The sequence below is a fragment of the Castor canadensis genome, chromosome 15 (genome assembly GCF_047511655.1).
Source record: "Castor canadensis chromosome 15, mCasCan1.hap1v2, whole genome shotgun sequence".
In the NCBI taxonomy this organism is placed as follows: domain Eukaryota; kingdom Metazoa; phylum Chordata; class Mammalia; order Rodentia; family Castoridae; genus Castor; species Castor canadensis.
Window position 1 is genome coordinate 78,069,495 of NC_133400.1, and position 519,725 is coordinate 78,589,219.

At 37.4% G+C, this 519,725-nt stretch overlaps 3 protein-coding genes and 2 pseudogenes across 24 annotated transcripts; 3 read left to right on the plus strand and 2 right to left on the minus strand.

Moving 5' to 3' along the window:
• Nucleotides 1-3,253: 3,253 nt before the first annotated feature.
• Arl5b (ARF like GTPase 5B) lies at nucleotides 3,254-38,878 on the minus strand. 2 transcript variants are annotated; one of them, XM_020185526.2, is made up of 6 exons: nucleotides 38,572-38,878; nucleotides 16,638-16,698; nucleotides 14,931-15,078; nucleotides 11,903-11,986; nucleotides 10,458-10,609; nucleotides 3,254-9,612 (listed from the first exon to the last, which is right to left on the minus strand). In XM_020185526.2, exons 1-6 carry the CDS (start codon nucleotides 38,618-38,620, stop codon nucleotides 9,564-9,566), a joined length of 543 nt encoding a protein of 180 aa, XP_020041115.1. In that variant the 5' UTR covers nucleotides 38,621-38,878; the 3' UTR covers nucleotides 3,254-9,563. The 2 variants fall into 2 exon arrangements, with proteins under 2 accessions (XP_020041115.1, XP_073912680.1); XM_074056579.1 differs by lacking the exon at nucleotides 38,572-38,878 and adding an exon at nucleotides 17,243-19,069.
• Nucleotides 38,879-38,996: 118 nt separating this feature from the next.
• Nucleotides 38,997-82,909, plus strand: Nsun6 (NOP2/Sun RNA methyltransferase 6). 5 transcript variants are annotated; one of them, XM_020185528.2, is made up of 11 exons: nucleotides 38,998-44,932; nucleotides 46,579-46,734; nucleotides 47,101-47,180; nucleotides 53,863-53,972; nucleotides 55,025-55,178; nucleotides 57,203-57,284; nucleotides 69,117-69,236; nucleotides 73,984-74,128; nucleotides 77,461-77,609; nucleotides 80,960-81,085; nucleotides 82,306-82,909. In XM_020185528.2, the coding sequence occupies exons 1-11, from the start codon at nucleotides 44,858-44,860 to the stop codon at nucleotides 82,537-82,539; spliced, it is 1,431 nt and encodes a 476-aa protein (XP_020041117.1). In that variant the 5' UTR covers nucleotides 38,998-44,857; the 3' UTR covers nucleotides 82,540-82,909. The 5 variants fall into 5 exon arrangements, with proteins under 5 accessions (XP_073912676.1, XP_020041117.1, XP_073912678.1 ...); XM_074056575.1 differs by lacking the exon at nucleotides 80,960-81,085 and having other exon boundaries at nucleotides 38,997-44,932; XM_074056577.1 differs by lacking the exon at nucleotides 47,101-47,180 and having other exon boundaries at nucleotides 38,999-39,738.
• Nucleotides 82,910-91,070: 8,161 nt separating this feature from the next.
• Cacnb2 (calcium voltage-gated channel auxiliary subunit beta 2) lies at nucleotides 91,071-436,112 on the minus strand. Of its 17 annotated transcripts, none has more exons than XM_074056573.1 (14): nucleotides 435,981-436,112; nucleotides 427,889-427,981; nucleotides 209,410-209,529; nucleotides 127,403-127,525; nucleotides 125,520-125,656; nucleotides 122,912-122,988; nucleotides 116,187-116,248; nucleotides 113,105-113,185; nucleotides 112,573-112,631; nucleotides 102,123-102,232; nucleotides 96,991-97,142; nucleotides 95,460-95,555; nucleotides 94,476-94,661; nucleotides 91,071-94,192 (listed from the first exon to the last, which is right to left on the minus strand). In XM_074056573.1, the coding sequence occupies exons 1-14, from the start codon at nucleotides 436,092-436,094 to the stop codon at nucleotides 93,698-93,700; spliced, it is 1,905 nt and encodes a 634-aa protein (XP_073912674.1). In that variant the 5' UTR covers nucleotides 436,095-436,112; the 3' UTR covers nucleotides 91,071-93,697. The 17 variants fall into 17 exon arrangements, with proteins under 17 accessions (XP_073912674.1, XP_073912664.1, XP_073912663.1 ...); XM_074056563.1 differs by lacking the exon at nucleotides 116,187-116,248 and adding an exon at nucleotides 116,705-116,724; XM_074056562.1 differs by lacking the exon at nucleotides 116,187-116,248 and adding an exon at nucleotides 116,705-116,724 and having other exon boundaries at nucleotides 94,476-94,664.
• Nucleotides 272,699-316,890, plus strand: LOC109697401 (large ribosomal subunit protein uL30-like 1 pseudogene; annotated as a pseudogene).
• Nucleotides 436,113-508,539: 72,427 nt separating the features above from the next.
• Nucleotides 508,540-508,637, plus strand: LOC141417773 (U6atac minor spliceosomal RNA; annotated as a pseudogene).
• Nucleotides 508,638-519,725: the final 11,088 nt, after the last annotated feature.

A 519,725-nucleotide genomic window follows, 5' to 3' on the forward strand; every position in this document is an offset into this window, starting at 1 on the left:
CTGTTGGTTCCTTTAACTATTAAGTTAAACAAATCCTTGACAAGGGCTCATTATATACCAAATATGAGAGTTATTTTTAACTTTAAAAATTATACTTTGGTATCAGAATTATTTGCTAAGAAAAAACCCCACCCCACACAATTCCAAATCTGGGCAGAATAAGATTCCCAAGCAAGCTTATATTAGTGATCAGAAAATGACATGGATATTAAGAAAACAAATTATAAATTATATGGGGAGGCAATACACAAATCTAATTAGGTAAATTTAAACATGATTAGCTAAACTTATTGATGCCCCTGTATTTGGTCATCAGTAAATATGTTGTAACATTTATCTATCTATCTATCTATCTATCTATCTATCTATCTATCTATCTATCTATATAAGTGTGTGTGTGTGTGTGTGTGTGTGTGTGTGTGTGTGTGTGTGTGTACTGGATTTTGGTAGGAGAAAGCGAAGATTAGGATGCCATCAAAAGGGGACAGAATGGCAGGTGGCTATGCAAAGGGGCATAGTGCACTGAAACATTTTAAAGTATGTTTTATACCTCAGGTTAGGCCACTTTTGATTGGCTGTCTCCACTTTTGTAGATCTTACTCATCAGTTGTCTCTTCCTGGGATCATGGTTTGAATTTCCCATGCATGAAAATAACTCTGTTCTATCTGGACCTGTCAGGGGGCTGGAGCCACTCCTCCCTCCACATTCCATCTGTTCCTTGGTATTCCTTTGCCATGTTTCCTTAAAATGGGGGCATCCTCTGCATTCCCCCTTCAACAGAACAAAACCAATCCTGGTTTAAGTGGAGCAAATTTTTTATCTTGTAATTACTTCAAGCTAGAAAAGGTCATAGAGCTATCCCTATGTATTTGTTGTTTTGGCAGAGGGTCATGGAACAGTCCATAGACACTTGGCAGGGTCTAATTGAATACTGGAATAAAATTGTATGAAGCCTGGTCCTGGGGGATAAGAGGCACTGGAGGGTCAGGTGGTGGGAGATGCAACCATGTTGTAGCATCATTTGCAACTTTATGATCACTGGCACTGAAGCTCCTTTCACAGGGGAGAAATAATCCTTTCATAGGACAGAAATTCCTTCTCAAGGGCATAGATGACTCCCTCTGAGTCTATGACAGGATTTGAAAGTGTGAGCATACACAGACAGGTCAGCCCAATGAGCTCCCTCTGCCAATTGTGGCAACCTGAAAATGGAGAGGACAGAGTCTTTACCCCTAAGGGTGATGGGTTCCAGACACCGAGGAAGAGAAGACCTTTGGGTTTTACCAGGGAGTCGCCCTGGCCAGAGACCTGCAACTGTTGCCACACCTCAATGCAATACTACTGAAGGTCCTGAAAAGAATTCTCTGGATTCCTATATGGGAAAAGGGCCCCCTATATTAATCCCTATATGGGCCACCATTTTATGTTGTAGATTTTGGGGAACTACGGGCCTTGATAAAAGAATTTCCTAAGACAGAGTAGGAGAAAGCAAAGGTATGTTAGGATGTCATTGAAAGAGAATAGAATGGCAGGTGGCTATGCAAAGGGGCATAGCACCAAAAATAATTAAATACTGTAAAGAGACATTAAGAGAATAAAAAATTAAGCCATAGTCTGGGGAATAACAGCAAATTGCATGTCTGATAAATTATATATAAAAAGAATAAATGATTATTGAAACTCAAGTCATAAGAAAATCCAATTTAAAAATGAGCAAAAGATGTCAACAAACACAGAGATACAAGGATGACAAAGAAGCAAATGAAAAGATGCTCAGGATCTTGAGTCCTTAGAGGAATTAAAATGAAACCCACAGTGAGACATTTATTACAGAGTCTAAAAGCTGACCAGTGGGGTTGCTTACATCTGTAATCCCAGCTACTTGGAGGCACAGATAGGAAGATCTTAGTTTAAGGCAAACCCAAGCAAAAGTTATCAACATTCTATCTCAAAAAACAAGCTGGGGGCTCAAGTGCTAGAGTGCCTTCCTAACAAGTGCAAGGTCCTGAGTTCAAACCCCAGTACTGTGATAAAAGAAAAAACAAACAAAAATGTCTAAAATCAAAGAAAGACTGTGTAAATTGTTAGCAAGATTCTGGAAAAACTAGAACCCTTATACACAAAAAGGAGAACGCAAAGTGATAGAACCACTTTGGGAAACTTTGCATTGCCTAGAAGTTCAACTCAGACATTCTGTTTCTGGGGTGTCTGGGTTTACCCACAAGAAATGAAAGAAAATGTTTACATAAAGATTTATGCATAATGTTCTGGCAGCTTTGTTTGTAATAGATAAAACTAGAAATAACTCAAATATCCTCTAACAGGTGAGTGAATAAAGAAATATGATACATTCATACAACAAAGTATCACTCAGCAATAGAAAGACTACTGATACACAGAATGAAATGAAAAAAAAGCCCTCAAAATTCTGTTGAGGGACATTTAATTCTGTGTGAGCAATCCATAGCAGTAGAAAAGAAGTAAGTGGTTCTCTGGGAGCAGGGAGTGGTGTAGAGAGGATTATAAAGGAGCATTAGGAAACCTTTGCAGAGGTTGATGTGTTATCTGGACTATAGTGAGGGTTTCATAAGTATACACACTTCAAAACTTTACAAATTGTACACTTAAATGTACAATTTAATGTGTTAATTATACATCATAAAGGTAATTTTAAACAGACAGGATGTAACATTATTGATTCCCAGTGTCTCTCAAAAGAAATCAGAATGTTCCATAGAGAAAAGAACTCTTCACTTGAAGTAACTGAAATTACTAACTTTGGACATAAAATTTCTAATTGTACGTGTGTGATTTTTCTATGTATCTTTCATCACATTCTCAAAGAGTGTGTGGAAGAGTGCAGTTAAAAGCCACTACTTTAGAAGAATCTAAAGGAAAGATGAAAATTTGTCACACTATTAGATTACATCTCAACCTTTTCATAAGAATACAATGTAAGTAGACTCAATGTGAAGATGATCCCAGTTACATCCCACAATGGAACAGTTGGATTGCTTTCCCACTCCACAGGGATTCATTTCCTTCTCTGGTAAATGTAGGTTCTACTTAGTTGTTTGGATCACACAGGGTAACTGACTCAATGCAGGCTAATGAACAATTTCCCTGAGGAATATGGAACTGGACTAAGAATCCAACATCAGTCTGACTTCTCCCTTGAACAAAGATAATATAGGAACAAAAGACTGCATTTAATGCATTTTATCATTAAAAGAAAACACTGGGTTCACTTCATACTCGAAAAGTAATTATTTATTATGACAAAAATAAAACTGATGACTGAAAACAAATGTTACACTATATTGCACCATGATTGCAAATGAGCCAAAACCTGTCTAAAAGATGAACATTCCAGAGCAAACAGCATCCTTTTACTTGGGTAAGTAGGCATGCAAACAACTCATTATAACATAATTGCAGAAATAAGAAATCATGAGTACCAGCAACCTAAACTTAACATATAAAAGAAGCGTTTGATGACAGTAATAAAGTATTAAATTTTTAAAAACATGTCTTTTAACAACCTCACCATTAGAAGAACATGCTTGGAACCATTTGTAAGAATTGATGATGTGAATGCGTTAAGTACTTTGCTCTTAAATTTTCTTTGTTAGTGTTTATATATCAAACCAATGACACACATTTCAGTTGCTTGGTAAGGGCTCAGTAGTAGTTTGTGGCATGAAATACACTTTTTTCTTTCCCTCTGTACAATACCAGGGGGCCCATGAAGAGATCCAATTCACAATTTTGACCATATTAATACTATTTCTTATTTTAGCAAGCTGAATAAGATACTGCTAGAGATTTTGCAGAAAGCCTGACCTTTAATGGGTAACATTTTGTATTAAATGAACATAAATATGAATATAGACACTTTAAAGTAGTTTTACCTTCTGAGGCAAGAAATATATTGAGTACTGGGCCTGCTGATTCCTCTAGAATGCGCTAAAGCACCAATTTATGTGAAAGATGGCAATGTGTGATTATAATCACTATAATGATTGGAATAAATGCAAGAGCAAGGCTGTAACTGCTTTTAGTTTTTGTTGTTGTTTCTTTAAAATATGCTCTATGGAACAGATGAATATGGTTAAATTTATAACTATTCCATAAGTGAAAAAACCATAACCATCATCTTATTTCACTCTTTCAATGAAATAGCAGTTAAAGATTTAAAATCAAAATGAAAGTTTTCATAACCAGACTAAAGGTTTACTCCAAGAGAATAAAATAAAGGCTTCAGAGTCTGGGATTTCCTGAGGGAAAATGTAAGATTCAAATGAGTATAGTTTCTTACAGAGTTATAACATGCAAAACACATCATACACAACTGATGTCAAATGATGGTCATCTGCTATCATATTAATATTGATGAAAATATGTTCACAGTATATTATACTCAGTCCAACCAAAGGACTTTTCTTTCCTTTACTTAACCATTTATTGACTGAGCACATGCTCATGTGTTTTAATGAAAACCACATGTGAATGATACATATGTTAGCCATGCTGGTGGTAAACAAGAATAAAACAAAATCTCCAAGGAGTGCTATCTCTCAGTTGTGAATTTTGCATATTTCAAATACAGTTTAAATGAAGGAGACATTTATGGGATGGTACAACATCCCACAAACTTGAGCAAAGCACCTTGTGGACTGAAAAATGAGGTAATTTTTTAAATTAAAATTTTAACGTTTGTGCAAGAGAACATTTTCGTTGTTTTGGATCTTTTGTTTTCTATTCCAAAATCTATGCAGAGCACATTTTATTATTTCTCCATTTCTGGGAAAAATGTTTATTATTGATTTTAAGAAAATTCAAAAGATGCCTCCATATGAATATTGCTCCAAATTAAAAAAAAAACTAGTCAGTCTTCAGTGTTTTGGTCATATAAAATACAATATAGGCCATTTAGTAAAAGACTATGTACTTTCTAATAATTTTAAGATCCTTAAATGCGGGAGGTAGGAGAAATTCATTCTTCTATTCACATTTTTTTCTTATCTAATATCCTTCTGAAGATTTTTCTACCCCAATTTAAAAATTTTAAGTGTTTAGTTTGTTTCTAGGTATAGCTCTGAAGCTCCAATTTAACATTTCTTAAAGATTCCACCAAGCCACTTTAGAGTAGCCTACTTTAGAGTAGTTGAACATTACATATACGTATGTGTATATAAATATAATTTATATACACACACACATACATATTTTACATTGACCGTCTCTATTTACCTTTGATCACCTACAATTCTTATAATATACTTGTTTTAGAACCTGGCTTTTGGCATTCAGTCTTAATAGTAATAGTAAATGAGTAAGGATGAGCCACTACTGAAAAAAGTAACCCTGAACATGAACTACTTTCAGATTTATTCAGACATTTATAAAATACTTACACACTGGCTACACTGTTCTTTCACTATTGGAAAGTAAAACAGGTTATAGGTTAGGGTAGCATCTAAAGGCAAAAAACTGAACAAACTAACTACTCCCATCTAATGCTGATGCTCCATAAGCAGCGTAATATTTTCTTAGGAATATGGCTTGTTTTCTCTTTTGCTTTATCATTGGCATTAGTTCAATTTAAGCTGAATAGTAGGTATCAATTGACACTCTGCTTTCCTAATTGATAGAATTCGATGGCGGGGGGGGGTGGGAATCAAATAATGATAAAGTGAGTAGTTTCATATTAGGTGTATCTCCCTATCATTTTGGACTTTTAAAAATGCTCAAAAAATAGTAATATAAGGACTCAGAATATTAAAACCAAAAGACACAATAGAGCCCTTATTTGCTTAAAAATCCCTTAGCAGGTAAAAACAAAAGAAAGGCCATGAATCACAACTGCCTTAGGTCACCTAAATAACTGACAAATGGCCAAATTAAGATTCAAATTCACTTTAGATACCCAGCATAGTATTTTACTAAATAAAAGTACCATACTGTATCCTGAAGTGACTAACCTGATAAAATGCAAATGACCTTTTAGAATTGAAATCAGATGTGAAGATTTTGGTTCCAAAGCCTTAGATGATAGTTAGACTCACAGTTTGGTCTTTTAAGTGCCGGTAAAACTTACTCATTTATAGACATAATGCTGTACATTTTCTAATGCATGGTTTTACATAGTTCAGGATTAAATGAGTGCCCTTCAAAACAATTCCATCCATATTGTGTGCTAAGACACTACAACAAAGACTTTTAAAAAATTTATTTTTTAAAAAAAATTTGCTTTGAGATATTTTAACACTTAAGTGAATATTGTTTACAGTACTGCCTATATCTCTCATTGTTTCCATAGGAAAATAATTATTTTCTCTTTATGATATAGATAATGAAAGTTCAATTATACTTAATCAAAATAACTATGGCAATCCCAGCACTCAAGAGGATGGAGGCAGAATTACAGGTTTAAGACCAGCCTAGGTAGGGTACATAGGGAGATCCTGTCTCAATCCCGCCTCAACCCTCCAAAAAAAAAAAAAAAAACTAAGACTACAGGGGTGGTGCCATTTAAAAATTATTTCTAACAGTGAAACTTGTATTATCTTTCCTTTCATGACTATACAATAAAAGTAATTATACCTTTAAGCATACTAACATAAGAACCTAAAAGCAAAAATTACATATCAAATTTGCAGTTCTCGATAGATTATTCATACATATATATGTATATATATATATGTATATGTATTTCCGGTTTTAAGAAATTAAATTATATTAATAAAAATATTCAGTATATTCCCTACAAAAGGGACTGTCAATGGGTTTCAGTAAGAATGATAGGCTCAACTCTAGATGAACACAGTATCTTAAGAAGTAAGAAAAAGACATTATTTCAACTTGCAAGGGTAGTTTTACATTTTAGTTATAACATATTGGAATGGTCTTTGTTAAAGTTTAGTTTCTTTGTCCTTGAATAAATAAAATGTGGAATAATCTCCTGAAGGTGATGTGGGTAGACTCATGCTTCTTACTTAATATAAGTCTTGCTGCACAGTATGGGGAGATGAGGAGAGGGTGTAACATAAATTCCCCTTGTTGAACCAACTACAGTGCAAAACTGAGAGCCTATCTCAACATGAAAAAAGGCACTAACCACAATTTACATTTTTTATCAAGTAATATTTTACAGTTGGTTGATCTAAAATAAATGTCAAAATCAATCCTTTAGTTTTAGATACTTGTTTAGGTTAAAATGTTCTCTTGGAATAAAGGATAATCAGTTTCCTATTAGTACAAACAGGAAAGATCTGATGAAAATCTTTTCAAAAGTCTTATATGAACTTCCTAATTGAACTTTTCCCAATCATTGGCACAATATGACTACTTGAATGCCGATTTCATCTTCAACAAAGAGTTAACATGTATCACTTATAATCCAATACTAATATGTCTTTTAAAAAAAAGGACTGAAAAATAAAATAAATTGTGTTTTAACAATAGCAAATTTGAGTCTATACTACTAGCTGTTTGACAAAATACAATCGACTATTAAAAACACTTTCAATATAATGCTGATGTGGTAATATAAAAAATAACCATATAATCTGATAGGAGAAAATTGAACCAGCCAATCTTATTAGACACAAGAAGGCAGATAATTATTTTATAAGAAATACTAGAATATTAAATATATTTTTTCTCAGGAAAGCTTTATGAGAATTATCCATAGAACTTATAATAGGCAATATAACAAAGCAAAAATTCAGGCAAAAGTGTGCTTTAAGTAAATGGTATTTTCTTAATCCCCTCCCACCCCAAGTCACATACACAGATACACCACAAAGAAGTATCCACATTGATTTATATCGGCTTTCTTCTCCCACTCTTGATTATGGGTTACATTAAAAGCAAAACAGAATTAAACTTATCTACTACTGAATTAGAATCACGAAGAAAAAGGTTCAGAACAAAGAACTATTTCCCAAAGTCCAGAAAACCGGACTAAATGGAAATCAAAAAATGTTAACCAAGTTCAACTAAATTATTCAGCCAAATATAATATACCAAGTAAATCTGAAAACAGAGTAAAATTTAAGTCAGCTTACAAATAAAAATAATGTAATTAAAATACCATTTTTGAGCAGGTTTGATATTGTTATGAACACTGAATCTTATAGTTGATCCAAATGAAAAATACTGTAAAAATGAAGAATTATTCTCTTAAGTATGCATTTTATCCCTTTCATTGCAGCAAAATCACAAATTTGACAAAAATAGGACTGAAATTACACTACTGGCCTTCCCTCTTAAGGTATGCACCATTTGTTTTTCATATTAGACAACTGCCTTAAAAACTTTTTTAAGTGCTACCCAATAAATTAACTTTTGATAGATTATGATATTTCCTTCATTTTAATTAGCTCTAGGTTTATAAATTCTTAAAAATATTAATGGTGAATCTCATAGTAACATTCTAAATGCTAGGGTTAAATTTAGCAGTTTCCTATAGGATTTTAGGACATGAAGTATTATGACAAAGATGGCAATTGCTTCAGCCTTATTACACTCTCAAACAGATTTAAAGAATGCCCCATGGTTTCTTAAGTAATATACTGCTGGTGGTGAAAATACCATAATACACATTTCAAATGTTAAGAAGTAAAAAGCACAGTTCATTTTTCTGCTTTAGCTATTGCCCAAAGCAGATGTGATGTTTCTTGCAAAAAAATTCGCTGAAATTTTTGCTGACACAAAGTGATTTATAAATTGACAGTAAAATATATTCTAAGTATCATATTTTAATTTTAGTGCTGGTATGCTTTAGTAACTTCTGATAGCTGTTAATGCATTAATGTGATACTCTTAAAATACCAGATGTATCCAGTAATATTTATCAGCAGAGCTGAGCTTTCAAATAAGTATTTCACCTTGATTAATTTTTGACCAAATGTAGGCAGAAAAGTGAACTTAATTCCTTTAGATAAGTAAACAGCCTGCTTAATTTCCAGGCAAATAGCAAATTTGAAAATATTCCATGGCATGCAATAATGTGGAGGAAGTTCAGGATGTTCAATCTTCCTTGTATGTATCTTCTAGGTAGATCTCCTTCCTTACAAGAAATTCTGCCCCAAAGATAAAAACATGGTTTATAGTAGAATAAATATTTAGTGCTGGAGACATCTGCAAGTAGGTAGCTGATGACTTTCACTACTGCTTTGTCAAATCAGTAACTACTGGGAAGGAGGGAGTGGTGGCCAAGAATTGAAAGAAGTTGGTCATAAAGATTATAACAATACTTCAGAAAACATTAAACATATGACAAACATTTTTTACAAGGTAGTGACTGAATAATTAGAATAAGCAGAATTGTTGAAAACAGTTATACATTATGTTCATCCAACTGAAGATTAGTGCATTTAAAAAAAAGTTAAGAAAACATCCTTTATGTTCCAGTTCAGCTGCACTTGATTCAAGTGTTGCTCATAGAGGTTTGTGTTGTTATAAATTAAACATGCTGCTGCCTTAGCAGCCAAACATACTAGGAAAAATGTTCATGTCACAGAATAAATAGAGCAGTCTTTTTCAAGCAAAAAAGTTATCTCACACCAATCCGGGAGGTCATCCACTCCAGACCTTGGCATAACCTAAACAAAAGATAGAATATATTCAAAATTACAAGCTTTCTCTTAAAAACTGAAAGCATATTTTTAAAAAAGTCTTCCCTGAAAGTCAGTACTTATTATATATACATTTTAGTGACAACATTCAAGTAAACTGTAATAAAATGGATTTTTAATGGAAGATTCACCTAAAATAATCTAACATTTGAGGAATGTGGCAAATTATCTTAGTTTCATCTTGAAGATACAGCTGTAGGTAGTTTTGCCATCAAGACTGCAAATACCCACTTCCCTTTAAAGTTAGCTAAAACTGAGACTACTGTAGAAACATGGTAGAAGCTTCTTCTTACCCTTCAAAATTCTAAAATCGGAATACTTACGGACCTGGGTCAAACACATAACTATCAAATTGCAAGCTATTTGAGTATAACACAAAGAAGTCAGGTAGGTGTAAGGATAACCATATATAACCATATAAACCCACATATCATACACTATCATCATTTGCCTCGAATGTTTCTTTGTCTAGATGTATGTCCCCCCAAAGAACTCCTAATAAAGTAGACATCCTTTTATGAAAAGCTGAGAGCTCAGGTTTAAGTCCTTGTATAAAATATGTGATTTCTTTAAAGCTGCTTCTCTAATTCAGGTAACACTAATATTGTCTCTCAGTAATGTTAACAGCAGCAAATGAATAGCAAAAAATTTAGATTGTGAAAACTTAATTCAAAATTTTATTGTTTCTTTTGGTTAAGCACTACATTTACCTTAAAAGGTACACAGGTCATTTTGATTACTAGAATCATTTCAACCCTGTAAGCTTGAGAAATAATGTAACTACACATCCCTGCAGACTGAGCACCACTTACCCCTCTCCTGTTAAAGCACAGCAGGACTGAATATGCCACGGGTGATCTTTAATGGAACTGAGGGTGAGGTACTTAGAGATTTCAGCTGCTGTCATACACCCTTTCATATCCTGTTTATTTGCAAAGATAAGGACTGCAGCCTTCCTTAAATCCTGCAATCAATACAAAATATTCTACAATGTAAAATATCATTAGGTCAAACTAAACTAATGAAGCAGAGGGTAAAATGTACCTCACTGGATGGTTATAATGAGAAACTCCTATTTTTAAATGATTAGGCACTAACATTTAATTTGAAAATTTTATGCAATAAAAATCTCAATCCCAATTTAATGATTCACTCTAAAAACATATTAAGCCTGATAATTAAAAACATTTTCTTTTTGAACAAAAAAAAGGTCAAACCAAACAGAAAACAAGCCCGAATCTTATTGAATACCATCTTAAAATTACATGAGCAATTGTTTAATGGGTAACATGGTAACATGCTGCCAAACACTATAGAATCTCCCCTCCTCCTCAGAAAAAGAAACTCAAGTCCTCTTCCCCTGAGCACATCCCTTGGCATGAGTTCTCTGACATTTAAAGAATAAACTGGAGGTGGGGAATACTATTTATTGGTTTTTATATAACTTAAAACTCATTAATATTCATTGTTGCACTAAAACGATAGAAATAGCCTAAGTGGTCATTAACTAAAGAACAGATACACGATGGTATATTCATATAGTGGGACACTATATCATGCTTAAAAAAGCGAGCTAAGCTGTATGTATTAACATGGCTAAATCTGAAACTGAAGTTAGTATTCAAAGTACAAGTCACATAAAGATAACATTATAAATGACAATTATATAAGGTTTTAAGAACATAGACTATAATATTTTGTACAGTTTAGACACATGAAAATGTAATAAAAATACAAAAATATACACAGGAATAATAATCACGACTTTCAAGATACTAGATATCTCTGAGACAGAAAGAAAGAAAATCGGATTGGAAAGGTCTTTTAGACATTTGGTACATTAAGTTAAATGGTGTGTGCATAAATGTGTTCTGTTATCTAACTTTTTTTTTATATTTCAAATATTTAAAATTAAGTGATCTCAAGTTATTCATTAAAAACTTTCAGTTATTATACAACCAGGAGAAGACACTTAAGTTTTGTTCTTTTTAAAAACCTCAATTTATCAAACTTTTTAAGGCAAGTAGTTTTAATCTTGAAAAAAAAAAAAGAAACCTTTGCAGTAACAGTTCATTTCTGTAGTTAACATATTTGTTTAAAGTTTGAAAAGGTGATAGGATTTTTGATGTGAAGATTTTCAATTTAATAGTTTTGCTAATGATGAAATAACCAACACTATCATACATTAATCTTTGTAAAACAGCAAAACCGATCTACAGATAACGTAAGTTTTTAAAGATTTGTTTTCAAAATTTACCTCATGAGCCAACATTCTGTATAATTCTTCTTTCGTAAGAGCTAGTCGTTCCCTGTCAATGCTATCAACAACAAGAATGATGAACTAGAAGACAATTTAAAAACAAAGAAAATTGAATGGGATGTTCAAAGTTTTCTGCAAACTTACTCAAGGGATGTAAGCACTTTCTTCACATGGCATTATCATTACTATAAAACAAGTACGTATTTCTCATCACAAAGAGCTTATATAACACTGAAGTACACCAAGTAGTAAAACCTAAATGTTAATAGTAAGGACATGACAATTTACAACTATATTAAAAACTGTAACCAACATAATTTTTTAAAAGAGCACTATCTGAATACATAATAGTATGCAATAGTAACATTTATATTAAAATGGGGGTAATAAAAGGTAATTTTTAAGATTAAAGAGTAATTTAAATACTCATTAAAACATCAAAGTCATATATTTTATTCATTTAAATAATCAGTAATTGGTTGCTTATTTATGTGTAAGACAGTCTCCTGCATATTAGAAAGAAAAGCTAGTTTGAAGCACAGGAAACTTAAAAAGTGAGAAAGTTTTACAAAGTGAGTTATCAACAATAAACAGTTAAGAAAAAAAATGTGCTAAAGTAGGCTAAATTATATACAATGGAATTAATATGCTAAAGGAAAATGCAGGTGAAATGAGAGAAAGGCAAGACAGTCAGGAAACTGGAGAATCTGCTTCTGAAAGGTGTACATAAAAAGGAAGACTTTGAAAATAAAAATAAAAGCAACTTCAAAAATAAATAAATAAAAGCAACTCTGGTAAGTAAAAATAAAGAGACATTGAGAAAGTGTCCCTAAATCAAATGGCTTATGCAGGAAAAAAAAAAAGATTAAAAGTATTTAGCAGTTGGGTGTGGTGGTACATGCCTGTTAATTCCAGCAGTTGGAAGACTTGTGAATTGAGGCCAGCCTGGTCTGCATAGTGAGACCCTGTCTCAAAAAAAAAAAGAAAAAAAGAAGCATGGCACTGGTGGCTTACAGGTTGACACCTGTAATTCTAGCTAGTTGGGAGGCTGAAATTGGTAGGATCACAGTTCAAGGCCAACCCTGGCAAATAGTTCACAAGACACCATGTCAACCAATAGTTGGGTGCAGTGGCATGTCCTGACATCCCAAACTACACAGGAGGCTAAGATCCAAAAAAGTCTGTGAGATTAGTAAAAAGCTGGGTGTGATGTCACGTGTCTGTTAGTCCAGGGACAGCCTAGGCAAAAAGTGAGATCCTATCTCCAAAATGACCAGAGCCAAAAAGAAAAAAGTCTGGAGGCATGGCTAAGCAGTGGAGCACTTGCCTAGCAAGGGTGAAACCCTGAGTTCAAACTTTAGTACCTCAAATTAAAAAAAGAAAAAAAAAGTTAAAAGATTAAAAAGGCTAAAGGTTATATACACAAGGAAAACAATATAAATAAAGACAGTAGGGGTGTAATAGAGATGCATTTAAAATTAGGGAGAGACCAGAGTAATCTGAATATAAACTCAGAAAGGCTAAGAGAGGGATAAAAGACAAAGAAAAGTGGCAAAGCAAGAAAGGATAGAAAATTGGGCAGTAACTGGGTTAATGAGAGGACAGTGTCAATAATTAATCAATACTCTTTGTATTGTAGTGGAGACACTGTAGCTTTTGGTATCACTTCAAAATAAAGAATTATCAAAACATAAGATGACAAAGTGATCAGTGAAATACCACACAGATAACATCTCTACTTGGAACCTAAGCTTGCAAATGCTATGTGTTTTACAGATGTGCTGCAGTAATAAATGAATTCCTTCTTGTAATTTAGATTTTCTTGTAGAAATAGTTTAAGAACATTTAATGAAAACAGCACCAGTAATAGTCTATCTCTGAACCCAGGCTAAGTCTTCTAGAGTTTCAGTAATTTCAGATAGTTTTGAAATACTTTATGTATATGCAGATTAGCTATAATCACCTTTGACCTAAAGATAACTGGTTCTTTCACAGCAGAAGTTAACTGTGTGCTTTTAAAAGCTGTGTTGTTTGAATAAGTCCTATGTTAAAAGGGTTATTTTCCCCCTACTCTATAACATATTCTACCTTTAGAATGTTATTTTACTGTACAAGTTTATATTAACCTATAACCATAATATTTGCTTAACAACCACTCTAGCTTCTTCCTACCACTTCCATCCAAATAAAATAAGTAAATGCGATCACAAGTGCTAACTATCTGGGATATACCACTCTGGTTTACTACTTACACGCTGCATTAGAATATATACACACATATGCATATGTTATTACAATATAAATCTAGAATACATGTTTTTAATTTTAAAAGGTGACTTTGTGCACCAAAATTTCTTTGCATTGTACCCTCTTTCAACTCCAATTTTTAAAAGGTTTTTATTTTACAAAAGCCAATTGGTTAAGTGTATCTCTTTGCAAAGAAAAATTACATGGATGCAACTGTACACTAGTATTCTCAAAATTAAAACTCTCTCAACAGCACTGCATGGTCTTAAAAATATCTGCCTAAAGTAGAAATAAAAGCAGAAATAGAAGATATTCCAGATGTGTTCTGAACTAATAAAATTATTATATAAATGGCAGAGAACTCTGGGCAATGGCCTGCAAGCCCATTTGTTTAAAATTGTTAAAATACATCTCATTCTGAATGTTCAATTCATGTTATTTAAAAATCTTATATTAAATTAATTTAAACTATTTTATTCCTTCTCTAATCAGCCCCTATTGTAAAGCTATGAGATCTTCAGAAAAGTTCTAATTTCTCCTAGTGTAAGATTTCTCCAACACTTGGAGATGTGATGAGGGTGAAAAGAAAAGCCTGACTACCACTAAGCACTCACTCAGCTAAGAAGAGCTCCTAGTACTCTACTAGCCTTTTCGCTCCAAAATCTGAATTCCTTACAAAAAAGGATTGTATTAAAAGATGTACCTTATGCATAGCCTATTTCTGTGTTTGTTCTATTGATTCTTATTTTATTCAAATTCAAAAGTAATTTTGGCACACCTCTGTGTTTGAGTAATATGTGTTCCATGATGATCGCAGTGACTCTTGACCACCAATGTCCCACATAAGAAAATGAGTATTCTTCACAACTATTTCTTCAACATTGCTTCCTATGGTTGGAGAAGTATGAACCACTTCATTCATTAAGCTGTTGAAAAACAGACAACATAAAAACTCTTGTACAATGTGAGAACTCAAAGCAAGTTTTAGTTCTGTATTTTTAAGATAAATCAACCTTCCTTATTTGTACTAATAATGGTAATTGTTAGCATAAAAAATAGAAACTTGGAAACCATCTGTGCAGACAAAGATACAGGAAATGAACAACTCCTGAAAAGTGTTTTTTGTTTAATGAACTGCAGACATCACATAGGCATTCGGGAACACTGGTGTGAGTTTGCATTTCTCTGGACAAAAACTGCAGTACCACCATGTCCGTTAGATGAGAATCTATGCCCTATGCGGAAAAAACAATTTCTAGGTGACTTTGACACCAGTATTTGCAAAGTGCAACCACTGGATAGTAGGCTATGGATAATTTTTAAAACTTGTCCATGTGAGAAAGTTGAGACTTAGTCATAAAAGATAGCCTCAGGTTTATTAACCTAAACTATAGTTTGAAAAGGTAAGGCCATGGGCAAATAGAAATTTTACTTAAAATGAACTATAAATATATTTAGGATATATCACTTGTACCATACTAATCGCTGGCTATGCTACATTAAATAATTCATTCAACACATGTATTTTGTAATTAAAGTAGAACTTTCTCTTGCACTTTTATGTACGTTTATGAAAGTATATGCAAAATTCTTTTATCAAATATGAGAAGTTTCTGAAATATTTAAATTTAGTGTTTAAAGGCTAAGTCATATTAAAACACATAATGGCCAATAAATGAAACAACAAACAAGAAGTAGCTTTTTAACAAAGCAGCTGAAAAAAGTGTTAAGCACTGATTATTTCTGATATGCTGCAGATTGATATACTCCTTTTTTTTTTCTTTTGCTATAGTAGGGATTAAACCCAGGGCCTTGTGTTTACTAGACAAGTGCTCTGCTGACCCACTCCCTAGACTGATGTACATAGTACAAGATGAGATGGAAAGAGGTAAGAGCTATAATACAATGGTACAAAGTACTTTATAAGTATTTGCTAAAATGAGTGGGATACAGATTCATTTCCATAGCTCAATATTTCATTCACACTGAAAGGATAATGGAAAGTCCTTGGATAAATGGATGGATGGGCTGTTAAAATTTCATTAAGGATGAGTATTAATGCATTTCTCTGACAGTTGCAAGCCTCTTCTTTTTGTAAGTTACTAAATTAGTATTTTGACTGTCAACACAAGTTGGCTACGTTAAAGCAAGTCTGGCTATGTTAAACAATTCCACGGCCATTAGTCATGAGAGTAGCACTTCCAAGAGATATCAATCCATTTACATGAACCCCAGTATGGGAAAAACTAAGTGAAATCCACTTTATCACCTCTCCCCAGCACAGTAATTTGTCTTTTATTTATTTTAGTTTAATATAATTCATTCTTTCAAAGCCACAAAACAGAGTATATGTAAAGGCATTAGCAAACATACAGCAGTTCATTTTACTTGTTTTGCAATTTTTGTGTTTGTTTAAATTCTTATTAATTATACAAAGTTTCAATAACTGAAATAATAAAACTATTAAATAGACACCCATACTTACAATTGATAAAGAATGGTGGTTTTCCCTGCATTATCCAGTCCCACTATAATTACTTTGTGTTCTACAAAAAGAAAGCAAACCATAAAGATTTAATAGTGTTGGCCAGCTACAATTACATACTTTCAATACTGATTATTTGTTAGCTTATTAGAATCATTTACTGGGCATCTATTACTGAACTATAAAAGAAACAAACTCTATGATGTTAAGTACCTGCCTTAAGTGAAACAATCTATTATAATGTTCTCCAGCTAGTTCTTTTGTAAAAAGAATGTGGGAGGTGAGTTAGTTGAAAATATAGAACATGGACTCTTGAGTTGGGGAAAACCCAAATATTAACCTAGACATTATGACTTAAAATGTAAATTTTAAACCGTCTGCTTTACTTACTTGATTAAAGTCACTGCTAACCAAGTTAGCTTCTTATGAAGCTGTTTTAACACATGGGAATTTCCCCACCTAAATTTATCAGCACTTTTTCCCCTTTTCATTAAAAAATCCCACTATAAGAGCTAAAAACTGCAACATTTTCCATCACCAACACACACATACTTTCAACCAGTTTTTCATTCTTTCTATTAATTTAGAAAAATACTAGTAATTACTTAGTCTTTAATGACTTTTCAATCTGGATTCTATACTTCTGAGCAGGTATCTCTTGGGTCCTTTCCTCTTTCTGGTGCCATGCAATGGATAGTCCCTTCCTTGGGGAATATTAAAGATTTGCTTTCTTCAGAGCAGAATGCTTAAAAAGCTACTAGAGAATGTCAACAGAGTATGTAAGGAAGTTGCCACAAGAACCCAAACACAATCTATATGAAACCAATAAGTTGTCACTTTTCATACCAGAATCCTGATCCTAATAATCTCTGATGAACATCAAACTTCTGACAATACATCTAGGCATATATCATGTCATATTCCTATCCTACAGCCTTAATGTTACATTGACCCATACACTGTAAGTACAACTGCCTATAATAATTACAAGACAAGTAGACATGGTCCCCTGAAAGGCTATTTTCACTATGGCAGAAGTGGCTTTGTAAAAAACAAACACCCTTTCTCCTGCAAACCTTGTTTGTTTATTCTAACTCACCCTCATTTTCCTTAACTCTTTTGGTTCAAATCATCTCGTTTCTAATGGAACCAGTCTTGAGGTGCTGCCATGTTTGCCCTTCCTTATAGCAAAAGAACAAGAGCCCTCTTTAGCAGTGGGGGAGCAAACAGATTGCTTGGCACCAGGTATCCTAATCTGATATAACTGGAAACGCCATCTGCCCAAAATCTGGAGACCATGGTGTCCCTGTGCAGTGAGAATAAAGCCACTGGTCTAAAGGTAAGCAAAACCTGGGTACAAACACTCCTGTGGGAAGAAAGAATGGAGCGATGGTTAACAGATGGTTTGTTATTAAACAACGTACATGAATAACTGAGGCCATTTTCAAACAGTTCTGCTTTATATTTTACATTATGATCATGGTATTAAAGGCCTGATGGGTTTAAAACTCATAAATAATGCATCATTTTGAAAGATTGGTCCCCAATGTGAACTAAGGGGGACAAACACTGAAGGTGGATAGCATATGGATTTCAAATTATCTTTTCACGTAGTTTTTCAGATCTCTAAGATACTGAACACTTCTTGTCTTCAAGTTGTCCATGATATGGAAAAAATTCTAATGTATGTTTGCTTTAAATCATTGTTGAATGAAGCATAAAATATTCAATAAAGCACTATGCTATGCTTATATAAAAATATTTTTTTCAAATATATGACTAACTCAAGGAATTTTTCAGATTGCTTTCCTTCTGCATTGATAGTGAATTCTGGCAATTAAAAGAAATTCAATTCTGTCTTAAGAAGGTATGTACAATTTTCCTTCCAATAGAGGCCTATCTTCTGATGTTAAAATTATCAACATAAATCTATATATACAAAAACACAAATCTATATATATACACAACTGAAAAGGAACAGCTAGATGCTTTTTAAGAGCATGAACAAGGATTTAATATTTTGCTAAGAAAAAATACTGTTAATGTCATCTACAAAGTAAGAAAGCAAGTTCAAAGGCTATCTACTAAAAGCCAACGTCAAAAAAAAAAAAAAAAGCTGCTTGTACTGTTATGTAACTGTAACTCTTCCTTCAATTGCTTCTGTTATACTTATCTGCTACTTGAGTTTGTAAATGACCAAAGATTTAAGCTCATATATACCAGTTAGTAACATTTTTACCCACTGGAAGAAGAGTGAGAAAAACATGGATACTTTCTGCTATAAGGAAAAAACTGAATTAATGTCTTGCTTTTAAATCGTGTCTAGATTAATAAAGCACAAGATACCTGCAAGCACTCTTGAACACAGCGGTCTATAAAGTTTCCAATCAATACATACCAAGCACAACTGCTATCACACAGCAGCATCTGATAGAACTGCTATCACACAGCAGCATCTGATAGTACTTGTTTAAAAGCAGACCCCTGGCTTGAAAAGCATTGATAGCATGCTTGTTCTATATTGCTGTCTCTTTGGTTGGGTATAATCAGGAAGGCCATATGCACATCTCATGCTATGTAGTGAAATACAAATCAACTAAGCCACGTAAGTGTCAAAGGAATGTTCGTAAAGTTGTCTTGGTATAAGTAATTTCCTTCATCCCTGCCATAGTTAATGACAGGAGATGTGGAAAAACACTTATAGGTTGGTACTACTTGTATTATCCAGCAGTAACTTTTATTATTCATGATATAGGAGGGGAAAAAAAACCTTTCAGTCTTAAAGGTAAGAAGGGATGTGCCCCCAAAGCCAAATTTTTAATTAATGCCAACATTATAAAAACAGCAAGCCAGTTTTTAAAAGAAGTCTAAAAAACTAATACTATAAGGAATTTTATAGAGAAACTTCTTTATCAAAATTAAAACTGAGGTCCTTTCCTACATTTAGTATAAATAAGCATGCATCACGCTGGGCTCTGGAAATGCATGGATCAGTAACACCGAAGAACTCTTCTCAGCCCTTTGCTAGGTGAACACCAAGCATTTGAAATCATTTTTACTTGCATAGTAGGGAGCAGAGGTTTCTTATTTGTTCAAATGTAAATGACTAAAGTTGTGATGAGTGTACTTTATAACTTCAACTGACCCTCAAAGGCACAGATGTAGACTACATATTCTTTCCTCCTAACTCCTCGAACTCAGTATTTAGTTGATGGGCTGAAACATAATCTCAATTAGTGTTAAGTGGGGCAAATGATAATATGGATGGCACTAAAATGTGATTTAGAGTAGATTTTGAAAATATAGCTATAGCAAATTTACTTTTGTATTCTTTTAAGAAACTGTCACAGGAAACAAAATACCCATGGTTAGGGAATATTTGTGATGGGATATGTATAATTTAAAATATTTCATGGATAATAGAGTAATTTCAGGATAAAACACTACTTTAGCTATCAGAGTTGTAGTGAATTAGGATGTTTTAAAAGTGTATTCACACCATGAGAGTTATCCAGGGCATCATGTTCTACTGGAAATACCTTCCTTAACATCAAGATGTACCCTTTCCCCAAGCAAAGGGCTGAGAAGAGTTTTTCAGTGATCCATGAATCTCCAGAGTCCAGCATGATGCATGCTTATTTATACTAAGTGAAGGAAAGGACCAGTTTTGTTTAATTTTGATAAAGATTTTCTCTGTAATACTACTTATGGCATTACTTTTTTTAGACTTCATTTAAAAACTGGCTTGCTGTTTTTGTAAGTAGTACATGAAGACAAAAGAATCTGCATTTCTAGTACAGAATGCCGAACGATGCCAAACAATCTAACACTACAGGAAGCAAGCATTAGAAAACACTAAATAGCAACGGTGTTAAAAATAAACTGGGAAATGAGGTATCCGAATTTATCACATTAAAATTCAGTATTATTAAAATATGTGATCAAATGGTCAACTGTACTTTTTAACATGTAAGAAATATAATATGAGAGTAGTAGGGATTTCCAAGATGGCGGCTAGAGGTAGGAAGCAGAAAGCGAGCCTCCTATAGTGAAATCTTGGAGAGATGCTGGAGACACACTTTGCAGGCATAATCACTGAGAAAAGGCATAACTTTGACCCCTCCACATCTCCAGCCGGCGCAGAGAATCTCCACTTCACATTAAATGGAGAAACCAGGAGGGCCCCCGGGCCGCCAGTGGCCGGCGTCCAGATGGCTTGGGAAGAAGCGGACCAGGTGAGCTTCCCGGTACTGCGGTTCTCCCATAGACAAGCCTGGGCCAGAGCAGCATAGCCCCCTGGACAGACTGACCTCCACCCGGGGAAAAAAAAAAAAAAGAAACTGAGTACTGAGCAATAAGAACAGTTAAGACACGCGGGAAAGAGGGTGGGGCGCCCTGAGCGCTGAAGATTGGGGGAAGGGAATCCTTCCCGGGACTATAAATAAACAAGCCGGAGAGGCCGGAGAGGCTCTGGCGGGAGCGGGGCGCGCACCCAGCAACCAGGAGCGGGGACGCTTGTGAGAGTGGCGGAGGGAGGAAAACTCCACAGGACAGGAGGGAAGACCCACTTCCCACATGAACTGTAAACAAACAAGGCGGCCGGAAGGAGCAGCAGCACCGCTTAGTAAGCAGGAGCAGGAAAGCTTCTGAAAGTGGCAGTGGGAGGAAAACTCCACAGGAGGGGGGAAGACCCACCTCCCACATGAACTGTAAATAAACACACAGGCCTGACAACCTGGGGCAGTGTCACCTTTCCCAGTGCTTGGAAAGGGGAAAGGCTGTAGCAGAGCCCTCCCCCCCCCCCCACAGGAGAACTCTGAGCAAACAAAGCCTGCAGGACCAGGTGAATGCTAGCTCACCCCAGAGATCTGCATAAATAACGCCGCCAGCTACAGGCTGACAACAGCAGGCAGGCGAGCCACAGTTGCAGATACCACTCTCAGAACTGTCTCCAGACGCTTTTTTCTTCTTCTGCCTACCTTTGATGAGAGAACAACCGAATTACACCTGCAAGCCGAAAAACTTACTGAAACTGTATTGCATTTGAACTGGGGACACTTGGTGGGGCTTTTTGTGTGTGTGTGTGTGTGTGTGTGTGTGTGTGTGTGTGTGTGTGTGTTTGTGTAGTTTTGTTCTACTTTATGCATCCCCTTTGATGAGACAACTACAGAACAATATCTGAGGCACCAACTCCAGGACTGGAGATTGAGACAGACACCCAAATTATTAAGACTGAAACTGCATTGCATATAAACTTGGAAGTTTTTTGTTTTTTTGTTTTTTTTAATTTTCTATTTTCCATTTTATTTCATTTTTATATATAGATATTACTTTCATTTACTTATTTTTTATTTATTTATTTTTTATCTTTGATTTTCAATCCTCTCTCTCTCTAATGTCTGTTCAGCTTACTGTTTTCCCCTTTTCTTTAACTTCTTGCTTTCCATCTCAGCTCACTCTTCCATTCTAAATATTACCATTGTTATTGTTACAAGCTAGAAAATACTTAATTGCACACAGTACAGGGACAGTAACAACACCAAGGACAATGACGGGAAGACAGAAAAAACACAGAAACCAGTTCCCCCACAGCAAAAAATTAGTACAGGAACCAGAGGGGAATGAAGAGAACAGAAACTCAGATCCAGACTCCAACAAAATGAAGATAAACTATGCCAAAGGACCCAATGAAGCCCACAAGAATAATTTAAAAGAAGATATACTACAAGTACTCAATGAGAATTTTATAGAGATGATACTGGATAGGGTCAACCAAAATGTACAGGAGACACTCAAGAAATTCCAAGACAATAAAAATAGAGAATTTGAAAAAGCAAAAGAAGAAATAAAGGAAACCATAGAAGCACTGTATAAACACCAAAGTGAAAGAGAGAACACAATGAATAAATGGATAAATGAACTCAGGACAACAATAAAGAAGAAAACTGCCAGGATATGGAAAACCTCAGAAAAAAGAACGAAACAGAACTGCAAAACAAAACGGAAGGCCAATCCAGCAGAATAGAACAAACAGAAGACAGAATCTCAGAACTTGAGGATGAAATGGTAATTAAAGGAAAAACTGAAGAACTACTAATTAAACAACTCAAGACCTGTGAAAAGAAAATGCAAGAACTCACTGACTCCATCAAAAGACCAAATTTGAGAATCATGGGCATCAAAGAAGGAGAAGAGGTGCAAGCGAAGGGAATGCGTAATATATTCAACAAAATAATAACGGAAAATTTCCCAAATCTAGAGAAAGATATTCCCATACAGATGCAAGAGGCCTCCAGGACACCAAACAGACCAGATCAAAATAGAACTACGCCGCGACATATCATTAAAACAACAAGTTCAGAAACTAAGGAAAGAATATTGAAGGCTGTAAGAGAGAAAAAACAAGTAACATACAAAGGTAAACCCATCAAAATCACAGCAGACTTCTCAACAGAAACATTAAAAGCAAGAAGAGCATGGGGTGAGATCTTCCGGGCACTGAATGAAAATAACTTCAACTCCAGGATACTCTACCCAGCAAAGCTATCATTCAAAATAGATGGAGCAATAAAAGTCTTCCATGATAAGCAGAAACTAAAACAATATGTGACCACAAAGCCACCATTACAAAAGATTCTGCAAGGGATCCTGCACACAGAAAGTGACACCCAACTTAACCATGAAAAGGCAGGCAGCACCAAACCACAGGATAAGAAAAAGCAAGACAATAGAGAGTAACATCAAGTTAGGTACACACAATCAAACCTTCAAACAACTAAGATAACTAAATGGCAGGAATCACCACATACCTATCAGTACTAACACTTAATGTTAATGGAGTTAATTCACCCATCAAAAGACACCGTTTGACAAAATGGATTAAAAAAGAAGATCCAACAATTTGTTGCTTACAGGAGACTCATCTCACCGACAGAAATAAGCATATGCTTAGGATGAAAGGCTGGAAGATTTACCAAGCCAATGGCCCTTGAAAACAAGCAGGAGTAGCAATACTTATCTCTGACAAAGTAGACTTCAAACCTACATTGATCAAACGAGATAAAGAAGGACATTCCATACTAATAAAAGGGGAAATAGACCAAAAGGAAATAATAATCATCAATCTGTACGCACCCAATGTCAACGCACCCAATTTCATCAAACATACCCTGAAAGACCTAAAAGCATATATAAACGCCAACACAGTGGTTATGGGAGACTTTAACACTCCATTATCATCAATAGATAAGTCATCCAAACAAAAACTCAATAAAGAAATCCAAGATCTAAGATATGCAATAGTTCAAGTGGACCTAGTTGATGTCTACAGAACATTTCATCCAACCTCTACACAATATACATTCTTCTCAGCAGCCCATGGAACCTTCTCCAAAATAGATCATATCCTAGGGCACAAAGCAAGCCTCAGCAAATATAAGAAAATAGAAATTATACCATGCATACTATCTGACCACAATGCAGTAAAAGTAGAACTCAACAACAAAAGTAAAGACAAAAAACATGCAAACAGCTGGAAACTAAATAACTCATTACTTAATGAAGAATGGATCATCGATGCAATAAAAGAGGAAATTAAAAAGTACCTGGAAGTCAATGAAAATGAAAACACAACCTACCGGAACCTATGGGACACAGCTAAGGCAGTCTTGAGAGGAAAGTTTATAGCCATGAGTGCATATATTAAAAAGACTGAAAGATCCCAAATCAATGACCTAATGATACATCTCAAACTCCTAGAAAAACAAGAACAAGCAAATCCCAAAACAAATAGAAGGAGAGAAATAATAAAAATAAGAGCTGAAATCAACAAAATAGAAACCAAAAAAACCATACAAAGAACTAATGAAGCAAAAAGTTGGTTCTTTGAAAAAATAAAATCAATAGACCCCTGGCAAACCTGACTAAAATGAGGAGAGAAAAAACCCAAATTAGTAGAATTAGGAATACAAAAGGGGAGATAACAACAAACACCATGGAAGTCCAGGAAATCATCAGAGACTACTTCAAGAACCTATATTCAAATAAATTTGAAAATCTTAAACGGACAGATTTCTAGACACATATGATCATCCAAAATTGAACGAAGAGGAAATTTATCACCTGAATAGATCTATAACACAAAATGAAATTGAAGCAGCAATCAAGAGTCTCCCCAAAAAGAAAAGTCCAGGACCTGATGGATTCTCTGCTGAATTCTATCAGACCTTTAAAGAAGAACTGATACCAACCCTCCTTAAACTGTTCCACAAAATAGAAAGGGAAGGAAAACTGCCAAACACATTTTATGAAGCCAGTATTACACTTATCCCAAAACCAGGCAAAGACACCTCCAAGAAGGAGAACTATAGGCCAATCTCCTTAATGAACATTGATGCAAAAATCCTCAACAAAATAATGGCAAACCGAATTCAGCAACACATCAAAAAGATGATTCACCATGACCAAGTAGGCTTCATTCCAGAGATGCAGGGGTGGTTCAACATACGAAAATCAATAAACGTAATAAACCACATTAACAGAAGCAAAGACAAAAACCACTTGATCATCTCAATAGATGCAGAAAAAGCCTTTGATAAGATCCAACACCATTTCATGATAAAAGCTCTAAGAAAACTAGGAATAGAAGGAAAGTTCCTCAACATTATAAAAGCTATATATGACAAACCTACAGCCAGCATTATACTTAACGGAGAAAAATTAAAACCATTCCCTCTAAAATCAGGAACCAGACAAGGATGCCCACTATCTCCACTCCTATTCAACATACTACTGGAATTCCTAGCCAGAGCAATTAGGCAAGAAGAAGGAATAAAAGGAATACAAATAGGTAAAGAAACTGTCAAAATATCCCTATTTGCAGACGACATGATCCTATACCTTAAAGACCCAAAAAACTCTACTCAGAAGCTTCTAGACATCATCAATAGCTATAGCAAGGTAGCAGGATATAAAATCAACATAGAAAAATCATTAGCATTTCTATACACTAACAATGAGCAAACGGAAAAAGAATGTATGAAAACAATTCCATTTACAATAGCCTCAAAAAAAATCAAATACCTAGGTGTAAACCTAACAAAAGATGTAAAAGACCTCTAGAAGGAAAACTATACACTTCTGAAGAAAGAGATTGAGGAAGACTATAGAAAGTGGAGAGATCTCCCATGCTCATGGATTGGTAGAATCAACATAGTAAAAATGTCGATACTCCCCAAAGTAATCTACATGTTTAATGCAATTCCCATCAAAATTCCAATGACATTCATTAAAGAGATTGAAAAATCTACTGTTAAATTTATATGGAAACACAAGAGGCCACGAATAGCCAAGGCAATACTCAGTCAAAAGAACAATGCAGGAGGTATCACGATACCTGACTTCAAACTATATTACAAAGTAATAACAATAAAAACAGCATGGTACTGGCACAAAAACAGACATGAAGACCAGTGGAACAGAATAGAGGATCCAGATATGAAGCCACACAACTATGAGCAACTTATCTTTGACAAAGGAACTAAAAATATACGATGGAGAAATAGCAGCCTCTTCAACAAAAACTGCTGGGAAAACTGGTTAGCAGTCTGCAAAAAACTGAAACTAGATCCATGTATATCACCCTATACCAAGATTAACTCAAAATGGATCAAGGATCTTAATATCAGACCCCAAACTCTTAAGTTGATACAAGAAAGAGTAGGAAATACTCTGGAGTTAGTAGGTATAGGTAAGAACTTTCTCAATTAAACCCCAGCAGCACAGCAACTAAGCGATAGCATAGATAAATGGGACCTCATAAAACTAAAAAGCTTCTGTTCATCAAAAGAAATGGTCTCTAAACTGAAGAGAACACCCACAGAGTGGGAGAAAATATTTGCCAACTATACATTAGACAAAGGACTGGTAACCAGAATATACAGGGAACTTAAAAAACTAAATTCTCCCAAAACTAATGAACCAATAAAGAAATGGGCACGTGAACTAAACAGAACTTTCTCAAAAGAAGAAATTCAAATGGCCAGAAAACACATGAAAAAATGCTCACCATCTCTAGCAATAAAGGAAATGCAAATTAAAACCACGCTAAGATTCCACCTCACCCCTGTTAGAATAGCCACCATCAGCAACACCACCAACAACAGGTGTTGGCGAGGATGCGGGGAAAAAGGAACCCTCTCACACTGTTGGTGGGAATGTAGACTAGTACAACCACTCTGGAAAAAAATTTGGAGGCTACTTAAAAAGCTGGACATTGATCTACCATTTGATCCAGCAATACCACTCTTGGGGATATACCCAAAAGACTGTTACTCCAGAGGCACCTGCACATCCATGTTTATTGCGGCACTATTCACAATAGCCAAGTTATGGAAACAGCTAAGATGCCCCAGCACTGACGAATGGATTAAGAAAATGTGGTATCTATACACAATGGAATTTTATGCAGCCATGAAGAAGAACGAAATGTTATCATTCGCTGGTAAATGGATGGAATTGGAGAACATCATTCTGAGTGAGGTTAGCCTGGCTCAAAAGACCAAAAATCGTATGTTCTCCCTCATATGTGGACATTAGATCAAGGGCAAACACAACAAGGGGATTGGACTATGAGCACATGATAAAAGCGAGAGCACACAAGGGAGGGGTGAGGATAGGTAAGACACCTAAAAAACTAGCTAGCATTTGTTGCCCTTAATGCAGAGAAACTAAAGCAGATACCTTAAAGCAACTGAGGCCAAAAGGAAAAGGGGAACAGGTACTAGAGAAAAGGTAGATCAAAAGAATTAACCTAGAAGGTAACACCCACGCACAGGAAATCAATGTGAGTCAATGCCCTGTATAGCTATCCTTATCTCAACCGGCAAAAACCCTTGTTCCTTCCTATTATTGCTTATACTCTCTCTACAACAAAATTAGAAATAAGGGCAAAATAGTTTCTGCTGGGTATTGGGGGGGGATAGGGAGGGGGTGGAGTGGGTGGTAAGGGAGGGGGTGGGGGCAGGGGGGAGAAATGAACCAAGCCTTGTATGCACATATGAATAATAAAAGAAAAATGAAAAAAAAATAATAATATGAAAGAGTGGCTACTACCTATTAGGTAGTACTATCTGTCCCTTCACTGTCAGGTGACTAGAGCAAGTCTTTACATGTAAGCAACCATGTAACCAAGCAGATTTAAAATGCCAAAGGGGTGATCCAGCAAAACTGAAATACAGCATTTGCAGAATATGTCTGAATTATTGCAAAAGGGTAGGCAGTCAACTATAAGAGGACGTGATGTCACAATCTGAGACCTAAATGGCCTGGATGATGACCATACAAAGAAGGCTGATTCCTGAAAATAAATAAGCCCAAAATTCCTAATTCTACCCTTATATTACAATATCAGTTAACTTCCTTAGGTAGTGCTGGGGTTTGAACTCAGGGCCTCACATTTGCTAGGCAGGTGCTGTACCACTTGGGCCACACCCTCAGACCTATTCTTAAAGAATGACATTATGAGGAGGAACAGACTGCAGAACTTGAGATTCATCTCTGTCTTCTCACCTGAGGAACCCAGAATTCCAAAAGATCACAGAATTACTGACTTTAGTCACTTTGCTTATTTTGTAGATAAGGAAAGAAAGGTCCTTTAAAAAGTTCAGTAAATGCAGGTATATAATAACACAATGAAAACTAAAAGTTATCCTTATGCTATTTCTAGTATACTATATTAACTTCCCTCCCCAGTTACTAGGCAGGTACTGTATAGTTGAGTCATGTTTCCTTTCCTTTCCTTTTTGGCTTTATTTATTTTTCAGGCAGGGTCTTGCATTTTTTTTTGGCATGGGCAGCCTAGACCTCAATCCTCCTCCCCACAGCCTCTTGTGTAGCTGAGATTATAGAGATATCACATCACACCCAGACTTTGTGTTCAGATGGGGTCTTCCCAAATTTTTGTCTTAGCTGGCCTTAAACTGCAATCCTCCTAATCTTCACCCCAAGAACAGCTGGGATTACAGGTATGAGTCATCCTTCCTTGTGCTTTAACATCCTCCCACTCTCAGTACAGAAGCCACACTCCTAGATACCTAAATTTTTTCACAGCAGCAATATAAATCTGATGATTCAACAAGTCAGCATTTACTGAGTTCATTAAATGCCTGACACTGATATTTGTGAGTAAGATGAACAAGGCAAGGACTTTGCCCTCCAGAATCTTAAAGTAAGGTGTGTAAAGAAGTACTTAAAACACAGCATCACTGGTACAAAGTAACAGATATAGAGATACACATGGTGCTAGTCTTAAGGATAATCAAGATCTAGATTCTAACTCTCAGCTAAGGACGGAAAATGACAATAATAAAAAGGGATATTCTAGTAGTCATTCTAGGTTTCAAGCACATTATATAAGTTAGCCTTCATGATTATTCTTTGAGAAAATGATATTATTTCTCATTTTACAGTACTAGACTGAATAACTTGTTCAATGTCATGCTGCTGGGAAGGAAAAGAGAATCTTAGCCAGGCATTCGATTCCAGAGATGGAGCTCTCAACTATGAAGATGGTATACTGCACTCCTACTCATCTTTTAACACTATTTATACATTAGTAACAGACTAGATAAAATAACTTACTTTTTAAAGTTTGGCTATAATGGTTTCCCAATGTGGTACTCTCATTTTTGTGACAAAACTTGAGTCCTTACCATGATACAACTATTAAAAAAGAATACCTTATTAGGTAGAAGAAAAATAACTTGGTAAACAAAAGGACTAAATATAGACAGAACTACAAGATCAAAGAGTATGAGTAGATCATACTTAGCAATACACAGTAAGTTCACAGTCTAGGTAGAAAATAAATGCCTAAAGAGATAAGAAAGATGTGTTTCCCCAGATCACTGAACAAAAGGAATGACAAGAAGGCATTGACAAGAACATACTGAAACTGTTCCACTATATTTAACTATCTAGAAAATTCAAATGTTGCCCATAGGAAAGTTATGATCTAGAAGGTACAGACTAATCCATGGTTTTTAAGCTTGTTTGACCCTGACTACAGTTAAAAACTGTATTTGACATCATGACCTAGGAACGACACAACAAATGAAAGCTTCACAGAACAGTACTTTTAGTATCTGAGATGTATTTTTCATAGTTTCTATTTTAGGTTTGTTCCTTTTCAAACACTGATTCTCAGTAAATTGTCATTACAACTTTACAAATGCTTTATGTTGGGGAGTTTGGGAAAAATGATTTAAAACAAGTCAAAAAAGTAAATTGGGTCAGTACAAAAATATGAAAAAAAAAAAGTTCAAACTGGAGCTCAGTTAATTCCAAATAGGAAAAGTACAAAGAAAAGCAAAGCTAGGTACAGCATGGTTAATTAGTTGAAAACTAAAGAGAAAAGGAAAACTGTGAAAGCAACTGGAGTAAAATGCCAGACTACATAAAAGTAAGTGAGATATGAATGTTAGCTAAGGTCTCATAATAAAAGAATGGAGACCAGTGAAACTATGACTATAACATACTAAAGGAACAAGCAATCAACCTAGTATGCTGTACTCAGCAAACATCTACTTTAAGAATAAAGGTTGAGCTAGTGGAGTAGCTCAAAGGGTAGAGCACCTGCATAGCAAGCGTGAGGCCCTGAGTTTAAACCCCAGAATTGCCAAAAAAAAATAAACAAACAAACAAATAAATAAAAACTGCCCCCGCTCAGGCCTGTAATCCTAGTTACTCAGGAGGCAGAGATCAGAAGGATCACAGTCAGTTTGAACCCAGCCTGGACATAGTTCCAGAGACCCTATCTGGAAAATACCTAAAATAAAAAACTGTTCGGGAGTGCCTCAAGTGGTAGAGTTATTGCCTAGCAAAGCATGAGGTTCTGAGTTCAAACCCCAGTATTGCCAAAAATAAAAAAGACAAACTGAAGACATTTTTAAATAAAAGATTAATCACAAACAGAGCTACATTACAAAAATGCTACAGATCTTATACTTTAAGGGAATTACAGTAGAGAGAAATTAAAAGCCGCAAAAACAGTAATGTGGGTACATAAGAGAAAATTTTACCTTTCTCTTAAAACTTTAAAGTATAGGTGACTGTGGCAAAAACTGCAGCATTTTATTTTGTGACATTTATAAAATTTGTAGCTATGAAAGACAAGACTATTCAGCATAAAGGGATAGAGGAGGACAATGCAACTTTACACTTCCAATTCAGTATATTTTATAAGAAGTGTTACATTATTAAATCTTGGTAGACTGCAAAAACGTAATTGCTAAAGGGATCATAAAAGGAATATAAGGAGTAAAAAGTGAATAAAATGGAATTCTACAAAAACCCCACTTAACCCAAAAGAAAGTGGAAACAGAGAAGGAACAGTGTAACAATAAACAAAAGCAGATGGAACAAGGAGTAAACACTGAAACAGCAGAGCTTGATACAACAAATCCAACCACATCAATAAACTGCCCAAAGCAATTCAATTAAAATGGAACTAAAGATTCCAACTAGAATTGGTCTAAAGATTCCAATTAAGAGGGAGAGACTTTCATAGTGAATTAAAAAAAGCAAGATTCAGCAAAATGCTTTGAGAAATAAACATTTAAATATTAAAGGTTGACAAGTCCTGTCTGGGGGGTGGGTACCAGTGGGAGGAGGAAGGATATAAGGAAAGGGAGTATCGTGGAAATTCCATATACACATGCATATAAATGGAAAAACTTGACCTGTTGAAACTATTCCAGGAATGGGGGAAGAGGTAAAAAGGAGAATGATGGCGGGATGAATTCAACTATGATACATATTGTAAGAACTTTTGTATGTGTCACAATGTACCTCTAGTACAACAATAAAAATAAATAAATATTAGGTCTGAACAGTACTGGCAACCACCTTAACCTAAAGAACATTTATAAAACATTACACACAAATGTAAGACACATGTTCTTTTCAAGTGCAAATGGTACACAGACCAAAACAGGTGACAAGTAGACCATTTAAAAAACAGGCTCAGGTCAGATGGGTGGTTCACACCTACAATCCCAGCTACTCAGGAGTCAGACTGGGAGGATCATGGTTAGAGTACAGCCAGTACAAAAAAAGTTAGCAAGACATCACTCAAGAAACAATCCAGGCATGGTGAGACATGCCTGTAATCCCAGCTATGCAACAGGCATATGAGGATTATGTTTCAGGCTGGCTGGGCAAAAACCACAAGACTCTACCTAAAAAATAACCTAAAGCAAAAAAGGCTGGAGGTGTGGCTCAAGTGGTAGGGCACTTGCCTAGAAAGCACAAGGCTCTGAGTTCAAATCCTATTACCACCTCCCCCTAAAGTTTCAATAAGTTTGAAATACAATGGAAATCTTAAGAGTGTATTTCCAATCACAAGGAAATTACATTAGGAACCAAGATTAAGCTATGTAAAAAAAAAAATCAAGTATTTGCAACCTAGATAATACATTCACATTTAAATTATCTATAGGTAAAAAAAGAAATTGTACAAAATATATTTCAAACTGAATATTGAAATACAACCTATTAAAAGTATACCCATACACAGCATCTATAGCTTTTTTTTTTGTTCTTGTTTTGAGACTGGGTCTAGTTATGTAGCCCAGGCTGGCCCTGAACTCTAGATCTTCCTGCCTCAGCCTCTTAAATGCTGAGATTCCAGGCCTGCACTACCACACCCTAGTATTTTTTTGGGGGGCAGAGGGGCTGGGCTGGGGATGGAATCTAGATCCTCACAAATACTAAGCAAATACTCTCCCATTGAACCCCCATCTCCCCAGCCCCAGCATGACATTTATAGTTTTGAAATGTTTATGTTTGAAAATAAGAGGCAAAAACAATACCAGAGTGTTCTGTCCTTAAAAACTAGTAGTGAAAAAAGTGAAATCTAAAGTAAGTAGAAGAAAGGAAACAAACAGCAAGAATTAGTAAAATAGAAACCAGAAAGAAAAAATGGAAATCTTTTTGCTTACAAGGTTAATAAAACAAAGTCAGTAGACTCTGACCATCAGACTTCAAAATTCACCAAAAGGTATAGTAATGAACATTATGCAATATGAGCTAGAGAAGGTCATATTGCATAGAGAAAACACACACACATACATACACGAGAGAGAGAGAGAGAGAGAGAGAGAGAGAGAGAGAGAGAGAGAGAGAGGGAGAGAGAGAGAGAGAGATCATCATCTGAGTTTCAACAAAGGCTCTAAAGCAATCCATGAGGGGTAGTCTTCAGAAAATTATGTTCATGTAAAAAAAAAAATGAAACACAATCCATACATCATACATATCATAATCCCAAAATCTGACGTGGAATGCTGACTTAAGCATACTAGCTGAAGTTTCTAGATGAAAAGGAGCTGGTATCTTCCTTAAAGAGGAAACTGAAAGCAAGAGCTATAAAAAATTTTTTTGGATAAATTAGAAGACTTGACCAAAATTAAAATTTTCTACTCAGTAAAATTCCCATTAAGAAAATAAATAGGAGGTAAGGGGGAAAGCTCAGTGGTAGACCATCTGCCTAGCATGCTCAAGGTCCAAGCCACAGATTGGGGGAAAATATACACAAAACATAAATCTGACAAGGAAAGTAACTTCAGAATATATTAGTAATTCCTAAAATTACATAATAAAAGGCCTAAATTTTTAAAAATGGGAAAGGATATTAGGTGCCATCAAAGGAATATATAAAATGGCAAATAAGAACATAAAAAATAACACACCCAGTAGTTGCCAAAAAAATGTAAATTAAAGCTACAAGACATACTACACATCCAACACTGCTGCTAAGAGTATAAATAGTTATAACAACTTACACATTATCTAACAGCTTCTTATAATACCTACTAATCATATTTCTATTCTGACTTAGAAAGTACTCTCCTACATACTAACTTCAAAAAAAAATGAAAATATGTACTTTTAATAAGGTTTAAAAGTACTCGCAATAGTATTATAATCCATCAAGATGCAAATGAATGAACAAAACAGCAGTTTATCCATGCAACATTTGCTTACAAAAGTGCTATGGGGAAAGCTTCCAACATAAAAAGCTAATTCAAAAATATATGGAAGGACAGAGGTATAGCTCAAGTGGTAGAGTGCCTGCTTTGCAAGAGTTAAGCCTTGAGTTCAAAACCCAGTCCTGCAAATAAAAAAAAGGAAACAAAATTAGAGAACAAAGCAAATTTCAAAGAAACTGGAGAATAGCATTCATGAAACAATGCCATAAGAACAATATGAAATACTGAGAAATTTAGAAAAAGCTTTTATAAACAACAACAACAACAACAAAAAAATGGTAGTTGAACCAAAATATTCAATGGGAGGATTGGAAGACAAAGGAAATAACTCAAAAAGTACTTTTAAAAAGTACTAGGAGAGAATCTTTGATATCCAATATAAACTATAAGATATCCAAAAAAGGAAAAGAAGAAAGTCCAAGGGAAATTTAAAAAAATTTCCTAAAACCAAAAGGTTGAAAAGGTATAGATATCACACAAAAATAAATTAAAAAATACGTAAGGTATATCCCTTTGAAACTTCAAAATACCAGGGATAAACAGAAAATTTTAGAAACTCATAGAAACAGAAAAGAAAAAAATCAAGAACGCTATAGATCTTCTAAACAATACTGAAGTTGGAGGTCAAGATGATGCCTTCAAAATTCTGACAGAAATGTTTTCCAAGTCATAATTGTATAGCCAGCCCAATTATAAGTCAAAAGAAAGGATTTATCACTTTTTAGGCATTTGAAATTTGCCACTTAAAGATGCCTTTGCAGGAAATATTTAAAGGATCCTCTTCATAAAAGTTAACATAAAGATGGAAGATATAGTTTAAGAAAATAGAAAACTATAGGAAATACTTAGAATGACAGCAAAGATAGGCCCTCAACAGCTGTGTACCAAGCAGAGGGAAATTTCCGGTTTGGAGTAAGATGAAAGACTAAGAATGTGGGAAGAAAAGATACACCATCTGCTAGGTTCAAGGTGAGCTACAGAAAAGACTGGAATATTGTGAAACTTCTTAGACAAATGTAACAAAAAAAAAAAAAAAACCTAAGACCTCAAGGGAAAACTGTAGGAAAAAAAGGAAACATAACTATAGTACACTATGGCTCCATAGTAACAAAACTTTAACTCACAATAAAAAAAAGATGAGAGTGTAGATTAAACCACAAGTCCATACTGGGATGATGAAGGGAAAAAGGTATAAAAGCACTTTCTCTTCTACCATAGTAGGACAAATGGTAATGTCTATAAAATTTCCAAATACATACTGTACTCAGAAATAAGGACGTATACAGCACTGAGAAACAAATGTTAAGAGTACAAGACTCCAGCATTATTTGACTTTTTAAAAACAACGTAGCTTGGTGTAGTGGTACACACATGTAATCCCAGCACTTTCAGAGCCTGCAGCAGGAGGACTGCCAAATCGGAAGCCAACCTGGGCTAAATAGGAAGACCCTTTCTTAAAAAGAAGAAAGAAAGAAAAAGAAAAAGGAAGCAATGATATGTTACTTTGATATAAAATTTTAATGTTTGAATAAAACAAAAAATGGCTTAAAGTTAGCACCCAAAATGAACACATATGCTAGGCCCTGGAAATATAGTGGTGAATAAGACAAATTTCAAGCCTAAAGGAGTTATTTCTACTAAAAGAAAAAAACGCACAAGACAATAAATTTACAATACAATGACATACTCAGAAAAAGTTTAGTAAACTTTTTAAACAGAGTTTAGTAAACTTAGTAAACAGAGATGAGTGCTAAAGGTTGGTAAGAATACTATTTTTTATAAAGTGGTCAAAGAAGGTCACTCTGAAGAGTGAGACTTGATCAAAATCTGAATGATGGACTGAACTTTACAAAGGTATGGATGAACAATGGTACACAGGGAAAAGAAAGATGAAAAGTTTAAGTTTGATATGTTGAAACCAGTAAAAATCCAGAATTAAGAGCAGAATTATCTAAGATGTAAGACACAAGATTTGGGCAGTCAGGAATGAAAATAAGTTGGATATGATAAAAAGTTGGATATCGGTGCTTAAGCTGGTGACATGAAATTCACTGATGAGAAAGAAATGATTATTATTAAGTGTTTATCAAATGAACTACAGTGAAAACTTATTTCATTTGTCTTTCTGGATAACAACAGAAAAATCTGAGGACGAGTGTGTATGGTCAAGTGTGTATAGTCACCACACAAAGAGAAAGAGACAATGCCTATGAAAGTTAAGAAAACTAAGAATGTCAAACTTTAGAGGTGAGTTTAATGATACCACACACACACAGTACACATTTTATAAAAACACAGATGTACAACCACCAATAAAATGTTTGCAAAGGAAATCAGATTGCAAAATTATTTCCTTCAATGATAATTTCCTTCAAAATATCAGTCTTATAGCTTAAAATTAAGCAATACAAAACTGTAAGGATTAATTACGTATCTTTAAATTGCCTTACTTAGACAGTATGTGTTTAATGTACTTATTCCCAGAAAGTATCCCACATATGAGAAGATGCTTAGGCTCTAAAATGCTACCAACCCTCCCCCTCCCCACAAAAAGCCCCCAAAAAGGTTGGAAATATTAAAAGGAAACACTGAACAAAAGGTAAGGGAACAGAGTGCGTGAGGTAAGATTAATAGTTTGGAACTGCACATTGGAACTACCTTACGCTTGAGACCAGGCCATTCCACTTCATTCTGATCTAAAGAGGGGATTTGGGAACATTCTTCCAATACACAACCCAAACTGGGTGCTTCTGGATTAGACGTGTAAAGCAGTAAAAACGGGAAAGCTTAGATTGGTAGTTAATTTTGTTGATACAGAAAGCAAACAATATAGACTAAGTAAGACTCTGATCCCACAATTCTCCTGCTGAAAAACTAAAAGAAAAACACCCAAAGAGCTAACTCTTCAAGGCTCTCACTGCCTGCTCTTTACAGTTTAATGTCTCAGATGTTGATCTGAGGGTTTCTATGGTCTGGTTTCCCCATCTACCTCTTCAATCCCACCTCCTTTAACTCTGAACAAGCAAGCTAAGATACTGTACAGCCAAACTAAAAATTAGTTTCGGCTTCTAAAACATGCCAAATTATTTCATTCCTCTTTTTGCATGAGTCCTTCTGCCTAGAATATATGCCCCATTCCACTTAGTGTATCTAGAGTGCCTCCATAACTCCTAATCATCATGAAGTTCAAGTATACCTTGTTCTGCAATCTTCAGGACCCACCTGAGAGTCATCACTACATTTTTACAAATACCTGTTACATAACTAACCACACTGCACTTTTCTATGCCAGTCTAATTTATAATCTTTGCTTGTTTTGGGACAAAGTATGCTTTTTGTTTTGTTTTGAATCTGTACTTCCTTTGCCTAATTCTAACACTCACTGGTTTATGGACAATGAGTAAACGTTACAAGAATGAGAATAACACAATGACCACCAGTTGAACTAAAGTTAAAGAAAAAGTCTAAGTAAAAATGGGGACTTACAAGTCCTGAACAATTAATTATGTCATTATAAAAAGTTGCCCATGAATGTCGAATGTCATTCACCATTTTCTCAGTTTTCCTTTCACATCTTTTATTCCCTTCCAGTCTGATTATGGAAGCCTCAAATGAAAAAAGATAAACTGCAATAATAAAGAGGAAAAGGGAGAAAAGGGAATGGGATGGTGTACACAGGGAAAGGAAAATACTTGGGGAATTTTTGTTTCTTAAATTCGGGTGATGTTATAAACGAGTGATATTACCAATCTTTATGCTTTTAATTATGTGTTACAATTCTTTGTATAGTGAATTTAAAAAACAAGGATTAGAAAACGTAAACTGTAGAAAAATACTGCATTAAATTTAAGGGAATATTCATTAAATTTAAGGGTAATATTCAAGGAATTCGGGCTGCTTTGAAGTCACTTAAAAAGTGGTATTTATCAGTGGTAACTGCACACACATATGTGTGTACATGTATCTACATTTATAACCTTGAAAAGGACTATTTCAGTGTCCTTATCAATTTACAGAGCAAGTGAACTAAAACCATTTGCATTCCTTCCGACTTCCTAAATCCAGAAAAAAAAATACGCACATGAATAATAATGTTTGATACCATGATAAAACCAAAAATGTTTGTAAATTATGCCCAGCAAAATGAGACTAGTTGCATTTAAAACTGGTTGAAATTACTAGGAAACCATTCTATTAAAAGGATGCCTTTTTTTTTTTTTGGCGGACATTTACTCTTTTCCCAAGACATCACCTCTCATTCTGACTCAGAACAGGTTTTACAACTTCTTGGCCCTCTGGACTTGCAACTTCTAGGTGTCTCAAAACCTGTTCCAGACTAATTACGGACACGTAACATCTTACACATAATCGAAAGCACTTAGTTTTTGTAAACGCCTAAAAAAAGGGGGGGGTTGGGAAATGAAGATTTCCAGAAAAGCAAGCATCGCGATAGAACCCATTCCCGAGTCCCAAAGAGCAGGAGAAATCAGAGAGACGTGAGGTGCGCTGGCTTGGACAGCAGGGCGCAAAACCAAGCGACGCTAGCTTAGAAATGAAAGAAAATAAGAAAAAGGAAGAGTTTTAGGCTTCGGGGCGGACGTATCCTGGGGCGAAACAGACGTGCAATGCTTAATGGAGATAGAAAAGGTGCTCGAACCGCTTCCAGGCATCATTAAGTGTTTTCCAGTCTGCTTCGCCCAAATCCTCCAGTACTGTTTGCCTTCTCTCCGACTCCCTCCCCGCGGCTCCCCAAACCCCAGTCTCCCCGGTACATTCTCCATCCAGTCTGCCCCTCGGCACCTCGGCACCCTCCATCAGCCCAGAGCCCTGCCTCGCTGACCCCTTCTGCGCCTCGGCTTCGTGCCGCAGCGCAGCTCCATCCTCCTCACCTTGGTTACAGAAGAGGCTCCACAGTTTCGCGAAGATCAGCCCCATCATGGGCACCTAGGCAGGCCGCGGGGTCCCTCAGCAGCAGGTGCCGCTGCGCCGGCGGCCCCCCGCCCCCCACCCCTCCGCGGCGCTGGCTGTGGGGAACCGAGGACCGCGAGACGCGGGCACTGGTTGGCTAAGAAGCCGCGATCAGCCGCTCAGATACCGGACACAGGGTGCCGCGCAGACTCCCCACCAGACAGTCCTTTGTTTCGAGATCGCTGAGCCTAACGCCGACCCGTAGTCCCCTCGGTCTGAACCCACCCACCCACCGGAGTCTCCACCAGCCCTAAGCCCCGCCTCCGCTCCTCCTCCCCTCCGGATCCCAGGACCACCCATCGCCGGAAGGATGGCGCGTGACGTAAGCGCGCTTACGTCAACGCACGCCTCCGACGTGGCGTTTCCTGCGGTCGCACTTCCGGTAGGCTGGCTCGGAGCTGGCTGGCTGGCTTCTGAAGGGGTGCTGATAAGGAGTTTAGGGAATTTCCGTTCGCGCGTGCTTGCCCTCTTGTCACTTCTGAGAAATGTTTACCCGGTTCAGGTCCTTGGGTCTCACCGACCCGCGACGCTGGCCTCTAAAAACGGAAAAGGCCGCATTTTTCCGGTGTAGTGACCGCGGTTTGCTGTCCTCTGGCTGCATTGCAGTGAGAAGTGCTTTTCTCTTTACTGACCTCTTCCTGTTCCTGGGGCAGGCCGACTTGGGGATGTGCGTGATTCTGAATTCCGATTAGAATAGATCGGGAGACGAGCCATAGAGTCCCGGTATCCGCCAACGGTCCTCCCTCCCCTCCCACCGCAGCTGTGCCGAGCATTAGGTATCTTCGTTGGTTGCAAGTTAAAATCCGTCCCTAAGCCATTTCAAAAGAAAAGCACAGTCCGAAATGAGACAAAACTGATGGAGCAAGCATGATTGAAGAGACCACTGACTGTAGTCAAGAGGGAGGATTTTACCCCTGGCAGCATGGCCTTTGAACATGCTGTACAAAAAGAAGTGCATAGATTATGATGTCTTCCCACGCTTCGGTCCCAAGACCCTTCAAAATGGATGAAGGACGATGTGCTGTGACTTCCTGATGTTAGAGGCAAATCTTGACGCACGAAGAGGAAAAGGGACGCACGAAGCCTAGGCAGGTTTAACTTTAATGATCATAAATTGGACCCCAGATCCCACAAATGATTTTGTGTTTGTGTAAACAGAAGCTCAAGGAGACATTTTTACTGCTAGCTTCATTACTAAAAAACAAACTAGATTTTGTATTAGCTTCTTAAGTTTTTAGTCATGACACTACTCTTTTCTGTTTCTGATTTCTAAGAAAGTTTCTGAAAAGAGCAAAGTATTTGTTGAAAAGCAGAGTAAGCAAAAAGTTACAGATTTACCAAGTATTTTTATGATGGCCTAATAATACTTTGTAGATAGCAAATAGGAATTGTTGTTTTGACAAAGTGGAATAGATGTATTTGAGTAGGACTGTTGGTATTTGTATTGGTTCTATTCTTTAGAAATACCTGAAAATTTTACCGTGAGGAACTTTTTTTATAATTTACTTTTTTCTATGAACTTACCTGATAATGGGACTGCACTAATGTTTTTTAAATATGTTTTCATATTAAGAAGTTTTATTTGGAGATTGGGAAATTTGAAATTTTTACCAATTTTTAACACCTAAGTTCATATTGTATATTTGTATCAACTATATATCAGTTAAATTGTAGTAGGAATACTTGTCAAGAATTTAACCAAAATAGACAATTCTGAGAATATACTTTTTAAATGGAGCAGTTAGAAACCTAATAATCTGTGATTTGTTTTTCTTAATACATCCCTTCAAAAAATATTTTTAACTAATTTCAGCGTATCCCTTGATGTAGAGGAGGTAATACTGTCCTATAAAATGGAAAATACATTTTGAATTCATGAAATGGGAAAAATGTCATGATAAAAAGGAAAATAATACTATCATTAGGATTATAACTTACTTTTTGATTGTTAACTGGAAGTCACTTTCATTAAAATAGAATCCCAGTAAAATCTCTATCTAGTTTCAAAAATATGAAAACAATGTATACGCTCTGCACTTAGTACAAAATAAAGGAACTGAAATTTTAAGGATGAAAAATGTTCAACAACTCAGGGAGCTTAAATAAAAATACATATAGAATTTTTTAGAAAGAACTATTATAAAACTGACTTCAGATGATACTTGGAAGAACTGGCTGCAGCTGGAATTTAATTCAATTTATTACACAGTTAACTTAGTTCAATTTGTAAATGTTTTGAAAGGAGAATTCCAGGAACTGTGTGTTCTGCCAGTAAGAATGAAAGTTATTCTTTAAAAACTCTCTTCAACCTTTAAAGTAATGTCCAATGCAGTTTTAGTCTGGTTGACATTTTCCAGATGAGTTGTGATTGGTAGATTTCCCATAGGAAATTCTCTTTTGCTACATGGCCTAAGAAATCAATATGATTTCATTCAGTAAATATTGAGAAACAGATGCTTTGTAGATGTTGTAGGTGATAAAAAAATTTAATATCTCATTCTAGTCAGTAGGAAGAATATGTTAGTAAAATTTGGACAGTGTTGTTTTATGTTCACAAACGACCCATAATATCATGAATGTTGAAGCATCTACAAAGTCAAAGTATCCTTGAGTATATGACTTTGGTCATAATTTAATCAACAAAAATTAACATTTCCTGTACTTTTAAGACTCACACATTTAGTAAATGGGCATTCCAACAAGTGCCCCCAAGCATTCTTTTGAGGGTTGACCTTTTTCCAGCACTGCTTTAAAGCTCTTTACCCAGTTGATTTAGTTTTTAGCAATACTATAATATAGAACCTATCATCTCTAACAATGAGGAAAATAAGGTACAACTTTAATAATTTGCCTGAAGCTACTATAGCCAGAATTTGAACCCACGTAGCCTACTTTCAGAAGTCAAATTCTTCACAATTCCAAAGAGATGGATCACCCAATAATCCTAATAAACCCCCCAATCACAAGTTAAAACCTTTTTATTTTCAGAATGTATGTAATTTGTTCCTTTCCTAGGCGGGAAAGGTATGTTCAAGACAAGGCAAGCAGGGATCTAAGTGCAGTGGTAATGCTGGATCTTAAGTGTCCCCAGTAGTAAACTAATCCTCAGTGTTCCATAAGAACAGCAGGGAAAATAGGAAGTTATAAAGTACATATTGGCATTTCTAGAAATTAAGATAAACCACTCCAAAGGCTTGTTTGTTTGTTTTATCCTGGCAGCGTTTTCAACTGAATCATGTTCAGTCATTTTTCTGCTTCCCAGATACACAGATCCTAATTTAGGATCCTTCTCCAATGAAGCCATGTATATCTGAGAAGCTCATACTAGATAGAGATGCCGTCCTGATGTAGATTGGATTTATGGATGACTGAGTGAGCATATAGGTGTAGGAGGATGGCACAACAGTGTAATCACAGCACAGGGAAGGCTAAGGCAGGAGGATCTCAAATTCAAGGCCAAGCTGGACTACAAAAAGAGACCCTGTTTCAGAAAAACAAAATCAGGAAGGAAGAACCTTCTCCTTGAGTGGAGAAAGCCAGAATCCAGAATTAGGACTCCTCCCAGAATCAAGTTAAAATGACATTTTGAGGGTTGGTAGAGTGGCTCAAGCGGTAGAGCACCTGCCTAGTAAGCATGAGGCCCTGAGTTCAGACCACAGTACTACAAAAAAAGAAAAAAAAAAACTTTGGCTGAAATACCATTTTGAGAGAGAAAAGGCTAGCCTGGTTGTCGTAAAAGAAGTAAACGAACAGTGTCAAAGAATGTATATAAAAAGTAAAAACTATATAGAAATTAGTTGCTCTCTTTTGTATTGACAGGAAAGTAATTATCTAAACCAGTTTTTTTCTTTCTTTGAAAATTATCACCCTATGGAGTCTTTCTAAGCATTTCCCCCCAATCTCTCTATGCTACCCACCATGAAATTGAATACTAAGGAATACAATTTTTTGTAAAGTTAAGTTTTGGAGTGCTAGGAACCAAGATTTAAGATGATATCTGAGATTTCTTCTCCCCATCAATCCACCCATGGGTGCTGTACCACCCCTTTAAAGAATATATAACCTGCATGACTCTTGAATGGCTGTATTCCTGTTGGGATCTTCCTTTGCTTAGATAGTATATCCTCTATACCAACTTCAGATTTGTAGCATGCTTTTCTTGTTCCTAACCTCAGAATATGGAGACTTCTTCATCAATGTGACTGTCACTATAATGTCTAGTCAAGATAAATCTAAATGTCCTCAACACTAAGTGTGCTAAACTAGTGAAGTTATTTTGAGCAAATAATGCTTTAATATCAGTTTCTATATTTCATAAAGATGTCCACTCATGTATTCATTTAGTCATTCTATAAGTGCTTATTATGTGTTAGGCACTGAGTACCAAGTGGTGAGGTAAACTCTCTGCCCTCATGGAACTTAAAATCTGGTCAACTTGTTCTCTCTTTTCCCTGATCTCTTATGAAAATAATTTTTGGTGGATGCCAAAATTCCTTTGGAAATGTGTGTTCTAGATATTTCCTTTACCAGTTTCAGATCATTTGACCACACAAAAAAATTCCATGCATTTACTAAAGAAATATGGTATGGTGGAAAGACAACGTATTGGATTAGTAATTTGAATAATCAAGTTACTATTGTCTTTAGCCTGACTGGAAAATGATTTTGGCTCAGAGACCGTTGGTTTACTCATCTCCCAAACATAATGCTAACCATCTTGCCGTTGTTGCATAGCATAATGACCATGCTACAGTAATTCAAGTGGCAAAGAGTTAGTGTATCATTGAAGGTAGCTATTTTTAAAACTCAGTGTGAAAGTTTAAGAGAAAAAGACAAGAGAAACCCTTCCTGTGGTTATAAATGACAATGGTGTACTGCAAAAACAAAACAAAACTTCAGCCAAGGAGACAAAACTACTTAACTGTTCAATCAAAATGGCTGTTATTTTGGTTAAGTACCTTTTGCCTTTCAAATCTTTTCCCTTATCAGATTATGACAAAAAAGAAAAAGATTATTTCAAGGCTCTCCCATGCTCTACAGTACATGTCAACTATGATACAAGTAGCCATTAGCCTTGTAACAATTTTAAAGTCTGTGAATTTTAAGTTTTACAAGCATTCATGGATATAACACACCAGTATTCCAACTTTCAAAAATATGTATAGTGTTGTTTATTCACAAGTGAAGTCTGATGTGTTTCAGAGACACAGTTTCACGAATTCAAAAGTTGGCTGAAAAAGCTAAGCATGGTGGCAGTGCTGGTCAACCAGCTAGGGCAGGAGGCTTGAAATAGGAGGATCAGGGTCCAGATGAGACCCTGTCTCCAAAATAACCAGAGCTGAAGGGGCTGGAAGTGTAATTCAAGTGGTAGAGTACCTGCATAGCAAGCAAAAAGTTCTGAGTTAAAACCTTAAGTATAGAAGAAAAAAAAAAAAAAAAAAGCCAAAGGTGGCTGATAACCAAATAAACTCTGGCCTTAACCTATATTTGGAGGTCACCAGAAGGACAGTAATTGGGTCCCTCGCCTTATCCAAGTAAACGATGTCTTCCCCTTTCCGTTCGATGTAAGCCACCATATATGCCTTCACCATAATAAACTCGGCTTGCTCCCCATGTTCGCCACCTCTCACTGCAGAGCGCCTCCTAGGCTGGCAGCGGCAAACGCACCGCCCACGGGGCGCACTACCTCAAAGGCCAGAAGAGCGGCCATGTGCGGCTCCTGATTGGGCGGCCGGGGAGAGGGGGTTGGCCCTGCGCGCTGGAAGTGACGTATCGGAAGTTGCTTTCCCTGGCGAAGCCGCTGGCGCAGTGTTGGAAATTGGAGTTGAAAATAGAAAGCGCCAGAGCTGCTGCCAGCCGGGTTTCCAAATCTGTGCCCAGTAAATGCAGATCCAGCCACTTAGCCGGTTTGTTGCGTTCTTTCTGCTGCGCGAGTGGCATGTGTCAGTGACTTCCCCGAGCATCCCCAGGAGATCAAAGCCGAGAGGTGGAGGCGAACAAGCAGCAACCGATTTGGCAAAAGTGGAGAAACCACGGACTGTCCTAAGCGTTCCCGCATTTAACTCGGTCCCTCGCGATTGCCTGAGCACCTGCCGTCCTGGCATCCTGTCGTTGGCTACGCAGACTGCACGCTGTTCTTCGTAAAGAAAAACATCGTTTCCGGGCATTTTCTCTTAAGAAGAATTTAAATAGGGGTGGGGGGAGAAGATGTCCGTTTTTCCTAAGATATCGTTGAGACCTGAGGTTGAAAATTATCTTAAAGAGGGATTTATGAATAAGGAGGTAGGTGAGAAAAGAGTATTTGACATGAATAAGGTAAACGTTTTAAAGGTGAAGTGTAGGAAAGAAGAAGAAACTTGCGTGCCTGTCAGGAATGGCACTGCAGAGGAAAATCCTAAATAGAAGAGACACCTGTTGGAGCCCATGTTCTGGCCATCAGGTGGAAAGTATGTAACCTCAGTGACCCTGTAAATGTCATCAGTGTGCCAGATGGTTTGCCAGCCTTTTGCATTTTAATCTTCATAATTGTTTTTGATAGAGGCTTGTTCTCATTTAAACCCAGGGTCCAAGGAGTCACGTGACTGATGTAACTTGAACTAGCTATCAAACAACTAAATTCTGAGGGCAAAGAGCTCAGGTGTAGTGAAAAATATCCGGAGTTAAAATCTCAAGCACTTGATTTGCGTTCCAGTTCTTTGAACAAATTATCATCACTTAGTCTTGATTTTCTTGGAAAATTGAGAAAGGTTAAAAATAATTTCCAATGTTGTTTTAGGGTGTCCAGCCTAAGTGGAAGCAACTGGCATCGTTTTGGCACAGCACAAGTCTTGAGACGATTGTTTTTGAGTGCAAAGCCTGTGTATTTTACTCTACCATGCTGCCTCTAGGCAGCTTTACTTTTTAAAAATCTTTAGTTTTGTCAAATGAAAGCCACTTAAATGTTACTCATTCTTTGAATGATATTGGAGCCAGGACTTTTAGATTTGATGTCTACATTTTATTTACTTGATTTCAAGGGACTTAAAATATATGGTGTATGTTAAGAGAAGTAGGGGAATTCAGCAATTATTTCTAGCAGTTTTTTAAATGATAAAAATTGTTTTATAAAAGGTCCAAATATCTTTCTTTGACCACATCTTTTTTTCAAACCAAGTATAAGATTTTACAAAAACAAAAACCATCTCTTCGTTAAAAGAAAAAAAAAGTGGAAGGGAAAGAATATTCAGTATTAACAAAACCTTTAGAAAGGTAATATGTTAACACTGGTAGATTAGAAGGCAGACAAGGGTTTTTGAAGATTCTATGAGAGTATTGTCAAAAATAAATAAATAAATGAGGACTCATTGTTGGTTGAGTCTTTATACCTTGGTTTCTGACAGGTACGTTTGCTATTCTACCCATCTTTTTTGGACTATATCTGTTACATTTAATAATAACATTAAAAAGCTGATATCCTGGGGGAATCTTTGGTTGACAATGAGTATACCAGTGTTACTTATTCTTCAAATATTGGTATTTTAAAAGGTTACTAACCAATTTGCCTCCAAATATTAAGTTAGGAAATAGCTCTACAGAAATGCTCTAACAGTTAATGCATTAGAAATACATACAATGAAATCCTGAATTTATATGAATAAATGTAGTAGATAATAACATTTTAAAATATTGTGGTTTGAAGTTGGCATAGTGTTTTTCTAAGCCTCTATATGAGGCATTTTGTTAGGTGTTTATGACCACAATTAAGAACTCTGTGAAGTTTACTATTTCCTTAGTGCTAACTCAGACATACACAAACAAAACACCAAAATAAAATGGAACTGAACAATTGCTAAAAGATGTTTCATTCGATGGAACAATTGTATATGCATATTCTGCTGGATATTTTTAATTTGTATATGAAAGTGAAACATTAACTTGTTCTTTTTCAGGTTGTATCTGCTTCAAGTAAACAAGAAGCAGAAAGGAAGTTTGAAACTCTGTTAAATCACTTGTCCCACCCTCCATCTTTCACAACTGTCAGAGTTAATACACATTTAGCCTCAGTTCAGCATGTGAAAAATCTGTTGATTGTTGAACTTCAGAAGGTTTGTGCAAATTTTATGTGTTGTATTCTTTTTTATGATCTGTCATGTTGTTTCCTATTTGATCACCCAGCTAGATCACCCCCACAGCCCATCCCCGAAATGTTTTACAAGTAAGCCACTTAAACATGATTTATGTTTATAAAACCAGGCAGTAAGCAAAACTGAGTCTTACAAAGAAGTCAAGATGCATCAGAATTAGAGAACACTGTGGTCTTGAGATGTTTATTTTTACACTATTCCGTGGAATAAAATGAAATTGCCTCAAACCAAGCTTCCTGCTGTGGTGGATTGTGATACTAACAAACTCTGTAAGTTGAAATTTGTCAAATATACTGATTGCTTTATAATTATGTTTATTTTTAACAGCAGTTTAATGAATTAAGTATTCCTGTTCTTCAGCATCCAGACCTTCCAGATGTTTTACTTATTCCTGTGATTGGACCTAGGTTTGTGACTATTTCATTTTAAAGTTATACTCTAAATAAAAATTTGTGATAGGATTGCTTTTAACTGGTGATAACATTGAGTTTGTCATTGTTAGCCTCTTTCTTCTGAGTTGCAGTGATCAGGTGTGTGTCACCACTCCCAGCTTAGATCCGTTAAAATTTTTATGCTAATATTCAATTTGCAATTTTAAAGAATTTTAAAGTGTGTTTTCTCTATTATTTTAATAACATAATCTTTTGAGATCCAAATGAAGCTGGATTTACCTTCTCTTTCAGTCTTTTATAGTTACCTTGTCACTAATATCAATAGTGTCCTAGTTTAATTCTCACAGTTCTGGAAGCTAGCAGTCTGAAATAAGTCAGGTTCTGGTGATAGCCCTCTTCCGCATTACAGATGTCATATACATTCAGAGAGTAGTGAGCTGGTTCTCTGGCCGCCTCTTATAAAACCACTAATCCCACTTATGAAGGTTCCGTCCTCATACTCGATTATCTTCTAAAGGTACTTCCAAAATGCTATCACATGGAGATTAGAGTTTAAGAATATGAATTTTGGGCAGGATGCACACTCAGTCTGTAATAAGCACATTAATATTTTAATTTCTGTTATATGTTTGAAGTCATAGGTTACTTGCAGTAGAATTTCACGTAATTGCATAAAAACTACTGATTAAATAAAGATGACAGTCCTCCTAAAAAGAAATTAATTGGCATACAACTATATCATCTCAACATTATTTTATTTATTTATTTTTGGTAGTACTGAGGTTTGAACTCAGGCCTCACGCTTGCTAGGTAGGCACTCTTACCACTTGAGCCACTCTGCCAGTCCTTTTTTGTGATGGGTTTGTTTGAGATACGGTCTCTTGAACTGTTTGCCTGATGTTGGCTTCAAATCTTGACTCTCCTGATCTCTGCCTTCTGAGTAGCTAGGATTACAGGTGTGAGCCACTGGCACCTGGCTTCAAGATTTTTTATCATCTAATTGACGAATGTTATTTATGTGTGATTTAAAAAGTGCTGAACTGAATAAATAAGAGTATTTTTATGTATCTTCATGGAATATTCTCATAATCTGTTTTTAATTCCTAGTCTCTTTATTTTTAATTGTTCTAATAGTTATCTTGATACTATTTTCTTCCAATTTGTTATTGCTGTACTGTTAGAAATCTCTTGTATTGTTGTTGATTCACTGTTTGTAGAAACATTTCAGTAATAAGCTTTAGCATATTTTGGCCCTGTACCCATTCTTACGTTAACTTTTTTATGTTTCCTAGCTAAAACCAACCCCCCTACATGGGCTGGCGTGTGGTATAGTGGTAGTGAACCTCCTTATTAGCATGTGTGAGGCCCTGGGTTAGAGCGCCAGCAGTACACACAAACAAAACAGAACAAACCTCCAGCCAAGCTGACTTAATTATTCGGGGATCAGACATGGTGGCTTACACCAGTATTCCCAGCTACTCAGGAGGCATTGGTAGGAGGGTGGCTGCCTGAGGCTGGCCCTGCCAAAGACACAAGAGCCTATTCAAAAAACAACTGAAGTGAGATAGGCCTGGTGATGTGATTCAAGTGATAGAGTGCCTGCCTAGCAAGCATGAGACCCTGAGTACAAACCCCAGTACTGCCAAAAAAAATAGTACTTTTTATGACATACGAGTGCTCCTCAACTTACAGTGAGGTTATGCCTGAAGAAACCCATTGTGAGTTGAAAGTGCATTTAATACACCGAACCTACCAAAAGTCATAACATAGTACACTAAAGAATATTGTGTTCATCCTCACAATTGTGTGGCTGCCTAGGAGTTATTGTTCACAGCACCCTACCACACTAGACTGGAAAAAGATCAAAATTCAAAATCCGAAATAAAGTTTTCTACTGAATGCATGTAATTTTTGCATCCATTGTTGAAAAATTCTAAGATGAACCATTGTAATTCAGGGACCATCAATATTATGTTTTTATATAATTATTCCTTTTACTCCTGGGTCCCACAAACTATTCACTGGTTCCATGATTCTCTTAAGAATACTCACACGATTCAACAAATCATTGTCTTCAGAACTATGACTTATTACAGTAAAAGAATGTGAGGCACCCTGTGAGGATTTTATAGATATGTTACAATGACCCCTCCAACGTCTTAGCATGGTCCCACAAGTCTGGGTCTGCTCATCAAACCCACCAGTTAGAACTCCTTATAGGAAAGCTGCTTACATAACATTCTGGACCACAAGTCCATATCTCTGACTCCTCACTAACTGGCTGTGTGCAATGCCCCTAAGACCTTATCAGCCCTTATTGGTAGCATGTTTCTCTCCTGGTCATATAAGTAATAAACTCTTTTTCTTAATTAAAAAATAATGTGAAGCTTCATCAGCAAAGGGAAGATGCTCATGAGGTAGAGTCCAGTGAAAATCAGGCACAAACTTCTAAATTTCCCTTCCAGGGATTACACCTGTGAAATGGTGCCAACCAGGGAAGCTCAGCAGGGATTCCTATTATGAGCTTAAGTAGGCACTCCCTGCCAGGTACATCCCCAAATTCCATTGGTGTTTACCAATGCACATTGCTTGTACAAACATTTTAGGCACAGCAAATTACTCTTTTATCAGTTAATAAGTACCCTGCTGAAATCTAAATTCCCTGTTGACAATCAGAACCAGCCTTATAAGCAGGCCCTGGGAAGGGTAACTTTTCAGGCCTGCTGTGCTAACTCTTCTCCACAGGTGGCTACTCCAGAATTCATTCTTTTCTCAACTTTCTCTGATAAACACTATATGGTCCAATTTCACAACACAGTTTCTCATTTGTGCTATGTATAAGAAGCATGGGTATTACGAAGCTGAATGAGATGTAGGAGATACAGTTGTTTAGCCCAAAAGTAGGGAACATTGATACAGTTCACACTGTTTTGGTTCTGTTTTAGTTCTTTATACATCTACATAGTAGATGTATAAAGTATATGCCATTGGAGCATAGAATAGGAGGCTATGAATACATAGAAACTCGAAAAGATTTTCTCCAAGCAGATTTCAGTTGAACTTGAAGCTGAGTAGAACTTAGATTGGTGCAGAGGTGAGGTGGGCAGGGATGTGCTAGGTAAGGTGAAGGCATGAGCAAAGATATGAAGGCATAAAAATATATGGTGATGTGTGAATATATGGTGGCTACTAAATTGGTTTTCAAAAGGGTGGGTAGATGAGATTGAAGAATTGGAAAAGGCAGACTGAAATATAAAAGATATTTTTACTAAGGAATTCTGTTTCCCCCCCCCCAAAACTGTATGAGCCAAAGAGTTTATTCGAGTAATGATTAGATCTGTTTTAGAAATGTAATACTGGTAGTAGTTACCCATTAGTGGACTGTGAAGTCAGTTTTGATGGGCTTTTATAACTATTAAAACTTATATTTTACCATATTGCAATTTATGTGGTGAAGGTATTGTTTTATGAAATGTTGGTTATAAGTCCACACACAGGATGCTATCTGTAGTGGGTTGGGTATTCATTGTGTTTCTTACATCAGGTTACAGTCAAAATTTCCAAAAATTTTTTTCTCTTTTTGGATGTTCTTTTTTCTTTCTTTCTTTTTGAAATGGGGTCTCCCTATGTAGCCCATGCTTACCTGGAACTTGCTATCCTTCTGCCTCAGTCTCTTGAATACTGGAATTACAGGTATATGCTACTACACCTAGCCACAAATTATTTTCCAAAAGAAGATAAGTTATAAAATTGGAGACAAATTAGAAAACAATTTGAGTCTTTTCATTCCAACAATTCCTAGTTAACTAGATAACCTGAAAATGTTTCTGCTATATACATATAGTTTATTTTGTGTGTGTGTGTGTGTGTGTGACTGGGATTTAAACTCAAGGCTTCACGTTTGCAAAGCAAGTGTTCTACTACTTGATCCACACTTCCAGTTCTTGTACATACAGCTAGGAATGCTAAATAAAAAGTGAAAGTTGTCATAAAATGCATAGTTGAGTAAGAATGTTAAGTGAAATATTCAGGACTTAGGAATGGAGAATAATTGAAAACAGCAATAAGCATATGAGCTAACACCAGAGGGTTGAGGATATGAGAGAGGAGGTGGTTGGTTGGCTTACAAGATTTAGTGTCTTTGGTTTTAACAACAGGGTGTTAATCTTGGGAGTGTGAAATATCCAGTATTCAGTGTAAGGCAGTAATTAGGGAATGGGTCTCTCTTAGGGCCTATGTTTGAGAAAAAAATTTTTCTGAGAATGCATAAGTATTATTCCATACCTCACAGAAGTTTGGAATTTGAATTCTTACTACCCAAGTTATTTGAAACCTACAATCTGGAAAACTGATCTAAAATTTTGGTCCTAAGCCAATTCTTGACGTACTTGGCATAAACCAAACAAAGCCATTCTGGAGTGACACTTTCAATCCAAGCCACCACTTTTTTTAGTAATTAAAAGCTGTATTAGGACTCACCACCATGGAAAAAGCACATGTATGGTAAACTACAGAGGTAGATTTCCCCTCAAACTTTAACAACTTTACAGTTCTCTGGTAGGAAATATAAATGTATTTTCTTAAAATGATAAATCATAAAGGACCTAAGAGGAAAAATTGATAAACAATTTATAGAAATAAAATATCATTCAAATTAAAAACTCAGTGCATGAATTAAATTTAGACCCAATTGATAAGTTACTGAATTGGGAATGACTCTTAGGAAATTACTTAGAATGTGGCAGAAGTAAAGAAATTACATATATGAAAGTGAAATTGAGTAATGGGAAATAGAATGAAATGGCAATTTGAGTTCCAGATGTAAATAATAGAAGTAATAGAGAAAAGACAATAAGAAAAACATGTAATGATGGAGATTTTTCAGAATTGATCAAAGACAAATTTAAGAAGTGTAAGTCTGAAGCTAAAAGTAAAAAAATCCATTTGTAGATACTTCAGAGTTTTATTACAAAACTCCAAAGACATAAAGAAGATCTGAAAACAATTGTAAGTAAAAGGCAGGAGGCTATTGCAGTAATCAGATAAAGAGACTATGTTTGCTTTATATCAGGGGCTGGGCCCAGGAGTCCTATCAGAAACAGGCAGCATTATTCTGTAACTCAGTGAATGTCAAATCTTAGGAAGGAGCTTAGGCTTGAGATCATCTAGAGCGTCTTAGTCTGTTGCGTTGCTGATATAGCGGAATATCTGAGCAGAGTGATTTATAACTGAGACACTTCTGGAGGCTGGGAAGTCCAAGATCAAGGTACAGGTACCTGATGAGGGCTTTCTTCCTCACATCATCTTCACATGATGGGGGTGTGAGGGCAAGAGAGAAGGAACCCATTTCCACAAACCCTCTTATAGCAGCATTAATCCATTTCATGAGGGCAGATCTCACAAAAGGCCCTTCGTTCCAGTGCTTTGTGGATTAGTTTCCAGCACCTGAATTTTGAGCGACACATTCAGACCATAGCACTGAGACTTCTAGTTTAATTATCTAGGTAGATAATGATACCTCATTTAAGTTTTGAGGTCATGCCAAAGAGTTGAGGAGTGTGTGAGAGAAATATTGTTTGGGAGTTGTTGAGTTTGAAATAAGTATGGGACATCTAACTATATACTATGTAAATATCGATTTAAAATAACACTAAATGTTAGAATTTGAGGGTTGTGTTTTAGTTTTGAGGGACCAGTCTTACTGTGTTACTCAGGCAAGTTTTGAACTCATGGGCTCAAGTGATCCTCCTGCCTCTAGCTTCCTGAGTAGCTGGGACTACAGACTCGTACAACCATGCTGACTCTTGAGACTTTTTTTAAGGTCATTATTGAAATCATGAAATTGCTAAGGGATAAAATGAAAAGTGAGTCTAGATGGTGGTGGTTTTGGTACTTGGGGGAGTGAGCTCTTTATGAAGCAGGCAGAGAATGAATAGTACAAATGCTTGGGACCGGGAAAGTGTGGTGTAAAGTTCAGAAGTTTAGTACAACTTTATAATTGGGTGTTATAGAAGGAATAAATGTTACACACTCAGTTCATTCGGCAGTGAGTTATGACAACACATTCAGAATGATGCCAATCAGGGAAGCTCATTAGGGACCCAGTGCCCAGGACTGGGTCCCTAATCAGGGCTGGTCACTCTGGCACTCCGGATCTTGAAAAAGTTTTCCCTAAGTGTTAGAAATGATGCCCAGATTTTAGTGGTCTGAAAAATGAGTGGGATATGAGAAATTGGAAAGTGCTCAAAGGATTGGACATCCCTGGAATTATTTCTCTTATCTATTTGAAAGTATTCAAAATTTACCATGCAGCGGTTAACACTTGAGCAATGTTTGTAATTTGTTATGTGTTTTTGTTTTAATCTCTGAAGGCAGTGAGAATCTATTTTTCTTCTAATGCTATTAGGAAAACAGTAATGCTTATTAAATGACTAAGCAGTTTCTTGTGTCACTTCCCTGCCTTCCACCAGATGGACCTCTTTCAATTGTATCTTTTCTCAAGTGCCCATTCTTCCTTTTTTAAAAAATCTGTTGCTCTATATGTGTCCCTCTTTTTTCAGCTCTCTTTCTCATTTATTCTGGAAAATCAAGACTAAAGAGGTTATCTATGTAGAGTTGATATTGAAACATTGAGAAAAGTTTATAGGCTATGGAAGAGTATTACTCTGTTAAGTTTTCTTTTCCTTAATATTCTTAGAAAGAATATTAAAAAACAACAGTGTGAGGCCATTGTTGGAGCCCAGTGTGGAAATGCAGTGTTAAGAGGAGCCCATGTCTATGTTCCAGGAATCATGTCAGCTTCAAAATGTACGTACGAGGCATAGGGTTCTCTAAAACTTATGCATTATCAAATGGAAAAGTTATTATCACTCAGATGTGTATCGAATTTACCTGTGTTAGATCTTTTTCAAGTTTTGCATTTAATATACCCAGCGAGGATATCTGATAAGGATTAACAAATTAGGCATGCCCATAAAGCTTTCTGTCATTTTTTTTCTTTCTACCTAAATATATGTATAATATTTATTTAGGGAGTCATTACAGACAAGGAGAGGTCCCATTTGGTTATTTTGACTTTATTGTCTTAAAACCGCAGGCTGCTGTCCTGTCATTTGTGAGGCTAACATCCAAAAGCTGTAATCAAAACATTGGGATGAAACTTGATATTCTTAGTTTATTCACATTGTTAATGGGATATTGCATATGCTTAGGAGGTTAGACACTTCTTCAGTGGTGTCTAACTGGACTTGAAATCAGGAAACACTGGTTTTGAGATACTACAAGTTTAGTCAGTCTCTAGGCCTCAGTTATCTTTTGTATGAAATCAGTACTTAGATCTGTCTGTACCAGAACTAATGGCTTGCTAGTTTGATCTGCCTCTTGTTTGTTTTTATCTTGTCTGAAAACTAAAATTTTTTTTCTAGTTTTGGAGAGTATTTTTGAGGGATTTACATGTCATTTTTGAGGAATCATTTTGAAGGAAACTTAGAACTTTCAGTGTTGAGCCACAATATCAAGATTTATATGAAATCTTTTAAGGTGTGTTAGATTTGGGGGAAATAATTTGTATAGACAATATCCTCCTCTCCTCAACTGAAGATTTCCAATTAAGGTAGAATGTTTTTGAGATGTTCAAATTTCTTTGTTTTCAATGTAAAAACTCTCCAGTTAGCTGTTAGGGGATATTTAAAAGCCAAGAGTTAGATTTCCTAGTAAGTATTCTGTTGAGATAATGAGCAAGTTTGAATGGCTTAATGACTACTGTTGATGTCCTGGAGACCCAGTCTAAGGTAAAGGACTTTCACTGTACTTCTCCCAAAGCACGGATTAGTGTAATTTGACTTTTCTTCTTTCTCTAGTTATGAAAGCTGGAGATGTTATTTCTGTTTATTCCGATATTAAAGGGAAATGTAAGAAAGGAGCCAAAGAATTTGATGGAACAAAAGTATTTCTTGGAAATGGAATTTCTGAGCGAAGCCGCAAAGAAATCTTCGGTGGGCTACCTGCACTGAAGTATGTCATCAAGTGTTCTGGAAAAAAAGCCTCCTTTTTCTGGTTCAAAAAAAATTAAAAATGCATCTAGTTTTGTTATATTTTGGATATAAATTCAAAATCATTTAACCAATGTTTCTACAAAAAGTCTTTTTAGGTAAAAAACTGTAAAAGGTCAGATTAAAAAGCCCAAGTATTGAGGTAGGAAAATATCTCAATGGTATGCACAAGGCCCTGATTTGATCCATGGCACTGCGAAAACAAGACAAAGCACAAAGAAGCAACCAGTCATATTGTAATTGTGAAATCATTTTACTTGTCATTTTAAATTTGAATTATGTGAAAATTCTTGTGCCTTTAAAGAATAATGCTTATCTTGATAGAGAATCAGTTAGATGACTTATCTAGATCTTAACATTCTTTGTGAAAAAATTTTGATTTTAATATAGATTAAAATTGAATTAAATCTTACTAGAAGACCAGCACTCATACGAGTGTTTACAGTCAAAACTGAATGTTTGGATTTGTTTAAGCCAAATTAAAGTATAGTTGATTCTGAATCATCTCTGGGTGTTAGTGGCTCTGAATAAACCAAGGACAAATTAGGTTCTTATTTTATTCAGTTTTTTCAGCTTATTTTTGTAGTGGTATAGAGAAGAGCTGTATTACTCCAAAGCTGACAGCTGAAATAGACATGCTGAAAACTGTTAATTTATCCACTCACAACTGGACCATATCTTCAATTCCTGGGACAGTTATTCATGTTGCAGCACTTTTTCTCTGTAAATGAAATTTTTTTAAAAGAAACCATTGGATTCCCTAGATCTAGAAACCAGCACTTTCCAGTTGCCAAACACTGACCTGATTTTATTCTCCTTAGAATGCTTTATGAATAAAAAAATTACAGAAATATCTGTCGTGTTTATCTTTGGGCCTATAATAGAGAATTGAAATTTTGAGTGCCTTTGTTAGTTCATTATAATGGTATACTCTTCATTCTTTTATTTAATGAGGTGGTTCTAGTTATAGTGCTGAAAAATGTTTTGTGAACACTGTTCTGAATGTTTTTTTGCTTGTGGGAATAGAAACTGGCCATTTTTCAAAAAATAGTTGGCTTTCTCTGACAGTGATTGTGTGCTTTCTTTGCCCTTGATAGTCTGTGACTACCTCTCTCAGATTGTAATGTTTGTCTTCATGACTCACTGTCCACTTTGCCATCCTGTGTTGGGGCCCTTTGTGTTCTAAACAGCTCCACTTACCACTCATAAAACAGCACAAAGGTGGAGAAAGCCACTGGGATTGTGTCAGTCCTGGGAAGTTATTCTATAAAAAGATGAGAGGGGAGCAGGGTGGTGTGTGTGTGCTTGCTCAGCATCAGCATGATACTGGTAGGTGGTTTTTCAGTTTTCATACACATACATAGCAGAGTGCTTTGTAAGCTTAGTCATTCACAAAACATTTGTTTCTGGGCATGGTGGTGCATACTTTTTATCCCAGTTGTAGGAGGCATAGGTAAGAGGATCTTGGTCCAAGTCTGGCCCAAGGCAAATGCATGAGACTCTATCTAAAAAAAATAACTAAAAAGGCAAAGAGGGTGGGTACATGGCTCAGCTCTTAAGAGTACTTACCTAGGATGTGCAAGGCTCTGAGTGTAAATCTCCACTGTTGCCAGACAGACACGCACACAAGTAAACCCAAAATGTTTGTTGAGTGGAAAATTCACAGCACTGGTCATAAATTGGTTGCCAGAAAGATTAGAGTGTGTCAATATACAATCTGGTGCAGTTTTACTCAGATTGCTACAGAAACTCTTGTGTGTAAATGAAAGAGTTATGTAACTTGATCTTTTTAGTTCTAGTGGGTCTCTTGTACTCTACTTTCAGGTAAAAATCAAAAATAATTCATAGGACCATGCTATTTTAGTGTTAAATAAAAGATTTTAAAAGTCAGGACATTTTATAATTGACATGCTACTACTTAGTTACATTCCTAGGAATGTAACTATGTAATATATACAAATTAATGTTAGATTTCCTATTTTTCAGAGGTATAGGTATAAGAATGACAGAGCCAATATATCTCAGCCCTTCATTTGACAGTGTTCTGCCCAGTTACTTATTTTTACAGGTAAGTATTTATAAGGATAAAATATTTATTGACATTAAAGCATAAGTGAATTGTTTGAATCTTGTTTGTACTGATGTTAACATATTTTGTGTATTATTTATGTACTGATACCTGTGCACAAAGAAGAGAAAATTTATAAGTACCTTATTTTCCTCTACTTCCTTTTCTGTATTGCCTTTTTATGAGATTAGTGAGAAGTAATTGTTCAAAATATATGTTTATGTATTTCTGAAAAGATTAAGGGTTTTTTTTTTTTAATAAGTACTCTTTCCTGTTTTCTTTTTCTCTATATATATTTTTAAGGTAGGGTCTCACTATATGGGCAGGCTGACCTCAAAGTCTTGTCAGCCTCTTGAGTGCTGGGATTACAGGTGTGCATCATCACAGCTGGATTCTGTATTGAATTTTAAGATATGTTTTCTGTCATCTTTGTCCAAAGGTGATTTAATGACATATTAGAATTACTATTTTCCATTTCAGAATATTAATTCTTAAGTAGTGCACACATTTGATATACATGTAAGTGTCCATGTGTAACTCTCAGTATGATTCAAATGGCTTGCTGCTACCTGATTTTCAGGTATTTATTAATTATTGTAACATAATACTTTGATTTGTCTTTTGCAGTTTATTAAGTACTTTCATGTACACTTACTCATATGATTTGTTACTGATTTGGTGATACTATTCCATTATAAGATGAAGATACTGAAGACAAGATCTGTTAAGGTTGTCAGCCAAGTTCTCACAACTCGTAATTGTTAGAATCTGAACACAAACCTAACTCCAGAGCCTTTCTTCTCTTCCCAGTATTAAAACTAAAGCTATTTCATAAATTCAGACACTTCTGGGATGAGTGAACAGAAATGATTTATGTTTATTACCATCTAATTACACAATAGTGATGATGTAAAATATTGGGATATATAGACTAATATATAATTGCCTATGATTCATTTGGAGTTATTTCGTTTGCTTAGTATTAGTTTTTTTCTTGTTTGTTGTATAATCCATTTTCAGGCTATTTTATGTAATCTATCCAGATGACCACTGATTGGCCAATGAAACTTACTAAAAATGACAATGTACCAACAACTAATATTTATTACATACTTACTGCATTCCGTGTGTTGTACTGAGTGTTTTGCATACAGTTTCATATATGCTTACAAACCTCCAGCTGCATAGATAAGGAAATGGAGGCTTAGAGAAGTAAAGTACAAAGCACATAGTAGGCCCTCAGTAATTTTCTAGTGGTTCAATGCTATATAGATAGAAATCAGCAAAGCAAAAATATAAACTCAAGTCGTTGATTCCAAGCCTGTGTTCTTGACTCTATGCCAGTGCTTGAAATGTGATTTTTGGAATGCCTGCATCAGAATCACCTGTGAGGCCTACTTAAAGTGCAGGCTAAGCCCCAATTTGAGCTAAGAGAGTGAGGGCTCCGGGCAGTTCACATATGCCTTAAGCTTTCCAAACGTGACTTTTACAATATTCCAGAACTCTGTGGCCAGTGTTTAGTTGGTATAGAAATTAATTGATCTTTTTATATTAAATTTCTCTTTTCACAGTAGTTCAGAACTACCATAGTCTCACCTGGTTCCTAACTGATTCAGTAAAATATAAATAGCTTGATAGAATCAGTCCAGAACAAGGTGATACTAGTTTCCTTAAGGAAAGTTCCCCCACTAAATGCACAGAATAGTAAGTTTACATTAAGAAGAATGCGAGGGGATTCCAAGATCGTGGCTAGAGGTAGGAAGCAGAAAGCGTGCCACCTAAAGTAAAATCTTGGAGAGACGCTGGAGGTACACCTTACATGAAAAACCACCCAGAAGAGGCAAAACTTTGACCCTCTCCGCACCTCCAGCCTGTGCATAGCATCTCCACTTCATGTTAAACAGAAAAACCAGGAGGGCTCCTGTGCTGCCGCCAGACACCAGCACGCAGACCACAAGGTGAGCTAACTGGCATGCGGTCCTCCCACAGACAATCCTGGGCCAGATCAGCATAGCCCCCTGGACAGACCGACCCCCACCCAGGGAAAAAAGAAAAACAAACTGAATAATAAACAATAACAACAAAAAAGACATGCAGCAAAGAGGGTGGGGCACCCTGAGCGCCGAAGAGTGGAGGAGGGGCAATCCCACACAGAACTGTAAATAAACAAGCCGCCGGAGAAGACAGGAGCAGCAGCACATGCCCAGCAACCAGGAGCAGGAAAGCTTGTAAAAGTGGCTTTGGGAGGAAAACTCCACAGGAGGGGGGAAGGCCCACTTCCCATGTGAACTGTAAATAAACACGCTGGCCTGAGAGAGTGGGTGCAGTGTCACCCGCCCCCAGTGTGCTTGGAAAGGGAAAAGCTTGTAGCAGTGGCTCGCGCACAGGAGAACACTGAGTAAACAAAGCCTGTGGGGCCAGTTGAGTCCTAAGCTCACCCCAGAGATCTGCATAAATAAAACCTCCAGCAACAGTAGGCAGATAGCAGCAGGCAGGTGAGCCACAACCACAGATAGCCATTCACAGAACTGTCTCCAGACTCTTTTTTTTTTTTCTCTCTCCCTACCTTTGATGAGACAACAACCAAACTACACCTGCAAGCTGAAAAACTTACTGAAACTGTTGCATTTGAACTTGGGACACTTTATGGTGTTTTTTTTGTTTTATTTTTTTCCCCTTTGATGAGACAATGACAGACTACATCTGAGACACCATCTCCAGGATTGGAGGCTGAGGGACTAACACCAAAATTATTAAGACTGAAACTTCATTGCATTTGAACTTGGAGATTTTATTATTTTTATTTATTTATTTTTTATTTTATTTTATTTTCTCAATCCTCTCTCTGTCTCTCTAATGCCTTTTCAGCTTACTGTCGATTAATACACTATCTCTCCCTGTTTATATCTTTGAAACTTTTTTGTTTGCTTGCTTTCGTTTTTTTGTTTACTTGTTTTTCTCTCTTTAACTTCTTTGCTTTCCCTCTCCTCTCACTCTTCCATTCTAAATATCACCATTGTTATTATTACAAGCTAGAAAATACTTAATTGTACACAGTACAGGGACAATAACAACACCAAGAGCAATGACGGGAAGACAATAAAAACAGGGAAACCAGTTTCTCAGAGCAAAAAATTAATACAGGCACCAGAGGGAAATGGAGAAAACAGATAGTGAGATCCAGACTCCAACAAAATGAAGATAAACTATGCCAAAGACCCCAATGAAACCCACAAGAATAATCTAAAAGAAGAAATACTACAGGTAATCAATGAGAATTTTATAGAGATGATACTGGATATGGTCAACCAAAATGTACAGGAGACACTCAAGAAATTCCAAGACAACAAAAATAGAGAATTTGAAAAAGCAGAAGAAGAAATAAAAGAAACCATAGAAGCACTGTATAAACAGCAAAGTGAAACAGAGAACATGATTAATAAAGAGATAAATGAACTCAGGATGAAAATAACATTAAAGAGGAAATGACTCAGGATATGGAAAACTTAAGAAAAAAGAACGAAACAGAATTGCAAAACAAAATGGAAGGCCAGTCTGGCAAATAGAACAAACAGAAGACAGAACCTTAGAACTCGAAGATGAAATGGAAATTAAAGGAAAAACCGAAGAACTATTAGTTAAGCAACTCAAGATCTGTGAAAAGAAAATGCAAGAACTCACCAACTCCATCAAAAGACCAAATCTGAGCATCATGGCCATTGAAGAAGGAGAAGAGGTGCAAGCAATGGGAATGTGTAATATATTCAAAAAAATAATAACAGAAAATTTCCCAAATCTAGAGAAATCTGTACCCATACAGATGTGAGAGGCCTCCAGAACACCAAACTGACCAGACCAAAATAGATCTACCCCACAACATATTATCATTAAAACAACAAATACAGAGACCAAGAAAGAATACTGAAGGCTGTAAGAGGAAAAAATAAATAACATACAAAGTTAAAACCATCAGAATCACAGCAGACTTCTCAACAGAAACATTAAAAGCAAGAAAACCTTGGGGTGACATCTTCCGGGCATTGAATCAAAATAACATCAACCTTAGGATACTCCACCCAGCGAAACTATCATTCAAAATAGATGGAGCAATAAAAGTCTTCCATGATGAGCAGAAACAAACAATATGTGACCACAAAGCCACCACTACAATTATTCTTCAAGGGATTCTGCACACAGAAAGTGAAACCCAACATAACCGTGAAAAGGCAGGCAACACCAAACTGCAGGAAAAGAAAAAGCAAGACAGTAGAGAGTAACTTCAACTTAGGTACACACAATCAAACATTCAAACAACTAAGACAATTAAATGACAGGAATCACCACATACATATCAGTACTAACACTTAATGTTAATGGACTTAATTCCCCCATCAAAAACCGTTTGATGAACTGTATTACAAAGGAAGATCCAACAATTTGTTGCTTACAAGAGACCCATCTCACCGACAGAAATAAGCATACGCTTAGGATGAAACGCTAGAAGATTTACCAAGCCAATGGCCCCCGAAAGCAGGCAGGAGTAGCAATACTTATCTCTGACAAAGTAGACTTCAAACCTACATTGATCAAACAAAATAAACAAGGACATTCCATACTAATAAAAGGGGAAATAGACCAAAAGGAAATAACAGTTATCAACCTGTATGCATCCAATGTCAATGCACCCAATTTCATCAAACATACACTGAAGGACCTAAAAGCATATATTAACTCCAACACAGTGGTTGTGGGAGACTTTAACACCCTATTATCATCAATAGATAGGTCATCCAAACAAAATAATCAATAAAGAAATCCAAGACCTAAAATATACAGTAGATCAAATGTACCTAGTAGATGTCTACAGAACATTTCATCCAACTTCTACACAGTATACATTCTTCTCAGCAGCCCATGGAACCTTCTCCAAAATAGATCATATCCTAGGGCACAAAGCAAGTCTCAGCAAATATAAGAAAATAGAAATTATACCATGCATTCTATCTGATCACAATACAATAAAAGTAGAACTCAACAAGAAAAGTAAGGACAAAAACATGCAGACAGCTGGAAACTGAATAACTCATTGCTTAATGAACAATGGGTCATTGGTGAAATAAAAGGGGAAATTAAAAAGTTCCTGGAAGACAATGAAATAAAAACACAACCTACTGTAACCTATGGGACACAGCAAAGGCAGTCCTGAGAGGAAAGTTTATAGTCATGAGTGCATATATTAAGAGGACTGAAAGATCCCAAATCAATGACCTAATGATACATCTCAAACTCCTAGAAAAACAAGAACAAGAAAATCCCAAAACAAATAGGAGAGATTAATAAAAATAAGAGCTGAAATCAACAAAATAGAAACCAAAAAAACCAAAGAATTAACGAAACAAAAAGTTGGTTCTTTGAAAAAATGAACAAGATCGACAGACCCCTGATAAACATGACTAAAATGAGGAGAGAAAAAACCCAAATTAGTAGAATCAGGAATGCAAAGGGGAGATGATAAGAAACACCATGGAAGTCCAGGAAATCATCAGAGACTACTTTGAGAATCTATATTCTAATAAATTCGAAAATCTTAAAGAAATGGACAGATTTCTAGATGTATATGATCATCCAAAACCAAACCAAGAGGATATTAATCACCTGAATAGACCTATAACACAAAATGAAATTGAAGCAGCAATCAAGAGTCTCCCCAAAAAGAAAGTTCAGGACCCGATGGATTCTCTGCTGAATTCTATCAGACCTTTAAAGAAGAACTGATACCAACCCTCCTTAAACTGTTCCACAAAATAGGGAAGGAAAACTACCTAATACGTTTTATGCAGCCAGTATTACACTTTGCCCAAAACCAGGCAAAGACACCTCCACAAAGGAGAACTATAGGCCAATCTCCTTAATGAACACTGATGCAAAAATCCTCAATAAAATAATGGCAAACCAAATTCAACAACACATCAAAAAGATCATTCACCACGACCAAGTAGGCTTCATCCCAGGAATGCAGGGGTGGTTCAACATACGAAAATCAATAAACGTAATAAACCACATTAACAGAATCAAAGACAAAAACCACCTCAATAGATGCAGAAAAAGCCTTCAATAAGATCCAACACCATTTCATGATAAAAGTTCTAAGAAAACTAGGAATAGAAGGAAAGTACCTCAACATTATAAAAGCTATATATGACAAACCTATAGCCAGCATTATACTTAACGGAAAGAGACTGAAACAATTTCCTCTAAAATCAGAAACTAGACAAGAATGCCCACTATCTCCACTCTTGTTCAATATAGTACTGGAATTCCTAGCCAGAGCAATTAGGCAAGAAGAAGGAATAAAAGGAATACAAATAGGTAAAGAAACTCAAAATATCCCGATTTTCTATGATATGATTCTATACCTTAAAGACCCAAAAAACTCTACTCAAAATCTCCTAGACACCATCAATAGCTATAGCAAGTTAGCAGGATATAAAATCAACATAGAAATATCATTAGCATTTCTATACACTAATAATGAACACACTGAAATAGAGTATATGAAAACAATTCCATTTACAATAGCCTCAAAAAAATCAAATACCTAGATGTAAACCTAACAAAGGATGTGAAAGACCTCTACAAGGAAAACTATACACTTCTGAAGAAAGAGATTGAGGAAGACTATAGAAAGTGGAGAGATCTCCCATGCTCCTGGATTGGTAGAATCAACATAGTAAAAATGTCTATACTCTCAAAAGTAATCTACATGTTTAATGCAATTCCCATCAAAATACCAATGACATTTATTGAAGAGATTGAAAAATCTACTGTTAAATTTATATGGAAACACAAGAGACCATGAAAAGCCAAGGCAATACTCAGTCAAAAGAACAATGCTGGAGGTATCACAATACCTGACTTCAAACTATATTACAAAGCAATAACAATAAAAACAGCATGGTACTGGCACAAAAACAGACATGAAGACCAGTGGAACAGAATAGAGGACCCAGATATGAAGCCACACAACTCTAACCAAGTTGTCTTTGACAAAGGCACTGAAATGTACAATGGAGAAAAGATAGCCTCTTCCACAAAAACTGCTGGGAAAACTGGTTAGCAGTCTGTAAAAAACTGAAACTAGATCCACGTTTATCACCCTATACCAATATTAACTCAAAATGGATCAAGGACCTTAATTTCAGACCCCAGACTCTAACGTTGGTACAGGAAAGAGTAGGAAATACTCTGGAATTAATAGGTATAGGCAAGAACTTTCTCAATGGAACCCCAGCAGCACAGCAACTAAGAGATAGCATAGATAAATGGGACTTCATAAAACTAAAAAGCTTCTGCTCAAAAAAAGAAATGGTCTCTAAACTGAAGAGACCACCCACAGAGTGGGAGAAAATATTTGCCAACTACACATCAGACAAAGGACTGATAACCAGAATATATAGGGAACTTAAAAAACTAAATTCTCCCAAAATTAACCAATAAAGAAATGGGCAAGTGAGCTAAACAGAACTTTCTCAAAAGAAGAAATTCAAATGGCTAAAAAACACATGAAAAAATGCTTACCATCCCTAGCAATAAAGGAAATGCAAATTAAAACCACACTAAAATTCCACCTCACCCCTGTTAGAATAGCCTTCATTAGCAACACCAGTAACAACAGGTGTTGGTGACGATTCGGGGAAAAAGGAACCTCTTACACTGCTGGTGGGAATGTAAACTAGTACAATCACTCTGGAAAAAAATTTGGAGGCTTCTTAAAAATCTAAACATTGATCTACCGTATGATCCAGCAATACCACTCTTGGGGATATACCCAAAAGAATGTGACTCAGGTTACTCCAGAGGCACCTGCACACCCATGTTTACTGCAGCACTATTCACAATAGCCAAGTTATGGAAACAGCCAAGATGCCCCACTACTGATGAATGGATCAAGAAAATGTGATATTTATACACCATGGAGTTTTCTGCAGCCATGAGGAAGAACAAAATGTTACCATTTGCTGGTAAACGGATGGCATTGGAGAACATCATTCTGAGTGAGGTTAGCCTGGCCCAAAAGACCAAAAATCATACGTTCTCCCTTATATGCAGACATTAGATCAAGGGCAAACACAGCAAGGGGATTGGACTTTGATCATGTGATAATGCTAGAGCACACAAGGGAAGTATGAGGATAGGTAAGACACTTAAAAAACTAGATAGCATTTGTTGCCCTCAACACAGAGAAACTAAAGCAGATACATTAAAGCAACTTAGGCCAATAGGAGAAGGGGACCAGGAACTAGAGAAAAGGTTAGTTCAAGAAGAATTAACTTAGAAGGTAACACACATGCATGGGAAATTAATGTAAGTCAACTCCCTGTATAGCTATCCTTATCTGAACTAGCAAAAACCCTTGGTCCTTCTTATTATTGCTTATACTCTCTCTTCAACAAAATTACAGATAAGGGCAAAATAGTTTCTGCTGGGTAGCAAGGGGGTAGGGGGTACAGGGAGGGGGTTGGGGGGCGGTAACGGAGGGGGTGGGGGAAAGGGGGAGAAATGACCCAAACATTGTATGCACATATGAATAAAATAAAAATTAAAAAAATGTGGAATTTTAAAAATGTTCATGACAAATATTAATTTAGAAACTTTAGACAAACATGAATACTCAAATGATAAAATCTATCTGTTGATTAAAAGAAAGCAAAAGTGCAACTATGTAAGAGACATCATTTAAATCAGGGCACTTTTCAAGAGCTTCAAGTCATTTAGAACTCAGAGCACAAAGGCAAGAGGCTCCTGAGTTCAGGGCAGCTAGACCTGTCTCAAAACAACCTCAGACCCCAAATAACAACTGCAAAAAGCTTCAAATCATTGGCAAAGATACACTTCAAAAAAACAAATTGAAAATTCGTTTTGCTCTTAGGTGTCAGTACCTAGGTTTCACATTTTTTTTAAAGCTAAGAAGCTAATGATAGCCATGAATTACCATTTTAATTGTGGTTTCATGGGTTAATTTGATCTACAGTAAGAGAGATACACAAGGCTGTTCATAGATCACAGTCTATGCAGCCTTGCTTTCTCACAAATTTTATAATTCCTTTACACCAGTCATCAGGACTTGAACTAGTATGTGTCAAATCACTTAGTAGAACATTAAAAACATGTTAGTCCCCTGGAGCCTGTTATTAGAGATTTTTTTTTTTGGTGGGCGGGGGTGGGGGAGTAGATGGTGGGGCGGGGAGGAATATGGGTGTTTGAACTCAGGGCCTTGCTCTTGCTAGGCTAATACTGCATATCCTTTCTTCTTTCATTCTGCTGTTTACTTGAATTCTTCTTGAGTTCATTCAACTGTTTTGTTTTTTCTTTGTATTCTCTTTGAATTCATTTAGTTGTTTTTACATGTTCTCTTAAACTTGATGATTCATCATTTGAGATTTCATCCAGTCTCCTATTGTTGAAGTCCTTTATTGTGGAGAAGATTAGCTGCAAAAGCAATCATTAGTTTATAGATACCCAAACTATGTGAAGACAGTAATCCTTAATTAAAAGCAGTTATTTTCACTGCTCCATTATTTTTAAAGTAATTAAGGAGTCAAAATAATACTTCATGATCTAGCAGACGTTAGTTAATAAGAGTACTAGTGGAAAGAACATAGAGAGGTAATACTATAAATATTATAGGTTGTATGATTGAAAAAGCATGGAAGGGGGGGTAGCTACAGTTCATGGAGAATTTAATGAGAAAGAGCAAGAAGGTAAAAAGATCCAGCTTAAAGGCATAGTGAGAAAGAAAGGAGAAAGAAAAAAGAAAGAAAAAAAGAAAAAATCATCTGGCAATCTAATTTCTTGCTAAAAGTAAAGTCTATGAAGGAGGAGTGTGGATGGGGGCATAGGGAATAAAAATGAGAGAGAGAGAAAAGTACTCTTAATTGTAGAGAGAGTTGAAGTGGGAGAAGGGTATTAGAACAAGGAGTTAGAGAAGATATAATTAAAAACTGAGTATTAACCATTGGATGTTGTGGCTCACATATAATGACTTAAAAAATGAAAGGGATAGACTTAAAAAATGAAAGGGATAAACAAAAGAAAGAAAATTGCGAAGAACAAAAATTATCCAAAATAAAAATCAAGTTATTTTGTGTATGGTGCCGGAGATCGAACCCAGGGCCTCATGCATGCTAGGAGTGTGCTCCAGCACTGATCTACATCCCCAGCCCCTATAATTTCATGTTAATCTGTGTTGTATAAAGCAGTATTCCTAAGCTTTTATCTACAATTAAAAATCTTGGGGAGTTTGTTAAAATACAGCTTGAATAGTATGTCTGACTAGTTTCTGAGATTTTGTATTTCTATATAGTTCTCAGGAGATTTAAATACCTCTGGTAGGAGGGTCATACGTCAAGTAAGGAATCAATGAGAAGTCTGAGAAGAGCTTCATAGTTCCTATCTTTCTATTATGGTAGTGGATAGTTTCATGATAGGACTGCTAATTTATGTAAATATTCATTATGTAAACTTTCTTAAATTTTTAAAATCTAAAAAAGTTATAGTAAGGATGGCTTTGTAATTGTGGGATATTCTCTCACAAATCATCTATCACCAGTCATCTATCACTTGTAAATGCCACTAAGTGTGATGTTTATAAGTTGTGGGTAATTAGTACTCAGCAAGCAAGAGGCTGGATTGCACATAGGATTGCTGGGCTGTGTGAGTGTGTAAAACCCATCACAGCCAGGAAGGCAGACCACATTTCCCAACAACTCGATGAGTTTGTTTCCTCTTAGAGATAATGAACCTAGGGTTGCTGATCCAACTGCTTTCAAGAATAAGGTCTCCCTCACTTCAACTCCCTAAACTCATCAATTAATAAGATAGTGAACCTCAACTCTAGAGACCTATTTCTAGTAACTATTGTATATTAGACCAGTCACTTCTCTTCTCCTCCATTTTGTTCACAAGGAAGGAAAACTACTTCTGCCCCATCTCATTAAGAAGATCTAAGAATAACTGTAGCTATCCTTACACTGAAATATTTGGCTGACTGTCATCCCATAGTTGCAGTCATGCTTGACATTTCATCCACTATATAATTAATACTAATAACAAATTAATGAATCAATGTATCTTATTGCCATAGATGAAATGACCCTCATAGGTGCCAATCAGAAGTAGGTAGGATTTTTTTTTCCATTTTATTTTGTTCCTACTAAAATGTTATATTGAGATAGGGACCCAAACATGCCTTTTGGCTGGTGTAGCTTAAAATGGATTAAGTGAGAATTAGATGATCAGGCATGCAAAATGTCAAAATTGTATGTGTATGTGTATGTGTGTATGTGTGTGTATGCAAAAGATTCTGAGCATTCTTATGTTTTTAGAGGTCTGTGGCTTTTAAGTTATTGAAAACCATTGCAATTAGGAAAAGTCATGATTTTTTTGCTAGCATTCAAATATCACAGAAAAAACCCTGGATTGACTAGAAATGGTACCCTGTGTATTCACAAGTTGGTGAGATCACAGTATATTCAGAAAATTGTGAATTTCTTGGCATTGGTAGATGCACAAAAACTGTACTCTTAGCCAATGTTAGGGTGCTGTTGTAATTACCTGCAAAGGTTTCTTGGAGGTCTTTTGGTTGAAACAGGGTCTCACTATGTAGCCCATTCTGACCTTGAACTTGAGATTCTCCTCCTTTAGCCTCCAGGGTACTGGGATTATAGGCACATGCCACCCCATCCAACCTCAAAGCTTTCATTACATAATATAATTGTGAAATTAAAAATGATTTAGAATCATTGGCAATTGATGGCATTTTTTTTCTTACAGAATTTGCCATCTGCTGTAGTAACTCATGTTCTGAATCCTCAGCCTGGAGAGAAGATTCTAGATATGTGTGCAGCACCTGGAGGTAAAACAACACATATCGCAGCCCTAATCCACGATCAGGTGAGACGGTCATCATAACAAAACTGCTCTCAGCATGTTACATATTTCACTGATGAAGGTGAAACTGCATGTTACTTAGTAAACATACAGACAATTTTAATCCAATTTATTTTAGATTCAGCCAAAGTGACTATTCTGTTACATCAATTGCCATTTCAAATTCAGTAGACAATTATTTTTGTGAAGACTGCCTTGAGACCTTGAATCTCCAGTTTGCAAATGCTGTTACGAAATAGAATTATTCCCTCATAAAATTAAGTTTAAAACATTTAAGAGATCTTTTCATGTTCATGATTGTAAGGTTTCACATTTGTTTGTATTACTAGAATAAACTGCCACTAAAAATTAACTTGATGGCACATTATCAGTTATGAAATATGTAAATGAGCACACACACACATGTGTATGTAAGAAGTTCTGTGTGTGTCTTGAAGATCATGTAAACCTTATGATCTTGCTTCATTATCACAAAATATGAGAAAGTCTTACCTTGGATAACTCTAGTTTAGATTTTACTGTGTTCTCTTATGTATACACATTTGCCAAGGTGTTGTCTTTTATTATGGGCTGGTTTTATCTGTGTTCAGAGCTCATTGTAGCCTGTACACATTTTATTCTGAAGACACAGCCATTTGATGCCATCTTTTTTATTTCAAACTCTGGAAAACTAAATGGTGCCTAAAATCCTGAAATATACTAGAATTTTTACCTATAATAGATTTTTTGATCTAGAGCTGGATATTGATTGAATAACAATTTATTTAGTGCTTACTCTGTGCAAAATATGAGTAATGTAGCCTGGAACTATAGTGATCAAAATTTCTGTTTTCATGGAGCAAACATTGCAGTGACAGTAGATATACAATAAATAAATGAGTAGAAGATTTGGCCTGTGGTTCTGATAAGTACTATAGTGAAAATAAAGCAGGGTGACAGAAATAGAGACATCCAAGGGGAGGGGAATAAGTTTGAAGTTTTGAGTATTAATGCAGAAGTTCCACAGTGTAGTATTTGTGAAAAAACTTAAAAGTGCAGAGCAATGTGGAAGTGAAAAGAATGTTCTAGCTAGAGGAAATAATAAGCATAAATAGACTGAAGTAGGAGGGTACATAACTTGTTTGAGGAATCTCAGTTTTGCTGAAGAAGCCTAATTGATAAGAGAAGGAGAAAAAGAGTTCACAAAGTTAGGGTCAGGGAAGGGCTTTTGGGCAGACAAGTTTTGTGTGGTCGTCTGACAGGACATCTGTTTTACTCAAGTGATGGGAAGCCATTGGAACTTTTTTAGCAGAAGAGTGATGTAAGCCTTCTTATTATTCAAAATATTATTTTGGTTTCTGAATTGAGAACAAATTATAAGTGCAAAAGGCAGAAAGAGACCAGTCAGGAGACTGTAATTAAGGATAAAGTAGTGGAGATGGTAAAAAGTGGTTGGTTCTGATTATGGTTTTAAGGTAAAGCTATTAGGTGGTGCTAATAGATTGAATATGGGCTGTGAAAGTGAGTAATTGGAGGGGTGGAGTTGTTACTGGCTATGGGGTGACTATGAGAGGAGCAACTTTTGCAAGAAAAATCAAATGTTAAAAATTAAAAAGTCATCATAAGACAGTGAACAAAGACTTTAAAAATGTTGATGAGAAAAGAGCAAGTAGATCTCAAGAATGAGCCTCACAGAAGTGGTTTTGCCTTGTGTATATGGAAGAGAGAGAAGCATGAGAGCAAAGGATGTATAAAGGAAATAATGTCACCCAGTTTACTGCACACAATTCACAATAGCCATGTTATGGAATCAGCCTAAATGTCCAACAGCTCATGAATGGATAAAGAAGTTATAGTATATATATATATATATATATACACAGTGGTATATATTGAGTCATAAAGAAGAATGAAATTTTGTCATTTGCAGGAAAATGGATGGAACTGAAAATCATTAAACCAGAGCCAGAAAGACAAATATCACATGTTCTGTCTTATATGAAGAGTCTTGATCTACAGGCAGACAAAGAAACAAAAAGACATGAATAGGGGAGTAATTGTGATGTATCAGAATCTAAGAAGGGTAAAGTGTTAGTAAGAACATTGAAAGGGTGAGGGTAGACCAGTGCTTTTCTAAATTAGGTCAGAGTTTTACAATGGCAGGAACTCTTAGGAATCTTGAAAACTCAGCTGTTATCTTTGTGGTACTAACATAAATATCTGGGGCAAGTCTGCTGACATAAAAGATATACCTCTATAAAGCTTACTGAAGCTCTTTTTATGTAGCTGATTTGTTTAATAGAAGGAATACTCTTTGTGCTCCCACCCACAAAAGTGCCAGGTGATGAAATTTATCATTGATCTACATTTGGTGATAATCTTGATATTGTCAAGGAATTTACAAGAATTTTTTTTTAAAAATGCTGAAGCATTTACTCTGCAAAGGCAACATTATCTTTTCTTTTGTGTTAGTGTAAATCATGTTAATTATTCAAAGACTTCTGTGGAAAGATTCACATTACACATTAGTATTTAACCTTATAAGAACTTCCGAAATATTCAGTGTTACAAGCAGAAGGGGATAAGAGTGTGTATATACATATGAATTTATATTTTCAGTACATACATTGAAGGATCAAAATTACCACCCTGTAGTACACACGTATATGCAATGTGTTTATTATAGTATATATATAACTACACATACAATTTGCAATTGCACTGATGTTAACTTCAATGAGTAACCTTAGGTCCAATCTCCAATAGTAAAAGACAGTTTTTTAAATTTTGAAGAATTAGTCATCTTGGTTTATTAGATGAGATACTCTTTGGTTTTCTTTAGTTTTGTTTTATTTTAATAATTTTTTATTATTAGGATATATTTGTTGTAGGGTATATTGTCTTAAAGCAATTGCAAGAGGTTTCATTGTTCTACTTCATATAAGTATATGAAGTCTTATACTTCATATAAGTATATGAAGTCCATCAACTATTGCCTCACCTTAATCTCCTTTGTTCACCCTCCTCCCTCCTCCCACCAGTACACACTCTCACACACACTGTACCTATTTTACAGTCCTGTCTTTAGTTACTAATTTCTAAGTCAGTGTTCAAAGGGGTTTCTTGATGTATCCCCACTGTGGGTATACTTTACTTTGGTCAGTTCAACCTCTTCCATTGCTTTCCCTTACCCCTTCCCTCCCACCCCCCATTTTCAACAGCTTTCAATACATATCCTTATATCTAGAGGAGATGCTCTTGCCTGTTTCTTTTTTATACTACTCTTTGTCCAATAAGAATTTTAGTATTAGCAGTAGCTTTTGATGAAAAAATGCATTATTTGCACCAGTGTATAAAATGAAGCAAATGAAATAGAAACGTTCATTTTATGGAGTTGTAGTGCTTTGTGCAAATCCTTTTTCAGTTTACTTGGAAGTTTAAATATGAAAAATTATGATGTGCTTTGAAAAAGTGTTAATAATCCCCCTTTAATTAATGTTATGTTATTGTATTTACCTAAAGGTAATCATTCATAGATTTTAAATTCTTGTGGTGCTAGAAATTGAATCCAGGGCCTTGTGCATGCTAGGCAATCACTGTACCACTGAGCCACACCTCTAACTCCTAGACATTTTATTCTCTTTAGTAAAAACTCTTTCCAAAGGGAGTCTGAAAATTGTAGTTATATCCATTTTCAGTTGGTTTATAATATCATGTAAAAACAAAACCTTGGCTGCATGCACCTAAACATTTATTCAGCTAAGGGGTCTTTGGGACTCATCTGATCCCTATTAGACTTGCTCATGCACCTGCTCAGCTACTGGTTGGCTGGGTGGCTCTGGTAATCTTGACTGGACTCATTCACTTGGATTTGCATGTTTTTCACTTATCTAAAGAGACCTTAGCTAAGACAACTAGGATGCCCCGCCTTTCTGGTCCATGTGTCTCTTCTGCTAGGATCAGAGGGCTGACCCAGCACAGGGCAATAGTTAGGAGCTGGAGATGGCAAGGAGCAAAGAAGAGCAGATACACCGCTGAAGCACTTTTCATGTTTCTGCATCACATTTACTGTCACCCTAGTGGCCAAATAAATCACATGGCACTGCACCCCATCAGAGTGTCAAGAGTGGTTGTCTAATGAAGGATGAACAAATAGACATAAGAAAAAGGACATGAGTATAAAAGGGGACTGCTTTGGGGGAGAAACCAGCAGGAGGGGGAAGGACTAAAGGAGAAGGTAACAGGATGAATATGTTTGAAGTACATTATGTGCATGAATACAAATAGAACAATGAAACCCATTAAAATTGTTTTTAAAAGGTGGGAGGGGGAATAAGAAAGAGCGATAGAGGGGCCAAAAATGATCAAAGTGTGGAAAATGATGCATGTGTGGAAATGTGACAATTAATATACGCTAAGAAAAATAATAATGAAAGTAGCTAGCTGTCAGAAGATTAATTATCCCACAAGCATGTGTGTGGGATTTTTTTTTTTAAATGGAAACACCTATGTATTTGATATAAATTGGGTTGGGTTTTTTTGTTTGTTTTTGCAGTGCTGGGAATCAACTTTGTGATCTTGTATATGCTAGGCAAGCACTCTATCACACCCTACCTGATGTAATGACACATTCGGTTAATGAATTCAGCATGAAAAGTAGGGGTGAGAGGAAAATAGGGAAGACCATAATTTCATAATTTTTTAACAGTTTTTTGTATTATTAATGTTCACAACTACTTTGGATTTACATTTTTTTTTTTTTTTTTTTTAGGGAGAAGTAATAGCACTGGATAAAATATCCAATAAAGTAGAAAAAATAAAGCAGAATGCTTTATTGTTAGGGCTAAATTCTATCAGGGCATTTTGTTTTGACGGAACAAAGGCAGTTAAAGTTGATACGATTGAACACACAGAAGGTAACTTAAATTTTTTTTATTTACTTTATTCTTTTTGATTGAAAAATCATAATTGTATATCTGTATTGGACATAATGCAGTGTTTTGGTATAAGTATAAAAGTATAGTGTTCAAAAAAAGCTAATTAACATATCCATCATTTGTTTTTGTGGCAAAACATTTGAAATTTACTCTCAACAATTTTGAAATACATTACTACTAAGTATAGGCATCATGATGCACAATAGATCTCAAACATTTATTCCTCTTTTTCTAGTTGAAACCTTGTCACTTTTGTATAGCATCTCTCCCTTCCGTTCCTTCTCTCCTCTCCTGGTCTCTGGTAACCACTATTCTACTCTGCTTCTATGAGTTCTATTTTTTTTTTTTAGTACTGGGTTTTGTACTCAGTATCTCACACTTGCTCAGCAGGCATTGTACCACTTCAGCCAAGCCTCTAGCCCTTTTTGCTCTGGTTATTTTTGAGATTGGGTCTCAGTTTTTGCCTCTGTGGACCTGAACCATGATCCTCATATTTTATACTTTGTGTTGTAGCTGAATGATAGATGTGTACCCTGTGCCCAGCTTTTTCTGTTGAGATCGGAGTCTCTCTAACCTTTTGGCCTGGGCTGGCCCCAAACCACAATTCTCCTGAAGTTAGTCTCTTGTGTAGCTGAAATGATAGGTGCCAATAAAGCTAGCAATGGATTTCTCACGTTACAAATCAGGAGACTGGAATGATACAGTTCAAGTGTTGCAAAAAAACAGTTATAACAGCAAAACTGAGAAGGAACATTTTAATTAGCAAAGCTGTCCTTTAGAATAGATTTAAAACTTTCCCAAACAAAAGCTGAGAGTTCACCACCACCACCCGACCTGGATTATAAGAAATGCTACAAAGAATTCTTCAAAAGGAAATTATAAAACTTTGAAATTTAGGGGAAATATGAATATACAGGCACAATAAGATCAAAGATCTCCAATCAGATTCAACCCAAAGAAGACAACACAAAAACATAAATCAAGCTGTCAAAAATAAAAGACAAAGAGAGAATGCTTAAAGTAACTAGAGACGATGCATATCACATGTAAGAGATGAGTGAGCTATGGCTAGAGCCAACAGGGCTTTCATTTTTCTCACCTTGCTGTGCCTGGGATAGGGCTTCATGCCTGCAAGTGTGGATTGGGTACATGAAAACAGCCCAAGTTTTCAGCTACTCTTCCCTGCCATACAGCTGTGTGGCATGGTACTGGGGTAGATGAGAAAAGCTGACAAGGGTACCCATGCCACTGAGATACCACATTTCTTGCATTCCTTGAGTGGGAGCTTTAGAAAAGGGATTATGTGTTCTTGGCTGTGTCCAGAACTTGAGCTTCAGGAAAGGGAGAGGATGTTGGAGGAAAAAGCAGGAGAAAGGAGTGGGTCATAGTTCAAATACTATAGATTATCACTGTTCTTAAGGAGTTGTCAATTTTCTTGAGTAAACGTTTCCTCATTTACTGTATATTCTTAGGACATTTCCCTGAGTCATTAAATGTGCATCCCTTCTCTTAATCACCCCTCCCCCAGTCTACAGAGCTCCTCAGATCGTTATCCCGAAGTCATTTCAAATTCATTTATTTTTAACATAAAGATACTTTAAAGTTATATACCACCCAAAAATAATAGAGTTTTAGAAATCCCTAAATGTAGTTGCAAGATTATAATTATGTGGAAAAGTTTTTAATAAGCAAAATGTGGTTATTCTTATTGTACAAATAATTCTTAAAAGTCTATATCCTGGCCTTTCTAGGTTTTAAATAAGAGAAATTTCACTTGCACCGAATACATTTGGGGATTATTTCAGTGATCTTGTTCTTTAATGTCTGTATAATCATCTGGTGCCTTCCATGGAAATAGTGTTTACTAGAAGTGGTGAGGTTAGCCATTGTCATTACCCTTCATAGAGATACCAGATATGGTTGTGTGTCCTATTCAAGGGTGAATAGGGTCTGAAATGCAGTCCCTGGCTGGTTTGTCATGGTGCAGGACTCTGTTAATACATCACTCAGGTACTTTGTGGGCTTGCAGATTTCTTGGCTTTGTAGAGAATTGTTGAAAGTTATGTTTTAGATTAATTCATCTGATCACAGGGATAAGAAAACAAACAAAAGCTGTATAAGATATTTCAATACATAGGATTTAGTGTAAATTTATATTAGAGGAACACAATTTAGTATTTATGAAATAAAACAGTATGAGGAACTAGGTGAATAGATGTTGGAGAGCTGATACAGTAAAAGGCCAGCATTGTGACAACCTAGAGCCAACAACTGCAGGAAGCAGCCCCCTCTTCCAAAGCTGGAGAAAGATGGAGCAGCTACTTCCCAAGACCAAAATGCTGAGCAGAGAAGCTCTTTTGAGCTAGGTATGGAAACTCCCAGGAATGGTGTACTGCCTAGCTGTTGATTGTTCTTGCAGTCTCAGAGCAGGGCACTTCCTGGAGCTGAAATGTGAATCTCTCTTGCAGAGGCATCTATCTATTCTGTACTGATATTTAAGGTAAAAGGCCAAAAAAGTGCTGATGCCAAGTTAAAGAGCTGTTGTTCGGAGATTTTGATAGGAACAGCAAATAGACAGGAAGGAGACATTCTGTGGTCTATTCCTCTTGTCTTCCGTCTTCTTTTTCCCATCACTCGTAGTGGGCACTCTTGGAGCAAACAGGCAAAGGAGGATTATAGTTTGCAGAGTTCCCACCTCAGCATCACATAGCAAAGGATATACAAGGGTAGAATTAGAGCTAAGAAAAAAATAACTTAATATCTAGCATGTTCTGGAGTAGAATAGAAACCCTTAAAATAAATTCAGGTATACATAAGAATTTTGAATTTGATAAAAGTACCATTCCAAAACTGTAGGAAAGAGTAAACTGGTCAATAAAATAGGTCAAGAAGGATTAGAGTTTAGTGTCAAGATTGAATCCAGGGAGTCAATGAATCATTCTGAACTACAGCCATAGCCATACTGATGGGCACAAAAACAAGGAGGCTTGAAGAACAACAGAACCAGTATGTCTAACCACAACCTAACAGGCTCTAACTTTTTATGAAGCTGTCTACTGTAGGAATATTGAAAAGAAATACCAGTTTCCAGAGTGACTAGAATTAATTGCAGATTCTAAGTCTGATGCAATTTGGCTTCTAAAATTAAGTCAGTATTAGTTTAGCCAGCTACTTGATTAAAGTGATAAATTATTCTTTGTTTTCTGTTCTGCACTGTAATTTTAAATTCCTGGTTATTGCTTTTCTCTCAAGAGTTTTCTATTCCAGACCAATGTGGCAGAGAGCAAATATGTTTATAATTGTCTTTATAGGGGCACCTCCATTCTTACCAGAATCTTTTGACCGAATTCTCCTTGATGCACCTTGTAGTGGAATGGGACAGAGGCCAAATATGGCTTGTAATTTGACTTTGAAGGAAGTGACATCATATCAACCACTACAGCGAAAACTCTTCACTGTGGTATGTGATTATCCTGTGCTGTGAAAGAAAGAAGTCTGCTAGTTCTGTGTTCAGTCCACTGAGAAGAAGTTCATAGCAGCATTATTCACTGCTTCCCAAAGGTAGAAACAGCCCAGGAGACCACTGACAAATAAATGGATAAACAAAATTTGCTGTGTCTATACATGGAATAGGCTACCATGTAGAGATTGTGCTTAAGTAAGTCAGACACAAAAGGGAAGATTTTGTATGATTCCATTTATATGAAGTAACCAGAATAGTCAAATTCATCATGACACAAAGTAGAACCAAGGAAGTTAGGGGAATAGGAAAAAGAGGAGTTACTATATAAGGGTTATAGTTTCAGTTTAGGATGATGAAAAAGGTCTGGAGATGAATAATCATGATGATTCCACAAATGTACTTAATGTTACTGAATTGTACACTTAAAAATGATAAAAATGGACTGGAGGTATGGGTCAAGTGGAGAGCACCTGCCTAACAAGTAGGAAGCCCTGAGTTCAAACCCCATCACCAGAAAAAAAAATAGTATGTTTTACTACACACAAAGGAAAGACTTAGAAGATGTAGGGTTTTTGTTTGTTTGTTTTTGGTTTTTGGGACAGTCTCATTATGTTCTGTAGGCTGGCTTCAGAGTCAAAATCCTCCTGCTTCAGCCTCTTGAATGCTGGAACTATAGGTGTGTACCTCTATACCAAGCCCTAGTTTTGAATATGGGGAGCTTTCCTTTTTGTTGACTCACCCTTTAAAATAACAGAGGTAATGGTAGAACATCTTCATTGGGACACTAAATGAATTTCAAATATTCTGCTTTATCTTCAAAAAAAAGTGCGTTCATATATAGTTACTAATGGGTGTAAAGAATTTTATTTAAATAACTTTATAGATTTTGTGGGTGATCTTTGATAGCAGAGACAAACATACTGTTAAAAATGGGAAATGACAGTGTCTAGTATAGAATGTAGAAGGACCATAAAAACTTTGCAAATTTAGTTGATCTGCAGTATGTTTCAAAAGCCCAAACAGAACATTTAAAGATTTCTGTCAGTCTTGCAGAAATGACTCAGTGGATTTCACAGAATCCAGGCAGTATTTGGTCAAAGATGAATTCATTATTTCCTCTTAGTCCACCAGCTATAAATACATAGACAATAGAAATGGTGGATACACCATAATTATTTAATCTCAAAAGTTGTCTTTGAGTACATTTCTACTCATCTTCCTACTGTCTCCTTTTATACACAAATGAAGCACTGGCTGTGGGTTACTTAACTTCTTTTTCTATACAGTCTTTCAAGAATACCTCTATGATATTAAAACAAGCAAGATTTTTCTTGCAGATGAAATCCACTTTGACTTGAGGAAAATCTAAGTTATTTATTTATTTATTTTTGTTCCTATTTAGGCCATAGCAGAAATGGAAATTCAAAAAGGCTACTAGGAGTAGACACAGGATTTCAGTGAGCAGGAACAGCTGACCATATGAGAGAGAACTTAAGAGAGCAGGTGCTCCACTTGGCATGGATAGAAAATCGAGAATGAGGACTTTAGGGTTAAACCCGTATTGACTTTCTGCCATGCTCTCCCACATAAGTAATTTTAGGTACATTGATTTCCACATTAGAGAAACAGGAACAAGAAGTCATGCTAATAGGTAGGGTTCCCTCATTGGAAATATTGACCATGATTCTTGGTTAGGATTTATTGAAAAAATCCATATGAAATGTTTCATGTAATAGCTGGCTGGGACATAGTTAACAAAGTTTAATTTTCTCTAGTTAAGAAGTCACAGGTATTATAAACTTTTGTGGTTGTTTGAGAAGGGTTCTCGACGTAGCCCAGGCTGGCCTGTAGCTCACTAGCCTCCTGCCTCAGCCTTCTAAGTGCTGATTACAAGCCACCAGGCCCAGTTTATACTGTATTTTTAAAAATTATTTTTACTAAAATTTTGAAAAATAAAATCTGAGAGTCTGAAAAACTAAACTAGTTATTTGGGAAAATTCATTTTCACATAGCACCTCATTGCCTGACTCATTTACGTGACAAACAGTCATTGAGCACTTACTATGTGCAAGACACTTATCTAAATGTTGACAAAAAGAACAGCTAGGTATGGTGGTGAATGCCTATAATCCCAGCACTCAGGAGGCCAAGGCAGGAAGACCATGAGTTTGAGGCCAGCCTATGCTACATAGCAAGACCCTGTCTGAAAACAAACAAAAAGCAGACAAACAATGTGTACCTTATTTCTAAAGTTTCTATTCTAACTGGTGAAAGAAAAAAAAAACCTAATATATTATAAGGCAGTAATGCTGTGGAGCAAAGTAAGGAAGGTGGAATAGGATTGTTGGATTGGATTGTTTGGGATTTTACATAGGGTGGTCAGGAAGAGCATTGCTGAAAAAGTGACATACAAGCAAAGAAAGGAGGATTATGAAGAAAGAAGCAATGCAGAGAGTCAGGAGAGCTTTCCATGCTGGTGCAAGGATCCTGAGGTGGGAGTGATCCTTGTATGTTCTGGAATAGAGAGAGGCCAGGGTTGCCAAAGCAGAGTGAGCACGGCAAAAAGGTGATGAGGTGAGGGCTGAATAGCAAGAGACTTGTCATTGGAGAGCCTTAAAGGCCTCTTTAAAGACTCTTTGACTCTTAAGTGGTAATGGAGGCATTTGAAGCTGAGAAGTAACAAGTTCAACAGGACCACTCTGACTGCTATGTTGAGAAGATGGTAGGAGAGTAGGGAAGTACTCAGATAGAGTTAATTGTTGCAGTAATACTGGCAAAAGATAAGGAGGCCTAGAACAAGATAATACCAGTAGAAAGGGTGAGAAATAGCCAGATTCTGGATGTATTTAGATAATAGTGCCAATAGGATTGGTTGTTGGATGAGGATTGTGAAAGAGGCATAAATGATATTCTAAGTTTGGGGCTTGAACATCTGCAGTAGGTTTCAAAGGGAAGTTAAGGGCTTACTTTGGGACATGTCAAGTGTCATACTAGAGACAGGCAGTTGTTGAGACAGCAACTGAATACATGAGTATGGAATTCAGAAAGGAGATTGGTCTAAGAATGTAAATTTATGAGTTTTCAATGTACAGATAGTATCTAAAGGCATGAAACTGAAAGATTATATTTGAGAGTCTTGGTCCATATGGAGTATGAGGGTTTCAAGGAAATGAACTGTGTCTAGTCTAGAGCAAACATTACACTCTAATGAGAGAAGGAATCCTTACCATATAGGGGATCATTTATTTCTACCAAATACTTGAAAGCTGTCATCCATTGTTGTGTAAATCCCTTCAAATGTTTACTTGGTCTCGAGGTATGCATGGTCTGAGTATAGCTTTCTTTAGGCAGTTCAGCTGCTGAAGCCAGGTGGTGTGCTGGTTTATAGCACATGCACTGTAACACTGGCGGAAAATGAGGAACAAGTCGCCTGGGCCCTCAGAACATTTCCTTGCCTTCAGCTTCAACCCCAGGTGAGAGCTTTATTCTTCCTCTGTGTAATCTGAGGAAACTGAATTGTGGTGGCATAAATAGGGAGTTGGCTGAAGAAATAGGTAAATCTTCTGAAACAAATAACTTGTAATAAATGAGAATATTTCTCTAGTTAGATCCATCTTAGACTGCCCATGAGGAATTTGCATATTCTGATGATGTGGTACAGAATGTTGCTTCTTTACAGTTTATTATGTTAAATATATGACATTTAAAAGCCTCTTGTACTTTTTTTACCTAGCATTGGTCTGTTATATTTATTAATCTGTAATAATACAATTATTCAAAGACATTGAACATCTAACTTTACTACCCTCCTATAAAGAATTCTAGTAGGTAATTGCAATATAGTCAGACAATGCAGAGATGGTGTCTAGACTCAGAAATTAAGATAATTACATTGTAGACGCAAGGAAGACTTCAAAATTCATGTGCAATTTGTACCTAAAAGAAATGGAATGTTGTTTCCTCACTTCATGGGATAATTATGTTTTCTTAACTATATGTCTAAAAAACTTGTCTTCATTGATATACAAACATGTGTCTGTAAATTGGTGGCTTAAATTAGGATTATGAATTTTGTGCATTAGTGGTTTGTAAGAATTCCTGAGTTCCTTATGATTCTCTTTTCCTTTTAGCTATTTGATGTAGCCTTAATTTATAATATTTGTAATAATTTTTCCTTAGTGCATGTAAAAGCAAGAAAACTTTTGTCATCCATTTGGTATGGGTGAAAGTAAGGCATTTTGGATGTCTATGGAACTCCTTTCAGAGTTTTAGAGAATGATAAAGCTGACTTTTATCTATTGCCTTATTGGTAACATTCCATTTACTGAGTGCACTCTATATGCCAGGCATACTACCTTAAGATTCAGAATCGAGTATTTTACTTATTTCATGCATGAGGAAATGGGTTAGGTAAAATATACGGTCACACAGCTAAAATGTGCTAGTTGCAATTTGCATCCGTATGTTTCCAACTACGAAGTTCAGGTGTTTTGTGATGTCGCAGAAGTTGATGAGCATTCTTTTATACTACTTTCCCATTACCCACAAAACAGCATGTACATGCCACAGAAGGAAAAGGTAGTTACTTATTTTTCTACTTCTGGAAGATGTGAATGTACATCCCAGTTTGTCTTAAATTGTACTAGGCCTCCTTACTAATATCACACATATTTATTCATTTTTTTCCCAACAGGAGCCGCAGATCGGAGGAGAAGGAATGATGGGAGCTGGTCTGTCATTTGAACAATTGAAGTGGTTACAACGATTTGATCCATCTTTTGTGTCATTACAGGATACTGACATTGATTCTCTTAGAGATGCCAGAATAGAGGACATGATTTGGCTGGCAAATAAGGATTGTATAGGTTTTTTTATTGCAAAATTTCTAAAATGCAAAAGCACATCAGAGAAAGATCCTCAGAGATGAAAATTGCATATTTGCAGTCTTGTTTTTTCTCTTAGACCAAAGTGTTATCAGGCTATCTGAGTGATGGCATAGTTGCTAAGGAAACAGAAAGCTGCCAGCAATTTCACCAAGGTCAGAGACACAGAGGAAGTGTGTGTATATGTGCGGGGGTGGGAGGATCGGGGGAAGTATTTTCTGTGAAACTGTATCCTGGATTTATAAACAGTTTTTCTTTTTTTATGGATTTACTAGCTATAAAGAAAAGAGCGAGCTGCCTGTAGATGTCTAGAATATATTTCATTTGGGATGTGTTTTAGTTTGTGAAGAATACTAGTCTTTTCTATGTTAAACATTTGTGGATATAAAAAAATAATAAAATTAGTAATATTTAGTATTGCTAATTGTTTTCTATTCCAAAGTACATAAGTGGTTATCTCATTAAAAATTCAGGGCTTGAGGGCTGGGGATGTGGCTCAGTGGTTAGAGTACTTGCCCGGCATGCACAAGGCCCTGAGTTCAATTCCAGCACCACACAAAAAAAAGTTAACAGAATTCAGGGCTTGGGAAATATAACATTTACCATGTGGCCATAACTCAGGTATGTATGTTCACACTGTATGCTTATTATCTGTTAAATCAACCCCTTTTAAATGAAATCTGGAGCTCTTCTAAATGATAGTCTTCAAACTAAAAAAGAAAATGAGTATTTTATAGATAAAAAATGAATGAGAATATTCCACATTTTGGGTACCTTTTATCATTTGTAGGAACACATCTTATACAAGTTATTAGAAAATGTGAGAAAAGCAGCTCAGAGCAGATACATAACAGATGTTTATTGAATGAGATAAGAATTATTTCAAATTTCCTAAGATTCAGATTCATGAACAAATCCTTTATATCCCTCATGCCTTGTGTCCAGTAGATGCCTTTTGACTAAAAAGAAATATTGTTTACTTTTGGCCCTTCTGTTTGTGGGCTCAGCATGTAAGAGAATAAATGTGAGGGGAAATAAAATGGCAGAAATGTCCCTGGGAACAAATGCCAGAAATAACCTCGAGGATGTAAATGTAAAGGGATGGATGGCAGAAGTAACTTGTTTTAGATAAAGGAGACAGGAAGGCATACTTAAAAGCAGAACATTTAGGGAGATGTGAGAAACCAGCTGCGTATAGGTGCAGGGGGACAGCAGTTTTTCTTCCTACATAAGGGAAACAAGATAAGACATTCCTAAAGGCAGACATCTAATGGGATTAAATATAGACCCCTAAAAGGAGAGTAGCACAGTAAATTTTCCCAAGATAAACAAAAAGGGGTCTAAGCAGAATAATGAGCAGTAGTCATAAAATGTATGTGATTAGCCTAAAGGATGGGATAGACTAACAAGACCCTCTTAGAATCTCCAGTCTGATAAGGATGGAGGACAATTAGATGTATGAGCTTGACCAAAAGCAAGGGAAAAAAAACTAGACAGTCAATTATAGCCACAGTATTAAAGGTAGAGTTGGGGGGCAGGTATGCCTAAGTTGGCCTCTATATAATCTCATGAACTTCAGTCATCCTTTGGCTTAGCTCTTTCAATAAACCCTGCCCATCAGGGTGCTTTGCCATCCTTTCTGTAAACTTGTGCTTGCTTTATTCTTAATTCCTGGTCTGTGGGGTGAACTTACTTTAACTCCTAACTGCTTATCTGGTGCCTTCAGTTGTCAACTGTGCCAGCATAACTCCTCAGATTTTAAATGTTATCTTAAGAAACTCTACAAAATCTATTTCCTCTTATGCTTTCTACAAAGCCTTATGTTTTAAGCTGAGATGAAAATGGTAGAAAAGTAACACAGCAACAATGAATTTAGGGCCTTGCTCTTGCCTCCCCAGCCTCAGTTTTTGAATAATAATTATACAACTTGGGCTGGAGGCATGGTTCAAGTGGCAGAGCACTTGCCTAGCAAGTGCGAGGCTGAGTTCAAATCCTAATACTGCCAATATATAAAAATTAGAAAAAAAAGATAAAAATGCCACCCAAACAGAATAATATATGCATATTTAAACCAGTAAAAACAATGAATATTGTTAAAATGAAAATTTTGTTGGCCTTCCATTCAAAAATTCAGCAAATTGGAAAATGAAACACAATTGCAATTTTAAGAGAAATAATGTAAGAAAAAAATGCAATGAAGGAGATTCCAAGATTGCAACTTAGAGGGAGGAAGCAGAAAGTGTGCCTCCTAAAGTAAAATCTTGGAGAGACGCTGGAGCACACCTTACAGGAAAAACCACCAAGAAGAGGTAAAACTCTGACACCGCCACAACCCAGCCCACGCATAGCATCCCCACTCCACGGTAAATGGAGAAACGAGGAGGGCTCCGCACTGCCAGATACCAGCACCTAACCTGCTTGGGAGAAGCAGAGCACCAGGTGAGCTAAGCATCATGTGGTACTCCCACAAACAACCCTGGGCCAGATCAGCATAGCTTCCTGGACAGACTGACCCCCACCCAGGGAAAAAAGAGAAACTGAATAATAACAATAACAAAAAGACATGTAGCAAAGAGGGCAGGGCGCCTTGAGCTCCGAAGGAGGGGGGAGGGGCAATCCCTCACAGAACTGTAAGTAAACAAGCTGGGTGGAGAAGGTAGGAGCGGCGGCACCCTTCCAGCAAACTTGGAGCAGGAAAGCTTGTAACAGTGTTGTGAGGAGGGTTCTACTGGAGAGCAGGGAAGGGGCACTTCTCACGTGATCTGTAAATAAGATGGCCAGAGAAGGTGGGTGTCCCCCAGTGTGCCTGGAGAGGGGAAAGCTTGTAACAGTGGCTGTTGTGCCCAGGAGAACTCTTAAGTAAACAAAGCACACAGGGCTAGGTGAGTGTTAAGCTCAGGACTGCAATCAGTAAAGCCTCCAGCAACAGCTGGCTGACAGCAGCAGGCAGGTGAGCCTCAGCCTCAGATAGACATTCACAAAGCTGTCTCCAGACTGTTTTTTTTTTCTTTTTTTCTCTTCCTTTGATGTGACAACAACAGAACTAGAATTGGAAGCTGAAAGATTCAAATTCAATTTGAACTTGGGATTTTTGTTTTGTTTTTGTTGTTTTGTTGTTTTTTCTATTTTGTTTTTTGGTTTTTTCCCCTTTGATGAGACAATGACCGAACTACTTCTGAGACACTGTCTCCAGGATTGGAGGCTGAGGGACTAACACCGAAATTATTAAGACTGAAACTTTATTGCATTTGAACTTTGGGATTTTTTTTTTAATCCTCTGTCTCTCTAATGCCTGTTCAGCTTACCATTGATTAGTACACTATCTCTCCCTGTTTATTTCTTTGGCATTTTTTTTGTTACTGTTTTTTCAATTGTTTGTTTTTCCCTTTTTCTTTACCTTCTTTACTTTTTCTCTCCTCTCACCCTTCCATTCTAGATATCACCATTGTTATTATTACAAGCTGGACAATACTGAATTACACACAGTACAGAGACAGTAACAATAGCAAGGGCAATGACGGGAAGACAGACAAAACAGGGAAACCAGTTTCCTCCCAGTAATAAATTAGTACAGGAACTAGAGGGAAATGAAGAAAACAGATACTTAGATCCAGACTCCAACAAAACAAAGATAAACTATGCCAAAGAATCCAATGAAGCCCAAATGAACACTCTGAAAGAAGAAATCCTGCAAGTAATCAATGAGAATTTTATAGAGATGATACTGGAAATGGTCAACCAAAATGTACAGGAGACACTCAAGAAATTCCAAGACAACAAAAATAGAGAATTTGAGAAAGCACAAGAACAAAAAAAGAAACTATAGAAGCACTGTATAAACACCAAAGTGAAACAAAGAACAAGATAAAGAGATAAATGAACTCAGGATGAAAATAGACAATATTACAGAGGAAGGGACTCAAGATATGGAAAACCTAAGAAAAAAGAATGAAACAGAAATGCAAAACAAAATGGAAGGCCAATCCAGCAGAATAGAACAAGCAGAACACAGAATCACAGAACTCGACGATGAAATGGTAATTAAAGGAAAAACCGAAGAACTATTAACTCAGACCTGTGAAAAGAAATGCAAGAACTTAACGACTCCATTAAAGGACCAAACCTGAGAATCATGGGCATTGAAGAAGAAGAGGTGCAAGCAAAGGGAATGTGTAATATATTCAACAAAATAATTAGAAAATTTCCCAAATCTAGAGAAGTCTATGCCCATATAGGTGCAAGAGGACTCCAGAACACCAAACAGACCTGACCAAAATAGAACTACCCCATGGCATATTATCATTAAAACAACAACTACAGAGACTCGAGAAAGAATATTGAAGGCTGTAAGAGAGAAAAAACAAATAACATACAAAGGTAAAACCATCAAAATCACAGTAGACTTCTCAACAGAAACATTAAAAGCAAGAAGAGTTTGGGGTGAGGTCTTCCGGGCACAGAATGAAAATAACTTCAACCCTAGGATACTCTACCCAGCAAAACTATCATTCAAAATAGATGGAGAAATACAAGTCTTCCATGATGAGCAGAAACAAACAATATGTGACCACAAAGCCACCACTACAAAAGATTCTTCAAAGGATTCTTCACATGGAAAGTGAAACCCAACATAACCATGAAAGGACAGGCAGTACCAAACACCAGGAAAAGAAAAAGCAAGAAAGAAGAGAGTAACATCGATTTAGATACATACAATCAAACCTTCAAACAACTAAGACAACTAAATGACAGGAATCACCACATACCTATCAGTACTAACGCTTAATGTTAATGGACTTAATTTCACCATCAAAGGCACCATTTGATGAACTGGATTACAAAGGAAGATCCAACAATTTGTTGCTTACAAGAGACCCTTCTCACTGATAGAAATAAGCATACGCTTAGGATGAAAGGCTGGAAGATTTACCAAGCCAATGGCCCCTGAAAATATGAAAATAGGCAGGAGTAGCAATACTTATCTCTGACAAAGTAGACTTCAAACCTACATTGATCAAATGAGATAAAGAAGGACACTCTATGCTAATAAAAGGGGAAATAGACCAAAAGGAAATAACAATTATCGACATATGCACCCAACATCAATGCACCCAATGTCATCAAACATACTCTGAAGGACCTAAAAACATATATAAACTCCAACACAGTGGTAGTGGGAGACTTTAATACCCCCCTATTACCAATAGATAGGTCATCCAAACAAAAAAATCAATAAATTCTAGAACTAAATCATACCATAGATCGAATAGATCTAGCTGTAAGTCTACAGAATATTTCATCCAATTTCTGCACAATATACATTCTTATCAGCAGCTCATGGTATTCCAAAATTGATATCTTAGGGCAGAAAGCAAACCTCAGCAAATATAAGAAAATAGAAATTATACCATGCATTCTGTCTGATCACAATGCAATAAAACTAGAACTCAACAAAAAAAAATAAAGACAAAAACATGCAAATAGTGGGAAACAATAACTCATTGCTTAATGATTAATGGGTCAATGATGAATTAAAAGAGGAAATTAAAAAGTTGGTTCTTTGAAAAAATAAACAAGATCGATAGACCCCTGGCTAACCTGACCAAAATGAGAGAAAAAACCCAAATTAGTAAAATCAGGAATGCAAAAGGGGAGATAAAAATAAACACCATGGAAGTCCAGGAAATCATCAGAGACTACTTTGAGAACCTATATTCAAATTTGAAAATCTTGAAGAAATGGACAGATTTCTAGATACTTATGATCATACAAAACTGAAACAAAAGGAAATTAAACACCTGAATAGATCTATAACATAAAATGAAATTGAAGCAGCAATCAAGAGTCTCCCTAAAAAGAAAAGTCCAGGACCTGATGGCTTCTCTGCTGAATTCTTTCAGACCTTTAAGGAAGAACTGATACCAACCCTCCTTAAACTGTTCCACGAAATAGAAAGGGAAGGAAAACTGCCAAACACATTTTATGAAAACAGTGTTGCACTTATCCCAAAACCAGACAAAGACACCTCCAAAGAGAAGAACTATAGGCCAATCTCCTTAATGAACATTGATGCAGAAATCCTCAATAAAGTAATGGCAAACCAAATTCAACAACACATCAAAAAGATCATTCACCATGACCAAGTAGGTTTCATCCCAGGAATGCAGGGGTGGTTCAACATACGAAAATCAATAAACGTAACAAACCACATTAATAGAAGCAAAGACAAAAACCACTTGATCATCTCAATAGATGCAGAAAAAGCCTTTGAGAAGATCCAACACCATTTCATGATAAAAGTTCTATGAAAACTAGGAACAGAAGGTAAGTACCTCAACATTATAAAAGCTCTATATGACAAACCTACAGCCAGCATTATACTTAATGGAGAAAAACACAACTATAACCAACTTGTCTTTGAATAAGGAGCTAAAAATATACGATGGAGAAATAGCAGCCTCTTCAACAAAAACTGCTGGGAAAACTGGTTAGCAGTCTGCAAAAAACTGAAACTAGATCCATGTATATCACCCTACACCAAGATTAACTCAAAATGCATCAAGGATCTTAATATCAGACCACAAACTCTAAAGTTGATACAGGAAAGAGTAGGAAATACTCTGGAGTTAGTAGGTATAGGTAAGAACTTTCTCAACAAAACCCCAGCAGCACAGCAACTAAGAGATAGCATAGATAAATGATGGGACCTCATAAAGCTAAAAAGCTTCTGTTCATCAAAAGAAATGGTCTCTAAACTGAAGAAAACACCCACAGAGTGGGAGAAAATATTTGCCAGCTACACATCAGACAAAGGACTGATAACCAGAACATATAGGGAACTTAAAAAACTAAATTCTCCCAAAACTAATGAACCAATAAAGAAAAGGGCAAGTGAACTAAACAGAACTTTCTCAAAAGAAGAAATTCAAATGGCTAAAAAACACATGAAAAAATGCTCACCATCCCTAGCAATAAAGGAAATGCAAATTAAAACCACACCAAGATTCCACCTCACCTGTTAGAATAGCCATCATTAGCAACACCACTAACAACAGGTGTTGGTGAGGATGCGGGAGAAAAAGGAACCCTCTTACACTGCTGGTGGGAATGTAAACTAGTACAACCACTCTTGAAAAAAATTTGGAGGCTAATTAAAAATCTAAACATTGATCTACCATTTGATCCAGCAATACCACTCTTGGGGACATACCCAAAAGACTATGACACAGGTTACTCCAGAAGCACCTGCACACCCATGTTTATTGCAGCACTATTCACAATAGCCAAGTTATGGAAACAGCCAAGATGCCCCACCACTGACAAATGGATCAAGAAAATGTGGTATCTATACACAATGCAATTTTATGCAGCCATGAAGAAGAATGAAATGTTATCATTCGCAGGTAAATCAATGGAACTGGATAACATTTTTGTGAGTGAGGTTAGCCTGGTTCAAAAGACCAAAAATTGTATGTTCTCCCTCATATGTGGACATTAGATCAAGGGCAAATACAACAAGGGCATTGGACTTTGATCACATGATAAGGTGAGAGCACACAAGGGAGGTATGAGGATAGGTAAGACACCCAAAAAACTAGGTAGCATTTGTTGCCCTCAATGCAGAGAAACAAATGCAGATACTTTAAAGTGACAGAGGCCAATAGGAGAAGAGGACCAGGAACTAGAGAAAAGGTTAGATCAAGAAGAATTAACTTAGAAGGTAACACACATGTATAGGAAATCAATGCTAGTCAACTCCCTGTATAGCTATCCTTATCTCAACTAGCAAAAACCCTTGTTCCTTCCTATTATTGCTTATACTCTCTCTACAACAAAATTAGACATAAGGGCAAAATAGTTGCTGCCTGGAAGCAAGGGGGTAGGAGGGTAGAGGGAGGGGGTGAGGTGGTTAAGAGAGGGTTGGGGGGAGGGGGGAGAAATGACCCAAACATTGTATGTACATATGAATAAAAAAAATGCAATGAAGTAAAAATCAAGGAGATGTGGGGGAAAATTAATGTATCTTTAAACATATTTGGTTTTAGTATAGATGTTTGTATAAAGACAAAGTATTTAAATTCTACTGTGAGTACATTTTGCTTCAAAATCCCATGTCACATTTTAGGTTAAGTAGCAAAATTAAGTATGAATAGTTAAAAATACACTTTGGCAGTATTTAAACTGATTTAAACCATAGGTTTACCTGTTTTTTTCTAATAATGTGAGTATCCAAAACTAGTAGCAGTATATCAGTGGGCAAAGAGAAAAAGGATAAAGTTTATTGTTATGATGGATTTTCATTTTAAAAACAAAGAATAAACTTCCAAATTTGAATAAAAAATTGTTACACATATTAAGGTGGGAGGAAGATTACTCTGCTGCAGTTCACATCTTAAATATCTTTTACCTACTTGAACTCTCTTTTTTTAAAGCAGACATAGGGAAGATTACTAAAGGAACAGCAAGTGATTAGCATTGTCCCTAAGGAAGATGCTCCATGATAGTAAGTGCTCTTGAATATGTGACATATTCTCAACAAGAATCAATCCTAAAATGGCAATTAATACTACTAATAAACAGTGCAGAAGCCAGCTCTTTATTTGTTTTATATGAATGACTTTAAACCAGATTTGTTAAACAGTTCAGTGTAGCTGACAGTGAATGTTTGTTTAACAGGAATGCATAGCAGACCATGTTAAAATGTGGCATTGTCCCAAAGTACAATATGACTAAAACATCCTACATTTAGCAGCACCTTTTTGTAACAGTAACTTAAATGAGCAATAAAGAGCATAGGAAAAACTGAAATAAGTGTAACAAAAAAATCCCATAAAACTATTAAGTACATTTCCAGCATTTCCTAGGTTGATTACAAAAATCATGATTCTACAACTGAGTAGATTAAGCCTTTGCTATGTGAAAAGACTATAATTTTACATTCCATGAGTCAGTAACTATCCCACTGATCTTGGGATTATTTCTTCATTTATAGATTCCCTATACACTGTTTACACGTATGCCCACTGTAGCTTTTTCACATAAATGCTCTATGTCAAAGCCTTCAATAGAGGTGAGGAATACTTTGATTCACACTAACATGTTTCACAGTAAAGTGAGAAGTACAAAGTAAAAAAAGATGGGATCCACTAGCACTACTCTTTGAAAGGGATTCATGATAGCAGCAAGTAAGGTAAATAGCAGTTATACTTCAAGAATTTAACTGGGATGAAGTAGCATGTAGGAAAGGATTAGATTGGTAGTCATCTTAGCATGATGAAAGTTTATCAGAAATAGTAACTTTAATTGGAATGGTTTCCCTTATTAAGTGGTGAAACACTAGGTGTAACTCAGTTTTTTAAACTCTAGTTTTCTTGTGGAAATATGTAAATGTAAAACAGTTTTACTTAAAAATATCCCAGAATTTTTTGCAAGAACCTGGAATAGTCAGGAAGCAAAACAGAAACTAAATAATTACTATTATGTAATATACAGATCTGAAGTTAGGCAATTAGAGATAGGCATTTTTATGGGACAAGTTTCCAGTGCTAGGGACATGCACACCTAATACTGTCTTGACTATCCAGTCCTAACTGGATACTTAAGAGACATAGAGGTTTTAGCTTTAGCATAACATTGTAAGCTTCTTACAGCAGTGTAATTAAGGTGTGGAGATAGTGTCTGGATTTCCCTTCAGAGTTTACATCTCAGGTAGGAAAATATTCTTAACATCTTGAAATTTCAAGTCACCCCCTTTTTGCCCTGATAACTTCTGAAGAACAGAAATTTTGGTTATAAGAAGCACTTCTGGGTTCTGACAGATGGTGAAACTGTTGGAGTTGGTTGAGGGAGCGGGTAGGAACAATAGATTACTGGGAGATAAACAATAGGAACAATAGGCAAGGTTAGAAAATGAAGTGGGAGAAGTTATAAAAATTTATTTTCCTATGAAATAATTCCACAAGCTGTGTAAACGGTTCTTACCAAAACAAATACTCCATCACACAAAGATTGTGTATTTCCAGTGAAACACTCACAGTACAGATGCCTGTATTTTCTACTCTCTAGGAGTAAAAACAAGGGGCCAGCAGATGAATACTTTTCCTAGTTACCTTTGGCAGCAAGCTTACTCACAGTCCCTGACTCCTCAGTGGGTTATTAAAGCAACATACAGCACAAGTAAATACAAAGCCAGGTGGGCAGAACTCCAGACATCAGTCACTAGTTCTTCATTCGTCTTCAGCATTCCACTTCACCTCATCCAGTCACTCACTCACACTCTTGCACACAGACACATGCTTGTGCATACAGCGGGTTCCAGCTCGTATACTCCAGTGCAGTGACTATAACAGACACTAGCTACTAAGAATGTGTTTGTCACAATCAGTGTAGACTGTATGGAGTAGAACAATCTCTGGAGTTTGGTTATATTTACCATAATTTATGGTTAAAATTATAAACTTACAAGGATGGTATAACATTCAGAAATCAAACCTTTTCAAGTCAAGCAATCACACATATTTACAGTATATACAGACTTTCTATTAGAATGGGGACAGGTGACTAGACAATGTTATTACAAATTTCCTGAATGTGGGCATTTCTAGTCCCTGTAATTTGTAAAGGAAATCTGTTGACTTGGCATTAAGACTCTAAAATAGTGTGATCAAACTGATATATATATATATATATATATATAATTATATATAATTATAATAAGGTGTTTGCAGAAATAACATTTACAAACTGTCTATACAGTACACAGTACTAGTACATAGAAAATAGATTCTAACTTTATGATCCCCTTTGTGTAAGGCAAGACTGAATCTGTCCCCAAATTTAGTCAGCCAGAGGTACAAGCAAGAAACAGTGGTCCATGAATGAATGAGCCAATCAGGTATCTGGGAATTAAAAATCTGGAGAAACAAGAAATTCCACTTTTTATTCTGTGCTGCATCTAGCTTGATCAACTACATTTCTTAAACCACTAACATAATCTGGGGTGGCAATAGATTTTGTTTAAGTGGTAAACAGTTTTTGAACAGCCTATTATACAATTGAAGGGCTGCATGCTACTGCTTTTCAAGCAATAGCAATCCAAAGTATACAAGACATCACATATGATTGCAATGTAGACCCCGAAGATTTTGTTTGACGGTGCTGTTATACAAGACTTGGACAGGGGAGGACATAAAAGGGCAAAAGTCACTGGCGGATGTAAACATCCCTATTCCATTCCCCAGCCTCATTTCGCTTTTTGGATATTACTTCTCCATCCTTGTCACAGTAGCGATCCTTGGATTTATGACGGCTCCGTTGTTTGTTGCATTCATTGTGTTCCTGCTCTCGATCTGTGTCCCTTGAACGGTGCCGAGGCTCCCTGTGTCTGTGGTCACTGCTTCCATGGGTCTCATCTCTGTGGTTATGGTCACGGTGTGGAGCATAGTGGTCCACGTGTTCATGTGAATAATCTTCCTTTGGCTCCATATAGGCAGAGTCTCGACTCTCCTGGGTTTCAGAGTCAAACGTCTCTTGTCTGGAGAGGCCTCGACTCGTACCACTGCGATGGTTGTGGTGTGGGGCTGAGGAAGAAGAACGATGCTGGGATTTCTTGACAGGTTCTAGGCAAGGTTCTTCTTCAGCTTGGGAAGTAGAACGGGCAGGAGCAGAGCGATCAGTCCTCTGATCACCTTGAGAACCCTGGCACCAATGGAAACACACATGGGTGTTAACCAGGTCAGTGTATAGCATAAAAAACTAAGAGGTGGAGCCAGGATTTGGATCCAGGCAGTCTACCATCTTAAATACCATGTAGTTAGGTTAAACTCTGTACGTGGTTGTGGTATATTCTGTTTGCGCTGCTTTTCTTACAGGTACACAACTCACACTGAACTTGGTTAAGTGATTCATGTTTGTCTTAATTTGGAGAGCATTAATATACCCGAAGAAGGTTCTCTATGAAGAATATAAGGACTCTGCTTACCTGTGAATTAGAGGCTCGAGTGGGGCTAATAGGCAGAGTTGAAGTGGCTAAAGTACGGCTAAGGAGAGGATTGGGGAGACTGCTGCTGGGAGGGTGGGTAGCCTTCCAGTAGGCCTCCAAATAGTCAGCAAGGTGCTCACAAGCATCTTCAAGCTGGTTCTCATCCAAGATCACATCAAATGACTCCTGCTGAGGCAAATGTTGCAGATAGGGCACTTACATCAACACTGAGTTCCCCAACCTCCTATGAGGTGGGAGGGGCTCAGAAGCTGCATCCCTGTAGATCGGTTCTTGCTTATGTGCTGTCCTTTGTGCTTTTCTGTTGGATAACTGCGTCACCTCAAATCAGTAAACAGGGACCATCATGGTTTTTAAGGGCATGAGAGTACAGAAAAGATAGAAGTAATAAAAAAACTACATTGATACTATGGTAAAAAAGAATAAAAATCTGAACAGTTTTGGAAGAAGCCTTTTCTTTGACAAAAGTTTAATTTAGAAGTGAATGAGACAAGATTAAGACATGAAGTTTGGTTGTACCTGACAACACTAGGCAACATCTGTAGTCTCAAGGCACAGCATGTAAACATGGATTTATGGTAAAAATGTGCTCAGGGCTATGAACCTGTTTAACTTATTGTTTAAAAGTTTCAGATCAATTTCTCAAACAATTAAGAGCAGACAACTTGCTCCCTGTACCAACTCAAATTCAAGGATCTTACAAATACATTTTTGAAAGCACAGTCTTGTACTAAAGTGAGGACAACACAGGAAGCATATAACATTTTGAAAGCCATGATCTTCACCTTGCTATGTGTGCTCGAAATACATATCATGGAAAGATGCAAGATTATTACTTTGTTGGAATGAGTAAGTGATGAAAATTCTTTTCTGTGACAGGCATTCAACTATTTCTTTGTTTTTTAAAAATAAAATGTCAGGTCCCATCTTTTCAACTGGATTCTACTATAAATAAAGAGAACTTACTGGAGGACATTGAGCCAGTTTGTCAGCTGCCACCATTTGGACATTGAGGTGTTTAGCTTGAGATTTCCCTCGAGATTTTATTAACCTTTGTAAAACCTGTAAAAGATATGCATTTTTAACAAAGAAATATCTGTATTCAGGTAAACTTCAAGGTGCACTATGGACTCCTGTATCTGGGGGACATTTTTATAAACAGCACAAATGGTTTCTGATAGATTGAGCGATGAAGTATAAGATCTAAGATTACCATAGTAACAAATCTCTGTTGCAAGCTTATTCTGAGTCTCTTTTTCTAGGCTAATACTTTTAGGTTAAAAAAAATAGAGAACTCCAAAGAGTTTTTATTTATATAAAAAATATTGATCACATTAGAAATTTTAAAAATACTAGTCCATTCAGAAGTTAATAAATTGGTTACATGTTAACATACATTATCTATTGTTACAAAGACAGTTTTTTGTACATCTCTAATACTTGGTTTCATAGACATCTGTCTGCTAAAATGTACTGTTTTGTTTGAAATAAGCAAAAAAACCCCAAACATGCTATATGTGTGTATGTCACTGAGAAAAGGAAAAATACTTTAGTTGCACCTTTTCAGGTATTTGTTGATATTCTTCTTTGACACTACACTGTAATTCAGTAAGGGATAAGTGGAGCCATGTCAGTGAACTTTTCTTTGTTGCTCTATGTTCTGTTGGTCTATCTTAAAATTTGAATGGATCTTTTACCTTGTATGATTTGTAACATAATTCACTGAGTTCTCCAGCTCTACCACTGTTGACATATTTCATTAACATCACTGGCTACAAATAATGTTAGTTGTTCTTCTTGAAGTAACTGGCTCATTTTGGTCAAGAAAATATATGTAAAATACTCAAGTCTGAATAAGCATAGCCTATCAGTTGTTCTTTGAGAAACAGTGTTCCATGAGAATGGCTACTGTATAGTGGCTAGTTTAGTTCACAACCATAAATCATTCCAGTGTTTGTCCTGAGACTGGTTACTGTGGAGCACAGCAGCTAAGCTTTATATATCATTCCTGTTTTATCATACTGAATTTTAAAATGGTTTGTTACTTAATAATCTGATGAAGTAACAAAAAGGTTAGTAAATTCTGTCTCTGAAATGAAACTGGCTCTTTTAAAAACTTGCTTATCACAATTTTCATGGCATTATACATACAGTAACTACTGATGTGTTTGCTGCCACATTCTTTTACCCAATCTGTGCAAACAATAACTAATTATTACAGAATTAATTTTTATTTCAGGGACCACACTAAGAATTGCTGCTGTTTACTTAGATTGACATTAAAATTCTGGTTTTCTTTCTTTCTTTTTTTTTGGTGGTATTGGGCTTTGAACTTAGCTTCTCACTTGAGCCAGCCGCAAAATTCCTGACTAATATGCCTTTATTCAAACTCCGTACATCCATCACAAAGGCATAGCCTATGATAATTTGAAAGCAGAACATAAAACACATTTTAATAAAGTCTGAATATAGAACAAACAATGGCAACCCTACTTACCTTAGGAGAAGAAATCTTTACATAAACTATAATAGGGGCCAAAGAGGTTTTACTAAGTTGAGCTGGATGATTAATAGTATCTGCATCAAGTACTACCAATTGCAGTGTTCTTGCAAGTTCAAAAATCCTTTCAATTTCACTCTGAACTTCCGCTGTAAAAAGTCAAGTAGAGTTCAAGCATGTTAAGATCATTTCCTTAACAGGAAAGTCTAGTTTATTCCTAACACCTTTACAATTGCTCTCCCAATCTGCTTCTAGTATAACACTCTTGAGAGGGTCCTAGGCAAGGAGACAGGGTACAATCCAGTAAAACCACAAGAGGGAGACAAATTGACATTGCTACTCTAGTCTTCTCACCCTGGTTTTAACACCACTGTCACTCTATTCTGTCACTCCACTAGTTCTGTGAATCCCCTGCCTTGTGGCTTTTTGGTCCAATTCTGCAGAAAGTCTGTACAGGTCAGGGAGAGAGCTCATTAAAATTGTGGTTTTATGTATGCACGACCTTACAAATCACCATGTTGGTTCCAAATAGACCTTATGAGGTAGGCTCCTCCCTAGCCAGCCCTTTCCGGGAAAGCCTTCCTCTTTCACAGTAAACTCCACAATTATGTGCATCCTATTAACATAATCATTAAGCATTGATAAAAACCCTGACACTCTGAGAGTTTAGGGGACTTGACTGCTTGCTGGAGCTGCCCACTGTTTCCTTTGAAGGTGCACTTTCCTTTTCCTTACTTAAAGTAAACCTTGCTTTGTGAAACTCCTGTGCGCTGCCTCTGAATACTTTCTTCAGTGAGATCAAGAAACATTTGAATCTCTCAGCACCAGTGACACTTTTTTGGTCAATTTATTTTTGCACTACAAAACTTTCATTCTACAAAATGGCATCTTTCATGATTATGTCACCCATTATTATCCTGTTGAGATATATTTATTAGCAAACTAACAGCACAACATAAACAAGAGAGACATGCGGGTGCTTATTAAAAATAAGTCTCAAGCCACACTTCTCCTCAACACGTTTCCATCAACAATTAATGGTCCTGTAACATTCATGTTTTAAAAGGCCAGTTTTCTATTAGAGGCTGCTCTATAAAGTTTATAGAAAACCTACCACCAAGTACCTAAAAATGTACTTGAGGACTCCAAAGAAAATTACATCAGTTAATCGAATGTTCTATAATTTTTTCAAAAAGTCTAAAACAGGATGACCCAACTGGATTTATTATGTGGTGCTAGGGATTGAATTTAGGGCCTTGAGCTTGCACCCACTTGAACCCTTTTTACTTTAGTAATTTTTCACATAGGATTTATTTTCACCCAGACCAGTATGCTCCTATTTAAGTTTCCTGAGTAGCTGGGATTACAAGTGTGGGCCACCTTGAATTTTCTTCAATGATAGAGAGAGTCTCTGTGCTGCCTAGTATGACAGCTGCTTGCCACATGTGGCTACTTGAATTGTAGATAACATGAATGAGCAGCTACATTGTAAACTTGTAATTTTAATAATTTAATAGCCAGAAACTACTGTAGTAGGAGGATAGGTCTATAAAACATAATATGTAGCTTGCATTGCCCACTGTAATCATGGGTAGTTAATTCCATGAGACCCCTCCCTGTAGGACGGTAAACTTGAACCTATGGACATCATTAATTCCTCTTATGCATATGTATTCAAGCCCCAAGTTTCCTGGATGATTTTAATTTTTTGAGACAGGGTCTAGCTTTGTAGTTCAGGCTGTCCTCAAACTTGGAATTCTCCTGCCTCAACTTCCTGTGTGCTGGGAATACAGATGTATGCCACCATATTTGTCTCATGATGTTATAACTAGAGTCCTTTTATTTACTTGGATGAATTTAAGAAATCAGGGTTGACAATACCTTTAAACCAACATTTGATCACAAACCACCATGATACAGTCTTTCTAAAAGAAAAATATATCAAACTTAAATCCCACCAAGTTTCTGAATTGACCACTTTGTAGTAAACATAGGAACAGAGAATCACATAAACCACACCAATGTAATACAGTTAGCAAAATTTGGACTGTGAGTATAGTTCAGAATAAGTGAAATAGCAAAAATCACAAAGCAGAAAGAATTTCTGAAAAACAGATTTAAGATCTATATTCTATATGAGGGATTGTGGCTGAGTAAAATTTCCTTGTGTAGAAATATCACATTTTCTTAATCCATTCATCAGTAGTGGGGCATCTTGACTGTTTCCACAGCTTGGCTATTGTGAAGAGTGCTGCAGTAAACATGGGTGTGCAGGTGTCTTTGTAGTAACCTGACTCTCATTTCTTTAGGTATATCCTTAGGAGCGCTATTACTGGATCATATGGCAGATCTATTGTTAATTTTTTAAGGAGCCTCCATATTGTTTTCCACAGTAGTTGTACTAGATTATATTCTGACCAGCAGTGTATGAGGGTTCCTTTTTCCCTGCATCCTCACCAACATTTGTTGTTGTTGGAGTTCTTGATGGTAACTGTTGTAACAGGAGTAAGGAATGGGGCAAGGGAAGGAAACCAAAAACTTGAATGTAGCTGATATGCTCACTGTATAGGAAGGAATATAGTAATCTTAAACTGGCCGAGGCCACTATGGGAAGGTGACTAGGTGGTAATGAAAAGGACTGGTTGAGGTTGTTATACATATATGCATGGAAACAACACAAGGAATCTCCCTGTATCTCAAACTAGCAAAAAACTTTATGCTTCCCTTACTATCATCTTGTTTTTTCTTCTACAAAATCGGAGAACAGGTAGCTGAACAGGTTCTGCTGGGGGGTGGGAGGGGTTGGCACCAGTGGGAGGGGAGAGGTGGCCGGGAAAGGAGTAGGAGAATGAATACAGTGCAAATAATGTATACACATATGTAAATGCAAAAAGGATAGCTGCTAAAACTGTTCCAGGAATTGGGGGAGGGGTGATGAAAGAGACCAGTGGTGGGAGGTGAATTCAAGTATGATATATTTGACACATTGTAAGAACCTTTGTAAATGTGACGGTGTAACTCCACCCAGCAAAACAATAATAAAAATAGATTTAAAAGACCTGTGAAGGGCTGGTGGAGTGGCTCAAGGGGTAGAGTGCCTAGAGTTCAAATGCCTATACTTCCAAAAATAAAACAAAACTCAAGAGACCTGGGAAGTACAATATATAGACTTCACTTGGATCCTGATTCAGATAGTAATTTATGAGACATAAATGAGAAAAACTTGGTAAACTACATCTGAGATTTGCTTCCAAATAATCTGAGTGGGAGGAATGAACCAAGATTGGCTATGGATAGGTAGTTTCTTTAGCCTTGCAGTCTCCTGAGGAAAATGTTCCCAGTACTGAAACTGCCACATAAATCATTGTTCCTTAGAAAGGTGTTCCCTATTTAAAATACATCCCCCTTTCTCAGTGTACTCTATTTGCTGACCTCCTTCAGTATTCATTGGGCAGCTATTGTAACACTAAGTTTCTTTGGATATGTAAGTTTTTATCCATGTCTTTCACATGAGATTAAAAAGACTGAGGACTTTGTGTCCTTCACTGCTGTGATTCTGGCACTTCGAATAATGGCTAGAAAATGGCTGGTACTCAGATATTTGTTGAATGCACATCTAAACATACATGGTTCCTTAATGCCTTAAGAATAAGCTCCAAACTCGTTAAGATCTTACCCCTTCCTTTTTCTGGTGTCACCTTCTATCCATATCCCCCCTTTTAAACCATTCATTTCAGTCAAAGGGAAGCAGCTATGTTTTCCAAAAGCTTTTTAATAACTCTCACTGTCTCAAATCACCATTAGCTTCTCCAACCTTTTCCTTTTCTTCTTGGCTAAACTATCCCATGCTTCAAGTCCAGCAGCTCCTTGGAAAACCTCTTCCTATGGCCTGCACCCTCTTGCAGCATTAGCCCTTTGGCACACAGTTCAATATAAGACCCCTTTGCTGGTCACTCTGTCCCAATGAGTTTTACTTTATTTGCCTTTTACTACTCTAAGCTTCTAAGGGGAGGGGTTTCATCTCATTTATCTTTTTATTTCCAGGCTTTAGCATGATATTTAGTGTCTAGTATATGTTCAATATGTAATGGAAGAGTCATTTAAAAATAACATGTAGTCATTAGTGATAGAAAGGTTTGGCAATCTAAATGAATCTCATGTCTGATTCAATTGATGAGTCTAAACAAACTACTTGGCTTTGTTTATCACTTGAATCTGTGAAATGATCATTTCATAACAATTCCTGTGAGTACCAAATAATGAACAGAGTTCTAAGTATCAGAAATGATAAGGATATAAAAAGAAATTACTAAAAGCAAAATTTAGTGCTGTATTTCCCCCTAATACATTACTCAACCTATGTGTACTGAACTTTCACCAATGAAGGACTGTTAGATGAAGGATAAGAATGAGTTTTATAAAGCATGATATTCATTACTAACAAAGTTTATTATTTCTGATAGCTTTTCTATTACTTACGTAATCATAACTCAGAGTAAACTACACTAAAAGCCAACCTCCAAAAGGATTTAACATACAGAGAAAGAAACTGGCTAATCTCAAATATCCTACACAACTCTCAGATTTCAGTTTTTATGAGCAAATTTCTAACAATCCAGTAACTTAAACATGTAGCAGTGATTATCCTAAACCCCAAGCACATATCTCATAAAGATGAAATAACTGAAGGCTCTGAACTCAATGCAATAAACACATATTAATAAGCAATTTACAAATACTACTCTATAAACACTTCCTACATGTTTCTTACATATAAAATGAAAATACTAATGTTAATCAGTGGTGAATAGCCAGGAATTGACTTCATCCTTACCAATCTCAACATATACACATACCACACTATTCTGAATATGATTTCATTGTGGATATAATTCAGGTATTCAGCTCATATTAGTGAAAACAATATGGAATTTTTAACTTGAAACTCTCATAACAAATCCTTCCATACCATGAAATCATTAAGACTGTGGCAGTAGCTGTTGACAAATGTCTTTTCTATACTCTGTGGCAGCCTAGCACCTTGAATTATCTAGCTTGGTCTTTTTATTGTCATCCTTTGGAGAGCAATGTTCAAATAGCTTCAACTCATCAGTATTGTACAGACTTACCTAAGCTTGACCTTGTGTTGGATCTTTCTATTATTGCGTGCTTACTTGGATTGTTTAATACTGAGCGTTTGGCAAGGGAGATGTCAGCAGTGACCCTTGTGATGGATATCCTGTAGAGAAAAAAGATTATGAGAAGACAAAAGATTGTCAATATAATAAAAAGAGACAGATGCAAACCTCATCAAAGAATGATAGTGAGCCAATTTTCAAACCAGATATGTTAGAGCACTTAATCATTTACCTTTATTTACCCTGTATCTGCCTTGCCTAGCATTTTATTAGTTGCTTACCAAGTTCTAGATATGTACATTCTCAAAATGATTGGATTAAATTGTCCTAAAAACTTGTGAGGGGTTTATTATCCTACTTTTGCTGATGAAGAGAATGAGCAACAGGTAGATTATTTCCAAAACTATGTATTTTCTAAATCGCAGACCTGAAATTTGAGCCCTGGCTCCTGAGTCTATATTTGTAACCTCTGTGCAATAGTTTGCTGCTGTGATAGGCATGAAGAATAAGTAAAAACAAGGCAACCCAGGTCTTCCTTTAGAGAGCTAAAAGTCTAGTGGTGGAGATGAAAAATAAATTCATAAATGATGAAAGATTATAACTTGTGTAGAGAATATACAGGGAATTGTGATAGACAATAAGGAATTGAAAGGGTTATTTTAGATAGGGTAGAAATGAGACTATATGATTAGGAAACTGGGAATAGTAAATGACTTCTGCTAGAGAAAGCTGAGTATTCAGTGAATATTCAGTTTGTCAGTAGGAAAAGTGACACAAAATTAAAGGCTCACAATCTCTCTAAAGAAAGTGGTGGCCCAAAACACCAAAAATCATATGTTCTCCCTCATATGAAGACATTACATCAAGGGCAAACACAACAAGGGGATTGAACTTTGATCACAAGATAAAAGTGAGTGCACACAAGGGAGGGGTGAGGATAGGTAAGATACCTAAAAATTTAGCTAGCATTTGTTGCCCTCAACACAGAGAAACTAAAGCAAATACCTTAAAAGCAACTGAGGCCAATTGGAAGAGGGGACCAGGAACTAGAGAAAAGTTTTGATCAAAAAGAATTAACCTAGAAGGTAACACACATGCACAGGAAATGAATGAGTCATCTCCCTGTATAGCTATCCCTATCTCAACTAGCAAAAACCCTTGTTCCTTCCTATTATTGCTTATACTTTCTCTTCAACAAAATTAGAAATAAGGGCAAAAGAGTTTCTGCTGGGTATCGAGGGGGTGGGGGAAGAGGGAGGGGGCAGAGTGGGTGGTAAGGGAGGGGGTGGGGGAGAAATGACGCAAGCATTGTATGCATATATGAATAATAAAAAACTAAAAATAAAAAAAAGGTGGTGAAGGTACAACTAAAAAGAAGAGACTTGATTTGATTAAAACATTTGTTTCAGAGTCAGAGCCCTCCATCCCATCAGGTAGCCAGGTGATAACTCTTTTGCTGTTTGGGATAAGATCACAATTTATCTTCAGACAGTAAGACAGAGGGTCTAGACAGAGCAGGTATAGGGAATATAAAATGGAAAGAAAAAAGGATTCTTAATGTTGAGGACCCCCAGCACTCTTCCCTATGTGAGAATTTTGGTAGCCAGGCTTATATTTGTATCCTCTATGTGTCAGAAAGGAAGATTCTTCTCTGGGGAAACTGACTGCCAAAGAGTAAAGACTTAAGATAATGTATATTAGAGGTTTCCTATGTTAAATATTCAGTAAGATTGCCGAATAGGGAAGCAAAACATCAACAAGCTCCACCTATGAGAAGAGAACTTTCAATTAATTACTTTATGCCTCATTCTGAAATTTGAATACAGCAATCAATGTTCAGTAGGCATCTTAGGAAAACCTCCTTCCTACATGACGGGTCATGAAAGAAACACCAACCATTAATAAACTCATAGTTGAAAACTAAGAGATGATTGTATCTATGAAATGAGCAAATTCATACTTAAAAACTCAGCATAAGAAAGAGCTTTTGGCAATTAAAAATATAATGGTAAAATAATAAAAATCAAAATTTAAAAGAAAGGCTAAATGATAAGGACATTTCCAAAAGAGTAAAAATAAAAAAAAAAAAAAATAGAAAACAGAAGAAAGCAAAGAAAATTGAAATTGAATAATTACCAAGGTGGTTAAAATTCCATAGAAGGAACAGAAGTTCAGTAAAAAAGAATAAACAAGGGACAGGAAATTTTAAGAACTCCAGAATTAATGGTATGATTTTTCAAGTTGAAAGCATCTAGCACAGTGATTAAAAGATCCATACCAAGACTTATTCTTATAAAATTCATAACACTGGGAGCAAAATAGAAAACCAAAAGCCTCCAAAGGAAAACATGTCTCACATAAAGGAGTCAGGACTTGAAATGCTTTGTACTTCTCAACAGCAACAGTGGGAGCCAGGAGATAATGGAGTAAAATGCTTTCAAAATTCTGAGGGAAAACTATTCCAATCAGAACTCCCTACCATTTAAACAATAAGTTAAGAGGGATTCCAAGATGGCGGCTAGAGGGAGGAAGCAGAAAGCGAGCCTCCTATAGTGAAATCTTGGAGAGACGCTGGAGACACACTTTGCAAGCATAATCACTGAGAAGAGGCATAACTTTGACCCCTCCACATCTCCAGCCGGTGCAGAGAATCTCCACTTCACGTTAAACGGAGAAACGAGGAGGGCCCCCGGGCCGCCAGTCGCAGGCGCCCAGACGGCTTGGGAAGACGCAGACCGGGTGAGCTTCACGGTACCGCGGTTCTCCCATAGACAAGCCTGGGCCAGAGCAGCATAGCCCCCTGGACAGACTGACCTCCACCCAGGGAAAAAAGAGAAACTGAGTAATAAGCAATAAGAGCAATAAAGACATGCTGGAAAGAGGGTGGGGCGCCCTGAGCGCCGAAGATTGGGGGAAGGGAATCCTTCCCGGGACTGTAAATAAACAAGCCGGGCAGGCCCGAGAGGCTCTGGCTGGAGCTGGGGCGCGCACCCAGCAACCAGGAGCGGGAAAGCTGGTGAGAGTGGCGGAGGGAGGAAAACTCCACAGGAGAGTAGGGAAGATCCACTTCCCATGTGAGCTGTAAACAAACATGGCGGCCAGCAGGAGCAGCAGCACCACCCAGTAATCAGGAGCAGGAAAGCTTGTGAAAGTGGTGGTGGGAGGAAGACAGCACAGGAGAGGGGGGAAGATGCACCTCCCACATGAACTGTAAATAAACACACAGGCCTGAGAACACGGGCGCAGTGTCACCTTTCCCAGTGCTTGGAAAGGGGAAAGCCTGTAGCAGAGGCTCCCGCACAGAAGAACTCTGAACAAACAAAGCCTGCAGGGCCAGGTAAGTGCTAAGCTCACCCCAGAGCTCTGCATAAATAACACCTCCAGCAACAGCAGGCTGACAGCAGCAGGCAGGCAAGCCACAGTTGCAGATACCACTCTCAGAACTGTCTCCAGACTCTTTTTTTCTTTTTCTCCCTACCTTTGAAAGAAGAACTGATACCAACCCTCCTTAAACTGTTCCACAAAATAGGGAAGGAAAACTGCCAAACACATTTTATGAAGCCAGTATTACACTTATCCCAAAACCAGGCAAAGACACCTCCAAAAAGGAGAACTATAGGCCAATCTCCTTAATGAACATTGACCCAAAAATCCTAAACAAAATAATGGTAAACTGAAGTAGGCTTCATCCCAGGGATGCAGGGGTGGTTCAACATATGAAAATCAGTAAACATAATAAACCACATTAACAGAAGCAAAGACAAAAACCACTTGATCATCTCAATAGATACAGAAAAAGCCTTTGATAAGATCCAACACCATTTCATGATAAAAGCTCTAAGAAAACTAGGAATAGAAGGAAAGAACCTCAACATTATAAAGCTATATATGACAAACCTACAGCCAGCGTTATACTTAATGGAGAAAAACTGAAACCATTCCCTCTAAAATCAGGAACCAGACAAGGATGCCCACTATCTCCACTCCTTTTCAACATACTACTGGAATTCCTAGCCAGAGCAATTAGGCAAGAAGAAGGAATAAAAGGAATACAAATAGGTAAAGAAACTGTCAAAATATCCCTATTTGCAGACGACATGATCCTATACTTTAAAGACCCAAAAAACTCTACTCAGAAGCTTCTAGACATCATCAATAGCTATAGCAAGGTAGCAGGATATAAAATCAACATAGAAAAATCATTAGCATTTCTATACACTAACAATGAGCAAACGGAAAAAGAATGTATGACAACAATTCCATTTACAATAGCCTCAAAAAAAATCAAATACCTAGGTGTAAACCTAACTAAAGATGTGAAAGACCTCTACAAGGAAAACTATACACTTCTGAAGAAAGAGATTGAGGAAGACTATAGAAAGTGGAGAGATATCCCATGCTCATGGATTGGTAGAATCAACATAATAAAAATGTCGATACTCCCCAAAGTAATCTACATGTTTAATGCAATTCCCATCAAAATTCCAATGACATTCATTAAAGAGATTGAAAAATCTACTGTTAAATTTATATGGAAACACAAGAGGCCACGAATAGCCAAGGCAATACTCAGTCAAAAGAACAATGCAGGAGGTATCACAATACCTGACTTCAAACTATATTACAAAGCAATAACAATAAAAACAGCATGGTACTGGCACAAAAACAGACATGAAGACCAGTGGAACAGAATAGAGGATCCAGATATGAAGCCACACAACTATAACCAACTTGTCTTTGAATAAGGAGCTAAAAATATACGATGGAGAAATAGCAGCCTCTTCAACAAAAACTGCTGGGAAAACTGGTTAGCAGTCTGCAAAAAACTGAAACTAGATCCATGTATATCACCCTACACCAAGATTAACTCAAAATGCATCAAGGATCTTAATATCAGACCACAAACTCTAAAGTTGTTACAGGAAAGAGTAGGAAATACTCTGGAGTTAGTAGGTATAGGTAAGAACTTTCTCAACGAAACCCCAGCAGCACAGCAACTAAGAGATAGCATAGATAAATGATGGGACCTCATAAAGCTAAAAAGCTTCTTTTCATCAAAAGAAATGGTCTCTAAACTGAAGAAAACACCCACAGAGTGGGAGAAAATATTTGCCAACTATACATCAGACAAAGGACTGATAACCAGAATATATAGGGAACTTAAAAAACTAAATTCTCCCAAAACTAATGAACCAATAAAGAAATGGGCAAGTGAACTAAACAGAACTTTCTCAAAGAAGAAATTCAAATGGCTGAAAAACACATGAAAAAATGCTCACCATCTCTAGCAATAAAGGAAATGCAAATTAAAACCATGCTAAGATTCCACCTCACCCCTGTTAGAATAGCCATCATCAGCACCACCACCAACAACAGGTGTTGGCCAGGATGCGGGGAAAAAGGAACCCTCTTACACTGTTGGTGGGAATGTAAACTAGTACAACCACTCTGGAAAAAAATTTGGAGGCTACTTAAAAAGCTAGACATTGATCTACCATTTGATCCAGCAATTTGGGGATATACCCAAAAGAGGTATGCACACCCATGTTTATTGCGGCACTATTCACAATAGCCAAGTTATGGAAACAGCCAAGATGCCCCACCACTGACGAATGGATTAAGAAAATGTGGTATCTATACACAATAGAATTTTATGCAGCCATGAAGAAGAATGAAATGTTATCATTCACTGGTAAATGGATGGAATTGGAGAACATCATTCTGAGTGAGGTCAGCCTGGCCCAAAAGACCAAAAATCGTATGATCTCCCTCATATGTGGACATTAGATCAAGGGCAAACACAACAATGGGATTGGACTTTGAGCACATGATAAAAGCGAGAGCACACAAGTAAGGGGTGAGGATAGGTAAGACACCTAAAAAATTAGCTAGCATTTGTTGCCCTTAACACAGAGAAACTAAAGCAGATACCTTAAAAGCAACTGAGGCCAATAGAAGAAAGGGACCAGGAACTAGAGAAAAGGTTAGATCAAAAAGAATTAATCTAGAAGGTAACACACACGCACAGGAAATCAATGTGAGTCAATGCCCTGTACAGCTATCCTTATCTCAACCAGCAAAAACCCTTGTTCCTTCCTATTACTGCTTATACTCTCTCTACAACAAAATTAGAAATAAGGGCAAAATAGTTTCTGCTGGGTATTGAGGGGGTGGGGGGGAGAGGGAGGGGGCGGAGTGGGTGGTAAGGGAGGGGGTGGGGGCAGGGGGAGAAATGACCCAAGCATTGTATGCACATATGAATAATAAAAGAAAAAAAAATAAACCATAAGTAAATGGGAAGGTTGATTAAAGACACTTAGAAATTTGCTTAAATTTCTCTATATTTGTAATGAATTCAGCCCCTGATTCTCCCTCAGCTGACATGCATTTATCTGGATGTCTCTCAACTTTAACTGCTGGAAGATTAGAGAATGAGACATGTGCAGGTGTATGCACAGGAGAGAATGGAAGAATATGCTTGAAAGGGCAATATTCTTCATGTTAGGATGTCAATAGATGATGCTTAACAATGAAAACTCAAGTAGCAAGCACTTTAAAAGGCAATCAGGAAATACCAAAAGATATAGATGAATCAGTCAAAAGTGACTACTCTGCAAATCAGGGTGTTTTCATTCTTTTTGATGTACAGTTCCATGAGTTTGTACCAATTCAGAGAATTCTATATTCACTGTCACATTCATAATATAGAATTTTCCCATCACCCCCACAATTCCCTTGTGTTGCCTCCTTGTGGTCAACCCTCCCGCCTGCCCCTTGCCATGGCAACCTGGAGCTTCTAACTGCCCCGTACAGTTTTTCCTTTTCCACAATATCATATAAATGGAATCATATGTATGTAGCCTTTTGAGTTAAAACTTCTTTTACTTTGCATAATAGATGTGAGATTCGTCCATGTTGTATATCCCAACAGTTCATTCCTTTTTATTGTGGAGCTGCTGGTTTTTTTTTTTAATAACTCTTTAGCATTTATAAAACACCAACCTGGGCTAGGGGCTTAGTGGTAGAGCTTGCCTACCTTCTATTTGGGGCCCTGGGTTTGATCCCTGACACACACACAAAAAAGGCAACAGTCAGGAAAGAAACACTAAACCCAATTTTAAAATAATCATTTAATTATTTCACAATGCATTAATAAGTGAGATCAGGCTAAAGCCTCCAAGCCCCAGCCCAGTGATTATTTTAAATGCCTTTGTGTACTCAGGAGTGGGTGGGTATGGCATGGTTGGGCTAAGCCATCTGGGAAGCTCTGGCTCTAACTCAGGTAACAGAATTTCCCTTAGATTGATCACCAGCATGGCTGCTGAGTGAGTCACCAAGTGTATGGAACATCTACTGTGTGTCAATCACTGTTTACCTGTGAATCCTGGGTGGTGCTGGTGCCTGTGTCTGTAGCCCTACCTCCTCAGGAGGCTGAAGTGAAAGAGTTCCTTGAGCTTAGGAGTTAGAATCCAGTTTGGTCAGTATAGTGAGACCCCCCTCTCCAAAAACAAAAAAGAAAGACTAGGGCACAGCTTAAATGGTAGAGGGGCTGCCAAGCCCAGCAAACACAAGGTGATGAGTTCAAACCCCAAAACTGCAAGAACAAAAAAGGGGGGAGGATGCTTCTTTGGAACTTAAACTTCAGAAAATGAAGAGAAGCAGACTGATGTTAGATATGACTAGTGCCATTAAAAAGTAATTCAGGATAATGAGGATAAAGACAGGAGTGCTGTGGAGGGTATGACTTTGGTGCTCAGAGATGACCACTCAGATAAGGTGATGACATATGTCAGAGACTAGAAGAAACAAAGGGAACAAGCCATATGGATATTACAGAATGGAGGTCTGGGCAGAGGGAAGGACTAGGCATTGTATCATTACAGATAAGTGGGTCCCAATCACTACTGATGACCAGAGATCAAGTTATAAGCCTCTAAAAGGTCATCAGGAGACAGCTGCTCTGTGATGAGGACTGTCCTGGGAATACAGTGACACAATTATATTGCTCAGCAAGGCTTCTGCTGGCCTGCTAATGTGATTAGCTTTGTAGGCTAAATGAAGGTGGCCATCATTTCAACTCTTCAAGTTCTGCTTGAGAACTGTCATTATTTTGGTACTTGGGAATCCACCTATCCTATGAAGCATACCTATCCTATGAGCAAAATTCCTGGGGACAGTTCAGTTTTGAGTAGTGGTTCTCAACCCTCAAAGTATCTCGAAATTACCATATAAGCTTTACAGTTTCAGATGCCCATATCCTGCCCTATAGATCTTATTAAGGCAAGGGTGGGATACAGGCCCTTGAATTTCTTTTTACATGCTTCAGTTGATTCATATGTGCAGCCAGGGTAGAACACCACCAGTTTCAAAGACATTTTCTCACATCTAAGTAAATTTCCTATACCGGAAAACAGCTATGTGATGTGATCTTTCCTAGGATTATGGATTTCCAGTAAGATTCTGTCAACAGTGTATAATATCCCTATGACAATTCAGTACGCATTCCAAATATTTCACTGCTGATAGCTGACATTTGCAAAGTCACTGGGGAAGAAAAGTGAATTTATCCCAAATGGTAGCTTTTCTTCTTGCTTATGATTTTCTTGTGTATTTACCTATCATTGTCCCACAAGGTAAATCTGAAGATTGTGTTGTTTACATGACAGCCGGTTAAGGTAGAACCAATTTTAACTGGGCTAGCACTACTCTTGCACACAACACAAAGAGGGCCATGACTGATCATCCTGTCTTTGCCTGACACACTTAACCTATTTAATAATCAGAATAGTAGTTCTGACAACTCTCCAGGTTCCAACAAGTAAACTTAACTGGGTTTCAGAAAAAGAATAGTAATTCCTGATTATCCAGAAACTTTTTAACATCAACATTTCCTTTCATAATTTCTCCCTTGTGGGTTTAAATTTTTTAAATAAATTTGTTCAATAGATCATGTATAGCCACATACCTGAGGCTTTGGATGATTTCTCTGTTACTGTCTTGTCTTGCCAAAAGCAAAGACATTTAATGATATAGTTACCTTGGATATGTTGCCATGGGTAAAAAACAAAACAAAACAAAGGTCTAATTTTTATATGTCTTTCTGTTGTATTCTACCTTATGGATTTTTACTTCCTTTTAGGACCTTTAGTTGATGATATCAGAACTAGAGTCTTGAACTCTAGCTCTCTGAATCAAGATGTGCCAAGGAAGGTCCATTAGTAATAGCTTGTGGAAAAAAATGCAGACCAGAAACAATAAACTGATCCAACATTCAGATGTAAATGAAATCAATCTGGATGGCTGATACCATAGAACACGGGTCCAAGATATTTGCTCTGGCAGAAATCTCTTGTAAATTCAGAATGTGCTCAGGTTTAAATAGAAATGTTTAAGTCAGGAAATTCCATCCCATTTTCCCGTCTTTTGACATTTAAAAAAGGGAAGTGGGTTAACTCACTCTTGGACAGCATAGTGCCTATTCTAAAAGAATTTTAAGGTATATAGATAATTCTAAATTGTGATGAATGACAGAGCCAAGAGTAAGGCGGTAAAAGTTAAATTAGGTATGCCTTTTATACTTGGCCAGTCAAAATCTGTATTTCCTGGCACAAACTAAAAAATATTTCATGAAGTCATAGAATATTTAAAAAATCTACTTAGCATTTGGTTAGGTAGACCTTGAATACACAGTCTTTTTGAACCCTGAAACATAGTTTCTGTTTTCTGCTTTCTCTTCCTGTCAGTTCTTTGCTTGATCCCTTACTAACAGCTTTGTCCTGCTCTAAGTCTCCCTCCCTACTTTTTTCTCAGAAATAGTACTAGGGGTGGGTATGGTGAAAAACAAACTACTGAAACCTACAGATACTATCTATTGTACTTATATTTTTAGCATGAAGAAAGAAAGGAATGTGGAGATGAGAGGCACCAAATTTATCATGTTCGAAATTCAGAAATATACACTTTTCCTATATGTTCCTAATAATCTGTTCTTAGTTTAAATATTGAGGTTTTCATTTTGGACTCGGGTCTTTGATATTTCAGGAGCCAGCTTAACTTTTACTACACCACTTATTGATTATTTGATTCAAGGGCACCTTTCAACAGACTCCCAAGGTCCTTGTCAGTTTGGGCTCCTCTCAATGCCTGACACATAGAATATACCCAATACAGATTTGCTTAGGTAAGTTGGAAAAGGGGGAGAGTTAGACTAATCAGCAGGCCTGGAGCCAAATTTAGCTTATGGACACAGGTGCAGGAGCTTGAGGATGTACAAAGGAAACTGACAAGCATATTAGATTGGGTTGTCCTCAGTGAGACTTATTTCCTATCACCTTAGAGATGTCAGAAAGTAGTTTTCCCTTGGGATCACTTTGCCTGTCCTGTTAGAGTCTGGTCATCTTCATGACAAAATGCATAAAACCAAGTATTCTGGAATACTCACCTCCCTTCAAATCTGTGTTTTAAAAAATCAAACAATGCTTTCTGCATCATATCTGTGACCTGAAATTGAGTAATCAAAAAATTAAAATATAAAAATATTAACTGTGATAAAATTATCAACACTTAGAATATACCGATTTTACTTCTCTTTGGAACACTTGAAAAACCTCAGCTTTGCATTTGGGAAAAGTAGCATGTGAGGTTACTTCATGTTCTGTTTCTGAGTCCAGATGAAATGAGGATTAAAAAGACAAAATCCCCCAAATTTGTGAAGTTTTAGTGATAACAAGTTATATTGCAATGCTTTCAGCCACTGTCCATTTGATATTATACCTAAACTGGGTAAGTTACAGCTAGAGCAGTCTCCAAAGCGATAATTAAGAAATCATTAAGAAACATGTATAAGAGCTTTAAAAAAAGTGTTTTGCTGCATGAGCTCTAAGTTGGAATTCAAGAGTTAGGAGTGAGCGGCAGAGTCACGGGCACTTCATACTGGAAGAAGGTCGAGTGCACTACAGAGGACAGTCACTCACCTCATACCCCTTCAGAGAAGGGCCCACCAGAACCACTGGTCGCATAGAAGGTACTACATCATAAGGAGGAGTGTGCTCTGTCTGCAGAGAGAGGAGACAGTTTCAAACATCTCATAGGCATGGGCACTGAAATATTTTGTGTTTAATAAGGTACTTTCTTCTGAACTCTGTAATATATGAGGCATTGACTTTCCAGGCTTTTACATTTTTTCCTTTAAATTTTTTGCCTCTTTTCTAAATAAACCCAACCAAAGCTTGGTGGGTTTATTTTCCTAAAGTTTCAGAATGAACGGTTGATAGTTTTCTTGCTCTTCTCAAGAAATGCTATTGTTTTATTTGTTCCAAAAGCAGGAAGTGCTGCTTTTGAACAAAAACTACTTGGTGCAACAAACAGAAACATGCCTCATGCAGAATAGGTACTTTAGGCTCAACTAGAAGTTAATATTGCTTCTGATCCATTTGAATTTTCTGAAGAGTTGAAATGATCAGAACTAAAGTGGTTAATTATGGAAGAAACAGTCTATTACCTTTGCATCTTAGATGTTTGTCTTACCTGCATAAAACCTAATCTCAAAATATTGTGACTCTCAATAACAAATTCTTGAAAATTCCATTTAAATTGGTATGCATGCTTATTCCAATAAATAGTAATCTGTTTATAGCACAATGGTTTAATGCTTTTGGATTTGGTTTCTATATGTTGGCATTTGATTTCTACATCTTGGTTGCTATACAATAGCAAATCGAAAGGTTTATGTATCTTGGAAGGAAGGTGATTAATGTGTGATAATATATTTACCCATGCTTCAGTGACCTCAAAATGTTCGTTGTCAACTTGCATATCTAATATGTTTCTAAAATCTAATTTAGCTAATGTTTCCTTTACATAACTAATTCATGCCATTCTGCAGTGATGTAGTTCTTTTTTGGAAGAGCAAAGAAGGAGCTAAATTTTGTTGCAGTCTCTAAAACTATCAATATTTTTCAGCCTAATTGCTTCAGATAAATTTTTTCAGAAAATTAGATAACACCCAACTTGTTTGATTATATTCAAACTGGCTTTTTTGATAACAGAAAATATTAAATTGACCCAGAAATAAACTTGTATGTAAAAGAGCAATAGATGTGGCTCTAAACACTGGGATAAGCACATTGCTTTTATAATTCTTTAGCAGTATAAAACTCTTTCTAATTCTTTCTTCATCAAGAAGGAATATGTGAAAAAATATCTTAAGAAACACATGCACCAAAAGAATAATTTAAGCTATTTTCAGAAGTTGATAAACTGATACACAGTGTGAATGTAATTTTTGCATCAGCCTGTTATTCAAAAACATTTTATTTTTGCTTAAAATTGTCAGTTTCAAACTTTCTGGCTTCATTTGAATTTAAGTGACGTATGGGGGGAATTAAAAAGCCTTTGAAATTCAAAAGCTTCCATCTGTGATTTTACCAATAGTTGTAGACAATATAATCTGAGGGAAGAAAAATGTTACCATGACTGTGCTGTCACATTTTACTGCTTAAAATTTTCTTAGCACTCAAAATAATTTTCATAGACACAATAAAGGTAAAATACATTTTTGAACAAAAAAAAAGCAAGACAAACATAATACAGTGACAGCACAAATGCCACACAAGCACCACTCTAAAAGCAATCTAAAACACAGAAAACAATCTCATCACTGAATCTCAGGTTCTTTCTTTCTGTTCTGAATTCTACGTTGAAGCTTACCACATAATCAAGAATATAATAAGAATGAATACCAGTGCCGAAGGCATCAGAAGCATTTATTAAGTTCTTACATTTCATACCACCTGGGATCATACTAGAAATGTCTGGAAACTAAGTCCTTATAACTCTGCAGTATAAGAACACCTTTTCCACCATTATAATTAGGAATATAAATTGCATGCATTTTAGTAACCTCTACCAAGAAATTTTATTTCAAGTCTTAAATGGCCCAGTATTTGATAAGTCTTTGATTCCTTTGATATGTGACTGCCAACTAGCAAAGGGTTACACCCATGCTGGTAAATCAATCAGCTTCTTAATAGGGGTAGCTACAGAAATTACCTTATTTGATGGAATATTGGTACTTTGTGCCCTATTGATAATGACAACATTGTCTTTATCTACTCTTTCCAGCTAATCCTATTTTGTTTGAATTATTTAGCAGAAAAATTATGATAAACATTTCTAAAGTTTTGAAATTTAAGGGTGAGCAAACTTCAAAACACTGTGTTGACTAAGATGGATTTAGTCGATATTCCTGCCCTGTAAAGTCCAGAGTGGCTAAGCAATGCTGATTTCTAAACTTCTACACTATGAGCACTGCTAGTCACTTGGGTGTAAGCTTTAGCTATGAAGAGAAGGTAGGATCAAAGAGATGGACCCACCATTGTGGATGAATACCAAGTTGGGGCTTTCAGGTGTTACACAAAAATCCAGATGTTGTTTTAAGTTTGTCTAGAGTGCTGAGTTCTTTCCTTTTTTAAAGTAATCATAACAAATATGTAAATATATGTATATATATGTGTGTATATATGTATGAAAGTTTGTGGTTTAGTATCTGACAGCTTATTAATGACTTTAGAGTTCTTCTACATAGCAAAATAGTTGTTTCCTGAGGAAAACAGTTCAGTATGTTGAAAGTCTGGGGCAGAGAGTAGACTTTATTTCATATATGTGTGTCGGAGTGTACCCATGGTTGTGCCATACCTGGTGGCAGTAGGAAGTATAAGTCTAAAAGACAGCATAGTAGCTGTGGAAAGTGGGATGTAAAAGAAGGGGGGAAAATAGAATTTGGGAGGGCATGGTCCTTTAAAAATAATACTTTGAAGCTACAAAACATGCTGAGAGGAAACAGAATATCTGGAATAAAGACAGCTCAGGAATTCCTTGCAGTTTCCAGTCAGGAGACAAGTAGCGTCAGGGTGTAGCATCTTGGTTGGCCAATGGCAAAGGCTCTATGTGTGGCCACCAGCCCCATTGTCCAACAGGTGAGATGCTGAGATCTGACTGATGGAGAAGGCAAGAACATTGGGAGAGTATTTATATATGACAATAGGAAAAACTCACAGTAAACCGCCAAAACAAGCCTGCAGTTTTCCACTGGTCTTGTTCATCTGCAGATTTTGCACCTAGTGGATTAGAAGTTTAAATACTGACTAAATTAAAAATTGAATAATCTTTTTTTTAGTACAAGCTATGTATTTGGATATCATAAATCAGAATCTAATAACTGTTTTAATATGCTTGATTATAAGTTAAATTTCTGGAAAAAAGAAAGACAAAGACAGACAGTATAAGCATGCACAATTGAGGTGCATTATATGGAGTTGTCAGTGTTGGACATCCTTGAATGTTTACACAAATTCCCTTGGTGGTAGATACCATTCCATCAAAAAGGATAAGTACTGTAATGATGTTTTAACAGGTCACTCACTGAATTTAGTTGATTTGAAATGCTTGGACTCAATTAGCTGTTGATAAATTATTTTCTTAGGACAGAAATGACTGCATTTAATAAAACTGTGGGAATTAATGCTAATGATGCCAGTGGCAGGATACACACACTTATGTCAATGTACACTTACCGATTTCTGCTTCTGCTTAGCTACAGCAGCATGGAAAAGAAACAAAGAATAACAGAGCATGCATGTTATTGCTTATCAAAGGACACAGACAGTCAACAGGACTAGAAATGTGACGCAGTGCAGTTGAGCAGGTGGACAATGGGAGCTGGGAAGTTCATGTTACCTTCTTAAAGAAGGGCATTCTTTTCTCTTTGGAGTGGGGTGACGTTACACTGTTTGCACTGGGTTTAGGGGAGCGGTGGTTTGCTGGAATATCATTTTCTTCTGCATCTAAGCCAGTAGCATCTATGTCTATAGCTATATACAGACAAACAATTCAAAAATCAGGTGGACAGGAGAGGAAAAACAGGTTACAAAAAAAAAATAAAATGAAAGCAAATAAACTAGCCACTGTAAACAATCTATCATGAGTGCTCAATAAGGTACACACAGAAAGTAAAATTTAAAGGTACAGCATGTTAAGAATGCAATGTGGTCAAATCTAAGAAAGCTGAAAGCTGCTTGCTTGAGGAAATCAGTTTCATGTTAGGTCTCATGAATATTTTTAGAGAAATATTTTTAATTTGTAGTTTTATATATAATGTTGATATTCTCCATATCAACTGTATAAATTACAGAATATTTGACTTTACTTAGTACAGTATCTTAGTCCAGCTTTCAATAAAAGGCAACTACATTGAAAACATTTAACAAGATATATCCAAAAGGCTCACTAAAATTGCAACAAGCATTTGAGGGAAAGAGGAACAAGCATTTGAAGAAAAAGCCCTCAATCCAGGCAGCACAAAGGAGCCATCCACCAAGCTCACAAACCTCACAGAGGGTTCAAGGATGGACAGGATTAAAATGATTTCAAGATGACATGTACACTCTTAGGCCTGAATGAAGATTAATTGGACAACAATGAATCTAATGATATCCAAATAAAATCTGTCTACTAAAACAATGTAACAATAAAATCTGATGACTTATTAAGCTACTGGAGGTAACACAGAGGCAGAGTGGAAGGGCACAAAGACCCAAGAGAATATGCCACTGGTTTCCTCATCTGTAAAATGAAGGTTTCAGGTTCGTTGCTCAATAAGCTTTCACTTTTGAAATCTTTCATCCTGCAAATATAGCTCTTAAAAAGTGTTAAATAGAAAAGAATCATAATTTCATTTTGGAATTAATACATTGATTCTGCATGTGATTTCTGTAAAATGTTATCAACTGTAGGATCAGAGATGAAATTTTCTTTATATTTTCAAGATCAACTTAAGTTGTCTTACTTTTAAGATTTAGAAGTTGAACTCATAGTTTAAGGGATGTGTTCTTGGCAAAAACTCAGCAAAGCCAGGACTCAGAACCTTTTTCTCCTGCCTTAGAGAGTTCACACTCATCCCCATACCGTGCTACCCTCCAGGTAAAGTCCTTTCTCAAACTGGGTGCACTCTTTCAGTTTCCTTTGCTTCCCCAATGGGATCATGTCCTTGTCAGGATTCAGGAGGATATAATAGAGTTGAGCTTGGTAGGAAATTACTTGAGAGTCAAGATTAGGTCAAGGAGAAGAAAACAAAATTTACTCACCCAAGGAAGCATCATATTAAACATACTAGGTTTCTAACAAAACACACAGTACATTCAGATTTAAGGAATGCACAACCATTTGGAATAACAGTTTAATGTTGCAATACAGCTGATATGGTGCTCATATCAGCCTCTGTCTTTCCAAAGGCGAGATTATTTGATAAGCATCACATTATTCTTCAGTTTTGCAGTAGGATATTAGAAATCTTGGCCTTTTGAAAATGAGGATCTCATATTTCATTGTTCTTTTTCATTTGATTAGTTTGAAAAGCTGTGAAGGATTGAATACCCGGCATCGTTTGCGTATTATTGCAAATATCAGCTTTGGCTTGCATAGTAGATGAGGTATGATTCTCTACCAAGTGAAAGTAACCATGGACTTAATGAATTCCAAGCATTTAGAAAGGGTTACCTGATAAACATGTCTTCTCGTTGCTCCATCTGTGCACTCTGATGAGCCAAAACATTTGGTGTGCACCATAAAAGATGTGCAGAGGTGTGAACCTACATGGGCTTTTATACTACACAATAGCGTCTTTGCTATATAGGCAAGTTTCCTTTTGGGGCTTATTAAATGACACTTTTAACCTGAGAAAAGTCTGAGAGTGGTTAGCACCTTCCCAGATATGAAGGAGAGAATCTGTGTTGCTGTTTTCTTATTTCTGTAATAGTTCTTAACTAACCTCAAATGTGTTTCCCCACTGCTGGGTAAATGCCCACATATTTTATCCTCTTCATCTTTATGGGGCTTGTGAAAGTCACATTCATGGAACAGGTTCCCTGTGAGAGATTTTCTGAAACTGAGGCTATTCAGTTTTCTGAAACTGAGGATACAGGATTCTGACGGATAGTAGTTTGTGAATTGGATTTTATGACTTGTCCATTTAATCTTTCTGCTGTGATAGAGATGAATTTGTTTGAAAAGGAAGAGTAGAAGTCCATAAAAAAATAGAAATGCGTAAATGTTTGGCTGTGACATTGTTGTCCAAATGTTTGGCTGCCCATACATACAGCCTGAGACTGGGATTTAATTTACACACACACACACTTTTTTTTTCTGATACTGGGGATTGAATTCAAGGTCTCCCACTTGCTAAGCAAGCAGTCTAGCACATTGAGCCACACCTCTCAGTCCTTTTGTTTTTAGTTTGTTCTTCAAATAAAGTCTTATGAGTTTTTTTGCCAGGGCTGGCCCTAGACTTTAATCCTCTTACCTCAGTTCACAACTGGGATTACAGCTGTGAACTACCATGCATGGCCCAATTTATCTGTGTTTTGACACAAGGACTCAAACTCACAAACTGATAGCTCCCAAGTTCTCACTTTTGGTTAACTTAAGTCTAAAAGCATATGTGTTCACTCTGAAACACTAAGAATTCTAAAATATATGTTTACTTTCAGAACACATTAAAGAAACAAGTTTTTCAACTCTTTTCAGGGTTCTATACACTTTATTCTCTGGATTTCTTTTTACTTGTTTTGTTTTTTGTTTTGAGGCAGGGTCTTGCTTGGTAGTCTAGACTGGCCTTCAACTTGAGATTCTTTGCCTCCCGAGTACTGGAATTACAGACACTGTACACCCTGGCAGAGTTCTATGGACTTTATTCAACTTAGCTGGTTTTCCTTTTACTGAGACATGTTACTCCTTTTTGATTCATACATGTATTTCTATACCTTGGAAAACATTAGTATTTATTTGAGAAAAGTACTTCCATATATTTGCAAACAGTTTTTTCATTCTTCCTCACTAGCATATTTGTTTATATAGAGAACCTTAGGAATATTTCTTGAAATTTAAATTTTAGTTTAATCTTAGAGCTTAGGTCAAAGCAAAGTTCAGAGATGAAGTGCATACATGTGTGTGTAGGTGTGTTGTATAGGTGTGAAGTGGAAATTATTTCCGGGCTAGCAATGGGTAAGGGGAATTATAGGTAGGGCCTCTGGGAAACAAAAAGATGTTTTTTTTTTTTGTTTTTTTTTTTTTTTTTTTTTTTTCATTTTTCTTTTATTATTCATATGTGCATACAAGGCTTGGTTTATTTCTCCCCCCTGCCCCCACCCCCTCCCTTACCACCCACTCCACCCCCTCCCGCTCCCCCCCTCAATACCCAGCAGAAACTATTTTGCCCTTATCTCTAATTTTGTTGTAGAGAGAGTGTAAGCAATAATAGGAAGGAACAAGGGGTTTTGCTGGTTGAGATAAGGATAGCTATACAGGGCATTGACTCACATTGATTTCCTGTGTGTGGGTGTTACCTTCTAGGTTAATTCTTTTTGATCTAACCTTTTCTCTAGTTCCTGGTCCCCTTTTCCTATTGGCCTCAGTTGCTTTAGGGTATCTGCTTTAGTTTCTCTGCATTAAGGGCAACAAATGCTAGCTAGTTTTTTAGGTGTCTTACCTATCCTCACCCCTCCCTTGTGTGCTCTCGCTTTTATCATGTGCTCATAGTCCAATCCCCTTGTTGTGTTTGCCCTTGATCTAATGTCCACATATGAGGGAGAACATACGATTTTTGGTCTTTTGTGCCAGGCTAACCTCACTCAGAATGATGTTCTCCAATTCCATCCATTTACCAGCGAATGATAACATTTCGTTCTTCTTCATGGCTGCATAAAATTCCATTGTGTATAGATACCACATTTTCTTAATCCATTCGTCAGTGCTGGGACATCTTGGCTGTTTCCATAACTTGGCTATTGTGAATAGTGCCGCAATAAACATGGATGTGCAGGTGCCTCTGGAGTAACAGTCTTTTGATGTTAATTGCAATCGCAAGCCAATCAACACTTGATAGGTGGGGCAGTTGTCCTAGAAAGTGGATTGGGGGAATTTTCTCTAAAGTTTTCTAAAACTTTCCTTTAGATCAGTTGGGCTGTCAATGTGAAAATTATCACAGTCTGATGTCCTTATTATACATTTTGCAATTCGTTTTATCTCCAGCCTAGTTAGTCATGAATGTTTTCTATTCTGGGTATTCAGGGACGTTATTCCAAAATCCTGTATCTGTTTAAAACTTTAGTGTGTTTAAGTCATATTTTATTACATTAAACTCTTTATGGAGCTTTAGTTATAGTAATGATAAACATATGACCACAAAATGAAAGGTTATTTTAGGTATAGACCAACTCATTCTCTAAAAATGCATATGCCTCTTTTCATTCTATTCCTCTATGGTTACAAGAAATGGAAGACTCTTACTGATTTACAGAAGCAGATGCGAGGTAGCATTTTTCTACTTTAGGAACCTAATTATAGTCCTCAGGCATCCCTGAAATAGTCTTTAAGATCTACAGGAAATGTGTAAGGGTGATATAGGAATTCCTTCAACTTCACATGTATTGAAAAAGAGCATGGCTAGGCTCCTTTCTTCTGTGCATTCAGGGAATACCTACTCCGCAATGATCAGAGAAAATAAAGCCTCACGTAGTAGCTACAAGGGCTTTGATTTTCACTTCAAGCACACATTTTACCTAACTTTGAGCAGCATAGAATTACTGCAAGTTATAAGATCATAGTTTTTAAAATAAATATGTATCCAAAACCAATTTATTTTTTATTGTGTACAGATTTTGCTCATTTAAAAAATTCTATAGTTTTCGCTAAGTCTTTTGTTTCTAAAAGCTGTCAACAGTCAGGAATTAGGTGTGATTATTAGTAATGGATGAATCCTATTGTTAAGATACAGTAGTCATAGTGCAAATAAATCCTTAATTTTTCCATAGGTGCACAATTCTTTTGGATCTCTTCATTTCTGGCTTCCTAGAAATCACACAGAGTATTTTGCTGTGATGCTGTAGCAGCCAGTCCTTACGATTTTACTCTGACTCTAAATTACATCTGCTAGCAAACTATGACACCGATCATGGGCGATCACACTAAGAAGCTTTTATGTACAGTGCTAGGTTTCACACAAAATAGCAGAGCTGCCAGAGTTAACAAATAAAGGCAGTTAAACTTGAATTTCATGTAAATTTTCAGTGTATGTCTTATCAACTTTTAGCATATGTCCTGTGAAAATATGTATCTGTACTAAAATTATTTGCTATTTGCCTAAAACTCAAATTTAACCGCATGTCCTTTATTTTATCTAGCAACTCCCAGAATGAATCCATTGCTTGGTGCAGGCAGGCAGTAGTCACTCCTCCCACAAGTGTGTTTATGGTTTTGTTGTTGTTCAATTTCTATGCATTGCATGTCTTCCAAGGCCGGCCCCTGACTGATACATCTCATGGCAGGCTAGCCACTCCATCTTCGATTCTCTGTTCCTCCCTTTTCTAAAGTTTGAATCCTACTTCTCTTTTTCTTTAACATTGAAGTCTATGCTTCACATTCCACTGTGGTAGTGGTGACATGGTGAGTACCATGGTGGGGACTAGGGATAAAAATTTACATTCATCACTTAGATTTTCTACGGCACCTAGAGTAAACACATTGACATACTTCCTTTTTCTTCTTTCCTCAAATTCAGCAAAATCTTCTCCGAATTCCTTAACTCCATAAGGGCAGTTTTATTTCTGGTACATTTCAACATTTGTGGGGAAACTGAGCCACGTGGTGTGTGTAAATTCACAAAAGTAGATAAGACTGAGAAAGCATGAAATGCAACATGTGGTGTCTAGCATTTGATGCCTACTTACCAGATGATGGAGGTGTAGATTTTCTGGAACTAGGTACTATGTCACCCAAACTGGATGATGAATTTCCTCCTGATTTACTGGAGTAAAGCAAAAATTCATATTAAATCTGACACTTTTCAGATCCTAAAACATTCATCCTCCTCAATAAATATAATTCATTGTATTTTTATTGAACTTCAAAAGGATCTTTTGTACATGGAAGCAAACAGTAATTTACCAGTGGAGATTCCTGGAGTGCTTGAAACAGTGATGTTGATAGGTTTTGTTTTTAATTTTAGTCTCTGCTTAATTTTAAAAGGCCCTAAAAGAATGGAAGAATACTAGGATAATTTTTGCAGACCTCAAGTTCTTTGACCACATTACAGCTGGCTAAACAGAAGAAATTTCCTCTGCTTTTTATTTTACATGCTCTCTGAGGAGATATATAGACCCAAACTCAGTGTTTCCTTTTTGTTTGGTTCCAGAACTATTATTAATTTGATTATTTTTAGTAAACGAAGAGAGAGTACTCAAGCTTTCATGGCAGCCTGTCAAAGAAAAATGCAGCAATACACAAGTTTGCTAACCTTTAAGACACAAGAAGAAACTTGAAAATAGAGTATGTTATGATTTAATCAGCAAACTGTAGCCAGAACATTTCTTAAGCATGATTAACATGGAGGATTAAACTTGGTTAATAATTTAAGAATGTTTTGAAGAGCATACACTTCAGAACTACCAAATTCTAAACTTTGACAGAAGATTTTTGACTGTGTCTTAGAAAATTTGGAGTTAATATTAGAACCACAGCATTTATGGTTTTAACCAGTATGCAAGAATGCTGAAAAAATATTACAAATTGGCCCATTCACATGTAAAGAAGTCAAGGAACATCTTAAAAGGGTGACATGGAATTTGGGCAATGTGACTTCACTGCTCAGTGTTTATCAGGGATGGGTCAGGGTCTAGCTGAAGGAATTTTCATCAGAGAGCAATATTTACTTAAGTAAATGTAAGTTCTATCAGTAACCAGATGGATTTTATTGCTACTATTCTATTATTTTAATGCATAAAACAAACATTAGAAACTTTTATTAAACAATTATCAGGAGTGCTCCCTATCTTTTTAAGCTTCTTGAGAGATACTTCCTTGTATTTCATAAGGGCACCAGACAGTATATAAAGTTAATAAAAAGTGGTACTTACAGAAGCAACTTCTGGTAGTTATACAAGGACACTTATTACTAAGACCAAAACATTTTTTCCAGAATATTTGTTTTATTTATAAAGTACTAAGTCTAATTTCATTTGAAGCATGGGTTTGTTTTACATTCTTTTTTAATTTTAATAGTCATAATACTACTTGAGTTGTGTAAAATTGTGACCAACATTGCTAATAACCAAAATGTTCAGGATACATATTTGTGCTTAACTTTTAATTCTATAAAAATGCCAGGTTTTAAAGCTGTGTCCCTAATTTTATTGCCTTTGATTTCTGTCAATTTTTATAATTTATCAGTTTCAGAACACTGGTAGATTCTGATTATGTCTTCAAAAAATTTTAAGCATGAGAAACTATGGAAACAAGTAAAAGTAGTTTTATATACATAGGCAAAAGCACAGGTCAAGAGATGGTACAAAAACCATCAATAAAAAGAAAGGAAAAAGTATACTGGCTCTAAGAAAAGGTAACACATTTTTTTTTAACAGTAAATTATGTTATGGGCTTGATAATTATATAATACTATTTAATGAGAAATGGGTATTCAAAACCGTAAAGCCTATTCTGTTTCATTCGGCACTTAAAAAAAATCTTGTTCACATTAAAATATTATCACTGACAAAGGTATTTGCATCATCATATAAACCACTAAGATACAAGCCAGAGAGAACAGAAATGTCGAAGGAAAAATCTTGCCTATGTCCCATCCTTTCACACGGGGAATAACCATGTCCTTGGCCTTGTCTGCCTAGGGTTCAATTTGAAATTCACTGCATGGTTGAGTAGCCCTCCTAGCGTGTCTGTTAGTGAAGGGTAAATGACATTAAGCCTACTAAGAATGCTTATTCAGACCCAGCCTACTACAGACCTCATCTAATTGCTATCTACAAAGGCAATTTTAACTTGTTTCACACTTAGTATCTCTTGCATGCATAACAGTGAACAGAACTGAAAAATGAATTTTCTCAGGTGAAAATGAAACTAACAGATGACAAGAATTGCTATTTACCATGATTTCTGAGACTATCATCTCTAAAACATCTCCCTACCATGATAGGCAGCTGAAAACACTGGGATTAGTCACCCTGGCTGCTCTGTGTCCCCGAGAATTTTCAGCAGTGGTTAATACTTCAGAATTTCCTCTGCAGTGAAGCTAGAATTTAATACTTTATGACTTTAGATATTTTCATTAATGATCATAATTAATTTTATTCTCTCTCCAATGGGATGAAAATTAGATGCTGGGGAAGAAGTTTTTTAAATGCAAGAGTTGTGATGCTAATCATAAACAATATGACCAGTCTACTTCTTAATGGATAATGAAGACTGTAGAATACAGCAAGCAACAGGACCCAAATGATGGTATAATCTGAATTATTACACAAACACTTGACATTTTTCTCATACCTGGAGTAGAATTTCCCTTGCTTGGCTCTCTGTTCATGTTGTAGCCTCATGTTTTCTAGTTTGACTGGGCTTGGAATGAATCCGATTTCACAGCCTTCTTTAACCAATCGGCCTATCCACCAGTCATTATTAAACTTCTAAACACAAAATCAAAAATATTAAAGTCAGCATGCAGAAGTTCAAATGTTTGAATCATCTTCTTCCACATTGCCTATTTTTACTGCAAAGAAATGTGCCAGTGACATTGACCTATGCCTCAAATACCAGAACTCAAGAAATCCTTGGGTTCATGGTTTTGACATAGATGAGCAAAAATATATTGGGTGTACTTGGCAGTCAGTTAAGGCTCTGTGCTTCCTTTTTTCTGATGCTGCCTTTAGGACAAGGCTGAATTCTATCACAGCTGCTGCTGAAACACTGAGCAGGACCAGCTGTTTGGGTTCAAAGATTGAACACCCTTTCCATTGGGAAGACCATTGGGAAGTAGGAAGTGTTACAGAGCTCTCTCCCTGTGCAATGAGATTAATCAGAACTACTAATAATGAAAGACAAAAACTGAAATTTACTGAAATATTTTGTGTCACAGCTAAATTTGCCTTTGTGTAAACAGTGTTATACTTATGTAATTTAGTGTTCACAGGTGACTCTCCTTTATGAGTTGACAATTTATTTCTGGCAGGTAAAATATTGATCTTGAATCTGTATAATTTGAGTCCATTTTTTCCTCAACTGAGCAAGTCTGCTCTTGAACACTTCAAAGAGAAATACTCATTGTTTTCTTTTCCATGGTAGAAAGAGATCCTCCTCTAAGTATTGGCCATCAAGAGGAGACCATGTGTTAATTTAAGTGAGATTTTAGGCACACCAGTAATTCTAAAAACTTTTTCTATCTTTCTTATGTAGTCAACATTTCACATCTCTTTCTAAAAGTCTAGAAGTTACTGAAGTGGCAGTCTCTCTTTTGTGTGTGTATGTTGTATTGAAAATTAAACCCAGGGCCTTGCACATACTAGGCAAGTGTTCTCACTTGAACCATACTCCAAGTTCCTCAAATGGTAGGGTCTTTTAATTGGCAGTCATCACCTCCTTCAATCTATAGCCTTTAGTGCATTGATAGTTAAATTTCCATATGCTTCCTATGACAGGTCATACCTAGATGAAAGTGCTTTAATTGTAAATCACTCCAGGTTCAAGACAACCTCGTGTGCATTCACTAAGAATGTTATGCAGCAGGAATTTCTGTCACTCAGTATGGTGTTCCACACAGCACAGACATTTGATACATGATGATTCCTAACAAGATTTAATTAAAGGTGAATGTTTCCAATTTACAGATTATATCATTAACAGAAAAATAAAGACTTATGGCTTGGAGGAAAAGGAATTTTCTTGATATCTGTTTCTTGCTTCATTGGCTCTAATTCCTATCATTTTGTCTTCCATAGCAGAAATTTAGCATCTAATGAGAGAAAAGGGCACTATTAGTGTGAGACTAGACATTGTCAGCCAAGGCAGGAGTCATGAATTCTAGTTATTATTAAACCTTCCCCACCCAGCTAGGCTTCAGACATTAGGAAAAACTACACCTAGTCAAAGGTTAAACATTGAAAGAGAAAGTACAGGTTAAGCAGAAAAAAGGATCATCTTTTCTAATAGTTCCCAGATTCTGGGCCACAGAGCCCAAGGGAGCCCTGAAGTTATTGCCAGAAGCCTCTGATTCTTTTCTGCTTTCAAAATGTATATTTATATCAGGAAAGGTTGAGAGTTACTGACTTAGGGTGTATATTATACAACTAAAGCTAGATGCACTGCTATTTCACAGCAGTAAATGAAGTTTCAAGGTGAAAAATCATACTGACAGAAATTGACATTTTTTTCCTTACTTCTTTAACATGCAGAAAATCTTTTGCCTCAAATGAGATGGCCATGCCTGGTACCGGAACATCATCTTCATGGGCTGCACTATAGCTGACATTTGTGCGAACTGCAAATGCAACAGGTTTTGTCTAAAGGGAAAAAAAGGAGAAAACAATCAGAAAAGATATGACAGTGTCTTTCCCTTCTTCCCCTCAAATACGAAGATGCACTAAAAAAACTGGTGTGTAACTATCCCCCCCTCATTGGTTCTTTATCACAAAACAGTTTGTTAATATTCCCAAAGCATAAAATAGCTTTTGGCTATATACCACCCATTTCTGAAATAGAAAAAGGCCACTGTTCTTTTGGAAAGCACTACAAATAATACAGGTGAAGATCAACTATTAAAATCCATGTTTATAACGTAATGGCTTGAAGCAACTGGAAATCAGGAAATATAAACATGAATAAAATCCCCAGTTCTTTAATTTTGGGAGAAAAGATGTAGAAACTGCCTCCTTACTCCAGATATCTACTTCAATTAATCATTAATGACATAATTGCTAACAATACAATATTTTGGACAGAAAAAAAGTACCAGGGAATATATGTTATGACTTTATAAACTATTATTCATTGCTGCAGGGAATTATGAAAGAAATGACCTTTTATTCTTTATTTTTCTTCCTGAGTTCATTCTAGTGAATGAAGATAACATGAATTAATAACATGAAGATAACATTAATTAGGCTATCCTTCATTATTTGATGCTTTGAAAATGTGCAGATAAATATTTGTTTCAGATAAGAATTTGATTTTTATTGGCAATGCATGCATCTATGCTTATCCATATATGAAAAATAATAGGCACAGAAATGGTAAAAAGAGGTATTGCTCTAACTGGCATTTTGTTTCACATTGTGGGCAAGTGGATTTCTTTTGAATAGTTCCTCCCTATTCAGTGAGCTCTTCATCTGGATCTTCCAGGGACAACAAGAGGAGTCAAAATAGAAAAGAATCATCTTCACTGCCAAGTAGTCCTCAGTTCATTGCTGTAGCTGAATGCTGTCTGGGTTAGAGCTCTGAAGTTACTAAGTCCACCCACACTTTTCAAATTGGTGAGGAGGACCAAGTTTTGGATAAAGGCATAGTAGATAAAAGAAGATTTAGAGGGATCCAAAATGGCAACTGGGACACAGATGCAGACTGCATGAGCTCCGTGAATCAGGGACCTTGCTGAGACACTGGAGACAGTCTTGGCTGAGGTAAAGCACAAGGGAGAGCTGAAACTTCAGCACACTGAACCACTAGCTTGTGGAAGGCTTCTCCATGCCACAATATACTGAAAGAACAAGTGGGCCACCATGCTGCCACTGTCTGCCAGGCCACCGCCCCACAGGCCAGCCAGGGATCTGTCACCTGCCAGGCCACCAGGCCTACACCCCACAGAACAGCGAGGCTGCCGCCCCATGGGCCCACCGGACCACCACTCGCCAGCCCACCAGGCTACCACCTGCCAGCACACTGGCCACTGCCCACCACTGGAGGGCTCAAACACCACCAGACACTGGCTCCAAACCTGCCTAGAAGATGCAGACAAACAGGACTGGATGCTAAAGGAGTAACACCAGAACAACTAAGACTAAAATTCTGTTCATGAACCAGGAATTTTTTTTCTTTTTTCTTCTTCCTCTTTCCTTTAAGTGTTTATTTGTCTTGTTCACTGTCTGACTGTCCACCATATCTCCCTGTTGATTTCCTTGGTTGTCCTTTTTTTTTTCCTTTTCCTTCTTTTTCTTTTTTCTCCTTCTTTCTTGGTATAGTTAGTTTTACTATTATAAGTTAGCTAATACTAAATTATACATAGACCAGGGACAGAAACATTACCAAATGGAATGATGGGAAGACGAAAAAGGGATGGAAACCATTCTCCCCCCAAAAATAAATTAGCATAGGATTCAAAGGGAAATGAAGAAAACAGACACCAAGATCCAGACTCCAACAAAACAAAGATAAAGTATAACAAGGAACCCAATGAAGCCCACAAGAACAATCTGAAAGAAGAAATCTTGCAAGTAATCATGAGAATTTATACAGATGATACTAGACAAGGTCAACTAAAACGTACAGGAGACACTCAAGAAATTCCAAGACACCAAAAATAAAGAATACAAGAAGACTCAGAAACAAATAAATTAAATCATAGGAGCCCTAAATAAACACCAAAATGAAACAGAGAAAACTATAAATAGAGAGATAAGTGAATTAAGGACGACAGTTGACAATATTAAAGAGGAAGTGACCCATGATATGGAAAACCTCAGAAAAAAGAATGAAACAGAAGTACAAAACAAAATGGAAGGCCACTCCAGCAGACTAGGACAAGCAGAGGACAGAATCTCAGAACTTGAAGATGAAATGGAAATTAAAGGAAAAACTCAAGACCTGTGAATGGAATATGGAAGAACTCATCGGCTCCATCAAAAGACCAAACCTGAGAATCATAGGCACTGAAGAAGGAGAAGAGGTGCAAGCAAAAGGAATTCGTGATATATTCAACAAAATAATAACAGAAAATTTCCCAAATCTAAAGAAAACTATGCCTATTCAGGTACAGAAAGCCTCCAGGACATCAAACAGACTTAACCAAAATAGAACTAACCCATGACATATTATCATTAAAACAACAAGCACAGAGAATTGGGAAAGAATATTGAAAGCTGTAAGAGAGAAAAAACAAATAACATACAAAGGTAAACCCATCAAAATCACAGCAGATTTCTCAATAGAAACCTTAAAAGCAAGAACAGCATGGGGTGAGGTCTTCTGGGCACTGAATGAAAATAACTTCAACCCTAGGATACTCTACCCATTAAAACTATCATTCAAAATAGATGGAGCAATAAAAGTCTTCCATGATAAACAGACACTAAAACAATATATGACCACCAAGCCACTACTACAAAAGATTCTTCAAGGAATTCTGCACACAGAAAGTGAAAGCAAACAAAACCATGAAAGGGCAGCCAGTACCAAACCACAGGAGAAGAAAAGACAAGGAATCAGAGAGTAACATTGATTCAGTTGCACACAATCAAATCCTTAAACAACAAAGACAACTAAATGACAGGAATCATCATATACCTATCAATACTAACACTGGATGTTAATGGACTTAATTCCCCCACCAAAAGACACTGTTTGGCAAACTGGATTAAAAAGGAAGATCCAACAATATGCTGCCTACAGGAGACCCATCTCATTGACATAAACAAGCACTGGCTGAGGGAGAAAGTCTGGTAGAAGCTCTACCAAGGCACTGGCCCCTGAAAACAGGCAGGGGTAGCAATACTTATCTTGGACAAAGTAGACATCAAACTTACATTGATCAAACAAGATAAAGAAGGACACTCCATACTAATAAAAGGGGAAATACAACAAAAGGAAATAACAATTATCGACATATGCACCCAAGGTCAATGTACCCAATGTCATCAAACATACTCTGAAGGACCTAAAAACATACATAAACTCCAAAACAGTGGTAGTGGGAGACTTTAATACCCCCCCCATAGCCAATAGCTAGGTCATCCAAACAAAAAATCAATAAAGAAATTCTAGAACTCAATCACACTGTAGGTCAAATGGACATAGCTGATGTCTACAGAATATTTCATCCAATTTATGTACAATATACATTCTTATCAGCAGCTTATGGAACCTTCTCCAAAATTGATCATATCTTAGGGCACAAAGCAAACCTCAGCAAATATAAGAAAACAGAAATAATCCCATGCACTCTATCTGATCACAATGCATTAAAACTAGAACTCAACAACAGAAACAACAGTAAAAAACATGCAAACAATTGGAAGCTGAACAACACATTGCTCATGATCAATGGGTCATTGATGATATAAAAGAGGAAATTCAAAGGTTTCTGGAAGTTAATGAAAATGAAAACACAACCTACCGGAACCTATGGGACACACCAAAGGCAGTCCTAAAAGGAAAGTTTATAGCCATGAGTGCATATATTAACAGGACAGAAAGATCTCAAATCAATGACCTAACACTACAGCTCAATGAAACAAAAAGCTGATTCTTTGAAAAAAATAAGTAAGATTGACAGACCCCTGCAAAACTGACTAAAATGAGGAGAGAAAAATCACAAATCAGTAAAATCAGAAATGCAAAAGGGAGATAACAACAAACACCATGGAAATTCAGGAAATCATCAGAGGCTACTTTGAGAACCTGCATTCTAATAAATTTGAAAATCTTGAAGAAATGGACAGATTTCTAGATACTTATGACCATCCAAAATTAACCAGGAGGATATTAATCACCTGAAGAGATCTATAACACAAAATGAAATTGAAGCAGCAATGGTCTCCCAAAAAAGAAAAGTCCAGGACCTGATGGATTCTTTGCTGAACTCTATCAGACCTTTAAAGAAGAACTGATACCAACCCTCCTTAAACTGTTTCACGAAAGGAAAGGGAAAGAACACTGCCTAACTCATTTTATGAAGCCAATATTACTCTCATCCCCAAACCTGACAGACACCTCCAAAAAGAACTATAGGCCTATCTCCTTAATGAACATTGATGCAAAAATCCTCAATAAATAAAATAATGGCAAAGTGAATCCAACAACACATCAGAAAGATCATACACCATGACCAAGTCAGACTCATTCCAGGGATGTAGGGGTGGTTCAACATACACAAATCTATAAATGTAATACAGCAAATCAATAGAAGCAAAGACAAAAACCACTTGATCATCTCAATAGATGCAGAAAATGCTTTCGACAAGATCCAACACCACTTCATGATAAAAGCTTTAAGAAAACTAGGAATAGAAGGAAAGTACCTCAACATTGTAAAGGCTATATATGACAAACCTACAGCCAATATCATACTTAACAGTGAAAAACTGAAACCATTTCCCCTAAAATCAGGGTGCCCACTATCCCTACTCATCTTCAACATAGTACTGGAATTCCTAGCCAGAGCAATTAGGAAGAAGAAGAAATAAAAGGAATATAAATAGGTAAAGAAACTGTCAAAATATCCCTATTTGCAGATGATATGATCCTATACCTTAAAGACCCAAAAAACTACCCAAAAACTCCTAGACACCATAAACAGCTATAGCAAGGTGGCAGGATACAAAATCAACTTACAAAAATCATTAGCTTTTCTATACACCAACAATGAACAAACTGAGAAGGAATATATGGAAACAATTCCATTTACAACAGCCTCAAAAAAAATCAAATACCTAGGAGTAAACTTAACAAAGGATGTAAATGATCTCTACAAGGAAAACTACAAACCCCTGAAGAAAGAGATCGAGGAAGATACTGAAGATGGAAAGATCTCCCATGCTCATGGATTGGCAGAATCAACATAGTAAAAATGCCTCTACTACCAAAAGCAATCTACATGTTTAATGCAATTCCCATCAAAATCCCAATGACTTTCATCACAGAGATTGAAAAATCTATCATAAAGTTCACTTGGAAACACAAGAGACTGCAAATAGCCAAAGCAATACTCAGCAAAAAGAGCAATGCAGGAGGTATCACAATACCCAAATTCAAACTATATTACAAAGCAATAGCAATAAAACCAGCATGGTACTGGCACAAAAACAGACATGAAGACCAGTGGAACAGAATAGAGGACCCGGATATGAATCCACACAACTATACCCACCTCATTTTTGACAAAGGTGCCAAAAATACATGATGGCAAAAAGACAGCCTTTTCAACAAATGTTGCTAGGAATAGTGGTTATCCGTCTGTAAGAAACTGAAACTAGATCCATGTTTATCACCCTGTACTAGTATCAACTCATAATGGATAAAGGACCTTAATATCAGACCTGAAACTCTGAAGTTAGTACAGGAAGGAGCAGGAAACACTCTGGAAGTAATAGGTATAGGCAAGAACTTCCTCAATAGAACCCCAGCAGCCCAGGAACTAAGAGAAAGAATGAACAAATGGGACTTCATAAAATTAAAAAGCTTCTGTATAACAAAAGAAATGGTCTCTAAACTGAAGAGACCACTCACAGAGTGGGAGAAAATATTTGCCAGCTATACACCACACAAAGGACTGATAACCAGAATAGACAGGGAACTTAAGAAACTAAACTCTCCCAAAAATCAATGAACCAATTAAGAAATGGGCAACTGGACTAAACAGAACTTTCTCAAAAGAAGAAATTCAAATGGCAAAAAAAACACATGAAAAAATGCTCACCATCCATAGCAATTAAGGCAATGCAAATCAAAACCACACTAAGATTCCACCTCGCCCCTATTAGAATAGCCATCATCAACAACACCACTGACAACAGATGTTCGTGAGGATGTGGGGAAAAAGGAACCCTTGTATACTGCTGGTGGGAACGCAAGCTAGTGCAACCATTCTGGAAAAAAATTTGGATGCGTCTTAAAAATCTAAACATAGATCTGCCAGATGATCCAGCAATTCCACTCCTGGGGATATACCCAAAAGACTGTGACACAGGTTACTCCAGAGGTACCTGCACACCCACGTTTATTGCAGTGGTATTCAAAATAGCCAAGATGCTCCACTACTGCCGAATGGATCAAGAAAATGTGGTATTTATACACAATGGAATTTTACTCAGCCATGAAGAAGAAGGAAATCCCATCATTTGCAAGTGAATGGATGGAAATAGAGAACATCATTCTGAGCGAGGTTAGCCAGGCTCAGAAGACCAAATATTGTGTGTTCTCGCTCATATGTGGACTTTAGATCTAGGACAAATACAGCAATGTTATTGGACTTGGCTCACATGAAAAGGGGAGAGCACATACGGGAGGTATGGGGATAGGCTGAAAACCCAAAACATGAAAGCGTTTGATGCCCCCACTCCAGAGGAACTAATATAGAAACCTTAAAGTGACAGAGGTCAGCAGGAGAAGGGGATCGGGAACCAGTGTACAGATCAGTTAGAGATGAATCAACTTGGGTTGTAACACATTTGTACATGAAAGCAATGCTAGGAATCTCTCTGTATAGCTGTCCTTAATTCAGCAAAAATGCTGTGTCTTTCTTAGTATGCTTATGTCTTTTCCTCAACAAAATTAGAGATAAGGGCAGAATAGGTTCTGCCTGGAGGCGGGGTGGGGTGGGGGGTGGGGGGTAGTGGGGAGAAAGGACCCAAACAATGTATGCACATGTGAATAAATGAATAAAAAACAAAAACAAAACAAAGAGGATTTTCATATTTGAAAGCCAATTATTGGTATCTATTACAATTTTGATTTTTTGAGACACAGTCTTCCTATATAGCCCAGGCTGTCCTAGATCTCAGTCCTACCTCAGCTTCCTGATTTCTGGGATTAGAGGAGTTGGCCACCACCACACCCAGAATGTTATAATATTTAATGATATAAGGACTGTTCTCTTCCTATGGAAACTTCGTGGGTATGTATCTACACATAATTGCCCGTAGTTCTACCACTGAAAGATCTTCGGTAGCATCACAGTATTTTCTTATATTTATATAAGTTTTATTCCCAGAACGACAATCACATGTTTGATTTTTATAGTTTTTAAGGTAGCATTTTTCATATAATATGTTTTACTATATGCCAAAATAAATACTATATATAAATGTTTCTCCAGATTTATGCTTCATCTGTTAAGGTTCAGCACAAATCATTTTCTTTGTGCTCAGTCCCTGTCCTCAGACTAAAGTAGTCTTCAGACTAAAATAATTAACCCTGAATCATGTCGTGGGTATTAAATCATATTAATTACTGGCATATACAAGGTGTTTTGCTCCAATATATTCTCTCATATACCTTGGAGTATGAGAAATAGGTTTCCCCATATTCATTTTGCTTACAGTCAAATGTAATCTGTGTTAAGTTGTATCTTCATTTCTGACCTAGTCTCAATATGATCAAAGGCCACATGGAGATTTTTCATCTCATCATACAGGGCTCTTAATCTTGTTCTCACAGGGAAATTCCCATTCAACCTGGAAGTCTACCAGATTTTTGTAGTTTTCCAGCATTGTGGCCTTAGGACATGGTCCATTTAACTCATATTTCACTCTGATATGATCTGATCCATCATAAAAACTGGTGAATGTAACTGATTTTTGTAGCATGAATATTCTTGAGACCAGTGGCCATTTTCTTCCTCCTTCTCTCTCTTCCTCTCCCTTGAGATGCAAAAATAAATAGAAACCAAGAAATCTTGGCCTTACAGAGGCTTCATGGGATTCTGGACCTTGAGAGGAAACAAAGCTAGCTCTGATGGAAGACCAAAGACAATGGTGATCTCTGAGAATTGGGTTCAAATGTCCTTTCCCCCACCCTCTATGTCCAGGGCCTTCCATGTTTATCTGAAAGACTTCAATTGGCTGGAGGGTTAAGGTGAGGTGGAATGGTGGAAGGCATAGATGCAGAGATAGCCCAGAGGCCCTGTGAAGGATACTATATAAGGAACTTCCAAGGCTGGCTGTTGTGGAATTATACTTAAATCCCAGCTTAGATTTCATCACAGGTTGACCGGGAGTCAATAATGCCCTCAAGTCCACTTTCATTCAACTCCAATGTCCTAAGGACTACGTTCTCAGTGTCAGAGCTTCAGTTTGTTTTTGCTGTCTCTTCTACCTGCATCCTTTGCTAATTTGTTTTGTAGCTGTGGAGGATCAGGCACATGAGGTAGAAGCAAACCATTCCACCATTTTTTGCTTCCCCCAAAAATGTATCAAGTAAAACAGGGTGTGCTCTTGTTGTTGCTCGTTCTTCTTCTTTCTTCTTTCTTCCTTCTTCCTTCCTTCTTTCTTCTTCTTTTTTCTTTTTTTTAAGATAGGGCCTACGTACCTAAGGTTTACCTAGAACTCCCAATCCTCCTGCATCAGCCTCCCAAGTGCTGGGATTATAGGCCTGTGTCACCAAGCCCTGATGGCCTTCAAGGTAAAAAGGAATTGATTCTTTTTCCTAAAAGGAAAAAGGAGCATATGCTACATAGCTCAAGAGTTATGGATAAATCATCTGCTCTGTGTCCCCTTTTATGACACACAGAATTAAAAATTTACACAGTACCTGTGGATTAAAGCTGAACAGATTCTTCAGATTAGTAAGTACCAGTTCAAGGAATGTAGCATCTCATCCAGGCAATAAAGTGAAAAGTGCTTTGAAAACACTGTGACTGAGTCCTGCTTACCACAGGAAATAATGCAGATAAGAGATGTGTGTTTCTCTCTTCCTGATTATTGTTTGCCATGTCCATGGCATGATTTATAGCAAATAATTACAAAAGGTATGACTTTGGAAATGTCTGACAAGTGACTATCAGCTGCTGAGTATTGTGCCTAGATTGATGCATTTAATCTCAGCAACAATTGTTTCTCCCCAGACGAGTAAACTGAAGCTCAGAAAAAGTTCTCCCAAGGCAATGGAGGTACCATTCAAATCTTCCAAAGCCTGAGTTCTTTTAGTACACTTAAGGGTACATTCATAGCAATTTTAGGGCACTTAGATGTTTGTGTGAAATTTTAAAGACCTGAATGTTAAATTTTACAAAATAAAAAATTGGTTGGTATAAAAAGTAGTAAAAATTTTAGGACTAAATCTGCCTTTCTGCCTCACACTAAATGACCAGCTTTACTTGTTAGAATTATGGGTGTGTGTTTTAATGGTCACATACTTTTGCATTTTTGCACTTAAATCAATTTGAGGTCCAATAAATTAAAAATACTGTCAAACCATGATTTTTATCCATTTGAATATATTCTTTCTCTCTTCTTACCTCTTTTTTGGCAAGATATAAAGCTATATTCCATGCAGTGAGAACCAAGATTAAAATTTGTATGATCTCATGGCTTCTAAAAGTGCACTCACACAGGGAGAAATAGTGACAGGCCACAGCTATGTGGGATCTGAAAGAGTGGACAGAAGGCCATGCAAAATTCCTTAGGATGACATGTCTCAAGGAGTTTGAACTACACTTAGAGTTATTTCAGAAACATTATAGCTTCATTTTGCAAGTTGATTATCTTTTCAAGACTTATCTTCCATACACGTCTTCTGTAACTGCCCAGGATACATCAGCTTAATATACTTTGCAACGTCCCTTAGGATTGCTTGTTCATTCAGAGGCCCAGTTGTGGTTGCTCATGTAGTTTTACTCAATTGATGGTGTTTAGGATAGACTTCTAATAGATTGTTTCTCTAGATTATAAGTGGCGTGATTTAGTCACCTCACAAATGCTGCTAAAGAACTAGATCACCTGCTTTAATCATCATCCTTATGACTTGGATTCTGGTACTAATACTTTCTGCCCTAAAGACCAAAAAGAATGCCCTAGAAACATCTACTCAGGTCCCCCAAGCTTCCCACCTTCTAGATGCTTCTGCTGACTGAGGCCTTGTAACTCCTTCCCTAGTGTCCTTGACCATACTGTCCTACTCTCTGCTCTGCCTGGAGATGTTTAGATCCAATCGTTGGCAGATGTTTCACGAAACGGCCAATCTGGCAGGTCCAGGAGGGTACTTGTGGACAGCTCTGTGGCCACAGGACTTGCTTTTTCTCACATCCAAAGAAGCTGTATGAGCTCCTCAGAGGCCTGACCTGTGAAAGCCTGCCAGAGATGTCTTTAAGGTTTATAGCAGGAACAATTTTTTATCTTCTCACAACTTTCTACAATCACTAGGCCTAAGTCTGTTAAAAAATAATTATTATAAGTAGAAGTAATTGACTTCAAAAATATCTTTCATAATGAAGAAACAGATTATCATAAATTCCAGGTATCATTTCTTCCTAAACAATGATTTTAATTAGTTAATAGTGAAACTGAGAAATTGAGTGAATACAAAACAATGTTTACTTTTTACCTTAAAAAATATTTTTTGGTAGTACTGTGGTTTGAACTCAGGGCCTTATGCTTGCTATGTAGTGCTCTGCCACTTGAGCCATGCCCCCAGCCCCTACTTTAGATATACAAAAATGTGCTAGTGGCAGAATATCTACTAATAAAAAGTAAAAAGAAATTTAAGAGTAAAAATAAGCTTCGATCATGATTAATAGTTACTTAGATGTTCATGCATTGGTTTCATTTCTTCCTACAAAGATACATTGTAACAGGCTAAATAACAAAGCATACATTTACATTTTCATTATGAACAATCAATAGCTAATAGCGAGTAACATAAAATAAAAATTTATAATTTCTATTTAATGACAGTACATTTGTCTTAAATATTAACTGCTCCCAATCTGCAGTCTTTTGAAAAGAAATTTAAAGAAAAATGTGACCCAATTCCTATTTTAAGAATCTACAGAAAAGAGTTAAAAAGATCTTACCAGTATTTTGATACATTTTCTTATGCAACACAAAAACCTTCTATAAAACTTGCTCTACTCTTCTACATTTTTTTAAATACAGTCACATCTATCCTTTTGAACTGCTGTTTACAGTGCAATCTAAATTCATCATTGGAATTATAAATGACATAACTGCTCATGATTCAAGGGCAAGACACAGCCAAGGCACTACATGTGCAATATAGTTTTCCATAAATAAAAAAGTTTGTTAGAGGACAAGTATAACCATTGAGTCTTATAGAGGAAGCACTCAAAATATGAAGAGGCAGTAATATACCTGCAGGAATCACATCACAGCTATCTGCTTTATTTAGTACTTGTTAGTACTTTAGTTTCCAGTTATCCTTCTCTGATTATAATTTCTCAGTATCACTTTGCTACTTTCAGTGATAATCAAGAATCCTTCCAATATAGAGGGAACCGTTTCAACTACATTCGTTATCAATAGGCAAAACTTTCTATAATATGTTAAAAAAAACTCAAGACTTGCCAATCACTGAAATTTCAAACATACTTGCTTAATTTATTATAAACTATTAAAGGCAGTTTTAGAATTCTTCTAATAGCAAAACATTATACTATAGTGATTACAAGAATGTAACAACTCATTTCGTACCCTGATGACCAAATACTTAATCAGACTGAATAAGCAAATAATCACAGAGAAGTCATGAAATAAAATTTACTTATGCTATTAACTGATTTAAGAAATTAAAATGTCTCCTTCAGAATTTTTAAACAAATATTTGTTAAGTACATGGTTACTATTACTATCTGAAGCCTCTACCTTCATGTAACTTATAATATTCTAGTGTAGGATAAGCCATAAGTAATGTAATTTCAAATATTGAATTAAAGCCATGTGAGCAGAGAATAACCACAAAGGAGGGTGGCAGACAATATAAAATGGGGCATGAGAGAAAGTCTCTTTTTTTTTTTTTTTCTGAGACAGGGTCTCACTATGTAGCCTTCAACCTGTGATCATCCTGTATTAGTCTCCTTACTGCTGGGATACAGATGTACACTATCACACCCAGTTATAAGGTCTCCTTTGAATTCTCAATTATCTGTTGTCTGTTTATTAGTCATTCATTATTTATGAATGGGACACCATTTTGGACAGCTAGGATACATGAATGAATGAGATTATCTACTCCCGGAAGCTTACATTCCAGAGGGGGAAAAGCAGGTGATAAGTAACTGACATGATTAGCAGATGAAGTATATAAAAAGTTCAGAAAAGAGAGTGATGAATGCTCTTGAAAAAAGAAAAATCAAAGTAAGGGAATTCAGGGTTCCATGTGACAAGGCAGGTACAATTTTAAATGGGAACTACAAGGACCCTGTTTTACAGATACTGGCACAAAAGCAGAAAGGTAAAGGAATGCATTTATCTGAACTCCAGGCAGAGGTAACAGTCACTGCAGTCAGTCTAACAGTAGGAGCAGGACAGCTGTGTTCAAGGAAGACAAGAAGGTCAGAATGACTTAAGTGCAGTGAGCCACGGAAGAAAAGAAAAGATGTGGTAAGAGCATTCAAGTCATAGGCAAGACCTTTGGACTTTTATTCTAAGTGACAAGGGAAGTGACCAGAGGCTTTTCAGCTGAGAGGTGATGTAGTCTATCACATTAGAAGGATAATGGTGGTTGTTAAATCAAAAGATGTTAGGGACAAAATGGAAACAGAGATCCCAGTTGGAGACTATCTCAACAATTCAGGTGGAGAAATGCTGGTTGTTCAGTCAAGGCAGCAGGAACAGAAGTAGTGAAAAGTAGTCCCATTCTATGTTTATTTTCATGGTAGAAGCAACAGAATTTCCTGACTGATTTGATATGGGTATGAAAGAGATTATAACAGGTTGCCAGATGTTTTGGGTTTGAGCAGTTTCAAGGATGGATAGCAACATCAAGTAATATGGGGACAGCTACAGGTGAGTAGGAGGAAAATCAGAGGCTCTGTTTAAGAATGTAAAACTTGAGATTATGTAAAACAGCCAAATAGAATTTGGAAGAGTTTGCAGTTTCCAAGTTTGGGAGGAAAACCTGGGCTAAAGACATAGGTTGTACATATCAGGCACAGAAATGTCATTTGGAGCCATGAGTCTCGATAAGATTGCCAAGGAAATGAATGTTGCTAGTTGGAGCACTCCAGCCATCAGAAGGGTCAACGGTAAGAAGAATGACTGCTGGACTACAGTTTTTAGGAAGTAAAGAAGACACTCCAAGAGAAGGAAGCAATTCCCTGTGTGAACTACTATTAGGAGGTCAAGAGGGTGAAGGCCAAGCACCACCATGTGTGTTTGGTGACCCACAGATCACTATAGACCTGGACAAGAGCCAATGCAGGGGATGAAAGTCATATATTGGAAGAAAGAAAAACAGGAGAGGAACGAGACATGGTAGGTATAGAAAATTCTTCCTCGAAGAAATTTTGCTAAAAGAAGAAAAAAGAAATGGAGTAGAAGATGGCAAAGGAAGTGGTGCTAGATTTTTTTCTTTAAAGTGGGAGAAATAGGGTCATTTGTGGTGGCATACACTTCTAATCCCAGCTACTCAAGAGGTGAAGGTAGAGGTTGGTGGCCTGAGGCCAGCCCTGACAAAGTTACTGAGTGACCCTATTTGAAAAATAAACTAAAAGCAAGGAAAGAAAAAGCAAAAGGACTGGGGGCATGGCTCAAGTGGTAGAGCACAAGTGTAAGGCCCTGAGTAATAGTTCAATCTCCACTACAGCTAAAGTAAGAGAAATAACAGTTTGTTTCTATGCTGATGGGAAGGATCTGGTAGAGAAGAAAACTGTGATGATATGTGAAAAAAGGAGACAGAATTGCTAGAGCAATGTCCCTGCTTAGCAAGAGGCGGCAGTGGGATCTAGTGAACAGGAAGAGTGTGGCACAGAGAGAGGACACAGGCAGGGAGGCAGTGTATACAAGCACAGATGCTGGTCACTAAAGAAAAGCAACACCATCATCTCATCATTTCAGCTTCTTAATGGAATAGGAAGGTAAAAGCAAAGACAGGGAAGAAGTTCTTAGAAGTCTGAGAAGGAAGATGATGATATAATCTAGTTAGCTGAGATGTGGGAGATTAAATGGACTAGGGAAGTATGGTGGGCTTGCCTGTCAGTAGTATAGGTCCCTGTAGGAGTCAAGGTCATTGCTCTATAGAAAGCTAGTCATGTCATGCTAGAATAGAATGGACATCATCACACAGGCAATAGAATTAAATATATAACCCCCACCTTGAATTTTTTAAAGCAATTTTATAGGTATGTCATAATAACGTATATATGAATATAATCTGTGTATGTTTGGGGGCGCTTCTTAACATGCTTCCCTGAAATGTTCTCTGAGTTACATTATTAACTGTTCTTAGGTGAGGGACTTATATGCTTATTTATGTTTATTCCAGCCTCCAAGTATTACCTATAGTGCTAGATATGCATTCAATTCAGGAACTGAGTCCTTTCCATTAGAGTGATCAGGTTAGAGTATCAGGTGCTTATCCAGCAATATTCTATCCAAGGCTCTTACATAATGGGTAAATCACCACGGAAACAAGGTTGGTCCAATCAGGATCTTGTTTTAAGAGTAACATGCATACATGCAAATGCAAGTATACATATGTTTATTAAATTTAAAGTAGCTATAAAGAAGGAAAGGGATGAATATTTAAAATAAAATTTGAAATCTTATCACTCAAAAGCTACTAAACTAACACAACGAAGTCAGTTAACGTTGTACATGAAGCTAAAACATATAAAATATTTATTTTACCTTTTCAACAGGTGATTAAAAAGTTGATAAACTTGCAAAGGTGTTTTATGGAGTGAATAATAGTAATTCTTAAAATATTACAATAACCTTAAAGAGCTCATTTGAGTGCAAATATAAAGGTAACATTTATGAGTACAGAAATCAAGATGGTGCTTCTAGTTGGAGAATCCTATGGAAAGTGAAAAAACTAAAATATTAATGAAAGACATATATAGAAATGAAGCACAAGATTTTCTTCTGCTTTCTCTCCCCTCCCTGTACTGGGTTTGAACTCAAGACTTCCTCAATTTTGCCAGGTGGTGCTCTACACTTGAGCCACACCTCCAGCTCCTGAATATCACTTTGGATCAGAAATGTTCCACTAAGATATGCAGATTTACTTATTATTTGCTTTAGACTGAATGTTCATGCCCTCCAACATTCCTATGTTAAACCCTAGTAAGCAATGTGATGGTATTTGGAGGTGGGACCTTGGGAGGTGATCATGAATGGAACTAGTGCCCTTATGAAAGAGACCCCAGAGGCTGCTGGCCCTGCCATCATGGGAGGCTATAGCAGGAAGATTGCTGTCTATGAATCAGGAAATTGGCTCTCACCAGGCATAGAATCTGTTGGCATATTGATCTCAGATATCTTAGCCTTCAGAACTAGAAATTTCTGTTGTTTGTTAAGTCATTCAGTCCATGGTACTACAGAAGCACCAATGTACTAGCATGCCAGTCACCATGAAAAGCAAACACTGACAGAGAAATGTAACCAATGAAAAAAATCCCATAAGAGAAACAGGAGACTAGGTGTGATTTCAGTGAAGATTCATTATCAATAAAATATTCTTCTTCAGTAAGACCACACTGGCTTCCTTTCCAAAGACCCTGACATTTCTAGAGCAAGAACTTCAGGAGATACAGCAAGTCCTCAAGGCCACTGAGAAAGAAACCAACACTGGGAGAATCGCTCCCTGTTATTTACCCTGAGTTGTGAAAAGTCTTTCCCTCTGCCCTGTAGGAAATGTGAAGTAATTGTCAGGTAAGCCAGTATCTTAAGAAGAAAGTAATTTTACTATTGATTGTCTGAACAAGCATAACATTTTGTAAGTTATTTGGATACAAATGGCAGAATTCAGGAACAATTAATTTGTACTTTTGACTTATTGTTAAATAAAACAAAGAAAACAGATGAAGATATTATGCTGGGAATTTTGGATTTGGGTTATACAAAATGGGCTGATTTACTTCATGCTTGGCCTATGTGGGGCACATGATTTTCCTAGCTTATGGTGAATTTTAAATTAAAATAAGTTCTGGGTAGGTGAACTATCCCCCATTTGCTAAAAAAAAGGAAAAGAAAAAAAAATAAAACCCTCTTTTTATTTCAGGTCCTTTCATCAAATCAATATGATGATTTATTTTTCTAGTGAAAAACAGATCTTTTACGTATATATTTTATATCATTCATAACCAAAGATTATTTATGTAAATTTTCGCATACTTTTTCAGAAAAAGTAGGCAAATGTCCTGTCAATAAAAATCAACTCCTTTTTTCAACATACATTTATTTAGCATCTATTTTTGTTTAAAATGCATCACTGTACAGTTGGAAGGACAGAGGGAGCAGGACACAGGTTTTGTTTCTTTACGTCCCGTGACCCAAGAAGGGGAGCTTGCGCCTACACCAGCTTAAGTTAGAAAACTAAACATCTCTTTAGACAGGAGTGACACCATTCTCTGCCATCATGGCTCATCTCAGTATTTGTTCCCATCCCCAAGGATGAGCGTGCCAATCGAGAGGTCCCCTTTAAACTACTGCTTGGCATTTAAGCGGTTATAAAATGGCTGTTCTGTACTTATTTAGAAAATTACACACTGCAAATAATTTCCCAAGAAGCATTCTATACAAATGCAAGGAAAGCCCTTACAAAGTACATGCTGACAGCCACAGGCAGACACATTATATTTTGTGGTAATTCAGTAATCTTCACTTTCTTCTCTATTCCAGCAACTGTGGTTTTAGCCAAGTTCCCTGGTGTCTAGAGCTCTAGAGTTAGGCAAGTTTGGAGGTGTCTACTTTGTCATTCATTTCACATTGAGCATTTTGTTTTTCTTAAATGAGAAAAAAAGTGGACCAGAGCATCTCTGTGACGAAAACCAAGTGTTTTTTGCAAGGAATAAATTAAGCAGTGCAGAAAATTGTGGGCAGCAAATTCCACACAAGAGACCCTGTCTGGTCACTCTCGAGAAAGTCATCAAACCCTTAGCGACCACCCTTTCTCTAGTGTTGAGAGAAGTAAAGCTTTGTGACTAACAAATGCTCTGTGAAAGACTGAACCAGGTCCAAGGCAGTAAACACCAGAGGAATGTAGAAATCAGCTTATTAATAAAGAGTTTTCTAAGAATGACAGACTAGACATTCCACAATGATTGCAAAGTTATCTTTTAAACACTTACAAATGATCTCTGACAATAACCTGTAATGAATTTTAAAGGTCAGAAATGTCCCATATATCTGCCCAAGGCATCTCCATTCAAGTTAGAGGTTACTTCCAATTTCCTTCTGCCCTTCTGCAAGTCAAGGTAACTGGCCATTAGGCTTGCAGCCAGGAGCTGTCAACTTCAACTTGTGGCAGCTATAAATATGTGATTTAGCTTAGTGTACACACTTATTTTTTCAAATATTTTTACATTATGATAATTAATAATTGACAGTGCTTAATTAAACTTATCTTACCCTGTGGTAAGACATTACTTTTAATTATAGGGAAGGAATAGAAGTTCAGAGTTTACCTGAGTGCCTCATGGTCCTGTGTCTAGTAAGTGATGAGGTGGGATTCAAACCTAAGTTGTTTTGTTTTTGTTTTAACTACAAAGACATATATTCCCTCACAGATACTGTAATATCATCAAAACAGATCATAGCATCTTTGTAACACTTTTATGCTCATTTATTTCTACTTATTCCCTAATTTTCCCCACATTCCTATTACAAGTCATAACATCTCATGAAAATACTGTAAAACTTATAACTTCTCATAGTGTTTCACTAATTCATAAATTCCTAAAATAACTTTAATTTCAGGCTGGTGGTGTGGCTCAGGTGGTTAAGCACCTGCCTAGCAAGCACAAAGCCCAGAGTTCAAACCCCAGTACTGGAAAAAACAACAAAAAAACTTAAATTTGCTGTTCCTTGGTTATTTATAGCTTTTACATTATAACCCTTTATGTCTCCAGATTGATATTCTTACAGAAAATATAGCCAGCTGAATTTTCTCTTAAAAAACTTAACTGCAGGACTGGATGCTATGGCTAATATCCATAATTCCAGTTACTTGGGAGAGAGAGATCAGAAGGATTACAATTCAGGGCCAGCCTGAGCATAAATTTAGCAACCCATATCAATCAATAAGCCAGGCATAGTGGTATACATTAGTAATCCCAGCTACTAGGGAAGCATAAGCCACTAAACCCAGTCTTATTAGACATTTTTTGCTATAAAAAAGTCTAAAGCATTTTATCTTTGTTCCTTTAGACTAACTCTTAAATCCAAAAGATGTTTACATCTGACAAGATTTGATATATATTATCAAACTTCTCTCCAGAAACATTTGTTAAATCTCATGCCAGCCAGCTGAATGAACAGGAAAGTTCAGGATTCTCATTTCTAAAATTGAATTACTTATACTTGGTAGAGTCAGTTAAGTAATCAAATAACTGCTCCTTTCATTCATCAAACGTTTACTAAGTGTCTCTTACTTTCAGGACACATTCCTGGCCTTGGGAACACAGAGCTCAACAAGAAAGAGATGGGTGTTCTGCAAGGTGGATAGTCTAACAGAGAGAAAACAACAAATTAACAACCACATCACCCCTTGTACTTGTGCAAGTTTTACAAAGGAGACACTTGAAACAGGAACCTGCCTTATTCTGGAGGGTCAAGGAAGACCAGCCTTTTTATAAACAGATGGATAGCCAAAAGAGGAAAAGAATCCTATGCCTCTGATATTTATAAAACAACTTAAAAAAATTCATGATCTTCAATTAACTTGAGTATTTGTTTAAAACAAGCATATACAAACTTATCCAAGTAAATATTGGTCCCTTCAAAAAAGTATTCTTGTAAAAACTGTACATATATTCAAGAGTTGCTTCTACTGTTTGAAAGTTATTTAAAATTCATTTTTAAAAAGGCATAATATTTTGAATGTTCTTAAATATTGGTAGCTCATTTTCCTTTTAGAACAAGTTAGCTTTCTGAAACAGCCCAGTCATTCAAAGCCAAGTTCAATAAATAAAGCTATGATCAACTTGAGACATAAACTTTTTAAATTAAAACATGGCTCGACTCTAAAAGTAACGAGCTGTCTTCCTTGTGCAGTTCATGTACTGCCTCAGCAGTCCTAATAATTTGTCAACATTTTTTGAGAGAATGACAAGCCCTACTAGGAAGTCCCAGAAGTTTTCTCAGTTTTTTATGGTTCCCCATAAGTCATCTTTCTGGAGTTTTTATTAAGAACTCCAGATACGCCTGCAGTAATTTCTCAGCACAGATCTGTCAAGGGGATGGGATCACAGAATCTATGGCTTTTTGTGTTTACTTTTGGCAGCAAAAAATAAAAATCAGTGGAAAGGTCTCAGGATATGTGTGGCATGTGTAGATGATATATCAAGATTATCTGTATCTATAGATCTATATATCCCATAAAATATATAGGCACATTGATTCATTTTTCTCTTGATGCCACCTAACTTCCAGTAAACACATGCTACTTTTCAACAAATCTAACCATTTTACTTTATTACTTCAATTAAGCACATTAACTTTATCTTGCTTTTAGGTACTTTTTTTTGGAGGGGGGAGGCATATGTTCACAAAATGAAGGGCCTGGAGACACTCAGCAGATTACACAACAATTTAAACAACTGGCAATAGCATGGGACTGACTAAGAGCTTCTCCACATCAACTGAGCATAGATTGTGTGCACAAGAATTAAAAATTTTTGTTTTGAAACTTCTTTTGACTTTTTTATTTATTATTTTTACCATATGTGGTCAAAATTACATGTAATAAATCTGTAAATTAGAAAAAATATATCTATGTACGTATCATGTACTACATATATGTCACAAAAAATCTAAATTTTTCTACTTTAAAAAGAAATTCTGATTATCTATAATTTTTAAGCACCCATATAACCATAGATTTCTAGGATTTTCCCCTCTTTAATATGTAACTGAATTGGAGGAAAATAGTAACAAAGAAATGATCTACAATTTGCTTCCTCCATTTTGCATCTCCTGCTCCTTTTATTTAAATTCACGTGTCACACAGGTTCCTATAATTGCTTAGTCTGACAAACTTAAGTAATTCATGATGGTCTCAGCAGTAAAAAGCCTTGAAGAGTATTTTTTTTCTAAAGCACCCTGCTTAATGGGTGGCTCCACTAGGAGCTCTAGAATAGCTGAGAGGCCTGGAGGGATCTATCTATCTATCTATATTAATAAAGTATTTTTTCAATATTTTTAATTGACATATTTACAGGGTACATATTTTTAATTGTACATAGTTGCAGAGTACACTATATTTTGATATATATATACATTGTATAATGATGATTGTATTAGCATATCTCTTGCCTCATTTATCATTGCTTTGTGATCTTTGTGTTTATTTTGAAATAAACATTATTATTAACTATAGTCACCTACTATGCAAAAGAACACCAGAAATTATCCTAAAGGGAATTTTTAATCTGGATCTTGAGTGCAGACAAGAAAAGAAATAAAAGAAATGGAACCCTCATTATAAAATAGAATTCACATGCAGCCTATCTTGCTGAAACATAAGCATAAGTGTATGTAACTAAACTATAAATGGTTATTGCAGGTTTTTATATTAATATAAAATTGCCACTTATTCTTTCCTATGGTTCGGTGGCTCAGAAATCCTCTACCTTGATCCAATATAGAACTTCCTGTCTCACATGCCTAGGCTTAGCTGGTTCATTTCTGCTCAGAATGACAGCGTTTGTCTGTCTCTAAGGGCACCTGTTACTAATGACAGCCTGTCTGCACTTGTTTAAAGCTCACTGTAAGTACGCACTTCATCAGCTTTATGCAGAGAAGGTTGCTTTGCTCCGGTGGTCCCCCTAAAAAATGAATCTGATGCCAACTATTCAGGAGCCTAGGAATGAATACCTTTCCTTTCTATGTACGGTCCTTTAGCTTTCTGCCTCTGATTTCCCTCTGCCTGCTGCCGTTGTGCTCTCATGGTCTACCTCAAGTTTATAAGTGGCCAAATTTATATCCATACTCTGCCCCTCTTGGTGGAAAGAGGAATTTCCTAAGTGGATCACACATGGGCTCCCGGCTAACATCCTCTCCCTTGTTTTAGCAGCGTAAGCAGCTTACTATTTCTGTACCTCATGCTCATCACCAAAATGCTGTACTGACATACTGCATATCTGAAACATATTTAACAAGTTCTGGACACATCGCACTTGAAAACAATTCTTAAGGGAGAATTAAATCACAAAGGTATCAGAATTGGGGTCAAATAATGTATCAGCTCTATTCAGTGTTTCTGTGAGAAAGTAGAAGAGGGTGTGGTCATTGTCTTACTAAGGCTGCCTTCTTGGTCGTAAAACTGATAGCAAGTGCAGGTAAACTGTTTTAAGCCTACTTCCTTTATCTTAAAGAAGGTTTTATGAATGTGAGGAGAGCTCAGACAAAGCTGTCTGCATAGTGCGTCACAGAGGGGACACACTCAGCAAAATGGTAGCTTTCAATACACGAAAGTTCCAGAGGTTTCTTCCTACCCAGTCTTGAGTTTTAGCATTTATCTACTAGAATTAGTAGATAAATGGTATGATTTGTTACTTGGGCGGGGGGCAGATGTTGGCAAGTATCAACAAGATGTGCCTTGGCCTAATCAGTAATTATAACCATCCTCTTAGAATGTGGTCTGAGGGGGTTGAGACTACTATACTGTCACTATGAATCTTCCCTATATAATGAATATATCCTAATAAAAATGATAACAAAAAGAATGTGGTCCAAGGATGAGCATGTATTATGACATAATAAGAAATATATTTTTGGTGTATGCCATGCCCATGTTTCCTGGAACACAATTCCTAAAACTCTTGGACTCTCCAAAGTGAAATGCCTTTTTATATGCTAATGTGATGGGCAAGGACTCCAGGTTAGCATTGGGATGAGGGCTGGCATTAGAAAGGTCAGCCCTACCCTCTGATGCCCAGGAGGAGACAGGGTCTAGGAAGTGACATATTTATTACAGGCCAAAGATTTAACCAATCATGCCTAAGTAATGTCATTTCTATAACAATACAAAAGGATGGAGTTCACAGAGCATCCAGGCGGGGAACATATGGATATAGGGTACCTGGAGAGGTCCTCAATGCTCTGCACACATAGCCCCCTGCCCCCATACCTTGCTTTATGCATCTCTTCTATCTGGCTGTGCCTGTGTTGTATTGTATCCTTTTAATTAAAATGGTAACCTCATCGGCAAACAGTGTACTGGAGTTCTGTGAGCTGTTCTGGAAAGTTACAGAAACTTGAACATGTGATTTCTAGCTGGGTCAGACAGAAGTTGTGAGTAACCTGGTCCCCCATCACTTGGAATTGGTGTCTGAAGTGGGAACAGTCTTGTGGGACTGAGTGTTTAACCTGGAGAGTATGTACTAACTCTTAAGTGGAGAGCACCAGAATTGAATTAAACTATAGATCACTGAGGTGATGTCTACAGGAAAATGGAGAATTTCTTGATGTGCAGAAAATACCACATCTGGCATTAGAAGTACTGAAAGTTGCAGGAGGACAGAGAAGAAATATGAGTTTTCCTTTAAGCAACCCACCATTTAGTGGCACTGGACTAATGAAGCCAACACTGGGTTTGATCTTCCAAAAGGCATATTAGATGCTTCATTGTGCTTCACGAGTGACAACCTTATCTACCCAGTTCATTACCAAGTACAGGAACAAAGTCACAACTCCCAGGAAAACATTAAGCTGGTACCCCCACCTTTGTACAGCCTAATAGCTCACATTAATTGATTAATGGCTTCTTACTTCATAAGCCCAACTGAGTAAGTACCTGGATTGCTGCCAGCAGGTGACTACAGAACCAAAGTCCATAGTCCCCAAGAGTCTCCTTTTTCACTGGCTGGTCTCTGATAATCAGTCTTCCTCTGGGGCCATTGGCCTCCATGTATATTAGATAACAGGTCTGCAGGCTGCTCTTCAATTCTAATGTACCATCATTTTGTGAGCTGCAGTCATGTTCAGGTTTGCAATGTTCCCCTAACCCACCATGAGAGTGCCTTCCTACCAAAAAGTATAATTATATCTCTTCAAAAGGCCCCTTTTCTAAGTGAGCAATTTCAGTGAAATATCTTGAAAGATCATGTTTCATCATCTTGACTATTAGAGCTAGACAAGCCCTTTGCCAGAGAATCCAACCCTCTCATTTTAAAAATGAAAAACTGAAGCCTAGCAATTTTGTGTGTTGTTCAAGTTCACAGAGGGCAACATGGCAGGGAGCTGCACCTGGGGCTTCCAGCTCCTAGTCCAAGTCCTTCTACAGTTGTACCCAACCCTGATCCTGACACATGCAAAACACAAGTGAAACCTTAACAAATTAGCAGCTTTTAGCTGCTATTTTATAGCCAGAAAAAAAGATATGTATTTTTAAGAAGCAAGAATAACTGTAAAGCCAACCTTCCTCTGCACTTCAGCTATTTAAAGCCAGTTACGTTAATTCTCTGTGTGACTGATAGTGGAAGGCACACATTTCTGGCTCCACTTGCCAACACACCAGTGCACCAGATGAGTACTGACTGATGGCTTCAGACATTAATAAGTCCAGAGTCTGTTCCTAGGAAAATGCTTTGCATGCGTCATTAAGACTATTTTCAGCCTTGCTGTCTTGAATTGAATGTAAACTAGCACTGGTGAGTCTGAATTTAAATGTGATTTCAGTGAGGGATGGAGAAAGCAATACATTATTTTCAAGGTTTAGATAGTGGTAATATTTTTTAAAAGGCTACCATAAATCTATAGACTTCCAGGAAAATTTTAAGTCATTTGAATTATAACCCAAATACTACCTCTATACTTATCTATTCATATTAACTTATTAAATATAAATACTGCTATCTAAAGCATGTGGGTTTTTTCCATTGCAAGTGTATACTATCACACTATACTGGCATAGTTTGGATAAATGAACCCTAAAGGCCCATGTGTTAAAGACTTGGTCACCAGCCTGTTGTGCTACTTGTAGGTAGTAAAATCTCTAAGAGGTGTGGCCTAGTGGGAGGAAGTTAGATCACTGGGGATGTGCCTTTGAAGGGATACTGGGACCATAACCCTTTCCTGTCTTTTACTTCTCACTGCCATGAAGTGAGCAGCTTCCTCAATCACAATCCTCCACCCCTACCATGATGTGCTGACCCAAAAGCATTGAGCCACTGACCATGAAATGAAACCTGAAACTGTGAGCTAACAATAAATCTTTTCTTTTTTTTTATTATATCATGTATTTTGTCACAGCAACAGAAAGCTAACACATATGCCAAATGGAAATGACTTATGATACTTTTTTAAAAAGGGAGGTGGACCTGACCTAAAAGATACTATAATGAATTTCAAGTGGGAAGAGTCAACCTATGAGCATTTTCACTGATGAACATTAAAAGTACCACAATTGATTTTTATGTCTTCGATTAAGAACCACTGATATCACAGAACAGCCATGCAAATTCGGCTAAACCACTGTAATACTCACTAAGCACAGAAATGGAACTGTCCATCTGAAGAAACACAGTATTATATAGCAGTGATGCTCAAATTCTATTTTACACCAGGTTCAGTTGCTGGGCAAGCCTCATCCCAAATCTAAACTGAAAGGTGGGCTCATGTAGCTACAATTTAAATAATGCTTTATACAATCTTCAGAAGCACACAAAACCTGAAAACCTAAACTTCTCAAAGTTCTCCTTCAAGCCTACTTGTTTGTTAAAGATTGAACTGAAAAATAGTAAACCAAGTATTTTATTAGGGAGATGTAGTTGTTTCAGGCAGAATTATAATCTAGACCTAAATTTAAACAATGGTCCCTACAGCTCTTCTGTCAACTCTGCAAAGCTCCACTGTGGAGGTTAACGTCAGGCCAAGTACATGGCTGGTGTCACGGAACCAAGTTAGGCAGGTAGGGTAGAAGGATGGGTCAGATGTCAAAGGATTTGAGACTCCTTATTCTAGAATGGTTCAGCTGGTCAACTGTGGGGTTTGAGGAAGACAGAAAAGAGAAGAATCAGGAAGGTGTGATCCACAGGAAAACAGTAGAGGAGCTTAAACATGCAAGGTGCACGTGAAATTAAAGAGCAGATGTAATAGGAATGAAGGTTGTAAAGGCAATGTAGAGCGATGAATGTAGTGAAAAAGGAGATACTGGGGCTGAGCATTTCTGGGGTGAGACATACTTGTTCCTCTATGTATATGCCCTTTAAAAGCAGAAAACAAGTGGCTACTGCAGGATATCTATACTGGGATTTATATTTCATAGAACATTTTTAAGACATTTGTAACTATATATATTTTTCTATCTAACCATTTCTTCTTTCTCTCATATATAAAATGAAACTTTTTAAGGTCCCTTATATGTCAGAAAGTCACATACTTTTGGCAGGTACATTAAGTATTATGGTTCCCATTTTAAAAATGAAGAAAATCAGATTGGCAGGCCCAAACCAGATGGTCACATATGGTAGAGACTCTAACCCGTAATTCCAACTCTACTACCCCATAATTTCTGCTCCAATTTTAGACTTTGGCTAACTAGTGCTCCAGAGGAAGTGGAAAATCCAAACGCTTACCCATCAGTAAAGATCAGTAGCAGCTGGATAATGGCTTCCTCTCTTAGAGAAAATGATAGTTATGAACAAGAATGAATTTTTAATATATCAAGACAAATATTGTAACAACATTTTGTGTAAAAAGGGTAGATGTTATTACATATAATTTCTTAATGTTGAGGTCTCCTGCTGCATGTTTTCTCTTATACATGGAGAACAGATCCAAAAGATAAGTATATACAGAAAAATAAGCATGATCATAAGCAAACTCATATGTAGAACATGTCTGAAACAGAGGAACTACTCTGTGGAACTCAGGGAAAGAGGGAAAGGAACACAGAATGACAAGATGTGAAGGTAGAGGATACAAGAATGTTTACTGAAAGCTGTTGAAAAAAATGGGGGGTGGGAGGTAAAGGGGAAGGGAGAATAATGAAAGGTGTTAAATGGACCAAAGAAAAGCATACTCAAAGTGGGGATACATTGAGAAACCCCTTTGAACATCATTTAAATATTAATAATGAAAGACAGGACTGTAAAATAGGTACAGTGTTGGGGGATAATGAATGGGGAAGGGTGGGAGGGTGAATGAAGGAGATTAAGGTGAGGTATATGGTTGATGGACCTCATACACCTATATGAAATAGAACAAAGAAACCTCTTGCAATTGCTTTAAGTGGGGAAGGCAGTGGGCTGAAGGGGGAGAAAGGATGGGGGTGATGTAAATAATGTATACTATAAGCCTAATCAGAGTTGTCACCATGAATTCCATCCCCTTATAATGAATATAACCTAAGAAAAAATTTATAAAGTGAAAACAAATATTGAGGCTTTCTGGGAACACTTCTTTGACAAATTTTCCAATTGTGTGCAACACTTTACATTTGACCACGCAATGTGGGAGGGACTCAAAGTGACATCTGCCATAACATCAATGCCCCTGTTTGGAAGCTGGAGAATGGAAACCAGTGTGCTTGGCTCAGATATTCACACCCTTTTTGCCTATGTGTCTGCCTCTGTGACCAGACTGAGTTCCACTAAGGACACAAGATGATTCCTTTATCTTTTAATTCTACCACCACCATCACCTTCCATAGCTAGCATTCAACAAAGGCGTCACCGAACATCTGAGTGCCTACCAGGAAGATAACAAGCTGAGTGCATGTGAAAAGTCAGCTTAAAGGGATCCATAAACATGGGGTGATAGAATCTGGTGTATTGTATAACTCTATTGTGAAAAAAATTAATGCAAGTCCAGGGAAGAAAGGCCAGAGACAACGAATACAAACTATATTACTAAATTTCAGCCTTTGTCACACTTGAGTAGTTTATATTTACTGGATGAAAAAATATACATACGCACATAATATACACATAGTCAGGAACTGAGACATTTTTAAACATATGAAATTAAAGTGCCAAGCGTTTTTCAAAAAATCCCACCCAAAAAAGTTGTATTTCCATTGTTGCTTAGTCTCCTAGACATCATCACCTTGCCATTTTAGCCCCAGAGGATGGGAGCTACCTTTTACAAAAGCCTCAAGCAACTTTTTGTATTTACAACAAGAACTTTTGTACCATTGTGAAGTTGTTTTCCTGAATATATTTGTCTTTAACCTGGAATCTTTTAGCTAGTGCACATATCTGGCTTATCTGGCTACCTTTAATATGCAGGGTGAAAATGTGTTTTTATAAATATATTTCTAAGCAACAGTCTTAAATTAAATGCTTTATTTCAAATGTTCATGATTGCTGGGTGTGGAGGTGCATGCCTGCAACCCTTAATCTCAGAGCCTGTGACTTGTCAGGGTAGAAAAATCTACCTAAATAAGTAAATAAATAAGGGGAGTCAGAAACTATCAGCCATTAAATTTATTCTTTTTAGTAACCAGATAGTCCTACGCTGGCCCAAACCATGCAAACTCTGTTGAACTTGGTTTATTAATAATCCTCCATCTCAGGAAAGTCAGCCTGTCTCTCTGAGTCTCAGTTTGCTAAAATGTAAAATATGGATCAAACTATTTATGATCTCTTCTAAGTACATTACTTCTGAGTCTTCTGCTTAAGGAGAAGACTTCCAGATTTCCAGGTTTGGGTATGTTCTAGAAATTTGCTAGAATTCAGCCAGAGATGTGCAACATATGAATTCGCTTTTTACAGAGCTCCTAAAGTTCATGAGGTTGATTTTTTGACACAGGGTCTCAGTCTATGTCAAACTTATGATCAGCCTCTCAGGTACTGGGCTTATAGGCTTTTTTTTTTTTTTTTTTTTGCTGTGCTAGGGATGGAACCTAGGGCCTCATGTATGTCAGGCAAGTGCTCTGCCACTGAGCTATATGCCCAGTCTTTGATTTTCATTCCAAATGTGGCTAACAAGTTGAATGATTTACCAGTAGCATATGATAAGCACTAGGTGGGATGGCAGAAATATCACCTGGAGGGAGGAAGGGTAACTGATGGGCAGGAAGGAAGGAACAGGAAAAACTAAGACATCCAATGGTGATGCTATGGCATTGACTCCGAATCGCCAATATCAAACCATGCTCAACATTTTTTCTTTTTAAAAGGCAGGCAAGAACTGCGTGTGGTGGCACACACCTTTAACCACAGCGCTCAAGAGGCTGAGGAAAGAGGATCACAAGTTTGAGGCCAGTCTGAGCTACACAGTGAGGAGAGCACAGGAGGGGGAGGAAAGAGAGGAGAAGGAAGAGGAAGAGATGGTAGGAGAGCATTTTGCATACACTTCCATTAACATTTAAAACATTTGTTTGTTCACCGCATCCAGAACCAATGGTCCATAAAACCTATATAGGATGTCTCACTCCCCGCAAACATCAACCAAATGAAATATTCTTATCTATCAACAATACTCAGCCATGGCTGTATATCACCTATAAAGCTTTTTAAAATTCAGATGCTCAGACCCCATGCCTAGAGAGTTAGATTAAGTTTGGGGTAGGGTTCATGCTGTCTGTATTTTCAAAGGTTTTTAGGTCTCTTTGAGATAACTTGAGGTTTGAGAACCCCTATTTTATGGGTTGTTTTCCTTTTTTCCTTTTCTTGGAGACAGGGTCTCACTATGCAGACCAGGCTGGACTTTGCCCTTGAACTTGAGCTGCCCCTACCTCAGCCTCCCGAGTGCCAGGATGACAAGTACGTACCACCACCACCCCAGTTTTATTTACTTTTATTTAACTAATCACCATGTATCTGGATAAAAAGTATGTATGTTGCTTATTGATTTACAAGTGCAAGGTTACAACCTTCTCAACCCATATCTTGTGAATTTATTCACTCCTTTAATTACTCATAAAAGAAACACGGGGTGGGGGTAAGGGCACTAGGTATATTACACACTGAGAGGATTCAAAGATGAACAGATACACTGAGCATGGTGATATATCTATAATCCCAGGACTTGGGAAACTGAGGCAGGAGTTTGAGGTCAGCCTGGGATACTCAGCAAGACAAACTCTCAAAAAACAAAAACAACAAAAACGATGAACATTTAAAGTTTACAATCTCAAGGATTTCAGAATCTTGTAAGGGAGACAGATATATAAACATATAAACATCTACTTTTAACTACTTTAGTAGTTAAAAGAACTACTACTTTAGTGTAGTTAAAAGAACTACTGAAGTGTTACAAAAGGAAAGGTTTATTGATTATACCTGAGGAAGGGGCCATTAGAAGTGGAGCAAGTTGACAGAAGAACCCAGAGTAGGAAGCCATTTAAACTGGTAGAGAAGACAAATAAACAGGGCTTGTGTGTTCACAGCATCCTGGGATGCTGCTGTTGGATAGACAGAAGTAAATTATTGCCCATTACTTCCACTGCAGCCCACCATGCTCTCTCCCCTCTGAAGCCTTGTGTGCTGCTTAGCTGACATATGATATCTGCTACTCAGCATTGCTCTTAATGTTTATGTAGGTCTTGTCTTAGCCAGACTGTTCATCCACCAAACTATAAACTGTGAGAGGTGGGAACCATCTATTATTCATCACTGTCTTCCCATAATTTGCTATACACTGGGTGCCAAAAAGTAGTTACTCAAAGATAGATTTAATATACTTGAGAATACAGATAATATTCAAGTACAAATTATCCAACATTAGTTTGAATAGTGGCACTGACCACAGTCAGTAAAAAAAGGAGAATGCAAAATGAGTTTATCATTTCAACTGCAAGACTTTAGAATAAATTGTTTCAGATTCTTTTAATAAGTAGAATACCTTTCTATTTCATCCTATTTCATTTAAATCACCATTTCCACATTATTTGGACATTATTTAAATTTTACTTAGTGTTACTTCAACCTGAGGCACATTTTATTAACATATATTTTAATAGTTGTTGGTCTAGAACTTGTCCCATTACCAGTGAACTAGAATTTTTAGATGAAGAATTGTGAAGTCTCATGAAAGTAAGAACAATTGTTAATTTCCATAATATATTATCAAATTAATGACTACAAAGGAATCTGTTTTTTCTTTCCTCTGTCAAAACACTGGAACAGAACCTGTTAGAATTTTCATATAATTCAGAATTAACAGCCATGGTCAGGAAAACCAAACTGATTAATTTTCTTTTAAAATAACAAAAGCAGATGCTAGTTTTAGTGCCTACTCATGATCATTTCTACTGAGATGGCTGGAAGGTTGTGTTTTCTGCTTTAGGATTTTTGGCTTGGTGGCCCTCATTGGAATGTCAGATAAGCAAGCCCCAGGGTGAAGAGGTGTGACTATATTTGTTTGTCAAATGTTATCATTCCCCTGCTGGTTCTAGAAGATTAAAGATTATTAAGTGCCAAAAATGGTCAGCCGCAAAACCATCATAAAGAAGGTGAGGTGGATGTAAGTGCTTTGAGAATAAGACTGAAAAGGACCAGGGTACTGGGCTTCCTTTGTATGAGGTCTAAGAAGGGAAGAACCAGGGGTAAGTGAAGACAGTGTAGAACTGGAAGAAAATCAAGAGGCACAAGAAGTGAACCTGAAGCTGACAACCCCGATTGGGAATCTTATTTTCCAATCCATACCTCTTTCCTTGGTGATTTCATCCACCTCCGTGACTTCAGGTATAAACTAAAATGGATGATTCCTACATCTGTCTATTTAGCCTTGAAGCATGGTTTCTAATTGTCTTCATCTAACTGCATCCAAGAATATCCATCTGATGATCCCACACCTCAACAAGTTAAACAATTAAGTTATATATTTTATACATAATATATATATTATGTATATGTTATATATGATGTATTTCATTATGTGAGATATATATATATACATACATGTATATATAAATCTGATCTTCATCTTTCCCATTTTGTTTAGTATCACCTTAACCTGGACTCCTTCCTCTTAGATCTTTCCACTTTCCACTGGTTCACCATAGTCTAATGTGTTCTACCTGCTAAATACATGTTTTAAAAAGTATCCCCTCCCTTCCTATCTCATGTTCTTTAGTTCTTTAGCATGTTGGAAAGGAATGGAGGTGAAGCAGAGTACAGAGAGAAATGGTGGTGGCTAGGGCTGGTGTTGTAATGCTAAACCTGGGCACATTTTTTTGGATACATCCTAAAACGGTGCGGCTTATTGATGCTATGGCCATTATTAAGAAGAAGACTGAGAGAGGAACATGTCGAAGGGCACAGGTAGGTGATCAAGTGCTCTGATTTGGACAAGTTCACATGGAAGTCCATGTGAATATAAAGTGGACAGGCTCTATATGCTCTCAGTGTTAAAGAATTCTAACTTCGGATTAGAGTACAAGAAGTCTATCTCCCTCTACCTATCCTCTTCCCACCACCAAAAAAAAAATTGGCCAAGGATGTCCAGAGAACACAATGTCACAGAAGTCAGGAGCAGAAAACATTTTGAGTTGGAGGGAGTAATCAACTATTTTGAATGCTGGTGACAGCTTAAGTGAGATAAAGCAGAGTTTGTGATTTATTTGACAGCAGAGAGATTGTTAGTGACCTTTTGGGAGCCATTCATGGAAGTTGTTAGGGTAGAGCCTGGACAAGAAAAAATGAGGAAGGAAGAAGTTAAGTGTGGACCATTTCATTGTGAAAAGTCCAGATTGAGAGGGTCATGGATATTGAGGCTCTGGGATACAGAGTTTTTAAGGTTTTTGGGTTGGTAACACCATCATATGTCATGTTCATGGAATGATCCAGCAGCGAGGAAAATACTAGCTATTCAGGAATGGGAAGACGACTGAGGCAGAAAGTCCTGAGAAGTGAGAAATAAAGAGTAAGGAGATTCTGACTGGGGACGTCTACTCTAACAGAAGAACATGGGGCACAGATGAAGGCCAGTTCCCAGCTTAGTGGGGGCAAGATGAGAATGTAACCATTTGTGACCTTTTGTTTTCTTGGTAGAGAGTGAGGTGAACTTAACAAATTGATTAGGTGAAAAATATAATGAAACTTTAACTTTTTAAAAATGAAAGGAGATACTACAATTACTAAAAGTGAAAGCGTAAGTTTGAATTGGGAAGATGAGGTATGAACAACCTCTCAGATCTAGTAGAAGTGAGCACTCATTACACTTGCCTAACAAATAGATACTATTTGCAGTCTCGTGGGTAGTGTTCAAACTATTTTTAGACATCTTCATAATTTCTTAGAGTAAATATTCTGCCCCAGAATCCTTGGAAATTTTGCAAAGGTATGGACAAAGACTGGGAAATCAGGCTGCTGGGAATCACATGTGAGTAGTTTCCATAGTGGGAAAATGACTAAGAGTCATTCAGCTGTGCTCCAGAAGTGGATGAGTGTTTGGTGAAGGTTGAAAAGTGTCTCCTCCTAGAACAACTGGACATCCAAAATAGAAAAAAAAAAAACCAAAAACCCAAATCCTAGACATCTCTCCAGAACTTCAGGAAGATTCTAGTGGTCTGAGTATACTCCTTCCTAGGATGACAAAGGACAGATTAGGAGCTATTGGCATTTCCCAATCATACTATCTGAAGAGTTACAGATTGGGTAGAGATGCAATGGTTAAAAAACCTTTATAAAAATGCCTAATGGATGTACAGTTTGAAAATACATACTGTATCTCAGTAGGTTTAAGGAATAAAGCATGCCCTGGATTTAAAGGAACTAAAAAGGAAGGGGCTACCAAACGAGAAAGGTAAAACCTAGACAGGAAAGGTATCAGTACAGAGTGATATATTTACCATAACAGAATTGTTCTGAATAAAGTTCAAAACCTAAATGGAGAACAAGCCCCAGCATCTTTAATGGTCCACCAAATCGAAGGTAAGTGAAGAAGGAACCAAGATGTTCAAAAGTAGAACAGCAAAGGGAATCTCTCCCTCCCTCCCTCTCTCTCACCTTTCTCTTATCTCTCTCTCTCTCTCTCTCTCTCTCTCTCTGGAGAGGGTTTCAAAGACCTTATGATTTGCCAGAGAGAAAATTATCCCTGGAACAATCACTGAAGTCAGCCTCTACACTTGTATACATTAAAATTCCTATAGGAAAATCAGGTGAATGATTATTTTGAAATATACCTATAGAATTAAAAGAAAAATCAGTTCTATTTAAACATTGTGCCTGTGTGTATAAATCCTGTAAGGTGATCAGTTTGATAAAGCCTTTCTTCAGATCTTATCCTTATTCAACTTCTGAGAGCTCATCATTGAGAGAAAGACTGTAGATGTGGAAACAAATTCCAATACATTGGGCCATAAGATGATCTTGCTTCCTTTGAACTGGCTTTTTATTAATCTTGAGAATCACAAATGAGGAGGTAAAACATGAACTAAAATGATACTTCTAACTTCTCCCATGCTTTTGTGCCTTAAAATAGATTTTTAGTATTTCATTTGCCACTTAAGGATGTGTATGTTCTTAAAAAGAACCTAAAATACATCAGTTCTCTTCTTTTACAAACTGCTAGGCGTAAGTACTGCCTGAGTCATTATTCACAGCATTAAGAATATTGTGGCCATTTTAATTAGCAATAATTCATGCGTAACAATAAAGGGAGGAAGGCATATTTGCTGTGGATGGTGAATTTTACTCTAGCATTGGTCATGCCATGGAATACTACCCAGGTAAGCAATTTTTAGCTCCAGGCTGGCAGCATCATTTCCTGGCTCTGTGAAGTCTGGAGAATATGGAAGTTCACAGCATTGAGGTGATTTCTGAACTGGAGTCTATGCCATGAAACTCTAACAGAATGGCCTTTGCCCAGAAAATACAAGTCCTACTGGATAAACTCAGCCACCTCCGTTCTCCAAAAGTGTCCCAGAGGACAGCAGGATTTCTGCAGGAGAAATACAGCAGTGGTAGCTGAGAGGGATAAATGAAAATTGGTCCAGTATTCCTAGTGCTGCCAGTACATGTGATTTTAGTGTTCGCAGATACAGTTGTGATGTGAAGCAGCAATTAAACTTCTTTTAATAAAAGCCAAAGACTATAGCTTTTTAAAAATGTAATATGGTAATTCATACAGACAATCCTCTTCAATGCTGAGTTACTGTCATGAGCAAAAATCTTTAAAAATCTTTGTAAATGTTCACTCTCTTTTATACTAATGTGCATAGGTCTTTGAATTAGTCATTAAAGTTAAGATAATAAAAAGTGGGAGAAATGACCCAAACATTGTATGCACATATGAATAAAAGAAAAAAAATAAAAAGATAATAAAAAGTTAAATCATTTTTATGGGTATTATTTATGTATGGAATTTGTCATATATGAACATGTCTTAAAGTTCTATTTATAAATTTCATGCTTAGGCATGAACTAAGTATATGAAAAACTTTCCAAATAACATTATAATTATTCATTCATCTGCATTCAATATATATTGAGTACCTACTGTATACAGTAAATAAAGCAGATACAACCCAATCCTCATGAAATTTACATAATCTGCTAGAATCAAAACAAGTAGAAATTCACTAGATACAAATTAATAGTAAAACATGAATGTGAATTAGAATAAAATTTTCACATTTTGTAAACTTTCACAATATTTTATTTGACAAATTTGTTTTTTAACTGGGAGCTCAATATTTTTATTTTCAATTACTACTCCACAGGAAAATATAAATTCATTTGCAACCAACTATCTTAATAGAGTTTATTACTTATTATCAAACATAAATGTTTACATAGCTCAAAACTCTTATATACATTTAAAAAGAATATTTCATAAAAGCCAAGAAGGTAACAGACTGAAATGGTTTCCCTCAGTGTCATCAAAATATTTTCAACTTAATTTGCTGGTTCAGTGAAATTTATTTGTAGTCCAGACTGATAATTATCTATACCAATTAACCATGTTGAGAATAAATACATTATATTAAGGATAAGCTGATTTTTAAATTTGGTTCTCAGCTCATGTTCTCCTAAAGTTCTTTTACTCTAAAAATAATTGCTGTAAAAGATCACTGTTCTGTGAAGGAAAATGGTTCATATTTAAGCTGAACAAGTACTATTTCTCAGCAGCATTTTAAAATGAGGCATCACAGGGTAGGAAGAACTCAATTGATGGCATACAATCCAAGGCAACAACATATCTTTTCTGAATATAATTAATAGGGTTTCTTTAAAAAGTTCTTGGAGATATATTTGTACACCCACATTCCTAGCAGCCTAATTCACAATACCCCAAAGGGGGAAGCAACCAAGTGTCCATCAACAGATGACTGTATAAACAAAGTGTGGTATATACATATAACAGACTGTTATTCAGCTGTAAAGAAAGGAAATTCTAACACAAGCTGCAACATGGACAGATTCTGAGAATATTGTGATAAGTAAATGAGTCAGTCAAATATTACATGGTTCCACTTACGTGAGGTACTTAGAATAGCCAAAATCATAGGTACTAAAAGTAGAACCACAGTTTCAGGTCAGATGGGTATGGAGTTTTAGTTTGGGAAGATAAAAAAAGTCCTAGAGATGGATGGTGTTGATGGGTGCACAGCCAACTGACTGGTTGACACTTCATAATAAGTTAAGGCTATATACTTAATAATGGTCAAAATGTCAAATTTCATGTTAGGAATATTTTATCACACTAAAAAATGGCAAAGCAAATTAGACATATAAAAATGAAAAAGAAAAGTTCTTGGAGGTGGTTCATCATGATAATAATTTATGATACTTTTAGCCAGAGGAAATGTTTTCTAAGAAAAACAACTCTGTCTATATATTTATCCAAATAGTAGTCATCAAATATCCTTTGTCATTTGTTAGTTGAATGCTTAAGTGACAGATAAAATTTATTTATGTAGTATGACTAGCATTACATATATCTATTTTGTCAAAATATGTAATAGCAATAAGAGAAGTATCAGTGTGGTTGGTTGAGTAAATAGATACAAGTCTTGAATAAATTCACAAGATTAATTTATAGCAATATCAAAGGAAGGACAAAGTGAAGTAGCAAACATGTCTGCGCATTGACAGAACTGTATGGGAGGGTTCACATCTGAAGTTAGCATGAAAAGGATTTACTATATATTTAGGTCATGACACACACGTAGAGGCCCAGCAGTAGAAGGGCCACTATAGGATAGAAAGAACAGTAGGAAGTTTGTAAGCAGGCAACAGGACAATTTAAGGGGCAGCTGAAGGGAATAAAGCATTGAAAAGGATAAACAAATTAAAGCTTGCAGTTTGTGTTAGGAATGAATAATGAAAAAGTAGGTTGAAGAGTAGCCAACAAATAGAGGAGTTTAGCAGTCTGTAGGCAATTCAGATTGGGAGGATGCTTCTTAAGGGAGAGGCATTATGAAAGGGATGAGTTACATGACTGTCCAAAAAAGTGAAGATTAAGCTGAATGCTGGTAGCTCACACCTGTAATCCTAGCTACTCAGGAGGAAAAGATCAGGAGAATCATGGTTAGAAGAAGCCAACCAGGACAAATAGTTTGGGAGACCCTATCTCAAAAAAATCCCTCACAAAAAAAGGGCTGGTGGAGTTTAGTCATACTGAGTTCAAACCCAAGTACTGCAAAAAAAAGTGAAGATGAATAATTGGCAAAAAGGAGGCTAGTTACAAGTAAGAAAGAGAATGGAAGTAAAGCATGTGCATGTCTTTAAAACTGGGAAATCTCTTGCCCTTGTGTAACTGCACAGACTATCCTTGATATAAATAAGGAACATGAGCTTTAATGGGACTAAATGTCACCCCCTCTGAGCATCCTTCATGGACCATCAGCCTAGACCACAACTTATTTCACTGCACAGCAACAAAGTTCAGGTCCACTCCACTAATGAAAAGAACTTCTGCTAAAAGAACAGAATTCAAAACCCTCCACTTGAGAGAGTTTTGTGCTTTCTTTATTATCATACTGATGCATTACTCATTGCTGCCAAATAGCTGAGTATAAATGGAGCCTACAGAGTTAAACCACTTAACAAACCTTAGTGCTTTAACCTTCTTAAAATTCCTGAAAGATAAGCAAGTGGAAGGTGTTGAGTGATAGACAAGTTACTCTGGGGCTTTGTTCCATTATTTAAAACTCTTTCACCAGCATTCCCCACACCAACACCGTTTATCTCCCAAGGAGGAGTTACTGCTATTTACTTGTGTTGATGCAGGTGTTCCAAACAGAGTCTCTTGGGGGGATGTAAACCAGATTACTCCTTGAGACGGCAGGAGTTTCGGACAAAGATCTGCCTTTGCCATCTCCTCAGGATCACTGTCCACCTAGGACCTGGATGCTACATTCCCTATAGCAGAGATTCTCAAACTGTGATGTCCCTATCAACATCAGCACCAGCATCAGCACCTGGGGACTTGGTCTAAATGGCACTTTTTGGACTCCCCCAAACCCAGGGGGCTATTTTAACAAGCCCTTCAGGAGCTTCTGATGCAGGCAACATTTAAGAACTACTGGTTAAGGAATTTAGTAGTAAAGAAGGTACAACACCTCTGCTTCTGCTTCTTTGTTTCTACTTTACCATGTTCTGGTCTGCCTTGCCCTCAAAAAAGAAAAGAAAAATCTGATTCTCACTCCTACAAACTTTCATTAAATATTTACATTATTTCACTGGCAGCATTCTCTAGACAAGGGACATATACATTCAGTTAATACTTTCAAAGTCTCTCCAAGACTCCTTAAATTTGGTTTCCACTCCCCTCTATACACTATTAAAATTCTTCCTTTTAAGGCCAGTGACAACCTTGTATTTTCCAAACCTTGAAGCTCTCCCTCACCTTGGTCTCTCAACAGCACTGCCGAACATCTGCTTATTTTTAAAAGTCTATCCTAGTTTACTAAAAGAACGAGATCCAGGCATGGTGGTACAGGCCTATAATCCCATCATTTGGAAGGCTGAGGTAGGAAGATCTCGAGTTTCAGGTCAGCCTGGGTTACACAGAAGATGCCATCATTAAAAAACAAAACAAAACAGCAAGAACCCAATTCTCCTTCTCCCAGAACATCCTTTCTCAGCCTCTTTTGCCAGTTCTCTTCCTTAATCTGTTTCACACAGATGTTTCCCAAGTTTGTCTCATTCATTCTGCTCACATTCTGTCTTTATGGATCACTTCTAGGTGGTAACTCCGTAAGCATCTTTGTACCCCAACCGCTCATCTTAGCTGTAGTTCTACAAAACATGCAATCTTCTAGATGTTTCCAACTTATGGTGTACAGTACCTCAAATTTAACACATTCCAAGTTGACTTAGCATCTTTAGTCTATACCACATCCTAATTTTGACTTTCCGGGGTTTGTTTGTTTTTTTTTTATTAAGGACACCGTCACTCTCAAATGTACTCCAGCATGTCCCATAGCAGTATTCCAGAAAATCCTTGATTCCTTAAACCACATTAAAAAGTTGTTTCTATGACTAAGTTCGTGAAATGGGATAACACCACCTTCTTAGAAGCTCACAGTGCATATGAACAGGGGCTCTGAGAAATTCTGCACAGAAGAATCAATGCATGCAATTCCAAATGGATTTGAGATAGACCTCAGCTTCTTTTCTAAAACTAATAAGCCTAGGAACAGCTACAAATATTATGTTTATCACTCAGATCCAGTTATTTTCCCAGCTTCACTGACTTTTCCTTGTAGAGAGCTCTTATTTCCAGTCCTATGGTCACCTTCCCGCTTTGGTCCCTGCTGCTTCTTCTTGCCTAGGCATTACAACTGATCTCTTCACATTTATGCTCTTGAATCGTTCATCCAGCATAACCAGATTAGTTTGCTTAAAGTGCAGCTCAGATCACTTTAGTCCCTGGTTAAAAACCTTTATTTAATGAGATAATAAATGTCATCCTACAGAAAATAACACTTAAAGTCCTTTCTAATCTAGATCGATCCCTGCTTGCCACCCGCTCTCCTTCCCCCTATATTTCATCTAAAATGAACCTTTGATGCTTAAGTTTTCTCACGTCCATACTCCAGCTCTTGCTGTTTCTTTGCTTCATTCTGTAAAGTTGTCCTCCATCATCACAGCTTCTCAAATCTTACCTACTCTCCCCAGATCAGCTACAATTCCATCACTTCCACAAAGCCTGCTGATGCTCCAATTATAAATTATTACTGCTCCATTTGAAACCCTAGAGCACCACGCTCACTACACTTCCTACACCTGGCCTTCATGTTCAGAATCAGGCATGGTGAGCACACAAACGGTCTCTCATTCCTATTTATCTTCCCAGCTAAACCTAATATTGTGTCTTGTTCAGAGAGCTCCAGAAATAACCTGGACAATGAAGAAGGAGCACATTTTGTTGACCTGCACATGGAAAATGAAATGTGTGCTCTTCAATTCAAAACCAATGGCCCTGGAAAACCAGTACACGTTCAATGGAAAAGAAAATTCTCCATGTTCTTCTTTCAATTGTAATGTTCTTTTAATACTGAGTGCTGTAATTTTGTTAAATTGAGGCTCTGTTGGTAGCTATAAACACCATAGTTCAAGATAAACTATCAGACATAGTAATTTACACCAATTCTCAGAGTGCCAGCTGTTCCACAATTTCCTCTTGCTCCCGAGAGGAGTCAGAGGGTTCAAATTCCCAATAAAACTTTAATACTGAACTGAAAAATAACGGATCATTGTTAATGCATTAGTCTCTAGCAAAAATACCACAACCAGAGGCAAAACATGCAAATGATTCCTACTTCCATCCTTACCACCTTAGATGGATCTGATAAGGAAAAACTAGAACAAGTTCAACTTGAAATATAACAAAGAGCAATACTTACTTACAAACAAAATCAAAATCTTAGAATGATTATCTCAACAACAGTTGTTCATTTTCCCAGATAACAAAGTGTAAAAATTAATGACTTATTAAAACCATTAGACGAAAGTTAAAATATTCTGTATTTTTCTTTTCTTTTTTGTTTCTCGTTGTATGATTATTTACTCTTCCCTCCTTCCATTTAAACATCTAAACGCCATGATCGTTCCCTGACACTTGAGCCAGTATGTCACTTGATCCTCTACACATGAACACTCAAGGGAGAAGAGGCTAATTTTGCTTTCAGTCCAGAGGCTCACACAGGCTAGCCCAGTGCTCTGCCAATGAGCCACACCCAGAGCCCAGAAGCTGACTTTTATTGAATTGTCATAGCAAATTTTGTCAAATGGCTATTATTTTACAAATTACAGAAATTTGCTACAGTACACAGAAGGATAAAGTGAACTATTATGGAATAAACATGTGAGTTAGATCCTGGTTGTTTATTGGTCATGTGCCCTTGAGCAAGTCACTTAACAGCTCTCCCCCCACTCCAAAACTAGTACCTATTTCCTACAGTTATTATAAATATTAAATGAGATAGCATCTATAAAGTATTTAGAAAATTGCTTGGCTAGGTGCTTGCTCTGACACTGAGCATACCTCTAGTACTAGAATCTAGATTTTATCCCAGGTCTTCCTGAATCTCTTTACTCCTGTGTCCTTAATGGAAGGCACAGCTTATCAATAAACTCAGAGAAAAATAGGTGAGTCTATAGTGACCATCTTCTGAGGAGATGCTGGTCATGGGTTGATTTGAGTCCCACAAAATTCAGATACTGAAATCCTAAGCCATTGCACCCTAAAAGGTAACCTTATTTGGAGAAAGGGTCTTATAGAATATTACATTTTGAATATAAAATGCCCCCCTAGAGGCTTGTGTGTTTGGGGCTTTGGTTTCCAGCTAGTGGTGCTATTTTGAGAGGTTCTGGAAACTTTAGGAGGTGGGGCCTAGCTAGAGGAAGTAGGTCACTGGGAGAAGGTCCTTGAGTGTATGTAGCTCCTGGTCTCTTCCTCTTGTGCTCTCTACTTCCTGTCTACTCTGAGATGAACAGCTCTCCTTGCCATATGCTCCTGCCTTCATGATGTTCTGGCCAAACAACCATGTGCTGAACCCTCTGAAAATGTGAGGCAAAACAAATCTGTCCTCTTTTAAGTTGTTTCTTGAGAGAATTCCAAGATGGCGGCTAGAGGTAGGAAGCAGAAAGCGACCCTCCTATAGTGAAATCTTGGAGAGACGTTGGAGACACACTTTGCAGGCATAATCACCGAGAAAAGGCATAACTTTGACTCCTCCATATCTCCAGCCGGCGCAGAGAATCCCCACTTCACGTTAAACGGAGAACCGAGGCGGGCCCCCGGGCCGCCAGTGGCCGGCGCCCATACGGCTTGGGAAGACGCGGACCAGGTGAGCTTCGCGGTACCGCGGTTCCCCCACAGACAAGCCTGGGCCAGAGCAGCATAGCCCCCTGGACAGACTGACCTCCACCCGGGAAAAAAAGAGAAACTGAGTACTAAGCAATAAGAACAGTTAAGACACGCTGGAAAGAGGGTGGGGCGCCCTGAGCGCTGAAGATTGGGGGAAGGGAATCCTTCCCGGGACTGGAAATAAACGAGCCGGGCGGGCCGGAGAGGCTCTGGCGGGAGCGGGGCGCGCCCAGCAACCAGGAGCGGGGACGCTTGTGAGAGGAGGGAAGACCCACTTCCCACGTGAACTGTAAATAAACACGCAGGCCTGACAACGCGGGGCAGTGTCGCCTTTCCCAGTGCTTGGAAAGGGAAAAGCCTGTAGCAGAGGCCCCCCTCCCCCGCACAGGAGAACTCTGAGCAAACAAAGCCTGTGGGACCAGGTGAGTGCTAAGCTCACCCCAGAGATCTGCATAAATAACGCCTCCAGCTACAGGCAGAGAGCAGCAGGCAGGCAAGCCACAGTTGCAGATACCACTCTCAGAACTGCCTCCAGACGCTTTTTTTTTCTTTTTCTCCCTACCTTTGATGAGAGAACAACCGAATTACACCTGCAAGCCGAAAAACTTACTGAAACTGTATTGCATTTGAACTGGGGACACTTGGTGGGGCTTTTTTTTTTTTTCTTCTGTGTGTGTGTGTGAGTGTAGTTTTGTTCTACTTTATGCATCCCCTTTGATGAGACAACTACAGAACAACATCTGAGGCACCAACTCCAGGACTGGAGATTGAGACGGACATCCAAATTATTAAGACTGAAATTGCATTGCATATAAACTTGGAAGTTTTTTGGTTTTTTTGTTTTTTTTGTTTTTTTTAATTTTCTATTTTCCATTTTATTTTAATTCATTTTTATAAATAGATATTACTTTCATATACTTATTTTTTATTTTTTTATCTTTGATTTTCAATCCTCTCTCTGTCACTCTATTGTCTGTTCAGCTTACTGTCGATTAGTACACTAACACTCCCTGTTTATACCTTTGAAACTCTCTTGTCTGATACCTTGTTCTGCTTTCTCCCTCTTGTCTGTATATTTGTTTTCCCCTTTTCTTTAACTTCTTGCTTTCCATCTCAGCTCACTCTTCCATTCTCAATATTACCATTGTTATTATTACAAGCTAGAAAATACTTAATTACACACAGTACAGGGACAGTAACAACACCAAGGACAATGACAGGAAGACAGAAAAAACAAGGAAACCAGTTTCCCCACAGCAAAAAATTAGTACAGGAACCAGAGGGGAATGAAGAGAACAGAAACTCAGAGCCAGACTCCAACAAAATGAAGATAAACTATGCCAAAGGACCCAATGAAGCCTACAAGAATAATTTAAAAGAAGACATACTACAAGTACTCAATGAGAATTTTATAGAGATGATACTGGATAGGGTCAACCAAAATGTACAGGAGACACTCAAGAAATTCCAAGACAATAAAAATAGAGAATTTGAAAAAGCAAAAGAAGAAATAAAGGAAACCATAGAAGCACTGTATAAACACCAAAATGAAAGAGAGAACACAATGAATAAATGGATAAATGAACTCAGGACAAAAATAGACAACAATAAAGAAGAAAACAGCCAGGATATGGAAAACCTCAGAAAAAAGAACAAAACAGAACTGCAAAACAAAACGGAAGGCCAATCCAGCAGAATAGAACAAACAGAAGACAGAATCTCAGAACTTGAAGATGAAATGGTAATTAAAGGAAAAACTGAAGAACTACTAATTAAACAACTCAAGACCTGTGAAAAGAAAATGCAAGAACTCACCGACTCCATCAAAAGACCAAACTTGAGAATCATGGGCATCGAAGAAGGAGAAGAGGTGCAAGCGAAGGGAATGCGTAATATATTCAACAAAATAATAACGGAAAATTTCCCAAATCTAGAGAAAGATATTCCCATACAAATGCAAGAGGCCTCCAGGACACCAAACAGACCAGATCAAAATAGAACTACTCCACGACATATCATCATTAAAACAACAAGTTCAGAAACTAAGGAAAGAATATTGAAGGCTGCAAGAGAGAAAAAACAAGTAACATACAAAGGTAAACCCATCAAAATCACAGCAGACTTCTCAACAGAAACATTAAAAGCAAGAAGAGCGTGGGGTGAGATCTTCCGGGCACTGAATGAAAATAACTTCAACCCCAGGATACTCTACCCAGCAAAGCTATCATTCAAAATAGATGGAGCAATAAAAGTCTTCCATGACAAGCAAAAACTAAAACAATATGTGACCACAAAGCCACCATTACAAAAGATTCTGCAAGGGATCCTGCACACAGAAAGTGACACCCAACTTAACCATGAAAAGACAGGCAGCACCAAACCACAGGATAAGAAAAAGCAAGACAGTAGAGAGTAACATCAAGTTAGGTACACACAATCAAACCTTCAAACAACTAAGATAACTAAATGGCAGGAATCACCACATACCTATCAGTACTAACACTTAATGTTAATGGACTTAATTCACCCATCAAAAGACACCGTTTGACAAAATGGATTAAAAAAGAAGATCCAACAATTTGTTGCTTACAGGAGACTCATCTCACCGACAGAAATAAGCATATGCTTAGGATGAAAGGCTGGAAGAAGATTTACCAAGCCAATGGCCCCCGAAAACAAGCAGGAGTAGCAATACTTATCTCTGACAAAGTAGACTTCAAACCTACATTGATCAAACGAGATAAAGAAGGACATTCCATACTAATAAAAGGGGAAATAGACCAAAAGGAAATAATAATCATCAATCTGTACGCACCCAATGTCAACGCACCCAATTTCATCAAACATACCCTGAAAGACCTAAAAGCATATATAAACGCCAACACAGTGGTTGTGGGAGACTTTAACACTCCATTATCATCAATAGATAGGTCATCCAAACAAAAACTCAATAAAGAAATCCAAGATCTAAAATATGCAATAGACCAAGTGGACCTAGTAGATGTCTACAGAACATTTCATCCAACCTCTACACAATATACATTCTTCTCAGCAGACCATGGAACCTTCTCCAAAATAGATCATATCCTAGGGCACAAAGCAAGCCTCAGCAAATATAAGAAAATAGAAATAATACCATGCATACTATCTGACCACAATGCAGTAAAAGTAGAACTCAACAACAAAAGTAAAGACAAAAAACATGCAAACAGCTGGAAACTAAATAACTCATTACTTAATGAAGAATGGATCATCGATGCAATAAAAGAGGAAATTAAAAAGTTCCTAGAAGTCAATGAAAATGAAAACACAACCTACCAGAACCTATGGGACACAGCTAAGGCAGTCTTGAGAGGAAAGTTTATAGCCATGAGTGCATATATTAAAAAGATTGAAAGATCCCAAATCAATGACCTAATGATACATCTCAAACTCCTAGAAAAACAAGAACAAGCAAATCCCAAAACAAATAGAAGGAGAGAAATAATAAAAATAAGAGCTGAAATCAACGAAATAGAAACCAAAAAAACCATACAAAGAATTAATGAAACAAAAAGTTGGTTCTTTGAAAAAATAAACAAGATCGATAGACCCCTGGCAAACCTGACTAAAATGAGGAGAGAAAAAACCCAAATTAGTAGAATCAGGAATGCAAAAGGGGAGATAACAACAAACACCATGGAAGTCCAGGAAATCATCAGAGACTACTTTGAGAACCTATATTCAAATAAATTTGAAAATCTAAAAGAAATGGACAGATTTCTAGATACATATGATCATCCAAAACTGAACCAAGAGGAAATTAATCACCTGAATAGACCTATAACACAAAATGAAATTGAAGCAGCAATCAAGAGTCTCCCCAAAAAGAAAAGTCCAGGACCTGATGGATTCTCTGCTGAATTCTATCAGACCTTTAAAGAAGAACTGATACCAACCCTCCTTAAACTGTTCCATGAAATAGAAAGGGAAGGAAAACTGCCAAACACATTTTATGAAGCCAGTATTATACTTATCCCAAAACCAGGCAAAGACACCTCCAAAAAGGAGAACTATAGGCCAATCTCCTTAATGAACATTGATGCAAAAATCCTCAACAAAATAATGGCAAATCGAATTCAGCAACACATCAAAAAGATTATTCACCACGACCAGGTAGGCTTCATCCCAGGGATGCAGGGGTGGTTCAACATACGAAAATCAATAAACGTAATAAACCACATTAACAGAAGCAAAGACAAAAACCACTTGATCATCTCAAGAGATGCAGAAAAAGCCTTTGATAAGATCCAACATCATTTCATGATAAAAGCTCTAAGAAAACTAGGAATAGAAGGAAAGTACCTCAACATTATAAAAGCTATATATGACAAACCTACAGCCAGCATTATACTTAACGGAGAAAAATTAAAACCATTCCCTCTAAAATCAGGAACCAGACAAGGATGCCCACTCTCTCTACTCCTATTCAACATAGTACTGGAATTCCTAGCCAGAGCAATTAGGCAAGAAGAAGGAATAAAAGGAATACAAATAGGTAAAGAAACTGTCAAAATATCCCTATTTGCAGACGACATGATCCTATACCTTAAAGACCCAAAAAACTCTACTCAGAAGCTTCTAGACATCATCAATAGCTATAGCAAGGTAGCAGGATATAAAATCAACATAGAAAAATCGTTAGCATTTCTATACACTAACAATGAGCAAACGGAAAAAGAATGTATGAAAACAATTCCATTTACAATAGCCTCAAAAAAAATCAAATACCTAGGTGTAAACCTAACAAAAGATGTGAAAGACCTCTACAAGGAAAACTATACACTTCTGAAGAAAGAGATTGAGGAAGACTATAGAAAGTGGAGAGATCTCCCATGCTCATGGATTGGTAGAATCAACATAGTAAAAATGTCTATACTCCCAAAAGTAATCTACATGTTTAATGCAATTCCCATCAAAATTCCAATGACATTCATCAAAGAGATTGAAAAATCTACTGTTAAATTTATATGGAAACACAAGAGGCCACGAATAGCCAAGGCAATACTCAGTCAAAAGAACAATGCAGGAGGTATCACAATACCTGACTTCAAACTATATTACAAAGCAATAATAATAAAAACAGCATGGTACTGGCACAAAAACAGACATGAAGACCAGTGGAACAGAATATAGGATCCAGATATGAAGCCACACAACTATAGGCAACTTATCTTTGACAAAGGAGCTAAAAATATACGATGGAGAAATAGCAGCCTCTTCAACAAAAACTGCTGGGAAAACTGGTTAGCAGTCTGCAAAAAACTGAAACTAGATCCATGTATATCACCCTATACCAAGATTAACTCAAAATGGATCAAGGATCTTAATATCAGACCCCAAACTCTTAAGTTGATACAAGAAAGAGTAGGAAATACTCTGGAGTTAGTAGGTATAGGTAAGAACTTTCTCAATGAAACCCCAGCAGCACAGCAACTAAGAGATAGCATAGATAAATGGGACCTCATAAAACTAAAAAGCTTCTGTTCATCAAAAGAAATGGTCTCTAAACTGAAGAGAACACCCACAGAGTGGGAGAAAATATTTGCCAACTATACATCAGACAAAGGACTGATAACCAGAATATACAGGGAACTTAAAAAACTAAATTCTCCCAAAACTAATGAACCAATAAAGAAATGGGCAGGTGAACTAAACAGAACTTTCTCAAAAGAAGAAATTCAAATGGCCAGAAAACACATGAAAAAATGCTCACCATCTCTAGCAATAAAGGAAATGCAAATTAAAACCACACTAAGATTCCACCTCACCCCTGTTAGAATAGCCATCATCAGCAACACCACCAACAACAGGTGTTGGCGAGGATGCGGGGAAAAAGGAACCCTCTTATACTGTTGGTGGGAATGTAGACTAGTACAACCACTCTGGAAAAAAATTTGGAGGCTACTTAAAAAGCTGGACATCGATCTACCATTTGATCCAGCAATACCACTCTTGGGGATATACCCAAAAGACTGTTACTCCAGAGGCACCTGCACATCCATGTTTATTGCGGCACTATTCACAATAGCCAAGTTATGGAAACAGCCAAGATGCCCCAGCACTGACGAATGGATTAAGAAAATGTGGTATCTATACACAATGGAATTTTATGCAGCCATGAAGAAGAACGAAATGTTATCATTCGCTGGTAAATGGATGGAATTGGAGAACATCATTCTGAGTGAGGTTAGCCTGGCTCAAAAGACCAAAAATCGTATGTTCTCCCTCATATGTGGGCATTAGATCAAGGGCAAACACAACAAGGGGATTGGACTCATAGCACATGATAAAAGCGAGAGCACACAAGGGAGGGGTGAGGATAGGTAAGACACCTAAAAAACTAGCTAGCATTTGTTGCCCTTAATGCAGAGAAACTAAAGCAGATACCTTAAAGCAACTGAGGCCAATAGGAAAAGGAGACCAGGAACTAGAGAAAAGGTTAGATTAAAAAGAATTAACCTAGAAGGTAACACACACGCACAGGAAATCAACGTGAGTCAATGCCCTGTATAGCTATCCTTATCTCAACCAGCAAAACCCCTTGTTCCTTCCTATTATTGCTTATACTCTCTCTACAACAAAATTAGAGATAAGGGCAAAATAGTTTCTGCTGGGTATTGAGGGGGGGAGCGGGAGGGGGTGGAGTGGGTGGTAAGGGAGGGGGTGGGGTCAGGGCGGAGAAATAAACCAAGCTTTGTATGCACATATGAATAATAAAAGAAAAATGAAAAAAAAAAAAAGTTGTTTCTTGTCAGGTGTTTAGTTACAACAACAATAAAAATAACTAAAACACCCAGGTAATCAAGTTAAAATGTTATAATTAAAGTAGGCCCTAATACAAATGACTGTTGTCCTTACTAAACAGGAAATTTGGACATAAGAGACCTACAAAGAAGGAAAATAATGTGAAGGTCAGGGAGAAGATGACCATCTATAAATCATAAAGAAAGGTCAGGGACACATTCTTCCCTCAGAGTCTTCAGAAGGAACCAGCCCTGGCTCCATCTTGATTTTGGGCTTTTAGCCTACAGAATAGTAAGACAATGAATTTCTGTTGTTTGGGACCCCCAGTCTGTGATAGTTTGTTATAGCAGCTCTGACAAATACAACCTGTGACCACAAACCATGTCAAAACACAGTTACCTCCTAGAACTGGTCCAAAGGTTCTTGTGAGGAGTGCTGAATTTGATTACCAGGCCTGCCAAAACAAAGTAACACAAGCTGGGTGGCTTAAACAGAAATTTATTGTTGCACAGTTCTGTAGGCTGAAATCCAGGATCAGGATGCTGGAGATTTGGTGAGGGTCCTCTTCCCGGGTCCTCCATCCTTCCTACTCTGTCTTTACATGGTAGAAGGAAAATGGGAACTCTGGACGGCCTCTTTCGTGAGGGTACTAGTCCCAGTCATAAAGGCTCTACTGTCATGACGAATCACCTCCCATAGAGGCCAGCCCCTCCTACCTGGAGCTTGAGGGTTTGGGATTTCAACATATGAATTTGAGGGGCCACAAACATTCACACCATAGCAGATAGGATCATCATGGCAGTGGGAGTGGTGGAAAGTGTTTACCAAGGTTTGGCCTAATGAAGTGCATACATCAGCTGAATCATCGAGTCAGTTCCTTGCACCTAGACAGGAAACAGAACACTCTTCTAATGTTATCCTGAATGGTCCTGGAAGGACAGGGAGGATAAAGAGGACCCTCATTGTTGGGAAAACAATATTTGGTCAAATTAGTTAATCTTTCAGATGACCTGGTGATTTGGGTGTATGCCTTCTTCTTAATGGTGCTCCGGAAATGGAACAAAACAACAACAAGCAAACAATAGCAGAGGCCCAGCAGAGAAGCACACAGCTCTAGTAATACTCCATGGAGTATCTGCTGACTCCTGCTTGCCAGAAGCCTCAGTGTCACCCAGTCAATCTGATAAGGAGCCTCAGAGACTAAGTAAATAGATGACTGCAAGTCAGAAATGTTGCTGCTCACCTAGAAACAGCATCTTCCTTCTGTTGGGGCATTAGGATGTTTGCTAACTTTCCATTTATGCACAGAGTCATTGATTCACTCTGAATGCAGCACCTGCTAAGAGTCAGGCAGTATGCAGAAGATAGATATAAACATACACAAAACGTCCTGGTCCCCTTCACACTCCAGTCAGGTAAAACACATCCTGAGGTCAACAAAACTGGGGAGAAAAGGAATGAAGATTTCTTGAGCACCTAAGTTGTAGAAAATACACACTTAAACTCTTGAATAGTCTCCATTTTTATTAATTTCCTACAGAAGCATTATCAGCTTTATTTTAGGCACAAGAAAACCAATTTTATAACTCTACCTGAGCTAATAGAAAAAGCCAGATTCAAATCAGGAGTGTATACTGTTTGTACTTTCTGCTAACTCATTTTGTCTTTGTATGCCCATCTCTTTCACAGCAGGTGCTTTCTAATCATGGAAAGTTCTGGAAGGAATTATGTGAATAGCTTAAAGGTATTTAGAAAATAAAAGCAGATATATTAATTGAGTGTAATATACATAATACATATGTTTATCAAAAGATCACATTGTAAGGCTGGGTGTTTTGGCACATACATATAATCCCAGCTAACTAGGAGGTAGAGGCAGGGGGATTTCTACTTGAGGCCAGCCCCTGGGCAAAGGTTGTGAGACCCTATCTCAAAAACAACATTCAATCCAAAGGGTTGGGGTGTGGCTCAACTGTGAGGCCCTGGGCTCGACGTCTAGTACCACAAAAAAAAAAATCATTACAATTTTTAATTGCCAGTTATACCTCAATAAAACTGGAGAAAAAAGATTTTTCTTTTTTAAGATAAAGAGCTTTTGCAGTAAATTAAAAAGAAATGAGAAAGAGAGGGATGGAGGGAGGAAAACATTGCAAAGCAAAGTGGAGTTATTAGGAGCCCACAATTCTTGTGGAAAACAAACCCATTGAACAACCTTCTTCCTTCCCAGATGGTTATTAAAGTGGATCAAGGACCCAGGGAATCAGAATGTGTCTGGGCTACTGCCTGATTCACTGTCTTCTCCCACACTTGCTCCAAATCCCATCACCTTCTCCACAACCAGTGCTTTTTTCGTTTTTTTAAGATTTAAATCAAATCATGCCACTCTAGCTCAACACCTCCCACCTGACATACTGAGGTTCACAGTGCAGCCCACAGACTTCCCCAGGGTCTCTAGTCCCACTGTGATCTTCAGCCTGTCTCCCTTTCCTGCCCTCAGACACACAGGTTTCTGGGCTGTTCCTAGAATGTGTGTCAAAGCATTTGCCTTTATTATCCCTGCTGCCTGGAATGCTGTCCTCCATTAACCAAATACCCCATCATGATACACACAGACACTCCATTCAGGTTCCTGCTCAAATGTCATCTCCACAGAGTAGCCATCTGGTCTCCCCACGTCATCTGCTCATCTTTTTAAATTTGTGCTATAGTCTGATTGTGTCTCCCTTAAATTTGAAAGTTGAAGTTAAACCTGCAACAAAACAGTATGAAAAGGTAGATTCCTTAAAAAGGTAATTAATTAGGTCAGAGGCCAGAGCATCATTCGTAGGATTAGTGGCCTTTTAAAAGGGCTTGAGGGAAATGGTTGTCCCTGTTTCCTTTTCTGTCCCTTCCACCATTTCAGGATACAGCAACAAGGTGCCATCTATGAGGCAGAGAATGACCTTCACAGACACTGAATCTGCCACCTTGATCTTGGACTTCCCAACCTCTAAAACTGTGAGAAATAGCTTTCTTTTATCTATAAATTATTCAGACTAAGGTATTGTGTTATAGCAACAGGAACAGACTAAGACAAAAACAATTTTTTTGAGCACAGTCACTCTATCTCCCTGTAGCCTAGGCTGGCTTTGAACTCACTATCATCCTGCCTCAGTCTCCCTGATGCTGGGATTGCAGGCTGTGCCATCAAACCAATCAATACCTTTTTTATCATTTATCGATGCATTATATTATATATGCATATATTTGTGTATGGCCTGTTTGCTCCAACTAGACTGTAAACTTCCTGAATGGGGGGGAGTGGACTTTGTTTACTCTCCTGTTAGCTGGAGCAAGGCTGGCACACAATAGGTGGGGAAAGAAGAAAGGGAAGTCCAGAGGGAAGGAAGGAGAAAGGAAGAATCTGCATTTCAGTCAAGAATCAGATGAGACCTCTCTTCTTGATGAGAAGGTGACAGGATCTGGGCCAACTAATTAAGCTGACTTACAATTCCTTAAACCACACAACCTCCAGGATTTTGGCTCGTGTGTGATAATCTGAAGAGATACTTTGAACAGGGTTTTGAAGGTGGTAGTGGGAGGTGGCCTACAACACCCAAAAGTAAGTTATTTTGGCATATGGATTATTTTGAGCTGAGGATCAACTGTTGGGAAAAGAGTTCTCTGCTGTCCCCTCATCTGCCCAAAACCAGGGCAGAAATTTTCCCTTGTGAATCCCCCTATCCTATACCAGAGCAACACTTATCATTGGTAATGCATAGATCTTTTAAAAGTAATCCTGTCTTCCACTAGCTTTCCCATATTGTTCCTGGTCACTTCCCCAGAACGTATGATCCACTGAAGTCCAAAGCCTTTTTCCTTTGTTAAAAACCGTATGCAAGCCCCCAATCCTACCAATTCTTTGATTTTCACTTTGTTTTTGTGAAGTCCTATGCATGTAAAATTTTAATAAAGTTTTATGTCTTTTCTCCTGATAATCTCTCTTTTGTCAGTTTAATTCACAGGCCTTTTTTACAAAGACACCTAAGAGGCAGAGAAGAAGGTTTTTCTCGTCGACAACCTTCATTTCACCACCATTTCCTGTGCCTTTTAGCTCATTCTATTCAGCGCTTGGCCAGATCTCAACTCAAGTATTTAATTGATGTGTGCTCTACTTTGTCAGAGCTCTATTTATAGCACATTCAGACAGAAGGAAACCAGGTAAGGGGGTATCAAAACATGTCACATGAGGACTTGGGCATTTTTAGAACAGGACAAACAAAGTCTAAAAAGGAAAAAAGTTACATTCCATAAGGCCCAGAGAGAACAGAAATGGGATCAAAGACTCAATGGAAAAGCAAAGCAGACCTTTGTTCTGTATAAATCAGGAGCTCTGACACAGCTGTTGGCAGAGGGCACAGGCTTCCTGCCAAGAGAAGACATGGCTGTGGTGCTGGAGAGCAGATGGATAACTGGCCTGGAACACTACCAGTTCTATGTGGTGTAAACCAAGTAGAGCACAGGTGTCTGGGAACTGGCAATTCCAGCTACCACCCACCAGCTGTGGAGCCTTTGCTGTCAATGGACATATTTGGATGTCATCAAAGCAAGGGGGATTAAACTGGTGGTTGGCCAGCCCAGTTCCCCAGAGCCCAAGGTTCCAAAGAGATGGTTCAAGGGATGCCTTTGTGGAGGTTTGAGACGGGAATCCAACTGACCGCAATCCAGGGTTACTGCCCTGAAACCCCCAATGCAGCTATGCTGTTTATTTCAAAAATTGAAGTTTAATAGACGACCTTATTTTCCCTGCTATTTAGAAGTTTAAAAATTAACCAGAATAGATGAATAGATAAATCACCTCTGAAATTCAATCTGTTGGTGTCATTAGGCATCTCACAGTTTTGAAAGGATGTAAAACTTCAATAATCAAATTTAAGAAATTGAACTTAATAAGAGGCATTCATTCTTGGTAGCTTCATCTAGCTATACTGATGAGAAAGTCCATTTTAATACATTTCTATATTCCTTCTTTGTTAAATTGTCTCGATCACAAAAACTCTTAATAATGTAGAAAAAGATAATTTTCTACAACTTTAGACTTTTGAGGAAACTGCTGTCTATGCTGAAATAGGAGATTCCAAATGTCAGGTGTAATTCATCACATTTTGTGTAATTCATCACATTTTAGAAATGATGAATTTCAACGCTGTGGCCAATTCTTGGGATTGCAGACAATGGTCACATGTTAGGGCAAAGACTCTAGGTGCTCAGCAAGTCCATGTACTCCTCAGAATATTAGCAACTGCACTTTCCAGCTTTCCTGGAAGTTCAGTAAGACCCAAGTGATAGGGATTTTGCCAGTGGAATTTGGATGAAACTGGTATCTGCCATTTGCCAGACTGGCAACAAAATGACCCTTGTGGTCATTTTTTCCATTTCTCATTCCTTCTTTTTCTCTCTCCCTCTTTTTTCTCTTTTCCTTCTTTTTTCTCTTTTCCCTCTCTCTCTAAGATAGGGTCTTGCAATACAACTGAAGCTGCCCTCAAACTCACTATATAGCCAAGGCTGGCTGTGAACTCACGGTCCTGCCTTTGCTTCCCTGGATTGTGTGCCACTACATCTGGCTAGAACTTTGTTTTGGAAAAAAATTGTTTTTGCATTGATGGGGACCGAACCCAGGGCCTTGTGTATTCTAGGCCAGTGCTCTACCACTAAGCTTCATCCCCACCTCATTCCTTCTTTGAGGGCAACTCTGAAGGCAATGTGTCCAAGATGGCAGTGTCATAAAATGGAGCCTGGATCCCCACAGATAGCTTAGAGAAGAACCACTCAGAGGGTGTTGGCTTATGACATACAGGAGAAATAAAGGTTTACATGGTGGACCCATATGGTGTAGGTGGTATCACTTGTCCCAATACAAATGTTTATTTAAAATTTACAGATAAACTGCTTAAATGTCACATTATAGAAATATAGACTAGTTTCTAAACTGTTACTCATATTTCATAAACAAATTTCTTGTGAGTTTTCACTGCCTCCTGGACATAGGTGGAGATATCAGGACATCTAACCCCTTTCTAGACGAAGCTGCCATTACCTTGTTGAGTTTCATCCTTACAATTATGAGCTCATATTCCCACAAAAGAATGCTAAAACTCTACTTAAATGATTGAGACAAATTTATCAGGTGACTTATATAGACACACCAAAATAAGATTGATTGAGATCATTCAGTAGTTGAGACTGTGCTCTTTGAACTATGACAGATTTGTGAGGGCTCAAAGATGAGGTGACATCTTTTCTGAACAGTAATTCTGAGGAGAAAAAAAGACTCATATTCGGGCATATGTGGTAATCTTGGGCAAATTTTTATTTCTGAAGATTTATTTTTGCATATTCTCTTTCTAAGTGCAGATGGAAAAAATAAACATGCTTTATTTTTGTTCAGTTGTATAAGCTCCTTGAGTTTTGGCATTTACACAGGATGGGAATTTAGTAACTTTTTATATATACAAGAATCTGATTATTTTTTCAGGTGCTTTGGGGTTTAAAAAATACCAAACATGCTTGCAAGTAACAATACTTCTGATTATAAATCCATATGTGTGAGTCTAGAACAACTACTCCACACATACATTTTCAAGGACAAACTTTTACCTGAAAGGATTTTCTAATTTATTTAAATTTTTGATAGAGGGCAAAGGAGAAAAATGTGACAATGATTAATAAATACTAAATGGTATTGTTTTGATTACTTGAGTTTTTATTTTTTAAATTGTTTTGTTCTTTGTTTTGTTCACTATGAACAAATCATTCCAGAAAGCTCAAGTTTATACTTTCCTGCCAAAATTTCTGTATTAGCAAAGTATACTTGAAAGGACTTCTAAGATTTTACTCAAATTTGAAATTAAACAGAAGTGTCTAAACTTCTCAAAGAGGGGAAAGCTCTTATTGGTAGACTAACCATGACTAATCATAAAAGGTAAATTAATTCGCTATTTGTTTTATTCTTTTTTATTGTACCTGGGTTAAAACTTTCAAGGTCATGCATACGGAAAAACTTCTACTTTAAAACATCCTTCATAGATGATATAATAGTTATTTTTATTCTGACATTCTCTTTTTATCACATTACTTGTCTAAAACTTATGTTAAAGAGCTCTCTATATTTTATATTTTTTTAGTTTTTTGCAGTACTGGGCTTGAACTCAGGGCCTATGCCTTTAGCCACTCCAACAGCCCTTTTTTGTGATGGCTTTTTCCAGATAAGGTCTTGCGAACTATTTTGCTGGGGCTGGCTTCGAACTGTGATCCTCCTGATCTCTGCCTCCTGAGTAGCTAGGATTACAGGCGTGAGCCACCTGCACCCAGCTATATTCTATATTCTTTTAGTGCTTAAAAGTAGTTTTTCTCTCAAGTCTTGCCCTACATGATAAGTGATAATTTTCTGAGCTCACTGATACTGTGAGCCTCCAAAATAAAATAGGATCAGAATTTTCAGGTTCTAAGTAGATCACAGAATTCTTTTTTTTTTTATTTCTGGCAGTACTGGGGTTTGAACTTGGGACTTTGAGCTTGCTAAGTAGGCACTCTACTGCTTGAGCCATATCTCCAGCACTTTTTGCTCTGGTTATTTTGGTGACAGGGTCTTACTTTTTTGCGCAGACTGGCCTGGACAGGGATCTTTGTATTTTAGGCTTCCATAGCTAGGATGACAGATATGTACCACCATACCCAGATTTTCTGTTGAGATGGGGTCTCACAAACGTTTTTGCCCTGGAACTATAATCCTCCTGATCTTAGCCTCCCAAGCAGATCCCAGAATTTTGATATGTGTGTATAAATAAAAATGCACATACTAAAAATAAACTTTCATGATAGATATACCTATCAAAAAGTCTTGGATTCAGTAGTCAGTGATGTATTTGGTCATTATTTCTTTGTTTATTTTTTATTCATATTACTATTATTTTTTGCAATTCAGGGCTTACACCTTGAGCCACTCCACCAGCCCATTTTGTGATGGGTTTTTTGAGATAGGGTCTCACAAACTATTTTCCTGGGCTGGCTTTGAACTGGGATCCTCCTGATCTCTGCCTCCTGAATAGCTCTGCCTCCTGAATAGCTAGGATTACAGGTGTGAGCCACTGGTGCCCAGCTATTTCTTTGTTTTATTGCTGTCAGACTGAGACAATGGGGTGACTGCTGGAAAGAGTTGGGGAGATTAAGGAATAGTAAGGGCTTTACCCGCCTAGAAATGCTTCCCTTCACATACATGCAAATTGTAGGCTCAGGTGGATTGTCACGGCTATTTAATGAGATGTTGCATTGTTTATTGTCAACTCACGTCATGTTTCTTGCCTCGTAATTTTCTGCATATCCCAGGGCATGGACACCTTATATTTTGTATTTACAGAATCTCTGCCAATTCATACCGGTTGGCTTTCCCCCATGACAAGCACTTGTGTAAGCCATAAAGGACAGGAGAGAAGCCATTTGCTCTCCCCCCAGCAGACAGAGATTTTTCAGTTCAGTTAGGCTAGCAGTTCCCAAAGTCTGCTTCAAGAACCCCTAGAAGTCTCTGAGACCTTTTTTAGGAAGTCCACAAGGTCAAAACCATTTTCATAATTGTACTAAGAGCCAACTAGCCTTTTTGTCCTCTCATTCTCTCCTGATCACAGTGAAATTTCCAGAAGGTACATGACTGCTGATGACCTTATCACTGATTGCTGAGAATGGGCTTGTACAGTCTAATGGTTGATTTTTTTTCCATTTTGATTTCCTATGCAACAAATATCAACAGATATAACCTATATAAACAAAAGTGCTTCAGAGCATTCAATAATTTTTAAGAATGTAAAGTGGTCCTGAGACCAAAAGTTTAAGAAAGGGCTATTCTAGGTTATCTCCTGAAAACTGGGGTAGCTACAACTACCAGTGCTGATTTTCAACAATCCCAACAACATGAATCTTCACAGGCCACTGGTCACCCTAAGAACTGACATCTTCCCTAACTCTATTCCTTCAGTCCCTTCAGGTTTTGCAAGTTCCTACATTTTTGTATTAAATCACTTCACTCCTGAAATATTGAAAGTGCTTTTGTTTTCCTGACTAAGTCATGAATAGATTTGAATTGATATCCAATACTAGAATTTGCTTCTAAAAATATCATGTCAAGTAGGAAATGTCTTTTTCATGTTCATGACCAACTAGAAAAACTAACCCCAAACATTGGCTTCAGGTTGAAAGCCAAAACTCTCAACATTGTATGTTTGAAAATGATTATTCTGTACAAAGCATGCCACATACATACCCCTCAGAGAACACTCAAAACTAACTGAAAAAGCTTTACACACAGCTCTACAATAGTTCTTCTTGAAATCGATAGAACAAGCTATGTTACAGTGTTCATGACCGACGTGTGTCCAAGAAGTTCTAAGTTACTCAATAAAATAAATATCCCATTACAGACAATAATTTTGATTGTAGAAAAAAAGGAGTGGGAGCTACAAAGTTTCAAACTTGCAATAAAAATTCATTATTCCCACTAGGTATTTACCTAAAGTTTTTAAAAAAATAATTATAAACCCTAACTATTACTCACAGACCCAACAACTCATTAAATCTAGGACATGGAAGACAAAGGACTTTTCTTTATCAATGCCAGCTATCATTAGCATATACAAATTCTCAGACATCCTTACCACTCTGGATAAACAAAAGCAATTCAAACAAAGCTGCCAAGTTGCAGAAATAATAGCTATGGTTCTTAAATTCCTATCTGCTTGCTGTTGGATCACAACACTACAATCTAGTGGGGTGGACATAATGTGGAAGTTGATGCCTCATCCATTACCTGGTTTCCAGTACAATTGATTTATGGAAGATGCCAGGATGTAAAGTAGCCTAACTGTACAAAAGAGGAATTGGTTATTTGTAGCCATGAATCCAGTTATATTAAGCTGCTTGCTGTCCCTAAAACAAATCTTGCTATCTTCGTTCTTGGGAACATGCTGGTCTGCTGGCATGAAACAGTCCAACTTGATCGTGCCATATCTATCTGCAGAATCAGCACACTGCCTTGTGCCTAATAGTTTCTCAAATATGCGTGTGAGTGTATGTATGTATATATACATTTTAGTGAATTAATAGTATTATCTTGACACTTATGCTCCAATAAGGTAAAAAAACCCAAAACAAACAAGTACAGCAACATGAAACCTTAAGGGAATAGGTGGCGGTAATAAAAGGTGTCTGACACTGGCCATCTATGTTTTATCTCAATAATTGAGATAAAATTTAAATTTATTTAAATTTTTAATAATTGCTAAAATACATTATTTGGCTATATTCTCTGTTACTTTGAAATATAAGGCCAAGGAATTTCTGTCTTCTAGAGATTTCTGAAATGTTTATTATTTTTATATCTTCAAGTGATTTTATATTGAGTGATCAATGGAACACATACACATATACACAGATATACACAGAGTACAAATTGCTAAGTTATTCACATTTTTTTGGGGAGCCTTGATCTTGGTAGGCAGATGCTCTACCACTTAAGCCACGCCTCCACCCAAAGTTGCTAAGTTTTAACTTATATAATTACATGTGGAAACCCATCACCATAATCAAAATACTGACCACATGAGAGATCAAGAGGGACAAGAAGAAAGGGTTATGAAGGAGTGTGGGAAACCTTTGGGGTGCCAAATGTCCTCAGCCTGTAAAATTTTAACCTTTACTTCAAATAGAATGTATGTTGTAATTTTTTTTTGTTCAAACTTGGGCTAGTTTCAAAATTTGGGAAAATCTTAGTGAGTAGTTTGACATTTTGGATTATTAAAAAAGGTTGTCTTTGGGCTGGGGGGGATGGCTAAAGTGTTAAAGTAGTACACAAGCTCACGGTCCTGAGTTCAAACCCCAGGGCCATCAAAAAAAAAAAAGGTTTTATAAGAGCTGGCATCCAATGTCTGTTTCTAAAATTACTGTGCTCTTCTTTAAAAAGATAAGTAATAGTCTTGACACAGAAACATGCACTTAAGAAGAATACACAATGGGATTAACAAAGAAGTCTTTGGGCTTATTCATTTTGTTTTTTTTTTATTTTTTACACAAGTGGATAATAGTTTTAGCTAGGTTATTTTTCTTGTTTTGACTTTCTAAGGAGAAAAATATTGTGATTTGTATGTAAAGCATTTAATCAAAGGAGAAAAAAACTTGTCAGCTCTTAATTTTTCATTATTGTAGATTTTAGAGATAAAGCCTATTAGTTGACATTTTCACTGACTCCAACAAAGTTCCTTCTAGATTTAAGTAGAGTATGTTTGTTCTTAGAAGCAATAACCATATAACAAAAAAGGCAAAAATAGATGTTTTAGGCAATGTTGAGAAATTTGTGAAAAGCTTGGGATCTAACCTAGGTATCATTAAACAAGCAGACCATTCTACACCCACGAGCTAGTATGAATGGGTGGAGAAGACAAACAGCACTCCTTTACTATGCGTTTGTTTGGAGCACTATAAAAATATACATACTATAAAAATGTAAGTACAAGAGCACCTGAGGAGACTCACATGTAAACAAAAGTGATTATCTTAAAATGTGATATGTTTCATGCAAATATGTAAATATTTTAGGTGCATAAATTGGAATCAAGTAATATGTACTTTAGCACATTTCCCCAGCTCATTTACATGTCAGAATTACATCCATCCCTTTTGATGGTTACTTTTAAGTAATGTCTCAACAACACAAATCACAAGTTAGCACATCATTTACCAGTCCCTTGCCAAGACACTGAACTACAATGAGATACCATTGTTTCTTTTTGTTTGTTTGTGTTTTGAGAAAGGGTGTCACTATGTACCCCAGGCTGAACTTGAACTCATGATCCTCCTGCCTCAGCCTCCTATGTGCAGGGATTACAGACAAGCTATGATGCCCAGCTATGAGATTCTTTTCTTTTTCTTTCATTCTCTTCTCTTTTCTTTCTTGCTTTCTTTCTATTTTCCATTTTACTGAAGATAAATGGAAAGGAATTAGAATTTGTACCAAGATAACAGATAAAATGTGATTTACATAGTCATTTAATGGAAGTTGGTAGATGTCATTCAATTGAGCATCATAGAATACTATTTTCATTACACTTGAAACACAATGAATGCTGTTACTTGATATTGTAAAGCATGTAATGACCAGAGTACTTTTAGGTAGTGTGAAGAAAGCTAAGCTTTACAATTACATCAGAAACAATATGCCTTTAGACGTTAATCTGCAATCCCGAAAAAACTTGTATATGTAACTTTCTCTTAGAGAGAATAAAAAAATGTGTTCTTTCAAAACACCCTTTTTAATTATCTTAACCAAACAAAAATGGTTTTTTTAAAGAAAACAGAGAACAGTCAGGTAAATCAGGGTGTCTGGGGGCTGGTACCAGTAGGAAGGGAGAGGATCTAAGGAAAGGGTGTGGAAGGGTGAATGTAGTGGAAATATTATGTTATTTATGCATGAGAGTGGAAAAAGGAGACATGTAGAAACTATTTCAAGAATGGGGGGAGGTGGGAATAAAGGAGAATGATGGAGGGGGTGAATTCAACTGTGATATATTTTAAGAACTTTTGTAACTAGCACAATGCACTCCCAGTACAATAACAATATAACAAAAATAAAAATACAGAATATAAACATTTTGTGTGACTGTGTAGTTCTTAGGTTTGTGTACCTAGACTCATCTCATTATTTTAGAGTAGCTTTCATGTCTGTTGGACAGACATGAAAGTATGTTGTACTTATAAAATACAGTTTCTTTTCTACTATTTTGGGTAATAAGACTCTTTATACATCTTGACTTTCTGTAATTAAATAGGCAAATACAGTAGTATGTCACTTAATAATGGGAATAATTCTGGAAATGCATCATTAGGCAGTTTAATGGATGTGTAAGACATCAAGAGTGTACTCATATAAGTCTACACTATATATAGCCAATGATTCAATGTTGCCTCTTGATGAAATCAAGAGACACTATAAACAGAGAAATGAGGATGTTTCAGTATAACCTGGCAGAGTGCTTTGCAGTAAACTTTTTATAAGTAGAAGGAGTCCACTCTAATAATCAAAAGTATAATAAGCCAGTAGCACAGTTAGTCATCATTATCAAGTGTTATGATGTATTATACATAGTTATATTGCTATACCTTATTTGACTGACAGTGAAACAGGTTTGTTTGCATTAGCATCACCACAAATGTGTGTGGTACTTTGCGCTATGATGATATAAAGGCTTCAATAAGATGATAGGAATTTTCAGCTCCATTATATTCTTATGTGACCACTCTCATATATGTAGTCTTTTAGTAACAGAATTTTTTATGGTGTGTGACTGTTATTGTAAAACAATATTTGAAAGAAAACCTTATTTAGGTATTCTGTCAATTGTGGCTAACTTGACATTTTGGCTAACCATCCCAGGAGAGAATAGTTAATAACACTGTATTAACTTTATAACTTTCAAAAGATAATGGTCAAAAATATCCAGGGCTGACAAAATATTCAAATCCTCAGGTTTAGTAGGAAATATGAATACTAATCAGGAAAAACACAAAGGAATCCACACCTAGACAGATCGTAGAGAAACACACCAAAGACAGAAGATTCAAGTGTAGTAGAAAGAAAAGAAAGACTGTAGACAAAGGAGTGGGAAAAATACTCTCTTTCAAGATCAAAGAAAGGATAACTGCCAACATAAAATTATTTTCAAGCACAGCTATCTTTTAGAACTGAATTTCTCCAGATAAAGATTTCATCATCAAAAATGTCCTCATGAAAGAAACTTATAAATGGTAAGCATTAAGAAGAACAATAATGATATCAAGAATCCTTGACACTTAAAAGAAGTGGTAAGTCACTCTTGGACATTAACACAGAGGAAAGTAAGTCAGCATACACTACAGACACCTGCCCACCCAAGTTTATTGTGGCACTATAATGAAGATATGGAGCCAGCATAGGTGCTGACTTCATCAACAGATGAAAGGATGAAGAAAATGTGGTACACATACACAATGTAGTATTATTCTTATTCTTGTCATAAGAGTAAGATTATGTCATTTAAAAAAATGAATGGAACTGGAGATCATCATGTTAAGAGAAATAAGCAAACACTGCATGTTTTATCCCTAATGCAGAATCTAGATTTTTTTTAAAAAGGCATGAACATAATTGGGGGACTACTGGACAGGCAATGGGAGGGGGAAAGGGGATGAGGGAGAATGTGATCAAAGTACATTGTATGTACATATGAAAAGATCATAATGAAACCTACATAACAATTTTGTAAGAATGACAAGCAAAATGGGAGGGTTATGGGGAAGGGAGGAAAGAAAGAGTAATAGAGGGGGTGACTATGATCAATGTATATTATATGCATGAATGGAAAATCACAATGAAACCCATCACTTTGCACAATTAACAGATGCTAATAAAAATGAAATAAGAAAAGGCAGTTGTAATTCAAAGAATAAATCTGAGCAAACATAGATGTTTAAAAGGTAAGTAGCAAAAAAAATCTACTATGCAAGTTCAAAAAACAGATAAAACTAAATTTTATCAGACTTGATATCAGACTTGACTTTCTAAAGTCCTTATACTATCTGAAAGAAGGGCAAAGATACTGATTAGCCTTAGTTTACTTTAATAACGCATGCTAAAATTTACAAGGCACCCACTTAAAATGAATAAGTAAACCCAAAACTATCAAACAAGAATAAAAATATTAAAAGAATGAGGAGAAGAAAAATAATCATCCTTTAAGGAAGAAAGAAGGGGCTGGCAGAGTAGCTGATGTGGTAGAATACCTCCGTAGAAAGAAATAGTGACATGTGAGCTTAAAACAGAAAAACTGTAACATGATAAAATGTCAATGCACAATTATAGTGCAAAGCAAGGACAAATACAGGTGATAACAAAGTAAGAAGACGAAAGACAAAAATCATCGTAGAATAAAAGAAATAAAATTGAGCTATGAGCCATTAAAATATACAAACCTAAAACCAAAGGTAATAATAAGGTAATCTATATCCACTTGGGAATTAGGATATTTTGAAATGATGCAAAACTAACATTTCAAACCAGAATGAAAATAGAAAATCCTTAACCTTAACAATAATGAAATTCTGTATAACAAATTTTGCTGAATACAGAAAGCCAGGTTCCTAAAGAGAAATATAAAAAGTGGATATAATTAACAGAGGGGAGCATAAAAAATAATGACCTCAGTATCTGACTTAGATGAAAAAGGACAAAGAAATCAATTAGAGCAAATTTTAAAGAGGAGAAATTAATAGAAAATAAATGTACACTAAATTTCACTCTGAAAATATCAATCAAATAGATAAATACCTAGTGAGAGTTATTTAGTAAAAAACTGAGTAGACAAAGGTATAATTATAGAAGCTACAGAGATTAATAAGAAAATGAGATTATACATCTATGCCTAAAATATTCTGAAAATATAGACACTGAAAAAAGAACTAAAACGCAATCACACCCAAACTGACTTTAGAAGAGTGAAAAACCTTATGATCTCTATAATAATTTAAGAATTTGATTCAATAGTTGAATCTTTGTGCAAGAAAGAAAAAAATCACTATGTATAGGAATTTCTCAAGAATATTCTAGAAATATCCAAGAAAGAAACAATTAGGAACAAAAAGATCAAAATACATTTAAAAAACAATGTCATAGAAGTAGAAAAGTTTACCTCAAACCACATGAGCACAGTGAAAGAAAGCAAAATTATAGGACAGGTTCCTTCATGGGATACATATAATAAATGAAACAAAAATAAAAAATCTTGGGGAGCCAAGCCAGCAATATAATATAAAGTTAGAACACTGAACAATGTTACTTATCCAAGTATGCAAAGTCAGCTTCATGTAAAAAAAATCTATTCACATAATTTACAACAAAAATGAATTTAAAGAAAAAGTCCTGACCATCTTAAAAGATGCAAAAAAGGGATTTGATAAAATTCAATATTTATTCATGAGGTTCTGAAAAAAATCCAGCAAAGTAGAAATATAAGAAAACTTTCTTAACATAATAAAATATGTCTATAGAAAACTTATATCAAATATTATGGTAAAATATGAAGTTGTCTTTAAAAGTCTCACTAACACAAGAACACTCATTACTAACATGTATAGCTAACTCTGCAATGGAGGTTCTAACCCGTGCATAAATTGAGATAAAACTCAAAAGTGAAAAGGATTGGATTGCATTATCTACCTGATAGGCCTGCCCCATGACTGAAAGAAAACTCAGGAATCTACAGAAAAATTTTAGGCATGGATAGGTTTGGAAGGATTGAGGAGCCCAAAGATCTTCAGGAAAAATGCACATCGAAAGTATAATCTGTGGTGTTGCAGATTAAGGACAGAGCCTCGCACATGCTTGGCAAGTGCTTTACCACTTAGCTACATCCCAACCACAGAAAACTGAGAACATTATAAAATATTCAAGAACTAAATTAATGGAGGAATATTTCATATTCTTCGTAAGATGACTCAATATTATAACAAAGGCAATTTCTCTCAAGTTCCCTAAGACTTACATGCAATACCAAATTTTTTTTTCTGTTGACCTTCATAGATGGCATGTAAAATTTACAGGAAAGAGAAATGTACAAGAATGTTCAATTCTGTCCTGAAGAATATAGCAGAGTAACATGTCTAAACTATATCAGTACTTAGTTTAAAACTATGGCAATTCGGACAGTATACCACTGACATAGGAAAAGGAGCCCAGAACAGACCTACTCATAGGTAGAAAAGATATTTAAGACTCGCAAGAATCCAGGCTGGGGAGAGAGAATATTTTATTAAAGGAAAATAAAAAGGTCTGAACAAATAGGTATCTTTTGTGAAATCAGATTCCTACCTCATTCCTTACACAGAAACTAATTCTAGAGAAGCTAAGGAACTAAAGATGAAATATAAAAAATTTTAAGTTATTCGAAATAAAGACAAAAGAATTCTTTATGAATTTAGGGTAGTGAAGAATTTTTTAAACAAGGGGACAGAAAGGAGATAAGTCTGACTGGATTAAAATTAAGAATACTATAGAAGTGGGACCAAAGCAGTCAGAAAAAAAAATGCAATAAAGAATGCACAGTCCATGCACAGCCATTTCAGAGGAGAAACAAAAAGATTAAAAATACATGAAAAGTATTCAGTTTAAAAAGTATTAATGGAAATAAAGATAAAATGACAAATGAGTTTTAAATGCTTAACACCTGCTAGATTGTAAAACTTTAAATCTGACAAAAGAGCTGGTTATACATACACCCTAGAGGAATTTTCACTCATGTATAAATGCTTCCACAGCCCAAGTGTTTGCAACAATTCAAAAGTCAGTTGACAGGGCAACAGATCAATTGTGAAAGATCCTATTCTAGATTGCCACATATTGGTAAAAGAAAATAAATGACTGTGACACATCAACAAGGCTGAATTTAAACACTGATTGTTGAGTTTAAAAAAGCAAGTCACAAAAGAGCACCTGAATATTATTCCTTAAGTAGTGGTTTGAAAATATGACAATTAAGCAGTATGTTGCATATAATATAAACGTGTGGCAAGACAAAATATAATGTATAAAAGGCAGTGAGAAACACCAAGTTCAGTATGACAAACTGAGAGAGGGAGATGGGTTAGGAAGGTCAATATGGGAGCCTTCCAAACTATGAACAACATTCTGTGTCTAAGTGCAGGTAAAAGTACAAAGGTTTCTTTTTTTAATATTACTATCATAAATACTCTCACATATATTATTTATTAAAATATAATTGAAAAGCCAAGCTGACAACCTATTTAATACATTTTTAGTACATGACAATATACTAGGTCAATATTTACAGAAAAATGTTGCTAATACATATCAATCTTCAATCATGGCATATTTATCAATACATAAGAGCCTGACAATATCAGTTCACAAGAGAAAAAACACTCTTCCCATTAGTCATGAAGTCATACAATTGCATTGTCTTCTTTAGTGCTATTCCTGCAGTACAAAACAAACTGAATGATCCAGTATTCTGTACATGGATAGCACAGAATATATTTTATGCCCTATGCTTGATTCCATTATATTACTGTCTCTTCACTATCCTAAATATTACAACAATCAAACTTCCCATGGAACAAGAATTCACAACACTTGTTTGCAGCACACATACAATGTAGATCTTATATATAGATCTCAATTTTATCTGGAGGATTCCCAATTGATCTGCAGTTTCATCATTACATAACAGAACAGCTCCTTAGAAACAGGGCTGGAATGAACCCTGTACCATGCCAGGCAACAGAATAGCTTGGTACCTGCCAGTGAGGAATGTGGTCATGTGGAGGGAACACTTCTCTCTTCTATCAGGGACCACTTCAGCTCAGATGTGGTTCCTACTGTGTTTTCTTCTACCTCATGCTTTGTGTACCAGTTCAGCAGGGGAATGGTAGACCCCTCTCTGCCAAAGAGGGTTTTCTGAAAAGACCTCTTCATATTACTTCTGCCCACACTATTCAATAACTGCTTATCACTAAAGAATGCACTCAAGCAACCAAAAGTCATTTTCCGCAGCACTCACTACACTGGGGCTAGAGGGAGACACACATGAACCATACTTCCTGACTCTATCTGAGGTCTCATGTAGTAGAGACAAAACACAACCTCATTTTTAAAAAAAATGTTAGGTATAGAATAAAGATGGCAAAATGTGATTACATCCAAGGTTTTAGGACTTCATTCACAAATTGCCTGTCACTCAACAGATCATGTGATTTATTCAGACCACAATTATACATTATACTTCTTCCTACAAAGGATTAAATTAGAGGGTCATCAAGACAGGTCTAGGTCTAAGTTGCTCCAAGTTAAGCACATTTGAGAAAAGAAATAAATTATGGTATCATAAGGGCTGGAAGAGAAGCACAAATGAGTGGGAGATGGGAGGTAGCAAATAAGGAGAGACAGAGGGATTGTGGGAGAGAGCAGTTCATGCTAGAGCACACGGATGAATGTAGGAATCTGTCAATGGAACCTTGAACCTTTGGGCAGGAAAAACTCATTTTCCTGCAAACCTTTAGTCGTTACTTGTACAAGAAGCCAGAAAGATGAGAGAAGTTTTCTGTTTAATCTGGGAAAGAGGACAATGAGGCAATAGATAACCTAAGCCTCTGTGACTAGTAGGCAGGATCCCCTTGTACAGCTAATGGGTGTTTTAGTTATCTAAATCAGATAATCTAAGCAAGAATGAGCAGGATAGCTATGGCAATTATATTTTATGGGAGTTAACACAAGATAAAGGAATTCGGAAGCCCACAGACTAGTAAACCAGTGCAGGCACAGGGCCTAGAAAAATCTTAAAACAAAACATTGATGTCACTAATCACTGACAACTGTTTAAACTAGCACACGCCTGGCAGCTACAGCTCATGAAAGTATTGAGTGCTGCATGTGTCCAACCTCTGCTTCCACACCAGACTAAACACTACAGCTGAAACCAGAACTCTGAGAATTTATGTGGTAATCTCCCCAAGTATCTGCGAGCAAAGCAAAGCACTCCGCATACTTAGGGCCATGTTCCATAGTTCTGTGGCATCAGCCATTCTCACTGGAGGGGGTAGGAGTATTATCAAGAGTGTATCCTTAAAGGGTCTATGAAAACCCTAGAAATATAAGCCAAGCTGTGTGGAGGTAAGAAATGCGTCCATTTCTCTGGTGAGGCCCACAGGTTTTATCTTATATTCAAAGGCATTCATAATTCAGGAAAAAAAAAAAAGACAAAGAACCACATTTTTTTTTTCAAAAGTGTGTCATGTTGGTGATTTACAATAAACATTTTTCAGCCAAGAAAAACAGCACATGTATTTTAGGGAAATACAAAAACTATTTCAAGAGCTGCAGTTACAAAAGTGACTGTTTTTCTAACTTGCATTCAGAGTTTTCCTTGGGTCAGAGTCAAGGGTTGATAGCCTTTGATTAATATCAAGTCATTTTACATACCCAAGAATAGCTAGAAAGACACCTCTCTTAACCTCCTCTCTTAAAATGGTAATTTCTTGCTTTTATATTTCACCAAGAAATTTGTCAAAAAATAATATTAAAATATAGTTCATGTTTATCAAACTTTAATTCCTATAATAGTCAGGAGAAATTTAAAGTAACATTTTGAATTCTAAACATGACTATGTTTTAAAATAAAGATAATGTTTTTGTGCTGGAAGTGTGGCTGGAGGAGACAGAGTGCCTGATTTGCAAGTGTGAAGCCCTGAGTTCAAAATCCAGTGTCATCAAAAAAAACAAAAGTCTTCAGTTTTTCTTCTATTTCCTAGAACTGAGACTCTTTTGACTAGGGTCAAACTTAAATGAAATGTCAACTAAGTTCTATATTGAAAATGGTTATGTGACTAGAGGTGAAACTTCAATTAGCAGACAGTGATGGCTAATTTGGGTTTATTTGCCTACACCATGGAGTACCCAGATTAAACAGTACTTCTGGATGTGTTTGTGAGGATGTTTCAGATGAATTTGAATTAGTGGACTCTGTAAAGTTCATCGCCCAATTGTGGGCAGGCACCATTCAATCGGTGGGGGTCTTGAACAGACAAAAGGTGAAGCAAGGAGGAATTTCTGTCCCCCCCTTTTTTTTTTAAATGTAACCTGCTTTCTTGAGCTAAGCTGGAAGGTAGGGTCTTTTCCTACCCTTGGACTGGGATTTATATTTATGCCATGAGCTGGTTCTCTGGCCTTTGGAATTCTAGCTAGGATTATACCTACAGCCTTCATGGGTCCCCAGCTTGGAGATGTTAGATCACAGAACTTCTCAGCCTCCATGTGAACCAATCACTTATACTAATTCCTCATCTCTCTCTCTCTCTTTCTCTCTCTCCATATGTGTGTATATATATATACATATATACATATATAATGTGTGTATGTATATATATATATATATATATATACACACACACACACATATATATATATTTGTATATGTAGGTTTGTATATTTGTATATGTAGGTTTGTATATTTGTATATGTAGACTAGTATATTTGTAAACATAGCTTAGATGGATGGATGGATGGATAGACAGATTGATTGATCTGTATCTTCCATTAGTTCTCTTTTCTAGAGAATCCTGATTGATACATAGACTCATGCTCAAAGAACAACAGGCCTTGGTTTATAGCAAAAGATGGATGTTAGAGTATAGATTTATTACTGCATTAAGCTTAAATAGAACAGTAAAGATTTGAATGTATTCAGGAAGGCTCCTCTGACTTTTGACTCATTTGGATAAGAGCGTGTTCACTCAACTTTCATACCTGAAATGCTAACTACAGGTTGATCATGTGATTAAAGGAACATTGAACATATAGTGGTTCCCAAACCTTAGTTCACTGTCCCAAGTAGCTGTGTGTCATGGGCCTCACTGTGACCCTTTGTAGTTCTCATTTTAAAGTGAGGAGGTGAAAAGGAAATTGCACATTACCATATAAGTTACTATTCTAAAGTCCTCTTAGATCAGAGACCAAAGTGTAATCATTTTGTATTCACTAGCCTCTGACAAACCACAGACCCTTGCAGTGTGCTGAGTGAATGAATAATGCACTGATAGGGCATGTGGAGGTCTTTATTCAAAGAAATTCCATACTCCATCCACTATATGTCCTGTTACATACCTCTCAAAATTAAATGTCATCATATGCTCAGAGGAGAAGCAAGTAGTACCACGCCTAGTCTGACTATGGCAACTTTCTTTGTACTTTTAGTCACAGCTGAGCATCTCCTTTAATTCTGCTCAGTGTATGTGTGACACTGGCTTCCTTGTAAAAGAGCTTGTAATTTAACTCTGGCCTGTAAGGAATGTAGGTTGACTCAAATCTAAGGCAACAATTGATCCAATGAATATTTCATTCCAGGGTGACTCTAGCTTGTCTAAGAAGACAAGAGAATAGTTAGCTGTTTAAAATCCAGGGAGTGAAACTAGAAAGTCAAAGACTAGACTATCTGTATTTTTGTCTGGCTCCTGGCCAACTCACTTCCTGTTGTATCTAGGGAGGGTACATGGCTTAAGCCTCAACTATGCAAGAATTGGCACTTTTTCAAAAAAAAAATAGCAATGGGTGTTAATCTTACAAAATAGATATCAGCATAAAAGAACTTTTCATAGGAAATCACTAGAATATAAATAATTTTGATATCTCATGGTGTGATTCATCTTCCTTTCTAAAAACAGGGTTTACTTAAAAAAATTATTTAAGTCTCAAAAATTTCTTTTAAACCCATCACAAAAGTGGTTTTCTAGTCTTCCTTAATAAAACACATTCATCTTTCTCTTGTCAGTTCTAACATCTCACTTCACATTATTGTCTATCATTTTTATACATTTCTTTCATATTTTTTCCTCTCAGAAAAAATCTTTTCATTGTAATTCAATCTTCTCTCCCTTCCCCTATTTAAACACTGTTTTTCCAGCAATCTTCAAACTATTTTGTAGATATTTGATTTTTCCCCATTTCTTTACATGAAAAGTCCCATTATAATAGTTTCAAGCAGATTTATATCTCCGTTTAACAAAGAACAGAACACACACACACACTGAGATTCCTTCTTCTAAGAACTTATTTGAGAAATTTTAGCTGAAATTTTTTGTTTAAATAATGTAAAAATGGACTTAAGCCAAATGAGTATCATAAGTAAAACTTGAAATGCAGAATAAAGTGAGCAGTTTGCTTGGGAATGCTACGTGTCCTATCTAGACACAGCAGAAAAAATACAAAAGCACAGCTGATGTTTTTACTCTTAAGCCCATTTTGATGATCGCTCTGCTTTATTTTCCTTTTATAGCAAACATTTTCTCGTTTAATCCCTCCAGAGCATGAAACAAAGAGGCAATATTAACATATTCTTTGTTTATGTCTTTCTGAGAGGGGCCTCCTCATTAGTGAAAGGACATAAGAACAGAGGGCTCTGAGACAGAAGTCTGGGTCTTTGCCCTAATTCTGCCACTTTAGGAACTCAGTGACCTTGGACAAGATGCTTCAGTATCTACTACCACTTCCTCATCTCTAAAGTAGGATATTCAGTCTTTTCTTCCTTCTTTCCTTCTGGACTGGTTTTATGCAGCAAGGAAAGTTACATTACGGGAATTTTAGTACTGAGTCAGTGCACAATCACAGCTGTGATGGTTATTTGCTGATGGTGTAGCTTAATAGGCTCAGTAGAAAAATCCAAGATTAACCATAAACAAAAGGACTTTGCAGGGTTATCCATAAGAGCCAAAAGGTGGAAGCAGTCCAAATGTCCAAATGTCCAAATGTCCAGAGGGGTGGGGAAGAAGTGGGGAGAGAACAGGGATGAGAATAGGAATGAGAGAATTATTTTCTGAATTTTAGAGACTGACAAACAGGAGGAAGATGTCACACAGATACTTCATTAGGAAATGAGTTTGCCACAGGGAACTTTTTCCAGAATCTAGCAATACTTTGCAAGATTTGAGAAATACTGAAGGACTGGTCTTTGCCCTCTGACCTGGACACTTCAATGGTCTTGTCAAATTTAAGAACACCTTGATTTGTATCAGTTTCTGACTACCAGACGCTCCTTAATCCATGAATGCTAAATTGCACATATCCACTTTTCCTTTCCATAAAAGAGCTTCCACGCTCTCTACAGAATATTGGTATAGTCTAATTGAATCTGTACTTCCTGATTTGCAATTCCATTCTGCACCAGAATAAAACTGACTTTGCTTTTATGTTAACTTTGGGTATAGTCTATTGATTTACAAGATGAATGGACAAAATATATGGTATATACATTCAATGGAATATTATTCAATCTTGAAAAGAAGGAAATTCTATCATACCTAACAACATGGATGAGCCTGAGTGAAATAAGCCAGTCATAAAAGGACAAATAGTGTATGATTCCACTTACTTATAACAGGTCTCTAATTTAGGAGTCAAAATTTTGGAGACAAAATTAAACAGTGGTTAGCTGGGGGAGAGTGTTGTTCAGGTATGTGCAGAGTTTTAGTTATACAAGATGAAAACATTCTAAAGATTTGCTGTACAACAGTGAGAACACAGTTGGCACTACTGAACTGTATACTTAAAATGCTTCAGAGTGTAAGAAAATACTTCTGTGGTTGTTTTAAGAGAAGATGAAAATTACGTGAGATTTTAAGCAATATTTAATGAAAATAGTGGCCTTTCTTGGACTCTTCCACTAACCATTATCTTGCTAACCTAACTGAAGCATACTGCTGATTAGAAAGGCACTGTTCTCACAGACACGTTCATGTATCAGTGGGGTCAACTATAATGCAAATTGTCCTCATTGACTTCTCCACCCAACCAGTACAGAGGGAGGTCCATCTGCTCCTCGTTCTTAGAGAATTTGGTTCATGGAGTTGCTAGTCTAACACTTATCCCATTACTCCGTCCACATTTCTGGCATCACCATTAGGCCGTGAGCTTATGAGGGAGAAACCACAGATACAATGGCCTCTCCTCTAATCCCTGCTCAACGGTCCACTGCCACTCATGAGATGTTAGTTAATTGAGCAAATTCTACTCCATCACAATTTTAATATTTTCTGTTTAGCTACAGTGGGGCAAAAACTCAGCAGAACAAAGAGAAGGTAGTGATTTTAAGCTGTGCATAAAAGTCTTTGTGTTGCTCCCTGTTCATATCTGGTAGAGAACAAGGCATGGAGGAAGAATCATGTATTTATAGCTGTGTTTACAATGATACAACAAAGGCATTCAGTTACAGCTCTTTAAGGGGGGGAGAGGGAGAGGGAGAGGGAGAGAGAGAAGGCTTGAGTCGCAAAGTTTATAATAATCTTCCCCTAATCTATTTATGATTTTGAAATAGCCAGAAGTCTGTACTATGTTAACGGTCCTTATAAGGGTTCTTAAATAAGAGAAATTTCAAAGGTGGGCAAACTTCAACCCTCTTGAACTTTCATTAATAAAAACCATAAACGCATTGTAAGACAGGACTGAATTACAGCACCAAATTCTCTTTAAAATGTGGAACTCTTACCCTAAGAAACTCATAAGTATACTGCCAAGACAAACATGACCCTAAAGAAGTAGTGAGCAATAGATGATTTTATTCCCGAAATATTCAGGTATTATTCAGAAAAGACCTTATAAGAAAAGCAAGAAAGTATCAAATGATGACTGAGGAAGAGATCTGTTTTGGTGTGGCAGAGTACAGTGCACATATTTACCCTCAAGGGACGCAAAGACATAGCGCAAGGAACAGGAGTGTACCTTAGTCACAGGGATGAACCACTGGGAGATCAGTGAGGGTGTCACTTGACATCCCACTCAGATCTGCAGCCACAGGACGATATAAATTTGCCTGGCAGCATTTACCCCTAAATTAGAAATTAATAATACTAAGGATAATGACCATATAAAACAGTACCTGGCAATAACATTTAACTCAAAGAAAACAAAAACATTGGTTTTATAACTTTTGATATGGACTCCCTATGAAACACTGAGTTTCTTTTTCTTTTGGAAGTACTGAGGTTTGAACTCAGGGCCTCACACAGGCTCTCTTCCATTTGAGTCACTCTACCAGTCCAACACTGAGTTTCTTGATAGGAGGAGTTATGTATTCCAATTGCCTGTACCCTCCGGAGGCACCTAAGGCAGGGGGAGAAGGTTCCAGAAACTCTGTGCTCCACATATACAAGTTCATTCTGTTATCAGTACAATCCTGAGAACCAGAACATTTAACAAATAGTAAAACTGACCTTACCATGCAATTTATCAAGAGATCAAACTGCCAGTCCATGGCAGAGAGACGGTGTGGCCAATAACATCTAAAGATTGCCTATCTGAGACTTTATAGAAAAAAAAAAGTTTGCTGACCTGGGGACTAAGCTTCAGGCTAAGTTCTGAAGGGCAGTTGGAGGTAACACTGATGGTACAAGAAAACACAGACAAGAAAGGATTTGAAGGAAAAGATGGAAAACTCCATCGTGATGGGTGGCAGAAATGAAAGATGTCAAAAAGAGGAAGGCCTGAGATACTAACACAATGAAGAGAACTCAAGCCAAAGTTGCAGAAGGCTTAGAGTGACAAGGCTGGAGCCTTGAGAAGGGTGACACAGTAAAGACAAGATGACAGTAGTTCAAATTTCACTTTGGAGGTGAAACTCTATATTCAAAGGAAATCCCAATCTATAGCATGAGTAGAGAAATAGCTGCTGGCTGAATGCCCAGTGGAATTCACACACCACAACCTGCTGGGTATCCATTTCCCTCTGCAGCAAATCCTGAGAAATCCCTAGATTCCTTGAGGTTCAGCAGAGTTCAGTAGGACAACTAGTAGCATGCCAAAAGCTGTAACTGCTAAAAGGCCAAGGCCTGGGCATTTGGCTGGATGGACTTCCATATTTTAGTGGAGGCACGTAAAGCTGATACAGAAGTGATGGGAAAGGAACAACCAGAGGGGAGCAGAGGCAGGCTTTGTGTTGTAGCCAACGCCTGTAAAGCAGAAGACTTTTTTTTTTTTTTTTTTCGGTGCTGGGGACCGAACTCAGGGCCTTACACTTGCCAGGCAAGAGCTCTTCCACTGAGCTAAATCCCCAACCCCCAAGAAGACTTAACAGAGTAGGAAAACATGGTGTGGCTCCCAGAGCAGTCAAGGGACAGGTTAATCAAAGGCCAATGGACTCAGTGATTAGAAAGTCACTAGAGACCACCAGTAAAGAGGCAGAGACAGAAAGTTACTTTCGAAGTGTTGAAGGAATCAAAGACATTGAGAACAGGAGGATAGAGCCTGGAGGACAAGATTGGCAGTAAAATTAAAAAATAGAATGGATGAAGGGATAACAGAGTTGTTTATGTTAAAAGACCTAGAGACATTTCTTTTTACAAAGACATAAGGAAGAAAAAGATGACTGTGGCATATTTTTTATAGAAAATAGCTGCAGCACACCCCCCCCACCCCGAATCCATCCTGTTGGCAACTCCCTTCCACCCCAGCTCAGAGCTTAGCCCTGTGACTTGCTTTGGCCAATGGGGCATTAGTAAAAATGACACAAGAAGGACTCTATTATCAGCCACTGACTTTGTTCTCTTGTGATGCAATCCTGAGACCAGCATGTGAACTAGTTCTAACCAGCCTGTTGGAAGGTAGGAAACCCCAACTAGGAGATCAAAGTACTAAAGGTGATATTTGTCAACCCCTAGTCATGTGCAAGAGGCTGACCCAGATCCCCGATCAGCTCTCCTGCCTGCTGGCCAAAGAGGCTTGGGAAACAACTATAAATTAAACTTTTAAGTCACTAAACTAAGAATGCTTTGTTTTGCCACAAAACTGAGATGTTTTCTCATTTCTTCACTAAGAGAATGAGTGAGGATTCTGTAACATTTATGCTGATTGTATAAAGACCAATGCTATATGTACTGTAAAATCGTAATTGCCCAAGGAATTCAAAGTTCTGTAAAGGCCTGGAGCTTTGCTTTTTAAATTATCTTTCAAATTGTCTGTAATGAGTAGTAATCGGACATTAGGTGTTGTTATTACTGTTACCATCAACTAACACTGAAGTTGAGTGGAAGAATGAATGACCTAGGCTGGCAGTGTGGCTCAAGTGGTAGAGTGCCTGCCTAGCAAATGTGAGGCTCTGAGTTCAACCCCCCTCCCAAAAAAAAATCTGCCCAAAACCTGAAATATGACACTGTTAGAGTATGAAATATTGCAGTCCACCTACCTAGTCATAGGTATGAGCTAATGCAGAAGCCTAACACAGATTCAGGGGCTTCCATGTACCTTTTACTTCCTATGAAGAGGAAAACACAATCTAAAATAACGTGTGTTACAACAATAAATGAATCCATGTTGTTGGAAATGAGCAAGTATTTAGCAAATATATTTAGTCATTTTTCCATCTCTTGGAAATCAGATATTTTGACAAAAAATTTTTAGTAGATGGGTCAACAGATAAGTTGAAACAAACTCAGAACAAAAGATAGAAAGAAAAATGATTACAGAAGAACTCTAATCAAACATCTGACAGACAGAAAAAGAGGAAAGTATAGGGAAGAAATTAGCAAAGAAAAAAGTAAGACAAACTCCAGAACTGAAGTGACTGGCCCTTCATAGTGAAGTCTAGCACAATAGGCTAGAACACCTACACCAAGACACATCATGCCAAAATGTCACAACACCACCAAAGGAAGACGAGTTTTCAAAGTGTTGAGAGAATTCTAAACACTGAAATCATACTCAAAGGCAACTGACAGCATTCACAACCATGCTGGGGACTAGAAGACCATGCAGAGTAATACCTGCTCCAAGTCAAAGGAAAATGGTTTTCTTCTCTTTTTTTAAATTAGGATACATTCGTTATAAAGTGGGGGATTCATAGTGACAATTCTGATTAGGCTTGCATTGTACATTACTACATGCCCCCATCACTCTCCTCCTCAACTCCCTCCCTGCCCTACTTAATGCAATTGCAAAAGGTTTCTTTGTTCTATTTCATATAGGTAAATGAAGTCCATCAACCATATACCTTCAACTTAATCTCCTCCATTCATCCTCCCCTCCCCCATGAGAATCCGCCCCACTGTACCTATTTTTACAGGCCCGTCTTTCATTATTAATATTTAACTTGGTGTTCAAAGGGGTTTCTCAATATACCCCTGCTGAGGGTATACTTTACTTTGGTCATTCAACCCCTTCCATTACTCTCCCTTACCCCTTTACCTCGTGCCCCTCATTTTTCAACAGCTTTCAGTACACATCCTTATATCCTCTACTTTCACAGATGTAATGTTTTATGATATTAGTGATGAGCTATCGTTCTCTTCCTTTCTCTCTTTCCCCGAGTTCTATAGAGTAGTTCCACTGTTACAAACACATTCTCCACATAAGTTTGTATAAGATCATGTTTGTTTTTGTGTTTATGTTTATCATTTAGGTCCATCTTCCACATATGAGAGAAAACATGCAGGCTTTGTCTTTCTGATCCTGGCTTACTTCACTTAACTTAATGTCCTCTAATTGCATCCATTTACCTTCAAACTACATGTCATTATTCCTTATGGCTGAGTAAAACTCCATTGTGTATTCAAACCACATGGAAAATGTTTTTCATTCTTGAATACTACATCCAGCTAAACTATTAGTTAAATGTGAGAGAAGAATAAACACATTTTCAGAGTGGCAAGATCTCAAAAAAACCCAAAACAAAACACTAACTTTTTTTTTCTGGAAGCTTCCATGTTTTCTTTCTGCGAAGTCTTTAATACATTTGCACACTGGCCTTCACTTATCCTTCCTGTGTGGTCTAGTTTTAAGCCACCACCTTTTGCAAGAAGGACTATCTGTTCCAGTCAGTGGGGTACAGTCCTCCTCAAAGACTTCTTTACTCCAACAAGGTACTTCTACTCTTACTCTACCTTTTATTACCATGACTTTTCTCCTCAAATAAACAAGAGCTTCCTGCAGGCAGAAGACCTGCTTTTTTGTCTTTTTTTTTTTTTTTTTGCTTTGCCCTTATAGTCCCTCTTACAAACCAATTATATCAAGTACAATTTCTTTACTATAGCGGACATTCAATGATGACAAGGTTGAGCTCAAAATTTAATGTCAATTTATTCTACTAAGAATAGCACACTGAGTCAGGTGTTGTAGTTTGTGTCTGTATTTCCAGCTATTTGGGAAGCAGAGATGGGGGGATCATGACCAGAGGCCAGCCCAGACAAAAAAGGTAGTGAGGCCACATCTTAAAAAATAAGCCAGACACAGAGGCTCACATCTGTAATCCCAGCTAAGAGGGGAACATAGCTAGGAAGATCATAGTCTGAGACCAACCCAGGCAAAAAGTGCAACACCCTATCAGAAAAATAACATAAAACAAAAAGGGCTGGCTGCATGGCTCAAGTGGTAGAGCAAGGCCCTGAGTTCAAACCCCAGTTCTGCCCACTACCCCCAAAAATAGCACACTGAACTGATGATATCTCTGCTCAAATGCCTACCAAATCCAGATTTCCCAACTAACAGTATCTGCATATAGGGCAGAAGGAATTATTTTTGAGAAGTAAGGGCATGAAGAAGAAATTATTCTTTCAATTTAAAGGAAGTTATCATATGATCCATCAATATCACTCCTAGGTATAGCCACATGAGAATGAAAGCACACGCCCACAAAAAACTTGTACGCAAATGTTCATACAGCATTCTTCATAATATCTAAAAAGTAGAAACCACCCAAATGCCTACCAGTTGAAAACTGTACAAGTGTGGAATATATGCACAAGGGAATATTATTTAGTAACAAAAAGAACGAAGTACTGATACCAACAGTGTGTAGTGAAAGCAGCCAGTCACAAAATACCAACTATTGCATAATTTTTTTTTCTTTTTCTTTCTTTCTTTCTTTCTTTTTTTTGGTGGGACTGGGGTTTGAACTCAGGGCTTCATGCTTGCAAAAGCAGGTGCTCTACCACTCAAGCCATATCTCCAGTCCACTCTTCTGTGGTTGTTTTGGATGAGGTTTCATGAACTATTTGCCCAGGCTGGTTTTAAACAGCAGACCTCCCAATCTCAGCCTCCCTGGTAACTAGGATTACAGGTGTGAACCACCAGTGCCCGGGTTGTATGATTCCTTTTACAACCAACATCTGAAGAGAGAAAACTAGGGACAAAGTTGAATAGCAGCTTTCTGGGGCTAAGGACATTGGTAAGAATGGTGTATGAATGATAACACACTTGGATTTCTGGGGGGACAATGAAAATGTCCTAAAATTGATGACTATCATGATTGCACAACTCTGAATACAATAAAAACCCATTGAATCATAAATTTCAAAGGGGAAAATTATATCTCAATAAAGTTGCTTTTAAAGAAAAGACCAATGTGGAAATACATTCATACATTACTTGTCTTTTAATCAGTGTCAGAGAACAAATGAAGGTAGGATTTGCACAGTATGCCCAACCTGAACAAAATCAGAAGATATATTTGGGGTCAGAAAATACCAAGTCATGTCAGTTGGTATTTATTTGCCTCAAAACCACTATGAACTCTGTTCATTGTAGAGTGTACTAGTTTAAGAGAGGCCATAATAAAGTGGGAGTGAATAGTTCTGGGTTTTATTGGCAACACAGCATGCCTCATTACATAACATTTTGTAGCTCACTTCATTTCCAAAGGCAGTGTCTCTAGTTTCACCACTTGCCAACTACCTTATTTCATAGAGGTATTATTGAGGCAATTAATGGAGAACGAAGCTCATCTTTATATACGACCAAGACCGGAATGCACGGCTCAGGTCTATTCATGGCATTTGCCCACACTTACTACATGTGATCTGCAGGCCTGGTAAAATACCACCTTATAAAGTCTTTCTGCTTGAGCAAAGCTTAACAAATAAATGTAGAAAACATTTGATTCTTCCAAAACAGATATGTAAAATGTTTACACTGTTTAAAGTCAAATAATAAATTCATATATTTCTAAATTTCAAAGCTTCTTTTTGAAATAGATCCCACACATGCACAGTAGATAAAAATAACCTAATGAAGAAGACATCTAAAATTCCTCTTTTGTATTCTTTCTTCAAGGATATTGGAATTAATAAACCAAAGGTGTCACATCATGATTTTAACATAAACTTAAGTCCTAATCCTTTTATCTTCTTCCAGAACATATTCAAATTCTCACCTTAGACTTACTCATTTGAATATATCAAAGGTTTAAGTTATTGACCTAATTTTAAATAAAAATGGGTGTAAATAAACTATTTTCATGAAACATAGGAAATAGACCACCCATTACTTTACCTTTGTTTTAAATTCTCTTCTTTTTCTTTCTCCTTCTATAGCATTTGCAACTATAAACATTTCAGGCAGCATGACAAGAAGCTTGATCCTGGTTTGATTTAGGATCAATGGTTTAATCAATGCTAGGTTGAAAGATTTAAAAGTTCTCTGCAGATAAGTCAATTAAAACCATGACTCACAGCACACAGTCATAGACAGAAATGCCCCTATCAGATAATTAAATATCTGAAACCAAATCTATAATACATCAGATTGTTGATATGAAACTGAAAAACACTTTAATTTTGGTGAAAATTACATGAATAACTTAGCTGCAAATAGAACAGTCTTATTTGTGGGATACAAACTGCTTTTAACTATTCTTTACATGCAGGTGCAAAATATAGAATGTAGAATTTGGATTCTCAATCGGAAAATACATTTCTTGCTGTGCAAACTTGCAACAATTACCTTCACTAAGCATTCATTCATTAATTCACATTATTATTTAATTGCAACTTCAACTTCAGTGTTTCAAATGGCTGCTAGGGTAGAGCACATTAGTTGGTACCATCTGGGCCATACCTTGCATTACTGGTTTCCACTGTCACAAAACTCTCCCTACTCCTCTGTTATGATCTGTCTTGCAGTGAAGACTGTCAGACCTGGAGACGAGTTCCCTGCCAGCTGAGGTGAGAAGTGTCTTGATATACAGAAATACTGCTTCTTATAAGTCAAGGTCTCTTGGCAGCTCTTCAGCACACTGCTATGGCAGCTGTGCTAGAGGTCATGAATATTTCATAAGGGCTGTCCATGCATTCACCCAATGCCAAAGCTGCAATTCCCATGGCAACGCACAGAGATTGTACTCATCTTGGAGATGAAGTCGCTCACAGAAGCATTGTAATGCTATCCTGGTATTTCTAGCAAGAGCAACATAATACTCTTTTTTGAAGCAGTAATTTTTTTCAAAAGGAAACCAACAACCATGTTAAAATATGTTCACTTGGCAGTTTCTAAGTGCCACACAAACTAAGGTACCTTAAACTTGGACAGCAATCTAGGTTTTGGAAATACATGACTACATGGTGAAAAGAATGCTAGTCATAGAAACTTGAGTCATTGCATAGTGAAAAGAAATTTAGCCTGAGATAAATTCTTTTGATAGTTCCTGTCTGATTTCCCCTTGTCCTTCCCGATTCACACACCTTACTATAATGAGATGAAGCAGAAAATGTCCCAAGGGGAGGAACTTATTTTTAACCAATAAAATCCTTTGTTGCTTTATTTTTCAAAAGCATCACATCCATTTTTTTCAATATAAGAAGATTCAATTATAAAATACTGATGGGGTACAATTTGGGGGAAAGACTAAGAAACATTAGATGTTATTTCACAGAAAGTTTTTCTTTAAAAAAAACAAAGGTATGGATTACTTGGAAAATGAAGTATTTTTATATTAGATATATTATATTTAGAGATCCTTTTGCATGTGTGTCTAAATAAACCATCCACCCTTGGAAACAAGCTGCTTGGATTATAAAAGACCATTGTTACACAGAATAAACACTCCATTAATTGTATCTTTGTAAACTAGATAATTGAATAGTCAAATAGAGCAAAATTAAGCTTCAACAGGAACTTCCACAGGTGTCAGGGGCATACACAGCACAACTCTCAAAGACAGCTCTTGGCAAGGAAGGAAGGGTTTTACCTTTGCTTTTTCCAGCTGGGCCTGCGCCTGTCGCTCAGCCTCTCTGCGCACTGCCTCCCGATCTTCCTCCAGAGATACATCTGAATCGGATGGACGGCTAGTGTAGGAATCTGCCGAACCCTAGAGAGAAAAATGGATATTTTAAAACAGATTCGATCTATGATGTTTGCAGTGGAAAAGCCTCACTTTTGTGGCAGTTTGTCTCCTGGATAGTGCTATAAATTCCTGAAAAGAGAAGAAAATAATCCATTTTGCAGCAGCCCACCTAGAAAAATCACTTGCCCTTTGCAGACAATTTACTAAGGTCATGATGCCTACTGAGTTCCCATTCCTTCCCAACCTTCCTGTTCCAAAAACTAGGTTTTCTTGAAGCCAGAACAAGTGTGTTTGTAATTAAATCAGCTCAGTGGTGCAGTGCAGAGCTGAAGGGCACAGATGGGCTTCAAGGATAGCTTCAGGAACAATCTACATTCTAAAGCAAGTATTTACAACTAGAAAGACATTAAGCCTACCAAAAAGCCTTAAAGGAAGTCTAAAGAGTTATAAACTTGAACTCTACAAAATGTCACTGCCATGATCCGACTCCCACGGTGATCTTAAGAATTCTTCCCTACCTGTTTCTACACCTGCAACCTTCTCTGACGAAACTAAGACTCTATCAGCCAGCTTTGCTCCTCTCTTTCAGGGACACATTTAAAAGATACCTTTGCAGAGATATTTAATAAGAACTGTTTACAGAAAACACCTGCCTGGGATAGTTGATCTGGCAATAAATCACAATGCAGGAGACAGAGCTCAAAAAATGATAGGAATCTCCCTAGCTCTCTCTCTTGCGATCATATTAACTCAGTCAAGCCACCCTCTCTGCCAGCATTCACTGCAACAGAAAAGCCAGGAAAACAACATCTCCCGAATGAAAGCCCTTGCGCTTACACAGATATCAGAATTCTTCAGTCTTCCTCCCTTGGCTCTTTTCAGAAGTCGGATCCAGGTGGCCTTCATTAGCCAGACAGCGCGTGTCTCTTCTGCAGCTGCAGCCCCGGGCACAGATTTTCAGAGCAAGCTGAGCCCTGGAGAATCCCAGCACCTTTCCTAGCCATGCTCCAGGCAAGCCCCTCTTCTCGTCCCCTTCTGCCTCTGGGGCTTTCACTCCCTGCCCCAGAAGACTCCCATCCAAGGAGATTCTTATTTTCCCATTTCAAGGGGAAAAAGGACACACTTGAATGCTTTCAAAATAAAGAACACTCCAAGTGCATTCAAAGACTGGTATCAGCTCGTTCTAAACTTAATGCATCTTCTTACCTTAAATATTCTCTGACCTGTTCTAGGATTGTTAAAAAAAAAATTAGTTGTAAGAGGACCTTTGGGGGGGGCGGAGAAAAAAAACCCAGTGCAAAAAAACGTATGCAGTGACATTTGCAAGTGCAAAGTTCAAGGCTTATCTTTGGAGAATCTGGAAAAGGAGGGAGAGAGAAGGGGGGGAGGACGGACTCCCTGCACTGGGCATGCTCATATGTAGCTTTTACGCAGATGCTCACATCACACTCTCAGTGTATGTCAAATTGCCGTTTTATATCCAAAGTGTAAACAGCTGGAAAGGTCTCTTTGCTCCTATAGTAACAGGACACATGGTATGTTTATCAGGTTTCTGTTTCACATGAAACCTTCTCTCAAAGACACAGCATGTAATCTTTTCATATAATAATCCCTTTCCATTACCTGCTAAAGAAAGGATATCCTATGTCAGAAAGGCAATCCACAGATGACGCTGATAATAAATATTATGTACAGACCTGGACAGCAAAAGTCAATCAAATCGTGTTCATCTATCGTAGTCTAATATTGCCCTTTATTGCCTGTGACTTCAAGATGCAAGAGAGAGATCTGGTCATTTAATTAGGACATGAAAGTAATGACAGCTCTATTAAAGCAGTGAGTTTAGCTGAGCTCCAAATGACTTTGAACTGTTTCTCTAACAAAGAAACTACCATTTAAAACCAGCCACTGAAAGAAATGTGTGGACTGTTACAGCAATACTGATGAAGACATTTCAAAGGTTGGCTGATTTTTTTAGTTTGTGTTAATATTCCCAGAACACAATAATTGAATCCAAATTCTTGTCAATAAGGGGGCAGGGGCTTGAGAAGGAAAAATACTTGAGAAGGTAAAATTATTAATTTCCTTTAATTATTTTTTTTTGCAATACTGGGGTTTGAACTCTGGGCCTCATGCTTGCTAAGCAGATGCACTATACCACTTGAGCCACTCCACCAGTCCTAAAATTATTAATTTCTTATACAAATGGAATTACATTTTTAAGGTTTATTTATGAAGGAATGTGCACTTGTAGGTTTTTTTTTAAGTAAGCATAAAATTCTAAAACAGGCTGAATTTTTATAAGTGTGGCAAGATATTACTTTGTAAAATCTCATGCAAATAAAATAAATGTATTAAGGGAAGTTTAGGGCTAGAGGTGTGGGTCAAGTGGCAGAGCACCTGCCTAACAGGTGCAAAGACCTGAGTTCAAACCCAGTATCATCAAAAGAAAAAAGAGAAGCTGGCCATGGTGGTGTGTACCTGAAATCTCAGTACTTCTGAGGCTGAGGCAGGAGGACAGGAGGAGGATCTTGAGTTGGAGACCCAGGACTGGACTACTTAGTGAGACCCTGTCTCAAAAAAAAATATGTATTTTTCCTTCCCTCTCTTTGGATTCTGTGCTTACACCAATCTTCAGTATCTAAATGCTAGAAAATACATAGGAGTTTCAGAAAAAAGTTAAAGACTATTCTCAATTCCATATTATGAAATAAATTAATAAATTACTTATCTTGTTATGAAGTGAATGTAAAATGCCCAAGTGTGTAAATACATTGCAATGTTTTGTTCTGTCAAAATATACAAGGGACAAATGAGTCTTTCAACAGAGACTTATATGCTAGGTGATTCCTGATCTTCTTATGACCAAGCAGCACAATGATACCCTCTAAGGGGCCTTGGTCCCCATTGTCACCAGTCTTCACATTTTAAACCCAATCACCCAGCTAAAGGTTCAGGTCACACCTCAGTACCGATGCAAAGTTCCTGTTATTAAGAAGACACAATGCCAGAAGTGTACAATGAGAGGGGGAGCAGAACACACACACACAATTTTGTGTGATCTCATTCCTTTTAAAATAGATTTAAAAGTCTTTTGCTAATACCGAGATGTAGCTTTTACATTGTGTAATCATTTTGAGACCCCTTTCCGAGTTTAAAAAGTTAAAGCAGTTTTTTAAAAATCTCTTCACCAAACTGAGCGCTGATGACTCATCCTGTAATCTTAGCTACTTGGGAGACTAAGACCAGGAGGATTGTACTTGGAGGCCAACCTGAGCCAATAGGTCATGAAACCTCATCTCTAAAACAACCAGAGCAAAATGGCCTGAAGGTATGGCTCAAATGGTAGAACACCTGCTTTGCAAGAGTGAAGCCCTGAGTTCAAACCCCAATCCTACAAAAAAAAAGAGTTTCTTCACCAACTTCTGGTAATGATCTTTTGAATATGTGCAGCAACTTATTAACTTTGGACTATTTTATAAAATAAGAAGTGACTGAAGTGATCTTTAGAGTAGTTAACTGAAGTTAACTACTTTCATTCCTTTTATCTGTAATAGTATAAACTTTCAAAATATTTTTCTTTGTAGAAGATAGTGCACCCATTGTAGAAAGAAAGAGACACAGATGACCATCACCTTCATTTTCCCACCCAAAGACAGCCACCATTAGTAGCATGCTTCAGTCTCCAGAGTTGCTACAGTTTTGAAAGTCACCCTCTTAACATGCCTTACAATTAACCTCTTTCCTTCTGGGAGCATGGGTTTATGCAGTTAGATGTGACACGTTTAATTAAGCTTTTGCCTTTGGTACCATATGGACTTTCTGGGTCATCGTGCTTCAAGTAGTCCTGAGTCAGGAACAGCTGGCAGTCATTTCCATAACTCCTGAACAGGTTCATTACAAAATATACCCTTGATCTCTCTGGTCCCTATAATGTGATTAGCGGGTCTTTTGCAATATTTGTCCTTGTAGCTACATCCCATTTTCAGCTACTTATATTTCCTCTCCTTCATCTTTCCTGAGCATACAGTTCCAGGATCCTCTGCTCACCCTATTCTTAGAATGCTCACTCTCAAATGTGTATTCTCTGCTTACAGGAAAACTTAATTAGATTAACTCATGCTGTGATCATCTCTTTTATTTCTTCTTCCACTTTTATGTCAGATATTTGCATAATAAAGCACCACCATTTTCCTTTAACATTTTTTTTTTTTGTATTTGTAAAGTTTGGGGTTTTTGATGCTATACTCTACTGTTTCACAGTCTTAGATACTTCCAGCATCTGTTTTCTTGAGCCTTTTTGTATTTTCTCTTTTAAAGCCAAAAGGATAAATGTTGTAAGCATCTTGGATCTCCAACTGTGGCATAAATTGCTATAGAAATCTAAGGCAACACTCTTGACCAAAATCACTTTCTCCCAAAGACACTCTGATTCTTGACCAAGCTTTGTCCTGTCAACATAAAGACTTAAACCCATCTCTTATGCATAGGGGTATGCCAGCCTAATGGCAAATTTGACTCCAACTAGACTGTTTGTGGGACAGAAAGGCGAATATGTCAGGCCTGTAGTTTTTAGAATACAGCAAAACACACAAGGACCACAGGGGAAGGGGTCTATCTTATTTTGTCTGCTGGTAGGGGAAAATTTATTTACTTATTTAATTATTTTTGTGGTACTGGCGTTTGAACTCAGGGCCTATACCTTGAGCCACTCCACCAGCCTTTTTTTTTTTTTTTCCCATAATGGGTCTCTCGAATTATTTGCCCATATCATAGAACTATGATCCTCCTGATCTCTGCCTCCTGAGTAGCTAGGATTATAGGTGTGAGCCACTGGCACCCAGTAAGAATTTATTTTTTATATTGCTACCCTCCCTTTTCACAGTTTAGAAGAATTAACTTTTGTTCTGTGAAGCACTTTGGATTTAAGAAATCTGAATTGCCCATCCATTGCTTTATTGGTTTCTTCATGAACAAAACTACAAACTGTTTACTGAGAATAGTAACCTTGACTTTACAAGGCATTGACATGAGCCACATTTTTGTAAGTATTGCGTGCTTGAGTTTCCAAATGTCATGTAATTACTCTTCATATTCATATAATAATAACCATCTCAAATGTGGTTGGCTATCATTTGACTTAATGTCAAAAAGAGAAATAGAGGTGATAGTCATGAATCTTTTCAAGGTCTTCTCTATGGTAATTTTATGATTATGTAAAGGCTAATACATTAGGTTCAATTTTATCAAGAAAATTGAAAAAAATTATAAACGTTGTGTATGTACTGATGAAGAGATCAAATTTTAGAATTGAAAAAAAAAACAAAAACCACAAACCCCACCCCAAACCACATGCACTTATTGAGCACTTACTGCTTTGAAATTTAAGTGCATATGCTGTAAGAGAAATGCTAGAGATAAGGTTGTGAAAAATACTGAGGCTTCCTTTCCATCACTGAACTTGATTAGTAAAGGAGGCATGGACTTTTCTCAGAAGTCAGCAGAAAACTAATTGCTATGGAAGAAAATTTAAAAGGCTGAGATAAAAGAATGGCGGTGAGATAACGGAGTTATGGTGGAGGGATGGTCTCTTAGTAAGGGTGACAAGATGATGATCTGGCATTAAGCCAAAACCCAAAGGACATAAGAAAAAAAAATTGCCCTGGAATGTGTGGAGAAAGATGTCTAGGGAGAGGGAACAGCATAGGCTAAGGCTCTGAGGACCAGAAATGCTTCACAAGTTCACTGATGCGCTGCAGAGATCGGAGTAGCCACCGTCCTCTTTCAGGAGGGTATGTTCATGCCTTCTTTATCTCTGTCACCCTCAACAACTGACTCCCCACCTGGACTATGTACGGGACACTGGAGTTTCCTCCATCCTCTCCCAGAACTCCTCACATTGCCCTTCCTGACCTGCAGTGCCCCTGAAGTCATTACATGGCTGGAAACATTGTTTCTTTCAAGATTTAAACAGTATGCTTGGACTTTCTTCCTTCTATTTTTTTTTCTTTTTTGGTGGTGTTGGTTTTAAACTCAGGACTTTCTTCCTTCTATAGCTCACATTATCTCTTAGAGACTAAGTAGAGTATTTTTTTCTGAGATCGATCGGTATAATGTTAATAATCATGACAACCGACTTCTTAAGATTAGGCTTGATAACATGAACAATAATAGCAACTGTCAATTTTTAATGAATGCTTACACTGTATCAGACATTGTGCAGCTCACAAGCATTACCTAATTTAATCACTAACTATATTTTTACTGATGAGAAAACTGAGGCATAGAGAAGTTATGGTACCTGACTAAAATTACACAGCTGATTACCAGCAGAGTTTGGGGTCTGCTCTTAGCAATGAATTCAAGTTCCACAGATGCATCAGTTCATAAAAAAAAAAAAAAAAAGCAGGGGACAAACCCTCACATGCAAGTGATGTTCCCATTATTAAAAAAACACGCCTTTTCTGTCTGCCAGTCATGTGTATAGCCATTTCTAATGGTCACAAGGCACCATGATGACTTCTAAATTATTGATTCTATTTTGTTAAGATTGGTGTGCCTGTGCCTGAGTGCTCTCTCGTGCTCTCTCTCTCTCTCTTTCTCTCTCACACACACAGCTCTTCATAATTTTTTCAAATACTGCCTTTCCATAAGGCACAGCAAAGGTGCAATGAGGATCCAGTGAAACACAGATAAGGTCATGTTCATCAATGCAATGCTATTTTGCAGATTTAGCTGCTATTCTGGAAATTTCCTCAAAGTATCTCAAATTTGTGATACATTCTCTTACTTATTTATGTACAATAGAAAGAGATAGTAGACAAGGAAAACAATGAAGCCAAGAAACCAAACCAGCTTTTGGAATTTCTTTTTTTTCCCCTCACAAGCTGGCCTTCAGTGCCCTTTGTGGCAGCTGATCCTGCCTGACACTGGCTAGAATTCAAGGTCTTCTGAGTTACCTTTCTATTTTTTTTTTTTTTTGGCAGTACTGGGGTTTGAACTCAGGGCCTTGTGCTTGCTAGGCAGATGCTCTGTCACTTGAGCCACTGTACCAGTTCTTTTTCTGTGCTAAGTATTTTCAAGATAGGACCTTGAGAACTATTTGCCTGGTCCTCCTGATTTCTGTTCCCAAATAGCTAGGTTATAGAATTAGCCACCAACGCCCAGCCTAGGAACAGTTGCTAGTTTTCAGCACTGAAGGTGAAGTTATTAAAAAGTAAAATGGTAGGTCAAAAGCTCAGAGATTCACTATCTTACATATTTTTTAAAATAATGTATGAGCTGGGCACCAGTGACTCATACCTGTAGTCCTAGCTACTCAGGAGGCAGAGATCAGTAGAATTGGTTCAAGGTCAGCCTGGACAAATAGTTCATAAGACCCTATCTTAAAAACACAAAAAAGGGATGGTGGAGTGGCTCAAGTGGTAGAGTGCCTGCCTAGCAAGTGTGAGGCCCTGAGTTCAAGCCCCAGTGCTGTCAAAAAAAAAAATACCATATCAAAATATTCTTATCACCAAATTATTCTTTAAAATGACAGCAAAATGTCTAGTTATATTTTTTTACAAGATCCTCTGACCAATATTTTCAAAATGTAACATGATCAAAAGCATCATTTTAAAAATGTAAGATGGCCAGTCTTAATATCGAGTTCTAGAATTGTGTATGCATGTATGTATTTTGGGATATTTTCCAGGCATATATTTACTCCTGGTGATAGATGACAGACTTTATGCTAATTTAATTTCTTATGAAATCCTTTGGCTTTCTGGTCATGAGAATGGTGTACATACACTGTACATGGTAACTTTTGGGTATAAGAATTCATGTTAGAAATTTTATATGGACATTCTTACGCGTAGTTCTTCTACTCAATCATTTGAATCAGCAATGTTTAGTTTACTTGGTATGAGTTCTCTTTCTAAGAAAACCTTCCTTTGACTCCATTTCCTCTGCTAGCTCCTACCCATTTCTTCATTGTCCATTGCAGAAAAATGTGCCAAAAAGTTTCCTGTGCTCCAGTTCTTCTCTTCCAGTTCTCTCTTGACCCCACTCCCTTTGCCCACTCCACTAAAGCTTGTCATCAAGGTCACTGATGATCAATCACTCTAAGTTTAAGCCCAAGGATCATTTCTCAGGGCTGGTCTTTCTCAACCTATCAGGAGCATTTAGCATAGCTGATCACACCTTGCCCTCTATTCACTTTCTGGACTTCCATGAAACTACTTTCCCTTGGTCATTTTCTTATCCACTGGCTGCTTCTTCTAAGTCTCCTTTGGTAGTTTCTCTTCTTCAACCTAATTTCTATACCCTTCTCCCTTCACCTGCCCCCATCCTGTAAGCATACCAGCTTTCCACTCCAACCTCATTGGCCTCTTTGGTGTTCATCACAGGCACCAATAACTCTTTCCCTGGATTTTTACACACCAACTCCATCACTTCCTTTAAGTCTGCACTCAAACATTTCAGTGAACTTTTCTGCAAACATCTTATTTAAAATGGTAAAGAAGATGCTTCCCCATATTCATACTCTCACTTGCCCTGTTCTACTTATAAAAACAGTGCTTTTACCTTCTAACATGTAATGTACTTACTATATTTACTGTCTTCTAGTGTCTGTCTCCTTCTTCCACTTTCATATAACCTTTACAAGGTTATTTTTTTTTCACTTTCATTCACTCAAGTACCAGAAGTGCTGAGAAAAGTTCTAAGCATGGTATATATGCTCTATAAAGAACTGTTGAATGAATGAAAAAGTGGAGACAGGGTGGGTTAGAGAAAGAGAGTGAGAGAGACAGACAGACACTCCCTCCCTATATTTTGAAGTTCTCTATAGGGTCTTCCTTAGAATTCCTAAATATTTCTAAATATTCCTAAACATGCTCCCGTTGCTGCTGCTTCTCCTCTTTCTCTTCCTCCTCCTTCTTTTCCTCTTTCTCTCTTTTTTTTTAGTGATACTGGGTTTTGAACTCAGGGCCTCACGCTTGCTAGGCAGGCATTCTACCACTTGAATCACACCTCCAGCCTCCATTTTGTTCTTCTTCTTTATTGAAAAATCACCAAAAGCACTCTGATTATCAATGGTGAATGGGCAAAAACTATTCATAACAACAAAAAGAATAAAAAATAAAGACTTCAGTTTGAAGATACTCTGGTGCTTTAGTGTAAATCTCAATAAATACCAAGTTCATCAATTTAGGGCAAATGTCAACTGTAGGTCAGTTTATCAAATAACCATATTCCATAACAAGTATGACACCCCAAGTAAAAAATAAGAAGTCATTGTACTTAAAATTTAGATAGCATCCTCCTTCCAGATAATTTGAGATTTTATATTTTGGAAATATGGTTACAGTTTTGTGTGTGTGTGTGTGTGGTGTGTGTGTGAAGTCTCTTTTCCCATTTATTTCAGTTTTCATTCCAGGAACTTAAAGTTCCAATCTTAAAACTGCAATGACTCACTGCATAGCCACAGGCAAGTCATGTAAACATTCTCCCCTCTGCAAATGAGGATACTCAACTGAGGTTATTAGAAAGAAGGCACTTGACATTTTCTTACAGATGGTTGAAAATACATTATAAATATAATTGGTAGATATGACATGCTGAATGATTTTCACTGACTGCCACCTCTCATGTACTACCCTGCCATTCTTATAGATATGGAGTTTAAACTCACAGCAGAAAATGTGCTTTCTATCTACCTATCACCCATCTATCTATCTATCTATCTATCTAGCTAGCTAGCTAGCTATCTTTCATATCTAATAAAACAGAATGTTCTAAAAACTCCAGCCTAAGATGGTACACTCCTATAATTCCAGCTTTTGGGAGGCAGAGGCAGGAGTGTCATGAGTTCAAGGCTAGCCTGGGCTATAGTGAGACCCTGTTCAAGGGGAAAAAAAAAGACATGGAAGTAGTAGAAGGAGAACTATTTGGGACCAAGGGGAAAGGGGGACAAGACAGGATAGTGAGGTGAATATGATCAAGCTACATTATATGCATGCATGAAAATTCACAATAAAGCCTACTATTTTATACAACTAATATATTTTAATAAAAAAGAAAAAAATCAAGCCAGTAGAAAAGGAAGCTATTTCTTCAATTTTGAATGTGTGTATGTATGCACATATGTATGTACATACATTATAAATATTATATATATATATGCACATATATGTATTGTCTTTTATTTCTATGGTGTTGGAGATCAAGCCAGGGCCTCAGGTATGCTAAATACATGTTCTATCACCGAGCCACACTGGTAGCCCCTTGGACAATATATTCTGAAGGAATGTAACTAACGGAAAAACATAAAAACCTGAGACATCGGAATGGGCCCTCTACTACTTAGTAAAGGCCACATGTAAAGATGTCTGGTTCAAGTGTTATGGTTTTTTTGTTTTTGGTTTTGGTTTTTTTGGTTGTTGTTCTGGGGATGGAACCCAGGGCTTTGCACAGGCTAGAAAATGTACTCTACCACTGAACTACATTCCCAGTCCCTAGACCATTTCTTTTCTTCTCCTTTTATTTTTTATTTTTGCAGTACTGGGGTTTGTACTCCTAGTCTACACCTTGAGCCCTTTTTTGTGATGAGTTTTTTTGAGGTAGGGTCTCTGATCCTCCTGATTGCTGCTTTCTGAGTAGCTAGCATTATAGGCATGAACAACAGGTGCCTAGTTTAGGCCTTTTCTTGAGTTGCAAAACAAATGACTCTCGGCTTTTGTCTTCCAAGGTGAGTTCTCCCAGGAAGCAATAAACAATCAGTCTACAGATTCTAATTTAGAGCCACCATGTGTCCCCTAGGAAATCCCTGCTGTGAGAAGGACATGACTTGAAGCCTTAAAGAGTTTCCCTACTGAGCCATACTACTTAATGGGAAGGCCGGGAAGATATGAAGAGATATAAGTAGACCAAAGAGTGTGGAGGAGGTGATGTCCAGTGGTCAAGGACTTGCCCAGCATGTGGGAGGACCTGGGTTCCTTCCCTAGCACCTCAGAAAACAAACAGAATAAACAAACTAGAGATATGAAAAGAAAAGCCGCACACACACACACACACACACACAAATCAACTAGTCACAGACGTACATCTAAACATGTAACTAGATTGATGCCTTCACTTTTGAGACCTAGCTTAAGAAAAATTCTTAATTGCGGTCCATATACTTAGTAGGTTATTAGACAATCTTGAAAATAATTAAAAAGACTAAAGAGCATAAATGTATGCAAATATTTATGGTGATCCTATTTGTAAAACAATCAAAACCAACGAATCATTTCAATACATACTCACACTCACATTCATATAAAAATACTAGACTGACAACAATGGAAGAGTTAGGATTGGACTACTTTATTTATTTATTTTAATTTTCTGAGATGAGCACAGTGGCTCATGCCTGTAATTTTAGTTACCTAGGAGGCTGAGGCCTGGATGATGGAGGCCTAGGCAAAAAATAAGTGAGACCCCATCTCAACCAACAAGCTGGGTGTGGTGATTCCCTCATACTCTGTCAGCTATTTGGAAAGCATAAAAAAAGGATCATGGTCTAGGTCAACCTGGCTGAAAATCAAGAGTCTATCTCAAAAATAACCAGAGCAAAATGGGCTGGAGGCATGATTCAAATGAGCACATGCTTTGCAAGTGTGAGGCCCTGAATTCAAGCTCTAGTACTACAAAAAAATCTTTTTCTGGGTTAATTTTTTCTGTAATGTTAATATTTTTGTGAATAAAAGCAACAGGCTCTTCCTACTGCAACAGACATGTCTAACAAAATTCTTTGGATGAATTTTTGATGTGATGTTGCAAAGAGATGTTTGTACATTGTACGTACATATTTTCTCTGGGATTGATTTAACCTTGATAGTTTTTTTTGTTTTTTTTTTTTTTTTTTTTTTGCTCGTGGTGAAAGGATCCAATACTGAGTGGGTCTCTTGAAAAATTCTTCATGTGCATTAAAAACACAGTAAAGGTTGATTTAGAAGCTACACCAGGGGTAAGAAATATGAATTGAAAGCAAAGTACTTCGACACAAAAAGTAAACATTCTAAAGCATTACAACATTTCCCTTTTAAAAATGTATAAAATCATTCCTTATACTTCCACTCAAAATATCAGGCTTTTCTCACATGAGCATTTAAATAATTTGTTGGTACTGGCTGAGGTACTTAAGCAGGCCAAATGACTCAGTAATTTGATAGTAAATTATTAATATACTGCTCTAAAAGTCTGACCTTCCAGAAAGATATGACTTTGGTTCAGAGAGATTTTAATATTAAAAATAGGCTACCCGATCAGGGACTTGGCTGGAAAAACACCAGTGGTGGGGAGTGTTTAGTAATAAGCACCACAAAGCACCCTGGAGACCTAATATAGTTAATTCATCCCTAAAGCAACTCACACACCTTGGGGAAGTGATTTAAGAACCAGAGACAATCTGGTTCACACACATCTATGTATACATAAAGGCTGCAAGTTTTAGCTTGTCCACTTGGAAATGTGCAATTGGTATATATGAATGTTAGAAAAATCTCAACAATTTTAAGAACATTTAATAAAACACTAGACATATATAGTTGGTCAAAAGCAATTTATGTAGTGTTTTCTGTCCTACAAATTAGAAAACATCTTTTAAAAAATATTTTCAATACAAAGAAATATCAGCTCTGTTTTAGGTTTTAAAATGTAATGAACTCTAATGATGGTAAAACTTCCATGGAACAGGCAAAAATGGCTTGACAACTTGGTAAGGATTAGAAATGGTTGGGTGACAATGCTGACCACTGTCTAGTGACTCTTACAGTGCGGTGGCAATTGTCTCAAAGGCTAGGAGTGTTTATATACGTTATATGCCAAAGATTTCCGCTATCAAGACACACAGCTGACACACACTTCAAACCAAAAATACACCTACTGGGTCTTTCATGTCATTTAAATGGTAATCATTTAGAATTATATATACCTAAGAACTGTTATTATTAATTTCCCTTCCCAACATACATATCCATTATAAAGTAATATCCACAAAGAGGGCAAGGAGCTTTCTTTATATCCCCAGTGCAAAAGTGGAAAGAAGATATGTATTAGTCAGACTTTTCATCACTGTGACAAAATACCTGAGCAAAACAACTTAAGGGGGAAAGATTTATTTTGGCTTAAAGTCTCAATCCATCATGGTGGGGCATATATGGGGGGACAGAGCAGCTCACACACCATGGCAGCCAGGAAGCAGAGAGACAGAAAAACTGTACTAGCTGGCATTTATTCCATAATAAATAATAATAAATAAATAATAAATTATGGAATGGTGCTGCCCACATCTACCTGGGTCTTTTCACTATGGTTAACCCTCTCTGGAAATGCCCGCACAGACACACCTGGAGGAGTGATTTCCCCTAGGCCGTTTTCTATCCAACCAAAACTGAGTTCCCTGCTTATGAGGGAGATGCACATTACAGACATAATGACTCAAAGCATTCTTGTATGACAGAGAAGGAAGAGACAGTAGAAGGGAAGAAGCTTCCAAAGGGAAGAGAGTATTAAAGATAGACTTTGAAGTTGACAAGAAAGTCATAGAAAAAGAAAGGGAACAACATCCCAAGGTAGAAGAATCAACTTGAAGGAGAGAAAGATCTTAGCATTTTTAGGGAGGTAGAGTTTAGTGAGCAAGAAGAAGGACCCAGCAGCTCATGGCAGTAATCCTAGCTGCTCAGGAAGCAGAAATCAGGAACATTGTGGTTTGAGGCCAGCCAGGGCAAATAGTTTATGAGACCCTATCTTGAAAAAACCCATCACAAAAAGGGCTGGTGGAGTGGCTCAAGGAATAGGCCCCTTCAAAAAAAAAAAGGAAGAAGAAGAAGAGGACACCGATGGCAGGCTGAGTAGCTCAAGTGTAGAGCACCTGCCTAGCAAGTCTGAGGTCCTGAGTTTAAACCCCAGTATTGCTCCACGCTCTCAAAAAAGGAAAGATGTCTATGCCTTCTGAACTTCTGTAGCTTAGCACATCAGGTATAAAGTGACACATTTAATCACACAGGGAATTAAATTATGGTAACACCATGAACTCCTCAATTTCTTCTGTATGAGAACATGGAATCAGCTTTAATAATTCTTCATCATCATGACATTTATATCCAATCATTCTTTCAACAATTGTCTGTCACGTACCAGGCACTAAGTGTGTAAGACTATATAAGACTTATTCCAGTGGCCAAACAGCTTATTGTTGCTAGGTCTCTTACCACCTGATATTTGTAAAACTTCCAAACATAAAAGCTATACATTTTACTACACAAATTTAAAATCATAGATAAAAGATCAGCAATAAAACTGCAAATATATTTATCAATGGCAAAAGTTATTCTTTGCTACAGTAATAGATCTTATAAATAAATAAGAAAAAGACCAGCCAACCAGGTAGAAAATAGTAGAAGTAGAAAGAAAAGAGAGAAAGAAAGAAAAGAAATACTCATAGAAAAATCATTTTAAACATATGAAAAATGCTTAATTTCAATCCTGATGTTAAAAGGGGCAAAAATCAAAGAAAACACTAGTTTTCATATTTATTGGCAAAGACTAAAAGCAAAAAGAATACATTGTTAGTGTGTTGCTCATAGATTTTCTTTTATGGATAACATTTAGTAGAATTTATTAAAATTGAAAATTTATTTAACTTTGATCCATAATTCCGATTCTGATTTTAAGGTTTGTTTGTTTTGAAGTACTGGGACTTGAACTCAGGGCCTTCACCTTGAGCCACTCCACCAGCCCTATTTTTGTGAAGGGTTTTTTGAGATAGGGTCTCGCAAATTATTTGCCTGGGGCTGGCTTCGAACAGTGATCCTCCTGATCTCTGCCTCCTGAGCAGCTAGCATTACAGGCATGAGCTACAAGCGTCCACCTGAAGTTTTTATCTTAGAGAAATATTCAAATATGTACATAAAGACATCTATGTATATATGTGTTTGTGTGTTCATTTTTGTGTTAATAGATGACTAAATAAATCACTGTCCATCTGTAAGGAGTGCTCAATAAATTATGTTAAGTCCATATAACAGCATATTATCTGGGCATTAAAAGTAGTAAGGTATATCTAGCTATATGTGCTAATACTAACTGATTTCCAAGTTTTATTTTATAGGTAAAAAATAAGGAACCAGTGCTGGGAATGTAGTTCAGTGGTAGAGCAGCTGCCTAGCATGTAGGAGGCCCTGAGTTCAATCCCCAGCATAGCAACTGCCCCCTCCCCCACCAAAAAAAGAATGAGAACAGTGGATACTGTTTGCTACCATTTGTATAAACAATTTTTAGGGATGTATTCACTTATCAGTATGCAAGCTACTTCTAGAACATATCAAAATACCTCTAGAAGGTAATAAAATCTCTGTGCCATATCCCAGACCAATTCAATGGGAATCTTGGGAATGGGGAAGGCTACAGTCCCTCTCAAAGCATGTGATTCTGTGTTTCAGCCATGGTTGAGAACTGCTGTGTCATGAGGACATCCAAGAAACTGGTAACCATGGTCACCTGCAGGCAGGAAAACTAAAGAACCCAGGGCCAGAGTTGGGAAGGACTTGATTTTCCATTCTGTAACCTTTTGTAAGGCTTGATTTTTAAAATCTTACTTATATTACTCTTTTTTCTTATTTTATTTTTCTTTAACTTATTTTATATTTTAGCCCAGGCTGGCCAGGAATTCTCAATCCTCCTGCCTCTGCCTTTTAAGTGCTGGGATTAAAGACATGCGCCACTATGCCTGGCTTCATATTACTCTTAAAACAGACATAGAAAAACAAAATTCCCAGATAATTTCCTGTGAGAGATTTTCAGTATCTTTTGTCTACCCTTATTTTTTGCACTCATTTTTCACATACATTGTCATTACTTGGATTTTTTTTTCAATTAGAGAAGAGATACACTTCCTTCATTTTTATGATGAAATACAGTCAAGTTACTCTCAAGCATGACAAGATGACCCAGAGGCAGGAAACAGATCCCCCTAATTTGGGAGAGTCTCAGCACTGGCTCTGTACCAGATTCCTTGGGAACATGATACCCCTCCAGCCCTGTTAACTCTACTTTTGGACACATCTTTTACTTTTCTGCCAAAATGTCTTTGTGACTTTCCCATGCCAAGGGTCATAATCTGCATAAATAATGATAGCATTTAAAGTAGAAGTCCATCAGCTATCCACTATTCCTCTCCTCTGCTAACTGACCCTCCATTCTCTCACTTTCTGGCATGCCATATATATGAAATTACTTATGGTCTGACTCACCACATCAACATGAAACTTCCTGAATGCAGGCAGGGGTTAAAGATGCCTCTATTCACTGTTGAATCACAGGATTCAATGAGCAAGAACTCCGTCAGTGTTTTGTGGATGAAAATGAAGATGCTCTGCTATTCATCACTGTGAAAATATTACTGCTCATTCTTTCCACTTTACTACCACGACTCAGGTCAAATCACAATTTCTCGTAGATTCCTACAGCAATGTTGTACCTGGTTTTTCTGCTTCTATCCCTTCTCTCCAACTCTTGGGTACATACTCAGTGGCCAGGTTAATCCTCACACATACATCAAATCACATCACTCCTTACAAGCTCCTTACTTACGTAATTTGGCCTTTGCTTGCATCTCCGAATGTATCTTACCCCATCATCAAACATTTGTGCGTAAGTGGAAGAAGTTTTTGTCCATAATATCAAACCTTGAATGATACCGAGCATTAAGCAGGGATAAAGGCTTCTGTGACCACAGTGTGTGTTCCATGGATTGCTTAGAAAATAACTAACATCTGTTTTTCTACCAGCAGGGAATCCAATCATGTAAAGACCAGCACCTTTACCATCCGATGCTCTGGAAAAATCAGTACAGAAACCGACAAATCCACAGAAAGCAAAGATTAAAAAAAAATAATTCCTGGGGTGATAAACATTTGCAGAGCCTATCACAAGGAGTTAGCTTCCTGAAAAAAATGGAAAAAATTTGCACAATTCTAGAAAAGTTCCCGAATAAACAAGTGCTTTTCTATCTTTCTTGTTTTGGCTTTCTTTTTCTTCTCCTTCTCTTCCTTGTCGTTTTCCCATACTTAAAAGCAATTTTTTAGATTTCATCATGAAGTGAAAAATGCAATACAGAGTGCCCCTTGGATATCATCCAGAGTACATGTAATTTTGTTTAGGATGATGGTTCTCCATACTCAAGTTTAATCTTTTTCAAGTCATCCTTCTTCATGCTTTTCATGAAGAACTAAGTAAAACATTTATTTCTACAGAGAGTCCAGAGAGAGACCCTATCTGCTTTTGGCAAGTGGGCTTTTGGAACTCTGGGTGGCCAAATTGTATGATCACATCTTTAGGGGATCTTTTTCCAGGACGTCTTTCTGTGTGCAGCACAGATTTCATTAATCCAGCTCTAATACAATGCTATTCCTCTGTATTTCAAACACTTCAGTCAATTAAATCATATTAAAACGAGCCTTCTATTATGTCGGAAAGGTGGGGCTTCCTACTTGTTATTGCTGACAACAGAACCAAGGGACAGAAGCCAGGAGGGTAATTTTCCCAGCTGGAACTGCATCTGGAGACTTGGTCTCAGCAATTAGTATTAACAACTCAGTTGTTAATCTCATATCTCTCTACTTTCAGAAAACCAGCTGCTCTCGTTCTTTGGAGGGGCTCCTGATAGTGCTCACAAGCAAGGCAGCCCCCCAAGCAGGGAGGGTGCTATGGTTTTCTTTATGGAGAGGGAAATACGTTAATTAACAGCATAAAATTTGGATTGCATGCAGAAAAGTTTATTCTTTTTAAAGAGTAGAATCCCCCATTGGTATGTTATTTTTCATTGCCTAGTCATCTTTTCTTTAGTGATCTGAAAAAGCAAAAACATTACAATTCATTTTTTTCTAAACCTAACCTCAATAATTCATTCTCTGAGTTCATAATTTTTCTTTTACTTTAGATAGTAATTTACGACGGGATCATTCTCAGAAGAGTTCCTTATCCCTACACAATGAATGCATTTGGGTGAACCTAGTGTATCAGAATATTCAAGGGTTTTCAACCAATCAAGCCTTTTATTTGTGTCTAAAACAAAAACAAAATGAAAATGTTGCTTGGTGATTCAATCAATATTTAAAAACACTTTAAAAAGGAATTAGAACACTTCATTCTTGAGATACAAGCTTTAACCTGATTGAACCACAACTAAATGTTACTTAAAAAGGTTAAGAGTTTCTGATGAACATTGAAGATATTACAAAAACGAAAAGAAGCAAGTCGCACAAGGACAAATATTTATTGATCCCATGTCACAGGAAGTCCCCACTAGTCACACTCAGAGACAGAGCATAGGATGTTAAGGCAGAGAGAATAGGGAGTTAGTGTTTAATGGCGGCAGAGACTCAGGTGGGAAAGATTTAAAAACTTCTAGAGATGGATGGTGGTGACAGTGGCACAATAACACGAGTGTACTTAATCAATAACCCTAAAAATGGTAAAAACGGGGGCTGGGGTATAGCTCAGTGGGGATCACTTGTCTAGTATGTGCAAGGTCCTGGGTTGAATTCCCAGTGTCACACACATGTGCACAAAAAGATAAAGTAGAGAAAAATCAAAGTAAGCTTCAATTTATTTTAAACTAACTCCAAGGAAGATATTTCTGTTAGGCCAACAACTATATTAAAACAAAAGCCAGTGGGGACAAAGGGCTACTTCAGAGCATTGACCAGCTTCAAGGATAGTGCTGCACTGGGGGCAGGCACTCACATGGGTTCTGGGGAGTCAGCATCACAAAGGAGGAAAGAAAGTATTTTTTGGTTTTGAAGTTGATGCTCACAATTTCAATTAGCCCCTTTCCAAATGCCCTGCCCGGTAAATCGGCTGATTCAGGAAGATTCTATCAAGTCACATAAAGTCTAATAATTACAGTTCTGATTTATTAAGGGATTTATACACTTTGAATATAGCAATCAAATCTAGGAAAACAAATTCTGCATGTGCTACCAAATTATAAAATTCAGAGAATTTCAGTTGTGTCAGTGTTTTAGGTAACAAATAATTCCAGCACTAAAATACCCAATTAACACTCATTCAGAATTAAAAGGTTGACATCTCACCAAGTATGCTGTCATTAGTTGAGTATAATAATCCAAATGTGAAAAGTGACACATTTCAGCTTTGCATTCAGGCCTGGGAGAAGTTTACTATAATTATAGGTTGGGTTTGTTTGTCTCCAGGCCCTGTAATTTTGCCCTTTCAGGTTTCCTAGTCTACAGGCATGCACCCCCATCCTCTCATACAAATGCTTAATTAGATCATTTCCCTAACGATGACACCTTCTAGGAGGAGCCAAAGCGTACTGTTCCTGGCTCCTGATTAACATAAAGACAATGACTTTTCAAGACAGCCAAAAGAAAGAGTTCAAGGACCCTGTGTATTTCTTTACAATTATTTTTACTCACTTCTCAGGTCTGGGTTAAAATAGATATAACATCTGAATAATGAAATGTAGTTTAATGTTTGAGTTGACAAGTATAATTTTCAGAAACCTCAACGAAATTGCTTTCCACAAAGGGACATCTGTACTAAATTCCCAAATACTACACTAGGCTTGTGTAGTATAAAAACACCTTCAGCATTCTAACCACGTGAGGAATTGGCCAATTATTATGGCTTCTGGATACAAATCAGTCTGTGGCCTCTTTATGTACATTTTGTATGCTAAGAATGATGCTTACATTTTTAATAGTTGAAAACAATAAAAGAAGTATTTCATGACATGTGAAAATTATATAAAATATGTCTTTTAGTGTCTATAAATAAAAATTTACAGAAACACAGCCACATTCAGTCATGTACAAATTATCTCCTGTATAGTGGCAGAATTTAGTGCTTACAATAGAGACCTCAGAGCTGGAAATACTAGCTGACCTTTGGCAACAAAAGTTTGTCAATCTCTATGTCACAAGATACACCAGACTTAAAATGACATAGCTCATAAAATATTGCTACTGATACTGAAAATAAATCAAATTATTCCTGATGGCCTCCCTAATGCTGGGATTACTGGTGTGCACCACCACCCCCAGCTCAATTATCCTTTTTATGCAAGTAGCTGAAGTCATTTAGGAGATACAAGGAATCTTCTCTCCTCATATACTCACTAACCAAAATCATTTACACTTAAGCCATTATCTGGGACAGTTGGGTTTTAATCCAGTGACTACTTCTACTGATGGAAAATACTTTTTATTTTCTAAATCATGTGACAGGCATCTAAGTGAAGATGGCTTTGTGAAGGTTTTCAGCCAGGAAATGGAACCAACCTTCAAATGTAGACGTAGCCAACATTGTTTGCTCAGGCATTAACTGTGCAGCCTTCATGTCTACTGGTAACCATGCGTGGGCATATGAATGTCAGAGAGATCACTCAGCTTGGACCGTCACCTGTCCCTCAAGGGTGCAAAGATAACCAAAAGTTAATTGCTAGTGAGCAGTATTTTGGTGGCAAGTATTATCTTCTATTTCCCAGTCTTAAGGAAGAGGCTCACTTAGGGAAAGAGGAAAAAAGTCTCCATCAATTAAAAGGTGCTTTTTCTAGCTTAAATTGCCTGACATTTTCCCAATGCACCATTTTAAAACCTCAATCCAAAGAGTAAATACCACCTCACAGAGGATTTAGAAAATGATTAACCCTGAACTTTATCAGCTTAGTATTAAATTAGCACAGTAAGATTATCTTAATAAAGACATAAGTATCTTTTCCGTTATGGTTTAGGTACAGGCTAGGGAGTGCGAAGCCACAGGACAGAATGAAAGAGAACACGATACCTGGAAACTCTCATCTCCACATCAGTGAGTTTTCTATTATACTTGAAGCACATACTTTCTATTATACTTCCTATATACTTGACACAAGTATCTGACATAAATTCAACTTGTAAAGACAAAAGGTTTATTTCGGCTCCCAATTGTGGGAGATTCAGTCCTTGGCCCCATGGCATTGGGCCTCTAGCAGCACAGTACAATATGGTGGGAGCGTGTGGCACAGAGAGCCCATCCATCTCCTGGAGGCCAGTAAGCAAAATAAGGAGAGAAACAGGAAGAGAGTAGTGTCTGTCCCTCAATCCTCTCCTAGGGTACATCACAATAACCTAAAGACCTCTCAATAGGCCCCACCTCGGAAAGGTTCCACTTCCCAACAGTGTCAATCTGGGGACCGAACCTTTAGCATATGAGCCTTTGAGGGACATTCCAGATCCAAGCTACGGCAATCTCTAATGCCAAAGAAATAATGAATTTCTCCTCAGACCAGATCTGAGGGGCATATTCTTCTGCCTTTATTCAACTGTCTTGTTGTTACTGGGCAGTGAAATAAATATTAAATCTGACACTCCTTACTTTGGTTGGTAACCTTGAATAGGTAACATAACAGTTTGGGGCTGATTTTCCTCATCTGGAAAATGGGAAAGAGAGAGCACTCAGAAGCACAGATTTGTGATGCTTAGTAATATCAAGACCAGGCTGGTAGGTAAAGTGCTCAATCAAGTGCCATTTGGTGCTACTTTGTAATTGTGCTACTTCCCAGGACATGAAATGCTAAGTCAGTCATTTATTTAGGCTGCTATAGAATAAGGAAAACTTACCTTGGTGACAAAGGCCATTAAAAGATGGTTCAGACTGCAAAATATTAGCTTTGACTAATTTGATAATTGGTTCTGCTTCAGCTCTCAAATCATTGTCTTGGGAAAAATTTCCTTTTCCTTACAAAATCAGGATTAACTCCTCTGTCTTCATCCTTCAGAAGATGATCCTGTGATTTTTTTTTTTTTCCTCCAGTTTTGCCTGGCATCTGTTCAGCCAGGGACCTTCCCCTAAACCTTCCTATCCTCCCTGGAGGCCTTAAAAAAAGGACACTCATCCTCAAGTCTTTCCTCATTCATCTATAGCCCTGGTGATATAATTTGGATTTTAAATGTCCCTCTATAGCCCGCGGGTTAAAGGCTTGGTCTCCAGCTCGGCACTACTGGAAGGGAGTGGAAACTTTAAGAAGTGGGGCCTAGTGGGAGATTTTAGGGCTGTGCCCTTGAAGGCAATTGAGGGAACCAGGCCTCTTTCTATTTTTCTCTCCTTTACACTTGGCTGTGAAATGAATGGACCTCCTCTGCTGAGTGCTCCTGCCACAATGTACAGTGGCACCAGAGGCCCAAAGCAAGAGGCCTGTCAGTCATGGACTGAAACCTCAAACTGTGAACCAAAATAAGCCTTTCCTCTTTGCAAGATGATTTATCATGTGTATTTGTTACAGTAACACAAGACTGACTAACACACCTGGTTGCTGTGGCTTTTCAGGTGACCACTACAGCCCTTTCAATCTTAATCAAAACATGATTTTATACCTTGTGTTAGTATAGAGCTTCTTTTCCCTATGCCATTCTGTCTATGATTAGACACATCTCACCCTGCCATACATATAGTTATGTATTTTTCTCTAAATCAATACATGCATAAAAATTCAATACATGGTTAGAAGGAGAGAGGCTAGTTTATCTAAATTTTTTAAACATTCCCTTCTATTCCTGCATACAAGCTTTAAAGAGTTCCTCTCACAACTTTATTCTTTGTCTGTACATCTTAACTTTGTTTTGGAAATATGGATCCTTTCATGACTGAATATCAGCATCACCTTACTGAGAGGATAGGTACAAGTTTAGATCAACAGCACACAGACAACAGTAGAGATCTACTGAATAAATACTTGTCCCAAAGTAAACAACACACCAACCGAGTTCATCATTCTACCCCTTTATCCATTACACAAAAACAAAACAAAAAAAGTTAATTAAAAAGTCTGAAGGAACATGCAGGCTAATGTCAAAGGCTCAAGTGAGCACGTAACTGGGATTATAGGTATGAGCCACTGCACCTGGCTAGGGCACAGTTTTAACACTCTAAATCTTGGATTCCTGGTGTATAATCTGTGATAAAAATTACTTTGAATAATTATATATGTATCATATAGGAATCACAGGTAATGCATCTAAGTACTTACTATAGTGTAGCTATAATATTTAATAAATAATGGCTTGTGTCACCATCACTATTATCATCACCATCCTTCTTTCATAGGAAAGCTACCCAGCAGTAGTAAAGGGTGGTGGCGACCTCACTGGTGAATTCAGGAATTACAACAGCAATGTATGTTTTCTAGGGAGCACAGTCATTTGTACCAAACCAAATCAGAATTGATGTAATGTTCACTTAATGAAATTCTTTTCTGGGTCAGATGACATAGATGGGCAAAAGGAAAGATTCTCAGTCCCTCCTGCCTAGGAGATACCTTCCTTTCTGGGATGGTGTACAGTCAACAAAAAGGCAACACTTCTACAATGTTAGTTAAGCATGTTGGCAATGCATGCTTATACAAATGACAATTCTAATAGTAGTTAGCGTGTAGCACTGGACATGTGCAAGACTGCTCTTCTAGGTGATTTACATATTTATTAACTAACTTACTCCGCACAACTATCCACGAGGCAGGTATCAATGTCCACATTTCACAGGTAAAGTAAGTATTTTTGGCCAGTGACAAAGCCAAGGTCTGAAATCAGCCCATTTGGTTCCTGAGTCTACATCAACCACCACACTGTGTTACTTTGATAGCAAGATGTACATCCCAAAGGACAATTCAGAGAAAATGCACAACCACAGATCCCTAGCAGCACAGAGGTGACACAGGAAGAGGAATTAGCTGTGAACACTCTCTGATCCTGATTCAACTTTAGTTGTGATGACTATTCTATCCTCAAAAATAAGTCACCAGATACACTGGAAAAGCTCGTTCTCTCTCAACTGCATGTAAAGAAGTGAGCAATGTCAATGCCCCACAAGACTCCAGACACTAGGATCTAATTGAAAAAATGAACAAACACCATAAACTGAAAACTCACATAGGACTGACAGTAATAATAGCTAATATTTATCTAGCACTTACCATTCTAAGTGTATGAAATATGTTAATCTGTTTGGTTTTCACATTAACCTTATGACACAATTTGAGAAGAAGAAACTGAAGTGTAAATAAACTTATCCAAGGACACATAAGTAAAGAAGAAATCAATATGGCTAGAAAAATATGAAAAAACCTCAACAGTAATCAGAAACATACACATGCTTTAAAATGAGAGGACGAGACAGGTGCCAGTGGCTCATGTCTTTAATCCTAGCTACTTGGGAGGCTGAGATCAGGAAGATGGCAGTTCAAGACCAACCCAGAAAATAGTTCACCAAACCCCAAACCCCAACTCCAAAATAACCAGAGCAAAATGGACTGGAGGTGTGACTCAAGCAGTAGAGCACCTGCTTTGCAAGCATGGAACCCTGGGTTCAAATCCCAGACCCACCAAAAAAATGAGAGAATATTTCATGGAACATTTTATCAAATTAGTTAATTTAAAATCTGAGAGTCAAACATTGCTGGTGTAAGGGGATATTGAGATAGTAGTCCCTCTCTCTCTTCTGCTTCCTGGCTACTAAAGGGTAAACAACTTCCACTGTACACATTCCCACCACCATGATGATCCGCCTGACCACAGGCCTAGAGTGATGGGGCCAAGTGGCCACAGACTGAAACCTCTGAAACTGTGAGCCAAAATAAACTTTCCCTCTTTATAAGTTGTTGATCTCAGGTATTCTGTCATAGTGACAGAGCTGACCACCCCAATATGTATGTATATGTGTAAGATAATCTAAATGGCTAAGAAGAAAGTGTTTAATTATAAAAAGTGCCTTGAAAATTATATTCTAGAAGCATGGATTACTTGGTGTCTAAAGAATACTGGAACTTTAAGTAATCATGAACTCTTGTTTTTTACTAGGAGCCTGCTCCCTGCCCTTACTTGTCTTAGCTCCCTGATGAGCCCCTGAATGAAGATGAGAACTTGTGACTAATAGCTTGAGTTTGCCCTGGGTTCTGAAAAGAAAATTCTGGCTGCCCTCCAAAGAAGGCTGCAAACACATCCCTCCACATCTCGCAACCAAGAGGTCAGAGCTTCACTGTTCTGTGGTCCCAGCTGTGCACTGTGGAGAAAGACACAATCTGAAGGACTTTATACTGCTGATTTTTGGGGCTCCAAAAACTCTAGGAGAGGAGGGGAAGGGGAATTTAAGTATCAAGGGATATTTAAATTCTTGGATTTAATGTTGGATTAATTCTTGGATTGAAATGTCTTAGAGTTCCAGTTTAAGCATTCTTTCATGGTTCTAAGAAGCTAGCTCATTATTTCTTACTTTAATACTAAAAACACAGCATGTGACAAAAATCAAACCACAGTACTCCAGACTCTCTTATCTCTAGGACAGGCAACCATCATTTGAGACTTTGCAAAGTCCATTTAAATGCATAGACTAAACACCTAAGCCTGCTAAGTTTGGTCTGCCAGTCTTTTTGTAAGGCTCAATTTTAGGGAAAGTGAGGTAATGAGAGTATGAGTTCAGCCATTCTTTTATAGAGGGTTTACTGTATGTGTAAACACTTCAACTATATTATGTTAATTCATCTTCTCAACAGTGAAGCAGGTACTATTCCATTAGCAATCTCGTTTTATAACCTTACATAGGGTGATTTGCTCAAAGTTACTCAAATCTATTAAGCAGCAAAACTGGGTCTAAACTCTGGGCCTAACCTGAAGTTCTTAATTTCTTTGTGAATTCCAATCATCTCCCATGGAACAAAAGCATCACAGACCCTACAGAGCTGGGATGCCCATCTTATCTATCCATCTAGACTGTATAAGAAGCCTCTGTAGACCAGCTCTGCTAAACAATAATGAACTTGTAAATCACTGGGGATTTTGTTAAATTGTGGATTTTTTAAAAAATATAATTAGGGATAGAACTCAAGTCCTTAAGCATGCTAGGCAAGTGCTCTAACACTTGAGCCACGCCCCCATCCTTAAAAAACTTAGTGTGATCCTAACTTTTCTTGGGCTGGCTTTGAACTCAAGATCTTTCTGCCTCTACATTCCAAGTAGCTGGTATTATAGGTCTGTACATCAAGCCCAGCTCTAGGCTCTAGAGCCCAATTTTTAAAAACAGTTATATAGAATTCATTTTACAGAACAAACACACTCAAATTTAAGTGCTCAATGAATATTCTGATCTCATTTTCAGGGTTTAAAAAAATTTTGGATGCTTAGAACAAGAAAAAAAATCCATATTTGCTTTCATAACCAAAATGACCTAAGTGAGTAAATTTATAGTGACTTTGCACTTCAAATGAACACCAGATCCTCTGCTTATCCATTGTCACATGTAAGCCAGCAGGTTTTCTCATATAGTGACTTACTATATGTCACCATTTAGCATGATTAAATACTTTAAACCTTTTTTCTTCATTATAGCTACAGCATATGGTTCTCAAATTATGTAAAAAAGACAAATTATTCATGCAGAAACTGGTTTCTTGCATAATCATGTGCAACAGGTGTGTACTTTAAACACATGAGGGTTAATTAATGAATGCTTGTATTCCTAAAATACTCTTTGGGGCATATTCTAGGAAATCATTTCTGTATATATTTATACTACTTATTAGAAAAAAAAAAAACAATGAAAACCTGGAACTCATTTTCAGGAATGTAATGTTTCTTTGAAATGTTCACATCATTCCTCAAAATACTTTTTCCTGTTTGGCAGGATGTGCTTTAATACAACTCTTACATATTTTGAAAATTCTGTACAAATCACATGCACATAGACAATAACCACAGATAGCAGGATGCAAACACCAAATTCCTTCTGTGCTGTTTATGGAGACACTTTCTCATTTACACCGAAACTTGTAATTTGGCAACAGCTTTACGTTCCTGGGAAGGTCTGAATGAAGTCATATCCTTCTCTGTTAATTTTATTATTGTTCTTTTTGATAGTGATCTGAGGGCAAAGGGAAAGAAACAAATAAACTAGCCAGATGAGTACAGAAGAAAGCTTAACAACAAAAACCTTCAACTCTCAAGTAGGAGAGCTATTTTCCATAATCTCTTTCCAGTGATTGAAAATAGAAACCAAGTTAAACAAGAAACTGTGAGATCTCAATTTGCTATGCTCAAAGTAGAGCACTCAGTTGCTTTTCAGGGAATTTCTGTTCCTTCTTAGTCATATGACAAGAAGTGCAATTATGGGCCAGGTGTGGTGGTACATGCCTGTAAGCCCAGCTATTTGGAAGGTAAAGGTGGGAGAATAGTGGCCTGAGGACTTCCTAGGCAAAAGTTAGCAAGATCCTAATTCAAAACCAAACTGGGGGTAGTATATGCCTGTGGTCCTAGTACTAGCAAGGCAGAAATAGTGATATCACAATCGAAGGCCAGCAAGGAAAAAGCACAGGGTCCTATCTGAAAAACAAACTGAAGCAAAAGAACTGGGGGCATGGCCTAGCAAGTGCAAGGTCCTGAGTTCAAAACCAACCACCACACACAGAAAAAGGTGAGACTGTCTCATCTTATTATGCTCTTATACACACGCCTGAAAACAAGACTTGGTCTTCAGTGAAATGTGAAAGAAAGATAGCCAAAATTCATTCTTTACTATAGGTTTATTTCTTAACAATTAAACTTTTTGAAAACTAATTTAGAGCTTATAACTCTTTCTAAAATCTTATCAAATTAACATCTCTAATCATTAAGATATTAATGAATCATAAACATAATGATTATGTTTGAACTGAGTATTTTAAAGAGATACATGGTTTAAAATATCCTTCAACAATTTCAAAAATCATATATAGCTCTTTATTTTATATTGTCTTTTTTCCTTCTCTTATGGTCTTTATTTTCTGATTTTTTTAGAAGTTTTCATTAGCATAGATTAATTGTTCAAAGGGTTTCATTATGATATTCACAACCTACATATAACGTACTTTGATCCTTTTACTTCATCTGTGATATGGTTTCTTAATCACCTCCCTTCTTGTTTTTAACAGTTTTCCAGTGGGTTCCATTGTGCTATTTTTATGCATATACTTAATGTGTTTCTATGATATTCACATACAGGAAACAGGTGGTTCATTTGTTCACTTTACTCCATGGTTTTATTTATTTTTTCTTTCTGTGGTACTGGGGCTTGAACTCAGGACCTTCACCATAAGCCCTTATTTTTTTTGTGATGGGTATTTTTTTTTTTTAAGATAGGGTCTCGTGAACTATTTGCCTGGGTTGTCTTTGATCCTCCTGATCTCTGTCTCCTGAGTAGACAGGATACAGGCGTGAGCCACCGGCACCTGGCTTACTCCATGTTTTAATTTATGTGAATTTGTACATGGTTTTATATGTTGAGAATATAAAATTCTAATTACTTATATGCTATTAAATACTTTTTTGGTGTTTCAGGAAGGCGTTGTTTAGAGTAAGATTTCACTAACAGTTTACTAAATATTTACAAATGATCTAAAGAAAGTTACATAGCCAAGAAAAACTCTCGATTCAGTGACTTTCAACTACATTGAACAGATATAATTTCACTGGGGAACCAAGATATTTTTAAGAATCCTAATTGCCTATAGTTACGCTTACAAGAACTTTTGAAAATACCTTTTCACAAGATGCTTAAAGATAGTAAAAAACTATTCTCGATCCAAGCACAAGTACAAAAATAATCCCAAATGCAACAAGTAATACAATGACAAATTTCAAAGTTTCTTCTGAAGTAATTCAGAAACAAGTCCTGCTTATTTTTTATTACTGTTAGGAACAGCAGGCACTTGACCAGAAAGTTTAAAAGCAAACTCTGAGAAGATTTTTTAAAACATATGAAAATGCTAGATAGCAGATACTTGAAAGAATTTCTTACCATTGCAGAATGCTCTCTGCCATTGTAGGACATGTTTTGTGCACCCTTTGCATGTCCATGAAAAAGTCCTGTGCAAAACTAACGTGCATTATCATACTAATACAGTTTCCACAGCTGGACTGTAGTGATACTGCTTTCCCACTTGGCAATGCTCTTAAAATAGGTTCTCAGCATTGAAAGACAAAACATGGTTATTTGCAAGCCGTTTAGGAAATGATAGTTTGATAAACTGATTGAAAATTCCACAACCAGACAAAGTCAGTTTTTGATGTAATTCAAATATATTTTTATATCTATGTATCTATGTATCTATCTTCTATCTATCCATCCATCCATCCATCCATCCATCCATCATCTGAGATGAGGTCTTGCTTTGTTGCCCAGGCTGTTCTCAAACTCCTGGGCTCAAGCAATCCTCTTGCCTCCGCCAACTAGCTAGGACTAAAGGTAAGGTCCACCATGCCCAGCTTTGATGTGGTTTGATATATTGATTACTAAAAGCCAAATAAACAAAGGAAAATGCTGAGTCAGGGAGATTTCATTCATGTTCCTATTAAATGAGTTTAATAACATGATCCAGACATAGACATTAAAAGGCTCCTATAACTCAATGGAGAGCCAGCAAATATTCCAGTAACCTTGGTAGATGAGAGAAGAACTTGGTGAGAATGACTGATTTCTCATTCATTTAAATTTGTGGAAAGATTTTCTAAGAATTTAAAGGAACTTCAAGTGTTAGTTTATGAACATTACAGGTTTGGAACAGGAATTCATGTCCCTCACAAGTCAAATAAGAAGATTCCTAAGTCCTCAACAAAGGTATTTATATACATTTGCTTTCTTTCCTGATCTGCATTTGTTTTAAATTATGAATAATTTGTGTAGCAAGTTATATAAGAAAATCCATGAATACTTAATACTACATAGGTCATCAAATGAAAAATAATGTGGTTTCTGTTTCAAATTCCAAGTAGTGTATATACTAAAAATGTCACATTGCTCTTTCTCAACATTATGATCCAAAGAAAACATTTTCAACAAACTATTTCATTGTCCTGAAGCCTTTCAAAAATGATAACAAAAACCTTGCCAAACATCCTTGTAGAACAAGCACAGAATTTATGCCAAGGAATCCATTATGTTTTAATTAAAAATAATTTGACCAAATACTAGACACGCTTAATGGGCTGTATAGAATGAAATATAGTAGCAAGTGAAAAAAGCCCAACACAGGGCTGTGTTTGAAACAAACATAAAGACAGGCCAAGTTCAAGAATGCAAATTACTTCTATTACAAGTAGCTGACCATTCAATAGTTGTTAAATAAGGATGAAGGAATGTTGGGGATTAAAAAGATGCCGGAAAGAGCATCTATCTGGTCCTCTTATAGTCTGGTGTGAATGTGAAGGCCAGAGAGAGTAAATAATGTCCCACAAGCCAATCAGATTGCCTGCTGGGAATAAGTTAACACCCAGAGGGTGCCTTCAACCAAACTCTGGGACAGAAACCATAATAGAGTGGTGAGCAAAATAAAAAAGAAACAAGAGGGCGCTGAACTCCACACACTTTCCTCACTATGGACTCAGGACTATGGAGAGTTTTAAGCTGTCTCCAACATAATAATGAGAATGAAAGCCAAAGAATCAGAAGCATCGACCCACTGTCTGGGAAACTGGTTTCTGGCAGAAAGGACCTAGAAAACAGGCGATCCACAAGAAGAGGACAATGGGGACTCGACTTGGAAGGAACAGTAGAGACAGAGGCCGGAAGGAAGTCATTAGACATAGGACAGGCAGGAGGAAAAAGCAAGCTGAGAGACAGAAGAGGAACAAGAAGACAGAAGAACAGACTATATGGAGGCTCCATCATTAATAACAGCATTAATAAGCACATTCCTGGTGTTAGCATTTTATAGGTGTTTATGACCCAGAGTGCACTTCCCCAAATTATTTCTTAAACCAAATCAATTTGATTGTAATTCTTTTTCTTTTCATTTATTTATTTTTTTGGTCAGACTGGGGTTTGAACTCAGGACTTTCTGCTTGCAAAACAGGCACTCCACCTCTTAAGCTATACCTCTAGCTCATTTTGCTCTGGTTATTTTGGAGATGGGGTTCTTGTAAACTATGTTCCTGGGCTGGTCTTAATCCTTGATCCTCTCAATCTCAGCCTCCCAACTATCTAGGATTATAGCTGTGAGCCACTGCCACCCAGCTATTATTTTATTTTGTACAAAGGAGTTGATGCTCAGTGATACTGGGTCATACCCAAAGTCACATGGCTACTATGCATATGTAGGTGAGGATGTGAATTTCAGACTGTCTGGTTCAAATACTTTCTTTTCTCAGCCATTATCATGCTGGTGTCTTATCATATCTGGCTTTTTATAATGCTATAAGTAGTAGTTTTGAACTTATCAGAGTAGGAGGCTGAAGGGTATACAAGGTACAAGTAGGTCATGCCCAAACTTCAGAGAGAACACACTCTGAAAGTGTGAACCAGACATGTCAGGAAACAACTAGCACAAGAAACCCTACATAGCACCAAGGCACAGAGCCTCGATGGGGACTTGCAGGCACAAGACAGAAGGCCTCAAACAGGAACGGGGTTTGAATCAGACCCTGTGCAGAGGGCTGGGATGTCAGGCTAGTCCATTTGAATACAGAGAACTCTCAGATTTTAGATGAGGGGGCAAAGATATTAAAATCTTTATTTAGCAAATCTATCATGCTGTTCATGGGAAGAATGGCCAATGAAGAAGAAAGACCAGTTGGGAAACTGAGATAGGTGAGAAGGCAAGGCTGGGAAAGAGGCGAGGTGAATACCAATGAGAGAGGGAATGGACGCATTGAAGGCCTTTGGTTCAGAAATCAGCTTTAACTCACAGGTGAAGCCAGTGAGCACAAAGTTCATGAACTTACTTAATGGAGCATTCACCTCACATGCTACCCTCATTTTTAATGAGGTAAAATTTTTTATGAAGTGTTTATGTTTTTGGACTTTAAAATCTCTCATTCCACACGTTATTATTTTTGTATACTTTAAGGATCTTGTATCTGGGCCTGGTGATGCATGCCTGTCATCCAAGCACTTGGGAGGCTGAAGCAGGAGAATCTTGAGTTTGGGCCCAGCCTGGACTATATAACAAGACCCTATCTCACTGAACAAGACAAAAGAGAAAAACAAAAAAAAAAAAAAAAAAAGGAAAGATTTTAAATCAATAAACCTTCTGTGTTCATTCTCTAATATACAGTCCTTGAGAGGAAAACAGAGAAAATAGTGATCACATGATGTAAAGGAATAATTAGATAAATCTAGCCAAATTTCTATGAATTTTACAAGTACCTATGGCTGCTAACAAAACATTGTGGAGAAAAGGTCTTTAGCTAAACGTCCCTAATCATAACTAAAGCAAAAAATATCCACAGTACAATAAAGCAAAAGCAAAGACTTTTTAAAAATACAAATTAAATTGACATTTTAATAATCATGTCTATGAAATCCTAGGGCCAGGCAGGGTGGCACATGCCTCTAATACCGGCAATTCAGAAAGCTGAGGTAAAAAGATCTTGAGCTTGAGGCCACCCTGGAGTATACTGCAAGACCCTTTCATAAAACAAAAAGTTCTAAAGATTAAAAAACTCAGCTAAAAAGAATAGAACACCTTCAGAAACACTAGGAGATTCTTGTCATCAGCTGAGCACCAGGGGACAAAGGGATCAGTGGTTGTCAAACAAATGGACTCACATCTGCATTGAAACCCAGCAGTAAGGATGTAGAAATTAGAAACAGAAGATGGACTGGAGAAAGAGCAATTAAGAATTTTACCTGAGACCTGAGAAAACAAAGAAATGTATAACAAGAAAGTGGACGTATTAGACTGGAACTTTTTTAAGTTTATTTTAGGCTGGTCACAAAAAGGTGATGGTTGAATGCAGACAGTAGAAGAAAACTGTAAGAGACAAACTGTCACAGTGGATAAAAGAACAGAGAATGCAAGGTAAACTCAGGGGCAGGGACACAGCTCAGTGGCAGAGTGCTTGCCTAGCATGCACTGGCCCAGTTCCATCCCCAGCACCAAAACAAAACAAATATGGTGAACCTTGGGGAACACACACAACTTTTAATGAGGGGGAAAGTCGGGAAGAATGAGTGATTGTGCTCGGAGAAGCAAGAGACAGGAGAAGACAGAATGGGCTTAGGGTACAAGGGATGGGGATTATGGAAAACTGCCATTGGTTTTGAGGATTCATATTTCTTTCCTTCTATCCTCAGTGGGGAATTTCACCAGCTTTGCAGCAAGGGGGCGTGGCTTCTGAAATCAGGCAATTCTGCTGTGCTACTTGTCAGCTGTGTATTCATAGCCATTACCTGCCACCCAGATGCAGGGTAGCGTAGTGGCTTAAGAGGGCAAGCTCTGGAGTCCACTCCCCCTCTTCTCCTATTGCCAATAACAGCTTTGTGCTAGAAACAAAGCTGCCACTCAAAGTTCTGTGCCTCAGTTTCCTTTCCTTATCTGTAAAACAGAAATAATCATAGATCTACTTCACAGGACTCTGTGTTGTTAGATGCACACAGTAAATGTTAGGTTTTTAAAAAAAGAGTTTTCTCCTCTATACAACAGATAAAATAACAGATTTCTGAGATTTCTGAATCACTGGGGTCAAAGAAATTTCAATTCTCCTACCCCTATTCTTTTAACACAATACATCTTTCCTGAGAGCCTGCTCTGCATCACATTGGACCTCTTCATGAGGCTGCCTGTTGTTACCCCCAATGTGAGATCTCCTTCTTATATTTATGCCTTAGATTTCACACTGAAAGGTTTGGACTTCTCTATCTCTGAAGACTTAATTTCACAACTCAGGACTCATCAGTACTATTACAACTTAGGATTCATAACAATAGAAGACATAAAAGTAAAAAACCCTCAGAAAAATTCAGAGAATAATAATTAAAATTCAAGAATTGTGGCCAATCCACATGCCTGTTTAAGAAGAATGTCACTTATAAACTCCAAACATCATTTGAAATCCAATCTAGCTTTTGGGTTGGAGGGGATTGGCGTCTACAGGGCATTGCCTATTTTAAAGTTTTGCCTGCAAGATAGATCCCTAAATAATTTGGGAGTTAACAAAAAAGGGAATGGCAGTCAGCATTTCAATGGTTACTAATGTTCCTTTTCAGTCGTGATCATTTGTGCAACTACTTTTCAGTTTATTTAGGGTATAAATTAAAGCCACCATCTCCCAGGAGTCTAGTATGCACAGTAGAAAAAAAAAGTCACTTAAGGCATTTCTAATATTGTCATGTATAGGAAAATAACAACAACAAAAATGGATTTAAATGTTTTGGTCTGTGATTCTGTGTGGACAGACATAAGGAATCTATAAATAGCCAAGTTATTTTCAGGCTTCCATTTTTATTATATTGTTTGTTTCTGAAGTACAATTCACACCTCTTTGTCACCATCCTCACTTCTACTTATTTTTATTCCCTAGCCAACTTTCTCCATCATAATCTATCAATTCAACTGGATATTACATTCTGAATTAAAGAAAACTGTCAAAACCATAATTACAGTCACATTTTATAGCAAATCCAGGTGTCATACTGCAATCACAAAATAGCTTCATATATAGAAAGAGAAAACTCTTCAGAGCTGGAGTTTATAACATTAACTGTTGTATTCCAACAGTATCTTGCAGATAGAAGTTGCTCTGTAAATATTTATTAATTGACTGGATGAATATATTTCCCTATTTCCATTCATTCATTCATTCCTTAAATAAGTGCTATGCACTGCTACAGTACAGATAATTTGCTAGATAAGGTGAACATGGTTCTTGCCCTCAATGGAGCTTATCGTCTATAATGGCAGGATCACAAGAGGGTGTTCCAGAAATCTATTGCAGCATTTCTGGTTGAGGAAATTGGGAACAGTACAGGCTCCTCGTGGACAGGGGCTAGATATATGAATATCCTGAACTGTATATAATCCTATGTAATTGTAAATTTGGGGTGCAAATTTCATGACCTTCAATGTCCTGCTGAAAATCATGACATAGAAAGTAAACTTATAAAATTACCAGAACCTGGTTAACTCTATTCTGTCCAGAACCACAGTGTTTTTTGTCTACTATTTTCTAGGAATGAAACTACTATGTAAATCTATGGAAAATGAACTTTGGATATTTACATCAAGAATTGTTCAGTGTTATCACCAATATCCACACCTGTGTCACAAACCAATGTTTAGCTACATTCACAGCTGTGCCATTGATGCTTCCTACATAGAAAGGCATCTGATCACTTTATCATATCTACTGTTGTCATGCCAGCACAATTACAAATAGAAACACACATGACTTAAGAATAGTTAGCTTTGCTGGGTATGGTGACACACACCTGTAATCTCAGTACTTAGGAGGCAGAGGCAGGGAGGATTGCAAGTTTGAGGCCAGCCTGGACTACATAGTGAGACCCTGTCTGAAAATAATAATTATGTACTATGTTAAGCATCCCATCACACTGGAATAGCTTCACTTCAGAAGTGATTTCTGAAGGAAAAACCATGTGTTTCCATGCTTGAGTTGCATTTCAGTGCACTGAGCCCTGCCGGTCCACGTGGAGACTATGCACATAACGAACCTATTTTCATGACCACTAAAGCTAAGGACACAATAATGCTTAACAAATGTTTGTAAAATTATTAAGTACTCATTAATCATATTGTGCATTACTATTTTCAAATTTTCATAGGGTCATATCATTATTATTTCCAATGTAAAATTAAGGAAATTGACCCTCAGAGATCATGGGTGATTTGATGACTGCCACTCAGCTAATTAAAGCCTACTGGGTGTTTTTGTCAATACTGGGAATCAAACCCAGAATCTTGCTAGTCAAGTCCTCTACCACTGAGCTACATCCCCAACCCCCTACTCTAGTGTTTTGAAAATCTATTTTTGTACTAATCAAGTACTCATCAAGGTACCAGACACTTGCTGGTACCAACAAGTATAACCTATATAACCTATAACAAGTTTATCTTATATTCTGGTTAATATTTTAATTTTAACCAGAATAAAGGCTTGACTCATGCCTACAAAGGATAATTGCTCATACTAGAAATAAAACTTTGTTCATAATATTTTATCATAATTTTGGGTAAAAAAAGACATGTTGGGGCTGGTGGAGTGGCTCAAGTGGTAAGCATGCCTGCCTAGCAAGCAGGAGGCCCTGAGTTCAAATCCCAGTGCCGCCAAAAACCAACCAACCAAACAAAAAGGGATCTGCTGTTGCTGGGCACTAGTGGCTCACGCCTGTAATCCTAGCTACTCTGGAGGCACAAATCTGGAGGATCGCAGTTTTAAGCTAGCCTGGGCAAATAGTTCCACAAGACCCTATCTTAAAAAAACATTCATTAAAAATAGGGCTGGCAGAGTGGCTTAAGGTGAAGGCCCTGACTTTAAGCCCCAGTACCACAAAAAAAAAAAAGAAATAGATGTTGACTTTTGTCAGCGTTAATAGGCCAGACATTTTAGGATAAGTAAGATTAACAAGAAGCTCTTAACTGCCATTGAGCAGTTTAAGGAAAGTTTTAAGAGCTAAGCTAGAAATATAAATTCCCATTCTCAAACTAGATTTCAGTGAATATGAAATGTCAATAGTTCCTGGAGTAGTACATTCTCTTACCAAGCATTTGCTTTCTTTTCTCCACAAATTACTTTTAGATGTTTTTGTGGTTCATTTAACTTTGATGTGCATCCTATACTCAATCAACACAGATCAGTCAAAAGTGAACAAAAAAAAGGCTTACATACTTAGTTTATGTTATAAACATAACAAGGTAAAACCAATTGAGAAGACTCAAATCCTCAAATAAGACCTTTCCAAGTCCCTAAGAATTTAGATTACATATAAAAGAATAAATTTTAAAGTCCAGTTCTGATTTTAAAACATAACTTTATCTTGAATTAAATGTTATTGTTTAGGAACCATATTTTTCTACCAAAATGCTTGTAAGAAGATTTCCATTTTTCATTACCTTTTCACTACAAGGGTCACATTTTCCTGCTACCAGGCAACATACAACATTTCATTAAGAAGAATGACCTTATTAAAAAAATCCTATAATTTGCAATAACTACAATGATGTAGTATATTTGATGGATTCAAAATATATCCTCATATTCTGTTCATAGCTTTTATTGATACTAAGGTATATAATCCTTCATTTGCTTAGGAGACAAGGAAGTGCAATATAACTAGCAAATATTAATATTAATGTTAGCATTCTCCCTTCAATAGTCATACAGTGTGAAAAGCTATGGAGCAATGTTTCCTTTCAGTATTACGCACAAACATTGCAACAATTCATGTATGTTAGTTCCTGCCATTCACAGAACAGTTAAGTACACACTTTTGAAAAAGGAGGAGTCTAGTTAAAAACTTCCAAAGCCATGAGCATGGAGCAAAACAAAACAAAGAAGAGTTGTTGTAAATAGAATTCCTGGAATGCTCTTAAGTCATGTGCTTGCTTATCATTCCCTCATTATTACTGGCTACTCTTTTCTGTTCTAATTTATCAGTCCCACTGTTCTGTATCTTAGTGTCCTTCCATGATAACATTAGTCACTGACCAAATTCCATGACCTAAGAGCATTTGCACAGTGGTGACATGTGCTATCTTCATAGCCTTGTAAGATAAAGCAATTACGTTCCCTGGTGTTGTAACAGTGAACAAGACCAGATGCCATGCTTTTCCTGCTTCATGTGGAAAATGATGTGAAGTCACCTCAACCTGAGCAATCTGAAACATAAGATGAACATCAAATAAAGTGGCATTATCTTTCATCAAGGTAAGAATAAAAATACAATGAGGCTGATGTTTAGGCTGGATTCTCTTTTAGTGAATACAGTCAATGTACCCTGTTCCCTGGAGCACTGTGGTGAATACACAAATGTAGATATATAAAAATATTGCCATTTGGAACCCTACAAGCAGGTCAAATATCTTTTTTAGAAGACTTTGAACTGGCCTTGAAAAAATATACAGAGGGGAAAGGATCTGAAATCTGCTAGGTCTGTATTTGCATTTCCCAATATCATAACCATCCTATCATTGGCCATGCCGCTTGTTGAATGATGAATTAATCAGGAAAAAGCATCTCAGAAATTCATATCTTAAAAGGGACTTTGCAACATTGAAAGAAATATGACTATGGTATCTTAAATTATGTTGTAAATTTTTCCTAATTCTGTAATTAGGAACTGGATTTAGTTGATTGTGTTGAGCTGAATTAATCTTGTTTCCTCTGTTGCAGAGAGGAAAATATGCAAATATACTGGGTTGCAAATTATTTCTCTCTGCTTGTGCAGGCCACCCGGTTGTCCATAGGACAATGAAAAAGGTCAAACATGGTAACAACAGGATAATGTGTTCCCAAGGAAATTTTGAAAAATTGTTTGAAATTTCTGGGTATGACAAGTAGTTTTTAATTGTTTAAATTCATCATCTTATCCAATTAAAAAAGAGTGGGGGAACATAGAGTACTGGACAAACATCAAGACATAGTAGAGGCAGCAAAGATCTTGGCTCAGTCCAATTCCTCAACACCTTCTCTCTTTCCTGTTTCATGACTGGTATTTTATCACAGGATTGTTCTCCAACCTGTGACCCATTAGAGTAGTAGGAAGCAGAATATACTTAGTCCTAAATCTATAATTGCAAAACACAAATACAAAAATTAAAGTAAACCCCAGTAGAACCTGATGAGAAATCTGCTTATGAACATATATTTCAGCAAGAAACAAAGGTTTAAAAATGGCATACATGCAATCTTTATGAAAATATGTTAACCTTCATGTGCATTCTCTGTGTCAATTATTTTAGGTTTTTGCTTTTCTGAAAAATGGCTGGGACGTAATGATAAGCAAAAAGTAGCTCATTTTTAAATTTCTAATTGATCATTCCAGATATGGAGCACTAATTTAATGAAAATGGCTTCTTTGGGGGAGGAGTACAATTTTCTTTTCTTTTTTGGTGAGAAAGGGGTTTGAACTCAGCGCTTCTTATTTGCAAAGCAGGTACTCTAACTTTTGAGCCAAATCTTGAGTCTATTCTGTTCTGGTTATTTTGGATATGGGAGTCTCTTGAAGTATTTTGCCCTGATTGACCTCAAACTTCGATTCTGATCTCAGCCTCCCAAGTAGCTAGCATTACGGACATGAGCCACCAGTATCTGACTTACAAATGATTTTAAAAGAATGAGTTAATTTTGAGATGAATTTGGTATTGGAGATTTTCATTAACTTTGCCTGAGAATCAAAGAAACCACTGGGCATGGGTTTTGCTGTTTGAAGGCCTGCCACGCCCAGTTGATTATGGAAAGAGTAGTAGATGGTCACATCTTTTGCTACAGCACTCTCAGGGTTCAAGGTCACCAAGGAACTCAAAGATCCAGGAAACCCACATCCTTGTTCGTGAACGAAGGCTAGCTGCAATAGCAATAAAAGGGTTCAATTATCAGAGACAAAAGCCACCACAACAAGGAACAGCCAAGTCTACGTGTGCCCTGTGCATCTCTGAGGCTGCTTTCCAGCTTCCAAATCCTCCTTTGGTACTGATACCTGTGTGACCCTAGACTAGTGACAAACCTGGCTGTGTGTAGATTCTTCATGTGTAAAACAGCGATGGTGGTGTGTCTACCTCACTGGGTTGCTATGTTGATTCATCACATATAAAGCATTTGGTCCCAAGTATCATACCGGCTCAATATAGATTTTTTTTAAACAGCATTTTTAAATTGTGGAACAATATTCATAATGCATAATTAAGCATGTTAGCCATTTTAAGGTGTTTAGCACATTCACAGGTAAATGGAATAATACAAAAATTTTCCTTATGTGCTGTGCTCATTTAGCATACTTTCTTCAATTTTAGTGACATTTTGCTTTCGGTTTTGCTTTTTTGTTTTTGAAACTGGATCTGGCTAGGTAGCTCAGGATACAAACTCCAGGTCCTCCTGTCCCTACCACTTGAGTGCTAAGATTACAGGCAGGTGCCACCAAATGGCTTTAATGACATTTTCAATGCTAGGTTTATGCTGCTAGAATGAAAACTAGTTATAGAGAATTCACGCATTCTTATTAGCTTCAGAAATTAAACCAACATACATTTTCTCAACCCCCAAAGCACTTATTGCATCAGTAGTAGGGATCCATGGTTATTTACATACCTTTTCTTATTAACGTGAAAGTTTTATTAATCTAAAGCTCAGTCAAAACAAACTACTTTCCACATCTCTGCCAATTTAACTTTCCTGGTATAGCATCATATCCCTCAAAAGTTACTCAGAGTCCAGGCACAGTCTCAGGAGGCAGAGATCTGGAGGATCTGGTTCAAAGCCAACCAGGGAAAAAAGTACATGAGACTGCATCTCAACAAATAAGTTGAGTGCGGTAGAGAGCTGACAGTGAGCGCCTATGATCCCAATATGTAGGAGGAGTAGGTAAGTGGATTATAGTCCAGACCAGCCCCAGGGAAAAAACGTGAGACCGATCTGAAAAATAACCTAAAGCAAAAAGGGATAGAAGTACAGCTCAAGTGGCAGAATGCTTGCCTTGCAAGCACAAGGTCCTGTGTTCAGATGTCAGAATGGGCAAAAAGGGAAAAAAGAAGTGGTTAAGTGGAAGGTCTCATGCTCTGCAAAGTCCTGTGAATTCTTACCCATCATATAAAATGCAAAGAAACCTACTCTTTGAGATCTCTTAAAAATACTCACTTTAATGGAACTCAAACTTAGCCTACTTAACTGTATTGGTTTTTCCCTCCCTATCCATAGAGCAAAACACATTTAAAAGAAGAAGTTAGAAAATCTATTCTCTAGTACGTTTACATATTACATTGGTAAACACATTAAATCAAACTGCATTACGACTTCAAATTTTCATCTGCTTTTTTTGTTTGTTTGTAGCACTGGTCTTTGAATTCAGGGCCTTATGTTTGCTAGGCATGCACTCTACCAGTTGAGCCACTCCTCCAGCCCCTTTTTTGTGTGGAATCTCCTAAACTATTTGGCCAGGGCTGTCTTAGGAACCATTATCTCTGCCATCTGAGTAGCCAGGGTTATAGGTGTGGGCCACCGGCACCTAGTTCATCTGATTTTTTTTTTTAACTTGAGAATTCTCTCCATATTTTTGTTTATAAACATTCACATGTCACTTTTTCAATATTGCTATATTTGAGTGTATACAGAAGCCTTTTTAATAAATACCAAAACACCCAATTAGCATTAATTATTCACAACCCACTGTAGAAACCTGCAAGCTGAGCTGTACTTGATGCTCAAAACCTCCGGATGTGGAACTTAGCCTTGAAATATGCCTTCCAAGTGTTTTTCTTGAATATTTATCCTTATTACACCAAGTCACAAAAATGGTCATAATCCAGGACCCAAAAGGAAAGTTTCTCAGGCTCCTCAGGTTTCATGTTGAAGAAATACCTGTGTTGTTAAAAACAAGATGCGATTTTATTGAACATGCATTCTTCAAGCAATTGCTAGGGCCTCAAAGAAAAGGCTAAATGACACCTACCTTTCTGAGGCACTTTGCAAGTACTGTGGTACCTCTATGGAAATTTACAACCTCCAAACAGAGCAGTGGAAAGATCTATCGATCATTTATTATCTATTTATCTATCTATCTGTGTGTGTACACACACATAAACTCATATATATGCCTATATATGCCAAAAATCACTGGTTTATGACTTAATTATGATACATATTTTATTTTTTAAATTTATTTTTATGATTTTTAATTTTTTTTCACTGTCCCAACATCTAAAGACAGTCTTTTTGCTTTACTATCTTATTGCTGTACTGTAGGTACATTGTGACATTTACAAAAGTTATAAATATATGTATTTTACCTTCATTTTATAGGTGAGAAAATAAGCCTAGAGGTGTTAGCCAACTTGCTCCAAAACTAAGAAAGCAGCGCTGGAATGAAGAAGAAAATCGTGTTCTTCTCCTTTAAGTGCAGTGAGATAATCATTCTATCACGTCAGCAAATCAAAGCCGCTTTCTATCCGCAAGTCGGTATAAAGAGGATTAGGAGGCATAGGAATGGTTCAAAATAGACTTTGTGGAGAGAACACTGGTATTCATGGGGCAGACCTTTCTGACTTTGGTGCATTTATTTTGCATTGATAGCACAGGTGAGCATCTCAGAGGACCTAATGTGACACGTATTTTCTTTTCTGATGCTTAAAATGCCACCAACAGGTAACAAAGCTATGAAATTGGGCCAAGATTTACAGGCAGGTGATTACAACTGGTAGGGTTAGCAAATGATGTAATTTACATCAAGATAAAAATGACAGCTGGTCCCATACCAAGAAATAGTATAGAAAATTCCACTTTTCCAACCCTAAGGCAAAAGGGATGGGTCCCTGAATGACCTCTGGATGGGGAGCCTATGGGAGCCAAAAGGGCAGAGGGTCCCTTCCAGGCCCTAGCAGCCCCGAGTCACTACAAACTTGGTGATTTATAGCTTATACTGGCCTTGACAATGAAAAATCCATGCAGCTAAAGGTGAGACAGAATTCACTTTTCATATCAGTTGCAGCCTGACTCAGATATTGTCTTTTTCTTACTTTGTACAACAGTTATTAGCTCTCTTCTATGAATATGTTAAATATCTGAATACAGTCTAATGCTTATTGAAAGCATTCTGAAACTGAAGCTTAACCTTGTCTCTAGTCTACTGTTTTTACACTACTACTCTAGTTTCTCAAAATACCTTTAGTGACACCAGCAGGGTGTTACAATCTAAATGTAAGATTCAGTTATAGGAAAGGAAATATTTTGATAGCTAGGGCTGGAGAGGGGATAGACCATCTCATAGCTTATTTTGTAAAAAGCTACTCTTAATATTTCTGAAATACAAGCCACATTTCAATCCAAATACAGGAAGCCCAATAAAATAATTGATACAGATATACATAAAATATACAAAACTCAGTAAATATACATCTTCACTGGTGAGTCACAAGTCAGAAATCAAAGCAATGCTGTATAACTATTTACATTTGAAGCGATTATTAATATCTACTGAATGTTGGGTATATTATAATAAAACTAGTATATTATAATGTGGGTTTGTTTGTTTTGTTTGAAAAAGGCTCTCACTATGTTGCCTAGGCTGGCCTCAAATTCAGAGTCCTCCTGCTTCAGACTCCCCAGTAGCTGGGTTTACATAAACACACACCACTGCATCCAACTATTATATTAAAATGTTGCCCATATCGACTTACTGTACAACCATTTCTAAAAGAGATATCAAAGGCATAGTCAGAGATAATAAAAACACTCGAGCCTCCTCATTGTGCAAATAATTCCACATCTGGGAGTTTATCTCAAAAAATTATCCAGCAAAGCCATAAACTACATGCTCACAACAGTTATTACAGGTTTAGCTATGAAAATGAAATTATAGAATCAATCTGAAAGCCCAAAAGTAAATGATGTTTTATTTGAAAAATAATGGCAAATCCACACAATGTTATATTATGCTGTGATTAAACAACAATCTCAGAATAACCCTTAAGGAAAAGGAAGAACCCATCATAGTATTTGTACCACAATTGCAGACATAAAACACATGCCTGTAGGAAAGGCCTGGGATGTAGCATGCTGGCATAGAAATATTTGACCAAGAATACTGAGATGGTGACAGGTCCCAACATCCACACATTTCCTTTCATCTCTCTTCTATTTTTAATAGTAATAGCTTTAAACTAATTTTTTGAAGGGTAAAGCTCTCTTTCAAACTCATCAATTTTAGTAATAAAAACAACTTTGCAAATCTCTGTCAGGATTGCACAGAACAATCATATCCACAACTGCCTTGTGGGGCAAGGTACATCAATGAGCTAGCATCTTCCGTGTGATGAAGCCAGTATCCTTGTGTACGTATATTAGACCCCAGGCCTTGCTAACATTTTACTTGCATTTAAATACAAATTATATGAATGGGGGTTATCACTCAAATGGTAGAACACCTGCCTAGCAAGCACAAGGCCCTGAGTTCTAACCCTAGTACCACCAAAAAATAAAATAATAATAAATAAATAGAAATTATATTTGGAAAATGATGCAGAAACCTGTCACCTTAGACCATACTATATGGGAATACAGTGACATATTAACTTCCTGGTTTTTGTTTAAACTGTTTTAGCAATATAAAAGTAAGGAGAAAGAAGAATTTTTACTCAGCCTCTTAGAATATTTAACTTTCTTCATCTTTTTCATCTCTTGGGCTTATTCTCATTCAGAGGATCTACTTCTTTACCATTTGAGTGGTGGATCATTGAGAATTGACCGGAACTAGAAAACGGTCACATATACCTGGCCTGAAATATTTACACACGGTAAATACTTAAAGGGTTTACCCTGGCCTTCGCTTCCCAGCCTTCTGACAACAAGTCTACAGCTGTGCAATTAGCAGTCCCACTGCACAAGGGTGCTATTTAATTTCTCTTCCTTCTCCTCCAATGCGCAAATAAGAAACAACTCATAACTTCTGCTTGCTTCCTAGAATAAATATCCTAACTTGGGATCTCAGAGCTTAATTCTTTTATTCTTAGCCATTACAGGAAAGGTTAGTAGGCATCTTCATTCCCTTACTAGCTATAGGGGTATGTCATGCAGTCCATATATAATCATAGTCCATATGTACTCTGACTTATCTTTAATTTCTCTTGAAACATACATATTATTATTCTGAATTTTACCTTATTTAAAGCGAGGCTCAAAGAATACAATACTTTCCAAATCACAGAGATATTACAAACACATGTTCTTAACTATAGTCAGAAAAAAAATAAATTGTGGTTAACATGCTAAATAAATAAGAACCCTGCACAAATCTGAGAGATCATTTATACGGAGAAAAGGGTGAAAAGAGATAGAGAAAGTGACAATTTTGGTCTGAGAAGAATGGCACACAATTGTAGTCATTAAAGACATCTTATTCAAAAAACTTATGATGCAACAGTACCAGAATCCATAAGAAGATAACAAGTTTGCTTAATATAGGTAGACTAACACTCACATATAAGTATATATAGTACATAATATAAGTCAATGTATACTATATACATATATATATGTATATGCCTTTGGTACTGAAAGAGTAATTATCTCTACCACATTGCATTCATTTGTTAATTTCATTTTAATGGAAGCTGAAAATTAAATGAAGTGTTTCTAAGTGTGCCTCCATGTATCTCCATGGGTTTGGAACAACTTTAGAAAATATACATGATATAAAACTGAAATTAGAAGAGAAATAAAGACTACACACTTTATTCAGCATTCAAAAAACTGCATTATGGAGTCATGGTACATACTCAGATGCAAATAAACAAATATAAATATAGCTATATTAAAATTCTATTTATTTTATTGTCTAATCTTGACAGAAAAATTCCTGTCATTATTAGAGAAGACTGGGTTGAAAGTGTTAAATGTTCATAGAAGGAAATTCTTTTAAAGAATTATTTTAACTGTTCAAAGAAAAAAAATCTATGTACAGGACTTATAAAAGTCCTGTTCAAACACAGGTGTTAAAATGAGAAGAGACCTGGGCACAGTGACAAGTGACATAAGCTTGTGATCAGACTGGGCAATAGAGTAAGACTCCATCTCATAAATAAACAAAACAAAACAGAAAAACCAAAAGCCTAAAATGAGTAGTAGCCAGGTCATAGGAAATACAAAAATCCAGTTTTGGGAAAGAAATAGTTTAAAAGAATAAACTTCCATGTGCAGATTCCCTGTAATGCTTCAAAACAGGACTGAATTCAACTGGGATAATCTATTTATTTTAGAATCACGTAGACTGACATCACTGTTAAGTAACTGTCACATTACTGTGCCCAGTTTCAATGCTGAAACCATTCAAAGTGACCCATGGAATGTGCTTGGCAATTTGACTATTTGGCAATTTGGGTTTTGGACTATGGTTTCTTAATTCATAAGCAAGTTCTTCTGCAGGAAAAAATAAAGCAGTTATTTTATGTCTGATAATATTTTTAAAAGCAGGCAAGTTTACTAATAATGATTATTCAAAGTATCCCTCAAAACAGGGACAACTGAATAGGCATTGAATAATTTCTAAAATAAACATCAGTAGATTTTGAAAAGTTCAGAAACTTACATGAGGTCTCTAATGCCCAGAAATTCTTTGTGATTAGTGGATGAATTGCCAGCCATCTCAGAGTCTAAAGGAATATAGCTGTGGTCTACAAAAAAATACATTATTTTTACAGTGCAGGAGACTGAACCTAGGCCTGAGCAAAGTAGTCAGGAGCTCTTCTACTGAGCTACTTGCCCAGCCTGAAGATATACAAATTTTAACAGATGCCAATACAAACATAGAACATTATATATCACTAGAAAACTTAAAACGAAATCTAGTGAAAGGTCATGAAATCACAGAGAATTTATTGTGTTAATATTTTTAAATGATGTAATACAGAACAAATGATAACCTACAGTTTTTTCTTAGCAAGTATTTTTTTCTCTATTAAACTAAGTATACAGTCCAGGTTGGAACAACTATGTAATTTGGAAAGAATTTGTAGAAAGCTGTATTTAATTGATTTAAAAATATTTTTTGTGTCCCATTAAGACAGATATTTGTAATATCACGGTATTTATATTTACAAGTTCTAATTTAATTTTAGGGTTTAGAATTTGTTTTTGTAATGCTTTCCCTAGAATAATAACAGTATCACCAAGATGACTGTTTAAAAAAAAAAATCTCTTGAAACAGGTATTATTCCTAATTCAGCAGATGTTGAAATTGAAGCTTGGTAATAATTTGATGATTATCATAAAACTATGTACCCAAAATATTTTAATTATGTCATTAATAAGGATATGATCATTTTTGTAAAAGTTCTAAATGGAATTGAAAGACCCAGAAAACAGTCCTTATGCAGTGAAAGGTCTGTGGTAAGTATTTTTATCGTTAGACTCTCATGTCTGGACTTTATTAAATGACAAACACCAATAAAATCTTAATCTGGAGCAACACAGGAAGTCAAATGATCCTGAATTACACAGAAAGAGCTCAGGAAAAGACCCAGCAAAAAGTTCTGTGACCAGCCTGTTAAAATGACAAGGAAGGCAACAAGTGCCTCCCTGCACCAGGGAAAAGCACCTCCCTTCCCACCAAGCCTCAGAGCCTCTCTCTGCTCCTAACTGGAGCTCAGTAAGATACAGTTTAAAACCAGAGTTACATTTTTACTTGCTTAAACCATCTCAGCATTTAAGTGAACACTGTGAATGACATTTCTGGCAATACAAGAAAACCTTTAAAAAAGTAAAGCCACTAGCATAATTTTCCCTTGAGTTCGTTAACCATTCAGTGCAGTCCCGTTTTCTGTAAACCATACCATGCACCTAGCCTCCCTGCCTCCCCGTCTGCTTACCCCAGGAATAATGCATTTAGTCTGAGGAGACATGAAGCGTCTGTCAAGCATGGCAGACCGGTTCCAAGGGGACATTGCACTCCAGCAGGAAAACCTACAGGAGCAAGAGCTGGGCACCAACTGAGGGTGGCCAAGCCTTGCTCTGCAGAGCAGCGTGTCAATCCCCTTCCCTGTCCTTGCTGGCTTGGGGTGTGTAGTCTTAGTCAGTATGACTTTATGACTTTCTAAAGTTCTTCAGATTACAACAGCTCTCTGTGTTCCAGAACTACTTAGGCAAGGCATCAATTAGCAAATGCAAGTGGGCGGGTCTTTTCCTACTTTGAATGACGTCAGCTGGCTTGGATCAAGGCCACGTGCAAACTTGTCGGAGCAGAGTAACACTTCATTAATATCAGATGAATGCCTTCAGGCAGCACTGGCCACAACACAGCTTGAAGATACTGTCTGCAGTGCAGAACAATGGATTGCACAACCGGATAAACTTAGCATTGAACTACTGTCCTGAAAAAGTCTGCAATAAAAGTGAAAACATTCTCCTGCGCCCACTGGATGAAGAAATATTTTCTTTTTCACAAACAAGAAAGTGATCTCTTTCTCATTTGTTGCCTTTCAAGTTCTTAGTGTGTATGGCAAATACAGTTATTTTTATAATCAAGTAAGTATCACTTGAGTATATTTATTTTATTTAAATGTTCTTTTCATCAAAAGGCACTTTTTTGACTAAAAAAAAAAAGACGAAACACTTTTAAAAAGTGAAAATGTAGCCACAATACTTGGAGAACATGTTTGCAGAGCATAAAACAAAAGGTTACTATACAGAAAACAGAAAGAACTCTGAAAAATCAATCAATAAAAGATCCACAGTCTAAAAGAGTGAAGGAGAGGGGAAAAAAAAATCAGTAGATAAGTCACAAAAGAGAAAACCCAAATGGCCAGTAAATAGGATGGGACTTCACTACTAATTGAGAAATCCAAACCAAAAATCACAATTTAGCATTTCACATTCATCACAGTGGAAACAGTCAAGACACCTGAAGACACCAGAGCTTGGTGAAGGACTTGGCAAGCTACAATTGATCGGCCAAATCTAGCCAGTAACCTGTTTTGCATCGCCTGCAAGCTAAGAATGTGTTTTACACTTTTTAATGGGCAAAATACCAAAAGCAGATTAGTATTCTGTGACAAGGGAAAATCATGAAATTCAAAGCCAGGCACTGTGGCTCATGCTTGTAATCCCGGTTACTTGCTGGACATCAGGAGAATTGTAGTTCGAGGATAGTCTTGGCAAAAGTTAGTGAGCTCACGTCTCAACAAATGAGATGCCGTGGTGGTGTGGACCTTTCATCCCAGCTGTGCAAGAGGCATAAACAGGAGGATGGGGCAAAACTATGGGAACTTGTATGAAAAATACCTAAAGCAAAAAGGGCTGAGGGGTGTAGTTCAAGTGGTAGAGCACCTGCCTACCAAGCATAGGCCCTGAGTCAAAACTCAGTACTGCCAAAAAAATGGGAAATTCAAGTTTATATTCTTAATTAAATAAAGGTTTATGGCAACACAGCCACCCCCTTTTTTTAAATTCACATATTCTCTGTGGCTGCTTTTGTACTATACCAGCAGAATTGAACAGTTGTGAGAGATACCTCTCTTCATGAAGTTCATGAAGCCTTCAGTATTTCCCACGTGACTCTTCACAGACAATTAACCAGCCCCTGATGAGCATCAGCCAGACTTCCATACACCATTGATGGGAGGACTGTTTGGTACAGCCCTGGTAGAGACTTGGCAGGATGTGGTGAAGCTGTGGATGTCCGTGGATTCTGGCCTCTGCAACCCCACTCCTCAGCAGTCTGCTCTCCCTATCTGTGACTTCTGCCTATCAACCAGCTGCAGCTTGAAAATATCTTAAAGATATTTTAAAATATTGAACATGTATAAACTTTTCTTCCTTGTCATCATTCCGCATACAATATGTATAAAACCATTTGCATTGTATTAAGCATTATGGGTAATCTACAGATGACTTGAAGCATATTAGAGGACATGATAGGTATAGGCAAATGTTATGTCATTTTATACAAGGAACTTGTGTATCTGTGGATTTTGGAACCAATCCCTTTAGAGATAAGGCCATGAATGAATATACCCCAAGATACCCTCGCAGAAGAACACAAAGAGGCACATGTACAAAATGTTCATAGCAACATTGAGAATTATAATTTAAAAAATTGGCAAATAGGCAAAGTTTGGTTTACAAGTTACCTAAATAAATAAATCTACCCCCAGAACTTTCAGATACCTTACGTACCTATGTGAACCGAGTTCCCTTTTTTTGCACACCCTCCCAACACTTGGTCTTTTTGTCAAGAGCCATCCTAACAAGTGTGAAGTAGTTATCTCATGGTTTTGACTTTCAGTGCTCTGATGATTGGTTTGATGAGCACTTTTTCACACACCTGTTGGCCATTTTTATGACTTCTTTGGAGAAGTGTCTATTCAAGTCCTTTGCCTATTTTTTAATTAGGTTGTCTTTTTTTCCTACAGAGTTTATGTATTTTGGATATTAAACCTTTATCACATATGTGATCTACAAATATTTTTGCTAGGCCATCTTTTCATTTTGATGATTGTTTCCTTTGCTGTGTGAAGCTTTTTAGTTTGCTATAATCCCACTTGTTTATTATTGACATCATTGTCAAGGCCAGTATCAAGGAACTTTTCCTTTTTTTTTTTTATGGGCTACAGTGTGCTAATGCCTTTTTTTCCTTCTGTTTTCTTCTAGTTTTATGGTTTCAGATTTCATGTTTAGGTCTTGGATCCATTTTGAGTTGATTTTTGTGTATGGTGTAAGACAAGGCCCAGTTTTGTCTCATTCATCTATATACGAATATGAAGTCATGTTATACACCTTAAACAGAACTCTTGTTTTTCAGTGTCAGAGACTGAACTCAGGGCCTTGTACAGCCCTATGCAAATGCTGGACACCAAGCTATACACCTAACCTTTTAGAATTTTTTTTCAAAAAAAAAACAACCTATAATAAGATTTGTATAACATTTGAATATGTGCAAAAAGGCTATACTTTATGTAGGTGGTTAAAAATACAGAGATAAATTTGAAAATGATAAAAAACAAATCCAGGATGATGGTTATATCTGAAGAGAAATATATCTGAATGGAAGAGAGTCTATTTTCATTCTTAAAGTAGGACATATCTACCCTATTGCTCATTATATTATTCTCTATGCTTCTTTGTATTCTAAAATAATTAAAGATAAATGTAAAAAAATAGGGAAACTGTTAAAAGAATCATAACATAAAAAGTACCAGATAGTTACCTAGCCATTAAAATGTTTATGGGACATTTTTCTTATATACTTGTATAACAAGTAGGTGTGAGTATGAGGGAAAAAAATGTGTACTACCAAGGTTTTTTCTTTTTTTTTACACAATAAGGATCCCACTGTTAAAAATATTGAGAACAAACTTATAAGAAAACGTATGAACCATATTAACAGTGGTTATGGGTTGCTGGGTAATGGTTTGAGAGATTTCTTTTTAAAAGTTTAATATCTCTCAAACTTTCTATGATGAGTTTGTATTAGTTTTTCAACCTCAAAAATTTTTTCCTCAGCATCTGAGAGGCAACAAAGGATGATCTAATTTTCTAGAAAATTAAAAACCTTTGTTTAAGTGTTAGAATATTTTATATCTCTCTGCAAGTAGGTATTAACCTGTAGAAAATGATAGAAATTGAAATGAATTTGTTCAGGAGAAATGCATTTACTTAGTAGGAATGCAAAAGAACACTTTGTACAAGTAGCCCCTAAATTATGGCTTCGTTGTCTTAGAGAGTTTTCCCCAGGTTCAATTCAACAGTCTCACCCCAGCATTCTGTCAGTGATTCTAAATACCACGTCTCACCCATAATTTTTTAAACTAGCTTTATCATTCCACTGTTTCCCTCAATGAATTAAAAGAAAACCATTTGGTACATATTCATTCTATATTTTTCAGGAGAAATATTTTGAAATTTTGTAAAAATTATACTTAGAAACCGGTTTTAAATTTGGAACAGTTTTTTTCTCTTCTGATGCTGACACATACAATTTCTAGCTTTCTAAGCCTAACCTACTTTAGTTTATAATGCCACTCAAATAAATTTACTATAGAAAAATGTTAAATGAATAGTGATTTTAGATGAAAGCAGAAAATAACTGAGATGTCAAGATAAGGGTGAGGATGGAAATCCTGAAGGAAGCATATGGGGATTTCAGTGCCTTCCCAAGCCCATATAAACTCCCTAATACTGAATAGCATTATCTTTTGGTTACATGTGTATTATTCTTTTCACATGTTAATTAGGATTATCTTCCAATGAGATTGAAAGATATTTTATTGAGGTCTTTAGGAAAAGCATGAAGAGAAAAACTGAAGGGAAGAAATTAAGGAAGAAGTGCACACACCACTGAGAAACAGGCTATTGAGTGAAGACATGAAAGGCAAGATTTGAGGTAGGTGCAGGGCAGGAAGTGATGGATTTTTAGATGAGAGATAGCTTATCATACCAGGAACCAAAAGAAAGAAGAAATTCAAGATAATTTGGTTACTTTTCAGTGTTAAGAGAATAGATATAAAGGAAAGAAACTTTAATTTAGGTAAATAATTCCACATTCAATAGTAATTTTGGCTTTTTATATTTCTGGCAAATTTTCAACCCAGATGCCTATAATTAATTTTCAACTTAGATAACCATAATTTAAGGAATGAATATTGAAAATACATAGCCTTTTTACATAATAAATATATTGATATAATATTTTGGGGTTTTTCTAAGTACAAAATAAATTTTCTGATTATAATTTATTTTCATTGTTTAGTATTAGAAAATAAGAAAATAGCAAAACCAAAAAACACCAACAAAATGCTTTTTCTTGTCATCCCTTAGATTTCTAATCTACAAATAGAGGGTCAGACATCAAAGGATAATTGTCAGGATTGCATAAAAATCTAGTACACATCTGGCCTATCAGACTTTCAAAAATGTTTTAGTTTCCTTTGCGTAACTCAGTGGTCCTCAACTGGGAGTGATTTTACTCCCCAGGAGACATTTTTAGCAGTTTCTACAACCATTGTTGATTACTGTGACAGGGAAGGTGGGTGGTTTGCTGGCATTTAATGGGCAGAGGGTGGAGATGCTGTTCAGTATCCTATAATGCACAGTCCCACAACCAAGAATGGTCCAGCTCAATACATTCACAGTGCTGAGATAGAAAGACCCTGCCATAAAAGAAGGGGTCCCTTGATATCAATGCTGACAGTGTGAAGTGCTGTAAATTATAGCCCAACACTATTGAACATGACATTTAAATGAACTGCAAGTTGCCTGAACTTGGGAGAGGGCCTGGACAGATAAAGTGGAAGAGTAGTAAAACTAGACCACTGTGGATTGGGAACATCTCTGAAGCATCCCTGGGAAACTCAGCTGAGTGCCTGGTTATTCTGTGACTACAGGAGAAACCCACAGAGGCTACTGGAGTAGCTGGGTGTCAGGTTTTGTAAGAACCTGAGGTTCCTGCAGTTCCAGAAGTATTCACCCTACTGACATTTCGCCTTAGCTTGTTTCCAGTCCCCTTCCACCACATTCTCAGCTCCATCTCCAAGTTGTCTTTACTAAATTTTGCTAAACTGTAAATAAAGTTTAATGAAAATGACATTATAGCCACAGAATTCCTGGAGTGCTGTTTTTATAACTAAAGATGCATGCTCCCTCACCTGAAAAGAGAGGTTCTCTCTCATTGTCATACTGGTATGGAGTATTGTTACCATCTAAATAGAACACAGGGAAGAGACCTTCAGTAATTCTGGATCTTCAATTTGAGACAACATTGCCATTTGTTTTTTTAAACTCTAAAACAGCAGCAGACCTTTTTCTGGATGGGAAGGTAGTGGCCAAAGTATAAAGACGCGATGTTGCCAGGAGATGGAAAAATATGCAGAATTTTGGAGGTCACACACTTTAAGTGGCCAGTCCAGACTTCAAAGTCCAGAATATTTATCCAGCAGGCAAGGATTGTGAAAAAATTCCCTTGATCACACCCCAACTTAGATGTTATGCATCAATAGTGTTGTCTTTGATTACAAAAGCTCATGATATGTGTACACATAGGGACAATTATGGTATATATCAGCCAGACAGTGAATCATAACAGCAAAACAAACTTCTAGCATGTGTGCACACACTAAAGCTCACATGTGTTTTTGGTAAATAACAGCCAAACACAACATTTTCTCCAGACCTAAAAATAGGAATCAATTTCACATGCCATGTCAAAAAAACAAAACGGAAATAGTCACACACATAATTGAGGGTTTTTTCTACATAACATTCTGTGTTGTCACTAATAATGAATTTTTAAACTTCATCTAACAAAATTTCTTACAGAACAGTGGGTACTGATTGAAAAGATTAGAGAGAAGAAAGCTATACTATTCAGCCCAAATACTTGTCTATGGAAATTCCTTGCTCAGAGGTGAGAATCTTCATTCAAATCAGAGCCACTCAAATTTTATTTCATTAGAAGTTTAGTAGTGGGGAGCACTTGGTTGGTACTTGTCCCTCTTTCTTTCTTGATATAATGGATGTCCCCTTTTTATTTTTACCTATTACACTTTTTATCATTGATGAACAGCTCACATTGGCTGAACAGCTTCCTTATTGAGACAATTTGTTAAAATCAAGCAAATCACAGCCAGCCAACTTCAAGAACTGAAAAGGCCTCTCTGCTTTCTACACCCCAGCCCCCTTTGCTGGGCCAGACATACTTGAAAATGAATACTGTTAGAGTAAAGAGGCATAGTGATTTTATCCATGTACATCACAGTGAGCTGCCATTTCAAACAGTTCTACAGAAAACAGAAGGAAGAGAACATGTTTGGGAAAGGGTTCTTTTGATCTCTTTTCGCCTAATGGATAAAAAAGTCTATTCCATTGTAAATTTGATCTTGAAAGACATGGCTTCTAATTTTTGGTACTTGTAACTTGCACTTAACAAAGTAAAACCTCTTTCTATAAAATTAAACATTTTCCAGAGTTAACTGTAAAAGAACTATTGATAACTTTCTAGAATAGTTGAATGGATGGATATAATTCAATACATCATGTAAAATATTTTAATATGCAATTGCCACTGGATTATGTGATATGAGGGATGTGTTAGGGGATTGGGAAGTTACATTAAATGTTGATTTTTTTCACTGTGTTTTTGAGATGCCCCTCTTGTTCCATTCCATAATTCTCTTCTCCCAGCCTTTCTCTATAAGTCTATTGTCAGGGTTTTCCTCCTGAAATTTTCACATCTCACCTGTTTTGATGATACAGATATTCCACAGTGCTGGGTTCCAACACTTTACATTTTTTGAGGTTAGATTTTCCTAAATATTTCAGACTTTTGAATTTAATGAGCATTTAAAAAGCCTCTCCGTGGATTTCCAAAGGCCTCTTAATCCTTCTAGGCCCCCAGAGAATTACTGATTCTTGCCCTCCACACCTTTCTCCCACATTATATTCAATAGCACCATCTCCTTGTTGACTACACCAAAGTTTTATCATTAAGTCCCTTTTATTCTAGCTCCAAATCAAAACCCTGTCACCTGCCTTAGGACTATAACAGGCCTTCACTCATCTCTTGGTGGCTGTTGAAGCTCCACCAAGCAACGAGAGTGCTCTTTTACAAGCATGGATCACTTCTATTACTCTGCTGCTTAAAATCCTCGGATCACAGCAATACCACTCTTGGGGATATACCCAAAAGACTGTGACAGAGTTTACTCCAGAGGCACCTGCACACCCATGTTTATTGCGGCACTATTCACAATAGCCAAGTTATGGAAACAGCCAAGATGCCCCACCACTGACGAATGGATTCAGAAAATGTGGTATCTATACACAATGGAATTTTATGCAGCCATGAAGAAGAACGAAATGTTACCATTCGCTGGTAAATGGATGGAATTGGAGAACATCATTCTGAGCGAGGTTAGCCTGGCCCAAAAGACCAAAAATCGTATGTTCTCCCTCATATGTGGACATTAGATCAAGGGCAAACACAACAAGGGGATTGGACTTTGAGCACATGATAAAAGCGAGAGCACACAAGGGAGGGGTGAGGATAGGTAAGACACCTAAAAAACTAGCTAGCATTTGTTGCCCTTAATGCAGAGAAACTAAAGCAGATACCTTAAAAGCAACTGAGGCCAATAGGAAAAGGGGACCAGGAACTAGAGAAAAAGATCAAAAAGAATTAACCTAGAAGGTAACACCCACGCACAGGAAATCAATGTGAGTCAATGCCCGGTATAGCTATCCTTATCTCAACCAGCAAAAACCCTTGTTCCTTCCTATTATTGCTTATACTCTCTCTTCAACAAAATTAGAGATAAGGGCAAAATAGTTTCTGCGGGGTATTGAGGGGGTAGGGGGGAGAGGGAGGGGGCGGAGTGGGTGGTAAGGGAGGGGTGGGGGCAGGGGGGAGAAATGACCCAAGCCTTGTATGCACATATGAATAATAAAACAATTAAAAACAAATCCTCGGATCATTTCTCACTGCCACCGGAATAACTCCAAGGTCAGTGAGAACTGGATCCATTCACATCTCTGATGTTGCCTCCCTCTGTTTTGCCCTGCCAGGTCCACAATGCAGCCTTACTGAACCCTCTGTCCCCAGACTGTGCCACAAGCATCCCTGGGCCAGCACTTCTGCTTCTCTCACCCCGGCTCAGCATGCTTTCCTCAGGGACACTTACGCGGCCATCTGGTTTTGACATCAGTCAGACTCAGCGCTCTTCTTCTCAAGAAGCCCTGAGCACTCAGATTACAGTAGAACTTCTCGTCACTTTAAGGTATGATTGTCTTTATAAGACACAGAAACCTGTGAATGTATCTTTTTAATGGATATGTAAAGTACATTAAATACATATTTAGTTTAGGTTACTATATGTATGCATATGTGCATACAAATATTTGTCTTTCCTAATTAGAGTGACTGTAGAACCTACAACTTGTCCACCACACTAGTTTCAGCTTTACTGTCACCTCTGTGTGCTTTTAGCGCAATATAACTTGCCCACAATCAGCAAAATGTTGAAGGACATTCATAAAGGGAAAGTATACTTGGTTTAGATTTGGAGCTCACAGTCCTGGCTCTGATGCCCTTCACTAGCTGGTCAAATTACTAATATGCCGGGGCCTCAGAGTCATCTATTGTAAAGAGATGTCCAAATAGTCACCCTAGAGAGAGGCGGAGTCCTGAAACCATCAACTCTGCAGCTTAGGTGATGTTTACTGAGCCTAGGTAAGTAGAATACCTTAAGAGTAGGCCAACTGCACAGAACTTAAGTACAGATATACTTAAGAACGATTTGGTGAGTCTGTGAGTTATTCTGTGTATGACTGAGGTAGATGATTCTTAAGCCAAAAGAGTAGACAAAGCAGGACCAAGGTTCCTACGTAAACACTCTCATGCTTTAAACCATTGGTTCTCAGGCTTGGTGTGAAGCAGCCTCATGAGGCAGAGTTAAGTTATACTGATGTCTGAGTCCCACCCCTGAGATCTGACTTAACTGCTCTGGGATGCAACTCAGACTTTAGGGCCATGTAAAATTTCCTCTTTTCTCTGTAGGTTTCATCATTGTTCAAACATTGAACCTTTAATTCCCACAGTCTTGACCTTCCACCATGAAATGCAGCATCTGATGACTGCTGCTGGGAGGTTGCCCTACACACCTTGCCCGGGGTCTTCTCAGGCTCTCCTAGGCATGGCTGCAGAGTTGCACCATTACCCTCGAGGCAGCTCTCCCTTACATATCCAGTCCTAACACTCCATCAGCTTCAAGCACATGGCACTTCTGATTTGCCTTCAACCCCCACTCTGCCTTGGCTCATGTCTTTGACCAAGGTTCTCCTTGCCCTAAAGCTTTGAAGCAGTCCTGTGGGACTCCCAAGTCCTGGCTCCAGAATCCCTGATGTACCCGCTCTTCTGCAAGAGGGGGACAATGAAATAGTTTCGTACCCTCCTGCCCCTGCAGAATAGAGCACAGGAAAATGGTCATTAACAGTGCTACTGGAGCAACTTAGTATTTCCAGATGTGCATACTTCCACACAGCTTTCAGGTACATCTGGTATTTGTAGAGGCTAGAGAAATGAATCACGAGGAAATTATGTTTTTATTATGAAAATGTTATGACCACATACTTATGAAAAACATGTCCTTTCTATCATAACCATGCTCGTTTTATGGTCACTATACTTGCCCCCTGAAAGTCCACAGGTATTTTGAATGACATCAGAACATATTGCAAGGCATTATCTCAAACAGAATGTACAAATCAGAAATGTTCTAGAAAGGCACTCTGTAATATCATGGAAATTTAACTTCCTATCCTTTAAGGAAGAGTGGCCCATGTGAGTGCTTTTTTTCTCTCTTGAATTTACATGAAGCATAAATACACTGGAAGAAGGTCCCCAGGGTCAAAGGTGTTCACTGTCATATTTCTAAGGAGAGAGAGTATACCTCAAAGCAAAACTTCCTCTAAGTAGCTGTGCTTATGAAGTGCCCAGTGGGATCTGATTTATTTGAAAATTTTCACGGAACAGAGTCAGAGGTCACAGGAGCTCTGCTGAAGTCTCATAAAGGAGGAGCTGTATGTTTACCTCTATCTGCTCTTGCTTCCTGGGCGAAAACACACACATTTTCTGCAATTTGCTTTTCTTGCATAAATTACCAAAGAAGGAGTTCAATCAACACTGAGTTGTCCTCTGGGGATCAGAGATGGAGCAGATTCTTCTTGACATAATTTTGCGCTCAGCACCTCAATTACTTTGGAGAAAGCCTTTTTAAAAATAATTCATTTTGGATTTCCCCATTTATTTCAAGGTCATGTTCCCTGCAACCTGTTTCAGTTATTCTTAAAGTACTCATTCAGTCTATTTTTCTTCTTTCTGTTTTAGTATGCTAACTGTGATTAATTATAGAAGCCCCTATCATCTGTTCATTCATCTTGAACATTGAAGACAAAAGAGTCAGGCTCATAGCAGGAATCTGTATCAAGACGCCCTAGGGTTAAGTTTTGTCTGCTACTGAATACTTGTATAATTTAGAGCACTTTGATCTCTGCATTCTGGTTTCTACAATTAAAAAAAAAAAAACCAGAGGCATTCTGGATTGTCTGCATGATTTGTAGGAGTCACTACCCAATAAAAATGCAATGTCTCAGCCAGGTGTGGGGGCACACACTAGGGAGGCAGAGGTAGAAAGACTGCAGTTTGAAGCCAATCTGGACAAAATTAGACCCTATCTCAAAGCCAAAATAAAAACAAAAGGATTGAGGGGTATGGCTCAAGTGGTAGACCATTTGCCTAGAATGTGTCCAGCCATGGGTACAACCTTCAGAATGAAAAAACAAGTGTTTCTTGTTCCGATATCAAGGATTTACAATGGTCATAGCAGAGCATTAATCCAAATATAGGGCCCTTCTAAGCAAAGAAGCTGGCGCTAGAGACATGAACAGTGCATCTTTCATAGTGTTGATATGAACAATAAATAAGATAACATATTTATATATGTTAATGTGCTAATCACAGTGTCTGGCACAGGTAAGTTATCAATAAACATTAGCCACTGAAATATATTATGTATGCTGTTCTGTATTCTATGACTGACTTCCCAGCTGGGTATGTCTCCTCACATATCCCTCTACCACTGCCATCCACTTATTCAAGTGTTTGTGATTGGCAATGCCATTAAGATTTCTGCATTCTGAAATGGGCTTCCCCTTCTGTCTCCTTTGGCAAACGTCAGTCCATATTTTAAGACCCAGTTGGAGCTTCCCTTCCTTTCAGAAGCAACCTCTGACCTTGTCAGGAAGACAGAGTCCCTTTGCTACCCATGGTTTATTCCTTTGTAACAGCCCCAGCCACACTGGGTATGCAAATATTTGTCTCCTGTTCCTCTGTGCCCTGTAACTCTGTGGTGGCTCATGAGCAGAAACCGTGTCCATTCACCTCAATATCCCTGGGCTCTACTACATAGATGGCATCTAATCCATTTTTGATGGATGTATGCATGAGTAACATTCATTCTTTGCAAGCCTGAGTACTATTCAAATTGCCCCATTCACTGTCCTTGCCATTGTGTTTACTTCAATGATCAGACAGATGTTTAAAATACTACTTTCCCTAACATTTTTCATAATGCTTTATCTGTTCATTTTGGTAGGCTCTTAATGGCTGGTAGTATACTACTTTCTACAGTGACTATAAGATTCAGATGAATGGATTAATGTTGTCTAATTTGGATGTGTTCAAAGAACTATAATTAAATTGTGACTCCTTAAAATGAGCCTGATAGAAACTTGCTACTTATTTTTTGGATAGGAAAATATCAAGAGAGTAAACATATAACTCCCTAGCCCTCTATTTAGCAGTTCGGTATAATTATTGAATGTGAATAAATCTTTTCATTAGAATATCTTAATTAAATGAATCTTCTGGTGTTGAAACTCATCCCTTCAACTGCTTAAGAAATTTTACATTTAGAGCCATTGGGATGGCAATAATCTCTAATTCCACATATTCTTAAAGTGAACATACAGAATCCAAGTTAACCTTTTTTTGATGTGTCAGGATCACAATTATCAACATTAATTATTGTACTATGATTCTATTAATTCACAAAAACAACACAAATGCTAACAGTAGAGTGAATAAATAGTGAGATGGGTTCTACAAAGGCATATTATACAATGATCATAGGCCAAACTTTGTATAATAGTGAAAAAGGCAAGTCCCCACACAAATATTCAAAATGTACATAGAATATGATTTCACTTGCAGGAAAGTATAAAAATAGGCACAACAACTCTCTATTGCTTAGAGATGTGTACAGAAGTATTAAATGGTAAAGAAAAAGCAAGGTGATTATCACCATAGAAGTCAAGATAGTGGTTAGGGGTTCTTTGGTTATTGTTAGAATTTTCTAAATACATTTCATTTTCCAAAAATGTAAAAAGATCCTTAAATTTCTCTGATGTTTTTAAGCAGAGTGGAAAATTTTAATTTAATAAATTTATGACTACTGTGTATATAGAAGCATTAATTGGATTATTTGGGGTTTTTTGTTTTGTTTTGTTTTTGAGTTGAATTCCTTATATACTCTGAATAGTAATCACTTTTAAGATGGATGGCTTTAAATATTTTCTTCATTATACAGGTTGACTGTTCACTCTGTTGGTTGTTTCCTTTGTTGTGCAGAAGCTCCTTCATCTGATAGGCTTCCATTTGTTTTTTGTTGTTGTTGTTGTTTTCTGTGCCTTTGGTCTTATATAAAAAATCTTTGCCTATGCCAATAGCATGAAGGGGTCCCTCTATATTTTCTTCTAGCAGTTTAAAAATTTCAGGCCTTAATTAATGTTTTTGATCCATTTTGAGTAGACTTTTGTATATGATAGATGTAGTTTTAGTGTTCTGTATAGGTATATCCAGTTTTCCAAGCAACATTTATTGAAGAGATTGCCTATTTTGAATGTTTGTTCTTGTCACCTTTGCCAAAAACCCATTGGGTGTACATATGTGCATTGATTTCTGGGTTCTCTCATCTGTTCCATTGGTTTGGGTGTTGGTTTTTATGTCAGTGTACCATGCTGTATTCAAAACTAGAGCTTTGCAGTATGTTTTGAAGCCAGGCATTGTGATAACACTTGCTTATTTATTTATTTAATGTATTTACTTCTCTAGATGACTTTGAATATGTGGATTTTTTGTGGTTCCATATGAAGTTTGATTTTTTAAAATTGTTTTTAAAGAATGTCATTAGTATTTTGATAAATCTGACACTGAGTCTGTAGATCACTTTGAGCATTATGTACATTGTAACAGTATCAACTCTTCCAATCCATAAACACAGGCTGTCTTTCTATTTTGTGTGCCCCATTCAATCTTTCATCAGTGTTTTGTAAGTTTCATTATAGAAAACTTTCACTGAATAGACATTTCTCAAAAGAAAACACAAATGGCCGACAAGTACACAAAAAATGTTCGACATCATTAATGCGAGAAATGTAAACTCAAACCACAGTGAGATATCATCTCCCCCCAGTTAGAATGACTGAGACCAAAACCTCAAAACATAACAGAGGCTGATGGGGATGTGCAAAAAGGGGAATTCTTATGCACTGTTGGTGGCATTTGATTTACTGTAGTCATTATGGAACACAGTACACAGTTTCATCAAACACTGAAAATAGAACTATTATATAATCCAGCAATCCTGTACTGGGTGAAAAACCACAGGAAATGAAATCCTCAAATCAAAGAGGTAGGGTTATTACAGCATTATTCATAAAAGCCAAGTTATGGAATCACAAGATATCACTGGCGGATGAATGAATAATGTGACAAGGAAACTCTCTGTGTAGCTATCTTACACAAACAAAAATGTCACTTTTTCCTTTTCTAAAATTGGCAAACAGGAGGGTGGAAGAGATGCTGTGGGGTGGAGGGGTATTGGTACCCGTGGGAGGAGGGAGGAGATGTGGAAAGGGTGTGGGAGGGTGAATATCATACAAATACATACGTATATAAATGGAAAAACGATACCTGTTGAGGCTATTTCAGGAATGGGGGCAGGAGATGATAAAGGAGAATGGTGAAGGGGGGTGAATTCAAGTATAATATATTTGATATATTCTAAGAACTTTTGTAAATACCACAACATATCCTCACCCAGCACAACAATTAAAAAAAAACAGAAAGAAAATGTGGATTACATATATAGTGGAATATTATCCAGTCATAAAAAAAATGAAACCCTATAATTTTATGGTAACATGGATGGGACTATAGGTCATTATTTTAAGTGAAATAATTCAAATATGGAAAAAATATGCTGCATGTTCTCATTCATTAGTGGAAGCTAAAAAAAAGTTGGTCTCATAGAAATAGAGAGTCAAATAGAGGTCAATATAGGCTACCAATGGTAGAGGGGGAGAGGGTAGATAAAAGATACCAAGACAAAGTTAGATAGGAGAAATTAGTGTTCTAAAACATAGCAGTGTAACTGCAATATATGTATATGTGTGTGTGTGTGTGTGTGTGTGCGCGTATGAACATATTGAAACAATGAGAAAAGAGGTAAAAGTTGCCCAGTACTTAGAAAAGATAAATATTTGATGAAATGGAAATGGAAATTATCTTAATTTGACCACTACATATATAGAAATATCAAATTATCACCTATACCCTATAAATATGTACAAATATTATGTGTATATTTTTAAACTCTATTAATCGAAATGACTAAGCCAGCTGTGGTCTCTAATGCAAAAACAAGACATTTAAAGAATTTATTACTTTAATGTCATGTTTTAACAATTTTGTCCTCTACTTCAGTGTCATATAGTCATTTCTTTCAATTCACTTATACTGATATCAGAGATTAATATAACTAACATTAGATGCCTCTCTATTTTCTTTAGACTAAATAAAATCATGCAGTTAGACATGCAGTCATCATTCAGTATTCATCGGTGATTGGTTTTTGGAACCCTTCCTCCCTGACAGTACCAAAACCCACAAATATTCAAGTCTCTTACATAAAATGGCATAGGGTTTGCATAGAACTTTAAATCCCTTCTAGATCACTTATAATACCAAATACAATGTAAATCCTAAACAAACAATTGGGATACTATATTGTTCAGGGAATAATGACAGGAAAAAAAGTCAGTACAGGTGCAATTTTTTTCATAATATTTTGATCCGTGTTTGGAAGAACTTGCAGATGCCGAACCTGGGGATTCAGGGGCTGTCTGTACTTCATGGGCCTCAGATCACTGTTTCTAAACCCCCTATTCCACCTCATTCAGAACAACAGTCAAATTCACATGCAAATGTAAGTGTTTTTTCATAGGCCAAAACTGTTCCACAATTTACAAATAAACACAAATAAACAAAATACTTACTAAATGGGTGACAAAGAACTTTAATAACCAACAAATATTAACCATAAAATATCCTTTCACTACCTGATTATTTTAAGTCATGACCTTTGATCCATGAAGGTTGATTCACATTTTTTTGTTTCAATGTATTCAGCATCTTTGAACTATTCTTACCATTTAGGCACAACCTCTTGGAAATCAGGGCTAAAATACTGCCTTCTATGATTTCTGGTTAAGCAAATTTATCATCTTAAAAATATTCCTCAGTATTAGAAATCCACAAATCCTAAGAAAAACTCAAAAAGAGGGGACAAAGAGCAAAAAGTGCTTCCACAGCAAGACTCAGTGGGAGGTAATGGGCCCTATGATTGTTAAAAACCTGGACTAGAGAGGTGACTAAAACATAAAGCAGTGAATCACTAGTTTGCCACAGTACTAGGAGCTAGAGGAAGAAATTAATTTTATCCTCAGGATACTGTAGTTATTTTGAATGTGTGCAAGGGCAGAAACATATGCTAAGACAATCTTCCAAAGCCTGATAACATCACTATGTTTACATCCTAAGCCAAGCTAATCAATGAATGTGATAGGCTACGGGTGGGGTGAAGTAGAATTTCGATTATGTCAAGGCTGGACAGCAACTCCTCGGGTATCTGGCCTATGGTGATGCAGCAGAGCCCCTGGGCTTTACTTATGAAGGACTGGTCTCACTTTCCCACTTCCCTGTTTCTGAGACTCATTTTCCTCTTGGCTTGATCTTCGGAAACACTTCAGCTTGTGGTGTGTGGAGTGAAGGCTCTACTAATGATCTCCCTAGAAGGAAAAATAGGAGCTTTCTGTTCCCTTTCGTGATGTCATCAGTAATTCTAACCACAAGTCAAGGAAATTAAGTAAGACAAGAATTTTTTTTTTTTGGCAAACTCTCATTTTCTTGGATATGGCTATTCTACTTGTAATAAAGTGATTTTTGAAAGCATTCTAAAAGTTGTTAAATATCAAACAAGGGTTATTTGACACATAAGTGAAAATCAATTACACTCCATTTCTAAACAACTACCAATGTGCACTTTGCAGTTTTTCAGTCTAGCAATAACAAAAAATAGTCAATAGTTATGGAGTTCTACTTATATTCTCATCTAGTGATTGCCATCCATTATTTTATTTGAAAAGAATCACTCTATGGGATACATACAACTATCCACACTCTACAGATGAGAAAACAAAGACAGGGTAAGTTCAGTAACTTGCCCAAGGTCACACTTGGTAAGCATCAGGGCTGAGATTCTGTCTCAGCAATCTGGATGCACGCTTCATGCTCCCAAACATTACATCATACTGCCTGTCATAATCATGTCCTTTTTAAAACACAAAGACTCAGTTATGAGCTATGTTTTAAGTATTAGCTTTCTCATAGTTTGCTAGGGCAACATTCATTACATATGAATTTACCTAATCACTTAAACAAACAAAACATTTATTTTCACTTACTCTTTCAAAGACACTAAAACCCAACCAAAGCAAACGAAGCAAACAAAGCAACAATAGTAATCAAGCCTTTGCCCTCACAGAAGATGAAATCAATAAGGTCTCTATGCTCCTTCAGAGGAACAGTTGGTGATATGCTCCAGAAATTTCTAATCTGGCTGATATATGAGTATAGAAGGGCTGGGTATAAAAGGGTTAAAGGAGTTTGATGCAAGAATTAGAGGTAGAAATGAATTCTCGTTGGTTAGTCCTCTGTTTTTGAAGGCATAGCATTAAAGGCCCTGTAGGACAGCATTAAATATGGATCAGGGGCTGACCAAATGGAAGAACACCTAGTGGAAAGGAGCCCTTGGAGAAGACTAAAGACCAGAACAGCAGGAGCAGAATCTCTCCCCTATCTAGCTGTCTGGTCACATGTCCTGCCATACCTGCCACTGGCCTTTCTGTTCCCAGCAGGCTTATCCTTCTCAGAGACTTGGTACTTGACTCTGCCTGGAATACTCTATACCTTGGACCACTGTGTAGCTTTCTCTAGTCACTCAAGTCTCAGCTCAAACATCTACCCTTTTTAATTTGTTGGTTCACTCAGTTTCCTTATTTACTGTCCCTAGATAAATAGATTGTTTTTATTGTTTTATTATTCATATGTGCATACAATGCTTGGGTCATTTCTCCCCCTGCCTCCACCCCCTCCCTTACCACCCACTCCACCCCCTCCCCCTCTCCCCCACCCTCTGAATACCTGGCAGAAACTATTTTGCCCTTATCTCTAATTTTGTTGAAGAGAAAGTATAATCAATAATAGGAAGGAACAAGTGTTTTTGCTAGTTGAGATAAGGATAGCTATACAGGGAGTTGACTCACATTAATTTCTTGTGTGTGTGTGTTACCTTCTAGGTTCTTTTTGATCTAATCTTTTCTCTAGTTCCTGGTCCCCTTTTCCTATTGGCCTCAGTTGATAAATAGATTCTTTAAAGGGGCAACTCCCCCACCCTCGCCATCTTCCTTATTTGTGGCTGAGTTCACAATGCACAGAGCAATGTTTGGCACAGAGAAGAACTCGATAAATATTTATTGAATTAATGTATGAATGAAGGAATAACAGTAGGGAGTTTTAAAGAAAGAATAGGTGTTCCTTATGGCCAAAAGCTAGGGTAAAGCATGGCAGGATGAAGGCTACAAAGAGGTCATTAGATCAAGCAAGCTAATGTCAACAAGGGCTCAATGAACTTCCCTTTGGTTTACTGGGCTTGTTTCATATTGGTAAGACAATCAGCTCCTACTAGCTTATACTGTTGGTTCTGGAGATTGAACCCAGGGCCTCACACATACTAGGGAAGCCCTCTACTACTGAGCTACACACCTCCAGCCCTCAGATCCTATTTTAGGTACCAGACCTACAGAAATGAATGAATGTACACTGATTTAGCAAGGAAATTACTTTAAAATACTTGGGAAGTTGATGTTTCAAAAACCTATTAATCATTTAGAAAGTACACTTATAAAAGAAAGAATATCACTGGTTGCTCCTAAAACTGGCCCAGTTATAATTTTAGGAATATTAAGAGACTGCAGTCAGTCAAATACAATCATTGCTAAACATTAAACTATAAACTCACAACTAAAAAAAATTCTTCTAAAATCAAAGATAATAAAAACTTAAAATTCACAATTTCTGAATTACTTTACTACACTTTATTATGACTCATACCCTTGAGGTTATACACGTCTAACATATGTGTCTATTGGATATATCCCATCCTAGTATGACATCCTTGACATTGGCAACAATGGGAGAATTTACATGAAAGCTGGCAAATGCTACAAATTGGAACTTATTTTCTTCTTATTTTTTAATATCTAGATATTAAACATTTACTAGCACATCACTGAGCTTACCTATGAATTAGAAACTATTTTGTGCATGTCTTTTTATTATATTATTATTGTACTGGGGGTATATTGTGACATTTACCAAAGCTCTTACAATATATCATAGTTTAATTCACCTCCTCCATCCTTTGTCCCTCCTCCCCCATTCCTGGAATAATTTCAATATATATCATTTTCCATTTTCATACATGAGTACATAATATTTCCACTACATTCAGCCTCTTACACACTTTCCTTATATTCTACACCCTGCTATTGTACCAACCTCCAAACAGGAGCTTTTATACTTTCCTGTTCTCTGTTTTTCCAAAAAAGCATTTTGTTTGTCTAAGATACAGGGAGTTTCCTTATGACATTTCCATGTATATATGTAACTCAAATTGGCTCCTGCCCTCTATTTTTCTCCTTTCTACCTTAGTTCCCTTGTTATGGTGATTTAAATAGGTTTAAAAATTCTATATTCATTTTTGTATAGAACATACATCACCCATATTCACCTTCTTAACTACCTTCTTTTAGCCTTCCTCTCCTGTTAGTGACCTCCCCTTAGCATGGCAACCAGTATGGAAAACAGTATGGACACTCCTCAAAAAACTAAAAATAGAACTGCTGTATGATTGATGGAGCAATACCACTCTTAGGGATATACTCAAAGAAATCAAGATACAATAAAGACATTTCCACACTGATGTTTATTACAGCATTATTCAAACTATGGAAACAACCTGGATGCCCAACGACTAATGAATGGATTAAGAAAACACACATACACACACACACACACATACACACACAATGTATATATGTATATATGTATATATACATATATACACATATACTTACACACACACAATGGGGTTTTATTCAGCCATAAGGAAGAACAAAACCTTGTGGTTTGAAAGTAAATGGATGCAATTGGAAGTTATCATGTTAAGTGAAGTAAGCCAGACTCAGGAAGACAAAGGCCATATGTTTTCTTTCATATGTGGGAGATAGACACAATACAAATACAAGCAATGTTATACATGTCTTTATCTAGCTTGTTAGGTTACAATTAATGTGGGAATTCACAGGGTCAAAAGTTCTTTAAAAACAAAATAACAACAGCAGATTAAAATTCCACTTGTCTTTCCCACGGGTTTTTGTGAGTTAATAAGTTTTTAGAGTTGTGGTTTTTAATCTCTCAGTACAAATTTTAAGAGGTTTCAGGATGAAGCAAAATTCTTCTGTTACCCTAGTGTTGCTATTATATGTAAAACACCTTTCACTGGAGTCTGCTGAGCTTTTTATTATGCATCCATTTTTGCTGTATTTGTTACAGCCAACACTGTAGGGTTTATATGTATAAAGAAGGGCAAGAAACTACTTGGCAGCTAACTGAGGGAAGTGGTAAGAGGCTGATTTGGTTATTTTGGCTATTTTGGAGTATCAGACATTTTCCCCCGACGAGTGTAGGAACATGAATTTTAACTTTCAATTGTGACCACCTCCTTGAAAGTAATTTTTCAGAGTTGAAGGGGAAAAACAGGAAAAAGAAATCCTGATCTAATAAATGAAAGATATTGAAACTTCAATCTCACAGTCTAGTCATTTTTCCCATGTGTGAACAGTTGAACTTCCTTGCATTCTTCCTTATGCAAAATTAACCATTTAATCTCTACTCAAATTTATTAATAATAGAAATGTTCCTTAGGACTTTTTGACTGGTTGATAAATTAAATGGTTATTTCCCTCAAATCCCTTTAGCAGTGGTACTTGGTAGTTTGTAGTAACTTGCTTTTCTAAAAAAATATTCCCAACTGCTATGTTGGGGTTGTAATATAATAATTATGCATATTTAGTTTACATGTGACAAAACCATTTATACTTATGTTTAATCATTCATTCACTCAATAATCAACATTTTTATTATAAAAAGCCAATAAAGGGGCTAGGGATATGACTCAGTGGTAAGATACATTCCTAGCATTCAGAAGGCCCTGAGTTCCATATCCAGCACCACCAAAAACAAAAACACACAAACAATACATCAACTATGCAACAATATTCTGAGGTTACTGTGAAAATGTTAACAGTGCTGGTGCACTATGTGATCAGAAGACTTCCAAATTCTTTGTATCCCACCAGAAAGAATCCATAGCAGGGCATGTGGGTGTGAAAGGAGTTTATTAAAAGTTAGGGAAGAGAAATACAAAGGGAAGCACGGTGGGGCCCAGGTGGAAGCCGGAAGCCGAGAGAGAGTGTTTGTGCTCTTCAGGTGCTTTTAAACCCAGGATAACCTATGGGAAGAGGGGAACCAGGTGACTCCCATCCAATAATCAATGAGTGGGGTGGGGCATGGGCAGTTCCTGGGCAGGTGAGGGAACCAAAGCATGGTTAATCTAAGATACAGTATTTTTTTCTATGAGTCCCAAACTTTACCTGCTTTAGCCTGCCTCAAAATCATTTGGTGTTTTACTTCACAACTTAAAATATTTATTGTCTAGAAGCCTTTGGCAAATTGATTTTTCTTCAAAAATATGCAATATTTCAATGGAGAGGAAATAACTATCAGAAATAGATGACCTACAGACTATTATTTTTGTAGTTACCACAAATAGCAACAGGTCTTTGAAAATGATTAAATAGAAGAATACAATGTTTTGCATGAGTGTGGGAACATACCACTTTCCTCAGTGGAATAGTCTGCAAGTCTCTTAACCAGAAACAAACACAGAAGCAACTATCAGGCTCAGGACGAAAAGCAACATGTGATATGTTTTGTAGACCATTTCCCCCCTAATTAGATGATTATTAACTTAAAGCACTTAAGTTAACCTCAATTTCTCACCTTTAGATACTGAGCTTGGGAAAAAAGGGAAGTGTTGACATGTTCCACACTTCTTTCAGGGCAAAAGATGGAAAGCTCCAAAGATAGAAACCGAATTCAGAGAAGCAAAGAGGAATATTTATTAAAAAAAAAAAAAAACTTTCAAATTTGTCTGACTACAGTGGTGATTTTGCCCCCCACATCCACCCTAAGAGACAGCTGGCAAGGCCTGGAGACATTTTTGGTTGTTACAACAAGAGAAGGAGTCTACTAGCATGTAATGAATGGGAGCCAAGGTTGCCACTGAGAATCCTACAATGCTCAGGACAGCCTCTCTGTGACAGAAAATCATCCAGCCCTGAAGAGCAGTCACACTGAGATTAAAAATCTGCTCTAGACCCAAATAGTCATTGTAGTAATAGATTAATACAATATTGCTCAAAACAAAGAGATAGGAATAACACCGATCATCTAAATACCTGCTTCCCAAGATCTTTCTGATCTAACTATGAATAATTTTTATTGACAGTTCTCCACCTCATCTAGTCATACTAAATAACACTAGTCACTGAGGTTTTAGTTCATGAGAGGCACTGGGCTATGCATTATTTTGTTTCAAATTCATTACAACTGTATGGTGTCTGTGACATTATTAGTATAGAAAATGATTATTGTATCAAGAATCCTCTAGAGTTCAGTCATCACTTGTTTTGATTGTCAGTAATTGTCAGCAACATGACCTTGAGTGATGTGAAAAAAAACAAAAGAGAACATAACAGGAGAGCCCTAGGAACTGGGTTGGATAGCACTTGAACAACCCACAAGGGTTCCATAGTACTATGCAATAGAAAATACAAGGAAAGGAGGCAGGATTTAGCAAAGATTTTTTAAAGTTAGATGGGAAAGGCTTACAGAAATCTTAAAAACTGCAGAAAGGCAAAATCTAATCCTGAGCACAGAGGAAGAAGGAAAAGATGAGGGATTTGGGTGATCTGAGCTACAAGAACACTTCTCATTCCATCCTGACCCAAATGCATATAAAGATTGGATGTGATTGATAAAGGGAGTTTAAGAGACATTGAACATGATCTTAAGAAACATCAGTAAAGTGACCTTAAGAGAGCTAAGCATGTCTCCTCATAGTCATCGACAAGGATCTGGTTCTTATGTAATCTTAACCAGATGAGATAAGATGATATGAATTACCTGCTTGTGGGTAAGACCAGAAAAATTTAGAATTAAAAGCAGAAATATTTCACTGACTAAGCAAATGTAATCAACATTTTCAGGTAAAGGAGCCTTTTCATATTTCATGTATTTTTAAAGTTTAAGAGAATTTAGCTCAATGAAAACAAATCAATCACTTAATTCCAACTTAAAATATGTACTAAAGGAAATCGTTTAGACTTGGGACTTTAAGTTAAACTATAACAAGTTATGTCCTCTACTGAACATTTGGAAGATGTTTAATTTTACCATATTTATGATATTAATTTTATTTTTTTCCTAATATTTACTTACTTGGTGGGGGGAAGGAAGGTTGTGGATATAGCTTAGTGGTAGAGTGCTTGCCTAGCTTGCATGAGGTCCTGGGCTCTAGCCCCAGAAGTACATACACAAATATTCTTTACTTGAGAAGATTGTGTCAGTGGGACAACTTACATGCTTCAAAAAGACATAAAGTATTAGACTTATAAATGCACTTAAAAAGGTGCTGGGACCAAAAAGAGGAACAAAACATTTTAAAGTAACTACTGACAACTTTTTGGTGAGACTAGGATTTGAACTCAGGGCTTTGCACTTGCAAAGCTGATGCCCTACCACTTGAGTTATACCTTCAGTCCATTTTGCTCTGGTTATTTTGGAGATGAAGTCCCTGGAACTACTGGCTTGGGGCTGGTCTCCAACTGCAATCTTCCCAATCTCAGCCTTCCAAGTAGCTAGGATTATAGGTGTGAGTCACTGGCACCCAGCGATATTGACACTCTTAAAAGCACAAAGGGGGACTATAGTTAGGGAAGAAAAGGGAGGTCTACCCAGGAGTGAACTAAACTAGCGTGCTCCTTTCCCAGGAGTTACAGCTTTCTGAAGTCTGGTGGTTGTGAAGTTCCTCCTGGCAGTTTCCTGACCATCTGCACAGTACAGAAGTCTGTCTGCTCTCCACTCAGACCCATTTAGCAGTGCCACAGCTGGCACCCCAAGTGGAGATGACAGGCCTATTAGGGAAACAGAACTAAAACATGTCACTTGCCTATGTGAACCAAGGTACTCAATCATTCACACACATGAATGAGTGGATGATTAATTTTCAAACCACATACATTTGAAAAATATAGAAAAAGAAAAGACTAAAAGAGAGGGTCCAAAATAAACAAAGAAAGTGACCCTTGAGGAAACAAAGCAAGGAACATAAATTTCAAATTAGTAACTTTAGACAGAGTCAAGAGATTAATTATGCTTAAAAAACAAGAACAAGAAGCTATCAAAAAGTAGCAATGAAACAATGAGAATATCATTGGACATTAAAATATTCTTTGCTAGCCTAGAAATTGTAATGGCAAGAATAATAAAGATGGTTGTATCTGAAGACCAGAGGAGAGGTATGCAAAACCAAACAAAGATACAAGAAACATGGGTAATTTTAGGTATGTCAATGTTCATCCTATAATCAATTGAGAAAATATAAGACACACAGATGCATTTTGACTGAAAATTCTACTCAGTGTTAAACAGGATGATTACGAAAAAAAAAAAAATCTCACATGTAGGGCTATCCTAAGGAAAAAAATCTATCCTAAGATAAATTCTAAAAAAATGAAGAGGATAAACAAAAGAACAAATTGCTACAAAAGAAAATAATCAGGCTGATGTGTTCCTCACCAGCAGCTGTGCATGACTCAAGCAAGACTGGAAGAGTTTTGAGGGGAAAGAAATTGCTTTGAAGTTAGGCTTCTCCACCGATATGAATTAAATGTGATATTGATAAGAAAAAAATGGGTTGAGTTTAAGAACTCAGAAAATTTATTAAACACCTTAGACATATATTTTAAAAATTACTAAAGGTTTTCCAGCACAACAAAAATAATCTAAGATCAAAGGCTTCATTAGATATTAAGCACATTATCAGCGAATGTGACCAAGAAATAGAAGAATTTGAAAGAAAATAGGAGTATCCATTAGATGGGAACAGGGAGAGTTATCTTAGGGTGATTCTTCTTCATGGGACTAACATGTAAATCACATTTTCATAAGCATAATACTGTAAATGCTGCTGATTAGTTTTAAGAGCATGTAGCTAAAGGTTTAACTCCAGTTCAAAATAAATATGAATGATAATAAAGTAACAAAAACTGGAAATCATGAGAAGTAGTGGTAGTACATTTTAAATTTCTCATCTTTCAAACTATATAAAGTTAGATTTCTAAATCAGGATAAATTACAATGTTTAAGCCTCTCCTGGCAACTATCACATGAATTAAGATCTATAAATCACTTTAACAGGGGTCTTTTCCAAGGAGTAGTAAAGAGACTGGAAGGCATGGGAAGACACTTTTCATATCCTTTTGTTATATTTGGACAATTTTTTTTGCCATACACAAAAGTCATGATTTTATCCTGTTTAAAAATATATCCTAATAGGGAGAAAAAAGCTATACTACTTAAGTTGAAAATAAGCTGTTTGAAAATAAAACAAATGTTAGAAGCTCTATAACTGAGTATCTACAAACAGGCTTATAATTAACATCACTCTGAAAGATCATCAGAATTATGCATCAAATTATTGCTTCCCGCAACAAGTGTTCATGTTCCTGGTAAAATGTTTCCTTGGCAAGAGAGACTTCCCCTAATTCCCTTTAGAAAAAGGTGTCCCACTGACCTGGCCATTCTTTGTCTCCTTACCCCCTTCACTTTCCAACACCACTTCATTATGCATTTGTTTATTTTGTACTTTTCCTCTCTCTCAGTAGAAATGAAAGTTTCTACATAAAGGACCTTTCTCCTCATTGATTCCCCAGTATACATAATTGGTACTCAATAGTTATGATTAGATGTATAAATTAAGTCTTCCTACAATATTTCTTTGTATAACAACTTGCCACTGAAAATGTCTTCATTTATTTCAAACTGACAAACCTAATGTCAATTCTTAAGTGATTTTTCTATCGCCATCCTGTATAATCAATAATCCTTTTGTTATGTGCACGTTTAAACAAACACGTTTTCCTCATTTCCAGAGGCTTGTTTATCAGAACTTCAATTTTGAAACAAATAGGCAAACACAGGATTAAATAAAATCTATATTTTCTTAAAGTTCTATCTACCACGTCTAACCCCTTCGATGACAGGATAGATGGGGAGTACCTACGTCCCTGTCAAGTTCTAGCTTCAATATAAAAGTGTGTGGCTGCTTGATACTTATGTAACTGTTAGAGATGTTTTGACTCTACCCATCTTCCTCTTTGTTTCTGAATCTTACTCTGTCATCAATCCAGTATCCAATTACTTCTATCTTTCCACCTAGAAAGCATAACATCACAGATTTAGTCCAGAAAATTACCATTTGTTATATTAAAAAATTTAGAAATATACCAGACAATAGCTTCTCTTACTTGCACACTGACAAGTTTCATTTTAGTAGGGGAAAAAGTGGCAATGATGGGGAAAGAAAGCCAATGCTGTCACTTACAAGGCATAACTTTCTTTTAAGGCAGTGCTACAGTCCTTGCAAACCAAAATGAGAGTTGCTATAAGCTTATATTCAACCATGACTCTAATTTAAAAGTGTATTTCATTTTCTGCCTAACATCAGCAAATACACATCAGTGAGTTGATGACATTTTAAATAAAAAAGACAACTTGTTCACCCCAAAAAGTTGTCAAGTCATATCCTTGACTCATTTTGCCAAGAGCCAAAGATGTCAAGCATATCTTATGCCTTCCATAACTTGGCTACCTCTAACACCTGGCACACTTAGGGTTGTTTTTGGCAGGCTGATGTGTATTCAACTTCCTATGTGATATGGCCCCAATAGCCAGATCTCATGAACTGCTGAAAGTGACCTTGTGGGATAGCTGCACGGTAACCCAAGAAATCACCGTGAATGCACTTACAAAGTTAAATTTTGAAAATATACTCGGGCTGGGTATATAGTTCAGTGGTAGAGTGCTTTATCTAGCTTATGTAAATTCCTGAGTTTGATCCTCAGAACCACCATAAAATTAAATAAATAAAATTAAAATTAAGATTAAAAATATACTAGCCATTTTATAAAAATCTCTCAATCAATGTGAGAAATACAAAATTTCTGTGACTATTTAAAACTAAACAAATCATATTCTTTTATTTATCTAACTGAAGCAGTGCTGGTAAAAAAAAAAAAGAATCAAGTCCTCTTCTTTTTTTGCCACCTGAAGGGTAGCAACATCTGAATTAACTATATTTCTTTTACTATCATTGATTTTAAACTTTTTATTTTTCATATTTTTATGAAGGGACAAGTTTCTTACTGCAACTTCCAGAATATTCCCCACTCATGTCATTCAGTGATCTCACATGTTTTTATATCTGTGACATCACATTATGTCTCTCCTAATGATGTCATTTAATTTATGCAACTAATATTTATTGAGCAGGCTCACTAGAAGCCATCACTATGCTAGGAGCTATGTATTCTGTGCTGACCAAAACAGACAAAATAAGGTCTTGATTTTCAATTTAGTAGGTGAAAAGAGAGTCAAAAACAAACAATTAGTACAAGATTGCAAACTGTGATACAATATGTGCCATAAAGAAAAAATACAGCATCCATTTACCAAGTTTTTTGGTGTTCCTTTGGATTTTTCAAACACTTTTTCACCTGGCTTGATTTTCTTCTCAACTGTTTTCCACAATGACACAGACAAGGTCTCGTCTTTACCTTTGGTCCCTGGCTTTCTTATACTAAAGGGACTTGACTTCCTCATTAGAAACCCATGACTCATCTCTTCTTGCATTTGCCCCAAGTCATTTTACCCTAAGGACCTCAAATCCTGAAACTCCTCTAATCACAGCTTTTCTATTTCCACCTTGTCTGCTCCTTCTCTTACAATAAAACTGCACTTAGCCTTTCCCATGACCTTGAATGCCTGTGCAGCACAACCTCTTCCCAGAGTCACTTCCCAAGGTCTGACATTTGTAACAGTTCACTATTCAGCAACCTAGAAGCCCTTTCTTCTTAACTGTATTAATCTTTTAACTTTAAAGAAAATTTCAGATATTTTTTCAGTTTAGTGAGAAACTAGAGAATTTCAATACATATCTTTTAGTCCAATATAACTCATAAGTTATTATGATTCAATAAATTTTCCCTTCATTCTTCTCCTTATCTCACTCTGCTCTTTTTACTGTCCAATAAAACTGATGGGAATACAAATGGAATTTACTCAAAGTTCATTAATTAACCACAAAATTTTACATATTCATTTATGTGTTCTGATTCTCTTTAAATTCTTTCAAACCCTAGATCTCTGCATTTGGTCCTCTCTTTTCCCACTTCCTCAAGAAATTTGTTTTCTGTCTACAAATATGCCTACATATTCCTTTGACTTCCTTCCTCTCGAGTGATAACAAATCTGTTTCCCCCAGGAGTAGTCTATATTTTGCTTACGTCTACTTTCATCACTCATACCTTTCCTATAACTCACTGCATTTTTTGTTTGCTTGCTTGTTTTGCATATTTATTTTATGATTGTTGCACTGGTGGGTACATTGTGACATTTATAAACGTTCTTACAATATATCATAGTTGAAATCACCTCCTCCCTCATTAACTCAGTGCATTTGTGCTGGACTTTCCCCAGCCCCCAGAAATTTGTTCTAAGATGACAATTAAATGTCCTAGTACTGAAGTCAGTTTTGACCCAGTGGATTCCCTTCTCTTCCCACTGAACTCCTTTTTTCATCTTTAGTTACCACATAGGACACTGTTTCTTGTCCTCCTTCCCCGATAGCTCCTCCCTTTTTAATTGCAGCTTTTTAACACGTGAGGATTCCCAAGGATTCCTCTATCAACCCTGGTGTGACACACTAGGAATCATCCTCTGTGAGCATATTCTGGCTTCCTCCTAGGTTCTGCTTGGCCTATGATGTTGCGTTTACTAGTTTCTACTGAAGACAGCACTTATAAATTGGGAGAGTTTACATAAACTCTGAACATCTAACATGCCTTGAAAAGCCAAAATTCCTATTACCTATAGAATAAGGGTAAAAGAAAGTAGAATGTCAAATACATATAAGTAGTCATTTGCTAGCAAAACAATAACATGTAAGAACCAAAATTTATGTTCACTAAAAATTTTGAGGATTCATACAGAGATATTACTGAGTTAATTCTGCCTGTGTTCTGTTCCCAAACATGTCCTATTTTCCATGTGTTCACTTCAACTCTCAGTTATTTGCTTCATTTTATATTATTCTCTAATCTTATTTCAAAGTGGATTTGATTCAGAGCACTTTATATCACTTTTCCTTTGAATATTGAACTTAAACTAAGCAATGAGTGACTGGAGTTGTGGCTTAAGCAGTAGAGCACCTGCTTTGCAAGCTTGAAGCCCTAAGTTCAAACCTCAGACCCACCCAAAAAAAAAAAAAAAAAGAAATGTAAATGATGAAACAAGCAAGATAATAAAATAATAGTGAAAGATTTAAATTCCAAATTCTGTTCAGATATATAAAATATATATTGTCCAGAGGTACTGCTTATTCCCAATTTTAGGGGTGATAAAATTTCCATGGGGAAGAATGTAAGAAAGAAAAGTAGATAAAGGTGGGAAGGCAGAATCATCTACATAAGAAAAGCCATTCTCTGCATTTCTCTTTTACTCCCTTGCATAAGATCACAAAAATATATACTTGGCAGTGATTTCTCATACTTGACACTTCAATTTCCATTACATCTTATTCCAAGAATAATGCATACATCTTTCTGCAGAGGAAATAAAAAGTGAAAATGAAAAGTACAGTTTGACCTACAAGCAAAAGGACTACCCTTGTTTTAATTAAGGAAGAGGAGAGAGCAATTTTTTTCTTCACATTTATTCAAACATGTTGAAATGTTACCCCACCTACAGTAATTTTTAAACTCCTAAGAGCATTGAGCTAACATCCTTGAAAGATTTATTTATGTTCTGAAAAATAAAAAAAATCCAGGCAGAACATAGGGAGAATGAATGTCTGTGCAATGACAGCATAAATCAAGGTTGTGTTGGCTGCATTTGGTTTCTTGCTTTGGTGCCTCCTAGCCCACTAAGCTTGGTTGCCAGGCAACCAGGGCAGCTTTGCTGAATATAGATATTAACAGGTTTAGGTTGCACTGAAAAAAAAAATGGAGTGAATATGAACACAGACCTATCCTTCACCTGGAAATTGGAGGAAATAAGCAAGCTTTTAAACTCAGTGTTTGGAAACAAATTGTTTGATACCTTTTATTATGTTTCATAACTCTGGTAACTGGTTTCCTCATTTGAGATATAAGACCCTTCACCTCTCTGTAATGAGAAAGACACTGTTCATTGTCATTGTGACTTGTAATTCTGTGTTTAAAAACACAGAATTTGTTTGAATAAATTTTCATCTCAGTCTAATAAAAGAGGAAGATTACTTGTATAATGTTGCATTGTGTCAAGACTCTCTCAAAGCGATCATTTCATTTGTAAGTCATTCTTGGAGGTCAGAAGGTCAGATATAACAGTCCTCCACTGAACAGACTAGAAAACTGACTTCAGAAAGGTAAGTACCCAGAGGTGCAAACACTCAAGGGCAGTACATCTAGATGAACACCTCGCCTTAACATGCGGTGTTCTGGCCTCTCATGTATTTTATATCAGTATTGTGAAAGTGGCAGAAAATTAAACTAGACTTCAGTATTGGCTCTTATGAAGAAAAGTAATTGTGACGTGTGAGACAAGTGACACTTTTATGTGTTCCTTTTCTTTCCCTTCTCTTTCAAACATTTCTCACATCTTGGCTTTTGGTCTGCATTCCCTCACAACCTTGAGAGAAAATCAAAAACAAGAATAAAGACTCTCTTTTTTCCTGTATCTCCAAAGGCTCCAAGGGTGCCAAAAAGGTTTGAACTTGATGTCCTTCACTATGACTCCTACCAAGAGACTAAATGACTCCAGAGAGCTTCCAGGAAGTTTCAGAATTTAAAGGATATCTGAAAGCTTGGCATGGTGGTATATACCTACTATTCCAGCACTCAGGAGACTGAAGCAGGAGGATGGTGAGTTCGAGGCCAGCCTGGGCTACATAGTGAGATCCTGCCTCAAAAAACACAAACAAACAAAACCCTGCTTATGGGTATGAGTCTATGAGACAGATCTGTAAAGAGAGAAGGATGACTCTGCTCAGCCTAGACTGCAAAAGCTTACAATTGGCCTGTAATGACACTTGACTGTCATTTTTGTTTAAATATATGTGCTCTTACTCTGCTGTTGCTGTTCAGATCTGCAAGCAGCTCAGGCAAAGGCAAATGTGAAGGTTACAGCAACAAAGCTTTCCCCAAACTATTTGATCTGCTGCTCTTCAGTTTCCAGGCATCACTGTGACAGTATTGCAAAATCTATATTCAACAACTTACTGTTACGTGAATGATTCCCTTTTACGTGTGTGTCAGGTTGGTATGCCTGGTGTGAGCAATTCTGAGAAATCTGTTACAATGCTGTTTGTTCTTTCTGCTCTGATAGCTTAATAGCATTTTTATTTCCAGCTTTTCTAAGTTAAATAGCACATACAACATGGGTTATTTTCTTGGGTACCAATGAAGGCAAGACATCCATCTCCTTCCTATGGATGAAGAGGAAACTCAGTGAATTTACTTTGCAAAATGTGGTGAATAAGGCAGAATAAACACAAGAACCTTGTCTTCCACCTTTTGATGCTTACCTTTGTGCAACCAGAGAGCAAAGTCGGCTCACGTCACTGTGTTGGTTTGACATAGGAAGTTAATAATGATCATAAATTTGGGAGTTCGGAACTAGCAAACTATGCCGAGGTAAAAATACCAAACTTCTGTGGTGACAGGAACCCTACCTAATATGTTTGCTCTCCTGAATACATGAGTCTTATTTTTTTGAAGAGAGTAGGTGTTAGGTCTGTACCTTGAGAGTTTCCATCTCGCCTTCATTTTTTTTGTAGAATGCAAGTTAAAATCATGTCTTTTGACATTAATTGTTTCATTTTCTTGGAAATTAGCACGAGTTCTTTGGAAATTCCACTTTTCTTTCTTCCCCAAAGTAGTTTGAATATTCCGTTCATTTTTTTTCTCCAGAAGTCATTACATCCTTGTTGATTTTGCTCATATTTTAAATGCTAATTTTCAAAGGCAATTAATAAACACCCAGAATTTTGAATGTATACATGTTTACACATATGTAATATTGAGTGCATGTTCTGTTAGTTCTAGTAACATTAATATAAATTTACTCTACACAAGGGCTACAGCTGTATGTGTGGTGAGGGTAGTTCCAATAATCTCTCTTATTTCCATGACCTTTGCCAGTAAGTAACACCTTTTATCTTAGTTTAGAAGAAATAGCAGCAATTACACTGCAGGGGTGTGGAATGAGCTCAGTATCAGGCAGTGGGAGAAGAGATACAGAGGTGAACCTGCACAGCATGCATTCAGAAAGGTGGAGATTCTCTCTACGGAAGTGATGGGGAAAAGGGTAGGAAATGCAGATTGGTACTAGACCAAGCTCCCTCTTAAAGGCCAGGCTGAGAAATACAGATGGATACGGGAGAGGACTTCAGGTAGCATGGCTAGGAAAAATTCCAACTGTTCTTTCTTAAGACATCTCTTATGTTCAGTGTACATACCCTTTGCATTCTTATGCTTAATCATCAAACTCACCACTGAGGTCAGTATAAATGATCCCCATCTCGTAAGTGAATAAACAGATCCTTAACAAGATCAATAAATTTGTCCAAAGTCACCAAGTTGCTACCTGCCTAACCCCAGTATACTCCACAGATGTGTCCATACTCCCCTCTGCACAGAATTTCAGAGTACCAGCAGCAGAGATTTTTCTAGAGAAAGTTTGAACATTTCCAGTCCCCACTTCTTCCCACTCATTTCTACCTTAATCATCTATTCATAATCTGTTATCACAATTAAAGTGACCATCTAATTTATAACCTAAAGCAGAACAGTTTTGAGAATGAAGTGGGACACTATTAATAATTACTGTAAGCAACAGACACAATATGGGACTTCTGGTCTCCTCGGTTTTTGTTTCCCAGGTGGAAACCACAGCCTCGCACACAGTAAGCATCCTCTACCAATGGGCTGCATCCTCAGATCCCACCCTGATTTTGATGAGTGCCCCCCAAAATTAACATGTGCTTGGTAATGTAACTTGAAATCTCTCATGGTAGACTCTCCAGCTTCTTCTCTAGGGCGGGGGGTGGTACCCCTGAACTTGTCTCCATCTAAAAACTCAACAAGGTCCACCTCCCCTCCTCCCCAGCAGTTTCCTCAGGAAGGAATGAACCACCCCATCCTTATTACCTCTGCATTCTTTTACCCATAAAGGAGGGCTGCCACACCTGCCTTTCTCACACACTGGGGAACCATGGGGACATGGCATATTCTCTCTGAAAGATTTACTGACATGGCTTACCAAGGCAGCTAGTGCCCCAGGACTGCTACTCATAGTCAGCTACACTAGGGGTGGAGTAGTGAACAAAATCTCCAAATTGTGCTCCCTTCGAACATAAATTGTGGTTTAGGAACACGTTACAAATTATGTCATTTCTTGACTTGAACGGACAATTCATTCCTCTCATCCTTAGGCCCAAAAAATCTTCCAAAGAGACATCTCAGAGGAACCATGACATGTGGCAATATTTTCTTTTGGAAAGGACACATTGTCTGATTGCCTTCATTGTTTAGCCTGGATACAGTGTCATCCAGATTACAGCCACACCACGCACCAACCATGCCCAACACAAGATTAGATTGTAAATGATATCTTCCTGTTTTTCCCTTCACTTAAACCAATACCTTAAATTTCAGCAGGACACTTAGGGACTTGTCAGTTATAATTTGATTTCCCTCATCCTTCCTTACCCACATTCTCTCCACCTTCCCTACATGATCTTCAGATTCAAAGACTCCCAGGCAGAAACACTGGTGCCCAGGGAAAGCATGTGCACATCCTGGTGTGAAGTATCTTCGTGGAATGACAGTCCCCAACTCCCACTCAAATGCAATTTAATTACTCTCTGAATCTTACACATGAGAACTGAAGCACAGCAAAACAGAGGGGAGAAATTCCATCAGGTGAAGCTTCTCTACTCTAACACTTGCCTTTGAGTGTAGAGAGGGTAGAGAGTGCAGAGACCTTCACCTCTGCTGGCCTGTGGTTCTAGATGCCTTAGTCGCCTGCCCTATGCAGTGGTGAATTAAGAGGGGCTATGAATGTTCCATTTATCTGTGGTTGGTGAGGAAGATTGAGAGGATATTAATCTGCTTGGAAACTGATGAAACTCCAGGCTTGAGGAAGCTTATTAGCTAATAGCAGTATTTGGAGTGGATGGAGAAAGAAAAGTTTGTAAGCCAGCAATCAGTATGGAGGCTGCCATAGAGTCTGGCAGATCCAAGACAACAAATTCCTTAATTAGTGTTTCAGCAGTGGGACTGGAGAAGAACGGACAAAGAGGCAAAGTGGGTTTTTAACAAATGACTTCAACATGGGTGGCACTGTTGTAAGCACTTTATATACATTGTTATTAAAATACTCCTATGGAAAAAGTTTTATTTTTATCATTTTACAGATGAGTACACTAAACCTCAGAGGTTAATATCTGTCCAAAGTCATGTAGAACAAAATATATATTTACTGGAGACAGAAAACAATCAAGTGTGAGCGTCTGTAAGCATCTTAGTCATGGTGAGCATAGCTCTATCACATATTAATATCACCAGACATGCTAGGATTTTCTGACAATTGTAGCGAAGTCAGAAAAATCAAAATGTGTATAGAAGTTTGAACAAAGTGAACTTCTTAATGTATCTCCATAAGGGAAGAGGGGAGTGTAAACAACAGAGAAGTACTTCTGATGACAGTGGCATACATTCAGAAATACAAAGGAACAACACAGAATTGGATATTTTCAGAAGCTGTTATTGTCAGAAATATCAGCAGTCTAGATGTGGTAGTGAAGTCTGCATAGCAAATGAAGCAAAGCCAGCAAGAGATAAATCTCTGAAAAAGTCACGACTTAACGCCATTCCACTTGAAATTCACCAAGATACACAGTGATCAGAGAGGGTAGCAAAAAACCCCAGAGACAGTGATTCTTGACAATTTGAGAGGCAACTAGATGGAAATAAGATGAAATATGTAAGTGAATTCAGATGATTGAGAAAAGATGATGGTTTCCTGTCATTGGAGGACTCTTTTCGTGATTCAGGAATGAACCAGATTCTGTCCGCTATTTAATCATCATGCTAGTCTTTTAACCAATTTCTAGTAACATTTATTTTATAATAATGGGCACACGGGTAAATTTGCTAAGCACCTCTATAAGAAACAGAAAGCAGCCTCAAACATCTGTTCTCTATGCTGTGTGAACTTAAGTATCCCTACATGCTCTTTACACTTTTCATTTTCTTAAAGAAGTTGGACTAGTTTGTTATGGTGCACAACAAAAAAGGAGAAAGCTGCTAATGAAATAAATGATACATAAAAGTAATTATATATAGGACCACAGGTTTGGAACACTAGAAAGTTCAGTATGATTGAATTCAGCTCTTGAGAATTCAAAGAATAGCATATGAGTTTGCACAGGGTATGAACCTAAGTAGGCTCCATTATTTTTGTATTTCCAAGACTAAAAGACTTTTCAACAAAGTAGGTCATTCTGGAATAAAGTCAGATCTACATCTGTAACTGGTACTTAGTAATTGTCTGTAAGATCATATCTGAAAACCAAGAATTCTGGTTGGATGTGATGATATACAGCTATCATCCCAGCACCTGGGAAGCTGAGGCAGGAGGATCTTGAGATTAAGATCAAGACAACCTGGGCTACATAATGAGACCCTGTTTCATATATTAAAAAACAAATAAGACCTGAAATATGGCTCAAGCGGTAGAGCACAGCCCACTGACTACAAGACCCTGAGTTTAAACTCTAGTACTGCCAAAAAATAAAGATTAAAACAATAAACAACCAAAACCAGTTTCTGGAAGTCTTGTTACAGTTAGGGAACAAATGGAGATTCTATTGGAAGCTTAATTATATCCTAACAAGGAGTATAAATTGTTATTGGAAAGGCTGAGTTCCATAAATCTGGATCCTTGTTCTAAGTCCTCTTTTTCAATACTATCTTTAATATTAGTTTAAAATTTCTGTTACAGCTCAAACACTATCATGCTCCTGCGAAAAATGGTCTCAATAGCATTAAAAATAAGACAATAAATTTCTCAGCTCTGAAGAGGCACAGCTATTTGTAAAGCCCTAGTGTATCCTGGTGCTCAGTCTCCAGAAAGGCCCTTTCTCAGCTCTCTCCCTCCTTCCTGTGACCTTATTTGGCAAGCATCCACATGTTCTGTCCCATAGTGTTCTACACCATGAATTCCTGCATATTTGAACACAGCAATTATGGTCTATCTTGGAATTCAAAGGAAACATTTGCTCAAGATGCACAAGGACCATCAGGCTGCCTTGTTTGTGGTTTCACAACTACAGATTCAACTCGTGGATCAAAAATATCTGAAAAATAATTATATCTGTATAGATCATATACAGATTTTTGTCTTTATTCCCTAAGCAGTGCCATATAACAACAATTTATATAGTACTTACATTGTACTAGGAATAATAAGTAATTCAGAGATGATTTGAAGTACTTGGGAAGACATTTGCAGGTTATAGAAAAATATACCATTTTATATGAGGGACTAAAATCCTCAGATTTTAGTATCTGTAAGGATCCTAGAACCAATCTCTAGGACATGAAGGATGACTACAGATACAAGAGACACAAGAAATCTAAAGATTGTCACTATAGTCCAACCATACTGACTTTCTTGCCGTTCCTAACACAGGGTGTGTACAAAGAAAAGGAAGGTAGAATTTCATCCTGAGGCTTGTGGTGTTCAGCAAGATATGTTCATGCTTATTTTGAGACAAACTATATGTAAGAAACCAAAGTACCCAGGGATGAAGAGATGTTAACATCTATTCTCGCCATGGGGAATTGTACCCTGTGGGTAGGGAACTAAGATGGGTCATTTTATTCCATCTCCTAGACTCAACTCTAAATAGATGTGCACACAGAAACTGGCCAATTACAAAAGCAGGAATGCAAGATACCTGTGTAGCCAAAGAACTCTGCTGGAGTTCTGTGTAGCCAAAAAATTCAGAGCAATGTCATTCAACACATAGAACAACCATAGCCAATGAAATCAAAGTGATAGTCAGCATTTGATCTCTCTGCACTAGGTATTCAGAATAAGGAATTTTATCATATTCTTCTCCACATGCATTATTGGTTCATTGTATTCCTATAATGAAACTTGTAAGCTTTACCTTTGACAAACTCTGATACATAGCCATCTGTCATGCAATGGAAGACAGTGAAAAACATACCTAAGAAAATGGAAGTATTTTGACACTATTAAAATAGGTACTTCTAAGTTTTTAGCCAACAACTTGAACTTATCAGAAAGTATTAGTATAACTGATTCTGAAGGAAAAGAAACCCAATGGTAGTTAGTCTGAGCTTCTTAAATGTTTCAAGTTTGCTCTCATGGAAGAAATACTCCATTAGGCACTGCTGCTTTAGAAGAATTAATCTTTTAGGAGGATTGAGCAGATGAAGGAGGGGGATATACTTTTGGAACTACTCATTTCTTTAGTGTTTATTTGCTTATAGAATGTGGCAGCCTTCAACTGGGCATCAAAATTAGTCCCTGACATCATCATCTGTACAGGAATACTGGGAAGGCCAAGAGCTGGGCCCAGGGTCACTGATTCACATCCCCCAGGTTAGAATAGGAGAGAGTGAAGAATCAATGACAGCACTAATGTCAAGAAAGAAAATCATATCTTAATAATGAATAACTTCAAACATTTTTTCAGTTTTTCAGAAATAATTTGGGAATTATGTTTCAAACTAAGATACAGCTCTCATTGTGCTAGCACCAGCTAAAAATTTGGTGTCAGACACAACTTTATGCAGAGGGAAGAAAGTAACCCATTTGCCTATTAATTTTAATGTTATCAAATTCATTTGGTTTTTAAGAGTATATAGATGGTACTTATTATTTTGAGCTCAATCTGACATGTTTTCTGTCTTTGATAAGAAACTACCTTGAAACAATATTCAAGAGTCAAGTATGATTACAATTAACATGCCATTGTAATTCCTGAAAGGTTAGACCTTCAGTGTACAAGTTTACTACTGACTGATAGAAATTGCTTAGGCATATAAAATTAAGAACTATTGATTGCTGTCCTGTTTCTAGGCAGGGAAGAAAGGAACATATTGGCAATATCCTCTAAAAATGAATACTCAGCACATTCTACCCTTAAAATTTGACTCACCACTGTTGATGCTATTAAGATAAGTGCTTCTAAATTTTTAGAAATTTAGACTCAGAATTTCCACTTGAAATCTACATTAATAGTTCTTGGAACTGAAAACATTTTAAAATCACAGCCTTGACTTTGTACGAATGCATTTTAAATTCTGTATGTGTAGGCGAAGGTGAAGCAACTTGAAAAGGACAAAATAAACCTAGAGTTTATGTGTCTTATAGTTCATATTTCAGCAAGCACACCATCATGGATTTGGCAAAAGATTTCTAACACTTACATTTATACCGGTTTTTGATGGCAAATGCTTTCTGGAGGTTTTCCAAATACTCCTACTACCACAAACTACTAAATGTCTCTAAGTTCTCCAAGGAAGTGCTTGTGCTTAAAATATATTAAGAAATATAAAATCATCCACTTACCCAGGAGACATTTTTACCCTTAGGTGTTTTTAGCATTGCAACATGCAGGACTGATATGGTCAACAACAGTTTCACCAACATGGAAAAATCCAAAGGAGTGTATTCCAAATGTCTTTGTTACCCAAATGCAAAAAGTTCCCTGGCTTGCCAGATATTGATATCATAAGTAACAACAAAGATCATCTTCAGATAAGCCATCTTCCTTCCTGACATTGAGCATGTGAACACACACGTAACAGTCAGTCAGATGTCTACTGTAATCTTGCAGCATGTAGAGGCAGAGGCTGCAACATGTATATCTTCTGTACAGCCATAAAATCCACGGTGGGGTATTCCCTTAAAAAATAAAACGAATCCACGTGCAAAGGTCCAAAATCACAAAGATATTCCTGCCTCAGATGTTCAACAGAACTTCCAAATTACTCTCCAAGCTTTACTAAAAAGCTCAGTAGCTCCAGCTTGCAATTACTAATAAGAAAAATGGTGATAGCAAAGAGCATTTAGGAGACCCTGCAGGTTAGCAGCTGCTGCTGGCACCCATTTTAGGAGGCACCAGACTCCAGAGCTTCCCAGAGGATAAAGTGAAAGCAGAGCTCAGTTTCAATAAATAATATATTGTCCCAGGTACAATGTGCATCTGAAGTACCTTCTGCGCAGCTTCGCGATGTAGGTGTAGCCTTCTCTGCAGTCCCAGAGACTCACGGTGCACCTGTTGTTGATGAAACAGCTCAGCGAAAGGCTGGTATCCTAACAACTGGTTCCATTTGTTTATAAGGTAAGAAAAATAGAATCCCCAAAAGGGAGAAAATTAGAAACCCCAGATGCAAGAGCGAGGCTGGAAAACATTGGTGGCTGTCTTCCCTTTGTTTCTGTGTCCTTGTGCCCCCTCCTACTTTTACCTCCTGTCAGTCTAGATTAACTAAGCAGATCCAGGCTAAATTTTGCTACTATCAGTAGTGATTAGTGTGAGTTGATGAAATCCGATTATACAGGCAGACCTCTGCCTTCTCCCTTAGCAAGCAACACCATGGGAATGCAGTCTGTTGTCCTTCTTAGCAGCAGACTGAAGCTTTCTGGAAGGTTCTAACAAGCAAAGATCTGGTCACCTGAAGCTGTTCAGATACAAATAAAGGAGAAAGAACAGTCTATGTTGCTTTTAACTTTTTCTTCCCAATTCTAATGTCCTCTCAGACTAAAAGTGAAATTACTAAGGAAAAAATGCATAGTATCTTTCCATTTCATTAAAAATTTTTCCCCAGTGTGACCAAAAGACTGAGGCCATGAGAATCAATAAAGGGATCTGAGAACTGGGCATCACTTTTCTTGACATCTATTATATGTCAGTCACTACATAAAGGAATTCACACATATTTAGCCACAAGCAAGTCTGGAAGTCTTTAAAGAGGAGGAAATTAAGATTTAAAGATATTAAATACCTCTCAACAAAGATCTAAGGGCCAAAGAAATGCTTTCTAGACTCCTCTTGAAATCAAATGAAATATGGATTCGAGTCTCTTTCGATCTATGCTAAGGCATTGTGTGTGTATGTATGTATATATATATATATATATATATATATATATATGGCACATATGTATGTGTGTATATATTTTTATAATATATATATTTATGTTTTTTTTCCAAAAGAGACACATGTTGCTTTGGTGGGTCTAAGAATTCTTTGAAATTATAGTCCTTACTTATCTTTTAAAATAATAACATTCTAGAGCTCTTCATGAGAAATCTTTCACAATAAATTTTTATTAAACACAATAATGAATGCTACAGAATTCATTTTATAAAAATCAATGCTGCCAACAAAGAGCTTCCATCTCTGATGACTTTGTGTTAGGGAGTTAGCATATATATAGCTAGTAACAGTGAACATGTATTGAAAATGTTCTATGTAGTATTTTACATTTTTTTAAAAAAAATATATCTTACTCAAAACAACAACCACCTCATGAGGTATGGATTTAGAGTGATTTGGAATGATTTTTTGATAGAGGCAACATTAATCTATATTTGATTTACAAAAAGAAAAATCCTGATGTTGCAATTAAACTTGCAGATGTAAATGGAATTTTTAAATCAGAAGAAAATTTGATACTAAAATGGAGATAAGGAGTTTTCAAATGAGATTGACTTGGTTGGGAGTGTGCCATTTCTTCTGCATGTACCTGTTTGTGTGTATATAAATCCCATTTTGCTATAAGTGCCTAAGGACATAGCTCATGTCTACTGTTTTTTTCTCCGTGGGGAATACAGCACACTAGGCTGCTCAGTAAGCACTGTTGACTAATTGGTTGCAGTTCTATTGTGAAACTGTTCTTTGTATACAATTTTTGGTTAAATTTTCTACAATACTATTGAAAAATGAATAAAGTAATTTGGAAACCTGATGTTTTGACTAAAATCTGAATGCTAGGAATTACATAGATTTGTGTTTTTATATTTCAAAGTTTCTAAAGAACCATGAAAGTACATTCAGCACAAGTTTAGTGTGGTAGAAGAATGTTTTTTATAAAAATAAGATCAGACCATGTGTCTCCAGACATATTTAAATTCAGAGCCTTCTAGAAATATTTAGTTTGAAACTACAACTAAATTTTTGTTCCTTTGAATCATGTGCCCATATATTGTTATAGGTGGAATTGTGTCACCCTCAAAAAAGATATGTTGAAATCCTGTATGACTGAAGTCCATTTAAAACAGGAAATTTGGACACAGAGACAGGTAAGCACAGAGAGACGATGGTGTGAACACACAGGAAGAAGACAACCATGTGACTACTAACAGTGCCGGATCTACAGTCCCGGGAATACCACGGCTTGCCAGTAAACACCAGACCCTGGGAGAGGCAAGAGAAGGTTCTCCTTCAGAGCAGAAGCAAGAGCACCTTCCTGGTGACTCCTGACTTTCAGATTTCTAGCTTCCGGGACTGTGAGACAGCAAATTTCTGTTATTTTAAGTCACACAACTTTTTGGTACCTTGTTACAGTGACTCTAGGAAACTAACATAGATGTCAACTCTTTTTCCTTTCCAATGACTTTATGAAGTATCCCAACCTCTTTCATTAAATTTGCCACAACATCCTATAAGTGAAAACATCAGAATTCATTTTTAAAAATTACCTATATTATGTTATATATTTGACTTGAATTTTAACTTATTTATGGATCATCAGCAAATTTTAAATTTGAGGCCTCCTTAGTTAGGGGTTCTTGGACTCCACGGAGTCTATGATATAGCGTGCACACACACACACATACACACACACACACACACACGTCCATGAACTTGAATGGGAAATATATATATGTTTGTTTTCGGAGTCTTTTGACTGAAATTCATCATTTCTTTTAATTGTGTATACTAGCAACAATCCACAGTACTGCTAGCAGTACCTAAAATACCAGCAAAGGAAGCTACTGCCATTTTCAAATCAAATTATAATTATTCCAAATATATTGAAATTTTACATTCACATTCTAGTCAATGATATACACACTGAATTATTTGCAATTTGCTTTTCAATTTACACTGAATTGAATAAAGAACATTAAATTGTTTGGTAGTGGATGGATGATAGAAGGATAAGATATGATAAAGCAAGTAGAGTTAAGTGTTAATGGGAAAAATACATTTACTACTACTTTGAAATTATGATAGTAATCATATCTTTCATTAGCCTTGATAGGGTATTAATACAAAGTATTAATATATTAACAGATATTACTCTACACCAGATTTGGTGTTTAAATATTTTGAAAACTACATTCCCATATGATTTATTTTGTAATTCTACAATTATACATGTGAAACTATTGCTGCTCCAAGAAAGAGTCCTCTGGACTCCACCAAACTATAAAAGGGCTTATGGCACAAAAAAATTAATAATTTCATCTGTAAGATTATCAAGAAAAAACGGGCACACAGCAATATTATTCCACAAAGCAATTTGAAAGGTTAAAAAGCTTTTTACTTATAGAAAGTAAAATGTAAAATGAACAATTAAAAACTCAGTCTTTAAAACTTCATGTGAGATGACATTTGTACAAAATTAAAACCTTGCTGTTCTCTAAAATATAGTTGAATTAAGTTCTGTGTCAGTTATCCAGTTATATGCCAATTTGCTATGTAACAAAGCATGCCCAAAATTAATGACTTTAAACAATAATTAGGGTTCTGTGGATCCACTACACTGAGATGGGCAGCTTACATTTGGGGACTCTGGTGTAATAGCAGTCAGAAGCTACTGTGGCTGGTTCCTCTGAAGGCTTACTCAAGCCTTGATTGGACACTCTGGCCAGACATCCAAGAGGGCTTGCTCACGTGGCTGGCAGTAAACAGTGGCTGTTAGCTGGAAACTCAACTGAGACAGTGACCACAGCAATAAATAAGCTTTGTCTATGTGGCCTGAGCTTCTTACAGCACTCCACCCAAGTTCTAAGGCACAGCTTCCTCAGAGCAAGCATCCCTAGAAACCCTGGGGGGAGTTGCAAAGATTCTTACCTGACCTTGAATAATACACAGCCTTACTTCTACCATGTTATACTCGCTAAAAGTGAGTTACAGATCTGGCTCAGAATCAGAGGGAGGGGACTATGCATGGGCATGAATACTTGGTGTGAAGCTCCTGGAAAAAGAGAAGAGCATTTGTGGAGACCAAGTAAGACAACTCTGTACAATTATCACCCACATACAGGGCAAGGCCTGAGCATAGCCCTGCATTTGATGAGCTGTGACTTACATCTGATAGCTATGCTCCCCAATGTCTCCTATACCTTCAGTTTGCTATGTATCAGAATTCTGAATGAATTCCTTTCCATTAAATTTCTTATGTTGGCCTTGAATAAGTAAAAATGGTGCCAAATATATGATTTAGTACTCCCCAGTTCCCCATTAGCTCTGAAAGTTCAACCACTCTCATTCAATTCCTCCTTTGAGAATGGCGTTTCTTTTTTCTTTTTGTTTGGTGGGGAATAGTTGTTAAGACAGGGTCTCGCTATGTACCTCAGGCTGGCCTAAGGTAGTCCAGGCTAACCTAAAGCTCCCAATTCTCCTGCCTTTGTCTCCTGAGTGCTGGGATTGCAGGTGTGTACTGCCATGCCCAGATAAGAGCAATGTTTCTTGAAGACAAGAAATGCATTAGATTTGTATTTTTTGTTTTTATACCCTTCCCATTTCTAGGAGCAACCATATTGCCTAGTATATATTGAAAATACTCTATCAATTTCCATCATCATAAAAATAAGATGTGTGAAGCTATTCTGGCTTTTGGAAGTGGGTTGAAATAATAAGATACAAGTTGTTATCAGTGTGCCCTCAAAACAAAAAACATGGCAACCCCTCTGTGCTCAGTTTTTGGAGAGAGAGTGGGAAGAAGTTATAGATTCCTCTATGTAATTCGGCATATGTTTTCCATAAAGGAACTGAATTTTATTGTGTCTAGCCAGGTATATTCCATTGATTAAGCATTTCAGCTCTTAATTGACCTTTAGCTTGACTATTAGAATGGAAACAGATAAACTACATGAATTAGCAAGTTATACAATAAGAAAAAAATACACTTAAGGAAAGTAACTCCTTGTCCAGTCAATATAATCCTTTCTGGTGTCTCTGTTTCTCAACTGATTGAGTACTAAACTACATGCCAGGCACGGTGCTAAGACTTCTATAACACATTATTTCACTGAGTTAACAAGCCCTCTCAATGACCAATATGGCAGGTGTTATTACTCTCTGTATTTTTTGGGAAATGGAGACAGGGAATTTAAGTGATCACTGGCAGAACCCACCTTCTACTCTGTTAAGAGTGTTTCCCCAGTGCCTGCTTGCTGGGATGGTCTGTCTTCAGTTATAACAAGAGCATCCATCCAGGTTGCCACTTGCCCAGGGGTCTGAATCAGGTCTGTAACCCATACCTGTGCATTTCTGCATCTCATTCTCTCATCCCATGAATTTCAGCTGCAGGTGCAGGGCACTGTGTCATACCAAGCCCAACCTGTGAGATTCTTCACATTCCATCCAGGCTCCCACAACCTATAAACATCCACTCAGCACCCCAGCAAGCCTGAAGTATGCAGGAGTTACTGTTCCCTATAGACGATCACAGTGAATAGGGAACAGAAATTAGTGAGCAAATGCTTTCATCTGCCATCCCAAAAGTGGACAATTTGGGAAAGTTCTGTTATCCCTCAGCCTTGATAATTTTGCTTTATGTTGGCTTTTCCTCCTTCCCTGACTCCCAGGACCCCTTCCCCAATAAACTGCCTGCACCAAATTCTTGTCTCAGGCTCTGTTTTCAGAACAAGGCCTGTAATTATTAGAGACACGAAACAGTAAGAAGCACCCCACCATTCAGTGATGAGAAAGGAATGTGTTTTCTCCAAATCTGTGAGTGTTTCTTCTGTCAATCCTCCTAAGTGAGTCCTACTGAGAGAGGTCCTTGGAGATGGCTACATTTTCACATTCAGGCCTAATAGCTTTCTTGCTAATTAGACCAGGGTCCCGTGAGGATAAGTGGTTTAACTTTCAGCATTGTTTCTCACCAGCACCTAAATGACTGTTTAACATTTAACAGGTGCTCAATTAGTAGGTGCTGATTACCAAGAAGTAGGTTTTGTTTCTTGTTTCTTGTTTGTCTTGTTTTGTTTTGGGTTTGAACACAGGGCCTTCCAATTGCTAGGCAACTGCTCTATCACTTGTGCCATGCCCCTAGCCCTTTTGTTTTTGTTTCACTAACTTTGTCTGGCCTGGCCTCAAACTCTAGATCCTCCTGCCTTCATCTCCTGAGTAGCTGGGATTGCAGAAATATACCACCATACCTGGGTAAGTAAGTGGTTCTTATTTGAGTGGCACCTTTTGGGTTCTAACCTATTAAAAAGGCAGGCAGTATCTTCCCTAGGAAGCTTTTTTCATCTAAGCAATGCTATTTCCTAAACTAATGGGTATAATTTTATGTGGACATTATCTATACCTAGCAATAAGTTATATTCAAGTAGAGATGGAGTAAACAGGGCAGAAGGAACATAGATTTCGAGTCAGTCAGACCAGGGTTTTAAATTCAGACACCTTTACTTACAAAACATGGAAACTAGGGCAAAGTAATTGACTGTATTCAATCTGTTTATCTTCGTAGAGACCCCAACCCCCGAAGGCTTTTATGAACACTACACAAAATCATGGATGAAGCACATGGCATATTAATCAGTGCCTCAGTATCCAGGCTTTCTCATGCTCCTGCATTTTCACTTGGTCTTTATGGTGTGCTTGATGTGATCAATCCATAAATCCATTTGAGTCTTAGTAAGTGGGCAACAATTGAGTCTCATGTTTCCTTCACTCAGGTGCAGCCAAACTCAAATAAAATCATGCATGTGAAAGTCCCTTGAGATTTGTTGCGGTAATCTCAGGTGGAGGCAGTGAATATAGGGCTGCCATGTAGACATGCAGAGTTGTACATTCTGCATACTGCTCCAAGTCCCTGGCCAAAGGATGAATTACAAATAAATGTGAAAGGCTTCATCCTCCCAGGGGGTGCATTTGTCTATTACAGAGAGTGCCTTTTTCTAATTCACACGGAGGGTCCTAAATGCCCAACAGCAGCCTTACATGTATGAAGTAAATAGTAGACATTACAAACAGACTCATCAAATTCCCATCCTAGCGATGGCATTTATTTGTTATACAGCATCGGGAACAGTCCTTCTGAAAAGGAAAACATCTTCTCATCTACAAAATAAAAGGGTTTATAGTGCTCATAAATTATAAGGTTTACATGAGCATACGGAATCTTTAGGATCATAGCAGCTGGGATGGTGCCTACACACAATAATGAACTTGTGGTTCATTATTGTGATTCCTATTATAAATGTAATTCATGCTATAATCCAAATGAAGACATGTAACAATGGTGGTAAAACAGACATGGTATTAATGATAGGCAGTAGAATGTAGATCATTTAAAACCATCCCATGCATGTACACATTTTTCAATGAGGCCAATTAGCAATGTCTAAGTTTGACTTTCTGAATTTTTGATGAATATAATGGGAAAATTGATGAACTCAATTGAAGGAGTTTTTGAAACACATAGGTTATAAAAAACCTAGCTCTGATAATTGGAACCAGTTGTCAGAATTTGTTTATTTGGTCAGGAAATTGGTTTTTTTAATTCATCTCAAGCCAGGGCTATTGGTACCAATGACTTTGAAAAGCTCTATATTAGTTTAGTCAATCTGACCATTCCTTATAGGTTGCCTAAAATTCTGTCCATAAGCCATGATATTTTCTTATGGTATGATATGATTTATCAACTAAATGCTGACCCTTGTTGGATCTTAAACTCTTCAAGGGCAAGAACCATATTCATCATTTTAGTATGTACTACTATGACATATTATATACAAAAATTGCTGGCTCAAATAATACAAATGCTTGCCAAGTGAGCTTCAAAGACACATCCCAGCAGAACATGCTGCAGTAATACAGCCTAGAGAAGACAAGGACATGGATAATGTTATAAAACAATGGCTTCTTTTTTTTTTTCCAATGGCTTCTTAAGCAAGGGTCTAACCACATCCTGTCCCCTTGGAAGAAGTCATCAACAATGACTTGTCATTATTAATAATAGTCATAAACCTATTTTCTGGCTCTTTCTGACAGTGAATATTGGGGGCAGGTGGGAAAAAGAGGAAATGGGGGAGTTCAGGGAGGGAGGGGCTCTCTGAACTCCTTCCAGGAAGAACAGAACCATTTGTTTTACCAGTTCTGGGACAGTTTTCAAAAAGACAGACATATCCTTTCAGATTTGATTAATTTGGCCAACTAAAGTAAAATGTCCTTGCTAATGAAGGGGTAAAGGAAGGTACATAGTGAGGATTCATAAGATTTGTAACATCTTTAGTTTTAACTACAAATTACTACAGATTTTCTTTTTAAATTTTTTTTCAGAGGCCAAGTACCCCAAAATGTGTTGTGAAAGGTAGAATGACTATCTTTGGCTATCTTGACCATTTCTTTTGTTACAAATAAAATATTAGTCAAATACATCACATTTTATGAGCAACAAATAGAAACAATTAGGATTACCATATTTATGGTTCCCTTTCTTGTCTTCTCAATAGCTCCTATCATTGGGACATCCCCCATCCTTTTATACTTTACCTTGGGAATATATAAAACCTAGCCCTACCTGACTTTCCCCATTCAAACCCAGTGGCCTAAGTTGTAGGAAGATCCCCCCTTGAACACCTTTTTTACATCAGTGTACATTCATGACCTTGAGGGCAACTTCTTATTTCTCACTACATCGAGTCTTAACCAAATCCTGTGTCTTTGGTCATGATGTATATACAGCAATGATTAGGCTGTAAATGAATCTATAGTAAAGCAACATGAAGAATAATTTTCTGCTACTTAGATTTATTGATATGCAAATCTTTATATGTTAGCCTGAAAATATCAATTTTTAGATAGTACCAAGTTGACTCACTTAAATCCAAGATTTAAATTAAAGTTTTATGTGTAAATAACCACATTACATAATAGTGGGTTAGAGGAAACTGGTTACCAAATTCCTATATGTAATCTGCCTAAGTAAGGATAACAGACTCAGAGTGAATATAAAAAAATCATGAAAGAGTTGTGTGTCTCATTCTAGCTTCTAGACTATGAGTTTCTTGAGGGAGGAGATTGTGATTCATCTTCGCATGCACAAGAATAACAGTGTGTCTGATATGTGCTATGCACTAAATAAATATTGATTAAGTGAACAAACATAAACACCATTAAGCTAAAAATTAAGTATGCCTTGCTTTATCGTTCATCAGATACCACACTTTGATTAATCTTGTTTAATGAACCTCTGCATATATTTCATCTTGACTTCATATTAATTTATCATACTGTATCATTTAAATGTATGCTAATATGTGGCATAGCCTCTCATATCTTTTATCCTTATTTTATGAGAGTTCAGGACAGTGGATGAAAGGATCAGAGATTACTGAAGTCCCCACAGGGGAGATGGCCTTATTTAAAGGCTGTGCATTTGTATGAACTCAGAAAGGCCAGGAACATGTTTTTGACCATCACTGTCATGCTCTGCCATTAACATAAGTTGCTGTGTACCCAGGGTACCCTCTTCTTAGGCCATGTTTCCTCCAAGCTCTGCTTTCTTCTCTCTGGGATGCTTTGCTGACTCTTCCTTCCCTGTGTACAGTCTCATCACATAGCTTCTGCTTCCTTATAAAAATCTTTAATCAAACTTGAAGCTTACCATGAATCCCCATGACTCCAATTCTCACACATGGTTATCTTTCAGCTGTTTCTCCCAGTGCCAAATGATTCTGTGAATTCTCTACTCAAATTCCCCAGCCCCAAGTACTTTTCCTAATCTAGTTCATATTGGCTGCCTGTTTGGGGGGAACGGTGACAGGGCTGTTCATGTAGCTCACACAGAGCTACTCTTAAGGTCACAGGCTGGTAAGTACATGGATGACATCTCCAATAAACTTAGCATAATTATTCACAGCTTTATATTACTTATATTTACTTTATCCCTTGCTTCTAAGTTTAATTTCTTATGAAATTGTCTGAGCTCACTGGTTTTTGCCCCAAATTTGCAACAATTTTAATCGTTTATGTTACATGAAGCTGAAAACAATGTATGGTACATAGTTCTGTATTTATTGATTAGTTATTATTTGAGATCACTATAAAATATATTTTAGTACTTTGACTTTTGAAATTTATGAAAGATTGGCAAAAATCAAAGAAAAGTAGAATCACAAATTCCTTTGTTAATCTAACAGAGTTTCACCATTCTGATTGTAATTAAGTCACATATTTTGAAAACAGAAATTAGTTTATATTGCTAATAAAAGTGGCTGATAAAGCTTTAGTTTGAAATTAAAAATCTTGAGTTTTTGTTGGTCTGCATGGTCATTTATAAACCATTAATAAGCCAGGCACTGGTGGCTCATTCCTGTAATCCCAGCTTCCCAGGAGGCAGAGATCAGAAGGATCGTGATTCAAAGCCAGCCTGGGCAAAGAGTTTGTGAGACCCTCTCTCAAAAAAAAAAAATTACAAAAATGGACTGGTGGAGTGGCTCAAGTTGTATGCCCTGATTTCAAACCTGCAGTATCACAAAAATAAAAAAGAAACCATTAATAAAACATTTATTGTGTTACTCTATGCTTTACAAAAAACAGAATTTAAAACCATGATGAGTTGCATGAGAGAAGATACAGAGACTTTACTTTCTTTGTGTGCCAATTCATTTACTATGAAGAATTCCCTGTGCACACCCTTCCATCAGAGACTGATATTCAAAAACACAGTCTGCAGTCTCCTGTGTCTCTTCCCTTATTACAAAGCTAAAATTTCCTCTTCACAAAGAAGTACTGTCTCTCATAAGACAATGTTGGGAAATGAATTCTGAAAGTTAGGAAGCACTTACATGACCCCTGTATCTGACCGATCAGGGGTCTGGTGGTTAACAAATGTTTGTAGCCTGAACTCTAATGATAATGAAACCATAACAACTCATTATTGCCATTGTCTCCAGATAGTAATGAAGCAGAGCTGTCAGAAGGAAACCTTACCTGATTTACTGGCTACATAAAATACCACGAGAAGAGTGTGTTTCATCAGTGATTTAAAAGGAGGGTATTAATTTTTCTAATTTCCCAAATCAGGATCCACATATTATGAGTGGTGCAAAGTGGTAAAAAGGTATAAAGGTGATACAGGGCATCAGCGTTCATGTTAGAAAACCCCCAAGGTCTCTGTTTTCACTGGAGCATAGTTCAATGGAAGGCATGAAACGTGGATTATAGGTTGAGTATAGACTCACAGAGTGACTTAAATATCAATCTAAAAAGCATACAGTCTACTATACAGACAATAGAGAATATTTAAAGAGTACTGGTTAAGCAAAAGTGACAAGGCTATTTTTAATTGTTCTCACAGAACTAGCAACCTAGTGGCCGTGGACCCAGCAAACAATGGAAATCTTTCCTCCAGATACATTCAATTCAACCCAACTCCCAGAATGGAGCACATGCTTTCTTCTACATACACCAAGCTAACTATGATTATAGGGACAGAATTTCAGTATACACAGTGTGTGGTCAGTTCTCTGTTGGGTTATGGTAATTCTTTTTTTTTTGGCTTTTATTGTGGTAAGAACATGTACCATAAGATTTACATTTGGTGGGGGGGAAGAGGGTAGTAGGTACCAGTGGGGCTGGGGAAGATATAAGGAAAGGGCATAGGACAGTAAATATGGTGGAAATATTATGTATACATGTATGTAAATGAGACCTGTTAAAACTCTTCTAGGAATGGGGGAGGAGAGATAAAGGAGAATGGTGGGGGTGGTGAATACAACTTTGATATTTTATAAGAACTTTTGTAAATGTCACAACATACCCCAAGTACAACAATAACAAAAATAAATGTAAAAAATAAAAAATGAAAAAAAGCCATCTTATTTTCATGAAGCAGCAAAGTGATCAGAGCCCAAATTAGTGTCTTTTAAAAGTACTACCTTTGACCTGATGGTACTGCCCACCATGATTCAAGAGTTAAGTCTGATGGGGTGGGGGGAAGGAACAGTGCAATGAGTTAAACAGAAAAAAAAATGAATAATTACAAAAGTACCCTCCAGCAGTGATGGCTTTGCCTTTTGAAGTGGAGTTTCATTTCAAAATTTTCAATGCTATTTGGTCCACAGAAATAAGATTTCTATTATTTTAAATGGTAATAAGCACATTGCAATTATAGTTCAAACATGAAAATTCTATGAGATTGGTTGCTTTGCAGAGACTAACCAAGAACCTTTAAGAGAATAAACTTTTAAAACCATAAGACTTTAAAGAAAGTAGTACCTTGTTTTTTACTTTTTTCTGTGTGGCAAAAAAAAAAAATATATGGATTTCTTTTTTAAAATATTTGTGACCATGACAGAGGGAATCTCTGACCCTCTCTCTATCTTTAATCAAACAATTCACAGGCAAACCTGGCTAAGTGCCCTTAAATACAAAAGCCTAAGTTCCAGGGACTGTCTGTACTAGTGTCATATTAGATCTAAGTTGGAGATACAAGGTAGAGGGACTTTTTCATGTTATTAAATCACTTTTTAAGGAATTTTCACTGCCTCTTCTGAACAAAAAGAGTGCTAAGAGTAGCTGATGGTTAGACAGATTTTGAAAAATTTGAGAAATAACTTTCTTACCCTTTTCTACTTCTGTCTCTTCTCTTTTTCCTATGACAAAAAAAATCACTTTTCATCAAAATAAGTGTACAAGTCAATTGATTTGAGGCAGATTGACCTTGATTTACTGAAAGTTGCCAAAAGGTTTTAGAGTGTAGTAAGGTATGCACACATGCACACACACACACACAGAGAATATTTCTTTCTTTTTTTTTTTTTTTTTTTGAGACAAGGTTTCACCACATAGCCCAAGCTGGCCTGGAACTCCTGGAACTCACTATGTAGCTCACGCTGCCTTCAAACTTGCAATCCTCCTGCCTCAGCCTCCCACATGTTGAGATTACAGAAGTGTACCACCATGCCTGGTAAAATACTCTATTTCTTTCTATGGCATCTATGACTACAGTTTGATGTTAGGAGGACACTGAAGGAGTGGGACTTTCTAGAGTGAAGATATCTCCATTGCATCTTTCAATCTAGACATTCCTCAGAGTTACACCTGCTCAGACACATGGGTCCAACAATGACATACATATGGCATGAGCTGGATCTATCTACAAAGGTTTTTATCTTCAAAGGAATTCAAGAGCATTCATGTTTTAGCTCTTCAAAATGTTGCTTATGCAATTCTGTAAACTTGTAATGCAATTCAATATGTGAATTAAACAGAATTTCTGAATAAACTCTTTGCTGTTGTTACTAGTTACTTAATTCAAATATTTAATATGCTCTGTAACTTTTGACCAGGCACCAATTCTACTGCAAAGGCAATTCTGGATTTTTCCTTACAAAGTCCATTGCTATTAGCTACCTCTTCCAATTAATTCCCCATTTAAGTAACTGAAAACCTTAACATATGTTAATGCTTCACTTTCCAAGCATTAACCACAGGAGAACACAGTACAGTTGAAAAATCATATCATCATGTTCTTTGCACATGCAAACAATGTCTGTGTATGGATCCACTTCCCTTTTTATCTAGGAAAAGCACCTGGAGTTTCCTTTGGAAAATTCCTCCAGTGTATTGGTGAAAAAGTCAGTCAACTAACTAGCTTTCCCCTCTTAAGGCTGGGGTGAGTCAAGCCAGGCCAGTGTAATCCTCTTTCCAAGGAATTTGAACCTTTAGAAATTTGACACAGGTTGACCCAAGGTGAGCTGACTCCCCTCAGGGGAAGGACTCCCCACAGCCCAGCCATAATTCTTGACCCTCTGATTCTCAGAGCAGCACTAATCCTGGTGTCCAGATTTCTTAGTTCTCCCAGGGGCCAGTGGTCCTCAAACAATAGTGAGCATTGAAATCACTCTGAGAGATTATTAAAAGATCAGGAACCATCCCTGAGAGGCAGGCTCAATGGGACAGGGGTGGTTCCCAGGGATTTGCATTTTATTTATCCATTTATTTTATTTTTTGACAAGTAACCACAGGAATTTCAATGCTACCCACCTGAAGAATACACTAACATGGTTATAAACTTCCAATGAATTTCATGTTTTATATTAGAAAGGTAACATTTCTACTGTGTACTATCAAACAATCTCATATTACCTACCCTCTAAAGTTCTGGAGAGTGATAACTAGTACAGAGGCATGTAACCTTGGGGGAAAGTGATTTCAGATCTTCCTAGTAAGGTTTTTTTTTTTTCAGTGCGGGGAATCAAAGCCCACCCCCTCACTCCCTCCTGCATACTTAAGCAGACACTCTATCACTGAGCTACACCCCAGCCCTAAGTATCCTTCTGACATCCTACTGTGTCTCCCTTAACTAGAGCCTTCTCTGTCATGCCTACAGGCCCAAGAAAAAATTGATTATATACCCATAGTTGAACGACCCATAGAGAAATCAAGGAAAGACTTGAGGGAAGTTTCACAGACTCACTAAAATATTACTAAAAAATAAAAAAGGTAATCAAGAAAAATGGTAAGAGATAGAAATTCCAAGATGCCTGATGCTTTAGTCTCAGTGTTGGGGTTGTTTTGCCCTTCACTCTCTCTATTCAGGTTTGTGTTCTGGAACTCCCAGTAGATTACATCAATTATTTAGTCCATTGGTGGTGGGAAGGAGAAGGGTGACATGCACAGACAAAAGTGCAAGGAAGGAAAAACCCAAACAAAAAAAGGAAGTTACTTCTGATGATTCCTACAGAAGAGAATGGGCTGTTATCTCAATGCAATACCAAGAAAGAGAACACACACAGGAGGCCAACTCAATGGACAGCAGGTCTATTCAGCAGAAAGGTCATCCTGCAATTGAAGATTCTAAACAAATAACACAGAAGGCTGCTACCTGCCTGAGCTTGGACTTGGAGGGGGTGAAGTTGTGATGATTGACACAGCCCTAAAACTGAGCCCTAGTTTTATTCATGGTAAAGATGTTAGGGCAAATTTTAATACATGGTCTTTAACTTGAGGCTTTATTTAAATAATCCGGTGGTTTTTATTTTTAAATGGCTATGCTGAAGAATACTTCAAAATGTTTTTGTTTTCAAACATATCTACCTACTTTTAACTGCCATTTAAAAAAATTAGTTTGTGGATTTTAGTGAATTTCAAAACTAAGATCTCTTCTGTACTTGAGGAATTCCTTGTTATGGGTAAATAACTGGTTCTTGCTTTACATCTTTAAAAGAATTACACAGATTATAATCTAAACAGGAAAAAAATTCAAAAGAGCCAATTGATTACACAGCTTCAAACTCTAGCAACAGTTTCTCTTCTACTTTATACAGACTGACAAAACTAAGGAACCTAACTTGATACAATAACAGTGATAGTGTGTGTTCACACACACAAGCACATAATGAATTTTATATAGCTATATAAAATGAAAATTTCATATTATAGTGACAAGTGAGAACCTAAAAGTGGTAGAGAATAGTAGAAATTTGGTATTTCTCCAACATTCATTTTATATAAACTCAACAAGAGTGTCTTTAGAGTAAGCCAAAGGATAGACATTCATGCCCAGCAAAAGGATGCAGCAATGAAAAAAAGGAATGAAAGCCAGGCACGGTGGTGCACTTGGAGACAGAGGCAGGATGATCACGAGTTTGAGATCGGCCTGGGCTACACAGCCAGATCCTGTGTCCAAAAAAAAAAAAAAAAGAAAGAAAGAAAAAGAGTGAAGAAAGGGCTTTAACTAGCAAAATAACACTGTATTTGAGAAAAATCACCATGGCAGCTATGAGGTGGAGAATGGATTGTTGGAAAATGAAGATGGGGAGACAGAGAGAGGTCAGGAGGTTGTTGTAATGTGAGAAGGGAATATCTGGGGTCGACAGTAGAGTTCAGATGGATAGAATAGAGAAAGAACACTCCAGAGCTCTCAAGGAAGTAGAAATGACCAATCATGATGAGTGATTAAGATCTGAGAGTGAAGGAGAGGAACAATGACTGTTTCTGACTGGGACCAGTGAAAGCACAAATGGTGCTATTTGCTCAGTCTAGTAAGGTAGGAGGAGAGGTGCTAGTGGAGGGAGAGAACCTGTTAGGGAAATGAGGAGAAGGAAAAAGACATTGCAAAGGCTGTGAGTGCTGTACCTGTGCAGTCCACAGAGAGAGAGAGATACCAAGCTTTTGGATGGTTACATGGGTCTGAAATTTGCAACAAAGATCTGAGAGGGGCATAAGGGTCCAGTAGGCATAGGCATGTACACAGAGTACTTTTCCTTCGATTTCTCTGGCCACTTCTTCTAAGACTACTTTTTTCACGTTTTTCTTCTACTGGGCATTTCTCAAAAATGCGTTGTATTCAGCAGCCTTTCTAGAACTGAAGATGGATTTATGGCTGTCTAAAAGAACAGCAATATAGACAGGGAAATGCAGAGATTGAATGTAAGAGAAGGAATAAGAAGAGAACGATGGAAACAGGAGAGTGTTACATCACAGAAGTGAAGGGAAAATTCTTTCAAGATAATGGGATGGGGTCACAGCCAACAGTTGCAACTATCTGACCACCTTGACTCGTGTGTGTCTTTGGTGAAAGATGACCCAGTGGGCCAATGCAGATTAGTAGAAGTATCTCTTATGATGATTTATGTTCACCTGCTTCTATTTATACATGACTCCTACTCTTCATTTACTTAGGAAATGAGCTAACAACAAAGGCAGGTGCAGAATACAAATTAACTCGATAGAATCTGATCATCCTTTATCAAACAGGTGCTTAGAGTATAACCCAAAATACTTGTCCTTTACCTACAGGTGAACACCTCTGCATATAACATGCCATGAATGACAGACCTAAAGAATGAGTGAGACCTGGACCTTCCTATTTCAAAGAACTTTGAGTCCACATCCCAATTTTTCCATCAGCAGATTCTCCAATTTATGGGTTATTTTCACTCAAGTGATTTCAAGCTGAGTATTTTCTAATGTGCTAGGACATGGATTTTACTTATCTATAACTACAGATATTAAAAAATATATCATGCAAATTTTATGTATAAAAATTTTTTATTAAAAATATAGCATGCAAATTTTATGTACAAATGAACATGTAAAATATCAATCGATTTAATATAAAATATACATGATTTTTATATAATTTTATATGATATAAACATTTATACATACAAATTTATATTTTATAAACTTTTCTGGAAAAAGGAGAGGGATCAATTAATTTTGAGGCATTTATCACATTAAGTATTTATGATCTAATGATATAAAAGGTAAAATCCCACCTGTCCCTTTACAACTCCACTTCTGCAAGTTATCCACACATTGGTTCAGCCTTCTAGACCCCTTCTTATACAAATACACAGAGGCATAAATACATATTAGAGGAATGTTACCATCCCATATATGTTGTTCCTGCCTTCCTTTTCATGCGACATTCTCAGAACATAAACCTCTCACTATGTCAGTCTATACAAATCCAGCTTTCTAACAAAACTTGAATGCCTACCTGTAATTTCCTACTATAGGTGCTATACCATTATTTCTTTCTATTGTCAGATAGTTCTGTTATGTTAAGCACATCTTAATGTTTTATATATATACTTACATATATACACATATGTGTGTGTGTGTGTGTGTGTGTGTATATATATATATATATAACATTATATACCTCTGTGTGCACCATATTATCTCTACCACTACACTAAGCTCTTCTAATTTCTCTCTGCATTTGTAACTTTCTTGGCAAAGAGAAAAGCACTCACTGATTGCATTTTGAAGAAATACATTGATGATGACTCTCGCAGCTGCATAAGTCAATTAACTTTGCACAGCTTCCTTTAAAACAATGAATGCATCCTTCAAAAAGTGACTGCTGTTGCTCAGCACAGGGGAAGATGCTCAACTGCAGGACTGGTGGGAATAACAACAATGAAAATATTTCACATTTGAGTACCTATTATGTGCTGATTGTATGCATAGTGCAACACATGTAATGTTCACAGAAAACCTGTGAGTAAGATTCTACTAATAGTCCTCATTTCACAGAAGTGGAAATTGAGCAACTTACCCTGATGTTCTCCAATGTGCAATGCCTACACCCTCTGCAGTCTGTGGTCATTCACACATGAGCCTGCCTCTCCCAGAGGAAGGTAGAGCAAAGGGTGATGACTGCAGCCATGCTGAGGAGGGACCAAGGCTCTTTAAGGGGTCCCGTGCCCCTGGGAATTCACCAACAGCTCACTCTACACGTGCCTGGAACAGCACTTAGTTTCACTTACCCCGTTGTGCTCCTTAGTGTTTATAGGAACATTGACCTATCTTGTGTCATTTTATAGGGAAGCTTATAATTAAAGGAAAATTCAAAGCTCTAAAAAAATTAAATCACTAGGTGCTATTTCTATTGCACAATATTTAAGTGCTCAGTTTTGCTGTTTCAGAAGCTGAGGTGTACTGCTCTGACACAGGCATGTCTCTCTTTAAGGACTTTCTCATCTAGAAAGACGAGCATGAATTACAGAAAAAGATAATTAAAACCTTGATGTATTGTAAACACTGTAAACATTGAAGGGTCAAAGTAAGGATTTTAATAATGCCCAAGCTAAATGCTATTTAAAAAAAAAAAACTCACATAGTCCCAAATCTAAAAAGTTAGCCATCTTTCATACATGAACTTGACTTTAAAAGATACAGATCTTTTTTTTCTTTTTTAATGTGGCACTGAAGTTCTGAACTCTGGGCTTTGCCCTTGCTAGGGCAAGTGCTCTACCACTTGAGCCACACAACCAGCTATTTTTATTTTAGGGTGTTTTTCAGATGGGTCTTGCACTTTTTGCCTGGGGCTGCCCACAGATCATCTTCCTATGTCTCCCAAGTAGCTAACACTATAGGTGTGAACCACTATGCCCAATTCATATGTTGACATGGGAGACTACTAACTTTCTTTTCCCAGGGCTATCCTTAAACTGTGACACTTCTAATCTCCTAAGGAGTCTTCCAAGTAGCTGGGATTACAGAGGTAAGCCACGGTACCCAGCTAAGACACAGGTCTTAAAAGTCAAATATCATCCCTAAGAATAGCTTAAGATATATTTGGAAAAACTCCATTTATTTATAGTATAAGTAGGGTACAATTCAAAATTGTATATTACCTACAATTTTACTCACCAGGAATCTCTATTAACTAGCATTTCAGTACCTCTCAAGTTTAATGATAAATGATTCTTATACTCAGAAGCATGACAAAATTTTCATGTTAATTAAATCTAGTTATAATCCAATCATTTGAGCTTAGAAATACATTCCAAGTAAGAATGTTCAAAACCCTGTACATGGGGGGGGTAGGGGAGATGGGGGAGAAATGACCCAAACAATGTATGCACATGTGAATAAATGAAAAAAAAAAAAACCCTGTACATGGAATAAGAATAAATTTCAGGCAGTAGCCATGGCACTGGAAAGATGGCAGAGGGAGAGGAAAGAAAAAAGATCCTATTAGGTTCAGAAAAATATCCTGAAAGAGGAAGGCTTATCAAGCCCTGAAAGCCACCCAAGCACAGCAAGCACTTTTGGAAAAGAAGGAGAGGAAAGGAAAAGAGTTTGGGTTTAAACGGCTGGAATCATTCCTACATGATTGCTGGCGACAGCACAATGTGGTGCGTGTCAGACGTCTGGAGGGAAACCTGGTGCTTTGCAGGTGCTTGGTAAACATCCCTTGGCCTTTGTTGTGTGCCTCCAAAGGACTGAAGGAGTGAGTTTACTGGTAAAGAGGACTACTGCAAAACTTCATCTGAAGAAATTATTTAGTGGTGTCTTTGTAAGAGTCACTCCCCAAAACGTAAAAATGCTACGTGTATTGGAAACTTATGTGACCTGGGGATTTCCAAATCTGAAGTCTGTTTGAGATCTCATCTTGAAATGTGGACAAGCAAAGGTTAAGTAAGAATAAGACCATCCCTCTGACAGACAACACCGTGATTGAAGAGTACCTGGGGAAGTTTGGTGTCATTTGCCTGGAAGACCTTTTTCATGAAATTGCCTTCCCAGGGAAGCATTTCCAGGAGATCTCCAGCTTCTTGTGTCCTTTCCACCTCTCTGTGGCCTGTCACACTACCAAGAATAGAGTGGGCTTCCTTAAGGACATGGGCTCACCTGGCTATCAGGGTGAACACACCAATCAGTTCATCCGCCAGCTGAACTACACCTAGAATATCTGAAAGCACAGTACAAAAGCGTATGCTTTTGTCTTTTGGAACTGTTATTAAGTATCTTCAGAGAAGATTATTTTCTACCTTCAGAAACGGGAAGGAAGGGGTAGGGGGATACACAGAAAGTTGTGATCATGGCAAGCCCCTGGTCACAGCCCAGTTCCAATCATTTCCCCATTGGCTGCTGCTGCCTCAAATCAACACGTGTCCTCGAGGAAGTTGTCCTACTTTGTCATCTTCAATTTGGGGGCTTTGTGTCCCAAAGACTGTTGCACAACAGACCAAGCCCAGGGCCTTATTGAATCTGGGAGTTCAAGGGACTTGTTTTGAAGACTTGTAATACAGTTTTGACATGCACAAAAGCAAGCCTCAGTTCTCTGTGCTGAGTCTGTGTTCTAGCTTCAGTCGGCATCATGGGCTCTCAGGCCTGCCTATCTCTTTGCTGGTGGCATTTGTATTCCAACCTGCAACTGATTTAGTCCTTTCCACTAGCTCAGAATTTGAGAATGGAAGGACCCCTTTACCAGGAGAACATGCATATACTCAAAATTGTGCTTGGACCCATACATCTTACGTGAGGAAGTCTGCTCCTTATCACTGATCACCTAAGCCCTGAGCTTGCCAGTCTTCTCTGGTTGCATGCCCTGTACAAGACTGAAGCTTATAAAACCAATTGTGTGTGTCTTATTGTACCTAAGAAATGCCCACCCATTTTTCCCCAGGGCTTCAAGATGAATTTCGAGATTTCCCTGATCAGTCCTCTCTCTCCTCAAAATCCAGAAGTTCTTGGTTCTACGTGGGTAAAACTGGGATTAGTCTTTTCAGACCCTAGGAATGTACCTTAACATGTTCTGGACTCCAGAAGAATCATCCTTTGTCCTGCTGGGACACAGTAAACCAACAGCAAGGGTGTGGGGTGTTGTTTCGTCAGTGTCCACCTCTGAATGGGCCCCTTCACCCACTGCTGCCTCAGCTTGCCATCTGAGCAGTTGGTGAGGATGCACCAGACCCAGGGCATACAGAAAACATGCATTAACCATTTTTCTCCCTGATCCTTTTAGACTAGCTTTGCCACAGTTTTGGCTCATAGGACTTTCAAAAACACAGTGGTGGAATTGAGTTAGAGGCCTTAAAATGTGCCAGTTATAAGGTAATTAATTAGGTTGGCTTGCTTCCAGAGTTTACCTGCCAGGAAAAGATGTTATAGATGTTATTCTCTTATATTACAGAGCATTGTGAAATCAGATTCTTAAAATGTTGTACTGCAAAGTCATGGGAAAAACATTGGGTAGCTCTGAAAGCCTAGGGTTTATATTGCAGATCTGTCTTACTAAATAAGGGAGGAGGGCTGGGGCTGTAGCTCAGTGGTAAGAGTGTGTGCAGCTCTGGGATCAGTCCCCAGTAATCCCTCAAAAAATAAATAGGAGAAAATTGTTCCCATTCTTGATCTGTGAAGTGGAGCTGTTATTTTCTAGCCTGTCTGCCTTACATGGTTAAGACAAAATAAGTTTTTAACTTATAATTTTTTATAAATAAAAGATCATTAAAAAGTAACAACAACAAAAAAGAATAAATTTCAGTTTGAGACTCAGCTTGACCATTATTAGACTGAGACATTTAGAAATATGGTTCACTTCCCAAGTGAACTCCTACCATTTCCCTCCCTTCCAGCTCTACTACCCTTCTTATTACGGTTCCTCCATTTCGTGGCTTTATTTTGCAGTGGCTACTGGTTTTTGAGAAACAACTATGTATCAGGAACTGAAAATATGTAGGAACTTAAAAACTTTATTTCTTTTTTAACTATCAAAACAAACCTTCATAATTTTACTATTATCCTGACTATGCAGGATAATGATCAGGCTCAAAAAGAGAAAAGAATTCCTCACAATAGTTTATTTACACAGTAAAGAAATAATGACATCAAGATTCAAACCAAGGTCAAGCCTAATTCCACATCCTCTCCATCTCTCTTTATGTATCACTGTTTTTCACCATTTTATTATGCTAATCCCCAGCTGCTTTTCTCCTTGTCAGATCTTTTTGGAACAAAACTGCCTCAAAAGATAGAAAAACCAGTAGGAAAAGAAGAAAGAGACTTGAACAAGTACTTCACAAGAAAGGATAGCAAATGGTCAACAGATACACAAACAAGTGCTTGGCTTCATTTGTCATTAAGGAAATGCAGAGTAAAACCACCATGAGACACTTACTCACACATTGACTAAAATGCAAAAGTTACTACTAACTCCAGACAAGGCACAGCTAGTGGGAGTATGGTTTAGTTTAGTCAGGCGCAATGGAATACTATGTACCCATGTACATATATACATATATATATATACACACACATATGTACTACAACTATGTGCAACCACATGGGTTTATGTCATAAATAAAAGGATGAGAAACATATGGTGGACAAACTGAAGACATATTCTGCATGAGTTTATTTATATAAAATTTAGAAATAGGAAATACAAATCCACACCATTAGATGTCAGATTAATGGGTCCCTTGGGGGAAGGGACAGCAATGGTGAAGAGAAAGAAGAATAGGGTGCTGAGGATGCTTGGGTTCTTGATCTAAGGGCTGCTCACACAGGAGTGTCTGCTTTGTGAGCACACCTCATGCTGCACACTTAAAGATCTTCTGTGCTCACTTCTCCACATGTTTGTTACACAGGCTGAGCATCCCTAATACTTTGAGCTGAGGCTCAAAAAGTTTTGGATTTTGAAGCATTTAAGATTTCAGATTAGGCTGCTCAATCAGAAAAAAAGTCCATGGATATGTTCCAAAATCCAAAAGACTCAAGAATCTGAAACATTTCTGGCACTACGCATTTTAGGTAAGGGATATTCAACATGTATTGTGTTGGATATCTACAGAGGATTGGTTCTAGGACCCTTCATGGATACCAAAATTCAAGGATGCTCAAGTCCTTTATATAAAATGATTTGGCCTTTGCATATAACCTCTGCATATCCTCCCACATGTTAAATCCTCTCTGTATGATATAATACCTAAGGCAATAGTAATGCTATGTAAATGGTTGTTATACTATTTTGTTTCTAAAACAATTGGCAAGGAAAAAAGTCTGTGGTTGTCACTATGTTTTCAAAATATTTTTAATCTACAGTTGGTTGAATCCATAGGAATGGAACTCACAAATTCTGAGGACCACCTGGACCTCAATAAAATGATTAGCAAAAAGAGTATCAATCTCCTCTCACCAAAGCACGCAAATGACAACATTTTATATGTTTTCCAGAAATCCACATAGAACTTACCATGTTTATATAACTTTTAAAAATATTTGTTCACCTGGTTGATTTTCATACCATTTAATAAAATAACAGTTTAGGTCAACATAGTAATCACTTGAAAGTAATTACTTGAAAGAATAAGCATGGGATATGAACAAAATAATGAAGACTAGATCATGAAAATAAATGTCAAAAAGAGATTTATGTATATAAATGGGCTGGATTTATGTATATAAATGCCCATGGCAGGACCCACTGATCACAGAATAATTTTAATTAACAAAAGCAACAGCTAGGAGAGAGAAAAACCTAGAAATAAAGAACTATATCACATGCATATAACTTCCCTTGAAACCCACATAACTTTCCTATTCTTTCTGAAAGACAAAGTTAGAGTGGGAGGAATGCTTCAGAAAGCTGTCATACTTAAAAAGAAAAGACAAAAAAAAAACTACTAGGGATTGAGACACACATAGTCATACATCACTTAACAATGGGGATACTGTTTGAGAAATGCATCATTAGGCAATTTTGTCCTTGGATGAACATCACAGAGTGTATTTACACAAGTTAAGGCAACTAAATCACCAGGCATTGTAATGATGAGATTTCTGTTATATATGTGGTCCGTCTTTGACTGAAATGTAGCCATGCAGTACATGACTATAACATGTCATCTGATTTACATATTACATCTATTGATATGTAATATATATCATATATAATTATATCTAATAGATGTTTAATCTAGATACATATACATATGTTTACTGTCATGATCCCCCAAACTGACAACAGATTTGAGAAAGGATAGGAGGACAGTCCATCCAATGGGACAAAACTCCAACCACTAGCCCCACAATGGGGTTTGGGCTGCTCTTTTCCTGACATTGACATGACTATTCAATGAGTAGCCTCCTGGTCTTTCAGTTTTGTGGGAAAATAGGTCTCACCCACATATGTATATATTGTGTGCTCTTTTCCTCCTAGGAAATGCAATATGTTTCAGACTTCACGTACCTAGGGCTCTGAGTAGGCTGTCTATAAGGAAAATTGAAATCTGTACGAAAAACTGTCAAACAGACTAACTCAGCCACAGGTGGGTAACAGGTTAGAGTTTCCAGGACACCATGTGCTAAAATGAAGGAAAATGCACCCAACTGTATGAATCTCTTTCATCTTTAAAATACATTTGTGCTATATATTTCATGGTTCCTTACCCAAACTATAGGGTATAAAAAGTTTGAAATTAGAGTTGTAGCAAATCTCCATACTTTCTAGCCAACATTCCCCAAACTGCTGATTATGCTGTTTCTTCCTCCTATTTATTTAAATGTTTAATATAAGAAATAGGAAAAACAATAGGGTACTAATGATTGCTTTTTAATACCTTATTTCAGAAATCCTCTATCCAATAGACATACATAGCTATAGAGCTCTAATTCACTACACAAGAATAAACTAATAAATAAAGCTATAGAACTCTTGGTCTTTGCCATTCCATAAATATCTGAATTTTTAACTTCAGGTTATCTTAATTTTCAATTTAAAATTTTCTTTCTGTGCATCACTTTATACATTAGAAGTCTGTAGCACTTATTTCCAGTCTGAGGAAAAAGCAATTAATTTTTCTATTGGAAAGAACCATCTATTTCTGCAGATGTCGTCTTTAAAATCTTGGCTGGCCACCTCACTACTACACTTACTCCTCACGTGTCAACTGTTGCATTCAAAAGGCAAATTGCATTGGATATCTCATAATTACAAAAACCTTTCCATGAAGGGAGATTTAAGGATTTTAATTACTTAATAAAATTGGATCTTATCTTTAGGATCTGATGTGGGTGTATTTCTCTCTTTCCCACCCTCCCACCCCTGGCCTCCAACTTTATTATTTAGATCATATCCGATTTTGACCTTGCTTGTCCTGGAAGTCTCACGTGTATCTCTTCTGCTGGTCAATTTTCCAAGGTCACAGATTTCTTTACATTATACCCTGCAGAACTGATTAGCTTTCTTTGTCAATGTTCTATTTGTTTTGCAGCCAGGAATCTCAAATCAGTGTTAAGCAATTCGGCACTGCAGTCTGGCCAGCCTGCATAAACCTCCTGTTCTCATTCACGTCACTCCTTGAAAATAAGGTGGCTGCCTGCAAAAGGAGTATGAAAATAAAACAAGCACTTGCTCGGAGCCTGTTGGCTCATCTACTGCACAGTATATTTCAATCAGCATCCACTCAATTTTAAATAGTGATACTTCAATGTTTCTGTGAGCCTCCCTAGTAGAATTTAATACTCAGACAGCCATTTTGCAAAAACACAGCAGGTCCACGAAATAAGGGCTATTCCAGTAAAATAGTCACAGGATGCTAAAACTGTTATAAATGCTGGCATTATTGTAACAGCTGTGTCATCCATCAAGTGATTACCATCTACTACTTTTCTGAAGCTATTCAAAATGGGATTTAACATTAGCCTCTGTAGCTATCTTGAATTTAACAAACTCTGTAGTATTTATCTGGAGAAAATAATTTTTTTCCCATGCCACAATTCAAATATGAAAACAGGGCTACTCTAAGTAAAAGAAAATATCAACTGGTTTCAAGTGATACAGACATCTGAGACAATAGACACCCCCAAATCAATCCCCATGTGAGTTATTTGCAACTTTATTAAAGTACCATGGCACAAAAGAGATTCAAAAACATCTCCCGAAAAATATCCCAGAATCTCATATATCTCAGGTGCCTTGTGAGCTCCCGATTGAGCTTACAAATGATTGATCATCTGGTTCAGTACAGGGATTAAAGCATCGGAAAGGAGGAAGCGACATGCACCAGGAAGATACGAACAGTATTTTAGCTCCCAGCCACAATGGTACAGCAAGAGAAACTTACATAGGACACCCGTACTTGCCGGCGATGTACCAGCCCGCAGCACTGCATGAAGAGGGGGCAGAACGCAGTCAGCGTGTGGCTTCACCAGGCTGCACTGTGCCTCCTCTCCTCATCACAGCCACTCTCCATTTCTTCCCACCTTCCACTCCCAGGTAAGAGGCATGGGCAAATCAACACTTAGCTTCTGCCTCCTAGGTAGTTTCTACAAAAAACCATCCTTCCGGCAGGCATGCCAAAAACTTTGTTTCTCTGTTTGTCTTTTGATTTTCTTTCCAGGTAATCTGAGATCTTCAGGGGGTTGTCTATTGGCGAAAATCTACAAAAAGTAGTAGCAGTTCTGTTCCTGAAATAACTAGTATTAAGTCACAGTCAGGGCTGTCCAAATCATCAGAGTTTCTGAGCAACGTTGTCACAGGAGCCATGCTCAACTCTGGAGATTTTCAAACACCAGACAGTCTTGCATTTCACAACCCTGCAGGATGCTGTTTGGGAAGGAAGGAGGCCTACCCCCTGCTGTTTATGTGCCTGCTTCTGACAGGGCTGCTGCTCAGCTATTACTGCCTTCCTCACGATGCACTGGTGCAGCATCTTTATCCTCTGTTACCTCTGTAGCATTTCGGGCACATCTGATTTGCTATTTCTCCCTCCTCCCCTTCCCCTGAAACATGACTGAGTCTAGACTTTGAATTCACTGTGGATTCCCAGGACTCCATGGTCACATCGTCAGACCCGGTCCTGCAGTATGCATTTCACAGGCATTGTAAGCATTGCTGAAGTGGCCTCAGGACCTGACTCACTCCACCACTGCGGCTGCACGGTTTTTTTGTGTTCACTGCCAAATGATCATTTTCTGCACTGAATCATGTTAAGTAAACATAACTCTAGCAAGCACATTTGATCAGTCAGACCTAATTAATTAATTAGATAACATATCACCTATGATTTAGACACAGTCAGCTCAATAAGGCTACTTTCCAAACCTGAGAGCTTACAAGTCAATATTCCTTGTGAGCTATTATTTATATCATTCCCTAAAGACCCAGTTTCAGGGACTGAACTGATCCTACATTATTCCTAAAAGGGCTGGTACATGTCATACATCAAAGATGAATCACTAAGGCACTGGGGATCTAACTATTAATCTGGATGATATCAACCATTCTAAAAAGCCATGATTCATATAACCTTTTAATGCGCCACAGATATTGATCTAAATTTGCCCCCACGCTCAAGTCATTCCATATAATATTGCCACTTAAGAAGGTATATTAGTTATTTTTGGCCACAGATTAATATCAACCACCATCATGCTCTATAAGCCCATGGAAAATGAAAATCTATACTTGCAACATTTTCTTTAGAGCCTATAATTTAAGGTAACCATTAATAGTAATAATAATTATATAATTATTATATTAAATATTATATCAATTATTATTATTACTACTATTCTGAGAGACTATTAAGAACTGAAAAAAATCCTGCCTTAATTCAACCTTCTTATTTGACTGGTAATGTACCTGAAGCCTAGAATGGTTAAGTGTTTCACTTATAGATAGTATAATACTAGTACTAATTCACCTCTATAATTTATATAGTTTAGATAGTCTTGAAAGTTCTATAACTTACCACATATAATTAATCCACTATGTTTTTGAAGATCCAAATAATAAGACTATATATAGAGAAAATAGGAATACCTTTATGATTAATTCAGAAACCTAAAGCAAAACAAAATTTCTGAATTATCCTGTAAATTGGATTTTGAATTAAGTCCTGGGAGAGAATAGTCAATATTTTCTGGACCATATGAGATGTATTTTTAATAGACAGGATTTCAATTATTTTTAAAGAAACTTTAGTCAAAACAGGGTAATATAAGGAAGTAAAAAATTCAAAGTTAAGTTTTTCTTATGCCCCACACATTTAATTTAAAAAAAACTGAATAAAATAAAGAATGAAAATGAACCCAAAGTTAGAATGGGTTGGAGATATCAGGGAAACAATTTGCCTCTTTTTTATTCTGAATTTGATTCAGAATTCGCTTAACTTTTTATTAGCTATGATATTTTTAACACAATATGAGAATCCCCAGGTCATTAGAAATTCCACCCACCTTGTCATTCAAGAATCCGTGAGAGAATGCCAAGCACTAACTAATGGTACTCAGCAAACTTTTGCTGAGCACCTTCTTCTATTTGCTCAGCACTGGGATATGAAATTAATAAAGTCAAGTCCATGTGTGACTCCAGGCTCTTTTTTTTTTTTTTAATTGAGACAGGGTCGCACTGTGTAGCCCAGGCTGGCCTCAAACTCTCTAACTTCCTGCCTCTGCCTCCCAAGTGCTAGGACTAGAGTTATGTACCGCCATGTCCAGCCTAGACTCTAGGCTGTAACAACACAACAGAGGAAAGAGAGCACAGTGTTTAGGGTGATGGGATCACCAAGAAAATAACTCCTAACTATCTCTGAAGGAACATTAAAGGCTTATAAAGGCAGGAATGCTGTCTTCACAGGATAGGCAGAGTTGTATCCAGTGGAAAATAAAAGGAGAAAAAATCCCAGGCAACAAAATGAGAAGTTCAAAAGCACAGAAGATCACACACAGAATATATGTAACAAATTCTGTTTCTACACAATGTACAAGAATGTATAATATAGATTAAATGTTCTTTGTATATTTAGACAACAGAGATAGACCCAAAGTTTTCAAGCCAAACTTAGGTCTCTTCTAAATTCAGACCTTATTCACCTGTATATCCCTAGCACTTGGTACAGTAAATGACAATGTAGAAGGCATGACAAAAATTTACAGCTGTACCCTCATTATCCAGTCTTTATTTTCATTAATAAGATGTAAATGGACAGAAATGTCTTGTGCCAAGACAAATATCCCAGCCTCCTTTGCAACCTGGGTGCCCATGTGACTAGCTTCTGGTCAATGGGACAAACACAAAAATGACATAGGCCAACTCCCTGGTCAGGCTCTTAGCAGGGCTGGAGTGTGCCTTCTCCTTTCTCACTGGCCTGAGCTACATTCCTAAGAGCTGGAATAATCACTTACGAAGAAAGCCACCTATTGAATCAGGCAACAGAGCAGTGGGCTACAACGAGCTTGAGTCTCTGGGCCTGGACTCTGGACCTGGATGTTGTCATAGAAGCCTCAGAGTGCTTACCTTTGGATGGTAACATCAAAGAGTAATAAACCCCCATATTGTTTAACTCACTTTTTTCTTTTACCTCAATTAAAGAAGCTATACCTGTGTTTTAAAAGTACCTCCAGTTATTTCAGAGTGAATAATTAACTCATAGAATCCAAGACTGTGGGGAGGAGGGGGATCGGGGGAGGAGGGAAGCAAAAAGAAGAGAGCAAGGGTCAGAAGTTTTGGCTGGGGCTGCACTGTAAAGTGCCCTGAACACACATCTAGAGGCATCTAGACTTTATCTGGCGGGACAGTCAGAATTACCGAAGCATTTAAATGTTATTTTATTAAATGGGAAAAAAACCTCCTCCAACAGTTTGCTCTAAAAATACTGGTAAATAATTCAATATTCATGAGAAATTTGAAGTTTTTGAGTTTCTGTATTTGCAATAAATGTCCTTCTACTAAATAGTGAAATCAAATCAATAAAACTAGCTGCTTGGTTCATGTAGCTAAATTACAAGCCTAATGACTTGTTTGGTTAGTTTTTTAATATGTGGCAGATTAAAAGTAAAAAATTGAAAAGTGACAATAAACGATTCAGTGATTAAAGCAATAAATTAAACACAACCATAGGTAAATATATATGATGTCAATGACAGGTATTTTTTAAATCCAAGGGACATATTTCTGGGCAGTCTTTTAAAGTGTGAGAATTCATGTTTGTTTACTATTCACTTTCTACGCCATGATTACTTGGAGAGAGAAAGCACACAGTGGATGAGGGAGCACTTCTTCTGAGAACACTCTTTGATAGTGAGGAATAAAAGCAAATTAAAGGTGATCTCATAGATTTTGAGAGTAGGATTCTGGTTAGAGAGGGTGCAGAGAACAGAAGGGAAGTGAATGGATGAGTGTTAAGTTACAGTTACTAGAAGCAAGAAGTTCCCATGTGCTGTTGCAAGGTAGGGTAACTATGTATAACAATTACTTACCGTAGGCTACATGGTTTTCTTGAGTGTAGCATAGTCTAACTTTATCACACAGTATGTCTTTAACTTACATTGAAGATGCTAAGTCCCTGTAGCATCATCTGTGGTAAACCTTCATTTTCTTATCAGTTTCTGTTTCCTTTTGTCTCTCCTGGGATACTGAACCCCCTGCATGAGCCTTCCATCGACCTCTGCCTCTTCAGCCACTAAAAACCACCACTCTCTTTTATTCCAGCTTCAATAGAACTGGAAACCATCCTTTCTCTAATTGCTGTTTATTTCTCACCAACCTGTCTGGGTTCTTTTTTGATGTACTAGGATGTTTATTTGCTTGTTTTTTCACACCAACCACCAAACAATTTTTCTCAGTAATAAGAGCAGCATCATTTGTTTATTTATCACTGATATACAGAGAGCAGCACAAGTAAACACAATAACTATATGCAGGGTAATTGAGGGAGAGGAAACCATACTTCTAAAATTACTAACAATTATGAAATGTGGGCTAGACTTCAATGATAAGGTTAAGAAATATTTTGTGTTAGGCAGTACATGTTACAATAAAAGCTGTGAGAAAATCATGTAACCCTAATAAACCCTGGTTCTCTTACAGCCCAGTCATATCAAAAAGAAGTGCAATCCAGCAAAAAAGTCATTTAAAAATCAAACGCCAGTCCTGAATTGCATAGTTCAAAGAACATAGCAAAGAGTCCTATAGCTCACAGCAGCAGTTCTCAAAACACTTTTCCTTTCCTTTCTGATTTTCTCATATTCAAAAGTCTCTTGAGAGCCTTTCCCCACTTTCAACACAAACTAAAACATTAAAAATGACCTATCACCAGCTATTGTGGCTCACACCTATAATCCTAGCTACTTGGGAGACAGAGATTGGGAAGATCACAGTTTAAGGCCAGCCTCGGCAAAAAGTTAGTGAGACCACCTCCCATCTCAACAAATAAGCCAGGAATGGCAGTGGTGCACCTGTAATACCAGCTAAGCAGGAGGCCTTAGATAGGAGGATTGTAGTCTGAGACAAGCTCAGGCAAAAACGTGAGATCCTATCAACAAATATCTGAAGCAAAGGGGCTGAAGGTGTGCCTCAAGTGGTAGAATATCTAATTAGCAAGTGTGAGGCTCTGAGTTCAAACTCAGAGTAATAGCTAGCACACACTGATCCCTAAGTTCCTAGTCCCTGTACTAGCTAAACATTTCACACAGGTGATTTTCACAAGAGCCCAGTCAAGTAATGGCTCCTTTTCTCTCCAGTTCATAAACAAAGAAACTGAGGCACTGTGAGTTAAGTAAGCTGCCGAAGGCAGTGGCAGAGCCACGTTTTCCTGACTCCGAGCCATGGTCATAAACACCTTCCTATGCCCTATGTACAAGGTAAAAATTAATTTTACAAGCTGACTCTGAAGTATATGAAGGATTAATTAATTAATGAGGCCAATCTTTCAGCAGACACTTCTCTCACCCTTAGCACAGCCAACCTGCCTTTCAATGGCTCTCCTAGTAGTTTTCCAAATCACCCGTCTTCTACAAAGCAGACTGTTACTACTTTCTTTCTCTTTCTTACAAAGTCTGACATTTTACCAATTGGAACATACATTGTATGTCACCAGTACCTTGTCATAAAAATTAAACATCTCTTCGCTATATATAGGAGCTAAAACAAGTGCATTTATTTCAAATCATATTTTATCTCTCTATATATCATTTACCTACCTTGTTTGAGAAGCAATTTAAAGCAATTTGCAAGAATATATTTAAAAATAATGTCTAAATACATGAAAAAAGAAGGATTATAATAAAAGAAACCACAAAGATGGAGATACAAGATGGAAGCAGAAATGAGGCTTGAAGTACATCCCATAATAGCCAATACACTTCCTACAAGTGAACCATGAATTTGGCTCTAAGCTTTCTAGCAGCCAAGTCAAAAAGGGAAACTCGGTCAGTTACATAATTTACTGGCCATAAGCTTAAAATAAACCCAATGCTCAGAAGCACCACTCCGCTTGGCACTCACAGCAGACACTGAATTCTCCCAAAGCCTCATAAAAAGGAACATGGTGTAAAGGCACAAACAGCGTTCATTCCTGACAGTATCCTAACGGTAAATGCCACAGAGGGTTTTAAGAAGTTGCTTCTCAAACTGACCTTTGGAGGACACTAAACATCTCATAGCAGAGCAGCATTCAGTAAAATACTCTGGGCACAGGGAGAAGGGGCTACATAAGGTAGGCAATTCCTCACTGACATGGCTTGTCCACATCAAAAACAAAACAAGATTGAAAAGAGTTAAAATGGACTGATGTGAACACTCAGAGAGCATCATTCCTTTAATCCTCATGCGAGTTACAAAGAAGACTCAATTGTTTATATCTGGGTTACAAATGAGAAAGGAGACTTACGAGTTGAGTGACTTGGTTAATATCACACAACTCATAGTAGCAGAAATAAAATTTGACCCCAGATCTGATGAATTCAAGCACTTGCCCCTCCTTCAGGACTTCAGGGTTTTAGGGAGAGAACAGACGCTTTAAATAATTTCATTGAGTATTTCTTCTCATCAGTGAGCTTCTGATAAATAGTAGATGGCAATGACCTTAAGACTATTCAACACAGACCAATATGGATTACCAATTATGAAAGTGAACACAGAATAAAAGATGAGATTGCTTAGGGTAGGACACCTCACCTCAGCTTACAGCTGTAGGTAAAGGAAATAGCTTTTCCTCCAAACACCCAATGCCAGTAAGAAATACCAGAGGAAAGGAAGAGGAGGAGGTAAGCTGCTTCAGTGCACAGATACCTGGAGAGTAAGAACACACAGGGAGGCAGTAGGAACATAGGGTGGATGGTAACGGACCATTGTATAAATGAGGATCTAAGATAGTGGAGAAAGGAAAATGGAAATGAAGGAAACCAAGATAAATTTTGTCAACTTCAAAAATGATTCATCTTGATCTTAGTTCTACACCAGACTCTTTGGTGGTCTCAAGTATGTGCATATCTTAAATCATTCATCTTTACTTTGCTCAAAGGCAAAAGACTTTCTTCCGCTGGCACTGCTTCCTGCCCTGCTCTACACATTTAAATAAACAACTTCAAAAGAGATGAGATAAAACTGACGGCAAGCCTGTGGACCTGAGGGACTAGTTAGAAAAGATGTGTTAAAATAGTCAAACACAGCTCGGCACTGGAGGCTCAAGCCTATAATCCTAGCTACCTGGGAGACTCAGATCAGGAGGATCAAGGTTCAAGCCCAAACTGGATAAAATGTTTTCAAGAGTCCATCTCAACCATCAGCTGGATGCAGTGGCACACACCTGTCATCCAGCTACTTAGGGAAGCACAAATAGGAAGACTGTAGTCCAGAATGGCCTGGGCATAGAGCAAGATCCTATCTCAAAAACAGCCAATGCAAAAAGGGTTGGAGGAATGGCTCAAGTGGCAGAGTGCCTGCCTAGCAAGTGTGACACCCTCAATTTAACCTCTAGTACTGAAAAAACAAAAAAGATAGTTAATACGAACTTGCCTTTGTAGAGTGTCATTAAATTAGTTCACATCTTCAGGACTATTTCATGGTGGATTATACATAAACAGAAGGTTAAAAAGAGACAACAAAGTGTATCCCCTTTTGAGGAGATACTAATTTTAGAAATCCATAGGACATCAATGTGTAGAGGTCAAGTAGGCAATTTAGTGTATGACTCACAGGTCCCAAAGAGGGGTTTGGGTGAAGATATAAACTTGGATGTCAGAATATGGATTATCTTTATAACCCTCAGATTTAGTGAAATTTCCTTGAGAAGAGGTCTACACACTAACTAGAAATAAGAAGAGAAGAAAGGTCTAGCAAAGGAATGACCAGCAAGAGAGGTGGAAAAACTAAGACAGGGTGGGATTCTGCAAGACACAGAAGAGATTTCCTTGACCCAAAGCCATTGTGAGGTCAAGTTTGATGAAAACTGTCAATTGATCATCAGATCTGAATGTGTGAAGGTGAATGATGATTGCGAGTATAGTGAAGTCACTTTAAGGGCTGGGCCAAAAGCCTGTTGACAGAAGGTCAATAATGAGAGGGAGACAATTTGATACAATGGGTAAAGCGAAGTTTTCAAGGAGCTTTTCTTTAGTGGAGCAGAGAAAAATGAAAACATAGCTACTAAACCTGTGGGAACAGGCAGTGTTTTCCTTCGAGTAAAAAGTATTACACGTTGGAGGGGGAAAACATAAAGTGCTTCTTGAGAGAGCACAGATAAAGGTAGAAGCAAAGCCCTTGGTTGGGCCAGAGCATTTGGAACCCCAAGCACAAACAGTGATTAGATGAGAGAGACTGAGTTGGTTCATCTACTATAACAGGAAGAAGGCAGAGAAGTTGGGTACCTGTGGATAGATTTAATGGTAGCAGTGGTAGGGAAGTCTTTTTTAGAGTTTTCTCAGATGAAATTAAGAGAAAGATCATTAACTGAGAATAAAGAGAGGAGAGAAATTGTTGGAGACTTGAGGACAAGGAAGATGTAGAAAGGATCTCAGGAGTGATCAAATGGGCAGGATTTAGCACCAAATATTTGTGCAAAACTGGCTCCACAGTTGAACCGGTTATCTCTTATTCCCCCACCATGTTCATTTGTTGAAGGGCAAAATCAGTAAGAATCACATGCAGTCTGGCTTGGTCTTTTCTAAACTATTAGAGGAAAAGAGGGTCGTGACACCTAAAGAGAATGAAGAAAGGGAGGATGTGGGGGTGAGGGGTGATGAACTATGAAAAAAGATGCTGGTTACAAAGATATAAAATCACAAAACAACAGGGAGAGCTGAGAGAGTGATCTCAGACAGCCAAATCAGTAATATCAGAGTGCTAAAGAATAAAATATCAAAATAGATCATAGACAGTCTTCCTCAAGGTGTCTTCAAAAGAAGTTCACCTCTTCATATACTGCACTAGTGTGTTGGTCAGATTACCACCACTGTGACAAAATAGCGAAGATAAACAATTTAAAGGAGGATTTATTTTAGCTTAAGGTTTCAGAGATTTTAATTCATGATCAGTTGGCTCCATTGCTTTGAGGCAGAAACATCGTAGTGGAAGGGCGTGGTAGAAGAAAGCTGCTTAATTGATGGCCAGGAAGCAGAGGGGGGTGGGAGAGGGACAGAGGGACAGAGGGACAGAGAGAGAGAGAGAAGAGAGAAAATGAGGGACCAGAGACAAGACATACCCTTCAAGGTCATACCTCAGAGACCTACTCCCTCCCACTAGTCTCCGCCTACTACAGTTTCCACCATTTCGGTTATGAATCCACCAATGGTTTAATTCTCTGATGAGGTTAGGGCCTTCATGATTCGATCACCTCTGAACACTGCTGTCATGAGAATGAACCCTTCAATGCATGAGTCTTTGAGGGATACTTTATCTCCAAAACATGACAAGTAGTGGTGGAACACCATGGTGTCCAAGCAATGGATGAGAAAATCTCAGTTTCTCTTTCCCTATCTGTTTTAGTTACATGAGAGTCCAGTAAGGACTACAGAAGGGAACAGAACATAGCTTCTCAAATTTAACATCAGAAATGGTAGAACCTGAGGAAAGGTATCTGATTAGGGATAATTTATCTCAAAAATAGTATACCTGCCCAATTATTTCTGTGATCAGACTACAGAAGTATTTTATTATTCTAATTTATGAATAATAAATATTCATGAATATTTATGAATAATAAATGAAAAATAATTAAACAATAAATTTCATTTTTTGAAAGCTCCAACTCATTATGTTTGAAACAAACAGCTTCTCTCCTTCATAAATAGCATTTCACTTCAGTCCTAGCATCACCTTAATTGGCTCTGAAGAAGTGGAGAATTTCTATTGAATTTCAAAGCCGAAGTTGATATATTTCAGTTTCGCTTTTCTGATTTGGGAAATGTTATTGTCTCAGTGTTTATGCCGTTCTCCCTTAAATTCATAAGGTGTAACCTAATCATCGATGAGACAGCATTAAAAGGAGAGGTCTTTGTGAGATGATTAGGTCATCAGAGTGGATCCTTCATGAGTGGGATTAGTGTCTTTACGAAAGACAACCAGGGAGACTCCATAACATGCCGTTATATGAGAACACAGCAAGAAGCCATCTATGAACCAGAAACAGGTCCGACCAGATACCAAATCTGCTTTGAACTTAGACTTCCTTCCCAGCCTTAATACTGGACCAAATACATATTTGTTGTTTATAAGGTGTATTACAAATGGCATTTTGATATAGCATCCTGAGTGGAAAATACCAACAGATGTGCCTAAAACCCAGTATGACTTCTTGAAAGGGATGATGGAAACTATTAATAATTTGAGATACTTGACATCTCAACCTTCTATACCCAACACTTCAAGTCCCAAATTGGGCAACTTTAAGAAAAACTTAAGACATTTAATTTTCTGTCCCTTGGTTCTATTTGGTTTAATGTAAGGAAGAGAGGCAAAAATATGTTGGAATGTTTCTTATCTGGAAGCTGACGACACAGGATATGGGTGTTTAGAGGGAGCTGGGTACTGATCAAGGAAAAACCTATGACCACCAGGCGGCAGTAGAACAAATAGCTCTGGCACTTTTGTGGGCAGGGGCCTCCCTCACGTCAGGTTTCTGTCCAGACAGAGGCTATGACCACAGAGGCTGTAGGAGGGCAAGGGTAGTGCCCTGGGAAAAGGACATCAGAGAGAGGCCACTTGTGTGTAGGTGATGCCACTCAACAGTAGGGTAGGGTGTCTCTGGGCCCCAGGAGTTCAGTACCTTAGAGACACAGGGCTTTATCGCACCAATGGTAAGATGAGAGTGAGGGGGCACTAGGGTCAAGCAGGCTAAAAATCTACTTGTGTGGGTTATGTTTAAAATGAGTAGATTTACAAAACTTTCAAGTTTGGTTTCATCAGGATTTGAGCTAATGGGTGTCATTCCCCAGTGAAGAAACAAAAGATCTAAGGCCCAAAACACAATGTTCAGCTTTGTTTTATTGTAATAGAGAAAGTAGGGAAAATAATGTAAAAATATCTTAAAGTGGAGAAATAAAGGCTTGTTGGTTCACCCTTTCAAAATTCTAAAGTTCCCTCAAGTTGTAATAATTATAATTATTTCAACACTTTACATTTTTTTCTTATTTTTCACAACAATCCTTGAAGCTAGAATTTTTGTGCCCATATAGCACATGGGAAAACTTGAGCCAGGAAATAATGTAGCCAGGGATATAGAGCAGGACTTCAATTCTAGGCAAATCTGAATGGAGAGCTGTGTGTTAACCCTGCTGGAGTTTGAATCTTGAATGTTCCCCAAAAGCCTGTGTCAAAGTCTTGGTTTCCAGGAAGGTGCTACTGTGAGGTAGTGGAACCTTTAAGAGTAGAAGGAAGTCTTTGGGTCATTATGGTGTGGCCACGGAGAGGAGTGGGACCCACCACTTTCCTTCCCGGAAAAAAGGGAAAAAGTTTTGTTCCACCATGTGCCCCTGCCATGATGGACCAATAGGTCCAAAGCAAATGGTGCCAACAGAGTCCCCAAAACTGTACACCAAACTCAACCTTTTCTTTTTGTAAGTTGATAACCCCAGGTATTGGTTAAAGTAACAGAAAGCTGACTGATACAAGTCAGTAGAGCACACAGCATTTCAACTGAACTTTTTCTATTAGGAACTGGGATAATGCTAGTTTAGCCCTAAGGTTGTTCTCTGCATTCTACAAATGGAAGCGTCCACAGAGGGTCCTTTCTGAACACTTATCCCTAGTGTCACAATGAATGCTTTTTCTTCACTTTCTTCCCAGCACCTACCCAATGGTGCATATGGACGGCTTCCCAACTCCTCATTAATATGGGGACATTGAAAATTTGAAAGCAAGGTCAGAATGAAAGTGTACAAAAGGTGGTGTTGTACAAAGGAACACAGCAGTGCTTCCAACCTCTCAGCTCACCTCCCCAGGATGCTGGATTCTGAATCTCTGGTGTCAGGATTCTGTGCTTTGCCTGGGACCCACATTGCTGGCGAGCAGAAGGACCAGGAATAGTTGCCCTTCTCCCTTACTGGTGGAGCAGATTCTAACTCAAACAAACACAAGCAACCACATTGCAGGAATGCTTCCAGTCTTTTCCATCCTAGTTCTGTATACACACACCACACCAGAGGACAATCCTGCACACTATGTGCCTGTAGTGTTCCCTGGCACTGCTCACGATTACCACCAATTTAGGAATTTAAAACTATATCAATGAATTTTAATTTTATTGAAAATATAACAATATTGACTAGGAACTATCAAAGAAAATTTGGTCTTCTCAATTTATAAATTCAAGGATATTTTGCACATTTTCTTTAAAAGTTTCACTGTTACTTATGTTAATTAACTGTATTATGATACATAAGCTTTTGAATTCATTTTCCTGTTGCCTCAGGCTTACCAATTTGTAGAAATTGTTTGTGAGATTGTAATTCTTCATTTACATATTCACTTCTAATTTGTTCCTGGCATCCCTTGCCATGTATTTGTTTTCTTGGTATAAAGTTTAATATTTCAAATTTCAAACTAAAAGTATAGTTTTCTTTGTGAGTGGTTTTCTTTCACATCAAAACTGATACTTTTAAACCTCTCCGTTGTCCTGATAAATCAACACTTATTCAAATCATTATTTGTTTTATGTTCAACCCTGTATCCAAGACATTTTCTATTTAATTCTTTAATTAGTTTTGACATAAAGTGTGGATCTAATTTTAAGTAGTTACCTAGTTATCTCAATATTATTTCATATGGCTTATTAGATAATTATTGCTCTGTTGTTTTATTAAGAGATAAAGAGAAGGCCAGTGGGGGAGGTTCAATGTATGTAACAGGATGCTCATTTTAAGTGTTCTATTGTTAATATAGTTATTTTTAAACGCATCAGTCTCTTGTTTATTATTTCTTGTATGTGTACTTGAACACTTGTGTGCAAATATGAATATTATTTTGACTGTAGACTTACTTCAGTATGTATTTGAATATTATTTGCTGTTATTTGAATATTTTGTTTACTGTCAACTTTGGTATAACTAAAAGATTATCTGCTTGTTTCATTTTAGTTGACAATTACTGTTTGTACAAACATTTCAAAAAGTCATTTATCTGGTTTTCCAATAAAACATACATACATACAAAGATTTAAAACTCATTAACAGTAGGTGTAAATAAAAATAATTAGAACTGGGCACAGTGGTACATGCCAATAATCCCAGCTACATGGGAGGTGGAGATTGGGAGGGTCATGGTCCAAGGCCATGACAGTCAAAAAGTTAGCAAGACCCCCATTTCAGCAAACAAACTGCATGTGTGGTGCACGCCTGTAGTCACAGGTATGGAGAGGTGAAGGTCCTTGGCCAGCCCTGGGCAAAATCCACTAGACCCTATCAAAAAAACAACCAAAGCAAAAGAGAGCTGGAGGTGTGGTGGATCCTAGCAAGTACAAGGCCTTGAGTTCAAACTCTAGGATCAATAAAACAATTTTGTTTTCTTTTTTTAATATTTTAACTGCCCAGGTTGACTTCAAAATCTAGTTAGCTAATCACAGAAATGTACCAGGTAGTAGGTGATTCAAATTCCCCATTGTGTTTTAGCTTGAGAAAAGGACACGTGGTGCTAAATATCAATAACCTTCCTACAACTCAGCAAGACATGTGATGTTGCAAGGCCTGTCTTGACACGGAGGCTGCCCTGTGCGGATCAGAGCGGGCATACCCGCAGAGCTGACACAACAAAAGCTTTGCTACTAGCCAGGCAAACAAATTAAACAGCATACCTGGGGAACTGCCCACTGCTTTTTTTTTTTTCTCTCTTTTAGCCAGGTTGACCTCAAACTCTTCATCCTCTTGCCTCAGTCTCCTGAGTGCTGAGATTACAGGCACGAACCACCACACTCTGCCTGTCCCACACTTTTATATTCTCATGGTTGTAAACCCTTCTGATTTTTAGACTTTTTGACTCTGTGAAGAATCACTTGAGGCTCTGACAGGAATGAAGCTAAATCTATGCTCAGGTAAAATCTGATGCCTGTGTTCATAGTGCTTTCCTCTGGGTTCTCAAAATACCTCTCATGTATACAAGTCTACAAATAAGTATTTCAATATATAAAAATTATCTTTATAATTTTAAAAAGGAAAAGTAAAATAACAATTATCCATAACTCCATCCCCTACTTAACCATCTGACAACATCTTGGCATATTTATTTCTAGTGAAGTTTTTTTTTTTATGTTAAGGTTTGAACTCAAGGTCCCATGCTTAGCTACACCACTTGAGCTACACTCCCATCCCTTTTGAATTAGCTTGGTTTTCAAATAGGGTCTTCATCTTTTTCCCAGACTGGCCTCAAACATCAATCCTCCTACGTCTGCCTCCCAAGTATGTTGGATTATAGGCATGCACCACCACACCTGACCCTATTTCTATCCTTTTCATAAAAGTAGACTTCCTTCTTTTGTTTCTATAAAAAATGATTTTTAACTTATCAAAATATAATTTCACAATGCAGAAAAGTACAAAGATAAGAGATTTTGTAAACCACTAAACACTAGCATCTGGAAAGAACTACAGCAATAATTGCAGACAACTTTCCTTGCAATTAGGCTGAAAGAATGCCTTCTATTAAAATGAGAACAACCTGTGGTGGTATTTTTAATAAAAACTTTTAAATTAAATTTCACTCATTTCAGTAATCTAAGGGAAAAAACAAGTCAAAAAATGAACTATGGAACTTCAAATAATGATGGTTTTACATGATAGCTAATATTTCCTAAATAACTTTTCTGAAGTTAAGATTTAAAAAGAGACTAATATTAGAGTCATTATTTCTTTTCTTTCTTTCTTTCTTTTTTGCCATGCTAGGGATCAAATCCAGGGACTTGCACATGCTGTTTTTCTTTTGTAACTACAGTTTTCAGTTCTGGAAAGCAGTGCTCTCTCTGTCATGCACCAAGTGACTCTCCTACTGCCTCTCATTTACCCATCACTCAAGGCTCACTTGTTTATAGTATTTTTATAGCTTATGTTTAAAGCCATACTTTCTATTATATAACATCCTTGTATCTGGTGTCAGTTCTATACTTAAATGGACTCAATGCTTATTATAGACTTTTCCTCACAAGTGTCTTTAAAAAAAAAATATCTTGACTTCTCTCTTTTGATCTGAGCATTAAATGACTGGGCTTCATTGTCAAGCAAGTTTCTCAAAAAAGGCTGAAGGATGACATAGTCTGCACTTGCTCATGTTTGTAGTTATACTGGATGAATCTTTTGCATGGGGTCAATATCCTTATATCACATGCTTGCTCTCTGGAACCTCACAGAAGACGTTCAATTATTCTCTGGCATTAAGAGGTATGTAGAGAAATGTGAGGGCATCAGATTTTTTTCTCATATGCAGAATTTATTTTATTATTCATATGTGCATACAAGGCTTGGGTCATTTCTCCTCCCTGCCCCCACCCCCTCCCTTACCACCCACTCTGCCCCCTTCCTCTCCCCCCCTCAATACCCAGCAGAAACTATTTTGCCCTTATCTCTAATTTTGTTGTAGAGAGAGTATAAGCAATAACAGAAAGGAACAAGGGTTTTTGCTGGTTGAGATAAGGATAGCTATACAGGGCATTGACTCACATTGATTTCCTGTGCATGTGTGTTACCTTCTAGGTTAATTCTTTTTGATCTCACCTTTTCTCTAGTTCCTGGTCCCCTTTTCCTATTGGCCTCAGTTGCTTTTAAGGTATCTGCTTTAGTTTCTCTGCGTTAAGGGCAACGAATGCTAGCTAATTTTTTAGGTGTCTTACCTATCCTCACCCCTCCCTTGTGTGCTCTCGCTTTTATCATGTGCTCAAAGTCCAATCCCCTTGTTGTGTTTGCCCTTGATCTAATGTCCACATATGAGGGAGAACATACGATTTTTGGTCTTTTGGGCCAGGCTAACCTCACTCAGAATGATGCTCTCCAGTTCCATCCACTTACCAGCGAATGATAACATTTCGTTCTTCTTCATGGCTGCATAAAATTCCATTCTGTATAGATACCACATTTTCTTAATCCATTCATCAGTGGTGGGGCATCTTGGCTGTTTCCATAACTTGGCTATTGTGAATAGTGCCACAATAAACATGGGTGTGCAGGTGCCTCTGGAGTAACCTGTGTCACAGTCTTTTGGGTATATCCCCAAGAGTGGTATTGCTGGATCAAATGGTAGATCGATGTTTAGCTTTTTAAGTAGCCTCCAAATTTTTTTCCAGAGTGGTTGTACTAGTTTACATTCCCACCAACAGTGGAAGAGGGTTCCTTTTTTCCCGCATCCTCGCCAACACCTGTTGTTGGTGGTGTTGTTAATGATGGTTATTCTAACAGGGGTGAGGTGGAATCTTAGTGTGGTTTTAATCTGCATTTCCTTTATTGCTAGAGATGGTGAGCATTTTTTCATGTGTTTTTTGGCCATTTCAATTTCTTCTTTTGAGAAAGCTCTGTTTAGTTCACTTGCCAATTTCTTTATTGGTTCATTAGTTTTGGGAGAATTTAGTTTTTTAAGTTCCCTATATATTCTGGTTATCAGTCCTTTGTCTGAGGTGTAGCTGGCAAATATTTTCTCCTACTCTGTGGGTGTTCTCTTCAGTTTAGAGACCATTTCTTTTGATGAACAGAAGCTTTTTAGCTTTCTGAGGTCCCATTTATCTATGCTATCTCTTAGTTGCTGTGCTGCTGGGGTTTCGTTGAGAAAGTTCTTACCTATACCTACTAACTCCAGAGTATTTCCTACTCTTTCCTGTATCAACTTTAGAGTTTGGGGTCTGATATTAAGATCCTTGATCCATTTTGAGTTAATATTGGTATAGGGTGATATACATGGATCTAGCTTCAGTTTTTTGCAGACTGCTAACCAGTTTTCCCAGCAGTTTTTGTTGAAGAGGCTGTCTTTTCTCCATTGTATATTTTTAGCTCCTTTGTCAAGACAAGTTGGTTAGAGTTGTGTGGCTTCATATCTGGGTCCTCTATTCCGTTCCACGGGTCTTCATGTCTGTTTTTGTGCCAGTACCATGCTGTTTTTATTGTTATTGCTTTGTAATATAGTTTGAAGTCAGGTATTGTGATACCTCCAGCATTGTTCTTTTGACTGAGTATTGCCTTGGCTATTTGTGGCCTCTTGTGTTTCCATATAAATTTCATGGTAGATTTTTCAATCTCTTTAATGAATGTCATGGGGATTTTGATGGGAATTGCATTAAACATGTAGATTACTTTTGGGAGTATAGACATTTTTACTATGCTGATTCTACCAATCCATGAGCATGGGAGATCTCTCCACTTTCTATAGTCTTCCTCAATCTCTTTCTTCAGAAGTTTATAGTTTTCCTTCTAGAGGTCATTCACATCTTTTGTTAGGTTTACACCTAGGTATTTGATTTTTTTTGAGGCTATTGTAAATGGAATTGTTTTCATACATTCTTTTTCAGTTTGCTCATTGTTAGTATAAAGAAATGCTAATGATTTTTCCATGTTGATTTTATATCCTGCTACCTTGCTGTAGCTATTGATGGTGTCTAGGAGCTTCTGAGTAGAGGTTTTTGGGTCTTTAGGTTATAGGATCATGTCATCTGCAGATAGGGATATTTTGACAGTTTCTTTACCTATTTGTATTCCTTTTATTCCTTCTTCTTGCCTAATTGCTCTGGCTAGGAACTCCAGTACTATGTTGAATAGGAGTGGAGATAGTGGGCATCCTTGTCTGGTTCCTGATTTTAGAGGGAATGGTTTCAGTTTTTCTCTGTTAAGTATAATGCTGGCTGTAGGTTTGTCATATATAGCTTTTAGAATGTTGAGGTTCTTTCCTTCTATTCCTAGTTTTCTTAGAGCTTTTATCATGAAATGGTGTTGGATCTTATCAAAGGCTTTTTCTGCATCTCTTGAGATGATCAAGTGGTTTTTGTCTTTGCTTCTGTTAATGTGGTTTATTACGTTTATTGATTTTCATATGTTGAACCACCCCTGCATTCCTGGGATGAAGCCTACTTGGTCATGGTGAATAATCTTTTTGATGTGTTGCTGAATTCGGTTTGCCATTATTTTGTTGAAGATTTTTGCATCAATGTTCATTAAGGAGATTGGCCTATAGTTCTCCTTCTTGGAGGTGTCTTTGCCTGGTTTTGGGATAAGTGTAATACTGGCTTCATAAAATGTGTTTGGCAGGTTTCCTTCCCTTTCTATTTTGTGGAACAGTTTAAGGAGGGTTGGTATCAGTTCTTCTTTAAAGGTATGATAGAATTCAGCAGAGAATCCATCAGGTCCTGGACTTTTCTTTTTGGGGAGACTCTTGATTGCTGCTTCAATTTCATTTTGTGTTATAGATCTATTCAGGTGATAAATTTCCTCTTCGTTCAATTTTGGATGATCATATGTGTCTAGAAATCTGTCCGTTTAAGATTTTCAAATTTATTTGAATATAGGTTCTTGAAGTAGTCTCTGATGATTTCCTGGACTTCCATGGTGTTTGTTGTTATCTCCCCTTTTGTATTCCTAATTCTACTAATTTGGGTTTTTTCTCTCCTCATTTTAGTCAGGTTTGCCAGGGGTCTATTGATTTTATTTTTTCAAAGAACCAACTTTTTGTTTCATTAGTTCTTTGTATGGTTTTTTTGGTTTCTATTTTGTTGATTTCAGCTCTTATTTTTATTATTTCTCTCCTTCTATTTGTTTTGGGATTTGCTTGTTCTTGTTTTTCTAGGAGTTTGAGATGTATCATTAGGTCATTGATTTGGAATCTTTCAGTCTTTTTAATATATGCACTCATGTCTATAAACTTTCCTCTCAAGACTGCCTTAGCTGTGTCCCATAGGTTCCAGTAGGTTGTGTTTTCATTTTCATTGGCTTCCAGGAACTTTTTAATTTCCTCTTTTATTTCACTGATGATCCATTCTTCATTAAGTAATGAGTTATTTAGTTTCCAGCTGTTTGCATGTTTTTTGTCTTTACTTTTGTTGTTGAGTTCTACTTTTACTGCATTGTGATCAGAGAGTATGCACGGTATAATTTCTATTTTCTTATACTTGCTGAGACTTGCTTTGTGCCCTAGGATATGACCTATTTTGGGGAAGGTTCCATGGGCTGCTGAGAAGAATGTATATTGTGTAGAAGTTGGATGAAATGTTCTGTAGACATCAACTAGGTCCATTTGATCTATTGTATATTTTAGATCTTGGATTTCTTTATTGATTTTTTTGTTTGGATGACCTATCTATTGATGATAATGGGGTGTTAAAGTCTCCCACAACCACTGTGTTGGAGTTAATATATGCTTTTAGGTCTTTCAGGGTATGTTTGATGAAATTAGGTGTGTTGACATTGGGTGCGTACAGATTGATGATTATTATTTCCTTTTGGTCTTTTTCCCCTTTTATTAGTATGGAATGTCCTTCTTTATCTCGTTTGATCAATGTAGGTTTGAAGTCTACCTTGTCAGAGATAAGTATTGCTACTCCTGCCTGTTTTTAGGGGCCATTGGCTTGGTAAATCTTCTTCCAGCCTTTCATCCTAAGCCTATGCTTATTCCTGTCGGTGAGATGGGTCTCCTGTAAGCAACAAATTGTTGGATCTTCCTTTTTAATCCATTTCATCAAGCGGTGCCTTTTGATGGCTGAATTAAGTCCATTAACATTAAGTGTTAGTACTGATAGGTATGTGGTGATTCCTGCCATTTAGTTGTCTTAGTTGTTTGAAGGTTTGATTGTGTATACCTAAGTTGAGGTTACTCTCTACTGTCTTGCTTTTTCTTTTCCTGTGGTTTGGTGCTGCCTGTCTTTTCATGGTTAAGTTGGGTTTCACTTTCTGTGTGCAGAATCCCTTGAAGAATCTTTTGTAGTGGTGGCTTTGTGGTCACATATTGCTTTAGTTTCTGCTTATCATGGAAGACTTTTATTGCTCCATCTATTTTGAATGATAGTTTTGCTGGGTAGAGTATCCTGGGGTTGAAGTTATTTTCATTTGGTGCCCGGAAGATCTCACCCCACGCTCTTCTTGCTTTTAATGTTTCTGTTGAGAAGTCTGCTGTGATTTTGATGGGTTTACCTTTGTATGTTACTTGTTTTTTCTCTCGTACAGCCTTCAATATTCTTTGCTTAGTTTCTGAACTTGTTGCTTTAATGATGATATGTCGTGGGGTAGTTCTATTTTGATCTGGTCTGTTTGGTGTCCTGGAGGCCTCTTGCATCTGTATGGGAATATCTTTCTCTAGATTTGGGAAATTTTCCATTATTATTTTGTTGAATAGATTACTCATTCCCCTCGCTTGCACCCCTTCTCCTTCTTCAATGCCCATGATTCTCAAGTTTGGTCTTTTGATGGAGTCGGTGAGTTCTTGCATTTTCTTTTCACAGGTCTTGAGTTGTTTAATTAATAGTTCTTTGGTTTTTCCTTTAATTACCATTTCATCTTCAAGTTCTGAGATTCTGTCTTCTGTTTGTTCTATTCTGCTGGATTGGCCTTCCTTTTTGTTTTGCAGTTCTGTTTCATTCTTTTTTCTGAGGTTTTCCATATCCTGGGTGGTTTCCTCTTTAATGTTGTCTATTTTTGTCAAGAGTTCATTTATCTGTTTATTCATCGTGTTCTCTGTTTCACTTTGGTGTTTGTACAGTGCTTCTATGGTTTCCTTTATTTCTTCTTTTGCTTTTTCAAATTCTCTATTTTTGTTGTCTTGGAATTTCTTGAGTGTCTCCTGTACATTTTGGTTGACCCTATCCAGTATCATCTCTAAAATTCTCATTGAGTACCTGTAGTGTGTCTTCTTTAAATTATTCTTGTGGGCTTCATTGGGTCCTTTGGCATAGTTTATCTTCATTTTGTTGGAGTCTGGATCTGAGTACCTGTTTTCTTCATTCCCCTCTGGTTCCTGTACTAATTTTTTGCTGTGGGGAAACTGGTTTCCCTGTTTTTTCTGTCTTCCCGTTATTGTCTTTGGTGTTGTTACTGTCCCTGTACTGTGTGCAATTAAGTATTTTCTAGCTTGTAATAATAACAATGGCAATATTTAGAATGGAAGGGTGAGCAGAGATGGAAAGCAAGAAGTTAAAGAAAAGGGGAAAAGAAATATACAGACAAGCAGGAGAAAGCAGAACAAGGTATCAGACAAGAAAGTTTCAAAGGTATAAATAGGGAGCTTTAGTGTACTAATTGACAGTAAACTGATCAGACATTAGAGAGACAGAGAGAGGATTGAAAATCAAAAATCAAAAAAATAAAGAAAAGAAAAATAAAAAATAAGTAAATGAAAAAATATCTATATATAAAAATAAAATAAAATAAATGAAAACTAGAAAATTTAAAAAAAACCCCAAAAACCAAAAGACCTCCAAGTTCAAATGCAATGAAGTTTCAGTCTTAATAATTTGGGTGTCCATCTCAGTCTCCAATCCTGGAGATGGTGCCTCAGATGTTGTTCTGTAGTTGTCTCATCAAAGGGGATGCATAAAGTAGAACAAAACTGCACACACACACACACAAAAACTCCACCAAGTGTCCCAAGTTCAAATGCAATACAGTTTCAGTAAGTTTTTCAGCATGCAGGTGTAATTTGGTTGTTCTCTCATCAAAGGTAGGGAGAAAAAGAGAAAAAAAAAAGGTTCTGGAGACAGTTCTGAGAATGGCTGAGAATGGTATCTGCAGCTGTGGCTTGCCTGCCTGCTGCTGTCAGCCTGCTGTTGCTGGAGGCATTATTTATGCAGATCTCTGGGGTGAGCTTAGCACTCACCTGGCCCCGCAGGCTTTGTTTACTCAGAGTTCTCCTGTGCGTGAGCCTCTACTACAAGCTTTCCCCTTTCCAAGCACACTGGGGAAGGTAAGACTGCACCTGCTTTCTCAGGTCTGCGTGTTTATTTACAGTTCATGTGGGAAGTGGGTCTTCCCCCCTCTCCTGTGCAGTTTTCCTCCCACTGCCACTTTTACAAGCTTTCCCACTCCTGATTGCTGGGCATGTGCTGCTGCTCCTGCCAGCCGGCATGTTTGTTTACAGCTCACGTGGGAAGTGGGTCTTCCCCTCTCTCCTGTGGAGTTTTCCTCCCTCTGCCACTCTCACAAGCTTTCCCACTCCAGGTTGCTGGGCGCATGCGCTCGCTCCCACCAGAGCCTCTCCTGCCCACCCGGCTTGTTTATTTACAGTTCTGGGAAGGATTCCCTTCCCTCAATCTTCGGTGCTCAGTGCGCCCCACTCTCTTTCCTGCGTGTCTTTGTTGTTCTTATTGCTTATTAGTCAGTTTCTCTTTTTTCCCCGGGTGGAGGTCAGTCTGTCCAGGGGGCTATGCTGCTCTGGCCCAGGCTTGTCTGTGGTGGTACCGCGGTAACAAGAAGCTCACCTTGTCAGCGTCTTCCCAAGCCGCCTGGGCGCGGGCAACTGGCGGCCTGGGGGCCCTCCTTGTTTCTCCATTTAACGTGAAATGGAGATGCTCTGCACCAGCTGGAGGTGTGGAGGGGTCAAAGTTTTGCCTCTTCTCAGTGATTTTGCCTGCAAAGTGTGTCTCCAGCATCTTTCCAAGATTTCACTATAGGAGGCATGCTTTCTGCTTCCTTCCTGTAGCTGCCATCTTGGAATCCTCTCATATGAAGAATTTTTTAATTCTTGAATTTTCATAGATTTTCTGTGTGGTATTTTTATGAAATACAATGGGTTCTTGCAATCTTCATATATCTTTTCTTCAAAGAATACATTTTATGTCCCATTGATTTTCCTCCAAATATCAATTATCCTTCCACTGGCTCATGGTTGCTTCTGTGTTTATCAATTTTTCCCTGAATTCTTTCACTAGGAGACCTTTTCATCTGCTGTCACTATGAACACCGCAGCTCTTCCCCTGCATCAATAGTTCAGTTATCTATGGTGTGCAATCTTTTCTTTGCTCCTTCCGATTGATATATTAGTGCAGAAATGGTAGTGTTTTGACCCAGTATTTCCTTGGACTGCAGTCTCTCTTTCTTACTCTATTTTGCTCATGTTATTCATGACTGTTTTATTATTTCCATATTCTTCTCCATCATCCTTATGTGTGAAGCAATTGTGAGAAATGTCCTCATCCTTGCTGCATCTTTCAGGGTGGGTTCCTTTGCTTTTTCTTTGCTTGCTCCTCTCCTTAACTGGTTTTAGATGGAGCCTTTTGCTCGGTACTCTGTGGTCAAATGGTTATTGTTACTCTTGATTGGGTAGCTCTTCTCAGTCACTTTGTTAGAGAGTAAATAAATTCTTGACTCTTTTCATATTACCCAGATCTATTCATTTTTACCCGAGCTGTGGTTCAAGGGATAGGTATTTCATAGTTTATTATTTATGAAATTATAATGTGTGTGCATGGGATGAAGGTGTATGGACGAGGACCTCTTGGTCTCTCCTTTCTGTTCTTGGATTATGTTACCTGCCCCATGATGGAGTGATTCCTTTCCCTAGCTCTGGGAAATCTCTTCAATATATTATGTAGGTTTGAAGTTTTCATTTCTTCAGAAAGTATTGGTCCTGCTATTTCTCCATTTCTCCATCATTTTTACTACTCTTTACTGTTAGAAGGAAAATATAAGCATTTGTGTAGGAATGCTTACCACTGCTAGTTAATAGAACTGAGCTGCTTATGCTGTTCCAGAAGCTTCTGTTTCCTTAGATTCTGGGGTTTTTTTAAATAAAAATTACACAATGGAGTTTTACTCAGTCATGAAGAAGAAGGAAATCTTATCATTCACAAGTAAATGGATAGAACTAGAAAACATCATCCTGAGTGAGGTTAGCCAGGTTCAGAAGACCAAGAGTCGTGTGTTCTCCCTCATATGTGGACTTTAGATCTAGGGCAAATGCAGCAATGTGTTTGGACTTGGGTCACATGACAAGGAGAGAGCACAAACAGGAGATATGGGGGATGGGTAGAAACCCAAAACTTGAAAGTGTTTGATGCCCCCACTGCAGAAGAGCTAATACAGTAACCTTAAAATGACGGAGGTTAATGTGGGAAGGTGACTGGGAAGTAGTGAAGAGGTCATGTAGAGATGAATCAATTCGGGTTGTAATACACATGTGCATGGAAGCAATGCTAGGAATCTCTCTGTATAGCTATCCTTATCTCAACTAGCAAAAATGTTATGTCTTTCTTATTATTGCTTATGTCTACTCTTCAACAAAATTAGAGAAAAGGGCAGAATAGGTTTTGCCTGGAAGTGAGGGGAGTGGGGGAGATAAGGAGGGGGCGGGGAGCAGGGGGGAGAAATGGCCCAAACAATGTATGTGCATATGAATAAATGAATAAAAAAATAAAAAAATTATTAGGATATACTCATTATATGGGGGGGGGGATTCATAGTGGCAATTCCGATTAGAATTTTATTGTATATTATTTACACTGCCCCCATCGTCTCTCCCCCTCAGCCCCTTCCTCGCCCCACTTAAAGCAATTGCAAGAGGTTTCCTTGTTCTATTTCATATAGGTATATGAAATCCATCTACCATATAGGATCACTTAACCTCCTTCCTTCACCTACTCCCCTCCCACTAGTACCTCCCCCCACACACTGTACCTATTTTATGGTCCTCGTTTTCATTATTAGTATTTAAGTTGATGTTCAAAGGATTTTCTCAACACATGCCCACTGTAGGTGTGCTTTACTTTGGTCAGTTCAATCCCTTAGGTGCTGGTTTCGAAGGATTAATGCTTTAGGTTGTTCCCAGTTCCCTGTTTGGATGCTGTTATTTTTTCTATGCAATGAACTTTTGCTTATTTCTCTAGGCATTAGGATTATTGTTTTTTCCTGTGCTGGGGATCAAACCTGGTGAGGAGGCCTGGATGGGAATTTAAAATATATCTTTGGTTTTGCATTTATTTTCTATTGTCTCACTTTTGTGTCTATTGCTAATTTTTAAATATTTGCTTTTCTATGTACCTATTTATAGGATATTTGCACCTTTAATGGAATGAAGTAAAGACCACATTAATAAAATAAGCATTCTCTGTTCTCACTCAAAATGTCATCTCTTTAATGCATCTTAAAACTCACTAGAGTAGCCCTGTAGATCTGTTTTTCTTTTCTTTTGTTTTTGGTGGTACTGGGGTTTGAATTTAAGGCTTTGTGCTTGCCAAGCAAGCACAATACTACTTGAGACATGCCTCCATTCTTTCTCGTTTTAGTTATTTTTCAGGTGTGCTCTCTCATTTTTGTCTGAGGCCAGCCTTGGAACATGATCTCCTTCCTACAGTCTCCCACAGAGCTGAATACCAAGTCCAGCATATTGACTGAGATGAAGTATTGCTAACGTTTTGCCTTGGCTGATCTCAAACTGTCATCTTCCTGATCTCTGCTTCCCAAATAGCTGGGGTGACAGTTGTGAGTCATAGCATCCAGCTAGGTGTTTTTCTTGTATCTACCATTGTTTGAAATTTTTTTCTTTTTAATTCTCAATGCTTTTTACCTGATATGCTTAGCATTTTGCTTTTGTTTTAAATGATAGGATCATCTGTTTCTTTCCAATATTAATCTTTATGTATATTTTATGTCTTATTGCATTGGCCTGAATTTCAAAACTGGTATGAAGAATGATGATTTGGGGTAGCTTTCATTTTCCCTCTGCATTTAAAGAGATCATATTTTCACTCTTGGAAGAGTGAAAGTTCTAAATTCCAACTCCTAGGTTCACTATCTAGTTCCACCACTTACAGGTTCTGTCATCTGATGTCAATCACTTTACCATGCTATACATCAGTATTCCCATCTCTAAAATGGGCTAGCAAAGCATACACTTTACATGTTTGTGGTGACTGTATGGCTCACTTCTTCTCTTTTTTTCTTTATTGAGGTCAAATGCATAAATTATTTCAAGAGCATTTGTATTCAGGTATGGGTTTAAGGCTGATTCTGGTATAAATATAGAAGAATGACTACTTAACTCATAAGATTGAAGGTCAGAATGAATGCCTTGGTATTTATAGTATAGACAGAGTTTCACACTTGCTAGAAACAGTGCAACTCTCATATTAGTTTCATCCCCCAGAAGCCTCAGAACTCTGCTTTCATTACACTCCATGAGTTGTGATTTGTAGTATTTTTATTTGAAATACTTTCTAAACTAGAATATTCCAAATGTGGAATTGGGCAAGGAACCTATGAAAAGGCAGTAGTGGTGTAACTGGAAGAAGAACAGCCCAAACATTTTATACCCCTTCTATAGCGGTTACCATTGTTGATGGGAGTGTGCTCATTGTATCTGCTCTCTGATTGTTTGCCACAGGAGAAATGTAGACAACTATTGGTTAAAAACAGTGTGACAGTACAATGTCAGTTTCCTCAGGGATCAAATTTATATTTATCAAGGAGTTTTATGAATTTCTCTTTGGCCAGGATTATTTTATCAAGTCATTGATTTTTAGTTTTAGCATCTTGTGGTAAGAGAATTTGCCCTGTACATTTATGTGTTTCACAACTATCTTGAGCGTTTCATAAGAGCTGGGCTCTAGATAAGGAGCTGGAGATTCAGAGGGGTAAATGCAGGCAGAGTCCAACCTCAAGGAGCTTGCAGTAAAATTACAACTATATCAAGTGGCTCCAAGAAGAAATTTAGATGCTGTGAGAGCTGACAATAGATTTGGTCTGTATGTTCAGGGAAGACTTATCTGCAAAAAGAAGGTGAAACTGAGATTTGAAAGATAATAATAATGTTAACTGAGTACAGGGAAGAAGCCAACAGCAATCCAGGGAGAAGGACCAGCGGGTGTGGGATCTATGAGAGGAGGCGTTTTGAATAAAAGGCCAATGCAATGTATGGCTCTACTGAGATTAGAGAGAAAAATCATGGCACATCTTGCAAGGCCTTCAGGCAATGTTTTTAAGCTTTATTGAGGTACAACTGACAAATAAAAATGGATATATTTGAGGTTCACCTTGATATTTTGATATGCTTGCACACTGTGAAACAGTCCCTATAATCAAGCTAATGGACCTCCCACTGCTTTACATAATGAGCATTTTTGTGTGTGTGATGAGAACACTTCGGGTCAACCCTCTTAGTAAAATTTAAGAAAGCACTGCATTATTGTTAATGAGGCTCACCAGTCTGTACATTAGATCGTCAGAATTTACTCATCTCAGAAACTCGAAACTCTGCACCCCTGAACCAAAATCTTCCCACTTCCTGTGCCTCCAACACTTCACCACCACCCTTGTACTATCTGCTTCTAAGTTTGAGGGAACTTTAAGAGCTTTTGTGTTCTAAAAATGATGGGAAGCCAATGAAGGGTTTTAGCAGCAAGAATTCCTGATTGGATTTTCATTTTGAGCAGACAGCTCTGGATGTGTGCGGCCTGAGAAGCAAGATGGAGGGAGGAAGAGGTAAAGAGCAGCTGACCAGGTGTGTGTGGGGATGAGAGATGAAGGTGCCTACTCAGAAGACTTACATAGTGAAACCAAGAACGGTGATAGTAAGGCCCACGGGTCCATGGGATAGGAAGGTATCAAGAGTGACTTGTATGTTATTGGCTTGTGTAACTGTACAGAGACAAATGATGCCATCTGGTGAGAGAGAGAAGACTGAAAATAAGCCAGGTCTGGGGAAGGCAAGACCATAACTTTAGTATGGAGTATGGCAAGTCTGAGGTGAGGAAACATCAAGAAGCACTTGGATTTGTGACCTGAATAAAGGGTTAATACCAAGTCACCTGATCATACCCTTATTGTTCTCCTTCTTTCACCACAGACAACTTACTAAGAACCAGAGTTAGGAAGGACTCTGTTCAAGTACCCCCATCACATACAGCACTGCTCTGAAGCCTAATTCACAATCCACATAAGACTTTCATTAAAGTTTGGGTTACATTTTACACATGTGAGAAAAAAAGTGTAGTTATTTGAAAGAATCTTTTGCAACATGTTATTTGGATTATAGACTAATCTTATCCAAGTGGAACTGAACAAAATGTCAAGTAGAATATTTTTTTAGGCATTTGTCTAATGTCAATAAAATACCCATAGCTTTTGTTATGCTAGTTCAAAGCATGAACTATTCCTATCATTCCAGTCACTCAATATTTTATGAAAATATTATGAAATATGAAAGTATTTAACCTCTCACAGTTAAGATTTTTTTCCATAGGAAGCTAGTTAAAAGCCATGTGAGTTTACTGCACCTGATAGAGAATCATCCATGAAAGATGAAAAAGGAATCAGGAAAGACACCATTATGTGTATGTTCCTGGACATGTGATTCCAGATTCCATAAGTCCTTCTTTGAGATAAGTAAGAACATTTAGCCCTTTGTGAGATTTTAGGGTGTGGTGGCGGGGTGAAAGGATGGCCATCTGGAAACTAAAAATGGAACTTGGATTAAGATCCAAGATTTTTGATATTTGAATACTTCACTCCTTTTAAAGCAGATTCAATTTTTTAAAATAAAGTATATTCTAGTTTTTAAGACCTAATTAATAAAATAATTATATTCAATAGTCAATTAAACTTAGTCAAGGAGCCTTCCCTTGTTTGGTGGTTTAAAGCCAAGTCTCATTCTAGTCCTTATGGCCACTAGGTGGCAAACTTTGCTAAAGAATACTGCCACCGTTGAAAAGATTTCTTTCTAAAATAAGATTCAAATCTTAGTAAAAGCATTTGGGTTATAGCTGCCATCAAATCTCAAAATCCGTCCTCAGTGCACAACACCTCTGTAATCAAAAAGTAAATTCATAATTTCACAATTGCAGACTTTAAATATAATTTAAATGGGCCTCTTTCATCAATTTCTGGAAAATTGATGTCAAAAAATAGTTGAATGGTTTGCTGTTGTGTTCGTCAACGGCAGAGATGGGACTCATGCTCAGCCTCTGGCATCACCCTGGAGCACTTCTCCATTCTGTTTTTAAGAATTGTAGCCTTGTAGCAGTTACTATTATCTGAATGAAGCTATTGTGGCAAATATTAAGTCATGTTTTCATGAAGAAATTTTGAATCACTACAAATCCATGTTTTTTGGCAATCAATTCATTCTTGAAACACTATTTAAAGCAACTTAGCTGTTCAAATGATTCAAATGACCCTTTTAGAAAGTGTAGCATTAGTTCCTTATAATTAGATTAAGGGATTTTGATTGTTTTGGGTTTTGTTTTCCATTAAGTAGAAAGAATCAGTCAGAAAAGATTTGGATGCACCATTAATAAAATGAGAAAAAAATGAAAAGAATGAAGTGTGTTTGTGATAAGAAAATGAGAAATTTAAAAAATGAACCAAGGTAGACCTTAAAACTCTGACTTCCACAGTGCAGGACAAATGCAGACGCACAAGGCAACCATGGAATATGGGCTATTGAAGCTTTGGTTTTGTTAAATGAAGATCAGACTAGAATTGGCAGAGTTTCATGAAATACTGCCAAGAATGTAAAAAATAAAACAGACTTTAATCATGGTTAGGATCCAAGCATTCTATATGCCAACCGTACAGTTGTGTCTGGGGTGGATATAGGCGCTATATGAAATCGAATGCCAAGTGCAATGAAGAGAGATCTTTCAGAAAACAGTCCTCAAGTTTCCCAACCAGAGTCAGTCTACATCTGGTCCACTCTTCCATCTGGAAGATCTCCGGAGAACAAAATGACATCAGTTCCAAACTAGGATATCCTCCCTGCTACAGAGAATGGAGAACAGAGCAAGTAGGGCTACAAGAACCTTCAAATAAGCCTCAGCTTCTTAGCCTATTATAAAATGCTCTGTCTGGGATGATTCCTGCTTCACTTTTGACCATTACTTTCTACTATAACTCTACTCTGCCTTCAGGCACGCCAGAGCACCCCAGTTCCAGTGAGGAGCTTCAACCATTTGGATCTGGACTGTCCCCCAAAGGTTCATATGTTAGAGGCTTGGTTCCTCGAGGGTGCCATTGGGAAGGGGTAGAACTTCTAATAGGCAGAGCCTAGTGGAAGATCACTGGGAGTGTGCCCCTCAAGGAAGACATTGGAACTCAACCCCTTCCTCTTCCTCTCTTTTATTTCCTGGCTATGAGGTGAGTGGAGCTGCTCCACCATATGCTTCTGTCATGATACACTTTCTCACCACAGGCCCAACTTATCATGGACTGAGACTGCTAAAACTGTGAGGTAAACAAACCTATTCTAAGTTGGTGATCTTGGGCATTTGGTAGCAGTAACAGAAAGCTAACACAGGAATGCCACACCACACAGGATCTAAACTCCTTTCTGAGTAGCTCTCAGTGTTCCCCTGCTCCCATCTTCTCCTGTCTTTGGTTGCCCCCTTGTAGAACTCTACCACGACCAAGACTCAGTTCAAACAATTGCACCTGTGCTTGTTTTCTAGGGAACAATGAGGCTGGGTAGCTTAAAGCAGAAATATATCCTCTTACTATTCTGGAGGCCAAAGGCCAAAGGCCAAAGGTGTCAGCAGAGCCATGTTCTCCCTGAATGCTCTAGGGAAGAATCTGTCTCATGCCTTTCTCTTATTTTTGGGCTTGCTAGCAGTCCTTGAAGTTCTTGCCTGGCTGTTCCATTAATCCAGTGTCTACCACCATCTTCACATGGCCATCTTCTATGCATCTCAGTTTTTCTCTTTTTATAAGGACATTTGTCACATTGGCTTAGGGCTCACCCTAACCAAGTATGACTTCATCTAAGTTTGATCACATTTACAAAGATCTTCCAAACAAGGTCACATTCACAGGGAGTAAGTGTTAGAACTTCAGTGTATCTTTAAGGAGGATGTGATTCAACCTACAGCACTGTCTTGCCCTATGCCTATTCCTACCTCTTTCCCCAAGAGTTAGCTGCTATCTCTGTTTGTACCTCTATGATAGTGTTGACCACATTGGAGACAAGTATTACCTGCACGCAAGGTCCCTGGGTGAGCAAGGCCTCTTTATTTTCCATTTTGTGTGTGTGCATATTTGCCTTGCTGGGCACTTTGAATAGTACATGGAACTCTGGGGCCAGGAATGAAGATAAGTGTCTGCAGTTTAACTCTGGAATTGAACCAGTTTCTTGGCATTTTCCCTATAGATAAAGCTAAAATGTCAGATCAAAATGATTTCCCAAAGAAGACCTTTAGCCCAAGGGAGTTACAGGTTGTAAAGTTCTGGATAAGAAAAGGTGAAAAACAAATGTTTCCCAGGGTATCAATGACTTCGGGGAGAAGCAGACAGTGGCAGAGTGGGTAGGCTCTGAAAGAGAGCCTACCATTTGGGAGAACTTTTCTTTTTTTTTTTAATAACATATATACATGCCTCCTATACCTTGATCCAAAACAAGTACATTTCATTCTCCCTAACCACTTTGACTAACGCTGACACTTGGCTTTTAAGCTTCTGCAGAAGGTGACCTCTCGCTTTGGCGGACATACTGAGACAGCTCTGGAGATATAGATAAGATAAATGACAGCACAGGGAATGAAATGGCAGCTGTATGCACTTGCCAAATGCCCTTCTTTCTTCTCTGCATCTCATGTGTTCCCCATAGATTTGTGATCACCCATAAACACAGAAATGTCTGCCTTGAACCTACAGTCTCTGCCCCCATTTCAGAAATCAAGATGGAACTTCTGGAACTATTCTTTAATCTCGTCTTTGGGAAGTAGTGGGCTTTCCTGCTTATAAGGAGACAGGGTGATGGCACAGACCTGACTAGAGTCTTAGGAGTAGAAATCCTGGCTGGTATTGATATCCAGCCAACCAAAATATCGTAACTCTCTTGTTGAGTCAGTAACAGCAAGGCAATCAGAGGTCTAAGGCACCCAGACCAGAGAGCTGTCTCCAGCTGTGTGCAGCTGACTTAACTTTGGCTGTTGGCAGGCAGAGAACAGCAGCAGCCTGTGGTCTGAACACACATCCAATCTCAATCTTTTCACATTATGTCTTTTTAATTTAACTAAACAGACCTCTCTTTTCTTTTGGAAAAGGGGTCAGCATTCTTTTTATTGTGAGAAAAAATATATAACATAAACATTATCATTTTAACTATTTTTGAGCAACTTTCGCTTTTCATCAGCTCAAACTGAACTCTAGTCATTAAACAATAGCGCCCCTCCCCCAGTCCCTAGGAACCACCATTCTGTTTTCTGTCTGAGTTTGGTGACTCTAGGAACCTTATATAAGTGGGATCACAGTCTTTTTCTTTTGTGATTGGCTTATTTCACTTAGCATAATTTCTTCAAGGTTCATCCATTTTGTACAATATGTTAGAATTTCATTTCCTTTTAAAGTGAACATTATTTTATGGATATGCCATATTTTGGTTAGCCATTCACCTGTCACTGAACATTTGAACTTGTTCGAAATTTTGGATACTGTGAATAATATCGCTATGAATGTGGTCAACCAAATCTCTTTCCAAGTTCCTGCTCTTTCAGTTCTTTTGGATCTGACCCACAAGTGGAATTGGTGCATATGATAATTATTTTAATATTTAATTTTCTGGTGAATTATCATATGTTTTACAGTGACTGTATCATTTAATATTCCTGCCAAAGCTGCATTCTTTCTTCTCATTTTAAGATATACTGAAGAGAAAAAGTGACCAAGACACTTGTACTCAGTGCAAAGTACTGAATAAAAAAACCCAACCGTGCCTGTATAATCTTGGGCCAAGGTGGGAGAGCATGTGTTTCCCTAGATAGATTATATGTCTTGCTCATAAACTAGTCTCTGTCTGAGGTCAGGATCTAACCTGGCAATCTATGCTCACAGTCCAGCACTGTCTGTCTCAGGCCTGTTACGTCTCAGTGTCAGGAAACAGGCATCATTGGTCTTATCCTCCTTAGGCTTAAAGTCTTATGCTCACAAAAGCATGGGTCTTCTCAATTCTTTGTAGGAAAATATCAGAGATTTGGGGGATTTCATCTGATCTGGGCCATCAGTGACAGCAACCTTTTTCACATGACTCAGACACTGGCTGACCCTCCTAGGTACATACTGGGATGGTGTTTAATACACCATTGGAGACAGAAAGGGAAGAGATACAGATTTTTCTATAAATCAAAGTTACAGTGAAATTGATTTCCAAATATAATCTGCTAGAATATACGTGTCCAATAAGTTGATAAATGAGCTCTCAGGAAAGGGAAACTTGCTTTATGTTCTTTTGTGACCCCGAAAACCTAGTCTAGTACTTCTTTCACACATAGTGAGAGGTTAAAAGATGACCGTTGGTAGAAGATAGTGTGTACAATATACTTATCATAATGTTATGTGCTAGAGTTCTCTATTTGCTTGGCTCTGCAAACAACAATAAGCAATAGTTGACATGACTTGCTTTAAGTTACACTTTTAGCAGCGCCCATGCTCAAACACCAATCCTTAATTCCCAATGCAATACTTTTTTTTCTTTTAAGGATATCATTCTTTCTTTTTTTTACTTTGTTAGCTACCAAACTAGCTAGTCATAGTAATCAAGAAAACAGATGTTTCCACTAGAGTCTAGCTCCCAAGTCTCAAGTGCTTACAAGTTTTAAAAACAATAAACAAAAAATTACAAGTAAAGGTCACCAAACACATAAAAGTGGCAACACTACTAATAAATAAGAGAACAGACTCAAATGTTCCGCAGCCAAGTGCGAACTATAGTGCAGGAAGTGGGGGTAATCTTGGAGTATGAGAATCAGTGCTCATATGATTCCTGGACTTAGGTGTGGTCCCAGACTCTCACTGATTTCAGGTCACCAGTACATGTGTGGAACAGATCTCTGTGCTTTCCCAAGCTCTCTAAGCTATTTAAAAGATGCTGGGAAACTTGGCTTTTAATGCTTTTGATGAATGCACAAAAAAGTTATTTCAAAAAATTATGATAATCACACAAAGGGCAGTTCAAATCTTTTATAATAGGCACAAGTGATATAACTGACATAACCATTAGGCTCAGTTAGGCCTTCTGATGACTCAGATTTACCTCCAACAATTAAAGAAAGAGATTTGAGACAGACATTGTTTTATATGTCTATAAGCCCAGCTACTTAGGAGGAAGAGACAAGAGGATCACAGTTCAGGCCAGCCAGGCAAAAGCATGAAACCCTATCTGAAAAATAAACTAAGAGCCAAAGGACTGGGGTTGTGGTTCAAGTGGCAGAGCGCTTGCCTAGCAAGTGGGAAGCCCTGAGTTCAATCTTCAGTACTGAAAGAGAAAAAAAGAGAGAGAGAGAGAACTCTGACCCCCACAAACACATATTTATAAGGTTCACAAATAATTCAATAAACTCTTTTTTTCTTGCTAAAGCAAATTCTATGAATATGATTTGAATTATTCCTTTCTGATTTCTTTCCCATATACCAAGATGCTGAGTTACCATTCAGCCTGTGGCTGGTGGAGCCATGTTGGTGCTCTGACCTTGGTTTGACATCTTTCTGTTCCTACATTCTCACTTCTGTAAGATAGGAATGATAATTACAGCATGAGAATTTAACAAGTGATTACCTATAAAGTGTCATGGTAATGTTTGTGATATTATTATATCTTCTTTCTTTAAGGCGAATTCTTCATGTTTTTCTTTTTTTTTTCTAACATTTCCTTCACTGTAAACCTCCAAAGAGAAAAAAATCATAAAATATGTATCATTGTTACCTTCAAAAGAGAGCTCACAATGTTCTGTATAAATAACTTTGTGGTCATTTTTATGTGCTTGGGGAAGGAAAACAAAATAAAGCCATAAAGGACAACTTGCAAAACAAGGCAACAGTACATTTCACATGGGGGCTCTGTCCACTCCAAATATGTATTTATGCAGATATTATCACAATTTCTGATAGGAATTTTGCAAAAAGAAAATAAATATTTCCTGTGGCTTAAAAAGAGGTCTAGACGAGGGGAATGTTGAGGGCTGAAACTACTGGTTTAAGACATATTCACCCTATGAATAGTGCAAATCTTGAGTAAAAATGATAGAAAGCAATTAGTACTCTCAGGAAGAGTGAGGGAGGAAAGAAGGGAGAGTCTGTTATAATTCTGTGCCTCTGAATCACATAAAGGACACAGAGTTTCTATTTTACAGGTGTAGGTGTTAATCAATTGCTAACAATACCATCAAGATTTTATGAAATGCCATTTTATGCTCCAGTGAAGGTGCAATGGGGAAAAAAGACACAAGAATATATGGTATGTGCTCTAAAAGTGGTAGCAGTCTAGAGGAGAGGATTTAAATGTATACAAGAGACACATGAGACAAAGCTGAATGCGATGCCACAAGTCACACATGGCAAACAAAGATATAAATTTGGGAGAAACACTTTGTATGTCACCTGTGGACCATTCCTAGCTAACACTATGTCTGGATATGCTGTGAGAATACACAAAAGCTGAGATTCTGAACAACACACCCTCACACCAGCCTGCTAACCTTCCTGCTCCTCTTCTAACTGACTCAGGACCCGTACTACCATTTCTCTTTTCTTTCATTTCTTTTTCCTTCCCTTCCCTTCCCTTCCCATTTCTCCTTTCCTTCCTCTTTCTTTCATGGCTCATTTAATCCCTTTATATACAGCACAGCTGACCAGGTACTACATGAACATAAAGTGGCTTGTCCAAACCCTTGACCTCTTTCCTATGGTCAGTTCTGGTTTCTGTGGGATATGAAAGGTTCATTTATAAGGAAATAAAAAGTATTACCCCACTAAGTAATCTAATAAGAAGCAAAGTAATTTGGCTAAGAGCTCTTTAAGAATCTCTTTAGATACAAATGTCTATAATTCGTTAAGAATGGCATGTTTTGCCTCTGTCAGCATTTATAGATTTTTGTTTCTTAAGAGAAAGCTATTTTCCCCAATTCATTTTTTCTTCCTATTATAATTTAGGAACATAATAATGCTTCTAAATCTCAAAAAATCACCATATGAAACCACATACTCTACACACACGCCTTCAGATGCCTTTGTTTTCTTACAATAGCTCCAATCATTCCATGGTCAATAAACTTTTCATCACATTAATTGATGTTCATTTGCTTAACAATATTTTTAACAACTGAGGTACAACAGGGTGAGACAGAGGATATTTTCCCCACAAGAGGGAGCTCATTCTTCTTGCTTTCATTTTCTAACGCCAAGGAAATTTTACATTACAGGAATGTGTGTGTGTTGTTGATTTGAGATATTTTTGACAGATCTGTCATTTTTCTTCTAATAATTCCATTGTGGAGGTTACTATTTGCTGGGAAATGAGGGAGTTGAGGATGCTGTGTGCCTGTCTGGCCTCCAGTCTAACAGTCAGTTTGCCATTTTGAGCTATGTAAAATATGATCTCCGTCATTTCCTGTATTAGGTTTGACATTGAATAAAGATGTAACATTCATGGGAAACAAGCATTGACTAAGCACTGGTCCTTGAGTGACTTGGGTTAAAATGACGATGACATCTGAATTCCTGAGGCTGACTTACAGAGGAATAAATTACAAGATTCTTCTGTACTTTTTGCTTTGTAAGTGGGAACCTAGTTAATACTAAAGAGGTGACATGCCATAATCCAGTTTCTGAAAGTGGTAGGATTGATCCTAGATCTAACTTTACTGTGTTAAATCTTAATTTTAAATTTACTGAACTGATAAAAGAGAAATAATTATAAATGTCCTTTTAAAAAAATGTTCCAACATCATGGCTTTACTGCTAGTCCTTGCCACACGTTACTACAAATGCACCTCTAAATGTATAAATCTGAGGCCAAGAATAATCTTCAACACAAGATTGTTTCCTTTCTATGTAAAAATATATATCTATTAAAGAATTCTTTTAAAAAACAATCATTTTGAAAATGCTTTAATACTGAAGAGATTTTTCACATTATCAAATATTTTGAAGTATCACTATCATAAAAATGTAAATACATTCCTTAAATAATTTTGATAGCTTACCAAGTAAAACTAAAAAAAAAGTTTAAAAGTGCATTTTTCTGTTTTCTTTTTACAGTGTTTCTTTGAGCTATTTCACTCCATGAACTTTAAAATCCCACATTAAATTTGGCTGGGTACATATCTGTGGTCTAATAAGACTAATTTTAGATCTCTGCTATTTTCCCAAGCAGAAATACAACTACAGTCTTGAACTTCTGCCTCAACCCTTGAATATGGGAATAATCATTCTTGTTTTCTAAGAATAAATAAATAAAATTGATAACTGAAATTATGGTATTAGTCTTCTCCTTTTCTCCAATTTATATGCCAATATTACCCACAGTGAGACATAATACGAATTACTCATACTACTTACAGTTTAGAATGTTACTCACATGATTACATAAGAAATACAGTTGAAATACTTTATATACTCCCTTTAAAAATGCCTCTTTGAAAAGCAAAACACCCATAAAGTGGGAAAAGGATGAAAAGTAGCCACTTCAATTAAAACAAAACTGGCACAGGATGTGACTGTAAGTCAGTAAGCTCCGACTCACTCACCACAACCCAGTTCCAGTGGTAATACCTCTGTAGAAGGTCCTGCTGACACCCTTACAGACTTTGACATAAAATTCTTTTTCAAATCTCAGGAAATATGTTCTCATTATGGTTCATATGTGCTGCTAATGTCATCCTTAGAGCTAAGGACGGAGACATTTCACTAAATGGCCACTCTCCTTCATTTGAAATTTCAGCATTAAGCAATTCTCTCTCTCTCTCTCTCTCTCTCTCTCTCTCTCTCTCTCTCTTTACTCCTTTTTGGGTATGACCAGGCAGGTAGAACAGTAGCAGCATCTGAAGGAAATAATAATAATATAAAATTCTGTAGAATCATAAAACTTGGAGTATAAAGGCAGGTTCTGTTCTGCATGTGTATGAGACTGTTTTGATATTCCTTGGGCTACTTCTTTCAGGTATTTTTAGGGCAATACTTAAGTAAGATCGTACCTGAGACAACTCTTTGTAACCATAAAATACTATCCAAATGTAAGATATAAAGCATCTGCTATACTTTGGATCTGAAACGTTAATGGCTTGTTCCCTAGCCCACAGTCCTGTTGGGAGGGGTAGAACCTTTAGAGCTATGGCCTCATTAAAGAATGTTAGGTCCTTAAAAAGGAGATAGGAACACTGAAGTCCTCCTCTCTCTTTGCTTCTTGGCCACCACGAGGTGAGCAGCTATGCTCTACCATACACTCACACCATGACATGCCGCTTTACCACAGGCCCAAAGACAACGGAACAAGTGACCAAGGACTGAAACCTCTGATATTGAGTCAAAATAAACATTTCTTTTTTAAAGTATTATCTCATTTAACACAAATTCATAGTTCTTAAGAAGAGCTGGTAGTGTAGAGTTCGGTAGTAGAGTACTTGCGTAGGATGCACAGGGCCCTGGGTTTGATCTCTGGGATAGACAGCCACACACACACACACACATTCAATGCTACAATGCTTTTAGATGGGAGAAGAAAAGAACATGGGAAAATCAGGATTTAAACTTCATCTCTGCCACTTTTTAGCTATATGGCCTGTAGATCAAATCAGCAAAAGAACAGAAGTAGGGGACTGGTGTATAAGAGGCACTAAAATATCAGTAGGGTAATTTGGGAAAAGGCACAGTCAAAGAGTTAAATGGGTAAGGGAAAGTAATGGAAGGGGTTGAACAGATCAAAGTAAAGCACACCCATAGTGGGCATACATTGAGAAACCCCTTTGAACATCAACTTAAATATTAATAGCTAAAAACAGGAATGTAAAATAGGTACAGTGTGTGGGGCTACTACTGGGAGGAGGGGAGGATAAATGAAGGAGATTAAGGTGATGGTATATTGTTGATGGACTTCATATACCTACATAAAATAGAGCAAAGAAACCTCTTGCAATTTCTTTAAGTAGCAGAAGAAGGGGTTGAGGGAGAGAGACGATGAGGCAGTGTAACTAATGTACAATATAAGCCTAACAGAAACTGTAATTATGAATCCCCCTGCATAATAAATATGTCCTAATAAAAAACTTATTTAAAAAAGTACTGTCAACACAGATCTCTGAAACTCCTACAAAGTCAACAAAATGTATAGTGGATTCAATTCCGGCTGAAGTAGCCAGTGCCAGTGAATAGAAATTAGAAAGCACCCCTCATCATTGCCAGCCTGACACTCCCATTGATACAATGTTTAAAATAGTTGAATATAATTTGAATGAGGACCAATCCTGGAATAACCCTATCTCATGGATACTTCTAAGAACCTTAGTTTCAAGTCATGCAAAATGGGGACATATAACATTTATTGTGAAAGTTTGTTGTAATATTTTGAGATAATATTAAAATGCTTGCACTGAGTAGGGACTTAATAAACTGGAGCTAGTAGTATGGTTTTGATGCCATATCTCCACTTTCAAACTTCTAATCCTCTTCTGCCAGGGATTTTTAAAAAGTTCTCATTGACTTTTCCCAAGTCAGTAGGACATGAAAGAATACAATGGATCACATATTTTAAAAGCTTATTATTGCAGAGCCAGGAACCTGAGAAATAGCAGGTTATGTATAATGAAGGAAATGAAATGTCTACACTGAGTAATCATGCAACCTTGCCCTTGAGCAAATGGAGAGTTGGCTGACACTGGAAAAGAACAAAGACCTTGGAGAAGAGAGAGGCACGCAGACATCTTTGGTGCCCATACTAACCTTATCTGGTAATAGGCTGTGAAAATTGAAGTACTGAGGACTGGAGTGTGGACAAATGTTTGTTTCAAGATGCAGATGGGATGTGGTAAAGCAGGAGGGCTTGGATCATCTAAGCTATTTCAGCTTCCACAATCCAGAAACCTGGCTTGACTTCAATTTGGCTCTGCTGACCATGGAAGCTCTAAAGCTGTTGACTTGGAAGAGAGATCCCACATCAAAATGAACTCCAAGAAACACTGGACTGGTCATTGTTGTGGGACATCAGTTTTTGTCCTCAACATATCTCCTTTTCTTTAATGCAGGAGACCAGGCTCTTGTCTAGCCTCTATCAAGGGCGAGATGTGGAACCTTAACTAAATTGTTCTAACTATCTGAGTCTCACTACCATGATAATATAAACATCTACTCCAGTCCTTCATGGGTTAGAGAAACAAATTCTTTGGAGAGTATAGAGCAGCTACAAAACAAAGGTCTGTAAACAGTCAAACAATTTTATCAAACAGAATAGAATTTCTCTAATTTTATACAAAACTCACTTCTGAAAACTGATTTCATATCCAGCTGGGTAAATCTGTTTCCTATTTAATATGCTGAACTTTGAGAGACAAAGCAATCAGTCATTTCTTCTGAAGGGAGAAGTTGAGAAGGGAGAAAGGAAGATGACGACACAAATCTTTTTTTTGTGTGTGGTACTAGGATTTGAACTCAGAGCTTCAGGCCTGCTGGGCAGGTGCTCTACCATTTGAGCCATGTATCCAAACCTTTTTGTTTTGGTTATCTTACAGAGATAGCCTCTCTTTTTCTCCAGGCTGGCCTGGACCACTGTCTTCCTATTTATACTTCCCACAGTAACTGGGAGGACAAATGCATGCCACCATACCTGCTTGTTTTTGAAATGGGGTCTTGCAAACTTCTTGCCTGGGCTGACATCCAATAGTGATCCTCCAGATTTCCACCTCCCAAGTAGCTAGGATTATAGGTTTGAGCCACCATGCCTGGCTAAAGGTAAATCTGAATAGTATTTATGCCTAATAGGATTGAGTTCAAAAGTTTTTCTGCATCTCAAGTGTTTGCTCCAAACTCTAGAAACTATTCTAGGCAAAGAGGACCAAACACAGTAATGGCATGCATTAAGAAAGGTTTACAGAAGGAAAACATTGTAAAGGAGTAATATAGGTTGAGCAAAAGTCCAAAATCTGAAATACTCCCCAGACCCAAACTTTGAGTACCAAATATGACTGCACACCTCTGATGATTCAATATACACAAACTTAGTTGAGCATAAAAATTATTTAAAATAAAATATAAAATTACCTCTGGGTTATCTATAATTTCATGTTTAGATTTAGGTACCATCCCCAAGGTATCTCATTAGGTAGATGCAAATATTTTAGGAGCCAAAAAAATTCAAAATCTGAAACACTTCTGGTCTGAAGCATTTCAGATAAGTTATACTCAACCTGTACTTTACTTTATATCTAACCTGTTATTATGACTCTCCAGGTCCATCTAAAAGCAGTATTTATACAATGAAACCTCATTAGTTCCAAAAATTAAAATGGACCCACTATTCTGAAAGCAAATTTTAAAAGTCCCTTAATTTAGGACACAATGACATGTTACTGGAAGGCAGACAGTGCTTATTTTCTGTCGTTTATACATATTCCACTGGATAAGAGTTCCCACTTTCTAAAAGCCTAGACGTTCCTGTTTTATTAGAGGAAAAAAGAACACAGAGGGGAAATGTAAAAGAAAAATATTTCTGTAATGGGATTCTGTCTCTAAAATTGAAGACAGGAATTCTTCTTAATATGATTACAGCTTTGCTTTTCTAAGAGAAAATGAAATTAACATGCTAATAGTCAGCTTTGCTTTTTAAGAGAAAATGAAATTAGCATGCTAATAGTGGTGTGTCTAATGACAAAACAGACTTTTTTGGTACTTCTGAACTTTTCATTAGTTACCATGGAATAGTTTATGAAAAGAAAATACTTTTTTAAAAAGGAAAAGTTTTTTTGTAGAGGGATACTGTCCTGGAGAGGTGGCCTTGGGGATGTTAGGCAAGTGTTCTATCATTGAACTACATCCCCAGCCTGAAAGTTTCTATTTTTTTTTTTTTTTTTGAGACAGAATCTCACTATGTAGCCCAGGCTGGCCCCAAACTTTGTGATGGTCCTGCCTCAGCATCCCTCATGCTGAGGGATGTGTCACTACACCCAGAAATGAAAGTTTCTTATTGGAAAGATAAACAAATAAAGACAGTAAGGATCATTATGCTTTATGTGCTTTTCTTTACAAATATTAAAAACAAGTACTTTTGTGTGGTACTGAGGTTTGAACTCAGGGCCTTGGACTTGCGACTTGAGCCACACTGCCAATAATATTTTTATTATAATAATTGCCTTTAAAATCTCATGAAATACATAAATCAACAAGATATTTACTGAACAAAAAGAATGCATTAAAGGTATAGTATTCTTTTCACAAAAATCAAATATACTAAATGAAATTTAACTACTCATTCAACAAGTATTGGCTGGATGTTTATTACTGATTAGCCTCTGATGATGTGCTACTCTGTAATACTATGGAGTTGCAATTACTTATATCAATTAACAGTATTTGATATAATATTATTAAATGTAGGGTGTGGGCACATGATTGAATTCATGTTCATATTCAAAGAACAGGTATGTAGAGATTAAGCAAAGGTATCAAAGTCAAGGAATTCTTTCTGAAGCAAAACTAGTAATGTTTAGAACCCTATTTCAATATTTTTGTGGGTTTGTGTATGTGTGTTAAGTCAGCTTTCTGTCACTGTAACTTGAGAAAACAACTTAATCAAGGACAGATTTATTTTAGCTTATGGTTTATAGGTTTCAGTCCCTGGTCACTTGGCCCCAACACACTGAACATCTAGTAAAGCAAGACACCATGGCAGGGAGCACACGATGGAGAAGCCACTCACTCATCTCATGGCAGCCAGGAAGCAGAGAGAGAGACAAAGGAGACAGGGTTCCCAAAATACCTTTGGAGGGCAACCCTCAGGATGGACTTCCTCCAATTAGACCTACTTCCTAAAATTCCCATCATCTCCAAATAGCAGTACAGCTGGGGACCACGCCTTCCATACACTAGCTTTCAGGGGACTTTTACATTTGAACTTAACAGTGTGTTATGCCTATAACACACACACATGACTGAAAGCAAAACATGAGGTGCTCTTGAATTGTGTCAGATGAGATTTATGACTCATGTGTCACACAGAATGCTCAAAGGAAACAAGTTGACAGCGGAATAAAGTCTAATTTTGAGACAAATTGAACATCATTTATATTCAATGTACTTTTAAACTTCAGTATCACTTTTGTCATTTCATCCATGAATATTTCGGTAAGTATCTCTAAAAGACTGGTACTGCTTAAAAACAACCTAATAGTAAGAAGCATTATCACAAACTAAAAAATTCACATTAATTCTTTAAAATCAGTAAACATCAGTCTGCATTAACATTTCCCCTATTACCTCATAACTTTTTTCCAGGATCCAAATGCACTCTATATGTTACAAGGGGTAACAAGTTTCTTTGATCTCCTAGTCCCCGACCATTTCTTCCCATTTTTCCCTTGGTGGAAGAAGAAAGCTGAACACTTGTCCTACAGAGTTTCACACAGTCTAGATTTTACATCACTGTACTGTTAGTTAACACATTTCGGTGTTAACTGCTATTTAGATCTACAGGTTTAGTCAGATTGTAACATGACATTGGTAGGACACTTCAGAGGTATGTTATATACTCTTACCAGCAGGTACCCATTGTCAGGCTCTTCTTTTCTTTGTGAAGTTAGCAACTACCGGTGCCACTGCCTAGAGCCATCAGGACTGCAGAAAGATGAAATTCAGATTCTCTGATCTCACCTTCATTCATTAGCTAGAATACTCCTACCAAGAGAAACTCTGCCTCAACAAGAATTTGGCCAGTGATAGTTTTCAAAATAAATACTGTCAAGTTTTTCATAAAGATATAGTACAATAGAGTCCAAGATTCTGAATTGGTTTTTCATGACTAAATGGAATACTATGCCAGAGGAGAATGAGGTATCCTTTTCTAAATATTTTACTTCTTTCTAAATGAGTACATCAATATCTTGTAAAATGTTTTAAGTGCTCATGAACAAAAAAATTTCCTTCATTAAACCTTGTGAACTATCTAATGAATTATAGAGAAAACAACAGCTCCAGGAGTTAGTAGATGTGAGTACTGGCATGAGTACCAGTCAATCATATCCCCTGTATTGCTCCATGATTAATCAGTATTACTGGTCCTTGGCCATGAAATGAACTTACGTATTGCACTGGCATATAAGTAGGTATCATGTTTTGAAAATTTTTAAGACTTGATGAAAAGGATGGAGACCTTTGGGAGGAGGCTCTTACAAGGAGTCACGAGCATCCTGGCTTTCTCTGCAGCCTCTTCTCTATCTCTCTCCCCTGAGCCTCTCTTTCTCTACTACAGCAAAGAAGTCAGCCAGGCAAAATCACTCCATCCCCCATCAAGGTTTAACTTCTCTACAATGCAAGCCAGATTATCAGCAATTTCTTATAAAAGAAACAATTCAAATTTCATCACTTAGGGATCCTCTAAAGAACTAAACAAAGATAATGACATCCAATAAATAGGAAGAAGAGCCATGATAGAAAGTAAACTCTTTTCAAGGTAAGCCAGAGAAAAGATGAGCAATAGTCAGAAGCTATTGAAAGTTATAGGGAAATACAAATGAAAAAAAAATGACTAGAATACAATACCTGAGTATCCTCCAAGTCTCTATTCCAAAGGATACACCAAGTGGGTATTAAATCCATAGGTGATACACAAAACCAGCTATAATTTCTATTGTGTATTCTGCTAGTTCACTTCTGTTCTTGATTACCTGTTCCAGGGCTTACAAGCCTTAAGAGGAACATGGCACAAGGGTTAGGAACTGCATTCCCTAATAACTATATTTAAAAGCTAGCCTTCTGAGAATGACCTTTCTGGCAAGGTCAAATATCCTTGCCAAGAGCACCTGGAAACTAAATTATCAGGTCATCTGATTCCTTTCTATTTTTCACCACTAGCTCAAATTGCTTCTTTCCCCACCCTTGGAGAACAATGATTGCTGAGTCATTTTATATTTGAGGCAAAAAGGGAACACATTATAACTAGCAACTCTTTGAAATTCACTTGACTTCTTATAAGGACAACAGTGGAAAAATACCAATCTGGATTTTGAAGGTAGAAGTATTCTTGATAGAAGATAAATTTCAGGCATATACACAGACAGACAAGTGAACACGTGTGTGAACAAGTAATTGAATGAAGCATCACATCATATATTTCTCCATTCGTGAAATAAAAAAGTTACAACAGAGAATATTTAATGTCTGCTTTGATCTAAAATTTAAAGAATCTATACATTTATTTTATTTCAAATGAACCAAACTGAGTTAGAGTCTATGGTGACCAATATGACAAGTAAATCAGTTTATCTATCAGACATAATCAATATATTGTTAAGCCGCAATGCTTAGTCAAAAGGGTGTATTGTCACTTGTGGCTAAAACAGTTTCAGATTTCAGCAAGACAAACTCTAACAAAGAATTTGCACTTGGTATGGATTTCTCAAACAAGAAATATTTCTATTGAATTGAGGATAACACTTTGCCATCACAACCCCTATGCCTACCATCCATTAGAATTCAGTCTTACTGGCTGGGAATGGTGACTCATACTTGTAATCCCAGCTACTCAGGAGGAGAAGGTGGGAGGAATGTGGTTCAAAGTCAGCCTGCACAGGCTCAAAAAGTTAAAGGTTGCATGTTTTCCCTCATGTGTGGAAGCTAGACCTATAAGTTAAACGTACATATAAATACATATAAGATCATCTATCTATATACAAAATACATATCTATGTATATATAGTGAAAGAGAGTACAACATTGTATTAGTGAGTCTGTCTGAGGGGACTATGGGAGGTGAGAGAAAGAAAATGCTAGACAATGACAAATACTGAAACAACCCATCTGTATGTGAATATAATATATTATACTGTAAGTCATTGAATATTAGGGAAGCATGGTAATAAAGAGTAAGTAATGAGAGGGGATGATTTGATTAAAGCAGGATATATATATAGGCCTAAAGTACCAGGGTGAACCTCCCTTGGACTATCAATATATACCTAAAAAATTAAGAACAGGAGGGTAAAACAGGTCTTTTCCAGGGGATGGGTACCATTGGGAGTGGGGTGGGCATATATTGGTGGCTATATTTTATATTCATATATGAAAATAGAAGAATGAAATCTGTTGAAATTGTTCTAAGAAGCGGGGAGTGGGATGCAGGAGAACAATGAAGGAGGGTATAAATCTAACTGAGACATATTGTCAGCACAGATGAAAATGTCACAATGTATCCCCCTGTGCAACTATTAATATGCTAACTAAAATAAATTCAGCCAGGGCAAAAAGTGTGAGTCCTTGTCTAAAAAACAAACTGAAAGCAAAAGTACTGGCAATGTGATTCAAGAAGTGTTATAAGTGTGAGGCTCTGAGTTCAATCCCCAGTACTGAAAAAAGTTGCATTTTCACACAAACTTTTAGAATGTCCTGCAAAATGCAACATGGGGAACAAAGGGTCTATCAGTTATGACCAAATATGATACCAAAAAATATAACAGGTTCTTCACAATGGCTAAAAAATTAAAACTTGGAAAATTGATTGTCACAGACAAGGAAAGACTGTTAAGGGGAACGTAGGGGAAGGTATTTCCTAGGGGTGGAGACGGGGATACAAGAAATGTTTTAGGGCATGAGCAAGCCTAGTTCCCATTCTCACGTCATCTCCTTCACTCTCTCAGCTCAGCCCCACTGGCCTCCTAGAACGGTCTAAACACAGAAGATACATTTGCTCTCCAGGACTTTCCAATGGTTGCTCTTCTGTTTGGAATGTTCTCCTAAACATCTTCATGACATATTTGTCACATTTAGTTTTGCTCAAATGTCACTCTCTCAATAAGGATCATCTTGACCTCTCCACTTATGGCAGAAATTTTTTGTGTCTATCCTGATTTCCATTTTTTTTTTTTTGTGGTACTAGGGTTTGAACTCAGGGCCTTGTGCAAAAACTGTACCACTTGAGTTATACCTCCAGTCCTATGTTTTCTTATTTTCTATAACATTTATAAGCTTGAACTGTACAAAACAATTCACTTATTTGTGATGTTTATTGTTTATAGTTGTATCCAACAACTAAAATATAAGCCCCATGAATGCAAGTAATTTTCTGGTCAGAAAGGTGTGCTCAACAAAGTATCCCATGTGCCTGGCTTATATATAGCATGTGCAATAAATAGTTGCTCTATTAGTATATGAAGAAACAAATGAATATAATAGTTCAACTTTCAGCCCAGGAAGGATCTCTGAGTTTTCTCTAGGCACTGGTCAACTTGACCCAAACAAGTGGACTAATTAATGTATTTGTAGCACCTTCATTCTGACTTGGTGTACATTTACATTGTCACTGGATCTATCACTCAGGCAAAAATCAATAACTCAATATGCTTACTTATGCTTGCTTTTAAGGATCAGTTCATAAAGACCCTTTTTGGACTTTGGAGAGGTTAAGGATTAGCTGAATTTTTACATAATGAGTATTTTTCAGCTACATGAGGGGCTACAGGGGAAAGGGTAGGTGCCAGGAGATGGCGCTCAGCGTTCTGTTCCTCAACTCCAACCAACAGATTAGCATTTATGTTATTGGTAGCTGTACAAGCTATCTTTTAAAAAATGTGTTTTACAAAAATAAACCACTGAGACAGAGGCATTCTAGCACTGCATTACTGCTATCATTCTTCAAGTCAGGTAGCAATCATAGTGCACAGTTTCAATCCTACGTCCACTGATAACACAGTTGCCATCTTTTTTGTTCTGTTTTCCTTGAGACTGAAGAGGTTAAAGAGACCCATGGAAAAGCTCTTCATGTAAGAGAGTGGCAGAGAGATGTCTACCCTCAAGGATCTCACTGAAGGGTTCAGACTTAGGTGTAAATTAACATGTAGGAGAGAAGTGGAGAATGACAATAATTGGAAATCCCAAAGGTTTGCATAACCACGAGCACAGCTGCTCACAGTTCAGCAATAAAACATTAAGATTTGATCTAAATAAATAAAATAAAAGCATCTACTTGGCCCCAACATTACACTAAAAACAAAAATATAGACTGCTCTTAAATATCAACATGACCTGGGAGGAAGCAATGGAAAAAAGTGAGTGATAGGGAAGTTTATAACCACCTAACAGGGTTTTTATTCTTTCTAAAACTCACTAGATTCCTTAGTGGTATGCTCACCAAGAACTACAAATAATACACATATTCATGAAATCCCAAGCTTTAGAAAACTTATCTGGTAACAAATAGCAAAAGCCAGAACATACAGAACCATAAAAGAGTTTGGTAAATTTCATTTTTATTTCTTAAGACCTTTCTAATGGCTTCTAATTCAAAGCAATCATTTTTTGTCAAAATGCATTAGGAAAAAAGAATAGATTTGAGCTTGTGCCCTCTTTTTATTGAAAGTAGATTTGTGCTCACTTAAAATTCTTTGCAAATCCCCAGATTGGTCCCAGAAATGCCTTATCCCCAGGGGGGCCTTTGAGCTCAGTACTTCTTGGAGCTGGGCCAGAATACAAGGAAAAAGTCTGGCCTTCCTGCCAGACCTGCTGAGTGGTTATAAAAATCTGGAACAAACCAAGCCCCCTGACTTAGATGAATGTGATGTGCTTCAAAAATGGTAAAAGTCAGACCCTGGATGGAGTAATCAAGTTTGCAGGCTGCTTCTGAAATAGATGCATTTACTTCATTCAGAGGCACTGCTATCTCAGGAGGGAACAGTAGATGTCACTGCTTCCATGGAATGCCATATTATAAATCTATATATGAATGTGAGCTCACACAGTGCACCTTTTAGTGCAATTGTCTTCAAATTTAAATCCATTTAGGCAACAAGCATTACATTCGTTATGATCATCAGAACTAAATTTTCCCTTCTTCCTATCCCCATCCAGCAAATTATCCCTAGAGTCCATGGGACACAGGGGACATTGAGCCAGAATGCAGAAATAACAGCTATGCCAGTTGTTACCACACTGAAACTCCCTCTCATTATTTCATAAATAGCCACTATTCCAAGCCCCGAAATGTGCCTAATCACATCCACTGCCCAGCACTCTCGTCATGATCCAACAACTACAGGGTCATAGTCTGTCCCAGCAAGGTGATGGTGGGTGTCTTTCCTGACACATTGTGTAGCTGTTACCATTCTTTCTATCATACCTGTGCAAAGTAAAAGTGGACGCTGAAGTAGAGATCCAATGTTTTAAACTCAATTCAGGCAGAAATACTTGCTTCTGAGTCAGTTCTAGAATATACTAAAACTTCTTTAAAAACAAATTTGAAATAAGATCATGGAAATTGAAGCTTTCAGAAGATTGAGTGCTTCCACTGAACTACAAAATTAAAAGGCACAGGTTGTATAAATAACTGTATAAATAAGGACAATCATGCCATCACCATGTATAAACAGGTAAAAACTTTGGAAATCTATTTATGCTTGTTTCTGTCTGCTTTTATAAAAGACAAATAACCTCTCAAACTTGCTTCCATTTCGTGTAAGTAATTACATTTTTTGTTTGCCCCATTTTCAAGTTTTTAAAATTAAGAGAACTAGCCAGTCAAATATTAGGATGTTTAGAGATACAAATAAATTTATCTAAAGACATGATGAACTTTTAAAATCTAAATTTATTCCCTATACAGTTTAAAAGGGGTCAATTTTCATATAGTACAAAATCATAACTGGAAAAATGAAAAGTACAAAGGATATTTCATGAAGTACAAAGGATATTTCTATATTACAGAGTTACAAGGAGAACTTGAAAAATAGCTTACCTTATCATTAATCATTCCTTTTTTGTGTTCCCAGGTACCCAACCTTTAATCAGAGCATGACATAACATGAAGAATGGATGAGGAAAGATTTATATTGTATTTGTAGCAATTATACTTTCATTAATAGTTATATAAAGGAATGTTTCTTTTTTCAGAAAAGAACATTTACAAATAATCTGAAGAAATTATTGTAAATTAATCACTTATACTATTACACTTAATATGCAGCTTTTTTGTGTATTTTAGTAAACACTATGAGGAAAATTGCTTTGTAATATGAAATATTTTTTAAAAGTTTAGAATGAGGTGAAAATACCATGCAAATTGTGTGGTAAAGAATTTATATTCACTTGCTATATAAATCTATTACACAAGTTACTGTTTTTAAAGAAAACATTTAATTAATTGCAAGATTATTTACACATGCAAATGGGTTGGAGCTGACCTATAGAAGATTAATTCCATTAATATAGGCTGAAAGTCCAGAAAACTCATGGAAGAAATTTGTTTTCAGTATCAGATGTCTTGGCTTTTTGTGCCCATCAGTTTGGGTGCATCAGAGTAACAAAGACTCGGTCTTCCTATATAGTCACAGGGATCACTGCCAACCCTGTGATGTCCCCTAGGTGTCTGTGGAGATTGTCACCTGTCTTCCCTATTACTTGGGCCAGAAATATCAGGGCCATGACACCCACAATAAAGGATTTTATAATATTTTTGTTAATAAGAAACAAAACTTCTTTTATAACAAAAAAAGTCAAAATATGTCTTTTGACATATTTCAACTTCCAAAAACATTTTATATTATATTATTTTATATTATCATATAGAAAAGTAGGACTATCTTTTTTTTTCATTTTTCTTTTATTATTCATATGTGCATACAAGGCTTGGTTCATTTCTCCCCCCTGCCCCCACCCCCTCCCTTACCACCCACTCCGCCCCCTCCCTCTTCACCCCCCTCAATACCCAGCAGAAACTATTTTGCCCTTATTTCTAATTTTGTTGTAGAGAGAGTATAAGCAATAACAGAAAGGAACAAGGGTTTTTGCTGGTTGAGATAAGGATAGCTATATAGGGCATTGACTCACATTGATTTCCTGTGCGTGGGTGTTACCTTCTAGGTTAATTCTTTTTGATCTAACCTTTTCTCTAGTACCTGTTCCCCTTTTCCCATTGGCCTCAGTTGCTTTAAGGTATCTGCTTTAGTTTCTCTGCGTTAAGGGCAACAAATGCTAGCTAGTTTTTTAGGTGTCTTACCTATCCTCACCCCTTACTTGTGTGCTCTCGCTTTTATCATGTGCTCATAGTCCAATCCCCTTGTTGTGTTTGCCCTTGATCTAATGTCCATATATGAGGGAGAACATATGATTTTTGGTCTTTTGGGCCAGGCTAACCTCACTCAGAATGATGTTCTCCAATTCCATCCATTTACCAGCAAATGATAACATTTCGTTCTTCTTCATGGCTGCATAGAATTAAGTAGGACTATCTTAAGAAAAAAGAGTTTTAAAAACTCTTCTATCTTCACAGTCAGGTTTTCACTCATGTAAATGACTCAAAAAGTAATCACTTCTTAAAAGTAAAACCTGACCCAAATTAAGGAAGTACAATAAGCAAATAATATTAATTTCGTGTACAGAAACTTGTAGTACTGGGAAATAAACTGGGAAAACTCAGTAGCTGATGGGAAACTGTAGAATGATTTTTAAATTTTAATTTAATAAATAAATCAAGAAATATAGAAACATAATTAATAATGTAAGTAGCTAGCATGTGTTAGCTACAATGTGCTTTAAAACTTAGCATTTTATATGCATTATATAATTAAAAATTCAGAGGTATGCAAATAAATCACTCTTATCTCCATTTCATAGAAGACAAAGGTCTAGAGAAGTTAGTAAACTTCCACAGAATCCTCTTCCTAGTTCTTGACCACGGAAATCCACTTGACTCCAGAGATGATCTCTCAATGTTGATATGTTTTTTGTAAGTTGCCTAAAAAGGGTATTTTTGTGTATGTGTAAAACACAGTATTATCGATCAAAGAATAATATCCTACCTCCTGCTCATAGCAGTTTCACTCACAAGTATAGTTCTGAACATTTACTATGTGTTTCATAATGTCCAAAACATTTCAACCGGCAGAGAATTCTACTAAAGTGCTTTTGTCTATACAACAGTTTACATTATGGAATAAAGTGGGAAAAATTTTTGAATAAAAGTACTTTTTGAGCCCAGAAAAATTGACATTATCCTAAAATGACTTTTAGACATTGAGAAATGAAATAGCAACAACCTTTCACAGAACAAAGATAAGGAAGGCTATCTAATAGATTTTTTAGTTCTGCAGTTTGAATGTTTCTAGTTAAGTCCAACTATATTTTGCATATTCTCCAAAATCATGAAAAATGACCTGCTCCCTGTTCAACAGATGAAGAAACCAAGGTCAAGAGTTTACTGAGCTGAGTCCCTGCTACTTCAAGAATCTACAACACCTGAGGGCTCTCATTTGGCCTGCTACCAAGGGCCACAGGTAAAAGAATGAATATATAAATGAAGTTTGGATCTATTACTCTTACTAGTGACATTTGGTTGCATGAAGGAGGGGTGATTTGGAATAAACAGGATCCCCTATTCCTTTGCCTCCTTATGTACTTTACCACAAAACCCCCAACACCAAAAATTCTAACACAGGGTTTGAACCAAGGTCATATGTACCATATATATACTACTGCCTAGTATCAAAGTTCTCTCTTCCAGTCTGATTTAGAACCAAGTCTTTTCACTTTCAGTGCAGAGATTTTAACCTTGGCAGTGGGAGAGAGGCACTGCAGGTTCTTATTTTATTCCATTTACTCTAAATTTACTTTTAAGTTTAATGAATTTGCTTGTTGGCAATGAAAACAAACCAGGTTATGAAGCTGAGTGATGGTTATACAATAATTTATGCTTATCAAACTTAAGTCTAACTGAATAGGCACTTGATGTATGATAGAACCATCCTTGTAGATCTTTGGGGGGAAAAATGGGAACCATTGTATAAGTGATCCTAGAGTAACTTATTATCAAAATAGAAAACAAAATAGACTCCTCTCTCAGAATAAACAAAACTGATCAAAAATTTAAGATATTCTAGAGGTAAATATAGAAGAATGTTATTATGCCTTTCTATTACTAGGGAAAGATTTCTTGTGAGAAATACAAAATGTTGCAGAGAAAAAACTGTTAAAGTTAACAATATCACAAGTTAGAATTCATATTTATCAAAAATGAAGGCATAAGTTGAGACTTATAAACTTGGAGTAGATATTTTCTTTTTTCTTTTTTTTTTAATTATTCATACGTGCATACAATGCTTAGGTCATTTCTCCCCCCTCCCCCAACCCCCTCCCTTACCACCCATCCCGCCCCCCTCCCTCTCCCCCCCATCCCCTCGATACCCGGCAGAAATTATTTTGTCCTTATCTCTAATTTTGTTGAAGAGAGAGTATAAGCAATAATAGGAAGGAACAAGGGTTTTTGCTAGTTGAGCTAGGATAGCTAGACAGGGAGTTGATGGAGTAGATATTTTCAACACATAAAATTGACAAAGAATTGCTGTAAGAGTAGAAATATATGAATGAATACAAAACATAACATGGCAAAAGATATAATGGCAAAGTATAAAAGCGAAAGAGGATTAGGCTAACGAAAACATTAAAAGTGTGACATCTCCAAGTATTGATAAGGATGTGAGAGTAAGAATTTATATGATCTAGCTGAGATACAACTCTTTGGGAGAGTAATCTGGCACTATCTAGTAAAGTTTAAAGTATACTCACTCTAACAATGGACTCGTTCCACTCCAAGGTATGCCTTAAGCAGAGCTTCCTACTCAGTCAACCGAGGCAAATCAGTCCCAGGTGTGACGGAGCTACTAACCTACTCAGCTGTGGGGAGTCTGGGCCAGGTGCTGCAGCTGTGAATGGCATGCATGAATATTATTTTCTATATGTGTAATAACTCAGAAAATGTTGGTGAAGGGCCAGCCTAGAGAAATGTCTATGATATTTGCACCAGGATTCTTGCACCTGGGTAGTCACAGCATCTTTGTCAGTAATGGATCGGAGGGAGGGAGGGACAAGCTGAGTTAAGTGTCTATCAACCAAATATGCAATAAACGAATTATGCTACATTCACATAACACCCGACTGCATGAAAATATTTTATAGCCATGTATGACTATTGATTTCCTCTACAGATTCATATCCCACAACAACTTCAGCCAACTCCCAAAGATTGTGGGAAAAAATTCACTTTTGTTCCAGGAGAATCATATGAAGAATGGCATGCAAGTTTCTAATCTCCATTCACCAGCATGCAATTGGTCACAATTATAAAACTGTTATATAATACAAATCCAAATACACATGTGTACCCATACATACATACATATATATATATATATATGTATGTATATATATATGGTCCTCTCTGTTCTGGAGCTGCATTATGCTTTTGACATACTTAAACTGACTTAAAATCACTATAGTCACCATCTTGGGTATATTTTAATACAACCTAAAAGCCCAGTTACTCACCTTGCGGGTTCCAGTCCTGCCTTAAGAAGCCCCTAAACGGAGCCCCCAGAAATGTGGTAATGGAAGGAGAAGCAGTTCACCCTCAAACTAAGAGATATGACAGTCTCTCTCCTGTATATTCAGAGGGGATCTTTCTTCAACTTCCACAAAGCTTCTGAGAAACTAGCCTCAGTGACTGAGAGCAGAAAGATGTCCTTACCTTTCTCCTGTCTACCTCAAAACCCAGACATTCACCAAAGGTATGTCAAGATAGTATAATCTCATTTGCATATCCAAACTAATTTAATATTTTTATCTTCACAAAAATATATTTTTATTATTGGTTTTATGATGCTGATGAATGAAGTCAGGTCCTCCAGCATGTTAATCTTGTGCTCTTACTGAGCTACACTCCTAGTTCAAAATACAGATCTTGAAAAAAACTATACTTCAGAGTATTTTTTGTTTATCTTTTAAGGCTGTCCAAAGTAATATTCAACTTATAAAGGATCAAGAAAATAACTGGAGAAATAGTAACTTCTAAGATCAAAAACACTATTTCATGTAACCCTTAAAAAAGAATCTTTTGGGGCATGGATCAGGCCCTTGGTTCCATCCCCAGCACTGCAAAAAACAAACAAACAAAACCCCCAAATTGTGGCCATTAATTAAAATAAGATGTTCAAAGTAGAAAGTTTGAGTGTGTTATATATAAATATGTAAATAGACAATACAGTCGATTCTTCTTAACTCAGTAAAGCATATACACTGATAAATGAACAGACTGCAACGTGTTTACAAGTTTTCAAATAGATTCCTCAAAATTACTTCAAACTTAGGTATCAGCTTATAAAACCACTCAATGAATGAAAAGCACGGGGAACATATGGAAAATCACATCCTCACTTCTACTTCCTGCTATAAAAGACTGAAAATTGGCATACTCTGAGTTAAGAGAAGACTTTTCTTGAAAATTTAATAACCATTTGTTACATTAAAGCAGAGAGCCCCTGTGGAAATGCACTCATCTCTCAAAGAAAGTTATTAGTTCTCCACAAAGTTGACCTTTTCCCATCAAACTGTTTCTTGCCTGAGGCACGTGATTGAAAAAATTAAGGCACGTGTGTGTGTGTGTGTGTGTGTGTGTGTGTGTGTGTGCATGCATGCTTGTGTGATGAAAAGTCATCTTAAAGGATAATCTTCCTGGATCCATTAGGAAGACATACATGTACATATGCTGCACATGGAATCAAACCATGACCCTCAAAGGGGAGTGAGCAGTTCTGCAGGTGTTGTGGAATAAAAGCTGATCTGGAAAATGCTACATTAGCTGTACTGTATAGTCTAGTTCTTACTTAACTGTTGGTACTTTCCAGTTGAGATCTAATGATTCTATAGTCATCCAACAAAACAATGACACACACCATGAAATCCTACAAAGAACTCAATAGCACCTTGGATTAAAATGCAAATACCTATTCACCATATACTGAAAACTCTTAAGAATTAATTTGTGCTCAGGGGCTTCCTCCTAACATGGTATCCCCTGGGGCTTAGACTTTCTCTAAAGTCATAAGGTTAAGAATCATGTTTCCAGGAGTTGAGATGACTCGAAATGTATTTCAGACTGGACTCCAGTCTGCAAAAATTTCATAAATGAGGTAGCAAAACAGTAATGAATAAGGAAAATCAACACATCCATGAAAAAAAAAAAAACCTGTCATTAAAACAGCCTTTTGGGGACATTCTTCACAAATGGCTAAAAGAAGGACTTGTCAGCTCACAGACACATTTATATCCGAGTCCTAGAACTTGTGTTAAACTGCCACTTTACAGTCCATCTCACTAGAAAGATGCACCTGATATTTGCATCTTTTTAGAATTCATGTTTTTAAAAAAGAACCTTGAGGTTGTCTTAAAAAAAAAGCAGCACACATAAATATGTATAGTCAGCTTGCAATATGCCTGATTTGACATCAAACTCTAGTGATTTGCTCTCTTTTTTGCTGGGATAATAACTTTCTCATAATGATGATTCTGTCTTTAAATTTGTAAACTATTTTTAATTAACAAAATTAAATATATGTGTGGCATACAACATGATGTTTTGAGTAATAGAGATTCTTATGTAACAAATGAAGCTAAAGTTCCTGCTGAAAGATATGCAACCTAATCTATTCTCGTTTGTTAGAATGCACATGTTAAATATATTTGAAAAGAAAGAACAATGAGTGAAGAGTCAAAGGTAAGTAAGTGTGTGCAAATGACATTCTAAGCTTTATATATTTTATTACAAGCTTTAAGTTTTGGTAAGTGATCACACCATGTTTTGTAATTCTCTAGGACATAAGACTTATTACTGAGTCCCTCCGCAGAGCAGATTTAGGTTTTTGACTTATGTGTATATATTATCAGATCTTGCCAAATTTGCCAAAAAGAAATGGAGACTACCATCACCCTTCTCAGCCAGCAGGCACCACTCTCCAAAATACACCCATTTGGAGATGATCTGAGCATGGTGGAGAGCTTGTAGGAGAATCTACACATGCCCATTGGAGTTTGGAGGAAGTGTGTGGTAAAGCCCACATCTTGCTTCCATATTTCCTTAGAAAATGAGGAGGAAAACGTGGTGCAGCAACTATTCCCAACAGGGAAAAGAGGGAAGGTGGCATTGTATAGTGTGATCAGAGGCAACAACAGGTGCACTCATTCACTCAAATGCTACTGAGTGCTGACCACAGTCTAGGTTCTTTGTCCACTACTGTACCATGCTCTGAGTATATATGAGTAAACAAAACAGGTAAGGCACCTTCCTTCATGGATTTTACCACATATAAATTGATTGTGACATTGTTCCATTACCTCATTAAATCCAGAGGGGTTCAATGATTTGCCTAAGGTCACACATCATGTATCAGGGCAAGCATTACAAAGCAGGAATTCAAAATCCTATTATGGATTAAACTCTGAGAAGACCTTAAATCTTATAAGAAAAACTATCACTTTCAAGGAAAAAAATCAATTTCTGTCAATTAAAACAACTTTTAATTGACTGGGTGTGGGGGTGCACACCTGTAAATCCAACTATTTGAGAAATGAAGACAGGAGGATTGCAGTTTGAGGCCATCCCTGGCAAAAGTTAGCAAGAGCCTATCTCAAAAATAGGCTGGGTGTGGTGACATAATTGCAGCTACTCAGGAGGTGGAGGTGGGAGAATTGTGGCTCAAGGACAGCCTGTGTAAAAATTAGCAAGACCTTACCTCAAAAACAAACTAAAAAACAAAATAACTAGGGGTATGGTTCAAGTGGCAGAGCATCAATCTGGCTAGCTGGAGAACCTGAGTTCAATCCCGAGTACCACAAAATAAGACTGTTATTAATTACTTCAGTCTAATGAATGTGCAGTCCACATCTACGGACTGTTTTAAGTCCAACTGTTGTGCCTTCTAACGTGTTTAGTGGCAATGCATCATTTCGCGTCATTCTTTGGGTTAATGCATAATTAATATTCATTACAAGGTCATGAAAAGCAAAAGTGACACTTTATACAAAAGTTTACATGTGGCAACCCCAAACACACCATAGCAACAGAGAGAGATTGATGAAAGAGGTTTGGTTTCTATAGCAACTATCACATGGACCATCTGTAAGCCGAACCACAGCAGTGGAAGTAAAATGAACACTTTTAAAGTCTGCATGGGTCCCTTTGTCTATTTAAACATAACGTTAAAATGTAATATTTTTTTCTTCTATATGGATTAACTTCTTTTATTTGCCATTTCACAATCTGATTGTTTTTTTGTTTGAATGAGCTTGTTTTTACTGAAGCTTATAAATCTAACCTTTACAAAAATGACTGCATTTTCCTACTGAAACTTGCATGCACAGATGAATAAGCACAAATAAAACAGATAATTGGCAGAAGCAGAGAAACACGGATTGTGAAAATTTGTATTATATTTACAAAGACAGATTCTATAAAATGCTATTATAAAATGACAGTCCTTTGTTTATTTAGTGTTTTTTTCGAATTCAACAACCTGCTTTACATAATAGCTGTCACTAGCAAAAAGCGGAGGGCCATTATGATGCAATTACTTGTTCCTTCTTCATTACCATGTATGCACTGTGTTGCTCGCTCTGCAGTCTCACCTAAAGTGATTGATGATCATTTACATATAATTTAAATTTCTCTAGGTATATGCTCCTGTACATATGTGTACTAGGGTTTGAACTCAGGACCTTGTGCTTGCTAGGCAGGTGCTTTACCACTTAAGTCACATCCCCAGCTTTTTTTTGATTTAGTTACTTTTTGGCTAGGGTCTCTTTGCCCAGAACTGTCCTCTGGCTGTGATCCTTCTACCTACACCTCCCAAGTAGCTGAGATTACAGGTGCATACCACTGTGCCTGGCTTAATTCATCTTTTTTATGAAAGCACTGTTTGATGTAATACAGGAAAAATAAAAAAGCATTTGAATCTTGGACACAAATACTATCTCTTTAAGGAATGCTTTTCTGAACTGATTTCTGGTGTATAACTCCAAGTCTACACACAGTAAAAGAGAAAGCCACAAATATCGAATAAGGAAAAATGAATAATTACCATTCAAGGTACAAATCCCCTTTTTTTTTTTTTTTTTTTTTGGTCAGAGGGTCACACGTCATTCACACTGTCCATGTGAGCCTGCTAGCTTGTGAAGATGCCAGGTTTTCGTCCTCAGCTTCTGAGGCGCAACTCCTCTGCAATACCACTCTGTTACAGTTTCTACTTCCCTAGCATCTGCTCCACTGTCTTCTTCCAGTTGGTTCAGTGGAATACAGAAGGAGCCAGTTTTTCCCTGACTATTGGATCTGGATGGTGTGACACATTTCCTTGCTCCTTTTTGCCCATGAGATGCTCCAGGTTATTGCCAAAGGCTGCTCTACAGCTAAACAGGCTGCTATCTGCCAAGGGTGAGTGACAGAAGCTTCAAGCATCAATCAAGGGAATGCTCAGTGACAGCTAAGTTACTGAAGACCCTGTGAACAGAGCTTTCCAAACAATGAAAACTTGGGCTGTGTACTAACAGAGAAAATTGAAAACTGACTTGATTACACAGTGTCACTCTATACTTTGAGAAAGGGAATTTCAGCATAAAAACAGATTACAGATTACAAAGTCAATGCCTCCTGAAATGAAGACAGCAGGCCAAAGAACTTGCTGTTTCTAGGAGCTACAACATTCCAGATGGAAGTTACTGCACGGGCACAACTCAGAATAGATAAACATCCCAAAATAGAACCTCAGAGTGATTCTGGAACTATGGACTCCAGGACAACCTTTTCAATTCATTCTGCCTGGCTGCCATTTATGGAGCATTCATTCTTCCGTCACTAGGCTCAATTCTTATTCTTGATTCTAATACTTTCAAAAATACTGATAATTTGCATATTGTTAGCCTCACCCTACACATGAAGAGAATAAAGGTTTGAAGAAATTAATAGATAACCTGAAGTAAGTGGCAGAGATAATTTTGTGATCCACGTCTCTCTGACTCTAAAGCCCCACACTCACTCTCACCGTTTTTATTTGGTGCCTCATTTGAGAGATGGAGAGACTAACTCTCAGAGAAAATAGGTTCATGCATTCGGTTACAGAGAAGAAACTGGAAATTGGATCTGTTTAACCGGAGGACAGTCTTCCAAATCATGCAAGATGATCTTCTCATGGTTTCTATTGAACCCAACCCAAAGGCAAGTCAACAGGTCTAACCCAGCAATTCTGTGATGCCTTCCAAGTTTACCATTGTGTGTTACCAGTCAAATTTTCTACTAGCTTCTTTCATTCAGCAGAGTCAATTCTGCCTTCTATTTCAGGGCTCAAAGCATATACTCTCTGCTCTTTAAGCAGCACCAAAATAGGAAACCATCTACTAACAGTGAGCTGCTAAAATTTTTATGAGACTTTTAGCCAAAATTAGTATTTTAACCAGTCTTTTTAGCTATGCAATAAGATTTTTAAAGAATTTTAAAGTACATGAGAAGATGGGGAGAAGATATCCTTAAAATTCCACCTGTTTTATTATTTGAGTTTGAAAAATTATTCAAGAGTCTTAAAAATAGTACTTGACCCTATACTAAGACAAGTGAGAAATCAAACAGTGCTATTGTTTGAAAAGTTGTAATGAATAACCAATCACAGTAGCTAGAAAATGATGGTGCTGAATGTATTTCCAATGAATAGAAGCATAAAGACAGTGTCATATAAAGATAAATTTCTCCAAAAGTGAGTTATTAAGTAACAAGCAAATGTACAATAACTCTTCTGGAAAGACATTTTAAACTGATCATCCTATGGATTTAGATTGACCATAAAATTGAAAAGCCAATGAACATCAGCTCTATTATACTACAGAAACCACATTCTTGCCCCACTGAGTAGTCAGTATAAATGTCATGGAGGTGAATTTTAACGCAAAATATATATATATATGTGGTACAAAAACCCAATGTTTCTATAAGCTAAAATGTCCCAGATGGAGTTTTCCTCAGGCAAGGGGGCATTAGAAAACAATTTCTAAATTCCAGTCACTCATATCCCCATTTTTAACTGTCCCAATTTAAGAAACAGGAACAAGATTGGCACCAGCGACTCATGCCTGTAATCTAGCTACTCAGGAGGGAGAGATCAAGAGGATCTTGGTAGCAGTTTGAAGCCAGCCCTGGACAAATAGCTAGTGAGACCCTATCTTGAAAGAACCCATCACAAAGCAGGGCTGGTGGGCTGCTGCTGAAGGGGTAAGAGTGCCTGCCTAGCAAGTGTGAGGCCCTGAGTTCAAAGCCCAATGGCTGCCAAAAGAAAAAAAGAAGTAGAAACAAGAAACAATTGCTAGTCAGCAATCACAAAATATTTGCAAAATAGTGAATTCAATGAAGAAGCTAATTTTTTTTTTTTTTTTTAGAAAAACCAGGTATAAGAATACTAAAATCTTCAGTTTGGGAAGCACTATTTTACTAGGGAAGAAAGTGGATCGACTCACCTAAATAGATAAAATAATGAACAATAAAATAATACTGAAAAAATTCCTAGTAATTATCATAACAAAGGGTCATTTTATGAGAAATTTTAAGTTTTAATATTTTGGAGCATTTATGCTCATTCTTATGAACTATATGAAGCAAATTTTCCCTTTTTTATTGATGGGAAGAAGACATACTCAAATTTCAAGCAAGTCATATGATAAAACAAAGATTATACCACCAACAAATGACTGTGTGTGTGTGTGTGTGTGCAGTCAAAATAGACTCAATTTATGATTTCCACAATGAGGCTTTTCTAGACAGCAAAAATTTAAAAAGTATAATTATTCCATTGTCTACAAAAAGATGTCTAAGTTACAGAGATTTTTAGGACAGCAAACATAATGTCACAAATGCAAATGAATCGGTATTAGCTTTTGACTTCTATTATTTTGCCATTTATTTAATATTTTATTTTAATTTTTTTGTGCTGCTAGGGATTGAACCCAGCAACTTGGGCATTCTAGGCAAATTCTATACTGCTGAGCTATACCCTCAGCCCTTGTTTAGTACTTTAAATAATCTTAGAACCTTTAGTATTTCTAAATGTTTCCTGTTCAAAGGTGTCTATTTGGTTTCACAAACTAAATTAAGTACTTTATTCAAAAAGCTACTATTATCTCACTTCATTCTTTGTTACTTTTCGTTGCTTACAATGATACACACATACACACACACGCATCTTATATCCAATATATCAGCAAATCCTGTTGCCTTTACCTTCCAATGTACCCAGAACTGAACCACTTTTCCCCAACTCCTTCAACAACATTCCAGATCAGGCCACCATCATACCCAACTGTGCTACTACAATAGCCTCCTTTCTGGGCTTCTTCTTTTCTGTTTTTCTCTCCAAAAGTTCTTTCTCCACAAAAGAGACAAAGTGATTCTCTTAAAATATAAATCAAGTCAGCTAAATGCCCTGACTAAACTCCTTTGAAGGCATTCTATCTCACTTAGAATAAAATTAAACTTCTGGAAGAGCCTATAAAAGCTACCATTATTGAAATCCTGGCTCCAGTGACAATCCCATCTCCTATCACTGCTTGTCCATCACACAGTCCACCATACTAGCTTTCTTGCTTGCTATGAAGCATGCGAGGCAAGACATGCCCTTTGGGCTTCTGAATCTGAGTCTCATGTGTCTTGTATCATCTCAGGGAGCTCCACTCAGGGTTTTGCTCAGAAGTCTTCCCTGATCACTCCACCTTCAAAATATCAGACAAATGTACTCTTATCCTCCTTTTTTCTTCCTAGCAGTTGACATCACCTGGCATTTTACTAAACATTAACCATATTGTTATGGTTTGGATCTGAATATTCCCAAAAACTCGTATGTTGAAGGGCTTGGTCCCCAATTCATCAGTGTTCAGAGGTGGAGCCTTGAGGAAGTGATTAGATCATGATGGCTCTGACATCATCAATGGATTAATCCACTGATGGCTTCATAACTCTATTGGCTTTTGGGAGATGGTGGAAATACAGGAAAAGGAACCTAGGTGAAGGGAGTAGGTTCTTGGGGGCTATCTCTTGTCCCTGGCTCCTTCATATCTCCCTCTCCCTCTCTTTCTTCCTTTTTCTCTTTCCATGTCTGTCTGTCTGTCTATCTCTTTCTCTCTCTTTCTCCCCACCTCTTTCTCTTTCTCGCCTTCCTGTCTGCCATGAAGTAAGCAACTTTACTCCATCATGTGCTCTCTACCATGTCATTCTACCCAAAGCAATGGAACCAACTGAGCATAGATTGAAACCTCTGAAACTGTGAGCCAAAATAAAACCTGCCCCTCTTTAAGTTAATTTTCTCAGGTATTTTGTCACAGGACAGAAAGCAGACTAACACATGCGTATTATCTGTCTCTCCGGTAGAGATGTAATCTCACTAACGGAGAGGATTCTGGTTATTTATTGTTGCAATTTCCAGAACCTTGAACAGTGCTTGTTTCACAGTAGGTTCCCAGTCAATATTTGGGCTGCTTTTCAAAGAGCTAGAGGGATCCTTAACAGTGTCAAGACCCCTAACATGCTTTTTTGCTACTATCGTTCTCAGCTGACACATATACACATATTTACTGAGCACCTTCCAGTTTTAAGACAGTAACTCAGACATTACGAGGATCAAGAATGAACATAAATCTATAGCTTTACCTTCATGGAGACTAGAAAAATGTAAATTTAAAAATTACAAAGCAACATATGTTGAATGCTATTCTATATTAACAAATGCTATCATATTTAGAATAGAAGCAATTGATTCGAAGTAGAGTGGCCATGAAATGCTTCAGAGAGGACAATTTAAGGCAGATCATAAAAGCTGAGTTAGGACTTTGATTTATTAGGAAATGAAAGTGAAGAGGCAAAGTAGGACATATACCTTCAGAAAATAATTAGTAGGCAGATTTAGCCAAAGGCCAGTTTTACTGTGCATTGAAAGATGAATCTGGAGGAGTAGAAATAGATTATCTTGAACAGGTGTTTGAAGGTCAAAATATTATCCAGTAGGCAATGGACACTTATTTTTCATCATAGTTCTATCATTAATGTCATATTTCCGAAATATTAACCTAGCAACAGTACATGGACAGGATGAGAGAAACGAGCATCTACAGGCAGACACACTGAAGAGGAAGTTTTGCAGAGGCTACAGAAGTGAACATCAATGGATACTTGCCCCAAGTAAGTTCCCCTTCCCAACAGTATCACAAATTTTATTCAGGTTCCCAAACATGCTCTGTAAGATCCATGCTCTGTATGGTCCAGAACAAGGTGGCCCAAATGTATTTTTGCCTCAATGGAATCCCATCTCGATGTCATTTACTTGGTTCACAAATCCAACTGCACCACTCAGAACATGTCAGTCCTGAGAATGGTTTAGACACAAGCATGTGACCCCAACTCAAACCAATGAAATACAAAGAGATGTTTCATAGAAATTTCCAGGAAAAGCATTCTCTTAAGATGCACTTTGAAGCTGAGCACTGATGGCTCATGCCTGTAATCCTAACTATTTGGGAGGCTGAGATCAGAAGGATGGTGGTCTGATGCTGGCCAGGGCAAATAGTCTGTGAGACCCAATGTCCAAAATAACCAGAAAAAAATGGACTGGAGGTGTGATTCTAGCAGTACAGCACCTCCTGTGCAAGTGTGAAGCCATTAATTCAAACTCCAGTCCCCCCCCACCCCCAAAAAAAGTTCACTTTGAGCCAGGCACAATGGCTCACACCTAAAATTCCAGTCACTTGGGAGATGAAGATAGGAGGATTGTCGTCTAAGGCCAGCCCTGGGCAAAAAGGAAAGACTTTATCCAAAAAATAACATACACTTTGGATACACTCTAGCCAAATTTGAGGATTTGAACTCCTGCTGGCCAAAGGAGGATGGATCCAGGAAGAATCACAAAGAAACACTATGGAGCGCCTGGCCTAAGTCTGTCTTCAGGTCTGCTTTATCTCTGGACTTGCAGGTCTGTCAGCCAATAAAATTCCTATTGCTTAAGCCAGGTCAAGTTGTCTTTTCTGTTACAGGCAAAAACATTTTGGTTGATATACATTAGGCATGAAATAAGAATGAGTGTCTGGAGCAGGTTATTAGCAGAGGGAAAGAAAGAATGGGAAGGAAGGGATTTGCTCATTCAGTAAACATTTACAGATTGTTCCTTATGTGCCAGGCTCAAATGCTAGAAGTGAACATTATGCAATTCTCCCATTAAAGAGCTCCATATCTGAAAACTATCGACCAAGGGCATGAACTTGATAGCAGAGCAATGTCTAAGAAGTTGAGAGGTAGGATGAAAATGAGATCAGAGAGAAAGATAGGCAGAGAAGGTAGTAGGGAAAGAAGGGAGATGAAGTCAGGGAAGGAGAGAAGCCTAAATTCATGAACGGCAGGGAAAACTCAGGATGGGATAGAATCAAAGACATTTTACTGAAAAACTCAGAAAGATAGGGATATTGGTCATTGGAATCTAGTTGTCTGGAAGACAACTGTTCGAAAGACTTGCTAAATTAATTTGGGGACAGAGAGGCACACATAATAAAAGGTACTTCATTCATAGAGATGGTATTAAAATAATAGAGACAGAACCCTCTTTGGAAAAAATATGAGCTTATTTTAGATGCCAGTGACATAAAATAATATAATAATGGTAAAAAACGTACAGATGAAGTACTTACAAATGCTTTGCCGTTATTGTTGTTGCTGCTGCTGCTGCTGTGTGTTTCAACAGTGTGATATAGGGGTTAAAGTAAACTCTGAAACCACATCCTGGGTCCAAATCCCACAATTTATAAACTATGTGACTATAAGCAATTTACTTAATCTCTGTGTGTCACATCTGTGCCATAAGGATGGTCATAATGCTAGCAGCTTCCTTTCGATTCAGTTATTCTGAGATCAAGTGAGTTAAGATATGTAAAGTATATGCAAAACAAAGACCAGAACACAGTAAAAGTACTCAGTTTAGTCACTGCTAGTGTTCTCTGTTCTCTGGCTGCATAGTGTTCTTATTTGCATTGTGAGTAAGAGCTTGAAATAGGAATTTTTAAAAAGCATCCCAGGAGTCCAGGTTAAAGCTCCTTTTACGAATACAAATGTATTTTATTAATGAACTAAAGAAGAGGATGCTCTTCACCAAAGGGTTGATGCTCATGATGGATGCAAAGTTCACAGGTGTCACATGAGAGGCATCCACAACTTTGACTCCTATGTTCCTCTTCAGCATCAGCTCAGAGAGAAAGGGACTGGCATCAGAGCCAGCCACCATCTTGAGGAGTGAGTGCCGTGACTTATCATCAAAGGCAGTGTCACACTGAGCAAGAGCTGCCTTTGCTCTATCACACACTGACAGTCTGAACAGAATCTGTTCTTGGCATGCCTGCCCGAGGATTGCTGTGCATCCCCCTGGCCAGAAGGCAGCAGCTCGTAATCCACACTCTTTGATGAGCGGAATGCATTTATGAGACATTCACCAAGGGCTGAGACACAGTCTGCAACCACAGAACACAGTGAATCTGGAAGATCCCACTCCACCCTACCCTGGACTTTAACTGAGATCTGGCCTTTCCTGCCTGACTTTGCAACCTGAAGCTAGGAGTCACCTCAGAACCTCTATAGCAGCCGGGGAGGGTTGACTTGTGTTCATGAACTTGTACTTGTAAACTTTCCTCAGTTGGAATGAGGGATAGTGCTGGGTGCTTCCGTTTGAAGCCCTGAGCCTATTCTCCCCTGTTTACATTGGAACATCTCCTGTGGCATTTAATGTCTCAAAATATGTAGTTTTATATAAACTTACTAAACTGGCTAACAACTGTTTAATGACTGCCTAAAATAACTGAAGTGAAAAAGAGCAAGCCCCATTACATTTTAGAAAAGTATTCCTGAGATGGTCTTGAACTCTCCACAATAGCTGGATATTTAAAGAACTGTCTTCATTATACTTAGTCATATATTTTTAAAGTCAAAGGAAAAAATTAAAGACTATACACATACCAAGAATCAGCCTAAGTGTAATTCTCTAAATGGTGAATCTAGAGCAAAAAGTTTAAAACTAGAAGCAATTTTTGCTTCCAAAATGAATCTTCTGAAAAGCTGGACACGAACAACACTGCAAAGTGAATGGACATGAAGTCAAAACTGTATTCTAGTGGACATGACCGGAGTTGCTCAAAGCATAATCACAGGTACACTTGTTGCATAAAATATAGACTTCAGCAAAGAACTGTAAAAGACCTGCAAAGATAAGGCTACATGCAGATTGTCTCAGAGTCAATATGACCCTGATTCTCCTTTTTCAAGTGGAAGTAACCAAATAAGGGGCAGTAAACAAGTATCTCTCTTCCCCGTACCAGTCCATGCCTCAGTTATGCTTTTCTGTTCCAAAGTAAACAGGTCTTTGTAAAGAAGAAATTGCAGAAAGAAATAACAGGTTAGTGTAAAATCTTTGTTGGCTGTTCCTGCTATTGAAACAGTGGCTGAAGGGAATTTATGGAGGGATTATAAACTGCCCTCTGCCACCATAATCCCAGATCCTCTGTATATGATATAAATCTATGTGATATCTATACTTTTGGACAGATCTTCTAACCCTTGGATCATGGATACAAACCCACAATGTGTATCCCTTTCTGAACAGCTATAGAGAACCTCAAAACACACGTGTGTACACATACACAAGTGATCACCCTACACACACACACACACACACACACATCCTTTTATTTTAAATGATAATCAGCAGGGCATTCTTGGCTCTGTGTAAATTAACAGAGGACTCCATTAAGCAGACTGGCAGAGAGAGGTCCAGCTTCTTCTACATGGATTTAACCCCTGCCAGAAGCAATGGCCAGATTTCTAGTCACCCTCACAGCACTTTAGTCTGGTCCATTGTGTGGGAAACAGTTGACACAACCTGCTTGTTCATAAACACTGGACAAGCCTCACTGGACCACTGTGGCCTAGGTACTTTTTTTCCTTTCTGGTCACTGGCCTCAAATTCCATATGAAGAGGAATTTGTCTGGTATTCAAGGTTTCCAACCCACAGGAGGAAGTTGAGATGAACTTGAACTCAGTCTTCCATTACAAGGAATAAAGTGTTATAACCTCCAACAGGAAAGCACTTGCCCTGTAGATCTATTCATTCTAAAGAGAAGGTTCAGTATTAAAGCTCAACTCTTCTTATTCCTATTTGTTTTGTGTTTATACACACAAACGTGCATTTTGCCAAGTTCAACAAATGTCAGTTCTTGAAGTTTAACCAACAAGATAAAAATCATTTGTTTTAGCCAGGCATGGTAATATATGCCTATAATCCCAGCTACTTGGGAGGAGAAGAATGATCATGAGTTCAAGGCCAGACTGGGCAAAGTTAGCAAGACCCTATCTCAAAAACAAAAAATACAAACAAAAGTGCTGGAGGCATCACTCAACTTGTAGACATTCTGCCTAGCATGCACAAGACTTTGAGTTCAACCCCAAATACCATAAAACAGAAATTTTTAAAAAAATCTTGTTATACCCAGGTAATTGTCCTTTCTTCACTTGCTTAAAGGTCACTTATCCTGACTCCAGGGAATACTGACATATGTCACTGAGCTTACCTTTGAGGAAGAACTTACTAACCTGCCATGAAAATGCCTCCCTTACAGTCATGGCCCTTCATGGATTGACTTCTGTGTCTTACTCAAGGTCTAGATAATCCATGAACCTAGCTGCTATCTCAGAACACCACACACCAGATGACTTAAACAACAAACATTTATTTCTCAGAGTTCTGGAGGTTGAGAAGTCCAAGATCAAGATGCTGGAAGATCTTTCGCCTGGTTAGGGTTACGGACAGCTGTCTTTCATTATATCCTCACGTGGCAGAAAAAGAGAACAGCTCTCCCATATTTTCTTATAAGGGCATTTATCTCACCATGGAAGCCCACCCTCATCCTCATTACCTCCTAAAGGTCCTATCTGGAAATACTATCACCTTGGCAATTAGCATTTCAATGAATGAGTTTTGGGGGAGACATAATCATTCAGTCCATAGTGCCATCTGACACTCATCTGAGTTTGAGGCAGGAAGACCCAGTTATTTCAATCTGAGATGGCTCCCCATGTGATTGATGAAGCTGAAGTTCTTCATGCTTTGCATTTCTTCTGCACACAGCCTGCCTCTTTTTTTTACCCATAATGCTAGGAAGCACACTAACAGATATCCTATTTGTTATAGTGGGTTTCATATTCTACATCCCAAAGAACCCAATGCAAAACACTGACCCTGATTCCATTTTATCAACATACTAGCTTGGTTGGGAAGGGACTACCACTCTAAGATTCCACCTCACCCCTGTTAGAATGGCCATCATCAAGAACACCACCAACAACAAATGCTGGCGAGGATGCAGGAGAAAAAGGAACCCTCATACACTGCTGGTGGGAATGTAAGCTAGTACAACTGTTTTGGAAAACAATATGGAGGTTTCTTAAAAACTAAAAATAGATCTGCCATATGATCCAGCAATCCCACTCCTAGGAATATACCCAAAGGAATGAGACTCAAGTCATTACAAAAGCACCTGCACACCCATGTTTATTGCAGCACTATTCACAATAGCCAAGCTATGTAAACAGCCAAGATGCCCCACAACTGACTAATAGATCAAGAAAATGTGGTATTTATACACAATGGAATTCTACTCAGCCACAAAGGAGAATGAAATTTTGTCATTCACATGTAAATGGATGGAACTAGAGAACACCTTAAGCAAAGTCAGTCAGGCTCAGAAGGCCAAAAATCTCATGTTCTCCCTCATATGCAGATTATCGACCCGAAACAAATGCAGTAATATTATTGGACATGGGTCACACACTAAGGGGAGACCGTGCATGGGAGAAATAGGGAAAGGAAAGGAAACCTAAAACTTGAATGTGATTCATGTGCTCCCTGTTGAGGAGCAAATAAAGTAATCCTAAACTGGCAGAGGCCACTATGGGAAAGGGGACCAGGATGTAGTGAAGAGGTCTAGTAGAAATGAACCAATGTGGGTTGCAATATACAAGTGCATGGAAGCAATGCTAGGAATCTTTCTGCATAGCTATTTTTATCTCAAACTAGCAAAAAATAATATGTCTTTCTTATTATCTCTTATGTTTTCTCTTCAACAAAATCGGGGAAGAGGGTGGAAGAGGTTCTGCCTGGAAGTGGGGCAGGGGGGCAATGGGGGGGGGAATGCGCAAACAGTGTATACGCATGTAAGTAAATGTAAAAATGATGAAATAAAAATTTTTTTAAATAGTATAAGAACATAGGTTCAAAACTCATATGTACTATTAATTTCTCATCAGGGAAAGCCTCCTTTGAGGAACATGATTTATATAATTCCATTCACAGAACAGTAGCTCTCCTCAAACCACTTCCTCACATACTTTTGTGGGCACAGGGTCACAAACATCAACAAAAATCATCTTCATATACACCAAACAGCACAGAGGCTGGGAGGGCCAGATTATATATTATATGTAGGGAAAAACAGACAAAATAAATGTACTCTCTGACTTCTAAGAATGAGGTACACATAAAAATAAAATTCTCAGAAAAATTAAATGGTAGAGGGAAGAAAACCCTGGGATGAGCAAAATGTTTAAAATGTAATGATATCAAAGAGAATTTCCACCACAGGGGTCTTCTTCACACTCCATTCCTCAGCCTCAATATGACTTTCACCCAGGAGTGAAGGTCAATGGTGACTGAAAGACTGCCCACACCGTGAATGTAGTTATACAGTGGAAGGAGGGGAGTTGACATCTCCCTTGCCGGTTTGCCAGCCTACAAGAGGTAAGGACAAGGCACTAGGCCCACAAACACACTTTTCCCAGGGCCTTAACAATTACTTTTGATTTTAAGCAATCCAGTTTACCTTTCTATGGCTTAGGTTCCAAACAGGTGACATATGGGACATGTCCTGAAGCTCTTCTAGTTAGAGGATTTCATGTTCTTTAGATATTAGCAAAATAATAAAATTTGGAAGTTGAAATTTTCTATACAATATTTAACTTAAAACTTTTTAGGGGCAAATCACAGCATCTCCTAGAACTCAAATAATTATTATTAAATTAACATCAAATACAGATTCAGAAATTGGATGGTTTGTTGTATATGATGGGAACATATCACAAGAATAAATATCAATGAAGGTCACATCCATCAATCATGAAGCATAGTTAAATATCAATAAGTTCAATACTTCCAAGGTTCCCTTTCCCATTCTCTGCTACCAAAATCAGCTCACCACCATCTTGGTTACTACATGTGTTTACTAATCCAGTACTGGCCTTAATATGCTTACAAGTTTTCCACATATACTTTTGAACTGAAATCTCTAAAAATATATTTATTCCCCAAATAGCAATTGATGAGAGAAACAAATGAAAGTTAATAGACACTTTCTTTTGCCTAGTAGATAAGCAAATATTTAACAGAATGACAGCATCCAGTGTTGATGAAGAGGTGATAGTGGTATTACTAATGGTAATTTAAACTGATCTGCTGTTCCAGAACAATAAGTTAGGAATATGCCTATAATTCTAGCTACTTGGGAGGCAGAGATAGGAAGATCATAGTCCAACACCTGACCTAGGCAAAAGTATGAGACCTATCTGAAAAAGGGCTAAAATATGGCTCAAGTAGTACAGAGCTTTCCTAGCAAGTGCAAAGCCCTGAGTTCAATTCCTAGTAATGCCCCACCAAATAAAGAGTTAGCAATATACAACAAAAGCTTTAAAAATATTCATACTTAATGCTGAACAATTCAACTTCTAAAAATATATGATTAGATGTTCAGGCAAAAAACTGACACCAATTTTGCCACTGTGCTGCTTTTGCTAGTGGACAAAACTCAATTTTCTTACAATAAAAATGATTTTTTAAAGTACTACAATAAAATGCTACTAAAAATACTGATTATTATGTTGTTTGAAATGGAAAGGGGTTCACAACATTCAGCTTTATAAGGAAAATAAACTATGGAACAAGGCAATTAATATGAAATCACTCTGCATAAAAATCAAACACACCCAACACAGGATTTGTGGTTATCCACAAATATGAAAGTACAATATCTGGGGATAAGATATGTATTTACTACTTTTGCCATATTTATCTTCAAATTTCTCTTCAATGACTATGAATTACTTCTTAAATGAACTAGTAACCGTTTTTAAAGATACATTCATTAGCATTAAATTCTCATTCAAAACAAAACCCTCAAAACCACAACTGAAGCCATCAAATCAACCAGTCCAGAGATATCAAAATACTATTGAAGGGTGAAAACCCCAGGTTTTTAAGAAGCTACTTTGAAGCATTTGTTTAAAATAGAAAACTCTCTAATGTGTATTTCTTATCTCTTACCTGATACCGATTTAAGTTCAAGTACTATAATATAAGATAAGCACAATCACACAGAAGAAACAGACCAAAATCTCAACAGTGGTGATCACATTCTATATTGTCTTTTCTTTCTGTACTAAGCTGCTATTAATTTTATCATCAGAAAAAATAAAGCCATTTTCATTGAAAACATTCCTTTCATATGCTATGAGAAGATGTTTAGAGATGAGATGAAACACTGTTCCGCTTGCCTATATTTTCTGTTTTCCATAATAGCACATATTATTTTCATCAAAATTTATTACAAATTATCAAACAAGCTGCAAAGCTTGGTAAAAAATTTGAAACTCAGGAAAAGATTTAAATAATAAATAGAATTTGGGGTAGGGTGCTTACTGTTGTCATTACTGTTATGAACTCTCAGAAATATGAAACTTAGCATGCAGATGTCTCTAAGCTGTCTGCTACCTGCAGGGAGGAGAGCTAATCAAGCATAATCCTAATAGTCCAAGAACCAGCTCCACACCTCCACTCCACCATTATATGCCACCCTCACCGCTGTAAAGCCTCCTCTTAAGATTATCCCACGGTTATATCTGCACTTTCCTAAAACAACAGGGACATTGTAAAAGCCCAACATTAGGCACTTCTAGATCCTTACCCAAAGCACCGTTCAGTCTTTACAAAGTCATTTGATTCCGAATATGTCATATCAAAACACTCTTAACAGATAATGCACAACATTAAGTACTTGAATCTACCAGAGGAAAAACTTTAAATGAAGATAATTCATTTTATTAGATTAAAAAGCATCCCCTGAGGGTTGTTTTGCCTCTCAGAACCATACTGTATATTACAGTTAAATGCTGCCTCTAAAATTTCACTTAATGACATTTAAACAAAGAAAAAAGAACCCTCCATGTCTTGAGGTTAAAAACTATCCTCCTAAAAAGAAAAATTTCTTATTACAACAATCATTCTTAAAGTGCTGCCACATTTGGTTACTTAAACAATGTATCAGAAACTGGATATGTGCTAACATCATAACTCATCTCAGCAAAATCTAACATACATTCTAAATTTGAAAAATGTCAAAACAAGTCAACTGGAGGACTTTTTGAGATTAATTTAGTCTCATCTACTTCCATTTACTGGGAACTTACAGTGATAATAAGAATATCCATTTTCAAAAATAGGATATTAACAAATGCTCTAGAATTTCCTCTCACCCTAAGTAACTGACATTCTCCTACTTACCATCACTTGCTTTGGGTGCCCAGACTCACTGGCCTTCCTATCAACCCATCTTCACCCCTGTAAACTCCACGTTCCCTGTTGGCTCTCAACTCAAGGGTCACTTCTTCCAGGAAGTCTTCCTCGACCACCCAGATTACTCTGGCTTCCCCTAAACCTTCTCCTGGTTCTTCCCCATGCCCTCTCCTAGGCTCTCCTTTCCATAGTGTACCACTAAAGGAATTATTTTAGGCTGTCCCCCTTCCTGCTCAAGGCCAGAATCAGGGACTCAGTAGTTTATTGATTACTAAATCACTTGCGCATAGCACAATAACACTACATAAAAGATATGCCATCCATTTTCTGACTGATTTTAGTGAAGTGAATGATAGTAAGAGACACTTCTTCCTTCTAAAGAAAGCTTTCCATGTTGTAGACACACTTTCATTCAAATATCCATCTATGTCTCTGTTCAAATGGTAAGTCTGAGGGCCCTTTCCAGAAATCCTCCCCTTGGCCCTTGTCTGTCACCTTACCCTGATTTATGTTTCTTCAAGCCACTTATCACCTATGACACTTGTTGATCTGTATGTCTGTCCAGGTAATCTCTGGAGAGCATGGTTTTGTCTGTTTTATCTTTTCTGGATCCCCAGTACGAGAACAGCTTCTGGCAATGGTAGGTAAGCACAGAATAAATATTTGTTGAATGAATGAATGACTGTGCCGGGTATGCAGGGAAAGCTACACTGATGGGAATCCCACTCTCGCTCCCTCATCTCATCTTTCTGCCCAACGCTGCCCTTCCACTGCCAGTCTTTCATCGAGATAAAAGATGTGTTTCCATTTTCCTTTCTGTTTTCCAAATGCAAGCTACTCTGACATCAGTACTATTTCAGTTAGTATGTGAAAACAAGTGCCCTGCTAGAAGCTGTGTCCAAAACAGTCCAAGATGCCAGAATAAATTCATTCCTTTCAGCATTTCCAGGGCAACAGCCAACCCAGGATGACCTTCCAGTTGCCTTTTGCCAAAATGAATTAAAACCCTGTTCAAATAAACGTTCACCAGAACCAGCTGAGCTCACCCTACAAATGGAATTTAAATAACACATTTCCTATCTGGAAGTACTTTGTATACAATTTAAGTAATCTGATTTTGTTAATAAATTTTAGGTTGAACAGAAATAAGCTACAAAAGAACTATTTTAAATTTACTTTTGCTACAGATTTTTAAATTTTATGCTGTCCAGTGCTATTTTAATTTTATTTTAAAAATACCAGTTTTGGAACATTCTACAAAATACCTAACCAGCAATTCTCGAAAACTGTCAAAGTCATCAAAGACAAGGTAAATCTGAGAAACTGTCACAGCCAAGAGAAGTCTAAAAACAATTTGGTATACTGAATAGGACCCTGAGATAGAAAAAGTACTTAAGGAAAAGTTAAGAAAATCTGAATAAACCATCAACTTTAGTTAGGAATAGCATCTCAGTACTGGTACATTAATTTTAACAAATGTACCAAGCCCAACTAAGAAGTTACTAGTAGGAGGGCCTGGTCACAGATTTCCATACCATCTTTGCGATAATTCTGTAAATAAAAGACTATCTTAAAAAGTTAATTAGGCAAATCATTTTTAGTTTCCTTTTGTATTTTAAACTTAGGTGTTGAATACTTCCAATAACTCTGAAGCTTCAGTAATCAAATCTTAGTTCAACATCTTCCACATGTAGCTCTGAGATAGGTTTGCAAAGATATCGAAAACAAAATTTATGCTTCCCTCAAAGGTGGTTCCAATACCACCTTTAGTGGTCTTTTCATTGCTATGACAAAGGATCTGAGAAAATTAAGAAGACAGAAAGAAAGGAATAAAAATTTATTTGGGTTCATGGTTTCAGAGGCTTCAGTTCATGAAATTGTCACCTGGACCTGAAGTGAGAGCAAGCATCATTTTAAGGAGTATGTGCAAGGTTAGTCTGCTTACATCAGGACAATTGCAAAACATTGGAAGGAGCCTTCAGAACAAGATACAGTTCCCAAGGGCAGGGCCCCAATGACACACCCCCTTTAACTAAGTCCCACCTTCTAAGTTTCCATCACCTCCTAATAGCCCATCAAAATACGAAGTTGCTCAGAACTCTCATGATCTAATCACTTCCTAAAAGCCCCACCTTTGAACACTGATGCATTGGGGACAAAGCTTTCAACACATGAGCCATTGGGGGCATTTCAGATCCAAATGATAACAACTCCCAAATACCCCAATACAGTATTTTCTGTGTAATAATAGCTACTGTTGGCCAAGCACTGTTTTAAGCATTTCTAATGGATTAAAACTTTTAATTCGACAATCCACATGAGGTAGGTACCATAATGATGCCATTTCCACAGAGGTGTTATAGAAGCATAGAGTGATCAGTGAGTCTCCCATACCTGAACATCAGATGAACGATAGAGCTGACACAAACCTGGGGAGTTTAGTGTACATAGTGCTAAATCCTACACCACCCAGCCTATTAGTAGCACTCAAAGGTACACATCTGGAAGAATCCATACACTTGGCAAAATTTCAAGTAGACTTTGCATGATGAGTAAGATTTTTAAAATTAAGAAATAAGGCAGGGTAGAGGGAAGGGATAAAGTAAAAATGCTAGAGAGGTAGGAAAGCCAATGCTTTAGTTATATCTTAGAGAACCCAGCCTACATGACAGGTGTCCTAAGCACTTCAACATATAATGTTGCATTTCAGCCTCACAACTTCATGTGTTTGTGTAGATTCTGGAGTGTTCGTTTTACAGTTACCAAATTGTACTGTGCAGCAAAGCAAAAGATTCAAACACAGATCTGCCCAGTTGCATAGACTACTCCTCTGCCTCATCACTCATTTTTTTAAGTCAGCTGCAATTCTTTGTTTTTGCAGTACTGGGGATGGAACCTAGGACTCAAACAAGCTAGGCAGGCACTCTATCACCAAAGTATCCCCCACCAGCTAGGATGCTCCAATTCTAATTGTATACTATGTCTTCAACCTCTATTTGTGTATGTAATTATTACATATACATGGATGTGTGGGGGTGATAGACTGAGATAAAAGAATTTGGCAAAAAAGAATTAACCTAGAAGGTAACACCCACGCACAGGAAATCAATGTGAGTCAACTCCCTGTACAGCTATCCTTATCTCAACCAGCAAAAACCCTTGTTCCTTCCTATTATTGCTTATACTCTCTCTTCAACAAAATTAGAAATAAGGGCAAAATAGTTTCTGCTGGGTATTGGGGGGGGGCGAGGGAGGGGGCAGAGTGGGTGGTAAGGGAGGGGGTGGGGGAAGGGGGGAGAAATGACCCAAGCATTGTATGCACATATGAATAATAAAAGAAAAATGAAAAATAAAAAAAGAATTTGGCAAAACTCTCATTAATATAGTTAATAACCATTAAAAGTTTAGATGGGGTAATTTTAATTTTTCTCCTTTTTTCTCAAATCTATATGAACATGTATGCACAGAACAAAACAATATAACAAATAATTACTTAACTCATTTAAACTTTAATTTTTAGATCGCTATAACTTTTCATCTTAATTTTTTTTTTACATTTTATGTTTTTAACTCTTCCACCTTACTTCAAAACTGATAAAGAAGTGCCCAGATATAAGTGAACCAAAGGGAAGAGGGCTCACAGTCTACGCAACAGAGGTCTGGGGAGGTTGCCTGCCCAGCCACCCAGGAGTAACCCCTGCAGGTTTCTTGAGTCTTAAGACATCAAAATCAGTTAGCACACAGACAGGAAGAATGCTAGAAAAATGCTCATAGCTGTCACTAATTGTTCTCAGAATTCATTTGGCTGCTATTAACCTTAATTTCAGAACTCTGACTCCCAGGCATCTTTAAAATTGGTAAAAGAGTGCAGCACGTATGTTATTTTCTCTAAAGGTTAAACTTTAGGAGAATGCTGTAAAAAAGGCTACCGAGTTCCAAAAGGCTGGGGAGATCTAACCAGGGCTGCAGTCTTGTCTCACTACTAAGATTAAGTAGAATAATTTGTGAGAATGACTTAAATTCTCAGCCTTGCTTTTACCAGGAGGAGAGTTTTATGGGAAAAAGGAGGGACTTAGGTGAGATCACTGTGGTCCATCTCTCAGATGCAGAGCTTTAAAGGGCAGGGTGACCGTGGATCACTCCATGGATGTCAAGGACAGAGTCAGAAGAAAAAAGAAAATAGGTCCTAAATATTTGACATTGTTTTCATTTTGGCTAAAAGCCTTGATATGAATCCTCGAGAAAAATATAACCTATGCTCCATTTTCTGTTATTTCTTTCACTGAGTTTTCAGGATCTGATCAGCATCTGCTCTGTGCAAGACATTTATGAGGGATATGCCAGCCCATTTTGCAGATAAGGACTCTGGAGATCAGGGAAATTGACCTTCACACCAGTGCTGAATCCACATTCTTCCCACTACATCATCCTCCCTGTCCTGGCATCATAATGGGACATAATGAGCCTTGAGGGAGACATCCATGCTTCTGATAATGAAAGAAACTGACAAGGGAATCTAAGGTATTGCCCAACTCCCAAAGGAACTGAAGATTGAATACAGTTCAGCTGAGAACAGACCCTTCATCTATAACAATGTCCCCATCTCTGTTTCTTGGACAATTCCTCTCCTTGTGCAGGGCCTGCTTCAAGTCTTGCTCATGTCTCCTGTGGGTGCACAAAGGCCAGAGGGATGTGTCTTGTCATTCCACTCCATCCTGTTATATTTTTATGTTGGCAAACTATAAGATCATTCTTCTCTATCCAGAGAGCAAAAGGCAAATGAGGCTACTAGGTTTCTAAACTACAGTCTTATATGGCCTCAGACTTCTCCCTTGCATAAATACACGCTGATACGCTAACTTGGAAGCCAAGAAAAGAAACTATAAATAGCTCCAGCTCCAGCCAGCAGAGGAAGCGAACCCGTAGTCATGCCAACTTGTACATATAAGCATACGGATGGAATCCTCAGACATATCTTTGTTTAAAAGCTTTATCTACACCAATACCATACAGAACAGCACCTTTGCTGACAATAAGCTAAAAGTGTTTTTTCATGAAATTCTGCAAGTCAGAGAAAGGTAAGTTAGATTTATGTAGAGGAAATGTAGTATGAGTTTCGTATCTGAACTAAAAGTTTTAAAGTCATTCTTTCAGGATAAAGCACATTTTAAACATATGTGTTTATTAATAAGTCAAAGGAAGCAACCAGTATACAATTAAACCAAACTAAAATACACACTGCTAAAGTAAAACACTTGGAAGAAATCCTTGAATTTAATCTTTAAATTTAATCTTTAACCCCAAATTTAAAAAAAAATGAATGAAAAGAGATAAAGATGAATGTCTTCTTACAATATGTTCAGAATGACTTCATTCTGAAACACCAAGTTTAACCACAAAAATCAAAATTTAATTCAAATAATCAGGTATGGTATAGACTAAATGGAAAGACAGTAGTGTTAGAGACACAAAACAGGAAGACCAGGTCCTCTGGCTCTATTAGACTGGGCCCTATTTTGCTCATCTTCTTTTACCCAGGTGTACATAGGACCCTTATGAATGGTCTTGGGATAGATATCACCTCTCTACTATTATCCCTATTTATCAAATTTTTATCTCTCCAAACATCTTAACATGACTATCATGTTTTCTGATAGGTCACTAACAAGAAGCAGAAAAAATTTATGTTACTGGCATTTATTTTACAGTATTTGTACTTTGATGGAAATGTTTTTGGTTACCCAATTGGTTGCAGTCACCCAATTAGCTTATTCTACAGCAAAGCCTAGAAAATTAGGATTCGTTTATATGAATATCTCAACTGGAATACATCCTGGCTGGAAGTTCTCGGTCTTTAAAAAGGATAGATTCAAGTGCTGTATGTAGACTCAAGTGTCGTGCTATATTTTAGTCATCTCCCACCTTCATCCCCATTCCTTCTAGGTTTGACAGTTGAAATAACCAAGGCTCCCCAGGGGTCCATAGCCAGACCTATCTATCCCAGAGCTTCAAGCAGACTTGCTAATGGTGGCTCTTTTAACAGTTTCATCTCCATAGCAACACCAAGGCCCTTACAAACTTCAGAACTGAATGCAGAAAAAGCAGAGCACCATCCAGATTTCACTAAGCTTCTGCTGGACTTTACACCCAGAAGGTATTGACCCTCACACCTGGAATTCTTATTTTCAACCAAGAATATTCCTATTGCTCATACTACACAAAGCAAAAAAAGGGGAAGGAACCCTCCTCCAGCTCACTAACTTTCTATCATGTTACCCTACTCTAAAGAAATAAATAAGAGTAAAAGGAGTCAAAAAAAAAAAAAAAAGAGAAAAGCTTCTATTGGTCAGTAAGATCCTTGAAACAGGACCCCTGTCTGACTCATTCATTTGTTAGCATGTATTTAAAAGATGAAGAATGTGTACAACTCAGATGTTTAATAGACAGTTCCTGAATGAGAACAGATCTGAGAAGATTCCTTATGCCTTCCTAGGGAGGCATAGTTAATGCTTAAAGCACCATTTTAAATCACTCTGAACATCACTGATGGCCAGCATCACCAAAAAAGAGAAAAAACAGTATAGTGTATATTAGCATAAAACTGGATTGCTACAGGTTTGGTACTTAAGGAGTTAATAAAGTCATATTAAATTTCTCTTTGCTCCTACTAAACTCACTGTCCTCAATAACAAACCACCACCACAAAAAAAAGAAAAGAAAAAAGGAACTTCAGTGAGGATGTGAATCTCGGATGGTAGAATAGGCACCATGTTATGGTTTGAATATGAAGTGTCCCCAACAGGCTCTTGCGTGGAAGCCTTGGTCCCCAGCTGGTAGTGCTATTTTGGGAGGTCTGGAAACTTCAAGAGAAGAGCCTAGCTAGAGGAAGTAGATTACTGGGGGCAAGTTATTGGGTGTATTTTATCCCTGTTTTCTTCCTGCCTCTCTGCTTCCTGTCTTTGAGGTAAAGAAGTCTCCACCTCACACTCTTGCTTCCATGATTTGTCCAAGCAACCATGGACTGATTCCTCTGATACCATGAGCCAAAATAAATCATTCTTTCTTAGGTGGTTTCTGTCAGGTATTTGGTCACAGTGATGAGAAAGCTAACTAACGCACACCACCACCATCACACAATGTCATATTCCTGCATCCTTCTCACAGGATGCTTTTCTTGCCATGTTGGATAAAAGTCTAATATGCATAAGATGTGTTTCCTGAATACAGAACAGCTTCTTCCTGTGTACTGGACGTGTGACATTCTGTATATTCTGTGTTTATGGGTGATTTGTAGGATCTTTGAGAAGTCTTTCTGCTTCTATGGATTGTCTTTGGTAAATGTCTTCATAACCTTCACACTAAGTGAGGATGTCCTGTCAATGAAGATACCGCATAAAATGCAGGGCACCCCCACCTCAATACTCTTTCTCACTATCAAATACTGACATTCTTTGCTTCTAATTACAATTCCTACGCATCTCCTTAGCTTCTCTCATTCCTTCGATACCTTCGCTGTGTCCCCTGCAATTCTGAAGCATAAGGAACAAACTTCTCCATGTTCTTTACCTCTTTAAGTTGAAATGTGCTTTTTCAGCCAGCCTTCTCTGAAACACAGAAGCTTGCAGGGTGCCACCTCTACGCAGCTATCTCAAGTGGAGAGTGCTACCTCCAGCCTGTTTCATGTCTACTGCCATCTGGCATTCTAGCTTCCATGATTTCCTTCAACCTACCTTTCTAGACTTACCTGCCATGAATTCTCAAGGCTCCCTAGAGGCCAGGGAAAGGACTACTCATTGTTCTTCAGGAATCGAGCTTCCTTCTTCCAGAGCTTAGCTTATGCTGGTCCCTACTCCTGGAATGCTTTTCCTTATCACTTCCATTGCAGAAGCTCAAATTTAATTTCTCCCTCAATGCATTTATGATTCCTTATTAAGAATACTGTCCAACACTAACCTTTTCTAGCACCTTCTCTGGTTCCATAATTCAGGCATGTATCTCTTTCCTATGATTAACCCCAGTCAGTGTCTTGTGTTATGCATTTGGGGGCAGAGGGTGATGGCCCCTACAGTAACTGAACTAATGCTCATCCTTCCTCACCCTGTTTGCCCAAAGTCAAATACACACATACTTGTGTGGCTGTGATATAAACACTTGTGGTCATGAACTGAAGTGGACAATTTCCTTGGCATACTAAAAATGACTGTAATGAGGGAATAAAAAGTGTTCTCATGCACAGTTCGCTTAGATCCAAAACTAAACCCCGTCTCAACACTGAAAGTGTTTGCTTTGAGCCCACCACCAAGAGCTTACTCCCCCAGGTTTATAGTATAAATGCACTCAGCATGCTTTCTTTCTACTGGACACCACAGCAATTCTAGGATGCAAAGAACCAGGATAGAGGAGTCCTCAGTCCTTCAGCAGTGACTCTGTAGGTGTGTATGTATGTGTGTGCATGTACGTAAACATGTACACGTGTGCATGTATATATGTAAGGATATATTTGTGTATGTTTATTTGTGTGTATATGTACCTGTTTGTGGATGGTGTGTGCACAGAGAAGGAAAGATAGTTCATGAAGACCTCACACCTGGGTTTTAAAACAATTTTTTTGGCAGTACTGGGGTTTGAACTCAGGGCCTACACCTTGAATAACTCTGCCAGGCCTTTTTTGTGATGGGTGTTTTTGAGATGGGGTCTCAAGAACTATTGTCCAGGCTGGCTTCAAACCATGATCCTTCTGATCTCTGCCTCCTGAGTAGCTGGAATCCCAAGCATGAGCCACCAGCACCTGGCTGCCTGGGAATTTTCACGAACGAACATTTCTCAAAAATGTTTATTCTTAATGGTGATTTAAAATTTCAATAATTCTCACCTACTCTTCATATATAATGCTACATTCTCACTCAATGTGTGGATCCTTTGCCTTGTTTCTATCTTATTTATTTAATATGCAACACAGTCAACCAGTGGAGAAAAGGGGGCCAGCTGTGTGTCTGAGGAGACACAGCTTCCCCTTCCATTTTCTACTGTTTCTCTGAGACCCTTATTCAAAGGAGATGCCTTCATACCAAACTCCCACACTGTGGAGAACAAGAGTAGTAACAACCATCTGACTGTTTTCTTATTTATTATTTCAGGGCCTGTACACGGTAAGCATACCCTCTACCCCTGAGCTACAAAATCCCAACACCTAGACATTTTAAAGATGTATTTCAAACAACATTGTGCAAGTTTTGACACTGACCAACAGAGTCACGTTGTATCTAATATTAAGAAACATGGAAAACCTTAAGAATCTGCAGGTTTATTTAAAAGAATTTTAAAACAAGACCTTAGAGAGAGGTAAATTCTCATTAGCTACATGAAATGGCCTTACCAATCCTGACTGAAGGTAGTTAACAGAACAGGCTCAAAGGCTATTCTATTTATAAATAATCATTACATTAACGAGGCTATAACACTCTTCAATTTTATTTGTGTTTCCAAAGTGATATTTCAAAGTGTTGAGCTAAAGGGAAAAGTAGCTCTCAAATCTTTCAAGTGAATTTGTTTTTAAAAATATTTTTATTAAAGAAAACTTAAAGGTAACACTCAACAAATTTTTTTAATTTAAACTAATGTCAAAACAACTGTCTCACACACTTACTACTCTGCATTGTCTCCATCAAGCAAATTTGCATGAAATAATTCTCAAGTCAGAATTCAAACATCCCTTCTTTAAACATATTAAGTTATTACTTCTCTCAAATGATAGCAAAATTAAGCAAACACAAGGCAATTATACAAATTATTAAAAAGGTAACCATAAGAAAACAGACTATGTATTGGCTAGCATAGGAAAGAATCTCTTTATCACTCTCTATAAGTTTCTTTTACCACATGTATGTAATAAACTACCCATTTAATAAAGGCAATCTGAGATGCACCAGCCTTGAGTTTCTGCTGGCAAACTACTTCTGCTACTGCCAGTCCCTCCTGAGCTTACTAATTTTGTAAGGATATTTGTGGTATGTTTATAGAAATATAAAATCTAAACATTTAAAAGTCTCAGTGAATTGCCAAGCATGTTAGAAACCTACAAAAATGTAACAAGACACAGACCTACCACCAGACACAAACTTTTTTTTTCTAATTGGCAGTACTGGCGATTGAACTCGGGGTCACCTAGCAAGTACAAGTGCTCTGCTACTTGAGCCACGCCCCCAGCCATTTTGCTTTTAGTTTGTTTTTCAGATAGGGTCTCACATTTTTACATGCACTTACCTCAAATGCAATCTTACTATCTCTGCTTCCCAAGTAGCTGGGAAACAGCCATGCCAGCCTGTTTTTGAGACAAGGTATAGCAAACCTTTTGCCTGGGCTGGCCTTGAACCCTAATCTCTGCCTCTCAAATAACTGGGATTACATGTGTGAGCCACCATGACAAGACCCTACAAATTTATTTTATTATTTATTTTATTTTTTAAGTCAATAATCGCAAGGAATACAAGCTTTTTGATATCAACAAAACATACAATGACTTTGTTTCTCATCTTAAGAAAACATGTCAAGCAGTTTTAAAGCATGTCTTCCCATATTCAAAAGCCACAATGATTCTTATATAATGCTACTTCTAAGAGCAGAAAATATTAAAACTTCAACTTCATATAAAGAACCCTGAACCCACTCAAAAGAACTAAAAACTGAATTCAAAGTTCCTATGACTTACAGCTCTTAAGAACCTCATTCTTAACATGTTCCAGAATCTTTCAACCAGGAATACATCTCTCACCTGTGGGTATCCTGTAAAAATATACACTGTTCTAAAACAAGTCAATGGCCTGAATGTTTTATTAGCACCATTTGAAACAGCATTTATAGTTTGCCATGTACCAGGCATTGTGATAAAGTAAACCACAGACCCTGATGAATTATTTCTACTTTGTCTACATTGTCTCTTTCATTTTCACCATTGCTTTATAAAATGGCCCTTGTTCTATAAACTGAAACTCACAATGGTTAAGTAACTTGCCAAATGTCAGACAACTGGAGAGTTTAGGGGGGTATGGATTTGAACTCAGGCAGTCTGTCTGGGTTTGTGCTTGGATGACTAGGTAATTCTGCCACTAAATGACAAACATGGACATGTTAATTTTATACTTGTCCATTAACTATGACACATATTGAAAGAAATGTCAAATAAGTGAAGGGTTTTTTTTTTAATCAATGAATGATGATGACACTAGTATTAGTAAAACTTTGATAACAGAGTCAGCCTGGCCTGGTACTGTGGGCACAGGGCGCCATGGCCAGACACCAGGGTATGTCTTGCCTTGGCCATTTCTCAGCTCTAGGATCCTGGACCTAATTGCTCTGAACCTCTACTTCCATACTTTCAGGGATACTGTAGAGCTTGAAGGAAATTATGAAAAAAACAAGTGTGCAAAGCTAGAAAGCATAATACAAATAAAATCTAAGGAAAGGAAGATTCAAGATAACAGAAAAAATATTTTTAACCAGCTGCTTAAATGGAAGGGCTAGCTTTTTATCCCTTGAAAGACCAAGATACTGGTTATGCAACCCCTAGGGCACACCCTTCAATTGCACATACACTGCATCTAACCTGGTCCATCAGAGTATTTCATCCTTGTCCTTGAAGATAGGTCCTATAGGTGGTACATGAGTTTAAGCAGGTCAAATAAGTCCTTCTCTGTATTCTTTTTTGTAAATCTGGAATTAGGAAGCTATCAAAGCTGGGGAGGAAGGAGCCTGAGGCTTCTAATTGCCATGACCCTGCATGGGGAAATCCTATCTGTGATAAGAGAGAAGCAAATCCTATGCAAAAGACACAGACCTAGCAGCATCCTATATCTCCAGTAGCAGCCCTGCCTTTTACAGCTATATGTGACAACCAATTCCCTTTTGCTTATGCAGATTGGAAATGGGATTCTGACACTTGCAATAAAAAAAAAATCCTAATGCCTCACACTCTTCGGGAGAATCTGAGTGATACTTCCATATGGGAGCCTGATGCCCAGCACAAGACAGGGCTATCAAATTCTACTTGCAAAATTTCCTGTACTGTCAACCATAATGGACAATTGTTACTACAAAGGTCTGAAAACAACAAGAAGAGCATTTTCTCTGCCTCTGTGCCAAGTGTGCTTGTAATGACAAAGCCAGCAGCAGTACCAAATACAACACACAGTGTGGAACCTCCCGCCAATTGCCAAATAGATTTCCCTCTCCTCTGGATTAAGACTCCAAGCAAAACGTTGTCATTACTACTTTAAAAATACAGTCTAAATCTTAATATGCTAATTCCCCCCAATTAGTAAGATTCTCAAACATTTCCTGAAGATGTCTAGTGTTGTGGTAAAATACAATATATATATATATATATAATTGTATATAATATAGTTTTTACTATATTAATGTTAACAAAATAATCAAGAACATGACTTACTAGTTTCTAAAACCAGTATCACTTTCTGTTCTTTCTCTAGCACATCAGTGCAGCTCAAATGATTGTAAGGCTGTGACAATTAGATTTAGCTGAGTCTTCTTGTCCCCACAAGGACTTCATAAGGGTTTTTTCAAGACACATAATATACTAAAATATTCTAACATTATATTGACAACTGGGGTGGTTTTATCACAAACTAAAATTTGATCATTTAGAAAATACAGAGGCAGCCTAGATGTATGTGAGTGCACATTCAGATATAGATATATTTACCCATATGTTAGGGTGTGAACAGGAAATGTGCCTCCCCTCCCCCAGAATCATGTGTTGAAGCTTTTGTCCTTTTCGGTATTGATTACAGTGATGAAACTTTTAACATACTATATACTCCCAGGAAAATACATTTTGATAGGAAGATATGTTTTGATATGCTACTCATCCCCATTGAGTATATTGCTGCTGCATCAAAAAGGGAACAGTACAGTCTGCAGAAGGCTTGAGGGGTTCCAATGACATTCTTTCACCTATATCTGAGTATGGTATTTTCCTAAGCCATTCCTAGGGAGTGGAGAGCTCACAGGTCTACAGGTTTCATTCATCCTCTACAGTAGACCTCAGTTCTTTTTGCTAGCATCCTATTTCCATTTATTCTTCCTCTGGTGACAGCCCTCTAAGAAAGGAATCATCCCTTTACTCACGCTTAGGCCATATGCCTTGTGTACCGTTGATTTTTCTCTCACCTCCAGAATGAACACGTGATTCAGGACTCACCCATCAGTAGGTTGAAGAGCCCTAGCTGAAGTGGTTATTCATGTATGTACAGCCATCCAATCAGAGTCAGTGTCATGCAAAACAATGTGAACCTGGGAAGACATATGACTAATGCTCTTGGAAAACACCTGGCCACCACCTGGGGCAGAGAAATAAAGTCAACAGGAGAGAGAGTAGAGGACAGAGATGGAAGAAGACACAAGGACATCACGTGCATCACCCTATCATTGATACTTGGGCTCTGCAGTTAAATGAGCCTGTAATTTTCTTTCTACTTAAGTCACTGTGTCATGTTTTCAGTATCCTGAAATAGCAAACTCTAATTGCTATACTGTTTTTCCCTTTTTAGAAGATCAGCATAGGGAGGATATGCAAAGTGAGAATAGTTCCGTAAGTATAAATAAGCATTGAGATAAACGCTGTGACCTGAGAAGCAAAAGTTTCCAATAAAATGCTCATCCACACATCCTTAATAAGCTATCAACCCCTTATAAAATATAAGCATTTGTTTAAAAGCCTAAAAGTGACTGAGTAAAGTGGCTCTAAATTTTAAGACTTTATTCAGAGGGTACTATTTTTATCACTAATTATTTCTACTTTATTTTAAAATATGTATAGTGGGAACTGGTCCATCCTTATTTTCTGAATGATTTCTAAGTGAGCATACATTTATTTTATAATCAGGTAGAAAAACCTATTTGTAAACAAAAAACACCAATAATAACAGTATCTATTGTAGGTTGAGTTATTTGGCATTACATAGATGTTCTCTTGAAAAACCACTACTCATTGCATACAAGACTTGTAGCTTTACCAACACAATGGACATATCATATCTGACTATCTTTAATTTAAACTTATTTTTAAAAACATATTCCAGAAATATAATAAAAAAGAAGAAACAGATTTCTTTTTTAAATTACCACTGAGTACAACTGTTTTAACACTTACTGTTTTAACACTTCTGATTTTCATTGAAAGTCTATGCTAAGGCAGCTATAATTGGTGTAATAAGGTTATTAAGGCTAGTCTTTCTGGTACCTAGTCACCATTTATTATGCATACTTAATAAGATGGGGATTATGAGTGAACCAAATGAAAGAAATCTTGGCTGTGTATAGACTGTGGAAGGGAAAGAAGTCTCAGAAGCATTTTTTATAAGGGCTTTTCAGGGAAACACACACCTTAACCAAATTAACAACACTGGCCTATGTAAAGATGCCACCATTAAAATCACTCACAAGATGCTCATATTGGCAGAAAATCGTGTGTTGGCTCCCCACAGTGGATTTCTTCAGTCCAACTAATTTTTTGTTCAGTAGTCCAGGCCAATCTTCTGCCAACACACTGCATCAGAAAAGGGAGGTACTTTGATATAAAGATCCTAGAGTTTGCTTTCAAATGCTTGAGTAAAATGCAGAAAACTTAATGAGCAAAATGGCTCTTTTCACTCTTAAAGGCAAAGAATGAAAAAATGACAATTTAAAGTGATTAATATATTCTAAATATAGCTCCTTACTCCAGGAAATAACTAAACAGGAGTGGAAGGGCATTCAAATCTAGAATAAGATACTAGCAAAAAAAAATCATCTTTTAATGTGTGGGGAATGAAGGCCCTTTTATGTACAACACTGAGTAAAATCACCTTCCCAGAGAAGAAAATCCTTTGCTTATGTGTTGATGAAGAAGTTTTCTTCTAATAGTGGGTTTATTCAGTAGCAGTGCCTCCCAGCCCTATCAAGGTTTCTTTGCCAACAGTAAAAAAGAAACAACAAAAACCCAAACAACAATTCAAAAAACAACTCCAGCTAGATGCAAAATACAACTTCTGCATGATTACTTTTTAAAACTTAGTGATATCATAAATGACCTCCCAGATTTCCACACCAGAGGGGCATAGAGACAGCATGCTGCTTAGAAATGGGTTGGGTGAGGTGGTCTGGTGACACAGGCTGAGAAGCCTCATTGACTTGGTAAACAGGGTTTTCACTCAGGCTGTAAAATTAATGGCTTCATATGACAAGTGTTAAAGCTGCAATTACCTACTGAATGCTCTGTTTTTCCTTCCTCTATAGGTTTCTTCGTGATGACAGAGATTACAATGAGGCTCCACTACATTTCTCCCACCTGACTCCCCTCTAAACCATTCAATATTATACTCACTTTCTAGAGGGGTTGAGAGTAGACATAATCTTTTCATTTACCACATGTGTCCAGTAGCACAGCCTCAAATAGAACAAATAACGTTTTGCTCACAGTCAAGTCAAACGTCGCTGAGATGAGTTGCAGGGTTGAGCAGAAAATGGTGACCTCTGATGTGCCCTCTCTCTACCTGCACACATACTGCAACAAACTGTGCTAAGGGACCCTATCCTAACTCTAGGCAACTTCACCTTTAAGAACCTTTAAATACAAGATAACCTTCCCTAAGCAGGGGAGGCTGGAGGGATGTCCCCAGGGTTCTAGAGAGTTTCCAGTTTTGTTTTTGATAATTAGGAAGGGAAACAGGAAGTCTTTTGGATTCAGAAGTTCTAGAAACCCCCAAGAACTTCCTCCTGCCACCTTTTCCCTTCTCCAGCCTTTCCTGGACCAATCCTTACTAGCCAAAAGAACTGATGCACACTAGTCTCAAAATGATAAAGTGTATTTAACCTCTCAAAAAATATCTAGGGAAACTTATAAATTTAAAGATTACGCCAACGGAACTCATAAATGCATTGTTTGAGGTTTAAACTATGTTAACTCTTAAAATCTGTCAGTACTAATTTATCACAGAAGTATTTATGGCCTTAATAATAATGTTAGCTAGGTGGGGTGGCATATGTCCATAATCCCAGCCCTTCAGAAGCTGAGGCAGGAGGATTGAGAGGTCAAGGCCATCATGGGCTATAATGAGACCCTGTCTCAAAACAAACAATGATAAATTTCGATTATGTAAGTAATCTTTATTTACGTAAGTAATCTAAATTCATCCTAAATGCAATACTAGAGTCACTTACAAAAGGAAAAACATACATTTCAACACATATACTCAAACATATTATATAGATGAGATCCACTTATACATAGGGCCTGGTTTGTAAGTTACACAACTTTTCTCAGTTGAACCCTTTTGATCTAAAATAAAACACATTTTGACCCAGAAACCCACAGTTCTTTGAACCACAGAAATATAAACATCTATGGTTACTCTAATGTCAGTTTGAGGAGAATTAAAAAGGCATGGGGCGTATGTTAATAAATGTAATAGAGAATGCTATGAAAATAGCTTTCTTATTTGATGCTTGTTGTGATGGGCACTTCCTACAAGCATATTGGAATTAGTCTTCCGATGGTACAGTCTGTGAATAAGGTGTTTTGAAACTCTCATGCATCTCCCCTGGCATAATAGTGGTCTTGATGAGAAAGCAAAATGATGCCACAGGTGAATTATCTGGGAAGTCCAGATCAGTCAGGTGTTTTTTTCTCTGTTTTGACTTCAGACACTTTCAGGACTTGGTTGCACTATACCGTGTCTCACCCTATCTCCCACCCACCCAGCCACTAGACACAACAGGCGGAGATCCCCCTTTCCACCCCTTCCTGCCTTTGCATAGGATGAGCTCTGTTGCCTGGCTCATCCCTTCCATGTATCCTCATCCTTCAAATCCAGTTTAAATATCCATTTCTCTCTACTACAGCTATGCTTCTCCAGTTTTCTTGTGGTAGAATTAATTAATACACTAATTATGTACCCTCCACATTTTGCATTCACCTCTATTATAGAACTCATAATAATGGACTTTAAAGACATAAGTACATTCAATACTTTAATCTAGGAATTATAGCATTTCATTGTACATCTGGCCAAGTGCCTGGCAATGGCAGTTCACATGTTGGTGAACAAATGAATGAATGAGTAGAACAAGAACAAGTAGAAACAACTTAGAACAAATAGTCTAATAGCATCCAAAAGTTCACATATCCTTGGTCTCTTTCCAATGTAATTCTTATACACATTCAAAATGGTGACAGAAATTATTTCATAATAAAACAAAGATACCTGCAAATCCTGAATCCATAGCCACTCTTCTACTTTGAATAAAAAAGATTAAGCACGGATGTGTGGTTCCAAAACAACTGTGCTTGAAAATCAGGCTACATGCAGTCTTTTTTTAACTTAATTATTGCAGAGCAGCTTATTAATTAATATTATATACCACATATCTGGAATGCTGATGCTTCCTATCTTAACTGAAATGAAGAGAAATGGCAGAGAATGCTAGTAGAATTGTTTTGGTCTGTTTTATGAGACTATTGTAAACATCTCCCAAGAGACTACTAATGTTCAGAGCTGTCTAATAAATATTAAACAATTCTTCTTCCAAAAGAGGGTGATTAAATACAGTAAAGGGCAGTGTTTCTTGGTAACCAAATAACCTAATTTTCTCAAAAAAACTGCTCTCCCCCAAACAAATGGCCTGAGACAGAGAGAATGGCCAATTTTCAAATTATAAGACCACTAATGATTACTTCTATGTAAGGGAAAATGGTCTGTTAGCCAGCAGCATTGGTTCAAAGGGGTTTATATAAATCCATAGAAAAAGCCACATAAGACATTAAGATAAGTACCTGTTTAGGCCATAAACTCCCTAACCTGCTTCAACTTGACACTGTTAAGAAAATCTATTGATACTATGATTGCACATGGTTTTATTTTATCTGTTGAAAATGTTTTAAAACTTCTCATGGCAAAACTCTATAATAAAATTGTCAGTATAAAATGTCAGCTTCCATATCTGAACTCTGATCCAGTGGAACTGCCAGCCCTCAAAACATCTTGAAGATCTGTCAAGGGATTAATAACCAGAATATATAGGAAGCTCAAAAAACTAACCCTGCAAAGAATCAATGACCCACTGAATAAATGGGCAGATGAATCCAACAGACAATTCTCAAAAGAAGTACAAATGGCCAATAAATGAAGAAATGCCCAATGTCCTAGGCCATAAAGAAAATGCAAATCAAAACTACACTGTGATTTAACCTCACTCAAGTCAGAGTAGCTATCATCAATAACACAACAAAAGCTGGTGAGGATGTGGAGAAAATGGAACACATATACACTGTTGGTGGGAATGTAAATTAGTGCAACCACTATGGAAAGCATCATGGAGGTGCCTCAACAAAGTAAAAATAGAACTACCAAAGGATCCAGCCATACCACTCCTGAGCATATACAGGAAAAAATGTGCTCCAGGATACAATAGAGCCACTTACATACCCACGTTTACTGCAGCACTGTTCACAATAGCGAAGCTTTGGAAGCAGCCAAGATGCCCCACAACTGATAAATGGATTAAGAAAATGTGGAGAGAATATGATTGTATTAGTAGGACTGTCTGAGGGAACTATGGGGAGATGGGAGAGGGAAAAAGAATGTTAGAGAGTGAGAAGTGTTGAAATATTGTAAATCCATGTATGAAGGTAATATAACACAATGCACTATAAGCTGCTGAATAATAGAAGAGCAGGGCGATAGAGAAACAATAAGCAATGGAGGGAGGTTAACCTTATTAAAGCATGATCTATACATGTCTGAAATACCAAGGTGAAACAAACCCCTTTGAACTTTCAATATACACTTAATAAAAGGGAAGGACAGAAAGGTAAACAGGTCCTGTCCAGGGGTGGGTACCAGTGTGGGGGGCATAAAGAGAGGGTGAAGGAGGGCCAACAAGGTGGCTGTATTTTGTATTCACGTATGACACTAGAACAATGAAACTTACTGAAATTGTTCTAAGAAGGGGGCTTGGGGGAATGAAGGAGAATGATGTAGGGTTGAATCTAATTGAGATACATTGTAAGCACATATGGAAATGTCACAGGGTACATCTCTGTATAACTATTATGTATTAATAATTTTTTTAAAAAAATCTCTAAGAATCAGACAGGCAGACGCCATCTAAGGAGTCTTTCAACAACTCCTTTCCCCATCCAAGGATTCCACTGCACCTCAGATGAGTATGAAATTATTCCTTCTCTGTGTACCTGGCATGGAGATCACATGTTCAGCAAGCATAGCCCCTTCAACACTGCCCTGGGTCCTTGTCACAGACCTTCTGCTCCTTATTTTACACACCATCATGCCCACTCCCACCCATCCCCTGCCTTCTTCTTGCTCCAAGATATTCATTTAAAAACTTTTTCCAGACCTGTAGTAAAAGGAAGAGAACAGTACAATGAGGCCAGGTGCAGTTTCTCAGGCCTGTAATCTTAGCTACTTAAGAGATAGACATCAGGATGATGGCACTTCTAGGCCAGCCTGGGCAAAATATTTGCAAGATCCTATCACAACAAATGACTGGGTGTGGTGGCATGTGTCTATCATTCCCAGCTACGCAAGAAAGCACAAATAGGAGGATCAAAGTCCAGCCCAATTGGGCATAAAGCAAAACCCTTTCTCAAAAGTAACTAAAGCAAAAAGCAGCAGGTGCTCAAATGGTAGCACACCTGCCCAACAAGTGCAAGGTCCTGAGATCAACCTCCCGTACCACCAAAAAACAAAACAAAATAAAAAGGAGCAGTACAATTAATACTTGTAGAGCTTTTGTGCAGACTCATTACTACATGCATCTTTCCTAATACACGCTCAGTATTAAACAAATAACCCCTTAACTCTCTGATGGTCCTAGAGTTTTCCTTAGGCAATCTCAGCACTTGTGGCCCACCACTTTCTCCAGGTGTTGCCAGACTTCTGGATCTCGTTGTGGGACCTTATAACTTCCACCATGGTCACAGTTGCTGGCTTCGGCCTGAAGACAGAGCCACCATGCCTGCTAACAGCAGAGTTTGAGTATCACTGTTGTTGAAAGTCTTTTGCTACCCAGCAAGCACCTAAACACTCCAAAGAGTACACCCACTTAATATAATAAATATTATTCACTTTAAAGTGTATGAAGCTGTCACATCATTGAGTTGTGCAATGACTAAAGTGCTCACCAAATTGGCTGGCACATTGTCACCATGCATTAGCTATTTGATCACCTTTATTAAAATATTGTATTTGACAATGCTTGATTTTCTAGTCGCCAATCCATCAGTACATTTTTAAAAACCTTTCCTCACCTCATGATGCTGATTCATACCCACAATGGCAAAGGGGCCACCTGTTGATTCTGGTCCCCTTGTACACCTCCAGTCTCATTTCTTGTTCATCTTATTCACATCCTGACTCCAAGTACACAAGTATTTACCACCCCAGAAGCACAACATGCACTTACGTTGTTTTAAGTTATAGTTGGTATCAATACCCAAATGTTTCTATGCTCATGATTCAGAACAGAACATCACTTCTTCCAGACTCACTTGGGACTTTCTTTTACTTCTCTAGAAAAACACATTCCTCCTGTTTCACAGGTTCACAGGAATGACTATTTATATTTTAGTAAGTCAGGCCTTGGTTTACTACTTTCCTGAGAGCTGGTTCCTACCTTATTTTTTTCTTGATGACCCAGTCTGACCCTTGAGCCCTTCCAGGTAACGGTACTCAATCATGAGTAAGCAGCAGATCCCTGGGGAATGCTCGTGGTCTCAGCATGATCATGAACATGAGACCTTCCATGGAGCATTTGAGACTGAACTCCTTCAACACATTCTGTTTAGCAAAGGAACATGACTTGAAATAAACCTTGAAACAAGTATGAGCTACACTGTGGTGAACGAATGTACATCATCACATAAGTCAGCAAGAGGTGACATGTGGTCTTTGAGTTTTCTGTTCTCCAAGTCACAAATACATCACAGGGCATTCTGACCTACTGTGTAGGCTTTCTTCTTGCTACGGCTCTCCTTATAATTGTCAGAGAGAAAGATTAAGTGAGACTCTTAATTCCTCCCTGTTTTGGTATTAAACTTCTGCAAGCTTGAAGTAATCACTCCAAAAACTCAACAGAATAAATCATGGGCTGTGAGAAATGGAAGTACAAAAATCACTTTTAAATAATCTTGGCATACCATGAAGGACACTGACTTGGGTAGACATATATTAAAATGTAACTCTGTCTTCAAATATAGAAAGGAATGATAAAAGGAAAACCTAAAAGTCATCTATAAGTGTGTGTGTGTGTATATATATATGCATACTGCATCTTCATAGCTGTCATGAAATATAATTTATTATACATATACAGTGGTTCATATGTATCACCCTTTAAACAAATTATGCTACAAACTGAACCAGATTCCGGGTCATACTGATGAATTCAACCTTAAAAAAGCCCAAAGTCTTTTAAACTTTTTATAATTCTCTGACATGTCATTAGCTAGAAGTTAATAAGGCCTTAGGAAGAGATTTTATACTTCGGAGAAACTGAATAATCTAAGTAAAAGTTCCTACTATAAAGAGAATCAAAGTGCATTTCTAATTACAATGTTGGTTGAATTTGCTAAATTGATCATTTCAGGTATTTTATTTAATACAATTAATAAAAAATACATGAAGTAGTCCCATTTCTGTATGAAATCTATTGGCATAGATAGGGGTGTTTACCTTTTTACTCCTTTGCAAGTGGGACTTTTCTGACTTTCTAATATATATGATAGATTTGGGGTTCAATGCTTTCTAGTTTGAGTCTATTTTCCTGTTAAACCCTTAAGCTATAAAGAAACAAATATATTATTCATGCTAATTGTAACAGTCACCATCACTGATGGATTGAATTGTACTCCCACCCCCCAAATTTGTATATTGGAGTCCTAACCTCATCACCTCAAAATATAACATTATTTGGAGATAATGTCTTTAAAGGAGTAGTTAAGTTCAAATGAATTCCAATACAACTGGTGTCCTTATAATTAGGAGAAATTTGAACACAGGCACTTGAAGATGCAGACAGCCATGTAGAAGCCAAGGAGAAAGGCTTAGAACAGATTCTCCCTCTCAGCCCTCAGAAGGACCAGGCCTGGTAACACCTCAACCATAGACCTTAAGCCTACAGCACTGTGAGAGAGTGACTTTCTGTTTAAGCTACCTAGGGTATGCAACTTTATTGCAACAATCCTAACAAAGTGCTCTATGTCATTTTTTTTTCTTTCAACTTAAAAGTTTGCTTGCTTGTTATTTTGGTGAGAGAGTATTAAAGAAAAACAAAAAAAGAGGTTGACTATTTTCTAAATTTTAGATACAACACTTTGACCAAAGAGAAAACAACACATCTTTCAATGACAGTGAAACATCTGAATGGGAGTAAGATTCAAGGTCACACCTAGCAGATAAAGACCAACAGCCAGCTGAAAGAAGACGGTACATTCCAAGAAAGAAAAGCTGCTGAGGTCACAATGCCCTGACTCTCAGACAGGATGGACAGAGAGGAGAATGAAGAGTCAGAGCACAGTGTCCTTGTCAGAAGTCCAAATAGGCAACTAGCCCTATGCTCTCCTGTGCCAGGTGTAAAGGAAAACCAAGAATAGGAGCAAGACTTCTTCTGTGTAAACAAAGGACATCCTAAGAGAGATGCAAAGCTCTCAGCCAACATAATTCTCTGACAGATTGGTGATGTGGTGGGAGGGGACGGGGACTGCTTGAAGAGCTTTCACTACATTTTCACCAATATGAATCCATGGAAGACTCGGCAAAGGTTCTCCCATTCTCCTGTGATCATCGTCCTGTTTTTCCCTTCCTTAATCCTTAAATTCTAAAATAAGCAGGGAGAGAAAGGAAGTACAAGAAGTTCTGAAGTCACAGACAGGGGGCGCAGTGTCTTTTCCCCAACCCAGGTCAGCAATGCACGTGTGTGATCCTAGGTGTGGAATAACAACGAGATAAAATTGCAATTGTTAGTTGTTCAACTGAACCACAGCAAACATTTTTCAGATCTAAGCCAATATTTCAAAAATTAATTCTTTGGCATCTGACAATCATCACATGCAAATATTTCTAGAAATAAATCAATATGAAGAGGTGCTGACCATATTCCCAGGTATCAAAGACAGAACAGTGAAGAGGGAACTATTTCCAGACCTACAACCTCACGTAGAACACCTGCGATGATCATGAATAATTAAGCGAAGCAAGGGATCGTTAGCAGCACTCCTAAAAGTTTAGGGTTTAACTGAAACACACTCTTTTTTGTAAATTCAGTATTTAAGGAAACTATTTTCCTAGTCACATTTACTAGCTACCTTCTATGAGATTATCTGAATAAATTTTCAATTACTCCCAAGGGGTTAATTCAGGGTATGTGACTTTAAGGCTTTGCATAGTTTAGCCTGGCAGAAGACGAATAAAAAATAGAAGAAAACCAGACAAGGATGGAAGGTATAATTCAAAACAAATCTGTGAGTCTAAGAAAATAATATCACCTGCAAAAATAATTCTTGGTTTTAAAGTGATGTATTTATCTTAGTGGAAAAAAAGAATGCAAGATAAAAAATGCTTCAATCCACAAAATAACTAATAGAAACCTCGAACAAGCATAGTTTTTAGGGTAGTTGTTCCAAATGCATGAAAACAACCTAAGAATGTAGAAGATTTCTTAGGTAATCCTACCCTTGTTCTCCCATAAAAATTCTTCCATTAGACATGTTAAAACTAATTAGATGTTGAGGTATAAAATCTAATGCTTGCTTTTATTACTTTCTGTATGTCTCCAAAAAAGAAAAAAAAGCAAAATTTTCTTAGGAATATACAGGTTTAGGCTTATACCATAACAAGAACAAGGGACTTCTTTGTAAAAAGGTAAATAATTTTATACTGATATATTTAAAATGAGTTCTTAAGAGGACAGGAAATAGATTCTGCCATTCACAAAACCCAGATGAATGCCTAATAAGATAGAAAGACATTTACAGGAAATCACAGTGGCAATAAATCTACTGCTTTATTATTTATAGTTGTGTTTGTGACGAATGCAGCATAACAAGGCAACAAGCCAGTATTTAAGGACTGAAAGATTTATCCAGCCTTAAACATATCAGTCTACACAGGGCTGGAGTCTGTAATCACCATCACAGTTTAATCTGCCTTTGCAAAACAAAACTAAAAAATAGACTGTGTGTCTCTGTGATTAATCATTCGTATTTAAAGCCAATCTGAACAAATACAAAAGGTCCAAGAAAGCAGCACCAAGAACATGGCACTGAGAGACGATGGAATTTGTTTAGAATACCATGTTCTCAAAGTGTCATGCAACCTTCTGTTAAATATTTGGTTCATTCCATGTTGTCATCCTGATTTGTATTCTGGAAGCCCTTGGCAATTGCAGGATTATTTCGTTACAACCACAACATATGTTGGTGAGCAAAATCACAGATCAGTTGTCAAGTCCTTCCCCGCTAACCACAAAGAATAGTGGTACTTGAAAATTCCAAAAAGAGATGTTGAGTCCTAAGACAACTCTGCACAAAAAGCGCCAGTTGGTATAACTCCATGACCTACCAAAATAATCAGTATAAGCAGTTGGCAAGACCTGGCTCCACACAAGGCAGCAGCCTATGGTGAAGCTCTGGTGACAGTGTGCTCTAAGTGAAAAGTGGCTGTTCGCTAGAGTCATTGAGATAAAGCAAAACTGGCAAGTCATCTCCTTAGCATTTGGTGCTCATTTTAGGAAGACTGCCAGGTACACCAGTGTAGGCAGAGAGAACACATGTCTAAGAAAATGAAAGAAAAGAAAAGGACAGAAGCAGGAGAGAGGGAGGGGAAGAGAGGAAAAAGGAGAGAGAGGGAGAGAGACAAGGAGAGAGAGGGAGGGGGGAGAGGGGAAAGGGGGGAAGAGACAGAGAGAGAGACAGAGAGCAGAAAGACAAAGAGAATGAGAACTAAGCGAAATAAGCAACTCTACTTCTACCCCATCCCACCCCACCCCAGTTGTTTTAACTGTAATGACCAGTACTTATTTACAGATGTACATACTTTTCCCTGACCTTGGCAATACCAAAGAATTTATACAGTTAGCAGTTCTTGCACAATCACTTGAAAGGAACAGCACAAATGCTCTATCCTTCAATCCCAGGTAGACCTTGCAGTAAGGCCTGTTTCACCTATGATGTTTCTTCTAGTAAACAAATTTACCCACTTAGGACCTAGTGCTAAAACGACCTTCTTCTTCCTTCTTTCTAAACAACAGGTCTTTTGGGTTTTGGTTTGCTTTGTTTTTTCCTTTCTTTCTTTTGATGAAGATGGGAGGGAAGTGCTAAATTATGAGAAAACTTAATTCACTTAATAAGCTCTGAATTTCTGCAAAGCACTAAATGCAGCATCCAAAGGATTGTAGCTTTATAAGGTTTATTATGATGCTAATCCTCTCATTCATGTGTCTGTTCCCAAAACAGCCAAAGAGTAGAGTTTATACTAAAATCAAAGACAAGCCTGATACCTATAATTATCTTAATAACAGTCCAAAATAACAACAGCTTTATATATTAAATATCTTTTAGTATATAAACAATGTGAACAATAGAATTCATTAATTCTATTTACAGTGCCTACAAGTCATGTTTAACATTTTCTGGCCTTTAATCAATTAAAATATCTGTTTGTAAAACAAAGGTTTCAACAGACTGTTTCTAAAAGAGCCTAACATAAAACCAGGTGTTGGCTTGGTGCCCAGATGATTCCTGCCCACATCAGACTAACAGAGGCTGCAGGTGACTCACGCTTAAGTTCATTTCTGCTTATCTTTCGCAAAGTATGTGTGGGGTGGGGAGGCTTTCAGGATCTGAAAAGGTTCATATTCCTGTGAGTTTTGTGGAAGGAAGGAAAAAATAAACACTCCCAGAAAAGTGGTGCAGTGTGTTGAAATGGTGACACAACTGGGATTTTGAGTAATTTTGATGGAAGAAGTAAGAAAAAGATGCTGGTGTTTAAAAAAAAAATCATAACACCTAGGCAAAATTTACAATGCTGATGAAACCCTCATTTTTCTATAAGGAATGAAGTTAAAAGCAGCAGACTAACTTCTTATTTTTGGATTCATTCATCCTAAAAACACTGACAGGACTCTTTCAACAGGACCCCTTAGCTAAGAGTTGAACATGTGCAATTGATTTTCACTTGTCCATGTCCTTTTGCTACACAAAAGTGTAGCATAACCAATAAAGCAAGACAGAATTTGGAGTCAGTCACCTATATTCAATTTCTGACTCCATCCTCCCTTGTTATATGATTGTGGCTATGAAAATGTAAATTTACCTCTCTGTGCCTCAATTTTCCCATCTGCAAAATGGAGCCACAGAGGGAACAGACAGTAATGCTTAATAAATATTAACTGTTATTATTTCCTCTGAAATGGTATATTTTTTATTCAAGTTTTAATGTTCCAAATTACAACAACATGTATAAATCATATTAACAAAGTCTTAAATATTGCTTAAGTATTAGGTACAGTTCTAACACCTGTAATCCTTACAACTAACTTTTGAGGGAGGCACCATTTTTCAGATGAAAATGCTGAGGTACAGAAAGGTAAAAGCCAACTATAAATGACAGGGCCATAATCTACCCTCAATGTCCAGGTGCTTAACTATCCTGTTTCTTAAAAAAAACCATTTTAAATAAATGTCACAATGTCATAATTTACAGACACGAGAAATATGCACATTGTAAGTATAGATAATGATGTAGATACATTGCATACAGGTTACATTTTATCTGCAACAGGAAAGAGACTTATGCAATCAATGTTTCTTCCCAATTAAAGTTTCAGGAAACCCACAGTGCTCTTTGAAATATTTGATAGATAAGGTTAGCTAGTCTGTTGCTTCACTAGGGACTTAGAAAGAGAAGGATCAATAGTAACCTCAGTTCCACAGCTTATGGGAAACCCCACTGATATCTGCCACCAATAGCCCATGAGCTTATGGATGAACAAAGGCCACCCAGAAACACCCTTCCCCCAAACTCTATCATGGAACCCATATTGGGATAGAGAGTGGACAAATGGATAAGCTTTAAGAGGGAGGTCATCCTGGAATCCCTATCTTTGTGATATTCCTGACTTCAAATAGATTGGTAATGTCAAGGGCTAGAAAGATGGTGAATTGGTTGGATAATGGTGGACTGGTTAACTAACAAAATGGAGCCTTCATCTATGCCTGCAATAATTCTTCATGGCAGCTCTAAAATCCTGCTATAGAGCCTAAAGTAGAAACTTATCTATAAACAAGTTTTCCGTAAGACTAATGATTCTTCATAAAGAATAAGTCTATCTCAGTACCACCAAAATGACAACAAAAGTTTACAGAACCAGAAAGAGATAATGGCTAAAAATATATCGTTAAAACCTGAAAAAATAAAACCACAGGAAAATGCATTTTATCTTTTCATTTTGTAGTTTTTCTTTATTTCATGTTCTGAAATATTCCAACACGTTTCTGTATATTCTTATAAATATAATAATTTTAATCAAATGGCTATTAATCTCATTATTATATTTAGTGAGCTATTGACTACAAAGAATAAAATACCCTCAGAAGATCTTTCAGATTTTATACACACACACACACACACACACACACACACACAAACACAAACACAATGTTCCCTAGACATTTCTCAGATCTAGTCAAGGGAAATTGTGGCTTAGTCATCATGAAACAGATATTAATACACAGCGACCACTACACTATCACAGAGTGACTAACATGAAGAAGACTGACGATACCAAGTGTTGGCTAGAATGTGAACAACTGAAATTGGGTACAACCACTTTGGCAAGCTGTGTCACAGTATTTGCTTTAGTTGAACACATACATACCATGACACAACATTCCACTCTGTCATGTGGCTCAAGTGATAGAGTGTCTGCCCTGTACTGCCAAAAAAAACTTTTAAAAGACCTCCTTTCAAGCTCATAAATCTCTGTTAGTCTGCTTAAGCTGCCACAGAAAAATATCACTTAAGCACAGAAATTTATGTTCTCATGGTTTCAGGGACTGGAAGGCCAAGATCAAGGTGGTCAGCAGGGTTGGTTTTTCCTGCGGCCTCTCTCTGTGGCTTGCAGGTGGCGGTCTTCTTGCTGTGTCCTCACACAGCCTTTCCTTTGTGTATGGCATCTCTGTTGCTTCCTCCTCTTTTTATGAGGACAGGTATCCTATTAAACTGCACACATGTCATCTCATTTAACCTTATTTACCCCTCTAACGACCTTATTTCCTGATAGTCACCTTCAATTCCACACATTCATTTTCAGGAGAAAGAGCAGCCCAAAACAAACTTTCTTATTTTATCCCTGTTATTAAAAACGTCGTTATGTTATATTTTCACATTTCCAACCTCTAAAACTTTTAAATCTCAGTATTATGAGGACTACCTAGAAGTACCTAATGTTTCCCAGTTTTTAAAGTCTTCTAAATAATATACTGACTATAAAAATTAAAACCTAAGATTTCCAAATTTATATACAAATAATTTTAAATTCAAAGGCAGTAGAATATAATCATATGATATTTTTAAATAAAGCTGGCTGTGGTGGTACATGTCTATAGTACCAGCTACTTGGGAGGCTAACAGAGCAAGATCATTTGAGTCCACAAGTTTAAGATAAACCTAGGCAACAAAGCAAGACCCCTTTCGAGAAAATACCCAAAGAGAACCCAATTATATTAGCCAAACCCGTCTCTCCCTCCCTCCTTTCGGTCCCTTCTCTACCTCCCTTCCTCTCTCTTTCCTTCCTTCCTATTTTGGAGTTTGAACTCAGGGCTTTACTTGAGCCATACCCCATCCCTTTTTCTACTTCATTTTTCAGATAGGGTCTTAGAATTTTGCCTGGGCCAGCCTCAGATCCTGACCTTCCTACTTTCACCTCATGAGTCACTGGGATTACAGCTGTGTACAACCATGACCAGCCTAACCAAACACTTTCCTAGTACCAATTATTTTTGTGCCCTAGCCATAGACAGGTAAATAATATATAATCAACACAAGCCACTTATTTAACAAAAAAATCTACTTATGATGAAAATATTTAAAAGGTGTTCTTTCAAATTATTTAATAATCCAATATGCTTATTGTCACCATCCACATGCATATCTGCAAATACGCTCAGAAAACCAATTCCATTAGATATCTTGCCATGACATGGCAGCTTTTGGTTATTTTTTAACAGCAGCAAAATATGAATGTCATCTTAACAGAATAGAGAATAAGTTACAAAAGAAAAACTACAAGTTTTTCCAACTCTGAGTTCCTGCCCAAAATGCTAGTCTTCCTTCTGTGGATGATGCAAGCTGTCACCCCAGGGTTGGTGTATAATTATTTTCCCCAATCCACGCCATAGTGAGCAACTCGTTCTATGAGATTCCAAGAGATGGACATCTGTCTTTACTTTTTAAAATAGATTTTTTGCCTTCTTACATGCTCACATATGTTTTCATATCTATATCTACATTTAAATAACTTAACAGCTTTCCTTGTCATTTATAATTGCATCCCATCAAACATAATGTTACTAAGAACACTATGTCAAAAAGAACTTATGAGGAAACACACTTTCCTACTAATTTATATGCAGTGTGGTAATCACTTCTTGCCTTGTGAATTGAGTACTCAAAATTCCAGAATGAGGAATATACAGCCAAAAGGCCAACTGGAAAATAGGGTCCAGAGATTGCCTTTCAATGACAATCTTTTAAAAATTTACATGAACGACAACGGACTCTACACCATTAATTTTTATTCACTGCATCTTGCTCATTTAAAAATCTTTGTTTCCATGCAAATTCAGTGAGTTGTTTGGAGTAACTTGTTGCTTTGCTGCAGCTACTATGTGTACTAAGAAGCTTGTTTTTTTCTGCCCCAGGTCCTCCAAGGTTCACCTTGGCTATGATGACTCAAAGTTAGTCATCCAGGTTCAATTCTCCTTGTCACAGAGGCAGAACAAATGCCAATGATGAAATGGAAAAGACCACCGTGGGCGACTTCCCTTTACCTGATTTACCTAAGCTAAGTACCTGTATCCTGAGTCCCTTCATTCATCCCCAGAATGGTGACAAACATCGTGTCCAAGCCACTATCATGGCCTCCTCTTCCACCCTTCCTACTCCCTCTGAACACTGATCACCATTGCTTTAAGGTGGGGCTCATTTGGCTTCATCTAGCACCACAGTCATCAGACTCAATAATGGTAGAGAAAGGGAGAAGTGGTACATCCCTAACAAAAGTAAAACCCAAAAGGTCAAAAGGATTTATGGGAAACCCTCCAACCAGACAAATTGGGGACAAGGATACAACTAGGGCCATGATAAAGGACCCAAAACACAATGGAGAAGATGACTTCCAAAATAGTTAAGGCAGCTTTTCCAGTTGACGACCACTATTCTGGGGAGTGTGCTGTCACCAACCAGAAATTATCTGTGAGAGCACTGGCCAGAAACTGGTCATTATGCAGCCAGGAAAGCAGGTTCTCTTTAAACTCTCCTACCCCTCTTTGCATTCCACTGAGAGGTGTTCAAAGAAGATGCGTGCTCACCTACACCTCACAAGACTTTAGTGGTAACGTGACATAGCCCTCAGGAGTCTGGCTACCTGTGTGCTCCCTTTGGGACTTGAAGTCCCTTCTGTTACCATACATAAGAGTGTTTACATGTTATGTTGGGAACCTGGTGCTATTTAGGGGACAGTTCCAGACAGCTGGAGCACCACGGGTTAACTGAAATGAAGACTATGCCTCAGTCTCCAAAGAGAGCAATCATTTCAATTACATCTCAAAGTCATCAATATTCCTTTGAACCTTGAAAGCATAACCATTTCAAAACCAAGAACAACTTTTTTCCTCAGTTCAAGTCCAAAGAGGGAAGCAGCAGAAAACTCAACCTACAAGAACACTGGTATCTCAGCCTCACAGCTGGGGTGATGGATACCCTCTCTTCCCTCTCCAAAAAACCACCAACAACCTAAATCACTTCTGTGATACGGTTGGCACTGTTTGAAGACATCCTCTAATGAATTCTGCACTTGGGTTTTCCCAACTTATCCAGGAATGAATAAAATTCTTACTCACAGTCTCACTTAAAATATAAATGTTTTCATTCAGACATTAAGCTGTACATTCCAATTTCAATAAAATAAGACTATATGAATTATAAGGATGAGAGTTTAAAACCACTTTAAAAATGAATTTCATTTTAAGTATACTTCTCAAAACCATGAGTTTAAGAGCTCCCCTACCTGACGAACAAAGCTGTTTGAGGTAGTATCAGATGAAGTGCTTCCATCGGACCCTTTAAATCTGTTTTTCCTTCTGGCTCCTTTTCCATATGACTACAAAAAAATAAAAAAGGGAGAAAAAGAAAAATTAGGTTATTATTGGACCCCTTCACAGGAATCTAGGCCTACTCCTGGAGAATGCCAGAGGTCAAAACAAGCACTAAGTTGCCATCAGGTGGGCATGATTGGAAAATCAACATTGATAGAATCATTAACATTGACTTTGTTTCGACAATAGGACTGAGCTAGCACAACATGTACAAATAAACTTGCTTTTTCCATTATATCTACAGTTCACATTCAGAGCTCTGGGAATATTGTTCATCAATTCATGGGTAATTCTAAGCACAAAGTTATTACAAATATTAAACATTAATATGTAAATGAAAAATAGCTCAATGCTGAGCTTTAAATACACAAAGACTGGAATCCTGCTTATTGCTGACCTTGAATAAGTTTCTGAAACCTTCCAAGCATCTTTCTTCACATCTTTACAATAGGATTGCTTTGTCTATTAAACGAAATAATACCTCCTAGGGCTACTTGAAGTATTGAATGAAATAATGTATTTACAGCATTTAGAATAAGATCTATCACGTGGGAAAGGTTCAAAATGATACACACAAAATGCAACACACATGAAGATTGGAAAGTAAGGAGACAGACTGAGCTAAAGAATATAATATGATAAGAATTATGAGGCTCATAGCAACTTCATTGGATTAACAAAATTTCCAAATTTTCCCTTCTTAAAAAATTCATATTCCAGTTTTAAAGTGGTACTTGGTTACGTTTTGTGTATTAACAAGGTTTCAGTTAAAATTATCTTATAAACCACAATATACCCAGCACTTAGGCAAGCTGAAATCAATTACAAACATTCATGTTGTGAGTAATTTAGATGAATCTGTAATCAGTGAGACAGTGGTATAATATTAAAGCAAAATTTTTTTTCTTAAATATGTTTGTTCTTTTCCAAGTATCTAAGAGATTTATATAATACAAATGTGTTTCCATGGCATTTAATTAACTCTCAACTTTGTGAAAGGGAAGACAAGCTAGGCCAGGCTTTCATAATTATTATACAAGGTTCACTTCACTTCACAGCTTATTCTTCTTACTTACATAAACATTATTCAGTAAACTGTTGAAAAATAACATTCTTTTAACAACACTCTTCCTTTTCCAATTACTATGTAAAGGTTGGGACAGAGCATTTTATGAGGCCTAAGAAGGCTAAAATAAGCTATGAAAACCTCCTTTAAATTAAAAAAAAAATCACATTATCCATATGGAAAAATACTTATTACTGTGAAAATATTTTTAAGGCCTACCATGTTTTTTTTAGCCAGACTGGGGGCAATCTCTGTTAAATGCACTACTTACTCTCAATGAGAAATATTAGTATTTTTGAGAACAAAGACAAACTATAACCTTATCCCATTACCACTTTTCCTTCAGGTACCATTTTGAAGTGGGTGAAAGAGTGTGTCTTTGCAATTTTGCTGTTGTTTATTTCAGCTTTCTAATGATACATGTGTTTCACTACTCAGAGGTTTGGGTGTCTTAGGCTTTGTCGTGTTCCCCAATGCACAATAGGCATTTAGGAGAACCACACGATGTGGACGACATTTTGTCCCAGAGGAGGCTGCTGTTCTCTGCAAAAAGTTGAACGCATTTCAGAATGCACATTAATTTTTCCAGGCCCCTGGGAATTGTGTCCATAAACATTATTTTAGTGTACTTAGCAACCTACACGATGTGTACTTGACAGAATGATTACAGTTTTAACTGTACTAAGACATGGTTTACACAGTAAAAAAAACTATGACACGTTGAACCACATGCAAACTAGTGATAGTTTTGAGGAAAATGCATTGTCCTTCAATCACTTGAATATTTGAGGAATCTCTTCAAAGTATCAACTTGTTCATAGTGTTAAAGGTATCCCTAGTCAGTATAAATCGTCCTTACCAAAGCCCAAATAGAAATGCTTAATTGTACCTCAATTCTCTTATTTTACTCATTTCACGTTTAAACTGTCCCTTTTTCTAAAACTATAGAGTAACTACTCATTATTTCTTATAACAATATCGAGATGAGTTAAAAATAAATTGTAGCATCTCTGGAAAACTAATAATCTATTTTATGTACTTAAAAATGCTAGTGAAAATTTAGACTGCCTTTTGAAAATTAAGCTTCTTTTAATCTAATGAATATTTGGAATTCAGTCCATTTTGGTGAAATGACTTGCTTTTTCAGTTACACTAAATCCTTGAAAATAAGGTTGCTCTCCCAAATTGGGAGAGTGGGGGACAGGTAAGAGCAACTGTTCAAATACTTAGTCTACTATATTTGGAAAAAATCATTGTTGTTTTAATTTTCTACTTCACATGCATTACTTTCATGAGTAATGGTTTTTCTAACTACTTGTTAGTAACATTAAATATATGACACCCAGTGTTTGGGACAGTTAACCATTAGAGCAGCCCAGGTTATAGGAAGGAAAAGGAATAATGGAAAGGGGTTTGGTTGGAGTACAAAGTGCTAGCCACAGATCCTTCCTGGCACATGCAGGCCCATAAATCCTTTCTTGGAACAGTCTAAAAAAATCAATTCTTTACTTTTTTATGTCTTTATATCTTTATAATATATAGTACAGTTAATATGTATACACTGCTTTGCTTATTTTCCTATTTACATCTACTACTTGTGTAAATCCTTAACACCACAGTCTTGGTTCATCATGGCCATGGGAACATCCTTATCTGAATTATTCATTGAATGTAAAAATCACTACTTTCTACTCACAGCGTACTAACTATATGAAGCTTAAAAGAAACAAATGATGTCACTACAGTACAAAGAAAAATTCAAATTCTTTCAGTTGTTCTAAAACACCAACCAAATTAAGATTTCAAAAACTTCTAGATTCCTTAAGAAATTCCAAAAAAATTGACGTTCAAAATATATGTAAAATTCATATTAATTCTAGACCTGTGTGTATCTCTTTGACATCGACTTTTAAAACTGGACTTGTCTTAAACTCAGCAAATAAATGTTCATGATTTCAGAGGCAATTAAAGTCTAATTTCTGAATGATTAAAGGAGACAGTAGTTGTTAATGATAGAAGTTATTAGTTAACCAAAGATTTCAGCAGGGCAAGCAATGTTGTCATAGTAGCCTCGGGGGATAGTTATAAGAAAGATGCTGCTTCTGTGCTTGATCCTCAAGGTGACAGTTCTCTTCATGAGCAGAATGCTGATGCTTCAAATTAATTTTCGCCGCCTGCATTCATACTTGATGTTTAATCCTTTGACTTTTAGACTTTCCTCATCTCCTGGGCCAACACAAAGCTAAAACCATCCAGAGAGGAATCTTCAATTGAATCTTATTTACCAATAACTTAGTGTAAACAAGATGGTCGTACCCTTTGCTAGGTGAGAAGTGGCTGAGATTACCTCCACAGGAAAAAGGGAAAATAAGAAGTTGATCTTTATTTGAATCAGTTCATGTAAAAGAAGAAAGGAAACAGGAGGTAGTACAAATAGAGCTCTTTGGGAGAGTGTGGTAGAAAAGAGATTTGCCCAGTGAGGCCATAAACAGGCAGGGAGGGCAGGAGAAGCCAGGGACGATTGTGTCTTTTTCACAATGCCAGGCGTGGAAAGATCTCTAAGAAAGGCCCAATTGCTTTAAGTAATAAGAAGTTCATTTTAATCATAAAAATACTATATAGTGTTAGCCATATACTATCTGTAGGATATAGACATCTTACAGGCACAAAATTAAAGAGTGCTACCACCCCCTACAGGGTTAACATGTGTTGCTCAGCTTTTTTTTTTTTTTTTTGAAAGGACCAACACTACATTCTGTATAATTCAAAGGAGTTAAATACAACAAAAAGGTTAAGTTTACATAAAAAACAAACAACAACAAAAAAATCCTAAAACTATCAGAACTAAACCTCAAATCACTCAGATATGATACTTCTGAGAAACATAATTCTCATTGGGATGTTTTAAAATTTCTCCTGTGCAACACCAGAGCAAAACTACCACTCAAAAGGAAAGTGACAGTGGAAGGAGAGAAGGTTTTAGCAACACACAATGCACAGGACCCATGACCCATGGATCTGGAAACTACACAAGACTACCTTGTACCTGGACCTCAGAAGTTTCTAAAAAGTAGTGCTGACTTAGTTCAAAAGACATGGGAAGACAGCCACTGCCCTTTTGTTGACAATGCCCCTTGCTAAGGCAGTTCTGGATGTTGCCATGACCAGGCTGTCTTTCTACAATGGGCTTGCAAATTGCAAAGCAGCTGGTGAACTCAACCAGGGTGGAAGCAGCTGGGATCAGTTGCTAGGAGCAAAACAAACAGGCCCTCTGCTTTCTGTCTGTTCATTTGCAGGTGTGAGTGGAGATACTGGTTTTAATCTCTTGGAGGCCTAAATTGCTGAGCTACCTTTCTTGTTTCTTGTCCATTTCCTCTTCTGTCACAGTCCTACTTTCAATCCCTATCACCTGATTCCTATCCACCCAACCTTCACCCAAGAGCCATTCTGCTCTGCTGGAGAATTACCAGTTCCATAGTTCACAGTAATGCTCTCCAACAGAAATGTCATGTGAGCCACCTATGAAATGGACATTTTTTTAGTAGCCACATTAAAAAGGCATACAGCACCAAATTAATTATGACAACGCATTTATTTAACCCAACATCCTGAAAATATTATCACTTCAACATGTAATCAATTATTTTTATGAGAATGTGTTATATTCAATACTGAAATGTGCTGTGTGTTTCACCTTTATGGCACCTCTCAGTTTAGACTTGCATTTCCAGTGCTCAGAAGCAACAGGTAGCTAGCAGCTACTGCAGTAGACTTGCAAATTTGGAGCTTATAGTATCCTACATGAGAACCTTGACTTTGGAAGTAGACTGTTCCAAGATTGCACTGTTCAACAGGTTACCTAAAAAGCTATGCAATAGTTTAAATCAGAACTTTCGAGAATTTTCAGTTAGATGGACGCTCACTTCTTACATGAAAAATATATCCACTCTGTTCATGACAGTATGCTGGAAGGGGTTAGAAGGTATGAAGTGTTCTATTCTTCTAGGCAGGATTACTGATATAAAAAGTAATGACTGAGAGGAATTTATAAATCTGTATCTTTTGCTTTGTTGATATAAAACTTGTAATACAGTCCTGAGGAGAAGAAGGAAGGATTGTTAAGCCCAATGACTGCTTAGCACTCCCATTTCAAGGCAGAACACTATTACTCCATGCCTCATGAAAGGAAGATGCTCACGAGACAGCCTCCTTCCTGGGGTGGGTTTACAGCTAGGTTGTTCTGCCCAAACAGAGCTACAACGGATGGCTTTACCAAGTTTCACACAAGCCAAATGATGAGAGGATTTATCAGATATAAAATAAACAAGGCAATGCCTCCCTCCAATAATGGAAATAATATGCACACAATTTAAGTAAAATTGCTTTTGTTTTTAGAAGGCAGAGAAAGCAAGGAAATAGATTAAACCTTACCATATATCCATTCCTCTCTTTCTCCTCTCTACCCCGTATCTATCAGTCGTCTGCTAATTCCTACAGCTTGACCTTTGAAATACCTGGTGCATAGACCTGTCATATCCATGATCTTTTCATCTCTTATTATTTTAGGCCTTATTACCCCTTGCCTAAACTGTTGTATCAATCTCCTTTTCTGGCAGTTCCACATCTGGAATTCACACTACCTCACAGAACATTCCCAGGTGGGTCTTTCCAATAAGCTGCTTCACGGCTCCTTTTCTAAACCCCTTCTACGGATTACTATTGTTCAATACGCTAAAGGTTCCAGAGTCTCCAAGACATGGCTTCAAATTGCCCGGTCAGCGTGATACCTAACTATACCCAATTTATACCTTTCCACACTCTTCCAAAATAAGGATTATAAATGTACACTCTAGATAAGACTTTTAAGTTCTGTTTCTGCTTTCCATGTGGCTCCCAGCTATCTGTAATTCTGTTGAAATTTCATTCACCTTTAAAATTTCTTTTCAAATGCCACCCCTTCTATGAAACCCTTACAGAGTACTCAAAATAGAACATTGGTGACGTTTACTCTTTTTAAACTTAATGCTCCTTATACAGCCATCTGCACAATTGCTAGACATCTGCCACACTTGCAGATACGGGAATATAGTTCTCTGAAGGAAGAAATCGTGTCTTATAATGGAATCACTTCCCCATGCAGCTGCACAATAAATATTTGTTGATGTACAAATTGTAAGTTTAATTATAGATCAGTAAGACCCATCTCTTATCTGAATGCAGTCATACTTTTTGTGCCAGTGCTCACTTTGATCTCTCAGAATCCAGGAACTCTATTTTTATAATAAGAATAAAAACTTTTCTAAAACAATTCTCTCAAGGAACATCAAAGAGAAAAGAGGCTCTAAAAATCCCTTCTTCTATCAATATTCAAGACTGCCATCCTGGAATCTCCAAGGACATTTTTATTTTCATCTAACCTGGCAAGTGTTGAGATAAAGGTAAGCAGGAGTCTAAAACAGATGTGAGTTGTGTGGATTAGAATGCAGACCCTCTGGTAGAGGCTAGATGGGAATGCAGCTGGTAGTTACCTGTCTACACTCTACTTCTACCTGTGAAGCCAAACACTCAAGGCAAACTAAAATCTAGCTGTTTTACTACTACAAAAGAAATGCATTTCTGATTATACAATTCCTTAGTTTCTACATCTTTTCATCTGAAGTCAAAGTAAATTATATATTCTAAGTTAGCATATTTATTTCCCAGTGGTCAAAGTTCAACAAAGCCACTTGCAACAGCCATTATTACAGTATCATATATGTACAGCAGTCATTTCCCACCTCTCAAAACCACAACAGCAGAAAAACATATACAACCTTTATTAGGGTGTCCCACCCCACCTCAGTACTACACAGTAAATGACACTCTCCCATGTGCTCTCTAGTGTATTTTATGTGTGTATACATAATTATACATACACACATACCTCAATTTACAGTCTGGCAAAGGTAGGCTTGCAATCAGCCAGCCAAAGCCACTGTAGCAAAGAATGACGCTTGAACTGTAACCCTCACCAAGCAGCCCAGAGCTGGGAATCTGAAGTCCGTTCCCTGGTAGGATAAAAGTTGGAGAGACCCCTTACCTCTGAGACCTGGAAGTGTCAGTAAAATGGTACCTGCCAAAGCCTTAAATAAAACCCACCTTATCATTGCCCAACGCCTACAACTGACATCTATTTTCACAAGAAGCCGTGAAGCAGAATTTTTCCAGAAACCGGCAATATTCAGAAGAGAGGAAGAGCTCCCAAAAATGACTAACGTTTCAGGGGAACTGGAAAATAAAAAACTTTCTTGTCCCCAATTCACTCTCTCATTAAGGGGAAGGAAGGAGGGGGTCCAGGCAAACCTTGGCAAGTGCCAAGAAAGGGTGTGTGTGTGCGTGTGTGTGTGTAAAAGTGTCCACCACCACCCTCTCCCCAGCCCGCCTCGACCCCACCTCGCACACCCCGCGCTCCCACCCGGGTTCCAGGGAGAACAGAGGGGCAGGCGGGGGAGAAGGCGCTGCGGGCAGCGGACCCCCTCCCGCCCACCGGGACTCACGATCTTGAGCAGGTCCAGTCCGCCCGCCTGGTTCATGTCTCTCCATGTGCCTCTCCCGGGCAGGAGCGAGGAGAGGGGAGCAAAGGCGCAGTGGTGGGGTGGAGGGGAGAAGCCCGGGAAGACCCTCAGGTCCCCCTCCCGCGCCCCTTCCCACTTGCTTTTCAGAAGCAGAGAAAAATGGAAGCCGAAGAAGAGCCAGGAAAAGGCGCAAAGAGGCAGGGTCCCCAGCGCAGGGAGAGAAGTGGGTGGCAATCACGAGGGAGGAGGTGGCTGAGGAGACCCAGTCCGGCCGGCGGGAGCCCCGAGGCCAGCGATCGTGGGAGAGGAGGCGGCGGGAGGGACGGAGGTCCGCGCCCCGCGGGCGGCTCACAAAGAAAGGAGAGGGCGCCGCGCCCGCGCTACCTGTGCTCCAAGCGCCCCAGCGGGAGCCGCGGTCTCCAGCAGTTCCATCTGGATCTCCTGCGCCACCGCCGCCGCCGCTGTGGGAGGCGACTTAGACATGTCGCTTTGGACCATTGGCGAAAAGTCGGCTCCAAGCAAAGCAGCCAGCCCCTGGCGGCCAGTCCCTTCCTCCGCGCCCTCGCCCCCTCCCCGCTCCCGTCCCGGGGGCCGCCCAGGGACTCGGGCCGGGCCGCTAGGCGCAGCGCCCCGGGGCTCGGCTCTCAGTGCGCGGGACGCGGCTGGGCCATTGGCAAAGCGACACGCGCGGAGCCGGGAGGCGGTGGCTGGGGCGCGGCCGGGTGGCGGGGAGAGGGGCTCTCTGCGCGGTGCAGCGGGGCCGGTGGTGGAGACGCCAAGTGCGGGAGCGCCGGGGAAGGTCCTCGCCAGGAGGGAGGGCGCTCCGGGAGCGCGAGCCAGGGGGAGGCGCGTCGGAAAGCGAGAGTGACAAGCCACCGACAAAGCCGAAAAGTTCCTCCGCGTGGGCTCCGACCCAGCCCCTGCGCGTCGCCGTGGCACACGCGTTGGAAAGTTTTCAAAGCCACGAAAGCCAAGCCTGGAGCCCGGGAGGTGACTGTCTCCAGCTGCGGGGCTCACCTCCTTCTTCTCCAAACCAGGATCCTGGCAGGGGGAGCAGGCTTCGCTAACACCAGGGGAACAATCGGGGAGGCTCAGTGCTTAAATTGAAAGTCTTGAATTGGTAAAAACGCCTTCTCGGGCAGCCCCGAGGAGCAAGTGTCTGCAAAGAACCGCTCGTGGGTGGTTGAAAGCCCTTGCTGTCAGTAATGAGGAGCCTGGGAAGAAATGGGGCTACCCAGCTAAGGGCTGTGTTCCCACCTGACTTTGCAGCTGGCCTCTTCCACCAGCTCCAAATGGACCGCACCTGATGTGAGTGTGGTTCTTTCCCTGTATGACTTCTGTTTGTCTTCATCTTTGCCAAATTGCACTCCCTTGCTCACAGATTTGGACTTTTTATGGGAGTTAAGAAGTTTTAGTATGACGTTTTGGACAAACCAAGCACTTCCTGAACTCTTGATAAGTTAGCTTAGAATAGTCGATTCAGATATTCCTAATAAGACAGACAGCCTTTTATACTACAGGGTTCAGCTCATTTCAACACCTTTTACTTCAGTGGAAATATCAATACAGCTTTTCCAGGCATCTGTAGTATTTTGCAACAACACAATGTAAAGTTATGCACCCTGAACTATACATGCAGAAGTTTACTGCAGTATATGCTTCAACTACCTTTTTACTGTATTTTACTATGATATAGTAAAGAGAGTATTCTTCTCAAAAGTAAACTTAGTATTTTAACCTACCTCTTCCATACACAGGTTTGAGGCAGGCTTTAAAACAAAACAAAACAAAACAGGTCTTGATATGGTTGAAGATTCAGGCATCTCCAAAGAGCCATTGGTTTTTCCAATCTTCTGTGTTAATGCCATTTTCATTTACATCTTACTAAATGTTAAATAGAAGCACTGAACTGTCAGTTTGCAATTGTTTAAAAGGGACTAGAGGCAGCCCATTTCAAAAACCAACAAAGTGGGGCGCAGAGGGCCTGTGGTCTAGAATAGGGGTGGTGGTAGGTAGTAGCCAGCAGTAAAAGATGGGGCCTCTGCGTTTAGCCTCGACTAGGAATCTACCCATCGCTTTGGTTGAGATTTTTTTTAAGTTTATAACAATCAGCAATTAAGAAAAGATATTTATTAAAAGCTTTGGAGTTAAAGTGTAGCCCAGTGACCTGTTGACAGTATCAATCTTCTAGCCCTATTCATTTAATCAAACTTGAGTTTTATTGAGAATGTGTTAAGTGTCAGGGCTAGCATTAAATGTAGACTAGACTATGAGCTCTTCTATGGGTAGGAATCAAGGTTGTTCACCAGGACATGCTCAGAATCCAGCAACTTGCTCTTCCAAGTACCTTCAATATTTATTCAATAAAATATGAATCATGCTTCCATTGTATGCCTCTAGAAGAACACAACCAAGACAGACCACAGGTCACTGGCTCCTTGGGCATCTAAGTATAGTCATAGTGGAAGCTAATTAATATACTTGTTGAATGGACAAGTGATGAATTCTAATGTGATTTTAAAAAAAAAACCTCCACGTTTGATGAAACGGTGTTTTCCCACGACATCCATCTGATTTCTTATAGCATATGTAATTATTTGTCATTCCCTTTCAATTATGACCATTTGGAAAGGAGAATTTTATCTTTCATCGGCTTTTTAAAGAAACCACAAAATATCAAAACACCTTGAAAATATTTTATAGTTATAACCAGAAGGCAGATAAAGTTTGACTTAAATGTTCAAATGTGATGTAGTATATTCATTTTATATAAGTTATGATATGGAATACCTTGTTTCTGCTTTTTTCCATTGTAAGACAGAGTTCTTAGGAGTAGTTTTTCTTAAGTGTGTGTTATTCATCTCCGCACCCCCACACCAAGCATGGTGTCCAGCATTTAGCTGGAACTCAAAAACATTTGTTGCATAATGAATAAACCGATGATGAACGGTCTGAGATCTTATATCTTTTTTTTTTTTTTTGGCTGTATTGGGGTTTGAACTCAGGGCCTACACCATGAGCCATTCCTCCAACCCTGTTTTTGTGTTGGGTTTTTTTGAGATAGGGTATAGCAAACTGTTTTCCTGGGCTGGCCTGGAACTGTGATACTCCTGATCCTCTATTTCCTGAGTAGCTAGGATTATGGTATGAGCCACCAGCATCCAGTGTTCTCTTGTATCTTAAAACATACCATACTTGGGCTGGGGCATGGGTCAAGCAGTAGAGCACCTGCCCAGCAAGTGTGAAGCCCTGAGTTCAAACCCCAGTACCACCAGAACATAGCACACAATTTTGCTAGTTTTAACAAAAACATTTACCTAATCATGACTCCCGTGAGAACATTATATTAACTCTTTCTTTATAACCCATGCTGATTTAATTAACATGTATTGAACACTGACACAATAGAGTGTACCTATTCAGACTTCTATCTGGCTTGGAAAAGGATTCCAATGAAAAGGGAGCAATGTCAGAATAAAAATCAAATAAAAAGGCTTGGAAACTAATCATCAATGTCTTCTATCATGGTCAATTTCCTTAGCTGTAATGTATTTTGACTTGTGCAGTGTTTAAAAGCCACAGATGAAAGTGAAAATTTGATTAGTAAAGCCCAGTCCCTTTAATGTGAAAAGTTATGCAAATTCAGGAAACTCCAGCAGTCCCTAGATGTACCATCTTCAGTAGAGACATTCAAATGCAGATGACTAATTTCTTCAGCTGTATTTTAGCTTCTCTATGCTCATTAGTCCTTGAAATGGACAGCTATATTCTGGGCATTACTATTGCTCTGAAATGAGACAGAGGCTGGGAAGAAACATTGGCCAACAGAGAGAGAAGTTTAAAAGTCTTTTTCTTTTCTCTTTTCCTAAGTGGGAGAAACCATGATTGTAATCATTTTATTTCTCCTCTCCCATTTCCAGATTTGTGACTGCATTTAAAACTTTGGAGGAGAAGCTCCTTGGGTCAAAGATGCGCCATGTGTGATTTCTCATTTTACTTAGATTGTTTTTCATCTCACTTACAGTTCTGGATTTCTGCCTTCATGAATTGCATCTGCATATGAGATACCTATATTGGCCACAGGCCTGACTCAGTATGATACATTCCATGAAATTACACATTAGCTGTTTGTAAACCTACACTATTAAATGGATTTCCTGAATTACAGAACATTTTATAAAAGCATATAATGATGCAAACATGTCCAGCATAAGAGAGTTGTGTATGAGTATAGAGTGAAAAGTTAAAACCAAAAATTTGCAAGTGGTTGGGGAAAGCTTAATTTTCCCAAGAAAAGCCTTCATGAAAGGAAGTGAAATTTCTTAAGTTCTTAGACTTGCCCAAGAGGAAGAGTTCTGGAGCATCTAATATTTGCACAGCACTTTTTTAGTTTATAAAGCACATTAATTTGTTACCTGATTGATTTCTCATCTAAATCTTGTTACAAGTGTAACACTCAACACAGGACATGTCAGACTTTATGTTAGGGATTTACGTACCTCATTTTGTCTCTGAGGTAGATGTTACTATGCTCTGCGTTAGTTAGGGTAAGTCAAATTTCAGGAACAAACAAATGTAAAATATTTAGTGGATTAGGAAGAAATGTATTCCTCTGATATTGGGGAAGTTCCCCATCAGTAGGAGCTATGTTTTGTGCTGACATTTGAGAACCAAGGCTTAAATGACTATCTGCCAATGTGGCTTCCAGTGTCACTGTGGTAATTCTCATGGGTTAGTCAGAAGGTAGAAAAAGAATGGCAGAGCATACAGGTGGTGTTAGATGGTGAGGTGTGAAAGTTTTTGTTAGTCTAACTTAGAAGTAGTACATATCTCCTGTGCTTATATTTCATTAGCTAGAACTCTATCACATGGATAACCTGTAAGACAGACCGAGAAATATGGTCCAGTTGCGTGTCTTAGGAAGAAGAGTAGATTTTGAATAGCTGGGAAAGACAGACCTCACCACGACTGAATACCTGACAGATGTAGTGGTATGACTTAACTGAATTTTTAAACCCCAACTCTTAGACTTCCTGTCAATCAACTATAGTTGTCTGTCTGGTATACTTCAAAGAGCCTTGCCACACAGGTTAAGACTGAGTTACTGGTAACAGAAATGGATCTATGTGTATTTCATTTGCTTTCACACTGTGATGACTTCAGCATACCTATGGTAATGTACTACTAGAAATAGGACTGATTCCCATTAACAGTTATTAATTGTAGAAATTTTGTCAATCATGGCATTGTGTGTGTGTGTATTTGTGTCTGCTATTGCTGGAATAATATCGGTAGACAAGGTATGACCCCTGTACTTGTAGAATGTACAGCAGAGCAAGGAAGACACAAATATAGGATGCTGAATATGGTTGCAAAATACTATGTGAGAAAACATAAAGATCTAGAAAGAATGTTCCATGCAATAAGAAAATACAGTCTGGTTGTCAATGGCTCACATCTAGAATCCTAGCTACTCTGAAGGCAGAGATCAGGAGGACTATGGTTCAAAGCCAGCCTGGGGAAATAGTTTGGTGGAAAAATACCCAACACACACACACGCACGCGCACGCGCACGCATGCACACAAAGGGCTGGTGGAATTGTTCAGGTGGTAGAGTGCCTGCTAGGAAGCATGAGGCCCTGAATTTCAACCTCAGTATGTCACCCCCCCACCACCAAAAAAATGACAAAATACAAAACTGAAAGGGAAGGAATTTAATATAGCTTGAAAGTAGAGTTGTAAGGTAAGGAGGGTGATAGAAAATTGATACTGAAAACTATTCAAGTTACCCTGATAATTGCTTTCCTGTGGACCCAACCTATGTTTTGATAAAATGTCACATTTATAAGCATAGTCTTTGACCTCCTGTGCTTTCTCTTGCCAAACCATCCTTTATTTTCCTTAACAGAAAGCACACAAACACACACACACACATGTGCACTGAGACCCACTTTATTGAGAAACACATTTGAATTTATACATCCAAGATATCTAGTTTATTTGTAACTGAGATTGCTAAATTGTCCATTCCTCCTTGTTAAAGAACCTCTGTTTTTAGCAGGAGATATTTATATTCCTTAGCCTTTCTTGCAGCTAGATAAATCTGTGTAGATCCACTGCTCAGAGTGTAAACATGTGGTGAGGAACTTTTGAGAAGACTCATCCTAAAGCCTAAAGAAAAGAACCTGGGTCATTTATGACATCATAAAGCCACCATGCCAGCCCTGGATCCCTGACTTGCAGACTTCTTTTAAGTGAGGTTTCTTGTAGGCAGCACATGGTTGCATTTTGTCTTTTTTATCCCATCTGACAATCTTCAACATTTAGTTCTTTAGTCCGTTATATGTAAACTATGATGGATACATTATAGATACGGGTAGATTAAAATCTAACATAACACTATTTTTTCCACATTTGTATCTGGTCTTTTATTTCTTTTCTGGTTCTTTTCCTGAATTCTTAGGTTAATGACTATGTTTTACTACTGGCTTGTATCTCATTTTAAATTTTTTGGTGTTTGCTGTAGGTTTTACATATGAATTTTTATTACAGTCAATACAATAATATACTATTTTACAAATCATGTAAGATACTTTAAATGCTACACTGCCAATTTATCCTTTCTGTTGTGTACTTGTCATATATTTGCTTTTGAGCAAATTAAAAGCCACTGCACATATTATAAATGTTTCATGTTTTGCTTTAGCCAGTTACTTTTAATGAGATTAAATTTTTTAAAATAGTTTATATTTACCAGCATTTTCATCATGTTCATTTTTTATTGTTTATGTCCAACTTTCTGCCTAATATCATGTTCCATCTGCTGAGAAACTGCTTTAATGTCTCTATAGAACACATCTACTAGCAGTGGATTCTTTCAGCTTTTGTTTGACAAAATAAACAAATGACAAAAAACTTTAGCCCAGTAGAATGGTGCACATCTATAATCCCAGCAATCAGGAGTCTGGGGCAGGATTGAGAGTATTGGAGAGAGAGAGAGAGAGAGAGAGAGAGAGAGAGAGAGAGAGAGAGAGAGAGAGAGAGAATTATTTTATCTCCCTTTTTATATATGTTCTATCTAGTTACAGATAAACTGTACTGACAATGGCTCTTTTTTGCCATTTGTTTTACTTTTAGTGCTTCAAAGCATTTGCCCTGGTTAGATACAAGGTATCTCCTTGTGAATCCTATGTTTTCATTAAATAGATGAAGCTTCTTTATTCTAGGTGTTTGGCAGTTTGATGATCATATGTCTAGGTGCTTTTTGTTATTAATTTATCAGTAAGAGTTATTCCAAGTCACAAGAAAAAGATCTGAATCTATTTTAGAATTTACTATGTTCAGGAGTCTCTTCTATTTCTCAAAGGTCTTTTATTAAATTTGTATTGTTTAGTCCTTAAGAGCTTGACACAATTTAGCAGGTAAGTTTTCTGGACTTGCAGTTTTTTTTGGAGGAAGGTTTTCAATTAAAAACTCAATCTCATTACATGTAAGAGTCATTCATATTTTCTATTTCTTTTCATTTTAATTCTTAGTTAACTGTGTCTTTGAACAAATTTGTACCTGCCACCTCAATTTGTCTATTTTATTGGCATAGACTTATTCACAATATTCTTTTATTATCCTTTCTGCATTTCTAGGCTGAATTTATGACTTCCTTTTTGTTTTCTAATATAGGTATTTTTTTTTCTCCTTTTCTTATCCACTATAACAAAAAAAGTTATGCTGTATCATTTGGATACTAAAACAACCTGATTTTCTGAGGTAAGCTCCACTTGTTTATGACCTGTTATTTTAAAAAATATTTTTAGATTCAGATGGTTAGTAGTCTAAGAGATTTAGGGTTATTTGTTTTCTGTATTTTTTCATTTCTAATGCAGTGATGTCAACTCTTACCCTTATTATATCATTTTCTTTTCTACATACTTTGGGTCAGTTGCTTTTATGTAACTTAAGTATAAATTTAGATAATGGATTTTTAAACCATGTGAATTGTAAGCTACAGTTTGCTAACATTAAGAAATTGAATGCACAAAATTTAAACAATTTATTAGAAAAAATACAGTAATGCTAAAATATAAAAAAACTACATAATTTAAAGGTATTTTCCTCTGAAATTAAAAAATTCTATCAAAAATGAAAATGTTGTTTTATATGAACATTTTATTTTTATTTTATTTTTTTGTTGTGCTGGGTGAGGGTACATTGTAGCATTTATAGAGCTTCTTAGGATGTATCAAATATATCATACTTGAATTCACCTCCTCCATCACTCTCTTTCATCCCCCATCCCCTGATTCTTGGAACAGTTTCAACAGCTATCATTTTTGCATGTACATGCATGTGTACACATTACTTGCACTGTATTCATCTTTCCACCCCTTTCCCTGCCACTACCCCCTTGTATATGAACATTTTAAATAACAAATTTTAAAGCCACATTTTTTCTTAAGATTTTGAGTTTTAATTAAATATTTCTAATTAAAATTATAATCCTCATATTTATCATCTAATTATTAATGTGAAGAATCACATTTCATATACTAAATACAGAGCTATATATACATATAAAAATTAAAGCACAAAGTGAATTGAATAATGTTACTAAATTTCCATATTCACCATATGTAACTGTTGCAAACACCAAGATAATTGGTTAGTATTGTTTAGAATCAAGAATTAGAATATAAAGAGAAACAAAAAACATAGACACTTGTATCATTGGTATAAAATTCTTTATTATACAAGAATCTTACCTCATGCTGAAATAAATGATTTGACAAGCTTATTAGTCTCTTTTGTTATATAAGTGCTTTCAATATTCAAATCCTTCATACATCGTGAAACAATGTGTCTGCAGCAACAGCAGTAGCATTTGGACTTAGTGTTTCCTATTTCAAAGATACAGAACACAACACGGGAGTCTTTTCCTGTGCTGTGAATGGTAATAGTCATGAGAGCAGAAAATGCAGAAACTCTTGAGTATAGTGTCCTCTTTACTATGAATAATTGTGCCTCTAGCTATAAGTCATAGGCCATTGTCCTATGACCGCTGTGGTCGCTGGCAGAAACATCTGGAAATCTTGTCTACAAAGTAGCTATAGAAGTAGAAGTCATTATGCAGTTTGAGTCGTGGAACCAAAAAAAAAGTCCTCCCCCACAACTTAATCCCCTCATAATTCTCTTTTTGTTATGACTTTCTTGGTAATTTTCATAAAGTTTTATATAGTTCATTTAGCAAGTTGGGTTAAGTTACATATAAATTCTTTTTATATATATGAAGAATTCACAACTCTAGCCCTTCAAAATCAGAATCTTTATATTCCTTTGAAATTCATAATCTGTATTTTAACAACACTGCTATTGTTCACTATTTATCTACTTGATTTTAAAAGATGGGTTCTAACTTTGTTAACCCCCCTGGCATGGTAAATTCAGAATGAAGAAAGTTCATAATATGTTTTTAATCACCCTTTCAACCTCAGTTTCAAGCTACTGAATAATTACCCATTCTCAGATTTCTCTTGGGGAATAATTGAATTGTTTCTTCTTTATGAAATGAAAGGAGATCAAGTCAAGATATAAAGGCCTCATAAAAGAGTTAGGGCCAAAAACCATACAGAACTCTGTGTTTCCAATTTTCAGTCCTGTCTCTTAGAAGATTAAATAGTTAGAAAATTGTGTCCACAGGAAACAGCAATAGGAATGTGGTTATTCAGAGATGACCTTATGGACTCTTTATGATAATCAGTACAAAGAATTTTATGTAGAGTATAAGTATTAGCTGAGTCCTTAAAACATAGAAAAAGTTCATGTTAGTTTCAGAGTTCCACGGTACTCCTGCCCAGAAGAACCCCATTTTTAAAATGAGTCTTCATACTGCCTCCCTTCACCCTCCAAAAAAAAGTAAAACATGGTAAAAAGATTAAACAAAAACCTCATTGAGATGGCTTTAGGCTATAAAGTACTTGCCTTTAAATCAGTGAACTCAAGTTTAATGGCAGTTTGCTTTACATAAATTATCTGAGGCTAGCAAGAGGGAACTGAGGCTCAGAAAAGATACATCTTTTTTCCAAATATTTACCACATAACCATTAAAATTATTGTAAACTTAAGCAAGTATTAGTCCTGACTTCACTATGACTAGAATAAATACCAGTATAAACAATGAAAAGAACTGATCTTTCTAATTCAGCCTCAATCTTATTACAGTTGTGTCCCTCGCATTTGTTGTGATTCCTTCATCTTGCCTATTTGTACCCGTTCTCATTTACCCTGGCATCAGATCCACAGTAAAATGCCACTCAAACTGTCAGCATAAGGTTCTCACTTTGCCTGCTGTGTTCTCACTTTCAATTACGGGAGGTCTAGTGCTGTTAGTGAATTAGTCTTCACTTACGCAGCCTAAAGTTTTGGTTCTTAAAAAAGGAGACAGAAGTAAATGTTTACTAGTTTCTGAATCTCTAAGACATATTTAGAAAAAAAACAAAAGCCTTTTTCCAGAAATTCTTAACATTTAGTGATATATACTTTCTTTTTTAAAAAAAAAATTTAGGCTCACAAATAACTTAGATTTTATTGAGGTAAAATTCACCTAAAACATTTTTTCTTTATTGGTAGTACTGAGGTTTGAACTCAGGACTTCATGCTTGTGAGGCTGAGATGTGCTCCTTGAGCCTCTAGTCCTACACAAAACATTTTAAGGTATACAACCCAATAGCCTTTAGGACATTCACAGTGTTCTGTGACTATTATCTTTATCTAGTTCTGAAATATTTTTATTACTCTTAATTGGAAAATCTGTTTTGAAACTGGGAACTGTGTTTCCTTCAACTTTGTTCTTCTTTCTCAAGCTTATTTTGGTATTTGGAGTTCCCTTGAAATTTCATACGATCAACTTTTCCATTTGTATAAAATATAAATGTTGCTGAGAGCTTGATAGGGATGGTGTTCAATCTGTAGATGGTTTTAGGAAATACAACTTAACAGCATTGAGCATTCAATCCATGAACATGGGATGTCTGTCCAGTTAGATAGGTCTTCTTTAATTTCCTTCAGTAATGCTCTGTAATTTTTCAGTATACTTGCCTTGCATCTCCGTGTTTAAATTTATTCCTAAGTACTTTACTCATCTTGATGCTATTATGAATGGAAATTTTAAGTGTCATTTTCATGATTTTTTCATATAGATATTATATCTTGCTGACCTTGTTGGTTAGTATCACTAGATTTTTCATGGATTAAGATTTTTCTATATATAAGTTCACCTGCAAAAAGAGGTAAGTTTGTGTCTTCCTTTCTAATTTGGATGTCTTCAATGTTTTTCTCTCACCTAATTGCTCTGACTTAGACTTCCAGTGTACTATTGGAAGTAGTGAGAATGGGCCTCTTTGTCTTTTTGCTGATAATAAAAGGGGTGTCAGTATGTCATTATTGAATATGAAGTTAACTGTGCATTTTTGTAAATGATCTTCATCATGTTAAGGAAGTTTCTTTTCATTCCTACTTTAATTATGTTAAACATTTGGCTGTTTCAAGGTCAGTCATATAATAATATTATTCTATTCATTGTGTTCTGAAGTGCTGTTCAACCCACTGTGTTTATAATCTAAATTTTAGTTTCAAATATGAGTACCCCAGATTATGTTATAATTATTATTCCTATAATCCAGGAATATGTGACTCATAGAAATCTATTTATGCCACAGCTGATAGGACAACCTTCACGCTTCTGCAAAGTAACAGAAGTTTGCTTTTAAGAATACATTCTTGAATATTCTGAACAATTATTTTTCTGTTTAATATCTCAGAATATTTTGTAGAATAACTTTTTTCTTTAATCATTTATTCATATGTCCATACATTGTTTGGGCCATTTCTCCCCCCTGCCCCCTGTCCCCTCTCTCTCTCCCCCACCCCCCTCGCTTCCAGGCAGAACCTGTTCTGCCCTTTTCTCCAATTTTGTTGAAGAGAAGGCATAAGCAATAATAAGAAAGACATAGTGTTTTTACTCATTGAGATAAGGATAACTATACAGAGAGATTCCTAGCATTGCTTCCATGCACAAGTGTATTACAACCTGAATTGATTCATCTCTACCTGACCTCTTCACTACTTCCAGTCACCTTCCTGTATTGACCTCTGTCATTTTAAGGTTACTGTATTAGCTCCTCTGCAGTGGGAACATCAAACACTTTCAAGTTTTGGGTTTCCTACCTTTCCCTATTCCTCCTATGTGTCCTCCCCTTAGGTGTGATCCAAGTCTAATAATATTACTGCATTTGTTTTAGATCTAAAGTCTGCATATGAGGGAGAACATACGATTTTTGGCTCTCTGAGCCTGGCTAACTTCACTTAAGATGATGTTCTCCAGTTCCATCCATTTACTTACGAATGATAAGATTTCATTCTTCCTCATGGCTGAGTAAAATAGAATAATGTTTTTAATTATTGTGCAGATTCAGTCTTTATCAGAAATTACTAAAAACATAAAAATGAACATATACAATTAACAAAAAGTCACTCGTTATAAATCTTGATGTTACTCAAAGACTTGAAGTGGGGGAGATTACCTTAAGAATTTAAAAGCAAGACAACTTTACAATTGTGGAAACTCCCAAATTATTAACTAAGTCAGTAGTATTTTGCTTTCATTTGTCTCACTGAATTAGGACATATAATCCTGTCCTGAAATTTACACAAAATGGACTTATAAGTTTGCTCAAAATAGTTGCTTGAAAGATATTCCTATTGGGTCAAAAAAAAAAGAATATTATTTAGAACTTTGGCTCTGTAAACATGATTTTTTATCATATATTTGATAGCTATATCACAGATTTAAAATGGACACAAAGGTGAGTGTTGAAAGGATAAGAAAAAGAAGTTGGTATTGAGATGACTGTCTTGCCCAGTCCTTAAAAGTATTAATCTGGAATCATTGGTCTACCTTTCTTCTCAGCCCTAACACCAGCTGGGGCCCCATGGATAAAATTCTTATTAATTTCTCATCTCTGACCAAGATAATATAAAAGCTATTCCTGATTCTAGAATAATATTTGTACTAAGAACTGTGGCCTATGTTTACAATTTAACATAAATTACTTATGATCTTTTAATGAAAGTAAAAATATTTATGATAGGGTTACCAATCACAGGTCAGTGGTTAACACTGGCAAGATATTTTACTTAAAAATTTTTTTTCTTAATATGTATCCAAAATTAGTGTGTGAAATTTTCAAAATAAAAAAGTTACTGTCAAAAATATCCACTGAGCAGAGTTTTCAGGGGATATGACACTCAGTTTATTGAATTTAGAGGAACACTATTAGAGACACTGAAATATCTTCCAAAATATTTTAGTTTAGTCAAGTATTTCTGACCTTGGAGTTGTAGGAAGTACCAATATGAACAAATGTCATGGTGAAACTAGATAGACTCTGTGTGACTTTATATTGTTATTATTATAAATGAAGCACTGAATAGATTCTCCTACCTCTTCACTGTTTCCTGCTTTTCCCTACACATGTCAAAAGTGTTTTTGGTGAGATAGAGTTTCAGGTCCTAAGAGTCTAAATTAACATATCTAAATCACAGGACAAGATAGGTAGTTTCCATGGTGACTAAGATAGTGTTTTTAAAATGATGGCATTGACACCATGGTTCAGAAGACTTAAAATTCTGGAATTAAACTTGAAAGGCTTGTGCTACTCAACCTTAATGCACTTTGTTGTTAAAGGAAGAAGATATACTAAATTTTCATTGCTTTCAAGGTTCTCTCAGTTCTAAGATCCTGGTTATCAGAAGAGAAGTAGAAAGCAAGTGAAGTACTATTTTAGTTACTGTGGCCCATTTGTTTCCTCTTGTTTGGAGATGCCCACTCCAATGGAGTTTGAGAAAAGAGATTTCAGATCCTTCAGTACTTTTATACTGTATTCCAAATAATAGAGCAGAGAGCATCTAAAACCTGTATTTATTATGCTCAATAAGAAGGCAAGTGTGTGGTGATATAAAAGAACATTGTCTTCTGCCTAATGTTTTCTTACTATAGATTATGAAGGGTAAAGACTTCATACATTTAGAAAAGTTTTATGTTCTTCTAATAAACAATCTAGACTTCAGAATTAGTAACTCTCTGAATCACATTTTTAAGGGAAATGTCTCAATCCTACTTGAAAAGTCACCTTAAAGGTCTTCATAAATTAGAATAGTAACAACAGTATGTTCTACAGAGATGGACCATTAAGTTTAAGTGTTCCAAAAAGATTTACAAATTCAAGTAGCTTAATATTTTGGCAGCTAGGTTCCATACTGTAGATTGAGGACTTTGGGAGTGTCATCTGTTGTTGGCACCTCTGCCAAAGATATAAAACAGAGACAAAATAACAGATGGTAAGAGTAATAATAGTAATAGTAATAATGGTAGAAAATACTTTTCCTTCAATACTGAAAAATCCCAAGGATTTTTGTAAGTGTAAATGAGTATGCTTAAGCACAACCTTCTAGAGAGAACAGAAGTATGCCTTGATCACACATATTAAAGCCAGGTAACAATTTAAGGAAGGATTATGTTTACTTAAAACCACAGTAATGGATTCTTCAACAACAGAGAGGTAAGAATAGTGTTGGAACATTGAGAAAATAGTTTACAAAAGTAAGTAGGCAAGTTAAACATAAAGCAGCAGAACTGTAATATTTCAGTGAAATGTATGTACAATTTGAATTATTTTACAGCACGTACTAGGTTTGTATTATACACCAGGTACTAGATAATATGAAAATGCTTCATAGATGATTTAATGTCACCTCACAGAACTCTGTGAGGTGAGCCCCATTACTGTTCCCACAATACAGCACTTAGCAACATGAAATATTTGCCCAAGGCTAAACAGGTGATTGGTGCCAAATACTGATAAGATATGTGAATATACATTCGTATGTGTATATATGTATTGATTGTAATGCAATCATTTTTGCTATTGATTTGTCTTGAAATCACCTAATTACAAAACGGATAAAGAAACAGAAATTCAAAATGGTGGAATGTTAACATCCTCAAGCATTGTATCTAAATTACTGTTTAAAGTTTTGTACCAGGGCTTTGTATCTTTGGTGTGTTAATGGCCCAGCTATGTTGTTACATGGGAGTCAACCCAGCATTCAGTCCTTTTTTAACTGGTACCCTTATCTGGGTCTACCAGGAGGATATCATAGTATAATGCAAAGCTGGCAGAAGCAGCCACTGTCACACACTACGTTAATAAGATTACATCCTTTTCTTACATTTTAATCATTTTTAATGATTTTATTAGCATAAATAGTTGTAAGTGGGATACATTGTGATATTTACATATATGTTTAAAATATATCTTAGTTGCATTTACCCCTTTTGTTCTACCTCTTCCCCTCTCTTCCTCTTTATTAGAGCAAGTATCAACAGGTTTCATTCTTTTATTTTCATATATGGATACACAAAATATTTAGATTTTAATCTATGAAGTAAAAGGATATGTTGGGAGACAGAGTGAGAGAGAGAGAATGAGGGAGAATTATCAGTTGAAATCATGTTGAATCAAGGCAGTTATTTAATTAACTTCATTATGAAACAAACATAATGGCTCTAACAGAGCAGGGGATCTAAGTACCCTCATCTTAATAAAAGCAAACAATTTTCACAATGGCTCAGTGCCTCAGGGCATTGGCTATGGTGTCACTGACCTGGGTAGACCCACAAACTCTAGCCTGCTCTTTGTGGTCTTGGTGAAGTCCTGTGACCTCTCTAAAGATTAGCCTTCTTATATGTAAACTAGGACACATAATCTCTGCTCTTTAGAGTTGTAGGGAGTTTTTGTACTAATATGCACAAAGAGTTGATCAAATGGTTACCAATCTGAATTAACCATTCTCCTCTTTGGCTTTCACATTGAGAGAAAGAGAGGCACTCTCTAAGGGCTGGTTAACTTTCATTTATATTGGGAGCTGTAAAGGGATGAAAGAAACTCACAGTCAACAAGCTCCTGTTAATAATTATAATTGTCTCCCTCCATGTCTTCTTTGAGATCACTGGCTGGTAGCTGTGAGTCCTTTAAACACTAGATTCTTTAGACAGTACCCACACAGACACCAAGCACACACAACATGATATATATGTTTAGCACACACACACTACACACACCTGAAACACACACCACATACCTATCACATGCCACACACACCTCACTTGAACAACACACACACCTTACAAACACACAAATATCACATATACCAACCTACATACCACACAAACACATACTTATCACACACCTCTTACCCATGTAATCCCAAAGGATGAGAGAAGGCATTCATGAAAGGCAGAAGAAGAGACTCTCTAACATTGTTTTCTTCTCCATAAGTGTGACACAAAGTCAGCCACCAAGCAATTGTGAATAAATTACATTCATTTTAATTAACATATTATCTCAGAAGCTGCAGGTTCAGAATATAAAATACCACCTCTTTCTTCTTGCTGATGACATTAGCAAACAGAACCTGACAAAACAACACCCCCCAATATATATAAAATAAAATCTTGTTACCAACTCTCTTGACTTCTTTTCTACAGTAGGAATGCCATTCTCCTAATTGCCTCTGCTGGAAACTTCCATGCTGTCTTCTTCTCTGCTGTCTCTCCATCCAATCAGATAGGAAATTATGTTAATTCCTTCTTTACAAATGTCTTTCTGAGCAATTCTACTTTTTTTCTCTCCTTCATCATCCTAGTCAGCATCAACTCTCAACTTCTCACTTTACATTTGGAAACCTCTGTAGTGTGGTGGTTTGGAGGTCTCTCTCTCTCTCTCTCTCTCTCTCTCTCTCTCTCTCTCTCTCTCCATCCCCATCTAAATGCTGCCAACAGATTCATATAGAAAACAAAGCAAGGGTTGGGGACATAGCTCAGTGGTAAAGCAAGGCCCTGGGTTTGGTCCCCAGCACCACAAACAAAACAAAACATGGCTCCTGCCAAGTCTCTGGTATGTAGAACCCTTAACAAGTTCTCACTGCTGGGAGTCAGCCTCAGAGTAAGGGCTCTGAGTGGAGGCCCTTACTGCCTGCACCATCTCTCCTCAACCTTTTTTTTTTTCAATTAGTATATCTTAATTGTACAAAGGGGTTTTATTGCAATATTTCTACACATGCATATAATGTGCTTTGATCAAATTCACCCGCCCTGTTATTTTCTCACCCGTCCATTTCCAGAGTTGACCATGTGCTCATTATTGTTTCCATACATACATTGAATTGCTTCAGTCATGTTCACCCGCATCGCCCTCTTCCCCCCCCACTCCCACTGATCCTCCATCCCCAGCAGTCTATGTTCAGCCTATCTCTGTGCTTGCTTACATTTTCTAATCTTGTAACCTTGCTCCAACCAGCAACTCCTGTGTGTTTCTAGCATTATTTCTGCCACATAGTAGTCACACATATACTGCTTCATAAATGAATGAGTGAGCCATTCAAAAAGAAAGAGAAAAACCTTTGACCTTTTTTCCTAGCTTTCAAAAGTAAACTTCACACAAAGTCCCCTTACATGTCTGTGTGTGCATGTTTTAATGTAATCAGTGAAATTCAGTAGCAATAATAGGATGATTGAAAATGTTCTGGGGGGTAAATTGGTGCATAATTTTATTGCCTTAATAAATCATGTTCTATTTTGGGGGGGATTGTCCTAAAAAGATAGATTGTAAAAGTAGATGCATGCAAATGTGCTACTAATGTAACACTTTCAAAATTATTATTAAATGTTTGTGATAGTAAAAAACAAAATAATCGAGTGAATCAGAAGTCTGACAAAAGCCTGCAGGGTAAGACACACCTATAATCCCAGCACTCAGGCTAAGGCAGAAGGATTGAGCATTCAAGGCCAGCCTGGCTGTATTAGGAAGACCCTGTCTCAAAAGAAAAAACAAGTCTGGAAGAAAAGAACAGATTGGGGATGGGGAGCCCTTGCCTAACATGTGCAAGGCCCTAGGTTCAACACTGAGTAGCATAAAAAACAAACAAAACCAGAACAGATTGAAACTCATGGAGGATATTTGGTAGACTCAAAAAGAGAAAGACTTCCTAGTCTTTCTGTTGCTACCCTGCATGTTTGGTTCACTGGTTGCTATGGATGAATGTTTGTCCCTCCCCCCCACAAATTCATATGTTGAAATCCTAACTTCGACGTGATGGTATTTGGAGCTGGGGTGACTGGGAGGTGATTAGGTCATGAGGGTAAAACCTCAGCATGAGATTAGTGTCCAGTATGAAGGAGCAGGAGACATGCATGTACGAAACTTTGATTTTTCAAGGGCATTTTTTTCCTCTGGAGGATTGGGATTTGAACTCAGGACTTCATGCTAGCAAAAGAGATACTCTTCTATTCCAGCCACACCTCCAGTCCTCAAGGGCAATTTTTAAAGTTTACCTAATCCTGGATAGGCTGATTTAGGGCATCTCTTATCAAGTCCAACATAAATTTTTAAAACCTTCATCTTATTACTTTAGATAAATCATCTATCACTTGATTGAACATGTGATCTCATAAGAATTATTCTGACTACTCTTTTTACATGATAACTTGATTATTTAAATAGATAAAACTATTTAATTTTTATTTTAAAACCTTCTCTGAAATGATTTCTAAGCCTTAAAAAAAATTAGCAACATATATGAAGACTCTCCCCCGCCTTCTCCCACCAAAGACCAACAAAATGTTAAGACAGCACATCAAAACTGTGCTATGTGATAGTTTTGCCTGTGAAATGCAGCAGATAGTTTACCAGCCAGTAATATTGACAAATGATTCATTCAGACAAAAGTATAGTAAAGATGATAATTTTATAAAAAAACAGTGTTAAGCAAAGTGTTCATTATTCCTTTTTCTTTAACATTATGTAATTATAATAATAAATTCTAGTCTCAACAAATAAGAATTTTAAAACAATTAATGAAATACTTTAAAATTTGATACAGATAACTCTGTAGCATACATTTTACCAAGCTTGGAGCAACTTTTTGTGTTATTACCTTCATTTCACATAGTATTAAATGGCACATGAGTCAGACATAAATGAACAAGTATGAATAATCATTTTTTTAAAGTTTTGCAGAACAGTTTTTTGGGGGAAATTGTGATTATTTTTAATAATATCTTGACTTGAAATCATTCTTCAAATATGTATCAGGATGTGCTATCATGTCATAAACTACCTTTACTCTATTTATTTTGATGTAGTAATGTCTGATGATGTAATCTGTAACGTTCTTTCATGTGATGAAATGATTCAGGTATGATGGCCTGTAGCTCAAGGACTATAAACTTCATGGCTGGTGCATGTGGTGCATGCCTGTTATCTATTTGGGAGGCATAGGTCGAAGACTGTGGTTGACTATGGTCAACCCCAAGGGAAAATGAGATACTCTATCCAAAAAATAACTAAAGCAAAAAAGGGGCTGGGAGCATTGATCAAGTGGTAGAATGCCTGCCTCACAAGCATGAGGCCCTTCATGGGGTTCTTATAAAGATGAAATAGAGCAATACCCATCAGGTACTCAGGTTGCTTTGAACATAGTCAGCACTCAGTAAAAACTATTAGTAGTATTTTAGTAGATGGAAGATACTTGTTAGTCTTATTAATAGTAGTATAAAAGTAGTAAAGGTATTCTGCCTATTTTTTTTAGCTTTAGATGACCTTGAATTAACTAAATGTCTCATTTTTCTGTCTTAATGATTACAATTTGAATTAATGACATTCATTCTATAATATATGGCAACATTTCAAATAAGAAAAAGATATGGATTATTCATGAGGACATAGAAGCATGAAAGCATTTCATTCTAAAGAGATTTCTACCACTGTGATTGTTGTTTTCTTTATGAATTTTTGAACCATGTCCTCTAAACCCATTGGAACTCTAAATTATGCTTAGTTTAATCTTGAATGGGATAATTATTAGATAGAATTACTATCATGAAATAACATGGTATGCTAACTAAAGGCCTCAAAGTTGTGAGGTTTTTGTCATTTCATTGAAATGTGGCATACATGCATGGAAATGCACAAGTCATGAGTGTACAGCTTGGTGTACTCCCTCACAATGAGCACAAACTTATATAATTGGTATTCATTAAAAGAATATGTTAGCGCCTTACAAAACTCTCTCAGTCCCCTGCCTATTACTGCTCCTCACCAGAGAACACCACTATTAAGACTTTTCATACTACATATTAGCATTTATGTTTCTGAATATACCATGGCATATATGGGTATTGCTGCTTTCACTCAGTGTTATGTTTGGAAGCTCCATTCAGGTTGTAGTTTGTTCATTCTCATTTGTGTCTATTATTCCATTGCATAAATACAGAACGACCTACCTGCCCATTCTACTGGTCAAGGACATCTGGGTTGTTTTGTGTATGAGGCCATTGTGAACACTCATAGATGTATTTCTATTGGGTATAAATCAAGGAGAGGAACAGATTGAGCTATAGGGCATGGTACTCAGCTTTGGTAGATACTGTTAAACAGTTTTCCAAAGTGGATGTGCCCATTTATGTTCCCCAAATGGGGAGAGTTTTAACTGCTTCAAATCTTTTTCAATACTTAATCTCATTACTCTTTCTACTTCCAGCCATTCTGGACAGTATACTGTGTTTAGAACTAGAGAGGGTCTGAGATTTTATCCTATGTTCAAACTAATTAACTTATCACAACCCCATGGACCTTGGAAGAAGACATAATACATTTCTGACTCCTGGTCAGAAATGAAGGATAGGTTATTACTTCCTTGCATAAGAGTAACAAGTAATTGACATTTCTATACCAGTTTTCTAAGTCCCAGTTCCACAGGATAAAGCAAAGGAAGCCAGATAGCACCTGCCTGAGCAGCAGCTTGTATTACAACAGAGGAATCCTGAGTTTAGGCAACCCAATTCTTTTATAGTGAGCAATAAGCATGCATACTTTTTTCTAGTGGGAGACAATATCTCTGTTGTCTAAGGCAATACATGATATAAACATCTTTGAGAAGATAGTCTGGAATGAAAGATGGGCTCTCAAGGGAGAACACTGCCTGGTTGCAAAACATGCAGTGCTTAAAAGACCTATGGAGAATTATCTCTCCATGATAGTAAAGCACTATGGTCTTAATTTGCATTTCACTAACAGGCATGAAGAATGCCTTGTTGATTAGCCATTGGGTACCCTCTTTTAAGAAATACATGTTTAATTTTTTTTTTGCCTTTGATTCTATTGGTTGTCTCTAGGTAGTGGTGGTGGTGGTTTTTCTAATTGAAAGAACTCTTTAATATTTTGGATACCAGTGCTTTTCATATATATATATATATATATATATATATATATATATATATATATACACACACACACACACACACACATATATATAAATAAAATATCTTTGCTGTTTCTGTGGCTTTTCTTTCCACTTTCTTCATATATCATTTGATAAACAAGTTTTAAACTGTAGTGCTGTCCCCCAAATAGAGAAAACAATAATTTTTTAAAAAACAAATCCAGAGACAGATCCACTGTCTTAGTCTGCTCGACATGCTATACCAAAATGCCTTATTTGGTAATTTAGAAACAATAGGAATTGATTTCTCATAGTTCTGGAGGCTGAGAAACCAAAGATCAATGTACCAGTAGATTCCGCATCTGCTGAGGGCCTCCCTCATTGATGGTGCTATCTCTGTGTCCTCACATTGTAGAAGGGGGCAAGGGGCTGAGGATCTCCCTTGAGTCCCTTTGCTAAGGCCAATTCCACTCACGAGTGTGGACTTAATCACTTCCCAAAGGCCCCATCTCATAATATCACCATAATGGGTGCTATGTTTTAAAATGAACTTTGGAGGGATACATTCAGACCATAACACTCACATTTGTGCAATCATCTGATTCTTGACAAAGTTGAATGAGGAAATTTTTGTCTTTTTTGATAAATGGTTTAGGTGAGTACATATGCAGTGAATATGAAACAAATTAATCTTGATCTTTAACTCACCCCACAATATAAATCCATCCTTAGGTGGACTACAGAGATGAACATAAAATGAAAAGCAATACAGTTTTTAGAATAAAACAGGAGAATATCTCTCTGACTTTGGGATAGGTAAAAAAATTATTTTAAAAGACCCCTATATTTTGAATGTATTAAAGTTATAACTTGGAATTATTAAACTGAGTCTCATGTAGTCATAAAGTTAAAAGAAAATGCATTCTCTTGATACATTTTTCTTCTATCTTTCCCTCCAGCCCCCTTTCCAGTACTACAGCAGACGGGTTCTGAGAGCTAAAAAGCCACTTGACACTGCAGAATATAACCCAATAACTTCAGATATAGGGTATTACGATAACAGAGACTTTCTATCTACTAACCTATAACATGCTTTCAGTATATTGAATATACACATTGCATGCCTTTATCAAACTTTTTATTACAAAATAACACTTCATACAAGGCACATGGCATTTATTTTCAAGATGCTCAGCCACTTGAAAAAAAATCTGAATAGCTTCAGAAATAAACCCTGTTTAGCGATTAGCTGGTATGGACTTTTTGTGACTTCTTTAAGAATTAAGCTCAAGACCTATGACTGGCTTGGACTTTATCCAGAGTCTGGGAGAGTCTCTAGTGGTTTTATACATATAACTTTATATTCTTTTTCTTATATAAGACTCTTAGAATTGTGTGACCTTCAGACCCTGATCCCTGTGCCTGTGCCTAGGCTTGTGAGCAGTTAACCCTTTCATTTCTGAGGAAGCAAGGCTTCTCTGCTGTGGGTTGTCTTCTCTCTACCCACGATGATGTCTGACAGTTTCCCATATGTCTGCTGCCTTGTGAGCTCAATACTCATGACTTTTGAAGGCTTCTTTGGATACTCTTACTTTCCTGATAACTTCAGCATCTTTGCTATTAATAACTGTCCAATTCTTTCAACATTTTTCTCATTTTAAGACTAGGATAGGGATTGATGTACAGATCATATCATATGTGATTAATCAGCCTATGAAACAATTGGTCTTGTGTCAGGTGCTTAGTTCTGGGACACACACTCCTGCTTCTTCACAGGGACTCAGATGCCATGTCTAATTCATCTCTAATTCAACAAAGAATCGCAGTTTTTGATCAAAGGGTCAGAGATTGACGTATGGGACATGCAAATATCAATGCATAAATTAGATAAAGATAAGGCAAGAACCGTAACTTTTAAGTCAAAGAAAGTTCCTGATTCATGGACGTTTGGCATCAGCTTGGAGTCTCTGGGCTGGTTGTTGGTCTCAGGGGCCCTGACAAGGAAACCTTAAAATAGCCTGGATCAGCTCTTCTGTGAAATTCCATGGCTCACCCATGGAATGTCACCCTGTGACATGGAGGGATGGGGCATCACCACTTTTCCCAGATCATTCAGATTTACAGCATGTGCCACTTATTATGGGACACACAGCTATAAGTAATCAAATAATTTTTAACAGGTCAAACATACCCAATTACTGCTAAGTTATTCTTTAGGTAGTTTAGTCTAATTTGCTTCATCAGTTGAGATTTAGGCTAGAAAAAAATGAATTCATAATGAAGATACTTAATTAGTAGAAAATTTTAGTAAAGGAAGTTTCTATACAGGATCACTTCTCACCAGTGTTTAGAATAGGCTATGTAGACGCAGCACAGAAAGCAAGCTGATTTAGCAACACAAAGTACATTAAAGTTTGATAAGAAAAATAAAAGTTTGTCCCACAGAAGAAATCAGCCGCTCTGTGTGTGGTTGGAGAGACATTTGGGAACATAGGAACAGAGCCAAAAAGAGAGGAAAACACTATTGCATCAGAATAGTGGGCAGGAAAACAGCCCCTCTCCATCACTGACAAAGTCACAGGAGGCAAGGATAGTTAGGTGATTGACTACTAGGTTGCCCTGAAAACTGCCTGGATCCAGTTGTATCAGATAACTGAGTGATAAAGTTCCATAAAATCAGTCTCAATCTCTCTCTCTCTCTCTCTCTCTCTCTCTCTCCTTTCTCCTAGTCTGTCTTCCTCCCTATATGAGAATGTTCAGTGAACCACTGAATTATCGTAGTATAGCATGTCATAGATGGCAATGGGAAAAGAAAAAATGAAAATATAAGCATATGCATCCGTTCCCTTTCTGTGTTAATGAAAGAACAAACAAGCACACAGTTGCTGAGTATCAATTGTGAATAAAGCATGGTGCTAGTTCAGGAAGCTAAAAATGAACCTTGATCCTGCTGATGTAGATGGCTAGTAAAGCCAGTGCTTATATGATAAATCCTATATTCTCTTACCTACTCAAAGGTGTTGAAGCAGAAATGTTTCCATTCATCTACTTCATACATCACCATCCCTCTTTCTAGATCATTCTTATCAACAAACATACTTTCATCTTTAAACAAAGAAAAGAAAAAAAAATCAATAAGCTCTCTTCACTCCACTTCCTCCAACTTCAGTTTGCAACAAATCTCTGCTCCTTTTAGCAAAATTCCTTAAAAGGGAAGTTTGTACTCATAGTTTACAATTTCTTTCTGCCCATTCTCTCTTGAACCCATTTCAATTTGGCCTTTTCTTCTACCATTTGACAGAAGTTGCCCTTCTGTCTTAGTCTTCACTTTACAGTTACCTCATTTGGTTTCCAGAACTCTTGAGTTTCCTCATACCTTGCTGATCCTCCCTTGTGTTCTGATCAGTTAATAATGTAGGGTGTTAGGATTCATCGTTTGGGACTCAGTGTTTGGCCTTCTTCTCCTCTCTGCTTTCATTCATATTGATAATCCTTTCACCCGATTGCATGGCTTTAAATATTGTCTATATATTAATGATGCAAAAGTTTTTATCTCCCATTCAGACTTGTAACCCCTACCGATTCAAATGCCCAAATAGCTATTTGATATATCTACTTGGAGGTAGAAGAGGAATCTCTACACATTATGCCCCAAGTTGAGGTACTGATATCTCAGACTTACTTCATCCAATGTCTTTCACTTAACAATTAATAAAAAAGTTTTCCTTCCTGTTGTTCAGACCCAAAACACAAGTACCATCCTTAGCTCCTCTTTCTTAAATTTCTGTTGATAATACTTTCAATATATATCTAAAATCTGACCATAAAAATCATTAGATTCCCTACTACCCTGGTCCTAGCAACCATCATCTCACCTGAATTACTACAGTAGCTCCTAACACATTTCTCTGCTTCTTACTTTGTTTTTATAACCCTTTGCATCAACTCTTAACACAGAAAGAATCAAGAACCCTAACAACTCTGCTTTCTACCATCTTTTTTGTTTGTTTTTTATTTATTTGTTTCTCTGATTTGAAGAAATCAAATCTTGAAGAGAACAAACTTATTTCATAAGATGAGATGAGGAAAATACCCAAAGGGAAAAGATCCAGGATGATGAATGAGATTTGGAGTGATGGTAGAGTCTGAGCTGAAAAGAGGATCAGGAAGAAACTGGGAAGATATTGAACAGCTTTGATGAAGGGTGCAACTTTAGAGAAAAAATATTTCTTTAAGTTATGCAAAGTGTTTTATTTTTGTACCAGAAAATGTTAGTAAAGAGTAGCATTTCAGTCAATGCTTTTTTGAAGTCAATTTGTGTTGGTTTTCAATGAAACTCTTATGTTGAGACTGGCCTCAAGGCAAGTTGTTATGCTGGGGATAGACAAAGGATTTGATGCAGGTTAGGTATTAACTGTGTAGAGATTAGAAACATATATTGTAGCCAGAAGTAAAGAGCTGCATATATAATACTGAAGGTTTTTAACTATATCTAAGATCATGAAGAGCCATTTCCATTTTTAGTAAGGTGAATCACTGACCAGATCTATGTTAAATTTGTTGAGAAGTAGAAATAGTTGTTGGAGGGAATTAAAGAGATTTTTCTAGTGTAAAAAAGGGAGATGGGAAGGTTCCCAACTAGGGAAGAATAAGAGATGGATAGCCTGGTGTAGCCACTCCTGCCTGTAATTCTAGCTACTCAGGAGGTAGAGAGTTGGAGGCTAGACCAAGCAGTTAGTGAGATCCTATCTCAAAAATAAAGTATAAAACTAAAGGGTTGAGGAGTGGTTCAAGTCATAGAGCACTTGCCTAGCATATGCCAGGCCCTGGGTTCAAACCAAGAGATAGAGACAGAGACAGAGATAGAGAAGCTGTGCTAAATATGCAAATGTTCTCACCAAAAATGAGAATTGATTTAGCAGTGGAAGTGACAGGGGATTTGACATAGAAGGCCAGGTTCAGAATGATTCTGAGGTTATTAAACTAAAGGTTTGGGGTAGATAATAACACTACTGTCCAGGAAAATAAACAAAGGAAGACCAGGGTAGCAGTTGAGAGGAGTGTGAAAAGAATGTGGTCATATTTTAAAATGTTGAGTTCAAAAAGCCTAAAGAACATTCAGAGGAAATGCTGGCCCAGGCAACAACATAAATTGAAAATTCAGGGGAGCTGGAAACAGGTATTGTGATACCATCACCTAATGTTAGGGTTGACACCATGAGAATGGATGTGACCACCTACCGATGACAATGTGGGGGAAAAGGAAAGAGATGCAATGACAGACTGAGGAGAATGGGCAGGAAACTGAAGTCAGCAAAAAGATGAGACAGCAGTGTAAAGCTGAAGGATGTTCATTAGTTGCATCTTCAAGACCGAGATGATTTCTCTCTTTGTTGTACAACAGTGCCCCTCTCAATCCTCTTTTTTTTTTGGTAAAATGAGGTGCAGAGTCACCAAAGGACTAAAATGCCACAATCCCTCTAATGAAACCTCATTAAGAGTTCATCTAACTCAAGAGTGTTGGATCCTTAGTAGGGAAAAGGAAACAATAACAATGAAAGTGAACTTTCATTAAGGGCCAGGTACAACACTGAGACTTTACATAGACTTCTCATGACAACTCCGTGGATTTAAAAAATTCTATTAAATATTTTAAAATGAAGGCTCCTATACTTTACCAATGTCAAAGCATTTAAGCTTTTATTTAAAAGTAGCAAAGTAGGGTTTGAATCTGAATAGTCAATTTGCCTTTGTCCTCACTTCACATTCCTTCTCAGTGAGCCCTCCACTTTGAAATACAATCAGATGAGAAAGATTAATCATTTCACTTCATATAAATTTTTTGTAAGAAAGATCTAAAAGAAATTTTTAAAGTCACCATGACAGAAGCAGGTAGCGCTTAAAACTAAGAACAAATCTGAGTGTAATAAAAAAAGACCTTAAAACATGAGTAGACTGATGAAGGGACTATCGTAATGTAAATAAACCCAAGTGTTGGAACACACTTATTTATTTTATTAGAAACATAGAAATAGAAATGTTTGAAAAGCACTCAAAAAAAAAAAAAAAGAAAAAGGAAAGCTGGTCTTTATTCCTGTCCTGCAGATAACTTCTGTCCACACTGCTCCCTTTCTTCCCTTTGTAACACTAATCCAGATAAATGTTTAGTCATTTTCACCTTATCAGGGAATGTCCAAGTACCTAACACTTGAGCCTTCACTACATGTCCAAAAAAGGATCACCTTCCCAGTGCTACACTGGCTATTTCTGATAGGGAATCTTCAGAAATGTTCTTCACTGGTCCTATGATTGAAGTCTGTTTTTAGGTGGACATTTTCCAGTTTAACTAAATTAAGAGCAATTTTACTTCATCTGTTATTAAAGACTTAAGGGTATTTTTCAGCACTCAGACTGAAAAATTTATTTTCTATAGTAAGGAAGATAATAAATGGATGTCATAAGGAACAGAGCAAAAAATTTTAAACTCAGACAATTAATTAAGAGTGTTAAGAAAGCATATTATCATCTCTGTTTGTTAAACTGGAAGTCATGGAAGTTTTTCACTTAAGAAAAGTCCACAACCATGGGAGAAAATTCAATGTGAAATTTTTATAAGAAAAGATAGCTGTAGAGATCTCAGAGTGATGGGTATGCTAAAAAACACAATAAATAACAAAAAAAATCATGGCAATGAGACTGGTATATTTTACTGAAGTTTAAGAGAAAAACTGGTTGAACTAAGCATTTGTAATGCTTAGTGATTAGTGAGAAAAATACATAGCTGCACTCCTTTAATCTTGATTTTATTCATAGTTTAATTGAAGTTTTAAAAATTATGACCATATTTTTCATATAACTGTAAACTATTCCAAATGATCCTATTCTCTTAAGTTTTGACTAACACAGTTACATCGCCAACATGATTTGTTCAAATAAGGAATATCAGTCAGAAGGTAAAGAATGCCAGATGTATTAAATATTGGTGGATATGTCTTGCACATCAACCAATGATTTAGAATGTCTAGCTAATGCTTTAGAATGTCTAGCTAACTATGGACTACAAAAATTGAGCCTAACAAGTCTCCACATTTAATCCATGTGTCCAAGTTGATGGACAAGCATCCTTAAGTATTAGGCTTCCAAAAAAATTATGGAGTGTCACAAATCTGACATTGCCTGAATATTTGCAGTAAGGCCATACAAGGATATGGCTTTTTTTCATGTACCAATAAAAAGAGTAAGATCTACAGTCACGATTTACAAGAGCATCAATGTTGTCATTACCCAAATATGGGAAATTTCACTTCTTACCATAATTACAAGTTTATTGGATCATCCCCTCTGCTCCACTAGAAACTTCTTTAGAATAGGATATGCAATGTGATCATTGTTAGTGTCTTACTGCCTGGCAAGAACTAATGGCTCCATAAGTATCACAAGGATGAATTTTTTATTGATAGACTTATGGATTTTATTACAAGACCTGTAATCACTGGCCAAACCATTAGAAAGATATTTCTAATATTTTAAGTTTTTCACTTTCTTTATCAGCAATCACAGATCAGGCCAGCAGAGGGCAGTGTGATGGATTATGAAACTATTTTCATGGAAGAGTTGACTAGGAATATAACTAGCATGAGGGTGTTGGAGGCGAAGGCAGAGGCAGAGACATCAAGTTGTCGTCATTTGCCTCGTGCCAAATATGTAGTATTCGTTCATTTTTCTTAAAGTAATTTTGATACATGGTATTAGCATGCTTTCCTGCATCCAGTAAGATGCTTAGAATCCACATTTTCTGGCAGAATGCCCAAGTCAAAATCAGGGGATGGTTTCCCCAAAGTAAGGTGGGTCTCTGAAGACCCTGGGATGCACATAGAAACATATATCACAAATTGAAATATTGTAATATGACTTTTTAACAAAAAACATTCCCCAGGTCCTAAGGAGAGATTCTATGCTCATGAAAACAGGACCAAAAATAGATGAAGTTACTTCAAACAACCCTGAAAGATTTAGTGTGTTTCTGACAAAGGGAAAGACAAAGGTCATTTATTTTCCTTGCCATGAACACCAGAAAGGATTAACATTATTTTTGGCAAAGGGGAGGAAAATGAAAATCATTGCTGCCGTCATCCTCCTCAGTGCACATGCCCACTGCATACTTCAGAACATGGGGAAGGATTTTGACTATCCTTCTTGGAACAACGTACCAAAGGTCATTCTGAAAGCAGCTGTGGACATGAAAGTATTATTAATTTCTAATAATTACACTTTTTCTTTTTTACTGTTGCATTTTTATAATGGAAATGTTTTTTAAAGTGATATATTGGCAACAGCCGATAGAGCTGTTAGAGCACTGCTTAGCATCCTCAAAAGGATAAATATTTATCCTTATCTACAATGTGTTATGTACTTTGCTCTGTCTAGTTTTTCTACCACCTGTAATGAATATACAGAGCATAGTTTGGCAGGGACTGAGGGTATAGCTCAGGGGTAGAGCCCTGCATGCTGGAGGCCCTGGGTTTGATCCCCAGCACCACGACATACACACACACACACACATGAGATCAACCAAGGAAGTTCATTGCTATTTTCCTTTTCCTTCAGACTTTTCTTGTCTCTGACATCTTTTTAAAAAATTAATTTCAGCAATATTTATTGATTTCTTACTAAGGGCCAACACTGGAAAAAGTACAAAAGGAGCTTATGATTCACTCAGTTTTGGGAAAATCCTGTCAACTTAGGGGCTAAGAAATTAGGACATAGGGAGTCTAAAGTTGCCCCACTTCAATATGGAAAGTATGTGCATCGAGATTGAAGGTATTTGGCCATTCACTACCCACTCAAGAAGAACTCAGGATTTGAGTTCAGATTGAAATTTAGAAAGGCCATGATCTGGAAAATAAGGTGGCGCTTACTTCCTTTAATCACCTTAAAAAACCTGCCTTCATAATTGAGAATGACATGTACCCCAAACCCAAGCCAATCACAAGGGTTCATCAACAGAAGACAAAGGAGACTTTATCTTTATTAAAAAGATTTCATTAAAATGAAAACTGTTTTAAATGAAGTTCATCTGACTTCAGATCTTTTGTTTCATTTGTTTTCCTAAATGAATGCAGAGTTGTGTGTGTGTGTGTGTGTGGTACTAGGATTTGAACTAAGGGCTTCACACATGCTAGGCAGGCGCTTTTCTGCTCTACCACGTGAGCCACACCTACAACCATTTTGGCTTTGGTTATTTTTGAGGTTGGATCTCACCCCCTCCCTTGGCTTGTACTGTGATTCTCCTATTTCACACTTCCTGCCTTAGCTGGATGGCAGGCACACACTAGCATGCCCAGTTTTTTCTGTTGAGATGGGATCTTGTGAACTTTTTTGCCTACGCTGTTTTCAAATGGTGATCCATCCAGTCTTAGCTCCCATTTAGCCTCCCTTTTAGATAACAGGAGGGAGCCATGGCACTCAGCTCCATTGCAGACTTTAACAAGATGGCTTTTTCACCTTTTTGTTTAGAGTGGAGAGTGTTTGAAGGTGTTAGACAATCAACAGGGTGAAAGAGTAGGCAGGGTGAATTTATTGCACAAAATCAGCAATTGACTATGCTTCCAAAGTCAGTCATACCTTTTAAAAATCAGTCAGACCACCCAAATCTGGTTGCCCCAAACAGAACTTTGTCTTGACATCTAAAGAAACGACAGTGTGTATCATGGGTATGTGCACGCAGGTATGTGTGCAAGTGCACTGTGCCATATGTGTGCCTGTGTATATGCTGGAACAAGTGTTGGGAGATTTTCCTTTATCCAACAAGCACTATCCCTAGAGAATGAAGACACAAGAATGATTTCCTTAGCACTTCACACTCTCTGCTTGCTACTGAAAAGGCCAGAGTGTGTCTGCCAATTCTCAATACCTGTGTCATACTCTGTAAAAGAGAAAAATCTTTTTATTTTTAAAAAATATATCCCTGAATCTGGGAAGTTCTAGCTTTATAAATTTGTATTGAAAAATCAAAGTACCCTAGTAGCTATTTTCAAGTACCATAATATATGCTGATAACTCTCTTTCTCTCTCTCTCTCAGACAGGGTCTTGCTATATAGGCCATTTGAACTCATGATCTTCTTGCCTTAGCCCCAAGTGACACACACCCAACTTCTGTTGACAATTTCTAACCTTGGAGAGATATCTTCACATGAGAAGGCAGTAAAGCAGAGTCTTTCACCTATCTCTAAGCCTCAGTTCCTTCCTCCTCCTCCTCCTCCTCCTCCTCCTCTTCCTCCTCCTTCTCCACCTCCTTCTTCTGGTGGGACTACAGTTTTGAACATAGGGTTTCATGCTTGTAAAGCAGGCACTTTACTGTTTGTGTCACAACTCCAGTCTGTTTTGCTTTGTGAACTATTTACTGGGCTGACACTGAGCTGCAATCCTTCTGATCTCAGCCTCCCAAGTAGACAGGATTACAGGCATGAGCCACCAGCGCCCAGCAGTTTCCTTTTCTATAAAAAGGATTTGTAATAACAGCTGGGGGTGTTGCTCAGTGGTAGAGCACTTGCTTAGCATGCATGAGCTCTGTTTAATCCCCAGCACTAGAAAAACAATCATGATACTAAGAGCAAAAATTTGATTTATAATAGTATCTAGCTCACAGAATTGTTATAAGAAAAAACTGAGGTGAGGTAGTTATACATTTTTTATAGCAGTCAATGACAATGACAAGTTATTTTGTTTGCAAAATAACAACACAGAATAGCGATTGGACATTTTAAAACATAAAACCTTCCCACAGAGAATGAGATTGCCCCAAAGCTCCTTGACTTCAGAATTTGCATACTATTCTCAACTCTACTGGCCTGATTTAATATTTTAGTGTACAAATACTCAGGTTTGTTATAAAAATATTTGTGAAAACACAGATTTTATGTGCTAGTTAAGTTTCTTTTTAATTGTAGTGAACCAAATAACACTAGAACTATTAAAACATATTTGCCTGAGCATGGCTTAGAAGTGACTCATGTGTTCCCAGTGCGACACATCACATAACACTTTTGGGGAATAAAGGAACAAGAGACTGTAAAAAGAAACATATAAACATAAACTAAGAAGGGCTTTATGTAGGAGGCAGATGTAAGCAGAGCCCCAAAGGAGGAATAAAATCAGAAAACTCCTATGAAAAAGCAAATCTGAAGTGAATGAAGGAATCAGATATCATCAGACTTTCCCATATCAATGAGTCAGGGTAATAGAACACCCATTCTTGTCAACATTCTTGATTTGTGGTTAGATCAGAAAGAAAGGAACATATGAAGAAAACTGACAAACACTTTACTGTCTTTTTAAGTGGGATCACTGCAAATTACAATAGCACACACATGTCAATTATTTGTCTCCAAGACCTCTGCCTTTTTCTGGGTGTTTGTCTCTAAACTTATGAAATGGGGATAATACATGTTTACAGGTTAATGTGAGAAATGAATGAGCTAATCCACGTGAAGTGTTTCTTAGGTGTTGTTAGGATTTCAATGAATAGGAGCTATTCTAATGACAGTTATTGTAATGACTCCTCACAGCAGTATGTGTGTGTTTTAACTAATTAAATACCAAGAAAAAGACAAATGACTCCTGTCTGGAAAAGGAAATGTGCCTGTTGACTTCAGGTGGGTCCTCACAGGTGAAAATAGCTTAGCCATCCCTGAAGAATAACAAAAGATTGAGCCTTCACGTTTCTGATGCTTCAGCGAAATGTGAGGTTCCATTTGCAATCTCTTTTCTAAAGGACTCTGGGTTCTTCCACATGGAAGTCCTGCTTAGAAAATAGCAAGTTGTGTAACTCAGTGTCCGTATTTGCTGGACAGACTGGGTCACCTGTGATAGCCAAAAACCCACTTATGAAGTAAGGTGTGATCCCAACTTTAAGAAACTGATAAACTGTTAAGAAATATGGATGACTCTCATGAGCTTGAGGTGGACACCATCACTGTCTCTGTTTCCATTCATTAGCTGTATTTTGTTTTGTTTTGTTTTTGGCAGTACCAGGCTTTGACTCAGAGTCTTGCACTTGCTAGTCAGGAACTCTGCCACCTAAGCCCAGTTCTTTCTTGCTTTAGTTAATTTTTGGATAGGGCTTCAAAATTTTTGCCCAGGCTGACCTTCGATCATCCTCCTCCGACTTACACCTCCCATAATTAGGATTACAGCTGTGAGCCATCATTAGCTTATTTGTTGAGATGTGGTCTCACTAACTTTTTGTCTGGACTGTCCCTGAACCATGATTCTGCAGATCTCTGTTCTGAATAGCTTGGATTACAGATGTGTACCACACGCCCTGCCCTAGTTTTGCTGTTCTTCATGCTAAAAATGAAAATTCACAGAAGGGGAGTAGGATGCAAAAAGAGTAAGACCTTAAAAATCTGATAAAATTCACATGGGCAAATATGAGTTACTGTAAAAATATTATTTTACCAATATGTTAGCAGTTCTATAGCTTCTTTCTCTGACAGACTTCAAAATATTTTTGTGAAAGAAAGCTCTTAGTATCCCTGCAAGACAGCTATGAGGTCAATACTCCTATTTTGCAAAAGGGAGCACCAAGGTTCAGCTCAATTATGTCATTTTCTGCAACCTCTACTTCCCTGTGGAGTTGAATAATTTGAGAAATATGTTACCTATAGCAACTGTCTAAAGTTCAGTGATTTAAAATATTCACCAGCAGATCATGGACAAAGGACTGTCACCTCGTTATACAAGGTAATACCAATTTTTTGCTTCTTTCACAGGCATAAAAGCAACCATTGCTTCCTAGGCATTGGTTTCCTTGTTTGTGAAAGACTGTGCTTGTAGAAACCTCACTTTATCTCCTTTACTCTTCCTTCTTTTTTAAAACAACCCCATGTGCTCACCAGTGACTTGCTTTTTATCAGATAAATGAATAGTACTTAAAGTGAAATAGTACCACAATTTCAGAGTTTTATTTAAAATATCACTAGATTTGGAATCAGTGCTTTCTACATTCAAGTATTTCATGGTTACAGAAAACACAATAAGGCAGGAGGTGCTTACTGCTCAGTCCTATATCCATTCTGTTGCATCCAAACTCTGAGAGTGACACACATCTGGCACAGAGCCCCTTCTTGGAGATCAAGCTAGAAGAGCACTAACACTGGTCTAAGGAAATCCAAGTCAGGAGTTTGTAGAAATGCCACTTCCAGATCCTACACCAGTTGACTTTGTTTGTTAGTATATGTGCTGGAAAGGATCTCCACTGGTAGACATAGGGTTATGGGCCCAGGATCACTAAATAAACATGATGCTTCAGCCATGGCCTCATTTGGCCTCTGTGTCTCTCACAAAATGTCTCATATTCACGCAGAACAAGACAAGTCTTGCCAGGGGAAGCAAATCTCAGTGTAGACTAATTGGTTCATACAGGTCATGTTTGCATGATCAACACCAAGGGCAGAAATACTGTTTCTCTGTTCCTAACTCTTTATGGATTATATTCAGGCTGGCTCCATGCCTCCCAGAGCATGCATCATGCTTGTGAGTGAATCACTCAAATCTGTTCAGTAGTCATGTTAGAAAAAGTAAATAAAAAGTAGGGCTGTGTGTGGTGGTCCTTGCCTGTGGTTTCTGCTACTCAGGAGGCAGAGATAGAAGGATCATAGTCCAAGACCTGTCCTCGCAAAAGTGTGAAACCCATCTAAAAAACAAACAAAAACCAAAGGGACTAGGGGCATGGCTCAGGTGGTAGAGCGCTTGCCTAGCAAGCAAGAGGCCCCAAGTTCAATCCCCAGTACTGGGGAAAAAAAGCATTGGGATCATTTTGGGAAGTTAAAAACTTCATTTAGTGACTAATTCTTCTTGTTGACAGACTCAGTGTGATGCCACTGAGAATTTGGAAGTGAGGATGACAGTCACCCTGCAAGAGCTTACCTAAGAGACCAACTCGCAGCAGAAAACCACCTTAAGAATCTGGATGTTGCAAACTGGATGTAATAATATATCTGGAGAGAAGGAAGAAACACTCTGCCATTTGCAAGTACCTGTAGGAACACTGATGACAGAGAGCCAGAAGGTGAAGTTCCCACCCATTCTATGCAACAATTTCCTAACTTTTTTTCTAACCTTAAAAAAAATTGGATTTTTTAGTTGAATTGCCTCTTTTTAGCCTCAGTTTGCTTTTTTTTTTGAAATTGAGATATTCTTTATTAGCTATTTTTGAAAAAACTAGGATAAAATACTCATGCTGACAAAAAAAGTCCTTAATGAGAAAAGAATTAGGGGAATATCGTGACAATGAATGTTGATTATCAAGATGTATTATCACATCTTGATCCTCACAAGCCCAAGCAAAATAAAAGTAATTTTATGTGCTTAGGATTTTGTTTTTAGCTTTATGACTTGGGGTAAGTCATTTAACCTCTCTGAGTTTCAGTTTCCAGTCTAAAATGCTGGCGATATTTCCCAGAGAGTTTGCTATATGGGATAATCAAAGGTCTATGTGGGTTTAGCTCAGTGTCTAGACATAGTGATCATCCTAGCTTTAGAAATCGGGTTGCTGAGATAGCTTTGTATCATTATGTATATAAATAGGGATCAGTCCTAGGGAATTTTCCTTCCATAATCAGGAGCCCCCATAGCTCCAGGTCAGCTCAGTCCCTTCTTACCTATCTGAAGCAGAGACTGAAAAACCTTACAAGGAATGGTGAAAGGAAGGATGAGTGCAATAGAAGTGCTAAGTGCTCTTGACCATACCTGAGAGTTGATTTAAAATACAGCCTTCTCGTGGACATTCTGGAAATTCTTTTCTTAGCCCTGGCTTTGGGAGGCCACTCACTGAAAATAGCAGTGTGTGTTTACAGAAGGTGCTATGATGAGAAAAGGAATGTTCACAGGGCCATCACATTGTGCTATGTAAGTCAAAACTGAAGAAAAATAATCAGGCCAAAAAAACCGCTCATAGTTGAGTCATCTTTGCTCATCAGGAGGAGGCCATATTCATTCCCAGCTAAAGGCAGTTTTGTGGGTAGGAGTCAAATAGATGACTAGTTATGGGGGTGACAGTCATAAGACTTAGTCTACTTGCCATAGACAAATTCAGAGTGTTCTGGTGTTGAATAAGTGAGAACAAAAGGTAGCACTTGCCTCCACTCATTTGAGGTTATTTTGTATAGATGCTCAGAGGTCAGAATCCCAGAAACCCAGCCCCCTTGCCGGTGAATTGGTCAATAACCAATAGAGGGTAAACCATCAATTAATCAGGATGCTTTTGTTGCTGTAATATGGGCAAAGAAGGCAGAAACAAACCAAGTCCATTGCCACTGAGAACCATATATTCATATATTTGTTTCAGCATGCACCCCTAATTACTGAAAGATAAGAATACTCAAGCCCCAAATCTGTCCATCCTCTCTCCCTCCCTCTCTCCCTCACTTTTGCTTGTGCACGTTGATGATATTTGAATTTGAATTCAGAGCCTTTCTTTTACTTGGAAAGTACTGTACCACTTGAGCCAGGCCTCCAGCCATTTTTTTGCTTTATTTTGTTTCAGAGAGGGTCTGATGCTTTTGCCAATGGCCAGCCTCAGACCATGATCCTCCTGCCTCCATCTGCCTAGTAGCTGGGGCCACAGGCATGCACTACCAACCTGTTTTTTGAGATAGGGTCTTGTCAATTTTTTGTTCAGAGTGGCTTTGATCCTTGATCCTCCTATCTCTGCTACCAGAGTAGTAGGGATTATAGATATGCACCACCCCACTGGGCCCTCTTTTTTTCTCTGTTACTATGTTCCTAAAAAGATTATTATTTGGAAATCCATGGTCTCATTCCATTCATGCTGCTGTAACAAAATATCTGACACTGGATACTTTATAAAAGCAGCAATTTATTACTTGCATCTGTAGAGGCTGAGAAGTCCAAGTTCAAAGAATCAGTAGATTCGGCATCTGGTGAGGCCTGGCTTCTGCTTCTAAGAGGGATCCTTGAGTGCTGTGTTCTAACACAGCAAAAGGGGGGAAAAACCCATTCCCTGAGGTCCTTATACAGATCCTGAAGGCCCCATATTTTAACACTAGGGGATTAAGCCTCAACATGAATTTCAGAGGGCACACAAACTCTCAAACCATAGCACTCAGCCTTTTTCCTTTTGCTAAAATTCCTTTGTAAGGACTCAGATCTAGCTCATCCCTTAAGCTGGCCAAATAGGGAAGTGGAAATAACACTGAACATCTACCATGTGCCAAGTTTTGCATGCTATCTTATCTGCATCTATCTACCAATAAACCTTCAAGGTTAACACTTGTATCATAGCTTTTCACATGTGAGAAATCTCAAGGAATGTCAAGAAATTTACTGCGGTTTCGATAGTCAGGAAGGTATGGAGCTGGGATGAAGAAATGGGTCTGTTTCACCTCACACTTCTTGACATTTTAACCTGGTCACAAGGACACCACTGATTTTGGTCTTTGGGGCCAATATTCCTCTGGTAAAGGCCCCGTAAAATTGTCCCTTGCTTGGGTAGAGCCATAGCCATATTGGAGTGGTAAATCCCAATGAGGTCCGAGTGAGGGTTACAGAAACAAAATGAGACAGCCCTGCCAGTCTGAGGAAACACCTAATGTTTTCCTATGCAGAGTAATTCACTAACCTCTACTTGTTTTCTACAACTTCTCTGGAAAAGTTGAAGATCCATGAAGGATAAAACCATCCTGTCTCCCTTTTCTATAGTGTCATTTCAGAAGACATGTTTTATTTGGAAGAAGGGGCATCTTTTCATCCCAGGTACATAGGAAAGATCTACTATCTCAAAAGGACTCTTTCAATAGCATCAGGTAAGGAGTTCTCAGTAACATTGACAATGACAGGCTCTAACTAGAAAGCAATCTGTGGTCTATCCGTCAATCCATCGGGGGAGGGCCTTATTTTAAGAGGAAAGTACCAAAATAGGATGGAAGGAAAGAGGGCAGGTATGGATGGACATGATACATAAACAAGACAGACACAAGAAACATAGATGTAGAAAGACATAGATATTTATTAGTTTACTTCTGAACACTTGATTCAACTTTCAAATACTAATGAAAAGTTAAGTACAAATTTGGATGATGAAATGAATAGTTAAGGGTCCTTGCTATGATTTTGTGAAGCTTGTAAATGTCTCCAAGTTGACAATTACCTCCTTGTATTAAAGCTTGGTGTTTACCCATCTACTTCTTAGTATCCAAGTCTTCTACCTTACGGTATCACCCTTTCTTTTAATATTCAAATAAATGCCTAACAGTATTCATCTTCTGTGAAAACCCTAGCATATATTCCAAAGAATTCCATAGAAACTCCAGGAGCAAATGTTTTCCTGGTCATTTCTTTCTGTGAGTTGCATCTCCTGATACAGTCTCGATACTTGCTTAGTTACCTTTTCCCATCATTCACAGTTGGCATGGATTTCCTCAAGATTTGGCCTCCATCTTCCCCCTTATGTTCCTTCTCCTCTGAGTGCTCCTTTATTAAAGGATAATTAAAAACATTAAACCATGATGCTTTGTACAGATATAAAATGAACAGTGCCAAAGATTTGAACATTAATGGAGGAGCTAGTAAGCTGTTATCACAGCTTCAAGTGAAAATCTTAAAAAGTATACAAACATATATGCTAAAAAGAATTTACAGATAGAAGCAAAAGCGTCCAGTGTCTTGCTGGCAATAAATGGCTACATCTCCATGCAACTTGCACTTTTACAAACAAAAATTATTTGTATTGCTGCTGGTTTTTCTACCTTATGGAGTTGTAAAATAGCTCAAAGAAATAGGAGATAGGGCCAGGTGTGGTGGGCCCTATCTGTAATCCCAGCTACTCAGGAGCCAGAGGTAGGAGGCTCAGTTCTAGGCCAGCGTGGGTGGAAAAAAGTGAGACCCTATGGAAGGTAGGGGAATCATGGTCCAAGGCCAGCCAGGTCAAAAGCTTGACACCCTAACTAGAAGCTGGAATTGGAGGATCATGGTTCATGGTCTGAGATAAACCCGGGGCAAGGTGTTCCTGAGACCCATCTTAACCAACAGCTGGGTGCGGTAGTGCACAGCTTCCAGGATGCTGAGATCAAGAAAATCTCAGTTCTAGGAGAGCCTAGACAAAAAAGTTTGCAAGACCCCATATCAAGGGAAAAAAGCTGGGCCTTGTAGTACATGCCTGTCAACACAGCAATGACAGAAACCTTAAAATAGGAACATGGAGGTCCAGGCCAACCTGGGCAAAAAGCAAGATCCTATCTCCACAATAACTAGAGAAAAAAGGGCTGTGGGTGTGGCTCAAGCAGTAGATTGCCTGGTTTGCACCTTGAGTTCAAACCATAGTACCTGAAAAAAACAAAAAAAGGTGGAGACAGCACAGAAAAATTAAGATGTCTTTCACAATTTTTCTTGGTATCTTCTCCTTTGTTCTCCAAAGAAAGTCGTATTTTGACATGCTGTATGGATGTTTTAGGATTTTACAAAAAGGGACAATATTGAATAATAGCCCAATAAAGAAAAGCTGGAATTAACTTGGGATTAAATAGTGACTGTATTTACTGTGATCACCCAGTGTTCTGCAGCAAAGAGATGTTCTCATAGGTCACCTTTCTCTTCACCGCCCTCCATTTGTCACCTCTTTTCTGCCAGGAGGTGAACCTCTTTCTCCCTCTCATACCCAGGCTAACTCTGAAGTTTTTAAATGAATATAAGGCCTGTTTAAGGTATTTACCACAAAAAGACTATTTTTTTACATGAGCAGTATTCTGTCCTCCTAGGGCTGTCTGCATAAAATTTTTGTCTTTGAAAACAGCATTTTCTTTTGCTTACTCAGGCATTCAGGCTCTTTGGGGATATTCTTGGAACTTCGACTCTTGATATACAGAGAACCTTTTTATCTTTATCTTTATTTATTTATTTTGAGAAATGGTCTCACTATGTAGCCAGGCTGTTTTGGAACTTACATCCTCCCGCTCAGCCTCCTGAGTACTGGGATTACAGGTGTGAGCTACCACATCTAGCTGTACACAGTGAGTCTTCATAAAATCCTGTTCATTTACAACTTAGGTAAACAAAATAATGAAGGATTTCACATGGAATTCAGACTTCCTTCTTATCTCCCTCCTTCTATCCTCCCTCCTTTTCTTCCTCTGTCCTCCCTCCTGACATCTCATCCTCTCTGGACTCTCAACTTTCCACATTAAATCTTGTTTGACTTGTGCTTTCCTTTTAAGATCATGTGTTGTGTGAATTGCTCTTAATGGGGAGGACTTGTTAAGTGAAAAAAAAACCTTCTTCTCCTCCCATCCCCAGCTTCCTTTCAACAGCCTGTCTCCCCCACCCAGCTGTGGGTGGGTAAGGGTGAGACATAAAACTCAGTTGGTAATTGAAATAATGACAATCAGAAAGCTAAAAAATAGTTCAAATACAATGTTTCTTGTTCTTTTAATCTTTCGTATTTGTTGTATTTCCAAGATATAATAAGCTAAACATTCAAACTTGGAATTGCAAAAGTAAATCTTTGTATTTTCGTAAAGAAAAAACTCATTCATGAAGTGAAAATGTATTTACAAGATAATTGCAGCAGGTACAAGATATTCCTGATAGGAAGGCCAAATCAGGTCCAGGTAAAAGAAGAGCTATGGGGAACCAGGGATTGAATTTGTTCCCAGGTTTTGGATATGTGCTTCTTCATTTTGTTTTATGTATTTGTTTTTCTTTTGTTTTGGTTTTGCTTTTTTTTTCTTTTGAAAAGTCTAATATCTATGGGGGATGGGCAGAAATATTAAGTGCATACAGTAGGAATGGGGAAACATATTTCTACAGAGGAGTGTCAATGTGAACATCAAATATCTCCTATAACATCTGCAGCTGGTATCTGCCAGCCTATGGTCTGTTACGTGGAGCTAAACATCTGGATTTTCATGAATTTTCCAAAGGAAGACAAGGGAAAGGGCGATCTAGCACATATATTTATTTCTCCCAAGTATCTTAGAGAGGATTGCTCTCTTCAATTTGCAGATGTAAGGAAGCTAACTCACAAAAGTGAAAAAGTTTACCTTAGGTTGTACACTGAGAGGTGAGGGCGGAATGTAGGTTTCGATGACTGTCGGTCATCTGCATTCATTATTCATTGTTTTCTGTTACATCATGCTGAAGTCAGTGGATGGTCAGAAAGGATATAATTTTAGAAGTATTCAAGAACTCAGAAGATACTATGTTAAAGGATTCATAGAACATAGAGATTTAGAAGAAAGAAAAATAAGAAGTCATAACGAAAAATTCTTCTATTTGTTATACAGGGCTTTCTATTAATTTTTCCCTTTGTATGTTCCAGTCATCTGACTTCATTCTCCTTTGCTGTTATCATAGTCCTATTCTAAGCATCAATCACTTATGCCTGACTTGCTGTGGAAACTTCTCCTTGGGCTTACTGGGCTGAACTTGGGTCAACTATTCGTGTGCATGCTATTTCCTCTTGTAGACTCAAAAAAAATTGTACCTTCTAAAACGTGAGTCTCTAAATTTCCTTCCTTCTTTCTTTCTTTCCCTCCTTCCCTCCTTCCTTCCTTCCTTCCCTCCCTTTCTTCTGTCTTTCAATTTATCAGGCACTGTGATAGGTTCTGAATATATTGAAAAAATATATTCATGAAATGTGTAACTGAAAACTATCCAATAAAATATAATAATTTAAGCTGGGTGTTGTGGCTCATGCCCGTAATCCCTACTTGGGAGGTAGAGATAGGAGGAGGGTTGAGAACAGCTTGGGCAAAAAGTTAGCAAAACCCTATCTCAAAGAACAAGTCAGGCATGGTGGCTTATGCCTGCAATCCCTGCTACTCAGGAAGCAGAGGAGGAGAATCTTGATCTGAGGCTGACCCCAGGAAAAATCAGACCCTATCTGAAAAATAACTAAAGCAAAAAGGACTGGGGATATGGCTCAAGTAGTAGAGTACTTGTCTTGCAAGTATAAGGTCCCGAGTTCAAACCCTGGTACTTCAAAAAATAAATAAATAAATAAGCAGTAATTTCCTGCAAGGAGCTTATATAATAAATACCTATTCTTGAAAGACAAAGCTTTCAGCAGTGTTATTTTACTCTTTGATCATCATTAATACACACTGTATCACTCTGAGTCCCTCTCACACCCACCCCAAAGTCGCTCACAAATTAAAACCAAACACTGAATGACAATAGATCATTATTATATTTTATTCATCTTTAAAGAAAGATGACAAGTTTGGAGAATCTCTTAAGAAACCAAGCTGAATGTGAATGAAGTTTCAGTCGGGTCCAACACAACCTGAAGCATTTCAAAACCAGTAATCCAGCCTGAAATTTGCATATGTACCAAGTCAGAATCCTATCATTTGGGGTAACTTACATTATGGGAATTTATATACAACTGCTCCTTTCTCCATAAAACCTTTGTTCTAACTACTCTGTAATTTCTAACGCTATTATACTTTGTCGAGGCCACCCAAAATACAGTGAGGACAAAACTAGTGATTAAAGGCAAAAGATGTGGATAGTGGGTACAGGGAGACCATCATATTCTGAATATTTCAAGACCAGGCTGCTGAGTAAAGCCCCCCAGCCTTTTCTAAAATGAGGATGGCTGTTTATCTATTGGTACTCAGTGTCTGTTCAAGCAGGAAGCTTTGAACTCTGTTGGGCACATTTCCCAGGAGTCCCACATATCTTCCTCTTGGCCATTGGCCAACAAACAATTGCTCAAGGATGAGTGCAGCCTTGTTTGAAGTGCTCTGTGTATTTTGGCTTCCTGCTCCAAGGCTGTCCACCATATTTTGAGCTCTCTTTTCAGCCCATCTGAGATATCTCTTCTGGAAATAGTTTTGGTCCATGAACCAGAACTCAGGGTCCAATTCTACCACTTTACCTTCCTTAATGGTGACTAAAAGTTCCAGAGACAACAGCTGAGTTTCCACATGGAATGAAGTGCCTGTGAGAAGTTGTCCTGCTTGGTGGTTAAATATTTCCCTTAAAAACAGAGCATCTACTTCAGGCCATGATCATCAGACTTTATACTTCAAAATTAACGAGGAGTTTCATATGAAAACAATGAAGAACTAAGGTCCCACTCCAACAGAACACTACTGACTATACCAAATAATGACATTTGAGAAAATACATGCAGGGAATGAGAAACTGAATAATATTAAGGGAAGCATGTTTAAGGTGCCAACAACTTGCCATTTTATAGTGTTTTTAATAACATTCCTCACACATCAGGATTTGACCAACTCTCAATAGTAAGGCATCCACTTGCTGCTCTTATTTTGTCACACCATTAACCAAGTCCCAAGGGAGGCCTTGGTCCTTGTAATTTTTCCTCTAGTCAAAATCAACTTCCTAGTGCAATCAACCATTCAATATTTGTTTGGATTAATAAGATTTTCTTTTAAGATGCAAACAGCCTGTGGGTGGAATAAACATAGTAAACTTTTCTTGACAGAATCTAAAGATTTAGTACACTCCACAAATGCAGTTGTGCTGAAGTAAAGGAGGTTATGATGGGAGGGTGGAGATGGGAGAGAACAAGATAGAAAGACATTTTCATATATGGAACACCTGGGAGCAGGAAGACTTTGAGACTTTGGCTAGTGGCCCGATGCCTTCACAACCGTGCTTCCTTGCAAATGACTTCCAGACTGGGGAAAAGAAGTAGAGGCAGAAGTGGGAAGATAGAGCCATTCGAAGGCAAAGCTTCTCTGTCTTGCAATTTTCCTATATCTGCCATCTGTACCTTCCTATCACAGAACAATATCCTGCATAGTTGTTTTCTATAAGCTGAGAAATTATTCCTCAAGTTTCAGCGACTGACCTAAAGCTTTCTAAAATTTACTGATAAGGTGTTATTTGGGCAGAGGAGAGGGAGGGAGGGAGCCATGGGGCTCTAGGGGATAAGCTTTCTAGGCAAAGGAATTAGGGCAGAAGCCCTGCACAGCAAGCAAGAGCAGCATTTTTAGGATGACAGGAGAGAGGAGCAGAGACTGGGCTTGAGAAGGAAAGTCAGATCTTGGAGAGTGCTGGACTCAGTGGTCAGGCTTGGGTTTTTATTGAAAAAGATGGGAAGTATTGGAGGGCTTGACCAAGGGAGTGTGATGGTAAGACGTAGATTCTTGTGTTGAGTTACTTTACCCTTTTAAATCCAAAATCATTTCCATGGCCAATGTTATTCTTTAACAACTCCAAAAACACATGTCTCAAAGGCAACCAAAACTAGGACTGGGGGCAGGCTCAAGTACTAGAGCACCTGCATATAAGGATCTGACTTCAAACCTCAGCATCACCAAAAAAAAAAAGCTAACCAAAACTAATACAAATCATATTATGTATTGTACTTGTATACCTATACTTGTATCTGTTTTCTAAATAAAAAAAATTAAACACCTACCTCTTAGAACAAAATAAAGCCAAAAAACATAAAACAAAAATCAAAACCGATGTTTGACATAATATCAAACTGATCTGTTCAAATATAGCATTTGAACTAGTGCATCCATTTTATCAAAATTTTTTTTCTTTTATTTTATCATTTTTACATTTACTTACATGTGTATACATTGTTTGTGCCAACTTCCCTCCCACCCCCCACCACTTCTAGGCAGAACCTGTTCCTCCCTCTTCTCAATTTTGTTGGAGAGAAAACATAAGCAATAATAAGAAAGACAGAACTTTTCCTAGTTTGAGATAGATAGCTATACAGAGAGATTCCTAGCGTTGCTTCCATGCATTTGTATATTGGAACCCACATGGGTTCGTTTCTACCAGACCTCTTTGCTATTTCCTGGTCATCTTCCCATAGTGGCCTCTGTCAGTTTAAGATTACTTTATTTGCTCAACAGGGAGCACATCAATCACATTCAAGTTTTAGGTTTTCAAATATTTATTAATAAATATTTCTATTAAGAGCCAGAATTATAGTGGGAAAATATTTTACCATTGGTGAGTTCATATTCTACTTAGAAGAGATCATAAGCAACCTAAAAATGGGAGATTGGTTTCTGTTTAGTTTTGGTGGTAGAACTGAGTATTTTTTATTTTAATGGAAAGAAGATATTATATAGAAAGAAGTAGAAGATTTCAAAGAAGAAGAAGAAAATCCATAGATTGTGCATCTGATCTGGTTCCAGATCACAGTAAGAGTCAGGAGTTTCTAATAAAAAAAGTTTAATAAATATGCATAAAGATCATAAATTTTCATGTTAGTATGTGAGACAGCTATCATATAAAGGCTTCATTTTTCCTTCTGAAGTAGAAGACACAGGTGCCTGCTAAGAGTGAGGAGGATAGGAAGGCTGAAAACCACAGTGAGGTTTTGAACTCGCCACTGTGGAGAGAGAGAATCCAAGGATTGGTGCCACCCAGTGCTTTTTTGTGATCCCCTCCCCCTCCAGCAGAGGATGGGAATGAGTGGACAAGTTATTTAGTCATTTCAGGGATGGGAAATTGTTGTTTGGTGTGATGTGAACTAAATGGAGCAGGGGCTAGAAGAAATTGGTAGAGAGGAGTTGACATGAAGAAGCATTTATTCATGATTGAGCAGGGAGGTAGGAGGGAAGGCAAGGAAAACAAAGCGGGAGCAAACAGCAGAGAGAACGGTGAAGAGACAGCTAGTAGAACTACTTGAGAAAGCTGCAATGGGAGGGAAATGTACTCAGTGTAACATGTGGATTTAAGGTGTGAAGGAGTAAGTGTGAGTGTTATATAAGTGGGGTACAATGATGAGAGTGGAAGTGAGAGAATGAAGAATAGACTTCACGGGGTCCAAGAACTGAGAGCTTGGGATGCAGGATGTAAAAAGCTGCTTATGTGGGTAACAAAACAGCTGGAATCTGATAGTGTTTAGGGTAGCAGGGGGGTCACATCTAAAAGTCCCTTGTAGCCTTAATACTACATTGTTTGGATTTATAAAAGTAACTGACAATTAAATAAGTGGAGACCTTTAGTCACATTAAGTATATAATACTAGGTAGCAATTGGCTAAAATATCCTTTATTTTAGTACAGTAACTCAAGCCATCTCCTTACAAAATTGTGTGTCATGTCACAGAGGAAAATTTGCTTCAGAAATTGCTCTGAACAATCATTTATCATGTGTGGCTTAACTTCTCCAAGAGCCTTTCCTAATGTGTAAAATGGGAATAGTAATGTTGACCTTACATGGTTGTTGAGATTGTCACGTACTATAACACAAATAAAATGGATTCCTATGATGATCTTTCTGTTACCCCAACTACCATGTTAATTAAACATGCCCCCATCTGTGGTCCCAGCTGGTTAGTGTCTCATGGAAACCTGACTCAGGTGCAGTCAGCAAGCCCCTCTCCAGCATTTGTACTCGAACTGAAGTGAGTACAATTAGTCTTCTTCCCATGGTTGAACAGTCCTGAAGTGTCAAACACAAAAGGTGCTAGAGTTTTTGAGCGGAATGGAGCTCACCCATAAATAGAAGCCAGCCAACCTTCACTTTTCCTTGAGCAGCAGGGCTGGATTTCTTAAAATAATGATCAAATAAAAGTTAACAGCAGAGGAGCTGGCATGGTTTATGGGTTTCATAATTGTTTTCATTTTTTTCAGGCATTGTTATGTAGGATAGAAACTGGGAGTCAAAAATAATCCATGTGATTTATTACATGTGAATGTGGAGTATATGAATGCCTGTGTGTGAGGGGAGGGAAGATAGAGAGAGAGATAGGAGGAAGAATAGGAAGGCAGGGAGGGCGAAGAGGCAAGAAAACAAGAAGTAATGGATGAGAAGTATATTCCAGAATACTTCAGAAAGATGAACAAGACTACATAACTCCCACCACTCCCCCAAAGAACCAGAATATGTTTCTTAGCTCCACCCTATACTTCAAGCTGAAGTCTCAAGTGCTCCCAGAATGAGACAATGAAAACATCAGATATCTCAAAGCCAGAAGGAAATGTGAGAAGAAACGTGGTGATCTGGAGCTGAAACACAGCCACAAGGAGCCAGAAAACGGGGGAGGGTGACTGTTCTGCTGAGAAGTGTACTTTATAATTCAAAAAACTTAGTCACTTAGTCACCAGACTCTGAGAACAGATAACCAGAGTGGGAGGAAGTACTGAGGACCAGCAGTAGGGAATCTTTTATTTTACTTATTTTTTGTTTATTTATTTTTAAAATTTTTTATTATGTGCATACATTGTTTGGGTCATTTCTCCACCCTCCTCCACTCCCCTCCTCAGCTTCAGGCAGGTCCCGTTCTGCCCTTGTGACTGATTTTGTTGAAGAAAAGACATAAGCATAACAAGAAAGACAAGGCGTTTTTGCTAGTTGAGTTAAGGATAGCTACACAGAAAGATTCCTACTATTGCTCTCATGTACCCATGTGTTACGACCCATGTTGATTCAACTCTAACTGATCTTTACCTTGCTTCCTGATCCCCTGCTCGTGATAACCTGTCGTTTTAAGGTTTCTGTATTAGTTCCTCTGGAGTGGGGACATCAAACGCTTTCATGTTTTGAGTTTTCTACCTATTCCTATATCTGCCCTATGTGCTCTCCCCCTTTCTTGTGATCTGAGTCCAACCACATTGCTGCATTTGCCCTATGTCTAAAGTCTGCATATGAGGGAGAACATACGATTTTTGGTCTTCTGAGTCTGGCTGACCTCATTCAGAATCATGTTCTCCAGTTCCATCCATTTACCTGCAAATGATAAGATTTCATTCTTCTTCATGGCTGAGTAAAATTCCATTGTGTATAAATACCACATTTTCTTAATCCATTCATCAGTAATGGGGCATCTTGGCTGTTTCCATAACTTGGCTATTGTGAATAGTGCTGCAATAAACATGGGTGTGCAGGTGCCTCTGGAGTAACCTGTGTTGCATTCCTTCAGGTAGATCCCCAGGAGTGGGATTGCTGCATCACATGGCAGGTCTATGTTTAAATTTTTAAGAAGCCTCCAAATTTTTTTCCAGAGTGGTTGTACTAACTTGCATTCCCACCAGCACTGGAATAGGGTTCCTTTCTTCCGATATCCTCGTCAGCACTTGTTGTTGGTGTTTGGATGATGGCTATTCTAACAGGGGTGAGGTGGAATCTTAGTGTGGTTTTGATTTGCATTTCCTTTATGGCCAGAGTTGCTGAGCATTTTTTCATGTGTTTTTTTGCCATTTGAATTTCTTCTTTTGAAAAAGTTCTGTTTAGTTCAGTTGCCCATTTCTTAATTGGTTCATTGATTTTAGGAGAGTTTAGTTTTGAAGAAATGGACAGAGTTCTAGAAACTTACAACCACCCAAAACTGAACCAAGAGGATATTAATTACCTGAATAGATCTATAACACAAAAAGAAATTGAAGCAGCCATCAAGAGCCTTCCAAAACAGAAAAGTCCAGGACCTGACGGATTCACTGCTGAATTCTATCAGACATTTAAAGAAGAACTGATACCAACCCTCATTAAACTGTTCCAGTGGGAAGGAACACTGGCTAACTCATTTTATAAAGCCAATATTACTCTCATCCCAAAACTAGACAAAGACACCTCCAAAAAGGAGAACTACAGGCCAATGTCCCTAATGAACATTGATGCAAAAATCCTCAAAAAAATAATGGCAAACTGAATGCAACAACACATCAGAAAGATCATTCACCATGACCAAGTTGGCTTCATCCCAGGGATGCAGGGGTGATTCAACATACGCAAATCTATAAATGTAATACAGCACATCAATAGAAGCAAAGACAAAAACCACTTGATCATCTCAATAGATGCAGAAAAAGCCTTCAACAAGATCCAACACGACTTCATGATAAAAGCTCTAAGAAAACTAGGAATAGAAGGAATGTACCTCAAAATTGTAAAGGCTATATATGACAGACCTACAGCCAACATCATACTTAACTATGAAAAACTGAAGCCATTTCCCCTAAAATCAGGAATGAGACAAGGATGCCCACTATCCTCACTCCTATTTAATATTGTACTAGAATTTCTAGCCAGAACAATTAGGCAAGAAGAAGAAATAAAAGGAATACAAATAGGTAAAGAAACCGTCAAAATATCCTTATTTGCAGACGATATGATCCTATACCTTAAAGACCCAAAAAACTCTACCCAAAAACTCTTAGATACCATAAACAGCTACAGTAAGGTGGCAGGATACAAAATCAACCTACAAAAATCATTAGCTTTTCTATATACCAACAATGAACAAACTGAGAAGGAACACATGGAAACAATTCCATTCACAATAGCCTAAAAAAAAAAATCAAATACCTAGGAGTAAATTTAACAAAGGATGTGAATGACCTCTACAAGGAGAATTACAAACTCCTTAAAAAGAGATCGAGGAAGACTACAGAAGATGGAAAGACCTCCCGTGCTCATGGATCAGTAGAATCAACATAGTAAAAATGGCTATACTACCAAAAGCAATCTACATGTTTAATGCAATTCCCATTAAAATCCCAATGACTTTCATCACAGAAATTGAAAAATCTACCCTAAAGTTCATTTGGAAACACAAGAGACCACGAATAGCCAAGGCAATACTCAGTCAAAAGAACAATGCAGGAGGTATCACAATACCTGACTTCAAACTATATTACAAAGTAATAGCAATAAAAACAGCATGGTATTGGCACAAAAACAGACATGAAGACCAATGGAACAGAATAGGAGACCCGGATATGAATCCACACAACTATACCCACCTTATTTTTGGCAAAGGGGCCAAAAATATACAATGAAGAAAAGACAGCCTCTTCAACAAATGTTGCCGGGAAAAGTGGTTATCCATCTGCAAGAAACTGAAACTAGATCCTTGTCTATCACCCTGTACTAGTATCAACTCAAAATGGATCAAGGACCTAAATATCAGACCTGAGACTCTGAAGTTACTACAGGAAGGAGCAGGAAACACTCTGGAAGTAATAGATATAGGCAGAGACTTCCTCAATAGAACCCCAGCAGCCCAGCAACTAAGAGATAGCATAGATAAATGGGACTTCATAAAATTAAAAAGCTTCTGCACAACAAAAGAAATGGTCTCTAAACTGAAGAGACCACCCACAGAGTGGGAGAAAATATTTGCCAGCTATACATCAGACAAGGAAATCTTTTAATAAAGCCCTGTAGTTCTTAAGTGTCGATCGCTGTGCTCCTGACAGACTCATAGACTCATGGAGCCTTCAGAAAAACCCAAGGACCAACTATCGGGATAAAGCACATAGATCCATGTTGTACTACACAGCCCAAGTATCATTAATACCAGCTCATGGAGGCTTTTAACATCACAGTCTATTTTAAAATATCACCTACCACTGGGCATGATTACAATCAACCCTCATAGAACTTGGAAAAAAATGTGGCTCAATTCTGAAAATGACCATTTCTTGTCTAAAGAGCCTCCTTCAATCTGTCTCAAGATCCTTTATTATTATTCTAACTACAAATTTAAGAAAAAGCCCCATATTTTTTTAATTGACTCTGTAGGAGACAAGTAAACACAAAAACAAATATGGATACTAAAAATGTCTAGGTAATTCAATACATTATGAACATTAAACCTTTATTTCAAAATAAAGACCTGAAACTTAAAATGTTTGTAGAGAAATTCATAGAGCCTTGAGAATGTATCACAAAACCTCTCAGTGTCTGGACCCCAGTTTTAAATTTGAGGAGCCATTTCTCATCTTTGAGCAAAGACTATTTCTTGCTGACAGTATGCAAGATGAACTGATTAGGTGTGGGGAAACTGAGGCAGCTACACTTTGATACCCATTTGCAATAGTTGAGACAGAAAGTGAAGGGGCTAAGGGCAGGCAGCGGAAAGGAAGAGAAGATAGGAAGCTCTTGACAGAAGGAAGGTGGACAGATCCTATAGTTCATGAGGGGTAGAGAAATAAGAAGAAACAGTGGTTCTAAGCATAGGCTATTTAAGACACACATATTTGGGTTTCAAGCGTCTTAATGAGAAGTCTTGTAATATGGCAACAAGTTTCTGTGTACAACTGATTGAAGAAAAGTGTAGAAAGAGTACTTAGTCCTGCTTCAAGTGGGCTTTGTAATTCTAAGCCCTGGACCCTGTAAGAACAGTTGTAGGGCCTGAAGCCAACATTTGGGGTCTGCAAAATGATAGGGGTGGGGGTGCAGAGAGGCTGTACTAGATGCTCAAAAAGAATCACAGTGGAGACTGACAGAAAGATCCAGAATAAAATGGCGCCTGATAAAAATTGATTGTGGAAATCCTTTTATAAATTCTACCAGGTAAAATGAACTTAGCTTTTTTTTTTAAGAAAAAATGAAGTTAGAAATAAGATTTTCAAAAGTCATTTCAAAAAATTACTATATTGCCTGTAAACAGAAGTGAGTTTTCACAATAAATGGCCATTTACAGCTGTCCTCTCTCTCTAAGAGAGCCACCTGTACAACAGCCCTGCTTTGCTGCCATTTGATCCCCCACCCACTGTAGCCCACTCAAAGATTCAGAAAAGATTTTCATACAAAAGAACCTTTCTTATGGCAGTAAACAGCATTGAGTCAGATTGTGATCATCGACCAACACATTCACATTATTGTCTCACTGAGGTTGGATTTTTCTGCTGGCACAAAGTATTCTAAAACAGAATGGAAAATTACCCCTGTTTACATCAAAGCACCATGCTGATTTCTTCGAAATATGTTGCACTTTCGTGTTGCTCAGGGCAACTCATTTAATTCACAGAGATCCTGCCTGTGACTGATAGTTTAAGAAAGATTAAGTTTATTTGTAGCAGATTTGAGGTTGGATATAATGGATAAGGAGAAAGATGTCAAGCAATTAGGAAAACAGAAGCAGATTTGAGATACGTTTATCTCACTGAGAACTCAAGCTATTACATAAGTTTGAGTTCTTGTGAGAATTTGCATGCAAGCTATTGAATAACTTCGAAGAGAAAGACTGATGGAGGCACAGAAACTATTAAACAAACCCAGCTAATGCATTTCCACCCAGTGAACAGATGTCACTACATAAAATTCAATCTAAAATGTTTTATCACAGGCTGTAGGGAAAGGTTAAGGTAATTTAGACAACTTTATCTGGTAGATATTGGCTCAATAGATAACTGAAGTGGACTTTAGAGATTCTTCTAATTCTTACCATATATATATATATATTATATATATATATTTATATATATATAATTTAGATTTACAGTGATAGATTATTGGGTATGAGTATAATTACTACCATTTTGTTGGTTTGATTTCCTTTTGAAGAAAATAAGCAACTTATAAAACTTTCACAGTCATTCATTTTAAACCAAAGCAACATCTCCAAGTGAATTGTTTATTGAATTTAGCTTCCGATAAATACTAATTTGCTAGCACAGTCTGTAGTTTGACAGTAATCACTACTGAGTCACAGGGTGACTCTAATTTCACACTGCATGCAGAGTTGGTCAGAAGCCATGGAAAATAACTGCCTCACTCAAAATTTCAGCACTGTGGTTTATTTTTTTGCTCAGACAAAATAGACGATTTATCCTATCATGTTGCTTTTGCATGGTATACATACTTACATCACGGTCTCTTGGCACTGTATTTACTTAATTTGACTCCATATTTGACCCCTAGTAGCTTGAATGCCTTGGACAGGAGAGACTGTCTCTATTTTGAGCCCCTAGCCAAGTTCCTAGGACACTAGTAGCACTCAATAAATGTGTCTTAAATTAATGAATACATGAACAAGAGCTTTCTTCAATTTTTGCTGATCTTCACACATTAAAAGTAATGTAATCGACATACAAGAGAGATATCTGCACACTTAGCTGTATAGCAGTACTGTTTACAATAGCAAAGACATGGAACCAGCCTAGGTACCCAACAACTAATGGTTGGATAAAGAAATTGTGGTGCATAAAGAAGTATGAAATGATGTCATTGGCAGGAAAATAGGTGGAACTGGAGGTGATCATGCTAAGTGAGGTAAGCCAAGCTCAGAAAGACAAAAATAGCATGTGTTCTCTTAAATGTGGAATCTAGACCTAAAAAAGGGGGACTGTTTGGGAGAGTAAGGAGGGAAAAAGGAGAATGTAAAGGGGGGTGTAAATATTATAGAAGTACATTTTATATGCATGTGTATATGTATATGAAAATAATGAAACCCACCAAAAACTGTTTAAAAGGAAGGGGAGTATGGTTAAGAAAGAGTAATATCATAGGGCTGGGGATATAGCTCAGTTGTTTAGTGTTTACCTAGCATGCACAAGGTCCTGGGTTCAATTCCCAATACCACACACAAAAAAAGAAAGAGTAATATAGATGGGTGAATTTAATCCAAGTACATTATATGCAAATTGTAATACCACAATGAGACCCCTGTATGCAGTTAATTTATGCTAATAATTTTTTAAAATCCTAATACAGTTTTAGAAAGTCATTGATAGGGATAAGATTATATTTCCCAAAATATAATCTGGCATAAGTGTCATTTAGAGCTGAAGGCAACTGAATCAGCAGATGCAAGAAGATTCTCTCCCTTCCCTCTTCTGCCTAAAAGTAGAATATAGATTTCCCTTTGTGAAGCTATCTCCCACCCCAAACCCAGCTCAATATCAGAAACAGAAGAGCAGTTCTTATCACAAGAGATAGGCAGTCAACACCAAGGCAAGTTTATATACACAGACTCTTATCTTCCCTTAGTCCTTCAATATATTTCCTATATTTTCATTTGCAGTCCCCCAATAGAGAGTCCAAGAGGTCAGAGGAAAAGTTTTTTTTATCCTCAATATCATTATATTTATTCTTATTTCTTTTAATATCCATCAAAGAAATCTTTGTCCTAGTTGTATTCACTTTATTTCTTATTCCTTATTTCCTGTTCTAACATTCCAGTGTATCGTGTAAATGTAACAAGTTTTTACCTTAACCACATGGGACTCATTTTCCTTTTGTTAATATCTTAACCTCCAAACCCAAACTCAGAGTGTCTGCTTTTTAGCCCCATGTTTTATTACTTCCTCTGGTTTCCATATCAAGGGGTTACAAAGTGCATTTTTATCTTTACTTTACCTTTACTTTCTATTAGTCTGTCACCATCTTGGAGATATTTAACTTTAGACTTGAAGAAACAATTTTCTTCTTTCCAAAACTACCCCAAATTCTTAGTCTTGTATGGGACCAGTGTCTGAAAAAGGACCTTTTGGAAAGGAGCCTCCTCCCATCGTTACTTACTTTGTCTTGCTAAAGGATATTTTTTAAAGACTGGAAAACCTGATTTTCATTCCTCTGAATCACACATCTGGCAAAGATCACCAAACTAACTACGCAACTCACAAAACTACATCCCACTGCTACAGGGAATGCCCAATAACCCAGTGACCTTCCATGAATGGGAATTAAAAAAAAGTACATACATAACAGGGATGGAGGGAGGAAAGGGGAAGAGAGAGAGAGAGAGAGAATAAAAGAACCTAAAGAAACACAAAGTTAGCAAAGTTACACATCTACTGATTTGTGACATTCACTTTTACTGTGGGAACCAAGGAAAGACAACGCTGGGCTTCCACAGCTCGTGAAGGGTGCTGACTGCTCAAGCCATGATGTTTCCCAGGCTTCGAGATGGAGCCACTGAGCGTCTTATTACCACCTTCAAAATTCCTAAGGCAGCACTTTTTAAGTGTTAAAAACCATCCCATATAAAAAATGAACATATTTATTTCACTTTATTAATCAGGACAGGAACCAATAAGATGCCAAGACCTGTCCAAAACAGATCTTGAAGAACAGGTATAGATAGATGATAGGTAGGTAGGTAGATAGAGAGATAAATAGATAGATAATAGAAAGTTGAGGATGCAGAAATAAATTTGCTAATAAATAGAAAACATGTCAATATCTTATAAGGCAATACAATGTAATGTTTGAAACTACTGTTTGTACAAGGAAGAAGTGAATTTTTTTCTTTCTTTCTTTCTTTCTTTCTCTCTTTTTCCTTCTTTTCTCTCTCCTTCCTTCCTTTTTTTTCTCTTTGACCCTTTCTCTCTTTTTTTCTTTTTCTTTGCTTTAGAATTAGATGATTCTGAGGGTTTGCCAGCTCTGTGCAAAGGACACCCAATAATTTCTGTTGTTCACTTCCAAGTCTTAGATAATTCCTCTTGACATATTTTTGGAATTTATTTTTCTTCCCTCTCTTCCTCCTTCCTTTTTTCCTCAGATATTTATAGATTATTTACTGTGTTCTAGATCAGCACTGACCACTAGAACTTTCTACAATGATGGAAATATCCCATATGTGCTGTTTCATAGGTCCACACTAACCACATATGCTTATTGAGTACTTGAAATGTGGTTGGTGTGACTAAGGAACTTTGGATTTATTTCAACTAATTTAAATCTAAATAATCATGTGTGGTAGGGGTTTCTGGAAGGAAAGAAAATTCTAGAGCCTGGGTGAGATTCATCAGTATGTAAGATATTATTCCTCCCATCTCCTCCCATTTATTCCCTATAGTGTATAGATTTGTAGTAAAACAAAGCATAAAGGAGAATACCATTCCAGAAGGCAGCAGATGAGCACTGGACGTGTTCTGTGAACCCAGAGAGAAGACTGCTTCTAGCTGGGGTGGCTGTTCAGACAATGATGGATTGGGTAAGATGTAGACCTGCCATGACATCAGGGCAAAGCATTCTGGAGAAGAGAAGTACATGGCAAAAGTCAGGAGGCAGATGAGTATACCGTGTATTATTATGGGGAAGGTAAGTACACTTTGGGTTAAGGGATTATGGAGTTGTCCTGGGAGCCAGAGCACAAGCTAAAGTATGCAGTGGTGAAATCTCAGACAAGAAAATAAAGTGTTTGGAAATGGACTATAAAACCCCCTTTAAAAATCACTTATGAGTGTGGAACTTTTTCTTGTAAGTGATGGGATATCATTGAAGACTTTATGATGAAGGTGATGTGACCATATTTTCATTTAAAAAATCACCATAGAGATGGCATAGAAGATGGACTAGACAACAGAGCTATGGATGTTCAGAAGGGCTGTTGGAATGCTGCTAGAACTATCTATGTGAGAGTAATGGGAGTCCAACTTAGAATGGTGGTGACCAGCAAAATAGGCCTAAATATAAATTACAGTGTGCATATATATGTATATGTGTATATGCATGTGTGTATAAACTCAGTTTTCATCTGTTTTTCAGGCAGGATGACAATTAGGGGTGAAAATAGACATGACAACCCTGAATCTGGCCAAAAATAATTACGAAAAAGCACTATTTGAGGTCATAAGCCCAGCTCTATAAACCAGAAGGCCTTTGAGGACCTAGGCAAAATTGTGAAGTAGTGTTTTAGAAGTGCTGAGTATCCCCTTTCCCTAGTTATCCTGCAATGACTAATATGTATTTATTTGCTGAATAATACCACATACTTGGAACTTCATACAATGCTTAGTAACACATTAGCTTTCTATTGCTGCTGTAACAAATTACCACTCACTACATGATTTAAAACCACACAATTTAATTATCTGACACCTCTGTAGATTAGAAGTCTGATACAATTCTCGAAGGGCTAAAATCACAGTATCAGCTGGGCTATGGTGGGTTTTTTTCTAGAAGCTTTAGGGGAGAGTTCATTTCCTTGGCTTTTCCAGCTTCCAGAGATTACCCTCATTCCTAGGCTTGTGACCTCTTTCTCCATCTTCATAGTCAGCCAGAGCAGGCTAAGTCTGCTCATACAACATTGCTCCAGCCTTCTGCATCCCTCTTCCACTGTTAATGACTCTTCTGATTACACTGTGCCCAAAGAGATAAACCAGTATCATCTATGTACTAAACATCAGTGTATTAGCAACCTTATCTCCATTTGCAAACTTAGGCCCCTTTGCTATCTCCCCAGAGTCCTGAAACTTAATCAACCTGCCAAATCCATTTTTTGTGTTATAAGCAATGAAGCAAATGCTTAGGGAAGTTAAATGCAATGGCCTTCAAATGTCATAGTTGTACAGTGGCAGAACTAGGATTCAAACCTGTATTGTCTGTCTCCCATCTTTAATCTCTTAACCATGAACTATACAAATTCTCACTGATGTCTTTTACTACTGTCTACTTCTTTTCTCCCTCAGAGTACAGGAGTTTCCTCTTATCCACAGGGGATATGTTCCAAACCTTTGGTGGATGTCTGAAAATGTGGGTAGTACAGAATGATGTAAAGACTATGCTTTTTCCTATACAGGCACACTTATTATAACATTCAAAGTATAAATTAGATATAGTAAGAGATTAGCAATAATAATAAACTGGATCAATTATAACCACATACTGTAATAAAGTTATGTTAATGTGCTCTCTTTCTCTTAAAATACCTTATTCTACTGTACTCTCACCCTTCTTGAAATGCTGTGAGATGATATTTAAGGAAAACACTTTTTAAATTCTCTTTAGCAGGTCTGAATTGCCAACATCAGTAGTCTTATGCTTTGGAGCAATTCTTAAGTAAAACAAGGGTTACATGAATATGAATACCATGATACCATGACAGTTGGTCTGATAACTGATATACCTGCTAGATGCTAGATTAACAGGTGAGTAGTATATATGGTGTGGATACGCTGAACAAAGGGATGATTCCCAGCCCAGGTGAAATGGGATAGAACAGAACACAATTTCATCATGCTACTTAAAATGATGTGTAACCTAAAACTTATAAATTATTTATTTCTAGAATTTTCCATTTAATATTTTAGATTTTTGTTGAATACAGGTAAAACTTTAGATAAGGAAGAGGTACTGTATTATTATTTTTTTGCTACCCCCACCAAAAGCATTACAGCAGGAAATGATGTGAAACTTTTGAAGTATGGTGGTTTAAATGTTACATAGGAACATTGCAAAGGGCAATGGCATTCAGTTAAATGAATAAAGCTCAATCTTGAGAAATCAAAGGAGTATTTGATGAAGTCAGGAGGGATATTTGAATTTGAGACTCTCTTAGCAATTCCAGGGATATATAAATAAATTTGTATTGAATTGAAGCAGTAAGTTTGTAGTGACTGTTACAGTAGTGATAGGAAGCTACTGCACCTAATAATTACTCTCAGACTATTATGCCTGTGGGAGTTAGTGCACATCTGTGGTCCTAGATATTTGGGAGACAGAGGTAGGATGATCACAGTCCAAGGTCAGCCCAGGCAAAAACATGAGACCCTATCTGAAAAACAAACTAAAAGCAAATGAAGGGGCTGGGAATGTAGCTCAGTTGTAGATTGCCTAGCATATTCAAGGCCCTGGATTAGATCCCTGCACTACAAAAAGAAAGAGCTGGGGTGTGGCTCAATTGGCATAGCACCTACCTAGTAAGCAAAAGGCCCTGAGTTCAAACCCCATGCCTTCCCCCAATAAAGAACTAAAAACAAAAGGAGTGGGGGTGTGGCTCAAATGGTGGAGTGCTTGCCTAGCAAGTATGAGGCCTTGAGTTCAATACCAGAAAGAAATTATACCAGAGAACTCTTAGTCATAAAACCCTGTCACTTTCCTTCTTAGCTTCTCTTGGGAAGCTTCCAGATATAAAGTAGTGGGAGGAACATGGTTTTGGGGAAGAAAACCTCAGACCTGATTCTAATTAGTGTTTCTATACAAGAATTCATTCTTGGCATTTCTCAGAAAGTTTGTAGGTCTTTCTAAACCCTGAAAAAAATCAGTTGAGAAATTAGGGAAAGAGGACAAGTATTACAATTTCCTCAAATGAATTAAAGCTTACCAGGAGAGGAGGGTCCACACTCTAATGGGCCTTACTTAAAGCTTTTGCTACATTGCACTGTGTATTCCTGGCCTTGCCTGCTACTATAGATAGTGAGTCATTCTGGCACATTAAATAAATGTTAATTAGCTTATACACAATGTATAAGTTTATACACATTATAAACTTTACTTAAATCCTGTAATAACAAATAACCATAGATGCAAATAAGTCCTGCAGTTGGCAATTTCTACATGAGATTCTTTGTAGTTCTGTTAACCTCATGAAGAGATCCAAATGTCAGATTATTTGAATACCACCCAGCACCATCTGCTGGCATTTTTCAGTGTTTGAACATTCATCATACTTTATAAATACTATTACATTAAATATTTCTCTTTTATTGAATTGGCCTTATAGATAGTCATAATAAACAAAGCATGAAAACAGAATTAGAAGTATCTTCAGAATAACTATATAATTTGGAGAATTCCTGAAAAATCTATAAATCATATCTCATTCCTGAATTCTACTCTACCCCCAATTAGTATCTATCAGGAATTTGGATAATTTGGATCATTCAAATCCTTGCCCTACCAATTTACTAGTTGTAGAATCTTGGACAAATTATTATTTTGAGCTTAGATGTTCTTCTCAATCAAAAGGGGGTAATAATACTACACAGGTTTGTTGCAAGGATTTAATAAGACTGTATATGGGACTATGAATTAGTAAGTGCTTTAAAAAACTGAATACATTTTCATGAACTTGGTTGGATTTGGTGATGGATTCTTAGATACAATACTAGAAACATGAACAATTAAGGATAAAATACATACATTGAACTTCATTAGAATTCAAACTTTTCATGCACCAAAGAATAGTAACAAGAATGTGAAAAGACAGCCTACAGAACGGGAGAAAATACTTACAAATTATATATCTGATATATGGTATTTTTGATCATAGATCCAGAATATATAAACATCTAACTCTCAACAACACAATTTAAAAATAGGCAGAGGGACTTCCCATTTCCTGTTCTACACATGAAGTACCCAGGAGTCACCACTCTCTCCAAACAATGACTGAAAGGTAGAACAACTGACAATCAACAACTCTTCTTAGATTCACAGGGAAGTGAAGTCATAGGGCATCACTCTGCCCCAGAAACTGAGAGACAGATGGATTTAAAACAAAACAAAGCAAAACAAAAAACCCCCACAACTTACCAGAACAGCAACTCACAAACAGAAGTCAGATCTGGCCATTGCTGAGCTATGAGGTTGACAGCCGGGGACTGGGTGGGGACAAATCTGAGTTAAAAATTCCTGGGGACCAAGTCACCAGGGTTCCACATGCTTTTGTGAGTTTTGCTCCCAGGAGTTTTACCAAGTTCATACAGTAAATATTGGAGAGCAATTCCCTCTACTTCTGGCAGGGACAGGAGAAAAAGAAATATACTATTTGAAACACCAGAATACACTGTTCCTTTTAACAAGATGTACCCTCAGGAGAAACTAGTTAAAAAGAGGTAAACCTGCTGGGATTTTATCAAAGCCTGACTGACACCAGGAAGAGGGAAACACCAAACTGTGACTACTCAGACCCTCTACAGGGGAAAGGAAGAAACCTAAAGACAGCCCCCTAGTCTAGCCATTCAGTCCTACATGGGGGAGAGAGAGGTACTGAGAAACACCTGTGAAGTTCTCTGCCAACAGTACAGACTCTCTAAACAAAACAAAACCAAACAAAAACCAAAAAACAGATCTACTAAAATGACTATAAAATCCATCCTTTGACCCCTATACCTTACCAATCACATTACTGGATATCTATCCATAGCAGTTCCTTTTACAATAAAATTGATAAATCTCTAGCCAGATTAACTGCAAGAAGAAACAGATAAATTCCAGCATTAGGGCTGCAGATTTCAAGACCTGTCTGTTGGAAATAGAAAGATCCAGCAGGAAGAAAATTGATAAGGTGAGTGTGATGCTACTCCATATTAATCACAGGATGTAATTGGCTTCTAAAGATTACCCAACAGCAGAAAAAAAGGCATATTCTTTTCAAGTTCACTTGACCCCATATTTGGGGCCATCAAACACACCTTAGCACATTTTAAAAGAATAGAAATAATGTAATGTTTGCTCTCAGATTGTCATGGAATTAAACTAGCAATCCATAACAGAACCATCAGTGAACCAGGGGAATTTGAAGTTAAAGACATATTATTCCCAAAATGAAACTCTGATGAAAGATATCAAAGGATTAAATAAATGGAGAGATAGTCCATGTTCATGGATAGAGGAACTCTATATTCTCAAACTCTCAGTTATCTCCAATTTACACAGAGTCAATGCAAGCCAAATCAAAATCCCAGCAAGTCATTTAGCGGATATCAAGCTGAATCTAAACTATATATGGAGAGATGAAAGATCCAGACTCAATATTGAAGAAAGGGACAAAGTTGGAGGAGTGATGCTACTCAACTTTGAGACTTACAAGAAAGCAACAGCAATCAAGACTGGGGTACTGGAAAAAGAATAGACAAATAGATCAACAGAATACAATAAAGTTCAGAAATGGATCCACATGAATTCCAACAGCTGATCTTTGATAAGAGAAAAAAAGCAGTGCAATGGAACAAATATTTTTTTTTTCCTCCAACGAATCGTAGTGGAACAACAACTTGGCATCCACATGCAAAAGAATGATTCTATACATAGACCTTAGGCTCTGCACAAAAAGTAATTCAAAGTCTATCAAAACATCTCATGATGGCACATTCATATATTTATGTTTTTATGTATCAGTTAAAAATAAATTTAACTTTAAAAAAAAACAAAACTCAGAATAGAACATATATCTAATTGCAAAATGTAAAGGTAAAAATCTCCTAGAAAATAGGAGAAAAATCTGGTTGACATTAGGTTTGGTAATGTTTTAGATATGATACCAAAGTCACCAACTATGTAAAACACAACTGATAAGCAGAGCTTCATTAGAATTAACAGTTTCTGGTCCACAAAAGACACTGCCAAGAGAACAGGGTAGGAGAAATTACTTCCATAAAATATATCTGATTTAGGACTGTTGTCCTAAAATACACAAAGAGTTCTTAAAACTCAACAGTAACAACCAACCTGATTAAAAAATGGGCGAAAGACCTGGACAAATACCTTTCTTAAGAAAATATACACATAGAAAATAAGCATATGAAAAGATATCCCCATTATATGTCATCAGGGAAATGCAATGAAATATCACTAAAATGACCAAAACCCAGAACCCTTACAGCAGTAAATGCTGGTGAGGATGTGGGGCAACATGAACTCTCATTCATCGCTTGTGGGAATACAAAATGGTACAGCCCCTTTGAAGATCAGTTTGGTGATTTCCTATAAAACTAAACATCCTCTTACCATAGGATTCAGCCACTGTGCTCCTTGGTATTCATTCAAAGGAACCAAAAACTTATATCTACACAAAAACCTACACAGTGATGTGTATAGCCATTTTATCTATAATTGCCAATGTTTGGCAACAACCAAGATGTTTCTCAGTAGGTGAGCAGATAATGGAACAGATTCAACAATGTAAACAAATGAGCTATCAAGGCAAGAAAAGACGTGGAAGAAACCTAAATGTTTATTATTAAGTGAAAGAAGCCAAACTGAAAATGTTACCTATTGTATTATTCCCATTATATAACATTCTGGAAAAGGCAAAAACCAGTAAAAATATTTGTGGTTTCTAGAGGTCATAGTGAAGGGAGGAATGAATAGACAGGGCAAAGAAGATTTTTAAGGCACTGAAAATATTTTCTATATACTACAATGGTGGACGCATGTCATTATGTATTTGTCCAAGCCCACAGATTTTGCACCTCCAAGAGTATTGTAATGTCAATGCTAATGTCACATTATATGGCATTCTGGGTGATAATGATGTATCAATGTGGGCTTATCAATTGCAACAAAGATCACTGAAGTACTGGATTCTGATAATGGGAAGGCAATATATGGATGGGGGCGGGGGACATGTGGAAAATGTCTGTGCTTTCTGCACAATTTTATTGTGAACATAAAACTGCTCTAAAATAAAATAAAGCATTTTAAAAAGAGTAGGCAAAAGATTGAATAGATATTTCTACAAAGAAGATATACAAATGGCCAGTAAGCACATGAAGAAATACTGAGCATCCATAGTCATCAGAGAAAGGTAAGTCATAGTCACAATCATTTCACACTTATTAGAATGAAAATAATGATAAGCAAACAAAAAATGGAAAATAACAAGTGTTGCTGAAGAGGTCAAGAAATTGGAGCCCTTCTGTTTTGCTGGTCAGAATGTAAAATGGTAATGTTTCTGTGGAAAACAGCTTATCAGTGCCTCAAAAAACTAAAGAAAACTTAAAAAACTATTTCTATGGTTTAGTAACTCTGTTCTGAGGTCTATATCCTCAAAACTTGAATGTAGGAACTCAGACAGATACTCATTCATTGCAGCAAAATCATAACACTGGAAAGGTGACAGCAACTCAAGTGTCCATGAACAGATAACTGCAAAATCAAATAGTTGTATAAACACACAGTGGGGTATAATATTCAGCCATAAAGTGGAATTAAGCTCTGCCACATTCCACAATATGGAATTCCACAATATGGAGAATCTTGAAAACTTAATGCCACATGAAACAAACAGACACAAAAGAGCAAATATTATATAATTCCATTATCTGAAATATCTAAAATAGACAAATTCATAGAGCTAGAAAGTAGATTAGAAGCTAACAGAGACTGGAGAGAAGGGGAAAGGGCAGTAATTGCTTAATGGCTACAAAATGTCTTTTGGTTTAGGGAAAGAATTTTGGGATCCATAAGTGGTGATGGTAGCACAGCAGTGTGAATGTAATTAACACCATTGGATTACACATGTTAAAAATGGTTAAAATGCCAACCATTATGCTGAATGTGTTTTATCACAAAAACTTTAGTGGAAAAAAGCATCCATAGTTTAAAAGACTAATGAGTAAACACATGCAGTTTGGAAACCTGTATCATCCTTGCTCTTAAGCAGAGACATTCCTGTGCATTTTAACCTAGATTCTGGAGGGAAAACAGACCATGAGACAAGATGCTTCTCAAAGGTCCTTAATGTGAGAAGAAATTCGTGGAAATAAGAATAGTGCAGAGAATGGAACAGAGGATGAGGGCAGCCACACTCTATCCTGTGGGGACAGTCCCAGGAACTATGCAGAATATGCGTCAATAGACTTGACTTGCCCAAGAGAGTGGCCTTTACCTCTTGCTCCCCCTCCCCTCTAGGGAAGAGTTGCTGTGCAGGTTTGGGTATCTGCCTGAGGCTGCCCTTGGCTCCTGGTTGCAACTGTGTGAAGCCCCAGGTGAGAGCAATGTAGCGGAAGCAGATGCTCTCAGGTGACTTCTGGGATAAAGGCAAAGCAGTTGCACTGAGCTGCGCAAGGGCAGCTCCGTAAGCGCAGCCACGGGAATGCTAAACCTATGCAGTAAATGCCTTGTGAGGAAAACCTGAGTATATTTAACTCAGAAATCTCTAGAAGCTTTAAACTATTAACTGAGATTTTTGAAGCCTCCCTAGCTTTTACTTCAACTTATCTGTCCAGAATTATCCTTGAGGACCCCCTCTATGTTCTTCTATTGTCCAGCCCAACTACTCAGCATTCCCCAAACCTATTTCAATTTCCTGCCTTTATACCTTCACTGAAGTCCTGCCCATGATCTAAAATTCTTTTCTACCACTTAAAAGACCATCCACTCATAAGGGAACAGATCAAACCCTTCTTCTACCAAAAACCCCTTCCTGACCATGCTATCTGACAGGAGTGAGTCAGGAATGAACAGCCAGGCAGGCTTCCTGGAATAGGGACAGAGTACGGATGAGTCCTCTTTCTATATATACATATATGGTATATGGAAGAGGGGGCTAAGACATTGTGTCCCGAAGGCACACAAAGCAGACATGAGAAAGTGATTTAAAACTGGATTTCTAATCCAAACTAAACTGAGAGCAGGAACAAAAAAATCAGCATTAAGATGAAGAAAGCAGATGGTATAATAAGGGAAGGAAGAAGCCAAGAATAGGACTCAGGCCTGTGTGAGTGAGGCCCTGGGTCCCCATTACTATCCACACTCCTCCTATGTCATTCAACAAGCCTGGATTCACCATGACCACTGTTTGCATACTTGCCTCATCTCCCTGACAGATGGCGAGTTTCTTGAGAACTAGAATTGTGTCTTTTCCACTCTTTGCAGTAAAAGGCACAGAGCCTTTCAAAATGGAAGTTCAACAGACATATGTTGAATTGGCCAACTTGAGCATATGGCATGTCTGGGCATGGGGGAGGATCTGGGTACTATTTTTTTCTCTGGCTGATCCAAGAAGATGTGGGAAACAGATACAGGGTGCAATTGGATAGGAGAGATAGCCTCTAATGTTCTACATAGCACAGTAGGATAACTATGGTTGACAACATTTAAGTATAGATTTCAAAGAGCTAATAGAGAGGATTTTGAATGTGTCCAACACAAAGAAACGATGAATGTTTGAGGTGATGGTCTGCCAATTGCGCTAATCTGACCATTACACATTGCATAGTTGTATGGAAATTTCACACTATACCTCACTACCATGTGTCAATGAAAAAATTTAACAATGTTTTTTATGTGACAGGGGAACTGGGAGAAAAAAGAAGAGAAGCAAAATTTTTGACTATGGCTTTGCTGTTATCATCCTTAACCTTCACCCCAAACTTAGTCAGTGAGAAGGCTCTGGGCTGTGAGAATTGATTCACCACCCAATCTTCCTATCCTGAGCACAAGCCCAGAAGTATGAAATGACTTACCCAATACCATTCTAGAAAGTTATAACAAAACAGGAGCCAGAACATGTCAGGCTGCATATCCCTCTTGCATCCAGATGTTTTTCTGGCTATGCTTCTCAAAATCTCCTGTGTGTCCCCGACGTTCCAACCCCCTCTTTTCTTATGGGAAGTGGAGCTTCCCATAAGTCTTAGTTTGAAGAAAGGGCTCTGTGACTGGGAGATTCAGGCTGCCTTCCCAACTGACCCTGTCTCTGGAGTCCTAAATATCACTTTTCTCAATAAAAATTTTTTATTGAGAAAAAACATTTTTTCTTCACCATGAAGTTTCTTTCATTGTCTCATTTTTTTCTTAAAACAAAAGAAAACCTAAAAATGGAGCAGGGCATTTGGAAAGTCTTATCCACTCAGACTACAAGCATCATCTAATTCTCTCAACACAGAACAGAATCAGAGAGCCCCATGCTTCCTCTTCCTTTGATGCCTCATGTCCTTGGTCCTAAATTATAGGACAGAAGTTGAGGACACACTAGGTTTTTGAAAACTGAAAAATGTGGAGCAAGAATAATGTCTGGCTTACACTGAGCAGTTAAGCTTAGCAGAGGAAGAAGATGGCAGAAGAAAGTATTTTCCTTTTGGTTTTTTAGAGAGTCTTTAATCCACCCACCCCCAGCTGGGGTAGGAAAGGAAAAGGAATAGCTTTGAGTTAGCCCTACTGGCAGCCAAGTCCCCAGATCCTGCTTGCAAGAGGTGACATGGGGGAACCCCTGGCTGATTGACTTTCTGTGAGCTTTTCCCCACAATAGATTCATTGCAACAGGCAACTGAGCCAACATATCTGTCACCATAAAACACGAACACGAGTCTGGGCCTATGGCTGCCTTAACAGTATCTAAAAGACATGATGTGATCAAGAGAGACTTGGCAACCTGCACGCGCTCTGCTGGGCAGAGGAGGCTGCAGCACTGATGTTCACTTCCCCAGCTCCTTTTGACTCTGCTAAATGAAGGAACAGCAAACACCATGTCAACGTGATGACTGAAAAGACACAAACCAGAGACAAGCTCGCTAAGTTAAGTACATTCAAAGGAGAAATATTTATATTTTACATTTTAAATAGTCCCCGAGGGATACGCAATATGTTTTTCATCTCACTTGTGTTTAGGAACTTATCGTACTTGAAAAGCAAAGCAGACCCCTCAAGCTGTGAATTCAAATGATAGTGATTTTCTTATCGTATAGATCAAACTAACAAACTCAGAATAAAAACATGGCTTTCTGCACAAACACAGGAAATATATATTACCCAGAAGAAAAGGTAAAGGACCACACGAAAGACAAGTGCGCATTCTGTCTCAAGGGCTGGCCCTCTGGGCACAAGCAGCTAAAAAGTAACATATGTTCCCATGCTTCTCCTGTATAATTATGTAACACAAATGCACATTTTCTGGAATGCATGTAGTGTGGCTATGAGGGAATTCTGTGCAGGTTTGTGCATAGGTAGATATTCTAGGACACTCAGAGGAAAAAAGAAGCACAAATATTTCTGACCTGGGTTCAGGGTTGAAATGGGGTTGTTCTAGGGGCAATCTCTTGAGAGAGATGGCTAACTTTTTAAGGTTCCTAAAAGATCAGAAAGAGACCTGTGTAATTGAGCTGGTCTCTGTAGAAAAAAGGGACCACCCAAGCAGATGAAGAGAGAACTGGATGTCAGGGGACTGGAAAAACTGTTACCTAAGGAAATAAGAGAGAGGTAACATGAAGGATGATTCCACAGGCAAGTCGCACTCCTCATTTCCATCGTGGGTACTTCATGTGGGAAATACCAGAACAGTTTCCCATGGCACTTAAGTGGGAGGGATACAGGCATCAGTCTACCAGGGTGTGGGTCACTGCTTCACCAGTCACATAAATTTAGCCAAGTCACTTAACCTCTCTGAGTCACTTTCTTCGTTTGATAAATAGGAAAATAATAGTATTTACATTTTTCCAATTTAATAAACACATATAACGCTATGTGCGAAAAACCACACTAAGTAATAAGTATTTAAATACTCATTGATCCTTATAGTACACTATGAAGTAGGCAGTGAAGGTTGTTTGGAGGATTAAATGAGATAGTACAGGTTATTTATAAAACAATGTCCCAAATTTTAAAAGTGCTCAACAAGAACTGCTAATATTATTGTCGCTTTTTTTTGCTGTTTTTGAGGCTCTTTTTGTTTTTATTTTTTTTATTTTTATTGTTTTATTATTCATATGTGCATACAATGCTTGGGTCATTTCTCCCCCCATATTGTCACTTTTGAATATACCTAATTTAACCTTTACTAATTTTCAAGTAACTGGGTCAATAAAAATATTTATTAACCCAACTAAAAATATAACAATACCTATTATTATGGAGTGCTTATTAAATGGAAGGAACTACCTTATATATATCATATCCCTTTGCAAGGCAGAAAATATTACATCCAAGATAGGAACTGATACTCAGAGAAGTTAAGGAATTGGCCCAAATTAATACAGCAAATGTTAGAGGCAGGCTCCAAACAAAGCCCATGTTCTATCAGTAAGTGAGGCTATGGAAGACAGCACTAATATTCACTATTCTGTGCATAGACTACTAATGCCACTCAATTTTTTTATATTCTGCCCCGGTAAATTAGAAGTTGAAAAATTTATTTGCTATACCTAGCCTACAAAACATCACAGCTTAGCTTAGCTTAGCCTACCTTAAACATGCTCAGCATACACCTTAGCCTATAGCTGAGCAAATTCATTAAACATGAAGTATATTTTATAACCAAATATTAAATACTCTTTGTAATTAATTAAGAACCTATATCCATAAAACACTGCAACAGAGTGCACCACAGAGTATCAGTTGTTCAATCTTGTTTACCGTCTAAGCAGTGACAGCCCATGGAGCAAAAAGGCCATCATGAAGATTCAATGGAACAGAGAGGATGGTGAGATGGCCCCACTGGAACTAGTTGATTCAGAGACTTTCTGCAGTGTGGCAGAAAGAAGAGACCACCTTGGCAAATACACAGAGGTGAGAAGCAGAACATGTGCAAGGGAAATAAATATACACAAAATACAAAGATGATGGAAAATGCAGCAGGATTAGTAGAAAGGCAACAATCACGGACAGTCTTTATTCTGTGTTAATTATGAAGGATATTTTCCTGAAGGCAAGAGGGAGAAACACATTATTTTGAATAACAACTGACTTGGTTTTTTTAGATAGTTCATGTTAAATTTTTATTTAGAAACTTCTGGGAAGTATGCCAACTACTGAGAGTACAGAAATGAATGAGAGGTGGTGTTTTCTTTTCCATGAAAGAGGTAAAAATCTGGTGGAAAAGACAAAGAAAGAGTTAACTTCAAAGCTTTTGCTAGACCAGTAATCCCAGCTACTTGGGAGGCAGAGATAGGAGAATCATGAGTTTGAAGCCAAGACCCTATCTCAAAACAAGATTCGAACTGAAAGACAACCTACAGAAAAATATTGCTAAATATTCATCAAATGATTAATACCCAGAATATGTAAAGAGCTCAAAAATTAAACACAAAAGAACAAATAATTTAATAAATAAGCAAATGTATTGAACAGACTGTTCTCAAAAGAAGTACAAATGGCAAATAAATACATGAAGAAATGTTCAATATCTTTAACCAGAAAGGAAATACACATCAAAAAGATATCAAGATTCTCTCTTAGTCAGAATGCTATCATCAAGAAAACAAGAAGGATTAGAAACATGGCTCAAATGGTAGAGTACAAGGCCCTGAGTTCGAACCTGAGTACCTCAAAAGAAGACAAAAGAAAGAATTCAGAAAACAAGCAACAAATGCTAATGAGGATGTTGGAGGAAAGGAGTCCTGATACACTGTTAGTAAGAATGTTAGTGCAGCCACTATGGGAATCTGTATGGAAGTTTCTCAAAAAACTAAAAGTAGAACTACTACATGATAGCACTATTAACACCCTTGGGTATATATGCAAAGGAATGAAGGTCAGCATTCAATCTGTGTGTGCACCCGTGTTTATGTTAGTACCATTCATGAGAGCCAAGCTATAGAATTAGCCTAGATGCCCAACAACCAATGAATGGATAAAGAAAATTAGGTATATATACACTATTATTCAGTCATAAAAAATAATATGTTATTTGCAGGAAAATGGATGGAACCAGAGATCATTATGTTAAATGAACTTAGCCAGACTCAGAAAGACAAATGCTGCATGTTTTATCTCCTATGCAGAATATAAACCTAAAAACATGACATGCATGTAAAAGAAGGACTTTGGGGAGTGGGGCTCTTCGGAGGTAAGTGTGTTGAAAGGAGAGGGTGAAGGGGGTGAATATGATTGATTCATGTATAAAAATGAAATAATGAAATGTCTTAAAATTGTAGAAAAAGAGGGAGGGTGTGAAGAGGCAAAGGAGAGTAGTAGAGGGTGTGAATTTGATCAAAGCACATTATATGCATGTATAGACATATAATAATGAAACCCCTGTATAATTGATACACACTAATAAAATTAATGAAAACGCAAATGAAAAAGGACTGGTGGTATGACTCAGTAGTAAAGTGTTTGCCTAGCATGTGTGAGGCCCTGGTTCAAGCCCTAGCATGCACACACACACACACACACACACACACACACACACACACACAATAACAAAAAAAGTCCTTTTGCTGAGTGCTAGGACAATGACTTAGCTACTTGAGAAAAGCAGACCCATGTATAGTTGGCAAACCCAAAACAGCTCCAATAATAGAAGGGAATGTGCTTCCATTTGCTGAATTGTATGTAGTACAATGTTTGAGTCTTTACAACACAAATACATTGTCATTCTCCAAAACACCTTTATCAGGCATCAGCTCCCAAACTCCCAGACTTGGTATCAGCCTTATAGCCATCTAACCCTCAATCCTTTTAAAAAGCTTTTTATTTTTTTGATTTATCATATATAAATAATACAAAGTAATTTCATTAGGATAATCCCATACACATGTACCGTGTACCTTGAACAAGTTCACCCCCTCCATTATATTCCCATTCCTCTTCCCCATCTTCCCCTCCTTTTCCTCTTCCCTGCCTTCTAACCGCCCCCCAACCTTTGGTCCCTATTCTTTTAATAGCAGCCTTCCCTGACTGGGGGCCACTTTCATTCTTTTTCAGCTTGTTCCACTCATAGAAGCAGATATGCTGGGAAGATGATCCCTACATAGTGGTTCAGACTGTCTTATTCCAGGGACAACTTCCCACTCCCTTCACTCTTGTCTGAGAAAGAGTGTGGAGTGGCACTGCCATTTACTAGCTGTGTGGTCCTCAGAAAGTTACTGAAACTTTCTGACTGAAGGTGTTCATCTCTACAATGGCAACCAGAGAAATAATATAGGTTAAATACTTAGCAGATTCCTTGCAAATGAACTTCACTAAATAAAAGCTATTCATTTTTTTTTATTAAAGCACAAATTCTAAATATGTCTCTATACTCCCTTCTTTAAAAAAAAAATCAAAAACAAAAACAAAGAAACTTTTCTGAGGATTCTCTTCACTGTCCAAATACTGAACTTATTAGGACATAAGGTGTGGTGTAGCCATCACAGAACACTATCTCTCTTAAGCAGAAAAAAATATTCATGCAATTTCTGGCAGCTATTCCATTTTCTTTTCATTGTGACAGCTTTTTCTTTTATTGTGACAGTGGAGCTGAGTAACTGAATATATACAAGAGAATTTGTCTCTTCCAGACTGACCTGATAACCAAGTATTTCCTAGGCATTTTTTAAGGTGATAAATTTAAAACTCCAAATGAGACTAGTTTGTTTATAGTAACCACATAAGGTGATCTCTTAGATTCCTTTTGTATTGTACATTTTGTGATTTTCTTAATGTATTAGTCAAAATCTCAAGATGCATAGTGTATGATATATTTGCTGACCACTTTGTAACATCCCAGGCAAATTACTAAGACTATTCCTAACTTCTGAAGGGGCTGTAGTCCAAAAGAAACTGAGGCTCAGAATTATCCTCAAGTTATCTCTCCAACTTCATATTCTTGTAACAGACTTTTTGAAGTTCATCATTTTTAATTTTTGAGCAATTTCAGGCTTATTGAAAACCATGTACTCCCTTCCCTCCACCCCTACCAGCTTCTGCTATTATTAATGTCACATCACTGTGGGACTTTTGCTACAATTAATGAGCTAATCTTGATGTATTATTAACTGAAGTCCAGAGTATGCTTTAGGGATAATATTTTGTTACACATTCTATGGAGTTTGACAAGTGTATTATGGCCTATATCCACCATTACAGAACCATTTCACTGTCTTAAAATTCTCACATTCCACCTCTTCTTCTTTCCTTTCCTTCCCTTCAAACCCCTGGCATCACTGATTTTTTTATAGCCTGCATAATTTTGCCTTTTCCAGAAAGTCAGGGAGCTGGAATTATGTGGTATGTAGTCTTTCCAGATTGACTTCTTTCACTTATTAATATGGACTTAGGAATTCTCCATGTCCCTTTATGGCTAGATAGTTCATTTCTTTTCATTGTTGAATAATCTTCCATTTAATGGCTATCTCAACATCTATGTTTTCACTCACCTACTGAAAGCATTTTATTTCTTCCAGGTTTGGGCAAGTATAAATAAAACTGCTATAAATACCCATGTGTATATTTTTGTTTGGTCTAACTTTGTTAACTCATTTGAATAATTACCAAGGAGCACAATTGCCGAATCATATGGCAAGAGTATATAAGTAACTGCCACTTGTCTTGCAAAGTAGCTGTACCATTTTGAATTCCCAACACTAATGAGTGGGAGTTCCTATGTTCCACATTGTTGCCAGCATTTGGTGTTTTCTGTGCTTTGGGTTGTAGACATTCTAATAGGTATATACTATCATTTCACTGTTCTAAATTGTAATTTCCACAATAAGATAATAATAAGCTCGTTTGTCATCTATATTCATCTTTGGTTTCGATCTTTTGCCCATTTTTACTCTCCTTGACAAGGATGGAAGAGGCTCTCGGGCCTGACAACATGCATACGGTTAAGGAATTGCTACCTACTTCGTGGCATCTAACCAGTGTTTTTTAGCCAAGTTATGGAAACAGCCAAGATGCCCCACTACTGACGAATGGATTAAGAAAATGTGGTATCTATACACAATGGAATTTTATGCAGCCATGAAGAAGACTGAAATCTTATCATTCGCAAGTAAATGGATAGAACTGGAGAACATCATCCTGAGGGAGGTTAGCCAGGCCCAGAAGACCAAAAATTGTATGTTCTCCCCCATATGTGGACTTTAGATCAAAGGCAAACACAACAAGGGGACAGGACTTTGACTACATTATAAGGCTAGTACACACAAGGGAGGTATGAGGATAGGTGGGTACCTCTCCCCACCCCAAACAAAAGATAGCATTTGATGTCTTCAATGCAAAGGAACTAATGCAGAAACTTTAAAGCAACAGAGGCTAATAGGAGAAGGGGACTAGGAACTAGAGAAAAGGTTATTTCGAGAAGAATCAATTTAGAAAGTAAAACATATGTACATGGAAGCAAAACTAGGAATCTCCCTATATAGCTATCCTTACCTCAACTAGCAAAAACCCCTGGTCCTCCTTATTAATGTTCATACTCTCTTTTCAACAAAATTAGAGATAAGGGCAAAACAGTATCTGCTTGGAAGCAATGGGGTGGGGGCAAGAGAGAAGGCGTGGAGAGAAGGGGGGCGAGGGAAGGGGGGAGAAATGACCCAATCATTGTATGCATATATGAATAAAGGAAATAAAATTTTAAAAAATACCCACACATAAGGACCCATTCTTTTTAACCTCTTGGCTGTAAGTCAAGTTTTTTTCTATGTAGGGAATTTTTTTTAAAAAAAAAACATGCTACTTATGTTGTACTTTTCGAAAGATCAACAGAGAACAGTTAAAGGTTTGTAAGCAAAATACAAAACAAAACCAATGAGAGCAAATATTTAAATAGACAACTGTTTGAGAAATAGATACTTGTTAGAAATATTTTCTAGGAGTTTGATTACAATGTCTTAGAGAAGGATTCAAACTGTAGATGACAAAATTTAGAACAGTTATTGTTAGAATGTTGTTAAATGTTTAGCAATTTGACAAAACAATTTTAGTGTATATCACATTTTAGGATAATAATTATGATGGACAGTGTTAATTAGTATCAGTAAGTTCTCCTTATCTTAAGTATATATTTAAAACTCATAGTGTAAAAAATGACATCTTATTAATAGAATAAGTTCCCCTTATAATTTTGCCTTTAGAGTAAATGAATTTTAAATAAGTTACAATATGGTTTTTATTACAGATATACTTTGTGGGTGACCATTGTCAAATGCTTAATTAAATGGCACTGTTTTTAATTTTAGAAAACACATAGAGAATTTAAATACATCTAACATTTAAAGACAGCAACAGTTAACTTCACAGCTACACAGATGTCTTATATATGTTAATTTAGATTTTACCCTTGGATAGAATTTAGTCATTGGCTAAGATAATAGATAGGTGTGCAGCAGTAATAAAACTCAAAGCTTTTGCAACTCTTACAAGCTTATGAAGACACTGCCAGTTCCCCCAATTAGACTTGTTTTCTATTGAGAGTGTTGGTCACTTTGAATTAAATATAACTTTAACCCTGTAAACTTTTGTATAGCATTTAAATGAAGTTTAGATATATAGCTCACACATTTTTGGGGGTGTTAAATGTATTAAAATCACTGAAAAGACAGATACACAAACCAATTTGGTTAGGATTCAGTTTCTACAGAATCAAAAGCCTAATAAATATCTTAAGTATCCTGATAAAACATAAAATCACTCAGATAAGCCAGTTTTTAGCAAGTATTACTTAGAGCAAAATATTTTTAAGATAGAATTAGGTGCTAGCTTTAATTCAATTTATGAAATTTTGATCTTAGGAAGTGATTTAGATAACCTTTTAAATTATAGCCATATTAAGTACATCATATACTTTGTTACCTTTTGAACACTGAGGTTTTGCCCCTTTTAAAAGTTAAAGTAATCTTAATTTTTGTTATGGTGGGGGATGGGTGGAGAGGAACCAGCCCAAGTACCTGGGGAGATGGCCTGCTACCAAGGCTGACATGCCTCCTGAGTCATGTGGCTACCTGGGCCCAGGGGTCAGAGAGGGAGCAGGGAGAAGGGAGAAGAGGGAGGGGGAGAGAATGGAAAAGAACACAGTTGGTTTTAAAGTGGTCTGCTTTGGAGGGAAACCATGGGATAAGGGACCCTCAGCAGGAGCATTCTCCATGAACTCCAAGCTGGTGAGAGTGCCCGTGTTGGACAGACACTGCTAGGTCCCTGGGATCTGGCATCTCCCAGCTGCTTTTCCCAAGAGCAGAGCTCAGCCCATAACCCTGACTGTGCAAAAGGAGGAATAGAAAAAGAGTAAAAGTGACCCTCTAAGGTGCAGAGTCTGGGGCTCACCATTTCTCCTGGCTGGCTTTATCACAAAATGTTAATGGCGATGGTACAGTCTGTGATCAAGATTTCCAAAATATTTGCGTCCTGTGGAAGAATCCATTGCAGGACACATGGGTGTAAATGGAGTGTGTTAAAAGTTAGGAAAGGAAAATACAAAGGTGAGCATGGCGGGATCCAAGTGGAATCTGGAGGCCTAGAGAGCATGCTTCTGCTTTTCAGGCGCTTTTAAAACCTATGATAATCCATGGGAAGGGGAAAACTGGGTGATTCCCATCCAATAATCAATGAGCAGGGAGTGGGTGGTTCCTGGCCAGGTGAGGGCAGTTCCTTAGCTAAAGTATGGCTAATCTAAGATGTAATATTTTTCTATGGGCCTCAAACTTTCCCTAACTTGCCTTACCTCAGATGCCACATTGTTCTAACACAGAGACTGTGCGTTGAATAGCTTATTTCTTTGTCAATAGTCAGGTGACTATATTTATTTGGTTCTATGTCTAGGCTTTCTATTTTGTTCTGCTGACTTCTTTTTCTGTTGCTTCATCAATACCACAATTTATGATTACTCTTGCTTTATCTTAAGCCTTGAAGTTGGATAGTTTCCATCCTCTAACTTTGTTCTTCTCCTTTAATATGGACTTGGCTAATCTAGGTCTACTGCCTGTTTGTGTACAATTTGGAATCAGTATGGTGGTGTCCACTAAGTAATTTGCTGGGATTTTGACTAGAATTGCACAAGATCTACATGTCAAGTTGGGGAGCACTGGTATCTTGACAGTTTTGAGTTTTTCTATCCATGAACATCACAAATCTCTTCATTTATTATTTGTTTAGTTATTTTGTTAATAGCAAATGGTGTTTTTCAGAAGACCTTGGTTCTTGTGTTCTAGCATGGAAGAATCCAAGCAGAATGTGTGGCTGTAATGGGGCTTATTAAATGTTAGGGAAAGGGAAACACAAAGGGAGCATGGTGTGATGCAGGTGCAGTCTGCTGGCGGAGAATGTGTGCTTTTCTTTCTTGGGTGCTTTTAAAACCTCCACTAACCCATGGGGAGGGCAGATCCAGGAGAGTCCCACTGAATAATGAATGAGTGGGGAGGAGCATGGGCAGTTCCCAGCTAGGTTTGGGTGGTCTGGGTCATCCCTGGGCAACCTACATGAGCCCCAAACTTTTCCTACTTCTAGCCTGCCTCAAATTCCCTGAGAGGCCATATTCCAAAAAAAATTATTTTTGAGGGGTTTCTGAAGGATGGGAATGTCCATCTTCAGTATCTGCTTTGAGCTGAGAAGTGGCAGCAGACCCTACCTATAAAGAGAAGTTGTCTCTACTATTTCTTTCCCTTGGGGCTCATTTGAACACAAGGTGTCTGAATTATTGTCTAGCATAATGGAGATTCCTCATGGAGTTCTGGGTTGCCCATGGAGATCTCATTCATCTGTAAAGAATGATAACCCTGTTATCTGATGGCTAGGGTTCTAAAGGCTTTTGTCCTGGAAGAGATAAATCTGGTTTAGAAGGCATGATCTGAAAATTATCACTGATAGGAGCATCAGAAGGGGCCCTACCAGGAGTGGCAAGAAGGATAAAGTAATTTCGGAAAGTGACAGAGTTTCTTATGATTACTTTGCCTATAGGTGTTTATTCCTGTAGCTATTTTTAACTCTTAGATGACCCTCTATTTTGGACTGTCATTATAGTGGGGAGTTAAGGGCTGCAGTTAAATGGCCAGGTATACCAGAGAGCAGGTGTCAGTCCAATTAGAGAGCAACATAAATGAATCAGCTCTGTACAGAAAGAAGACTCACAGCATCATTAAACAGAAGTTAGATAGGCGTGGTTGGGATTAGAACTTTAGATAACTTTTGAGACAGTTATACACATTAACTTTATAAAAGTAGCTTAGGAATCATCCTGTAGACATCTATACCCAGACACACAGATGTTATGACCTAGGCATGCCAAAGAATATAAGCGTGCATACTGAACTCAAAATTTAGTGACCCCAAGTACATAGGTAGGAGACAGTCTAAGATATGCACAGAAAGCACACAATGACATGCAAAACAATCATATTAATTCAGAGTGCACTCTTAAATAAGCCATTTCTTTGTCATTATCTTTAGATTAGTCAGCTAGATTTCTAAGTAGTTTATAACAGATCTTTAACATAAATATTCTTTGCCCAATCCCTAACAGATTAATGTATCAAAAACATGTATTATAAATTATATTAATTTAGAGAATTTAAATCACAAGTTAGTCATAATTTTTCTAGATGATGGCAAGATGGCATCACCCATCTCTAGGGAGTGGCAAGTTGGTGTTGAGCACATAGTGGCTTCATCGTGATGGAAGCATTCACTGTGACCACATGGTCTCTCCAAAGGGTCTCTCAAAGGGAACACAAAGACATGTTACATGCAACATACTGGCTCAAAGTAGCAATCTGTTATAAGAATAAAAACCATCTCCCCCTGAGAGACAGGTGTCCATGTGAGTTAGTCATCTTAATGAAGAGACCAAATAATTGAAGCAAGCTATGGTGGGATTTAAACAGTTTGTTGCCTCCTTGAATGTGACATCACTTGATAGTTTGGAGAATTAGTCATAGGCTGTAGAACGTTTTTCTTCTTTGAATATAATGTCCTGTCTTTTAGTTTTAAAGGCTTATCTAAATTTAGGATTACTAGGACTAAGGCAAATGGCGGTAACCCTTTAAGCTTTAGGGGCTTTGGTTGTTGTCCGGTTTACTAATTGAAGTATCATGATGCAATAGATTTAATTGCTAAGAATAAAACCTCTAATTAAATTGTCTATTTAAAATACCCACACATAAGGACCCATTCTTTTTAACCTCTTCGCTGTAAGTAAGCCTAATTTTATCAGCAGAGAACAGTTAATGTTACAATGTTTTTAAATGTTTATTCTGTATCACATTTTAGAATTATGATAGACAGCATTAATTAGTACTATTAAGTCCTCCTTATGTATTTAAAACTCATATTTTAGTGTAAAAAATTACATCTTAATAATAGAAAAAATTTTGCCTTTAGAGTAAATGAATTTTAAATAAGTTACAATGTTTTTTATCACAGATATACATTATGGGTGACCATAGTCAAATCCTTAATTAAATGGTACTGTTTTTAATTTTAGAAAACATACTTAAGAGAATTTAAATGCATTTAATTTAACTTAAAAGACAGTGACAACCTCACAGCTACACAGATGTAGGTGTTCAGCAGTAACAAAAATCAAAGCATTAAGAACTCCTACAAGCTTATCAAGACAGTGCCTAAATAGACTTCCTTTTTTACTGACCAAGTGTTACTCACTTTGCATTCAATATATAACTTTAGCCCTGTAAACTTTTGTATAGCATTGAAATGAGGTTTAATAAATTTTATAAACAATTATCCTGATAAAACAAACTCCTACAAGTCAGCTTTTAGCAAATATTACTAAAAATGTCTTTAAGATACAATTAGATAGTAGCTTTAACTTAGTTTACTAAATTTGATATTAGGAAATTATTTAGATAACCATTTAAATTACAGCCATATTAGTTATATTTTGCTACCTTTTGAACGTTGAGGTTTTATTCCTTTTTAAAAGTAATTTAACTTTTTAAAACCCCACTAATCTCCTCTTAAGATCAGCTAGCCAGAGCCCAGAGGCTATCACAGGGAGTTTTAAAGTTAGCTATTACCCTAGAGTCAATAGTAATCTACATTGGCAAAGCAAAGACCCAAACCAAGGAGCTAGACAGAGCAAAGACAAGTACTCTCAACAGAAATTTTCCATTACTTAGAGCAGGAACCAGGTTTTGGGGCATGCAGCTTCCTCTTGTCGCTTTTGGTGCCATGGGGCTTGGGAACCACACCAAGCACAGCTGGGTAGAGCACGCGTGGTCCTGGTGGGCTGCCGGACCATCTCCTGTCTTGCCCCCAGTGCTCCAAGCCTTCCTGACCTTCCCACTGGTGGAAGCCGAGTGGTGGTTTTGCGCTCCCTCTTCCAGCCGGCTCAGGCACTGGGAGCCTTCTAGTGGATTGCAGGCTGCTGGGCAGTGGATGCAGGTCAGGGCAGATGGCCCAAGTGTGCGTATGTGCATGCGAAGGTGCTGCAGCCCTTGTGCATGCTACAGCTGCAGCCTAACTACTGCCGTACACATGCAGCCGCTGTTGCCACCACCTGCGGTCACGGTCACTGTATGTTACTGCTGCACAACAGTGCTGTGCGGCTGGCTAGGTGGGGCTTGGGTTGGTGGTCTGCTGAGGAGCAATGCGTTCCTGCCCCTCCCCTGCTGCGGGAGCAGCCCAGCTGCAGCTTGTGCTCCCACAGCCAGGCGGTAGCACCTGCATTCGCCCTCTAAAACCACCGGTTGGAGAGAGAGAGAAGGAAAGAAGGGAGAAGGGGGGAAGGGAAACCCATTCCAGGGCATTCCTAATTGTCCTTGACCACATGGTGGTTAGAGACTTTGAAGTACCATCTCCCACAGATGACTATTATCAGCAAAGGAAAGGACAGGTTGAGGGGGTTAAACATTAGGGAGGAAGAAGAGAAGCAGGTTGCAGTTTAAGGCAGCCTGGCCTGCCTGTTCTCTGTGAGCCCCAAGCAGTGGGGGGAAAGCATGCATTGGGCAGTCACTGCCACCAGCCTCTGCAACGTGACCTGCAGAGAGGCACGCCTGTTGGGCAGACAACACTGGGCCCCAACCTGTCATTTCCCAGCTGTTTTCCCCGAGGACAGAGCTCAGCCCATTCCCTTGGCAGTCAGAAGGAAAATTAGAAAAAAGAATGAGGGTGTCCCTCTAAAGTGCAGGGTCTGGGAGCTCACCATTAGTCTCCTGGCTGGCTCACCAAATGTTAACTGCAAACAGTGCTTTCAGAAGACCTTGATTCTTGCTTTCCAGCATGGAAGAATCCAGCGCAATGCGTGGCTGTAAATGGGGTTTATTAAAAGTTAGGGAAAGGGAAATACAGTGGGAGCATGGTGGGACGAGGTGGAGTCTGCCAGCAGAGAGCACATGCTTTTCTTTTGTAGGTGCGTTAAAAAACCTCCACTAACCCATGAGGAGGGCAGACCCAGGAGATTCCCACACAGTGATGAATGAGTGGGGAGCGGCATGGGCAGTTCCCAGCCAGGTGCCGGTGGGCTGGGAAATCTACCTGAGCCCCAGACTTTTTCAACTTCCAACCTGCCTCACTTTGATATCCTTCCTTAGAGTTTTGTGATTTTCCTCATATAAATTTTGTACATATTTTGTTAGCTTTATCCCTGAGAATTTCATTTTTTTAATACAAATGGTGTTATAAGTTTTAAATTCCACATGTTCATTGATGATATATAGGAAAACAACTTTGTTCGTTATGTCTTCCTTTCTGATCTGTATACCACTTTCTTTTCTTGTCTTATATAAATTAGCTAAGACTTTCAGTACAATGTTGAAAAGGAGTGTTAAGAGGAAGACATCCTTTCCTTGCTGCTTATCTTAGTGGGAAATCTTTAAGTTTCTTACCATTTAATGGTGGTGTTAGCACAAAGTTTTTTGTAGAGGTTCTATATCAAGCTTTGGAAGTTCTCTTTTATTTGTAGTTTTCTGAGGATTTAAAGTAAACAGAGATGAGTATGGGGTTTTAGCAAATGTTTTGCTGCATCTGTTGATATGATTTTATCATTTTTCTTCTCTAGCTGATGTGATGTTACATTAATTGATTTTCAAATGTTGAGTCAGACTTGAGTACCTGGAATAAATCCCATTTGTTCATGGAGTATAATTTTTAAAATACATTCTTGTGTTTAATTTTCTAAATGTTGGGGATTTTTTTTGTTTTGAGATATGGTCTCTATGTTGCCCAGACTGCCTCAAACTCTTCCAGAGGTTTTTCAGCATATACATGTAATATATAAGATATTCACAAAAATGTAAATTAAGCTCACTTGATAAATTGCTTTTTTTAAACTCAATGAGTCATGAACATTTTATAACAATAAATATTTGAAATATTCATTTATAATACAGGTCTTCATCCTTCCAAGAAGAGTTAGAAGAGATTCCTCAGAGACTTCTAGAGGAAAAGAAGAGGTCAAGAGAGTAGGGCTCCAAAATGAATGCAGTAATATTATTGGACATGGGTCACACACTAAGGGCAGAACATGCATGGGAGAAATAGGAAAAGGAAGGAAACCTAAAACTTGAATGTGGTTGATGTGTTCACTGTAAAGGAATGAATAAAGTAATCTTAAACTGGCAGAGGGGAAGGGGACCAGGAAGTAGCAAAGAGATCTGGCAGAGATGAACCAATGTGGGATGAAATCCACAAGTGCATGGAAGCAACACTAGGAATCGCTCTGTATAACTATCTTTATCTCAAACTAGCAAAAATGCTATGTCTTTCTTGTTATCTCCCATGTTTTTTCTTCAACAAAATCAGAGAACAAGAGGGTAGAACAGGTTCTGCCTGGAAGTGAGGTGGGGATGGGGGAATGGGAGGAGGGGGAGGTGGTCCAAACAATGTATACACATGTAAGTAAATGCAAAAATCATAAAAAATAATAAAAATAATTATGTATAAACAACAAAAAAAAAAAGAGTAGGGCTCCAGTTTTCTTTCCTGAACTTCCACTAGAGCAGTTAATGGTGTCTGTGAGGATTCTACACAAATTTTTCTTTAACACAATTATTTTTGCTTGAAATTATATTATTTTAATAAATATTTTAAGAGCCAGACTCAAGACATTGATATGAGGAAATAAAAACTGAAAAGCCAGAGCAGCTAGCCCCCTTCCATCTCCTTTTAGATGCTACATTACAGGAACAGGAAAACATAAATGAACAACCTGCTTTTCTCTCTGAGATGTTAACAAGCTCCTAGCTCCTTGGATGGGTGGATAATAATCATGTCTAGCAGAAGGAAGATCTAAAGCACACCTACTGTCTCTGTGTTTTGGGTTGGCCAGGATGACCTGGACATCTCAGCCACTCAGATCCATTGTCTTTGACCACATGTGTTCCCCCAGCTCTCCAGTTTAAGACAAAGAGATGGGGGCCACCATTTTGAGGTTCCAGGAATTGCTTGCCAGTAGGATTTGAGACTGAGATACTCTGGGGATACAAAAACCAAGGAACAACTGCGGCTCAAGGAGTTTTGGGACACCCTGCCACAGTGTCTGGGTAGGAGATGGTCATGAGAAGTGGTCATGGTGAGGGAGAGGGTCAGATGTGGAAGTTTAAATGGATCAGAGTTCGAGCAGTGAAGGGCATGGTGATGAGTGGTCTCACTCTCCTTAGCAAGAGCAAAGCCCATTGCCTGAGGATCACCAAAGAAACAGCAAAGCCCATTGCCTGAGGATCACCAAAGAAACAGCTGATTTCCTGAAGGAAATCAGCATCCAGGAGGTATCTATTGGCTGTGGGTGCTCACTGCTGGGTGTTGGTGAGACCTTTGAGCACAAGATCCGTGTATCACATGATATCCCCCAGCCTCATTCCTCAGTCCATCCCCAGTGCAATGAACTGCTGTTCAGGGTCAGAAAGCACTGAGACCTGCAGGCAGAGCACTGAGTCCCCCAGTTCTCTGCCTTTTCTACCCTGCACACTATCAGACACATCTGGAGGACTCCCCTTGGGTTACATGCATACTGCCCCTGGGGGCACAAGCTGGGGGTCTGTGAAGCAATAAGGAATCTGTCTGGTCCATAGCCTCCAAAGCACCACGTGGCTAGCAGTGGCTTCTAGTACTCAAAGAAGGGACACTTCTAAGATGAAAACAACACAGAAGTAGGCAACTTGAGTGGCTCTTGAGTGGCCCAGCCCTCAACTCCTATGTAAATCCAACCCATACAATAGGAACTATCAGAGACTCCAGCTAGTTTTCATTTACCTGAGTAGTGATGGGGATCAGGCCTGGTGCCCTGAATATGGCAAAAGTTTGGCTACTGACCTATCCCCCAGTCCCAGGGGAGAATGACATGACAGCCCTGCTACTACAGTCCTGCCTAAACTTTGAGAACACTTTGATTAAGAGACTACAGGTGATTAAAATTTCTAACAATATCCTCAGATGCACAAATCTCAATATAGAAACATGAGAAATATGAAAAAAAAACCCAAAATACCAAGGCAACAGGACACCTCAAAAAGTCAAAAAGTTACCCCATAGTAACAGACACTAAGGATAAAACTCCATAGTAACAGACACTAAGGAAAGCAAAGTAGATGAAAGGCCAAACAACTCACAAGAATGATTATAAGAATGATCAACAAAATTATATATATTTTATATATATATATTTTATATATATGTATATAAAAACATCTGAATGAATTCAAAGAGAATAAAAATAAACAACTGAATGAAATACAGAAGACAATGCAAGACACGAAAGAGGAGTTCAATAAAGACACAGAAACCCTGAAAAACATCATACTGAAATTCTGGAAATGACAAGCTCTATAGATCAAATAAAAAACTCAGCTGGAAGCCTCTCTGGTGTCCTGGATCAAATTGAAAACAGAATATTAGGACTTGAAGACAAGGTAGGTGAATTAGGACAGTCAAATAAAGATCAAGCAAAAAAAAAAAAACCTGAAGAAGTACTAATGGAACATGCAAGACCTATGGAACACTATTAAAAGACCAAACCAATGAATCATGGCCACAGAAGGAGGAAAAAGTGCAAGCTAAAGGAATAGAAAACA

Coding starts and splice junctions, on each gene's coding strand:
- Arl5b (XM_020185526.2), bottom strand. CDS start 38,620: ATGATGGGGCTGATCTTCGCGAAACTGTGGAGCCTCTTCTGTAACCAA. Junction 15,079..16,637: donor ACCACCATTCTTTATCAATT/GTAAGTATGGGT, acceptor GTTTTTCAACAG/CTTAATGAATGAAGTGGTTC. Junction 11,987..14,930: donor CATATTACTCAAACACAGAG/GTGTGCCAAAAT, acceptor ATTGTCTTCTAG/TTCATCATTCTTGTTGTTGA.
- Nsun6 (XM_020185528.2), top strand. CDS start 44,858: ATGTCCGTTTTTCCTAAGATATCGTTGAGACCTGAGGTTGAAAATTAT. Junction 57,285..69,116: donor CCAGTTACTTATTTTTACAG/GTAAGTATTTAT, acceptor TTTTTCTTACAG/AATTTGCCATCTGCTGTAGT. Junction 81,086..82,305: donor GCCTTCAGCTTCAACCCCAG/GTGAGAGCTTTA, acceptor TTTTCCCAACAG/GAGCCGCAGATCGGAGGAGA.
- Cacnb2 (XM_074056558.1), bottom strand. CDS start 436,094: ATGGTCCAAAGCGACATGTCTAAGTCGCCTCCCACAGCGGCGGCGGCG. Junction 127,526..209,409: donor CCCAGCTGGAAAAAGCAAAG/GTAAAACCCTTC, acceptor TTTTCCCTTTAG/ACAAAACCTGTTGCATTTGC. Junction 102,233..112,572: donor AAACACAGATTTGAAGGGAG/GTGAGTATTCCA, acceptor TTTTCTCTACAG/GATATCCATCACAAGGGTCA.